At 41.3% G+C, this 482,388-nt stretch overlaps 2 protein-coding genes, 1 long non-coding RNA gene and 1 pseudogene across 53 annotated transcripts; 3 read left to right on the top strand and 1 right to left on the bottom strand.

Annotated features, from left to right (window-relative positions):
- Nucleotides 1–84,144: 84,144 nt before the first annotated feature.
- On the bottom strand, nt 84,145–174,238 carry LOC123776010 (uncharacterized). Of its 2 annotated transcripts, XR_015725116.1 has the most exons (6): nt 173,716–174,007; nt 173,288–173,416; nt 168,354–168,459; nt 164,911–165,139; nt 100,167–100,230; nt 84,145–84,288 (listed from the first exon to the last, which is right to left on the bottom strand). It is a non-coding gene; the product is annotated as an uncharacterized LOC123776010 (long non-coding RNA). The 2 variants fall into 2 exon arrangements; XR_015725117.1 differs by lacking the exons at nt 84,145–84,288; nt 100,167–100,230; nt 173,716–174,007 and adding exons at nt 151,778–152,073; nt 174,109–174,238.
- LOC123775997 (small ribosomal subunit protein eS12 pseudogene) lies at nt 93,728–94,157 on the top strand (annotated as a pseudogene).
- MAP4K4 (mitogen-activated protein kinase kinase kinase kinase 4) lies at nt 174,114–362,763 on the top strand. 50 transcript variants are annotated; one of them, XM_087863250.1, is made up of 32 exons: nt 174,114–174,547; nt 174,897–174,962; nt 256,347–256,403; nt 285,759–285,884; nt 287,117–287,227; nt 291,254–291,344; nt 293,359–293,489; nt 296,024–296,078; nt 297,537–297,615; nt 301,000–301,175; nt 303,522–303,594; nt 305,024–305,234; nt 319,904–320,065; nt 322,871–322,957; nt 323,624–323,740; nt 324,712–324,873; nt 327,575–327,808; nt 328,771–328,877; nt 330,334–330,482; nt 331,379–331,476; nt 333,665–333,840; nt 334,357–334,477; nt 335,572–335,763; nt 337,845–337,962; nt 338,286–338,456; nt 344,963–345,106; nt 351,504–351,638; nt 354,032–354,132; nt 355,687–355,860; nt 356,397–356,556; nt 357,326–357,465; nt 359,185–362,763. In XM_087863250.1, exons 1-32 carry the CDS (start codon nt 174,491–174,493, stop codon nt 359,266–359,268), a joined length of 4,065 nt encoding a protein of 1,354 aa, XP_087719376.1. In that variant the 5' UTR covers nt 174,114–174,490; the 3' UTR covers nt 359,269–362,763. The 50 variants fall into 50 exon arrangements, with proteins under 50 accessions (XP_087719376.1, XP_087719375.1, XP_087719374.1 ...); XM_087863249.1 differs by having other exon boundaries at nt 330,331–330,482; XM_087863248.1 differs by having other exon boundaries at nt 323,531–323,740.
- Nucleotides 362,764–431,525: 68,762 nt separating this feature from the next.
- Nucleotides 431,526–465,341, top strand: IL1R2 (interleukin 1 receptor type 2). Its single transcript, XM_045771813.2, has 9 exons — nt 431,526–431,695; nt 447,293–447,420; nt 447,981–448,242; nt 453,476–453,656; nt 456,568–456,742; nt 459,070–459,132; nt 460,980–461,115; nt 463,046–463,188; nt 465,159–465,341. The coding sequence occupies exons 1-9, from the start codon at nt 431,682–431,684 to the stop codon at nt 465,296–465,298; spliced, it is 1,242 nt and encodes a 413-aa protein (XP_045627769.1). The 5' UTR covers nt 431,526–431,681; the 3' UTR covers nt 465,299–465,341.
- Nucleotides 465,342–482,388: the final 17,047 nt, after the last annotated feature.

Here is a 482,388-nt window from a genome sequence, read left to right as displayed (position 1 = left end):
AGAGATTCAGTATGACATTAAAGCTGTTTCAAAGTGGAATTTAAGAATTCATTTAGTCAGGAAAGGCCTACTGAAATGGCTTTGCTAAGTGTATTTGTTTATTGAGGCTAACATTGCAAAATACCACAGACTGGGGGCTTAAATAGCAGGGATTTATTTTCTCATGATTCTGGGGGCTAAAAGTCAGAGATCAAAGTGTTGGCAGGGTTGGTTTTTCCCAAGGCCCCTCTTGTTGGCTTGTCGCTGGCCATCTTCTCCCTGTGTCTTCACAGGGTCATTCTTCTGTGTGCGTCTTTGTCCTGATCTCTTGTTACAAGGACACCAGTCAGATTGGATTAGGGCCCATCCTCATGACCTCCTTTTAACTTAATTACCTTTTCAAAAATCTTGTCTTCAAATACACCACAACGTACTGGGGGTTAGGACGTTAACATATGAATTCGGGGGTGGGAGGACACAGTTCAGCCTATAACACTTTGTATTAGAGACAAAACTAGTTAATGTCCTAACAGGGCAAGAAAACCGTAACTTTGAGTGTAACTTTCTTTACCAGACAGAAATATTTACAAACCTAACTAGATAAAAATCTACAATTAAGAATCCAGGTCAAATCAGTAGTAATTAGTAGCTCAAGCAAAGGTACATTCCCTAAATAATCCTTGAGTTGGCCTGTTCAGCAATGTCCCTAAATGACACTGAAAGGAAATGCAGTCACCCTTGTATTGTAATCCCGACTTTGCATGGTTTGCTTTTTTTAACATGTATAACAAATACAACAAAACATAGAAACAGATAAGCGAAAATGCAAGAGGTTAGGGAATTAAATGCTACAACAGCGTGTAATGGAGAAATTGTGAGTCTTGAAATACACTCAATAGAATTTCTTCAGGATTAGGTTATTTGTAAAAATCCATTTAGTAACACTGAAACTATTTTATTGCCTCTTTCAATTTATATATAAATTTAAAGGTCACAATAAAACTCAACAAATTATTAGGTATTTATTCATTATTTTATTCACAGGTTTAAATTAAACACTGTACTGTGGGAAAAAATGAATTTGAGAAACTAACATTACTTTTTTCCATATCTGCTTAAATTTATAAGAGCTATTTTCACACGATTAATTAATGTGTCTACTTAAAAATGATTCTGGAATAAATGACAATAGAGTCAACTGAACCTCGACTCCATAATACTTTCTTAGCTATCAACACTATGCTAGTTTAAATGGACCCTTGTGTTACCTTAATGTTTGACAGACACTCCCAGCACCCAGTCATGTCCAGGTTCCCCAACCTATGTCAAATGAATGAGGCATTATTGCTTCTCTTTATGGTACATAAATGTTTCTCTCTATGACATATATATATATATATATATATGTGTGTGTATATATATATATATATATATATATATATATATACACACACATATATATATACACATATATATATAGTATATAAATGAATAATATTCTTTTTTAAGATTTTTATTTATTTGAGATAGAGAGTGAGAGAGAGCATGAGTAGGGGGGAGGGGCAGAGGGAAAGAAAGGCAGAAGCAGTCTCCCTGCTGAGCAAGGAGCCCGACATGGGGCTAAATCCTAGGACCCTGGGATCATGACCTGACCTGAGCCAAAGGCAGACCCTTAATCGACTGAGCCACCCAGCGCCCCTAAATGAATAATATTCTATTTATTTTTGGAAAACCTCGCTCACATACTGTTTTTCTTCTCAATAGTAATAGCTTTCTTATTGTTATAAGAAGCAATATTCTTTATTATTATTAGAAAGGCAATATATTATTATTATTATTATTATTAAGGCAATATATTTTTATTATCAAACAGGAAATTTTATCCAGTCCCCTCATTTTATTTTTAAATTTTTTCAAAAGATCTATTTATTTGAGAAAGAGAGAGAGAGACAGAGGAGGAAGAGGGGCAGAGAGAGAGGGAGACAGAGAATCTCAAGCAGACTCCTGCTGAGCGCAGAGACAGATGTGGGGCTTGATCTCACGACCGTGAGGTCATGACCTGAGCCGAAACCAAGAGCTAGATGCTTAACTGACTAAGCCACCCAGGCGCCCCCAGTCCCCTCAGTTTAAACAACAGAGCGAATTCTAGAGTTTGCTATACAAGTGGATGATTCTTAGTATATTTTCCTAGACATGGAATCGTTGAGGTAAGGAGCAAGCATGTTTAATTTTTTAATAGATACTGTCAAAATACTCTATAGAAAAGTTGCTCCTATTTTTCCTGCCAGCCTACCCTTTCTTCATATCCTGGTCAATGTTAGATGTTTGTGGTTTGTTTTTTAAGCCAATTAAAAAAAATGTTACTAACCTAATTCATGTTTTTTTTTCTCATTTCTACTTTAAATTTTATTTCTTTGATTATTAGGAGAGTTGTGTTTCATGTTTCATGGCTTTCAAATTTCTCTTGTGTCGGGGCGCCTGGGTGGCACAGCGGTTAAGTGCCTGCCTTCGGCTCAGGGCGTGATCCCGGTGTTATGGGATCGAGCCCCACATCAGGCTCCTCTGCTATGAGCCTGCTTCTTCCTCTCCCACTCCCCCTGCTTGTGTTGCCTCTCTCGCTGGCTGTCTCTATCTCTGTCAAATAAATAAATAAAAATCTTAAAAAAAAAAAATTTCTCTTGTGAATTGATTAATCATTCTTTGCCTGATTTTCTATTAAGGTGCTTGGCTTTTTCTTATTGATTCATAAGAGCCCTTTCTTTGGTAAACATTGTAATTTGGATGTTAACCATTCAGTTGGATAACTGGCAAATATTTCCCTCTCCTTTTCTTTGTTTTATTGATTAGCTAATTTATTTATTGTTTGGGTGAATTTTTGCCATGTGTAAGTTCTGTATTTTTTGTAGTTGATCTTTTAAAATATACTTTCTGATTCAAATATCAAGATAAAGTAATATATGAACTTTTGCAGCTGATATTTAAAGGAATAACTTCTTGGAAGGTAGGGACTGATGTTACATATTCTGTGTGTTGTGGAGGTTGGGTAATCGTTACGCAGCAACAAATTTAAGTACGTAAGGCAAAGTCAATTACCTAATAATAAACAACAACATGCTGAGAAAAAATGATCTGACCATAAAAACAAAAGATTGAATACAATTTCTACCAATGTATTTAAAGGAGAAGTAAAAAGTCTACATGCAATGCAGTAGGTAATGGGAGCAACAGTTAGCTACGTTCTGGATTTTTTTTGCAAGTGTAATTGATCTTTAAAAAGTTGAAGTCCCTGGAAAAAGAAATGAAAGCCTCTGGAAAGTAGGATAATTTTTTGTTTAAAAATGCATGAAGCTCTTTGATAATACAGCGTGGTTGGGGAAATGCCAAAAATGGAGATCTAGCCACAAGAACAAAGCTAAAGTATTTTATGTCATGAAACGAAGTAAAAATCTTAAAAGGATAATTTCAGCAACTTTACGGCTATTTTCCAGGAGATCAGTTACAACCACAGATCTGCAGCTGTGACCAGAAATTATCTGGGTTCCCCCAGCATGGGATGAGAAAACAAAGGAGAGCTCTAAGTTCATACAAATTCAAGTCTATAGCCAAGAATAATTTAAGAACTCCAGCGATAGAAGATTAGCAATCGGCCTTGAAAAGAGTGTGAAATGGAGTGTGTTTGTAGTCTTAAAAAAAAAAGGAAATAAACAGAACTGAAAAGATAAACTATATTGTCACTGTTGTTGCCATATTCCCCAAGAGCCATACAAAAATTCTTCAGGCACCTCCAACGTCAGTTTCAAATTCAGCCCCCGGAGCCTTCTAAGCCTACCCCTGAGGTCTTGGTTAGTCTACTCTTACCTGTCCTGATATCCAAGCTAGGAAGCCTTGAGTCATCTGGGCTTCCTCTCTTCTCCTTTCCCTACCCTATACCCAAATGATGGACAGGTGACAGTTGTTCTAAGGAACTTTCCCAGCTCTCGGACAAGAGTACATTCTTCCACTGCGCTTCTAAAAGGAAGGTGCTTTCTCTGAGATTGAGTGTATCACAGCTGTTTCGTATTTATGGTCCATGTACATCCCTGGCACATAATAGATGCTCACATGGTTTCCTGAGTCAAAATTAAATCCCGGAAGGCTAGTCACCTATGTGATGTATTTTCTATGGCGGAAATCAGTCTGGCTGACGTTGCAGTGTTCCTGCTCCTTAATCCTTGCAGATTTCATTGCTGTAATTTTTATGATGATTCTCCTCTGGCCTAGGATGCACGGGGGTTTTTGCAGCTGTTAGTAACTGCCTACAAAATTCTGGACTGTATCCCGAGGCTTGAATTAGTCTCTGTAAATTAATAGGCCACTGTGATCACTTTTTATTACCAAATCAAAGAGCCACCTATGATGCAAGGCATTTTGTAACCTTTGGGAAAAATATTTCTGAAAGCCATTCTCATGAGTCATGCAAGTGGCAATATGAGGAGATTTATTGCTTTTTTAAAAAGATTCTTCTTTTTAGTCTATTTATAGAAGAAGCTTTCACATTATTTAACAAAGTGCACTTTAAGCACTTCTGTGCTACATATATTGAAATAATGTTACTGGAGAGAAGTTTGAAAATGAGCTGCTAGAGCTGGGAGGCTAAGCTGTCTGTCACCTCTGAAGAAAACATGTCTAATTCAATTATCAGAACCAAACAGTCAGCTGCTGGTCACGTGGATGGTAAACTACATAGCCCAGCTCAAGTAGTTCCTGATGGCAGGGACTTGATCCCAGTCACCATTTTATTCCAGAATATTACCCATAAGAGACCCTGGAAGCAGTTTACTGTTTTTGAGATATGCACAAACTTCCCTTCAAACACCGACTATTCTGATGGACGTGATGGGTTAGCAGGTGGCAAAGGGGTTTCCTGGCTTTGGGCACTTGGGGGAAAGTAGCAAGAACAAGAATTGGTTTTTGTTGTCCCATAATTGCCCCATAAAAGAAAAGATGTTCCAGATCTGAGAGGCATTAAGAGGTGCAGAGCCTGGCACACAGAGGGAGAATGTGAGGGAGCCCCAAAGAAGTATGGAGGTTACCCAAGGGTAATCAGGGAGGTCCACTCACAGCGGCCCTTGTTCCCCATCGCCTCCCATCCCATCCTGCCCATGACATGGCAGGAGTCTGCTCGGTGCTTGTGAGGCTTAGATGGCTGCAGTGCAGTGTTCCCCATGTGGACAGCTGTCCTATTTCTAGACCTTCAGATGGGCCTCCAAATACCTGTCAGCCCAAGGGATGGAAGCTAGGGCTTTGCAAACGAAGGTGACCCCATCCTGCACTATTAACTCATTTAGAGGAAAGCCTGAAAGGAGCCAGCCCAAGTGTGCACCTTAGATTGGATGGTGGTAATTGCTTTCTGCTGGGCAAACCCTGAAAGGAAGCAGAACAGCAACGGTGTGAGGGGATGGAAAAAGTCAGCTGGCTAGTCAGGCTACAAAGATTTGAGTTCCCGTTATGTCCTTGGTATTCTCTAAGGTGCTGGGAAAAGGGCAGTGAAGTTCCTGCCCTTGAGGAGAATAAAGATAGGAAACAGGAAAGTGGGCAGGTAGGCAGTCAAGGCCAAGGATGGCTTCATAAAGAATGAGCAACATGGTCTAGACTTATAATGGAATAATACTCAGCCCTGAAGAGGAGCAAAGTTCTGACACATGCTACAATGCGAATGACCCTCAAAAACATCATGTTAGGTGGAAGAGGCCAGACACAAACAGCCACATATTGTATGATTCCTTTCATATGATATTTCCAGAAAGGATGAATTGCTAGGGAGCAGAATGTAGATTAGTGGTCCTAGGGGCCGAGGGGAGGGTGAATGGGGAGTGACTGCTAAATGCATAAGGAGTTTTACTTTGGAGTGTTGAAAGAACTGCTTTTTTGGTCACAGTTTCTAGACTGTGTGATGCAGAATGGGAGGAAAGGCGTGGTCGGTAGGACTGCAGAGGTGGGTGGACATGGAGGTGGACTCTGAGAGGTGCCTCTGCTCCCCTCTGTGGGGGACAATCTGAGCGAAGGCTGAGTACTCCAGACAAAAGCTGAGTACATGTAAATCGACACAGTCCAGGGGCTGTGGAAGGCAGAGAAGCACAGGAACAAATCGCAGAGCTGGCTGTTGAAGATACGGGATGGTCTTCTGGTGAGAACCCCCGGACAGTTTTAGCAGGCGAGAGGAGGGGAGAGGGTGTTTTAGGAGGTGTTGTGCAGGCCAGTGGTTCTCAAATTGTGCTCTGGGGATTGCTGAGTGATCTGTAGACACTTTCAAGGCCAGTTTAAAAGTATTTTCACAAGAATATTCAGCTGTAATTGGCCTTTTCACTCTCATTCCCTCACAAGTGTACAGTGAAGTTGACTAGAAGCTACGAGATGTGTGGTCTCGTGACTGGCTGAATACAGAAGCAGTGATGAGAGGGGCCCCTGGCTGGCTCCGTCGGTGAAGCGACTGACTCTTGGTTTCGGCTCAGGTCATGATCTCACAACCAGCTATGATAATCTAGTTGTTTTCTATTAAGCCGGACACTAAAGAGATTCGGGAAAATGTAAAACAATTCCACTCTTTCCATTAAAGATTTTTTTCCCCATCAAAGTTTTTAAAATTATAGCCTTCCCCCCCCCCCATAAAACTCTGTTATTTATCTTAATGGATTTATTATTGCCATTAAAGTGAATGAGTAAATATATCTTTTTAAATTCTCAGTTTTAATTTCTAACAGGGTAACTATCAACAGATAGAATTCAAATATACAAAAGCTCTTTGGGCTCCTCAATAATTTTGAAGAGTGAGATCAAAAAGTTTGAGAACTGCTGGTATAGGTTATAAAATGCATCTCTTTTCATGATTTTGGTGGGACCCATGTAAAATCTGGGTCACGTGAGCTCTTAATTCTTTGGGTGCTCAGTTGTAGGAACTTAAAAAAAAAAAAAAGAGTGAAATTGCTGGTCAGCTAAACTAAAAAAAACCCACCCTAATAAAGACTTAAGTATTTTTGATTTTTGTTTTCTAAATTGAGTATAACATCATTTCCTCACCTGAACATTTTTATCATCCTGTTTCTTCCTTGATATTACATATTGCCTATTCTCTGAAATCTGGTACCTAATCCCTGTTCCAACTTTCTTCACATAGAAATATTCAAACAAGAGAAATTCCCGCTGGGAACCAGGCAGCTCTAAGTTGTTGTGGCTGTCTGGTCTTGAACGCAACACAGGCAGTGAAATCATTTATCCTTTCTAATGACCCAGGGTAAATGTTTATTTGTTACATGGGAAGAAAGTCAAATTTCATGACTAGAAATACTATCAAAATTAAAATCCTTCTTATCAAAAGCCCAAGAGATCTTCTGTAGAGGTCTTCTATTCAATAAAGCAAAATTCTCTTGATCCAATGAATTTACAAATCCATCAGAATTTATTGTAATAGTCTTTAACTCATTGATCCACGATCATTATAATCTCAATAAAGACTGAAAATTGATATAATATCCCCCAAAACAATTTGTAAGCTGGAAATATTAATGGATGTCATCTGGTTAATTGTATTAGTCTGGATTCTCTAGAGAAACAGAACTAGTAAGATATATATATATATATATATATATATATATATATATATATATGTAAAACTAGATAGATATAGCTATATATATATATATATATATATATATATATATATACACACACACACACTATATATATGTATGGAGGATATATATATATCTCCAAATCTCCTCCATAGATACAGATATATATATATATATATACATATACATATAAATATATATATGCTATAAGATACTACAGTCCTATAAATAATAGGACTATACGTATATCATATAACATATATACACACATCATGTCTATAGTTAGCACCCTGGAGAATCAGGAGAGCTGATGGTATAAGCTCTAGCCTGATTCTGAGTCCAAAGGCAGAAAAAGATGGATGTCTCAGCTCAAAAGACAATTAGGCAGAGAGGGTGAATCTCTCTTACTCAGATTCTTCTGTTTCATTCAGGCCTCCAATGGGTTAGATGAGGCCCACTCACATTGGGAAGGGCAACTGACTACACTAAGTCTACACATGCACATGTAAATCTCATCCAGAAACATCCTCACAGACACATCTGGAATAATGTTTTGCCAAATATCTGGGCACCCCATGGCCCAGTCAAGTTGACACAAAAAATTAACCATCACAGTAATTTTCTCAATTTCCCTTTTTAAAACCATGGGGGCCGTATGTCATTGGGGGTAGAGGTATTGAATCCTCTGTCCTCATTCCCTGTGGGTATTCTGAAGATCCATAAGCCCAGGGTGGAATCCCTGTTCATGAGGATCATGCCGAACGCCTAGTTGGCATATACAACTTGGAAACCATAGGATATCTACCAGGAGTTCCATTTGCACCAGGGCCCGTAACCATTATGAAAGGACAAAAAGGACATTCAAGACTGATTCATTTCAGACTGAGACTCAAAGCAGAGAAAGTTACATTAAGCTGCTTCAGCTATTTCAAGGCTTGTGAGGAGGAGATGTGGCCTGAATATGTAAGGGGACTCACTATGAGTTAGAAGAAAGTTGATATACAAGAGGAGAGCCTATTATTTATTAGGGACTGTGAATTTATGTATATTTCTTGTTCTTGTCACAGCCCATCTGAGGGATCCATTTGAAGGTTCCTAATGGCCAGAGTGACTCCACCATATGGATCAGCTATGAAAGTATCCTTCCCAGGTGTCCTCAGATGCAGAGACACAGTAAGTATCTCCTCCATAAATGTCTGTCACTGAGTTTTCTCCAAAGCTGCAGGGGGAAGGAAGTAATTATGCTTTCCTGCCAAAGTGGAGATACAGGCACTTCTACACATGCCCATGTCCCAGAAACAGTCTTATATATGAGCACCCTCCTGGTAGAGGGTTGTTAGCTAGAGGGAGAAGTGACTTCAACAGCAAGGGAGGGCAGCCCAGCATCATGCCAAAAACAAGCATGTGAGGGTGTGGTTGGACAACAGAGAGGACAGCCAATCAAGGTATTGATATGCTTACACAGGCAAGGGCTGGAGCAGGAAATTCAAGAGGAGAAGGCTGAGAAAAGAGGGATACTGCGTGGGGAAAGAGGCTAGGATACAAATTAACCCAAGGCATCCTCACTGAGCTAGTTGGAAAGTCTGGGGAAGGTGCCACATCAGTGGGGATCTCAAGGGGCAGCCAATGCAATATACGGTTGAATGTTCAGGGAGCCAGGAAACCAAAGGGATAGAGAGGCTTCAGGGAGATGACTGTGCATCCAGGGTTTGAGGGACATACAGTACTGATATCTGGCTCCCACCTTACAAGAGGCTGGAGGGGGGACTGCCCAGGTGTGGGCTGGATCTGGACCCACTGGATCACCTCAAAATGGATCCCACTTAAGAGGACTGCCTGGAGGATATATGAGTTTCAGATTTCCAGGGGGACAGGTTTGGAAGAAGGAGGTAGAAGAGAGGTTGGTGTTATACAGCTTACAAGCTTCTTCTGTCCACTTAACTTATCTTGGGGTCAGTCAGTGCCCAGTGGAGCAGTTCACACAGACCATCTACATGGTGCCCCTGATTTACAGCCAAAGCACTGGTATTAGATTTCTATGGTAAGGAAGTCATGATCGGAAAGAACACTGGAAATCTGGAGTACTTGTGAAGTTCATTTAGCCTGATCCCCACCCTGCCTAGCCTGCCCATCAGACTTCCTCTGGGGCATAGTGTCCTTGACTTGTTCTTTTAGTCTTAAACAATTAGGGCGTGCTCTTGGAAAACTTGCGAGGTCGTTGAGGTGGAACGCTAGTATTCCTTTTCTTCAATTCCCTCTTACCTTTTGGTGTCCTTTCCCCATTCCCCATTCCTCCTCCCACAAGTATCATCTTGGGACTTGTTGAGTGATAAGTAATCCCCTCCCCACTTGCACCCATGGAGACTTGCCTCCCATGATGGTGCTCTCCCCTTGGGTTCAAATTCTGACCCTGACATTTACTAGCTGTGAGACAGATAGCCAGTCATTTTGTGGTCTAGGTCTTTCATATGGAAAACATTGATAGAAAAGTACCAAACCGAGAGTCGCTGTGAGGATTAAATCAGACAATCAACAACACATAGTGAGCACACCATGAGTGTTACCTATTACCCTTTGAACAGTGATCCAAGAAGGACTTAATATACATATTCAGGATTATCTGGAAAACCAAGTATTATACAAAGATTTCAGTGACTATCTGTGTGTCTTTGTATGTTACTGGAATATACTGGTACAGTGGTCACTGGAAGACATGGCACTTAATTTATACCACAGCGTTTCTCTAATTAAGAGCCAGGGATATATCCTTAGGGTCACCAGGTTCACAGATTTGAGAAATGTTGCTATGTACTAAATGGATAATATCTTTAAAGTACATACAACTGACAAACCACAAATGTCCTTTGAGTATGACCTGTAACATAAATACCAATAAATGTGGCCATGGTATCTCTAAATACACATGTGTTACAGCCATGCGCTGTGTGAGGGGGGCTAGCCTGCCCTGGGTCCCCTGGCACTCTGGGGCTTGCTCTGTGTCTCCAAACTAAGTGTGGGATAAATGACCCTTGCATGACCAGTGTGACCGATGATCTAATTAGAAGGGAACATGGTGAGGAAGAATGTGCTCAGAACTGGAAACCTAGCATGTAAGATCTCCAAGGTCTTTCCAGCTGTACAATTCTGAAATAGCATGTCCTTCAAAATGTAGGAAACCATATCACAGCACAGAGGCGTACAACGTTGTTATGGACTGAATGTTTGTGTCCCTTCAAAATTCATATGTTGAAGTCCTAATCCCTAATGTAATGGTATTTTGGAGGTTTGGATAAGGTCATGAGGGTGGGGCCCCATGATGGGATTAGTGTCTTTATAAGACGAGGAAGAAAGACCAGAGCTCTCTCTCTGTCATATGAGGACACAGAAAGACAGATGACTGCAAGGCAGGAAGAGCGCTCTTACCAGGAACAGATCGATTGGCACCTTGATCTTGGATTTCCCAGCCTCCAGAACTGTGGGAAATAAATGTTGGTTGTTTGAGCCACCTGGCCTGTGGCATTTTATGATAACAGCCCTAGCAGACTGAGACAGATGGCAACCTAAGCAGTCCTATTTGGTATAAGTAGCATTAAATCAATTAGGTGTTCATTTGGGACAAGAGTTTGCATTCTTTAGTTAGTGATTACTGATGGATCCTAGCTGGCTGCTGGCTACCTTACTAAGAATTTTACCAGAAAACTTACAGAAGACTTGGCACAATTCTGCCCAGAACACCTGCAGCCTTAATTTAATAAGGGGCCGGACTGGGAGTCACGGGGCCTGAGGTTGGATTTCTGCTCTACTGCTAAGTAGCTGCTTGATCTAGAAGGTTCTTCCTCTTTTTGGGTTCCAAGTACTCAGTGGCTTAACAAGAACAGAGCAAAGGGAGCAGCCACCTCAGTTGCAGGCAGTAAGGGGAAACAATTTTAAAATAATAAAGAATTTTAAAATAGTAAAGAATTTTAAAATAATAATAAAACCAATTTAAAGTCAGCCAGCTTTTATTATCACTGTGCTCTAGCAATTCTAAACAAAGTTAATGATGAAGTCCTCACTTGAGCGTCTTTTTTGGTTTAAGTTCTAAACAACTGGTGCAAATACTAGAGATTTTTAAATAATATTTATGTTACTTTAGCATATTTGTATTACTTATTCATTTTATTAGTTTTTCTATTGCTGCATAACACACTGCCACAAACATAGTGGCTTAAAACAACATTCCCTTCTCAGCGTATATCCAAAGGAAATGAAATCAGTATCTGGAAGACATAGGTGCACGCCTGTGTTCACTGAAGCACTGTTCACAATAGCCAAGACACGGGAGCAACCTTAGGTTCTTTGATGGATGAATGGATAGAGAAAATGTGAGACAGACAGACAGACACACGCACACACTGGAATATTGTTCAACTATGAAAAAGAAGGAAATCCTTCCATTTGTGACAACATGGATGAACCATGGGCCTTATCAACATCATGGACATTATGCTAAGTGAAAGCAGCCAGACACAAAAAAGACAAATACTGAATGAACTCCCTTATACATAGAATCTAAACTAGTCAAACTCAGAAGCACAGGGTAGAATGGCTGTTGCCAGGGGTTGGGGGATAGAGGAAATGGAGAGATGTTGGTCAAAGGGTACAAAGTTTCAGTTATGCAGAATGAGAAAGTTCTGGAGATCTAATGTCACAGCACTGTGACTATAGTGAAAAATATTGTGTTATATACTTGAAATTTGCTAAGAGGGTACATCTTAAGTGTTCTCGCCACACACAAAAAAGTATGTGATATGATGGATATGTTAATTAGCTTGTGGTGATCATACCCCAGTATATACATATATCAAAATATCAAGTTGTCTTAACATCTTAAGTATACATAATTTTACTTGTCAGTTATGCCTCAATAAAGCTGAAAAACAAACAAACAACCCAGCACCCACTTATTAGTTCTAGCACAGTGTGGCTCAGCGGCTTCTCTGCTCCAGGTCCCAGGACAGAAGTCAAATTGTCAACCAGCCCGAGTCTTTGGCTCGTAAGACCACTCACATTCTTTGCCATGTGGCCCCCTCCATCCTCAAGCCAGGAGCAAAGCATTAGAAATTTCTCCTGGTTCACATCTTGGATTTCTTATGTCTCTGACCTCCACAACCAGCTTTAAAGGGCTCATGTGATTCGGCCAAGCCACCTGGATAATCTTCCTACAAGATCAACTGATTTGAGACCTTAACTACATCCGCAAAGTCCCTCACAACAGTGCCTCGATTAGTGTTTGACTGAATAATGGAAGAAGATGCCTGTGCACCAGGGGCTGGAATGTGGGGGTCATCTTAGAGTTCTGCCCACCACAGTCATTAATAAACTTTATGTACCAGGGAACGTTAATTCAGAGAATTTCCAATTATACAATTGGCCCTGGGTTAGCCTGGGCTCAGCTATACCCATTCCTTTTGAGAGCAAACCGGCCTCGTGTTCCTTTTGAGTGAGTTCACTTCAAGTTCATGTCTAATCTTCTGTCAAACTACATGTTCCTGCATTTAAACAGTAGATTTAATAAATCTATAACAATAAGAAATAAATAAGAAATAAACAATGATAGCAGATTGATTGCAAAGATGAAGAAACAGAATACGAGTTGCTTCTATTCTGACTTTCTATATAACCACGTGGAGTTTTCTCTTCTAAAATTTAAAACTGAAACCATGCAAAGTGCAAGGTATGATATTTTTCTTATGTGCAGATTTTCCGTACACTAAATGCATGATTAAATTTGAGTAATTTTTGAAAATGTGAGTATTTAAAATACAAAATGTTTTTTTTTACCTTACTGTCATTCAGTGTCTATTAAATTGCACTCTTGTCCATTACCATGATAGACCAATTTGTAAGTATACATCTTTCTCCTTGATATTAAAAAAATTATTGTAATTAAAAAACACTAATCCATTGTTTCTTTCCTTTGTTGTACTGAAAATGTACTTCTTTTCTTGTACTGGGTATTTATGTTTTACTGTCATGACTATATATAGAAAGCTCAATAAAAAGAAAATTTTACTGCATTTTTTCTGGCCATTAATATTACTTATTCCATTTCATGATTATTGCTGAAACACAGTTTGTTGCAAGAGAGGGAGAGGGATAAAAACCAATCACATAAACTGGGTAGCCACTGCAGGTGCTTGGACCAGCTTCAGATAACATTAGCAGAGGCTAACATTTCCTGGCTGTCTCCCACATTCAGGAGACTGTGGTAAGTGCTTTGTAGACATTATCTCATTTAAGCTGCACAAAATCTTCATTTTCCAGATAGGAAGCAGCCCAGAGAGTTGGCACACCTGTGAGTATAGAAGCTGAGACTCGAACCCAGGCCAAGTCCACTAGCCATGTCACTAACTGGCAACGTGTAGAAAAGCCTTAATTTGTTGAAAGCAACATGTTTGTGTGCTTGTTTGTTTTTTCCTATTAGTCCTGCCTCAGGGTGGGCAGCGCCGTGATTTCCTGACACAACTTCTCTGCTGAAGCAAACAGAGCAGGCCAACCCCTTTCCACTATCGGCAGTTTTGTGGCCGATCAAGGCTGACCCGCCTGGTACTGAGCTTCCCATCAGCTCCCCTTCTTCTGGCTCTGTCACTAGCTCGGGGACGGTAAAGGAGGCAAGGTTTGCTCTGATATGTTTTAATCTGCTTGCCTGCGTGTTAGTTCTTTCATAGCAGCAAGTGTGTGTGGTTGATAAGTGTAACCCCAGTACCTCTCAGGGTCCTTGGCACATTGTACAGGTTTAAGAAATGTTTGCGAAGCTTACTTGGCTGGCAGGATGCAAGCTACTGGTTAAGAAGGTGTTTTTTGGAAACTCTCTGGGAATTTTGTTTAATACTGTGACTCTGATCTCGTGTGAATGATGATCAATTCCTTCCTCTGGCAGCAAGTAGTGGTCTGGTTTCCTCAGCCAGAAAATTTCCCCTGCGACCGTGGTAGAGTAAAACGGAAGAGGCAAGACAAGCTGTGGATCAGGCAGGATGGCCAATGTCAGCACGGCTGTCAAACAGGTCCAATCACATTGTCAATTAAAGGAGAGTCTGGTGGTCCCTAAAGCCAGGTACAGATATTCCAGTTCTCTCCTGCTGGTGCATGGCAGGACTGTACGTCTCTGCACCCACTGAAATGAGGGATGGCCATGGGACTTGCTTTGGCCAATGAAATATGAGCAGAAGCTTTGGGAGCTGGTAATTCACCACGTTGCCTTCTTCCTCCCTCAGTGATCATGAAATTGTGTATGTAGGAACCTCCGTCAATCGTCCCTAAATGATTGTAGTGAGCAGAAGTCCTCCACCAACCCATAGTGGCCAAGTAGCATGAGCAGGAAATAAACTCTTGCTGTTATTGTGTCACTGAGATGTTTAGATAGTTACTGTAACGGCACCTCACCTCTCCCGACTAACACGGAGGACCTGAGGCAGGTATGTGGAGGCGGAGGAGGACATCAAGGGACTGAAGAGTTCTGGAAGAGAGAAATGGGAAATGTGCATCAAGAGGTCAAGTGGCAAGGAGGTCTGGGTAGACACAGAGTCTGGGACCCTTGTCTGTGGTTGGGCTTTACCCACTCTGTGCTGCAGTCTGGCTCCTTCTGAAGGTCCAGAGTGGGGAAGGTAAGCACAGGCCGTGCAGTGACACCATCTAGGAGATATGCTAGTGATGATTTTGTGGCAAATGCTGACTGTCAGGCTCTGCTGATGGGGGAAGTGGTGGCAGGAAAAGGGTCCGGAAGAATGTGTGTCATGTACCGAGCAGTTTGATCCCGGAAAGTTCTAACTCTCTTCAAAAATGAGTGAGTTGGGATATCCACAAAGGAGGCATAACTCAGACTTCCTGTGTGGGGAGCAGTGGTTAGCTGTCGGTGAGTTATCATTTTATCACACATGTCTAGTGGCTAATGCATTTACTCTGGGGCCATGCCTAGAACAGAGAATTTCTCGTGGAACATTGGTCATTATTCATACACTCATTTTGCAAATATTTGAGATCCTAGGCACTGAGCCTACCACAGTGAGTAGACAGGCTTCATGGATATTATGGTCTGCATAGAGCCGAATAATTAATAGCAATTTACAATATGGATTGTTAAGTACTCTGACAGAGCTAAGTCCAGGTTATCCAGAAGAAAGCCACATAAACTAGTCTGGGAGGTTCAGAAAGAACGAGGCTGCTTGTTACTGCATTGGGAGTTAAGTATGTGTTGCTGTGTAGCAAATGTCTCCCACTCTTAGAGATCAAGGCAACCTTTCCTCTCAAGGGCCAGCAAGAACAGGGAAATATTAAGTTGCCTGAGGATCTGAATGCAATATAAAACGTTCCGAATGTCAAAGGTCTTGGAATAGAACGTTCATGAGGTGAAAGCTTATGATTCATACTCTTGGGTTCACTTCATGGTCAAACCAAAGAAGAAAAAAAAATCTGGGGAGTTTGAAGGAAGCCAGGTATCTGGAATGAATTAACTTGTTCCCTTTTCCTCTCTTTCTTTCTTTTTTTTTTTAAATTATGAGTACTACCAGAAACTCAAGAGACCCGAGACTATCAGAAAATTAAAATATCACGATGATGGGCTAGGTGCCCATCTAGAGTTAACCCTTCCCCTTCCAGAGAGTCCTACCGTATCACCCCTATCCCACTTCTTTCCACTGACAAGACCTTTTCATCCTTCAAGGCCCAGGTTAAAACCTACCTCCCAGAATTATTCAAAACAAACTCTAAACAGTGGTTCCCTGTCAAAAATGGAAGCACATAGGGGGTGAGAAGATAGTCCATTTTCCAGGGTTTTTTTTTTTCAATTTTTGTGTTTTTTTCAATAATACAAGCATGTATTATTTTGTTTAAATGAAACCAAAAATAAACCACAAAAAATCCACCTCCTCCATGGAAGATTCTCTGGTTCTCTAGAGCGGAGTGACCTCATGCTCTTCAAGTCTCATTGCCTTTTACCTTATCTAACTTTTCACAGCTGAGTCTTTTCCCTTTCTTTAGACTGTCAGTCCCAGCTAGAGTCATCTGTAGAATGAGCATGGCAGTGCTCATATACTGGGAACTCCACTAATGCTTGGTGGATGAACAGGTACCTGTAATGTTGGCACCTTACTTTGTGGGAACCGTGGTTTGCTTGTGTGTGTGTGTATGCACATGTGCGTGTGCGCACGCACAGGCACTAGAACTTCATTTCTTTAACGGAGTCCCCAACTTTGCACATTTGAGTAGATGTAACAACTATTTTTCATTCCCTTCTGGTTTCCACACACCTCCATCAGGAAGAAGCTGACTTATCATTTGCTCAAGAAATGTGAAATAATAGCACATAGGAGCTGATGGGAGTTGGGGAAATCTACAACTCTTCCTCCTGTGAGGAAATAGGACTCTGAGCCAGCATTCGTCCTGAAAGGCCTGCCCCTCTCATCCCCACATCTGTGTATGTCTGGGAAGCTGGCCTCCCTCCCACACCACTGTGCATTTTTCCCTCGTGGGTCCACTAGATGGCCTTCAACGAACATAGCGACTTTGAGGAGGCCCAGATTGAAAGAGGAAATACTTCTTTTGTTCATTTGTTTGCTTTCTCTTCCACCATTTGTCCCCATAAATCCCTTGAAGTATCACTCATATTAACAATACCTTGTGGATTTGAGAATGGGGAAAGTGCCATGGCAGAGATGAGACTATGGGCTTTCAAGCAGAGATTTCTCATTGTTGGCAGAATGATAACTGATTTTCTGAGTGTTAGCATTTCGTTAATCACACATGCACAACTCTCACAGAACAAAATGAACAGTAAAATAAATCTAAAGGCTCATTATATATCTATTACACTAGTTAAGATAAGGAGTAACAGCAAGACCTAGTACGGGCAGGCACGTGAGGGAGGCGGCTCATTTGCACATTGCTGGTACCCCGCATATAGTTGTGGCTTTTATGAAGCAATAAGGCTTTATGTAAGAGCTATAAAATAACTCATATGCTTTAACCAGGAAACTTTACTCCTAGGAAAAATCTAGAAGTTAGAAAAAAGGCAAGCGGTGTAAAAACGTTTTGACCACTGCTATTTGTAGCAGTGAAAAACTTGGGAACAACTTGAGGGCTCAACAATAGGGAATAACTCAGGGTATCGGTATAATAGCTGGGCGTTACAAGGGGCGGGAAGTGTGACTTCTGCCTGCATCTGTGCATGTGAAGTCACGTTAATGACGTTTTCTCTAAAGACTAATTTTCTGGTTTAGAAAGTGACACTAGGAGTAGGTTATTTTCCTCTGAGTGAGCTCTTCTACAGACAGTAGAGTGTCACCAGATAGGGGCTGAGCAAAAGTAAATTCAAAAGCTACTTTCCCTGGGAGGAAGTGGACAGTCCCTCCATCGGGGAGAATACAGTGCAGACTTCCAGGGAGAGGGGACTGGAGGAGGTCTTGGTCACCTTGGGCTGCTAGAACAAACTACACAGACTGGGTAGCTTAAACAACAGACTTTTATTTCTCACAGTTGTGGAGACTAGGCAGTCCAAAAAAGGTGCTGGCAGATTCAGTTCCTGGTCAGGTTTCTCTTCCTGGCTTACAGACAGCCATTTGCCTGCTGTGTCCTCACAGGGCAGAGAGGAGGGGGCTCTGGTCTCTTCTTCTAATCCCACCATGGGGGGCCATCTTCATGACCTCGTAAACCTAATTACCTTCCAAATACCCTACCTCCAAATATCATTGCGTTGGGGATTTGGCTTCAACGTAGGAGTTTTGAGGGGACACACATATTTAGTCCGTGGCAGGGAAAATTCCACCAGCAGATGTTAAGCATCGTATAGAAACAGCCCAGGCCAGAGGAAGCCTTGAGAGCTGCTTCCTTTGTGGGACTCACTGGGCGTAGTTGTGGTTCTAATGGAGACAGACTGGGTTCTCCGGGGCTAGCCCACACATGTATAGATGAACTACTGTCTGCTCAGATTGCATCACTAACAATCACAGACTTTTTACTCTAATCTAGCATATGAACCTACATTCAAACTACCACACAATTACACGTTACACTATTTTGTCTATAACTTAGGGCCTACAGGCTTGAACTACTTTAAGGGATAGTCTAGTGATCAAAGGGAAGAAGCCATGTGATAAGGCAGGATTTGACTGAATGCCCACGTCCCAAAAGGGAGATTTTCCTGGCATTCTTTCCACTGCAGTAAAAACAGGCAAGCTATAAGACAGCCTTGATTACTGCAATACAAAAATGTATATTTGAGCTCTGACAAGTTAAGCATTGCAAATTGAAAAGGGTCATATAGAATATAAGGTTTGAACAGTATAAGGTTGAACAGTATTTCTCCTCTAAGATTGTGGAATTAAAAATAAAATTTTTAAAAATTGTTCAAGATTTTCTCAAAATCAGAGATAACTTTCATGATCACACATTAAAATTTTTGCTAAGCACTTACTGTGTTCTGGACCCTGTGCTAGATACCAGGGTTATATCATTGAACAACACAGACCGCTGTCTCCACCTTTATCAAGCATAGTCTAGTGGAGAAGGCAACACTTACAGAATTAATTAATGCTGTAGTGACAGGTGTTACAGAGGAGAACCCAACTGCTATGAGATTGAATATCAAAGGTCCTATTTAAATGGGCATGTGGTGTGGGAATGGGGACTCAGGGATTTTTTTTTTTTTTAATGTGGTTTAGACAGAAACTTGAAGGGTGGGTAGAGGTTAGTTGAGTGTGATTAGCCAGGTAGAGCTGCCATAACAAAATACTTTTGGACTGGGCAGCTTAAACACCAGAAATCTATTTCTCACAGTTCCAGAGGCTGGGAAATCAAGATCAAAGGGTCAGCTGAGTCAGTTTCTGGCGAGGATCCTTCCTGGCTTGTAGCTGGCTATCTCCTTTCTATGTCACACGGTGGGGAGGGGCAGGGAGAGCTCTCTTGTGTTTCTTTTTATACAGATACAAATACTATTGGATTAGGGTCCCACTCTTATTACCTCATTTAACTTTATTTACCTCCATAAAGCCCTTGTCTCCAAATTTAGTCACACTGAGGGGTTGGGGTTTTAACAAATGAATTTTGGGAGGATACAAACTTCAGTCCATAACGCTGAGAATGGGGGGAAAGAAGGAAGGGTATTGTAAGCACAGGGAGCAACAGGTGCAAAGGCCTAGGGGCAGGAAGTGAAGGAATGACCCTGTGGCTAGAAAGGCAAAAGTGGAAGCGGGAGGGGAGGCTGGATTAGCCTGAGCCATGGAGGCCAAGTGAAGGATTTTGTTCTATCCTAGAAGCAATGGAGAACCAGTGGAGGGTCTGAAGGAGGGGAGTGATACTGGAGGGCAAGAATGAATGTGGGGCTTGTAGTCCGGAAGCAAGTGATGATGAAGGCCTGGACTCTGGTAGTGATTGCAGAGATGGAGAGAAAGATGGATTTGTGATATGTTTTGGAGGTAGAATCAACAGGACTTCGTAAAGGTTTGAACAGGAGAAGAGGATGTCAAACATGATTCTCGGTGTTCAACATGAACAACTCTACAGATGTTGGCCGTTAATGGGTAGGGTTTTGGAGGAGGAGCAAGTTTGGGGGGGATAGCCATCCCACTTCAGTGTGGACAGTTAATTTGGAGATATCTACAAGGCAGAGGAAATTGGATATACAGGAGAGGTCTGAACTTGAGATACACATTTGGGAATAAGTGAATGGGATCAGCTAAGGAGAGAGTAAAGAGTGAGAAAAATAGAAAGCCTAGGATTGAACCCTGAAGAACACCATTTACAGGTTGAGTAAGGGAGGGCAAGGCAGCAAAAGAAGCTGAGAAGTGGTCAGTGAAGTAGGAGATAAATCAGGAGAACAAGATGCCATGGAAATCAGTGGGAGAGAGTATTTCAAGAAGGTGGTGGTCAACACTGGGTGAATGCTGCTGTCATGTCAAGGAGAGGATTGAGATGTCTCTGTTGCTTTTAGCAACTTCCATGCCCTTCTTGGAAGGGCAGATTTTGTAAAGTTGTGAGGCATAAGACAATCTTGAATGGGTTGGGAAGTCAGTGGAAGGTGAGGAAGTTTGGCTGTGAGGGCCAGAAGAGATGGCGTGGGGGACTGGAGACAATGTGGGACTGAAGAAGGGGTTCTGCAAGATGGAGGAGACCAGACTGGGTTTCAATGCTGATTAGAAGGATCTATTATCTGACAGGAAGAGGTCCAAGATATCCTTACTGGGAAGACCAAAGAGGATAGGTCTAGAGCTCAGAAGGAGTGCCAGCCTGAGGCAGAAAGACACACAGGACCCAGCTTATCTGAGGAGGGAAGAGGGAGAGGGAGATGACTAAAGAAGTAAAAAGCTGACTGGATGTCTTGCACTGGGGTTGGGAGCTGTTGTTGACTGTTAGCTTCTCAGTGGGATGACCAGCCTGGGCCATGAGTTGGGGAATCCCTAATGTCAGTACTTTCAGTCTCTCCTCTTGGACCATCTGATGCTCCTGAGAAGTTTCCAGCATCCTCTGCAGAGGGCGAACACCTACATGCCTGTGTTCTGGGAACCGTGTGAGAGAAGAGGGCTGCCCACCACAGCTTTGAGTAGGCACGACATGTCATTTTCCCATCCATTTAGTATAGAGTCCTGTCCTCAGTTGTGCCTGCTAGTCCCAGTTCTGAGACTACCCATGTGCTCTCTCCATAAACTAAATCTCCAGTCTCCTGACAGGGTTGGGGAGAGGCAGTTGCAGTGTGGAGTGGAGCGGGGGGGGGGGGCACCTTTACCCCCAATTCCAGAAGCACTTGCTGCCGTCCAGTAAACTGTGTAGATCCCAGTTTTCCGCACTGCCAGATTTGGCTTTCATCTGCTTTCCAGCTTCCAAAACCTCATTGTATCCTCTCCGTCTCACTTTCTCTATCGTAGCTTAGTAGGGTTTCAGGAGAGATCAAAGTAAAAGGCAGGTGTTCAGCCCACCATTTTTATCTAGAAGTCAGAACCAGAGCCTATGGATTGCAAAAGAATACTTTTGCTTGTGTAGGAAAGGAAGAGCCTCCAGAGCCTTTTGTCTCCTCTGCTGCTGTATGAATACCACACCTTAAACCAGCCTGTTCACCTAAGCACATCAAACCAAACCATGGGAGACCACACACAGATGGTAAACTACAGAGTCTGAGGCTCTGTCAACTTGGATTTGGAATTACATAGGCCTAGAGCCTTCAGCCTCACTGGTGGCCTTTAGCAGCCAAAGACAAAATGAGACAAATTTAGAAAAATGTCTGCACCTTCCTAATATAGTGATTCATGAAATATCCTTTAAGTCCAGAGAAATGATTTCTTTTTTTTTTTGAAGTCTACAAAGGAACTTTAAAAAAATATTTGCAGAAATCCAAAAAAAGAGAAAAAAGAAAAAAAGAAAAAGAAGGGAAACTTAACCATAATCCTATCTGCTGCACATAACACATGACTTTGTTGTTTTGTTTTTTCAGATTTTCAAATATTTCTGGTCCACAGATATTACAGAAAGAATCTATTTATCAGTTACCTCTTATTGGCTTGTAAAAGTAGTCATTCGTATAATCCTTTCAGGGCTGAAGCCAGGCCCCCCTTTTGGAAGGAAGAGCATTAACTGTCTCAGGTAAATAACATAGAGAACAATGCATTAATTTTCTAACAGGGATGGGGTACTGTCCCCTCCTTCTAAGAAGCCCCTTGGTCAGGTGCTTAAGTAAACTAGGGAGGCAGACACTGACCTGACAATGATTTGTGCATTGTAGAGAGCCCTCACTCCAAGTTTTCCCTATTGGTCTGTTCCCTATTACAGCCCCTTCTGGGAAAGTAAGACATTGCCTCCCTTGTGCCTCAAGGGAGCCCTGAATTTCAGAGTACGTAAGGGCCTTACAGGCCATTTGGCCCAGCACTTGCACAGTGCCTGAATCTCTCTTGCAGCACCCCTGGCTAGTAGGTGTCTACCCTTGCAAGCTCTCATGGCCTGGAACTAGTAGGTGTTCACCCTTCCTTGTAAGTTCCCAGGACCTGGAAACTCAGCACTGGAAAGCTCCAGTGAAGTTCAGACACATCCTTGGGACTACATAATTCATCAAGTCCTTAGCCCCTAATTTACAGATTCTTATGAATTAATTCTGATCAGGTAGTATGGCCTAGTGAGGCCAGGCCAGGTAGTGCATTATAGTGGGGGTTTGTGGTACCCAGGTGGAATGTGGGTTCCAGGCTGGGTGTTAGAGAATGAGTAAGCAGGCATGAGCACAAAGAGAAAACCTTGCCTGTTAATGTCATCCTAGAAGGTCCTGTTAACAGCTATTCCTGAACTCTCCCTGCATATGCAAGTCCAATAAGGTGCCTGAAATGAATTATCTATCAGCTGCTCTGTAGCTCCTTTTGACATCCTGCTTTCTAGTTATTCACACCTGCTGGTCTATCCTTACCCCATTCCCATATAGGTCTGAGATAAGACCCTGACCCCTAGATCAGATCATCCTATTTAGGGCATAGTAAAAACTTGCAGCCCTCTGTGGTAGACATTATGGGCTGTCCCCTCTCATCCATTCTAAGCCCCTTCCGGAGTGCCTCCTTGTTCTGTAGCCACGGGAAAGCTAGCAACTACATTTCCCAGGTTTCCTTGAAACCAGGGTTTTGGTTGTGATCTAGGTTCCTCCAATGAGATACACCAAAGTGTGAGGCTCAATTTAGACCTGAACCAAGATGAAGAGGGCAGAGGGTAAGGCAGTCATTTTGCCAGCGCTGGACTGCTACGGAGGCAGTGCGTTCCATGGGAAGGCTTTCTGCAGTGTGGCACAAGTGTGCTTCTGAGCCTGGGAATTGTTCCTGGAAGCTCCCACTTGAATTGGCTTCTTACAATGATTTTTCATAAACGACATAATATTCGGTAATGAATACCTTAACTGGCCAGAGTGATTTCTGTTGCTTGCAAGAAAACTCTTTTTATTTTATTTATTTATTTATTTATTTATTTATTTATTTTTAAAGATTTTATTTATTTATTCGACAGAGATAGAGACAGCCAGCGAGAGAGGAAACACAAGCAGGGGGAGTGGGAGAGGAAGAAACAGGCTCCCAGCAGAGGAGCCTGATGTGGGGCTTGATCCCAGAACGCTGGGATCACGCCCTAAGCCAAAGGCAGATGCTTAACCGCTGTGCCACCCAGGCGCCCCAAGAAAACTCTTTTTAAAGTCCCCTCTGACTCTGGATACCATAATATTTAATGTGGATATTAATATTTTATATGTACCCATATTGATGACCTATGACATTCCAGTCACATTATATATTTTCGCACACACACACACACACACACACACACACACACACACGAGTCTCACTGAACATCAGAATAACCTAAGAGGTAGCATTATCCTTGTTTGGGAGATGAACTGAGACTCAGGGAATTTAACAACTTTCCCAAGGTTTTATAGCTAGTAAATGGCAGACCTGGGATGTGAAGACACCTAAATCCAGAGACTATCTTATTCTTCTCTGCACTGCATCCGTGCAGTCCTCTGAGACATAACGTAACTGCTGTACTGAATCCTTCATTTCCTTCCACCTGGCACTCCACTCTCCTTAGGACCTTTATGTCACACCCGGTTTTATCTTCCTAGATCCTCACGGTTGATTCCATGCGCATTTCTTTCTGTCTTTCTGTCCTGGAGCAGGATCATTTGAGAAGGGCTGGGGTGTGAGTCAGCACTTTTCAAACTTCCATGCACATGTGAAGCCTGGGAGATCTTGTTAAAAGGCAAGTTACCAGACTGCATTTCTAACAAGTTCCCAGGTGATGCCAGATGCTGCCAGTCCACGGACCACTCTTTGAGTAGCAAGGGTGGGGCAGTGTGGCATCTGCATCATGTGTGGAAAATTTTTCCTCAACCCTCCTAGGGTCTCTGGCTGGGTCTGAAAATCAAACTGACAAATTAACAGAAGAAAAGCATATACCTTTAGTTAACATAAATTTTACATAGCATGGGGACCTTCATAAGAATATGAAGCCGTGAAGAAACAGTTAGACCTGAGTATTTTTATGTGAGGTATGATGAATAGTGGGCGTGCATGTAGAAATACAATAGGTCAAAGAGTATGAGGTAAGTGTAGTAAATGGGGGAATTTAGCAAGGCCTGTTTCCTAGGATTCTTCTTGGTGTCCCTTTGTCTTTGGACATAAGGATGTTCCTTTCTTCTAGGTATTAAGAGGGCACCTCTCACACAAGGGTTTATGGCCTGTTTCAGGGGACAAGGACCAGGGGAAAGTGAGCATGACTTTGCATCTGCCATTTCCTCAAATTTCTTCAGCTTAAGTATCCAATAGGCCAAGTTGCAATGTTTTGGGGTAGTGTGTCCTGAACTTCATCATACCTCACACTCTTCGTTTTAAATTTCAATTCTATCACCTATTAACAATGTGGTCTTATTTAATGATTTACCCTTTCTGAGGCTCAGGATCCTCATCTGTAAAATGGAGACAATACTACTGACCTCACTAGTGAATGCAAATTAAAGGAGATGATACCATGGAGTAGCTTCTCACTCATTTCAGTTAGAATTGGAGGCGCAGCCTCCACTGACATAGAACGTGAAGCTATTAAATGCGGACTGCGGGGGCTCCTAAGTGGCTCAGGCCGTTAAGGGTCTGCCTTAAGCTCAGGTCATGATCCCGGAGTTGCAGAATCCAGCCCCACATCAGGCTCCCTGCTCGGGGGAGAGTCTGCTTCTCCCTCTGACCCTCCCCTGTCCTGTGTTCTCTCACTTTCAAATAAACAAACAAATAAATAAATAAATAATCTTTAAAATGCCGACTGGGGCCCAGATCACTGCCATCTAGGAAAAGCATCTTTGTGAAGTCCATTTGGTCATCCAGGCCTGTTTATTTGCAGCTGTTGTTTAAAATGCTGCATAGACCTCTTTCAAACAGAGAGAGCCGTGGGGAACAGGGAAACTGCACAGAGGTGCACAGGGCCCTCTATCCCAGCTCAATGTCTGCACACTGATTGTCCTGAGTTTCAGAATAGGGGCCCCACAAGTGCAGGGGTCCGCACTCTCGCTCCAACATAACTGAAAAAGGCAAAGCTTGTTCCACTTTTAAACTCCGAGAACAGAGAGATAGGATCACATTTCCTTAAGCCCCAGTGAAGAAATCAGGCTTGGTCCCGTGGCTGTGCAGCCTGGAGTGTTAAGTCTGGCTGGAGCTTAGAATGGGTGCTCACTGCCTCCCTGCATTGTTTCCCTTCCTGGAATAGCTGTTTGTTCTCACCAGTTAGTGTTGTCAGCATTTCCATTCAAGACCTTATTGTCAGGACTTTATTTTTAAGTCAGGCATAAAAATGGGCCTTGAGCTGAAACTTGGAAGCTGGGCAATTAGCATATTTGAGAGAAAGCCAACTGGGCTTTTGTTACTGTGGGGCAGAAGGGACTCTTCCCTGCTCTTCTAAACAACAAAAAGGGGTTGTGTTGGGGCATTTTAAAAATTAGTAGTAGGCATGGACTTGGGCTGTTTATATGCAAGTTCCCAAGAAAACTGTCTCTGGGCTTCCCTGTGTGTCTTGAGGGCTTCAAGACTGTCATGCTCTGTGCAGCCAGAAGGATCTGAGCACTTTAATGTGAAAACTGAAAGCCAAGGCACTTTGTGTTTAAAGCAGGATTGGTGGGGGCACCCGGCTGGCACAGTCAGTAGAGCACACATCTCTTGATCTCAAGGTTGTGAGTTCAAGCTCCACACTGGATACAGAGCATACTTTAAATAAATATATAAATAAAGAAAAATATTAAAAAAAATAAAGTAGGACTGGTGGAAATAGCCAAGTCCACTGCTGCCTTCCAGAATGCCCTTAGGAAAAATGCTGACCAGTCAACTGACAAATATGTACTGCATGCCGTCTTCCCACAAGACACTAGTCAGAGATTTGGAGCTGGGGCTGGGTAGTGATCAGCAAAGAAGTATGCAATCTAAGTAGGCAGGTGGTCTGTTTCTAGAAAGATAACAAACACAAGGCTAATAAGTGCTCCTTGCCAAAGGAGGAAGCAGACACAAAGTCCAGGTGGGGAAAGACCGTGAAGGGCTGAGAAAAGATTGCTCTGTGTGTGTGTGTGTGTGTGTGTGTGTGTGCGGCCATCAGGTGGAAGGGACAGTGGCTTTGGAACCACACACTAGCTCTGTGATCGTGGCCAATTTCTGAGCCTTGGGGAAGTACCAGAAACTATAAGAAAACTAAGAAAAGTAGTACCAGGACTGGATTGTTATGGAGATCAAAAGAGATAATGCATGTTGAGATCTTAGCATACAATAAATGGTTAATTATCATTTTTAAATAAGTGCATCAATTTTTAGAGTTAAATAATCAGAGAAAATGGCTTGAAATTACAAACTGTAGGTACTCTATAATCTCCTCCCCTCATTTTGTGCCTTCTAAATACGTGATTGCTGATTAATTTTTCATAATATACATGAACAGGACAAATGTCCTTTTCCTATATTTCAGATACAGAGATTAATATAACTAACTAGGGTTGCCAGATAAAACACACTGTCCCTATGTGACATGTTTATATTAAAAATCATTTATACTGAAAATTGTCATTTATTTGAAATTCAATTTAACTGGGTATCTTTTTTGCTTTGTGCTGGGTCTGGCAACCTTATACCTAACACCTAAGTACTCAACACTCAGACTTAAAAATGCTAATATTTTGCTGTCTTACAGGTAAAAGACTGGTATCCAAGATCTACAAAGAACTTCTCAAACTCAATACACAAGAAACAAATAAACAAATCAAAAAATGGGCAGAAGATATGAATAGACACTTTTCCAATGAAGACATACAAATGGCTAACAGACACATGAAAAAATGTTCAAAATCATTAGCCATCAGGGAAATTTAAATCAAAACCACATTGAAATACCACCTTACGCCAGTTAGAATGGCAAAAATGGACAAGGCAAGAAACAGCAAATGTTGGAGAGGATGTGGAGAAAGGGGATCCCTCCTACATTGTTGGTGGGAATGCAAGTTGGTACAGCCACTTTGGAAAACAGTGTGGAAGTCCCTTAAAAAGTTCAAAATAGAGCTACCCTATGATCCAGCCATTGCACTACTGGGTATTTACCCCAAAGATACAGATGTAGTGAAGAGAAGGGCCATATGCACCCCAATGTTCATAGCAGCATTGTCCATAATAGCTAAATAGTGGAAGGAGCCCAGATGCCCTTCAACAGATGATTGGATTAAGAAGATGTGGTCCATATATACAATGGAATATTACTCAGCCATCAAAAAGAACGATTTCTCAACATTTGCTGCAACATGGATGGCACTGGAGGAGATAATGCTAAGCAAAATAAGTCAAGCAGAGAAAGACAATTATCATATGGTTTCACTCATTTATGGAACATAAGAACTAGGAAGATCGGTAGGAGAAGAAAGGGAAGAAGAAGGGGGTAAACAGAAGGGGGAATGAAGCATGAGAGACTATGGACTCTGGGAAACAAACTAAGGGCTTCAGAGGGGAGGGGGTAGGGGAATGGGATAGGCTGGTGATGGGTATTAAGGAGGGCATGTATTGCATGGTGCACTGGGTGTTATACACAAATAATGAATCATGGAACTTTACATCAAAAACTAGGGATGTACTGTATGGTGACTAGCATAATATAATAAAAAATATTATTAAAAAATATTTTGCTGTCCTATATCTTAGCTTGAATTATCTTTATGCTTTATTTTTTTAAGAATTTATTTATTTATTTATTTATTTATTTATTTATTTATTTATTTATTTGAGTGAGTGAGCAAGAGAGAGAGAGAGCGAGCAGGAGTGGGGGAGTCACAGAGGGAGAGGGAGAAGCAGACTCCCCACTGAGCAGGGAGCCCAATGCAATGCAGAGCTCTATCCCAGGACTCTGGGATCGTGACCTGAGCCAAAGGCAGACGCTGAACCAACTGAGCCACCCAGGAGCCTCCATTTTTATGTTTTAAATAGAAAGTTACAGATCATAGTTGAAATCTCTTTGTACCTTTCCCCAAGTTCCCTTCTACTCTGCCATTCTCCTCCAATGAAACTCCCTATTTTTTATATTAGTGGTTATCCTTATGGGGGTGTTCTCCTGCTTTTACCACTTGTGTGTATCTAGAAACAAAATATACTTACTTTGCTTTTTGTGCTTTACAAATTTACATAAATGGTATCTTACTGTAATTTTCTTTCTGCCACATAATTTGTTCATTTTATTTTTATTATTTTTTTTAAGATTTTATTTATTTATTTGACAGAGAGAGAGACATCCAGCGAGAGAGGGAACACAAGCAGGGGGAATGGGAGAGGAAGAAGCAGGCTCCCAGCGGAGGAGCCTGATGTGGGGCTCGATCCCAGAACGCTGGGATCACACCCTGAGCCGAAGGCAGACGCTTAACCGCTGTGCCACCCAGGCGCCCCCAATTTGTTCATTTTAAACTTATAAAATGTATGATACAAATATTTTATATGTTGCATGTGAGAAATACATAATAATAACAAAACCAACACCTGTACGCCCACCACCCACAAGTGAGCTATGGCTGGTACTGCTGGAGGACCCATATGCCCCTCCCAAATTTCACCCTCCTCTCCCATGAGAGGCCACTGCTTCCTTGAACTGAGTGCTTATTGTTTCTTTACATTTCTTTATAACTTGCTATAATATATGTACTCCTGAAAAACATATCATTTAGTTTTGAATGTGTTTAAGCTTTGTACAGAATACATGTATGTATTCTTCCAAAACTGTTTTCTTTTGATCTCATGTATTTGCACAGTTCATCCATGTTGATGAGCTAAGTTATGGTTCATTGATCATTTTCCACTGCTGCCTAGTATTCCATTGGATAAACACACTATACCATGTACTGCCACTGGATATTTAGGTTGTTTCAAGTCTAATAATTACCACAAACATTGCTGTTATAAATAGTATCGTATTTTTTCCTGGTATACATAATGCAAGAATTTCTCTATGGTAATACCTTAGAGTTGGATTTCTGGTTCCTTTTATTATTATATTTATTATTATCATTTTTCTAAGTGGCTCTACCAGTTTATACCCCCCACTAAAGTTTTGACCGGTTTATTCCTTGACCAATGGTGTGTAAGTGTTCTGGATGTTTCATGGTCTTTTCAACACCTATCCATCTACTGGGGACAAATGACATCTTGCTAGGGCTTACATTTCCATTTTATCATCTTTTCATACGATTATTGGTTATTTGGAGTTGTTTTCTGTGAAGTGACTGTTGCATCCATTGTCCATTTTTCTATTGGGTTTGTCTTTTTCTTACTGATTTCTAAGAATTTTTAATACACTCTGCATATTAATCTTTAATTGGTTATATATGTTGCAAATATTTACTTCTGATTTGTGGCTTGCCTTTTCATTTTTTAAATGCTGTTTTATGATGAAGAAGCATTCTCAATTTTAATGTAGTCAAATCTATCAATCTTTTCCTTTTATGGTTAACACTCTGGGGTTTTATTTAAGAAAACTTCTATTCTGACATAATAAAGATGTTCTCTTACATTTTCTTCTTAGACTTTAAAGTTTTGCCTTTCATATTTAAATGTCTAATCTACCTGAAATGGAGGTTTGTAATATGGTGTAAGGCCAGGATCCAATTCCAATTTTTTTCTTTATAGATAACCAATTGTTCCAGTTCCATTTATTGGGAAGCTTATACTTTTCCCACTGACCGGCAGTGCTATTCTTTTCCAGATGTGCATGGGTATGTTTCTAGGTTTCTTTTAGTCCATGAGTTTGTCTATCTTTGCACTAATTCCATACTGTCTTAACCATCAGAGCTTTATTGAAAATTTTGATGTCTGGGGAGACAAGTATCCCTAGCTGCTTCTTCAGTTATCTTGACTATTCTCAGTTCTCAACTTGCAATATAATTTTTGATACAACAAATTTTATAGGGTTCGTCCATGTAAATACATATATAATTCTTTTAAACTGTCATTTTTATAAGTTATATATATCTTATATTTATGTATTCCATTTATAAATATGCTTGGTATCCATTACCTCAATAATGCACATTAAGTGGTTTCCCACCTTTTTCTTTAGCAAATTAGTGGAGTTGTTGTTGTACAGGGTATGCACATCTTCAAATTTACTACATAGTGCAAATTGCTCTCCAAGTGGTTGAACTAAGTTACACTCCCACCAGAAGTAAAAATTTCAGTTTGATCTGCACCCTTTGAAATACTTAGACTGTTTTTTTGCACACTGAAGGGTGTGCAATATTATCTCATAATGTTATGCTTTAATTTGTATTTCCCTCTTTCCATGCAAGAGCTTGTTTTTGTATGTTTATTACCTATTCAATTTCCTGTTCATATCATTTGTTCATCTTCTTGTTGGACTACCTATATTCTTAATGGTTTGTCCACAGACCATTTTATATCTTAATTACTAATCCTTTGTTGTTTATACTGACTGAAATTATCTTCTCCAATACTATGCTCCTTTTCCACAGACTGTTTTTGTAGGCCCTCGAACTAAGAATAGTTTTTTCATATTTAAAGGTTTGAAAAAGGAGCATATGGAGGAGGAGGAGGAAGAAGAGAAGAAGGGACAGAGATGTATGTGTCTGCAAAATGTAAAATGTTTACTATCTGGCCATTTACAGAAAAATTTGCTGAAACTTGCTTTCAATTGTTTTCTTAGCTTTTGGTATTTTTAAATTCAAAGTAGTGTAATGTTTTGGTTTTTTCATTATATTATGGAATATTATCTGGCTCTGTTTCTGGCTCTCTGGTTTCATTGGTCTATTCATCTATCACAATGTTATTTACTAGCATTCCAAAATAAGTCTTGATGTCTGATAGGGCAGATCTGTCCCTCTTCCCCACATGCCAACCTATATTCTTCTTTAAATATCAAACAAACCACTTGGTCATAATGATCAAAGTTGATTCAATGCTTGAGCTGATTTTTATGTTTACACGTTTCAACTGCCAGTAAATAAGAATTAGAGGGTTTTCTTTTTCTGGCTGATTATTTTACTGCTATTCTTGACAGGAAGGGGGTATTTTCCAATCCATGGTACATGTGTGTATTAGTGGTATTTAGGAAACTAGCTAGAAGTATCGAACTCATTTCGGGTGCATCTGTTTGGCTTTCTTTGCCCTTCTGCTTGCTTCTAGTGTAGGAACTGAGCTCTTAATTAATTACTGCTTATATTGAGTAGCAATGCCCCCCGAGAAGGGCAGCAGCTTGCACTGAAGAGAGCATAACAAATAGTAGATGGCTATAAATAGACAACAAAATTTACTGAATGTGTTTTTAAATATCATTAGATACATAAAATCAATCTTCTTGGAGATCTATCAATTAAATTCACACAATCATTCCAAATTCTAACTTACTTTAGCAGCAGAGATGATTCACAGCAAAGGAGTGCCAACTGGACTGTAGTTGAATTTTAGGTGTTTATATTTCATATTTACAAGATTTTAAACAGCTTTATTGAGGCATAATCTATATGTCTTTAAATTGACTCATTATAAGGGTACATTTCAATGATTTTTAACAGATTTATGGAGTTGAGTGACTATCACAACAATCCAATTTTAGAATATTTCCATTAGCCGAAAAAGTTCCCTCATACGTGTTTGCAATTAATAGGTTAATTAGGCAACCACTTCTCTGCTTTCGGTCTCTATAATTTGCCTTCTCTGCACATGTAACACAAATGAAATCATACAATAATTAGCCTTTTGTGTCTGACTTCTTTCACTCTGTTAGCCTCGTGTTTTGAGATTCATCTATGCCACAGGATGTATCAGTAGTTTTTTCCTTTTTATTGCTGAATACTATTCTGTTGTGTGCATATGAACATTTTGTTTATTCATTCACCAGTTAAGATATTTGGACTGTTTCTAGTTTTGGGTGTTAGGAGTGATACTGTTCTGAATATCTGCATACATGTCTTTGTGTGGATCTGTGTTTTGATTTCTCTTGGGTAGATTCCTAGGAGCGTACTTGCTGGTCAAGTGGGAAGTTTAACTTTCTAAGAAAAATGACAGGCTGTTTTCCAAAGTGGCTGCACCATATTAAATTCCCACTGGCAACATATGAGGACTACATTTCTTTCTGTCCATGTTATACTTGCTATTGCCTTTTTGATTATAGCTATTCTTGTGAGTATATAGTGATATATCACTGTGGTTTTAATTTGCATTTCCCTAATAACTAATGATGTTGAATATCTTTCATGAACTCATTAACCACTTGTGTAATTTCTTTGGTGAAATACCTATTCAATTATTTTGGCCATTTTTATATTGGATTATTTGTTTTTTTATCAACATGTTTGGAAAGTTCTTTATATCAGTTGGATAGAAGTTCTTTATCAAATACATAATTTACAAATATTTTCTCCCAGTCTACGACTTGTCTTTTCATTTTCTTAATGGTATTTTCTGAAGCACAAATATTTTAAATTTTGAAGTCCAATTTATCAATTTTTTTCTTTTATAGATCTTGCATTTGGTGTCATTTATAAAAATATGTAGCACAAGCTAAATTTACAAAGATTTTCTCTCAAAAGTTAAGTAATTTTAGCTTTTGCATATATCTATGATCCATTGTGGGCCAATTTTTTTGTTTATGCTATGAGATGAGAGTCTAATTTCTTCCTTTTTTTGTCATGTGGATATCGAATTGGACCAGCTTCACTTGTTGAAAGTATTACCCTTTTATCATTGAATTGAATTGTCTACAACCTTCATAGAAAATCAGTTCATGGTAAATATGAGGGTTTGTTTCTGGACACTTAACCAGTGCCATGCCTTTCCTTGTGCTAATACCACACTGTCTTGATTAGTGGGGTTTCACAGTAAGTTTTGTTTTATTTTATTTATTTAATTTTATTGTAGAGAGAGACAGAGAGAATTTTAAGCAGGCTCCATGCCCGGTGTGGAGCCCTATGTGGGGCTCGATCCCGTGACCCTGAGATCATGACCTGAGCTGAAAACAATAGTCACATACTTAACTGACTGAGCCACCCAGGTGCCCCAATAGTAAGTTTTATATTAAGAAATGTAAGTTCTTAATTTGTTCTTCTTTTAAAAACATTGTTTTGGGGGTGCCTGTGTGACTCAGTCAGTTAAGCGTTTGCCGTCGGCTCAGGTCATGAACCCGGAGTCTTGGGACTGAGCCCCATGTCAGGCTTCCTGCTCAGCCAAAGTCTGCTTCTCCCTCTGCTGCCCCTCCTCCTCCTCTCTCTCTCAAATAAATAAATAAAATCTTTAAAAACACCAACAACAAACAACAACAAAACATTGTTTTGGCTACTCTAGGTACTTTGCATTCTCTTTCTTTTTTTTTTTTTTAAGATTATTATTTATTTATTTGGCAGAGGGAGAGAGAACACAAGCAGGGGCAGCAGCAGGCAGAGGGAAAGGGAGAAGTAGGCTCCCCACTGAGCAGAGAGTCTGACATGGGGCTTGATCTCAGGACCCTGGGATCATGACCTGAGCTGAAGGCAGACACTTAACTGACTGAGCCACCTAGGCATCCTGGTCCTTTGCATTTTCATATAGATTTTTTAAAAAATCAGTTTGTGAATTGCTACAAAAAAGGTTACTGGGAATTTGATAGAAATTATGTTAGATTTATAGATCAATTTAATGAGAATTTCCACCTTGACAATATTGAGACTTGAAATCCATGAGCATGGAATATCTCTCCATTTGTTTAGATCTTTAATTTTTCTCAACGTTTTGTAGTTTTCAGTATACAAATCTTGCACTTCTTTTGTTGATTTATTCCTAAGTATTTTATCTTCTGTGATGCTACTATAAATTGAATTATTTCCTTAATCACATTTTTGGACTTTTTATTGCTAGCATATGAAATTGATTTTTTATATTGATCTTGTGTCAAGCAATTCTTGCTAAACTTGTTTATTTGTTCTCATTTTATGTGGATTCTTTGGCATTTTCAACATACAAAATCTGAGAACAAAGACAGTTTTACTTCTTCCTTTCAGACCTGGATGACCTTACTTTTTGTTGTTGCTTTGTTTTTGCCTATTTTAACTGTTTAAAACCTCCAGTGCAATGTAAAAGAAATGATAAGAGTGGACATTGTTGCCCTGATTTTGATTCTGGGGGGAAAAGCATTCACTTTTTCACTAGTAAGTAAAATGTTAGCTATGGGTTTTCCCCAAATGCCCTTTATCCTCCTAATCTTAATCTGTTGAGAGTTTTTATCACAAATGGGTGTTAGATTTTGTCAAATGTTTTTCTGCATCTATTTAGATGATCATGTGGACTTTGTCCTTTATTAATATACCATTTTATATTAATTTATTTAAAAATGTTAAGCCAACCTTGTATTCTGGGGCTAAATCCCACTTGGTCCTGGTGTATCATCCTTTTTCTATATTTCTGGATTCAGCTTGTTAATATCTTGTTAAGGATTAATGCATCCGTATACATTAGAGATATCAGTCTATGATTTTCTTTTTTTAAGATGTCTTTGTCTGGCTTTGATATTAGGGCAACCCAGAAAGAGTTGGGAAGTGTATTCTTCTCCATTTTCTGAAAGAGTTTTGTGAAAGATTGATACTATATCTTCTTTAATTATTTGATATTATATCTTCTTTAACACTTGAAGTCATTAGGTTCTCAGCTTTCTTTGTAAGAAGCTGTATGTAGACTAGGGATACATGGATAGCTTAGTCAATTGAGCATCTGACTCTTGATTTCAGCTCAGGTCATGATCTTGGGGTCATGAGATCGAACCCCACATCAGGCTCCATGCTGAGCATGGTGCCTGCTTGGGATTCTATCTCTCCCTAGATTCCTTATCTCCCTCTCCCTCTGCCCCTCTCTCCACTCATGCTCTCTCTCTAAAAAAAAAAAAAAGAAGTTGTAAACTAATTCAATTTTTCTGTTTCTTAGAGTCTTATTTAGATTTTTCATTTTTTTATAAGTATTGGTAATTTTTGGCTTTCTAAGAATTTGTCCATTTTATCTAGTTTTTTTGTGCATAAATTTGTTCATAATAGCCCTTTATAATCCTTCTAATTTCTGTAGGATCAGTAATGATGTCCTCTCTTTCATTTCTGATTTTGGAAATTTGTGTTTTCTCTGAACTTTTTCTTCATAGGTCTAGGTAAATACTTCTCAACTTTATTGATCTTTTTTGAAGAACCAATCTGGATTTCATTGATTTTTCTTTAAAGTTTTTCCATTTTTATGTTTCATGATTTCTCTTCTAATCTTTATAACTTTCTTTCTTCTACTTGCTTTGTATTTAGATTGTTCTTTTTTCCCCCTATTTTCTTAATGTGGAACCTTAGGTTACTGACCTGAGAAATTTCTTCTCTTCTATTGCAGGCATTTAATGCTATAAGTATCCATTTAAGCTCTGCTTTTTCTTATTCCCACACATTTTGATACATAGTGTTTTCATTTACACCCAGCTCAATATATTTTCTAATTGCCCTAGTGATTTCTTCTTTAACCCATGGGTTATTTGGAAGTGTGTTGTTTAATTTCCAAATATTATGGGATTTCCCAGATTTCTTTTTGTTGTTGATTTCTAATTTAATTCCATTGTAGTCAGTAAACACACTTTATATACTTAAACTGTTTAAATACATTGGGACTTGTTTTATGGCCTATCATTGGGTCTTTCCTAGGGCATGTTCCATAGGCACTTGAAAAGAATGTGTGTCTGCAGTCAAGAGTATTCTGTATGTGCTAGAGTGAATTGGTTGATAGTGTTGTGCAGCCCATCTATATCTTTGTTGATTTCATATCTAGTTTTTCTTTCAGTTATTGAGGGGGTATTGAAATATCCAACTAGTACTGTGAAACTATTTATTTCAACTTCAATTCTGTTAGGTTTTGCTTCATGTATTTGCTCTGTTTTTGGTATGTATACATTTGTAATTGTTTTAATTCCTCATGTACTGATCCTCTTCTCATTAAGAAAAATTCCTTTATTGTACAATACTTTTTGTATTCCAGTTTATTTTGTTTAATATTAATATAGCCACTTGAGCTCTCTAATGGATACTGTTTTGGATATCTTTTACCATTACTTTACTTTCAATCTTTTTGTGTCTTGGAATCTTTGTGTAGTTTACCTTTGTAGACAGCATATAGGTGGATCTTGGATTTTTAATCCAGTATGTCAATCTTTGCCTTTTGTTTGGAGTGTTAGACTTGACTGGGGTTTTGCTCAGGCCCCTGGAGCTAAAATAGCTTCTGTCCTCTGCTGACGGTCTCAGGGTAGATAGGGGCCACTTTCGAAGTTCAGCCCATTTTTTTGTCTTCTCCAAGCTTTTTCTTTCCACCTGGCCTTTTTGCATTCCCCCTGTGTCTTCTGTATAACCCTATGGTTGGCCAGGACTATATGCCTCGCTTGGGCTGTCTCCAGTCTCTGCTGTGCATGCATATCAACTCAGCCAGGAATATGCTTGCCCCAGACACAAATGCAACCTTGGGTTACTAGAGCCTCCTTCACCCACTGCCAAAATTGTCACTTCTGGACTATGTGGATGGATGTAGCTGTCATCCACTGCTCCAAATCAAACAAGGTCCTTGTGGCTGCAAAGCTCCTGAACCTCATGGCCTGTCCTGCCCTGGCAAAACATTCTCCACTGACCTGGGGAGGGAAATGGAAGCAGCCCCAGGAAAGAATGCCAGACTCCTGCTGTTCTTCGTAGTTTTATGTGCAGATGTTTCTTACATTTTTGTATGCCTTTGGTCAATTTCCAAGGCAATGAAATAGTTGTTTTTGTCAAATTTGCCCAGGTTTACAGTTGCTTTTTGAGGGTGGCGGTCGTTGACCTCCTCACTTGGCCATAGCCAGAAATCCCACTAACAAAGCCGGGGGCACTGAAACCTATTTCCTTCAGGGCAACAGGAAGTTTCAGTATTGAACATTGCCTGTTAGATCCTGAAGTCTGCTCTGATCTCACTTATTACAGAGCAGAGTTGCACAATACTGGTTTATCTGCCATCCTAATCTAAGGAAGTTTAGTTAATGAAATGGTAAAAAACCTTCACCAGAGGCATTTTCCCCAATACAACAATCCTCAGCAGAGACTTGTAGATGGAATTTCAGTGTATTAGTAGTTAGATTTTTATGTATTTTAACACTCATGACTTCAAGTTTTACGGCATTCCTAGTAGGAGATGGAAGGTAAGATTTTCATGACCACTTTATAACTGGCATAACTGTGTCTTTAAAAGATGACTAATAATGACACTTGTTGAATGCTTAGGTACCTGGCGTTGTACTAATTGTTTCACCTACATTAACTATAAGTTAGGTATTATTACAAGCCACATTTTGTAGTTGGGAAAGTAACCTACCAGGAGCTACTAGCTAATAACTGGGCTCTGAAGCCAAGTGGTCGAGAACCAGAGCCTGATTCCTTATTACCTATATTCTGTGGCTTTGTGACAATTCTTGAAAGTTATAGGCCTGGACATGACCAATCAATAGAAAGATGGTGAGTTGTAATCTATTTCAACATTAAAGTCAGGAACAAGGAGTCAGTGTTTATGCCCAGATCAGACATGGAAAGTATAACTATCTTGGTATAACTAATATTTACTTCCCTAGATTCGCATGATTGGAGTCACTCATGACAAACTTTAAGCACATCCAGCCCTCTAAGTGACTCACAATGAATGTGATGGCAGGGCTTAGAGAGGGCAACCTCTCCTAAGGACAGCACCTCCCACCTGTGGCTGGGCTAGGCATCCCTTACTGGGAAAGCCCTTCTTTCTCAATGAGTTTCCTCATTTTAAGAATGAAGAAATTGAAGTTTAAAGAACTGACCTGCCCCTGAAGCCTCTGAAAGCCAGTTTAAGCATTACCTCTTCCTTGAAGTTTTCCTTGTAAGGACACTAATCCTTACTGCTCTCCTGTCTCTGAGTTCCTTCAATGTGATCTGTATGCTTCATTCAGGGAACCCTGTTCTGGGTGGTTGAGTGGTTTTATTCTTACAGGGTAGATTAGAGCCAAGGCACAGGTTGGAGCCCAAATGAGGCAGTTACCTTTTCCCAAAGAACAACTGCTCTACCACTCTGTGCACTGAAGTGAAGGGCAGTGTGGCCACTTGTCCTATTTCCAGGGAAACATCTCAAATGCAGGGCCTTCTAATAGAGGGCATCAGCTTCCACTTCTATATATAATTATTACTCTCTCCCTCTCTCTTTCTTTCTCTCATTTTCCATCTCTTGGAAATACAGAAACAAATAGGATAATGGGATAAAAATGAGAGCTTCCCCGAACTGAGCTTCATCTCCCTATATTGGAAGGAGAGAATTTTTCCTTTCCTGGCCCTTCTCCTCCTCCTCACTCTCTCGCCCTGTGAGAATGGGCAGATAAATGTATCATGGGCATCCCTATTGGAATGTCAGGGATCCTAGGATCTAGAGACCATGGGAACCTGATAGGTAAAAGTCACTAAAGTACAGGGATTTGAAACAAGTCCTCCAGTCATTTATGATTAGTTCCTTCCTATTTCTTTCCTTGTATATTTCTTAATCTAATGTGATGATGAATTGGGTTGGTGAAAAGCCTTTTAAAATAAAATAAAATAAAATGAAATAAGATAAGATAAAACAAAACAAAACAAAACAAAACAAAATAACCTTGTTTTGTATGCTCTAGTCCCTATTCCAGACTAGAAATAGTTCTGCAGTAATTATGCATAATACTATAGACTTGATAATGATGAGTCTATGCATATGTATGACTGAAAAGGGCTCATTCACAATTTGTACCATTTTTTTCCCCAAAGGGACAGTGGAGGTTGGTTCTACTGTTGTGACTATAGCTGTAGTTTGCAGTTGACTTTTTACATCATCATGCACTGTCTGACACATGGATTAAAAACAAACTCTACTTTGAACGGCCAAAATAAAAAATATAAGAAACAACAAGTGCTAGCAAGGATGTGGAGAAAAAAGAACCCTCATGTACTGTTGGTGGAAATGCAAATTGGTATGGCCACTACGGAAAACAGTATGGAGGTTCCTCAAAAAATTAAAAATAGAATTACCCTGTGATCCAGTAATTCCACCACTGGGTATTTACCCAAAGAACACAAAAACACTAATTTGAAAGATACATGTTACAGCATTATTTACAATGTCAGATTATGGAAGCAACCCACGTGTCCATCGATAGACAAATGGATAAAGATGTGGTATATATAATATACACAATGGAATATTACTCCACTATAAAAAAAGAATGAAATTTTGCCATCTGCCACAATATTGATGGATCTAGAGGCCATAATGCTAAGTGAAATAAATCAGAGAAAGATAAATACCATATGATTTCACTCATATGTAAAATTTAAGAAACAAAACAAATCAACAAAGAAAAAAAGAGACAAAACAAAACACAGGCTTGGGCGTAGACCCAACATGGGGCTTGAACTCACAACCCTGAGATCAAGACCTGAGCTGGGTTCAAGAATCTTAACCTACTAAGCCACCCAGGCACCCTCTAAAAAACAGACTTTTAAGTATAGAGAACAAACTAATGATTACCAGAAGGAATGTGGATGGGGGGATGGGTGAAGCAGGTGAAGAGGATTAAGAGACCACTTATCATGATGAGCACTGTGTAATGTGTAGAATTGTTGAATCACTATATTGTACACCTGAAACTAACGTAACACTGCATGTTAACTATACTGGAATTAAAATAAAAAAAAAACACTCTACTCCATCTCTCATTAGTGCAAGCCCCCTTGGCTGGCCTTTAAGCCTTATAATACTCATTGGCAGAGTGTGGGCAACTCTCGCATATTATGTACCATTAAGAAGGCATCAAAAGTTCATGGATAAACTCATTGCTCATTACTTTTTGCCTTTGCCCTCTTTCATTCCCTCACTGGTACAGCAACTCCAAGTCCAAAGTTTACTTTGTCATGACCAGGACTGTGCCCAGAGGATCCACGTGTGTCCTAATGCCCCAAATCTTCTCTTGCCATCTTGTCCCATCCTTGTTTCTACCTCTCCAACCCTAGAAGTAAAAAGTAAAGAATCTAGCCATGGGAGAAGTTCTAGCCCAAACTCAGTATTTTCTTCTAAGATTTCTAAAAGTTAACACAACTTGTTGAACTTCTAGAGTTTAATTAGGCCACTACCTGGATTCTTTTGGGACCAAAAGTTCTCTGTCTTGAACAACTTAAGGATGAACGGTAACCACAGCCTGGACTGCGGCTAAAGGAAGAATGGGCATGGCCATGCCCTTCACATGTGTCTAGTAATGGCTTTAGCTTGACATTAAGGCAGATGGTTGTTTATTATTTAATGAGTTACATAGGCAGATATTAAGAAGAGCCAAATGTGACCCAGCCCTGTCCATTATCCCAGGGCACCTATAGGTGGTGGTAATATGGCTTCTGATGCTCTTAGGAGAAGAAAAGCACTGATGTGACTTTATAAAAGACAAAGTGATGGCCCTCCTGAGTTTTCTCTGAGGTAGTTATTCTCAGAAAACACGATCAAAAACAGTTGAAGTGCTTTGGTCACCTCGGCTTAGGCACCCATCGGTTTGAGGTGGGTCATTGCAACAGTATGAGAAAGACTGGCTGGAATTAGTGCCCACAAGATTAAAGAGGGGTAAGTGCTGGGAAGAGGTCTAGGCCAGCAGGCAGGACAGGACATTCAAGGGGTAGAGCAACAGAGGACAGATGGTGCAGTGGCCCAGGCAGAGGTGGTAGTGGTGGGGGTATTGTTTATAGCACAGGTTGTCTAACACAAACAAATGGATATTATCTGACAGCTGGGGATAGTGCTGCCATGGAGAAACCAACACTGGGAGAGTCTTAACAGTCCGGGCAGCAACAGGAAAGCCAGTGGGCAAGAGTCTATAGTTGATCAGAGGCATTTACTAGACCTGGGACACAAGTTGAGGAATGCATTTCCAGAAGTTATGAGAAGGGGGGCACAAAGTCACAGAGAGGTGAGAAACAAGGGAGTCTTAAGGCTGGATATTGTGGTAATCTTCCTAGGCTGTTGCTAAAACAGTATCTGTCTGATGTGGCCTTAGCTCTGAGGAGTAGAGGCAACTGGAGCTGAGGAAGATTATGGACAGACCCAAAGAAGTCTCAGTCCCACATCACACAGCTCTGATCTCTTGTATCTTGATATAAGTGTCATGACTTACTTGGCTGAGAGCTGGCAGAGAAGGAAGGTGGGCTGGTCATAGGGGTCAAAGGTCAATAGAAATAAACAGGTTGGGCAAAAGCACAGTTACCTAAAATGAAGTCTGAATTGAGTGGGTCAGTACTGAGGAGTCATTGCAGAAGTAGACTTGAAACCAAATGTTGCGGCATAAAAGGTTTCAAGACTAGTGGCTCATTGGATGGAGAAGGAACTGTTACAGATAGAATAGCAGGGAAGGATGCACTTGTTCAGGTGCCATTAGGACATTGTGGGTTAAGGGGTTATAGAACATCTGTCTTTTTTGGGATGCAGAATATAGTTGAGTCTTGTTTTTTAATTTTAATTTTATTTTTATTTTTTATCCTATCAGAAAATCTTTGCCTTTAAATTAGACTATTTAGACCATATGAAACGTGATTATTGATATGGTTTTATTTAAATCTAGTGTCTTGGGGCACCTGCGTGGCTCAGTCAGTTAAGTGATTAAGCATCAGCCTTTGGCTCAGGTCATGTTCCCAGAGTCCTGGGGTCGTCCCCTGCTCAGCAGGGAGCCCGTTTCTCCCTCTCTCTCTAGCTGCTGCTCCCCTTGCTTGTGTGTGCCCTCTCTCTCTCTCTCTGTCAAATGAATAAGTAAAAAATCTTTTAAAAAATAAATCTAGTGTCTTGTCATAAATTTATATTTATCCCATCTGTTCTTTGTTCTCTTCTCTCTCATTTTCTGCCTTCTGTTGGATTTCTTGAACATTTAAAAAAATAATTTCATTTTAGCACCTATGTTGGTTTATTTGCTTTAACTCTTCATTATGCTTTTATGGTGGTTGAGTTATCATTTAGCCTATCACAATCTACCTTCAAATGATGTGATACCACTTCATGTATAACACAAGAAACTTACAACAGTATACTTCTATTTTTCTCCTTACAGCCTTTGTGATATCAGTGTCCTACATTTATATTTTATTTTTTAAAAGATTTATTTACTTATTTGAGACAGAGAGAGTGAGAGGAGAGGACGGAGGGGGGAGGGAGAGGGAGAGAATCCAAGCAGACTCCCTGCTGAGTGGGGAGCCTGACATGGGGCTCAATCCCACGACCCTGAGATCATGATCTGAGCCAAAATCAAGTCAGACTCTCAACCGACTGAACCACCCAGGCACCCCTATTTATACATGTTTTAAAGCAATTTTATCATATGCCTTTCTGTAGTTTTCTTCATGTTTCTTTTCTCGGGGGTCAGAGGCCATCTTAGATTTGTGTGTTTATAGTTTTTATCAAATTTGGAAATTTCTTGGCCTTTGTATCTTCAAATGTTTGTTTCTGTTCCCTGCTCTTTTTGTGACTCTCGTTACATATATATTAGGTTGCTTTAAGTTATTCTAGAATTCACTGATGTTCTGTTTATTTTTTCCCCCAGTATTCTCTCTGGGTTTCATTTTGGATAATTCCTATTGTTATGCCTTCAAGTTCACTAATCTTTTCTTCTGTCATGTCTAATCTTCTGTTAATACCATCCCAGTGTATTTTTCATCTCAGACATTGATGTTTTCATTTCTAGAAGTTTGATTTGGGTCTTTTTTCTGTAGTCCATGTCTCTACTTATGTTCTATCTTTCCTCTAGGCTCTCAAGCATATGGGATATAGTTATAATAATTGTCTTAATGTACTTAACTATAAATTCTATCATTTGTATTACTTCAAAGCAGGTTTCTATTAATTGCTTTTCTCTCCCTTCATTGCATATTTTGCTGCTTCTTTATATGTCTGGTAGTTTGGATGCCAGACTGTGAATTTTCAGGGCCGAATATTTTCATATTCCTATAAATATACTTGAATTTTCTTTTGGGATGCAGTTAAGTTACTTGGAAAAAGCTTGATACTTTGAGATCTTGCTCTTAAGTTTTGTCAAGTAAGACGAGCGGTGTTTTAGTCTAGGGATAATTTTGTTTCACGACTGAGGCAAAACTCTTCCGAGTTCTCTAATTGATATTTCATGAATTGTGAGGTTTTTCACTTTGACTAGTGGGAAGAACTTTCCTAGCCCTGTGTTAACTTAGGGGATTATTCCCTCTTACCCTTCTGTGTGACCCTTTCCCTGGCTTTAGGTGATTTCCTCACATGCAAGGGAAGAAAGGCTTGAGGGAGACCTCCTGCAGATCTCAAAGGCTGTCATTGTGTGTAGCTCCTTGGTCTTCAGTACTCTATCCTGAGAACTCACTCAGTTACCTTGGCTTCCCTGGACCACCTGTCTTATCTATTCAATATCGGGAGATTGTGGGGGTCTCCTTGGGCTCTCCTCCCTGTTCTACATCTTGAATACTCTCTGCAGGCAGTATTGGGGCAAATTTTGTTTATTTTCCCCTCTCAGGATCACTGTCCTTCATTACCTGATGTCCATGTCATGAAATCACATTTCAGTTGTTTCAAACAGGAGGTAAATCCAATCCTCATGATTCATCTTGGCCAGAAGCAGAAGTTCATTTGTGTTTCCAAATGGTTTACATCCATAAAGCTTGTTTTTTTTAGGTGAGAGACAGAAGAGTCTTTTGAACCTCAGTGCTCACCAGTGAACAGGGTTGAGGCACACATTATATTACCAGGCTTGGAAACATGTTCTCTGATCTATCTCTAACCCTAGTAATATGCCTTGGTTAACTTGCTTCATTCTTGTTCTATATCTTGCCTTAAACTCTGGTAACCAAAATTCTTTAGCTTCTTCCTTGTCCTCCCAGAGAGCAGAAAATCTCTTGATAAACCCAGTCCCCAAATCCCTACCCAACAATACATATTCTATCCACACCTACTAACTTGACATTTATTCTTTTTTTCTTTCATTCATCAAGTATTTACAGAGTGCCTATTGGCACTTTGCTAGGTATCAGGAATATAATTGTAAGCAAAATTAGACACTATCCCCACTTGCATGGTTATTCCAGATATTTTCTAACCACAATAATCAATAAACATTGAAATTTACACATTTGGCCTTATCTGACTCTAGATTTAACCACAGTGATTATAGTACAGAAGCACTTCACTTCCTTTTTCAATTATGTAGTACCCTCAGTTGGAGCAAGACCATGAACATTTAGGTTAACTTTAAAGGCTGCTCAAAGCCATGTCATTTCCTGTGGTATCAAATTACTGAAAAGGCCATCACAGGGTCAGTTATCCAATTTTGCTCATAGGTCCTGAACTAGAAACTGAGTTTCCTTTTTCTCATCTGGCTCCATGTTTTAAAAAAAATTTCCACTTAGCTTTAATTTCACCACTTGGGATCTGTTTAGGCATATACTCAGCAAGGTTACAATATGAAAGGTCACCACTTAGTCATTTACTTGAACTGATAAATAACTCAGCTGATGCCATTTCCGGGTTTGTCCCTTCCTTAGGCTTCCGATCCCTAGGACAGGGAGTGTGACTCCTAGTTTTTGTTTTTTTCATTCCTTTACCCTGAACCCTCACTGCCACCTTGTACCTATAGCACCTCCAACACACATCCACTTATTATTTTTTTTATTTTAATGTTTTTTTATTATATTATGTTAGTCACCATACAGTACATCCCTGGTTTCTGATGTAAGGCTCGATGATTCATTAGTTGCGTATAACACCCAGTGCACCATGCAATATGTGCCCTCCTTACTACCCATCACCAGTCTACCCCATTCCCCCACCCCCTCCCCTATGAAGCCCTCAGTTTGTTTCTCAGAGTCCATAGTCTCTCATGCTTCATTCCCCCTTCTGATTACCCCCTTTCTTTATCCCTTTCTTCCCCTACTGGTCTTCCTAGTTCTTATGTTCCAAAGATGAGAGAAATCATATGATAATTGTCTTTCTCTGCTTGACTTATTTCACTTAGCATTATCTCCTCCAGTGCCATTCATGTTGCAACAATGTTGAGAACTCTGTTCTTTCTGATAGCCGAGTAATATTCCACTGTATATATATATAATCCAGTCATCTGTTGAAGGGCATCTTGGTTCCATCCACGATTTAGCTATTTTGGACAATGCTGCTATGAACATTGGGGTGCATATGGCCCTACTCTTCACTACGTCTGTATCTTTGGGGTAAATACCCAGTAGTGCAATGGCTGGGTCATAGGGTAGCTCAACTTTTAACTTTTTAAGGGACCTCCACACTGTTTTCCAGAGTGGCTGTACCAACTTGCATTCCCACCAACAATGTAGGAGGGATCCCCTTTCTCCACATCCTCTAAAGCAATTGTTGTTTCTTGCCTTGTCCATTTTTGCCATTCTAACTGGCGTAAGGTGGTATCTTAGTGTGGTTTTGATTTAAATTTCCCTGATGGCTAATAATTTTGAACATTTTTTCATGTGTCTGTTAGCCATTTGTATGCCATCACTGGAAAAATGTCTGTTCATATCTTCTGCCCATTTTTTGATTTGTTTATTTGTTTCTTGTGTATTGAGTTTGAGAAGTTCTTTGTAGATCTTGGATACCAGTCTTTTATCTGTAGTATCATTTGCAAATATATTCTCCCATTCCGTGGGCTGCCTCTTAGTTTTTTTGACTGTTTCCTTGGCTGTGCAGAAGCTTTTGATCTTGATGAAGTCCCACAAGTTCATTTTATCTTTTGTTTCTCTTGCCTTTGGAGATGTGTCATGAAAAAGTTTACTTTGGCCGATGTCGTAGAGGTTGCTGCCTATGTTCTCCTCTAGGATTTTGATGGATTCCTGTCTCACATCAAGGTCTTTCATCTATTTGGAGTTTATCTTTGTGTATGGTGGGAGAGAGTGGTCAAGTTTCATTCTTTTGCATGTAGCTGTCCAATTTTCCCAGCACCATTTATTGAAGAGACTGTCTTTTTTCCACCAGATGTTTTTTCCTGCTTTATTAAAGATTTGTTGCCCAAAGAGCCGAGGGTCCATTTCTGGGTTCTCTATTCTGTTCCATTGGTCTATGTGTCTGTTTTTGTGCCAGTACCATGCTGTCTTTGTGATCACAGCTTTGTAGTACAGCTTGAAATCCAGCATTGTGATGCCCCCATCTTTGTTTTTCCTTTTCAACAGTTCCTTGGCGATTCGGGGCCTTTTCTGGTTCCATACAAATTTAAGGACTATTTGTTCCAGTTCTCTGAAAAATGTCATCGGTATTTTGATCGGGATAGCATTGAAAGTGTAGATTGCTCTGGGTAGCATGGACATTTTAACTATGTTAATTCTTCCGATCCATGAGCATGGAATATTTTTCCATCTTTTTGTGTCTTCCTCAATGTCTTTCAAGAGTGATTTAAAGTTTCTAGAATATAGATCCTTTACATCTCTGGTTAAGTTAATTCCAAGGTAACGTATGGTTTTTGGTGCTATTGTACATGGGATGGATTCCCTAATTTCTCTTTCTTCAGTCTCATTATTCATGTATAGAAATGCAACTGATTTCTGAGCATTGATTTTTTATCCCGCCTCATTACTGAATTGCTCTATAACTTCTAATAGGTTGGGAGTGGATTCTTTTGGGTTTTCCATATAGAGTATCATGTCATCTGCGAAGAGAGACAGTTGGACTTCTTCTTTGCCGATTTGGATACCTTTTATCCCTTTTTGTTGTCTGATTGCTGTTGCAAGGACTTCTAGTACTATGTTGAATAATAGTGGTGAGAATGGGCATCCTTGTCGTGTTCCTGATCTTAAGGGAAAGGCTTCCAGCTTTTCCCCATTGAGAATGATATTTGCTGTAGGCTTTTCATAGATGGTTTTTATGAGATTGAGGAATGTACCCTCTATCCCTACACTCGGAAGGGTTTTAATCAGGAAAGGATGCTGTATTTTGTCAAATGCTTTTTCTGCATCTATTGAGAGAATCATATGATTTTTGAATTTTTCCTTCTGGATAAAATCTACGACACTGATAGATTTGCAAATGTTGAACCACCCTTGCATCCCAGGAATGAATCCCACTTGGTCAGGATGGATAATCCTTTTAATGTACTGTTGGATTCTATTAGCCAGGATGTTGTTGAGAATTTTGGCGTCCATATTCATTAGGGAAATCGGTCTGTAATTCTCCTTTTTGATGGGGTCTTTGCCTGGTTTGGGGATCAAGGTAATATTGGCCTCATAGAATGAGTTTGGTAGCTTTCCTTCTGTTGCTATTTTTTGAAATAGCTTTAGGAGAATAGGTATTATTTCTTCTTTGAATGTTTGGTAGAATTCCCCAGGAAAACAATCCAGGCCTGGACTTTTGTTTTTTGGAAGGTTGTTTATCACTGACTCAATCTCTTCATAATTAATTGGCCTGTTTAAAAAATCAATTTCTTTCTGTTTCAGTCTTGGTAGTTTATAGGTTTCCAGGAAGTCCTCCATCTTTTCCAGATTGCTTAATTTATTGGCATAAAGCTGTTGATAAAAGTTTCTAATAATCCTTCCAATTTCATTGTTGTTGGTTGTGACCTCTCCTTTTTCATTCATAATTTTATTAATTTGGGTCCTTTCTCTATTCTTTTGGATAAGTCTTGCCAATGGTCTATCAATTTTATTAATTCTCACAAAGAACCAGCTTCTAGTTCTGTTGATCTGCTCCACTGTACTCCTGGTTTCTAATTAATTGATTTCTGCTCTAATTTTGGTCAACTGCTTACTCATGCGTGGATTAGGCCTGTCCCTCTGTTGCTGTTCCAGCTTCTTGAGGTGAGAATATAAAAACTGCATTTTAGATTTTTCTATTCTTTTGAGTGAGGCTTGGATGGCTATGTATTTCCCCCTTAGGACTGCCTTTGCAGTATCCCATAGGTTTTGGACCGTTGTGTTTTCATTCTCATTGGTCTCCATAAATTGTTTAAATTGATTTTTGATTTCCTGGTTTATCGAATCATTCCTGAGCAGGATGGTTCTTAGTCTCCAAGTGTTTGAGTTTCTTCCAAATTTTTCCTTGTGGTTGAGTTCCAATTTCAGAGCGTTGTGGTCTGAGAATATGCAGGGAATAATTTCAGTCTTTTGGTATCGGTTGAGACCTGTTTTGTGACCCAGAACATGGTCTATGCTTGAGAATGTTCCATGGGCAATAGAATAGAATGAGTATTCTTTGGTTCTGGGGTGTAGTGTTCTATATATATCTATGAGGTCCAATTCGTCGAGTATGGCATTCAAAGCCCTTGTTTCTTTGTCGATTTTGTGCATGGGTGCTCTGTCTATTTCTGATAGTGGAGTGTTGAGGTCCCCTACTATTAATGTATTTTTATCTATATGTCTCTTTATTCTGGTTAAGAGTTGGCTTGTGTATCTTGCTGCTCCCCTGTTGGGGGCCTATATAATTGTCGTATCCACTTGTTGGATACATCCTTTAAGAATAATATAGTGCCCTTCTGTGTCTCTAACTATAGTCTTTAGTTTAAAATCCAATCTGTCTGATATGAGAATTGCTACCCCAGCTTTCTTTTGAGGTCCACTGGCGTGAAAGATGGTATTCCATTCCTTTACTTTCAGTCTGAATGTATCTTTAGGTTCAAAATGAGTCTCTTGTAGACAGCAAATGGATGGGTCATGTCTTTTTATCCAATCTGCAACCCTGTGGTGTTTTATGGGAGCGTTTAGGCCATTTACATTGAGAGCGATTATTGAGAGAGATGATTTTAATGATGCCATGTTGCCAGTAAAGTCTTTGTTTCTATAGATTGTGACTTTCTGTTCTGTATCACTCTTGGGGCCTTTTTACTTTTATAGAACCCCCCTTAATATCTCCTGTAGGGCTGGTTTCATGGTTACGAAATTGGTCAATGACTGGCGATTCTGGAAGGTCTTTATCTCTCCATCAATTCTGAATGACAGCCTTGCTGGATAAAGGATTCTTGGCTGCATGTTTTTTTCTGAAAGAGCTTTAAAAATGCCCCCCCCAACCCTTTCTCTCATTCCAGGTCTGTGTAGACAGGTCTGACGTAATTCTGATACCTTTGCCTTGGTACGTGAGAAATTTCTTTCCCTGGCCACTTTCTATAGTGTATCCTTGGGTCTAATATTTGCGAATTGCACTATGACGTGACGTGGTGTAGGTTTGTCATGGTTGAGCTTGGGAGGGGTCCTCTCTGCCTCTTGGACACAAATGTTTGTTTCCCTTGCTAGATTAGGGAAGTTTTCAGCTACAATTTGTTCAAATATCTCTTCTAGACCTCTGTTTTTCTCCAACCCCTTGGGGATGCCGATGATTCTGACATTGGAACGTTTCATTGAGTCAGTAATCTCCCGTAACCTACATTCCTGAGTGTGGATTTTTTTGAGTCCAGATTCTATTTTAGCTTTCTCTTCTACTAACCCATCTTCCAATTCGCTGATACGTTCTTCTGCCTCATTCACCCTGGCCGTCAGAGCCTCTAGTTTTGCCTGCATTTGGCTCATAGAATTTTTAATTTCTGCCAGATTCGCTCTCATTTCCGCCCTTAGAGATTCTATATTCTCATTAACATTTTCGTTAATACTTTTTTCAAGTCTATACATCATCTTGACCATTGTTACTCTGAATTCCATTTCTGATAATTTGGTTATATACATATCCATTAGTTCTGTGGCAGAGGCCACAGACTCATTGTCTTTTCTTTGCTGGGTGGGATTTCTCCTTTTCGTCATTCTGATGAGGAGATGTGGCGGGGTTGTCCAGAGCCCAAATTATTGACTGGGACCTAGACCGTGTACCCTTGTTTTATAGGGATCTTAGGGATGCGGGCTTCTTGATTTTTCAGCCTGCCTTCTGTGTTCTGGGGGAGGGGCCTGCCGCGCCGATACTCAGGCAACCCTGTTTGGGTAGAGTCGCCGTGTCCCCTGCGAGGGGGGATGCGGATGGGCACACTGTGAGCCGGTATTTCCAGGCTTTTGTTCTCTGGCAGCTTTCCCTGGCGGTTTGCTGTGCCTCTTCTGAGAGTCAGAGCAGCAGTGGCCGAATCTCAGCCTCTGTCTCAGAACAGAGGGATCGCGGACCGTTCTCCACTGACATTCTGGCCCATTTAACTCTGTTTCTGTTGGTGCTGCTCAACCCTGCATTGTCCCAGGATGTGCGCCCCACACCCGGCGTCCCAGCCCTCAGTTCCAGGGCCGGCGCGTCTCTGTCCTTTGTGTTTCTAATGCTGCCAGCTGCCAGCCACCCCGCGCGACTCCCGGAGCTCCTGGTCTCACGCTGGTTCCATGAGCACACCGGAGTTCCATGAGAAGTCTGGTGGCATGCGTTCCCCGCTCATGGTCGCAGTCTGTTTTCTTGCGGGTGCCGTCCTTGAGTCCGCCCCCTCCCCCGTGCAGGTGGCTGCCGCTTCCTGGTGCCCAAACGTGGCAGCTCCCTCCCCCTTCCCTTTATCTTCCGATATCTGTGCGCGGTTTCACGGCTCCCCCCTTCGTGCCTCAGTATTCAGCGCTGGAGATGTTCATTTGTAGAGATCCAGATGTATCTTCCTGCGTCTCAGGCTGATTCCATGGATGTTCAGGCTGGTCTGGTACCTATCCAACTCGATTCAAGGGACCGGCTGAAAAAGGGGTCCCCTACTCCTCTGCCATCTTAACTCCACACATCCACTTATTAGAAAGGAACACTCATACCTACTCTTCCCATTATCTATGAGGTGACATCCTCACTCCTGGCCTATTGCCCTATCCCTTATTCATTCCTCCACGGTTTCCTCGATTTATATGTGACAGCTATTGGTCTATGTTCTCCACTGAAAGGATCTAATATAAAAGGCTCTAAGCAATGAAGTACCAATCTCTCTTTTCCTTCTCTGCCCATACCAGTATGAGGCACAACCTTGGATAAGAGGGTACACTTGCAAACATGTTTTCCCTCATGTGGGCTTGCCATGATCAGGATTTGGGGGTAGGAGGACATGTGTGAGAGAAGGATGGAGAGTATGTTAGTAAGCCAGTGTGAGTTGCTCACCTACACCACATCCTCCAATCCAGCTTTTATTGGTAACAAAGTGATATTTTGATCACCATCTGCTTACTCATGCATTTACCATTCAATTGGGTCTACACACAAGGGAAGAAGAAATCATCTCATCTGGAGCATTGCCTACAGTGAACAGGTGATAAATGGCAGTAACTAACTTAGGAGCTAGAGAGGGAAAGATCATGTTTATAGGTGACATGTCGCTAGATTCATAGTCTATAAGAATATGAATGACAAGATCCAGTTCCTGCACCACTGGGTGGCAGAAATTCTCCCATGAAATTAGCCCCTCATTTGCTATTGGTTGCCTATCATCCAATGTTCTCTAATAGTGAGGAGGGTACAGTGGATGGTGGGGAAGTTGAAAGTTTGGACAGAACACTGATGGAGTTCTTATCCGGGAAACACCTTGACCCTGTGATCCCACTCTCCAATTACAGGGCTCTGTTTCCTGGATGCAGCATGAGGAATTCTTTGTGAAAAGCTAAATATAACCTTGAAATCGTGTTTCTGGACAGGAAATGCAGTTTGAATGTGAGGAAGATGAAAACATATTGACTAAACATATACAAACATAAAACTCTACTCAAAAGAAAAAATGATACCCTTCATTCTGAAGACCTAGAAGAGCCTATTGAAGATACGGTATGTTCTGTTTCTGTTTTTGTTTCAGGGCAGCCTAAAGCAGGACGTGATGCAAAACTAGAACAATCCAAAATTCAGTTTTCTTTGAGAAAAACCTTAATTCAGATAGAAAATACAGAAACAGGGTATTTAAGAGTTTCTTATAACCTTTGCTTCATATTTTGGTGGTGTCTTTTTTATTTTTAAATACCAGCGCATGAAGGCTTCAGATGATAATGGAAGTTATAAGGCTTTAGTCTGTATTTGGAGACACTGGGTTTCTTTTTTTTGATAGCCTTCTTAACTGCCCTCTGAACAGCTTACTTTCCTGAGTTTCACATGGACCTAAAAACAGGTGCGGTTCTCCCGTTTCAACTAGAAATCTGTGTGCTGTTCCTCTAGCTCTGTGGGTAAGCCCAGTTCCCCACTAGCCATTCAAAGGATGGGTTAACACCAATTCATAATCTAGACTTAACTCAATAATTTCATAATGCTGGTTTTTAAGCCTATATTTTGGAGAACGTCAAATATATACCAAAGTAGAAAGGAACTTCTGATTGAATCTCCACATGTCCACCACTGGGCTCAGTAGTGATCATCATCTATACCCCACTAACTCCCCACTGCCAAGTTTACCTTGAAGCAAATCCCGAAAACCGTATCATTTCCTCTGTAAATATTTCATTAAGCATTTCAAAAATACAATCTCTTTAAAATTACCCAGATGGGGGTGCCTGGGTGGCACAGCGGTTAAGCGTCTGCCTTCGGCTCAGGGCGTGATCCCGGCATTATGGGATTGAGCCCCACATCAGGCTCCTCCGCTGGGAGCCTGCTTCTTCCTCTCCCACTCCCCCTGCTTGTGTTCCCTCTCTCGCTGGCTGTCTCTATCTCTGTCAAATAAATAATAAAATAAAATCTTAAAAAAAAAAAATTACCCAGAATACCATTTCACCCACAAAATCTTAATAATTCCTTAACATTTCAAATATCTCCAGTAGATTATTTTGAAGCAAATATCAGGCATCCTAATATTTCATTTATAAATAGTTTAATCTATACATCTAAAAAAACCCCACCTTTTATTTTTTCTAAGCAAAATCACAATGCCATTATCACACTTAAAAAATTAATCCCTCTGTATCATCAGATATCCAGCATATAAAATTTCTCAATGTTTTCCTAAATGTTATTTTACAGTTGATTTATTTGAATCTGGACCCAAACAAATCGACACATTGTATTTGATAGATAGGTCTCTTATATCTCTTTTCATTATGTGTTTTCCTCCCCTCTTTGTTTTTCTCAATAATTCATTCATTGAAGAATGTGTCTCACATTGCTCAAGGTTACAGTCTAGTAGTGGTTCTGTCTCCCCTGAAAACATTATTTTGCCTTCATTCTTCTTAATTCTCTTAATTCTCATTCTTCTCAATGTCTCTTTATTCATACATCCTTGACATACAATAAACTCACACAGTTAAAGTGTATAATTTGATTAGTTTTGACACACGGGTGTGCACTTTGAAGCCAACACCACAATAAACATCCTGACACCCCCAGATACATTTTGCTCTCCGAATCTGGGCACACACTTAACTTCTCCCAGTCTCAGTTTCCTTTCTGTAAAATGAGGGCAAATACAGGATATATGTACATAATTAGAAGATCATTAAGGTCCCATACATGTCTAAATTTCTAGTATTCTTTCTGGGCTTGTTGCTCTATCAGGTGTTACGGAAGATGTATGTGAGCTTCGTCTCTCTCTATCAAATCCACAGATGGAGCCTCTAGGTTAAATTCGTTTTTCACATTTCATAGGGTTTTTTTCTCTAATTAAAATAAGAGGCCCTTTAGTTGCTTTCTCTCTTGCATACCAGAAAGATTCCTAAACTGGTTGCTCAGTGCTGAAAACTGGCATATTTCTATTTAAGTTTCTGCCTCACAAATCTCCCATTTTGAACCTCTGGAAGCACTGCCCTCCTTCAAACCAGACTGAAGGTAATGTAGGTCCGGGGCCCTGCTGGCTCTAATCATCCTCTGAAACAGGAAAGTACACCAGGATGAAGGATCAAACGTCTCCAGGGAGGAGTTGGAGAGATGCTGGTTTTAAAATGTTCAAGGGATGATCAAAATGAAAGCAGCAGGCAAGTGTTTAAAGCTGAGAGGACCATAGCAAAGGCAGCTTGAATAAAGCTGGATCTATAGACACCGGTCTAGGCAGAAACTGCTGGCAAGGCACGAGCAAATTTGGGCCTATAGTAGTAATAAAAAGTATAGTGAATTTTCCCCTGAGATTTGAAAATTTCAAGGACTCTGAATAACACATTGGTTTGTTCATTTATTCACCCACTTGGTATGAGGTAGCTGGTAGGTCTGGGAAGGCTAAAATAAATAATCCGTCACTGCTTAAGGAGCTTATTCACTTCTAGTAGACAGAATATGTGTGCTTGAATATCTATAATACCAAGCAGCCCATTATTAGGGCCTCAGTTTCCCCTCCTGAGAGGGTTAGACTTTAGGATCACAAAGACAAAATACCTGAAGAAAATTCAGATGGAAACTAAAAGGTTCATCTCATTGCGTCCTTTAGTGTAAAAGTCTTTAATTCAAAGATGTCACATAACAATTCAACATACATTTATTCAGGATGTCATTGCATTGTGGGTGCAGTTTCTTCTCCCTTGAAATGTTTTCCCATCTTTATCCCTAGCTAATTCCTATTTACTTCCATGTCTCAGTTTCGGTGTCTTTTGTTCTGGGAAGTCTGCTCTGACCTCTGATTTACCTATTTTGGTAAATACTCCATGCTACCCATCACTCTACTTATCAAGTGTCTATCATTCACTGGAGCCACCCAGCGGCCCCCCTGCAGTAGGAAAGAGTAATTGGCTCTGTTAGCTGTTCCTGCATTTAAAAAAAAAAAAAAAAGTCCCCAAAGCGAATGCCTTAAAATAGCAACTATCTATCTAGCTCATCATTCTGTGGGTTGGTTGGCTGGTTCTGGTGTACACTAGCCTGACCGCTCCCACCGGGGATCACACATGCATCTGTGGTCAGCAGGAAGCTGGGCGATCTAGGCACCTCACCGGGCGGCCCTTCCCTGCTCCCTGTGGGCTTCCATTCAGCAATGGAGCTCAGTACCTCTTCACAGTGCCACACCGCTCAGCCTATTGCTTACAAGTCACAAGGCCAGCTCAGACTCAAAAGGTCTGGAAATAGGCTTTGCTGTTTGATGGAAGGAGCAGCAAAAAAACTGTAGCCGTTTCTGCAATCTACTGCCCTAATTTTTAAGCTGCGACCGTTTTCCTCAGGGAAAGAGCTGTGCTGTATGTAAAATAAGGAAAGGAGTCCTCCTGGAGTTATCAGGATAGACTTGGAATGATTAAAGTAAATTGCTTTTTGAATAAAAAGGTCCAAAAAAATTTTTTTTTAATTTCCGTGGGCACCCCGGAAGTGAGAGGGCTGTGGGAACCAAGAAGGGAGCTGAGAACTATGGAAATAGCCAGTCCTCTGAGGGCTAATGCAGTGCTTTGCACACTCACTCACACATTACTCAGACTTTCACCAAGTTCTCTATGAGCAGCCAGACCTACAGTACTTTGGAGAGCGAGGTGGGATGGGAGGTGTCCAGGGAGGTCACATGGAGTGGCAAGGAGAAGTTGCATGTCCAGAAACTCACACCCATGTCACTTCTGATTTTTCCTTTAACGGGCAACTTTAAGGACATCAGTGGAGTCTATGTTTTTGCGTTAAGCAATGTTACTTTTTTTTTTTTTTTACATTTTTTGGTGGAAAATTTCAAACATTATGTAAGTAGAATAGTTTAATGAATATCTTTGTACCCAAATCCCTCCTCCCACTGTGATCAATTCATGTCAACCTTGGTTCACCTTCTGCCTACCACATGGTTTGAAGTAAACCCAGGATCTCTCCTTTGTAAATATTTCCATTGGTATTTCTAAAAGATAGGGAATTATTTGAAAAGTATATATTCACACTACTATTATAACAACTTTAAAAATTAACAATAATTCCTTAAAATTATCAAATATGAAGTCAATGTTCAAATTTCCAATTGTCTCCATACTAAGGTGTGCACATTGCAAATGACTGATACATTTTAAATCTATTAAACTGTAAGATGCTCCTCTGGTATTCTCTCTCTTTCTATTCCTTCTAATATATTTATTGAAGAAATCAGGTCATTAGTCCTATAGTTTTCCCTGGTCTGGATTTTATTGAATGGCAATCCATGCTGCCATTTAACATGTTCATTTATTTGTCTTCTATTTTTTGTGTAAATGGGTAATTGGATCTAGAGAATTGATTAGTTTCCAATTCATTTATTTTGGAAAGACTACTTCATAAGTGATAAGGGCCACCCCTTTTATTTTGGAAGACATTTTCCAGACTCCTGGCTTTAAAATTCTGTGCCTCAAATTATATTAGTTTGCATTTTGAATAAATAAAATATCCACAATCTTTTCCTTCCAACTAATGAATGAATTTTTGTCTTTCCATGTTTACTACTCTGGCAAAAAAAACCCAAAAAACGAAAAACAGGGAGTGAGAAATACTCATGATGTTTTGAAATGCCAAAGCAATAAATTTTCAAATCAGTTTGGAAGTGCCTTGGATGTATGTGTGATCTAATTTCCAGCATTTGGCAATAAAACTCTGTGAGAAGACCTGGTGAAATGTTCAACACACTGGTGTGAGCAGTAAAATGGAAGCAATCGGTTATAGAAAAGGAAAACTGCAGCCACAGGGAGGTTTGGTTATTCAGAGGAAAGAATGAGAAAAGCAGGGGTCGCCAGTAACTTCTGGCACCCAGTGGCAACACCAGCCATCTAAAGAAGACGAGTCTGTCTCTGTTGGCCATTAGTAGATATCCGGATTCGCTAGCACCTATTCACGGTCTTATTGTCAATTAGGAGTTGGCAACTGGGCTGTAATGTGTTTGTAAACACACACAGAGCCATAGCTTACATCATTTCTTTTAAAAGGAATTGCCCTCTCTATTGGAACTATGCAGGCTGTGAAAGCAATACTTTATTATCTACTTCATCTAACCATCTCTTTAAAAAGAACAATGACTTCAGAGCTAGTTATAGCACTAAATATGAAGAAGGAAAGTGCAAACCAGAGCAGCTCCCCCTCTTCCCAAAATTCCTGCAGGTGGAAATCTATGGTGGAGTGGAGCTGGCCTCTGGAGAAAAGGCTGGTCTAACTGACATGCTATATATAGAATCCAGGAAAAGAAAGTGACCCATATGCCCTGAATCTAAAGGCTATCAGGCAGCAGGCCTGAAGTTCAATATGTCCTTGGCTTCCCCATCCTCGTCCCTTTGTTTGATTTTTATGAGAATCTGTATGGGGGTTCTCTCTCTCTCTTCTCTTTATTCTTCTTTTTGTTTTGTAAAATTATTTTATTTTTTTATTTTTAGGACATAGAAAGCAATGCACAGAGGTGGCTTCCATAGAGAAGCTATAAATGGCTACAATTTAACTTGATATCATGGAAGTTGGGAAACTGATGTATTGTTGTATGGCTGTTGATTCCTGCCTAAAACAGTCCCAGATTAGGTCTGGTGCCGATGAAAATGCCCTCCTGTCCCACCACTATCACCAGCTACCAGAGGAGGGTACAGGGTTGAGAAAGGAACCGTCGAGGAGTGCAACAAGCACTGTGCTAGGTGAACGGCGCTTGAGTTTCCTAGGTCAGAAAGTAACCTGACAGGATGGAACAGGTGCTCTATAAGGCCCCAGCAGCCCCACCTGCCTCTGAACTCTCAGAGGTATTATAGATAATTGTATTAGCTTCCTGTTGCTGCGGTAACAAGTTAACACAAATGTAGTGGCTTAAAACAACATAAAGTTATTATCCTACTGTTCCAAATGTCAGAAGTCCTATGTGGGTCTCACTGGGCCAAAATGAAGGCATCATTAGGGCTGTGTTCCTTTCTGTAGGTTTCAGGGGAAAATCCATTTCCTTGCCTTTTCCAGTATCCAGTGGCCCTTCCTCCATCTTCAAAGCCAAGTCCTCCCCATGCTGGCATTTCCCTACTTCTCTGCAGCTAGAAGTTCTCTGCAGCCTGACTTTAAAGACTCACATGATTAAACTGGGCCCATCCCATTAATCCAGGAAAGTCTTCCCATCTCAAGGTCCATAACCCTCATCACAGCTGCAAAATTCCCTTTATCACATCAGGGAACATATTCACAGGTATTGGGGACAAGGGTGTGGACATATTTTTGGAATTCTGCCTACCACAAAGATCACGTTTCCCTTAGGAAGGGGAAAAGAAAAAAATTGAGGAAGGAAACGTTTTCAAGGAGACTTTTATTTTTTTAAGATTTATTTATTCATTTTAGAGAGAGAGAGCAAGAGAGCACACGTGAGTTGGGGGAGGGGCAGAGGGCCCTCCAAGCAGGAGAGAACCTTCAGGCAGACTCCCCACTGAGCGCAGAGCCCGACACGGGCCCATCCCACGACCCATAAGATCATGACCCATGAGATCATGACCCAAGCTGAAACCAAGAGTTGGGCGTTCAATCGACTGAGCCACCCAGGCACCCCTCAAAGAGACTCTAAGTCCACATTCCTTACCCTGTCATTTAAGACGCTTTAATCAATCCACCTGTCCAAAATTTTTGCTCCATTTTTCCACTTGAAATAGCTCACAGTTCCTTTATCTAAACCGAACAATGCATGCTCTGGGCTTTGCCTCTTCCCACACTGTTCCTGCTTCCTGAGAGCCTGTGCCATCCCACCCCTTCTCAGCATCACCACCTCTCCCCAAGGTCAAGCTATTGCACATCTCTTAAAAGCTTTCCCCAAGTGCTCTAAGAGAGAAGCAAAACATCAGCATTTTGTCTGTTCTCTTTTGTTAACAAACCTTCTGTCTGGTCTTCTGGCTCCTGTCCCATATGCATGCTCCCTGAGACCCTGAATCATGTGCTCCCTGTGCCTTGCATACAGTAGGAGCTGCATCCGTGTGTGTTGACTAAAGGCCTGAATGACCCTCAGTGGCTTCCTAGTGGGAAGAAAGGGACCACAGAGGGAACACCATAGATGGCATTCTGTACCATTAGATACTTGAACTGGGCAAGAAGCACCTCATCGGTCAGGTGTTTGCCCCTAGTGAAGGAGAAGCTACCTGTGTACAAGAGGGCATGTGGGTCCTAAAATAAGGGAGTCCCCATGTCCCCTTTAGGAAAAATGGACGCAGCCTGATGATGTGCAAGGCCTAGAAGTAGGAGAGAGAACTCATCAATGCCACCACTCCCCCCCGCCCCGGTTCCCCTCTACATTCCCCTCCACAAGGATAGGAGGAAAGTGTGTGTGGTCCTGTTGAAACAGTAGAGAAATAGGTCATAAAACAGTTGTTACAGGTTGAATTGTATCCCCCCACCTTGTACCTCAGAATGTGACCTTATTTGGAAGCAGGGTCTTTGTAGATGTAATGAGTTAAGATGAGATCATAGTGGAATATGCTAGCCCCTAATCCAATATAAGTGGTGTCCTCATAGAAAGGGGAAATTTGGATACAGACACACACAGAGAGAAGGCCATGTAAAGACTGGAGTTAGACTGGCACAAGCCAAGGAACTAGCAGAAGCCAGGGAAAAGGCCTGGAACGGATCCTTCCCTAACTTCTTTAGAGAGAGTATTGCCCTGCCTAGACCTTGATCTCAGGCTTCTGGCCTCCAGAATTGTGAAACAATAAATTTGTTGTTCTAAGCCATCTGGTTTGTGCTTCTTTGTTATGGCAGCCCTAGGAAACTAATACAAACTCATACTCATTTGGGTTGACTTCCCGTGAAAGCAAATTTTCTTCTACAGACAGAAGAAACTTCAGGAGTTGCAGGAAACAGCATTACTGAGTAACTTTGGGCTTGTTACTTCTCTAAACCCCAATTTCCTCATCTGTATGGGGTGCATGTGAGGATAAACGTGATCTTGAACATAAAGCAACTAGCTTCGTCCTTGGCACATTAAAAACTCTCGATAAATGTGGTGATATTATTCCCAGTTCACATAGAGACGTGGAGATTTTCAGTTAGCGGTTAGGGCTGGCTAGAGCATCAGGCATCAGGGAGGTGTCTGGGCATGGGGGCTGAAAACAGGAGTGGAGCCAGATTATAAAGCTGAGGAAGATGTCTGGGAAACCTCCTAACTGGTACTCCTTTGGTTTCACCTGGCTCATCTACTTCCTTGCCTGCCTCTACCCCATCTGCATCTCCTCCGTCCTGCTAGCTGCTATGCTGAAGAGGAATGGAAATGTAAATAAGTTTATAGTTCATGGCAATTCCATCAATCAGCAAAGTGGGAAAAACACCCAAATGGTGGAACCTCGTTTATAATAATGATTGTGGAATAAGTGGAATAAGTGGATAAATAAATGAATGAGTAAATGAGCAAATAAATGAATGAATGTATCTCATGGCTCCAAGTCTTTGTACCCCACAGCCCCACTAAAAAGTAGGGTTTGCTTTGGCTCCCACTGTCATCATTCAAATGGTAGCAATTTGATCTTCTGTCTCAGATCCAAGAGATTTTAGCAATTAAATGAGAAGAATTTATGAGGCCTTCAACACTAGCCTTCCTTGCCCCTGCCATGGTTTCCCTTACACAGCCCAAGTGCAGCTCACCTGGTGACTAACCTTACTGTCCATCCACCCTCCCCCCAAACATTCATACACATGCTCGAAGATGTTCACAATCAGCATAAATCTTGGGTCTCTGCTCTGCTTGACATCACCCCAAGGCTACCACACCAGCCAGAAGCATAAACATAACAGAAGAGAACGTATCCCCTCTCAGATCAGATTCACTTCCATATTTTTTCCTTCTTGATAACGTCTTCAATAATATAAACCTGCTAACTCCATAACCTCATGTGTCCATGAGACCTGCATATTCCCTGCCTGTGCCCTGATCCTGTGGTTCCAGAGCTCTGCTTTGTTCTCCTACAGGTAGGCTATTCCAAACTTGCTGCCCATGATTCCATGGGGAACTCATTCCCATGGCTGTTCTATTTGGCATATTTCCTCCTTTCCCTGGTTCTATTCATCACTCCTCTCAAACACCCGAAAAATTTACCAACAGTCTGTCAATGCCTCTCAGGCACTTGGCTCTTAACCTCAAGTTCCCCTACTGACTGAGAGACTAGTTCTGGTTCAGCTCAGACCCTCTTCAGGCTGGGCATCTGCTGCCTTCCTACTCTTGTCTCCTGCTGTCTAATGGGCTCTGGGCTATTTGATCCTGGCTTCAAGACCTCATTACCACCCTTCACACTTGCTTGTTACAATCAGTGTCATCCATAAGAAGTAAATCCCTATTGGTTTATTTCTACAAATTTTGCTTCCATCCAAAGTCCTCTGCTAGCTCCTGGCTATTGCTATGGAGGGCTGGAGTTCTGTCTTTTGAAATGTTCCACATTTTTGCTTGAAGTGCTATTTTGGGAGGGGTTGGCAGGGTGGGTCATTTCCTCTTTGGAAGGGAAGGTGAAATGAATTTCCCCATTTGCATAACACCCTGGCACTTCCAGTCCTGTTACCAATGTCCTCTCACCCCAAACCACCACTCCCTTGTTAGACAGTCTTACGCAATCATGTTGTGCCTGATAGCAAGTACCTTACACGTGCATAAATCAATTCCACTTCCTCTCTTGCCACACAACTAGGAAATTGGTCTGGGGCTGGCTTGTGTGAAAAATTCTAGAAAGAAGGTGGGTGAGTTAACAAAGGGATGCTAAGAGTAGACAAACATAAAAAGAAGGGCCCTCTTTACCAACATTTTAAACTCTTAAACAGCAAACAGGAATAAAGAGAACTCCCTCTCATGATGTATTTCTCCTTAAAGATGAGCATTTCTTTTTTCACTCTAGAGTTTTCCATTAAACATTTAAAATAAAGGGATCTCTTGGTATCTTCCTGGTTTGTAAAGAAATACCACCTCCACACTGATCTCACAAAGGGAACCTGGAAGTCAAAATCAAACTTCCTTGCTTTCAGTAGCAGGGCTGGGAAGCACTTGGAGAAGGCAGAGCCAGCTCCACCCACAAAACGCTGTAATGTCTGTATCCTCCCATCACACTGCTTCCAGGTAGCTGCTGGGTAGGTTTATGGTATGATTATTAAAATAATGCAATGCAAAGCTAAATCTCCAAGCTTTCAAGCCATACAGCAATAGACCAAATATCTGCTTTGTTTGAGAGAAACCTTAGTCCCCTCCTTCCAATGATTCTGGGTCCCAGGGACCCACGATGGCCACTTTTGCCCTCATCTTCCCTTAGCAAAGCCTTGCCGTGGGAAGAGCTTCCAGAGCCACCAGGGGAAGCTACTGAGCACATCTTCACCCAGCCCACTGTGGAAGGTGCCCCAAGGTGTGGGAGTTCAGAGTCCCTTCTGCCTTCCTCTTGAACCACCTTCGTCATCTACAGAAAGGGATGCCATCACTACACTCACATATTTCCCTAAACCACACACCTCATAGCAGAGGTAAAAATGGGTATATTTCCCATTATGCAGCAGTGTGGAAACAACCTTCCTGTGCCTGCCCGTCAGGATTCGTGTGTTTCCACGACATCAGCTTCATTCAATCATAAAGCAAGGTTAACACAATTGTAAAGCAGCTTCAGGATTCCAAACTCAATGACATTTCACTACACGTTTAACATGGCTTCATACACGCCACACAAAGTAAAGCACAACACCACGTCACACAACAAGCAAGCTACAACAAGGGGGAGGAAGTTAACAAACCCAACCCCAAGTCAGTCCCTGAGCGCAGTTGAGATGAGGACTGGTTCTGACCGGCCGGCTCTCAGCGCTTACCGCTTATCCTGTTCAAGCAGCCGAGGATCTGTTACTTTCAGAGATCAGTCAGGCAGAGCCTTTGGTGGCGGTTGCCTTTTTGATGTGGTCAGATGTGCAAGGGTCAGCATCTGGAGAGTCTGACAGTTTACTGCTAAAGTCTTCCCTCTGTAAAGGATTTAATCAGTCTTGGGCCTCTGCAGGTCTCCTCCGGTTCTGTTGGCTATCAGTTCTGGGTGTCTTTAGCCTGTGCTGGTTTTGGCAATATCTGGTCTTAGCTGCAATGTCCTTGGCTCCTTAGGGCACTGCTTGACACGAGTCACTACTTGACATGAGTGACTCCATCTTGCTCTCTATAGCAAGTTTCCTACATCTCCTGAGCCAGTGTTGTCTGTACATTGGTGACTATAATGATCAATTTTTTTTTAAAGATTTTATTTATTTATTCGACAGAGATAGAGACAGCCAGAGAGAGAGGGAACACAAGCAGGGGGAGTGGGAGAGGAAGAAGCAGGCTCATAGTGGAGGAGCCTGATGTGGGGCTCGATCCCATAACACCAGGATCACGCCCTGAGCCGAAGGCAGACGCTTAACTGCTGTGCCACCCAGGCACCCCTGTAATGATCAATTTTATATGCCAACTTGGCTGGGTCACATGGTGCCCAGATATTTGGTTAAACATTATTCTGGGTGTGTCTGTGAGGATTATCCTGGATGAGATTAGCATTTAAATCAGTAGACTGACTAAAACAGATTGCCCTCCCCCATATGCATGTGCCTCATTCAGTCAGGCAAAGGCCTGAATAGAACAAAAGGCCGACCCTACCCCAAGTAAAACATAATTCTCCTGCCTGACTGCCTTTGAACGGAGACATTGACTTTTTCCTGTCTTTAGACTTGAACTGAAATATGAGCTCTTCCTGGGTCTTTTTTTTTTTTTTTTTTTTAAGATTTTATTTATTTATTTGACAGAGAGATAGCCAGCGAGAGAGGAAACACAGGCAGGGGGAGTGGGAGAGGAAGAAGCAGACTCCCAGCGGATGAGCCTGATGTGGGGCTCGATCCCAGGCCTCTGGGATCACGCCCTGAGCCGAAGGCAGACGCTTAACGACTGAGCCACCCAGGCACCCCTCTTCCTGGGTCTTGAGCCTGACAGCCTTTGGACTGGAATTTACACCACTGGCTCTCCTGGTTCACAGGCCTTAGGACTCAGACTAGAAATATACCATTAGTTTTCCTGGGTCTCCAGCTTGCCAACTCACCCTTCAGATCTTGGGCCTTGCCAGCCTCCATAACTGGGTGGGCCAATTCCTTATCTACTTATCTATCTGCCTACATGCCTACCTACCTACCTATCCATCCTATTGGTTCTGTCTCTCTGGAGAACCCTGAGTAATACAGCAATAAATGAGACTAAATGAGGAAAGCCAAGGACTTGAGATACAGAAGGCAGATATACAGAAGGCTCTCTTCCTTTCTTAATGTTCAGAGTTCCATAGACTGGAACCCCTAACCCAGCCTTGGCTGACAATCACTTGCTGAAACTCCCAGGGGTTCAATTGCATATTTCTGTTGAGCTTACCTCTACCTCCATCCCTAGAGGAGGCCCTTGAGGGTCATAGGAAGTTTCATTGTGAAATGGGGCTGAAATGCTCCTATCAACAGGAATTGTTTTCCAAAGGTCCTGCAAAGGAACCACTGTCCTTACTGTTTTGATAATGATGACCTTTGTGTTTTTTTTAAGATTTTATTTATTTATTTGACAGAGAGAGAGACAGCCAACGAGAGAGGGAACACAAGCAGGGGGAGTGGGAGAGGAAGAAGCAGGCTTCCCAGGGGAGCAGGGAGCCCGATGAGGGGCTTGATCCCAGGACTCTGGGATCACGTCCTGAGCCAAAGGCAGAGGCTTAACGACTGAGCCACCCAGGTGCCCCTATAATGATGACCTTTTTGGGCTTCCCCTTATAGAGTAAGCTAACACAAAGAATTAGATTCCTCAGTGAAGAAGAAAGGGCCCCAAGGTGGAATCAGGAATTGCATTGCCTTTTAATGCCCACTGCAAAACATAGCCCTAGTATTATAAAATGCCTTGATTAATTTTCTTTTTCTATTTTCACACTAAGATCTGTAAAAATAATAATAATAATAATAGTAATAATAATACCAGAAAATTCTCCTAAATCTGAAGCAGAAGATTGTATCAACATATTTATCAGAGGCCATGTTTAATCAAATACAAATCAATTCACATATTTGCAACATCTTTTTTTTTTTTTTAAGATTCCATTCATTCATTTGAGAGAAAGACAGAGAGTGAAGGAGAGAGAGGGCACAAGCCAGGGGGAGAGGCAGAGGAATAAGCAGACTCTCTGCTGAGCAGGGAGTCCGATGTGGGGTTCAATCCCAGGACCCTGGGATCATGACCTGAGCTGAAGGCAGATGCTTAACCGACTGAGCCACCCAGGTGCCCTTCATATTTGCAACATCTTAATTTGGATTAATTCAGAGAACTTTTGAGTGATTTCCTTTTTTCCACCGTAAGCTTTCTATTGTGGGATAGCAGATATCTTTTTAATTTCAACTTTCATTTTTTTGGTTTTTCACTGATCATTAGCACTTAGCTTTCTTCCATGGGTCAAATTAGTTTACAACCAATTTTGAAATGCTCTAAAGGAAGATTGAGCTCCAAAGCCATCTGATGTATCTTGCCTTACATGAATGGATCCCATCCCCCACCTTTGAACAACTCCTGAGCTAATAACATGGAGTAAGAAGCTTGTTGTGGGAAAAGATTTGTAGTCATTACCAGAGGTAACAGAGAAGCTCTCTGTACCTTAACAACTACCCAAAAGGGTACCTTAACATCTACCCAGAAGACAGAATACATTGACCCCAAATGAGACACCTTCTAGCATTAGATGTAACTTTTCCATTGTTCTTGAGGCACTCCTCATTTTGGGGAGGCTGACCGTATTTAGTTTCATCCACTGACCACAAACAAGTGGTAACTCTATTTCCAGGCACAAAAAACCAACTTCTTTTTCTGATTTTTTCCAGTTCCTATTATCCAGGATGGAGTCCAAGAGAAAATGATTGGAATAGTCCAAGTTTGAGCTAAAAGCTTGGGCCACAGCTGTGAAGAACAAGGTATAAGCATTAATGGGATGATGGCTGGTTTTTGGCTTAGAGGAATTAGGTATAGGGTGTACATATTCTCACTTCTGAGTCCAGGCAAGGAGTGTTGAATAGGATGAATGAGAAGACATTACAAAATTCTGATGATTAGAACTCACAGGTGCTGAGAATTTGTGCAAGACTCCTCTTCACTAGAGAAAAAGACAGCTCTTACACATGGAACATGGCATCAATAGGTCCCTGGAAGGAAGTCTGATAAAAACCCAAAGGGCAGGAGTTGACTCTGATTACAGATAGCATGGAAAGCACTAACTTACCACTAAGTAAGCACTAAAATGCTTTCTGTTTAGACTTCAAAGAGGCTCAAGGACAGAGCAGCTGTGCTCTGGCAGTTTCCCCTTTGATGACAGGACCCCTTGCCTCAGTGCACCAAGGGCAAGCCAACAATCTGTGTGGAAAAGGAAGGGCAAACATCACTGATAAAATGCCTTCCAAGGGACAGAGTGAATGCAAATACGACCAATCAATATCTAGATTCCATCTGATATGGGATCAAAGCTGACAGTTCATACACGAGCAAATACAACGAATCAATGCATAGAAGCAATTTTAGAAATGTAAATGTAAAATTTTATAAGAGCATAAGGTACCTATAAAGCTCACAAATAAATAACAATGTAAATATCCAGCTTGGTCAGACTCTAAATTGGTTTGATCTTTAGGGACAACAGTGTGGCAATATGTATAATAAAAGCTACAAATTTGTTTTATGACTTCTTATGACCCAGGACTCTACTTTAGGAATTATGCCACATATAAATTATATATTTACAATTGTAAAAAATAGGAATCATTTTGGATGCTTGAGAATAGGGAATTGGTAACATAAATATGGCACCTTAACCTAAAAGCATGTAGACATATCCCATTGTTTTGTAGATGAATGACACTCAGGAGCTTAAATCTAGAACAGTGAATAGTTTCCATCTGACACACCAATTCTCTTGGAAGCATGTCTTGGAGTCCTAAACTGAAAAGGTCCTGAGGCAATATTTGGATTCCTTGGAAAGAAAACCTGACCAATTAGTACTATCTGCCAAGTGCATGATGCTGAAGCTGAGATGTTGAAGGAGGCTCTATGCATGTGACCATGAGCCCTGAGTTACGAGGTTGACCAGAGGCACATGTTGAGCAGTGGAGATGGTCTCCCTCAGTGTGTTCTATAACATAAGTCCTCATCACAGCTTTGAGGATTTCTGTGGGTGGGCAAAGATGTCCAAACAGCTACTCTGGAAGTTTCAAAGGAATGCATTACCTGACCCTTAATATCTGTATATAGCCTTTCCTACAATAGATTTGCTGAGATATGGCTTGAGTTCTCAAAAGCCTATTCCCACTTGAAAAAGGTGGTCATGCTCCTTCACCATCTTAAATCTTTTCTATTTATTTATTTACTAAGTTTTAATTTTAATGCCAGTATAGTTAACATATACTGTTATATTTATTTCAGGTGTACAATATAGGGATTCAACAATTCCATATATTACCCAGTGTTCATCACAAGTGCACTCCCTAATCCCTATGACCTATTTCACCCATTCCCCTCATCCACCTTCCCTCTGGTAATCATCAGTTTGTTCTCTATAGTTAAGAGTCTGTTTCCTGGTTTCTCTCTCTCTCTCTCTATTTTTCTTTTGCTTGTTTGCTTTGTTTCTTCAATTCCGCATATGAATGAAATCATATAATATCTGTCTTCCTCTATCGACATGTTTTGCTTAGCATTATACTCAGTCTCATCCATGACATTGCAAATGGCAAGATTTCATTCTTTTTTATGGCTGAAAAATATTCTATTATATATATGTGTGTATATTTATATACACATCTTGTTTATCCATTCATCCATCAATGGACACTTGAGCTGCTTCCATAATTTGGCTGTCGTAAATAATTCTGTTATAAACATAGGCGCACAAGTATCCCCTTGAATTAGTGTTTTTGTGTTTTGGGGGTATATATTCAGTAGTGCAATTACTGGATCATAGGATAGTTCTATTTTTAACTTTTTGAGGAACCTCCGTACTGTTTTCCACAGCGGCTGCATCAGTTTGCATTCCCACCAACAGTGCACAAGGGTTCCTTTTTCTCCACATCCTCGCCAACACTTGTTGTTTTCTTCTGTTTTTTATTTTAGCCATTCTGATAGGTGTGAGGTGGTATTTCATTGTAGTTTTGATTTGCATTTCCCTGATGATGAGTGATGTTGAGTGTCTTTTCATGTGTCTGTTGGCCATCTGGATGTCTTCTTTAGAGAAATGTCTGTTCATGCCTTCTGCCCATTTTGTAATTGGATTATTTTGGGGAGGGGTGATGAGTTGTATTAAGTTCTTCTTGTATTTTGGATACTAACCCTTTATCGGATTTGTCATTTGTAAATATCTTCTCCCATTCAGTAGGTTGTCTTTTAGTGTTGTTGATTGTTTCCTTCACTGTGCAGAAGCTTTCTATTTTGATGTCATCCCAATAGCTTGCTTTTGCTTTTGTTTCCCTTGCCTCAGGAGACCTATCTAGCAAAATATCGCTATGACCGACGTCAATCACTGCCTGTGCTCTCTTCTAGGATTTTAATGGTTTCAGGCCTCACATTTAAGTCCTTAATCCATTTTGAGTTTATTTTTGTGTATATGGTATAAGAAAATGGTCCAATTTCATTCTTTTGCATGTAGCTGTCTGGTTTTCCCAACACCATTTGTTGAGGAGACGGTCTTGTCCATTGCATATTCTTGCGTCCTTTGTCAAAGATTAATTGACCACATAATCATGGACTTATTCTTGGGCTCTCTATTCTATTCCATTGATCTTTGTGTCTAGTTTTGTGCCAGCACCATACTGTTTGGATGATTGCAGCTTTGTAGTCTATCTTGATATCGGGGACTGTGCTGGTTCCAGTTTGTTTTTCTTTTTCAAGATTGCTTTGGCTATTTGGGGTCTTTTGTGATTCCATACAAATTTTAGGATTATTTATTCCCGTTCTGTGAAAAATGCTGGTGGCATTTTGATAGGGGTTGCATTAAATCTGTAGATTGCTTTGGGTAGTGTGAACATTTTAACAGTATTTATTCTTCCAGTCCATAGCACAGAATATCTTTCCACTTATTTGTGTTGTATTCGGTTTCTTTCATCGATGTTTTATAGATCTCAGAGGTCTTTCACCTCCTTGGTTAAGTTTATTCCTAGGTACTTTATTATTTTTGGTGCAATTGTAAATGGGACTGTTTTCTTAATTTGTCTTTCTGCGCCTTCATTATTAGTATATAGAAATGCAACAGATTTCTATATGTTGCTTTTGTATCCTGCAACTTTACTGAATTCAATTTTCAGTTCTAGTAGTTTTTTGGTGGGCTCTTTAGAATTTTTTTCTATATGGTATCAGGTCATCCGCAAATAGTGAAAATTTTATTTCTTCCTTGCCTATTTGGATGACTTTTATTTCTTTTGTTGTCTGATTGCTGTGGCTAGGCCTTCCAGTACTATGTTGAATGAAAGTGGTGAGAGTGGATATCCTTATCTTGTTCCTGGCCTTAGGGGGAAAGCTGTCAGTTTTTCCCATTGAGTATGATGTTCGCTGTGGGTTTTTCATATATGGCCTTTATTATGTGAGGTATGTTCCCTCTACACCTACTTTGTTGAGGGTTTTTATCGTGAAAGGATGTTGTACTTTGTCAAATGCCTTTTCTGTATCTATTGAAACGATCGTATGGTTCTTATCCTTTCTCTTATTGATGAGCTGTATCACGTTGATTGATCTGCAAATATTGAACCACCCTTGCATCCTGGGAATAAATCCCACTTGATCATGGTGAGTGGGTTTTTTTTTTTTTTAATGTATTGTTGGATACAGTTTGCTAGTATTTTGTTGAGGATTTTTGCATCTCTGTTCTCAGAAATAATGGCCTGTAGTTCTCTTTTTTTGTGGTGTCTTTATCGGGTTTTGGTACAAGGGTAATACTGGCCTCATAGAATGAATTTGGAAGTTTTCCTTCCTCTTTTATTTTTTGGAATAGTTTGAGAAGAATAGGTATTAAGTCTTCTTTAAATGTTTGGTAGAATTCCCCTATGAAGCCATCTGGTCCTGGACTTTTGCTTGTTGGGAGTTTTTTGGTTACTGATTCAATTTCATTGCTGGTAACTGGTCTGTTCAAATTTTCTATTTCTTCCTGTTTCAGTTCTGGTAGATTATTTGTTTCTAGAAATTTATTCATTTCTTCTAGGTTGTCCAATTTATTGTCATATAGTTTTTCATAATATTCTTTTACAATTGTTTGTATTTCTGTGGTGTTGGTTGTTATTTCTTCTTTATCTGTGATTTCTGAATTCTTTCTTTTTCTTTCTTTCTTTCTTTCTTTCTTTCTTTCTTTCTTTCTTTCCTTCCTTCCTTCCTTCCTTCCTTCCTTCCTTCCTTCCTTCCTTCTTCTCTCTTTGTATCAGTCTGGGTAGAGATTTGTCAATTTTGTTGATTCTTTTTAGAAAAAACAGTTCCTGGTTTCATTAATCTATTCTTCCTGTCCCCCTCCCCCAAATTTATTCATTTCTTCTCTAATCTTTATTACATCTTTCTTCTAGTTTTGGGCTTTTTTTCTTTTTTTAACTCCTTTAGGTATTAGGTTTGATTGTTTGAGATTTTTCTTGCTTCTTAAGGTAGGCCTATATTGCTATAAAACTTCCCTCTTAGAACTGTTTGTGCATAACAAAGGTTTTTGACTGCTTTGTCTTCACTTTCATTTCTTTCCACGTAATTTTATTATTTCTTCTTTGATTTCTTTGTTGACCTATTCATTGTTTGGTAGCATGTTAACTTCCATGTATTTGTGCTTTTCCAGATTTTTTCTTGTGGTTGATTTCTAGTGTCATAGTGTTGTGGTCAGAAAGGATGCATGGTATTCCTTTCATCTTTTTGAATTTGTTGAGACTTGTACTGTGGCCTAATATGTGATCTATTCTGGAGAATGTTCCATCTGTGCTTCAGAAGAATGTGTATTCTGCTGTTTTAGGATGGAACATTCTGAACATACCTGTTAAATCCACCTGGTCCAGTGTGTCATTCAAAGCCACTGTCTCCTTATTGATATCCTGTTTAGATGATCTGTCCATTGATGCAAGTGGGGTTAAAGTCCCCTACTATTATTGTATTACTATCAATTCTTTCCTTAATGTTTGTTATTAGCTTTTATTATGTATTTGCATGCTCCCATATTGGGTGCATAAATATTTACAATTTTTATATCTTCTTGTTGGATTATTCCCTTTATGATTATGTAGTGTCCTTTTTTGTCTCTTGTTAGTCTTTGTTTTGAAGTCTATTTTGTCCAATATAGTATTACTACCCCAGCTTTCTTTTGACATCCATTTGCATGATAATTGTTTCTCCATCCCCTTGTTTTCAATCTGTAGGTGTCTTTAGGTCTAAAATGTCTCCTGCAGGCAGCATAGAGATGGGTCTTGTTTTTTTATCCACTCTGTCACCGTATGTCTTTTGATTGGAGCATTTAGTACATTTACAAAGTAACGATTGATTAAAAAAACCAATAAAGTAATTATTGATAGATATGTATATTGCCATGTTGTTACTTGTTTTGTGGTTGTTTATAGTCTATAGTTTTTGTCTGATCCTTTCTTGCTCTCATTTGTGGTTTGTTGGTTTTCTTTAGTGATATACTTGGATTCTTTCTTTTTATTCTTTGCATATCTGTTACTGGTTTTTGATCTGTGGTTATCTTTAGGTTTGTATACAACATCTTATGCAAATAGCAGTTTATATTAAGTTATATTAAGTTGATGCTTGTTTTCATTTGAGCCCATTCTTTACCCCCCTCTCCCGTTTTAAGTATATTCACCATCTTAAATTTTACCATGCATCATTGCTCTGGATGAGAGAGCTTCGAGGTATAAAACAAAGGTGAAACCTCCTTTAATAACCAATCAATTTCCCACAAACCTGGAAGCCCCTGCCTATACATACCTTTGTGAACCATGAAGTAGCCCTGTGTGAACTGAGGCATACAGCACAGCGAGATGGCAAGAGTAGTAACAATCTCCATGTTGCAACTTTGCTTTTTCAACCACCCTGCCCCCAGCCCCTCACGACTGCTAAAGCACTATTTTCTCTCTTGAAAATCCCTTTAGGGCAAAGTAGAGAAAGCAGTCTAAGACACACTCATTATCAAGAAAAATTTAATTTCATATGTACATATAACCTACTCTTTCCACCTTTTATCTGTTTTCATCCCTCGGATGTGATTTTATCTGGAAGGAAATGTGTGGTCAAATAGCCAGAGAAGTAGAGGTCAGTGCTACTGATTATTTTAAATGTAGCTAAAATGTTTTTGGGGAGTACCAAAGTTTTCATGATTCATTCAAAATTGTTATGTAATTTCTTTTAGATTTGGTAAAAACTATTTTTATTATGAAATAATAACTCAAATTACATGGATCTTCAACTTTATTTTATAAAATTATAACCTTTTAACCTCCTAATAGCAAAAAAGAAATAATATGCTAGCTCTTGGCAATGTTTACCTTTCATTAAATGCATAAGAAATGTTTGATGGTGATGTATCTGAATTAGAGATTTATGTCCAATAAATTCTACCTTTAATGTTTCATTATGTGTTGGAATTGATAATATAGTTATGTTGTTTTGATCGATCATGTTCTAAAATAGTAATTATAATGCAAACTCAATCTGTAAGAAAAATTAATGCATAGAGTATTATGATTACATTGAAATGTAAAATTTCAGTTTCCATACATTTGTTTTATATGGTAGGATATTCAAAAAGACACTTCCAATCATAACTTATAGTCTGAGGATAAAAAGCTGTAGAGAAACTGAATTGGAAATACAGGTTCAAGAAGAAAAAAATTACTTCGTTCATTTTTTTAATAATGTATGTTCGTGAGTATCAAATTGTTATAGTTTTGCAATTCCATTATATACTCTAAAAAGATGGATACATTTTATTTTTAATGTTTAATATGTGCCTCAATGCAAGTATTTAAACTTATGTGAAATTTTATTTTAAAGATTTATTTATTTATTTGATAGAGAGAGAGCAAGCGGGACAAGGGGGGAGGGGCAGAAGGAGAAGTAGACTCCCCACTGAGCAGGGAGCCTGACGTGGAACTTGATCCCAGGACCCTGAGATCATGACCTGAGCTGAAGTCAGCCGCTTAACTGACTGAGCCACCCAGGCACCCAACTTATGTGAAATTTTAAAATGTCACCTAAAACTATGTAATGAGCAGTTTTAAAATTCTTTTAGGGAGTATGTGACAAAAAATTTTTTAAACTACTATTCTTCAAAGGTAGTCCTGTTATCAATGCCTCACAGAAAAAGGTATCTGGAGTAAATAAATTTGAAGAATATTTCAAATCCCACATTTTGAAACTTAACACATATTGAGTATTCTGAGAAATCTTATGATTAAAAAAAAAAGCATGGTAAGTTTTACTTAATCCAGTGCCTCCGGAATTTATTTGATCTCAGATCTCCATTTTCTCAAATATCCCTTTAATGTCTATGGGATAGTTTTGGGGAAAAGCTGCTCTTTCATATCCCCCTAGCTACTTAAATAAATGTCCTGATTAAAAATTTGTGACTGAAATAGTAAACAAGGAAAGTATAATAAAATAATATTGACACACATGACAACCATGCAAAGCTGTTTATTGGTTGAAATAATTTGGGGACCAATGTAAACAGCTTAGCATTTACTTGTTCTTTTCTTTTGTAAAGTTGCTTAAGACAAAGACAAGCAAGAAGAAAAGGGAGAGAGTGAGGAAGGTTGTGTCTAGGCAGGCAGGAAGGAATTATAGCTGGTGACTGATTGATTCAGGAGAAGGAGGAGAAGGTCCTCAGTACAAAATAGGGCCCAGGACCCCAAGGGTCATCCAAGTCCTAGAAGATGTACTGGGTCCACACCAAACATCAATATCTCGGGAACTGTCTCAGCCAAAGAAATTGTTTTACCTGTAGAGCTCAGCTCTTGAGAATAATTTTTCACTGCAATCTGGGAGACACAGCAAGCTTTAAGTTTCATGGGCAAAAGGGCCAGTCTCAAATTTGGATATGAACAGTTTATGCCATTTGGATAAGCCATCTCCAGATCATGCCATTTTTCTAATAAACCATCTTGGGAAGAACTATAGCAGCTGGCTGAGGTTTATAATCTCCAGGGGAGCTAAGTTTCTTCTTCCCAGAGAATTTATCTCTTGCAGGTGTTCGCATTTCTGTGGAAGATTCAGGCTGTCACATCTCAAAACATCTGTGAAACAAAGCTGCCCAGCTTTAAAAGGAAGAAGGGATCTTAGGTGAGCAATGCCATATCAAATCCAGCATAAGCTCTTTGTCACCTATAGTGAACACATCCTGTAGAGAGCCACCAGTCTCAGTCCTCCAAATAAGACTAGCCTCCTGGATGAGACTAGTTACTCCTGGAATTCAGCTAGTCCTACATCATAACAGGAAGAAAGAAGCAAGCTCAGAATACCATCTTCAGTCTAAGGAAGTATGTGGGCAGTTGAGTTCCTAAATAAAGTTGTTACTCCTTAAAAGTAATCTACCCATGATTATCTGAGAGTTTATCTAACTGCAGATTATCTATATTAATCATGTGTATGTGTGTGTGTGTGTGTGTGTGTGTGCATATTCTGAAAATAGCCACAACAATTTTCTACTATCCTACATGTTCTTGTATTTTTACTGAGATGAAATTCAGTAACATACAATTAACTGCTTTAAAGTATATAGTTCAGTGGTATTTACAATATTCACAAGGTTGTACAACTATGAGCTCTAGCTATTTTCAAATATTTTTCATTATGCCTTAAAAATATGTCATATCCATTAAGTAATCACTCTTCATCTCCTCCCAACCCCCAACCAATGCCTGGTAATTTCTAATCTTCCAATCTCTATGGATTTACCTATTCTGAATTGGGGGGAGGGTCTTTATTCCCAAGGATTTCTAGGTTTTCTTACAGTATCTTTGTCTGACTTTGGCATCAGAATAATTCTGGCCTCACAGGATGTGTTACAATATGTTCCCTTTTCTTCTATTTTTTTGGGGGGAAGAGTTTGAGTAGAATTGGTGTTAATTCCTTTTTAAATGTTTCATAAAATTTAGGGGACTTTCAGGGAAAATGGAAGAATAGGAGGACCCTAAGCTCACCTCATCCCATAGATAACAACTAGATAACTCACGCATCAGTATAAACAACGCAGAAAAGGACGCAAACTGGTAGAACAGTCTTTACAGCTAAATGTAGACAAGAGGCCACATCAAAGAGGGTAGGAAGGGCAGAGAGCTAAATAGGGACTATCCTCAGGAAGGAGGGACACCGCAGGCATGCAGAGGGAGAAGACTAGACCCTCATACTAAGTACCCCAGGCACGAGAAATCCACATAAAAACCAGAAGGCCTGAATTTCACAAGTTCTTACAATCAGTGGGGCTTAACACCTGGAACTTTAAAAATCAGCAAGATCAGCTCTGGGAGAGCCAGGAGGTGATAGGAAACTGAGTCCCTGCCCTTAAAGAGATACCACAACAAACAGCCCTGTAGAAATACAGATAGAAGCAGCAGTATGAAAAACACCTGGTATATGCAAGAAGATTTGTTTATTAATCTCGGATGCTTGGGAGACTTTTTCAAGAATAGAGGAGCTGGCAGGTGCCAATTCCTTCCCCAGCCCACCAACTTAGACACATGGACACCTGTGGGGACCAGCCCAGTGCCAATACTCACTGAGTAACTTGTTAACACTATCCATCCCACCCCCACATCCTCCTGCAGACCTGCCTTCTCCAATACGCCCTTGCCTGGAGTTCTATAACTTCCCAAAACTGAAACAAGAAGAAATAGAAAATTCGAACAGACCAATTACCAGCAATGAAATGGAATCAGTAACCAAAAAACTCCCAACAAGCAAAAGTCCAGGACCAGATGGCTTCATAGGGGAATTCTACCAAACATTTAAAGAAGACTTAATACCTATTCTTCTCAAACTATTCCAAAAAATAGAAGAGGAAGGAAAACTTCCAAATTCATTCTATGAGGCCAGTATTACCCTTGTACCAAAACCCGATAAAGACACCACAAAAAAAGAGAACTACAGGCCATTATTTCTGAGAACAGAGATGCAAAAATCCTCAACAAAATACTAGCAAACTGTATCCAACAATACATTAAAAAAAAAAAAACCCACTCACCATGATCAAGTGGGATTTATTCCCAGGATGCAAGGGTGGTTCAATATTTGCAGATCAATCAACGTGATACAGCTCATCAATAAGAGAAAGGATAAGAACCATACGATCGTTTCAATAGATACAGAAAAGGCATTTGACAAAGTACAACATCCTTTCACGATAAAAACCCTCAACAAAGTAGGTGTAGAGGGAACATACCTCACATAATAAAGGCCATATATGAAAAACCCACAGCGAACATCATACTCAATGGGAAAAACTGACAGCTTTCCCCCTAAGGCCAGGAACAAGATAAGGATATCCACTCTCACCACTTTCATTCAACATAGTACTGGAAGGCCTAGCCACAGCAATCAGACAACAAAAGAAATAAAAGTCATCCAAATAGGCAAGGAAGAAATAAAATTTTCACTATTTGCGGATGACCTGATACCATATAGAAAAAAATTCTAAAGAGCCCACCAAAAAACTACTAGAACTGAAAATTGAATTCAGTAAAGTTGCAGGATACAAAAGCAACATATAGAAATCTGTTGCATTTCTATATACTAATAATGAAGGCGCAGAAAGACAAATTAAGAAAACAGTCCCATTTACAATTGCACCAAAAATAATAAAGTACCTAGGAATAAACTTAACCAAGGAGGTGAAAGACCTCTGAGATCTATAAAACATCGATGAAAGAAACCGAATACAACACAAATAAGTGGAAAGATATTCTGTGCTATGGACTGGAAGAATAAATACTGTTAAAATGTTCACACTACCCAAAGCAATCTACAGATTTAATGCAACCCCTATCAAAATGCCACCAGCATTTTTCACAGAACGGGAATAAATAATCCTAAAATTTGTATGGAATCACAAAAGACCCCAAATAGCCAAAGCAATCTTGAAAAAGAAAAACAAACTGGAACCAGCACAGTCCCCGATATCAAGATAGACTACAAAGCTGCAATCATCCAAACAGTATGGTGCTGGCACAAAACTAGACACAAAGATCAATGGAATAGAATAGAGAGCCCAAGAATAAGTCCATGATTATGTGGTCAATTAATCTTTGACAAAGGACGCAAGAATATGCAACGGACAAGACCGTCTCCTCAACAAATGGTGTTGGGAAAACCAGACAGCTACATGCAAAAGAATGAAATTGGACCATTTTCTTATACCATATACACAAAAATAAACTCAAAATGGATTAAGGACTTAAATGTGAGGCCTGAAACCATTAAAATCCTAGAAGAGAGCACAGGCAGTGATTGACGTCGGTCATAGCGATATTTTGCTAGATAGGTCTCCTGAGGCAAGGGAAACAAAAGCAAAAGCAAGCTATTGGGATGACATCAAAATAGAAAGCTTCTGCACAGTGAAGGAAACAATCAACAACACTAAAAGACAACCTACTGAATGGGAGAAGATATTTACAAATGACAAATCCGATAAAGGGTTAGTATCCAAAATACAAGAAGAACTTAATACAACTCATCACCCCTCCCCAAAATAATCCAATTACAAAATGGGCAGAAGGCATGAACAGACATTTCTCTAAAGAAGACATCCAGATGGCCAACAGACACATGAAAAGACACTCAACATCACTCATCATCAGGGAAATGCAAATCAAAACTACAATGAAATACCACCTCACACCTATCAGAATGGCTAAAATAAAAAACAGAAGAAAACAACAAGTGTTGGCGAGGATGTGGAGAAAAAGGAACCCTTGTGCACTGTTGGTGGGAATGCAAACTGATGCAGCCGCTGTGGAAAACAGTACGGAGGTTCCTCAAAAATTAAAAATAGAACTATCCTATGATCCAGTAATTGCACTACTGAATATTTACCCCCAAAACACAAAAACACTAATTCAAGGGGATACTTGTGCGCCTATGTTTATAACAGAATTATTTACGACAGTCAAATTATGGAAGCAGCTCAAGTGTCCATTGATGGATGAATGGATAAACCATATATATATACATATACATATATATATATATATATATATATATATATACACACATACATACACACACACACACACACATACATATATATATAATGGAACATTTTATATATATATATGAAATATATATATATAATAGAATATTTTTCAGCCATAAAAAAGAATGAAATCTTGTCATTTGCAACCACATGGAGGAGACTGAGGGTGTAATGCTAAGCGAAATATGTCAATTAGAGGAACACAGATATCATATGATTTCACTCATATGTGGAATTGAAGAAACAAAACAAAGAAAAAAGAAACAAATGAAAAAACAGACTCTTAAATATGAAGAACAAACCGATAGTTATCAGAGGGGAGGTGGGTGGAGGGATGAGTGAAACAGGTGAAGGAGATTAAAAATACACTTATCTTGATTAGCACTGAGTACTACAGAATCATTGAATCACTATATTATACACCTGAAACTAGTATAACACTGTAGGTAAGTACACTCAAATTAAAAAATTTTTAAATGATTAAAAAATGTTTGGTAGAATTCACTAAAGTAGTGGTTCTGTGGTTTTCTTTGTTGGGAGGTTTTTGATTATTGATTCAATTTCCCTACTTGCTATAAGTCTGTTTAGAGTTTCTATTCCTTCTTCAGTCAGCTTTGGCAATTTGTGGGTTTCTAGGTATTTTTCTAATTTGTTGGCATAAAACTGTATGTAATATTTTCTTTTCATCTTTTTAAATTCTATAGGGTCAATAGTAATGTCCTCACACTGCTGATTTTAGTCATGTCTTCTTTCTTTTTTTTCTTAGTTTAGCTAAAGGTTTGCCAATTTTTTTGATCTTTTCAAAGAACTTACTTTTGGTTTTGTTGATTACCTTGGTTGTTTTTCTAGTATCTGTTTCATTTATCTCCATAGTAAACTTTATTATTTTGTTCCTTCTATTGGCATAGGGTTTAATTTGTTCTTCTTTTCCAATTCTTTAAGACCTGCCTTTTGCAACGAGACTTCATTGTCCCTTCATTAAGAGCGGGGCTCTATTTCCTCTTATCTGAATGGCGGTGTCCCCATGACCCATTTTGACCAAGAAAATGTGGTATAAGTTATGCTGGGTACCTTCAAAGGCAAGGCCTTAAGCTATTTGCAGCCTGCATCTCCTTCTTGAAATCTAGCCTCCGTGCTGTGAGGAAGTCCAAGTAGCCTTATGGAGAAGCCCACATGGAGAACTAATGAACCCACTGAGCTTCCAGCAGCCAACTAGCACCCACACTACAGTGAGGCCATTTTGAACCTTCCGGCCATCCCAGAGCCTCAGCAGATGCCATGTGAAATAGTATTGCTTGACCAAATCACAGAATTGTGAGAAATAATAAATGTTTATTTTTAGCCACAAAGCTTAGGGATGGCTTATTACATGATCATGGATAACCGAAATAGTAACCCCAGTCCTTCTCCTCCTACTACTCACCAGGGTCCCCTGAGCCATAAGGTTCAGGGAAGGGGATTGGGAGGGGAGGGAAGATGGCTTCAAGTACTCCACATGAGTTCTTCACATGTACTCAAGGTGATTGAACACTTCTGAATATGAGAAATGCTTTTGGATTCCCTGTGAAATTCATCATGTCTGAAAACTGCAAAGGCAGCAGAGCTAGGCAGTCTTGAGTTCAAAAGCTACGTCTGCTGTTTGGTGATGACCTTCAGCAAAACATTTCCAGTCTCTGAAACCTGGTAGGAATAGGGGTTGAATGGGCCAAGCATACTAGTCCCTCAAAGAATGTTCAATGCTGCTCTTGCTACGGTTTCTCCACCTCCTTCTATACCCCGCCTACAACATAACAGGAGTGCCGCAAGACAGATGAAAGTGGGTATGTTAAATTTTCAGATGATTTCATCTTATTTACTAGTCCTAAACCTAGGAAACTGAAGGAGGGACAAAGTGCCTCAATAACCTGGGGAAAATTTTTGTAAGATATTTGGAAATAGAGGAGACCTGTTGGAACATCATGGAATCAGCTAGATGAATCATGAAATATAAATTTAAGATTCTAGTTTTTTATCTTGAAAGTGATGAAACTGCAAATTATTTTTCAAGATTAAAAAAATCAAAGACTAACTGCACTGGAATTATAATGTTTTTTAAAAATTGGGGCGCCTGGGTGGCACAGCGGTTAAGCGTCTGCTTCGGCTCAGGGCGTGATCCTGGCGTTATGGGATCAAGCCCCACATCAGGCTCCTCCGTTGTGAGCCTGCTTCTTCCTCTCCCACTCCCCCTGCTTGTGTTCCCGCTCTCACTGGCTGTCTCTATCTCTGTCAAATAAATAAATAAATAAATAAAATCTTAAAAAAAAATGTTTTTTAAAAATTCAAAGAAAAAACAGTCTGTAAACTGTGACATGGAGGATTACATTATATAACCTCCTGCCCTCACCACACTTGACCAACACCCCATATATATATATATATATATATATATATATATATATGCTTGTATGCATGTATGCCTTGTGCACACATGTACATATGCACAATGTATACGTGTGTGGATCTTTATGTGTGTCTTCATGCATGTGTGCATTATGGATGTATATTTTACACTGCCCTAGGCCCAAAGTTCTGGTTAGTCATAGAAGTTCAAGAGTGAGAAAAGTTAACCCTGCCCTATCTCTGCCATGCACTCAGTATACAACCTTTACAGCAGATGTCTTTGGGGTGCCAGCACAGCTCACACAGTGTACTATTCGGTCCCATCTCTCATCCCCACATGCAGCCAAGTTTCTATTATGTGACGCCCCTGCCTAACACAACAGCCAATTCAGCTAAATGGGACAACTGACCCACAGTGGACCAATCAGATTCTTTCTTCCAGGAACCTGGATTAGGGATTGAAGAGAGCCGGCTGGTTTCTTTATATGACTGGAATTAGAATGCAGATGTGAGCATTCTCTGAGCAACAGAGAACCAGGGCCAAGAACACCAAGCAGATACCAAGAAGTGCAGCAAAGAGAGAATTCCTGAGTTCTCCATGGCTTTCTATAGCCTCGTTTCCAGACCAGGGATTCCATGGAATATCCCTGAATCCTTATAATAAATTCTATTTATTTGTCTGTTTGAAGTAACTGAGATTAGTTGCTGCTTCTAGCCAAAATTCCTTACAAGTCACTTACCTTCATTATGTTTCCATTTCTTCACTAACAAAATAAGGACATTTGACCAGATACGTTCCTAGCTCTATTTTACATTAATGGCACCTTCCTGGAGCCTGCCTCCAGGATGAGGATAGGATTTTGCTTCCTTTGGCAGAGAGGTGGGAAAAGACTATTGCAATATTTTACTGTGTAAGTCAGCTCTCTGGAAGTTACACAAAAAGTAAAAGCTCACTTCCTCCAGAGCATGCCACCTAGACAGAGTTCATCTCTATATATACTAGATAAATGCTATGTTCACTAAGAGAAAGAGAAATAAAAATGTCTGAGCAGACAGGAATCTTTGCAAACAGAATCTGGATAGAATATTCCTTCCCAGATGAGAATTCGGGGTATGACCCCATAAACATAAAAACTTTCTCGTCTCCATATCCTTTATATACTTTAAATTATGAAGTCCTATAAATTATATAATACATACTTGAATTATATACTTATATTGTTAAGTATGATTTTATGATCATAAATCTTGTCTTTCTAATTAGATTAAATATTCTCCCAGAGTAGAGGTCAAAATGTATATTTCATGTTGTGAATCCCTATTGAGCCTAGCCCCCAGGTAGTTATTCTTGAAAAACATGCAATTAAATTGCATTCACCAGCCAAATAAAGCATTGCTTAAAGATGCTCTTACCTCATCGAGGTTCTTAAGATAAATGTATGCCATTTCCTGGCTGAAGGGACAATTGATTGAATAAATGAATGATGCCAACAAATATTCATTGAGCTCATGCTTAGTATCAGAAAAAGTCCACCCACTCACTCCACCCCAAGCACCCACAGCTCAGCTCTGCAAACAGAGAACAAGGAAATGGAGGCAAGCTGTTCTTCCATTCTTACTGACAGAGGTTTATCGAATGTGTCCCAGAAGAATAGTTTGCACCCAGTAGATGCTGTGTAATCCAGGTCACTAGAGAAACAGATGTGATCAAATGTGCAAGCATATATTAGGGGAAATGTCCATGTAAGAGAAAATAGGAAAGAAGCTGAAAAGTGTTGGGAGAGCCATGAGACCATGATGCCAGTTTGACTCTGAGTGGAGGAAAGCAGGAGGAAAGGCAGGAGGAAAAGTCTGCTGGATTGCCATGGAGTATGAGGAAGGTTGGACAAAGCCAGAGGAATTCTATAGCTCCCAGGAACAGACCTGCCTTGATATCGTGCCCAGCTCAGTCACTGCCTGAGAGCAGCCCATGGGAGGCATGGTCTTGGTGCAAATCCAATGAATTTCAATGTAGAGCAGCTGAGGTCCCTGATTGATTACCCCCCACCCCACAACTGCCGTCTGATTCACAGCATCAGAATGCTCATATTTTTGCTGCATTGAATTGATGATTTTACCTGAAAGAGCCACATCCTCTTCTTTTCTTACCATGTCCATTCTCACCATGATAGAAGAGACTACAGATCTCAGGAGGAAAGCAATCCTAGTCATTCAATTTTACAGTCTGGAAATCCCCATTAAGAAGTCCATTAGGAAGCCTTCAGGATCCATGCTTTTTCCAATCTCAGAAAGTTCAGATCACCTGACAAACACTCATTTCCACACTATAGCCCAAGATTTTTCTCCAAAAAATATAGGGTATAATAGAAGTATATGTATTTGTGAGAGAGAGACAGACAACTGGCCTATTGAGAATTTGCTCTAGCTAAGCTTTGACTGTGACTATTTCAGTACTTACCCTCTTTTGATTAAGATGAAAAAGCAGAGATAACGCAGCCAAATTCACTTAATATCAAGTCATTAATATAAAATCTATTTCGTGGATTTTTTTCCTTCAGACTCCAAGCAATTTGGCAAAATTACAATACAACTAGCCAAACACTCACTGACATCAAAACACCCTCAAGATTAGTGCAAAGTAAAAAAAAAAAAACAAAAAAAAAAACAAACCATTGCTTTCTGGGACTAAAAATTACTTGCTATCAACCAAAGCAAACAAAATTTAATTATTTTAATAGATTAAAACTTGACATTTTGTTCTTTTCTTGGTGTGTTGGTTACACACAACAGAACTGTTTGAGCAGACCAGAATAACAATATCATTTCTATAGAATTAAAGGGATAAGAACTTGCCCCTGCTTCCATGGTGTCATTTTCTTCTACTTTTATTTTTAGAAAACTATATTTACATTACTCTGGAAGAAAGAATCTAATTTAAAAATGACATTTTTCTAATAGTTCTTAGTAGACTAAGCCACACTTGCAAGGGGCTTAGAAATAATAAGTTTAATAATATTTGTAAAAGACCTATCTTTGACTGGAAAACTAGACCCATTTTGTGTTCATATCTTATATTCCTACATAGCCATGGCAAGAAAAAGAAATTTTGTTCAAGAAAAAGTTATTTGGCTATTTTCCTTAGACCTGCATGCTCAAGTCTAATATGGTCCAACTCAAAGGACTACAAGAAGCCAAAGGTAAATTTGTATATATAGCTTAATTAGCTTTAAAAATTACCTTTTGTTCAGAATGCTCACTGAGAACAGGGAAAACCTCTTCCCAATTGTATAATTGCTCTCCTTTAGCATTTTCTTCTTGAATATTCTTTCATTCAGCTATTCCTTCCAACATTTGCCAATTGCCATGTGCCCATCATTCTGATAGGGTCTGTAGAGGAAATAAAATATAGGAAACACACCTTTACTCTCACAAAATGATCAATTTAGTTGGAGAAATAACACATGTACATACATCCCTGCAACACGTGACGATTATAATCAGTGAAATGGAGGTTTAAGGCTAAGAAAGAGACATTTTAGCCTCAATGCTTGGATGGCATTTGGGATAGAGGTTGTGAAAGGATGTGTCTGAGATGAAAGAAGACCAAGAATATGCCTGAAAATGAGAAAACTATGAGACAGAGAGGAAAGAAAATAGAAAGCATGACTGGTTCTGTTAAAAGCAAGGACCATTTAGGGGAGTAGAGAGATACAAACTGGAAAGGTAGAAGGGGCCAGACTGGAGGATTTTTAATACCAGCCAAAGAAGTCACTAAATACCGGCTGGGAAGGTAACAAGGAATCACTAAAAGCTCTAACAGAGAAGTGACATAAAAATTTTTAGGAAGGTGTTAATCTGGTGGTGATGCACAGATTCCTATAAGAGGCAAAAACAAGAAACTAGAAACCAGAAGGGTATCACAAGAATCAGAGCATGAAGCAAGGGGAGCAAGTTAGGATCATGGCAGTGGGAATGGAAAAGTGGGGTTCAAAAGAAGAGCCACTAAAGAAGAATTGACAGGATGTGCTCAAGCAAATGGATGAAGATGGCAAGAGAGATGAACTTGAAGATGACCCCATTCTAAGCCTGGGTGATGGAAAATGACTCTGCAACCAACAAATTTAAAATATTAAAGACAGAGAAATGCTGGTATGGATAGAAGGAATGTAGAGGGAAAGTAAAAACACTAAGTTTAACCTTAATCACATGGAGTTTATAGTGTGAATAGTATGTCCATAGTCACTTGGTGGGAATATGGGACTATAGTTCAGGGTACAAGTTTTGGGCCTGTGATTGTAACTTAGGAGTGAGGGGGAGGGTCATTTCACAGGCTCCTATGGAAGTAGACAATATAGTCAAGAGAGGAGAGGAGTGTGTAGGGGAGTAAGACAAGTACAGAAAAGAGAGTTCAAGATAGAACTTTGGGAAGTGTCTCCCCTTGAAGGTGTACCTTCCTCTCATATGTTTGGGGAAGGGAGTATGTGCAGTGTGGTTGGCCCTCCATTATCATATCCTCCCCTCAGTACTACATTGGAGTGCTCACGCAGCTCTTCATCACTTAGACCTTCCTCAATAATTACACCTGAATGTGGTGGTGATGGTGCAGAGATGTCACATGTCTCCTTTCTGGGGTATCCTTTATTTATCCATAAAACCACTGTGGGGCATGCTGAAAGCTTTATTAAAGTTTTGGGAATACTTACAGGAAATGATAATGAAGGAAAAAAGAAAACTTAAGTCTTTATGCTAAATAGATTATTACATCCCAGAATCCTAGAGGAAAGGAAAAATTTTACCCCTTTCACAGGGTACATTGACTTCCTAGTCTTATTTTCATGACTTGAAACCTACCCCTTCTATTTCTCTCCTTAAACAAAAGCGCATTTTACTTTTCTTTTTCTTCAGAGAATTCAGTAGGCCCAGAATAGAGGTGTGAGATTCTCTACCACTGGATTATATCCTTGTTCCATAATGTCACACAATCCAGGGATCACAGGAAGATACTAGGACATTTACCAGAATGTGAGCTAGTCAATTTAGGATGACAACAAAGGTGGCTTCAGGAGAACAGTCCATAGAGGGCTTTCCCACTCCAAGTTCAGTCCCTGTTCAAGTATCTTCCCGGTGGGAGCTGAGGATAGCTCTCTAAATTGTCCTACAGATAACATGAAAGCACAACCTCACATGGCTTTTTCAAGGACAAACAATAATTCTCAGAGACAATGTAGTCTAAATACACATTAAGGAAGAGAAACATTTTCCTAAAGGTAATACAACCTGCAAAAATTTCCCCAGTTTATCACTGAAATAGCTTTTTACATTGCTAAGCAAAACAACTTTTGCCCATTTTTACTCTCCTACTCTAGGACATGCCTAAGGCCCACCTGTGAAAAACTTGGCTTTCTAACAATAGAACCATTTATCTGCCCCAAAGACCTTGCAGGAACTCTGAAATTATATTTGTCTTATAAGGAATGTGAGAAAAGCAGCCAGCTACAGTGGCAGAGGCATAATAGTCAGAAATGTAAAAGAGTAAGGAAACTAGAATTACAATTTAGGCCAAGGGAAAAAGATTTAGGGAGAAGTAGGCCATAGTTTCAGGAGCTCCAAAGAAATCAACATAGAAGAAAATGACAAAGAGTCACTGCCAACCTAGATGTCATTGATAAACATCTATAAAGGAGTTTCAAGAGAATGTTATGGGGGGTGGAGTAGAAACCACAGGAGTTTTCTCTTCAGGAAAGGATATCCATGTAAAGAAGGGAAAAGAGGACATGACAGCTTAAGACAGAAGGAGATTGAGGGTGAAGTTTTATTTAGGTGAGGAATACCTGGAAATGGTTATATGCAAATAGGAGAGATTGAAGACAGCCTTGTCTCTAGTTGATGAAGCAAGGTGAGATGGAAAATGGGAAAGACAGGAGATAGAAAGCTGAAGCTATGGTGACAAGAGTTGACTGATTTTATTTTGAGAAAAAAAGTAGACAAAAATATAGAAAGATACAGAAACAAACAGTCAAATAATTAAAAAAAAAAAAACAGTACTGAAGTAGAGAGGAGGGCACTGAGAAAGATTTCCTCTCTCAGTTGAACAAAAAGCCAAACCACCTGTTGGAACTGATGAACTGAAGTTGGAGCTGAAGTTGGCTCAGAAGTTTGAAAGTTGTGGTAGAGAGCTAATGGTTCCTATATGGAACTTGAGAGGAAGCAACAAAAAGAGTAGAAGAAAAAACCACCAGATTTCCTTTCCAGATAATTTAGACCAAACTTCACAATGAGTACAATTAGAAAAGCTAAAAAAATATAAAAAGCTACTACTTGATGGTGATAAAAAGCAGTAAAAATTACCCTGGTAGCCTCAGGAGATAATCCAGAGAGGTAAGTTTGATATTTGAATTCTTTTCCCCTTGAGGGTGTTTGCTAGTTCCTGGAGAGGCATCTGAGCAGTGTTTTTGGCAGCCTCATGGGGTTAGAAGGATAAAAGTAGGATCCCAGAGCCCATGAAGATTAGGAGGGAGAAGGATCCCTAATGAATTTGCTGTGCTGTAAGTTGACTCTCCACAGGACCATAACCTGGGAAAACTAGAAGCAAACTAAGACCAGCAAAAATTACAACCCAGCCTCAAACCATCTCAATTCCTAAAAGTGCATAATGTGATCCTGGATCGCTAGATCTTCCTAGGAAACTGCTGGAACCAAGTATAGATCTTTTGTGGGGGAAAAAAATGTTATTGTAGCCCTCAAAATTTTTCCACAAACAAGTATTCAAATATTGTGTCTAGCACACAATTAAAATAACCAGACATACCAAGTATCAATTGATAATTAATGGTTAAACAAAATGTTTACTATTTGGGGATATTATTTAGCCTCAAAAAGGAAGGAAATTCTAACACATGCTATAACATGGATGAAACTTGAGAACATTATAGTAAGTAAAATAAACCAATCACAAAAAGACAAATACTATGTATATGATTCTACTTACATGAGGTACCTAGAGTAGTCAAATTCATAGAGACATGGCAGTTGCCAGGAGCTGACAGGACTGGGGAAATAAAGAGTTGTTGCTTAATGGGTATAGAATTGCAGTTTTGGGGCACCTGGGTGGCTCAGTCATTAAGCATCTACCCTCAGCTCAGGGAGTGATCCCAGGTCCCTGGGATCGAGCCCCGCATCGGGCTCCCCACTCAGCGGAAGACTGCTTCTTCCTCTCCCACTCCCCCTCCTTGTGTTCCCTCTCTTTTTTTTTTTTTTTTAAGATTTTATTTATTTATTCGACAGAGATAGAGACAGCCAGCGAGAGAGGGAACACAAGCAGGGGGAGTGGGAGAGGAAGAAGCAGGCTCATACCAGAAGAGCCTGATGTGGGGCTCGACCCCAGATCGCGGGGATCACGCCCTGAGCCGAAGGCAGACGCTTAACCGCTATGCCACCCAGGCGCCCCTATGTTCCCTCTCTTGCTGGCTGTCTCTCTCTCTACGTCAAGTAAAATAAAATAAAATCTTAAAAAAAAAAAAGAATTGCAGTTTTGTAAGATGTAAAGAGTTCTGGAGATGGATGGTGGTGATAATTGCACGATATGAATGTACTTAATACCACTGACTGTACACTTAAAAATGGTTAAGATAGTAAATTTTTTGTTAGTGTATTTTACTACAATAAGAAATTTAGAAAAATGAAGAAATAAATAAATCAAAAATGAGGGAGAAATTAAGACATTCTCAGATAATCAAAAGCTATGAGACTTCATTGCTGCCTAGACCTGTCCTGTAAGAAATGCTAAAGGGTGTCCTTCTGGTTGAATTGAAAAGAAACTAGACAGTTACTTGAAGCTGTAAGAAGAAATAAAGACCTCTAGTGAAGGTAAATACATGGATAATTATAAAGTCTAGTATTATTATAATTATGGTATGTAACTCCACTTTTTTAAAACATGGTTTAAAGGACAAGTTCATAAAAAACATTATTGACCATATAACATGTAAAGATGTAATCTGTGACATCTAATAACAGAAAGAGGGAAGGGAGCTACATGCAAGTTTTGTGTGCTATTGAATATAAACTGTTATATTCAACTCAAATTAGAGTGTTATAACCTTAGGATGTTAAATGTAATCCCTATGGTAACCACAAAGAAAACAGCTATAGAATATACACATAAGGAAATGAGAAGGGAACTCACTAAAAAAAATCAACTAAACACAAAAGAAGGCAGTAACAGAGGAAGTGAGGGACAAAAAAGTATAAGGCATACAGAAAACAAACAGCAAAATGACAAAACTAAATGAATCCCTCTTTATCAGTAATTACTTTAAATGTAAATGGAATAAATTCTCCAATCAAAAGATAAAAATTGGCAGAGTAGATTTTTAAAAAAATGATTCAATTATATACTATTTATAAAAGACTCACTTTAGATCCAAAGATACAAATAGGTTGAAAGTAAAAACACTAAAAAAGATATTCCATGCAAATAGTAACCAAAAGAGAACTGGGGTAGCTATACTAATAACAGACAAAATGGATTTTAAATCCAAAAGGTTACAAGAAACAAAGAAAGACACTATATATTAGTAAAATTTTTAATACAGCAAGAGAATATAACAATTGTAAACATTTACATACCCAAGAGACTTTCAAAATATATGAAGCAAAAATTGACAGAATTTAAGGAAGAAATAGACAGCTTTACAATAATAGTTGGAGACCTGAATGCCCTACTTTAAATAGACAGAAGATAAGTAAGCATATAGAGGACTTGGACAACACAATAAACCAACTAGACCTAACAATAAACATAACACAATAAACCATCTAGACCTAACAGACATACAAAATATTTCATGCAACAACAGCAGAATACATATTCTTCTCAAGAACGCATAAAACATTCTCTAGGATAGACCATATGTTAGGCTACAAAACAAGTCTCAGTAGATTTAAAAAGATAGATATCATACAAAAGTATCTTCTCCAGCCACAAAGGGATGAAGATAGAAATCAGTAACAGAAGCAAAATGAAAACTCATAAATATGTGGAAACTAAACATTCTTAAACAACCAGTGGGTGAAAGAAGCAATCACAAGGGAAATTAGAAAATATTTAGAGACAAATGGAAATGAAAATACAAAACTTATGGGATGCAGCAAAAAGAGTGCTCAGAAGGAAATATATAGCAGTAAATGCCTATACTTAAAAAAAAAAAGAAAGAGAGAGAGAGATTTCAAATCAATGGCTTAAATCTACACTTTCAGGAACTAGAAAAAGAAGAGAAAAGAACCCTGAGCTAATAGAGAAAAGGAAATAATAAGAATTAGAGCAGAGATAAACAAAATACAGGACTAAAAAGCAAAAGAATCAAGGAAACCTAAAGTTGGTTCTTTGGAAAGTTCAACAAAACTGACAAACTTTAGTTAAACTAAGAAAAAAAAGACTAGACTCAAATAACTAAAATCACAAATGAAAGAGGGGACATAACAACAGACTTTACAAAAATAAAAAAGATAATAAGAAAATACTACGAACAACTCTACGCCAACAAATGGATAGCCTACATGGGAAGGACAAATTCTTAGAAACACACAACTACCAAAACTAAGAAGAAACTGAAAATCTTAATAGACCTGTAACAAATAAGAAGATTGAATTAGAAACCAAAAACCTTCCCACAAAGAAAAGCTCACGACCAAATATTTAAAGGACAATTAGCATCAGTCCTTCTTAGACTCTTCCAAAAAATTAGAGGAGGGAACATTTTACTAACGCATTCTATGAAGCCAGTGTTACGAAAGCATGACAAAGATACTACGAAAAAAGGAAATTATAGACTAATATTCCTAATTAAAATCTGCAACAAAATATTAGCCAACTGAATCCAGCATTGTAGTAAAAGCATTATACACCATAAACAAATAGAATTTATTCCAGAATTCAAGTATGATTCAACATATGAAAATCAATCAAAGTAACACCACATTAATAGAATGAAGGGGAAAAAACTACGTGATCATCCCGATCAATATAGAAAGAGCATTTGGCAAAATTCAACACCCTTTCACGATAAAAACACACAATACACTAATAGAAGGGAACTTCCTCGATATGATAAAGGCCATATAGGAAAACCCCACAACACATCAGACCCAATGGTGGAAGAGTGAAAGCATTTCCCCTAAGATCAGGAACAAAACAAGGATGCTCACTTTCATCACTATTATTCAATATCATACTGCAAGCCCTAGCCAGAATAATTAGGCAAGACAAAGAAATAAAAGATATTCAAATTAGAAAAGGAGAAGTAAAATTATCTTTGTTCTAAAATGACATGATCTTAGATGTAGAAAATGCTAAAGACTCAGAAAACTTTTACAGCTAAGAAACAAATTCAGCAAAATTGCAGGATACATCATCAACACTCAAAAATCAGTTTTATTTCTTTACGCTGGTAATAAATAATTATAACAGAAATTTTAAAAAACAATTCCATTTATTATAGCACTAAAAGGAGTAAGACACTTAAGAATTATTTTAATCAAGGAGTTGAAAGACTTGCACATTGAAAACAATGAAACATAGCTGAAAGAAAGTAAAAGAGACCTAAATAAAAGGAAAGACATTTCTTGTCCATGAATTACAAGACGTAATACTGTAAGGATGACACTACCTAAAGTGCAATTCAATCTCTATCATAACCCCAATGGTATTTTTTTGCAGAAATGGCAAAGCTGATTCTAAACCCATATGGAGTTTCAAGAGCTCTGAATAGCCAAAACAACCCTGAAAGAGAACAAAGTTGGGAGATTCACACTTCCTAATGTCAGAATGTACTGCAAATCTATGATAATCAAAACAGTGTGGTTGGTACTGGCATAAGGACAGACATAGACCAATAGAATAGATTGAAAATACAGAAATAAAACCTCTTATTTTGGTCCTTGATATTCAACAGGGACCATTCAAGTGGGAGAAAAATGCAGCTTTTCCAACAAATGGTGTCAGGAAGACTGAATATCCACATGCAAAAGAATCAGCTGGAACCTTCCTTTAGACATTATACAAAAATTAATTCAAAATGGATAAAAGACCTAAATTTAAGAGCTAAAACCATTAAACTCTTAAAAATAAACTAGGAATAAATCTTCCTTGGATTTGGCAATGGTTTCTTAAGTATGACACCAAAAGCACAGGCAGGGATGCCTGGCTGGCTCAGTCAGTAGAGCATGTGACTCTTGATCTCAGCGTCATGAGTTCAAGCCCCACCTTGGGTGTGGAGCCTGCTTAAAAACAAAAAAACAGAAGTGCAGGCAACAAAAGAAAAAAAATAGATAAATTGAACATCATAAAAATTAAAAACTTTTGTGCATCAAAGAACACTATTAATAATGAAAGACAATCAATGGAATGGTAATAAATATTTGCAAAGTATATATGTGATCGGGGCTTAATATCCAGAATATATAAATAACTCTTACAACTCAAAAACAAAAAAACAATCAACCCATTTTTAAAATGGACATAAAAGGGGCACCTGCGTGGCTCAGTCAGGTAACCATCCAACTCTTGATTTTGGCTCGGGTTATGATTTCAGGGTCATCAGATGGAGCCCTGAGTCAGGCTCTGCGCCCAGCATGGAGTCTGCTTGTCCCTCTCCCTCTGCTCCTCCCCTACCCCCTCCTCCCCTTGCTTGCACTCTCTCTCTCTCTCTCAAATAAATAAATAAAATCTTTAAAAGAATAATAAAAAGAGCAAAAAAGGTACACAAATGACCAATGAACACATGAAAAGATGTTCAATATCATTAGTCATTAGAGAAACACAAATCAAAACCACAATGAGATACCACTTCACACCTACCAGACTGGCTATAATAAAAAATAAACAACAAAACCAGAAAATAACAAGTGTTGGCAAAGATGTGGAAGGACTGTAACCCTTGTACATTACTGGTGGGAATATAAAATGGTACAGCAGCTCTGGAAGACAGTTTGGTGATTCCTCGAAAAGTTAAATGTAGAATTACCGTATGACCTACCATATAATTCCACTCCTATATATATCCCAAAGAATTGAAAAAAGGGACCTCAGGTACTTGTTCATTAATGTTCATAGCGGCATTATTGATATTAGCCAAAAAGTGGAAAAAACCAGTGTTCTTCAACAAATGAATGGAGGTTTTATATTCAGGGTTCTCTAGAGAAACAATAGGGGGTGACAGATGACAAATAGATAGACGGATATAAAGATACACAAATATAAAGGGATTTATTATAAGGTATTGGCTCACATGATTATAGAGGCTGAGAAGTCCCATGGTCTACTATCTGCAAAGCTAATGACCCAGGAAAGCTGGTGGTATAGTTCAAAGACCTAACAGCTGGAGAGCCAATGGTACAGACTCCATTCCAAGTCTGAAAGCCTGAGAACCAGGAGTGCTAAAGGAAGGAGACCGATATCCCAGCTTAATCAGTTAAGCAGAGAGCAAATTCAACTTTCCATTGGCCTTTTGTTCTATTTTGGCTCTCAACAGATTGGATGATGTTCACCTACACTGGGGAGGGCCATCGCTTTACTCAGCCCATGAATTTAAATGTTAATCTCCTCAAGAAAGAACCTCACAGACACACCTAGATACCTGGGCATCTATGGTGCAGTCAAATTGACACATATATTACAATAAATAAACAAAATATGATATATACACGCAATGGATGTTATTCAGCCACAAAAAGAAATGAAGTTCTGTTCTTTCCCTGCTGCTGTGGAGTCATGTGGAGGTGGAGGTCCAGGTGCACCAAGATTCAGCTCCACCCATAACCCACTGCCATGGCCAAGGAAAGCATTACTACTGGAGGTACAATGGATTTTTAATACTGCTTTACAAAAGGTGCTGAAGAACACTCTCATCCATGATGGCCTAGCACATGGAATTTGAAAAGCTGCCAAAGCCTTAGACAATCACCAAGCCCATCTTTGTGTGCTTCCATCCGGCTGTGATGAGCCTATGTATGCCAGGTTGGTGGAGGCCCTTTGTGCTGAACACCAAATCAACCTAATTAAGGTTGATAACAGCAAGAAACTAGGGCAATGGGTAGGCCTCTGTAAAACTGACAAAGACAGAAAACCCCACAAAGTGGTTGGTTACAGTTGTGTGGTGGTTAAGGTCTATGGCAAAGAGTCTCAGGCCAAGGATGTCATCAAGGAATACTTTCAGTACAAGAAATTAATAAATAAAAAACTTGGTTTTTGTTCCTAAAAAAAAAAAAGTTGCATAACATAAGTGAAACTTGAAAATATTAAGCTAAGTGAAATAAGCCAGACACAAAAGGACAAATACTATATGATTCTACTTATATGAAATACCTAGATTAGACAAATTCATAGAAAATAGATCAGAGGTTGTATATGCTGGGCAGAATTGGAATGGGGAGTTACTGCTTAATGGGTACAGAGTTTCTGTTTGGGGTGATGAAAAAAAATTGGAACAAGATAGTGGTAATGGTGTATATGTAATTAATGTACTGAATCAGTACACTTAAAAATAAAAAAATGTACAAAAAACATGGCAAATTTTATGTTATATATATTTTAGTCCAATAAAATATTGGTTTAATATAGTTGACTACATTCACAGTAAAGAAAAACCATATGAATGCTTCAACAGATGTAGAAAAATCTTTTGATAAAATCAAAACCCATTCGTGAAAAATACTTTTAGAAACCTAGACATAGAAGAGAACTTCCTTAATCTGATAAAGGGTATTGTGCCAGTTATCAATTTATTGCCTCTTAGCTCCAAAATCACCCTTCAGTACCTGCTCTGTGATGGACTGAATTCTCGAAGCACTTCTCCTTCACAGCAAGTACGTGGAACTTTGCTGAAAGAGGGTGCTGGAGTGACACTGCAAGAGAAAGATGGTTCTCTTCCTGACTCCAAAGTACAGTGTATTGCTTTTTCTTGCTCCTGCCGCACACTCAGAGGTATAAGTGCACGGGCACATTTGGGGGTGCTCTGCTCCAGTTGTGTGCTCAGAGCATGTAGTCCTTAGGAATCTTGCAGCCTCAGCCCAGGTCCAGTAATGGCCTTCCCATGGCCTTTCCAAGATACTGACCTCATAAACACAGTGGAAACCTAACTCTTTCTACACCACTCTTGAATGGCCTCAGTCCTAAAGGGTTGTTTCTGTTTGTCTCTCAACTACTGCCCTGTGCTAGCCTAAGCAACGCAGAAAACTTCTCCACCAACCAAAGTATTGCAACCACATGATTTACAATGAGGGCTGCACTGCAGCCTTGGGAAGGGATCTCCATTTCCAAGTTTGTACTTCCTTGGATACTCTCCTTCATCTCTTAGTGTCCTTTAACATTATCTCTACATCTTCATAGTTACCCTCCTATCATGATTTCATAATTCTTTGTATTGAACTTACTCTGTTTAAATTACTGTGTTGGTTTCTCATTGGGACTCACTGGTTGCAGAATGATACAAGTACTTACAAAATATAAGTAAACATCATACTTAATAGTTAATGCTGAAAGTTTTCTCTTTGAGATCAAGAACAAGACCAGAATGCATGCTATCACCACTTCTGTGCCACACTGTAGTAGCCACTGTAATATGACAAGAAAAAAAGGGCATATGGATTTGAATGGAAAAAAGGAAATTTTCATTATTCACAGATTATAATGACAATATACATTTTAAAAGTCCAAAATGATCCAGTCAATTATTAGAATATATGTAATTATCAAGATTACTGGATGCAAAGTCAACATACAAAAGTCTACAATATTTATATCATTTATATAATGATACAATTATATGTATAATTATATTATTAATATAATTGTATTTCTAATATAATTATAAATAGAATAAGAAAAAGAAACTTTAAAAATACCATTAGCAAAAATATAAAAATACTAAACACTTAGCAATAAGTGTAACAAAAGATGTACAAAAACTGTAAGACATTAATGTGAAAAATTGAAGAGATCTTAAAAAATGGGTAGATATACAAGTTTATGAAATCATAGACTCAATATTGTGAAGATGTCAATTCTTCCCCCAAACTGATGTATAGATTCAAGACAATTATAATTGAAATTCTTACAAGTTTTTTGTTGTTGTTTGTATAGGAAACTGACCACCTTATTTTTAATATTTACATGGAAATGAAAAGTTGATAAAGAGCCAAGACACTTTTGAAGAAGAAAAGAAAGGAAGGAAGACTTGCTCTATCAAATACCCAGATTTATTAAAAAGGTTAAATAATTAAAATAGCATGGCACTGGCATAAACATAGAGATGAATGGAACAGAATAGAGTCCCAAACCAGACTCATGCACACACAAACATGACAAGTTTGTCACTGCAGAGAATGGGTGAACCATAGTATTTTAAATACATTGTGCTGAGAAAACTAAATATCCATGTGATAAAAAAAAGAAACTTGGTGGGGCGCCTGGGTGGCACAGCGGTTAGGCGTCTGCCTTCAGCTCAGGGCGTGATCCTGGCGTTCTGGGATTGAGCCCCACATCAGGCTCTTCCGCTGTGAGCCTGCTTCTTCCTCTCCCACTCCCCCTGCCTGTGTTCCCTCTCTCGCTGGCTGTCTCTATCTGTCAAATAAATAAATAAAATCTTTAAAAAAAAAAAAAAAAAGAAACTTGGTTTCCATCTCCATATAAAAACCAATTTCAGATAAATTACAGATTTAAATGTGAAGCAAACAATAATAAAAAAATAATATTTCGTAATAATAAAGAAATTCTATAAAAACATAGGAAAATATCTTCATGACGTTAAGATAGGCGAACATCTCACACAGCTATAAAAATACTAACCAAAGGAAAAGATTAATAAACAGGGCTACATTAAAATAAGAACTTCTGTGTATCAAAAGATGCTGTTCAACTGGTTTGTACCCAAACGGACTCCTCCAAACCCATAAACAAAAGATAGACAACTCAATGGACAAATGAGAAAAGAAATAAGAATAAGCACTTAATGAAAGAAAATATCCACAGTACCAAAACATAGGAAATGGGGCTCTACTTCATTAATAATTTGAGAAATGAAAATTAAAACTATAATTAGATACCATTATACTGACAGCACCAAATGTAAGTATGGATATGGAACACTGGAACCCTCATTCACTGCGGGGGATGGGGGATATGTGTAAATTCCAATAACAAAATTGGGAGCTAGTCAGTTTTGTCTCTCATATTCCCTATTTCAGAATTCACTCCTCGATGGAATTCCTAACAAAAATACCTGCACATGGGCACCAAAAGTCACGCACAGGAATGTCCACAGTAGCACTGTTCAAAGTAACCCCAAACTGGAAACAACCCAAGTATCCAACAATTGCAGAAGGGATAAAGAAATTATGTACGCAGGGTGAGGCACAATGAGTGAAGGGAATCATAAGGTACAAACTTCCAGTTATAAAATAAGTAAGTTGGGGCACCTGGTGGTTCTGTCAGTTAAGCATCTGACTCTTGATTTTGGCTTAGGTCATGATCTCAGGGTCATTAGATCGAGCCCTGCATCTGGCTCTATGCTCAGCAGGTAGTCTGCGTGGTATTCCCTCTCACTCTCCCTCTGTCCCTCCTCTCGCCCCCCCTTTCCCACACGCTCTCTCTCTCTCTCTCTAAAATAAAGAAATAAATCTTTAAAAAAAAAATAAAATAAGTCATGGGGATGTAATGTACAGCATGCTAAGTGTAATACTGTATTGCACATTTGAAAGTTGTCAAGAGAGCGAGTCTTAAAAGTCCTCATCAGAAGGAAAAAAAAAGAAAGAAAATTTTTGTAGTGTGTATGGTGGTGAATGTTAACTAGACTGGTTGTGGTAATCCTTCCACAATGTATTCAAATATCAAATCATTATGTCGAATATCTGAAACTAATACAATGTTATATGTCAATTAGTCAATTATACCTTAATTAAAAAAATAAAATCATGGTATATTTATATAATGAAATAACATACAACATTGAAATAATATACATTGAAAATGTATGTACTATAGCTTCATGCAGTGACATGAATTTCATAAACATAATAAGTCAAAGAAGCCAAACACACAATATATATACTCTATAATTCCATCTATATGAAGTTCAGAAAATGAGCAAAACTAAATTATAGTGTTTAATAGTACGGGTTTAAGTGGTAAAAGTGTAAAGAAAGGCCAGGAAATTATTACTATGACCTTTCGGATAGTGCTTACTGTAGAAAAACACAAAGTACTAGTGGTTAGGAGAGGGTGTGATGAGGACTTCAGGAGTGTTGAAACATTCTAGCTTTTGACCCAGGTGGTGATCACTTGGAGGTTAACTCTGAGAAGTTATTGAGCTGTATATTTTTTTGTAAATGTCTGTAATATTTCATGTTTTAAAGGGTTAAAAGGGGGGCGCCTGGATGGCTCAGTCCGTTGAGCGTCCGACGCTTGGTTTTGGCTCAGGTCCTGATCTCAGGTCTTGGGATGGAGCCCTGCATCCAGCTCCACACTCAGCAGGGAGTCTGCTTCAGGATTCTCTCTCCCTCTGCCCCATTCTTGCATGTGTTTGCTCTCTCTCAAATAAATAAATAAATAAATAAATAAATAAATAAATAAATCTTTAAAAAAACCTTTTTTTTTTAAGGGTCGAAAGAACAGATGACTGCCTGGCAGGACTGAGGACCCAGTAGACAAAGCACATTTTAGTAAGTCTTAAATGTAGTGACTTCTACTGCAGTGTGTAGAAGCCTGGGAGTGAGAGATGTGGAGAAGGAGGATGGCAATGACCCAGGATGGGGACTGTTTTGTCAGGACTCTGGAAGGCTAGTAGGGAGGGGTGAGGAGGGGAAATCACACATCCTTGAAATTGCAGTCCCTGAAGCAGACATTCAGGCAGACAAAAACTCAATTAGACAAATGCCTTAGGAGAACAGAAGGCCAAAAGACCAAAGATCACAGTGAGGGAGAAGAGTAAGTTCATATACGTGAAAGCCTGGAAGAAGTAAAGGGTATTAGACACAGAAGGAGAGCTCTAGCGAACACTGCAGTAAAATGTAGTGTATTGATACCGTGTACAAAGAAACAAGGATCTTTTAGGCTACCATTCATTCATTCATTCATTCATTCATTCATTCATTCAAGTATTTACTGAGTCTCAGGAACTATTCTAGGTGCCATAGAGAATACAAGAAGTTATAAGACAGTTCTCTTTAGTTTTAACTAAGATAAGACACACCCTCATGAACATTTAAGTTATAGTTCAAGATTTCACTGCTGGAGGGATAAAGTCCCAACTCACCCCCACACATCGCATACAAGCTCTACCCCAGTTTGGCCCCTTGCCAGTGGCATCTCCCCATGGGTGTCTGCTCTTCCCCAAAGCAGCTTATTTTCACTGATCCTGTGACCATATGCAGGCATAGTTCTATGCACTGTATTCATTCTCACAACGACTTTAAGAGGTCGGTACAATTATTATCCACACTGTCCAGGTGAGGTAACAAGCCCAGAGAGGTGAAGTAACTTATTCATGTTCACAAAAGCTTTTAAGTACTGGGTCCAGGATTCCAGGTCTGGCTCTAGGGCATGTGCTCTCCACAAGTACAACTGGGCCACAGCCATCTTTCTCTGGCCCCGGAAAAGTCAAAACCCTTTCATGTCTCTGTAGCTTTGGATTTTCTCCCTGTTGTCTTCCCCACAAACCCAGGAAGACGGCTGCCACCTCTGTGCAGCCTTCCATGGCCACTTCCTCAGCGTCAACCTCTACCTTCCTCCTCTATGGCCTCATCTATCATGGGCCTCTCCTAACTCCTAACATGTCCCTACATGTCCTCAAGGGCAGGAATCTTGATTTGTTTGTCGATAGGTCTTCTCCAGAATCTGTCACACATGACATCATAGGCAATGCTGAATTGGATCCAACGAAAAATATAAATCCTAAATATGCGGAGTCAATACTGAGGGTCATAAAAGTTGTAAGAAAGAGAGGCCCCTGTAGTCTGAGGTAGCCCAGGGAAGTCTTCTGGAAGGAGTAGCCCCTGGCTAGACTATAAGGGATGAGCAAAACCTGTACCACTGAAGATGATCAAGAGGGTGCCCAGGGTGGGAGAGAGCGTGTGCACAGGCCTAGAGACTCCAATGCACAGGGCGTCTTCAGATGTTGGTCTTTAAACCAAACTTTCCAGAGCACAGGCTGCAGGCAAAACAATCAAGGATCACGAGGCAAGAATATCAAACTCCCAATACAAATACCTACCCCAGGAACTTAAGTTCTTCTTCAGTAAATCCAGAAAACCAGAATAATTCTGAGTATAAGAGACCTGGAGAAAAAAAAAAAGATTAATCAGATTGAGAATTTTTAAATACTTTTCATTGGATAATGTGGTACACAATTAACTGCAGGGTTGGAACTGCTCCTAATCTGGCACTATTTTAAATAAATCAGTATCAGTATGTAGAGATTTCACTGCATTTTCTTTGCATCCAGGCCGTGGGAGTTGTTGCCATCAATCAGGGCCTGGCCTGACATCTAAATGGTGCCCATGTGACACCCATCATGCCAACAGCAAGCTCCTCCCCAAGCTTCTCATAGTTGTGGTACAAACGGTCCAGCCGTGTGCAGGCTCCTGCCAAGAAAGGGGGACACTGACCGTACAAAAGGGATATTTCTTGAGGGGGACATAGGGTGGATTTTTACGTGGCCTCTTTCTGGGGGTTTCTGGAAAGTATATGCCACTGGGTTTGAGTTTGATGGAATGTCTTTGCAAACCAGACTGAATGGACTAGGAGGGTTGAACTCTACTATTTGGATTGTACCTCCTGTCCTGTCTAGCCTTGCTTTTATTATCATCTTTCTTCTAGATGAATGAGAGGAACATAAGGAATGTATAAATATTATTTTCAACAGATGTCTACAAAAGAAAGACTCTTCATTATTTTTCATAAGACTCCGGACCCACTGGAACTTCCTTGAGGTGTGTGAGAGAGGCCCACCTGCCTGCCTATCGCTAAAAGAGAATCAAATATAGGTAGTAAGGTTGTTACCATGTGAGAAAATCTTTCCTTTTATGTCTACATATTTGCCTTAGATTCTTCACAAATAAAAAAACACAACATTTCATCGGTACCACTAAATCTACAAATTACCTTAATGACCTCGATCTCATTTAAACTCATTTTGCAAATGGGCAAACATTGTTCCATGAGTTTTACTGATAGCCCACAATTGCAAAGTTACTAAGTAATAGTGCCAAGCCCAAGTCTAGGACTTTAGGGTCCAACTCTGTCCCACTTCATAGCAAACACATTATAACATATTTTCACACATATTTCCAGAACATATAAAATTTTGCTGTATAATTTTCATAATTCCAATTTGGAGTTTTGCTATAACTTACAAATGTTTTCTCATGATTCAAACTTACATTTTTATGTAATCGTATAGGGCTTGAGTTGAGTAGCAGCTGACTCATTGATATTGTGTTACATTTTGCAGACTCCTAATTAAATATTTATTTCAATTTCAATGTTTTAGTCTCATGTTTAGGAGCCAATGTATTTTTCTCCAGGTCTGAAATATTGTCATGGGTCCTTGAAAGGTCATGGGCCCTGAGCAACAAGCCAAGAATGCCTCATGGCAGAAAGAGCCCTGCTCTCAGGGCACTCCGCCCCTGGCATAGGGGTGTGATGTGAGCAAAAGCTTAGGAGCTGGAATGTAGAAGGCAGGTAAAGTTGGCTGTCACAGATTCAGCTGGCTGGAGCAGAAAGGACAGGCTCTAGTCCGTCTCTGACCTAGCTAGCTCCGCGGAATTTCTCTGGGATAATCTGCTGCCTGCACTCTGAAACAGGCTGGGTCCTTATGTTAAACCATACTATTAATCCACAGAGTTAAGCAGCATCCAGAAAAACTTCAATGATCAAAGGAAGAGTTTATTCTATATGTTAGTAAGCTCTCTCTAAAACAAATCCCACAGGATTCAGGGATACTGGTCTTGACTGACATCATCACCAAAAAACCCCAACCCCAGGGAGAGCTGGGGTTGGAGAGGAACTCCAGAGAGAGCAGAGGGATCCCCTCCTTCTGTTGCCATGGTGACATACAGAACCCTTCCACTAAGCAGGCCTGGGATTTAAGCCATTCCTACTGAACCTCCCACTGGGTGGCCTTGCTTTGGAGGCAACATATTCCCAATAATTCTGAGTAAGTTGTTTTTGTAAAATGCATTTTAAATGCACAGGCCAGGGAAATCTAACTATTTAAAGGCATACTGTCCCAAATCCTTTTAGAAAAAAAAGAAAGAAATCTTCAGTACTGTAAGCAGTCACTCCCTAAATTCTCCTTTTGGATGTCCATATTTTTGTGTTCTGCAGAGTTTTATTAAATTAGAACACATTGCCACAGTACTTGCTAAAAACATATTGCATCAGGCCTTGGAATTCAGAAAGAAAAATGAGTTGTTGTTTGTGCCATGCCACCTTTCTTCAGTAATTGAAAGAAATTTGAAAATTTGGAGAAACCTGGGGATTTGGGAGAAGCTCTTCACTCATCTATTCCTCTAGTTGCCATGGAGAACAACAGTTTTAAAGGCATCTTTAAATAGTCAGCCCTGAGCCAAAACCTCACCTCTTGAGTGAGGAAGAATATTAAGGGGTGGGACAGAAGTCTCTTTGCTGCTCTAAACAGCAAGTAATCTGAGGAAGACACAAGTGAATCTTGTATTTATTCAGAAGAGACATTCACGTGGGAGATAGCAAGTGGTTCTGGAGCAGTGCACCCACCAGAACTTTCTAGGGTCTCCATTTCATGCTTAGGATCCCATTTCTGATTCTCAGAGCTACAGCCTTCCGAGGGTTGGTTCTCTCTCCATGTTCATCAGGCTTCATTTACCAAATATTCTGCTTCTTTGTACCCAGTGGTCCTAGAGTTCCCAAGAACATGGTCTGCCCTTTCTCACTACCTATAAATAACTTCCTCTGACACTTCTGTCAAACTTCTCCCTCTCCATCTTCAAATTTCTCCTTGAAACTCTCATCCTCTGGAAGTCTCCTTTGTTCTGGTTACCTTAAGGAAGGAGGAGACTAGTCAACAACAACAACAACAACAACAACAATAATGATAATAGACATTTATTATGCACCTATGAAGCACTTAACATAGACTATCTCATTTTATCTTCTGGCAATTTGAGATAGGTACTATTTCTACTCCCATTTTATAGAGGAGGAAATAGTCTTAGGAAGCACAAGTGACTTAGTCACACAGTTGTCAAGTAGCAGAATAGGGGTTCAATCCAGACTGTCCAACTCCAGAGTATCCACTCATATTGTCTCTCCATTTAATCATTCATTCATTTACCTAACCAATATTTATTGAGCACTCAGTATATGCCATGCACTGTTCAGGGTAGATAGCAATGATGAAGGTAAAAGAGATTTCTGCCCTCATTATGATTCTTTGATTCTAGTAAGGGTAGACAGGTAAGAAATGAACAAATAAAACAGGTAATTTCTGAGATGGGGGCCGTGGAGAAAATGCTTCAAGGAATGGAGCAGTGGTCTTCAAACTTGAGTGTGCATGAGCCCACCTGGGGGAGCTTATTGAATCACAAATTGCTGGGCCACACTCTTAGAGTTCCTCATCCAGCAGGTCTGGAGTGGGGCCTGGGGAATCTGCATTCCTAACAAGCTCCCAGGTGAGGCTGCTATTGTTGGTGTGGGACTATACTTGGAGAATCACTGGGATAGGGAGTAAATTGGGATGGGACGGGGCAGTGGGAAAGCCTCTCTCAGAGTATGTGGCATTTTAGTTGAGACCTGAATAATGAAATGGGTAAACCACCAGATGATATGAAGAAGCTAAGGGTTCCAAAAGGGCAAAGTCCTCAAGGTAGAAATGAACTCTGGATATTGGAAGGACAAAACAAAGATCTGCTGGGTATTGAATGAGAGAAAGAAGAGAGACAGACAAGGGCCAGCTTAGACCCAACCCAGTTATTTCTTTTCCTCTTGCTCTGCTAGATGATGTTGTTTTAACGTGAAAATTAGAATGTCTTTAACCAACATAATAGTGACAATTAGTTGACTTAAAAAATAAAGGTCCAATATAAGATTACTTTAAATGGCACCTCCTTTGACACATTTAAAATATGTCTTCAGTTGCTCTTCACTCCAATGCCATTTTCAATTGTACTTTTTCAAGCAAAAATAATCTATTGTGTTACATGCAATGTATACTGTGTTGTATCTTATTTAATTATATATTTTTTATCAGGGAAATCTGTCAAATCTGCAAGTTGTTGCAAAAATTAGAGGCAGGATCCATGCCTTTTCTTTCCTCATTCTTCTTCCTTAGTGCTTTTCAAATACAAATATGCCTAGAACTGAACTCATATAACAGTCTCCCTGGAAGGGGAAATGTATTAAGGAGAGTGATCTAGGTGAACCTCTTGTTCTTGCTAGAGTCCCTTGTCCACCCTGGTCCCTGTGGTGCAGGAGTGCCAAACTGAGACAGGATGAGGTCTGGGCTTCTGTTGGATTCTCAGCTAGGGTGAGAATCTGTTGCAGGAAAATTGGCTTCTCTTTCTCTCAGCAGACACACCTGGGGCTCCTTTTGCAGCAAGGTCTTTACTCTCTCCCTTTGCTTTGGATCTATTCTGATGAAGTAGTGAGGTTCTGCATGACTGATAAAGACAACCAGTTCATCTCATTTCTTAAAACACATAGGAGCAATCAAGCATTCTGAATTTCCTAAACATTGCACAATTGATGCCTGAAGCATCCTGAAATTACTGTTGGTGAGTGTTATGGGCAGAATCGTGTCCTCCAAAATTCATATGTTGAAGTCCTAGTATCTCAGAATGTGACCGTATTTAGATGCAGGGTCTTTAAAGAGACAATTAAGGCTAAATGAGGTCAGTGGGGTGGGCCCTATTCCAATATAACTGGGGTCCTCATAGGAAGAGGAGATTAAGAAACAGACATGCAAGCCAAGGAGACTGGCCTCAGAAGAATCCAACCCTGCTGACACCTTGCTATTGGAGTTCTGACCTCAAGAACTATGGGGAAATAAATTGTTTAAGCCACCCAGTCTGTGGTTCTTTGCTATGGCAGGCTTAGCACACTAATATAGTTGAGTGTTTGGATGGCAGCTGGCCCCATCTAAGCCACTAAGAACTTGGAGAGTTGGCTCTTCTGAGAACCACCACTATGTGTTTATAGAGATTCTTACAGAAACTTTGTTATACTTTTCATTCCATGCTTTAAAAAATTTCCCCCTCTATAAAATTAAGAAAACCAGGTCCCTTGGGGTGACTGGATGGCTCAGTCTGTAGAACACATGACTCCTAATCTCAGGGTCATGAGTTCAAGTCCCATATCAGGTGTGGAGCCTACTTGAGAAAAAGGAGGAGGAGGAGGAGGAGGAGTGGGGGGAGGAAGGGGAGGAGGAGGGGAGGAGGGGAAGTTCAGGGGGAAAGACAAGGGGAAGAATTGGAGGAATAGGAGGAGGAGGGGGAGGGGAAGGAAGAAGAAGAAGAAGAAGAAGAAGAAGAAGAAGAAGAAGAAGAAGAAGAAGAAGAAGAAGAAGAAGAAGACAAACAAAAAACAAAACCAGGTCCCTCCTCTGAGCATATCCTGAAGGTTTCAGTTCAGCAGGAAACCTGTGGGCCAGAGGTTAGAGGGAAGAAATAGTTCTCCCAGTCCTCCCCTCCCTGAGACAGTGGGGCTCTCCTGCCTTCTGCTACGACTTTTGGTGCCTGTCTCTCTAAGACAGCACTATCCTTTGACATCTGTTTTACTGACTCTGGTCTGGTCAGCAGACAGGGCATTTCTGGGTTGTTACTTCTGCTGCACATTTGGCTGAATAGACCCAGATTAGCCCACTTAGATAGTTTGGAAGAAAGGTTTAGGAAGTTCTGAGGAGTGCCCTTGCCTCTGAGGTTCAAGAAGTATAGAGAATGAATAGCCCTTCTAATATGCCAACAATGACCAAGTGTTGAGTATCCACAAAAGGGGAGCCAAGGTATATAGGAACACTAAAGTTAGTTCTAGGAGTCCTGCTGTAAGAACTTCCTATCTGGATAAGATATTTTGGGTACCAACTCAAACTAGCTTAAAACAGAAAAAGGGAGAGTGTAGATTTGGGTCTGTATAACTGAGATATTCAAAACCTGATGGTTTCAGGTACAGCTTGATCCTGGCCTCAAATTCTGTTATCAGGAAGTATCTATCTCTCGTTAACTGGAGACTGCTTTCCTGTGTTTGGATCTATTCTTAGGCAAGAAATCCTAGTGTGTTGGCAAAGATGGCTACACATTTATCAGCCATAGAGGCAGTGATGCCAAAGAAAAGAACATCACTCTTTCCCAGAGTTACAGCAAAATTCTCGGCAAAACCCCTGAATGGTCCAGCTTGGGTCACCTGCTATTTTCTAAAACAATCATTGCAGCCAGGATGGTAGAGTACTCTGGGCAATGTGCCCACCTCTGGGACAGAGAAATGAGTTGGGGGGGGTAGTTGACCCCATCTGAGCCACTAAGAATTTGGAGAGTTGGTTCCTCCGAGAGATGCCAGGAAGAAAAAAAGCAAACACAAAACCCATTAATCTTGTATTACAGTAGGCTGGCTTATAAAAGATGCTCAAAATTGGCTGGCTTATATAAAGTGCTTAAATGACAAATTAATAAAAAAGGGGAAAGTGCTGTGTCAAAAATTTGGAGAACTGTGGAAAAGAGAATGGAATGGAAAGAGGATGAAGCTCAAAACTATATACAGAAGTTATAAAAGAGGCAGATTTCAGCTCAATGCAAGGAAAAACCCCACTAGAAGTGAGGACAACAAAAGGGGATGCTTCACAAATGGTGATCACCCCTTTCCGAGATGAGCTCTAGTGGGGATGAATGGCCATTCACCAGGGATGCAGAAAAGAGGGTTCTAAGTCAGGTGGGTTGGGTTGACCCCAAAGACTTCCTCTAAGATCACACTCCGATAATTCCCAAACAACTTGTTTCCACATTAGGAAACACTGAAGCAGCAAAGAAAGTGCAGACCAGAGGGGAGCACAGTGGGCAGCACTGAGTTGTTTTTTTTTTTTTTTTTAAGTTAACATTTACTGAGGCCTTACTGTGTGCCAAGTACAGTCTAGATGCTTGCATCCCTTACCCCATTTAATCCCCAGGACAACCCTTGAAATAAGTTTTAGTAACCCCCATTTAATGAATGAGGAAATTGGGGTACAGAAAGGTTGAGTAACTTGTCAAGAATGACACAGTAAATAGCGGAGCTGGGACCTCAATCCAGGCCACTTGTAATTTAAGGCAAAGCTCTTAACCCCTGTGCTCTTGGGAGACAGGCAGGCCTGCTTCTTTCTAGAGTGTCATTGTATACCTCCCTCTGTTCACCTATCCCTTCCTGCCTGCTCAGGATCAAGGTCGATCAGGTCCAGATGGTAGCAGGTGTATTTAATGAGATGTGAGGGTATTATTCACAAGAAGCCAAGAATCTGGGAGAGAATCCCAGATTCACATCCCTGCACTTGAAATGTCAAGAGCAAATGTTATGGCCATGCATTAGAAACAAACACAACAACAAAGCCAGCGTTATCCTTGAACCCTTTCCAACTCCAGTCCATCCAACTTCTTCGGTCAATGCATGTGTTAGGTAAGCCAGGTAGGCCCCTGTAATGGCTCCTATCTTCCCTCTGGGTTTTTAGAACAAATAATTTAGTTTTTTTAAGTTTTCAATTTTTTTTATCCCTTTAAAAATTTGGTTTCACTGTATGCTTAAAAAGCTATCAGGAAGAAAGTAGAATTATTTACTATTCTCATTTACCTATTTGCTTATCAAGCAAATATTTATTTAGCACCTACTATGCACAAGATCTTGGGTTTTTCAGCAAAAGTGAATATTTATTTCACTTAGGAGTTGAAAATGCATGTTTCCTGGAATAACTAATAAAGGAATCCATAGTCAAAAGCCATATCATTTACCTTAAGGATCCCTGGTGGTCATAAGTAATTGAACCGCCAGGCTTCATATTAAAAGCTGCAGTAGATGCCCTGCCAGTTTTTGAAAGGGCCTTCTCTGGGAATATTCAGCATGGAGACTTTACAGCTGGTTCCTCAAACTGCAGACAGATCCTATGAGTCTTGCGCCTGCCTTCAGGCCTCATGATACGTTAGGTTCCTATTAGGTTCTTTAACACACATATGCATCCATGTTGCTAGCTTACCCTAGAGCAACACAGAGTAAGCAAGACAGCTTCCTGTCTTCCAAACTAAACCAGCCCCTGTCCAGCCTTTTTCTAGAGAGTGCAGGGAGGAGTCTCTCAGATTGAGAGGAGCAGCTGACCAGGACTGCTCAGACCTGCCCTGAGCCCCTCACTCTTCTCACTGCCCACTGTGCCTAACTTAGTCATGCCTATAGCCCCAGTGTCAATCCAGTCCTTTCTCTTTGTGGCCCTAGGAGTACTGACACAGCCAAACTCTAAAAATACCACTTCAAACACTAACTAGAAAGAGAGACTAACAAGTAAATACAAGGAGATAGAGCAAATAAAAGAAGCACAAAAACATCCAAGCTTTGAGAGGACCATGTCCAGTCCTACTGCATAGCTACTCATGGACCAGGTTCATAAGCTCTATCCCAATTATTCTCAATCCCGAATGCACACTGGAAGCACCTACAGAATTGTGTGTGTGTGTGTGTGTGTGTGTGTGTGTGTGTGTGTGTGTGTGTGTGATAGGTTTCCTGGGCCTTACTCTCCAGTGGTTTTGGAACTTGGCTGGGTATCCTACAGATGGCTAAACCACATTCCCTAAGACTCTGATTTGCTTGTTCAGAGGTATGACCTAGGCATAGGTATTTTTAAAAGCTTCCCAGTAATCTAGTGTCCTGCCAGGTAGGAAACCAATGCCCTAGACCACATGAAACAGAATGAATCTGGACACTATTTAATGAGCTTCCCAGTTACAGCTGACGGTATTTCTAAAGATGGTGCAACAGTGCCTCCTAACCCTCGTGCTCTTCCATACTGTGCCCTTGACAATGCACCCCTTTAAAGGTGGAGTCTATAACATCACACTCAAGGTGAAAACTAAAGAGCTTTCCCTCTAAGATTAGGAACAAGACAAGGATGTCCACTCTCACCAATTTTATTCAAATACAACTGGAAGTCCTAGCAATTAAACAAGAAAAAGGAATAAAAGGAATCCATATTGGTAAGGAAGAAGTAAAACTGTCACTCTTTGCAGACAACATGATACTCTATGTAGAAAACCCTACAGGGTACCTAGGTGGCTCAGTCAGTTAAGCATCTGCCTTGTGGCTCAGGTCATGATCCCAGGTCCTGGGATCAAGCCCCACATTGGGCTCCCTGCTTAGTGGGGAGTCTGCTTCTCCCTCTCCCTCTGCCTGTCACTCTCTCTGCTTGTGTGCGTGTGCTTTCTCTCTCTCTCTCTCTCTGTCAAATAAATAAATAAAATCTTTAAAAAAGAAAAGAAAACCCTATATAGACTCTACCAAAAACTACTAGAACTGATAAATGAATTCAGTAAGGTCACAGGATACAAAAAATCAATGTATAGAAATATGTTGCATTTCTATACACTAATAATGAAGCAACAGAAAGAGAAATTAAGAAAGCAATCCCATTTACAATTGCACCAAAAATAATAAAGTACCTAGGAATAGGTGAGACCTATACTCTGAAAACTATAAAACACTGATGAAAGAAATTGAAGATGACACAAATAGAAAGATATTCCATGCTAATGGATTAGAAGAACAAATATTGTTAAAATGTTCATATTGCCCAAAGCAATCCATAGATTTAATGCAATCTTTATCAAAATACCAACAGCATTTTTCACAGAACTAGAACAATCCTAAAATTTGTATAGAGCCAAAAGATCCCCAATAGCTAAAACAATCTTGAAAAAGAAAAGCAAAGCTGGAGGCACCACAATTCCGGATTTCAAGTTATACTACAAAGCTGTAGTGATCACAACAGTATGGCACAGGCACAAAAACAGAGACATATAGATCAATAGAACAGGATAGAAAGCCCAGAAACAAACCCACGATTATATGGGCAATTAATCTTTGACAAAGGAAGCAAGAATATGCAATGGGAAAAGGTCTCTTCAACAAATGGTGTTGGGAAAACTGGACAGCTACATACAGAAGAATGAAACTGGACCACTTTCTTACACCATACGCAAAAATAAACTCAAAATGGATTAAAGACCTAAATGTGAGACCTGAAACCATAAAAATCCTAGAAGAGAGCACAGGCAGTAATTTCTCTGACATCGGCCATAGCAACATTTTTTTAGATATGTCTCCTGTGGCAAGGGAAATAAAAGCAAAAATAAACTATTGGGATAACATCAAAATAGTGCACAGTGAAGGAGACAATCAACAAAATTAAAAGGCAACCTATTGAATGGGAGAAGATATTTGCAAATGACATATCTGATACATATCCAAAATATATAATATCCAAAATATATAAAGAACTTATATAACTCCAACACCCACCCCCAAATAATCCAATTAAAAAATGGGCAGGAGACATGAACAGACATTTCTCTAAAGAAGACACCCAGATGGCCAACAGACACATGAAAAGACACTCAACATCACTCATCATCAGGGAAATGCAAATCAAAACTACAATGAAATACCACCTCACACCTATCAGAATGGCTAAAATAAAAAAACACAAGAAACAACAAATGTTGGCGAGGATGTGGAGAAAAAGGAACCCTTGTGCACTGTTGGTGGGAATGCAAACTGATGCAGCCGCTGTGGAAAATGGTATGGAGGGTCCTCAAAAAGTTAAAAATATAACTACCCAGGGGCTGGGTAACTGAGCCTGGGTGGCTCAGTCGGTTGAGCAGATGCTTCGGCTCAAGTCATGATCCCAGGGTCCTGGGATCGAGCCCTGCATCAGGCTCCCTGCTTTGCGGGGAGTCTGCTTCTCCCTCTTCCCTCTGCTGCTCCTCCTGCTTGTGCTCTCACACTCTCTCTCTCTCAAATAAAAAAATAAAATCTTAAAAAAAAAAAGAGCTACCTTATGATCCAGTCATCACATTACTGCGTATGCACCCAAAGAATACAAAAACACTAATTGGAAAGAATATATATACCCCTATTTACAATAGTCAAACTATGGAAGCAGCCCAAGTGTCCACTGATAGATAATGAATAAAGAAGATGGTGTGTGTGTGTGTGTGTGTGTGTGTGTGTGTGTGTGTGTGTCTGTTTAGGTATATACAATGAAATACTGTTTAGCTATAATAAAGAATGAAATCTTGCCATTTGCAAAAATATGGATGGAGCTAGAGAGTATAATGATAAGTGAAATAAGTCAGTCAGAGAAAGACAAATACCGTATGATTTCATTCATATGTGGAATTTAAGAAACAAAACAAATGAGCAAAGGGGGAAAAAAAAGAGAGACAGAGAGACAAACAAAGAAATAGACTTTTACCTATAGAGAACAAACTGATGGTTACCAGAGGGGAGGTGGGCGGGAGATGGGTGAAATAGACATGGGGATTAAGGAGGGCACTGCGCATGGTGAGCACCAGGTGATGTGTAGAATTGTTGAATCACTATATTATACACCTAAAACTAATATAACACTGTATGTTAACTATATTGGAATTAAACTAAAAAACTTAATAAAATCCAAAAATAAAAAACAGAGTCTAATTTCCCTCCCCTTTTGTCTGTGTGTGTGTGTGCTTCAATTAATAAAGCATGGCAAAGCTAAGGCTCTGTGATTCTCCGGCCAGATCATAAAGGCCATGCATTTGTCTCAGCTTTGGTTGGGATTCTGATGCAGTCCAGCAACCCTGAGACTACTATGCTAGGGAAGCCATGTGTAGGCACTCAGATCAATAGGCCCAGTCATCCCCATGACTACACCGTGGGTGAAACCATCTTGGGCCTTCCAAACCAGCAGTCACCACCTGAATATCACTGAGGAACTGCCACGGGAGCCAAAGAACTACCAGCTAAGCTCTACGCAGATTCCAATTCACAGACTTCACGGATGTAACAAAATGGTGGTTGTTTTACATGACTAAGTTTGGGTGGATTTATTATGCAGCATTATTAATCTGAATACCAGTTGACTCTAATGTGCAGCCAGGGTGAAGAACCAGCCTCTCATTCTGTGGCCATTTGCCAACATAATTATATCTGGTCTCCCCAGGATAGTGCAAGAGCTCCTACCTATATTTCAGGACTCCAAACTGGGCCTCTCATCTCTAGCCAATTGCTTCCTCATGGAACAGTCCCAGAAGCCCTTCTCTCACCCAGGTCCAGGTCATGCTGTATGTATGGGCAGGCCTCACCTATAGCTCATGGGCCACTTGTGGCAATCACCATTGGAATGACCCCTTAGTGTGGCATTGGTCCCATATGCCACATATGCCATCCCAGCGTCCACACAGCCAATATTTCCCATGGGCCCATGCTTCACAATGATCAGCAGTATATCTATTCCTAATAGAGTAACACAGAAAAATAGAAACTACATCTTTCCAAGTCTGAGTTCAGTGATGCTGAGACCCAGCAATCTGTAGGCTCATTTTTTTTCTTTTTCTTTTTTTTTATTATGTTATGTTAGTCACCATATAGTACATCATTAGTTTTTGATGTTACATTCCATAATTCATTGTTTGCACATAACACCCAGTGCTCCATGCAATACATGCCCTCCTTAATACCCACCACTGGCCTATCCCAATCCCCCACCCCCTCCCCTCTGAAGCCTTCAGTTTGTTTCCCAGAGTCCATAGTCTCTCGTGGTTCATTCGCCCTTCTGTTTACCCCCCCCCTTCATTCTTCCCTTCCTTCTCCTACTGATCTCCCTGCTATTTCTTATGTTCCATAAATGAGTGAAACCATATGAAAATTGTCTTTCTCTGCTTGACTTATTTCACTTAGCATAATCTCCTCCAGTCCTGTCCATGTTGCTGTAAATGTTGGGTAATCATTCTTTCTGATGGCTGAGTAATATTCCATTGTATATATGGACCACATCTCCTTTATCCATTCGTCTGTTGAAGGGCATCTTGGCTCCTTCCACAATTTAGCTATTGTGGACAATGCTGCTATGAACATTGGGGTGCATATGGCCCTTCTCTTCACTATGTCTGTATCTTTGGGGTAAATACCCAGTAGTGCAATTGCTGGGTCATAGGGTAGCTCTATTTTGAACTTTTTGCGGACCTCCACACTGTTTTCCAGAGTGGCTGTACCAACTTGCATTCCCACCAACAGTGTAAGAGGGTTCCCCTTTTTCCACATCCTCCCCAACATTTGTTTCCTGCCTTGTCAATTTTTGCCATTCTAACTGGCATAAGGTGGTATCTCAATGTGGTTTTGACTTGAATTTTCCTGATGGCTAATGATTTTGAACATTTTTTCATGTGTCTGTTAGCCATTTACAAATGTCTTCATTGGAAAAATGTCTGTTCATATCTTCTGCCCATTTTTTGATTTGATTATTTGTTTCTTGTGTATTGAGTTTGAGAAGTTCTTTATAGATCTTGGATACCAGCCTTTTATCTGTAGTTTCATTTGCAAATCTCTTCTCCCATTCTGTGGGTTGCCTCTTTGTTTTGATGACTGTTTACTTTGCTGTGCAGAAACTTTTTATCTTGATGCTCACTTTGAAGGGTTCTACCCTGCCTTTCAGAAGACTTTTTCCACATACCTTTTCCCAGATACTGGCTGTTTCCTCTCAAACTGGTAGGAGATATCTGGTAATGCCCTGAGACTTAGGAATTTGTATCGCTCTTTCTAAGGGAAGGTAAATCTTGAAATAAGATGTAGACAATATGGAGGCCTCCTGGAGTTTGGGGCTAAGAGTGCATTGTTTGTTAGAAAGGATTGAAAGGAGCTGAGCCATGTCTCTGGATGTAACCAGTCATGCCTAGGCTGCTGCTCTGTGAAGTTCAGTTGTTTGTTTTTCCCTTACTTCCCTGTTTCTCTTCCCTCCGAGACCCGATGCTGATAATCAGATTTCCAAGTTGGTCACGACTCCAGAAGTTTTACTGAGGTATGCGGTGATCTAAGCTTGTAGTTTTTGTTTCTTTCTTCATCAAAAAGCTCTACAGTTAATGATGAACACTTTAGCAGCCACCTTATCAAACACCTGCTTCTGAAAGACAGCCTGTAATTGACAGGAGAGCTTGACAAAGGCCAAGGATGTGGGCTCTTCGAGGTAAATGTGTTATAGCTTTGATGGGAGTATGTTTCAAGAGGTTAACATTGCACCAAAGGAAGAGATGCAGTTTATTTTAAAGGCAGGTCTTAACTCAGCCCCATGAGCTTGGAGACATGGAAGTAAAAAAAGGCTAAGTGAATTTGGCTCTTGCAAGAGCCATTTGAAACTGCCCTCCTGTAAATGTAAGCTGTGTCCCCGCAGCCTCAGAAGATAGAAAATGTCTCCTTACTGTTACTTTGAGCTGTGCTGGGAAAATTTATGTAGGTACATTCGAATATTTCAATTAAATATAATAAGATCAATACTAGATCTAAAACAACATTCAAATTCCTTGCTAGCGACAACTGAAGTGATTCATCCTGTATGTCTTGAATAAAAGTTATATTTCAGTAAAACTTTATTTTATTTTTTTAAAGATTAATTAATGTATTTATTTGAGAAAGAGAGAGATTACACAAGTGAGGGGAGGGGCAGAAGGAGAGAATCTTCAAGCAGACTCCCTGCTGAGCGCGGAGCCCCATGCAGGGCTCCATCTCACAACCCTGAGATCATGACCTGATCTGAAACCGAGTCAGACGCTCAACTGACTGAGCCACCCAGGTGCCCCAAAACTTTATTTTAAAACCACAAAATCAAGGGTTTGATTTTTCTTCTAGTCACCTAAAAAGTACTACAACATTATCCAGGAATAATGAAGTTGCATTTCAGAGACTGAACATGATATTCTTAGAGTTGCTTAGGGGAGTGAAAGGGTTTTAATGATCTTTTCTGATTTGTTCTTCTCTCAAAGCTGTTGCCAATAAGCTACCCCTTGAGGATACCAAAAGATCCTTTTCTGTTTTTAAAATAACTAACATATTTTATCAAGAATTATTATGAATATTTGAAGAAGACTTGAGTGCAGGATCTCTATCTTTTTTTTCTCTCTCATTTTCCCCAGTAAAACATGCATTTCTATAATTAAAATTCTAGTCACAAGAAAAAAAGAACCTAAGATAGACCTTGTTGTGCCAGCAACCAGGCAAAAAGGTATAATGTTCTTTTGAGCTCCTAAGGTTACTTCAATTAAAGAATAAAACATTCAGGTAACAGTCACAGGATAATTAAGGTGTGATTCCTATTGTAAGTCTAACATTTTAAAAGTTAAAAAAAAAAAAAGTCCTACATGGCTACCTGTTATTTCTCCAGGGATCCCTCTGTCTCGGAAGAAATGTCTATGCATTGTCACAGGATAAATATAGCTGAGAAACAGAGGCATCAGAATACACCCAGACAAAGCCAGCTCCCTCAGTTTTGCTTTAAATATGTTTTTCCATTGGAGATAATAACCATACAGAAAAATGCCCATATCACAGGTGTCCAGCTGAATGAGTTTTCACAAACTGAACACACCTGTTTTACCTGTGCTCAGATTAAAAAAAAAAAAAACCAGAATATGAGCTGCCCCCAGAAGCCCCATTCTCACACCCCAGGGGTAACCAGGATCCTAATTCTAACACCATTGATTAGTTTTGCCTGTTTTTGTACTGTCTATAAATGGAATCATACACCATGTTCTCTTTTGTGTCTGGCTTCTTTCACGCCATGTCATGTCTGTGAGATTCATCCATATTGCTGCATGTGGTTATAGATGGTTCATTCTCTTTGTTGGCGGGTATTCCATTGTGTGAATACACCACAATTTATTTATCCATTCTACAGCTGATGGACATTTGGGTAGCTTCCAATCTGGGGCTATTATAAAGAGCCAGCTGCATGAGTTTTTACACAGGGCCCAGGATTCCTCCTCATTTGAGTGAATGCTTCATGGAGGTCTTTGGAACAGCACTGGCCCCTGAACTCCCGACAGCATTGTCTGTTTTGTTCTTCGGCTGGCAGATGCAGACCTTAAAAGAGAAAGGCCACAGCTCCCCACCTGTGAAAACGGACTCTTGTTTCCATGAAAAAAGTTTTTAAAAAAGACCAGCAACTGAGAACAGAAGTAAGCATTGTTTGCATTATCACAGAGAGTCGAGCAGCTGGCCACAGGGAATTTGGATCAGAGATAATAAGGTAACTTATCTTATTGAAACAGGATACAGGCTAACAATTCTTGAGCAAGGAATAGGGCATGCCCAGAGAAGTAGGAGATAGTATAAGCTGAGAGGTGAAATGCTGCCAAGAAAGCATAACTGAACCATCTCATCTCAATGGAGTACGAGTTTAAAACAAGGGCAAAAAGCCAAGATTCTTCGTAAACAAAATCACCAGCTTAACTCTTCCCTGAGAAAGCAGGGATTGCATCTTGACTCTGAGTTGCCCTGGGGATGCTGCCCAAACTCTCTATACAGTTCTGCTTCTCCTCTGTAAGGAGGGGGTGATTGCCGCACCCTTGCCGGGCTGTGAGGCTCAAGGAGACTCCATGGGCGAAAGTCCTGGCAACAGTGAGCAAATGCTGATCGGATGCTGTGTTCTCTCTCGGCCCCCAAGTGCCGTGGTTTAGACAAAAGATCTAGAGTGCATTGCTGAGAGCTCATTTGTTTAAATGGGCTAGAACGTGAATTGAAGGAATGTCAGAAGATGGACTGCTTGTTCTTTTTAAAAATGCAGAAGAAAACAAGTGAGAAGACTGTATCACTGTCAGTGCAGAGCAGAAGAGTGAGCAGAGGAGGTCAGGGTGCTCCCAAGGCGGGCGGATGAGAGCTGAGAGGCAGGATCAAGGGCGGGAGAGGGCTGTGCATGGAGCAGTTTGCCCTTTTATTCTGCTTGGCCTCACTCTGGGCATATCAAACCCTGGTTACTAAGAGAAAAGCTTCTATAGTTGTCTGTATCTTAAAATATTCTTGCCTGTCCAGACAAACCCATCATCTTAGGCACTCGACGACTTGGCTAGGTTGTCAAAGTAAGGCCTGAGGTCCCAGCATTTAAGGTGCCTTCAGGCCGCCCCTGCCCAGAACTCTCTGTGTGGGCCCCGGGTTGGTGGCTCCAAGACAGTTTCATTTCTACTGCAAGTAGTGATGACAAATGTGGATTTCAGGGCAAAATACGGGGTTGTCTTTGGAAATAAATGGCAGGCAACACAATGATGCTTTGAGGTCCTAGTGTCTAAAGCATCGCGACTGCAGTCCAGCTGTGTGTAGGCAAGTTTCCACCATGCCTGGAGTCGCCTCACTGACCTTTACCAGTGGGGCAACAGCCCCACCCCTGTAAGAGGCTGCAGGAGAGAAGGAACAAGTGCTCTGGGGTCAGGCAGGAAAACCCCTGCAGCTCAGCTGGTGTCCCACCCGAGCGTGGGCCTGAAGTTCCTGTTGGAGTCCCAGCCTCAGTCATGACAACACTTCACACTGAATCATGGATGTGATGTTTTCTGGTCCTCAAAGCTACTTATTTTATCCCAACAGGAAAGAGATAAAGTGAATATCATTATACCCATTTTACAAATAAGCTCAAGCAAACCCAGAAATGATAGATGATTGGCCGATATAGGAGGAGCCATAAGCCATAGGTCCAGGTTTCCTGCACATGCTCACCAACCCATACCTTCCAGGACAAACAGCAATCTCTGATACGGGCAGATACGGCCGCCTTTCAGGTTCTGAATAACTAGACCCTGGATTGAGGGGTCATAGATAGTGGTGTTGCTAAAGCCAGGATGGGGGAGGGGGTAGCTTGTTACTTCCTACCTATGAATGTGAGGTGAACAGATTTTTGAGAGATGCTTAGGTGCTAGAGCCAATGGGAATTGGTAGCAAGCTGCTGGGGAAGAGGAAAGTGAAGATGCTCCGAGGTTCCTGGTCTGAGGATCTGCAAGGATGGTGGCTCAATCACTGTGCCAAGCAGCCCTGGAGGTCACCCCTGGTTACAGAGAATGACAAACTGGATTTCAGGAGTCATCACCGATTTCACGAGTATTAGAGTGCTACACATGCCCGCACTCTATCAGATGCAGAATCAGGTGAGGCTAGAGATATTGGTAGGAGTAACCAATTTCCCCCAAGAGCTGATGGATCTGCTTAAAAGTCATCATGGCTTCCCACTGCATTTGGAATCAAATTTGAATTCCTGCTCATGGTCTCCAAAACCACGCAGGAGCTGGCCTCTGCAGACTTCCCCACCTTATCTCTCCGCTCTCCCGCTTACCTCCAGCTTGTGTTCACCTCCAACCCCTTACCCTTTCAAGGTGGTTCCTATCTCAGGACCTGTGAATCTGAGGCAGGCCTGGAAACCTCATCTTCAAGATCTTCAGATAACACCTCCTCAGGAAGGTCCTCCTCAACCAGCCTCTCGGGTCACTCTCTAGCCAATTTCCTCGGTATGTTTTTCTTCACAGCATTTAACATTATAAGAAGCTATGGAATTTGTCAACATGCATGTTAACCATTATCCCCAACCACATTTTATGTTCAGTGTTAAGAGGCAATAGCTGAGCAAGAGAACTGGCCCAGGGTCATCCTGGTGGAGATGGAAAGAAGTGAGATTTATTTAAGAGATGTTTAAAAGACAGAGCTGACAGGGTTTTTGGGTAAACTGGATAGGGAAAGTGAGGACCCCTTCTAGGTCTGCATGGATGATTGTGCCCATCACTGAACTGGGTTGCCCCAGAAGAGGACCAGCTGTGCATATAAAAGGTATGAGTCAGGATTTGCACTTAGTGAGTTTGTGGTGCCTTTGAGGCATCCAGGATGTCCTACCAAGTGTGCAGCTGATACCTGGATCTGGAGCTCAGCAGAGAGATCTGAGCTGGAGAAATATTTTTGTGAGCTGCCTTTGTATGGCTGGCAATGAACATAGTGCTTGTGGATGAGATAGCCTGATAAGAACAGGACAGGGAGACAGGAGGGGGCCTCGGAGCAAGCCTTGAGGAGTTCCTCAAGTGAAGAGATGAGGGGGTGAGCTTGAAAAGGAACCAGAGGGAGTGAAGAAGGAAAACCAGGTCACAGTAGCTGCAGATGGGAGAGTATGTTGAGGTGTGGGTACCCTTCCTTGGCTCCCAAGTTGGACTCCTTGGGAGGTCACCTCCAGCACTGTCAGCCAGGGCCTGATACGTAGATGTGTGTTGAACTGGATACCCAGGCTTTCTGAGTGATCTACTGCATGGCCTTCACAAGTGCTGACTCACTTAGGCCTCACAAGGACCCTATTCTTTACTCTCTCCCATTCTTCAGAGAAGGAACCAAGGTACACAGAGAGTAAATGACCTGCCCGAGTCACACAGCTAGTGAGTGTCAGGATTCAAACCCAGAGTCCGTGGTCTTTATCACCACATACACTAATACCCTCCCTCTCTTTTTCTAGGCTCCTCTTTTGATAGCACTGATACAAAATCAGATATTTTGCAATAGCCAAAATTCAACTTTAGTAACCAAACATTAGTTCTGAATGCCAACATAAGGTATGGGCCAGTATCCTCTTAAGCATTTGGTTAAGATAATGATACAGTCTTGACTCTTTCCCCTCCACCCCCTCCATCTCCCTAAAGAATTGCCTTGTCACCTTCAGAGGGAGTTCAAAAGCTCTAGGGGGCTTCAAAGAAGCTTCTGAGATCAGGATCCATACACGGAGACACTGGGCCCTTCAGGACTTCCCCTCCCTCCCGGTAGCGGCAGGAACACGGGAGCTAGAGTACACTGGAGCCATTCGTGGTAAAATCAGCTTGGCCAGCCTGTGCTGCTGCAGACATTTGCGCGGGGCGCCTTTCCACATCAGCTGAGCTTCTTGACCAGGGTCTAATTTGGGCCTGTTTCGGTTATGACCTGAGTAAGAAGATGGTCTAAGTAGAGAGTATCTCAATGATTTTGTATGACCTTGAGAGTTCCTCTTCTTAACAAGCTGTCCCTCATCATTCAAATCATGCTTCCTTCCCTGAAATGTTGATAACCAACATTTCTTTGTTGCCATTGCCCTCAAAATTTCAAAGAGTCTCTTTAAATTTTGAAAATCTGCATTTTAAATGAAAAAAAAAATATTGATATGCAACCACTCCTGTCTTTCACAAGACTAAACAGTAGTTTCTCTTTGGCTCCATAGAATCCCAGAGCAGCCAACCTGAGGATCTATGTTAGTCACTTTGTATCCAAATAACATTGTATAATTTGGTGAAAAGCCATGTGTTTGCTGTCACAAAATACAATGTGTCAAAACATCAAATTACTACTGCGAAGGCTCTTCTAATAGCCTATCAGAACTTCCTTCACTTCAGATATGACACACTTTGGGGTAGAACTTCCTATTTTAAAAACCACATAAACTCTCCCACCCGTTCCCCTTCCAGCCCTTTAGCAATCTAATTATGTAGTACTTTTGTTTTCCCACTGCTATTGCCACTTTAACATCAAATATTACCAAGCTCGGAGAAATGCACAGGAATATTAACTGCTGTTATTTTTCCTTGCTTTTAAGTTCATACATTCAGTATCTTCCCCAATGTGGCTCATTGAGGTCATGATCTATCTGGAAGATATATTATTGCCCCATGACCAGAACTCAGAGAGAAACATGGTTGCCTTTGCATTGATGTGATTATCACATGGATTTTATAGTTTAAAAAGAAAACTAGATTCTGCAATGGCATTCTTTGTAGAAATCTGACCTTTGGTGCGGCTGACTAATCTCATCAACCAATTAATCTCACACTGATTACTCTGCTCATTCATTCTCAGCAAACTGTAAGCAAAACTTCCGAGAAGAACGACTGACCCTCTCACCTGGGCTCAGCCTGGCTTTAGACCCTTCCTTTGGATTTACGTTCTTGATGATGATTCTTGACTACAAGTCTAATTTGATCACCCTTGCTCTCATAGTATCAGTTGGAAGGGCTGTGGAAGCAGAGGACCTGCGCTCACATTCTTGCTCTCTAGTCAGCCATGGAAACCAGACATTTTTGTGGAGGGACATCCTTGAGTTCTCCTTCTCCTCGATCTGTGTCTGCACCCCATCCCTGCTGCCCCAGCCAATCCATCACCAAGTCCTGTAAGTTCCGCCTCTTAAATATTACTCAACTCCACCTGCTTCTCTGTATTCCCCGCTGTCACACCCTGGCTCAGCCTCCATCACCCTTAGCTTTATAATAAATAGTCTCTGAAGTGGTCTTCCTGCCTCCAAATATGGGGTCGATCTATACGTGGGCTCTTTTAAAAATGCAGATTTGACTACAGCACCCCACCTTCTTATTACCCTGAAGCCCTGCTCCATGACACAGCCCTGGCTCTGCTGCCTTCCCAGGCTTGTCTCCCCCGCCCTCCCTCTCAGACAGCCATTTCACACAGCTTGAGACCAGCACATACACTGTGTTAGTTCACTTCCTCACATGATGCCTCTTGACATTGCTTCAGAGGGACCTCTCACTGCCCCTCTTTGCCCAATTCCTGATTATCCCCAGTGCAGAGTGTATGGCTTCTAGAAGCGTGCTCTGCATCCGTGCCCTGTACCCCATCTTATGTACTTCCCCAGGTCCTGTACCCGTCTCTTGAGCTCCCTGAACATTCTACACTTGATGGAATTTCTCTGAGTCTACCTCCAATGTCCTTGTGGGTAGGGACAGTGTGTTTTTTCTGTATCTCCTGCTCAGTACGGAATCTGTCATGAAGTAGGCATTCAGTAAATATTTGTTGGCTGGTGATAGGGTTGGGGTTCAAGGCAGTTCTTGGGGTACGTGACTTCCATCTATATCCCCTAAAGCTCCATTTAGATTTCCCCAAATATTTTATTCAAATTTTATTTTTAAAAGTGTTAAATGATTTTTCATACTTCAGCATAGTAGATTCACATACATTATTTACAAACATGTGACATACTGCAGACCAATAGGCTAAGTGTGTTGCAAAGATAAATCATTTTTGTAAAGGCTCTGAACAGATCTTCTGTCATTTGCTGGTCCCTTAAATTCCAAGGTTATAAGGGTGGTTATTTTTAAAACTGTTACAGTTTACAGCCATTTATCTGTGTGAATTAGGAATTTCTTATTACAATGTGACCAAAGCAAATGGCAGAAGTAAACTAAAGCCTGAGGCTGGTATCAGATTGCAATGGTTCCCCATAACTACAATTTCTTTCTTTTTTCTTTCTTTTTAAGATTTTATTTTTAACTACTCTCTACATTGGTACTCGAACTTTCAATCCCAAGATCAAGAGTCGCATGCTCCACCAACTGAGCCAGCCAGGGGCCCCCATAACCACAATTTCTATTTTTTTTCCATTTATTAAAACAACCTGTAATTCTCACTGGCTGGCTTCATAAGGTGAGAGTACAATAAGTTTGAAGTTATAATGGAGATGTATACTAATGAAATGCACCATTAGCCCCCTCTTTTTTAGGGATTTCTCGAAGATGTTGTTTGAAAGATGGGCCTAGCCATTTTTTTTTAAAAGTTTGAAAAACTACTGGCCAAGGGGAAGGAGGGTCCTGAGGCTGAGGCTGCCCAGAGATTCAGCACTCAATTCCCAAGAAAATAAGCCAACTGCTGGGGACTGGGCCCGGGAGGGCAATAGAAGAACTAGGGAGCTGGGAAGAACATTTCTGAGTTTTGTAAGGAACAGCGAAGAGAAGAAAGCAGCTCTGTGTCCCCTCTGCACATCAAGGACCCCAAAGGTCTGCAGGTCAGTCCCACTGCCTGCGTCACAACAGGGCCCTCTCTGCTCTGCTGGTGGGAAAGTCCTGGAGGAACAGATTCTTGTGCGCGCGTGTGCTAGCCTCTGGATGGACAGTCCCTGTCCCTGCAAATCTGCAAGGGGAATTCTGAAGGGACACAAGTGAGGGGAAACAGGCCTCAGGCTTTTTACAGGAACCTAGGAGAGCTAAACAGGGAGGCACAATCCAGGGGCTGCCAGTATTAGGGGCAGCACAAAGGTCCCTTCTTTCTCCTTCCTCCAGATATCGTGTCAAGCCAGTGGTATGGGTTAGCTGTCTGACTGGGCTTTGTGTGCCTTTCCCCGGTCCCTGTGAGTTTCCTTTTAACTCATTTAACAGATGTAAATTGGGTACAACATGCTCTGCCAGGTCCTCCTTTCTGGGGTTTCTATAACCATACTTGCCCAGGGCTCCCTAAATCTCACCCTGAATAAATCCTTCCCTTGTTTCTGTTTTCCCCTCAACCTAGTGTCCTATCTCCTCCCCTGCCTTTCATACTGAAACTTCTTGAAAATAAGGATTCCTTGCCTATAGGCCATCATGTCACACTCCTCCAGCCCTACTGTACCTGGTTTTTCCCTGCTGCATGAATGGTATCGTTCCCTCAAAGGTCATAGTGACTTCCTTATGCTAAAACTCAGCGCCTTCTTGTAAGTCCTGCATCCTCACTGACAACCAGATACCCTTTGCTCTTGTGACTTTGCTTCCTGCTCTCCCTCTACCTCTTTGACCATTTCTAGCTTGTCTCCAAGGACTTTATTTTTTTTTTTTTAAGATTTTATTTATTTATTTAACAGAGACAGCCAGCGAGAGAGGGAACACAAGCAGGGGGAGTGGGAGAGGAAGAAGCAGGCTCCTAGCGGAGGAGCCTGATGTGGGGCTCGATCCCAGAACGCTGGGATCACGCCCTGAGCCGAAGGCAGACGCTTAACGACTGCGCCACCCAGGCGCCCCGTCTCCAAGGACTTTAAGACCCCTTCTTGTTCTTCTCAAGGAAGACGGTTACATTTGCCAGGGCTGCTGTAACAAGGTACTACAGACTAAGGGGCTGAAACAGCAGAACTTGATTTTCTCGCAGCCTCGGAGGATGGGGTCTGAGAATGAGACGTTGGCAGTGATAGTTCTCCCCAGGCCTCCCTCTTTCCTTGGCATGGACATGGTCATCTTCTCCCCTTGCCCTTACATGTTCCCTCCTCTGTGTTTTTCTGGCTCCTAATCTCTTCCTAGGAGGACACCAGTGTTACTGGATTACGTCCCACCCTGATGACCTCATTGTAACTCAGTTGCCTTTGTAAAGAATCTGACTCCAATTACAGTCACATTCTGAGGTCCTGGGGGGTCAGGACGTCAACACACAAATGCTGGGGAGGAACACAATTTAGCCCATAGCAATAGGCTTCCAGACAAGGTTCTTGACCTTTTTAAATGCTTCTTTCCTACACCCATTTCTAAAGCTTCATATATTATTATTCAGTGAATGCTTTTATCAATTTCATTTTTTAATTAAAAAATATATCTCTTTAAAATAAAGTGGAGCAATCCTTTAGTGTTTGAAGAAAAGGTTAATAAGAGGATATGATTTTCAAGTAAAAACCTATGTCTCAAAGTTGTTTGCTGAGCTTTGAAAACAAATTCCCACCAAGTTTTCAGACACCTGCCAGTGATGTCACACATTGTGTTCTCTCCACAAATGCCATTCTCACTTCTTACCCCTCATCTGTTGCCCAAAATTCTCCAAAAACTTTTTTTTTTTAATTTTTAAAAAGATTTTATTTATTTATTTATTTGACAGAGAGAGGCAGAGAGAGCAAAGCAGCGAGAGTGGGAGAGGGAGAAGCAGTCTTCCCACTGAGCAGGGAGCTGGACGCAGGGCTCAATCCCAGGACCCCAGGATCATGACCTGAGCTGAAGGCAGACACATAACCACTGAGCCACCCAGGCACACCCCCTCCCAAACTCTTTCAATGATTTCTCCTCTCTGCTTCCCTTCATGCCCAAACAGTTCTTCCATCCTGTATGTCTGTCCCTCAAGACTGGCCACGTGATTTTTGAGACCAAGTTCAAAATTTGTAGGGCTCTTTGTTCAAAATCTATCAAGAGTTTCAAAAGAGTGATAGCAGAGCATTAAACCAAGCACTGGGCCCTCAGAGCATGGTCCTATGTGACTGTGAAGGTCACATGTCCTTGAAGCTGGCCCTGCCCCTCCATTACCCCTCCCATGCCACCCTGTACTCCACCCCCATTGTTGCCCTGGATTTCCACTCTGGCCTCTTGTGACCCCACATCCATCTCACCTTCCCCATCCCACCCCATCTGCCTGATAACTCCTACTCTATGACATCTGCACTGGTATCCTCTGCTCAAAGCCTTTGGTATTTCCTTATTTTCTACCAAACTGGGCACAGCCTCTTCAGGCCGGCATGTTAGGCCCTGACTTCCTGACTTGACTCCTACTCACGCCTGCCTGACACAAAGCTTGAGGCAAATGTTCTAGTCACTCTCCTCGGACTGTTCTCCATGGAGCTCGATCTCCAAGCCTTGTGTTTCTGAAATCTTACCCTCTTCATCTGTGCCATCAGAACCTCTCCAAAGATTAAGACCTACATCTTTCAAGAAGTGTTTTCTGGGTCTGGCCTCTTCTTTCTGGTCAGCCCCACATGTTCAGGTGCTGTGGTAAGCACTACTGCACACTGCTCCTTGCCAAGGGCTTGTGTGTTTTTATCCTTTAAACCCCCCATACCCCCAGAGGCAGTTCTATCACGATGCCCTGGGGTGGGGGTGCTTAGAGGGGCTGGGTGTGTTGTACAAGGTCACTTGCATGGTGGTGGACCAGGGTTCAACCCAACAGTCTGGCTCAGAGTTTGTGCCTGTCTTGTGCCTTGTGTGGCTGGTATTTGCGCATTTCTTCTATATCCACACTAGACAACGAGCCCTTTGAAGAAAATAGACCTTTTTCATCTTTGTTTTCCTTGAGGCATTTCCTTTGTCTCCACGTTCAGCCCATATTGTTTAAGTGACAGAACAGGAAGTTTTGAAACACTGGGTTAGCCCAGGAAGACGCAATGACCAAATATATTACCTTACATTTCCGAACACTGAGCCAATTAAGGATTCCTTGGAGTGACAACGACCCTTTTCAAAAGCAGTGTACTTCAGGGACCATTCAGGAAATATATATTTGTCAGTCACACTTGACTTATGAATTGGTAGATTCAACTCTGCATTGGCTTGCCTGCCTTCCTTCCAACTGAGAGCCGTCTGAGGGGATCTTTGATTGGATGAAGGCAGTCCAGTTCCCCCACATTTGCCCTGTTGTTTGGTTTTGTATTAACCTCTGCCTCCACCTCAAATCCACCCTCTCAAGCTAGGCTATCAGAGGGTAAGGGAGGAATCCAGATTTCTTAGTCTCCCATATTTCTATTCTTCTCACTGGCACTGAGGGAGCCAGCTTCTTTCAGAACTTCTGTAGGGGTCCAAATGCAAATTGTTCTTATCTCTCCCTTTCCTGCCCAAGAACCAGTGATGCAGAGTGAAAACTGAGAGAAGTTTTAGAGAAAGGGTCACATGGTCAACAAAGAAGAATGAGGGAAAAAAAAACAGATTACAAAGCAGTATGTGTAATAGGATCCCATTCTTATATTTTTATATTTAAATAAATGTGCGTGTTATACTTTACCCATAGACATTTGAGAAAATATGTCTTGTAAAAAGGAAAACATACCTGGGTGGCTCGCTAGACTGAGCATCTGACTCTTGATTTTGGCTCAGGTCGTGATCTCAAGGTCTTGAGACTGAGCCCCATGTCGGGATCTGTGCTCAGTGCGAAGTCTACTTATCCCTCTCCCTCTGCTCCTCCCTCTACTTGTGCACACTCTCTCTAAAATAAATGAAAAATATGTTTTTAAAATAATAAATACGTAAATAAGGAAGACATACTTTCCGAAGATATTCACCAAAATGTTTTCAGTGGTTGTATCAGAGTAGTGAATCTTGGATGCAACTGTCTTAATTTTTTAAAAATGTATTTTAGGGGTGCCTGGCTGGCTCAGTCAGTACAGCATGTGACTCTTAATCTCAGGGTCTGAGTTCAAGCCCCAAGTTGGGCATGGAGCCTACTTAAAAAATAAATAAATACAAACTGTATTTTAAAATTTTTTCTAAAGTTGAGTGTTACTTGGGATGTATGTGTTTCATATTGAGTTGGAACTTTAAAAGCATGGGACAAGCAGCCTACACTCTTGAGCTCATCTCTTCACCTCACACAATTCTCACTCTGGACACTGTTGGGATAAACAGGAGGAACTAGGTGCCACCCAAGGTCCTTTGCTTGTGGCCTACAGGCATGTGAGTGCCTTCACTGGGCAGAAACTTGGTCAGGAGCATACCACTTCCCCTTTGAGCGGGAATTCCAGGGCTAAGGTGGTGATGTGATTTGACCCAAGAGGGTGTACAAGCCTGGAGGAAAAGGGAATTGAGCAGAGCTCTCCTGATTCACCATCTCGTGTGTTCACCACAGTGCTCTACTTCCTGGCGTTGCTTTTTGCCACACTTGGGGGCTGGGTGTCAGCCCAGAGCTCACTGGAGGTTCCCTTCTTGGGACCATGTGAGGTAGGGACAGGGAATGACTCAGAGGGGGTCCTTCCACCCTGCCAGCTAATCCCCCCTCTGTCCCTCTTGCCCCTCTACTTCAAAAGTGCATCACCTGCCCTGCTCCTAACCTCTTCTCAACCTACAGCAACCTGCCCACCACAAGCTAGCATGTTGTTGGCATTCTAGAAATGCTGGTTGAGTGACCAGACCTTCGCATGCTCTGTACTCTAACTTGATTCCATGTTGCTCTTCACACCTCTGCTCAGACAGAGATCTCTTAGTAACTCTAGCCCTCTTTCACCCCTTTGCTGGAAACCCAGCCTAAGGGAACAGAAAGAATATCACTTCAAACAATACCTTATTTCTCTACTTCAACATTCCCCAGTTTCAGATAAAAGGAATGGGGGAGAAAATGCATGAACACAATGAAAACAAGCCAAGAATGTCTGAATAGTTGGACACTGTGTCCTATTTGTCCCTGACAGTACCATCAGAACTAAAACCTGCCTGGGTCCATGCTCTTGCCACTCATCCAGCCTGGACTCCTCTCCCTCCCACTGGCTCTGTCCTGCTCTTCTCCATAAAGCCTTCTCAGCCCATGTGAGCCCACAAAAGCTACTTGTGACAGTGCTTATATTATGAATTCACTGTTAATCTGTTTATATCTTATCTCCTCCCAGATATAAAGCTCTTTGAGGACTGAAATCATATTTCTGGACACAGCAAAATGTCCTGGTCTTGGGACTGGGCAAAATGCCTGGCTCAACCCCATGGTGGTTATAAGACCACAGGTAAGTTGCTCAAACTGCTTCGAGATTTGTTTATCTCTTCTCTCAGGCAACAATAATCTTTACCTCATAGGACTGGCGAAAAGATGAAATGAGACAATACATATAAGAGTTCTGGTAATTTAATTATTTTCCCAACATTTAACATCTTGCCATCCTTCCCAATACCTAGTGCAAGGCCTTTCATGTAAATGTTCAATAAACATTTATTGATTGATTGACAGACGGTGAGTTATACTCCATTCCTTCCTGAATCTCCTCTGTGTATCTCAGAGGGTTGGCCCATAGGAATATACTATGAAAGGGTTTAGATGCGTACTTTGATAGCCACAAGAAATTAGAGATAAATATTATTGGTTTTTATTCAACAATCCATCTATAAAATAGTATCTTTTTTTCCATAAGTTTCCTACACCCAGAGAAAAATAACATGAAAATAACATGTTTGAGAAAAAGTCCATGCCAATGAGTCCTAATGGAGTAGGACTTGTATGAGCAATTGGTATTCTCTTCCATAAAAGAGCTTTAAGAAAATGTGATCTATCCATTAGAAAGTAGGTGTATGGGTCAGGGATTCGGCCAGAAATAGATGGCATACATAAAAGGAGTAACTGAAAAGAGTTTAAGTTTTTTGTTTTGTTTTGTTTTTAACAAAGAGTTGTGAGAGACCAAAAAGGAATGGTGAAATAGTCGGTGTTACAACAATGGGGATCTTAGTTCTGCTAGATCTAAAGGGGCAAAGGAAGGAAAAGTTACTGGTAACCAGAAAGAACTACGTGTTAGAGAGGCCACCTGACATATGCTGAGGTCTCCATTAGAGGAACACAGATCTGCAGAAAGGGAGCTGGTAGAACCAATACCCCAACTTTCCTTTCTGCCTGTCCTCCAATATCCTACTGGGGCTTCAACCCAACCAAAAGCCAAAGGGCAGGGGCTATGTTGGTAGTCCACTGAGGTTAGCCCCCTGAACAGAGAGCCGGGTGGACAGTGGATCTCAAAGGCAAATTGCGAATATCCAGCATGATAGGAAAGGAGAAAGAGAAGTCAAGGGAAATTACGGTAAATAAAAATAACAACAAAAGTGGATGCCAGAAATAAATCCAAATAAATAAGTTTAGTAATCACAATAAATGTAAATAGATGAAAGAGATTCTTAGATTGGAAAAGCAAAAAGAGAGTCTACTACAATTTCCATTTAAAGGAGACATATCTCAAGCAAAAGATACTGACAGGTGGAAAACAGAAAAAGATATATCACTTAAATACTAATGAAAGGGGAGCTTCTCTAGTAACACTAATATCAAACATGAAAGAATTTGAGGTGAAAATTTTTAATATAAGTGAAGAAACCAAAACACCAAGAAGATACAAAAATCATGAACTCATACCTAGTTAATAATATAATTTTAAAATATACAAAGTTAAAATTGATGGATTTACATGAGCAAACTGACAAATCTACAATAGCAGGAGATTTTAAAGCCTATCTCTCAGGACTTGACAGAAAGAGCAGACTAACAGTTATAAGACAATTAAGGCTCCCCAAATTTGAAAAAACATTTAAAAAATGGCTAACTCTAGTAGATAACCTATAGGCTCCTGCACCTGTCAAACAACACACATTTTTTTTTTCAAGCACAATTGGAACATTTTCACAACTCATCACACTAGGCCACAAAAGAAGGCTCAATTAATTTCAATGAATCAATATCATAACAACCATGGTCTCTGAAAGAAATCCAATATTAGTGATTATTGGAAATCAATAAAAAGATATCCAAAACACTTCTCCCATGTATTTTGAAACCAAATGGCATACTTCTCATACTTATAAATAGTTCATAATTTAAAGATGAGATTCAAGGGAAATTATAAAACATTTAAAACTAATAGTTCTGAAAACCCAACATATCAACTCTTTTGGAATGCAGGTAAAGAAGTACTTACAGGGAAAATCAAAGCCTTAAATACATCTATTAGAAAACAAAAAGACTGTAAACTACGAGCTGGGAATTAAAGTCATGAAGAACAGTGAATTTAGCATCTGTCTTTGTATATTTTCATCTAAGGAGTAGTAAATTTATAAGCTCTTTTTTGGTGTTGTAGCTGTTTTGTTTCCTCAGTGCTTGGCACATATTAGGTGCTCAATAAATGCTTGGTGAATGAATGGGGCAGTGAATGCCCAAGAAATTTCCTATTTTCTAGTAACCACATTAGAAAAATGTAAAAATATGGGGCACCTGGGTGGCTCAGTCGGTTAAGTGTCTGCCTTCAGCTCAGGTCATGATTTCCAGATCCTGGGATCAAGCCCCATGTAGGGCTGCCAGCTCAGCAGGGGGTCTTCTTCTCCCTCTCCCTCTGCCTCTCCCCCTGTTTGGGCTCTCTCTGCCTCTCTCTCTCTCTCAAATGAATGAATAAAATCTTTTTAAAAAAATAAAAATGTAAAAATATAAAACAGGTAAAACTAATTTTAATATTATATTTTATTGAATTCATTGTATCCAACATATTGTCATTTCAACAATAATCAATATAAAAAATTACTGAGATGTTTTACATTCTTTTTTTCTTACTAAGCTTTGAAAGTCAGTGTGTGTCAGTGTGTATTTCACACTTAAAGCCAATCTCAATTTAGATGCTAAATTTTCATCAGAAATACTTGATTGGGGGCGCCTGGGTGGCACAGCGGTTAAGCGTCTGCCTTCGGCTCAGGGCGTGATCCCGGCGTTATGGGATCGATCCCCACATCAGGCTCCTCCGCTATGAGCCTGCTTCTTCCTCTCCCACTCCCCCTGCTTGTGTTCCCTCTCTCGCTGACTGTCTCTATCTCTGTCGAATAAATAAATAAAATCTTTTAAAAAAAAATACCTGATTGGTTTTTAGATTTCATAACATTTAACAAAATTAAAAATTATTTTCATATACCGAAGTTGTTTGATACTTACTTAAAAGTTTTCCAATAACTGAGTTGTCCATTTTTAAATTTAAATATTAAAATCAAATAAAATTTAAAAATTCAGTTCTTCAGTCACACTGGGCACATTTTAAGCACCCAACAGCCTCATGTGGCTAGCTAGAGGCTACAGGATAGACAGTGTAGTCCTTGTCCATGAAGATATTCATGGAGCAAAGAACTGCCTTTTCCAAAGTATTCCTCCTTAACTTGTCTGCTGGCCTAAGTTAGGCTATGGAACTTTCCATTCTGACCTCAATATAAAGCAACTTTCCCGCCTAAGATACTAGGTAAGAAGTAAAGTAGCTGTGGACTATCAAAGTAGCCCCTCTTCCAACAGCCCATGAAAATCTCTATTTAACAACAGCAATAATCACATTATATTCTTACTTTGTTAAGGATCAGTAAACCACATTTCAAAACATTAAACCCTTATGTAATGGAAGCAGGAGGGTAGTTTGCAAATGAATTCATAGCACTAGATTTCAGAGGACCTCAGGAAGAAAGTGTTGAGAATTCCATGGGTTCATTCTCTCTCCAATCTCTAAATTGAGTGCCTCTGGGAACAAAGTAGAAGGAGAGCTCACAGCAACACTGCTCACCGTGTTTAAACTCCCACCTCCCACCCTCCAGGGCTTCATGACAAGCCCAACACCAACACACCAGGCCACCTGTCTCCTCCTTCCCCTGCTTGGCTTGGTCAGAAAGGAGGGCTTATTTCAGCTAAAGAAACCGAACACCCCCAATCGGGTCATTCTTTCCACTTTGGCATAAATTCAAGACATTCAGAACCCTTGGGAGGCTCTTCACCACATGGCCATGCCCTCTTTGCCTCTCAAGCCTTGTCTTTCCAGCTTGTGGAAAGAGAAGCTCAGAAAAACAGTTCAAGGGCTCTGCTTCTGGCACTGCTACTGACTCACAGTGAAACCTGGAGCAAGTCTTTTTGGCTGAGATTCTAAAAAGGAATAAAATCTTCCCTACTTATGTCCTAGACTATTACGAAGGTCAAAGGAGAATATGTATTCTATGTAAAAATACCTGGAAAAGTATAGAGTACTTACAGACCTAAAGTATCATTTTATTTTATTTTATTTTATTTTATTTTATTTTATTTTATTTTATTTTATTTTATTTTATTTTTAAAGATTTTATTTATTTATTTATTTGACAGAGACAGAGACAGCCAGCGAGAGAGGGAACACAAGCAGGGGGAGTGGGAGAGGAAGAAGCAGGCCCACAGCGGAGGAGCCTGATGTGGGGCTCGACCCCACAACGCCGGGACCACTCCCCGAGCCGAAGGCAGACGCCCAACCGCTGCGCCACCCAGGCGCCCCTAAAGTATCATTTTAAAATCATGTTGGTTGCAAGTTTCCCAACATATACCCAAGAAAGACTTAGAAGCCCAATAGGCCTTCTCATTTCCTGTTGCGGATATAAATCAGAATAAAATTTCGCAGGGAAATGTGACAGTATCTATCAAAATGTTAAGTGTTCATACCTGTGGAATCACAAATCCCATGTCTAAGCGTAACCGGAGAAATAATCATGTGTTGAAGAAGATGCATGTGCAAGGATTTCACTGAAGCAGAGTTTGCAATAGCAAAAATTGAAACTCGCCTGAAGTTCCAGCCATAAGTAATAATAAAGAGAGCTATGCAGCTGCTACAGAATGAGGTAGACCTATGTATATCTATGCAAGTGAGGCCATAACATTTTGATAGTTTATAAAAGCAGATTACAGATAGAATATATTAAATAATATAAATATATTATTCATATTGCATTAAAACTACGGAAAACATCAGTAAATGACCTTTTAGGAGACAGACTTTGGTAGTAGGCCTTTCACTTTTTACTTTTGTTTCTATTCGGTTTAAACTTTACATTGAGCATATGCCACTTTTTGATAAGCAAAAGCAGTTAAGGTGTTTCCATCTTTAAAAAAAAATGATGAAAGAGAAAAACTTATGCCAAAAATGTACTCAGCAGTAGGGATTTGAAATGATTTAAAGATATGGTCCATTTCCTTGAGGGATTCGCAAATTAGCTAGGCATATTTAAAGAAAAGAGTAGGTCCTCCTTACTCCCCAAATAATTATCTCAGTTTTCCAAAGAACTTTGTAATTTTATTTTTACATGGCTATATGAGACCTTCCTTTTCACTATTTTTAAACCTTTTTTAGCTTTCAAAATCCCAAGATACACTTAATCGCACTTTTTTCTTTCTTCACTCAAGAAGTATTTGTAATGTACCCCACAGCCAAGGCACTGTACCATGTGTTATGGTAGAATGAAGGGATTTCTTACTGTGACCTTGGGGAGTTTGCAGTCTGATGGGAAACACAAGGGATGTGTATAAAGAATAATAATGCAAGGGAGAATGACAAGTGCCCAAAGGGATAAACTAGATAAAGGATTCTGGGGCCTTAGAGCGCATGCCCGGGGGAATGTAACAGGCAAGAGGATGGTGAGAGATTTGTGAATGGGGGCACTGGCCCTGGGTTGTGAAGTGGTGGGATTTGGAAAAGCAAGTATCGTTTTCCAAATGTAGAAATGAATTAGAAATGTATAGGAGTTAAAGCAAGTGCCAAAGTTTACTGCTGTTTTTATTTCCAATGACTAACTAAACCAACCCTCTTGCCACACACCACTCCTTTGTTATTGTTTAACCAAAGGGAAAGCATGTGAACTTGGTGCCCACTGGTGGTCTACCAGTCCCCCTCCCAACAGGAGCATAATCCCAGGGTGGGCCTTTGGAGCTCTGGCTGAGTTTTGGTAGTGCTGGTTCAGATTTACCACCCTTTACCCCATAAAAAGAGCTGTTGGATAAATTTTTCTGGTAACTGGAAATCTCTAAACAAGCCTGATCTCAGAACTGAGTCAAAAATTATGTCTGTGTGTAACTCATGCTCCACCTTCTAAACGTGGGGAAGCAGCTCATGTTCACAGTGGCCTGACATGTCCAGTGGGATGGTGTGCAGAGCCAGTCAGTGCGGTGTCCCACGGAACCAGGCCCTTGAGCAAAACACTCCTCTGTGAAACAGCAGTTCTAACCATTTCCTCCTAAATCCTTATTTCAACATTCTAGAATGTCCCTCAATAAAGATGCTCATTTTTCCCCCTTTGTTCTCACAACAGTTTAAAGAAAGCTTGCAGGAAGGTCACCCCTTCCTCTGGTAGCAGGGCTGAATCCTGATAACCAAGAGGGGGCCATCATGCGACTGGTGGCTTTGATTGAGTAAAACATCATTCTAACAAACATTTTGGGAACCACTAAGACTGTGGGCAACAGATGTTCATAGACCCAGTTAGCCAGGATGGTTCTCTTCCAATCTGTTCTATAGGTATTTATTAAGCAGTGAACATGTCCCAGGCACAGGGGATACAAAGATAAATGACCTGGTCCTTACTTAACCTCTAGGCATCTGCAGCTTGGGGGAAGAGATGTTGTGGCAAATCATATTAATAGCCACCATTATTTGGGTCCTCTTCTAGGTCAGATTCTTTGCCAGTACAGTTTCTACAATCCTGCAAGATAGGTTTTGTTAACTTCTTTCCACAGATAAAGAAGCAGAGGCCTCAGGGAGCACAGAAGAGATACACAGAGCATAGGAGAGCCCAGGTAGAGGCTGGAATGCTCTCTGTCCCACTAATGACTGTAAGTATACACAAAGCCCATAGGAGCAAAAGAGTGCACAGAAGCTGGGAGTTATGATAAAACAGAGAGGACTGTAAGGGGCAGGTGGAGAGGTAGGCAAGTAGCCCTAAGACATGAGAGGTCCATAGGGAGAGAGTCCCAAATCCATGAAGCTGGACAGACAGAGATGGCAGCGCTTGTGACCAGGAAAGAAGCAAGAGCTATGCTTCTAGGGCAGAGATGGTATGAGCTCAGTCTTCTTTTATTCAGCTGTACTTTTGTCAGCCATCTTGAAGCTTCAGGAGGACAAACACAAGAAAGATGTAGGAGCATGCTAATCTACTTTCCTGGAAGGGTGATACTCCACTGGGAGTGACTTGGCAGAATCACTTCATGTCAAGCAGAGCACATTGTGCGTCTGCCACAGACCAAATACTCCAGTGGAGGGAGTAGGCCAGTGGGCTGGTCAAATTTGCACTGGTCCAAGAGGTTTATTTACCTTTTCCCCCATTTCCCAAAAGCCCTGCTGGTAGTGGTTAAACTTGATCTGTAACATAGGGCAAGACACACTTCCTGCAGATGCTTACTGACTCATCTGTATAATGTGCAGAGTTGGACGTGCTGATTTCCAAGGTCCCTCCCTGCTCTCAATGTCCACAAACTTAAGTCAGCATTTTGAGAAGACAAATTCTTACACCTCTTCACCCCTATTTGATGAGCTATTTTTATTGCAATAATCAAACTTTACATGTGGAAAGAAGTATCCTAAGTCCTAAGCATATTGTTACACAAGGAGAAAAAAACTATCCTAAGCCCTAAGTGTATTGACAGAATATAGAAATGTGGGTGTTGAAGATCTTAAAAGTGGCAAGTATCAGAATGCAGGTTTTAATCTAGTTTCTATCATCTATTGGCTACTAAGCTTTAGACCCACTCTTCCCAAACCCCAGTTTTTATATCTGCCAATTGTAGGAAAGCATCTTACTGTGTAGAGTTGTTGCAAGGATCAAATAAGATGATAAATATAAAAGAGTTTTTGGAAAGACAAGAAGCTAGCCAAGTGTATGTTAGGAATGGAATTTCCAGTATTAAATTCCTGATGGTTCAAGATTGGGCTGGCAGGCAAAAGATAAGAGGAAATGTATTATGGGTGAAGAAGGCCAATTATGGATCAGGGCCCAGTAAAGTGGGAGAAAGAGTTTGCTGACAAAATAAGAATGGGAAGAGTGGGTGATTTGATTTCATTTGAGAAGGGAGAGAGCAAATGGCAGCAGTAAGAGTACGTCAGAGGAAAGACAGAACTCCATTAAGCAGGTTCTTCTTTGTGTAAATGTATCTCCTTCTGTGGGAAACAAAGCACCGGGGTCATGAGTGCTGGAGTTCATGTTGCTTCTCAGATTGCTCACCTTGGGATCATCTGGCTGCCCCCACCATGGCATTTAAGGATGAGGAGACACACCAGGGAAGAGCAGATGACTTACCTGAGGTCACAGGAGTGGGAGCAAACTCAAAGGGCCTAGGAAGGGAACTCCATCAGAGAGTGAAAGGTGCAATCATTGCCTGAGCTGGAGTTTGAGGCTGTGTAGAAGGCAGATCTCACCTGATTCTAAAGGGTTGTACAGGGTCCTACCCGGAAAGGATTTTAACCTTCAAGAGGAGAGTTAAGAGACTCTTGCATGAGAAGCAGGCCAGAACCAACAGGACAGATGTATATCTTATGTTGAATCCAGTGAGGTTCGAGGGTAACAATGTAAGTTTATATACTACCTACCTCTATACAGTACCATACAGTACTACATGGTAGATCCCTCATGTTATGGTAAAGTAATTTTGTACTCTATATAGCTTCCCTGGGCATAGGTTGTGCAAATGAGCCACTAACAACTGGTTTGTTGTCATCCCCATTAAAATGGTGGAAATTGTTATTTTGTTATATCATTATGTCTGTTACATACTCAGGGCCTTCCATGTATTCTGTGCTGTGCTAGTATGTATATAACCTCCAATCTGCACAACAACCCAGTTACATAGGTATTTGCAGATGAGTAAACTGATGTTCAGAAAAGTTGGGTAATTTGCCTGAGGTCACACAACTGGTAAGTGGCACAGCCAAGGTTTAAACCCAGTTATAGCTGGTTCCAGAGCCCAGCCAATGTTATTCTTAACTACCGGTGCTTGGTGCTCTAGGACACAGTGATGGCAGAGAAGCAAAGAAGCAACTGTAAGAGCCAAAACTCTGAACGGTCTCTGTAGCAAAATCATTAAATCGATCAAAAGTCAGCAATCAAAATCATTATTCCTGCACTGCACCTAACTGCTATTGCATTTAGTTCAAGACAGCACTTCCTCAGTCTGGCAAGGAGAGCAAGTCTGCCAAGGTAGCAGGAAGTTCCATTAACATGGGATCTCAAAGTAGATGAGGATCCATGTCTGTGCGGTGTTGAGCAGGCCACAGGAAAATATTTACTCTCAGGTAGCATGAGCTGAGTCAATTCAGCAGACACTTCTTGAGCATCAACACTTACTAAATCTTGTGTATGCTAACTGGGAAGGGGTGTGACATGTGACCTGCAGGTGACATGTAAGAAGACAACATCATTATATTTGACTAATGCTATTAAGTGTCTTGGGACTCTTTTTAAAGATAATCTTTATTAGGTGACTCAATAATTTCATCCAGCCAGGCCATGTTACAGAAATGATTTAAAGAAGCCCTATTTTTATCACATGACTTAAAGATCTAGAAGAGAAATAAAGAAAGAAAAAAATTCAAGTGATAAGCTTAAGAGACATGAATCATTACCTTAAGCATGAGGAAGGAGAATGGAGTAGCCCAAGGCAGAGCAATAGTGTCTTTAAGTTGCTATTATGGGGATGTCCAGAGGTACAGGCCACAGTTGGGAGTTACCTGCATCCCTTGCTGTCTCCAAGGGCACTCCCTTTATCCCCTCACAAATGTTAGGAACCCTGGAAACGAGGTGGCAGGGAAGCCAAGCTGGAAACATTCAAGTAGAGTAGTATTAAGTCTTAGGGGTTACTGACCCTATTACAGGAATCTCTCCCTTTAAAATTATTTGTTAATAAAAATAATAACATTTATTAATAGCTACTAAGAGGCAGGCACTGTGGCAATATCTACAGATACTGTTTCTCTCTCTTTTACCAACTACCTTGTGAAATAGGTTTTAATATCTGATTTTTGGACATGAAAAATACCAGAAACTCAGTAAGGTTAACTTGGCTGAGTTCACATATTCAGCATTTTCACCCTTGCTTTTCTGATTCTAGGGCCCAAGCACTCCCCTCCATCTCAAACAACCGTTGCGTCTTTAAGCCAACCAACATTTACTGAATCTTCACTCTGAACAGTCAGAAACTGTTGTGGAAGAATTCAAGAAAGCAAAAAATGTACTTCTGGACAGCAGAGAGTTTAAAATCTAGAATAGCAGACGGATTCACACAAGAAGAAAAATAACATCACTACAAGGCACTGAAGAGATAATTAAATGCATGAAAAGAGGGCTTGGTGGCTTGCACTTGGAGAGTGTTACCCTAGGCAGAGAGGGAGTGACGCAGTTCATCCCTGAACTGGTCTTGGAGGAGTGAATAAAAATTAGCTGGAAATAGGCGGGGTTACATATGTTCTAGCCGAAGACTTTCCACAGTAAACTTTCTTGTGTCAGAGAAAGGACTACAGTCTTGGTACTTGTGAAGTCTGGGGAGAAGCAGCATGAGCATTCTGGAGACATTTTGAAAGACTTGCTCCTTCTTTTTAGTTTAAAAAAAAAAAAAAAGTACTGAGGTGGGGCGCCGGGGTGGCTCAGTTGGTTGAGCGACTGCCTTTGGCTCAGGTCATGATCCAGAGTCCTGGGATCAAGTTCCGCGTCAGGTTCCCTGCTCAGCGGGGAATCTGCTTCTCTCTCTGACCCTCATTGCTCTCTTTCTCTCTCAAATAAATAAAATCTCAGGGAAAAAAAATACTGAGGCAAAATTTACATAGAGTGAAATGCATAGATCTTAAGTAGAAATTCAGTGATTTTGATAAATAAATACACATGTATAATCACTCTAATCCAAATACAGATCATGTATGTTACCCCAGAAACTTCCTTCATGCCCCTTCTCAATCTCTACTCCCCATCCCCGTAGGCAACCACTGTTTTGACCCTATATCCATAGGTTAGAACTTCACAGGAAAAGAATTATGTCCTGTGTGTTATTTTGTGTCTAACTTCTTTTGTGCTGCATAATGCTTTTGAGGTTAGTTCATGCTGTTGCCTGTAGTAATTGTTCATTTCTTTTCAGTTCTGAGTAGTATTCCATTGTATGGATGTTCTGCTTATTCATTTTTCTTTTGTGGTGGGTATCTGGGTTGTTTCCAGTTTGGGGCTACTATGAATGAAATTGCTATGAACATGATTGCTACCCCAGTATCATTTTAAAATCCATTCTCTAGTCTCTTGTCTCTCTCCTTTATTTTGTGAGAATTCAGATGACATCCTGCGTTAGACACCAAAAGACCTAGAGCTCAAGCCCCTTTCCTGTTAGAATAATCACACACATGAAAGCCTTCATGTTCAGATTTACCCATACCAAATAAGTAAGTCAATATGTGTACCTTATTTTGTTTATAAAGAGGTTTTTTTAAAAAAGATTTTATTAATTTATTTATTTGAGAGGGAGAGAGAGAGAGCATGTGCATGAGCAGGGAGAGGGGCGAGGGGAGGGACAGAAGGAAAGGGAGAGAGAGAATCCCAAGGAGACTCTGCACTGAGACACAGGGCCTGATATCATGACCTGATCTGAAATCAAGAGTTGGATGCTCAACCGACTGCACTGCCCAAGAGCCCCTGTTTATAAAGAGTTTTGATAAACTTGGATAAAATTATTTGCAAGAAGTTATGGAAATACAGTTTTACAGTTCACAACTCATGGAAATTTTTAGCTGCCCCACATTTTAACCACTCTGTGTCTTCCTGAGCAATGTTGTAGTAACAATTTCCCCAATACATACACAAGGATGTCCCACCCACCCATCTGTGAATCCATGCTGTTAAGAATGAAAGAAGCAAAAAGAAAATGGAAGCAACATTTCTTTCTCTTTCCTCCATTTGCAACAAAGTTGGAGTCAATGAGGTTAATAAACTAGTTAGTAACAAGAAGAGATTTGACCTATAATCAGAATATTTTCCATACACCACTTTGGCGTTCCCTCTGCAAACCCCCAACTCAACCCCAGTTGGTACTCTGCAGATTGTCAGTGCTGAAGACTGGACACCTTTGTGATGTGCCATCATACTATCCTCATTCACTCACAAGGTGGCTTTTCCTGTCATTCAACATCCATGTTTGAAGACCTTTCTCATTACCAAAATTTCTGATTCATTTAGAAAGGCCTCTAGAGGAATATCTAGTTAAGTATGGTAGACTGGGTCATGTATTTGCCTCTACTCTCTCCAAAATCTTCCATAAAATAACAGACATGAATCAGAAAGAAAGAAAGAAAGAAAGAAAGAAAGAAAGAAAGAAAGAAAGAAAGAAAGAAAGAAAGAAAGAAAGAGAAAGAAAGAAAGAAAGAAAGAAAGAAAGAAAGAAAGAAAAAGAAAGAAAGAAAGAAAGAAAGAAAGAAAGAAAGAAAGAAAGAAAGAAAGAAAGAAAGAAAGGCCTACAAGGACACAGAACAAGAGAGGAAATGACAGTAACAGAGTTTTGGAGCCTGGAAATCATATGGGCTTTTGCTGACACACTTTGCATCCTTGAGAAAGCTAAAATCTAAGCTAGCAGAGGAAGAAATTCAGAGGTAGACTGACTTCCGGCAGAAAGCTAGAAAGACTCAAGAACTAGAGGCACTAATACCTTTCAAAGTGGGAGTCCAAGTGAGAATAGAAACAGGAATACACAGTTTAAAGTCACTTTCAGAACCAGTTACACTTGAATTCTTGAATACACTTTAATTCTATCCTAAGCAACCAGGCAATTGTTCCAACCCAAGCTGGGATAAGGTTGACTCTATGGGGAGGAGGACCTAGACTCTGGCCCTAAGGACAGCAGGAATGGTGGAAGATGTTGTTACCATACTGAAAAGAGGGGATTAAGTGAAGATCAACTCTTGGGAGAGTGACATCTCTTATCCCTTCTCCAATCTGACTCCAGGGACACAGACAGCCAGGCTTGTGTCTCCTAGGAGAAGAAGCAAGACCTCCTCCTACTCTTTACATTTGGAGATTTCCCAATAAAACATCTCTGTCAGATCAGCCAACAATGAAGTCTACCAATCAATAAGCATCACATCCCCACACCGAATTTCCACTCTTAATTGTAAGTGGGTCACCAGACTTTTGAGAAAGGCTTCTAATATGAACTACAAGGGTCAAAACAAAAGGAAATGGGGGTGGGAGGTAGGAAGAAATAGGCAAAGAACAGAAGAAACATATATAATTAATATCCTTACAGAGATAAGTAAAGATATTATATCCAAGAGACAAGAACAAGAGGTTACAAAAGAAATTTTTAAGAAGGGAGTCCTTAGGAATTAAAGACATGTAGAATTCAATGAAACAGTTAGAAAATACTGTTAGGTAATATCACATAGAGAAAAATTTTAAAAAGTTGGAAAAAAATTTTAAATATTAGTGAATAAATTGAGATGGTCTGATATCTGGAAGGGAATTAGAGAATGAACAAACAGAGAAGGCAAGGCAAGGGAATAAACCAGTCACATGAAACAGTTTCCTGGAATGGAAGGATGTGCATATATAGATGGGGAGGGTTCACCAAGTGCCCAGAGCAGCAAGGTACAGGCCACATGAAATTTCAGAACAGCAAGGACAGGGGCGCCTGGGTGGCTCAGTCGTTAAGTGTCTGCCTTCGGCTCAGGGCCTGATCCCATAGTCCTGGGATCGAGCCCCACATCCGGCTCCCTGCTCCCCTGGGAGCCTGCTTCTTCCTCTCCCACTCCTCCTGCTTGTGTTCCCTCTCTTGCTGGCTGTCTCTCTCTCTGTCAAATAAATAAATAAAATCTTTAAAAAAAAAAAAAAAAGAACAGCAAGGACAACAGAATATCCTGAAGGTTTCCAATGACTGGAAAAAAAAAAAAAGACATAGTCAAAACCTTAGGAATAGTTTAGGAATCAGAGAAGCTCAGACACCTCCTAAGTGATAATGATAATACACCTTTAAAATTCTATGGGAAATTATTTCAAAATCAAAATTCTATCAAACATCAGTGGAGGGTCAGGGTAGAATAAAATTTGTAAAACTTTAGTCTTACTTTTCACCTCCCATAGTTTTTTTGTTGTTGTTATTTTTGTTTGTTTGTTAAGGAATGCTGTATTCTACCAAAATGAGGGAGTGATCCAAACAGAGGCAAAGATGGGATCCAGGAATAGGTACTCGAACTCAGCTGAGAGAGAAGCTGATGGGGACATCCTGTTGTGACTTCAGAGAAGCAGGCCTGGAGTGCTACCAGTTCAAGTTGAAACAGGAGGATAAAGGGTTATAAGAGGGATGGCCCCAGAGGAAAAAATGAAATTGATAAATTACCTATCATATTTAAACATATTGAGAGACAATTTACATTCTGGGAGATTAATTAGGAATTGGCACATCAAAGTCTAAATAGAAAAATTAAGGCTGTAAGCAAAAAAAAAAAAAAGACTGAACAAGAAAGAAAATAATTATAGTACATAACATGGCTAAGATTTCAATAATATTTCCAAAGTCATAGTAATATAAATACTAGACACTAATTTGTACTGCATACAAAAGCAGAATATATTTGTATGGGGAGGGAAAGTGTAATGTATGTGAAGTAATTCTTCTCTTCCACAGAAGAGAGACAAAAGATAAAACCAAAGTAGAAAAATAAGGAAATAGTAGCATATGCAAGTTATTTTAAAAATACAGAGGCAAAAATAAAAAATAAACAGCTAAACTAATTGGAACTGGGAACCTCTTAAAGTGGTAATCAAGGGTGGGGAGGCTGGCATTGGGCCTCCTGCTTTTGTTACAAGCTTATTAAATGATTTCACTTTTTATTTTTAGAAATTTTACTTTTTAATGTATGCATATAACCTTAAAAATGAGAATTTTCTAAAGAAAAGAAAAAAGGTATAGGCTTCTGGAAATCTTTGGTGTCCAGAGACATGAGCACATTGAGTAAGACAGGATGTGATGCATATAAAAACCTCTGATCCCACCGGACACAGCCACCCACAAGTCCCCAGGGTGGCATCTCAGCTTATTCAAGGACTTCCACGTATCTCTGGTTCCTCCTTCAAAGTTGTTCTACGGGTCACTAAAGGCAGATTGATTTGTCCTTGGCAGTTTATACCCAGTGAGCAGAATGCATGCTATAGCTACAGTACTATCTTTTTTAGCGTGTGAAAGAAATGCATAGGTTGCCAGGAGAATGAACTACGTGTTATATTTAGCTGGGAAGATAACATATCCCTAATGTTTGGATTTATCAAAACAAATTCCAGATGGCAGGCAAGCCATAGAGAGAGGGGCCATCTGGTAAGTTAAAGCAGGGCTCATTTTTTTAAAAGGTGAAAGGTAGTAAATGTCAAAACTTCCTATGGTGAAAATACATCTATCTGTTGCTTATGACTGGAGGAGAAATCCTGAGTCACATGTCTTATATGTGCTAATTTAAATATCTGTGACATTATGTTCTTTCAAATACCTGAGTGAAAACACTTATTGAATATAGTAAGATTTCACTGTATACCTGCTAAATGTATATTGTATGATGGCAGCTGGAAGCATTAATAAAACCATTTAACAGAGTCTACAATTACACAAATTCTTTGAAAGTATAAACCAATAAAAACTGAAACAATTTTTTTTCAAAATGATTTAAGATGTTGCTGCCATTTTTGATTTAGCTCAGCAGTGGTATTTTTAGTGCATTTTTCTGTTTGAATGTTTCTTACACATATTTTCTTCTCTCTCCATTCCCACTGCTCCCTCTGAAACTAATCATTACATGCCTGTATTTATTCGCCAGTTTCCCACCCCCTCCCCCTGGCCCCACTTGCATACAACTTCCAGCTTAATCTTCTTTAAACATTGCTCTGTTTATATAACTTTCTGGCTCAAAAAACAGTCAATACCTCTCCAATGTCCAGAAGATAATGTGCAGGCTTCCACTCACTGACACCCCCACTTTCCCCATGCTACTCCCTCAATGCGAATCCTCCCATCTCCCCAGGCTGCAGCTAGGCCATCACTCCCCAAGAACTGGAGCTCTGCCCCTACCTCAGTGCCTCTGGTGGGGGCTCTGATTCTCTCTGCTGGGCCTAATAGCCTTCTCCCCCATGAGCTGAATCCAAGATACCATGGCCAGTATGAAGGTGAAAAATGCTCTGACACAGAGAGGCTTCTGTGGCCGAGGTCACCTCCAGGAGAGCTTCCCGGGGTGATGTCATAGCCTAGATCTTATGTGATGGAAAATGTTGGTCACCCTCCATGGTGGCCCCCCGGAGATGTCCTTATCCTCATTCCTGGAACCTGTGTATGTGTGACCTCACATGGCAAAAGAGACTTTGCAGATGTGATAAAATTAAGGAATCTGAGATGAGGATTTTGTTCTGGATTATCTCAATGAACCCAATGTAATCACAAGAGTCCTTATAAGAGGGTGGCAGGAGGGTCAGAGTCAGAGAAGATGATGTGATGACAGAAGCAGAGGTCAGAGAGAAAGAAATTTTGAAGGTGCTAAACTGTTGGCTTTGATGGAGGGAAGGGACCATGAATCAAAGAATGGAGGCAGCCTCTAGAAGCTGGAAAAGGCAAGGAATGGATTCTCCCCTAGATTCTCCAGAAGGATCCAGTCCTGCCTACACCTTAACTTTATCCTAATAAGACTGATTTGGACTTTTGACCTCCAGAACTGTAAGATAATAAATTTGTGTTGTTTTAAGCTACTGAATTTGTGGTAATTTGTTCTGGGAGCTAATACAGCCTCTTTGCAGGCTCTCCTGGTTACAGCCCCAATAATCCTGGCCTATGCTCATCTCTCTCTTGGCCCATAGTGAAATCCCAGCAAGCTTAGGCTGAAATTGATGTAGGTTAAAACCTACATTAACCACTAGTCACATGTGGCTATTTATATTTCAACTTAACTAAAAAAAAAAAAAAAACAAAAAAAAAACACACATTCGTTCCTCTGTTATACTAGCTGCATTTCAAGTGTTTACCAGCCATATGTGGCTAATGGCTACCGAACTGCATAGCGAAGATACAGAATAATTCCATCATCACAGAATGTTCTACTGGATAGTATGCACTGTAATAATATGCTATGTGCCACTAATTTTTATAAGCCACTGAACTCTTGATTCAATCTGGTTTTACCTTTCCCCCAGAGGTCTGGGGTGAATGGTATAGGTCCCTTGGGTTTCCGGGCTGTGGAAACAGAAGTGACTGAAGTAAGCATACTTGGGCAAGTGTGCATCCTGGAATGCTCACTGCCCAGGCCAGGGACGGAGTCTTGAACAAAGCCAGAGAGGTCCCTCCAGGACAGTCCCCAGTGCGAGGTCATGACCCTGCCAGGGGCTGCCGCCTGACCTCAGGGAGCACGTCTGGTCTTTTGAATTGCTTAGGAAGTCTGTCCTTGACATTCTTCATTATTTTCTTCTAATAAACTCAGAGTTCTTACTTTAAAACTTTAACTCATCTGAAATTTATTTTTGTGTATGATGTGAGGTAGTGATCTAAGTTTATTTTCCCCAGTGGATAGCAAATGTCTTTATCACTTCCCCTCCCCCCCATTTTGAAATGCCACTTTGGTCCTACAATAAATTCTCCAGTATAAACAGATGTTTTTCTATTTAGCCCTACATGACTGTCATCCTGCCTTAAATGTTATAGTTTTGCTATGTATTTTGCCATCAAACAGGGAAATTCCCCTTTCATTGTCCTGATTTTTCAATATTTTGTTTGTTCTTGTTGTTTCCTCTTCCTGATGCACTTCAGAATCAGTTTGCCAAGTTTCACCTAAATATCCATTTTGAAATTTTTTTTGAATTATTTTGAATGTAGACAAATGAGAACACTGACATCTTAAAAATACTGAGTCTCTCGATTTAAGAACAAGATTTGCTGTTTCATTTATTTAGGTGTTTATTTTTTACTTTTTTAAAAAGTGTTATGCTTGTTTTCATTTCATTGTTAGTCAATTCTAAGGCTTTTGTTGTTGCTAATGTGAAAGAGTTTCCTTCCCACGGATTTTTAAACTGCTTAACGGTTCGTACACAGGAAACTGGATTTTTGTGTATTGCTCTCCTGCTGAACCCTTTCTCTATTTTAATAGTTCTTCTGCTGATTCTCTCGGATTTTCTAGGTAGACTATCATACCACTTGCAAACCAAGACAGTTTTTCCTCTTTCGTTCTTGGTATCTTTATCTCTTCCCTCTTGTCCTGACTTCATTCATTGGAATATCCACCATGCTGTTAAATAGCAGTGGTAGCAACTAGTATCCCAGTATCTTCCTGACTTTTTAAAGGGAATACTATTAACTCACCATTACGAATAATGTTTACTGAGGAAATTTCTTTAATTTGCTCAAAAGGGATGTTGAAATTTAACCCAAATATTGTTTTACATTTGAAACAATTATATTGGTTTTTTTCTTAAAATTGTAAATGTTGAATTATAATAATAGATTTCTTAATATAGAACTAGCCTTATATTTCTGGAATAAGACCTACTTAGCCAAATACTTTAGAATTAACCTTTAAATACATTGGAAAACTTCATTTGTTAGTATTTTGTTTTGTACTCCTGTTTTGGGATTTTTGCATCTATATTTTTAAATCATGTTCCTTTATAGTTTATTTGTTTATTATTTATTTTTTCAGTTTTGTCCAGTCAGGTTTATATTACCTTTGTAGATGATTTGGGAAGCTTTTTATCTTTTTCTAGCCTCTGGAACCGTTAATGTCCTAAAAGTCTGGGAGAACTTTGCTGTAACTGAGACAAATTGCTTTTTAAAGATAAAGCTTTTGCTAACTTTAATTTCTTCTATAGTGACTAGTTTATTCCATTTTCTATCTCTTTAAAAGTCACTTTGGCTCCCATGTTCATTGCAAAATTCATAATAGCCAAAATGTGGAAACAACCCAAGTGTCCATCAACAGATAAATGAGTAAACAAAATGTGGTATTTACACTCAATGAGATATTCACCCATTTAAAAAAAAAGAAGTTATGATACATGCTACAACCTGGATGAACCTTGAAAATATGCTAAATGAAATAAGTCAGTTACAAAGAAACAAATAGTGTCTGATTCTACTTTTTTTTTTAAAAAGATTCCATTAATTTATTTGAGAGAGCAAGAAAGCATGAGTTCAAGCTGGGGATGGGGAGGGAGAGGGACAGAATCTCCAGCAGACTCTGTCCTCAGTGTGGAGCCTGATGGTAGCTTGATGCGGGGCTTTATCTCAGGACCCTAAGATCATGACCTGAGCTGAAATCAAGAGGGGGTCATTCAACCAAGTGAGCCACCCAAGCATCCCTGATTCTACTTTTATAAAATATCTAGAGTAGGCAAATTCAGAGACAGAAAGCAGATCAGAGGTTACCAGAGGCCAGGAGAGAAGGGGAATGGGGAATTATTGCTTAATGGTTATGGAGTTTCTCTTTGGGGTGATGGAAAAATTTGGAAACAGATAGTGATGAGGGCTGCACAACAGTATGAATCTACATTAATGCCTCTGAATTGTATGTTTAAAATGTTTAAAATGACATATTTTATGTTATCTATATTTTATCACAATAAAATTTTTTAACCCACATAAAGTGCTTTTTGCTTAAAAAGGGTCATTTGGGGTAATTTTTATTTTCCTAGAATATCTTTCTTTTCTCTAGATCATTACATTTGTTGGTATGAATTTTTAGTTTTGTCTTTTCCTTAATTTTATGTGTTTCCTTTTCTATTGTTCAGGCTTGACAAAAGCTTATTTATTGTTTTTCTCCACTCTAACTCCCAAGAAATAGATTTTGGTTTTATTGATGAAATATTTTTCCCCCTTTTCAATTAATTCTTCTTACTATCTTTATAAGTTTCTTTTTCAAGAGTTACTTCATTGTCCTTTTTAATTTCTGTTTTTGTTGTGTAGTCCCTCCACTACCCTCAATTTCAAAATAACTCACAATTTTAGTGAAAATTTATTTTCTTATCCTAGGGGTTAAATATTTTAAACAATTTATAACAATTTGATTTTTTTTGGCCACCCTTTTGTTATTGCTTCTTTCTTTCCTTTCCTCTCCTTTCCCTCTCCCTCTCCTCTCTCTCCTCTCCAACCCTCCCGTCCCTTTTACTTTCTCTCTTCCTTCTTTCCTTCCTTGCTTTTTCTTTCTTTCTTTCTTTCTTTCTTTCTTTCTTTCTTTCTTTCTTTCTTTCTTTCTTTCTTTCTTTCTTTCTTTTCTTTTTCTTCCTTCCTTTCTTTCTTCCTTCCTTTCTTTCTTTCTTTCTTTCTTTCTTTCTTTCTTTCTTTCTTCTCTTTCTTCTCTTTCTCTCTTTCTTTTTTGATTTTATTTATTTATTTATTTGAGAGAGAGAGCGCAAGCAAGGAGAACAGCAGAGGGACAGGGAGAAGCAGGCTCCTCGCTGAGCAGGGAGCCAGATGCGGGCCTTTGATCCTAGGACCCTGGGATCATGACCCAACCTGAAGGCTGAGGCTCAACCAACTGAGCCACCCAGGCGCCCCTGTTGTTATTTCTAATTTTACCGCCTTACAGCCAGGGCATGTCTCCTGTACATATGATTTGTACATTTTAAACTATATTGAGATTTTTCTATGTGGCCTGATTCACAGTGGTGTTCTGAGGTTAACAGAAAAGAATGCATATGAATATATACATATGTATGTATGAATAAATATATGTGTGTCTGTGTTATTCATTAGATAATTCTATTATTCAAATGTCCCACATACATACAGAATTAATCTTTTGTCTAATATTTCAATTTCTGAGAAAAGTATCTTAAGATGTCCCACTAAGATTTTTGACTTTCAATTTTTTTGCATATTTGCATATATATTAAAGTTGTGTTATTAAGAGGGCAAAGATTTATGACAATTTGTTTTCCTGGCAGATAGTAACTTTTACCATTATGAAATATCTTTTCTCATTCTATCTAATACTTTAGCCTTAAATCCTATTTAGTCTGGTATTAATATTGCCATACTTACTGTCTTTAAGTTATTTTTTTAATCTTTATAGCTTTTAATTTAAGTGAGTATATGGTTTTTAAAATAATTTTATAAGACTTAGAATAAAACAAACTCCTTGACTCACTCTCCTACTCTGATTTTTCTCTCCTTAGAGACAACCACTTACTACTCTTCTCATTGTTTCTTCTGATAATTGCTTCTATATATCTAAGTAATAACGTTTCCCACTGCTATCTCTTGATTTTTCAGTTTTAGGTTTTACCTATTTCCTGTTGTGGAACATTATTATTTAGTTGCCTTACAGCACTCCATCATATTCCCACTTCCATTCCCCACATGGTCCCAACATAGTTATAATTTTTGGTTAGATCAATATTCAATATTCTCCATGAAAGCTATGAAAGTTACTTAGTATATTATGATTATATATCTTTTTATGTATAAGTTCCTATTTTCCTTGGAGTTAATAAATTTTCCCCTTTGCTTAGCTAAGCGTCTATCATTAATTCATTCCCAACTTTTCACCAGGAGTGTACATCTCCCATCCATATCACACAGTCTTGTCTCTGCCCTCTTGTGCCAGTGGTTGATCCCAAGACCTTCTGCATCACTGTCCTCCTGGACTTCTCTGTGCCCTCATCCCAAACATTCCCTTGATCATTCTCCTGTGTGTTTTTTCTCTAGTAAATTCTTTCTTTTCTTTGTTTTTCATTCCTTATTTTGGTGGATATCCAAAGCTTCTTAGGACATGATACATAAGGCTAGCCTGTCAGAAAATGTCTTTATGCTACTCTTGCATTAGATTGATAATTTGGGGGTATGTGTAGAATTCTAGGTTGAAAATCATTTTTCCTCAGGATTTTGAAGGCATTGCTAGTTTCTAGTCTTGCTGTAGAGACATGTGATGCCAGTTTGATTCCCACTCCTTTGTAGCCTGTTTTGTTTCCTGGAATCCTTAAGGATCTTTTTTTTTTTTATCCTGAGTGCTCTGAAATTTCACAAAGAGTTGCCTTGGTATGGATCTCTTTTCATCCACTATGCTGGGGGTTAGTTGGTGCTTTCCATTTAGAAACTCATGTCATTTATTTCAAGGAGATCTCTTTTGAGTTGATAACTTGATAATTTCTTCTCCTTCATTTTCTCTTGGAAGCTCCAATTTCTCAGGATAATGAGACTGCTAAACTGATGCATTGATCCCCTATCATTTCTAGTCCATTTTCATCCCCTTTCTTGCTCATGCTCATTATTCCTTCTACTTCCTGGGAGACTTTCTCTTCCCAAGATTTATTTTCTTATCCTTTCATAGAGTTTTTCATATGCACTATTATTTTTAACTTTCAAGACAACTTTTGAATGTTCCTTTGTTCTTAGTCTATTGGTCTCTTTTTTCATAGACGCCATTATCTTTTTTTACTTGTCTGGAAACATAGCTTTATTTTGCTTCCAAAGTTTCTGTCTCCCCGAAATTTCATTTCTCACTTTTGTTTTGTTTTCTGCTTGTATGTGGAAGCTTTCTTTGAATATCTGGCAATCCTTAGATGATCTTTTGTAGTCAGAAGTTAAGTCACTTAACAGCTTTTTGGAAGCTCCCTATGAGTGGGTGTGGCTTGTGTCCTAGTGGGTACACTATAAGGAGATCTGGCTGGGCCGTATAGTTGGAGGACTCCCACTATTAATATTTGAAGGTCTTTCTCTTAGACTAGTCACATTCCTGAGAGATCATCTCCAATGCCTGCAGTAATAGTGCAGACTACCATCGTTCTTGGAGCCAAATGGAGGAAGGAGACCAGGGGCTTATACTTTATACTACTTTATAGTAGCATTTCCCTTAAGCTTACTGAGTCCAGGCTTACTCTAGTTCTTTCTCTCTTTAGCTTTCTGTGGAGGTGGAAAGGATAGTTGGAGATCTATCTACATCATAGGTGAACTTCAATCAATAATTCCATTTTTAGCCTTAAATACACCCCACCTTCCATACTCAGAGTGGTGCCTTCTACTCTTGAAATTTTCTGGCACATAGTTGCTTACTTCTGGGTTTCTCCCCTCCCCTGCCAAACAGGCATGAGTTTTTTTGTTTTTTTGTTTTTAATCATTTACCAATTAGATGTCTAATTGCTTTCCTTTTCCCAAGATGTTGTTTCATGTCTTTGTCCTTATGGGTCTATGTCTATATATTTAAAAAATTCCCTCTACTATATCTTTAGTGGGTTTTTGGGTGGGAGTGGCAGCATCTTCAATGCATCATATTTAACTCAATGCTCTCTATTTATTTTCACTAGTATTTGGTTGCCCTATCTTGGACTGTTCCTGTATTTTCTAACTATTTTGTTTCAGGTGTCTCTTACAGTAATAATAAGAGCTAACATTTCTTGAGTACACTATTTGTTAGGTACTTTACATATATTATACACGGGTTGGGGTACAGCTACCACACATGCATTATCTCACTTAATACTCATAAAAACACCATGAAGTAGGTAGTACACATTATTTTTATGCTCACTTTACATTTACCTAGTAAATTGTGTACCCAAGATGGAAATCCAGAGTCTATACTACTGTACTGACCACTGTAGTAGTAGTGATGGCATCTAGATTTTTTAATCCATTAGTGTCTTTGTCCTTTAACAGGGAAATTTCAACCCATCACATTTATTGGGATAATTAATATGGATGAAATATATTCTTACTATCTGTGGTAAATTATCACAAAATAATAATTATATTACAAATTTAATGATTATATTATTGCAAAAATAACAATTATATTATTACAAAAATAATAATTATATTATTTGCAAAAATTCACTCTCTTTTTCATTTCTTTTTTTTTTTTAAAGATTTTATTTATTTATTTGACAGAGATAGAGACAGCCAGCAAGAGAGGGAACACAAGCAGGGGGAGTGGGAGAGGAAGAAGCAGGCTCATAGTGGAGGAGCCTGATGTGGGGCTCGATCCCATAATGCCGGGATCATGCCCTGAGCCGAAGGCAGGTGCTTAACTGCTGTGCCACCCAGGCGCCCCTCTTTTTCATTTCTGATAATGGGTTTATACATGTCCTTTTTTTTTAGCCAATTGAATACAGGTGGCCTTTCTCTCCTTTTCCCTCTGTCATGAACACAGATATGTCTCAGATTAGGCTGCTCCTTCATTCCAGGTCCTACAATGAGAAAAAAAAAAAAATGGAACAGACCCATAGCCTGAAATAGAACCATATCCAAGCTATGGCCATCACATAATGTGATCTGAAAATGAATGTTTACTGTCATAAGCTCCTGAAATTTTTGAACTGTTTGATACAGCATCTTTTATCTTCTAAATCCATAAAAACTTTTCTTTTGCTGAAGTGGGTTTTTCAGTATTATCTTTCTAAGAGGTCCTGTGGAAGATAAACTTTCTTAATCTTTGAATGCCTAAAAATGTCTTCATTTTGACCTCCCACTTGAACATTAGTTTGGCTGGATATAAAATTTAGTTTGAAGTAATTTTCTGTTGGAATTTTGAAGTTAGTTTTTAGTTTTTTGCCCCACCCCCATCCTGTATCTATTGTTTCTAATGCCAATCTGAGTTTCATTCTTTTCTAGATAACCTGCTTTAATTTCTAGAAGTTTTAGGAATTTCTCTTTATTCTTGAAGTTTTAAAATTTTAAGATGACATTTCTGGATTATTTTTCCTTTTTTTCTTGCTCAACACAAAGCAGACTCTTAAATTTGAAAATTCATATTTTCCATTAGTTCTGGGACACTTTCTTCAATTATTTATTCGAATAGTTCTTCCTTTCTTTTGTCTGTGTTACCTTTGGAACTCCTGTAGGAAAAATGTGCAATTCTCTTCCATGCCTTATGCTTTCTATCTCATGGTTGACAATTATCATTACTTTATCCTTTAGAACTATATTCAAAGAGAATTTCTTGGTTGATCTTATACTTTCAGCTAAATCCCGTCTTCTACTTAGCCCAATTATTTAAGTTTTCATTTCATAAATTATTACTAGATATTAAAGTCAGGATTCAAATCCAGAGCCTGTGCTATTAACTACCACATTACAAGTAAAATGGTATTTTTTCTTTAACCTAATTGGAGTCTTTGTTCTATAATAAATAAATTTTAACCCACCTACATTTATTGGGATAAGTGATATGTACAAATGTACTCTTATCATCTTGATTAAAATTTCTCTGAGGATATAATTTATAAAATTTTTTTTTTTCCTTTCCTATGTTAAGGCTATTTACTCAGGATTTTTTTTTTTTCAATCTGATTTGGATGCCTTTCTCAGTGTTGCTTTTCCACAAATAACTAGGTTAATCTTGGCTTTTTGCATTCATATTTGAGATTCTTTCTTCATCCGTCATTGAATATTTTGCCTTTTTTAAAAAGGATTTTATTTATTGGGGTGCCTGGGTGGCTCAGTTGGTTGAGCATCTGCCTTCAGCTCACGTTGTGATCTCAGGGTCCCAGGAGCCAGCCCCTCATCATGCTCCCTGCTCAGTGGGGAGCCTGCTTCTCCCTCTCCCTCTGCTGCTCCCCCTACTTGTGAGCTATCTCGCTCTCTCTAATAAATAAATAAAATCTTTAAAAAAAAAGAGAGAACAGAGACAGAGCCTGAACAGGGGGGAGGAGCCAGAGAGAGAGGCAGACTCTCCACTGAGAATGGAGTCCCACACAGGGCTTGATCTCAGGACCCTGAGATCACGACCTGAGCTGAAGGCAGATGCTTACCGAATGAGCCACCCAGGCACCCTTATCATTGAATGTTTTGATAAGAATAGTCTGCCTCCTTCTTATTTTGAAGAAGGATCAGGATTTGGGATTAGATTGGCATGAGAAGGTTGTGTTCTGGGTTGCTCTCCCTCCCTCTAGGAGTTCATTTGTTCTCTGGAGACCCTAGTCTGTGGGTCTCCAGTGCCAAATTTCTCACTTAGGAGAAGCGTTCTTATACTTTGGAAACAAATATGGAGTCGACTCTTTCCACCTTTTTCTTCTGTCCTCCAATGTCCCTATGAAGGTCTGGAGGTCCTTCAGAGTCTACCTGTATCCTTCTTTAACCCCAACATAAAGAATATTTCTCTTTTGAAAGCAATTCTAAGAGTATTAACCTGGGGACATATGCTGCTGTTACCACTGGATGTGCACAGTGAAAGAAGGGGAAGGGGAAAGACTGCTCCAAATACAGTTATTTAACTTATTGCCCTCACAATTGTTTGAAAGTCCAGGCCTGTTCTTTGTGATCTTTTACGCTGAGTCTTGAGAAATTCTATAATTGCTTTTGTGGCCCTCAATTTTAAACAGGATTTTCCTTTTCTTGTTTTGCCACCAATGCAGTCCTATTCACCCTTTGTCTTCTAGGAATTCCTAAAATTTCTGGAGTATGAAAATTTCTTTCTTGTGTTTTTTGTTTTGCTATTGTTCTGTTTAAGTTATTTCTTTAATGGAGGAAGAGATAAATCATATCTTCAGTTCTTCAGTTAGCCAACTTTATTCAGTACTTCATTTTAAAAATGGGTTTTTTTGGGTCTCTTAAACAAAGAAAGTAAGGAAAGGGAAAGAGGATACATTTGTGGATAAATTGCTTCCTCACAGCCACTTCCAACAGGCTTAAGTGAGGAACCTTTATCTTCAGTCTCATAGTCCATACCCACCAGAGACTATGATGCCTGGCCAAACCAGTTAACTACTTTTTGAATTTCCTGGTATACTCTCCCTTTTAGATTGATGTTTTTACTTGCTCTTCTCCCTCAATCCACCTTTCACCTAACTTGAATATTTAGAGTTGTGAAGTAGTCTATTTTCTCCTATATAGAAAATCATCTAAGACATTAGTTTGCATTAAAATGTTACGAATGTATCAGCCATCAGAAAGGATGACTACCCACCATTTGCATTGACATGGATGGGACTGGAAGGGATTATGCTAAGTGAAATAAGTCAAGCAGAGAAAGACAATTATCATATGGTTTCATTTATGTGTGGAACATAAGGAATAGCATGGAGGACATCAGGAGAAGGAAGGGAAAAGTGAAGGGGGGGGGAACCAGAGGGGGAGATGAACCATGAGAGACTATGGACTCCGGGAAACAAACTGAGGGTTTCAGAGGGGACGGGGGTGGGGGGGATGGGTTAGCATGGTGATGGGTATTAAGGAGGGCACATATTGCAATAAACACTGGGTTTTATATGCAAATAATGAAGCATGGAACACTACTTCAAAAACTAATGAAGTACTGTATGGTAAGTAACATAACATAATAAAAAAAAAGTCATGAATTTAATATATTTTCCCTACTTGTAACATGTGTACTTTGAAAATAATGAATGGAAGAAAGCAATGCTAACAGTGTTCACCCTAAGAGCTTGCTATGGGCTGAATGCGCCCTCTAAAATTCACTAATGCCCGAAGTGATGGTATTAGGAGGTGGGGCCCTTGGAAGGTTATTGGGTCATGAGGGTGAAGCCCTCATGAATGGCATTAGTGCCTTTACAAGAAGACATAAGAAAGCTTGCGTCTGCTCTCTCTGTGCTTTCTTCCTTGAGAATACAATGAGAAATCAGCAGTCTGCAACCTAGATGAGGTCCTCATCAGAACCTGACCATACTGGTGCCCTGATCTGACTTCCAGACTCCAGAACTGTGAGAAATAAATTTCTGTGGTTTATAAGCTACATAGTCTATGGTATTTGGTTACAGCAGCCTAAGCTAAGACAGGGGTAAATAGGTAATCGTGGCGCATCAGATTTTCAGAGGCGAAGCTCTTGAAAATACAATTTTCAGGCCATTGCCACTTTGCCTATTCATAAATATAGCCCTTTCTTCTACAAATGGGATTCTTCTGCAGCTCTATTCAAGTGTGCAATGTGAACTGTTGACAGTAATTTATTTTCTTTGCTTAGTCCTTTGTAGTAAAAGATAGTAATAATGCTTATTATTACTATTTTGAGCAAAAGTCAGTGAAGTCCCCTGGATATTTGTTGGGGTTAGCTGGTTGGGTAGTTGTAAATGGGCACCTTTGGAAAAGTGGAGGGTATGATGAATGAGTGTGCAAAGGAGGGATTTCATTTTTACTTCAATGTCTTCTGACTTTTCTATAGAAATGTTGTAAAGACAACAAGAATTTCTGAAAGCTGTCTTTCCTGCTTTGTGATCTCTCTTTTTAGGAAGATTCCTGGAAGGAGATAACTCCACTGTGCACACCTGTGACTGGGAGGACTAATCCACACTGAAGTGGCCAATCTATAGGGCAGTGTCAAGTCACTGAGGTATGCACATGAAACAGGTTGATTTTTTCTGACAACTACCCCCAATAATGGAATCCACCTTACACTGTTGGCAAGGACCTTAACGTCTTATCCAGATTCCATGCCTTTCTTGCCATTTTGGGGTTTTTAACAAACCCCTTGATTTTCATTTAATTGCTTTGGTAAGCTTGGACTAGAGTACTCTGATCTATCCTCCCTAATTTGAGGTTCTTTCTACTTCACCATTTTGATTCCTGTCAAACACAGCAGTGTTTGTTTTAAATTGAGGTATAATACAAACTAATCTTAAAGTGTACACTATGATGAATTTTTACATTTGTATACAACCCAACAGCCAGATCAAATTACAGAATGCTAGCTATGACTGCCTGACCTAATGGTTTTACTATTATTAAGTTTAGAATGAGTGAACATACCACTATAGTGTCACATGATATAAAATGAAGGAAAGTTGCACAATCCCATCACAGTTTAGAATTAGAAAAGTCAAGATAACAGATTTGTTATAATATTACTAACTTTGCATGCACTTTCTAGAGCCATCTATGTAGGAACACCATGAAAAATCTATTTTTAATGTTAAACATGTTTTAATATGCAAATTAAAAAATAAAATATTAAAGCTTCTGTGTTAGCCACACTTTATCACTCATCTTCCCCATCAGAGTCAGTGTCAAGTTTCAACATGTTATTCTCTATCTTCTTTTATTTTCTTTTTTTTCCTATATTTTAATGTTTTTTTATTATATTATGTTAGTCACCATACAGTACATCCCTGGTTTCTGATGTAAAGTTCGATGATTCATTAGTTGCGTATAACACCCAGTGCACCATGCAATACGTGCCCTCCTTACTACCCATCACCGGTCTATCCCAATCCCCCACCCCCCTCCCCTCTGAAGCCCTCAGTTTGTTTCTCAGAGTCCACAGTCTCTCATGCTTCATTCCCCCTTCTGATCACCCCCCTTACTTTATCTCTTTTTTCCCCTACCGATCTTCCTAGTTCTTACGTTCCATAGATGAGAGAAACTCTATGATAATTGTCTTTCTCTGCTTGACTTATTTCACTTAGCATTATCTCCTCCAGTGCCGTCCATGTTGCAGCAAATGTTGAGACTTCGTTCTTTCTAATAGTTGAGTAATATTCCACTGTATATATGGACCACAACTTCTTAATCCAGTCATCTGTTGAAGGGCATCTCGGCTCCTTCCACTATTTAGCTATTGTGGACAATGCTGCTATGAACATTGGGGTGCATATGGCCCTTCTCTTCACTACGTCTGTATCTTTGGGGTAAATACCCAGTAGTGCAATGGCTGGGTCATAGGGTAGCTCAATTTTTAACTTTTTAAGGGACCTCCACACTGTTTTCCAGAGTGGCTGTACCAACTTGCATTCCCACCAACAATGTAGGAGGGATCCCCTTTCTCCACATCCTCTCCAGCAATTATTGTTTCTTGCCTTGTCCATTTTTGCCATTCTAACTGGCATAAGGTGGTATCTTAGTGTGGTTTTGATTTGAATTTCCCTGATGGCTAATGATTTTGAACATTTTTTTCATGTGTATGTTAGCCATTTGTATGTCATCATTGGAAAATGTCTGTCCATGATTTGTTTATTTGTTTCTCGCGTATTGAGTTTGAGAAGTTCTTTGTAGATCTTGGATACCAGTCTTTTATCTGTAGTATCATTTGCAAATATCTTCTCCCATTCCGTGGGCTGCCTCTTAGTATTTTTTGACTGTTTCCTTGGCTGTGCAGAAGCTTTTGATCTTGATGAAGTCCCACAAGTTCATTTTATCTTTTGTTTCTCTTGCCTTTGGAGATGTGTCATGAAAAAGGTTGCTTTGGCTGATGTCGTAGAGGTTGCTGCCTATGTTCTCCTCTAGAATTTTGATGGATTCCTGTCTCACATCGAGGTCTTTCATCCATTTAGAGTTTATCTTTGTGTATGGTGGGAGAGAGTGGTCAAGTTTCATTCTTTTGCATGTAGCTGTCCAATTTTCCCAGCACCATTTATTGAAGAGACTGTCTTTCTTCCACCAGATGTTTTTCCTGCTTTATCAAAGATTAGTTGCCCAAAGAGCCGACGGTCCATTTCTGATTTCTCTATTCTGTTCCATTGGTCTATGTGTCTGTTTTTGTGCCAGTACCATGCTGTCTTTGTGATCACAGCTTTGCAGTACAGCTCGAAATCCGGCATCGTGATGCCCCCAGCTTTGTTTTTCCTTTTCAACAGTTCCTTGGCGATTCGGGGCCTTTTCTGGTTCCATACGAATTTAAGGACTATTTGTTCCAGTTCTTTGAAAAATGTCATCAGTATTTTGATCGGGATAGCATTGAAAGTGTAGATTGCTCTGGGTAGCATGGACATTTTAACTATGTTAATTCTTCCAATCCATGAGCATGGAATATTTTTCCATCTTTTTGTGTCTTCCTCAATGTCTTTCAAGAGTGATTTATAGTTTCTAAAATATAGTTCCTTTACGTCTCTGATTAAGTTAATTCTAAGGTAACATATGGTTTTTGGTGCTATTGTAAATGCGATGGATTCCCTAATTTCTCTTTCTTCAGTCTCATTATTCATGTATAGAAATGCAACTGATTTCTGAGCATTGATTTTGTATCCCGCCACATTACTGAATTGCTCTATAACTTCTAATAGTTTGGGAGTGGATTCTTTTGGGTTTTCCATATATAGTATCATGTCATCTGCGAAGAGAGACATTTTGACTTCTTTGCTGATTTGGATACCTTTTATCCCTTTTTGTTGTCTGATTGCTGTTGCAAGGACTTCTAGTACTATGTTGAATAATAGTGGCGAGAGTGGGCATCCTTGTCGTGTTCCTGATCTTAAGGGAAAGGCTTCCAGCTTTTCCCCATTGAGAATGATATTTGTTGTAGGCTTTTCATAGATGGTTTTTATGAGATTGAGGAATGTACCCTCTATCCCTACACTCTGAAGTGTTTTAATCAGGAAAGGATGCTGTATTTTGTCCAATGCTTTTTCTGCATCGATTGAGAGGATCATATGGTTCCTGAGTCTTTTCTAGTTGATATGATGTATCATGCTGATCGATTTGCGAATGTTCAACCACGCTTGCATCCCAGGGATGAATCCTACTTGGTCATGATGGATAATCCTTTTAATGTACTGTTGGATTCTATTAGCCAGGATCTTGTTGAGGATTTTGGTGTCCATATTCATTAGGGAAATTGGTCTGTAATTCTCCTTTTTGATGGGGACTTTCCTTGGTTTGGGGATCAAGGTAATATTGGCCTCGTAGAATGAGTTTGGTAGCTTTCCTTCTGTTGCTATTTTTTGAAATAGCTTTAGGAGAACAGGTATTATTTCTTCTTTGAACGTTTGGTAGAATTCCCCAGGAAAACCATCCAACCTGGAGTTTTGTTTTTTGGAAGGTTGTTTATCACTGACTCAATCTCTTCATAATTAATTGGCCTGTTTAAAAAATCAATTTCTTTCTGTTTCAGTCTTGGTAGTTTATAGGTTTCCAGGAAGGCCTCCATCTCTTCCAGATTGCTTAATTTATTGGCATATAGCTGTTGATAAAAGTTTCTAATAATCCTTCCAATTTCATTGTTGTTGGTTGTGACCTCTCCTTTTTCATTCATAATTTTATTAATTTGGGTCCTTTCTCTACTCTTTTGGATAAGTCTTGCCAGTGCTCTGTCAATTTTATTGATTCTCTCAAAGAACCCGCTTCTAGTTCTGTTGATCTGCTCTACTGTACTCCTGGTTTCTAATTCATTGATTTCTGCTCTAATCTGGGTCAACTGCTTCCTAGTGCATGGATAGGTCTGTCCCTCTGTTGCTGTTCCAGCTTCTTGAGGTGAGAATATAAAAACTGCATTTTAGATTTTTCTATTCTTTTGAGTGAGGCTTGGATGGCTATGTATTTCCCCCTTAGGACTGCCTTTGCAGTATCCCATAGGTTTTAGACCGTTGTGTTTTCATTCTCGTTGGTCTCCATCAATTGTTTAAATTGATTTTTGATTTCCTGGTTTATCGAATCATTCCTGAGCAGGATGGTTCTTAGTCTCCAAGTGTTTGAGTTTCTTCCAAATTTTTCCTTGTGGTTGAGTTCCAATTTCAAAGCGTTGTGGTCTGAGAATATGCAGGGAATAATTTCAGTCTTTTGGTATCAGTTGAGACCTGTTTTGTGACCCAGAACATGGTCTATTCTTGAGAATCTTCCATGGGCATTAGAATAGAATGAGTATTCTTTGGTTCTGGGGTGTAGTGTTCTATATATATCTATGAGGTCCAACTCGTCGAGTATGGCATTCAAAGCCCTTGTTTCTTTGCTGATTTCTTGCTTAGGTGATCTGTCTATTGCTGATAGTGGAGTGTTGAGGTCTCCTACTATTGTGTATTTTTATCTATATGTCTCTTTATTCTGGTTAAGAGTTGGCTTGTGTATCTTCCTTCTCCCCTGTTGGGGGCATATATAATTGTCATATCCACTTGTTAGATACATCCTTTAAGAATAATATAGTGCCCTTCTGTGTCTCTAACTATAGTCTTTAGTTTAATATCCAATCTGTCTGATATGAGAATTGCTACCCCAGCTTTCTTTTGAGGTCCTTTGGCGTGAAAGATGGTATTCCATTCCTTTACTTTCAGTCTGAATGTATCTTTAGGTTCAAAATGAGTCTCTTGTAGACAGCAAATGGATGGGTCATGTCTTTTTATACAATCTGCAACCCTGTGGTATTTTATGGGAGCGTTTAGGCCATTTACATTGAGAGCGATTATTGAGAGAGATGATTTTAATGATGCCATGTTGCCAGTAAAGTCTTTGTTTCTATAGATTGTGGCTTTCTGTTCTGTATCACTTTTCGGCCTTTTTACTTTTATAGAACCCCTCCTAATATCTACTGTAGGGCTGGTTTTGTGGTTACGAAATTGGTCAATGACTGGCAATTCTGGAAGGTCTTTATCTCTCCATCAATTCTGAATGACAGCCTTGCTGGATAAAGGATTCTTGGCTGCATGTTTTTCTCTGAAAGAGGTTTAAAAATGCCCCCCCAACCCTTTCTCTCATTCCAGGTCTGTGTAGACAGGTCTGACGTAATTCTAATACCTGTGCCTTGGTACGTGAGAAATTTCTTTGCCCTGGCCGCTTTCAATACTGTACCCTTGGATCTAATATTTGCGAAGTGCACTATGACGTGACGTGGTGTAGGTTTGTCGTGGTTGAGGTTGGGAGGGGTCCTCTCTGCCTCTTGGACACGAATGCTTGGTTCCCTTGCTAGATTAGGGAAGTTTTCAGGTACAATTTGTTCAAATATCTCTTCTAGACCTCTGTTTTTCTCCAACCCCTTGGGGATGCCAATGATTCTGACATTGGAACGTTTCATTGATTCAGTAATCTCCCGTAACCTACATTCCTGAGCATGGATTTTTTTGAGTCCAGATTCTATTTTAGCTTTCTCTTCTACTAAGCCATCCTCCAATTCGCTGATACGTTCTTCTGCCTCATTCACCCTGGCCATCAGAGCCTCTAGTTTTGACTGCATTTGGCTCAGTGAATTTTTAATTTCTGCCAGATTCGCTCTCATTTCCGCCCTTAGAGATTCTATATTCTCATTAACATTTTCGTTAATACTTTTTTCAAGTCTACACATCATCTTGACCATTGTTACTCCGAATTCCATTTCTGATAATTTGGTTACATCCATATCCATTAGTTCGTTGGCAGAGGCCACAGACTCATTGTCTTTGGGGGGGATTTCTCCTTCTTGTCATTCTGGATATGGTTCTCGTCATAATGGAGATGGTTATATCCCTATCCATTAGTTCTGTGGCAGAGGCCACAGACTCATTGTCTTTTCTTTGCTGGGGGGGATTTCTCCTTTTCATCATTCTGATGAGGAGAGGTTGCTGGGTTGTCCAGAGTCCAAATTATTGACTGGGACCTACACCATGTGCCCTTGTTTTATAGGGATCTTAGGGATTGGGCTTCTTGATTTTTCAGCCTGCCTTCTGGGGGAGGGGCCTGCTGCGCTGATACTCAGGCAACCCTGTTTGGGTAGAGTCTCCGTGTCCCCTGCGAGGGGCAATGGGGACGGGCACACTGTGAGCCGGTATTTCCAGGCTTTTGGTCTCTGGCGGCTTTCCCTGGCAGTTTGCTGTCAGGCAGTTTGCTGTCAGTTTGACTCTTCTGAGAGTCAGAGCAGCAGCAGCCAAATTTCGGCCTCTGTCACAGAACAGAGGGATTGCGGCCCGTTCTCCACTGATGTTCTGGCCCGTTTAACTCTGTTTCTGTTGGTGCTGCTCAACCCTGCAGTCCCGGGATGTGCGCCCCACACCCGGCGTCCCAGCCCTCACTTCCAGGGCCGGCGCATCTCTGTCCTTCGTGCTTCTAACACCACCAGCCACCAGCTGCCCCGTGTGCTCCGGAGCTCCCGGTCTCAGTCTGGTTCCAGTGAGCACACTGGAGCTCCGTTTCAGTCTGGTGGCGCGTGTTCCCCAGCTCACGGTCTCAGTCTCCTCTCTCGCGGGTGCTGGTCGGCGAGTTTGCCCGCTTCCCCGTGCAGGTGGCTACCGCTTCCCAGTGCCTGAATGCGGCTGCTCCCTCCCCCTTCCGTTTATCTTCCGATATCTGTGCGTGGTTTCACGGCTCCCCGCTTCGTACCTCAATACTCAGTGCTGGAGATGTTCATTTGTAGAGATCCAGATGCATCTTCCTGTGTCTCAGGCTGATTCCGTGGATGTTCAGGCTGGTCTGGTACCTATGCAGCTCGACTCAGGGGACCGGCTGAAAAAGAGGTCCCCTACTCCTCTGCCATCTTCTCTATTCTCTATCTTCTCCTGGGTGTCCACCATGGTTACTTTAGATTCACAGAGTCAACTAGGCCCACCTACGTAGTAGCCAAGTCCCTGAAGAGCTACAGCTACAACTTACTTCTTTTACAAATTGTCTCATGCTTCCTATTCCTGCCCCAGTTTAATACTGTGTAAGAGAAGTAGTTGGTAAAGTTTATATCATGGCGTGTGTGTAACATGATGATCCCTGGCTTTCTGGTTTTGACATTCCAAAATGGGGCACAGACTCACACTTGGGTTGAGTTCAAACCAACAAACTGGGCATTGTCTTTGCACAGTTATTCAGAGTTCTAAATAGTTGTCAAGGATGTGTAACCAGACATGTAATTGCCCAAATTGCTGTTTTTCAGACCCCATGTTAACTAAGAGCATTCCCCTCATTTCCCACATTTGCCAGGCTTGTTAGTTTCTCAAGCTTGCTAGCCCAAAAGCTCAGTACTATCTGTGTTTAGGACAGCATCTATGCGGCTGGAATTCAGCAAATGTAGAAAAATAAAGATAATTACTTGTAGAGCATGTTCAAGCGTTCCTTAATATGATACCAAGTATTTCCACTTGTTGAATGACAGAATCTTTTACATAGAGGTTTTTCTCTTGAGGAGAGGCAGCCTGATATAGGACAGTAGGGCAAGCTAGACATCAGCTAAGGCTTCTCTGCATAAAGTGGTGTGATCTTGAGTAAGTCAGTACTCTCACCTAAATCTGACCATCATTCTCTGCAAAATGCCAATGGTTGTAAAGCTGTATCATTCCAAGGCTGTGACGAGGGTCAGAGGAAATAGTGAGCAGGAACACACTTTGTTAACTACTAAATGTCCTGCAATCTTCCACAACTGCTTTACTTACTGAGAAGCAGTAGTTTCATGCTTCTCAGGGACCACCGAACTCACAGCCTTGAACAGGCAGTGTACACCCTCTCTTCCAGCCCTTCTCTGATAGTCCGAGGGTCCTTCTTAGACCCCACTGGGAGACACCAGGAGGCTACCCATAAGTTAGCCTTGAGAAGTAATAGATGATCTACATTTCCCCACAATATCTCCTGTGCTAGAGCCTGTTACTAGAACTTGAAATACCCAACTTCAAACCTTTCCATCTCATAATTTGGCAAAGCCTTTTGGAGAGAGTTTGACAAAATATACCAAGAACTTTACAAAGGTTCACAGTCTTTGATTTTGCAATTCTACTCTTAGGAATTTATCTTAAGGAAATACTAGCATGTGTGATATTTAAAACAATGACTGATTAGAAATAATGTAACTACTTGCCACCACAAGATTGGTTAAATAAATCATATTACAGTCAATACAGCTATTAAAAATTAGATTGTAAGAGAATATTAATGATGTTGAAATGTGTGTAACATATGATATGAAGTGAAAAAAAGCAGGTCACCAAACTGCACAATTCTGATTATATTAAACACACACGCCCACACACGTGCACACCCACACACATGCCTGTGAAAACAAAGTAAATATATTAAGTGTTAATTATTGTTGGTAAGGATTATAGGTGAATTTATATTTTATATTTCTCTGTATTTTCTTCAATGAATAGATGTATATTTATAGTCAGAAGAATGTAAGTTTTTTAAGTCCCTCTTTTGCATTAGAGAATTAGATCTTCCAATTCTTATAAGATCTTCCAGATCTTATGCATTGGTAAAAATGCATAAGTTACCTAAAATTTACTGGTCAAACGCATGAGTTGTCCACGTGAATCTGGTTTTTAATCCTGGATTTGCTACTTTCTAAAGGTATAATCACAGCCAAATTACTGAATGTTTCTGCATTTTAGTTTTCCTGTCTACGACATGAGGACAACAAAAGTACTTGCTACACAGAGTCACGCCAGGCTTAAATAACACAGATAAAGGGCTGAGTACAGTACCTGGCACATGGCGAACACCTAATAAGTAGCGACCAGTAGAGCTCTGCATTCTGCCGCACTCTCGCCCTGCGACATCAGCACAGGCAGTGGGTCAGGCTGATTTGTGGCTGCCTTCTTGCAGAGTACAGAAGAGAAGTTGGGAGGCGAAAAGGTTGAGGACCCAGGGGCCAGAGCTGGAGGGCACCCTCTTCCCATCTGGCTGGGTCAGCCCTGCCAAGAGTCCTGTGCACTGAGTGGGGAGAAGTGATATTCTTTTGTATCCTAATAAAATCCTCATGACAAAAAAAGCCCCATTTTAACTTTTCTGTCATATAATGTTCAGAGTAGCCCAATACCAGCTGCTGAAGGAACAACATATTCTAATTTCCTGACTTGCACATAGTAAAGTTGCATTGTATTGACAGAGCCTTGCATTTAATTTCCTTAGCTTTTTAGACACAAACAAAGCATTCCTAACCAGAAATTGGAAATAAAAGGGAATAACTGCACAATGGAATACACATGCTGATTTGAATATGTCATTGAGTCTCATAAATACTCATTAAAATAAATGCATGGACGCAATAAGGGAAATAAATATTTTTGCTTCCAAAGGCATGCAGCAGCAATATAATCATATTTAGAAATATAAAGAAAGTCATTCTTTTTTTATCCATGCCACACTATATTCCTTTATTTACATTATTATGTCAAGGAATTCTGTCAAATTAGCAAAAGACAGCATCCTTTCAAAAAATTAAATAAACATGCTTAAATTTCAACTTTTTAAAAAGAAGCTATTTCTAGCAACACAGTGGGGAAAGTCACAAAGAATAGTTCAAAGCCAGAAAGACACTACTTAAAAACATTTAGCTTATTTACAAATATCCCAACCAAACTGGGGATTACGCTATACTAAAAAATATTCCTTCTGGCTTTACAACAAGCAAAATTAATTTCTATTTGGACCACTTCTTCTTTAGTTTTTTTCTGTCTTTTTTCACCTATCATCTGTTCTGTATTTGTAAAGAGGTCTAAGAAATTTGTTTACAGTCTAACTTAAGGATAATTCTTTATGGTGATTTACAAACTGAAGTCATTCATTAAAAAGTCAGTCTATCTGAAAATTACAGTGTAAATGAAAGCAACTTTTAGCTAATGGTTAGAAGAAAGTTTTGTGTGATTTTTAAATTTTATGGGTTTTACACAGTGCTCCGAACTCAGTGTGTGCCTAATAAATACATGTTAGATAAGGAGAGGGATGGCAAGAGAGAAGGTGAAGAAGTCATAGCAAAAACTATCAAAACCACCACTTTTCTAAACTATCCATGTGCTAAAATGGAAACCACCACATTAGGGTCAGAAAGAATAATGGTCTTTAACTTCTATAAGAAGCATCAGAATGGTTAAATTACTGTTATAGGTTGAATTGTGTCCTCCCAAAGAAAGACATGCTGAATCCCTAAACCCCAGTACCTCAGAATGTGTCCTTATTTGGAAGCACGGTTGTTGAAGATATAATTAGTTAAGATATAGTCATACTGGAGTAGGGTGGACCCTTAATCCAATATGACTGGAGTCCTTATGAGAAGCTGGCCATGTGAAGACACAGACAAGGAAAACGCCACGTGATTGGAGCTATGCAGCTGTGAGCCAAAGAATGTCAAAAATTCCCAGCAAGCTACCAGAAGTCAGGAAGGGTCAGGGAAGGACTGGCTGTCCTACAGGTTTCAGAGGGAGCGTTGTCTACCAACACCTTGACTTCAGACTTCTGGCCTCCAGGCTGTGAGACAATACATTTCTGTTGTTTTAAGCCACCCAGCTTGTGGTACTTTGTTAGGGCAGCTCTAGGAAACTAATCCAATCACTTTATTTCATTTTCTTTTACCATGTCAGTTTATATTTTTTAATTCATAAAATAAGGCATGTTTGTAGAGGGAATTCATAGAATCACATGTCTGGGAAGAAGGAAAAAATATCATTCACAGTTTTGTCAGCCAAAAATACGAAAATCTGATGCAGTTCCTCCCAATTTGTCCTTTGAATAGTTTTTAGCTTTTGTGAAGCTCCATATAATCTCATACCAACTTATAGTGATATTTTCAATTAGCACAATAACATACATTTCTATATTATTTCAAACTTTTGGTAAACATCCTTGAAATTTGTCAGTATGAGCAGTGTTGCCCAGATTATTTTTGGGCAACTCTATTTTATTATTCTACTGTTTTCATTTTTTCAGTCATTCTCTTGGCTCTGACTCTAAGAAATTAAAAATGATCATCTCATCAATTCTTTCTACATTGTGCTGTGTGAGAAATACGAGGTAGGTTATTTAGTAAAAAACAGGCCATCAAATAGACCCTAATAGACCATGGTCATACTTAAGACAGGAATTCTCAGATCTATGTATAAGAGGTAGTGAAGCATTTGAATAATTAGTGAACCAGTTAGTGACTAGTTGGTCTCATGACACCAGGCTGTGACAGTATAGACTCTGGTAGAACCAGAATCTGGTTTCCTGATTCCCATGCCTGCATCATTTCCACTCAGTTCATGGCCATGATTTATAAATGACTTAAGTGTTGCTTGGTTTTGAGCTCAGCATAAATCTATCTAACATATCTGTGTCATATGATCATAGAAATCTTCGTTCTAAGTATACCTTAGCTTGTGATTTGCAAACTTCTTTCAGCCATGGAAATCTTATCTTCATAAACTGTTACTCATAGTTCCCATTTATAAAACACAGAAAAGCAGAACCTGTGTGATGGCAGGGAGGGCCAGGCAACAAGCTCAGCAGTCTTATTACCAACTCCCTAGCTCTCCCTTGGGATCCAGGCAGCCCCCGAACTGCCTCCAGGGAAACCTAGGCCTCAGGGGAACACCTGTTGTAAAAGAGAACACATCATCTAGTTTTTCATCCACTCCGTGTGTGAAATGGCTATGCAGAAAGGGAGTTTCTTAAGGTCTGTTGTGTGTAAAGAATTAAGTTATAGAAAACAGCTTTTCAATTTTTCCTAGGCCTAGTTCTCTCTTCTGAATGACCGTCTTGTTCCCAGTTCCTGGAAATTTCAAAATGGGTGGTGACATTTATAAGTTGGCTTATGTTGTGGCCATATCCAGAGCATTCCCTCTTCAATTCCTCTTGCCATCTATTGGGACCCCACTTCTTCTGCATTTTCTCCTCTCTTTATAACTGAAAAGCTAAGTTGTGAATTCTAAAGATCATTTTGTGTAGCATATCTCCACAAGTACTATTATAAATCTGAATACATGAAGGCAGCTAATAATGGGAAGTTCAAATGTAATAAAAGAAGCAATTCTGTGAGAATAAGTGGTCTTTCCTTTTTGTGACTCTGAGTTGCATTTCTAGGAGCCATAAAGACTTTATGCTGATCCAGACACAGTTTCTTGTCCAGCTCTTCCTCTCCCCAACGCCAGGGTCCCCACTCCCAACTAACCTCATGGAGCTGCCTGTAGCCAAGAATTAGGACAAATCCAGGTGATCCATGTCAGTCATGGCTGGCCTCTTGATCTGGTCCTGATATTTTCTAAATTAGTTGGCCACTAAATACAAAATGTACATAGACAAGAAAATAAAGAAGACAATTATATTTATTCAAAAGAACAGGAAAGGCCTCAAATTTTCTAATTCATAAATATGGCATTTATAGTCCATAGTTTATTATTGGCAGGTCACTGCTTAATCTTTTATTATAGAGTGTATTTTAGAAGATTTTGAGAATGGAATCACTATAATCAACTGAGAACTGCTAATCAATAAGACTGGCCAACTTGCATATCACCAATGGAGACTTGTGGTTCATTCATTTTTAAAGGGATAAACTTGATTATGATTGAACTCCTCTTCAGTGGAGGTTCTGATGCATATTGGCCAGGATCTGATACATCATATTCAAACTCATGATCCTATTTCAGTTGTGAGATATTAAATAGCTGAGCATAAGAGAGGCCATTGGTCTAGTCACTTCTTGAGATTTCACTGTACAGGCTTAGGACACAAATATGTGATCAAGTATAAATTAAAGTCTGTTATCTCTTCAGCTAGCAATTTCGTTGGCAGAGTCTGATTCCGCTCACCCAACCAACTATCAAAACCAGACATACTTGACAACTATTTAACATCCCCAACCGACTTCTCCCAACCACTTCCTATGGCTCGCATCTTGATTTCTAAAGCTAGGACTTCATTTTTGAGACCCCTTGAGGATTTTGTTGGTAAAGGACATTTCACAGTGGAGCTTGATTGAAGCAATCCTTATATGCAAAATACAAATTTACAAAAAGGATAAGTTAAGAGACAGTAATCCCCTTCATAAAACATTTCAAATAGGTTTTCCATAAAAAGCAAGTTCCTCTGCATTTAAAATACTGTTCTGCTTTTTTAAAATGTTTACCAAAAACTTTTCCATGAACGCATGAAGTAAGAGGAATCTACATTTTCTTTTTCTAGCTAGCTAGGGACATCTAGCCCACTTGCCCAGAGTGAAAACCTGCTCATAAACACACTCCTCATTCGCTCATCTCCATGTTTCACTTTTCCTTCTCTTTCACTTGGGCTTCCTGTAATCATCTCTTGAATAAACTACCTGCACCGAAGCTTTGTGTCAGGATCTCCTTTTGGGAGGTCTGAGCTAGATAACTTCCTCATCATAGAAGTACACCATCAACAGCCTTGGTAGTTAGGGTAGGATGTCTGTCTTGCCTCTGGTCTGCTTCTTCTTTTGTTGCCCCTTTGATCTGCTTCTGCATCCCACGCCTTCCAGCCTAGAGTGCACTAAAGTATTTGCTTCCTTTTAATTCAACTGATATGCCAGTCAAAAAAGATTCTTAATCTCTCTACCAATGCTCAAAAATGGCTTTTTAAAGGGCGGAACTTTGCTGCCAAATCTACAACATCCACATGTTCCTTTAACTTCCATTGCTCATATCAACCTCTTTCTACTCTGGCTAAGAGGTATGAGCAGTTGTAGGGCTGAGGCCTGGGTTATATAAATGAGAGTCTCCAAGGTCCTAAGAAGATCTTTCAATCATTTAAATCAAACCCCCTCATCTCACATGTTAGAAAACTGAGGGGCAGAGAGGGTAAGTGTTTGCTTAACGCCTTGTCCATCAGAGAAGAGGAACTCAGATCTTTGACTCCTAACCAAGGCTTTTCCCTTTCTGAGATTTTCCTAAACACATTCCACCATTGCTTCCTTTGCTTGACTCAGTTCCCTCTCTTTACCACTACTTCCATCATCTGTTTCCAGGTGACCTAAGTCCTCACTGACCCTGAACCCTTAAATTACATTCACGGAGTCCCATTTCACAGATCTGCTACTTTCCTTGCCCTGCCTCACACTGAGGTTTAAAAGTGCTACCAATATTTTTGCAACAAAGAAAAAACTTGGAAATAAGTAAAGTGATGTACAGGGGGTTGTCACTGATGACTTCTTGCATAATTGAGCTCCCCTTGGGATTTCTGTGACTGTGTGGGATAATTGCCGACTGGCCCATTGTACCCTGCGAAGATGCACATTTATATCCCACAGCCAGCTGAACACACAAGCATCTAACCTGTCATCGGAGCTTTTGAAAGCCAAGGCTAGGCTGTCCCTTCCTGGACTTGACTGATAATCTGGCTTCTGTTTTTAACCTCCACATCACCCATGCCTCAGCTTGGTCTCCTGGTCCCACCTAACCTATCTAGATTTATCTCTTGGGGTTCTCTGAATTGAGTCCTCTGGCCCAGTGCAGCCAGTTTCCTCATTTTCAACTTCATGTTCTTTGTCTAAGCAAGTTATCTTTTCCTCCAGCTTAAAATGCCAAATTAGCATTTATTTTCCAAATTATTATCTTGATTATCTTTTTGGATGGGTTTGTGCTCTCAAATAGATTCTTTTGGACAAGGGCCATGACTTAAGTCTGCTTCCTGATATTATGTATTGCACATGACTTGCTATTGACTGAATGTTTCTGTCCCCCATGTGTTGAAACCCTAAGCCTCAGTGTGGCTGTATTTGGAGATGGGGCCTCTAAGGAAATAATTAAGGTTAAATCAATAAGATCATAAAGGTGGGGCCCTGATAGAATAGGGTAAGTGTCCTTAGAAGATGAGATACCATATGGCTTCCCCCCCCCCTCTGTGTACTAGCACAGAGGAAAACCCATATGAGAACAATAGTGAGAAGGTGGCCATCTGAAAGCCAGGGAGATAGCTCTCACCAGAAACCAAATCAGCTGGAACATAGATCTTGGATTTTTAGCCTCCAGAACTGGGAGAAAATAAATCTCTATTATTTAAGCCACACAGTCTATGGTATTTTGTTATCACAGCCTGAGCTAACATAGGGCTGTTGATTGAGAAAATGGTCCTTACCCTTGGATCTCAAGCCGAGTTACAAGATGGCCAGGTGTCACTGCTTCTGCGTGAAAAGTTAACTAACTTCCCACAGAGTCCAAAACTAAACCTTCCTTTGTCACCACCACTCAACAACTCGTATCCTTTTCTCTGTGCCTGACAGTATCCTCCCAAGTGTGAACAAAGCTCTGGGCCACAAGCAAATACGTTATTCCCTTGTCTACATCGACTCTGGCATCCTGTCAGATGCCAAGTCTTAAGAGACTCTACTGGCCCAAGACTTGCATCTCTCCTTTCTCCAGGACTTATTCTTCTGGCCTGTGCTCTTGAGATGGTCTCTTCATGGCTCTTTCAACGTCTAGTCTTCATCTCGTAGACAAAAGAGGAAATGGAGGCTCAGAATTAAACATTTTCGAGGTTGCACAATTGATAGAACTAGGTTCAAACCTGGTTCAGTTTTGCCTCAAATCTAGCATACTTTCCACTGGACCTGTTTAGTGTTCTTCTGTACAGCCAGAATTTATAATGTTCTGCCTTTAACTAGAGATACTTGTGAGACTGTCTTATACCCATTATCAAATTGTAAGCTCTTTGAGAGTAGCTGGCTTCATCTTCCTTATATCTTGGGCAACGGCTAAGTCAGTGCCTTGTGCTGGGTAAGGCACTTCAAGAAAAGGTCCTGAACTGAAAATAAGAAGTAACTGTCACAGTGGTGACATGGGCAAAAGCAGTTTAGGAGAGATTCAGAGAAAGTTTGTAGGAGAAAGAAGAGTTGGTTTCTGAGTTGAGCTTGAGGTGATGGAGAATCTGGCTAGGCAGAGCAGGGGTGGTCTGAGTTGGGCCTCAATATCATGAGTGAACCTGTGGAGGGAGGTTGGCTTCGTGGGGGCGAGGGCTGCATTTCTGCATTGGGTTCAGCTATGCACACCAAACAAGTCAATCAACTTTAAACATTGGTTTCTTAATGTGTAAAGTGGGAAAAATAAGAGTACCTACCATTTGGGGTTAATGTGAAGAATAACGAGATAATGTATATAAAGGACTTAGCACATTGTCTGGACCTAATAGGTGTTAACTATTATTAATAATAAATACTATTAAAATACTATTAGTAGTAATATAGTCTGAAATTTCACATGCTCACCAATCTAGCTGAGTAATTTACACCACAGATAAAGCCATTGCTGTGAATACATTAAAAAACAAAATCATACTACTAAATTCATAGCAACACGTTGGTTACTGTGATTTTCCTAATCAAAGGATTCTAGGAGTCCTTTACAAGGGAGTCTCATAGTTGAAAATCTTGGAAACCACACCGTTGAGAGGCAGGAGAGTGCTACACATATTCTGGGTAAAAGAATAACCGGGCTGAATCAGAGTCTTGGATTTTCAGAGTAGGCTGACCTAGCGAGAATCCCTGTTCTACTTCCAGGCTGTGCTTTTAAGGAATTTAGGCACATTCCTTATCTTCCAGTACTTTGGTTTCCTTATCCTTAAAATGTGGATGCTAATACACAAAGGTACAAGACAGGTTAAATTCGGTTCTGTACATAAAGCGAGAACTGGTAGATGATGATGAGGGTGATATTTGTGAAGCCTAATTGTGAAGGGCCTTTGACTTTCATCCTATAAGGCTCTTGTTCTCCAAGTGTGATCCCTGTACCAGCAACGTTAGCATTCTCTGACAACTTGCTAGAAATGCAGATTCTTAGGCCTATCGCAGACCCGGGGAACTCTGGAGGTGGGGTCAGCAATCAGTGCTTTTACAATCCCTCCTGGTGATTCTGATGCACTTCGGTTTGAGAACCTGCTGTGAGGTAATAGGGAGCCATTTAAAGTTTTTGTACAGTGGAGTGATGTGATAAAAATGACTGTTGTGCACAGACAATATATTCCTGTTTAACAGAATCAAATTACCTAACTACCGACAAGCTTCCAAAGTTGCTGGTAGAAGACTGTTCATTGATCCTTAACGATCTCAAGGCACAAAACGGGGGCTTAGCACTTAAGGCTCCAAACAGTGCTCACCTACTGAATGAGGTAGCGCGAGGCGATTAGAGGTGCTGTTTTGGGTACTGTTTCCACCGAAAGCCTTGGGACCCGCGGCCAGGTGATGCTCACCGAATTCCGTACCTACAAGCCTGTCACAAACGTAGCCTGCAAGATAGGAAAAGAAAACTGCGTGGGGAAACCGGAAATGAGGGTCTAGGGATATAGAATCTGGGGGTGGGGGAAGGGGATGGGATACGCGGGGGTGAGGAGAAAGGGAGGCCCCTTGTCCCTGAGGGTGGCTACACGCCCCTCCGCGTCCCTTTAGAGCCCGGGCGCGGCCGGCTGGCGGGGGGACACGCAGCCCCTCCCGGAGACAAGGGTCTCTCCGCCTCCGTGCGTTTGCGGCCAGGTCCAGGTCACTTCTGCTCCCTTTATTGTTAGTGCGAGATGGGGCGTTTCCTCACCCTCGGCACCTCACCGGGGACGTCCCGGGCCGTCTCATCCCTACTCTGGCCTTTTCCGCGAGCGCCCCGCCGGCGGGCCGCCGCCTCCCGGCCGCGGTCCGCGATGCCCGCCGGCCGGCCATTGTTCGGGCCCCACCCCTGCTGAATATTCACGCCGCGCGGGCGGCTCGCCCCGCGCCCTCCCCAGCGGGGCTCGGGCTGGGAGTGCGTTTCCGCTCGTTTTTCCTGCCGGGGAAGGAGAGGGGGAGCTGTTTTCTCTCTCCTCAGAATATATTTTCGGTGTCCCGTTTCTCCTCCTCCCTCGCCGCCGCCGCCGCCCCCTCCCTCCCCGCCTCCCTCCCCGCCTCCGCCCCCGCCTCCCGGGTTATCTTTGTCTCGCTGCCTCGCGCTCACTCGCTCAACTCTCGGCGGCGCCGCGGCCCCACGCTCCGGGCCCGTCCTCCAGGCGCGCGGCGCGGGGCGCGGGCGCCGGGGCCTGAGGCGGCGGGCGACGCCCGGGGGCCTGACGGCCGCCCCGCGCCATGGTGTGAGCGCCGCCGCCGCCGCCCCGCGCACGCTCCGTCCGCCCCCCGCGCGCGGCCCGGGCCGGCCGAGAGCCGAGACGAGCCCGCCGCCGCCGCCGCCGCCGCCGCCGCCGCCGCCCCCGGCCTCGCGAGGCGGAGTCCCGGCCGCCCGCTCCCGTGCGAGGAGGCGCCGTCGGCGGCCTGGCCTGTGACGGAAATAAATAGAGAAACATATTTATTGGTACTATTTTGTTTGGTGGCAAAAAGGGAAAATGGCGAACGACTCCCCTGCAAAAAGTCTAGTGGACATCGACCTCTCCTCCCTGCGGGTGAGTGGCCACGACGGGCCCCACGGCGGGCGCGCCGGGAGCGGGGAGCCGGGGCCGTGCCCCGGCCCGCCGGGCGCTCGGGCGCTCGGGCGCCGCCGCGGGCAGAGCCTCGGGCGCGGCGGCCCCTTTGTCTGTCTGCGTCGGCATGTACCGGGCGGCGGGGCGCGACCCTCCGCCGACGCCCCCACCCCGCCGCGCCCCGCGCGCCCCGGGCGCGGCCCTCGGACGCTGGGGGACCGCGCGGGGCGAAGCCCGCCTGGTTTGCAATCGCCCTTTCTCTCCAACTGCTCCGCTTTATTTATTCATTGTTGTGCTGCTTTTAAATTCTAACCCCTCCCCTCTTCTCTAGGATCCTGCTGGGATTTTTGAGCTGGTGGAAGTGGTTGGAAATGGCACCTATGGACAAGTCTATAAGGTCGGTGTGAGGCGCCGTCTTTGTTTCCCGTGGCACGTTGAAACTTCTTGTTGGGGGACGAGGACATGGGTGATAAACACGCTGCTGAGTGGAGACCACGCCACTTGGCCAAAGTTGGGTTTTGCCTTGCAGTCCCTCTGTTTTTAAACAGGGGTTTATATTCAGGCTAGCCTTAAAAGACCTCACTCATTTCCTGGCTTTGAGATAAGGAAATAAGCTACGCTCTTAGGCATGCACTTTTCTTCAGTAAAATGGGAAAACATTTTTTCATAAGGCAATCTTAATTCTTTCGTTTTCCCCAGTTCCGGCCCTCTGAGTTTATGTGTGTGAATTAAAATTCAGTATAGGCAGACCTGGCCTATGATTATCCTAAACCATTGCCTTGGCCTTCTTGAAAATTGTCATCGTGTTGCCTCGTTTTAATGTTTGCCAAGTGCTCAAGGTGAGGAGTTTGGTGTTACCTGGGACTGCTTCTTAACTCTATCATACATGCTGCTGATGGATGCATACGTATTTTGGGGAAGCAGGGAGGGGTGTGTGTTTGGGCACCAGGAGCAGCAAGAATTACAGCATGAGGATTATAAAATCTGAATTCCAGGAATAACCTGTTTGACAGGTGTGTAATTGAAACAGAGATGAGGGAGAGTGAGGAGTCAAGAGGATGCCCAGATTTCACACCCACCCCAGGCCTGTCTCTCTCTCTTTTTTTTTTTCAACACCCGCCCCCCAACGGTAAATGAAACTCACAAATCTGGAGACTATGAGTCTGCTCTGAGTAGCTGACACCTGATGTGACTAACAGTAGTGCTGTTCATTTTATTCAGAGCACATTCTAGAGCTTCTGAAAGAGCCGTAGGTAGGTAATGGAGGCTTAGGCCTTGAAGATCTGAAACAGAATGTTAAATTTCCCCTGTCCTGATTTACTTATTGCTAAATGTTTTCTAAAAGTAATCTGCACTGGGGGTGTTTTCTGGCTGTTAGAGTGGATACAAGGGGCTAGAAAAAAATATCTTAAGAAGCAGGGCTTTGTGGTTCACCATGAAGAATTGTCATTGTCTCATTAAAAATGGAGGGAGGGGATTGGAAGCTGACTGTAGACATTTTCTTAGGCCAAATTAAGTGTGGATCCTATTGTCTCTTTTATGCCGTATGAATAAGGTTCATCTATCCCTTGAATGCCTCGCCCCGGCCCCAACTTCCCCTGGCCTGGGCTGTGTACTGTGGGCCGTGTACCGGCCTGTGGTCTGAACTTGAGTCAGTATTCTTAGGTGATCTCAAGTGAATTAGCATGTGTTTTGTTGGTTAACTGTTGGGGCTGGGGCCAGATTTTTGAATTTGAAAGGAAGCCCTGTTAACTCAGCCTGCTGGGCTCAACTGAATTTGGAAGCCTTTGGAAAATTTTGGAGAAGATTGTGTTGCAACTCAGTGAGTGGCCTGGTAACTGGCTCTAAGACATTCTCCGCAGCCCCGGTGTTTGTTTAAGCCCCAGTCGGTTTTTTTCTAACCCAGTTTTTCTGGCCAAATCTAAGTGGTGAGTGTACTCTTCCAAGTGAGTTAGCCAAAGCTTATTTTGACCTGGTTACACAGTAGTTGGATTGTTTGTATCTTCCTCGGTCAGCATGGATGGATGTGAAGAGTAGTGAAGTGAACTAGAAGCCAACAGTCCATTTTTAAACCCATTAAAAAAAAAGGATGAAACCTGAATGTGTATTATGTGGCTTTAAGAGGTGGGAGTTCTTTATGGTAACAGTTTAGGCAGGTTCATTGTTAAATTTTTCCCCCTCTTCTTTTCCTTTGGTTCCATCCCCTCCTTCCCCCAAGCTTTTGAAATAGATTTGCTGAGCGGTGCAGTTGGGAAGCATTTGGGATACTGGCGGTGACACAGCTCTCTGACTACAAAGTCTGTACAGTTGAGAAGAAATTCTCAAATTATGCAAACCTAACAAATTAAGAAATCTGCAAAAGTGGCATACAAGCACAAAATAGTGCCTAAGATTTTGCTCACCAGCAGTTCTATTTTATTCTGGAATATTTCAAACGTACACAAGGAGAGAGAGTAGATCACCCCATTTAACAGTTAGTCAGCACATGACTGATCTGGTTTCATCTATAGTCTTTCTCCGTTAGTATTTTAAGATTAAAGCCTAGATAACATTTCACCCATAAATACCTAAGTGTGTATCGTTTTTGTTTTTCAGATAATCACAATGCCATTCTGACACCTAAAAAGTTAATTCCATAGAATTAAATATTCAGTCTTAAGGTTTTCCTGATTTTTCATAGATGTTTTCTTACATCACAATATTTATGGATACTGGGAAGTTCAGTCTTGGTAGATGGTAGAAATAGGAGAAGCTGTTAACATCTTCATTTGCATCTCCTTTTCAATGTCTAATTTCTAGAATGATTTATATTATGCAGAGGAGTTTATTTGGGATTTGTTGGCATGATTTGCATGTGGTGCTTTTGGGATTAGATTATTAATACTAGCATTTATTTATTATTAAACATCTAGTGTGAATAGCATCTGAGTTGGGAAAATATTTGTGATAAGTTGTTTATAGAGAAGCTTTTTTTCTTAACATAACTTCAGGTAAAATACTTTTAAGCTGAACAACCTGTAGCCCTAATTTGTTTCATTGCTAGATCTTCTATTTTCTGTTTTTTCTATGAGCTTTTTATTTTTTAGTGATTGTGGTTTCTTATTTTGAGAAGGCTGTATTTATGTGAGGCGAATGAGTAAAAACAGGGAGTTTTCTGGGTTTTGCTGTGTTTTATGAAAGTGGCTTTTTTGGGGGGTGGTTTATAATTTTCTCTATCTGTGACAAAATTGGTAAATAGTTTGGGTGTAGTTGAACAGCATATAACTATCTTTAAAGAAAAGAGTTGAAACACAGAGTAGAGTATGTTCTATTTAGAGAAATGCATTTTTTTTTTTTTTTAAGATTTTATTTATTTGGCAGAGATAGAGACAGCCAGCGAGAGAGGGAACACAAGCAGGGGGAGTGGGGGAGGAAGAAGCAGGCTCATAGCGGAGGAGCCTGATGTGGGGCTCGATCCCATAACGCCGGGATCACGCCCTGAGCTGAAGGCAGACGCTTAACCGCTGTGCCACCCAGGCGCCCCTAGAGAAATGTATTTTTTGCATTAGGTTTCTAAGGGATCACTGGGAAGGATACTCACAAATTAAAATTTGAGAAAAATACTGTGAATTTCAGTTTACAAGGTTTCATTCAGAATACCATCTATTTATAACAAAGTGTTTATCTTGTGCATGTTAAGTAAATCTAGTGATTATTAATTATTTTCATCAAAGGGGGCCAGTGACTGAAAAACAAAACCAGAAAAAATAAGGTTTTTGTGTTATATTGGGTTTTGTTATTTTTAATATTTTTTTTTACCATTTTTGTTTTTCCTTGGGGTTATGATTACCCTGCTATTTTGTATTTTGTGAGCATACAATGACTAGTGTTCCAAATGTCCTGACTAGGAGAAGGAAAATCCTACATCTGGAAAGGTACTGCAGGTAGTAAGAGGGGAAGTTAGGGAGTTTAGAATCCAGCAGGTACAATGTCTGGGGTTAGGGCTTGCTCACAGGAAGGATGGCAAGCTTTTTGGAGGATTGAGCATCTTGACCCTGTCTGACCCTTTCTTTGGAGGAAAGGTAGGCTGTAAACCTTGGAAGATGAGGAGGAGAGTATTCTGGGCCCAAAGATGGTAAGCAGAAGCAACAGTGAGAGTTTGCTGCTGTTTAGGGCATGGTGCTAAGGCTGTCCCCCTCATTTACTGAAGAAAGGGGAGGGGTGTGGTGACAGAAGGACCAAGTGTGACCTCTTTGGGAATGACAGGAGGTTTAGGGAGTAGTGGGCATCTGAGGAGAGGTTATTTGCTCATGGGTTAAGGAGGGATGTCATTCTATGAGTATTGAGGGGTCATTGAAAATTTTGTTGGGTTTGGAGACCGCTGGGAGTAAGAAACCTGATCAGATGATGTTTGGGGAAGGAGCAGGTAAGATGGTTGGCCTAGGACAATGGTCCAGAAGAGAGGAGGTAAAGGCTGGGGCAGGGCAGTAGCAGTGGCAGTAGAGAGGAAGAGTGTTGGGCTAGATTCTTGGACATTCTTCCTTGCTGAGGTCAACCTGCTAAATTCAGTCATTCTCTGCAAGCTTTGGTGTGGCCCTTTAAATGGGTACACTGTTTGTGCACTGGATTAGGAGGAGCCTTGGGAACTGTGAAAATGCTAAAATTACTTTCGATTGCTCAGCAGTAAAGTTCTATATAAATTGTATGTCTTTTAAAAATAGTCTAACATTTTTGATCAAACACTTAAACTTTTGTGAGGGGCCTCTCTAAATGTTATCCCTTAAGTGTAGCATCTCTTTTTTGTGACTGTAGGTAAAGACATCCAGTGGGGCAAAATGAATTTTGAGGAACTTAATGTTTTCATTACGAGGAGGCTTGAATTGCCACTGAGTGGCATGTACAGACTTGTTCTAAGACGTAGGGCTCTTTCATGCTAGAAGAATTCTGGACTTGGGTAAGGTGGGAGGAAGCCAATCCCATTGAACACTTATTGGTGTGTAGCTCTCCTAAAAGATATCAGCCCCAAATTTCCAAAACTTTTCAGTTAAATAAAATCACAAAATAAAAGCGTAACAGAAAATCCAACCACCAGATAAAATCCTACTCATGGTGGTTTTAAAATTTCTTATTGCTTGAAACTTTCTAATAAATAAATGTTCATTTGCATAGCTGCAAACTTGTAGTTTTGCCTTTTTTTCTTAGCCAGTTTTGGGTATATGTATATTCCTACATATTGAGGTAATCCAAAAGTATTATCTGGGGGCACTTCTGGTGCACTGTGTGTGTTTGTGGATTTTGTGGACTGATACTAGCAGGGCAAAGACTTTGAAGTAATACATCCTACTTTTGAAATAATGCATCCCTGAACAGGTGTGTTACTAAGCCAAGGAATAATCATCTGAGGAGTTTCATTCCCAGGGAACTAAAAATACTATAAACTGAAGATGGATGCTTTGACATGAATTTCATCCATGGTTTTTTATTTTGTTTCTTTGCTTTATTAGTAAATACTTGGTCATCTGGTCACGAACAGCTGCTTAAGCCAAGAGATTGTCTACTCTGAGGGCATCAGATGTTTTCCATCTCTTGAGCTGTTTTAAGTTTATGATGCCTGTGCTTCCTATCATTAGTATCAGTGCTTTCATTTTTCTATATCCCATCATTTTAAAAAATTGGTAGACAGCAATAGAATATTTAAATAACTGCACAGGTGTACTGCTTTCAGACCCAGTTTGTCCAGACACTGGAGCACAGCTGTTGACCAGAGGGCAGCCTTAATATGTGATAACCTGGAAGGCTCACTCCCCATCTTATATATGGGTCTGTTATGGACATTCTACACAAGTGCAGACCCCATGACAGTTGACTATATTTGAGGCAAGGGCTTATTCCACAGTAAGTTCTTAAAATCAAACAGTACTTAGAATTTCTGATAATTTTAAGGGTTGAAACAATTTTATGTCACCGTCTTACCTTGTGAAATCAGTGCTTTAAAAACTTTCACAGATAGTGATCGCAGATCATCTGATTAACTACTTGCAAGTAATTGCTTTGAATAGTTACTACAAGCAGATTTTTCGTGAATTCAAGTTGGTTTCTTACAATACTAGAGTGAATTGCCAGTGTTAAAGTATTAAAATATATTTAATATTTAATTTGGGACCAATTTATGATCAGGATGGAGATTTCCAAGTGCTTATTTAGCTTTTGGAAGATTTGGTTGGCAGTTTATTTTGCTCTCATAACATGATAACACCAGAGTTGAGTCAACATAAATATTTTGGACATATGGAGAGATGGCTAGGAGAAGAACAGAGAAGGCCAGGTGATGTATTGCCAGTGGCCAGTGTGGCAGTCACATGCTCTTATGTTTTATTGTACTATACGACTGTTCACTGGACAGAATATGATATTCTGTTAGGAGGCTGGTTCAGTAATAAAAGTCTGCTGGCATTATTCAGAAGAGAAGTGATGTGGGAGGCCCTGAGTTGGGAGGCAGTGTTTTCTATGAGAGTTTCAGAAGAAAGGACAGATAAGTTTTATGACTTTTGGAAACCCTGACATCTGTGTGGCATTATGAGGAGCTCAGAACTAAGTTGGGGAGACAAGATGCAGGACGATTAACCATTCAGGGTTGGTTTCATGCCACTTCCGGTTCTCACTGTGCTCTTACCCAAGTGGGCCCTTGGCACTGTTCTGCATGTTGGGTATATACATACAGTGGTGAACGAAACAGGCAGTTTGCTTAGATTCTTGGACATTCTTCCTTGCTGAGGTCAACCTGCTAAGGAACTCAGGAAGGACAGGGGATGGACATAAAATGCCAAGCATGTAATATCCACTGTAAATCCAGTAATGTCTCTTGTCTCCCCAGGTCCTCTGCCCAGCATGCTTGCATTTAGACATAGCACATGCACTAGCACGTGAACTGGCTCAGACTTCAAGTGCGCTTTTTCAGCCTCTGAGGGTTTCTTTGTCCTGTAAAATTCAGTACAAACAAATGACTAGAAAAGTGAAAGAAGAAAGTAGACACACAAAATACCAGCCTAAGTCTTTTTATTATTAGAATGAAAAACTGTAATGTTATGTTGTTAAATCGCTATAAAAGTTTTTACAGTTTTTCTCAGTTTCTGAAATGGTCTCCTTGTGTACCCTAGTCAGCATACCACACTTTGAAGAGCACTGAACTGGCAGGATTGATTCTGTGCTCAGGGCTCTTCATAAGCCTTTGGGTTGATATGTTGCATCAGCAAGCTGGAGAATTGGGGCCATTGTCCAAGCCTAGCAGGTGTTCTCCCATCCTGGAGAAGTAGGGAGCCCAGAGCACATGCTGCCCACAGCTTGGTGCTTAATTTGCCTTTGAGCCCTGGGGCATTGTAACTATCTCAGATAGGGCCTGATGCTGACAGTTGTCCTATTAAATTTAAATAATGGAAAAAAACCCCACACTTTTGCATTATGACTTAAAAAGTTTCTTTACATTTTATGATAAATAGGGCTTTAAGAACATATCAAAGTTATGAATGCATATGGTTGTAGCCAAATGATACTGAAATTCTCCTATTAGACCTTGGAGTTTTCCTATTCGCAGGAGGGCATCTATTTTCAGTTTTTAGTTGCCATCGCTGAAATTTACTTCCGTATTTTTAAATTCTGTGCTCATGTGGCTATTTGTTGATTTATCAGTTTTATGCGTTTGTTGACTTCTTGTAATAGTAGTTACAGTTGTTGAACTACAGTTTTTGAACTTCTGCAGTAGTTGAAGATTAGCTCTTAAACTCACCTCCTCCCTTAAATGAGTACATATATCATGATTTTGGGTTAAGATGATAATTGTTTATATTATCGTGACTGTGTAAATACCATTTATCTCTGAACCACACAGTCTAATATGATTATATTTCCTTTTTTAAACATCCCTTCCCCCTTACATTGACATACTTTTTCATTTGCTTAGTTTTCTGTATACCTGTGATTACTTTCTCTCCCAAATGCCCTGAAAAGTACCTAAAACGCCCAGCAAAGTTAAGCCTTTAGCAACAGTTTTTCCAAATGCTTAAATACGTGAGAGGATTTTTTTTTGTTTTAGATAACCTATTGATTCCACTTTTTTTTTCTCCCAAGAGGTACCTCAGAGCTGGCCAGGTATGGTTGCCCCTTAGACCTGGTACATAACTGTTCCCTTGGATCATTTCTGTTTCCTGGATACGATAGTCTTCTTTTTGGATTTGCTACGTTATTTACTGAAGCACATCCTGTAGTAGCTTTGTAAGAAAGGGTGCATGGCATGTAAAGGTTCGAAGTCCTTTGGATGGCTGAAAATGTCTTTGTTTTTCTTTTGCAATGGATTTTTATGTAATTTGGTAGAAAATATTCTAGGTTAAACACCGATTTTTCCCTTGGAATTTTAAGACATTGCTCTTTTGTTTGAGTATGATCTGTTTTAAACTTCTTTAGAGAAGCTTTTAGCATTTTCTATTTATTCCTGGTGTTCTTAGATTTTATCTAAGATTTATCTTAGATTTTTATCTTAGATTTTATCCCCTTTATCTCTTTATTCTTTATTTACCTTACAGTCATTTTCATGGGAATTAACCCTCCTGACTTGTGATCAGTCCAGCGGATTAGAAGTTAACTAGTTATTGTATCTTTGATTTTAAACTTGTCTTTGATTTTAAACCTACATGAGTATCCTATCCTTCATCGTCATTCACTGTTCTGAGTACTTAATTCTTTTATCTGGAGATGTCCTTTTTTTTCCTGGGGAATATTTTTGTTCTCCCCTCCAACTTTTCTGTTTTCTCTTTCCAGAAGTTCTCTTAGTCACCTCTTCAATTTATTTTCTTATCTTCTCCTTTGCTTTTTTTTGGAGGTGGGGGTTCTTTTTGCCCTATTATTATGAGATGTCTTTGGTTTACAGATTTCAATATTTCTATTGGGCTTTTAACTTCATATTTTTAATTTATATGAACAGCCCTCCTTCATACCTTTTTTTGGTTTTTAAAAACCGCATGTAATCTCTTGTGGATATATGTCATCTATCTGAGGGTATTGAGTGTAGGTTTTTTTGTTAGGTGTTTTTTGTTGTTTTCTTGTGCTTCTGGATTTTTTCCTGCTTTTTCCAGATTTTATTTTTCCTGTTTGGTCTCTGTTAAATGCTAAAGATTTTCATTAAGTGACCGGAGATTCATGACTCTGCTCATAATTAAGAGTAAGGCAGTAGAAGTGAATCAGAGGCTCAGTATGTATGGGCAGGTGGCGTTGACTGGTGGTACTTCAGTGTAGGGAGGGCAGGTGGGGATCAGTATGTTCTCATGGATGGGGAACCCCACTACTTACTACCTGTAGGTTTTTTCTTTGGGGTCAGTTTCTCCAAGAAGAACACTCAGAGGCCTTCCTTCCCAGGGCCTATCTATCTGTTTATTGGAGTTCTGAGGTTCAGGGTGGAGGAATGAGGCTGGAGGTCCTGCAGTCTAATATCTTAACTTTTCAAGCCTGTGGCCAGCACTATGTCTCATGTCCTCTCATCTGGAGCATTTGTCCTTCAGTTCTTCAGAGACTAAACCTCTGGTTTCGTATGGGGATGGTATGATGTGAAATAGTCACTAGACTGGGAGATCGAGAAAGAGGTTCTGGGGCATTCAGTCACTAAAAACCAGTGCTCTGGATTTTAGCCATATACTTTATACTTCGTGGTATCAGTTGCTTGCAAATGATGATCTTCTCAGAGTTCTGTGGGGCGTATTGCCTCACTTGGTGTCCTGAAGCAGGCACTTAGGTTGCAACATTTTCCTCTTTACTAAGTGAATTACCTCTCCTTCCAGTTTTAGCTGTCTAAACCTGATAGAAGTGATTTCTGCTGTCATCTCTTCCCCTTTATCTCTTTATTCTTTATTTACCTTATAGTCATTTTCATGGGAATTAACCCTTGTGACTTGTGATCAGTCCAGCGGATTAGGTTAACTAGTTATTGTATCTTTGATTTTAAACTTACCTTTGATTTTAAACCTACATTTTACTCAGGTATTTGCTCCTTTTCGTCCAGAACAACAACAGCAGCAACAACAATATGGAGAACGGTGCCTTAGTGCATGACCTCTGGACTGATACTTAATTTGGAAGATGCCAGCCCAGGGAGATGATGAGGAGGAGGGAAAGTGAGGCAAGGTGCAGAGCAGTGCACTGTTATCACGAGGCTTGCTTCCTGCTGCTGCTTTGAATAAGCCTTGAAGAGAGAGAGGAGTTTGTTCAATGGGTTTGTTGAGTTTTTTTTTTTTTTTTTGACAGCTTTCTTGAGGTACATTTTAATGTATCATGAAATTCACCCATTTCAAGCTTACATTTCAGTGATTTTTAGTAAGTTTGCCTAGTGGTGCAACCATTACCACAGGTCAGTATTAGGACATTTTCATATCCTAGCCAGATCCCTCATACGCACTTACAGTTAATCCCTATTCCAGCCCAGAGCCCCAGACAACCATTTATCTATTTGCTGCCTCTATAAATTTGCCTTTTTTGAGCATTTCATATAAATGGAATCATACAGTGCATAGTCTCTGGCATCTGTTTACTTTTTTTTACTTTGCATAATGCTTTTGAGGTTCATCCACACTGCTAAGTATGATTTTTGTTTCTTTTTATTGCTGAATAGTTTTCCATTGTATGGATAATGCTGTGTTTTGTTTATCTGTTTACCAGTTGATGGACATTGTTGGGGCTTCTAGTTTCTGGCTGTTTGAGTAATGCATTCAGTAGGTGTTTTGGCCTGGCACTCTGGACTTGTTCAGAAGAGCTATGCAATGGGATTGCACCTGGGAGCCTTATGTAGAATGGGATGGGATTTACCTGCCTTGTCTTCTCATTTCTCAGCAGTACAGCCAAACACCTCCTATGATCCTGTGTGTCTGTCTGCTTCCCTGGAAGCCTGTACCTTTCCCACTCTCATTATTAGTCATCCCTGGGTTTAAGTCATTTCTTTAAACATGAGTACAGTTTCTTATCTCTGTAAAGACAAACTGTTCACTATCAGTGAGGTCATTGGTAACAAGAACCAGGCTAAACCAGTTTTTCCTTCCTCACTATTTTTTGGGGGGATTCCAGTGTGCAATTGCCAGCCCACTTGCCATGTGATGTTCATGACAGGAGTGTTCTTTTATCCTGGGCAGAAGCTATTGACTCACCATGATTTAAAAAACAAAACAAAACAGGATCTATTATCTTTGGCCAGAGGATGTGTACCAAGTTAAATATAAGTGATTTGTTATGTTATATGGGGGAATATGAGTAATCATGTGATTTGCTTCAAGTGTACCTTTTAGAGTATTTTTCTCATCTTTCTAAATATTTTTATGATATCTTTTATTAGGGATTTATGCATTAAAATAAAATTAATTAGGGGTACCTGGGTGGCTCAGCCACTTAAGTGGCTGCCTTTGGCTCAGGTCATGATCCCAGGGTCCTGGGATGAAGTCCCACATCAGGCTCCCTACTCAGTGGGAAGTCTGCTTCTGTCTCTCCCTAAGCTCATGCTCTCTCTGTCTCTGTCTTGCTCTCAAATAAATAAATAAATAAATAAAATCTTAAAAAAAAGTTTAAAATAAAATTAATTAAATTTAATAATGTATACTTTTTGGAAATTCTTGTGCTTTAAGCTTTCATTCTTACCTGCTTATGATAGCAACAGAATACTGTTGACTACCAGACCCTTCCCCCCACTCCCATCAGGTTTTCTGAGACTCTGTCTGTGTAACTGCTGTGTAGTTTTATGATTATTCTGCTTTGAGATCTCAGGTCAAAGACTGAATATTACCTGAGTTAGGGCTGTACATCCCAGGGACATACAATTTATTTTTAGGGATCCCAGGTTAGGCATGCCTGAGGTTGAGGATGTACATTCAGGTGACGCACAATTCATTGGATGTATTCGTTCACCTGCTAGGGCATGCCTTAATTCCAGAGTCTTTCCTCTTTGAACTTCGCATATTAGAACATTTCTCTTCTCTCTGTGTACATCAGTCTTTCATCCATTCTTGTTGCTCCTTCCCTTAATTCACAGGGAAACCTTGTGCATGTTTACTTTTTACCCTTCAGTGATTTGAGGGCTCAGTATCTGTTTTGTGTTTCATTGCCTGTAGATAATTTAGAGCCTGCTCTGCGAGGCATGATTCCTTTCAATCATTTATTACTCAGATACTTAATGCGTACAGGGTATGTGCCAGGCACCATGCGGGGCTTGCTCACTGGTGACAATGAACAAGGAGAGCAGTTAGTCAGCTTATGTTCTTGTGGTGCACGTAGCAAGCAAGCAGTTTTAAGAAGATGATATTGCAGATGGGGAAGAGCAGGGCCTATGGGAGTGTATAGCTAAGCTGGATCTGCTAAAGTAGATATGGTTATATATACAATGAAGCTTTATGATTTAAATTCAGATTCTCTGGGTCAGGCATAGATGGGTGAGGAGCAAAGAAACAGTGGGCTTGTTTTGCTGTGGAGCTGATGACTCATCATCTTGGTTAATAGAACTTTGAATAAAGATTGGAAGGGGTGTGTTCCATTGATTATGGTAATTGCTGGCCCCTTTTAGTTTGCCTTGAGCCATCTGCCTCTTGGGAGGCCTTGCATCCTACATCTGCTGCTGTTTTTGGTTTTCATCACTGTTTTGCATCTCCTGTATCAGTTAGGGGTTATCAGCTATCTATTTAGTACCCTTAACATCCCGCATAAGAGAGGTAGGGTGGAGAAGGAGCTTTCATCGGACCTCTCAGAGTATCCTGTGAGCAGCATCTGGAATAATATCTGGACTATTTGGTGAATGGATGGCCCAGAGTAGGCCACATTGTGCCCTACACTATACACATGGGAGAGACTACTTTATTCAGCTGCTGGTCCCCTTGATCTTAGGGCTGCAAGCAAATTCTGGAAAATAGGAACAATGATGTGCAGCTTTGTGATATTCAAATAGTTTTAAGCAAGTTTCTGGAGTTCAGGTTATACAAAGAAATGATTTAAAAGGTGAAGTTTTGCATTTCTTTTCAGGTGTTATGTATTTGCTTTTTGATAATAAAAGATAATTTACTTTTCCAGAGCCTCCTGAATAAAATGATTTTGTGGGCTTTTTTTGAAAATAATTTAACATCAAGTGAAATATTTCTAACCTTTCCCTAATCATACTAGAAAAAAGGACTTTTTAATTACTGATGCTAACTGTCAAGGTGTGAAATTCTTTTTATTTTCTTCAAGCAAGTCCTCTGTCAGTCATCAACCCCAAGATTGAATTAGACATTTTATTAGTTTCCTATTCAGTTAGCTGAAAATATATATTCCCTTTTTTACTTACTATATGAAAAATGTGATTTAAAATCCTAAATATTTATGTAATTTTTTCCCCCTGAACTTTAATTTTATTCTCTGTTTCATTTCTTTCTGGCTCTCAGTACTGAGGACTTGGTCTCATTGGTAGCTTGTCTTTTTCACTTTTTGCTCTTTTCTTTTGGAGTAATTGAGTGTTTTTATGATTCCATTTTCTGGTTTATTAGCTATAACTTCTATTTGGCTGCTTTAAGTTTATAGTACACACTTGTCACCTATCACAGTTTACCTTCAAGTGAGGTACTTTATGTATAATGTATGAACATTAGAGTAGTATCACTTTCATTCTCCTTCCTGGCATTATAGTATTTTTTGTTACACATTTTATTTCTATATATAAGTCTTAAAATATGTTGGTGTTATTTTTGTTTAAACAGTCAGCTATCTTTTAAAAAGATATAAAGAGTAAGAATAAAACCCTTATACTTGTACCCATGTGTTTAGCATTTCTAGTACTCTACATTCCTTCTGTAGATCCATATTTCTCTCTGGTACCATTTTCCTCCTGTGTGGAGAACTTTATTTTTTTATTTTTATTTATTTTATTTTTTTGTCGTACAGGTCTTTTGGTGAATTCTTTCAGGTTTGTACGTCTGAAAACTTTTTTTGAGCCTTCATTTTTGGAAGATATTTTTGCTCTATATAGGATTCTAGGTTGCTGGTTTGGATTTTTGTTTTGTTTTGTTTTGTTTTTGTCTTTCTTTCAGTATTTTTGAGATCTTACTCCACAGTCTTCTTACTTGCATTGTATCTATTGAGAAATCTGCTGTTCCTGTTATGTTCCTGTGTGTGTGTGTTTGTGTCTGTGTGTCATTTTTTTCTGATTTTTAAGATTTTCCCTTTACCCCTGGTTTTGAGCAGTTTGATTGTGATGTGTTTTGGTGTACTTTCTTCACATTTCTTGTGGCTGTGGTTTGTGAATATCTTGGTTTGGAGGTTTCATCAAATTTTGAAAATCCTTGGCTAGTATTTCTTCAGTTTTGTTTTGTTTTGTTTTGTTTACCATCTCCCTTCTCTCTTCTTAGGCTTGGGAACTCCCATTACATGTTTACAAATCCACTTGAAGTTGTTTCACAGCTCACTGATGTATTTTCTTTTTTCCTTTTTGGGCTTCATTTTGGCTAGTTTCTTCTGCTGTGCTGTTAAGTTTTCTTCTTTGATTCTGCCATTAACCCCATCTAGTGTATTTTTCATCTCAGATATTGTATTTTTCATCTTGAGAAGATTTGGGTCTTTAAAAAATATTTTCTAGGTCTCAACTTTTCAAACATATACCTCTTTTAATGTCCTTTTCTGTAATTCTAATATCTGTGTCAGTATTGAATTAGTTTCAGTAGATTTTTCTCATTTTGGATATGTGTTTCTGCCTGGTAATCTTTGAGTGGATGCCGGACATTATAAATTTTACTTTTTTGGGTGCTGGTATTTTTGTATTCCTATAAAGTATCCTTGAGCTCTTGTCTGGGGGTGCATTTAACTTGTATGGAAATAATTTGGTCCTCTTGTGTCTTTTATGATTTTTGTTGAGGAGCTCTGGAGCAGTGGTCAGTCTAGCTCTAATTATGCCCCGCTGCTTAGGCAAAACCTTTCTGATAATCTGCTTAATTCCCCATGATATATGAGTTTTTCCATTTGTTTGGTGGGACAGGTACTTTTCCCATCGCTGGGCGAGCACCTGCATTGTTCCCTTCTAATCCTTTTGGATAGTTTTTTTTTTTTTTTTTTTTTTTTTCCTCCCAGCCTTGGATAGTTTTCTTAAGATCAGCTTGAGTTCATCATAACTTGGCTGAATATGTTGGGATCCCTCTGTAGAGCTTGGGAGTTCTCTCTCTCTCTCTCTCTCTCTCTCTCTTTTTTGTGTGAATCTCATCTCTGGTACCCTCACCTGGAACTCTAGGTATCTTAGTCTACCTAGACTCTATGCTCGTTCTCAACTAAGGGAGTCTGCTGGGCTCTGCTTGGGTTTCCTCTTCTTGTGCCATGCCCTAAAACTTTATAAAAGGAGTAAGGCCAGGCAGTCCTATGGCTCACTTCATTTGTTTCCTATCAGGGATCACTATCCTTCATTGCTTCATGTCTAGTCTCTTGAAAACCAAAATGTTCATGAATTTTGTATGGGTTTGTTTTGGTTGTTTTCAGTAGAAAGGTAATTCCATCCCCTGTTAACTCCATCTTGGCCAGAAGTGGAAGTCCAGTGGTAGGTCTAGTCTGTCTTTCTATTCACTATTCATTCATTATGAGACATAAGCAACATGGCAAACCGTGGAAACAACTCTTCTCCCTTTTCTGATAGGTGTAGTGGGACGTAGGAGGGGAACAACATTGAACATTGGATTTTATTTTATTTACTTTTTTTTTTAAAAGGTTTTATTTATTTATTTGACAGAGAGAGAGACAGTCAGCTAGAGAGGGAACACAAGCAGGGGGAGTGGGAGAGGAAGAAGCAGGCTCCCAGCAGAGCAGGCAGCCTGACTCGGGGCTCGATCCCAGGACCCTGGGATCACGCCCTGAGCCAAAGGCAGATGCTTAACTACTGAGCCACCCAGGCGCCCCTGAACATTGGATTTTAAAAACAACAGTAAAAAAAAAAGTTTGAGATACAGTTCACATACCATTTAATCCACCCATTTAAAGTGTACAATTCAGTAGCTTTTAGCATATTCACAGAGTTGTGCAGTCATAGCCACATTTTAGAACACCTTCATCGCTGTAAAAAGAAACCCATTACCACAGCCCTCCTATGACTACCTCACTTCCCTAACACCATAGGGTATTACCACTAATTATTTTCTGTCTTTATGGATTTAGTTATTCTAGACATGTTACATAAATGGAAAGAAAACAGTATGTGTTTTGTGACTGGCTTAATTCACTTACCATGTTTTCAAGGTTCATCCGTGTTGTATGCATTGGTACTTCATTTCTTTTTATTGCAGAGTAGTATTCCATTGTATGGATATACCACATTTTATCTCTTAATCAGTTGGTAGGCATGTGGATTGTTTTTAGTTTTAGGCTTTTAGGAATAATGCTACTATATGAACATTTTTATACAAGTTTCTGTGTAGACTGTTTTTATTTCTCTTGGGATATATATCTGGGAGTGGAATTACTTGGTCCTGTGAACTCTAACCTTTAGAGGACCTGCTGGACTATTTACCAAAGCAGCTGTAATATTTTACATTCCCACCAACAGTGCATGAAGGTTTCAGTGTCTTCACTGTCTTTCCAGTACTTGTAATTATCTGTGTTTTTGTTTGTAGCCATCCTAGTGATCTCTCATTTTGGTGGTTTTAATGTGATTTCTCTGACGACTAAGAATAGTCAGGATCTTTTCATGTGCTTGTTCACCATGTGAATTTCTTTTTTGGAAAAATGGTTATTCAGATCCTTTACACATTTTAAAATTGTGTTGTTATTTTAATATTTGAGTTTTAAGAGTTGTTTTTTTTTTTTAATGTATTCTGAATACAAATCCTTTGCCAGATATATGGCTTGCAGAATTTCTCTCCCATTCTTTGGATTGACTTTTTCTTTTCTTGATGTTCTCCTTTGAAGCACAGTAGTTTTAATTTTGAGTAACTCCAGTTTGTCTATTTATTTTGTTGCTGGTGCTTTTGGTATCATATCTAAGAAACCACTGCTTAAGCCAAGGTTATGAAGATTTACTTCTGTGTTTTCTTTTAAGCTTTATAGTTTTAGCTCTCATATTTTAGTTCTTTCATCTGTTTTGAATTGATTGTTGTACGTGATCAGAAGCGGGGATGCAGTTTCATTCATTAGCATGTGAATATCCAGTTATCCCAGCATCATTTGTTGAAAGGACTATTCTTTTTCCTTTTTTTTTTTTTTTTTTTTTGTACACTTGTTGAAAACCAGTTGACCTTGAATTGGAGGGTTTCTGAACTCTTTGAAATTTCTGGACTTTTAATTCTATTCTGTTGATCTCTTTGTTATACTATACTAGTTACCATACTGTCTTGATTATTGTAGCTTTGTAGTAATTTTTGAAATTGGGAAGTCAGTCCTCCAGCTTTGTTCTTCAAAAGTACTTATTGATTTTGCTATTCTTTTTACTAATGACGACCCTCAGCACATACTTGGAAGGAGGAAGCTTTTTTCGTGATTGCCAAACATTTTGTGAATTGGAACTTATTCCTCTCATGATTGAAAGCTTTAATATTTTGCAGGCTAGTATCTGTTCATACATATGTCTATTATCATACAGATAGTAGGATTCCCTACTCTGAAGCACATATTTGTGAGAGAGCATCTAGAGATACTCCTGAATCCTTTTACTCCTGCAAATGCATTAAGGAATAATCTGATAATGATTCTTCCAGAATCTTGATGACCCTATAAATAAAATACCATACGCACAAAAGAGGAAAAAAGAAAAAATCTAAGGAACCAAGCCAATATATTTTAGATATAAAATAAATCTATCTAGATTATTTTATCATTTCTTATAAAAATTTCACTGTAAAAAGTTTACTCCAGAATATGTACAAGTTTTATACCTGGGTAGCATACCTGTTATTATCAGGAAAGTATAGGGAAATAATGTTTCTTAAGGAAGATCAAGACTCTGTCCCTGAACCACTAAGAAGTAGTAGTTTGCCTTGAACTTCAGTGATTGATAAATCGGAAATTTCTGTAAAACCAAAATCTTCATTATGCTTAAAATATTTCATCTAAGAGGAAAAATGTGCTTTGCTAACCAGATATTCCAGTAGGACAACATTGAAAGTTTCCTAATCTCCCAAATGAAAAAGTTCCTAATCTTCCATCACCCTGACCCACCAAAAGTAGCAAATACCCAAGGAGCTTTCCATTTCAGTTGTAGTCCTGAAACTCAACTGATCTTGTGATAAGAGCAAGTTGTTCACTATATTTGTTTAAGAACCTCCCTCATACAATACAGATAACTCTCAAATCCAAGCCAGAGCATTGCTTCATGAAACAGTGGGGACTTTAGGCACTTCGGAAATCTGATGGTGCTGTATAAATGCTGAATTATCAAATCTTGTCAGGTATAATTTAACATTAATTATTATTACACTCTCAAAACATGGTTTTCATTTAACTTTTTCAACTGCTTGTTTATAAATAATTAGCAAAAGAGGAACTACCCAGAACATAGATTTCATCCAGGCAACCTGTTCGGACTAAATTACAAGGAAGGAAGATTTTGCTAAAATATACCTCCTCTTCTTGTGTTGAAACCTTTGTTGAGAAATGATCTTTAACTCTGAGAAAATTATGCCATGTCTATGTAACATATTTATACTTAAGAAACATAATTATCTTTCATTTCAAAAGAGGTTCTTGGAAGAAAGCAGCAAGAAAGCCCCTCTCCCCTAAAAAGTATAAGAAATATGTTCTACAACTATCTTATATAACTAATCATAAGGGCTTGTCTTTGCTTTTGTTAGCAGACTGTGGAAAAACCATCCTTCTGTGAAGTTCAAGACTGATATCAACGAAGCCTTAATAAAAATGGGAATTAAAACTCCTTTTCAGATCATTTGCAGAATTCATTTGAACATTCTGATAATTACTTCCATGTGTGCTCATTGACTGTGAGGGCTGAGGGGAGACGTGAAGTTATCTGGTCCAAACTTTGGTAAAAGAATGGATCTAAGATTTATTCTAAAGAGGCTGTAGAGGTCACACAGCCATCAGTCACAGAAATGGGACTAAAACCTAATTTCTCCTTGTTAAAAATAAATTCAAAACATTGTTTGCCACCTAACATTTCTTCCACGAAATTCTCAATAAGTTTTCATTTTTCAGAGAATGTGGTAAAAATATGAGGCCATACGAACTATAAGAACAGATGTATGTGAACTCCATACCTGTATCTGCTTGAGCTGCCGTAGCAAAATACCACAGATTGGGTGGTCTAAACAGTAGAAATTTATTTTTCACTGTTTTAGTGGCTAGAAGTCTAAGATCAAGGTGTCCATAGGTTTGGTTTCACCTGAGGCCTATCTCCTAGGTTTGCAGGTGGCTGCCATCTTGCTATGTCATCACATGGTCTCTCCTCTGTGCGTGTGCATCCCTGGTGTCTCTTTGTGTCCAAATTTCCTCCTCTTATAAGGCTACCAGTTGACTCTTAATAGCTTCATTTTAACCTTATCATCTCTTGATAGGTCTGGGTCTCCAAATACAGTTGCATTCTGAGGTATGGGGGAGGGGGGCGTGGGTTAGGGCTTCCACATACAAATTTTGGGGATGGGGTGGGGCAATGACACAATTCAACTCATAACATACCATAATGTGTTTTTTTTCACAGTAAAGACACAAAATAAATGTGACATAAAATAGTAATATTTTTTTAACTAGTAAATTAAGACTTTCATTTTTTTAAAAACTAAAATTGGATGTGGCCTCAGATATACATATAGCATATTTATTCAACACAGAAGTACTACAGACTCTATTCTAGATGATGAAGGTACAGATTAGCAAAAAAAGACAGTCTGTGTTTTCATGGAGTTTAAGAAGACAAAAAAATATATCAGGTGGTGATAAATGAATGCCTTTTTCAGTTGGCCTTTGCTGGGTAACAAACCGGCCCCCAAACATAATGGCCTAAAACAACCATCATTTTATTTGCTTGTGATTCTATGGGTCAGCAGTTAGGACTGGGGCCAGGCTCTTCGTGGTATTCTTTGGCTGGTCTCTCCTAGGGCCCCTCAGGCAGCTGCAGTCACCTGTCAGCTCACTGGGAGCTGCGCAGGGAAGACGGGGACTGGCAAACGTTTTAAGCACCCTGTTGTTTTCTTTGATCACTGTTTTCTCGGTCATGTCTCTGTTATGTCTCTTCCTTCCATTCTTCAATAAGGAATATTAAAAAGGTTTTGCATATTGTGCAAGATGCCGTTTTGGGGGCTTGAGATGGAGATATAATGCTGACCTTTTAAAATATATTTTTTCTTATTATTTTTTAAAGATTTTAAGTAATCTCTACACCCATCATGGCGCTCGAACTTACAACCCTGAGATCAAGAGTCGCATGCTCTACCTACTGAGCCAGCCAGTCACCCCTCAAATATCTTTATTTTACAAAAAAGTCTCATTGCCATTAATTGCAGTGTTATCACATGTCCTGTTTTACATTAGGAGTTAGGATTTTTCATCCATTTACTTGGATAGGATGACAATAGCAAAATGATAAGTAAGTCAAAGTTTGCTTTGATTTTAAGGTGCTCAGATGCCTCAATTCCTGTGTGGCAGTGCTAGACCTGCTTTTCTTAGCTCAACAGGAAATAGAGTAGGGCTTGGACCAGAGGAAGTCATGCATACCCAGCTTGCAGTTTGTGGGCTTCTCATTGGTGGTTAGGGGAGAGTAAGTGAGGTTTATTTCCTTCCCAAAAATGTTGACTGTGAAGAGGAAATGAGATCTGTCTACAGGTAAATGAACCAGATTGTATCTGCCGCTTATGTGTCAGAAGATAGAATTTGAAGATGAGTTCTAGTTCTTAGGATGAATAAAAGAAACAGTGGTAATGACTCTGAGGTTAAGGCTCTTGTATGTTAACTCTTAATTTTTTTATGTGTAGGGAAAAGAAAAAACTATTGGCATGAACTATCGGTTACTTCTAAAATTCATAGCTTTCTCTTATTAGAGGAAAAGTTGGCATAGGCTCCATTATGGGGTCATTTTTTTGTTTCAGTCAGTTGGACGTATGGGAACGGAGTATCTGGGGTATAGGCAGTGCACAGGCCTTTTGTTTGAGAGTTGAGGGTGTTTCCACAGTGATTTTGGTGGGTTTAGAAAAGAACCAAGATGTGCTAAGCTCAGTGAGGACTCATCTAGCCTTTGGTAATGTTGTTACATAAATTCATGAAAATGGAGAGGTGAAGACTCAGAATAGAAAAAATGCTGACCTGGGAGGCTGAACTGATTTGTGGGAGATTTGGAACCCACATGGTATAATTGAGTAAGTGAAGAGAGGGGACACATTGACAGTGTGTTAAAAAAAATAAGTTATCTCAGGTTCTGACTCAGATCTTTTACACGCATTTCCTCATTTTTATTTTTATTTTATGTCTGCATAGAGAGGTTAAGTAATTTGCGTAGTCACAAAGCTAGTAAACAGTGGAGAAACCAGATTTTAAGGCCTTTTAAGTCTTGACTGGTAAGTCTAGCACTGACCCATTTGCCAGACTGTTTCCCAGGTTATTGACAGGTTGAGTTGATGGGCAGGATGTTTCTAGGCAGAGAGAAGGTAGGAGAGTTGGGAGCCCTGGGTGACAATGGGAAGAGGGAAGGAGGAGTTAGGGTGGGGTTAAGCAGCAAAGGAGGACAGATGTTGCCAGCTCTGAAGTTTTCCTTCCCCCCCCCTCGTTTTTCTGTGCCTGGTTCAGTGCCTCTCAGACTTGCATGGTCACTTGAGTTGGCTGGGGAGCTTGTTAAAGTACAGGTTGCGATGCACCAGATCTGGGATGGGGCCTGAGATTATACATTTCTAATATGCTCCCAGATGGTGCTAAGGTAATTTCGCACTTTGAACGCAAAGGAGTTAGGCAAAAAAAATTAGAGCGGGAAGTATTGGTAGTTAGCAGCTGATTTAGACATTTCATTGGAACAAAGTTGTAAGAGTGGCTTATTTGGACTAGGATTATGTCTCATCTGTATGCTGTATCTGTCTTGTGTATCTGTGTGTTTAGAACTGGTGATTTTGTGAATGGACCATAACTTGAAGTTGGGATTGTAGGCTCCCTGAGAATCATAGGATGTTTATGTCAGGAAGGCTGTTAGCGATTATGTAGCCTGACCTCTTAGGTTACAGATGAATAGTGAGGGACTTCTGGCCTCGTTAGGACTAGGGTCACAGAGGTCTGGGGTCTCCTCTGCCCTCACTCTCAAGTACTTTCTTTCTGGGTGGAAGGCAGTTCAATGAAGTGCTACTCCTCCCACCCTGTTTGGTGACTAGTGACTTGACAAAAGCCAAAATAAGAAACTGGTTATGATTCTCATATTCCATTTGTTTGTAGTGCATTTCCTGGCACAAAAGTAAGTGTCTCAGAGAGTGAATGAGTGAATGAATAGAGGAGTGAGCCCAGGTTTCTGGGTGAGGCGGTCTCAGAGTGGGTCAGAGGCTGAGGGTGGTATTTGGGCCGTGGCAGTAGGTTTCTAGTGAAAATAGATGACGCCACTGTGGTGTTGTGGAGAAGCTTGCAGACCCAAACAGAGGCAGGCCTTTCAGACGACAGCTGTGTTTTGAGTCAAGAGAAGAAAAATGGGCAGGTGTAAATATAATCAAGTGGATAACTTGGGAAGACTTTGAGGCATGTTGTTTGGTTCGTGATTACATGCTCTCTTGTGTCTGGGAAAACAGTCAGTAGAAAGTGTCATTGTTGGAATAGGAAATTCAAAAGCCTGATTGTGAAAATAAGGAAGTTCTAAAAGGGGGACTGGTGGATGGAAGGGCGGAAGAACTTGAAGATTTAAAGTACTGCTGAGAAGCAAGAAAAAATCTGTCTGGGCAGAGATGTGTTTGTCACAGTGTGTATCTTCAGTGTGTCTCTTGGTGAGGGGGATGGTGGGTGAGGTCCGTGGATTTTCTTGGTGAAGGCTTAGAATCAGACTGAGTTCTGAAAAGAACTTCAGAGAGCCTCTAATTCAACCTCAAGGACACAGAGAGGTGGAGGGAGCAAATGGCTTAAGATATTTATCAGCTATATAGTAAACTGCCAAATGGACTTTGCATTTTTCCCTGAAATGACTTGTTGATAACTCTGGCTTTCTTTCATCTTAGTCATTTTTTAAAAATACACTTTTACTGCGTGCCTGTTACGTGTTGGCAATGTAATAAACATTTTTCTTTTTATCATTTTTCTTTGGTTTTTAGCTTGTGCTTTCTGAAAATTCAGATGTTTAGGCTGGTTAATTCGGTAATCTTTTGCTTCTGTTTTCTTGATGTAGGAATACTTACTACATTTGTCTGTCCTAGGCTTCAGTTTGGGAAGCAAAGTTTTTGCTGAAACTGGTTTTGGCAGAATTGGTGTTTTGGAGTTTGTTGTGTCAGTTGCATCAGGCTGTTCTTTGGAGAATATTATTAATACTCAATTTTTCTATGTGTCGCATTAATAAAAACCACATTTTATAATTTGTCCTTTAAAAGACCTGTATTCTAGCTGAATTGCCATTAGCACTACTCCTAGAACTTTACCAGCATGAATTCAGATCTCAAAAAAGTACAGAAGTAACATTCCCATTTTACAAATATGCCTTTACAATTTAATTTCCACTGTAGAACATGTCAATAGGCTCTGAGGTTAAAAAAAGAGAGAGTAAAACCTAGAAATTGTCAATATTTCATGGGAGACATTGATATAAAGGTAATCCCCTAAAATAGCCTGGAGAATTCGAAATCCACTTCTGAATGGCTTTCAAGAGGTGTATTGTTTTCCTCTGGACCAGTGTAAAAAAGCTATTTTGAGAGAGAAGACGGCCCAGACTTTGTGAACTTAGGGGGTGGCTGATGGGTTGGGAAGAGAGGCCCCCATTTGTGTGGGAAATGTATTTGAGTAGTGTGTTAAGGATAGGGGTGGTGTGTTGCTTTTTATTTTTTTGTGGTAATTCCTATGGAATACAAGAGTTTTTCTAAAGCTGTAGTAATGCTTTCCTTCAGTTCCGTAGCAGATGTCTGGCAGGCAGAGTTCCTCTCTCATCTTCTCCTCTTCCCTTAACCAGTAAAAGTCAGCAAGACAGTAGGCTGGCTCACTTTCGGCTGATAGCAGCTTCTCAGGCTAATTTTATTTGGTAACTCCTGCTGTACTGGCTAAACAGAAGTCCTTCTGAGCACCTTCTTGTGGCCTTGAAGCTCCTGACTCTGGTTTATCATAGAGAAGCAGATAGTAACAGTGAGAAATCTGAAGCCATAGGTAGGAGGTTCTCCACCCTTATGTACCTTGGAATCACTGGGGAGATTGTAAGGCTCACCTAAACTAGTGAGTCCTAGCCTTGCCTGCATATTGCAGTCATTTGGGGAGCTGAAAAAAAATAACTGTGCTGAAACCCCAGAGACTCAGAATTGATTGTCTTGGGGGTGTCACCTGCATGGTGGGAGTTTAAAAAGCTCTGTAGGTTGTTCTAACGTGCATTTATACTTATAAACTGCTTGGTCAATGCTTGTCTGAAATTGGTAAGTTTCTGCCCTGTAGCTCTGCTGGGGTTTGAATTTGGAAGTCCTTTGCATCTTTTCTTCTTACTTTTGCTCCTTCTACGTTCATTTTTTTTTTTTTTTAGATTTATTTATTTATTTCAGAGAGAGAGAGAGAAAGTGTAAGGGCATGAGCAGGGGGAAGGACACAGAGAGAGCACCTTAAAGCAGACTCCCCACTGAGTGCAGAGCCCTACATGGAGCTCTGTCCCCTGACCCATGAGATCATGACCTGAGCAGAAACCAAGTGTTGGTCACCCAACTGACGGTGACCCCCTTCTACCTTCATTTATATTAACTCAGTTTTGGAGGACACAGATTCAGTTGATTGTGGAAATTTGCTCTTTAGCTAGTTTTGTATTTGAGATAAAGACATAAATCAGAGTCTGCTTGCTGTGTTTTTTTCTTCTCATCTCCATCCCTGAATGAAAAGGTCATGAATTACTATTAATTTTTGACTGACTTAAAGTTTTCAACTAGGTATTATGTTGGAGGTTCTTCCTTTGGGAGTTTGTTGTTAATTTTCATGGTTTGTGAAGATTTCTTTTCATACATAGGACTTTATATGTAACTTCATTAGAGGACATTTTCTAGGGGATATCAGTATTGTTTTTGGAGGAAGAAGCTATTGAGGCTAAGGACTAAAAGGGTTTGAGAATCATATTTCTTTCCCATGTTCTCTGTGTTCTGCAGAATGATGCATGATTGAGTTGATCTTGCATGTATCAAACATTGATACTAGTAGGAGTATACAGCATCTTATCTGAGGATATTTCCCCTAATTTTTTTTTGCATATAATACAGACAGCTTGTGTAAACTAGTACACTGGTAACATTTTCTTGTAATTACTTGTAGTGAATATAGGATAGAGTTGCCGAAAATGTTTAGTTGTATATAGTAAAGGTAAGAAGGATGGGCTTTGGATAAGCACTGAACTTGGATAAAGCAGATTATAATTTGCTTTTTGCACAAGCTCTGGAAAACTCTTAGACTCACCATTTCTGTGAGGTTAGGCTGAAAGCCTCTGCCTTTGTATAGCTTGCATGCCTTGTGTAGCCAAGACCCTGGGCCAGAAACCTGGTGAACAGAGGCTGTAGGTTTCACATTAAGAAACTTAGATATGATCTTTTGAAGTTTCAAAACATTAACTACTTATTTTAAAATTCTTTGTTATGAGCCTTGTTTTGTTCTCTCAATAGAGAGATTGAGAAGAAACCATAAACTGGCCTAGTGAAATGAGCTCTTAATCAGGGAAATGGAGAAGGAGCTTATAGGTTAACCAGTCTGTGCTTCCTCCTGCCCACATTAAAGAAGCCCTCCTACAGCGCAGCGTCTCTGGCCAGTTCTTTGTCCTTGTCCCTTGCGAACTCGTAGGGATGGAGCTCCTGGCCAACATTATTTACATTGCAGTTACAAATGTCGGCTGAGCTTTTCTGCCCTGTAACTTTTGCCCTAGTGAGTGATAACTAGCCAGATAATGGAGACCTCACTCATGTCTCCAGAAGGCTTCTTAGCTTTAGATTGAGCACCTTAGTCCTCTCTGTGTTTTTATGTTTGATGATCTCTTTGTGTTTGGCATGATGACTGTGGATGGGTTCCAGTTTGATAATGACCTGTTTAGAGGTGGTGGTGCTTATGAATGGATTCAGTATTTGTGCTGTCCAGCCATTGTGCCAGGGTAGTGTTATACTTGCTTGCCAGGCTGTGGACCTATGGGACCAGGATAATGGGCAAAGCCGTGAGGTCAGTGAGCAACAGAGCCTCAAGCAACCAGGAGGGAATCCTTCAGTGAATCAGTTATCTTGAGCTGGTCATTTCATTTCCTTGGGCCTTAGAGTTCTTTTCTACAAAAGGAAGGGGTGGGCTAATGTGGGGCCATTTATCGCTAAAATTTTGAGTGCTTTCAAAAGGCAGTTCTTTTTGAAACCTCTAGTACAGAGATTCATTAGAAGGTGATTGATTTTATAGGGCACCTGGTTCCACTCACAGGCTATATCCCCAGACAGTGGTTTAGGTCTAAATTGGTTTCTTGGTTTGATATTTTTGCCACTGATTCTAGTACCTTATCCACACCTACTGCTGAGGCCCAGAAGTCGGCTTTTTTTTTTTTTTTTTTTTTTTAAAGGCTCTGCAAGTGACCTTACTGCCAGTTTTGGGAAATACTAGTATCCAAAGCATTTGCTTCTTATAAATAGTGAAGTGTTTGCAGATGAAATACATGCCTGGTATTTTACACCCAGCACAAGGAGGAGATGATTAGGAGTAAAGATGAAACAAGATTGATCATGCATTGATAATTATCCAAGCTGATGATGGATGCATGGGGCATTGTTTTACTTTATTTTTGTGGTATGTTTCAAGTTTTGCAGACTAAAAAGGTAAGCAAAAAAAATTATTTTGTGTGTTTTGAAATCATTTACTCTTGCCCATTGCAGTCATTCTGTAGTCACAAAAGGTAAATGGTGAGATGAGCATGATGCATACCTTGTCTGAGACTTAACTTGAATTGGATCCCTTGGGTAATCAGACCTTTCCCCCAGCCTCTATGCAAGCACAGTAGAGCTGCTGGGTGTGTTAACTGATGTAACGATGGATTAAAAAAACTGCTCATCACCATTTTGGCTTCAAGTCTACAAGATAACATGAAAAGAGACATTCTCTCATCATGTCCTGTGCCAAAATCAGCAACTCAACACTGTTGGGTGTGAAAGGAAAACTCTGGTGGGTGGCATTCGTGGCCAATGATTGGGGAGGAGCCAGGACACCTGTTGTCATGTGGCGTTCGCGTACAGCATTCAGAATTCTGCAGGACTTAGCTGGGTAGTTTGTATCCCGTATCTCCTCTCTCTCTGTCTTTTCTTGTCCTTAAAAGCTGTTTCTCTGTGGCTGCCTCATTTCTATTGGTGGAAGTCTGGGTCAAAGCTAAGTGTCAGACCCATGTAGGGAATTCTTGACCTATTGTTTTTAGTTTCACGGCCTCCTCGGGTTGGGTGTGGCTGCTGGAAGGAACTTGGACTCTGGCTGGAGATAACGCATTCTGCCATGCCATCTCTTACGTTGTGACTGAGGACAAACCAGATTGATTTATATGCTAGGGAGCTGCATATTTAAGACTTTTGAAACTGGGGGCGCCTGGGTGGCTCAGTTGTTAAGCGTCTGCCTTTGGCTCAGGGCATGATCCTGGCGTTATGGGGTCGAGCCCCACATCAGGCTCCTCTGCTGGGAGCCTGCTTCTTCCTCTCCCACTCCCCGTTTGTGTTCCCTCTCTCACTGGCTGTCTCTCTCTCTCTCTGTCAAATAAATAAATAAAATCTTTAAAAAAAAAAAGGCTTTCGAAACTGGCTTTCTCACCTTTGAGTAAGGATTCAGAATTATAAAGTGTTTTTGGGGGCGTCTTTTTTGTTTTGTTTTGTTTTGTTTGTTTTTTTGTGGTTTTTTTTTTTTTTTTTTTTTTTTTTTTTTTTTTTTGGTGGTGATTCAAGAACTTTGGAGGAATTGTGAAAACTATTTTTGTGCTAGTGTGGCATTTACTATCCCAGGTTATGTGGTCTGCTTTGGATAGGTAGGTAGATATGGACGCTATGCCACAGAGAACCAGTAATTAGCTAATTTATGAGCCTTTTCTCTTTAGTATTTTAGTTTTGATTTTATTGTTGACTAAACTCCATCAGTTTTAGCTAAATATCAGTTAATGTTAGCTAATCATCTTGGAGTTAATTATGGGCTTTTAATGGTTGTTACTAAAAAGTCTTTTTTTCAGTTTTCACTTTGCCGTTGGCCTGGCTGATACTGTCACATGCCGTCATGAAGGCTTCAAGTTTATTTAGAACATAAATAACTTTATTTTGGAGTGGAAGGGCCTTAGTGGACAGGATTATAGAACATGTTCCTTAAACTACATAGGAAAGAGCAAATGTGATTTGTTTCACAAATGAGATACAAGAGGACTTCAGTTCTGCTCTTTCATAACTTTCAAATGCTTTATGTTTGAATAGTCTGCAGGTGATCTATAGAAGCAGAGCACTTAGGATTTTCTCAGGCAGCTACCATTTTCAAAATGTATTTCCAAGGTCTTGAGAGAGTTTACAAAAAATATTTCAACAAGTAAAAATTATCTCAAAACACCCAGAGGTATCAAAGAATCTTGTATAGTCGGTGAGGTGGTCTTTTGACTGTGATTGCGGAACTCCTTAAAGCCAATTTTATATATTCATTTTATCTGAAATAAAAACTTTTCTCAGACGTAGCTTACCAAATAAATGGGCTGTGTTTTAGACTCTCTCCATATATTTTTGCAAGTACAGATTAATATAAGATAAAAGAGAAATAGGCACTTAACTGTTGACTTGGCAAGCTCTTATAGTAAAAATTGTAAAACAAAAAGATTGTGCTGAGCACATGTAGGACTTAATGGAGGAAACATGGAACAAAAAAGCTAGAGCATCATAAAGTTCAGCTTGCTCTCATGTAGTAATGAGGAAACACCCAGAATTGGTAACTTTAAGGCAGTCTCCTGATTTCCCAGCCTAGAGCAATTTGGGATTTTGATTCAGACGTACAGGCTGTCTTAGAATATTTCTCTGCAGGGGCGCCTGGGTGGCACAGCGGTTAAGCGTCTGCCTTCCGCTCATGGCGTGATCCCGGAGTCCTGGGATCGAGCCCCACATCAGGCTCCTTCACTAGGAGCCTGCTTCTTCCTCTCCCACTCCGCCTGCTTGTGTTCCCTCTCTCGCTGGCTGTCTCTCTCTGTCAAATAAATAAATACAATCTTAAAAAAAAAAAAAGAATATTTCTCTGCAGCACATTAGCAAGGTCATGATGAGTGCTTTTCTTTCCCTGGGGCACTTGCTGAGCCCCACCTCACAGTTTAAGGTCCAATAGATCTAGAGTGGTGCTGAGAATCTGTATTTCTAACAAGTTAGTGGGCACTGTGGAAGCTGCTGGTGTGGGGACCATATTTCAAGGTAATGTTTGTATATTATAATTGCCTGAGGAGCTTTCCTCTCAACATTTTATTATGAAAAATTTTAAACCTACAGAAAAGTTAAAAGAACTGTAGAATGAAAAATTGTATATATATGTCTCTTAGATATTATAATTAATATTATATTTTCTTTCTCATATAATTATCTAATAGTCTGTTCCTATTTTTTTTAAGACTTTATTTTCTTAGGGTAGTTTTAGGTTTGCAGCAACATTAAAAGAAGGTACAGAGATTTCCAGATGCATGGTCTCTCCTATTACGAGTATCCCCTACCACTGTGGTACATTTTTGACAATTGATGAAACTACATTGATACTTTGTCATCATCCAGTCAGAATTCATATTAGTTCACTCTTGGTGTTGTACATCTACTGGTTTGGACACATATCTGTCATTATAGTATCACACAGTATTTTCACTGCCCTAAAAATCCTCTTTTACAAATGAAATGAGGTATGGAGCCTAGGGGGAAAGGAAAGGATTTTGAGCCTGAACCTGATGTCCTTGTTCCTGTTTTTTGAGATTCCTTTTAAATGAAATAAGTTTTAGTTCCTGTTGGTGGATTTTACCGATCTTCCCTTCCTGCAGAAATGATTGGGAAAATTATTAAGACTCCCATAATCTTATGTGGACTTACCAATATAGTGAATCCTCACCTTAATTTTAAATTATTCTTCAGAATTGGAAAGGGAAGCTTGTTCTGCAAGTTTCTGTGTAACATGTGTAGTAAAACCAGCATCAAAGGGATAGGTGTAGATTTTAATATAATTTATTATTAATTTAAAACTCAGTGGGAGATGAAATGGGCTCAGGGAGCCCACAGAAGTAGCTGGTGTGTAATTTACTGTGGCCCTGGGGCTGAAGTGACCCATACACCCTTCCTTCATAAACTCTCCAGAACTTATTTATTTTATGTTGATTTTATTCCTTTGAGAACTGATTACCCCTCAGGAGTTTAATCAGGATGGGCTTTTGTGGAGTGGGGCTGAAGGGAAAATGGCAGGCACCCATCTCAGAATGAGTGGTTTTACCATCTTGAGATGAGTAATGTTTAAGTTTCGCTATTCAGAAAATGGGATATTATAAAATCCAGGAGAGTTGTTTCCTCCACCTGACCTCCTGTCCTTTTCCTACCCTGTGCAACTACATTTCCCCTCTTCTCAAGCAATTTTGAGAGAATGGAAAGCAGTCTCTCTCCTCAGGTCTTGTAGAGTGGTTTCAGTTAGCTGTTACTTCTTCCCCTCCCAGCCACGAAGTGCTGGTGGGCTTGGAAAGACAAAAGTGTAGTCTTTTAGAGCCTTTATCCTTCGTGTATTTAGAATCTTGGAGCTGTCAGTCCTCCTGGCCTGGGACCCTGTGTCAGTTGATCTCGGAGCCAGTATTGCAGTATCCCAGAGGGGCATTTCTGGTGACTTCCAGGACTGTGGATTGGAACTGATGGATACTTGTGTTGTGGAATCTCCCACTCAGTGAGCTGCAGTGATCTAAAGCCAGCCTGTTACTTGCAGGCTTTCGGAATGCCCCTGGCCCTAGCCTGGAGTCTCTGTGTCTGCAGGAGGACAAAAGCAGCTGAGCCCAGACCTGGAGCTTGTACCTGACCCTGTGTGATTGAGGAAGGAAGTGACTATTGCTGGTCGTGGTCAGTAGAGGCCTGACTGTTCTGGAGAAGGATGAAGGGATGTCTGGAAACCACTGAGTATAAGGCCTGTACAAGACCTTTGTGGTCACCTGGTCTATTAACCTCATGGGGCCCAGAAAGGTTAAACTTCTTTCACGAGGTTACCCAGCAAGTGGTATCAGGTCAGGTTCTAGAATTAGAACTTGGATCTCTCCGAAAGCAGGCACTGGAGAGATGAACACTGGGCGTTAAGCAGTGCTGTTGATGTAGGAGCAGCAACGGACACTCCAGTGTTGAGGGAGAAGAGTGGAGTCAGGAAGGTGTAGGTGTTGGCTTGTGAGCCTCCTGTGGCTCTCAGCTTGTCAGGCCAAAGGGCAAAATGTACAGAGATTGTTTGGGGCAGTGAGAACAGGGACTTAGAGCCAGAAAGACCAAGATTTAAATATCTTTTCTACCATTTAGTAGCTTGGAAACCTCAGACAAATTACATTCTTTTTGAACTTTAATATTTGGACCTGAAAAATAGAGATAATCACCCTCCCTCCCCCAGCTAAGCTTCACCTTGAAGAGATGTGTGCAGGTGGCCTTGTACAGGGCCTGCCCAAGGTAGGTGATCAGCACATAGTTGTCTTCTAAGGGCTCAGCAGCTCCAGGGCAGCCATTTTCCTAGACAAATGACAGGCTCTGCTACAGAAAGAGCAAAGCTTTGGAACGATGTTTCTGAGCCAGTTTCACTTCTCTCACAAACTGGCTGTGACCTTGAAGAGTCAGTTAACCTCCTGGAACCTTTGTTCCCTGCACTGCAGCTTGGGAATGGTAACACTGCCCTCAGAGGGGTGGAGGACTACGGGTGGATCTAGCAGTGGGTGGCACGTAGTGGCATTTCATAAATTTAACAGAGCTTGCCCCTCAGAGTGTCTGGTAAGAATTTCTTTATCTTTCTTCTTCTGTTATTATTGAGACTGTTGATAGAAAAGAGATCCTATGAGTGAGTTGATTCATTATCCATTATACAGGGAATCATATTATAGTTTCTTTAATAATAGAGAAGACTGAAATTTGAACTCTGTATAGAGTCAGATATCATAGAAAATATAAAGAAAGCAATCATCTGGTAAAATGTTATACCCATCCCTTAGCACCTCGTTTTTTCTTTTACATTGTAACAGCTGATTGATATAAGTATAGAGTTTACTATTGTATGAAAAAAACCCCCGAAACTCACAAGATAAATCTGAAGCACATAATTATCTATATGAATGGTAATTTACTACCAATATGAGGTAGTTTACTTAAAAGATTGAAATTGCCCTGATTACATGGCAAGCCAGAATTTTTATATATGTGTATTTTTTCCCATTTCCATTCTTTTGTATCTGTAATCATGCACCCATTTGCCAGATGAACAGCGTTTGATTGTTACCCGTTGACTCATGCACACGTTGGCAAACTCAGGGCCCTGTGCATTGCTCTCTGGGAACTGGCCTACCTTCCCTACATTCCCATGGACTCACATGCAGAGGGTTGGCTGCTTTGACTGTGTAGCCAACCCTTCTTCCCTGCTTGCTTTCCGGTCCTGCTTTGCAGCTTTTCTGGGTCTGAGTGCTGGTCGTGTTGTCCAGGGAACAGCATGATCGTCATGCTGTGGTCTGGCTGGAATTGAAACCTGGTGTGGTTGAGGACAGAAAGAAAGCTCCTGAGAAAATGGGCTCAGAGTTCCTCAACATTGGTGGACCTGGAGGAAAATGGGGTGGGAGTCAGAAGGGGCCCGGCCAGTAAGCTTACATTCTGACTTGTGTCTGTGGGCAGGGTGCTGTTCAGAGACAAAGAGGAGGCATCAGACGAAGATTATGCCACCTTCCTTCTCACTGGCCAAAACTTAAAATTGCTCTGTGCAGCGCTAAAGCCTTTCGTTTTCCCTTTACCTACAGTAAAGGCTTAACATGCAAATGTACAGTGTAGTGAATGAGTTTCAGTTGCTGTATAAATGAGTTACCTGTTAGATGACAAGGAGGTGTTGGGTTGGAAAGCAGGAAAGTTCTAGGGTGGAAAAGGAGAGGTGGCGGGGGTGATGGGGGAGTCTTGCAGTGACAAATGGGGTTCTCCTTGGCAAACTGGCAGACTAATGTTTTTGCCAAGGCTAGCCCTGTTTATCTTCATCTCTGTTCTAGACAGGTGGAAGTTGTCAGAGGGCAAAGGTCTTCTATTTCTTGGACAGTGTCTGAACGGAAGGCTTCTTGAATAGCCTGGCCAGGGCACCAGCGAGGCACCATCTGTTTTATTTTTGTACTAGGGTTTCCTGTGGAGATCAAATGAAAAATCTGTAGGTTTTGGAGTAAATGCTTCCCATGATACCCTTAAGTCAGTCTTCTTAGTCTTTTGTTGGTCGTGGGGTAGGGCCAAGGCAAAAAGGCAGGCAGGGGCCAGCTGGCTCATAGGAGGCCCTTTGCAGCTAGCCAAAAGAATTCAGGTTTCATCCTGAAGCCGCAGGATGAAGGCTTTGAAGTAGCTGGTCGAGGGAGAGTCAGGTTTGAACCTGGAAAGAGCCCTCCAGCGCCAGTGGAGAAGGTAGCATGGGGCAGAGTATGGCCGAAGACAAGGAGAACCGTTTGGATGATGTTGGAATAGGAGCTAGAAATGGAGGTAGAAGAAGGGTGTAAATTTGAGAGTGACATGAATATGAGGGCTGACTGGCTAAAGTGTGACTGTGACACTGAAGTCTCAGAACTTGGAATGGTTGCTGACAGATGCTCTCGGGACGAGTGGTGCTTTTTCTGCAAGGGAGAAACCCACTTCTCCAACCTTCTAATGCCTTCCCCCTGTTATACTTTACAGAAGTCCACAATTTATAGGTGTTTTATTCCACCAAAAGCAACGGAATATTAGATACTTTCAAAGTTTATAAATTCTAGAGATACTGCTGCAGCTGAGGTCCGAATTCCTTCCCATTTGTTTTCACACAGTCCCTGGTAGTAGCCTTCATCCTAACCTACCTGGCCTCTCTACATCTGAGCTGTAGGAATCTGTTCAGAACTAGAGCCGTATTAGGTCTCCCTCCTTCAGCAATTACAGCTTACAGGATGAAGGCCAAACTCTTTAATACGACTCTGTGCCCAGGTTGGTCCAGCCTCTGACTCTGTCCAGGCCCCAGCCGGGTGCCATGGTCCCCTCTCTCCTTCATGCTGCTATCACACTGGCCTTCTGTCAGCCCCTGCTTCTTATTTGCCAGGCACCTAGGACTTCTGCAGGTTCCTCCTGGTTGTCCTCAGCTGGGTCTTGGTCACAAATATAGGCACTTTTAGCACTGTCTCTTGCTGACATAGCTCGTGTCACAGTTGTGTTTTTACATTTGTTTGTGTAATGTTTGATTAGTGTTGCAGAGGTATCACTGCTGTGTCCCCCTTTGCGTATCAGAGTGGCCTGGCACATAATTGCTCCTTATGTGTTTTGAATTCAGCTCTAGTGCAGTACAGTTAACTCATTCTGTTGCAGATTCTCCATCATTCAGAAAAGTTGTATCAGTGTGTTTTTTCTGGTTGTCCAGCATAGTAAGATAAACTCCATTACAGCTCATCCCCTAGTACCCTGTTCTAAGTTTGTAACACTCCTTGTTTTTCACTTCAGTGAATTGTTGCTCCTCTCCTGGTAGGATGTAAGCTTTATGAGGATCACAGAATTGCTATTTGTGACACTTAAAATACTTGGCACCTGGTGGGTACTTAATAGTTTGTTGACTGAAAGTACACTTTAGAAAGGTATCCATTAAAAAAAAAGCCATGAAAGCTTTGGCATCAAAAAGATTAATCATTCCTTCCTTCCTTCTCCCTCTTTCTTCCTTTCTCCCTCCTTCATTTCCTTCCTTTCTGTCTTGACAAATCATTTTTACTATCTCAGTATTACTGCTTGCTGCACTATCATGAGCTGTCCACACACAGGAAAAAGGGGCTATTGGGTAATTTGGAGTTTTGATTATGAGAAGTTAGTCATTATGACAAATCTGTGAAACATGGATGATAAAGCTGCTAATAAAGTTTAATCTTGAGCAATTATTTGTCACCTAGAAGAGCTGCCATTCTGATATTTGTGCTTTTTCTCTCAGTTCAGGGGTGTGGGTTTCTGTTGATCAGACATTTTGAATGATGTATGGTTTCTGGGAGATGCAAAAGTGGGGCCAGGGCTGTTGGTTTACTGTAGCAGTAGTAAGCTGCCATCCTAATTTGGGGAATGAGGGCTTTGACCCCTTTTTAATTCTTGGATTAAATTAAGTTGGTTACATGGTTCAAAAGAATTAATGAATGTACATTATTGCTCTGAATTACTTGTTAATTAGGAATTATCTTATGTGAGCTGTTTTTTGTTCTTTGGGGGTTTTTTCCCTAATACTAATTGTTGTCTCTGATGTATCTGAGATTGGGAAATATTCAGTAGTAATATCTGGAAAAGAAACAGGCCTGGAGTAGTCTGGAGGTAGGGCTGCTTAGTGTTTTATTAAACGTGCTGATGAGTGCACACATTAAAGATGATGGGCGTTGCTTTTCCTTTCTCTGCCACTCCTTTTGAATTGCTCAAGGCCAGGAGTCTGTGTCTGGAACAGGTGACTCAGATGAAAGAAAGTTTGAAAAGGAAAAAAGCTGTCATTTTCTGGTTACTCACTATCATTCAGGCCCAAATTATGCTTTTCTACTCTGTCCTCCCTTCTTGCTCCTTCATTTAGATTCCTGTCTCTTCTGGCTTTTTAAAAAGTTGCCAGGAGTAAATGAAAGTAGAAGGGAAGGCTGTGAATTAATATTTGTTGATCCCCTGCTCTGTGGCAGGCTCTGGAAACACGATGAATTTCGGAAAGGTTACCTAACACGTCGACGTACCGTAGCTTGTAGGTGGTAGTGACAGCTGGGCCTGGACCAGGGTTTGACTCAGAGCTCACTTCTGGACCATGGTTCCCCTGCCTTGTCACCACCACGAAACATATGCTTCAGAGTCAGCAGTGACAACTGCCTGCCCTGTCCCCGCAAAAAAATTTTTAAAAATGGAGACAGTTCCTTTTTACTTCTCTGAAATCACTAAAATACATTCCTAAAGACTGAATACTTCAAACACCAAGGAGTACCTACATAAACCTTGGCTCCTCTCATAATCCACTGAACAAAAGAAATTAGAAAAACGGCTCCTGACTGAAAATTGACTTGGACTCTTAATGAACACAGGGGCCAACCTGAGGGATTAAAACACTTCAGGCACAATATACTGAGAAAGAAATGCTTGCAGTCAGTACTAGAAGTAACTTATATGCAGATTTTTTTTCTGTTTTTAAAAGCAGTAGGATGTCTTTTTTTTTTTTTTTTTATACTGGGCAATTAAAGTCTGTTTCGGTTGAACAAAATTGATAGTAGTTGCCTCTGGGAAGTGATTTAGTGCTTTGAGATTTGTAAAGTGAAAGAAATAGGATAATGATCTGCAGAAGGTTTTTTCGGTTCAGTGATTTTTTTTTTTCTAGACCTCTTGAATCTGTTTTATTCCCCCACCATTCTCTTGTACTTCCGGAGTACTCTAGGTACTTAGCCTCCGGTGCTTTTTGCAACATCTAATGACCTCCCTTTCTTGTTTTGGCCCCTGTGGCTCTGCCTTGCTTTCTGGGTTCTCCTGTCCTTGTGCCAGTGTAGTTTGCTAGAAGTACCAGTGGTAGACAGTTGACTGCCTGGGCTGCCCCCAAATAGGAGGGGACCTTGGGAAAGTGACTGAACCTAAGAACCCATTTTTTCATCTGTAAATTATGGTGAATCACGATAGTGTCTGTTTCATAAGGTGGTGGTAAGGATTGTCAAAGATGAACAGAGTCAGACACTGATGTAGTAAAGACAGAGTTTAATCTGTAAAAACTGTTGAAATAGGGAAAAGAGTCCAGCATGAACTGAACTCAACTTCACTCTATTCAGAGATGACTGGCCATTTTAAAGGGAGAATGAGGGAATAAGGAGGCAAGTGAGTGGGACCTCTGTAGAGTCAGGGAAGTGGAAGGTTGGTTCCTGTGACACCCATCTGGGTTCGCTTGCTAGCCCTTACTGAAGTTAGGCTCCTCTCCTCCCATAGAGACCGGGAGACAGGGGCCCTAGCTTCAGGTATTGGCTGGAACTGTCCCTTCTTTTGGCAGCTTGAGTTTTCTCAGGAAGTACTTTAAGGGAAGGGAGGCAAGTCATCCTAGGGATATGGCCTTGAGCTGTTAGAAACTGTTTTGAGCTGGTTGGAGTCCTTAGGTTAAGGCCTAGTTGAGAAGAGAGTTTCAGAGGAGCCTGGCTAGAATTTATTCAAGGAAAGAATCTCCCAATTAAATGAGATCGTGTTCATAAAGTGACACATGTAAGTGTGATTGCTGGCCATCATATTCCTTGGTACTTCTGTCAGGACATTTGCCTTATTGTTTTTTTTTAATCATGGCTGTGTCCTGTTACATGGTAGTTCCTGGAAGGCAGAATTCGTGGCTTAGAGATGGTACTGCATGGTAGACTGAGTAGGCAGTGAAGCCACTCTGATTGTCCCATGTAGTTGACTGCAGTCCCTACAGCTTTGAGAAGTCACCTGTAGAAGTATTGAGGGAACCAGCCTTGGGACTGTGAATGACTTCTGCCTCTTACCTATAAATGAGGAGGGCCCTGTCAGTCTTTTGTTAGCAGGCCTCTTATGTCTGAGACTCTGGCCCTTCCTAGGTTATATGTGGATTATAGGCATCAGGCAGCAGACGTTGAATATCTTGGGAGGATGGAAAATACTATTGAACCTTCAATAGAACATCTGCCCATGCCTTTGGCTTCAGAGGTGATTTATACTGCATTGATTATTTTCCTCTATCATAATCTAAAGTCTACACTGTCATCTTGTGCTTCTAACTTATATAAATTGGATTTCCACACAGTTAAGGTCATTCACTATCTCTAGCAGAATCAAGATTTGAAACAGTGCTTTTTGACCTTAATACAAGGTCAAAAGCAGTAGCTGTTCTTTTCAAGCTTGCTGTGAAGAGAGGAATGTTGTCATTCAGATGGGAAAATAAATATTTGAAGATAGGTTTTAGTCTTCTCAGTTTGCCCTGTCAGCATAAGCAAGCCCCTTCCCTTATTCACTTATTTTTAGAGTAAGGGAAGGAAACACGTCTGTTCAGAAAACCTTGCTAAGTTTTGTGGAAGTGGAAAATTCTCTCCTTGGTCCTTCTCTTCTTTTCTATAGCTAATAATAATCATAATGATTACAGTCAGCATTTGAGTGTTTATGAGTTGGACACTGTACTGAGTTTTCTACCTTGAAAATACCCCCTTAGTTGTTATACAAATAGCTACAGATGATGAGACCAGGGCCTGTAGAGGTTATTTCTCCCACCTAAGACTAGGAAGAGTTTTTTTAAAAAGGGATCTGATAATTAAGTCCAACTTTGTGATGCTTTAGGATCTTGAAGGCTCATTATTTTATTATAAACTTTGTAGTTTTGACTATCCATCTTACAGGGGAGTGTAGAAGGCGATAGATCCTTTTCTTCCTTGAGCATATTGCAGATTCTGTGTTAATGAGGGATTCCTTGGCCATTTGCTAAGTTAGATCAAAGGAGTTTTACTCTTTTTCTCTCCCTCCTCCCCTCCTTTAATTATGCAGTTTTAATATCTGATGTGGTAAGTATTGATATAACTGTCCTAAACAAAAGCTCTTTGGGGTTTTTAATTTTTGTGAATGTGAAGAGTTCCTGAGACTAAAACATTTGAGAACCACTGGCCTGGTGGTTAAAAGTGTAGGCTTTGGGTTCAGCTGTCCCTGTTCTAGCATTATTAACTGTGGGGCCATTGTGAAAGTTATTTTTCTTTTTTTTTTTTTTCTTTTTTTTTTTTTAAAGATTTTATTTATTTATTCGACAGGATAGAGACAGCCAGCGAGAGAGGGAACACAAGCAGGGGGACTGGGAGAGGAAGAAGCAGGCTCATAGCAGAGGAGCCTGATGTGGGGCTCGATCCCACAACGCCGGGATCACGCCCTGAGCCGAAGGCAGACGCTCAACCGCTGTGCCACCCAGGCGCCCCGAAAGTTATTTTTCTTAATCTCAATGTCTTTAGTTGAAAAATGGGGAAATAATGGTAACTAAGAGGTTGCAAGGCTTAAATTAATGCATGCCAAGTGTTACAGTGTCGGGCACTCAGTTAAGTATTGTTGTTCCTGCTGTGCTGATAATGGTGGTGGGGGTGCAAAGATGAGTGTCTGTCTGCCAGTCTTCCAGGAGTTCACAGTTGTTTTGAGGGAGACAGACATGTAAACAGATGAATAAATGTGTGTTTGTAGGTGGAGCAGTGAGCGCTCTAAGAGCATGCTCTTTGGGTTGATCTTTGGCTTGCAAGAGATTGTTATCAAATGCATAGGAGTGTTGCGTGAAAAGGTTTTATATGCCTCAATGGTTCTTGCCATCTGGGCAGTAGGAACATTGTAAAGGACCCTTCAAAGTCCTGCACTCCTGGGTTGGGCTCATCCTAACCGTGGAGGGACTGTTGCGCAGCAGTAAATCTGAGCCCTAACTTCTGGGCTCCTGGAATCTTGCTTGGAGGCCTCCCAGGCAGGTACCAACAGGTTCTTACCTTGATTAGTTTGGGCAGACTGGGGAGGCCACAGCCCAAGGCAGTGGAGTGATGGACCCAAAGCTGATATGTAACCTAGGGAGTGCCTGTTCTCTTCGGTGACCTCTTTGGACTGGTGCTGTTTTCCTTAAGCCTTTAAAATAAGTTACTTCCTTCCTAGTTTTTGGCCTCCTGTGCCAGCCTTCCATCTCCCTTTGTGCCACCCCTCCTTCTCTCCCTTCCCTTCCCTCTTCTCTTACCCTTCTCTCTCCCACTGTCTCTGTCATTTCCCTCCCTCTAGGATGTTTATGATAAATAAAATGTGTGCCCCCTTTAATTTAGTGCTGGCTTTGGCCTGAATAAAATGAGAAGTAGAGCTATTTATTTAAGTACTCCTTTCTTAGCCCTACCTTCTTTATATGGAAAAAGTCCCACCCCTGGTTGTTTTCCAGCAGCTGGCAACTGGGAGAGCTCAGAGAGGCCTTGCTCACCATCCTTCTTCCTGTAGTGGTAGTGAGACATTCAGGGTTCGCCAGGTAAAAGAGAGGAAACACTTACTAAGTACTTAGGACACACAGACATATCACTTGTAACTGTATTTTATGAAATGGGTGGAGGAAGACTTATGAATTGTTATTTCGTAATGGGATGGTGAGAACTAGCTTCCACCTTAACCCCCATGGTATGTAAGTTGTAATTTAGAAGCCTGAAAGAACAAACCCACTTTTCTTCAGTTTTTAAATCTAAAGTGAAACGAGAGGCTTTTATCCAGACCAGCACGGCCCCCCCTTTAAAAGAGGTTTTACTTAAATAGGTTCTTAAAAATAGAAATTTGTTTACATCCAGTTCTAACTTGGCCTCAGGTTTTGTGTATGAAAGGGCTGTTGAGACTAGAGCAAGGTAAACTCAGGCTTTTCTGAAGTTAGAAGAGCGCAAGGGATGTGTGAGAGGGATCTCTGTTAACCTGATGTTAATGCTAAATCTTGGAGACCGTTGAAAAGGGGAGACTGCCTTACTTTTCAGGACTGTAAGGTCAGATGCTTCTAAAATGTATATACTGATTTTCGTTAGTAGGCTTTTTTAGGGTTTTCATTTGGTGAGCAGTACTCCTAACATGGTAAAAGTAACAAAATAAAGAGTTCTTCGTAGGAGAACTATGGACCTTGTCTCAGTAAGTGACTTGTAACAAGGAATAGCGTTGATTGGGTCATTTTCGGATCAAGTGTTATTAAAGCCCCAACTCTCAACAACAGTGATCCTTTTCAGTAAATGTGTTTTCTGTTCCCTGCCCATGTGACAGGACTGCCCATTGAGTTCTTCATGGGGACTTGCATTTCCCTGGCAAGATGCTATTACCCTTTATTTCTACTCTACCCACCCCCCACCCTGACATGATAACCATTCTTACTGGGGGTAAAAACACCCCACATTTTACACCAGTCTCAGAAACAAGTAATACTTGAAAGAAGAAAGCCATGGTGAGAGAAACGGATGGTCTGTTTTTCTTATGGTGTTTCTAGTACTTTTTTTGTTGCCACTCCTCTGAGAACTGTGAGGAATCTGGCTGTTAAAGCCAGTGTAAAATTTGTCAGTGGAATTTGTCTTAGCATATGGAAACAAAAGAACATGGAAGTCTAGAGGTGACTCCTGAAATTGGACAGAGCAGATTTAGCAAAATTTGATCTTTTTATCACTTACTGAAACTTGTTTAGTTTTCTTTTTTTCTACTTACTGAACTGTTGGATTTGCAGAGCCTGCCTTTTGACCAGCACCAAAAGGTTCAGAATCCAGAGCTTTCTGTGAGGAGGTAAGGAGGCCTGAGCTGGCCTGTGGCCTTTTCTGCGGCCTGGAGGTGCAGGAGCAGCAGCGCTAGTGCCCTTGACCAGGTGGGCTCCACCTCCCCTCACAGAGGCCTGCCACCTCTCGCCTCACTTGAAGACACAGTGGTGCAGACAGCATTTTCTGGCCATCTGCTCTTTGCTGATCCTTTCCAAGAACAGAGTTGGGTGGCCGCTACAGTTAGCATATGGTTCTGGACCTCTGAGACCTGTTATTTGAAAGAGGCAGGAAATGAGTTATTCTGAGTAGTCAGTTTCCCAGAGAGCAACTCCTGCAGCACCAGAAGTTTATTTAGTAACTTCTATGGTGGGAAGAGTTCTAGGTACTTCCGTCATCTCTAATGGGGTAGAAAATTTTAATTTCACTTTATTGATAGTACAATACTACATTTTTAATGGTCTGTCTCACCGCGTGAGTAACTAGTGTGGCAGATGGGAGTAGTGCGAAACCAAGAGTTGGACATAGATGAAATACAGCACGTGCTGCCTGTAAAGATAGCAGTTCTGGATGACGTTATCGCAAGATTTCTTCTATAATTACATTCCATATTATAAAATCGGTTGACTCAGAGAGATCCTAAAAGACAGAAAAAAGTGAAACTACCCCCCTCCCCCATACTACTCACCCCTTTTCTTGCAAACAATACCACTTAAGTTAGAGTGGCTGTTCTGTGATAGTTTCTCTCCACAATGCTGAGCAGAGTGTCGTTTGCCCCCAGGTAAAAACCAGAAGTAATAGAACCTGCATCTTCTGACTGTGAATCCTGGATCTCTCCTGCATTGCGTAGCTACCTTTGGGCCATGCGTTCTGAGCTTTTCCGCACTGTGCATGTCACTCTCTGATGTGCCTCCTGTTCCCGCTTCTTCTCCCACTCACAGGAGCCTTTTAGAGCTTTGGGTCTGAAGCGTGTTCCAGTTATGAACATTGAATGTGTGCACACATGTAGCCATCCATACCCATTGAGTGCCCAGCTGAACACTGTGTGTTAACAAAGTGTGGTTAAAACAACCTTTCTGGTTGTGAGCTGCCAAATTGATTTTTGGAGTCATTCGTTTGGGAAACAGAGCCCTAGAGTGTAAATAAACCCTCGACTTGCTTTTGTTTCATTGCCTATTTATTTCCCTTCTAGGTAAAAGAGCCTTCTCAGACTCTTTTATTGGCCCCTACTTGGTTTCTTTGTTTCTCTGCTGTTGTTGTTGCCAGTCATCTACACATACCAAATTTTTGAGATCCTATGTTCACGTGTCCTTTTGATATATTTTTAAATGTGTATGCTGGTATTTTTACTATTGGTATGATAAATGAATACGATTTTCATTGTTTTAGAGCACCTGTGAGAAACTTATATTTTCTAAGTTTCAGAAGTGGCTTAATTTTTGGCTTAATTTGTTGATATACCACAATAATGTATATGATATTCAGGAGAATTGACTGCTTCTCACAACTGAATCACAGGCAGGCACCTGATTTCTGCATCCTGTCTTTGGAATTTTAATTTTGTGGGATTACTTTTCTCATTGCAAGATAAGAGCTTGCTGTAAAAATGCTGTTTTGTGGATCTTGTGCATTTTGGACTATGCCATTAACTATAAACAGTTACTTAAAAGTGTAAAACTAAATTACATTTCACTTGTGAGAACATTACAGACCTTTGTGAAAAATTATTTTATGCCAAATGTGGACCTGTTTTCTGAACCCCCTTCTTAGGTAGTTTTGAATTTTTAGATCCATCCCATCTTTTGTTTGTTTGTTTGTTTGTTTGTTTTCCTTTCCCCAGTTCTTTATAGAAACCTGAAATTTCTAGCATGTGGTATACTGTTGCCAAAACATTGGTAATATCCTCAGAGGGTTATAAGCAACTAACTACCTTAGATAAGCAAAATGCTATGTCTTACGTCTTCACCTTTTTCCCTCAAACACATTTTGAGGTTGACATCCAAAGATGGAAGTAACTGTGAGAGTTAGGATGAGACCTTCGGAGTGAAATCTTAAGGTTTGTCCTGGGGTTGCTTTTATGTCAAGACTGGTGTATATTCCTGCTGGGTTAGGTGAGGGGAGAGTGATGAATCTGGTCCCCGTGGCAGGGGTAGGCATTTCAAGGGTGGAATAATTAAAGACTTCTTTAAAGAACAGATATTCCCACCTTCTAATTAGAGAAGATCTGCACCACAGGTGACCACACATTAAAACAGCTCAGTTGGGACAGAAGATTAGATGCTAAATCACGACAATCTTAGGTATCTCTTCTCCCTTCTAAGATTTTTTTTTTCCTTTTATGCCTTTGATAAGGGATTAGGAGAGTTGTCTGAGGAAATGAACAAACTAACCAACAAATAAAAAAGTCCCAGTATTGCATTTCATTATTAGTTGTGCCCGATTCGGTACAAGAAGTCGGCTTAGTTCATCTTTGCAGCAGGCTTTGAAAATGATTGGAAACAGTAAGAAGGTGAAGCTTTCACTTGAGGCATTTCATCTTGTGATTCTAGTGGAAAATGCTTGGGAGGCACTTGAGAAACTGGAGTTGTGATTAATAATAGCACTACCAAAGCGAAGGGTAGAGTTATTTCCTTCAGAGAAGGAAAGGGTTTTTAATGTCTCCTTAGCACATTGATATGTTGGGTATATCGTAGTGTGTTTTCTAGATTGTATAGTTTAAAGGAGCAGCTGCAGCCTGAGTCTTTGGCGTAAAACAGAGCATCTTAGTATTTTATGGGATTTCCAGAGAAAGTTGGTGGGTACATCCTGTCAATAATACACCTTGCTTTTTGGCTTTTGAAGAAGAGTCTAGAGTTCACAAAGTGAAGCTGGTCAAAGCAGGGAAGCACCGGAAATGGATTTCCATTTGAACGCCTTAAAAAACTTGTGTGGGGGGGTGTGAGTCTTTGTGTGTATATGGAAGTAACAAATGCTTCTGGTATTTGCCTTTTAAGATTTTTTATTTATTTATTTATTTATTCGACAGAGGTAGAGACAGCCAGCGAGAGAGGGAACACAAGCAGGGGGAGTAGGAGAGGAAGAAGCAGGCTCATAGCAGAGGAGCAAACAAGCATAATAGCAAAAAATAGTTCCTACTGGTTTGCTTTGGGATTGAAACTAGAATTGTTTACTATCACATGATGAATGTATTGGAGAGCTTTCCTGTGTCCACTTAATTTCTATTTTACCATTTCTTGACTTTCAATTTGAAATACATAAGACTGCTTTTCGGAATAAGGAATGGAGAGACATGTCCTGGGTCAGCAGGATGATCTCACAAATGGGGAGGGATCCAGATAATGTTATCTTCTGCTGTAAGCCGTCTGTCTTTTATCTTTTCATTTGACTTCCTCCTGGCCCATAGCTTGGGAGAAGCTCCGTGGGCTTGCCTCCGTGGGCTTGCGTTGATTCCTGCTGCTTGGAGGGAGGGAGCCTCTCTTGTTTTGCTTGTGTGCCACTTCCATCTCCCTGTTGGTGTGTTGGGAGAGTGTGACAGCGTTTTAATAACACCTTCTCAGTTGTGAATTCGCATTTCTGCAAAGAATTCATTGTTCCACAGTTGAACATAGACATATTCTTATTAGATGAGGAAGCATGAAGTCAACTAAAAAAGGAAAGGAGAAAACAATTCAAAAATTAGTAAACTTTCAGTAGAATATATTAAAAAGGATACTGACTTTGTGGGAACATTCTTTTCTTTCCCCCCTTTTTTTATACAACTGAGAAGTGGACTGCTTGGATGAGAGACCAGTTTTCTCCATGTTCTCAGTGCTCCTTCCTTGTCCCAGCTTTACTGGGACAAAAGTTCAACCCCTAGAGTCTAACATGTCTCAGCTATGGAATGGGGCTCAGAGAAAAGATCAGAATAGGTGATTGCCTGAGGTCCATTTAGTCAATCAGCAGATATTTATTGGGTACCTACTGAGTGTGAGGCACTCGTCTCCAGGTGTTCAAATCCAAGGAAAGGAATGGAGCAGATAATGTGGTGCTGAGCATAGGCATGAAACAGACCACTCCTAAATCAATGCTGATGTGGCCTGTGGGTTGAGGTTCTGTTAGAGGTGCTGAAACGGAAACTGATGCTGGCTTCTACTTAGAGATAAGTGAGTTGTCCTTAGGGGCTCGACTACAAGCAGCTGCAGACAGCTGACTTGGAAGCACAGTGTGGAGCTTTGATGAGCATCACTACCCTTTGAATGTGTGTGTATTGTCCTGGTTGGACGCCCGGGGTTTGCGTGCATCTGAAATTTCTGTGCAATCTACTGTTAAAATCAGAGGTGTTGCTGGGATTCTCAAGGTTGGTCAGTCCTAGTCGAGTCTGTAACTTTTATCTAGGTCATTTTTGAAGGTTCTTCTTTTCCTGAGTGGCAGGCCCATTAGCTTTTAACTGATGGACTTTTTTGGGTAGACTTTTGCTGTTGTTGTTGATTTGAGGCTTGATCTACAACTTCGGGGAAAAAAAAATTCACAACTTCAAGGATAGTTCTAGCCAGAGGAAATTATCTGGAGGCCATAAAAGTTGAGATACTTGTATTGAAATTTGCTTTGGATTGATGCAGTCTACAGAACTGTAAATCCACATGGGTGAGAGAGTTTCCTTGTCACAAGTCTGCAGACAGTTTTATGTGAAGTGTCTGCATTGGATGGTGGGCCCTGCCCATAGCCTGTGGGAAGTCCCCACCAATGAGAGAGGACAGGGCTAGGCATCTGCAAGCCAGGTGCTCATGTTAGGAGCCTTTGGGTAAATGACAACCTCTTAAGTCTCAGTTTCTACACTGGACACAATGAAGACGAAACGTTTGACCTGTGTGCCTTTCAGAAAATTGACCAGAGGACACAATGGAGGAGCTCTTGTAAGCTGCATTGTTGTGTAAAAATGATCATTGCTGTCTGTGGCCAGTCTCTTCACTGTCCTAGGGTCTTTGGTAGTAGTGGTCTTGTAGTTCCCTTCATTGTTAATAAAGGATAGTGATACCCTGCTGGTTCTGGGTCTAGCAATATCAGCAGTGATATGTCTGTGTTGTGTTCGTGTGCTTTTGCTTTTAGGTCTTTAAATAGCACAGGTTCAAAGCATATTTCTGAGGAATAACCCGTGGTTTAATGGGGTTTGGGGGAGGATACTATTTGTGAAGCTTGAGTGGACTGTGGTGAGGACATCACCAAAAGCGTCTGTCCTTCTGACCAACAAGTGTCTGTTGTTATGCCTCTTAATCCTCTGACCACCAGATCCCTGGCCTGGTACTTCCTGGATGAGCAGTTCTTAAAGCACATTCCTTTCTTTCTCGTGTCCCTACTTGCAGAATGTGGGAGAAATGGTTAATGGAATAGGCAACTCATCTCTCTCTCTCTCTCTTTTTACCCAGCATTAAAAAAAAAAAAAAAAAAAAAAAAAAGTTTTTTTTATTACTTAGCTTCCCCAAAATGGGTTAGACGGGAGTAGGGTGAAATTTGGACAGTGAGGGGATAGCATAGAGTTGGGGGGGGGCATTATAACTGATTCAAAAAGTACCCGTTAAATTGCCTTTCATACACTGCACTATTTGAACCTTTAACACCCTCAGATGTATGAATCTTGACTATGGTCTGGACAGTGTGTATCACATTCATTCTTAACTTGGGCCTTTCGTTTAATACTGGATTCTACCTCCGTTTGGTCCCAAAGGAACCGGTACTGAGGGGAAGTGTCAGCTGTTATGCCACTGTTTCCTTATCAGTGCTGTATAGGCTAGTTGTCTTCACTGGTTAGGTGACCTCAGGGTCTGGAAAGTGAGCCATGTGAACATTCCCTGAAGATGCTGGAGAACAGCACTTCCCAAACTTTGGAACTTATGTGTGGAGTTCACCACCCTATTTATTTTTTGTTATCTTTTTCTTCCAAACCTCCCTTCCTTCCAGGATTGTAAAGTGGATTAAAATGATTTTATATTGAAATTGGGAATTTTCTGGCATGCCCAAGGATAAATAAAGTTTTGTGCCAAGGTGTTGAAAACCTGGTCTGTGAATGAAAGATTACCTGAAAGTCAATGAAAACAAAATAACACAGGGATTACACGGCCTCACAGATATAAATTTCATAGGTTGTGTTCACAGTGCACTGGCTTGTCTTTTATTGAACGGTTAGTTTCTCAGTGATTCATGCTGTTATCTGAAAGGTAGCATTATCTCTCTAGTCCAGCTGTGTGTTGGTTCATTCTTCAGATCGCTCTGGAGAGAATGCCACTCCCTGTTATCAACCTACATTTTCTCATGTCTTTATTCATTTAACACCCAGCCTATTTTCTGATGATCACAGTTGATAAGCTCACGCCTTATGCCCAGAGGCACTTAGATTAGGAAGTTACAGGTTAGAGGAGGAGGGAAAGAAAGGATGGTATTTATGGTGCACTGAGCCAGGCGCTGTGCTAGTTTTTCACCTGCAAGGATTAATTTAGGTAATGTAATATTCCCATTTAGCTGAAGAGAAGCCCAGAGGAGGCTAGCAAAGCTCAGTTACCTGTCTGTGATCATAGAGCTTGAAGGTACTGAGTTGGAATTCAAACTCATCATCACCCTGAACTGCACCAAGCAGTTTTCCTGCCGTGTCCACATCATTCTCACCCCCAGCCACTGCCCCATGTCTGCTTGTGAGACCATGGTGGTCTCAGGGGTCCCAGTCCAGTCTCGACTGGTGCCAGGCTCCAACTGCAGGGAGTCACGGCTTTGGAGGCCAGCAGCAGATCGTAGGACAATGCCTGTTCTGTGCTTGTTGCGGAGTAAGTGATGATCGCAATACCCAACATTTATTGTATGTTTTATGCATGCCAGGAATTAGCTCCAGGAGTAGAGCGCACTTAGACGCACACTATCTCATTTAATCCCTCAAATGAATGCCATGAGGGCACTGTTATTATCTCCATTTTTTAGATAATCATTTTGAAATTTAGAGACATTTTTGCAACTTGCCCGAGATTGTATAGAGCTAGTCAGTGGCAGAGCTATGATTTGACTTCCTTGGTAAGCTGAAACACCTTCCCAGCTTTTCCTTTGATTAAAACAGTTAATCAGTTTCTTGAGTGCACTCTCTCCCCAAGCCCACCCTCCCCCCAGCATGCTTTTCAAAGAGAATCTTTGTTTGAAATAGATGTTTTTGAAATGTGCCTTTGGCATTTTGAATATAAACATTCTCATTGTGCTTCTTACAGGAGACCATGCAAGTGCATTTCCTGGAGGACTTAGCAAAATAGGGTAGATACCCATCTTTTTTGTTGAGAAATCAAGTCAGTGGCATCCTAAGGTCTTCTCTAGCTCTGATATATGTGGTGTGGTTTTTAACAAGTGTGTGTACCACGTCTAGCATTTTGATGTATTATCCTTCCAGACATTTTACTCTGCAAATATCTGCAGAGTTTTGTTTAATCTGAATGCATGACTGTAGGACATCCAGCGAAAACATTTCCTTGCTCCAGTCTAAAAGGCAATCCACTTGTTTCAGATAATACTGATTTCAGAAATTGCCAGCACATTAAGGGATTTTGGTGGCTGCTTTGGATTTAATCCCGTTATGCACCTCTTAGACAGTTAACCTCAGCCTTTTGTGGCTTAAAGAGTTAAGGGCCATTCACGCCAAGATGGATCAGCTCTTCAAACCACAAAACGTTGAGGCAGAAGTTTTTTGTGAGCATTGTAACTCCTGCTGCTTGGAGATGTCTCTGTGGGCCTTGCAGGATCCACTGAAGCACAGGCCCTAGAGGGGTGGACAGCCCTTAGGGGGTCTTTATTATTAGTTACTATTCGCAGTGAAATGAAGAGGAGGGGCGGATTCACCAGCCAAGTGTGTGTGGTGCTTTGTTTTATTTCTACTAATTGAGAAGGCTAAAAGAATGAATTGCTTTTGTTTTTTAGTGTTGTTAATCTAAAAATCTTCTGCAATCTTCAGTTTATGTGAATGTGAAATGCTTTCAAAGGGAGAGATAATCTGCAGGGCATCTCTAACACTAAATGTGTTTCCATGTTTCTCACCAGATTCAGGAACTGGTTGCTGCCAGATTGTGTGGGAAATGACTTTCAAGTACAGCTTATGACGTGTGATTCTATTCACATTATATTGGAGGCTCTGAGTTGGGGGAAAGCATTGTTGATGTAAGTTTTCACTAAGCAGAGTGAATTAAACAAAGCCCCAGAAGAGAGTGTAGGTGGCATATTGGCTGGAGCTAAAAGCAGCAACAGCTTCTTGGTGCTCAACAGTTCCTTGTTGGAAAAGGAAAGCCTGATGACTTTTTTTGGTTTTGAATTTTTATGAGGGAAAGAGGTATGGCGGTAGGAAGGGAGGTTGTAAGGATGAAGGAAAGGGACCCAGGATATTGTTTGTAATGGCTGCAAAACCCCAGTGACTTGCATGCAGTCCCAAGATTAATGAACTAACATGGTGTGGTTCCATGTATTTGTTTTTATTTATTTATGCCTTGCTCCAGGAAGAATTTAAGGGGACTATTTACTATCCGGGTGAATGTGTTGAGGTAGTGAAACAGTTAGGGACATGAGCAGCTACTCCCTTGACATTAAATCAGCTAAGAATTCTTAATAAGAAATTGACCTGGGGCGCCTGGGTGGCATAGCGGTTAGGCGTCTGCCTTCGGCTCAGGGCGTGATCCCGGCGTTATGGGATCGAGCCCCACATCAGGCTCCTCCGCTATGAGCCTGCTTCTTCCTCTCCCACTCCCCCTGCTGTGTTCCCTCTCTCGCTGGCTGTCTCTATCTCTGTCAAATAAATAAATAAAATCTTTAAAAAAAAAAAAAAAAAAGAAATTGACCTGATTTGCTAGATTTGGAAATCACTAATGACCAAGAGTGACAAGATTTGTCATGCTTTTTAAAATTTAATTTTGTTTTGATGTCTTTTTTTGAAAGCAGGGTGAAAAATTCTTCTAGTCAAATTCTTAAACGTTTTCTTGTGGACATCCTAGTAAAGGCTCTTTGTGTGTTATGCGCACTCTGAATTCACATGACCACTGCTGGGGATAAATAAGTGCTTAGATGCGGCAGAGGGAAAGGTGGGCCCATCTTTTTGTTCCTTTCATCCTTGTTTATTCCGCAGCCCTGGGCACATCTTTCATATTCCCCATTCCATGCCCTCCCATGCCCATCTCTCCACTTATCACTGTCCTCGAGAGAAACGAAGAAAAACTTTACTTTGTAGGTGGCCTATCCTGAGACAACTGTTGAAGGAACAGAAACTCCAGAAAGCGATACTTTGAGATATTTTGAGAGAGAGAAAGAGACCACATTCACATAACTTTTAGGAGAAGGATTTGATTGCAGTACATTCTTAGGCCCATTTTCGATTGTAGGAAGAAGGTAATAAAATACAACTCAACATTTTTTGTTGGAAGGAAAAAATTGGCCCTTAGGAACACTCTGGAGGTTTAGACCATAAGCACATGCATAAAGTAACAATTCTTGGCACTTTGCCTTAGTTCGTTGACTGAGGTAGTCATGAAGCAATTTCAGTAGTATTATTTTTCTCCTTGCTTCCCCCGAAGTGGATTGAGTAGTGGGCCTTCTTGGTTTCAGCACTAGATTTTTACCACATGATGAGGGGGTGTGTGGCTGGAGATCTGTCTTCTTTTTGCTGTGCTGAACTGGGTTATGTGCTTAGGTGTTCTGGGCACATAAAAGTAATTTCCTGGGTTTTGCTTGCCTTGGAGAGCTTGTTTAGTTTTGGTTGGGATGTGATGTGGTGAGGTAGTTTCATTTTGCTGATGAGGTTTAAAATAAGCTCACAAAAAATAATTTTGAATAGAAAGGTATGCTCACTTTTAGCCTAAGTTATAAGCAGAATAATGTACACCACCTCTACCTGTTTCTGGCTCAGCTGTGTTTCAGGAAGTTATAAAGACATCTTGATTTTAATGAAACCATGGGATCCCAGTGCTTCTCTTAGACCTCCTGTAAGATTTCAGTACGAGCCTTAAAAGTCTAATTAAACTAAGAGGGAATCTAGAAGCTGAGCAGATGCCATCTAGTTCAGCCTGTTCCTGTTTTGCAGCTGGGAGTACCAGCACCTGTCTCCTAGCAGTGAAAAGTACTGTTGAATTATTGTTGAAAGTGAGAGATGAAGAGGTTATTAGTGACAGGACTGGACTCTAACCTGTGTTTTCTGGATCCCAATTCGCCTTTACTATTGGTGTTTTTTATTATTGAATGTCCACTATCACTTACATGTTATCCTATTCTGCTCTGAAAAAATGTTTACCTAGGTATTTTCTTGGTTTGTTGTGTTTGGGTAAGATCCTTAATGCCAGTGGTATTTATCCTTCCATTTTACTTCATGCAGAGCGCAGTAGTACAGGGCTAGTTGGACTTTTAAAATCTCTTTCAGCTCTTGAGATCTCAGAAGTATCTGTGGGTCCCTTTAGGGTAAGGGATATGCAAGAGGGAAACTTCTTGCGCAACCAAAGCTTAGGGCATTAAGAGCCTTGGGACTTTGTTTTATACAATTACAGTGCCATTAGAAACTCATTGAAATAATTACAGTTTGACAAATGCTTTTTGAGATAATGATATATTTATTATTTTAGATCATCCTCTCTTCATAACCTCAGAATAATTTGTACAGATTACTATACTATATATGAACTCTTTGTTTTTGCCTCTCTTTCTATAAAGTTTGAGAACAATTTCCTGGTAAATAATGAGTAAATAATAACTAGTAAGCAAATAGATTGGATCTGCAGAAAAGTAATCTGTACCTTGCAAATGGGAAAATCAGGACTTGAACCCAGTGCAAGATTTTTTCCCCAGTAAATCAGACATATAGTAGTAGTGATGATAGGTCGTAAATATACAGAGAGCAGGAAAAACAAAACTTTAAAATAGTTTCTATAGTAACGAATATAGTCATGGAACCCTCTATTCTTGGAAGACAATAAATCAGGGCTATCAGCATGTCAAAACTGTGGTAACACTAGCTATTTCATATCCTTTATTTGAAAAGGGATGCTATGGAGGGATTTTTAAGGACACACCAAACATTGTCAGAAACATCTTATTCCTCATTTGTTTATGCTTCAGATCAGGTTATTGATCAAGGGCAATAAAGTTCTTTATTTACTGAAATTTTACCACGATTTAGGTTTTTCAGCCTCTCTCCCTTGATCATCTTAACTCTGACTGATCCCGTAGGTTTTCTTTAGATGCTCATCCTTTTAGGAGGAAATGTGCTTTGAAGAAAGGAGAGAAATCTGGCAGAGGTCAGTAATATAGACGTTAGAATTAATCACACACCTCCAGTGGCATGTTATCATGGGGTTAAATTGATCTCCTGGGAGTCTGACACTGTAAAGTCTGGCATTTTAACTTTAGATATTTTAGTTTTTGTTTTAGTTTTCATTAGACTATAAAGGCTCATTAAGTTAGGTTAGACTTCTCTCTGTTTGAATGAAGTTTGCTTCCTTGGGTTTTCTTGGGCATTTTTCTCCTAGAAAGAGGTCTTATCTATTTTCCTTTTCTTGAGGGAGTCTTGCATGACACCATCTCCTTGGCATTTCCTCTGAGTTTGTTCTCTCCAATTGTCTAAGAGGAAGGGGTTTGTTTGTGAAGCGGAGCTGTGATATAAGTGAAAATTAACTGCTTTTTCTTTAATTCCTTTTTGAAAAGAAATTCAGACTCTTATTTCACTTAAGCCTTTAAAATATTTGTGGGTTTTTGTACTATATGGGTTCTTAAGCTGGCTGTCAGACATTCTGAGACATCTAAATAGGAACTAGAGAAGATGTTCTACTGAAAAAAATCAAAGTGGTGGAGAGGCAGAGGTAAAATATTGTTAGAGTAATACAATTTTGGGGGGCTCAAAACTGATTCTTTCAACTTGTTGGCAGTTAGATAATAAAGACTAGATTGAATCCACGGAACCAACTTATCTTTGGAATCCTAAGTCCGCTGGGAACAAACATATTTAAGTAATAATAACTGTCGTTTTAAAATGAATTGTTCATGTTTTATGAACCTGGCTGTAGAAGTTAAAGGTCTGTTGTAACAGTGTTGTTTTCTTTTCACTTGGTTTTGGTATAAATGAAGTACTTCCTTTTTAAGGTTATGTAAAATAAGATTGGGGGGGTTACTATTATTAGACATTTTTTTCTTTTATGATTGTGTAGATTGTGGAGACATTGTTGCTTGACCTTTTCCAGTGACTTGTCTGAGATTTTGCTTGGGCCCAGTGATCCAGCAGACATTGACCCAGCGTGCTTTGTGTGTCTGGCAGATACAGAAATGAGTGAGAAAGTCAACCCTTACCCTCAAGATCCTCTTACTTTGTAGGCAGGTAATTAAATTACAGTGAGAATGGGAGTTCTGGGAGAAAGGGACACTTTAATCCTTCAGCTGTAACTGTCCCCCTCTGTCACCAACCCGCATGTCCCACCAGTACAGAACCAGGTCCTTTGCACACCACCTTCTTGTTAATGATAATTGACAAGGAGGAAACATGGGTGGAAAAGAGTGGGCTAGATGAACAGTGATTTAGGAGCATCGGGTTGACTCTCAAGTCAGTGGGCTAGTAGGTCTGTAAGCTTGGGCAAATTAGCCCCTCTCAATTTGTTTCCTTGTCTGAAAAAATAGGGCCAGGAGTCCCCCGTGCCAAGCCGGGTTGTTTTTAGGATTAGAAGGTGTATGGAAAGTGAACTTTCAGTTAAGCATTCAGTGAACGGTGTTGTTATGATTCAGGTGATGACCTTTGGCACCAGGAGTTGTGTATCCTACATTTAGAGGTACCTCATTTTAAATGTGGGAGAAATTCTGAGAACATATGGAATCTGGCAGATTGCCATGTCAGTGATAAGCTGCTAAATCTCCCCTGACTTCTCTGTGGTGGTGAATCCATGCATGGCACAGGTAGTGCAGTCGGTCACGTGCCCTGCCCCGAACCCCCTCTGGGCAGTGAAGGTTTTCTCTTGCAGTGATCTGGATTTCTGGGATTTAGAATGCCAGAGGAGCTTTCAAAGGAGGTCCTTCTGAATAGGACCTCTGTCTGGCCTAGGCCCTCATACTCCCATTCAGGCCTGAGTACAGAAGTACTTTTGATACCGTCTGCTGAGTTGTCAGCTCTTGTGGAGGTAAAATGGCTAAAGTGGCACAGGGGAAGATTATTAAGGGCATAGCCATCTAAATGGGAGCTCTTTAACAAAAGTCTGCAGTAAATGGAATTTCCTCATTCTAAATTGCTGGTGAGGAAACCTCCCAAGCATGTGTCGCACAAAGCTTTACTGTTGTCTTACTGGGGGCTAGCAGAGGGCTGTGAGGCTCTCCTTCTGGCTTGATAAAATCCCCTCCTCCCTAGCCTTTCAGTGCTCCATTCTCCCTGTGTGGGTGTAATTGGAACTGGGAAAAGAAAGGGTTATGGAAAGCGATAGTCTGCTTTCTGCTATTTTCCAGCAGCTGTTTTGGGCTTGTGGGGGCTGGGTGTTGTGGAGAATTTGAATGGCTGCCATTTGTGGGAATGTAGCATCTAATCAACAATTGATAGGTACTTTGATGGGTTCCTTGAGGCCGCCTGTCTGGCCCATCACCTGGGGATACGAAGCCGAATAGTGTTGTGGCTAAGGGCCCAGACTCTGTAGCCCGAGACAGCATGTTGGAGCCATGCTCTACTACCACCTACTACTGTGGCCTGGGGTGAGCTACCTGAGCAATTAGGGAGCAGTGAGGCAGAACTCCAGGAAGAATCCTGTATACTGAGGGACTTAGGTAGAAGAACTTCCAGAACTGTTCTTCTCACCTACTGCTTCACCAGTGGATAAAGGCTCTGTTCTCAGGGCTGCTGTACAGTTGGATAGGAGTTAGGTCACGGCAGAACCACTTTGCAGAGTATAAAGCATGACACAGTTACTGGTATTACCTCTTTACGAGGTAACCAAGTTGGTGGGCTTATAAAATAAATTTTTAATTAATTGCTTTCTGATGGGAGAATGACCAGAGTTGTTACGAGAATGTGCAAAAATGTGCACAAGTCCTTCCTTGCATCTTCTAGTTAAAGTAACAACTTGCAGAAGATTTAAAATCCACTGGCAGTTCTGGCAAAGAAGGTGTTAGAGTTCACTGACTCTAGACCACTTAGTTGCCTCAAAATTTCTACGACAAGCATAGAATTCTGATATTTCTGTAAAATAGAGTTATTTTCTGATTTTGGAAATACCTTTTACTTAAAAAAGAACTCTCCTGGTGCATTTAAAATGTATTCTGACTTAAGTAGATTCAGTGCCAGTCAGTGTCCAACACAAGGCTGTGGATGGAGGGAGGCTATAGAGAACTAGACCCACAGAAGCGAGGCTGCACACATTGTGGGTTTATCTAAATGGTGTTTTGCTTTAGAAATAGGGATTGATTTTCATCAGAGCTGTCATATCTTTTACTCTTTGTCATGTGTGGCCATAGTGACAGCTTTATGTGGGGAGTCTGTGTAGGATCGATGTTGCTTGAAAAGGATTTATTTAACATACTTATAAATATTGTTTACTCAAATAGAGGAACAATGAGATTGAAAGAACTATGTATTACATGTATATATGCATATGCATGATACTGTATGTATATAAAATCTGAGTGTATTCATATAGCTTCACACTGTGGTATCACACATAATGGTGTTTCTGAAAAATTGTACCCAAATTGAACCCTACTGTTAAATCGTAACTCATTTTAGTAGAAAGGTCATTGTACTGAGTGTCAGATGACTTGGAATTTAACCTTGGTTTTGACACCAACTCTGATCTTGGCTGAATCATTGCCTTTGAGCTCAAATTCCCATTGGTAAAATGAGGATGTGAACATTCTTGCCCTTCTTACTTCCCTGGGGTGGTTGTGATGATCCACTGTGTGAGTATATATATGGAAAGGCACGTTTGGAAAGTATCTAATGACTTGGAGGATGGTGTTACATACATACTGCATTTTATTTTTTTTATTTTATTTATTTATTTATTTTATTTTTTTAAAGATTTTATTTATTTATTTGACAGCCAGCGAGAGAGGGAACACAAGCAGGGGGAGTGGGAGAGGAAGAAGCAGGCTCATAGCAGAGGAGCCCGATGCGGGGCTCGATCCCATAACGCTGGGATCACGCCCTGAGCTGAAGGCAGACGCCCAACCGCTGTGCCACCCAGGCGCCCCCATACTGCATTTTAAAATGTATTTTAATGGTACGTGAGGAATTAGCTGTGTGGATAGTTTTGCAGTATTATTAATCACCAGCTAATTGTGTCTGCCTTAAAGGTCTTAACGTTTTTCTAAAGGAGATTATACACGGATACTACAAACCCCTCATTTTCTGGTCACATTTGTCATTCCTAACTTAGGCTAATTTACTTGAAGTAAACCAAGACCCCGACTTCCATATTTTGGTTCATCTGTTTCCCTGATTTTTGACACTTATTCCCTTTTTCTTTTTCCTGTATTCTCTTTTACTCATTTATAAACATCCCTAGTGATCCTAAATGCTTTTAAAGTGAAATCACTTCAGATTAAAACATTTATCCCACTACAGAAGTGATCAAATATAAGATCACTAATAGTTGGACAGCCTGACATAGTGTAATGCCTTGCAATGCTATAGAAATATAAAGTGTTATCTATGAAATATTGTTCCAAAAAGTGTTAATCAAAATTTAAGGTAAAATTGGGAATGGAAGAACAACACCAAGTAATATCAGGGAATTACCAGATAAATCCAAAATGTGAACCCTTCTATAAAGAAGCTGGTTTCATTTCTTCAAAAAGTCAATGCCATGGCTATCAAAGGAGTGTTGGGAGGGATTGTTGTAGGAACAAGTTAAAAACAACGGGGAGGGGGGATTAGGAACCTTTGAATATGGACTAGATATTGGATGATATGGGGATTGTTGTTTTTCTTAGTTGTAATAATGGCATGTAATAATGGCCAGAGAATACTTTTACCTGTATTTAGAAATGAGGTTTTTTTTTGATGTCTCTAACTTACTTTGAATTGGCTCAGGGGGATATCTGTCTTATTAAGAAAAATAGATAAATATGTCACATGTTAACAAATGTTGACTCTAAGTATTAGATATTCATTATCTTTAGGACTATCACTTCCTTTTTTCTGTATGTCTAGAAATTTCCCAATTAAAAGTAGAAAAATAGTATTTCCATTTTCGAGGCAATCACTCAGCAGGTTATATTTTAAAATGTAGGCACACACGAGTTCTAAAGGTGGTTTTGTTGTTGTTTTTTTTTGTTTTTTGCCATACTGACTTTTGCCTCTTTTCAGCTTGCTTGTTGAATCTCATAATAAGAGACTGCACACCCTATACCCTGGCATGGGTGGTTGGGCAGGTGCTTGTAAATGCTCGTAAATGCTCTTGACAGGCTTGGCACTGGCCTTGTGTCTGTCTCACAGACCCAGCTGTGTCTTGGTTAGAGAATGGACCCTCCTTGTCCTCTACCGCTTCTAGGGAGACTTTCTCCCTCACCTAATGAATTAAACTACTGTGAGCACCTGGCCTCTATGCTATAAGAGTCTTGAAGTTCCAGAAGAATGAGTGATTGTGCTTTCTCTTTTTGAATGGGTAGGGGCTGGACCAGAGGGGGAACTGGTGGCAGTCACACGGGCTTAGTGGGAAGGAAGTTACGTGTGAGGTTTAGAAATTACGTAAATTGATTTGATTTTTGTGTTCTGATAAGTGTAATCTTAAATGTCTTATAGTCAAGATTGTGGGAGGACGCTGGAGCCTTGGGGTAGTGAGCCTCTGGCTCACTCTTTGGGGTGTGGCTCAGTCCTCTTGCAAGTTACTTCTCTGTATTAATACAGATGCAATTTGGATTGATTGGGTACTTTTGAAGGAGAGTAACCTTAAGCCTCCAGTTTCCAGCCATAATCAGATTTAGAGCCTTATTGTCTAAGAGTTGTTTGTTTGTTCTACGTTTTCTTTAAAAAAAAGTTAAACATTGCGTATTTTTTCCCTAACTTGTTTCTGGCTTCAGGATATCTAAGCTCATTTCCCTTTATGTTTCCTGCACTAGGAAATAATTCTTTCAGACTCTGGTTGCTTCTTTGTACCAGAGAGATTTGTTGACAGTAAACAGGGGATGGCGAAGTGAAACAATGGGTAAGTGGGCCAGTCTGGTGAGAAAAGCCACAGGGACATATTTGGGATACTCCTTTAGGAAGAGTAAACTAACAGCCACACATACTTTGCAAACATGTTACCTCACTGGAAGTTGGGCAGAGAGGTCCTAGAATTTAACCTGGTTTTTACTAGAAATTTTTCAAAATTGTAAAGAGCTTTTGTCTTTTCCCACAAGTAAGTTTTTCAGAAGCTCTTCAGTTTGGAATTCAGAGAGAGGTAAGCTGCTCTTTGAATGCAGAGGTTCCCCTTGGGGCAGTTTGCTTTGGCGTATCTTTTGATTTTGCTGTAATCCGTTATGTCCAGAATGGCATTGTCCTTTAATGCTCAGACCTCAGGAAAGTACACTGATACTATGCATTTGGTATCAACAAACATCTCACCTTTGGAGATGCTTCTGCTTCTGCTTTTATCCAAACCAGAGTCTTCACTGGGCAGAGTCCTCCCAACTGTTGTCTCCAGACTGGTCTCTCAGACAGAGATGTTCCCCTCTAAGTGGTACTGTTTGTGGGATGTATGGCAGGTTGACTTAGCCTTTAATTAGTCAGGAAATTTGCTTTAATAATTGCTGTAATAGTTTGGCTTCCTAATAATTGGGTTAGAACGAGCTGTAATATTCTGGTGCTTGTACTCAGACATGGTTTTTTGTTTTTTTGTTTCCCCTTTTTCTTACTTTCCCATAAACAAAACTGACTTTTGGATTTGGAGGCTTTCTATAAAGTGGTACTGCTCAAATAAAAGATTTGGAGAAACTAATAGAAACAGATTTTCTTTATTTTGTTTCTTAATCATGCTCCCTTTTTACACGTGGCTTATTACTGCAATTACTTAGGCTGCCTCCCTAAGTGCGTGATTAGCTTGCATCATAATCATAGTAATATTTTAATATCATAATGTGTTGGGGGCATCAAGGTTTGCATTTCCACATCCAGTTAGGGGGTATTTGTGCTTTTCAGGAAGATTTTGATCTATTTCTTCTGTAATTGACTAGTGGGCTTGGGAGATAGAGAACATTACTATATACATACTGCTTTTTTTTAAATAGAGGTAACTGCTTTTACCAAAGAATTAAGTGTTGGATTAGAAAAGACAAAGTTAGCTTCTCAAGGAGCAAAAAGCACTTCAGTTTTGAATCCCACAGTGGGGTCTTCAGTGTCCAGGTTTTGGCTTCGGTATTGCATGCTTTTGGTTGTAGTCCTGACATTTTAAATTTTGCTTGCTTTTCCTTAATGTTAGTGTCTGCACACACCATATAGTCCACTTTTTTTTGGTGTAAACCTTGAGATAACTGTGGTAACACCTGTCTTGCCTGCTCCTCAAATAGTAGTATATAGCACTGTGTGCTTCTTTCCTGTGTTAGTGGAAGGGTAGGTGGGCATGGGGTTAGATAGACAGAGAGATTTGTTCCACAGCAAAGGGTATTTCTAATATCTAGCCAACATCATTGATGTTAGTATTTCTTGGGCAGTCTAAATCTAAGGGTTTTAGGAGATAGTTAAGTGTCTGATAAGAAAACTTCCTCTTCCCTTTCAATGTTGCTGCTGCTGCCTTTTTTAAAAAATTAAAATGAAAAGATATCTATCTATCTATTTATTTGAGAAAGTGAGAGTAGGGGTAGGAGCGGAGGGAGAGGCACAAGCAGACTCCATGCAGAGTGTGGAGCCCAACACAGGATCCCACAACCCTGAAATTAAAAGCCAGATGTTTAACCCACTGAGTCACCCAGGTGCCCCTGTTGCTTCTATTTAGCAGAAGGCACAATGCCTTTTGTTTGCTCTATAGTGAAAAGATGCCAGTTCTTAGGTACAGGATGTCAGTGGCCTCAGTTTGTATAACCCTATTCAGACCCTTCTAATTTAAACTGTAGTAGTGTTTGGTTATAAAACTGAAAGGAGAAGAATCTGCGAAGGTCTGGAATTTTACTTATTATGTGCTAATTTTGTAATTATAGATGAAAAAGGAGATCTTCGCCTTTTGCTTTTGCCAAAATCTTTTGCATATGTTTGATATATGTCTTCTTGGAAAAAATTATAATTCACTAAATCTTAAGTGGTATTATGTGACTGGGCTTTTTTTTTTTTAATGTGAAATTAACAGCTTGGTTCTTTTAAAGTCTCATTTGTTCCTATCTTATCATTTAAACAAAAAAGTAGAGTGAATTTGAGCTCCTTCTAACAAATACTTAGTATCAGCTAGGTGCTAGAATTATAGTAGTGGAAAGTCAGCCAGGTAAGGTCCCTCCCCTCCTGGTGCTTACAGATGCATGAGTTCTTAAACAGAGGGAAGGGTGGTCATGGTGGATAGAATTTTGAGAAGACATAAGGCTTAGTTAATGGGGGTGGAGTAGGGTGGGAAAATCATTGAAGATTATTGTGGTATGTGTGTCTACATTATATTACAAGTGAATTAAGTTCTCATGTTTGCATATTAATAATATAATAAGATCGTAGTATTGTGCTGCTCGTCAAGAAATGTCTTGAGATTTTTGAGTCATGATTTTGAGCCATTTGTTGGCGGTTGTATATTTAAAGCCATGTCTGGAGGGAAATAGGGGATGACTGACCACTTTAACAGCTGACTGATAGCAGTGAGATAAAGTTTTCTGGCTTTTATTAATTTGTTATCAGCAAAATTATATTCCTCCTAGTAAATATACTAGGAGGATGGACTAGGTGCGTTCATATTTCTTAGTTACTGTTGATTTATCATATCACTTGTTCACTTCAACAAGTTTTGTACTTTAGAAAGTTGCTGGTAGTTTATTTCCTGTTAATAGCGTGTTAACATTCATGTCATTTGAAGCCCTCAAAGACGACCATTAAAAATATGTTTCAGGTCTAAATTTCACAAAACATTACCTTTTTGTTCATTCTAATTTTTGTAGAATAAAAATATTACACTGCTAAACTCTGTGGTCACGCATATTCATTTAATGTGATTAAATCAGCAGTAGCTTGTCTTTTTATCTGGTCTCATTTCTTAAATAGAGGATGGGTCTTCATGTCCCAATAGTCTCCTTACCTAATTTCCTTGGATTGGACTAAGTCTAACCTGGGATTCTTAGAATTGCTGATGCTATCTTGTATGGCAGCCGGTCAGCCACAGGACCCAGAATTTCCCAATGGGTATTGAGGCTGGAGCAGACAGCTATCACCAGGTGGTGCCAAATTGTCACAGGATCCAAAATGGATGTGGATTGCCCATATGGCTCCTTCTCTCCTCCCTCTACCCTCACCCTCCCATAGGGAGGAGATGCTGGTATTTAACTGAGTGAGTAGCAAAGGGGAAGGAGCAAAAGCAAACCTTGTACCTTCCTGGGGTCATGATGGTTATGATTACCTTGGTGGGGAGAACTTTTTCTAGACCGGCAGCATCTGCAGTGAGATTTGAGGATGGCATGGTCATTTTTAAGTTACACCCCCTTTGCTGTATCACTTGCACTTAGGCCCAGGTCTTCTTTAAGCATGCGATCCCATCCCCTGTTGTCCTATCCAGTTATGCAATCCCGTTCTCTTTTCACATGTCCTTCTGTGCCAGCTGCTCAAACTCCACTGAGTTTTAGGAGCCTGCTGGAAAGAACAGGGAGCATTTTCCACCTAATATTGTCTCTAGCCCTTCTCTCTGGTTGAATTTCATTTCTACTACTGTATTTTTAACTGCACAGAGGCTGTGCAGATGGCAGTCAAGTAGTTTAGTTGGACTGTGGCTCCATTTAATGAGGCCAGATTCACCATTGCTATTCCCTCATTCACATGATGATTTGAGATGCACAATGCTCCAGGATGGATGTGATTATTTGAAGAATTTGAAACTATAATGAGAAGATGCCCGATTAACCCCATTCACTGTCATTTTTTATATAGAAGCAAAATCCCTTCTTAATTTACTAAAATCCTTAGACTGAAACACAATAGCCTGATAACCTTGTGATTGATGGTTTGGAAATTAATTGTTGGTGGTCCTAAACTGTGGTTCATAGTGGGTCAGCAGGGCTTCTTTTTGGGCCTCTCAAGTCTCCCTCAGCATACTAAAAGCCAGGCCTCGGGCAAGACCTTCTGTCCCTATGCTATGTGATTGCTCTGCTAGGGTTCAAATTCTGTCGCCTAAGTGTGTTGAAAGAATGTTGCCCAAATAAAATTGTTGCCCTTGGCCTCTACTTTAGTGTACCCCTCCGTGATGGAGAGGTCTGGGGAAGAGGCCCACAGATTTGTACTCAGCATCTCAACCACCTGCAGATCATTCAGAAACAAAGTCTTTGTTTCTTACTCCCTGAAAGGGCAAATTGTCTCCCTAGGACTTACAGTCCACTGTCTCCCATTTTAAATAAATCCTGTATTCAAAGTTGTAGTTCACATGCATGAAAAAGGACACCCAATAAAATTTCTTCAAACTTGATGAAATTTAGTGGCTTGCAAAAAATTCTTTGATCTAAATACCAGCTTTAGGAACACATCTACTGATTGAGAACACAGCTATAGAAATATTTGTATGTACATGAATTTTGTTCCTTTTAAATTGTGGACTGTTGTGACTCCCTTTCCAAAGATCAGATGTGATTATTTTAGGTGTTTCCATCCAAGAAAGGGTGAGAAAGAAAAGTTACTACTGAATTTTCTGTTATCCCCCGAGTCTGGAATAATAGTGTGCTTCACTTTCAGTGCTGCGTGGCAAAAGTAGTGAACAAAGCACAACTTAGTGAATGAAGTCCCATCTGGCATCTGTGATACACTGTTTCGTCAGTTTCATATAATGAATTGCTTGTGCAACCATGCTGTTTAACACTTCTTTATATTAGCATGTCCTGGGCACTCTGCTAGGCTTTCCACATATATCCTTACATTTGTCCTTGGCTTCCCCCTGAGGCATAGGTGTCAGTGAGGGGACTGGGCTCCTGAAGTTGGAAATTTTGCTCACTGCTTTATTTAGTTACTCTGCTTTGCTTTTATCTGGGTTGGCCGGGTTCATTTTCTTTGCATTGGGTTTCCAGAAAGTGAGTTCACCTTCGCATTGGTGTAGGATAGTGCTTTGTAAATGCTGCAGAATCGGTGATCTCCTTTCCTGCTCTGCTTTGTTCTCTTGTGGGCCTGTGGCGGCCCAGCTCTTTCTCCTTGATAGTAGCAGCTGGGGTAGGAATTTTACCTGTCTTGGCTTTGATGGTTTCCCCCATATCTTCCTTAGTGGAGACCTGAACTGTAACTTTGTCGCATGACAATGTCATAAGGATAGGAAAAGTAAACGCCAGGAGGGGGAGGAAGGGAAGATAGTGCCAACAAAGCAAAATCCCTAAGCGGATATGTCTGTCTGTCTGAGGGGCCCCTCACTGAACAAACAGGAAAAGAGGCTGAAGGTCCCAGAGGAGTCCTGGGTTTTGATCATTCCTGCTTCCCTTCAGTATTTAAATTTTATTTCAAAAATTGTCATAAAATTGACTTTTGTTTTCTTTCGGTGTACAAGTCTTTGCATTTTAACACATGTATAGATTTAACCACAGTCAAAATACAGAACAGTTCCATCACCACTAAAAGCCCCCTTGTGCTATTCCTTTCAGTTCAGATTTTGCAGGAATGCCTTAGTGCTGAAGAGACTTGCATTCTTCCTAGGGAGGGCTCTTTGGTAGGACCCAAAAAGGGGCTGGGGAGGGGCACGGGTATGGCAGCATATGAACAGTCCCCAATTCTTCCCAAGAAGCCTGGAGTGTACTCTCAGGTAGGCTAGAGGTCTCTCCCTAGGGTTCTGTGATGGTGGGTGTCCATTCTAGGTCTCATTGCTCATTTTATCACACTTCAGTTGCTTATCCTTCTAATGAACTGAAGTTTCCTCTTCCTTAAAAAAAAAAAAAAAAAAAAAAAAGGTCTGGATGATGGTTGTAGGCATTCATGGGTTTTGTAGTTGTATTTCAGGACTTCCCCTGTCAGTCTTAACCCTTCAGGCTTCCTGTCTGCTGTTGAGTGGCTTTCCAGGGCTAGTTAGGGGGGTAAGTTCCTGAGGGCAGCTGGCCCACATCCATAAGGAACAACATGGGGTACCTAGCCCTGGAAAAGAGAGAACCCTGTCTACCCCCAAAGGCAGGTGAGGGAGAGTCTGCACCTCAGAAGGAAGTCAACTCTTGGGTCCTATTTGGCCTCCTCCATTTGATTGTATTTCCTGTGAAGAATTTGTATCTGACCAAGGTTGTTCCTGTATGGTCTGTTGAAGTAGAACTGCTGTGGTAGACTTGCCAGGAAGCCCCTGGGGGGAGATCACCTGAAAGATCTGAAGGTTGTACCTCTTCTTTGAGATTGCTTAAAGTTTGTGTTTACAAATCACTGAATAGATTCATCATGCCATCTACCACTCATGATTTGGTCTTCATTGGCCTCCTTAGTATTCATTGAAAAACCATTTATTGAGGGCCTACCATGTGCAGGCACTGTTAGAGGTATTACTTTTCCTGCGTCTAACTTAGAATCTAATAATTATAGAGTCACCACCTGGGTGTTTGTTGTTTTGTTGGTAGTGGATTTTTGGGGGGGTGGGGTGGGGTGGGTGTTTTGTTCCTTTAAAATAAAAATTCTTGAAGCATGGTGCAGTGAAGGGAGGGGGTGACCATACCTTCTGTTTATCCAAGGCCGTCCTGGTTTACACCTGCTGTCGTAGCATACTTACAACTAGTGCCTCATTCATTCTCAAGTGTCCTGTTTGGATGATAAATTAATATGGTCACCCCAGTGAAGGGGAAAAGGAGGGGAGGGTGCTTGCTAGGTCAGCCGCTAGTCGGTGTTTTTGATGGAGTACATCTGTTGTTTGGGCTTCTCCCATGCTGTTGGGGCCACACCTGTTTTTTTTATTTTTTATTTTTTATTTTTTATAAAGATTTTTTATTTATTTATGTGACAGAGAGACAGCCAGCGAGAGAGGGAACACAAGCAGGGGGAGTGGGAGAGGAAGAAGCAGGCTCCTAGCCGAGGAGCCCGATGTGGGACTCGATCCTGGAACGCCGGGATCACGCCCTGAGCCGAAGGCAGACGCTTAACGACTGCGCTACCCAGGCGCCCCCTGTTTTACATGCCCAAGAGATAACAACCGTCTTTTGTTAGCTACAGCATGGTGCTTAACTTACCATAACAGGGCATCCAGGGTGATGGTGTTCTGAGGGCTTTTTATTTTTTATTGAGAATGTGGGTTTTGTTGGTACATACTGGAGTCTTTCTGACATTATTCCTCATGGGGCGGCCATCGTTGCAGTTATTCGGAATTCTGTAGAGGAGATTGCAAGATATGGGTACTCAGGCCCAGTCCTAGCGATTTTGATCTGGGTGAGGCCTAAGATGTATAATTACAAACAAAACAAAAACACCCAGCAACAACAACAAAAATGGTGACTGAATGTCAGCTAGGGTTGAAGAACCACTGCTCTAGTCTCTGACTGAGGACACTTGGCCCATGCCAGTACGTACATATGTGAGTATTCTGAGGAGTGAGGGCTATGGGGATTGCTGGAGAGCTCCTGCTGGCAGGAGCCCCTGGGCAACCTCTGCTCAGTTCAGCTCTGCACCTTAGGGTCTAGGGACCCAGCTTTAACAAATCCATTTTTTTAAAAGAAACATAAAACTTAAAAATCTGGGTTTTAGAAATGCGCAGCCTCTTCATTTTTGGAATTTTCAATTTTGAAAAAAAATGGACAAAAAGCACCCTTCGCCACCACTGCAGGAAATGTGATGTCCATTTTAGCCAGTGAATTACCGGGAAGAAGAACCTTGCTATATTAGCATCTGGAAAGTGGCGTCAGGTCTTAGAACTCAGAAGAATTGCCTTTATAAGATGCCAAGGTAATCTGAAATGGCAGAAACACAACCAAAACAGGACAACACACTGAAGTTGTGAATATGGCTCTGGTAGTAGACTTTCGTTAGTATTCAGCAGTCGACTTTTGTGACCTCACAGCCCAAGTAGTCTCATACCAACTGTCAGTATGCAGTGGTGTGTGCGCCATAAACTTAGGGATTTATTTTTCAATTAAAAATCTGTTTTGTTTTGTTTTTCCCCTCTTCCTCTGAGTATTGCCCTTACAGTAAGAAGGGAGACTTTGCTTTCAGTGCCTGGTTAGAAAGTCATAACCAGGCTCTGCCAACAGATACTATATACCTCAACCTTGAGGATGGATTTTGCTGAAAAGAAGCTGTGCAGTCAGGTGGAAAATGGAGAAATCTTGCAGCTGTTTTTGGTCCAGAGCCTCTGATTTTGCTTCTCACAGCCCTCTCTCTCTAACCCAAGCCTGAGCTTTGCAGGAGGAAGTAGTCCATGTTGAGAATGGTTTTGCTTGCCCAAAGAAAAGGTTCTGCTCCAGATGTAGATGTATGCTGGGCGGTGCCTGTTTTCACAGAGATGTTCTTCGGGCACTGTGTCTGCTGTTGACAGGAAGGAGTGGAACATGTTGTCGTTTTTGTAGCTTGACTAGAACCACCATGTTGCCTACAAGCCTCAGAGGATGCTGCCCTGGCTAAGGTAGTAGGGCTAGTGAGGCGTGCCCTGTGGCGCCTGTGAGTTTTTCTGTGTAGATGAATTCTGGCTTAGAAGGTCCTGCAGGGCAAATCATTCATCACCTTCTTTGGCTCTCTGACCACCAGTATAAAATAGCAACCGCCCCCATCCTGGCACTTCCTCTCCTTTTCGCTCTGCTGGGTTTTCTGTGTAGCTTTTTTTTTTTTGCTCAACAGCAGCCAAAGTATTCACTTGTTTATTGCTTGTGTCCCCTCTTAGAATAAAGAACACAGACTTTATCTACTTTGTTCACTCTTGTATCCCTGGAGTGTGGACCTCAGAGCCATGAACATTTTATAGTGAGGTGACCACACTTCTGAGAAGTTAAGTGGCTCATTCAAGGTTATAAATCTGTCTCGTGGCAGAGTGAGCAGTTGACTCAGATGGTCAGAGTTTTTGTTTACTTCTAGTATCTTGGGTTTATCTTGGGAAAGCAAATTTTGGTGTCTTTGTGGCTTGAAGAGTTTCAATTCAGTGGTCTCTTTCTAACTGCAGTTCCGTAGGGTCATTTTGGATGCCTGTGTCTGTAGGTTGAAGAGAATGACTTCCTGGAGCAGCAGCACATCCATTGCTTGCTTAGAGTCTGTGAGACTTTGTTTCTTCAGGGGGTTGTTCAAAGAGAGGGGCTGAACCGCAGGGAGGAAAGGGTGGCGCTGGGCATTTCTCCCGCCGTCTCAAGTTAAGCATGTTGAAGGACAGAGTTAATTAGGCAGTTACATAGATTTGTGAGCGCTCACGTTCACTTATCTTCGATTTGCTTGGCCAGTGCACTGTGTGGGGCCATGGCTTCTGATCCCCTAGACGGTTTGGTTTCAGAGTTAGGTCTTTATCCTTTGTATCATTTTTCTGAGTCCTGCCCTTTTACACTGAGAGTCCCAGGCTTTTTGTAGACTCCAGTAATATTCTTAGAATCCTGTAAGGCAGGCTCTGGGTAGGAGGTGCCTTGTGGGGGTTGCAGCAGAACTTTGGGGTGGCTCCTTGGCAACTGTCAGGTTTCTCAAGGTGCATTGGTTGCGACACCTGAGGCTGTGGAATGAGTAAGGGGTTGACTAAAAAGGATTAAGAGGAGTTGAGAGGAGAGGGCTTTCATAGAACAGCCCTCTGGAAGCTTCCCTCCGCCTGAGGGGGCAGTCAGGGAAGCTGATAAACTTGTATGGAGGCACATAGCAGTAGCCCCTGACTGATTACAGGTGCTCCTTACTCACCACACTTCACATGCCAGCATCTGCTGCCGACTGTTGTCAGTTACTGAGATGGGAGCAGGTTCTGGATTGCGGACATTTAGCTTTAAATTGCTACAGCCTGTGAGGAGATGTGCTGATCCAAATCACTGATGCACGTACCTAGAACTTGGAAGCCATTTTTGCCCTCTTTCTAACTGTATGACCTTGGGCTAGTTTTCCAATCTCATGGAACCCCACTTCCTTTCTTTCTGTAAACCAGCAATGGTTTTCTTCTTTGTAAGGCTGTTGCCGGGACTTTCCTGTGTTTTATGTTAAAGTACTTGTATTTTTTTTTAGTGTGCCAGGCACAAAAAATACGTATTATTGAAAATATTTGTGGAAAGGATGAATACACAGTGTGTGCTTCTTTACCATCCTTTCCTTTGTGGTGTAGGAGAGGAGATTTATTTGTTGGTAGGAAGAAGGAAGAAAGGAGACAGAAGAATAGAGGGAAGCATAAATTTCATCACGATTTCACTTTGCCTTTTCATTGAGTTATGTAATGTGATCATTGTGTGCCTTGTCTTACAGAGTGGTCAGGGAAGGCAGTCAGAACACTGCCTTTATCGGCCCTACCGAGTTTATGTAAGCCCTCGTAAAGTTCTAAAACTGTTCTTTTATTTTATTTACTTATTCGCAAAGTCTTTCATTGTGATTCTTATTCCGAGAAAGCTGTAATGGGTGTGCACAACTCAAAAAGAAGCGGTTATATAACTGAGGAAAACTCATCTGTTTTTCTAATGTGGTTCTTTGTAGTAGATCATGATTTTTAACAAAAGATGCTTTGAGGAGGGAATTTTCTTTTTCAAATGCCAAGGCAGGAGTTTTTCCTATTTTCTAGGGAAATATCTTTTAAGCTATCATTTATCTTTATTCATTTTGACCAAGTTAAATTTTAGATGGACATGGTATGAGCTTGCGTGAGCATACTTTGAAAAGTTGAGTTGATGGTATGAATGCATCATTTCTGGTAAGAGATGCTATCAAATGAACCTCAAAGGGAAATTCTAAGGGGGGTTTTCTCTCAAACCTCTTTTTTTAAAGGAAGAATAGGGGAATTATGAGGAATGAATGAAATTCATGAATATGCTTATGAATATTCAGCACAAGCATATTAAGGGTTGGATACAGACTTTGAAACCAGAAAGAAAACAAGTATGTCAGAGACCACATGAGGGAAGGATTATGCCCTTTACACTTTGTCAGTGCTGAGGACACAGCAGCAGAAGTAGTTGAGGTTCAGAAACTAGGCTATATTTGTATTTAGAAATCGTTCAGGGAGACATGAAGCTGCTTACAGGATGACGTCCTATAAATACTGTAAATATATCTGGGTTCAAGGGCAGTGTTAGCGTCAGCTTCTTGAAGTGTTGAGAAAAGGTAAGGAACAATTTGAAAACCTTAATTGAAGGTTGAGTTGGTGCTAAGTAGGAAGGGACCATGGGTCGATCAGGAGCCCAGAATGGAATCCGAATCCCTTGCATCGTTTTATCTCTTGCCTCTTTTTCCTTTCCTTTCCTTTCCTTTCCTTTCCTCTCCTTTTCTTCTCTGCTTTTCTCTCTCTCTCTCTTTTTTTTAAAGTAATCTCTACACCCAACATGAGACTCAAACTCACAACCCCAAGACCAAGCGTTGCATGCTTTACCAACTGAACCAGCCAGGCAGCCCTAATCTCTTGCCTTTTGATTTGTGTGTGAAATTTTCAACTTTTTTCTCTAAGCCAACAAGAAGAGCTCAGTTTGAGTGCTTTAGTGATGCGTGAAATGATATTTCAATATTGAAATTGTGCTGTCGGTAAATATTGAAAATCTAGTGTCCTGTGGGTTATGAGAGAAACATTAGGGGAGCTTCTCGGTGGAATAGAGGGTTAATGATTGCAGGAGAAGGAAGGGAACCCACAGAATTCTGTTTCATCTTTTGTTGCGGGTAAACGGTTAGGCATTTTAATAAACAAACTTTTCATTAAAATGCACTGTTCTGTGTTTGATGCCTCCTAGAGTCCTTTAGGAATCACGGGAATCCTGGAACTCTTTGGGCTTCAGCACTGTGTCTGCTCTGGCTTCACCGGGGTTGGTGTAGTTTAGCCTTTTTGGTTGTTATGCTGTGGTGTAACACTAGGCTCCCCCACTGGTCAGTCAAAAGGCCGCAGCTCCCTTCTCTGAATCTTTCTTATCTCCTCATTTGAGAAACTAACAGGTTAAAACTACGTATAAAAAAATAAAGACAGGATTCCCTGCTTTAGAGTTAGGGACCTGTGGTCACCTTACATAATGCCAAGGGAAGGCCAAAGAAAGAGGAGTTCAGATTGAGGATTATGTTAAAGATAAACAATGGATCATTAGTATTGTGATAATTTAAAAAGGAAGTGTGGTATATGATATGGTTTTAAGAAAATATTTCAGTGTCTAATAGTAGTTACAGGTACTGTTAATACAAAAATTCTGGTTGTATATTTTGTTTGAAATCTGAATGAATAGACATTAATTACTTTGTTATAGATTTGTATAAGTAGGTTTATCTCTCCCTCTGCCCAAAGATAACTCATATTGGAGGGAAGCATCTAGCACGACCATGGTGGTTTTGAAATTTGGAAGGTTTCACCTTAAAAGACCTGCCACCTGCTTTGAAAGCTCATCTCTCAGATACTGTGCTCAGCCGTGTTGATCTCTCTGCTGAGGCCACTGCTGCGTGGCCAGCGCTCCCAGTCAGGATACTGCCTACTGGGACCAGGGCTGCTGCCTCGTGTGTTCTTTGTGTAGTTCACAGGACCTTTTGCAGAGGGTTGTGATTATGACCATTTTACAGAGGAGGAAAATGATGTCTAGAAGAGGTTAAGTAACTGGCCTGAGGTCACCCTCCTCGTGTGTGATGGACTCGGGCTTCCAATCTAGGGCTCCTGGGTTTGGTGCCTTTTTTGGGTGCCATGCTTCTGCCAATTTAAATATCTTATTATGTGAAATAAAAGGAACTGATTTTTAAATTTTTTTATTTTTTTCCCTTAAAAATATTAATAGAAATTTTTATCATAACAATTCCAATCATGTGGAAGAGTAGAGAAAGAAAGGTGAACTCACCATGTTTCATAGCTTGAGACAGCATGTTTATTACGTGCGGTTCTTGCTGTGAGAGCACTTAAGGGAATGTGTGTTCTAGGAGCTGTGCATTGTATCTCCATTGGTCATTTTCTTTTGTCCAGTGCTTAGTTAAATTACCATCATTTAGGGGCGCCTGGGTGGCTTAGTCGTTAAGCGTCTGCCTTCGGCTCAGGGCACGATCCCAGGGTCCTGGGATCGAGCCCTGCATCGGGCTCCCTGCTCCCCTGGGAGCCTGCTTCTTCCTCTCCCACTCCCCCTGCTTGTGTTCCCTCTCTCGATGGCTGTCTCTCTCTGTCAAATAAATAAATAAAAAATCTTTTAAAAAAATTACCATCATTTAATGTATCTTGACAGAATCATGTAATCAAATTTCAGTTCTAGCATTACCACATCGACTACTTAGCTGTTGAATGTCCATATCTCATAGTGGCTAGTAACTTTATACATATGTTTGCCTATAGTAAAGGATATGGAGTTCATTATGCTATTACTCATTCTTTTGTTATTTTAAACAAAATTGCTGAATTTGAACTCAGTTGAGTTTTTCATGTAATTAGGGGGAAAGGCAGTTGCAAATGTTATTTAAATGTTAGTAATAACTTGTTTGCAGAATCCCAAATCTCTTGTTTTAGGTGCTTGGATTTGAAGACTTTCCACTGCCTTTTCTTTTACTATTAATGTAAGAATAGATATGCTGATTTTTTTGTCCTTGGTATTTTCTGAATGCTTACTATTGGTGCTTTTTAAATTTTCCAGTCTCCCTCTTAAAATATGATTCCTCACACTTGATACTGTAGTCCGTCCGCTGGCCCATGTATGTATCATACCGTGGGGCTACTGCCTCCTTTAAGGGGCACTGTCCTTTTTAATGCAGCTTCACTAGGTGTACTTTAAAAAGCAGCTGCTGTTTCTTCCCACCTACCCACTGCCCAGCCAAATCCCTCCGTCTTTGAAGGAATTACGCATAAACTCTCCTGGCAGTATTTCTTTCTTGTCCCTTTCATGTATGAGTGCATCTAAATTGTCTCCACTTCTCAACTTGAAGGTGCTTTTTGCTACAGTGCTAGCTCCCCCGCCCCTCATCTGTTCTAGAGCACAGCTGAAAATGACAGAATAAGTATGTAGAACTCGGATGACTGGGCCCTTTCTTCGTAGGAGTCAGAATATTACCACCTTACGTAATGTTCCCGGAGGCTGTCACTTAATTGCAAGGACAGGATAGTAATTGATGTTCATAATGATTTCCCTGAGCCATTAAGAAAAGTAACTTTAATGTACTCAAGATTTCAGGGTTTGGAAAGATTTCCATCCAGATTGGGCTTTTAGAGAAAAAAGAAGTATGCATCAAAATGACTCATTTATTGGGGAGTGGGCACTAGATAAAAGTTTTTCATGCTGTTTATTTTGATTGTAATTCTTAGTGGAAGTTAAATCTGTACATTCTCTGCTACCGAGGCATAATTGTCCTTAAAGGAATGTTGTTCCAGATAAGATAGCTCCAACCTAAGAAAGGCATAATTCTATATTGAGGTCTTTAATTTTAAACTCTTCAGGAATAGAAGCACTGTCTTCTTATTAAATTGCAAGTCTGGACTGACCTCCTAACACTGACATGTTCCTGCGCTTTCTCTGCCTTTCTGCTCATCCACAGGAAGGGAGGATCACGGAAGGGAGGAGGAAGAGGCAGATAAGCAGATGTTGACTGTAATGAGAAATATTAGTTATAAGGATGAAATGTGCAAAAATATGAACTGCTCACCTTATATTTGTTTGGGCTGTGGAGCAGTGTGATGGGAAGAACAGGTGTTGGTGGGGTCATGTTGCCATTATTCCTGCTCTGTTATAAGGAGGTGTTAAGAAGACTGAGGTGTTTCCTGAAATGCTCTGAGCTGTCTCTCTCTAGTTAATTATGTGGCTCCTTATCTTAAATGGCTTATGGAGTGCTGTCTGGGTAATATGCCTCTTCTCTTTGGTTGAGTTTTAGAATTTTCGCAGACACGTCCTAGAAGAGAGCATTCGGGAGTGGGGGGACTGTGGTTTTGGATTTGCAGTGCAGAACCGGTGAAGCTGGCCTTTGCCTTTGGGGTGGATGGATGTGGAATCTTACAAAGAGTGGTCAGTGGATTGCCCAGTGCTGAACTCATGCCATTCACCACATGGTCATGTAGGTTCATATTTGTCCTTTAAAATAAGGAAATATAAGGCGGAGCAGATTGGAATTTTAAAAAAATGTTTTAATCTTTATTAGAGCAGTTTTAGGTTCATAGCAAAATTGAGAGGAAGATACTGAGATTTCTATACACCCCTTGCTCCCACATGTGCATAACCTCCCCCATTATGACATCCCTCACCAGAGTGACACATTTTGTACAATTGATGAATCTACATTGACATGTCATAATCACTGAGTCCATAGTTTACATTAGGGTTGGTGTTGCCCATTCTGTGGAGATGACCTGTATCCATCATTATGGTATAGTACAGAGTAGGTTAACTTCCCTAAAAATCTTTTGTGCTCCGCTTGTTCACCCTCCCTTCCCCTGTTGGAATTTTTAAGTTGAACTATGTATGATGTGATAAGACATCCTGGGGAGAAAATTGGCACACTGCGGGCATAGCCCCACTGCTGTGTGTCCTTCCTGCTCTCTGGGTGTACCTTCTTGTCTGTAAAATCAGCTATTTTGTTAACTAGGCTTGCCTATCTTTCAGCTCCTGAACATTTCAGAACATAAGTTCTTTGTTTTTATTATAAACATAGTTGACATTTCTTAGAATTTACATGTTCTAAATCTAACCTTCACATATCAAAACCCCTAGCTAAGACAATGAGTGTATATGTTACTGTAAGTAAATACTGTATAGTCCAAAAAGGTTATGAAAGCTTGAATTTGGGCTTTTTAATACAAGCTTGGAAAAGTGATTTCCAAACTTCATAATGTGTAAGAATCACTAGAGACTGGCTTAAAAAGTTATGGATTCTTATACCCCCCTTAATGGAATTCTCTTGTATGAGTCTGGGATGGAGCCTAGAAGTCTATACATTATGGGTGAAAGTGAGTGATTTTTGCAATTGATTTTGACATGCTTAATAGAAATGCTTAACATCTCTCCCATAGTAAACCTCTTATATGTAAAATATTACATCTGCAAACCAACAAAACACCACTAAAAAAATCATTAAGATCAAGTAACAGCTACCATGTTGGATGGGAATGAGGAGCAGTTGGTCGTTGGCCCTTCTGCGGCAGGCACCAAGTCACTCCATGATGGAATGCCCTCTTCTGACTCAGTGGGAGACTGGCATCTTCTTGATCGGGTGCAGAGTAGGAAAAGCTCCTTTTGTCCTTACATGTTTGGAGAGAGGTGATGCAGGTTTGTGACAGATCTTCTAGTCCTGGATGAGTCACTGAGTTCTCCCCCTTCCTCCTGGCCCATTGATACCTTTATAAACTGTCCCTTTGTGGGATTTGGTAAGGAGAATTTGCAGTTCACATCTCAAGGGATCCACATCTTGTGCTTTGATGATCTTCGAGAGCAGGGCAATCCTTGAAGGCCCTGCTACAGCCTCCATGGTGGGTCTACACTATTAGCCTCACAGTGATGGTCCCTTTAACAACACCTTTGCACCTCGTGCCAAAGCAGAGCAATTCGTGTCACACTGTCCTGTTTCCTAAGTGTTTCTGCTATGTGGTACAATGTTCCTCTGTAGTGCCCCTTCTTGCGGATTTTTTGTTTTTAATACCCCTCTAAATTATAAACTTCCTGAGGGCAGGTGTGGTGTTTTTATCTCCCCTGGCAGCATAGGGCATGTCCTGGGTACTGGTTAGATATAGTCAGTCTTCAGTTTACTGAGTTCTGGCGTCAATGGGTTTTTCTGTTAAGCAAATAGAAAACCAATATCAGGAAGGTAATCTCTGGAGTTTTTGTTTCAGGTTAAACTCAGCATAAAGGAAAAGCATTCTGACTCCAGTATTAGTTGAAAGAAAATTTATGGTGAGATAAAGGAAGGAACAAACAAGCCTGTTAACCACTTTCAGAAAGCCAAGAATGAGGGGCTTGAATGTGTTCACATATGCCTTCAGATTCCCTGAAGAATTCCTTCAGGATGTTCTTTCATTGACTTTTTCTGATTTACCATAGGAGAGGAAAGTCCAGAGATTGAGAGTAAGTTTTTTATTATTGGTTACTACATTTCCATGTTTGATTATAATCTTAAAATATTTATGTTATAGAACAGTATACCCGGCAACTCCTATGTAAGTTGGTTTAATGGGATGTTGTGGTTGTTTCTAATTTAAAGTTTACAGCCTGGTATAGGGAACAAGTCAGGGTATGAATCTTGAGCTGATTACCTTAACCACTTAATCCTCTTAAAGCTTCAGTTTCTCTATGTATGAAATGGGGACATTGGTACATATGTTGGGTTGTATCAGGAGTAAATGAAAGTGCATAGAAAGTGGTTTTGTTCACTACATGCCCCAAGAGTGGGGACATCCTGGTGCCTTGTGTCCTATTCTTACAGTCCTATCTCTAGTACTGGAATGCTTTCCAGGTGTCATAAGGGTCGTGCTTGCTTGAGTTCCAGCTGTAAGTATGCACCCCTCTGGGTTGTTGAGAGAAGAAAATATTTGTTGTTCCTGAATTGTGTTTATTTACCTTGTCATAAATTTGGTAGAGTTTTCTTCTCTAATAGTCTGTCCACACTCTCAGGCTGAATGAGTACAAAAGCTTTATGTTTCTGTGAAGAAAGGTCAGAGTTAAATTGGAAGCTCCGAGTGCAGAAGAGGAGCTGCTAAGGTGCAGTGCACGTCCTTGTTAAGGTATGAGATGCTGCTGCCATAGGACAAGGGATGATAGGTGTCGAACAGCAGCATGACCATCCCCGAGGAGACGAGTCCTGAGTTAAGGACTTGGTCTTTCATTTCGAAATTAGATTCACTTACACCCCCTTTAAGTTTCCTCTTGTGAATGAGACCATTAGATTTTGCCTCTCAGTAAGCATATGTATTCAGCAAACGTATTTTAATGGAGTTACCTGGGGGTCTGGGTAAAGATTATGTAACGTGAGTTAGTTACCTAGTAGTTGGTGATATGCCATCTTTTTCCTGTTGGGATTTAAAAGCTTCCCTTGAATGCTGTTCCTTCTGCCGGTAGGCTCTTCTTTGTGGGTTAGGGACAGACTTCATTAGAGGCAGACAGACACGCTGCCACAGTGCCCTGCATTTTAAAACCACATGTGTGTGTGGATTTGTTTTTTTCCTTGGGACATGTATCATAAATGTAACGCATATTTGTAGTTGCAAGGTGGCAGTTTTGACTCCATTAGAAACATGAAGGAGAGTTAGTAATAGGGCATTTTCCTTATCTTGAATGTCTGCCAAGAACAGTTTGAGTTTTCCTTTTAAAAAAAAGAAACATTCATTTCCCCCATTTAAAGACCAAAAATAAGTCAAATGCCACAAAGGTTGTTCTACTGAAGGGGGCAATTCTGGGTAGTGTGAGCCAATCTGACTTTGTATGAAATATTTATTGCAGCAACGATTTTAATTCCAAATCTTGGTAACCCTTTAAGGGCATTGAGGGGAAATAATTTAAGCTATTTCTTTAAAAGCAAAAGACCTGAATAGCAGCAATTTGACAAGTTGGTAGAAATGGTAGGAGTCCATCCCTTGCAATTTTATATAATCATTGTGGAAAGGGAATCCTGCTGCCATTGTACCATGGGCAGATAATAACATTCACCTTAGAGTTCTTCATCCGTAGAATAGGATAATGGCCAGCTTTGCTGGCCTTCATAAATTTTTTTAGGAGCTACTAAGAAAATAGCTGTGAATGGTATTTGGGACCTTTTTCTCATTGGATGCCTCATAAGTGCATTAATGTTCACATGGTGCCTCATATATAAAGCCAGGAGCCTTAGGGCGCCTGGGTGGCTCAGTCGTTAAGCATCTGCTTTTGGCTCAGGGTGTGATCCCAGTGTTCTGGGATCGAGCCCCACATCAGGCTCCTCCGCTATGAGCCTGCTTCTTCCTCTCCCACTCCCCCTGCTTGTGTTCCCTTTCTCGCTGGCTGTCTCTCTCTGTCAAATAAATAAATAAATAAAATCTTTAAAAAAAAAAAAAAAGCCAAGGGCCTTTAGTCTCTTCCTTCTGGCATTTTATAACACTGAATAGGACACCATGTCCAAGAAATGAAGCAATAGGCCAAGAGAGTCAAGTTCATAAATGGATGTTAGGTATGTATATTTAATGCTGACCAAATCATATACCGGGTGTTCTAAAAGTGGATGATACAATGGAAAGAAAGGGCCTATTAAAGTGAAGTTCCAAACCCCTCCATGTGCAGGCTAGGCATTTCAGTGACACAGCATGCTGGATCCAGACTCAGATGAAGGAAAGTGGTCAAATTGGTCATCTGTAGGGAGCAGACTGCATGAAGCAGCCTTTAAGAGATGGCATAGAGGTCAGAGTGAAATGATACATTAGATGTGTAGCCTCAGACTCCAGTGAAATAATGCCTTTGCTTGTATCCTCGAGTCCCCAGCACAATGCAGTGGGTTATGATTATGTGTATTTTCTCTTCATGTACTACTGAGGGCCATTTGTTATAGCTCTAAAGTGTTGCCAAAGGAGCACAGGTAGGGCCTCCCTGATGGGTGGGGGCACCTGGCTTTTGTAGACTTAAGCATGTAACCCACCCCGAGAGGAACCTTTAATATATTCTCTCTGGGGTAGTGTTGAGTTAAATCACTGACAGATTTTTATCTTTTCAGACAACTCTTCATATGACCTCCTTCACACACAATTACTTGCATATAGATGTTTTGTATGTTTCAGTCCCAGCTGTAGTTTTTCTCCTTGGCTGTTGCTCGCCATTTGGTTCTTTTTTGCAAAGATGACCCATTTGAGTAGATCGATTATTATTTCTGTTTCAAATTTAGAGGTTTTGTTTTTGTTTCTTCTTTAAAAATAATTAGGGAAGTACATTACTTTAGTACCCCACTGCCTTTCTCCATATTGGCCATGTCTTTTGAAAATGAGAAATGGGCCTAAATTGACTAGGGTTAGGGTAGTTTCAAGGGGAATTAAGGAGAAGGGGTTAGCATAGGCCTCTGGTGGGAGTGGAGAGAGGAAGACTCTATCTTAGAGCCCACTATATGCCAGATATGATGGCCAGAACTTTATGTACTTTATTTCTAGCCTACCTATTCTAAAAAGGACTTTGGGATCCTACAGTGATCCTAGGAAACTTTCCTAAGGAAATATATAGTAATGAGGTGGTAACAGAGAAATGAAAGCCTAATACACCCAGAATCCCAAATTTCGTTTCTTTCCATTCGTTGTCTTGTTTCTCAGAAAGGAGGGAGACAGAATTCTTAGTTTCCCAATTTAAATTTAAATTTAAAAGGGACCTAATTTTGGAAGACCTGGTATGCATTAATGAAGACTAATGCCTTTGCATGGTCCACCCTCTGACACAAAAATAATTGATTAGTTGTTAGGTCCTGATTCTCTAATCCCTTAGTAAGGGATACTCACATTCTGTGTAAAGCGAATTCACAACTCTAAGCTTTTATGCCACTGTCAAATTGCTAAGTCTTGGGAATACTCCTGTGGTCTTGAGTTTAGGCATAGAGGGAAATACTGCTGTATTACATAAACATCTGGGAGGTTTTTTCCATAGACCCATGGATTTTTTTCATCTATAAGGATCTTAAGTTACCATATCAGATACTCAGAAGACTTTCCCCTCCCCCACACCTCACCTAACACATTCCCAACTCAATGCTATTTATTTCTTTAAAAAGAACAAAAGTTAGGAGCAACTCTTATGACATTTTCTCTCATCATTTGATTCTGTCAGCAAGCAGTTTGCTTTAGTAATTTGGAAGTAACCCAGAAAGAGTAATCAGGTATGTGTTTCCAGTTTTGAGGGCTGCCTGGGTGCTAAGGAGATAGATGATCTTTGTGTCCCTTATATAGAAAGCACTGGAATTTTACTTAATACTCTGTTCTCTTAAGTTCTCCTCTTTGCTCTTGGATTTAAGGAAATCATAATTAATTTGGCTTCATGGTTGTGTTAACCAGTTATAGTCATGGGAATTGTTTTGATACTATGCTAATAAATTAATTTTCTATCTTACAATTGAGGGAAACAAGGTCCAGTTGTATTTTATTACCATATTTATTATGTTATTTACCATTATTTTATTTCCTGCACTGTTCTTTGCATCATAGTTATTCTTTATGATAAACCCGTGAATTGGACACCACTATTCCCCTCTTGTACAGACAGGAGGCTAAGGCAGTGTTGTTTGTTACCAAGTGGAGGACATGAAGTGTGGATGCAGTCTTGATGGTGGAGTCCATGCTTCTGGGTCACTGTCCTGTAGCTTTAGGATCCTGCCAATGCCCGTGACATGAAGGACCACTCAGTTTCCTGTGTATCAGTGCTTAGTACAGAGCTGGGGGTTAAAAAGCTTAAAAAGGCTGAGGTTACAGATCCAGAACACCCATAGGCAAATATTTTAAATGAGTGATTCAAGAATGAACATCATCAAAAGATACTGAATCTTAGACAGGTAGTAAAAATGGCAGTAGAATCAGAACTATGGGAGCCCATATACTGTTCATAAATTACTACTTTTCTGACACACGGTTGTATTCCACTCTGGCATCTCTGAGGTGGAGCTTCTGTAGATGTCGAATGGCTTCTTAGATCATTTTGTGTTCTGTATGGTAACATATATCCAGGGCAGCATTTCTTTCAGGATGTGGGTTACTCAGCTGTGAATTCAGGAAGAGTGCCAGACTGTTCAGCGGGGCCATGTGACCAAGTTGGGGAAGGTGTGATGTTGGAGTACTGAAGCCACAGTTGAGGGGACAGTTCAGACCTGCTGAGGCTGGCCATGCTGGAAAAGCATGCTGTGGAATGGTAGCTGGGAAATAGCTGACAGGGCAGGAGGCAGTTCCTTGGGCCATGGATGGACCAGTGTGGGACAAGCCTGCTTGCCTCAGAAGCAGAACTTGAGACTGTCTAAACTGCAGGTCTATGTGTTGTGGGAGGTGGTGCCCCCACTTACATGGCAGCACTTTTGAAGACCAGGAAGGTAGTTCACTTTGGAGGGAGGTAGTGGTATCTGTGGGTTGGCGAGAGTTGGGATGAGGTTCTTGGCCTATGGATTTTATTTGTGCTGGTTATCTGTATGTTACGTTGCTGTGTAGTTCCTGCTTGTGAACTGCTGGGCCATTGCAGGACTCCATGCCACTGTGACCTCATATAGTTGAGATGTAATTGTAATACAGTGTCATGTTCATGGAGTTGTTTTGTCCTAGATGTAACTTGAGTTCCCGGGTAAGCTTTCCAGACTAAATGGAGAGCTTTCCTCAGGTTTCAAGTTCTAAAGTTCATAGCTGTTCATCATGAGACCACAAGAGAGGCAGGCTCTTGGGAGATATGGGGACATTCTTTCTGCTTTACAATTGTTGAAGAAGGACCAATGTCCACAAAGTCCTGAAGTAGATGCAGCTCAGGAGATCTGGGTTGCTCTATGTTACTCGCCTGGGAAATGGCCAGCAGAGCCCTGCAAGGAGTGGATGGAGAGACACAGGGCTGATGGGAATTAAATCTAGTCCTGTTCATCTGACTGAGAGATTGACCTCACGTTCGTTTGAGAAGCCCAGGGATAGAAATAATGAGTTTTAGGTCTGAGGTCAGGAGTTACACTATCACTGTAAAAAGGCTCTCTCTCTTTCTGCGTCATCCCTATCTCTCTGTACACTCACTTACTCTGGGTAATTATTCTCCAACTTCCCTACCTTGGGACTGCAGGAAAGCTTCAAAGAAGACTCTCAGTATAACTTTCATAAAATCAAGTAATGGGTCTTCAGAGTACACCAGGGAAAAATGACTGCTATCCATTTCTGAAAATTATCAAGAAGCTTTTTTGGGTCATTTCATTCATGCAGAATGTTAAAAAAGAAAATGCGGTCAACCTGATGTATAGAAGAAAATATTATTTAAGTTGCTTAGGTTGAGAGGTAATGATATGTAAATTGAACCTGAGAAAGAAAAGAATTGATACTTTATCAAAACTCATTGGCTCTACTACTTGTTTTGTTTATTAAGTGTGGTTCATTGGTATTACAACCCATATTATTCTACTGGAGAGCACGGGATTAATTTCATCATCAGTTTTGGGAAGAAGTACAAAAGAGATGATTTATTGAAACTTCAACCATTCTGTTCTAATGATCATGCAAAACAGTGGTGCCAATTATCTTTCTTTTCTCTGTTTTTCAGGGTCGACATGTTAAAACAGGTCAGCTGGCGGCCATCAAAGTTATGGATGTCACTGAGGTAAGGTTGGGTCACAAATAATTTTAAAGAAATCATTATATAAAAGACAAGATCCTCCTGTCCCTCTAACCCCCAATGTAATAGTATTGTTCTGTTCGTAGAATCAATCTTGAACAAATTGCCCTCCTGTGACATGGCGGGTTCATAAGGTCCAGCAGACTAGTTGGCTTAAATTGTTGCAGATGGTCCCCAAGTAACTAGGAATCAGTAGCATTTTCTTTTTAAAAAAAAAAAAAAAAAAAAAAAAAATCTGAGTGATGTCATCCTTGGCAACTTAATGGACCATAATTGGAAACATCTTCTCTAATGGAAAAGAAAAGATTTGAGAAGGGAACGTGGAGGTCACATGAATAGGGAGATTGAGGGGGTGTGGGGTGGGGAAAAGCTTCTCTAGGGTATTAGGCCACATTTGGGCCATTTCTTTTATTTTTAACATGGGGAAAGAAAACAGATCGAGCCAAGTTCCCAGAGGTTTGAAAACAGAAACATCTGCTAGAATGCTGAGCAGATTGTTGGCAAAATTTAGTAGCAAAAAATAGTTCTTGAAATGGTCACATGAGGATTTACTCTGTAGCTTTAGATGGGAAAGAGGAGAGATTAACTCACACAAAAGTAAGTGTATATGTTCCTGGGCATGTACATACATGCAGAAGTCCATACTTAACTTTTTAAAGATAACCATAGGTTGTAGTGAACCAAATGCATTGTACTTTAAATTATTTTTGTCTGAAATCTTACCTTTCATTCTCATGGTTGCTTCTAACTTGCCTACTTACGAATAAGATTTACCATCGTATATCACAGATTCTAGAGAGTTAGCTAGCAGCCATGGGGATCTGGGGTATTTTTTTAAAATTTACTTTTCTTTTTCTTAGAGAGAGCACACAAACGTGCTTGCGGGGGCAGGGGAGGGACAGAGGGAGAGGGTGAGACTATGAAGCAAGGGCTCGATCTCACGACCCCGAGATCATGACCTGAGCCAAAATCAATAGTTGGGCACCTAACCGACTGATCCACCCAGGCACCCTATTTGGGATATCTTTAAATCAAGCCATAGTCTTCCCCAAATCTGGGGTTGGTCTAGGGAAATATGGCTAAACTGATCTCAGGTGTGCAGTTGAGCATTCTAGAGAGGTTTCCTCCTTGGTCCTATTCTCCCTTGGTCTCTAAGAACACGCTCATCTCCAGTGTGTATGTATATTAGTAAGAATTAGAAAACATGGTTACCTGTGGGCTATGGGACAACTGATAGAAATTTATACAAATATTTGAATATGGGCTGCTCTCTTTTTTTCTGCCAAAGAGAATACTGGGCACTATAATGAAAAGGGACCCATTGCTTGGTTGAAAGATTCTTGTAACCTACTGTGATAATGGACTATTCTGTTGCCTTATAGTGACCCTATCTTGGTGTACAACTCGGGGAAATTGGATGCTTTCCAGTTAAATATTATTTTTAAGATTATTTTAAAGAGTGGTGAAGAAACAAAAATTCTAACTTAACTGTGATTTAAATACAATAGTCAAGTTATTTCTGAAGTGCCCTCTGTGAATGGAATGATGGATGTCACCTTCCTCTCAAGCCTCCATTCCTGCCACTGTGCATGGTGTTGGTGCCGCAGTGGGAAATGGTGTAGCTAGAGCCTGTGTTCTTTGGCATTTATTAACACACTTCCTGACTTGTTTATTAGCCGACTGGGTGCCATTTTGAATGTAAGCTTTGGAATTTTATGAAGCACTTGGAAGTTCTGAGAGTTGCATTTCCTTTTTTTTTTTCTTTCCATCTTATTGATTGGTTGAGAGAAAGAGGGCAAGTGCAAGCGGCATGTGTGAGTGGGGGGGGGGAAGCAGAGGTTGAGAGAATCTCAGACTCCCCACTGAGCGTGGAGCCCCTGCAGAACTCCATCCCATGACCTGAGCCCAGATCAAGAGTCAGTCGCTTAACCAACTGAGCCACCCAGGCGCCCTGGGAGTTGCATTTCTTTTCTCGCTTCAGCCTGTGCTGCCCTGGCTGACAGAGCTTTTGTCACCAACCAGGCTGTGCTCCCTTCCACATCTGAAATGGGATCTGAATGAGGTGTGTCTTCTCCAGAGCATCCCTCTTCCCTTAAGCCCAGCTCTGATGATAACTGTGCAGTATATGATCACTGCTTTTAAAAAAAGTGTATAGTATTGGAAAATATTTTCAAAATTAAATCTTTATACTGCCACGTTACAGTAACCACTGTTGGTGCTTTGGTTTATTTACTTTTAATCATCTTTCTATGAGCATAGCTATGAAATACATACTATGTGTGTGATAGATGTTTTTGTACTCTACTTTTGTTGAGTTGTATACAAAAAGTATTTCCTTGCCTGCAAAATCAGGCAATGTTGGACAAATGCATTTTCAGGACTCCTTTAAAAATAATTATGCAAAACCCATGTGTTCAGGTAAAATGAAAACCAGATGGTCAGTCTTCAGAACAAATACAAACCCAATCAGCCATTTACCATATTGACCTCTCAGTAATGTTTCTTGTGTGCTGTTTTCATACAGTGACCTCTATGCAGAGTGACCTCTGTGCTATAGCTTGGGGCACAGTCGGGGCTCAGAGCAAGTATTGATTATGGGTAGAAGATAGCGTGCAGCTGGCACCCTGGAAAACATGCCCTTGCTGCCCCTCACATCAAGGGCCTCCCAGCTCTTGTCAAGTTTTAGGCATTGGCCTAGAGGGGGATCTGGGAGCAGAAGGGAGCAGGCTGGCATGGGGGAAATTTGCAGCTGATGTTTCTGGTTTCAGCTCCAGCAGAAGGAGCTGTTGGGGGTGGTCCTATTGATGAGAGGAGGATTCTCTATGGTTCCTGAATTCAACTCAGTTTCTTCTCAGGAGCAAAAAGTGTGAATGCTTATTCTTCAGAAAAATCACAGATGTGTCCTGCCTCTTGAGCCTCTTTCTTAGGTGAAACTGAGAAGCGTTTACCAGCCTACTAGTTACTCCTTAGGCTCAGAAGGCCAGAAAAGTAGCAGACGTGGGGAGCTCAGTGGCGTGGCTGCTCTACTCCCGAGCTGTCAGCTGTTGGCATCCCTGAATGAATGTGCTCTAGGCTGGCTGCGCTGAGTCCTCATCACCTCTGTTCTTGATTTTGTGATCCTGGAAAACGGAGCCAACTGAAAATTCATAATTCACCCTGGGTGAAGTAAAGGTACTATGCAGGGAAGTGAGGAGCCTAGATGGAAGGCGTTTATGTGCAAGAGATGTAGAGATCTCTTTGTATTTCTTCTCAGACTTTCACAGTTTTAAGAATTGACTGTCTTTAGGATTTTGAAGAGCTCTTTTTAAAGAAAGCTTGTCATTTATCAGATTGTTGTGGAAAGGGTTTAAGGAGCAGGTTAAGGATATGTTCAAACTGGAGAACACCAGGACATGAGATCTATAATGTGTTGTTTTCTGTTTCTGGAATAATTATAGATTCAGAGAACTTGCAGAAAATTATAGGGGGGGGGTTCTCCTGTACCCTGCACCCAGTTTTCTGCAGTGGTAGCATCTTCATAATGGAGGCCCTTGCCCAAAATCAGGCAGGGCAAACAGTTGCTCGTACAAGTTAAGGATTTGACCCGTACTCGATGTTCGATTATAACAAACAAGCCTGCACCATTACACAGCGTCTGCCAGCATGGCTTTGGACCAGTGCAGGCCGCCGGCACTTGGCCCCGATACAGTCCACGGAGCTTGTTCAGATTTCCCCAGCTGGACAGGCACTCATGTGTGTATGTATGTTTTTGATGTGTTTTCAGGGAAACTTGATTGAAGTGGTTGTTTGGATTCTTGATAAACCCCTTCCTTTCAATCCTTGCATCTTAACATGAGGGACTGATAGTTTGTTTCTTACAATTTTGGGATATCCCATTACTTTTGAGTTAATGCCCTGGAAGGTAAGAAGATAAATTAGCTAGATGAGTAATTCTCAACTTGGGTCCATAAACTCTCAGAGTAAGATTTATCTCCAGGAATTTTATGTTTTTATTTTAATAATTTCCCCCGAACCTTTTACTATGAAAATGTGCATAATTACAGAACTGTTGAAGGAATGAACATGCTCTGTCCTTTGGTTAGATTCAACAGTTGTTAGCATTTTGTGTATGTGTTACATGTGTATTGTCATGGCACCACCATTAGTGTCCTTCTCTTAAAATACGGTATTCCACGTAATCATAACACCAACTAAAAGAATTAATTCTGACAGAGTTTTGCCTGATGTTCAGTCTGTATTCAGATATCCTCAAATGTGCCAAGGTTTGTGCATTACATTTGGTTATCTTTTGACCCAGTTTTTGTCTAGATCAGTTCCTCTGTGTCCTCCTGGCCCCTCCCTTTCTTTCTTTCTTTCTTTCTTTCTTTCTTTCTTTCTTTCTTTCTTTCTTTCTTCTCTTCTCTTCTCTTCTCTTCTCTTCTCTTCTCTTCTCTTCTCTTCTCTTCATTTTTAAGAAATTGACTTTTGGAAGAATCCAGCCAGTTGTTTTATAGAATATCCCACATTCTGATTTGCCTGTTTCCTTGTGTTGTGCTTTAACTGGTCCCTCCCTCCTATGTTTCCTGGAAACTGGAAATTAGGTTGGGAGGCTTGATTAGATCGTGTGTGTGTGTGTGTGTGTGTGTGTGTGTGTGTGTTGACAAGAAGCCTCATTTGTGGTATTAGATCCTTCCTGTTGCATCACATCAGGAGGCACAGCCCTTCTAGTTGTCTCACTATTAGTGAACCCATGTTCAACCTTTCGTTAAGAGGGAGCTGCCAGAGCTCTCCTCTCAGGATGCGCTGTTAGCTTCACACTTTGTAAATAATCTCCAGGGCGATACTTTGGCACTGTGTGAATATTCCGTTCACCAACAACTTTTTAACTGTTTTGGTATTCATTTGGTGATCCTTCCCTGATTTAGTTATTCTGGTTAAATGATGACTTTTAGAGTCTGTCCTCTATATTAGCATTGGTCTATAAAGAAGAGTTTCCTTACCTACTTCCACCCTTCTTTGTCTTCTCTCTTTTTTCTGGATGTTGCTATAGACATGGGCATTTCTATGTATTCAGTGTGTTTCCATCAATTAAAGCTGTTACTACTTATTTAATCAAATTGTGCCTCATCTGGCCATGGGAGCTAATCCATGCCGTTTGACAGGACTCCTTTGGTTTTAGGTACTTCTGTGTTTTCTGGCACAAGTATTTGTGCTCAGTGGCCGGAATTTGGAATCTCTTCCTCTCAGGAGCCTTGGTTCCTTTTAGTGGGAAATATAGATAGAAACCAATATCTGAAAACTTCTCTGAAGTTTTTGGTCCTTAGTATATACCTCTTAAGGATTTATAATCAGAATGCTATGCTCAGAAGTTACTTGAAATAATTCCTTTCTCTACGTGGTTCTTAAATTTGTTATGCAGCTCGGTTCAGTTTCTGTTGAGTCATTTATAGGGCTTACTTTTTCTCCAGATTAAATTTAATTTTCAAATGTGTAAACCATTTACATTGTTCAGAGTCAAAACTATATAAAAAGATACGCATTTTGATAAACAGTTTTTAAAAAGCTTAGTCTAGATCGTCTGGATAGGCAGGAAGCACAGAAGGGGCCCAGTGCTAAGCAGTGTAGATCACATCTGGTAGAACAGTGTTTGAGCACCATCTGAGCTGGGTCCATGGAAGAGGAGGGGGACAAATTTCTTGCTCTTAAGGAGTTCATGCGCTGACAATAGGGAGCAAAACAAACTTACTCTAGTGACAAAGCAAGGCCCTGTCAGGCTTCACAATTTTCTCTCTTTTCAGCTGGAGGGGAGCACAGTGTAATGAATGTGCTGTTCTTGTCTAGACTGAAAATAAGAACAAAAGGAAGGGAGGGAGAGATCTCTGTGGACTGTGTGACCTATTGTTCCATCCTGTTGTTCCTTAGAGTCCAGTTAAATGCTGCAGGCCTTACAGCTTGGTACTGGCTTCTTCCATTTCAGGCAACTGCTGGCACTTTCTCCCTGCCCTTCCATGTCTCTGGCCCACTCACCGTAGCATCAGTGAGGGTTGTCTGGAGAAGCTGGCTATGTATCCGTGAGACCATGTGCAGCTGTCAGTTTGGACAGCAGTTGCGCATCCTCCTCCGCCTCCCCCCACCCCTGCCCCAAATAGTCTTTCTTTCCTTGTCTTCTCTTTTTTACCTTTCTTAACAAACTATCTGCTCTCTCTTTGCTACTGAGAGAGAAACTGATGTGTCAAGTTTGTGGGATGCCAAATTTCCCTATCTGGTATTTTCTTACTTTTGATAACGTCTAACTGGTAATTTCAATGATCTTGATCTTAGATTGCAATTCCTAATTAGGATTGTTTTCCTTAGTCAGCTTTTCTATAGATAAAGATCACAAGTTGTACAAGTTGTACCTCTTTTATTATTATTATTATTATTATTATTATTTTAATATTGGTACAAGTCCTTGAAGAAAAGCCCTTAAAGAAATGGATTAAATTTTGATTTATTTTAATTAAAAAGTATGACAGTGATTTTGAGAACTAGTAATTCCACTGTATCCTGAAAAAATATAGCAGTATTTCTCAGCCTTATTTTCATTATCACCTTCCTAAGAAGCCTTTGAAGATATTTTTTCCTAATCACTCCTTATGAAATTTTAAAATGTGTGTTTATCTCTTCATGTACTGTATATATATCTTTATGCTCTGTACATAAAAGTGATGTTTTTTTCCTCTACCTCTAAAACCCATTTTTCATCCCTGTTGGGGAGGGGGATGATATCACTCCAATTGAGAATACCTGGTATAGAATAAGATAAATATACGACCTTATACAAATGAGCCAGAGTAAGGATTATGCTATTTCTAATATTTTCTTTCTATAAAAATTTGCTAGATATTAGAATTCATCTAAAGTGATAAAGAAGATCTGGCTGGGAAAGTGTAGAGTGCCTGAAGTGAACTAATATATTTTTTTAAGGACTCGTGCCAGCCATCACATAGGGTATGGTACAGGCACTTGCTTGAATTCACACGGCAGACTTTGAGACAGATAGCATCATCCCCTTTTTTTAGAAAGAAAGAACAAAGGCTGGGACTTGTTTCCAAGCTTTTCTGATTTAAAGCTTGCTCCTCTTTCTTCTGAATCCATCTATCCTTCTTTTCCCAAAGTAATATGAAGGGGTGAAGGTTAAACTTCTCAAGAAATAGGTACCTGTTGGAAGTGTTTTAAAAATAACTATGCTGCTGGTGATATGATAGTGAAATTTTTTAAAGGATTAGGTTTTTCTTTTGTTTTTGGGTGGGGCAGAGATAGAATATATTTCTATTTTGGATTAATGGAATATATTTCTGTTTTGGATTAATTCATTTTAACTTAAGAATGTAACTGGATTTTACATAATATCAAAATTCTTCTTATCTATTTAATAAGTAAATAAGCAAAGGAAGATTAAGACTAGGTCAGCTATATACCTCATTTAATGTTTTTCATATGGAAAAGCCTTCGTTTTATTTATGGATGACAACAGTTGATATTCAGAAAGTCAATCTGCCCAAAATTTCATAGCTTGTTGCCAAAATAGCATCCCAATCTTCCTTTCATTGCACCATGATATCTCCTAGTTCACCTTAGGAGCGTAGTATAGTGGTGTTCCATAGTTGGGTTCTAACACAGTAGCAAGTAACAAGTCGCAGTGCCTTGTAAGTTGTAGGTACTCAGATCTTTGATGAATTGTATAGGATGGTGTATTTTTGCTGGATACTTGGAGAAGCTTATAATAGGTATGCAGTATTGTTTTCATTGTCCAAGAAAATTGTAGTACTATATTGTTACCATTGAGGAGTGAGGATATGATCCTGTGTTACAGCATTCTCAATCTTTGTAATAAAAAATACTAAAAATAATCATAGATGTTATACATTAATCATGAAAAATAGTAGGATCAGCTCTTCACACTTAAATTTCATCTCTCTAAGAAAAGAAAATAAAAGAGTCCTTTAAAATTATTAGTGGTTAGAAAGAGACAGTACATTTTTGGTTTTGTTTTTAGAATTGTCACTGAACTAATAAAGATGATTTATCTTTTTTCTCCTCCTTCCTATGAATGTGAATTTGAGGCCTATAAATATTTTTCAAGGTGAATTTATAGTTTATGAACCTCTGGAAAGTCAGCCTCTTTATTTAATAGGCCTGTCCTGGCTTTTACCCCAAGACAGTAGTAACACCCTTTGTTAGACTAGGACTTAGAATTATGTTTAATGAAGCTTCAGTTTCCTCATCTGTAAGATGGAATAATAATTCTTACTTCATAGGCTTTTGTGAGAATTAAAATTATATAATAGATGTTAAGTGTCTAGCATATTAATTTTTTACACAGTAAATGACGGTTTCTTTGTTTCCTTCTCGTTAAAGATACTAAGGTAAAATTACTTATCACTTCTGCTGAAGGCGTTTGTTACTCCTCGGCTTTTGTTACTTTTGTTGCTCTCCTTCTTAGATACTCATGACCTTTCCCAGGTGGCCTCCTCCTTCCTTCCTTTTTGTGTCTTTCATCTCTGAAGGCTTCTGCTTCAGGTGGCTTCTTTGTCCCCTCTGGTTATAGGCATCACTGTCTGGTCCTTGGCAACTACTTTTGTCAGGTCCTACGAGCAATTTTCTAGTGCTGTTCTAATGACCACCAGTTTCTGCACATCCATTTCATGCTTCCGTTATTCTGTACTACATTAGAAACTCTTTGTAGGGAGCTCTTAGGGTTCTCATAGCCCCTCCAGCCTTATGACAGAGCCCTTCACATGGATGATGCTTAGCTTACTTTGCTGTTTCTGAAGAATGTCCTGGCAATCTAAAGGAGAATTTCCAAAAATGTTTTGGTCATTGACATAAAATATATGTAGATTCCCTTTAATAAATTAGAGGCAGCTCTTATCTTAATGGTATGTCCTAGTATACTTTTACTGTATTACTGTACTCCATAATCATATGTTTTCTTTTTTTTTTTTATTTTATAATCATATGTTTTCTTGGTTGCTTTGTGGGATAGTTTCAAATAGTAAAAAGAAATAGAGAAAATTATCATTCATTCTTACCAAAAATATGGCAAAGTACTAATCGCTTTGGTTAGATGCAGTTTTGGTTTATTTGGGACCGGGAATGGCAGATGTCACCCACGGTTTGCAGGGGTGGTTTTTTAATGCTATTCATGACGTTGCATTAATTCATTCCATTACTGAACACCTAGTCTTTTTAATACCTACTATTTTCAGATCTGGGCTGAAATAGAAAATTAATTATGCTGTAGAAGGAGCTATTCTTGATCTCTTGGTAAAACAAAACTTGCTGTGAACGGATGCTCTTTGTAATTGTTAATGAGCACTCTCCAGGCAGCTTCTGTAATATCTTAGTTTAATTCCATCGCTTCATGAATCAAAGGCATTTTTCTAAGTAAATAGTTGAATAAAAAAGTCACCCAGCAAATGCTGCATAACCTAAATTGCTAGTTTTAAAATATGGGCCCTGTTCTTTTAAACATCTTGTCTTCTTTCCCCATCGGCTTTTTTTTTTTTTAATTTTTGGGCTATAAGTGCAAAATTTTGTTTTTCATCTTGATACCTCCCTTCCTGTTTGCATTCCCAGCAAATTTATTGAAAAAGATGTGTATTAGAGGTTCTCAAGACCATTCAGTTTCGATGATTCACTAGGAGTACACAGGATTCAACATGTAGTTTTATTCTCAGCTGTGATTTATAGTACAATGGAAGGACACAGAGCAAAATTAGCAAAGGAAAAGGCACATGGGATGAAGTCCAAAGGAAACCAGGCACAACCTTCCGGGAGTCCTATCCCATTAGAGTCATATAAGACATGCTTAATTCTTCCAGCAATAAGTTGTCAAAATACATGTGAAATGTTGTTGTCTGCCAGGGCAGCTCATTAGAGACTCGGTACCCAGATTTTTTATTTGGAGCTGGTCACGTAAACACATCTGCCTGACATGTACCAAAAATTTCAGACTCCCAGCAGGAAAGCAGGTGTTCAACAATAAACCACATTGTTCAAACCACCTAGGAACAGTGAGCCACTCTTATCAGTTCTGGAAGTGGTGGAAACCTTCCTGAAATCCAAGAGCCACCTTTGCAAGCAGGACTTTCTAGGGATAGTGTTCTCAGGTCTTGGGACCAGACTCTCTGAACTCTACATTTGTTTATCACTTGCCTGTTCAGCTTCTCTAACTGGGTGTTTAATAGCCCAAACTCGACGTATGTCATGTGAGTTCCTAGTCTTTCCCCCATAAACCTTTCCACCTGTAGCCTTTTCCTTTCTCAGTTGGTGGCATCCCCAACCTTCTATTTGCTCAGGCCAAAAAAGCCTTGGAGTCCTTGGTGACTACTCTTCCTATCATATAACACTCATCTCATTTGTTGGGAGATCCTGTTAGTGTTCCCTTCCTTCGAACAATATCCAGTTTGTGTCAAAATAATCTTGGCCATTGATGGACAGTGGGAGGCAGTAAGCCATAAATTAATAACTATGGAATGTGGATTATAGGTATAGGAAAGTCTGTTATACTGTTGTCTCTACTTTTGTATATTTGAAACTCATAACAAATTCTAACAGTCTGTAAGTCTGTAAGAAACTATCACACAGGCAGATCTGACCCTTCTCACTATTGCTCTACTACTACACCACCCTATCCACCCCTCTTTTCTCAGCATAGCAGCCTAGTGATCCTTTGGAAACAAAATCTGATTGGAATCTTTCATTGATTCCTTCCTGAGGTCAGAGTAAAAGCCAGGCTGTTTCAGTGGCCGACGGTGCTCTACCAGATTGGCTTCCTGCCCTGTTTTGTCTCAAACCTCCTCTCCTACTCCCCTCTGGCCCTCCTCCAACTACACAGGTCCGCTCACTCTTCCTCCACCTGCCAGGGAGCTCCTGCCTGATGACCTGCCTTTTACTGTTGTTCCCTCCCCTAGAATGACCTTTCCTTTATGACTGTATGGCCTACTCCCTCCCCTTCATGCCCAGTGGCACCTTGCGAGCCCAGTGCCCTTACCTTGTTTCATGTTTTCCAGTTCCGTAGCACAGTGTATAACTAACCTATTTATTCTACTTGGTGTATTATCACCTGCCTCTACCATTGCTCCACCCATCCCTTCTCTCCCTGGAATATAAGCTCCATCATGACAAGGATCTTTGTTTTTTGGGGGTTTTTTTAGTGATGCATCATCTCAAGCACCAGTTCAGTGCCTGGCATATGTAGAAGGCATTTCATGAATGTTTGTTGAATGAATGAATAATGTCAGTGCTAGGACACATGTTAGAAATCTACTAGAGTGCCCCTTCTTTCTTTTTCTATATGAAAACCCAGAGCCTAAAGAAGTTATATATAGTTGGTTAATTAATGGTTGTGTGTGTGTGTGTGTGAACCCATGTGCTTTTTGTTTATGAAACTATTTGAAAATTAACTTTTAATCTTGTAATCATATATGCTGAGATACCCTTTGAGATGTGGTAAAATGGCAAAGCAGTACAGTTGGAAAGGAGATTTCAAATATCCTGTGCCCATTCCATTTGAAACACTTTACCTTTTAAAATGATAACCTTTTTTTAGAAGGACCTCCTCAACGCCCCCAGCCATGTTTTTCTAAATTTAATTCCAATAGCTGCTTTCCAGCTGAGATTCTTTTCACAGGCCCTGAATATAAATTCATAGCGTCTTTCTCTGTCAATGTCCAGTGAAAATCCACGGTGAGAACATACAGTGTCTTAAGTTGCTATGACAGCAAAAGAGCTTTTAGAATAGAAGCTGTAATTGTTTAATTGGAGAAACCTCACTGCCTCCCCTCCACTCAGTATCATATCCCAGAGAAGAAAAGTGAGAAATCTCTAGTGACAGAATCCCTATCTTCTAATTATTCTGACTTTTTACTTACCCTATAGAAAAGAGTGTTTGACTTTAGTGGAAATGATCTAAAGCAAGATTAGAGAAACAGCTAGTTGGTTGGCTAAGTTCTTAGCTTCCACATCTGCAGTATTGTGGGTACGGCACTAATCCATCCATGGCCCTGAGGCAGTGTAGGAAGCTAGGCTCTCTCCTCCCCTGGGTAGGAAAGCTGTCCTTTGGCACAAGGGCAGACCCTCTCTCAGGGTCTTAACTCCCCATGACAGCTTGGCTGTGCCACAGATGAGACTCTGTCCCCTAGATTTTTTTTTTTTTTTTTAAAGATTTTATTTGTTTATTTGACAGAGATAGAGACAGCCAGCGAGAGAGGGAACACAAGCAGCGGGAGTGGGGGAGGAAGAAGCAGGCTCACAGCAGAGGAGCCTGATGTGGGGCTCGATCCCATAACGCCGGGATCACGCCCTGAGCCGAAGGCAGACGCTTAACCGCTGTGCCACCCAGGCGCCCCTGTCCCCTAGATTTTAACTCTACATGCTGATGTGGCATGACAAAGCCTAGATTACATTATAACCGTAATCCTGCCCCAAAGCTTGTGTTTGTTTTAATTGTTCACTTTACAGATTCAAATTTGTCCCTTTGAACCTTGGGCATTATATTTATTCAGTATGTGTTAATGGTTTTCAGTGATCTTTAGGATCATTATAATTGTTCAGCTTCTATCCAAAGCCATGGTGAGGTGAAAGAAATTGATCCGCTGGCGTGTCTCCCTCGTACTTCCTGCTGCTAATGGGTCTCCCACTCTGACACAGAGTGCAAGCCGTGAGTAGGTGGGAACCTACCTCGGAACCCGGACTGCTAAGGTGATCTGCGATCCGATGGCTGTCACAGTGTCTGGGGGCTCTGAAGTCCAGCAGGCTTTTCTTCAGGCCTGGGAACCCCATGACAGTTTTTCTTTATCTTGTGTCTTTTATGTCTGGACATTCTCAGATACCTTTTTTCTTTCTCCTTAATATACCTGTGCTGTAACAATGTGTTTTCAGGTTCGAAGAGGTTTGAAAGAAGCCACTTCTCAAGGGTAACTGTGTCTGCTTGCCTTGTCTGTATGTGAAGCATGAATACAGAAAAAGGCATAAATTATAAGTTCAGTGTAGTTCTGAAAAGGGAGCACATCCACTCATGACCCAGCAACTAGATCAAGAAATAGAACATTGCCAGCTCCCTAGGAGTGTCCCTTGTGCCCCCTTTCAGTCCTCCCCTCAAGAATAACCAGTATCCTGACTTGTAACACAAGAGATTATTTTTGCTTGTGTTTTGTACTTGATATAAATGGAACCATACGGTACTGTTATGTCTGGCTTCTTTCACTTAACATTATGTTTGTGAGATCCATTCATGTTGCTGCGTATAGAGATAGTCTATTTATTTTCATTTCTTTTAGTATTCTGTTGTGTCTCACTTGTGTTTCCAAGTGAATACATCTCTCAAGTGGGTGTAGAGCTGGCTATGCAGCCTAACACCATCTTGCGCATAGTAGGTGCTGAATTGACTTGTTGCAGAAATAGAAGGAAATTTACCCTGTGTAGGAACTTCTCCTTTAATAGATAAGAGATGCTGAGGTTCATGTTACAGGGACAACTTCACTTCTTTATTTCTCATGTTTGGGCATGATGAAATATTTAACCTCTTTACTGATTTAATACTATTTGTGTTAACTGCAAGAGCCATGAGAAAGAGTGGGTAATGTTGCTAACTTTTGATGACTGGAAATAAAGTATTATTTAGGAACTTCTTTGAGAACTCCTGTCTTCACTGGAGACAGAACTTTTTCCACTGTCACAAGTCTTCAGCAAAGTTTTTTTATACCGCGCCCCTGGGGATTCTTGTTTGGCTTGGGTCTTAGCAGTGAGTGATGTCACACTGTTGCCAAATTTTCATCCTGTTTGTGAGGCTGGTTGGCTTTTCTGCTGACCTTGCTGCACTTGGAGCATGTCCTCCCCACCTCCCTTAAGGTGGTGGAGGTTTGGGGTGAAATAAAGATAGGGAGATGAAACCAAACATAAAATTCCAAGCTAGCCTGTGTTCTTGCCCCACCCTACCCTGCCCAGCTCCCTCCCTACGTTGGTCCCTCACAGATCTTCAGGTGAGAAATCTCTCAGGGTCTAGTTCTCATTTCTAAAGGACAAGAATGTTTAAAACAACAAAGTCTTTGGTATGACATTCTGTCATAACTAAGAGTGCAGCAGTAACGGTATTAACTGTATAGGATGTAGAAATGTGTCATTATGTGGTATTTCCTGGTGGTGAATCACCTTCCCGTGAGTCCCCTTGGTGATCACCTCTCTTGTGAGTGAGTGAGTGAGTGAGTGAGTGAGTGAGAGGAGGTATTCTTATAAGAATAGAGTGGACAGACACTTTCTTTGTTGCTGTTTCACTTTTAATGCTCCTGGGCTACATCCAGTCTCCTCTTACTGAAGCTGCTGAATTTTTTCCCCCTGAGGCTAGAACTAAAGAAGATTCCCTGGTTATTTGTTCTTCCCTAAGTTGTTTAGAAAAAAGAAGAAAATGACTACATAGATGTTTTTGTTCAAAAGAGGAAAGGAAGGAAAGGCTGTTAAGATAGAAGAGATTAAAATTTGGCCTGCAGGGTGAAGCAGCAGGCTCTCTGGGTCTTTGTGAGAACAGTGGTATGATTGGGCCCAGGTGCTCTGTGTGACTTGGTACAGTGGAGTGATACTGCTAAGATAGTTCAAGCAGCCTTTTCTCATCTTTTCCCTTCACCTGCTTTAAACTAACAGGACACTTCTTTATGATAGTTTGAGTAAGTAGACTAACATCGCGTCCTGCTATATTGACGAAAGTGCTTTGTAATGATACTATGGTTCATAGGGTGTGTGTGTGTGTGTGTGTGTGTGTGTGTGTGTGTGTGTGTGTGTGTAACTGCCATTAGCCTTTAGTCAGTCCAGAGACAAAAGGGACAGGAAGGTGGTAACATTTGTGATCGAAGATGCATCTTCACAGTGAAGTCCAGCAAAGTGAGTTGTTATTTTCAAAAGATAAGCCCCACTGCCTTTCTAGCAACCATCTGTTCTAATTCTTTTCCTCTGTGTGTTTTTATTTTCCCTACTAAGAGGATGGGGAGTAGATGTCCATTTCTCCCGACTTTGCCAGTAGGAGATAATTCAAGATGAGTGCCATATGGTGTGGGTGCAATGTGTGTTAGGGGTTGTGGCCTGGGAGCTCATGGAGAGGGGTTGTTTGCTTCATGCCGACAGATATAAGGACTCTGCATCTTCCTCTTAACCCGTGGAGCTAGTGGCTATGGCCCCACTTCTGGTTTGAATACAGCAAAATTTACAGCTGACGCTGCTGCAGGTAGAGCTGAGGTCATCATGTTAGCTTAGAAGTTCACGGTCTTTGGTGCCTTTTAGTTTTATTGGTAATGCTTATCTTCTCAATGGTAAGAAAATTAAAATTTATCCTCCCCTTCCTCTAAGAAAAGTTTAGCATACTGACAGTGGTATATGTTTATATTTATTAGAAGTTATAATTTTATAATAAATTGTATATACATTATATACATTTGTGGTATACAAATTGTAGCTCAATAAAACAGTAGGAACAAAAAGTTTAAGTGACTTCTGGAGTATTGTTTTTGTTTTTTAGTTTATGAAATGTAGATAATCTAGGGAGTAAATATAGAGAAATAAAAAGGCATAATTCTGTCACCTTGGCTTAATTACTGTTAACGTGTTACTGTATATTTTTCTAGTTTTATATATATTCTAGATATATACATATGTGCCTATATATGTAAAATTATTAAAATGATAAAATAGCCCTTTTCTAACATTGAAAGTAATGTACTTATCTAGAAAATTGAAAGATGGAAAACTTTTTTTCCTTATACTGCCCTTGCCCCCTTCCCTCTGCTGCTGCCTCCCCCCGCAAGATCACTATAGTTGACTTTTTGGTGTGTTCCCAGTCTTTTGTGGATTAAAGCTATTTCTTATTGCTGCTAATCACTCAAGGAACTCCCCGCTGAACATGTGTGTTTATTTATATGGCTACATTTAGTTTAAAAATAAGTTTGTATTTATTCTAAGAAGATTTCTCCTAAACAGTTTAGATCAGCGCTTTACTCTTATGCAGTCTTAAACATAAACTTAACGTTCTGCCTCACAATACATTTCTACCTTTAAGCTTGTTAACAGTGTGTATATACTCTTTGTATTCAAGTAGTGGTTATTTCTTTGGGACAGTACGGCCTCTAGATTGTAAAATACTGCAGAAAAGGCTAGTTTAAGTAACTTCATACTACTGTGCGGCTGGAAGCACTTTTCATTTTTAGTTGTTTTTCTCATTGGCCTACAAGATCTTACAAGGTGGGGACTAATTGCCATTGTACAACATGATTACTTAATCTCAATATGTTTTCCTTGATAGCTCTTCTACAAGTGACAAGGTATTTGTCATTATCTTTATTATTTTAACTTATCTGAATATAAAGAAAACTGGAGTTGGGGAAAGGAAGCAGTATATGACTTAGGGAAGGCCTGATAACTATTTGAAACTAATAATGTACTATTTTAAACTTCTTCGATAGATTCTTTGGCTTTCTACTGATACTTGATTCAAATCTTCCATCAATTGCTTAATTGAGGTAGTTTAGTCTCAGTATTTGTTTACATAATATCTTCAGCATCTGTTGCTTCCTTTGTATGGGAGGAAGAGAGCTGGCTGCCAACCTGTTCTGAGCTGGGCTGTGACCTCATGTCTGTGATCGATGGACACAGCTGTAGGGTTTCCATGTGTGCTTGGCAGCACCAACACCCAAATCATCTGGTCTAAGAATGTAGTTCTCTTCTCCTGCAACTATATGAAAATTATTTGGTGCATAAGGAATAATACCCAGGGTCCTTACCCGGTGTAGAAGTCACAAGTGACTCAGGAAGAGCCCAGAATGTCATTCTCTGTAGACTTGAAGATATCAGTGAATTCAAAGTATCTTTGTCTTATGGAGTATATACCTATAAAACATCTGGTCCAGTGCCAGTGGATATGTGCTACTTTTCTTCATTCTAAGTTTAAGAAATGGCTCTTTTGGTATAATAGGTAGCAAAAACAGCAATGAAGGTTTTGGCCAAACAGAGTAAATTTAGTTTGATTCAAATCTCACAAGGATTTCTGTGTCTGAGACGCATTTCTTAGCAGCTCCCATACATTTTTAGCGAGGCTGTTGAGGCAAGATTACATAGTACCACTGTAGGGGTTTTTCCTTTATGTAGATAGTAAATGTATGCATATTAAATTACTTGTATTTATCTTATATAATATACATTTGTACATACTATAGCTTATATACATAATTAATATAACCAGATAACCTCACTAGCCCTTGCATTGGCACTCGTGGGGGGAAATCTTATTCTCTGGATTGACACTTGTTTGTATAATATCTGAAGAGTTCCAAATACCATGTAAAAACACACACCTCTCCAGAATTATGTATCTCTTAAGATTTTATGATTTTTTTTTTTCTCCCAAGGAATAAAGGATGTCATTGTCTTCAGTTAAAATTAACCACCAAGGGGATCTGAGCTCTGTATAGCAAGCCCCAAATTAACCCCTTATTTACTTTGGACTCTTAAGTCAAGAGACATTTCTTTTTTTTTCCCTGTTGATTTTGAGGTTTTTCTTTTAAAGATTACAAGCCTTAGAGAACCTTAAATTTTAAAGTCAGTTCGTCCCCCACTCTGTGTCTGTGCTTAGTTAGGCAAACAGATCAACCTAATTAATTCTGTAAACAGAGGCTACAGTACTCTTGTATGTCAGTTTTTAGCTCAAGGCTTAGGTATTCAGCAGAAAGCCTAGCTATTGAATATACACCAGTGTGTAAACATCCATGCACAGTGAGTGAGCACTGTTGATAAACTCAGATATGAGGTTGCCAATTTATACTAAGCCTGACAGGAAAAGAGGGAATTTTCTTGATTTCTCTTACAAATTTGTTTTGTTTTTTCGATAACTTAGTTTAGGCGCAGAAAATTTGAAAGTAGTTTTGCTGGTCTGTGATTGTTGTTGCTTCATCCTGTATGCTATATGATTCCTCATGTGTGGATTTCTTTTAAACTGGCTTCCCAGCACCCTTAGCTCTGTAAGATCTGCCCTACATGCACCCAGGAGATCTTTTTTCACCCTCCAGGGCAGCTGGTTGCCCTTTCCTGACTCTGTCACTAGCCTTCAATTTCTGCATTCCTGTCCTGCTCCCTCTCTCTTTCCAGTGCCTGCACAGTGTCTGTTACAAAGTGGGCCCTTCAACATACTGACTGAATGCATTGGTACCAGTGGATGGGCATACATAGGGATGTTCTTGCTAAAAGGCTGTCAAGAAAAGTGACTTAGCAACTTCCTAGCCTTCATTTTTTGGGTCATGGTAAATGGTAAATTTAGCAGTTTATATTGCTGGTTAGGGGTGGATGAGCTGGGCAGGTTCCAGCGTGGTAATATTCTTCTTTGTTCTTAGAGGAGTTTGGGCTGGTGAATGGCCTTTCAGAGTCTTCACTGAAGAAATTTATTTGAACATGTGACTAACTGATGTGCATTTTGATCTCTATAAATCATTGTTTCCTTTCAGAGGAGATGCCATTTGAGGAACTTACTTTGTGTGTTCTGATGGTGATGATTTACTTTCTTTTATGCGGAAATCCAGCCCCCCCTCCCAAGTCTCAGGAGTAGGCATGGGGTAATTGGTGGTCCTTTTTCTTGCCCTCTATGAGAGTTCTAGTTTTAAACAGTTACTGTGACCTGGGAGGCTCCACAGAAACACCATGTGTTTTGCTTCCATGTCATTCAGAACACAGAGAGCCAGTGATCCCAAGAAAGGGAGGACTGCCATTTTCTTTAGGGCGTGGCACAGTTTGACCTTTGCCAGATGAAGAGTGTCTGTAGAGTCCTGAGGCCTTCCTTTCAGATCTATCTTCTGGTGATTGCAACCTGCAGTTTAATTTTTCACTGTGTGTGTGGGTGTGTGTATGGAAGGAGGAAAATGAATTAAGGAACATGATTTCAAGTTAATGAACTATTTTTAGACCAAAATGACTTACTACAATTTTGTGAGATACATGTAGTAGACTGCTCTAAAGTTCTACATAAACTGATTAATAACAAAAAATTTGCTAATCGCTTATCTTTCTGATGATTTAAAAAAGGAAATCTTCCTTTCCTTTGCTTTAAATAAGTGCTGTACAGCGGGCTCGCTGCTGGTTGGGGTGGTGGGAGGACTATATGAGGTAAAAGAAGCAAGGTTAAGCTAGGATATGAACTTAACGTCTTCAAAATTTGTGGAAACTTTATTTTGGTTGGTCTGTTTAAATTCGATTACTTTAATCCTATATTATTGCCTTCCACTCTAAGAGATTTATTTCATGGAAAACACTTTCTATTCCTACATGCAATAAGATTTATATTTTAAATAATCTGTGTATCTTTTAAGACCACATTTAAAGAAAGATTTTCTGATAAAATGCAAATAGTACTCAATATCATCAGTAATATGTATTGTGTTCAGAATATGTCTGAGAGTGAAAATACTTGAAGTCGAGGCATAATGAAGTGCCCATGGCAGTTGTAACATTCCTTAAGGCTTCGGAGTATATCGATTAATACCAATTGTAGAACAAGTCACTTATTTCTAGTTATATCGCATATTGAAGATAATTGGTCATCTGTTCCCTTCAGTCTTTGGAACCAGGATTTTGGTATCTTTTCCTGATTTTCCAAGAGGAGCATCTGCAGTTTATCACTATGTCCTTGTGTGAACAGAGGTAACTGCATATAGAGTTAAGGACACCTTTTGCTCGTCATTCTTAGCACTAGACCGAACTATAGCAGTCAGAAAGAAAATAGGTTACGGTGGTGTTGCCTGTCTTGATTGCTGGCGGATGGGTTAGTTGATGGCTGGCGTCCTTGCCTAGGCCTTGCTTAGCCTGTCACAGCAGTGAGTCAGTAAGCCTGGCAAAGTGCGTGCTGTTGATTGTCTGTCCATCTACCTGCTGCCTGAGGCAGGTGATGCCAGAGATTTATGTGGTTTGAGAGCTGGGCTTCCTCTTTTACAGGCTACTTTAGGAATGCTTTGTGTGAGTACCTACAATGTGCTAGGCACCATGAGGGTCTTTTTTCATTCACCCGTCCTGGCTTGTGACTCACTGGAATGGATTAGGGTTTCTCACTGTACACGTAAGGATGCTGAGGCTCAAGGATTTACTCTCTCTCTCTCTCTTTTTTAAAGATCACCTATCTTATCACACACTCAGTGTGACAGGCACTGTCAGGTTACAGAGATGAACAAGATAGAGTCCCTGTCTTTGGAGCTTATGTTCGCATAGAGAAGATAGATTTTAAACTAATCATTGTGGGGCAGTGAGTGCTATGAAAAGCAATAATCTGTCTCCAGAGCATGTGATTTTTATGTAACCGAGAGTTTTCATTGCCTTTCTGGATTCTTCTGGAGCTCGAGACTTGGTTGGCATGGGGCAGAGCTAGAGTGAGGCTTCTAGAGAGGAGGGGCTTTCTCCAGCTGGGAGGCTTGGGGACATATTTTGATGCATTTCTTTGGCGATTATGGAGTATACTGGTTTTGGTTCAGAATAAAACTTCCCTCTTGGGCTGTATTAAGTGATGTGGGGTCAGTTTGCATATCTGGTGCAGTGCAGATGGTGGCCCTGTGGAATCAGATCCCCCACTGGCTGGTCAGGTGTAGTCCTTTTCTGTTGGGATTTCGAAGCTTCTGATTCTATGTTCTCGTTTTCTCTTTTCAGATGATTTGGTGTGTTTCTAAAAAGTAGAGAAAGTTAGGAGGGAGACACATTTTAACTGGTTTTCCTAGTTGGAATTGAAAAATAAGGAGGTGAATTTTAATTATTGAAGTCATCATTTCCAGTGCCATTCTGTAGCTTTCCTCTGCATCACAGTAGTGAGAAATGATCACACAGATTTAAGTCTTGAGAAGTGTTAGAGTGGTCTCCACATACGTGCTAAGTTCCATCTTCCCCAGAATGTGAGTGGATGCAGTGTGATATTGCCAGATGAATGGTCTTAACCTGAATTCTGTCACCTAAAAGCTCTTAAATGGAGGATGTCTCTCAGCAGTTAGAATATCTTGATTCTGTTTTCTGTTTTGCCTGAAGATATTTGGAACTTAATCATTGTCTTCTTGAATCACTTCTGTGGTAAGCATCTTTTAATACTCAGAGCTAAGGGAATGGTTCTTAATATGTGGTTTCCACAAGGATCTTCCAGAGACTTCTCCAGGCATGTGAAATGTGTGTCAGAAGTCACTCAATTATATTTGAATGTAAACTAACATTTCAGAACAAAGAGGGGAATCCCTTTCCAGATATGCAAATTATCCACAATGAAGAGAATTATTTGAAAATGACGAAATGGTAGTATACCTACCTTTAAACTGAAGCTTATTTCCTTGTTGTGGTCATTGGCACAGTAGGTCTCCAGAGCTTATTGGTGCTCTCTGTGCAGCTAGCTCTCTCTCCCCTCTGGTCTTTGTCCTGCCAACTCCAGCTGCCTAGTCTCAGCCTCTCAAATCAGTGAATTGCCTGGGCTCTGATTGGGTTTCTTCCCCTGTGAGAGACCCTGAAATCTCTCTCAAGGCAGGAAACTGGAGCCATTGTAAAGGTTCTTTGATGTTTCCCATCTCTCAGGGGTCAACTGTCTTTCAATCCCTGACATCCAGTGTCTTAAAACTTTTTCATATGTTTTGACTAATTGTAGTTGTCCAGTGGGAGAGTAAATCTGGTCCTTGATAAGGCGTCTTGGCCAGGAGCAGAAGTGCCCATCATTCCTTTTAACTGAAGACATTTTTCAGAGCCCAGCCTTTATCTGATTCACCATGTCGTATATAAACAGGAACCTTTGTGCTTGTGAGCACACAGATGGAGCCAATAGGAAATGCACAAACGTGTACCGCTTAGCATACCTCATAGCTTCCTCAGAGCTGTGCCCCTTGTTGCCATTCATTACTTGGGCCTGATTTTAGGGTTTTAAGCAAGACGATATTCAGTGTGCACAGTATTCTTTTCTGGCTTGAACTATGGGAAGCTTCATGGAGTTTGCCACTGACTTAGGGAAGGGTATGAATGGAATGAGGCAAGATTCTCTTTAAGTGATCCTCCGGCAGGTCAGAAAGGTGAAGATAGCATGATGGTTGCTCCTGGCCTCCATTTACCTTCTTCTTTGCTCTAGAAAAAACTTAAGCTTGGAAGTTCTTGATCTCAAGAAGTTACAGGTTTGGATTGGTACCATCATAGAAAACAGTAAGAAATGACGAAGGCTAGAGTTCTGTGCTGCACCTGACCCAGTAGAAGGCAAATTAATCAGCAGCGTTCTGGTACTTCAGGCTCCCATCAGTTTCTCCTCACAACTGACAGTTGGTGGAAGGGAGATTGGCAGTGACTCTAGAACAGCATGGAAGGTGTCAGGACCCTTATTCCAGGGAGACAGAGGGAGCCAGACCATGTGAATTGCCAGAAACAAACTCATTTTGAATTCTTATGGAGCTGTCTCCTCTTACCTAAACTCTTCTCTTAATTTTTCTTTTTCTAATTAGGAAAATAGTACATGTCAATTATAGAAAAACAAGTAATTTAAAGAAGAAGATATCTATAATCCAGAGATAATCTTTGATAGCATTTCTTTTTTTTTCTGTGTCTGCTCCTTAATACATGTATGTAAATATCTAAATATACTTGTGTTGTAAATGGCAAAATGTTGGTGTCAAGAATATATTTTACCTTTTGAGCATTTGGTATTACTGATCTCTTTTTGGTCTCAAATTAAGATTGCAAGTTTGATTATATAAAGGAGGAAGAAGTCTTTCCTTATGTCCTTCTAGGTTCTTGACCAAGGCCCCGTAACAAAAGATAGAGAAGCAAGAGAAAAACAGAAGTGTATTAATGTGTATCTCATATATATTAGTAGGAGCCTTCGCAAGAAAAATGAAGACTTAGAGAAATGTCAGAACTCAAATGCTTTTATACCAGGTTGAATAGAGAGAGACAGTAGAGGAAAAGTAACTAAAATATATGGGGAGGCTAAAGGAGGATAAGAGATATGTTAACAAGGTTTGCTTGTATCAGAATTCTCTTGGCCTCAGCTCTGTGTCTCTAGTGATAGAATGTTTTTTTCCAGTTGGTATAGGAAGGACATCTTTCACTTGGGAGTTTTATCTCTTGCTTTCAGGAAGAAAAGGGGAGGTTAGCATGCCCTTCTTACACCTGCTGTTTTTCAAGTGCCCTTAGCTCAGAATAACCCTTATGTCAAAGCAGCATATTTTGGGGTGGCATATTCTGGTTTCCTTCAATTATAGTCAAGTTTTTGGGTGGGGGATTTTATTTTGGCCACACTAAGCCTTACCTGGGAGATTGGCTTTCCATTTCAGTCAAAGTCTAGGTTTCAGGTCCTGCTTTTGGTTGCTATACTTTAGGGTCCTCAAGAGCAGGTACTCCTGTTGTGTGTGTATCTTTCTCTCTCTCTCTCTCTCTCTCTGTGTGTGTGTGTGTGTAGCTAATTCCCTCATGGAGGAGGAAAATGGATGGATTCTGAAATTAGGTACTAGCATGAACTGTTTCAAGTTACACTACTGAAGGCATTTGTACCCATGGTGTTATGTCCTGTAGATTGGGGCTTGATGCCAGCTGTTAGGGCTTCTGGGTTTTGATGACAGCAAACTTTGGAAAGTTGTAATAATTACTTCATTTAGATCCTTGAGGAATGGGGATCTGTCTTCAATATTTGACTTTCTCATTTGAGTAAGAGCATTGTGTTTATTTGCCATGTTGAGCTTTTCGGTAGGGGATTATCGCAGAGACGTATTTTGGCCTCCTTGTGGTTCTTGGTGTCAGTCATGGAAGCATCAGTCTCCCAGCTGTTCATGAATGAGTGATGGGGAAGAAAATGGAGTGAGGTGTATTCACCATCCTGCATCATCTCGTCACAGCCTCAAGTTGTTCCCTATCACTCACCCCCACCATGTCCATCCAGGCAAATGGCGCTATCATTTCATTCTCTTCTTTACCACACACTTTTTAGGTACCAGTTCAGTGATAGACTCTCATTGAAATACAGCTAGTAACATGTCCTGGCAGACTTTGTAGAAGACAGAAGAGCTGGAGGGCTCTGTGAGGACTTCTGTCTAGTAAAAGTTCTGTGTTGTGCTACTAGACACAAAAGACGGAGCAGGTTAAGGGCCTTGGGGCCATTGCCCTTAGACTTTGGAGTCCCAGAAGAAGTTCATTAAGTAGCAAAACTAGAGAGCATGTCTTTTTGTCCGAAATGGGTCCAAAACAGTGTTTCTTCTTGAGAAAGATGTCTCAAGTGTCTGATTTCCATTTTGGTTATGTTAATTTTGTAATTTTTCTTTTGGATTTTCACTTGGGAGAAGTGGGCTGATTAATTTTAAAAACATGCCATTCCTTTCCTTGACCTACAGAACCAGATCCTGTAACCTTATTTTGTTCCAGAATTTTGCCTACATTGGTCTGTTCACTTTTGTTTAGGTGAATTGTTAGTGAATTTAAGTTGTGTAACTTTTTGTGTGTCTGAGTAATAATAATAATAATAATAATAATAATAATAATCTGATTGATTTAGCTGGTGTGGTACTGAATAATACTCTCAATAATACATCAATAATTACCTGAATAATAATCCAGGTGTAATTGGGGTTTGCCTGGTATAAGGTAATTGGTTCTCATTTCTCAACTAGTTCACAAAAAGTCACAGAATGGAGGGTTTGGTAAGAGTTTACTGAAACAAAAAATAGGTTAAACTGGTCTTTAAAAATGGATATTTTCATTCTAAGTGTATATTCATTTTACATTTTAATGGTGAAATCTGACAGATATTTGTATACCTCATTTTATCAGCCCTCTCTCCACTGGCAAAGGTAGAGTGAATAATGAATTACCTGTCCTTTTTTGTTCCAACTACTAATGGGTAGATCTAATTCTGGAAAGAATTATGCTGGGAAAAAAGATGATTACTCAGAATATTTCCCAATCCTCTGGGTTCCTCCCAGTTAACTTATCAGAAGTCTGCCTGTCTCTCTTCATATCATTACCGCCATCAGTGGAAGGAAAGAGAATTTGGGTAACAGTTTAAAAAACATTTTAAGGAGTCAATTTAAAAAAACACACTCATAATATGTACTCCTCTGTGCTCACATGATGAAGTGGGCAGAGTTTGCTCTATGACTTATTTATAAATCCATAGCTGCTTTTGAAAATTACCACTATTCAGATGTTTCCCCCTCCTCCATCCTCTAAGCAGCCAAGGAAGGCAACAGAAAACTCCTTGCCTAGTCCTATTCTAGTCAAAGACAAAGACCTTTTCTGTGAGAGTTGGCTCCCCTGGTTGGAGTCCAAAATGCTAATTGGCATCAGCTGCATTAAATCGCTGAGTGGAGCCTAGCAGCTGCCTCATCATTGGCGAAAACCAGGAGGGAGCCTTCCCTTTCTCACCAGAACGTCCTCTCTCCCCTCTCTAGTTACCTTTAGTTTAGTTTAATTTTCATCTGTATATGATTGTGCCCATTTAAAGAGGAGAATGAAGGGCAAGGTCATTTGGACTTGGCCTAGACAGATGGGATGTATAAACTTAGGTCATGTCATTTTGTCCGTTCCACTTTCTTTCATATATGGGGTGGTGGTGGTGGTGGTGGTGGTGGTGGTGAAATTTCAGTTCTAGCCTGCCCTGTTTTCTACTGTATTTTCTTAGGCTAAATGGGTGTGTGCTAGTGGTGGGGAGGGTACATATTTAAGTGTTTGAGACCACCAAAGTTGTTTTTAACTAATGACCAAAAGGAAATTTGAATTCAGAGTTTGGTTCATTATTACTCCAAAGACAACATGTATTATATACATTAGTCATAATTAGGATTCCAGTTGTAGTTGGCTCAGAGCCATCAGCAGATTCTGCATTTCTGATGTTTTTTTCTCCAAGGTGGGCACTCTTAACTAGTATGTGACAATTAGTGGTGCTAAATATCCGTTTATTTTATAAGATGTGTAATAGTTATTTTTAAATCATAGAAGCAAGAGAAGGAATGTTGAAAGTATGTATAAACTATTTCCTAACAAACGAATTTGAGAGGACGGTATGTTCCTCTTGATATTTTTGGTAGTTCAATTTCATACACTTTCAGGATTTGACTACTTACCTCAGAAATACTCTGGCAAGTGGCATTAATCTGATTACTGTTATTTCCGGATGGTGCTTGGATGTTTCAGTCGTTATTAGAAAAACAGTTGCCAAACTTGATTGTATTTAAGTTCTTATATCGTATTTCATTGTTTTTAATATGTAGCCCAATTTCAAAAATGTTACAATGTATGTCTTATGGTTGATGGTGAATCATAGTTTCATTACATAAAGTACTTCAGTTTCTCTATCTAGTGGCATCTTGGATTTAAGGAAATAGATTGTGCTGTGATAATCTGCCAAAAGTGTATCTACCATTATGCATATTAAGTGTCTTTAACACCAGTAGATAGCACTGAATTTAAGCCTGTGACAATTTTTAAATGTATGAAATGCACAAGAATTTCAAGTCCATGGGCTCTGAAAACATTAAGTGCCTCTGGAAGCTCTTAATTCTTGTTATAAAGACTGGTGAACAAGTCAGATCCTAGAAGACGTTGGTTTGTGTCGCTAAAGGAAAAAAATACCAAAACTAAACGAAATACTTTATGATCCTTAATTATCGCTCAGAAAGCTTCTCATGGGAGAATTGTAGGTAACATTTGTTTTCTATCAAGAAATGAAACGTACTGGCAGAGCGTCATATGGAATAATGACCCCTGGAATAATTTTGCCAATATGGGGAGTGGAGGGAAGTAGTTAGGGATGAATCAATAAAGCAGAGTCGTGCAACCCAGTAAGATGCACATACTGCATGGCATGATGGGATACAAATACAAAATTAAGATCAATATTTTTATTTTCCCCTATTTTAGTTCAACACTGTTCTTTTTGCTTGCTTTTCTGTAGTCTTTATACCCCAGATCTTTGCACGTTGACTGATTTTGGATAAAAGGAAAAAAAATCAAAACTTCAGTTGACTTTCTAGTCATCTAGTCATAGTCCAGTGGAAGGGAAGTGGGATGTTTAACTTTTCAGGACCTAACATGTTTAACCATAGGCCTTATTCCAGGAGTGACACCACGTGCCTTTCTGCCAGAGCATGTTTATGGCCATAGTCAGGCGCTGCTTTTTGTTAGGAACCTATGGATCTTGAGAAGTCCCATCAAGGTTGTCCTGGGCTGCTCCCAGATACTGTGGGGAGTGAGTTGTCAGTTGTGGTGACTCAGGAGGAAACAGGCTCCATGTGCTGTGTGCCAGCAAGTTGTGGTCATTACATACTGTGCCTGTGATGTGAAATGTGTGGAAAGAGCACAAGGTAAAGCTTTTGGTGAATCGGGCTTTCTAGTCATGTTTGGGGCGTGTTTCCTTGTGCCTTACATTAAGAAAAATTGTCACCCTTTTATGTTTTAGTATAAAGTTCCTTTGAAGAAAGGTCCCAAATAGAAGTGTGTTCTTCTGTCATACTAGCCAGGCTAAACACTGCCTCCCACCCCAAGGCTAAACACTGCTTTTGTTTAGGATTAAGATAGTTATCCTAGTTATTCAGTATCTCAGTTTTTATTGCTACTTTACACATGGCCATGTTTAAATCAGATTGAAACGATATGCGTGTGGTGTATTTTCATATATACAGGGTTTGAATGAAAATTAGTGCACACAGACTGTTATATAGACTGTATTTGGCCCTGTGACTTTGCTTCATATTTGCAGCCACCATCTGCCAAAGTCACATGACAACCATGCCTATTAATATGCTATAATATTCTAATACTTATGTCTGGGGACCAAGCTGGAGGCTACCATCTTAAGAATCACTGTTGTAAGCTGATTCCATGTTTTGTTACATGTGGTTTCTAAAGCAGCAGTGTACAGCTGAAAGTTGTGTTTTAAGAAGACCTTTTCTTTTTTCATTTGGCCTCATCACTAATATCTAATTAATGATGTTGTAGCTTTTATCTTAACACTATTTTCAAACCAAGCTACTTTTAGGTCTGTGAGGCCTTATGAGTGGATTTTGGAGATGCGAGGCTGCAAGACTAGATTTCTTCAGCCTGTGTGTGTCCTCGTGGATGCACTAGCTTTCACATGCCCGGTCTTTCTCTATTTCTCTTACACGTGCACACACAGGCACCTTGACTGCTCAGAAACCCTGAATCTTCCTGGAGAAGGAAGAACATCAGTTATACGTGGGATGAGTGTGCCAATGTGGAGTAGTGAGGACATTGTAGGGAACTAGTCATTATTTTCTTTTGAAAATATATGTAGTAAAGGGAATTCTAGAGATCTGATTATCACATTTTTCTTTAAGATCTTTATCTTCCCTTAAGATAAAGGGCTTTTTTAGCCAAGGCTGGTTTTCTCTTTTCCTTCATCTTCTCTCCTCTTCATCACTTTAACTCTGCTTTTCCCTGGTTCTCATGCTATCCATAAATCTTACTTATTAAGTCTACAGGTCATGTGGCAGGCCCTCACTGTGTCATGTGTGTGTAACAAGGGACAGAATGCCCATGCTGTTGCAAGTTCTGCCCCAGGGGTGTATGAGAGAGAAAGGTGGGGACTGGCAGCCTTCCCCATTCACAAGGGCAACTTATTTTTATTTTCCAAACTTGTATCACCATCTGTTCTTTCATCCCCCTTCTGATCTTCTCACACAAACTCTGTATTTCTTCTTCTGCTCATCTTACTTTAGTAAAGCAGGAGGCTGGGGAATGAGCCAAGTCTAAAACAACCTGCTGTCACCAAGTGATGTTGTATTGCTACGGGTCTGCCAGACTCAGCTCAGTCTCTTTTCGGGTTAGAGGATCTCATTAAGCATGCCATCCATCCAGGGCCTGCGGTGCTGGTTTGTGTTCAGTAATCTGCTTGTGGCCGCACCAGAAGGTACTGTTCTTGTGCAAGGTTGTCACATGTGAACCTTCTCTGCCGTAGCTATGCCAGATGATTTCTGTTCACAAACGTTTTCTAGAAAAGAAAATTTCTTTGTAATTAGTCGAAATAGTATCAGTCAGTTCTCTTTTTTCCTCCCATTTTTACAAATGAGCAAATTGAGGTTCAGAGGTAATTGTTCATGGAAAAGCTGCTCCATCTACTTCTTACATACCTCTGTAACGTTCATACTTATGTATTTCTTGCATAGCTTGTAACGGCATTTCAAAGGATGAGTCCTGTAAAAGTCCCCAATTCTTGTCGAGGATAAAGTGAACGTATCTTCCTCCCTTGGTAGAGGGACTGGGAACTTGTGTTATTGTCCATGGGTGGGGAAGTTAAAATCATGCATGACCTTCAGAAGCCACACATTATATTTTTTATTTTTTCCTAAGGATGAAGAGGAAGAAATCAAACTGGAGATAAATATGCTGAAGAAATATTCTCATCATAGAAATATTGCAACATATTACGGTGCTTTCATTAAAAAGAGCCCTCCAGGACATGATGACCAACTCTGGGTAGGCAAATGTTTCCCAAGCATTTTGTGGGGTTTCCTCTTTGGTGGTACTCAAAGGACCTTAAGGACCTTCCAAAGGGAGGAGGGAGAAGAACAAAGACAAAGAGGGTAGTGTCTGTTATCTTCTTTGGCCCTCTTAGTTAAAGGTATACTGAATGTTTATTTTTGTGTTGATTTCACATTGCATGGGAAAGAGTTAAGTTTATGTTTCAGGAGTAAAATGGCATGTTTTAAAAGGAATGTAACTAAATAGCAAGGAAATTAAGAGCTTGAAAAATCAGTACAATAAAAACTTTATTTATGGAAATTAATTAATATGGAAGTGCAACTAAATACATCTTCTTTACCACCTGGAAGTAAGGGACAAACATATCAGTATTAATATTAATAATAACAGTTAATTGAAAACAGTAAATTCCAGGGAAATTTCTAGAATTAATATACGTTCAATCTTATCTCTTATTCAACCACATCTATACTAAAGATGATGACACTGAGATGCTGTGAGATCTGTGTTATCACATTAGTTATGCCAAAGGTACTGGCCTTATAAAGCAGGAAGATAAATACTTTTTCTAATTTTTTAAAGCCATTATAGAAAATTTGCAATATTTTGCCTTAATTTTAACCTTTATTTTCATTGCCCAAATCCAATCAAAGTTAAAATTTTAGAATAGCACAATTCAGTTCATTTTCTTGATATTTAAAAAACATACTTGTGTTAATATTGTGTAAACATTTAGGTATTGTAAATAATGTATTTTTAAAATTATGTACTGCTTAAAATAGCATTTCTCTTAATATAAAATAGTTTGAGAATCATAATTTGTGAAAGGGGAAATTTTTGACTCTGGCAAATGAGAAAAGATATTAGAGTATCTCTATCAGGTTTCCGATAATTGGGTACTGATTAAGGACAAGATGGTCCTCCCATGCCCATGTACTTGGGAGAGAGGAGGAATACTTCAGAATCTCTGCACCGGGGCGTGTGCTGTAAAATATCAGAAACTCTTAATCTCCTTTACCAAACATACATAGTGAATAAATTGGTTGGTGAAATGAGCTCTCAGTACTTTGGATGCTTCCAAAATGATCATGTACCCAGATCTTCAGGAAAGGCAGAAGGAGTTAGGCTGTGCTTTCCTGACTAATGTCCAGTGTGTACTGATCATGGTGATGCTCTCACTGGTTGCTGGGATGTGCTAGTCACCGTGTATCTTTTCTGCCCTGTAGCTTGTTATGGAGTTCTGTGGGGCTGGGTCCATTACAGACCTTGTGAAGAACACCAAAGGGAACACACTCAAGGAAGATTGGATAGCTTACATCTCCAGAGAAATCCTGAGGGTAAGGAGAAGGGTGTGTCTGTGGTGCCCCATGCATGGTCTTGTGTCTCCATTTTCATTTTTCCTAGCCCGAAATATTTCTTTGCGTTAGTTATATCTGTATAGATCGTTCTTTTCATAACAGCCAAGGGCTCTGTGTAACTAGCTGGCTTTGCTTGTTTAAGCTACATCATGGTTTTGATTGTGACAAGTATCTAAAGAAAGTGGACTTAAACGTAAATAGTTTTTCTGCATTTCTCTGAATTCACCCTCCAGATGTTAAAAAGAAAATCAAAGTGAAGAGAAATAGTCCCTAACTGTTGTTTTTATAGGAATCCTTTGTCTAAGCTTATGAATCAATATTAATGATGTCAAATGCTGGCTTTCAAAATCATCTTGTGGACTTTGGCATTAACTGTTAGATTCTGTTGCAGTGTTTACAAGGAAAAGTTCTAATGTTTAATGTTATTTATAGCCAATTGGAAAGCCGGTTTATAATGTTAAAGTTTCCGAACTACTGTTTTAGCAGATTCTAAATGATTGCTTTCAGTAGTAGAGCTACGCTGACCCTACAGGCAAAGGGTCTGTATGTTTTGCATTTGAAAAGTGCATGTGAGTTACCAGTGGGCCTCTTTCCTTCGCCAGCTGTCCCAGTTTTTCTCTCTACTTTACCCCTTAATTACACATTTAAATTACTTGGTTGGATTTCATTTACCCAGCATATTTAAAAAATAAAGACTGTGGAGTTAAGCTGGAATCTAATTCTTACTCTTCTCTCACTAATAAAAAAACCTTTTTTTTGTTGTTGTTGTTGTTGTTTTTACTTACAGGCAAATTTACCCTACTTTTATATTTAAATCTCATAGAAGACTGCAGGTTTAAAAAAGTGCCGTCTTGAATTCACAGAGATGAGTTTTAATTCCTTTTTATTTAGATATTTTTATGAAGCCCTTGAAAAATAAGCGGTTCCCTTAAGAAAATGAGTTGTAGGGGGTGAGGTGGGAGAATCCTCTTTTTGTAATCACCCTCAGATTTCATTATTAAAACATGGGGGTCCTATCTTTTATGGTTATTAGAAGAGGCAGAGTGTAAAAGTGGAAAACTAAGTATCCTGCCCGGCACCACTGTGAAGGAGTTCAGCAAGTGGGCAGATGTATTTATTATGTTAACAAGTAAAACTCTTGCCATGGTCGGCAGGAGAGAACAGTGGTTAGAGTGAGTCAGACATGGGTTTGAGTCCTGCCTTTGCTACTTAACCTGTTGCATACCCCTGGCAAAGTTACTCTCCTTTCAGGACTTACTTTCTTCTGTAAAATTTAGATACCAGTCCTATGAAGGAAAGTACCATTGTAATGAGAATTAAATGGGTTGGTATATATGAATCATTTAATGTAACATGTGGGTACATAACTGATTGTCAGTAAATATTAGTTGTCATTATTTTCTGTTATAAACATATACCTACACCTACCTTTTCTAGATATAATTCCAGTGTGGGATTTCTCAAGCGGAGAACTAGATTGTAGTATAAATGTCCTAGGCATCAAATGTATTTCAGCCATCAAAGACAATTTACATGTTTTTATATATACAGGCAAGCATTGTTTACCTATCATGTAATAATAGGTATATTTAGCTATTTTACTTCCATTGATCTCAGGCATCATTTCAAAGATGCTCAGGTTGTTCGAGGCCCCTGACCTGAATACAGTAGCTTAATGGACATCATTCTGAGATACATCAAATGTTTTCCACCTTGGTGGCACCTGAAACAAGTTTTCCTTCACTTACATTTCATCTAGAATGGGATTTTTTCCTATGATAAAAGTCTAAGTGAACTAAAAACAAACAAGCCTCTGGAAGAGTCAGTATGTCACAAGCTAGTATGTGTTTTTCAGAAGAGTTGCTGAGACTCCACTTTGGTAAAGAGAAAGCGATATGGTAAGAAGGAGGTGAGCTGTCGTGGGAATGGAAAGAGCCAGCCCAAGTGGATAACGTGGGTTCTCAAAGACATTGCTGGGTTAGCTCATTTCCACAGTGGCAAAACTTGTCCTCATTCTTTGGTAGGTGTTAGGTTCACATGCTCTTATTATGTTAAGATCCTCAAAAGGTTGAGAGTCATGAGCTTGTAGGCCTCAGACCTAAGTAGGAAAGCTCTCTTGGGCTCACCCACTGAAACTTTTGAGACCAAAGGTTTACCAACAAAGCCAGTGCGTTCATCCCAGCCCACTTCCACGTTTACAGTCTACCCAGCCGTTGATGCATTTTAGTAGAAACCAATATTCATAGTGAATATGGGTACTTATAATAAGTGTTAAATAACCAGTACTGAAGCACAGCCTTAGACTGTTCCTTTGCTTGATGCCCATGAATGAGATAGAGTTACAGGAAAGATGTTTTCTAGCTTTGAAACATTGGTGCATTTGCTCTAGGATGGTATTTAGTGTGCATTTCTATCTGGACTGTCTCTGCTAAGGAGGCATAATTGTGGCTTAATTTTGGCATGGGAATAGTTGAACATGCAAGAGTAGTTGAACATGCATTTTCTCTTCACACAGGGAAAGATGTACTTGTTTAGAATAATTATAACTCAAGTTCACATTGCCTACAAGGTATTAACACACCTTGAGTGGTTTCACCTAGAGACACAGCAATCCTTCAGCAATAGGACCAGGAAGTAGATGTTTCTTAATGTTTCTCTCTCATAAGAAACAAGAGTGCATGGAGGCCACATTGTTTGAGAAGATGTGGGTACTTAAGTTTGTTGCTAAGATAATCCTGTGAAAGTATAAGGGGGTTTGGGAAAGTTAGAGAATATATAATGAACTGAGGTAGTAGAAGTAGGAATTATGAAAGAATTAGGGAAGCTACTTTTTTTGGTTTCCTCTTTGCTTTCGGAGTTATGCCATGCTTAAAGGAGAGACTTTCTTCCTAACTATAGCACTAACATACCATATATTTTTAGTGCTTTTTCCCCTAGTCAGTGCTTTGTGGTATAACACTGCACATCCTGTGTGGTGGAAAAATAAACAGAGCCATCAAGTAAGCTCTATTCTGCTTTATAAGCAGACGAGTAAATTATTGTTTAGAAACCCCCCTGTGTTAGAAAAATTAGTGTTCTAGAGCAGCTGTTATATTTAATGCATATCCTACACAGTAACGATAACAATAAAACCTCAGACAAAAAAATGAAACAGGAAAATTAAGTAAACCCTTGCTTCCGATCTAGCCTTTTTGAATTGAGACATTTCAGAATAAATAGCTTGTTTGTATCTTAAGGAGGCAGGCTATAGATTTGGCTTCTCTAGCTAAAGACAGAACAAATATAGGAGTTGTGAGAATGACCCATTTTTGTCATTTGGATGCAAAATGTGTTTTTGTTCTTCTACCACTTCTCATAAGAGACATGCTCTTGGGCTTCGTTCCCGATACAAGGTCATCAGAAAGTGCTGTATGCCCAGTAGGGTTTATTTCCTTGGGAAAGAATGATAATTTATTTGAACATAAAGCTCTTTCGATGGCAGAATTGTTTTACATTTGGGGTGAGGTGGGATTGATCAGCAGTTAGCAATTTGTCACTGTGCGGTGGGAAAACCAGGCAGTGTTCAAGAGCCAGACTTGAAACCCCACTCTGGCTCTTTGTTTTTCCCCTGGGATGGGTCTAGTTCAAATATACCCACGGGGTCACCCACTGAAAGATGGACGTGTAGCGTGGGAAAGGAACCACCCTGTACACAAATAGCACAAATTACAGCAGAGACACTGCAGATGGTAATCTAGAGTGTGTCTTCAAGGAGCAGCTAGAAACTGATCATGGTGCTTAGACAGGGGACCTAACCCATTGGAACTAAGGGGGGGGGTACTTCTTTCTGTTTGTGTGGTGCTCTTGGTGATGTCTTCCTGGAAATGCACTAAGATCGAATTGTAGTATGTTCTAAATATGGTTCAAAAATCTTGTGGCCTGCATGGGTGCTTTGTCATAAGAAGTGCATTCCAGGCTCTTTATTTGCAGCAACAACTAAAATTCAGATCTGTCTCTCTTCTTCAGGGGCTGGCACATCTTCACATCCATCACGTGATTCACAGGGACATCAAGGGCCAGAATGTATTGCTGACCGAGAATGCAGAGGTGAAACTTGGTATGTGACGCATGTGCCACATGATCTAATACTTGCTCCTGGTGCAAACCAGCAGCACTCCCTACCTCATTGGCATTTAGCTAAAAGCTCTATTACCCACATTTTCTCTTTCTGTTCTTTTTAAGAAGTGGGAACTGGGCTTATTGCTTTGTCTGTCTCCAGCCTTCCTCCCCACCACGCTCCTCCCCCCCTGCTCTTCTCTCCATATAGTAGACAGACTAATGTTTAAATCAGATCACGGCACTTTCTTCCTTAAAGACTGTTAGTGGCTTGCTATTTCACCTGGAATAAAGTCTGCATTTCTTACCTTGGCCCCTGCTACTTTCCAGCCCCATTTTGTGACCATCCTCACTTCTCTCCTTGTCCAGTTCACTCATTTTTTGACTTCCTTGGGATGCCTCGTGGGGTCTTCGCACATACTGTTCCCAATTTGGAACAGTTTTGAAGTTGCAATTTTTTCCTCATCTTCAGAGGAAAGACGCTCTGATCTATTCCCTGACCTTCTGATCTACTGCTTATTTCCTCACTAATCCTGATCACAATTTATAATTATACAGCTATTTGTTTACTTATGTTTCTGACTTTTTTACTAGAATGTAAATTCTGAAAGTGTAGCAACTAGGATGTTTTATTTACGAGAGCATTCTTAGCTTGCACCTAGCACAGTGCCTTAAAAGTAGTAGGTGCTCAGTAAATTTATGCATGGATGGATGGAGTTCAGAGTATCTTACTGGAGGTGATTTTATAATGGTTCTGTATTTCCTGTTTCCTTTACCCGGATTTGAACTTTTTTCAATCCCAGTTTTATATAATGGTTCTGTCAAATTTTTAAAACATTAACAAGACATTTTCTTCCACTAAGGCATCACACACACAAAAAATTGTTTATGCTTATAAGAATCTCGTACGTCTTTCAAAGACCTTAGGCACAGTAGGTACACCTTAAAAACAGAATGTTCGTTATTTCCTTCTTGCATAGTACCTCCATTTGGTCATCTGTGGAGGATAGGAAATCCCCTCAAAGCTAAGATAGGAGGCACTTGAATTGTTCTCATTCCCAGTGACTCAGTAAGCCGTCTGTGTTCCCTGTGCTGGCCCCCTGGTGCTGGGACTGTGATAGTCCTTCCATAATCACTTGGTGATCACTTGTGACTACTGTCTGAGTTGCTGCAAATGACACTTACTGCCTGGCCCGTGTGTGTCTGTGTCAGGTCATGTGAGCCCACCTCCTGGCCAGGTGGTTTCCTGAGCATGTTCTGCCTACAGAAACTGAATCTATAACCCAACCCCTGTGAGTGATCTCAGCCCTCCATACTCCCTTCTGCAAGAGCGCGTCCACCATCATACAGTCCTCCTGGGGTAAAGGCAGTGTGCATAGTGATGTTGGCAAATATTCCATTAGAGACCCTGGTCTTCCTGCCAGCTCTGCCTCCCATCCTTGAACTTTCCTCTAGACCACCATCATCGTTCAGCTGAGTGGGATGTAGGGGTCACTCTGAAAAATCAGAAGTCCTGGGTACCTTGAGGAGTGTTTCTTAGTATATTTGTGATTTAGCTTGATTCTCTTTATTGAATTCATTTCTGTGTACTTTCCAGAAAACCTTTGTGGGTTTCTTCTCTGTTCTGTGGTTAAGCGCTGCTTAAGAAGCTGAGTCACGTGGGTGTTAATCAGTTCTCCTGAACTTGGAGCTTTCTCTGACTTGATCTTGTTTGTGGCAAGTATGTTTACTGCAAGCACTGAACATCCTAATTCATCCCGAAGTCCCTCTAGTGGTCACTGTGGTAGAAGCTCAGGGAAGTAGCTGTGGGCAGGCCTCCCAGGTTTTTGTCATTTTGGCAGCTTTGCTCTGGAGACGGTTCTCCTTATCGATGCTGGTGACCTTAAGGAGTTTGCATGTCCATGATATTACTCTTTGAGTTTACACTGAAGACACCTCCTCCTCACATTTCTTCGTCTTGTGGTTTACTTGTTTGTTAATTATGTTCTACTCCTTCCTTTCTCTTCCTCCCACAGTCGATTTTGGTGTGAGTGCTCAGCTCGACCGGACGGTTGGGAGGAGAAACACCTTCATAGGCACCCCCTACTGGATGGCTCCTGAGGTTATCGCTTGTGATGAGAACCCAGATGCCACCTACGATTACAGAGTAAGAGGCGCCTGCTTTCTTGGCCTTCACCCGGTCCCTAGTGTTCCTGAAGGATGGGGGCTCTACTTTAGATTGCACACCCTTTATCCCTTCCTGCTGTTTCAGTAAGGAAGACTTGGGAACCTTGTTGCAGGTACAGATTTTCCGAGACAGTTTTGAGGTGCTGTCTTGTTGTTTGTTCCCTGTCACCTTTGTTCTCCTTACTAAGTAATATACTGCTTTCACGGCCGGGTGAGTCACTGTCTTATGCATAAAAATTTTGTCATGAGTAAATTAAATACTCTGCCTTGTTTGCTGTCCTTTTAAACTTGAAGAATTTATTATAAGATATTTATTATACTTTTAAAAATATTGTTGGAATATACAGCAGTAGCTTCATCTATGTGAAATTTTAGAATATTGTTGAAGAGCTCTACAGCTTGATTTGGTACACAAATATATTTAAATTATTAGAGTGACCTCTAGGGACTTGTATCAATAATGCACGTTTTTGATCCCAATGTAAAACCCATATTTGATCATCAGATTCGGGTTGAATATGTTTGCAGAAATTATTTTTTTAAAAATTGTTTTGCCATGATTAGTCAGAGTGTTTATGTACATGTTAATGTTTTTCAAACTTGAGTTCATATCTTTACACTCTCCAGTGTATTTTAGTATTTATTAAAAATACCCAAGTAATGAAATTCATTTTAAGTATATGGTATGGTGGAATTTTTATTTTTTCATATGCTAGAGTATTTTAAAATAGATTATATAGACTGTATGACTTTTCACTCTTGAATACGTTGTTTTGTTATCTCCAAAATTTGAAAACATCTTCCAGCATACCCAAAATATTAACATGCTTAAGTAAATGAAGAATAATTTCTTGGGGTACCTGGGTGGCTCAGTTGGTTAAGCATCTGACTTCGGCTCACATCATGATCTCAAGGGTCCTGGGATTGAGCCCTGCATCGGGCTCCCTGCTCAGCGGAGTCTGCTTGTCCCTCTCCCTCTGCCCCTTCTCCTACTCGTGCTCTGTCTCTCTCTCAAATAAATAATCTTTAAAAAATAATAATTCTTAATATGGAGTCTGTAATTAGACCCAGCTGGTTTGTATCTGACTTATCTAAATGAATGTTTAATATAGGACAAGACATTGTATTTGGCGGTTTGGCCACAGAGTATCTTTTAATCAAGGCTTAACCAACCCCCCTCCCCTTTTTTTCATGACACTGACTTGTTGAAGAGGCAGTATTCCACCATCCAGATTTGTCTTACCATTTTCGAATTTTAACTTTACCATCTTTGTAAGGCATTTACCTTGTTTCTTGTAAACTGGAGAAATTCAATTAGTATCAAGAAAAACCTAAAGCAAGATTGCCTCAGGAGATGGGTATGGTTTGTGTTGCATCACACCAAATGGCGTGGAACATCTGCATGTCCCACCACTGATGCTGCTGAGATTAGTCACTGGGTTAAGTTGGGTGAAACCCCTCCTTTGCATCCTATAGTAGAGAAAACCTCATAAAAACAAGGGAGAAATTTGTGGGCCTATCCTTCTTATAATCAAACATGTGTTTGAATTGTGTAACATAATTATAGGTTATTTAGAAAATGCTTAAACTGAACAACTTTAAGTAATTCTTTCATTAGAATAGCATATAAACAAGAGAATGCTAATGATAATAACTACCCATTGTCTGCATTTGAAAATCTTGTTTGGATTTTAAGAAATTGGCTGATAAAATTTCATTCATTCATCAGCCAATGTTTATTGAGTGCCTACCACATGCCAGTCACAGTTCTGGGAATACTAAGGTGAATAAAACAGACAAAAGTGCCTGTCCTCATGAGAACTTGTATTTGAGTGGGGAGTAAAGTTAAAATTCAAATTATAAAATTAATATTTCAGGGGACTCAGAAGGAAGAGATTCCATGCAAAGATGGCAGCTTATGCTCACCCCTTAGTAAAGTTTGAGGGGAGAGTGGAGAGGCTCATCAGCAGTGTGATTCAAATTAGGGAACTATGGTAGATTTTATTAATTCAACTGTTGGACCTTTTATAAAAGAGTGCTTTCTAACCTTTAAACTTAAATTTTTTTTTTAATTTCAAGTATAATTAATGTACAGTGTTGTATTAATTTCAGGTTAGCCTTTAAGATTTTAACCTCTTAATTAAATTTGAGATAGTAACATAAAACATAAAATTAAACATAAATCTGGGCCAGGAGTCTGTTATTGAACATAAAGAAACATACTGAGCAGCAGAGTGTGCGGTGGCGGGTAGAGAGAAGCTTTTCTATGGGCCACCTCTAGTTCAGTCGTAGATGCGAGTGGTTCTAGTTAGCAAACCAATTTTACCTGTATTTTTTCATTCATTTATTTGGAAGGTATTCTTATATATGTGTTTGCTTTTAATTTTGTGGCAAACTTCTTTTCAGTTTATATAGAAAAATGCCTTTATATCATTTGTGTGAATAACCATCCATGGTAAGTTAGTGGTTTCATATGTAATCTGGTACCTGTAACATACTGTTTTATTTTTGCAGAGTGACCTTTGGTCTTGTGGCATTACAGCCATTGAGATGGCAGAAGGTGCTCCCCGTAAGTAATGTTCTTTCCTTTTTAGCTCAGTGACTTAAACCTAGTCTCAATGCTTCAAACAGAACAGCTTCATGGGTAAAGCCATTCCTAGTGGGACATTCAGATGAAGGAAGCATAAATACAGTGAAGCTGTAGATATAAAAGGATTTTTGGCATCCACCAAGTCTGTAGGTTACATTTTATCTTTTATTTAAGTTGGGTTCAAATGTGTGACCTGAAAATATGCTGACATCAGATAATAGGCAGTAATTTCATTTTACAATTTAAACTTTAGTGAAACTAAATCCTAACACATGAAACTGGTCCTAACACATGAAATTTTAGTAATACTTACGTTTGACTTTACAAACAGAGGCATAACTTTTTATCTGTAGAATAAGGTCTGGGTTTTTTGTGGTGTTTTTGTTTTTTGTTTTTTTGGTTACTTGTGAAATGTGCTTCTCCTTTTAATTAACTGAATGACAACTTCATAAAATTGATTTTTGAGCAGAGACGGGGTGGAATTGTAGAGAACAAAGAGACAAAACAGCATTATCGCATTATCTGCTGGTCCCCTTAAAAAAGGAGTATACAAAGAATGTATACTTGTCTGCTGCATAGTTGCTGCTGAATAAATATTTGTTGAATGAATGAAAAAAATTTCCAATGGCTAAAAATTAGTTTGCGATACAAGAAGTCGATGTCAGTCTTGACCACCATGTGTTTCCTCATGTTTCCATCTGAGGAATTGACACAGGGGCGTATTGCCGGATCCTTTGTCTCAGTTTTCTTTCACAGTGGGAATAGATTGTCTTCTTTGGCCCCCATTTCCCAGCTGCCTTGTAAGATTCTCATGAAGGTAAATGAACACATGAAAATGCACATTGCTTATTGTGACATATTAATGAGTGCGTGTGCACCTGACATAACTTTATTGGGCAAGTGATAGAAGTACAAATAGTACTTGCACAGAATCAAATAGTCTGTTTTATTCTCTCATCTTTGCTCCTTCCTAGCACTACAGCGAACAAACAGTTAACATTTCTGGAGGGCTTCACTGCCGCTTACTGTGTCTAGGCACTGTATGAATGCCTTTACAAGCAGTGTCTGATTTAATCCTCACCACGACCCTATGACAATAAAATTATTGTCATTGCGGTCTTATAGATGGTTTAGAAACTTAAGCTGTTCATTCCCGTAAGACTGTGAATCTGTATTTATCTTTGATTTACGAAAACTTTCCAATGTCAATTTGAAATTGTATATTCCTCTTGTTGCTCTTGACCTCCTTATATTTTGCTGTGTTTAAATGGGGAACTCAGTGTATGCCCTAAGGTTCATAAGTGAATGTCTAGACTGCTTGACATAAAGATTGTCAGTCAGGTGATGGGACAGGACATTTGATATTTTGAGCGAGCCCTAGAAATTAAAAATGAGTAAAATAAGTGCCATACTGACGCCACCGTCTCCTCTCCCCAGCTCTCTGTGACATGCATCCAATGAGAGCACTGTTTCTCATTCCCAGAAACCCTCCTCCCAGGCTGAAGTCAAAAAAATGGTAAGCCGTGTATGCTTTGTTGTTGTTTTTGCTCTTTCCTTTTTACAAAAAACTGTTCCTTTTCAGTTTCACTCCAAGACAAAACTCAGTCATTCCAGTTCCCAAAGAACGTAAGAGCCAGTGCCCTGAAACACCAGTTAAAAAGTGTCTTTTTTAAAATGTTTTTTTCTTCATAAATTCTCTTTTAATTACAAATTAGTAACAAGTGACCATAGGACAAACTGTAACATGGTTAAAGAAAAAAGTTTCATTTTAATATTTAAGCCCACTTTTAAGTATAATACCTTTCTAAGCATTTTCACATTCAAAAGCAAAGCTGTACTGACTTTGCAGCTCCTCAAGTGAAATAGGATTCGAATGTTAATGGAGGCATTTACTGTAATTGTTGCAAAACATTGAAATTAGGTGCATCTTTTTTCATTCCAGAAATGAAAGGAATGGTCCTGTCTCTGGGCTGCCACCTTTCTCCCCGAAGCCCTCACATATTTGCTCAACAAAAGTCACTTACCAGTGAAGGGCGATGATGGTGACCTCCCTGGCAAAAACCTTAAGAATTGTGGTGTGTGGGAAAGTGTTGATTTGGTTTAGTTTTAAAAGTGTTGAGGGAAAGGGTAGTAGTAGTGCTTTGTTTTCACCTGAGAATTTTGCTCCCTTGTTTCCTCTTGAACTTTTTTCTGAGTGCTTTCCTCTCACGTCTGTCTCCACTCAGGCTGCTCCTGCATGTGGGCCCTCTCCCCTTCTGTCTGTTTCCCTGGGCACATCTGTCTATCTTAGTAGTGCCCACATGTCCTACCATGGTGGTTTTTTTCCCCTCCTGAAACTATTCTCACTGGTTTTCCAGTGAGTGTTGTCTCCTCTTGGCTTCTATTGTGAAATATGCAAAAGATCTCAATTTCAAGGCTTCTTCTCTTCTGGATTTGGTCTTTAAGCTCTTGCTGTCCTCTCTTTTGTTCTTGGTTTCTCATCTTCTGATGTCCTGTAGTTCTCTTTTTCCTGTCTATGGGCATTGTATGCACACATGTGTTTTTACTCTTGTTTCTTTTACACTTCCCCTGTTCCTTACTGTCCCCACCTTTTGTTTGCTGGCAGGATTTTTCTCGTTCTTTTTATACTGTCTTTAACCACATTCAGCTCCAGCTAACCGAGCTTATCTAGTTCCACTTACCGGTTTTTAGAGAGTTCTCTAAGGCAGTACGGTTGCTGAGATTTTAGCCCCAATTGGTCTCTTGTATTGAAACTTGATAACTCTGGACATCTGTGGTGGCCAGCCCTAGAAACCAAATGTGTACAGTGGGCATCACCAAGGAGTAAGCTGTGGGGCTGGGGTAATACTATCCAACTAAACAAAATAATGCTGTTTTTTAAAAAACGGAGTTTATGCTCTGTCTTCAGGGTGTCTTGCAATTCACAAGTCCTGTCAGCTGGCCCCACTCTGATTATTCTGTCCATCACTTACAGTTTGGGATTAACCGCTCTGTGTATAAAATACAGTGATGTAAAGAGACAGATGTAGATGACAAATTATTTCTGTGTTCTTACACGAAACTTCTCTAAACTTGATTAGATGCATTTTCATCCATTTACATCATTGCTATCATTCTAAAAGAATGAGATGATTGCAAACATAATGTTCTTCCTCCTTTCTGATTGCTGTCTTCCTGTCAACCAATATACATTTCTGTTGCTGGTTTTGGAGAAGTGATCGGCGAACTCTCTTCCAGCAGACCTTGACAGTTGACTTTAAAGAATATATTGTAGATCATTGATTCCCAGATGTTAATTTGTAGACATGGTAGGTGAGAATCCCTTTGGAATCTTTCAGTTTAGGGTTCTAGCCTCAAAGTGTTCCTGGTTTGTTAGGTCTGAGGAGTGACCCAGGTATTTGTATTTTTGATAAACTCAAGTGGTCTTTGTGGGCAGTGGAGTTTAGGGATCTCTGTGTCAGAACTTTAGGGTCCACTACAACATTCTCATTAACCATAAGATAAAGTCACAACTTCACTGAGTGACTTCGAAGGCCCTTCTCAGAGCTGACCCTGACCTATTTTTCTGTTCTTTTCCACTTTTCATACTAGCATCAGAAAACGATTCATTACTCTGTAGTACTTTTCTACCTTTGTTCATGTTGTTCCTTTCATTCTGGAATGGTGGCTTCTCTCTCCCATCTCTAGAATATCAACTATCCTACTTTTTCTTGATGTCTAACCTCCTGTAGCAGTTCTTTTCTTTCTTCCTGTGGAAGTTTGATTATATACCTGCTGTTGTGTGTATATAGATGTCCTCCACTTTATTTCCTATGTGTATTTCTTATAGAGCCTAGCATAAACAAATGTAAATTGTTAATATATAAATATTTGTTGAATTGAAAAAAATGGTAAGTTTGAATGGAAATACAAGACGTGGAAGTGATTCTTAAAAGCAGTGAAGTAATTGGAAAGAACTGATTTTCTAAATCACATTCTTAAAAGACTGAACAACTCATTCATTCAACAAAAATTTATTACATACCTCTTGTGGTCTGCCCATGCTCAGTGTTGGGCATTGCTGATAAATTGAAAAATAGGAACCAGCTCCTGACCTGTCCTCAGCAGAGGAGACAGAAACACAAACGTGATGTGAACAGTCTATTAAATGCAGACAACCCTAGGGGAAAGGCTCCTAACTTTGGGGATACGGGGGTGGAGTGTTGCCAGGAAAGCCCTACCTAAAGAGACGATACCTTACCTGAGTCTCAAAAGATAGGATGGGTGAGTGTCTCGGCCAGGGCCCGGGATGGGGGTCATCATGAGCCAGACATGGAGAAACAGGCAAAAGTAGAAGTAGCTGGTAGGGTAAATGTAGGTGACAGAGTCCTTGCCCTCCTCAGAACTATTATGTATTTGTACCTCTGTACATTAAGCATAGAGAATTGATAGATAAATCAGTTGGAAACGGATTGAAATGCTGTATTAACAGGTTCAGGAGCCCCAGCATTCACTCTTTATCTCTGTGTCTATCTTCGTCTTCCAGGTTCTGGACATCTGCTGTCTTCTGTCTGCCTTCATTTTCACAAAAGCCTCCCTTTACCCCCTTGCCTTCTCCACTTCTGTGATTGATTGATTAATAAGCAACATTACATTTAAACCCAGTTTGTTTAAATCTGACTTCCTTCAAAGCTCTCTGTTGGTGATTTGTTGTCAGTGATGTGGTATAACTATTAAACTGTGCATAAGTGATGCTTCTTATCCATGGTCCCGAGTTCCTAATACTCCTGTGCATTTGCAGAATGTTCACAGTGAATTCTGAAGCTCTTGTATGTTTTCAGACTAATAATTCATTCATATTTTGGAACCTTGCTCTTTGCAGTGGAAATTTGATGATCTTTTTTTTTACTTCCTCTTATAGGTCAAAGAAATTTTTTAGTTTTATAGAAGGGTGCCTGGTGAAGAATTACATGCAGCGACCCTCCACAGAGCAGCTTTTGAAACACCCTTTTATAAGGGATCAGCCAAACGAAAGGCAAGTTAGAATCCAGCTTAAGGACCATATAGACCGGACCAGAAAGAAGAGAGGAGAGAAAGGTATTAACCCTTTTTTAATTTTCATCTTGAAAAAATAATATTTTAAGTTTTTGCCACTAGAAGAGATTACCCCTTTTCCATCCAGGAGTGTGTGCTCCCTTAGCAGGTGCTGGAGTAGCTTGTCTCTGCTCTGCAAGTCACTCATGAGCCTCGGGTCGAGCTGACCAGAGCTGCATGGTGTGTCGCCGGGCGGACACAAGACATACTGCACCGTGGCTGGTCAGCACAAACGGGGTGTTTCTCTCATTCCCCCTCAGGAGCTCTTTGTGCTGCTCTTTTTCCTTCATTATGGGCGTTTGTGTTCTGAATACATCACTCATGGTTTATTGAGCATCAGCTGTGAACATCAGCATCCGTGTGTTCACCCATTTCTCTCCTGCTCAAGGATGCTCTGGGTTTCTTGATGCTCTGCTCTGTGTAAGAGGTGTGGTCAGGCCTGACTACTTTTCTCTCGTTACGGCACAACATGAACATGCCCTTATGCCAGTTATTTAATGTTCCTTTCTGTTCCCAGTATCTTGGTTTTATATCTTTACGTGTTCTGTGTCCATCTGCCTGGAGTGCCCTCTGTTTCCCTCTGTCCAGCAAGGTACAGTCAGGCTTCGTCACCGTCTTCACAGCCCTCCCTGAGGCCTTTAGCTCACGGTGATCACAAAGAATTAAGAATTTATGCATTCTTACCATAACTTTACAGAACATTTGAATACCTGGCATCTTGATAATGAATTTTTCTTGACATTCAAACTTCAAGGCCAAAGAAGAAACTAAAAAGTGCAAGATCAAGGCGATAAAAGAGTTGTTCACAGTCTCTTTAGAGGTCTGTACCAAGCTTTTTACATGTTCATTTCAGTCTTCAGAGCTAAATCATCAGTGTTGCTCACAACAACTTTTTGGCCCTCTGATATATTCAGTTGTGAAAGTAATTAAGCTTTGTATGGTAAGCTGTGCACTTACAACAAGTGAACTAAAGTTTGAAAACAAAGCTTTTTCTTGGGAAAAGGTCATTTGTACATTGAATCATTTTCCCAGTATGCATTTTCTTAAGAGTAGCTCACAGACCTGGACATTTGCAGTGTTTACCAGGTGCTCAGGCCAGAGTCTCGTGCACATTTGTGGAACAGTGGAGCACTTCATCTTCATTTTTAGTTTTCAAGTCACAGTGGCCTTTTTTCCCGCTTTGCACTCATTTACCCTTCAAATACCCTCATCCTCTTGTCAATAAGGAGTAGTTTATAGTACAAAATTTTAAACATAACAGTACTATTTAAAGGAGTTCAAAGATTATTTAGGTTGGAATTTCCTTTGGAAGCTAGCCTATTTTAATGTTCTGTAAAAGTACATAGTTTTGATTGTCTAGCAATGAAAAGAACTAATGTCATATATAGACACTGATGAATTTGAAGATGTATTTATCTACAATTATATATGATATAGACTGAACCCCGTTTTAAGTTCTCAGACTTGTTTTTCTTACCAGGACACTGATTTTCAATTTCGGTGTCTCTGAAAAAAGTTGGAAATGTGTTTTGTGAATAGATTTGTTTTGAAAATCTCTTCAACCTTTCTAGTTTTGATTGCTCTCTGAAGTGCACAACGCTCCCTCAAAGTTAGGTACTGACATTAGGTACAGGGTCCAATAAAATGGACTGTTACTTTGGGGAAAACAGCATAAAACCTATTAAAGTGAAAACATGTTGCTCATGTTGAAACTTGTGCTTAATCTGGTGAAAGGAGAGCAACTTTACTCTCCTCCTTTTGCTGTATTGTTTCTGCATCAGTTTTCCCCTGGCTTCATCTTTGTAATTTTTGTGGGAACATTTGATTTTGTGTCTTTATGCTCCTAGTGCCTCCTGTGCTTTGCCTGTGGTCAGGCCTGCAGACCTTTCTTTCTGCTGCACTCTAAGTGGCTCCCTGGGCGCCAGCAATAACCAAATGACGACTCCTAGTTGCCTTAGTTTGGGCCGTTAAATCTCTTTCTTTTGCATTTTGGCATCAACGGGACTTTCTGAATTTGCTGACCCTTTGGGGCCACTTTTCTTGTGTGTCAAGAGCTTGAAAGCCCCTCTCACAGCCCTGTACCCCCTCCCCAGTGCATCCCATAAGGAGCTGTCTTGAATGCAGTGGAATCTGCTTCTCCACATGGAGTAAGGGTAGTCCAGGGAATGCCGCTGTTCACTGTGGGAATTGGGTGTCACACTCCTCCTTCCCCCAGATTCTCTGTACACATTATTTTCATAAAGGACATATTGTTCATTTTCTGCTGTAACGCTCTTGGAGATGCTTGCCTATACATCCATGTGTCATGATTTGTGATCTGTTGTGTTTATCTTGCCCTTTTCTTTCTAGATGAAACCGAATATGAGTACAGTGGGAGTGAGGAAGAAGAGGAGGAAGTGCCTGAACAGGAAGGAGAGCCGAGGTAATGATAAAGCTACTCACTGTTCAGCTTCCTGCTTTATGAAGGAATTGTTTCGTGTCGATGCCAGGATTTCAAGAAATCTTCAAGTACCTTGAAAGTGCCTTAACATCGTCATTCTTCACCCTTTGAAAGATTCCTACAAACCTCTTATCCAGTGGTGCTTTACTGAGATTGTGGTTTCCTCTCCCCCCGTCATTTGGCAGTGTGTAGGGCTGTGTTTGGTTCTGGGGAGAGGGAGCCTGCTGCCAGCATTGCTGCTCCAGGAGGCCTGGTTGGTATGTGCCATGCAGTGAGTGTATAGAACACTCCTACTCATAAAGACCTGTCCTGCCCAGGGACCTGTCGGGCTTCCATTGAAAAACACTGCAGTCTTGCCCAAAATGTTGTTCTGTTTTGTTTTGCTCTTCCCACAAGTGTGGTTACCAGCAGTTCATTTCTTCTACTTGTGTATGGTCTGTCCTAATCCATCTTATAGTCTATGTTTTGGCTATCTGTGACTTCCTAAGGTACAGTGAAGCAGAAGGTTGAAGGTTTTGGTAGTATGAACCTTATAGTAACTAATTATTCAGGGAATAGGGGTTTTTAAAATTTTAATAATGGTCTTGCCTGGCAGTCCTTCATGCTTTCAGCTACACATAACTTGACTCATTGAACGAAGGGAGGCTGGAAGGGTATGTTGAAAAACCTGTGGAGACATATGTACAGGCAATGGGAGTTCGAAAACAGCATATGAAGAGATAAGAAAATGTATCGTTAAAACTCCATAATATGTTTTTCTTCTTACATAGGAGAATATTTGAATCCATTTGAGACTAAATATTTTGGAGTAATTTGAACTGATTTCATGAGCAATGTAGTTTTGGATAGCAACATGATACAAGGAAAGAGGCGGTTTAAGGAGATTGATTTGACATGTTATTCTGGGTATTGGAAGTGGAGCAGTGGCTCTCAGCAGGGAGACCAGCTAGCAGTGATGCTGTTTATCTGTGCCGTGGCTCATTCTTGGGACCCACTTGGGCTCAGCTGCTTATTCTGGAAACAGGCAGTGGGAGGGCATACATGATAAGACTTGGTGGGAAGTAAGGTGGTCGAAGAATAAGGAGGTTCCACTTCCACTCATGAAGTGGAAGAAGGGGATTTCCAACTTTCCTTTTTCAGAGTTTGAGTTGATGTGAGAATCCTAAGTAGAGATGTCTTATCAAGCAAACATCCAGGATGGAGTTTGAAGATATTTGTGAAATGGATAAAAGATGTAATACTATTGAATTGTAGATACAGTTATTCCCCTGGGTTTCTTAGTTGAGCCTCAGAGTGGGAGGAACTCATTAAGAGGATGAATGAGAAATGGAATAGCACGCTGAGGCCCCAGTCTCACCTAGAGAGCAGAGTGATCTGTGCGTACCCCTGAACGCGCTGCCTCCTCCTCCAGCTCCATCGTCAACGTGCCTGGTGAGTCGACGCTTCGTCGGGATTTCTTGAGACTGCAGCAGGAGAACAAGGAACGTTCTGAGGCTCTTCGGAGACAGCAGTTACTGCAGGAGCAACAGCTCCGGGAGCAAGAAGAATATAAAAGGCAGCTGCTGGCAGAGAGGCAGAAACGGATTGAGCAACAGAAAGAACAGAGGCGGCGGCTAGAAGAGGTAGGAAAAGGGAAATGTCCAGTTGCTTTTCTCTTTCTTTAGTCACGTTGGTAGCCAGACACTCAAAGGAATGTTTTCTGTGGCCTTCTGACATAATACCTTTCCCCTGGCTTACCTGTTCAGGTAACTTCGGAGGGAAAGCTTACGCTTTTGGACTGGCAGGCCTTCACATTCCTTGTGGTCTTGGAAATGTTTTCCTTTCTTGTAAAAACTTAAGGACCTGTCCCACAGTTACTCATCATCATATTGTGCTTAGATGCAAAACAGCAGGGGCCCAGAGATAGCATCATACCAGTTCTGCAAAGGCTGTTTCTGTTTGTGGTTTAAGTTGGCGAGCTCAGGCTTGACCTGATTTCTTTTCTTCTCTTGGCCTCTGGGTCCAAGTTCATGTGTACATATTTTTCTGAAACTTCAGACTTTTTTACAGGAAAAAAAAATTTTTTTTTCTACGAATTTAGGAGGTTTTTTAAATAAATGCCTCAACTGTAGGTACATCCAGGAGTAAGGGATGAAAGGGGCACCTGGCTGGCTCAGTCAGTGGGGCTTGTAACTCTTAATCTCGGGTTGTGAGTTCCAGCCCCATGTTGGGTATAGAGATGACTTAAAAATAAAATCTTTAAGAAAAAGAGTAAGGGATGAGAAAAGAATTACATTGGGTATAATACACCTGCTGTTCAATAATCTAGTTGTTAATGTAGTGGGATTAGTTATATTCTGCAGTGGGGAAATACGTTTTGTACTACCTGCTCATTTAATTCATTAATACTATTAACATTGGTGCTGTGGTTACCCACAGCTTTTTCATTTGTAATTGATAGAAATGTCATTTCTCTTTCACTTGGGGCTCAAATGAAACCTTTTGATTTTTTTTCCTTTTATTATATATTTCACAGCTCCAAATTTCTCATTCATTGTAGTTTCTTTTTCTCAATTCATACACCTTGATTCATATTTCTTACAGCAGAAAAAGAACCCAAAACAACAAGAAAGCCCTGTATTGATACTAAACAGTGGAGTTTAACGTAAATAACAACACATGGTATATTACCCAGTTTCAGGTTTGGGGGAATCTTTGTTTTGTGTGTTTTGTAGTCTGAATCTGAAAACTTTATATTTTGTTCCTAGTTTAGAAAACTAGTGCCTTTCTGACTAAGGAGACTGGAAATATTCAGCCCAGGCTTATGAAAGAAAACATAGGATGTGTGTAACTCTTTTTGCAGTTTATTTGCAAACTCTTTTGTAATATTTTTAAGACTCTTCTCAGTGCTCTTTGAACGTAACAGAAACCCAGAGTGGTCCAGGGTTTGTTGAAGTTGCATGGTGACCATTTGGACTTTGTATGTGAGAATGCTGGAGTGTTGAGGCTCTAGCTATTTCTAGTACTTTAAGCAGTATTCTCCACTGTCCATTTAAACCCTGGACTGTACTTTCCCTAAGGAAACGATACAGGTTAGTTTGGTGGTTTATAACTTCAGCTCCGAGCTCATTGGTAACACATGTCACGGAAATTGCTTTTCAAATGGTAGTGAGACAAGTGTCCACTATCCAGGGTCTGTAGGGAGGAGGATTGCAAAGTGAAGGCCAGCACTGACTAGAGGAGAGAGACTGAAGTTTGACAGCCATTTTGTTTTATTAGTTAAAACAAAGGCTAGAGGATTGGGGATGTCTAAATGAGAACTTTGCCCTTTACTTGCTTCAATTAGCCCTTTAATTTCAACTTCTCAGTAAAAGTTCAAACTCAGAGTCACCTCTTGGTACCTCTTAATCAAGAAAGGTGGAGCTGGGTATGAAACAGGGAACATTTGCATGAATAGAATCCACTAATTTGGATTCTTGGTGATCTAACTCCTTTTTACTAGACTGGGGTAATTAAGCGTCATCTACACTCTAGGTCCCAGAAGGTAATCTGGGAATATTTAAACCATAAATGGTTTTTAGCTCTTTATTGGCATGAAGCTTCAATCAGAACTGTTTGGGGAATTGGGATTCCTTTTGTTATTATCGAAGTAGATAGAGATGGTCAGCCTCAGTCATAAGATAAATGACAATTAAAACTGAAAGGAGGGGCGCTTGGGTGGTTTGGTCCATTAAGCGTCAAACTCTTGATCTCAGCTCAGGTCTTGATCCTCAGGGTCATGAGTTCAAGCCCCACCTTGGGCTCCACGCCAGGCTTAGAGTCTACTTTAAAACAAGCAATCAAGCAAACAAACCCCCCCCCCCAAATGAAAGATAACAAATATTTGTCAGTGCCTGACAAAAAGAAATGACCCAAAAGTCGAGGTTGTGGGGAAACTGAGTACGGATTTTCCTTTCTTTTCAACTGCCACAAAATTAGGCTCATTGGGGCTAAGGACTCCTGCCGTCCTGAGCCCTCTTTGCAGGTGAGTGCTTTTGCCCCTCATAGGTCCTTCATCTTTAAGAAATCCGTATGTGTATATTCCCCTCTTCCTTTGCTCCTTGAGATGTGCTGCTGCTAGGATCCCTCTCCTTTATCTTTCTCTACTTCCCCCTCCTTGGCTCCTGTGTGAACTGGAGGTCTTAGAAGTCCTCACAGATATTTTCAAGGCTGTCTCTCAGTTTTGCTGGAAATGAGGTTTCTGTTTCTGTTTTCCATTTTCCTTGTTGTTTTTGGATGGTCCCAGGTTGAAAGGGGGAGAATGCTGAGCTCAGGCAGCCAAGTTCACACTGGCAGCTTCAGCCCAGTCCTTTCCTGGACCTCACAGCTCCTCAAGTGGTTGAGTCTGCTCCCCAGTCTTTCTCAGCAAGACCCACTCAGGGTGTCCTCCGCTTACTGAAGTATTGCATCCAGATTCAGAACCCCATGTGGTAATGACCCCCTGGTCATTAACAAAAATGTTAATATGACTGTATTACCTTTTATATTTAGATTCATCATCACACCTCTGCCTCAAATAGAATGTTGCCTCTAGCTAATTTTTTTTTCCCCATAAAAATTGTTCACAAGCCAGCTTTTTCTCCCATTCCATCCTTTCCCTTTTGGGGGGGATACAAATGAAGAATATTTAATTGTATTGTTATCTTATTCTAATAGTTTGTGCTCTTGTTCCATTGAGTCTTGATTTGATACCTGTTAACTATTTCTCCCTGCTCCCATGACATCTACATATTTGATTAGGATGTTTTCTCATTCTTTGTCTATTTTTAATACAAATATTAAGAGCAGTAGTCTAAGTTAAGATTACTGTGTTAGTTGGTATACTTTGGATATGTTTTTGAACCTGTTACATATTTAAATAAGTTTCCTGTCTCGTTTATACTTCTTCATTTTGACCTCATGGAAACTTACCAGATTATTAGTAAAAGCAAGATATGTTTGTCTGAGGTTTGGTTTGCTACTTTAGTAAACTTCAAAAAAAGACAATTTCTTAGGGAAGATTTGTTTTGAGCAAGCCTTTGGTGCCATCATAATAACAGCACATTCTGGTTGGGTTATTTTATAAATGATCTTTTTGGTATATATAGGAGTCAATATCAAACTTTTCGTTTAAGCTTAGAATTTATCCTTTCCTTTAAAAGAAAAAAAAACCCAATTCCCTATCCTTCCCAGTCTTACCCTTTGGGAAGATGACCATGGTGCCTGTGCTCTGTAGACTGTTTTAGTCCTGGAGTTGCAGTTGTCACTTTGTGATTTTGGTTGCCTCAGGTCGGGGGTCAGTGTTAGTGTCAGCCCCAGCAGTTTCTTTGCTTTTTATTCCACCAAGAGGACACATGGTTATATTCATTTCTAGCATTTCTACAAATTCCAAAGTGACCAAAATTTGAGAGAGGTGGGTGAAGTGGAAGAAATTAAAAACAAAGGAAAGCAAGAGAAAAATTAATTTTCTGTGTGAAATGAGATCTGTACTGAAGTTAAATTGTAACAATAGGGAAACATGAAAGTTTCTAAGAAAAAATTAATAAACTGCCCCATGTATTTGTTGGCTCTGAGATCTTGGAAGGAAGGCATATTGGACTCCTTCACCCCAGCAGGGTCTCTGTATCGTAAAGAAAGAAGAACCATTTCCTCACCCTTCTTTGCCCACACAAAAGCACTGGTGTGGCAGATCGTGACTGTGTCACATCAAGAGTACATATTAGCACAGGGTTACCTTTTTTTACAGCTGCACCTGTGATACGTGCATCGGGGTGTGCAAGTGCCAAATAGCCCAGGCCTTGCTTTCTGTCAAGTTGGGCAGCTTGTTTTTGTTGTTGTTGTTGTCGTTGTTTTTCCAGGGCGTAGCTGTCTAGTCTTTCAGAACTCCATATAAGATCTCAGGTGTTCTTTTGACATCCTAGTATAGTGTTTGGTTATATTTACAGTTAAATTTTATAAGAGTTAGCTTTATTCAACAGATGTTACTTGTTGCCCGAAGATGGGGAAGAATTGTCTTTGGGGAGAATCAAATACTTTTTCTACTAAGGCTTCATCAGAACTTGTAAGAATAAACGTCAACGATTGGTGGCCTATCTGTGCAGTAAGTAACATGACGTCAGAAGTGCTTGGGGGTAGTGAATGTGAAGAAGAGACTGTTTATTAAAGTCGGTTAGTTTCTACTAAAGCCAGTAAGTCCAGTGGAGTGTGTTTGAATGGACCTCACTATTATCAGTGTGACCTATTTAGAAAAGTTTTTAGAATTGTGAGATGAAAGCATTACTTTTAAATACCAAACAAGAAGGGGAACCTAATTAAAGCATAGCTGGAAAAGTACATACTTACTTAGGCATGCTTGGGAAAATTTAAGGAATAGGAAATCTCCTTACAATTTGAGAGATTTGGAAATCACTTTATAGCATCGTGCAGTTTTTCAGTTTGTTTGATTTTGTTTTCAAAGAGTGATTTAAGAAAATAATGATGACATCAGTTTGCAAATGCTTCACAGGATTATATCATGTTAATCATTCTTAGTGGGGAAAGCCTGAAAAGGCATGTCTGTTAGAGTCTCCTAGGTTTTGTTATTTGAAATCACAGGCAAAAGGTTAATCCAGTATGAATTGATGTTACTTAGTTGATGGTTGACGGCATATGTGTTTTATTTTTGGCTACCTTCTTTTGAGGTTCTCTTGCAAGAGGCCAACTTTTCACATTAATTATCTATTAAGATATATTTACTAAGGGCTTTCTTTTAGTTTTAATTATCCCTCCTCCCTTAAATTGAGAACCTGTTCTGAGTGAGGTGGTTTTTATGGTTGATAGTTTAAAACCTTGCTCTTGGTCCAGTTTACAGTTTCAAATGTTAAAGCATAATGTGGAAGAGGAATCAGTAATTGCTTGGTTTTTTCACTTTAGCCTCAGTCTTGTCAACCAGTTGGTTTGCAAACCAGAACTTGCTTAGTGGACTATTCCTAGGAAACTTAGCACTTTCCACATTGTCTTGTGGTTTTTTAGAAGTATATGGTTTATGTCACCTACGAGACTTCAAGAAGAGGGACTGTGTCTAGTTTATCTTTGTATACTGATTATGGTGCTTAATATTTCTCAAATGGATGAATCGGTCATTTGTAGTCCTAGATGCATCTCTGGAAAGAAGGGACTTGTTCATGAAATTTATGCCCATTCTTAAATGGACCTTTAGGCTTGAGGTCTCTAATTTGAATTCCAGAGACACCTTAAAGTACTTTAAAGGACCTTATAGAATATCCTGAGGCATAAAGGGCATGTTGTATGAAGTATGAGACACTGTCCAAATGTAATTATTATTGTTTAAGCCTTTATGTACTTAACAAGTGGTCTCAAAAAGATGGCTTTAGGATTTGATTGGATCTTGTTAGGACCTAGAGGTAAGAATGGATTCTTTAGTCTTTTATTACTCTAAATGATAAACGGCATCCAAGATAGCAGTTTTTGTCTTGGATGCCGTATGTTCGATGTGAGTGTTAGATTCAACTCAAAAAAGTATTATGTTATCTACGACAGAGTGAAAAAGATGAGCAAAATATGATTCCTGCTCTCAAGGAGTTTATGGTTTTTTTTTGTGTGTTGATCTAGTTACCAAGAGTATGGTACTTACATGGGAAACAGAAGAAAAAGCCTCTTGGAGGTTTTCATTTGACAGTTGAAAGCATCAGTTGTAGTCTGTTCTTATTTGTAAGATGTTTACTTACTGTTATTTTATGGTGTGCATTTTGAATTAAGCTTCTAATAATTTTTAATTGTGTTAATTAAATTAAATAATTACATAATGGCAATTATATTGACTTTTGAAAACAGTTGAACAAAAACAACATGATGCTTATCTCACTTCCATTGAGAAATCCTGGTAAAGTGACTGAACAAACAAAAATGGTATAAACAACAAGGACAACGAGGATAAGAAAGGAAACCAAATTGTGGAAATTAGTGCATGAAAGAGTGAAGACTGTAAGAAGGCTAATACTGCAAATTCTGGAAGAGAGTCAAAAATGAGAGGCAAAGGGTGAGGCTGAAAGCCCGTACATGTGGACAGTTAGGTGCTCCCACCCCAAGCAGCCAGGCTGCTGTGTTTTTCTCCTCAGCTGGAACAGATGCAGACTTCTTAGAAAAAGTGAACAGCAGAGCCTCAGAACATCAAGAGCTCCGGCACGACCGAGTATGTGAAGAGAGGGGTACTTGCAGGCACACTCACCTTAGCCGCATAGTGCTGGCAGCCACACTGACCAGAGATGCCACCTTCTTTTCCTACACCTGCTGCTCAGCCCCAGCAGGGGATTGGAGGGGGGGTGTGCTTAGAATATTGCAGAGATTCCTAGCCCAAGGCCATAAGGCCCCAATGAAATGACCGTACTGCCTCACATCACCTTGCTCTAAAGCTTCATAGTTACCAGGTGCTCTCCACAGCCCTTACAGGTGGCTTTTTACTATCTTACATGTGAGTGGGCAGCCAAGATTGTGGGCACTGAGAAAAATCTTTAACACGAAAGACTCTAAGACAAATGGAAGAAGGATCTTGAAGGAAGTAGACAGTGTAGGGAACAGACTAAATATCTCACACATATGCACATGCACAGAATCTTAATATCCTTAGAGTGAGAAGAACATATAATATTCATGAAATAAGAATGTTCAGAAAATAAGAATTTTTGAAAAGTTTTTTATAAATTAAAATTCCCGAAAGGATGCGAGTTGGTACAGCCACTCTGGAAAACAGTGTGGAGGTCCCTTAAAAAGTTAAAATTTGAGCTACCCTATGATCCAGCCATTGCACTACTGGGTGTTTACCCCAAAGATACACATGTAGTAAAGAGAAGGGCCATATGCACCCCAATGTTCATAGCAGCAATGTCCACAATAGCTAAATCGTGGAAGGAGCCGAGAGGCCCTTCAACAGATGACTGGATTAAGAAGTTGTGGTCCATATATACAATGGAATATTACTCAGCTATCAGAAAGAACGAGTTCTCAACATTTGCTGCAACATGGACGGCACTGGAGGAGATAATGCTAAGTGAAATAAGTCAAGCAGAGAAAGACAATTATCATATGATTTCTCTCATATGGAACATAAGAACTAGGAAGACCAGTAGGGGAAGAAAGGGATAAAGAAAGGGGGGTAACCAGAAGGGGGAATGAAGCATGAGAGACTATGGACTATGAGAAACAAACTGAGGGCCTCAGAGGGGAGGGGGGTGGGGGAATGGGATAGGCCGTGATGGGTAGTAAGGAGGGCACGTATTGCATGGTGCACTGGGTGTTATACACAACTAATGAATCATCGAGCCTTACATCGGAAACCGGGATGTACTGTATGGTGACTAATATAATATAATAAAAAATCATTAATAAAAAAATAAAATAAAACAAAATTCCCAAAAGGTATGGCGGTGTGTGTGTTTGTGTGTGTATATGCGTTGAGGGAGGGAGTTAAGTTTATGGGGAACAGAGGTGAAACAGAATCAGTCCAGGGGCTTTAACTTCCGTTTAATTAAATGGTCCAGGAAATAATTACTATAGGGAGAACAAGGAATGTAATTCAAGGAAAATTTCCAGAACTAAGAAATAGAAATTCTGGACTGAAAGATGTACTGAGTACCCAGCACAATGAACAAAAAAAGACCCATACAAATGCACATACATTGTCTTGACATTAAGAATGTCTGGGGTGAAAAGAGGATCCTGAAAGCCACGGTGGGGGAAGCAGGTAGAGGGATGTGCATGGGTCTTATGCTAAGTATCAGGAATCTGAATGGTCTGAGATTCTCCAGGAGCACTGTCAGAAACTGGAAAATAACATAGCCACACTTGTGGAAATCTGAGAGAAAATTACTTCCCTCAGCCAAAATTATATGTACATTGTGAGGGTAAAAATTCTGTGGCCTGGCCTGCAAGGTCCCTACAGCCTTTTGCCTTGTCTTCACTCCTCCTCAGGAGGCTACTGGAGGATATGTTCCGGCAAATGAGGAAGAAGGTGACAAGGGCTCTAGGAAACGGGATCCTGTATAGGAGAGTGTTGAGAAGGGCTCCTAGTAAGTTGATGGACAAGTACAGGATGCCTGAAGAGCAAGCAGTGTTGGTTGGCATAGGGGAAGGGAGGGCTGTGAGAGTCAGTCTCTGAGACTGTGGAAAGAATACCTGATTGACTTTGACCATATTGGGAGGAGGTCTGGTTGTATAGGAGACGTTACAGATGATTTTGTGATGGACCCACAGAAAGCCGGTGAAACAGATGACAGCAATGACAAAAATAAGGCAATTAATAGCTCCCCAGAAAACTCAAGTTTGCCTTGAATATGGTTTTCATTTAACCAGAAATTGTTATAGGACTAGATTGGGAGCATAGGATGGTGCTGTATGATGGATATTCTTTGGGAAAAATCAATAGATGGTGTCTAAAGTGGAAAGAAAATTTTAATAGCTCTTATAAACGTTATTTAAAAATCAGGCTGTAGGGGCGCCTGGGTGGCTTAGTTGTTAAGTTTCTGCCTTCGGCTCAGGACATGATCCTGGCGTTCTGGGATCGAGCCCCGCATCCGGCTCCTCTGCTGGGAGCCTGCTTCTTCCTCTCCCACTCCCCCTGCTTGTGTTACCTCTCTCGCTGGCTTTCTCTCTGTCAAATAAATAAAAAATCTTAAAAAAAAAAAAATCAGGTTGTAAATACTATGGATAAAGCTAAAAACATTGAAAGTGGTTATACCTTGGGAGTAAGAATTGGGGGTGAGGAGAAATGGGACACCTTATTTTTGATATAAGCCTTATATTCTTTTTGACTTTTTAAAGTACTTCGTACTTTAATGAAAATTTAAAACGTAGGCGCGCTTGGGTTGCTCAGTCAGTTAAGCGTCTGACTCTTGATTTTGGCTCCGGTTTTGATCACGAGCCTGCTTGAGATTCTTTCTCTCCCTCTGTCCCCCGCCAATGCTGTCTTACCTCTCCCCCAAATAAATAAAATCATTTAAAAAATTGTAAAGTGGAAAAGGCTATTTGCAAGATCACTTAAAATTTGCTTCTTAGTAGAATTTAGTTAGATTTCCTACTGAGCTGGGAGCCCTGCCCTCAGTACAGTTGAAAACAATCAAGAAGATGGATTGTACACGTCTTACCACTTTGCTGCCTCGGAGGAGAATGAGTGCTTCCACTTAGAGCCTGTGTGACCAGATGATGTGCACCGAGGTCCTGCCATTTCCTGAGACTTGAGGTGACAACAACTCAGAAGAGGGAAGATGAGAAGTTGGTCTAGGGAGTGGGTGGCCTAAGATCACACTTGTGCTCAATGGATTGGGCAGGCAGAGGCTCCAGGGGAGACAGCTAACACGTGGAAAGCCAGCTCTGATTCTGGTTTCCTCCCTCTCTGCTTCTCCTCCACAACTTCGCCTTTTCTTCTCTGTAGACACAGGAAATTTGAATCTGGAGGCTAGTTTGAGTTGGATGCTAGACTGCATCTGGCTGCCAGCTGTATGGCAGTTGAGTGGCAGGTGGCCGGTCATTTTTCCCAGACCTGACCATGGCAACATCCGGGACTCCCAATGAAAGTTGTTTCCCCTCCTGGCTCTGTGGAGGAGTCCTTGCTGATAATAGCCAAAGCATCAGCAGAGATGGGGACGGCTTTGCTTTCAAATTAAAGAAAAAATTTTTAATAATAGAGGAAAAAGCAAGTGCAGCCTGTGGCTTTTCTTTCTGTTACTGTGATACCATGTGTTTAAGTGCGGACCTTCATTTCAATGTCATATCTAAAAATTAAAGAATGCTTAGTAGTCTGCATGGTATATAAAGAAATGGCAGTAAGCACATGTCTACGGTTGTTGTGGGTTGGGTCTGTATCTCTGTGGTCACGTGGCATTGCTTAGAACAATGCAGTGGCCTGGAAGGATCTTTAATCATGCATCCATTCCATCAGTAAAAGAAACTGAAGGTATAAATCTGATAGAGATAGATCTACTTATATCCCCTTGCACTATGTATATTATAAAGCATGCAAAAAGAGCTGTTTTTAAAGGGTGAGCTACAAATATAAGTAAATACAAGTTCATTGTTTTCTTTTCCTAGACCTCCATTGATTGTTCACTTTTAGAGACTGCTGATGTAGAGACCTACCATCTTAGTTCTTCACTGTTCCCTTCTCTTTTAATCTCACTGTGTCAGGGCACTCTCCCCAGGGTGGTTGGGGGGTGGAGGCAAGGAAAGGTAAAGTCCAGATCTTTTGAAGAGGAATGATTCTCTTACAGTTCATTGCTTATGAGACCTTTATAAAATTTTTTCTCACTGTAGACACCAACTGTTGACTTAAAAAAAAAAAACACCACATTGCAAACTCCACACCATGATGATTGCTGATATAGACTGCTTCCCTCCCACCCCCACCTCACACACCTCTGTTCTGAAATAGGCTCAGGGAAGGGAAGTAGCTTGTATCAGGGAAGCAGAATCAGGACCACAACCCCTGTTCCTTGAGTCATTTCACTTCTCTTTCTAGGATTCCATGGTGGACTACAACTTCTCAAAGGACCCTTCTAACCCATTTTGGCTTCTTTTTTGTCTAAAAGTTGTAAAATTCAGTGTCCGTGTATAAAGTTCTTTGCCCTTTCTGACCTGTTCCTATTAATCTGTTTTACTTGGAACCTAAATTCTCAGAAGCTAGGGGGGAATTTTAAGGGTGTAGACACTGCTTCTCTTTCTTTTTGTTTCTCTTGTCTTCATTCTCCTGTTTTCCTTCTGTCTAACTTGGAAAAAAATTGTGTACATACCTCATTAGGTAACTTTCTGTCCAGCTTTGTTGTGATTGTGGATTCTTTCTTTCATCCAGAGGTGGGGCCCTTCTTGCCTGGCCTGCCAGGTATTTGCTAAACCCAGTGTATTCTAGCAAGTCAGTTCTCTCTTATAAACCCGAAAGTATCCTGATTGTTGCCAGCCTTACCCATGATTGTTCTCAGAACTAAGCAGTGCTGAGTCTCTCTGTAAAAATCCTAGTGTACACAAAACCACTGTCACTCCTCAGGATGGAGGCTTCCACAGAACTTCCATGTTCACCTCTTCCAGGACAACATACCATTTTAAGTTTCCAAACTGACTGAATGAGATTATTCGTGTTTTAGGTTTATCAGGAGGCTTTTTGTTTTATTTTGAATGTCTTTATATTGAGAAAAGTTTAGAAACAGAAAAAGTATATAAAAAGAAAAGTTCAGAAGCTAGGAATACCTGAAGGAATTAAATAATTTCTATTTAAAGCAAAGAAACCTGTTTCCCAATTGGCAAAACATAATGGTTTTTATTACCAGTGTTAGAAAAACGGTCGTGTTCTTAGCTACTGTGTATTTGTTGTAAGTGATGTACTGGTAAAAACCACTAACTTCTTTTTGCTCCTATATAGAAAAGGCAAAAGATATAAAATAAAAAAATCTAACTTAATTTGCTTTGAAGTAGAAACACTTTATGAGATTCTCATATTTCTTAGCATAAGTTTCTGTGTTATGTTGCTCATGAAGTCCTGGGGCAGGGGGAGGTGGTTTTGTTTGTTTTATTTTCTGGTAGCTAGTTTTACGAAAGAAAGACCTTCTCCCAGGGGTGCAGGGCAGTGCTCAGGGCCTGGTGCCCTGAACGCAAGCTGCACCATGGCAGTAGAGGAAGGCCTCAGTACAGAAAGCCCTCACTCCTGAGTCCTTTGGCACATAGGTGGTTGCTCTCTGTTGTCCTCCCTGGATTTGATTTTGAATAGGGTCCTCTTTTTCTCTTTTTTTAAGATTAAAAAAAAAGTATAAAGGCATTAATCCAGCAAATGACAGGCAGCCAAGTGCATTGTATGGGGCATGGTAGGTGTTTGAATTTAATAAAGATGCCTTCGCCATTTAAGTTACAATTTCTAGACAGACAGGAACTCTGCTCTTTTTATGACCCCCACCCATGGGAACTGGTGCATTTTTGTGCATTGAATTCTAAGAGCAGACAGTGGGGGGAGGGGAATAAAACAGTGGAACAGGTGGAATAAGAAAGGAGGGTGAGCCAGAAGCTGATTCGGGACTGTATTGAGAGTAGTGGTGATGTAGTACTCAGCCGAGAGAGGCCAGGTACCAAGTAATCCTCTCCGTCCAGAGGTTCCACACGTAAGACATTTCTGTACGTTTCTCAGAAAATCATTTCAAATGTCTGCCTTCAGAACGAGTGCTTGTTGTGGCAGGGGTGGGAGGGGACCTAGAAGGCATACTGAAACTATAATAAATACCTACTTTTATACCCATTATAAATATTTGTATCTAATATCTCCAGTAGCTTTATCCCAAAGTTTCTTACTTAATAATCTAAGTATCACATAAATGTTTGTGGTAATAATATCAGCTTTCTGTGTCTTAAGAAATTCGGTGGCTATGTATTCTTCAGAGCTTTGTGGTCCAACACAGTAGCCACTAGCCACATGTGGCTATAACTTCATTGAAATAAAATTGAAAACTGAGTTCCCCAGTTGTACAGGTCACATTTCAGGTACTTAGTAACATGTGGCTAGTGGCTACTCTGTTGAATAGTACTGAGACAGAACATTTTCATCATCCCAGAGAATCTGTTGGATGGTGTCAGTCTAGAGGCTAATGTTTTTCATATTTGTGAGAAGAGTTGGTTAATTTTATGTTTCATACTGTGGAAGTACTTTATTGACAGATACATGTCTGGGGCTGGATGAGACAAGCAGCCAGATAAGTGCCCAGCGTGTCCCAGTGTTCTCTTCTGTGGGGTTATATAGGATAGCCTGGATTAGGAAAGGCCGTCATAGTGAGTCTGGTGATTAGTAGCACCAGCCTCCCTGTTGGTAGGATGCACGATTATGTCTGGTTAATATTATAGGCGTTAGAGGCAGAGTGACCCTTCCAGCTGGGCGCTTGCTTGCTGGGTAACACTGGGCAAGTCATTTAACTCTTCTGAACCTGTTATTTCTTTTTCTTTTTCTTTTTCTTTTTCTTTTTTTTTTAATATGACATTGTCTTTTTTTTTTCAAAGAATTTATTTATTTATTTGACAGAGATAGAGACAGCCAGTGAGAGAGGGAACACAAGCAGGGGGAGTGGGAGAGGAAGAAGCAGGCTCATAGCGGAGGAGCCTGATGTGGGGCTCGATCCCATAATGCCGGGATCACGCCCTGAGCCGAAGGCAGAAGCTTAACCACTGTGCCACCCAGGCGCCCCTGAACCTGTTTTTTTCATCTGTAAAGTAGGAGTGAAATACCTGCTTCCATGTGGTCCATATATACAATGGAATATTACTCAGCCATCAGAAAGAACGATTTCACAACATTTGTAGCAACATGGACAGGACTGGAGGAGATTATGCTAAGTGAAATAAGTCAAGCAGAGAAAGACAATAATCATATGGTTTCACTCATTTATGGAACATACGAAACAGGGAGATCGGTAGGAGAAGGAAGGGAAGAATGAAGGGGGGGTAAACAGAAGGGGGAATGAACCATGAGAGACTATGGACTCTGGGAGACAAACTGAGGGCTTCAGAGGGGAGGGGGGTGGGGGACTGGGATAGGCCGGTGATGGGTATTAAGGAGGGCACGTATTGCAAGGTACACTGGGTGTTATATGCAAGTAATGAATCATGAAACGTTACATCAAAAACTAAGGATATACTGTATGGTGACTAACATAACATAATAAAAAATTATTATAAAAAGAAAAATACCTGCTTCCTAGGTTTTGTTACGAGAATTACGTTAGGTAATGGAAATGGAGTAATGAATATCAGGCACTCAGCACAGTGCAAGACACATAGTAAGCATGAGTGCCATAGCGGTTTCTTACATTCATTGTAATAATACTGACATGTCTTATCCTTGTTGATGTCCATTTCTTTTTTTGCTGATACATGCTTCCTTTCCTTTTCTTCTTTTTGATTATTTCTCACCTTTCTTTGCTCTACTTCTATTCTCCTTTATTCCTTTGTCTTCTTTTTCTTTGGCTTAAGGGCCCTGTGTAATTCTGTTAGTATTATGTAAGAATAAAGAATTTCCTGTCCCTTGGTTGCTCTAATACATTGAAGAATGGGGAATAGTTGATAATCAGAATGGAACCAAACTGTGTAAAGATTCACAGAAATACACCACCTTTGACCAATATTTATGAGGACGCTAGTACATAGGGGCCAAGGGGCAGTGTAGCAATAACTGGCCAGTAGAGCTCCCCTCATTAGCACCTACCTGTAACTGGTGAGCAGACTGTCATGAGAGCTGGAGGGGAAGATCCCTGCTGATTACATATCTTCACTCCCGCAGCAACAAAGGAGAGAGCGGGAAGCTAGAAGGCAGCAAGAACGTGAACAGCGAAGGAGAGAACAAGAAGAGAAGAGGCGCCTGGAGGAACTGGAGAGAAGACGCAAAGAAGAAGAAGAGAGGAGGCGGGCAGAAGAAGAAAAAAGGAGAGTTGAAAGAGAACAGGTTAGTTCACAAAAGAATGTTCCGCCCATGAATTTGTGAGGTTTGTTGCTTAGTAGAGTTGGGGGATTTGGGGCACATGCACAACACATTCAGGACGTCAGACGTTTCGAAATGCTGAGGCACGCTTGGAAGCATAGCAGTAAACAGGGTCTCATCTTTAAAAAATGATGGATAAATCTTGACATTTAGAAACCTTGAAACCAGTTAAGTGGTCTCCAAATAGTGTGATACCCAAAAGATTTCTGAATAGATCTTCTTGGGTTTGGCTTAAATAAATGCTTTGAACCCCAAATATCTGGATGATAATTAGCCTTTTCTTTAGTGAAATTAAAAACCAGCCACAAGATGTTTGAAGTATCCAGTAGCTGAATATTGTAATAAACATATTTGCATATAATGCAGTGTATCTTTCTGTAGCATTAGAAAAACTAATAACATTATGGTTTTGTTTAGCCAAAAAAGATCATTCATGTTTTGGTAATACTTACAGCATTTTATTGATGTCAGCTATAGCTGTCTTTAGAAATCTGTTCCTTGAACCACCTATGCAAATAAAACCCGACTGTGCTTTTGTGTCTGTGCTGTCAGTGTGAGCCCCTCAGAGCCTCCTCACCTCTCACATCTTAGAATTGATCATTCTTTGTTATGAGGTTTGGGTAAAGGAAAAAAGATATGAACAGGCACCGATTTAAATAATACTTGAAATTCATACTTAAGATACTTATCAACAATGGTATTAACTTCCAAAGTTGATTATTCAGCCACTGTTCTTGATACTAATCACGTGCTTCAGGTTCTCCGCATCTTTATCAGTTCTTTCTAGGAATTTAAGTGATACTTTCTGTTACCTTATCGACATTCTTGGCCAGTTGACCGTGGTGTGTTTTGGGGCTTTTTGTTGTTGTTGTTTTGGTTTTTTTCCACGTTGTGATTTTTACTTGGGGACTGCAAAGAGGAGTAAAAGTGAGCTTTTAAAAATTAAATGTCCTAGGGATGATGATTGCAATTCGATGGTAAAAGGAGGGTATGAGAGTAATACTTAATCTTTCATGTTCTAATGGTAGTCATTAGCTTTTGTGTATAACAAGCACTTCTTTAAAAAAAAAAGCATCCAAGTAGTTTCATTCTGCTTTCCTTATTCTTTTGCAAAATATCCCCTGTGTTAACAGTGCTGTGAGAAACTTGTCATTTCTTCATTACATGTGCATGTTTGTGTACATGTATAATTATATTCTGTGTGCTTGTTATATGTTAGGACCTTTGTGATTTGGATAGATGTGAATTTCCTGGTTGTCCTTGTGTTTTGAAGGCACACACACACACAAAAACCCAAAAAAAACCACCCAGCTGTGCTAATTTCATCTCTCACGTTATGGTTCAGGCCTGTCTAGTTCAAAGAAGAGATGAGTTGGAATTCAGATTCCTTTCCTAGCTGTTGCTGGGGAAGGCCAGATGTCACGCAAGGGCAGTGCTTGGCATAGCATGTGCCATGTAGGGTTAGACTTATAAGCATGGGGCTTGGAGCCCACGTTGCAATCAGATTGGCTTTTTTGGGCAAAATTTATTTTGTAAGATAAAGATTTCTAAGGAAATAATATGTCATGATTTGTGTTATCCAGCATTCTCTCAACCAGAACTATTGGTGAACTAAAATTTCTGTCCAGCCCAGATGTCTGGCTATTTTTATTTTAAAGTATGTGCCATAGTACAAGTTGGATGGTCAGCATTAGATACTGTAAAGATATAATCTGAATTTCAGAATAAAATTTCTCATGGACCCTTTAGTCTACTCCCCGTATGGAGTAGTAAGCTTTTTTCCCTGTTGAAAAGGAAGGAAACTTCTTTCGTTTGTATTTCAAAGTTGTTTCATGTCTGTCTCCTATTTGAGCTTCACAAAAAATCTTAAGAGCTGCAAGAGACTATTCTTGATACTCATTTCTCAAATCAGGAGACTGAGGAAATTGGAGGGCTTTCTAGAGGTCCTAGATAAAAGTCTCTTGATTTTCTAGTCTCTTAAATATGCATGCAACTTCAAGGTTGGGTTTCTCCTCTTTACATATTTTGGGTGTGTTTACCTGTTTTCATTGTTGCAGAGACTTGTTCTCTTCCGCTTGAAAATAGCCTTCCCCCAACCCCCCACCCCTACCCCATCTCCCCCCAGACACACACACACTCTCTCTCTCTCTCTCTTTCTCTCTTTGTCTCTCTGTCATAATCTCATTATGAAGAGCCTGGGCCTGTTCATTTGTGAGAAATCACCTGAGTCTGTTGTTCACAGACCATGGCTTTCAGAATGTAGTCATTCTGCGTACCTTCTGTGTCATCAGAGAAAACACAAATCAAGTTTGTTCTGTTTTAATATTAAACAGGTTTTGGTTTAGGGTTTTAAAAATTGGCAGTGCATGCTAGTTATAAATAATGACTAATAACCCTCTGGGGCAGTTTGAGCCCTCTGGTTTATCTTAATTAAACTCTTGATTTCTCTGGAGTCTACCATCCTTAAGAGGAATATCATGGTCCTTTGAAATCCCGTATTTGTGTTAAACAGCTGTGTTCTAACAGAAAAATTTTCAGATACCTTTGTATGTATCAGTGGAGTGTATATCATCATTCATTAGACTCTTTAGATCTTGGCCAATTTGAAGATCTTGGGGAAAATCCTTCCCCATACGCTTTGTAATACATTAATCACTAAGCGAATTACCACCAAAGATCATTGGGGCAAAGGTTCTTGGTGCTCCATTCAGGTGGTTCTGATGCTTTCCTTTTGGATAAATTGATTGCTGGGTGATTTCTGTGTGACAGGAGTATATCAGGCGGCAGCTAGAAGAGGAGCAGCGGCACTTGGAAGTCCTTCAGCAGCAGCTCCTCCAGGAGCAGGCCATGCTACTGGTAACGCCCCGTATCTGTCTTGTTCGTAGCATTAGGGCTCGTTTATCTGTCCCTCCCCTGAACTTTGGACAGAGCTGTGGTGACCACCAGACCATTTTGGTTAGTGCTGTGGACTGACAGGCTCAAATGGAGACGTCCTCTGTGGTCATGCTACTTTGGGCAGCTTTTCGAGGTGGCTTCTATATATTTATTTCCTGTTAAAGAGTTAACTGTTCTCTTTGGTAGATAGCAAGGTTTTGAACAGAACTTGGCATTCAGTGAACATACTAGAGTGCTAAGGGCTGAAAGTTCAAAGCATGTGCCGTAATATTTTCGTCTAGTATATTCTTACTTTTGAAACCACCGAAACCAACTTTTAATTGAATTCTCTCTCTGTCCAGTGATATTATGGTTAGCAACAAGCTGTCAGATTTTTCCACAGGTAATATGCTATTTAAAATCCCAGTCATTTTGCTCTGTTCTCAATCAAGGGGGGGAAGGGCATTGTCTTTTTAAGAGGTTGAGAATGAATCCAAAGAAGAGGCGAGTTCTGCAGTGTCCCATAGATTTAGTGTTCTCCTCTCCCTCTCCAAGGAGTGCCGATGGCGGGAGATGGAGGAGCACCGGCAGGCAGAGAGGCTCCAGAGGCAGTTGCAACAAGAACAAGCCTATCTCCTGTCTCTACAGCATGACCACAGGAGGCCGCACCCGCAGCAGCCGCCGCCGCCGCAGGAGAGGGGCAAGCCAAGCTACCACGCTCCGGAGCCCAAGCCCCACTACGAGCCCGCTGACAGAGCTCGAGAGGTATTTTCTTTCCTTTGTTGCTTAAACATTGATCTGGTGTCAGTGATTCCCTGGAAAGTCATAGAATGACTCTTAGAAACTGTGTAATAAATATTAAGGCTACAAGGGGACTCAGAGACCAGTTACGAGCCACTCTCTTGGTTTTCTTGCTGAGAAATTGTGGTTCAGAGAAGTGAAAGGACACTTGCCCAAGGTCTCTTATCTGCTTAATGTTTTTTCCATGGACAACTAGAGTGCCTCTGTTAACAAATCGCAGATGAACACTAAACTAAACAGAAGATTGTATGGCTGAATCATTCTTAGAATGTAAACGAAGGCGATGGTGGCTGGGTTAGCTATTTTTCCAAAACCGCAATGAAAATAAAGTGTGCCTATAGTCCAGTTTACTGACTTTTCAAAGACTGTGATTTGTTACTAAATTGGCACATTTGGGCTACCCAGAGCCTCATAGTAAGGATGTGGTGAAGCAGTAACTGTTTAGGGGTACTAAGAATATGGGGACCTGGGCAGCTTCTAGAGTGTGTTTAAACCCGGCCTATAGGTGGCATCCTTCTACCGTGTTTCACCCTCACAAGAGTAGATACAAGGAACAAGTGTTCTGTTTATTCTGGAATGCCTTTATTTTTGGTAGAATGAAATGTGTTTTGGCTTCCTGATGATAATCTTTTAAAATGTTGATTAAGTTGGTTGTGACGTTAATTTTTTTGGCCTAGTTTGTCATCATGTACAATCTAAGAATTCTTGCCAGATTTTAAAGGCTTAATTTTTATTTTCATAAGTATTTCTTTATCTCAAATCAAATTTTAGCCCTATTTTATTTGCCCCCTCTCTTTTTGAGCCACCCCTCTCTTTCCTTGTAGTTGGAGAAAAGAGAAAATTTCCTTCTAGGGCCCTTCCACTTTCAGGCTTTCTTTGGGATCTCTGCTTTTCCCTACTAACACTGAGTTATGTCTTCTAATTCTCTGATGCAGGTGGAAGATAGATTTAGGAAAACTAACCACAGCTCCCCTGAAGCCCAGTCTAAGCAGACAGGCAGAGTATTGGAGCCACCAGTGCCTTCCAGATCAGAGTCTTTTTCCAATGGCAACTCCGAGTCTGTGCATCCTGCCCTGCAGAGACCAGCTGAGCCACAGGTAGCAACAGCCAGGTGGCTGTGGGCCGAGGAGACTCCTACCATAGCTCACGAGGCCACGGGCCTGCTTGTAATGTTTACAGTTTGGTTTGTTACCACATTTGGAAAGAAAAGAGATTAGCCGGAGTGATTTTCAATTAACGTACAGGCTATATACCCTCAGTTGATAGAGAAAAGAAGGTTTTTGTGGGGTTTTTTTAAAGATTTTTGTTGTACTTATTAGGAATATCTAGATTCAGTGATTTCTTCTTTTATTCTTTTTGTCTTCCCTAACTCAGATGTTCATAAACAAGCACTTCCTTTCTTTAATACACAAATTTTTCAGTTTAGGTTTTAGAAAGTTAGTATCATAAATATATAGAGGGAGAACCAGAACCTTTTCTTAACCTTTGATCCTTGGCTCCTGGCCAGTTCCATGAGTGGGCTTTAGAAAACCAATGTCTGCCTGAAATTGCGTGTAGAATTTCTTGGTTTTGTCCAACTGTGCATATTTTTTTGGGAAAAAGGCCTTTTATTAGATATTCAAAAGGTTTAAGATCCGAAAGAAGATACATTGTAGTAGGTTAAGTGTGCATTCCTCTGAAGTAGGTCAGGGTAAAGGTCATGACCTCTCACTGGGTTGGCCACAGCATTCTGCCTGGTCTAGGTGAGGGAGAACCCCCTGGGCTGAGTGCCATGTGTTTAAAAGAGAACCCTCTGTACTATCCAGAAAGGAAGGTAACAGCAGGGATAGCCCATGTTAAAGATCTGAAAGATCCTTAAAACACAGATTCCCAATTTCTTACTGAAAATAAGTGACTTTTAGATATTTTGCTCCTTGAAGCTGTGTATTACAGAATATTGGGAACAAGATCTTAAGCCTGAGTTTACTTGTTACTGATGTTTGCAAATGTTAGGGGACAAAAGTTCGTATTCTTGTGATAGAAGTAGCTGTGGTGTTCTGAAAAACAAGTCCAAGTGAGTATTTGAACATGCTTTACAATAAATAATCCCAGTGTGGAGAAGTTGTTGAAAGAAAGAAAGAAAGAAAGAAAGAAAGAGAGAGAGAGAGAGAGAGAGAGAGAGAGAGAGAGAAAGAAAGAAAGAAAGAAAGAAAGAAAGAAAGAAAGAAAGAAAGAAAGAAAGAAAAAAGAAGAACCAGACCTAAGCAAAGGGCATGTTTGTGGGAGTGGGGGGTTTTGGGGGGGCAAGAAGATACTTACATGGGATCAACAGTTTCTTGATTTACTGAAGAGCTGACCCACAAGCTGCAGAGTGAGGAAAGCATGACAGAGGGAAGGGAAGAGGGACTGCTGGAATAGGTGTGACAACACTTGTATGAAGAGTCCAGGACTAAAATCTTTATTCTGAAAGTTAAACAACGCAAATAGAAAATTTTTATCTGTTTGGCCACTAACAGTTTAAAAAATAGGAATTCCTTAATTATGTATGCTGCTTTTATATTAATTAACTAATGTAGTGCCTAGAGATAGTCTCCCTTTTCCTCCTTCTACCTAAAGTTGCTTTGGGCTGAAACCTCTACTTACGAAAACATTCTCTGAGGAGACTAAGATTCTATTGTAAAGCCCATGTTTTATTATAGTTATAGATAACACTTTCAGTTTCACATTTTTCCCCCTGAAAATTTTAAGCATTTTAGCACTCTGAGATTATTCCACTCTGAGATTATTCCACCAATAAGTGGAATTGGTCACTCTCCCAGAAGTCCTAGAAATCATGACCTGTGACCTACTCTGAATCCTGCATTTGGAAAGGTAAAACCAGTTGTGATTTGGTATTTTTAGTTTTCATTAAATGTGTTGATATTATGGATAGCATAGCTAGAATTATGTAAATTGCAATGTTGAACACTTATTTTAAAACGATAAAATACAATAAAGAAAATACAGATTATTTCAGAGATTGCTTTACCAATTTAAAAAGCAGCCAGATTAACTCAGGTGACAAGTAGTTGTCCTGTTTCTTCAACTGTCAGATAGAAGGCATATACTCCAGTAGCAGTCAGCGGCGGGAATGATAGTATTGAATATTTCTAAAAGAAACCAAAATTCCTTTTTTCATGATTACTATGAACATGTATGGAGATCTCTAGGGTTTGAGTGTTTTAGGACTTGGGAGAAGAAAGTGGCAAAATCGTGGGTGTATTCGAAAAGTTTTTAAGTTGTGTTACCATAGTCTGCCAACACACAAGGGGTTTGTCTTTGCTCATGAAATGTGTTGTTCTGTGGTTATTTGGTCTGAAACGTTACACTGCCAGGTGCTGCGAGGACGGATAGCTAGGTCTGCATGTATGGCAGTGTCTGTCTTGTGATTTTCCTTTCCTCCCTCTCTCTCTCTGCCTGTCGACTCTGCTTTGACATGGATGTGCATGGAGCACGCTGTCCTCCCTTTTAGAACCGGAGGTCTACGAGGGGTTTTTTGTTTTGTTTTGTTTCATTAATCTTCATGCTTACTGCTATCTGTAATGTTAGTCTGGATATTAAAAGAGTTTTCTTTTATAAATGTACATTTGCTTTTTTTTATATAGTGTGTTCCTCAGACTGTTTCTTTACTTAGAAATGTAACTGTTTGACTGCTTGGCTTACCTAGGACTGTATTGCCCCCATTTGCCTTCCCCCACTTCTTGGTTTGGATTTGGTATTGACCGGAAAAGCGTTTTATGCAGAACGCATTGAATGTTTTGTGTTTTGTTTTCTTGTAAGGTACAGTGGTCCCACCTGGCATCTCTCAAGAACAATGTTTCCCCTGTCTCGCGATCCCATTCCTTCAGTGACCCTTCTCCTCCCAAATTTGCACACCACCATCTTCGCTCTCAGGACCCATGTCCACCTTCCCGCAGTGAGGTGCTAAGTCAGAGTTCTGACTCTAAGTCGGAGGTACCTGACCCCACCCAAAAGGCTTGGTCTAGATCAGACAGTGACGAGGTGCCTCCAAGGGTAAGAAGCAGAAAGACAGATGTGTGCTACTTTTTTCCTTTTTGTTATTTTTTTTAAAAATTATTTATTTTAACTAAGGGTATGGTGATTTCACCAGAATAAAGGGGCAATGAAACTTCAAAGGAGCTTTTACAGTGGGGAAAGTTCCATAGTTAACGCAGTTATATTCAGCCAGCGGCCAGTTAGCTTTTTATGGTTGTTGTTAACTCTATACTTAAACACAAAATAACAGAATAATATATGAGTAAGTCTATGAGGAATATAGTCCTAGAACAAAAAGAATCAAAATATATTTTAGCTGTTGTCTTAAGTGTTTGTACAAAAGCTACAAAACGAATATCAAAATTTATTAATTGGTTAATTACCACTTAAAAAGGTTTTTTTAAGAAAAATTTTACATTTAAAATTCCCAAAAAATGATTTTTTTTTTCTTTTTTAAATTGAGGGATTTTTGGTTTCCTTTTCAATTTTTTTGTTGTGTTGTTTTGGTTTAGTTTTGGTAATTACTTAATGGTGAAATTAAATGAAAGGCACATTTTCATTTCGTTTATTTTTCCTCCACTTGGAATTTGCTTCCTCTGAATATTTTCTTGCTTCCTACCAGTCTTTGTTTCCTACTGTTCCATTTGTAGACCATTGTTTGATTTCTTTGAGCTTATTTTCCTGATACTCACATTATCTCAGCAAAATGCTTTGTATGTCCCTTGCCACGAAGCTTCAGTCCAAACATCATTTGAATGTTATAGAAGCGTAGAAAGGCTGTTTGTCCTGGCTCCTTTGATGCCGTTGACTAAATTTTCTCTATCCTATTGGATCAGTGGAGGGCAGAGAAGAATCAGAGATGGGAGTAGTGATAGTAAAGTTCACCTCAGTAGGACTGTTCTAAAAATATGTTTTGGTAGGGAGATCTTTTTTCTTCTCATATTTTCGATAATATAATTGCTATGTTTTTCTACCCAAAGGTTCCTGTGAGGACAACATCTCGTTCCCCTGTTCTGTCCCGTCGGGATTCCCCACTGCAAGGCAGTGGACAGCAAAATAGCCAAGCAGGTCAAAGAAACTCCACCAGGTAAGAGAAGAGGGAAACTTAAAAACAGGTTTACTGCACAGCCTATTACTTCATGTTTGTTTTCATAAAAATGTTCATAAACATGGTACTGAGGTGAAGAGATGGTCACTTTATAAAAGAAAAACTGCCAGAAAATCCATTATCGTGAATAATTGCAAACTGGTCTTTAGTGAAAAGAGTCTGAATCCAGTTGTGTATTTTAGCCCTTCTAAAATGAAAACTCCCTGGCTCTGTAAGAGCAAGTGGATGGAACAGCAGGGAAGGCAGGGGAGAGATTAAGAGAACTGGAATCTGAAGGAGTGTATCATCTAAAGGATGTCCCAAGTGCTTAGGATCAGTACAGAAATCACAAACAGGCTACTAAAGAAAAGTCAGCGGTTGACTTATAGTCTGTATTAAACTAGTGAATTAACCAAATAATATTTTTAGGTTGTAGAGCTGTGTATTATACAGTTGCTGTTAGCCACATGAAGCTACTTAAATTTGAATTTAATTTCATTAAAATTCAATAAAATTTAAAGTTGATTTCCTTAGCTATGCTAGTCACATTTCATGTGCTCAGTAGCCACATGCAGGCACAGCTACCATGTTATTAGCAGTCAGCTATAGAACATTTTCATCCTGTCAAGTGATTTCCATTGGCCAGTGCCATCCTAGGGGAAGGAAGGAAGCACTGTGTTGATTATTTTGTACTTAATCATCACTGAACCGCTGAAATTTGCCTTCTGCACATGGAGCCTTGATCTAACTTGGAGCACAAAGATGGATGGCAGACCAGAAGCTGCAGAGAGCCTTCTTAGTCCTTAAATGATCAGGGTGCACCGTGGGATTCTCCTGTGACTGAGCCTGTGTATTAACTGTGATCTAGCAAACTTGTGCTCGGGGTGTGTCCATGGCCGGGGACCATCATAGCCCATGCTCTCTGTCACGTTTCTGACTCAGCGCACACAAAGGAGTATGCTGCGTCAATGTCGGCTCTTAAAGGCATTGATGGACAGTGAGAGCAACAGCCTGGAAACAGCATCATTTTGTGTGTGATTATATAAGTGGAATTGTTTTATGATAAGAAACTGAGTTTATAGCTGTGACAGGAATAGTAACACTTTTAAACTGAACAGTAGCATTTCCTGTCAGTCATGAGGAAGATTTGGGGTCTGGCTAATGGTAGCCTGTTATTTAACATTTTTGATTTAAGCTTATTTGAGATACTTCATATACCCAAAATTAGTGTAACGTGTGTCAACTACAATTTAAAAAAGGATATCTGAGATAAAATCCATGAATGATGTCATTGTAACTTTTGATAAATTTAATGTTGAATGCTGTTTGTAGGCCATTTTTTCTCATTATATCTACATTTCAAAGACATTGGTGGACACATCATGCATCTGTTTATAATTTGATACTACATCTTGGGATAATGCATTAGCTGTTCTCTCTTCTTTTCTAACAGCAGTATTGAGCCCAGGCTGCTGTGGGAGAGAGTGGAGAAGCTGGTGCCCAGGCCTGGCAGTGGCAGCTCCTCGGGGTCCAGCAACTCAGGATCCCAGCCTGGGTCCCACCCTGGGTCTCAGAGTGGCTCTGGGGAGCGCTTCAGAGTGAGATGTAGGACACCTTTGCTTTTCCCTTTCCCCACTAACTATATTGGGCTATATGATCAGTATATTGGAGATCCTTTTCAATCATGTAAAAACGCCTGTGGTTTTTTTCACAGCTGCATATTACAAAACAGTGTTTCAGGGCAGGGTGCTAATGATACCATAATTTTAATAAAACAGTTCACTTTTGAGAGCTTACACATGCCTAGTACTGTGAGCACTTTATATGCATTATCTCATTTAATCCTTAAAAGAACCTCATGAGAGAGAGATGTATTGTGTCTCCATTTTACAAATTAAAGCAACTGCAGTTTAGTGAGGTTAAGTAATTTGTCCAAGGTGATTAGCTAAATGTCCAAGCTGAGATTTGAACCCACTTCTTTCATATAGACTCCCGTCAGTGCTGTCATCATTATTGGTTATTTTAACCCTCAAAATAATAAGCTAATGAAATTTCCTCTATTATATTATTGGGGCGCCTGGGTAGCGCAGTCGTTAGGCGTCTGCCTTCGGCTCAGAGCGTAATCCCGGTGTTCCGGGATCGAGTCCCACATCGGGCTCCTCTGCTGGGAGCCTGCTTCTTCCTCTCCCACTCCCCTGCTTGTGTTCCCTCTCTCGCTGGCTGTCTCTCTGTCACATAAATAAATAAAATCTTTAAAAAAAAAAAAAAGAAAAAAAAAGAAAATTTCCTCTATTATATTATTGACATAGTGTAACAAGGTATTGTGAATACATGTTAAGCAGAGTCAGATCTGCCTGTGGAGATTGCTTTGAGTGGGGCTACCAGAAGTGGGCGGGAGGGAAGGGGAAAGAAACAAAGGCTAGGTGGGCTAGGTCAGATTTGTGACACACTTCTCTTTGTTTATCTGTTTCTGCCTTTGTTGTCTTTCTTGAATTTCACAGCATCATCCAAATCTGAAGGCTCTCCATCTCAGCGCCTAGAAAATGCAGTGAAAAAGCCTGAAGAAAAGAAAGAAGTTTTCAGACCTCTCAAACCTGCTGTAAGAATTATACAAAACCAGTTTTACTTATTCTAAGCTTGAGTGAGATCTTTCTATTAAAAATACATAGTCAAGAGGCCTGCAGTCCCAAACACTGATTTGAGGAATTAGGAAGAATGCCATGTCCTGAGGCACATTTGTGCACACCCCACCTCACTGTTGTAGTCATTTTTTTTTTTAAAGTACAGAAGAGAGAAAAGCCTTTTTATTTTTATCTCTTTGCTCAGCATTAATCTTGACATAGTCTTGATAAGTTGGGCATTTGCAAAACTGGCTTTTAGAGTGAATTTTTCTTCTTCAACTCACCTATTATTTAAATTCTGCCTTTTGGTACTGGGAGTGAGTGACTCCCTCATACTTGGCCTTGAATCTTTGTTGTATTAACTGATTGTGTAACTGTGCCCATGGTGGGATTGTAAGCCTTTTGGAATTTTGATTTCCTGCTTGAATTGATTCCTGTCCTTCCCTTCACTCCCCTTCTTTCTCCCATGCTTCCTTGTGCTGTGCATTCTTCATCACTGATGGCTTCTCCGGCTCAATGAAACTGCTCCTGTGCTGAAGGGCGAAGTGGTAAGCCCCGTCTCTGGAAAATGCCGCAGCAGAGCAGCATTCCACTTGCCTCTTGAGCTTATTAGCTTGTAGTCCATCTACATTTCCTTTCCTCCCTCAACTTGCCTTTTCTTTTCTAGAATTCAAAAGTTCTAAGCTTCTGCTTTATCTTTTTTAACATAGACTTTGCTGCATATATTTATTCTTATTACGTAGAACTTCTATAAATATCCTCTTAAAAAGTCACAGTTGTAATCATGAAATAGTAAGACTGAAGGTCCGATACACCGTTATTTCAGAGGCTCAAGCTCAAAGAAGAGCAACATATTCTTAACTGTGAAGAAAGAAACTCCTTTGGAAGTGCTAAAAAGAAAAAGGAAAAATGACTACATAGCCTGCTTTAAAAAGGGGAAAAAAAAAAAGTCATTACTTTCAAATATAATTCCCAAGTAGAAACCTTGGACTTCTGCATGAAAGTGTAGAGTATAAATAATAATCACACTTGAAAATTATATGCGGATAATTGAGTATTAAAATAGCTCCATATGAGCACTGTATGTTAAACGCAAATAATGAATCATGGAACACTACATCAAAAACTAAGGATGTGCTCTACAGTGACTAACAATAAAAATTAAAAAAAAAAATAGCTCCGTATGGAAGAATCATGGGAAATGAAGCTCCTTTTGAATAATGTCTTTTAAAGTAGATTTCCTTTCTGTCTGATGTGCATATTTGTTGGCAGTGTTGCAGGAAAACGTGGGCCAGGTGGTGCCAGGGAAGTGCCTCACCTCCTGCCCACAGCAACACACGCTGCGTCTGCTTTCTCACTTCCTGTGGCATGGACCTTCTTAGGAATGTGGCAAGTTGTTAACACTCCGTGAAGTCAGATATGAATAGTATACTCACTTTTTCACTTTTTGTAGGTCTGAAATTGTTAAAATAAAAGGTGGAGTTAAAAATAACAAGTTCACCAAAGAAAAACTTTCAGTCAGCCCAATTTAACTAGAATCTTTCTTTCTGGATAATCTCTTTGAAAGAAGACTTTGTTACATAGGCAGAACTCCCAAGGATTTTCCCTCACAATGTTTGTAGACCTAGAATTTTATGTTAGGGTTTTTAAAAAGCACTATTAGCCTATCATAAGCAGATTATGTGTTTTTTTTTTTTAAAGAGTTTATTGATTTATTTGACAGAGAGAGAGACAGCCAGCGAGAGAGGAACATAAGTGGGGGGAGTGGGAGAGGAAGAAGCAGGCTCCCAGCAGAGGAGCCCGACGTGGGGCTCGATCCCAGAACTCTGGGATCACGCCCTGAGCCGAAGGCAGACGCTTAATGACTGAGCCACCCAGGCGCCCCAAGCAGATTATGTTTTTTAATTGTTGTGAGATTTGAACTATGTACATCTTTAGCTTTTTGTTTTTCCCCCTATCTTTTTACATTTTTTGGTCTTTTCTATCAAAAGCTTTAAGAGCTCACCTTCTTATGATACTGGTAAATACAGAATAGTTTTACAAAATAGATGTTGTGGCTATTTCATCAATAGTTAAAATGAAGAATGTCTCATGATTTGCTGTTTTCTTCCCACTGCCCCCGCGCATGCCCCTTTGTCTTACTCTCTTTTTTGTCCTGTGTGTTAGGATTTGACTGCACTGGCCAAAGAGCTACGAGCAGTGGAAGATGTGCGACCACCACACAAAGTGACAGACTACTCCTCATCCAGTGAGGAGTCAGGGACAACAGATGAGGAAGACGATGACGTAGAACAAGAAGGGGCGGAGGAAACCACCTCTGGACCAGAGGACACCAGAGCAGCGTCAGTCCTTGGTGTATTTTAGAGAGGCTGAGAGTGTCTCCACTGAACTTTCTTTCCATTTTAGAACCAGTTTTTTCTAAACCTATCCTGATTGAATGAACATTTAAGATTGAGTTCTCCTGGGTTCAGCAGCAGGCAGCCTTCGTGTTCTTCCCCCTTCCCTTTGTGTGCACATGTGTGTCAGTGCTTCTCCCCAGTACCCCAGCGTATTTTATTTTTTCTTTTTAATTTGAGGATATGACAAAAGGGAAATTTCAGTTTGGTTTCACCCCATTAAGCATGAGAATTCATTCTAGATGTTTTTGCTCAAAACAAACTATACTGGCAGAAAGTTCTTTGTTGAAGGGGAAGAGCTAAGAGCATTTGTGGTTTTTTTTGTTTTTTTGGTTTTTTTTTTGAGGAAAATCTGTCTGTAGCCTGACCTCATCTTAGGCTTTTGGGAAGGTGAAGAACCTAAACAGGATGATCTCAACTCATGGAATGATAGCCATTCACTTCTGAATTTTGTCTCAATAGGTCATCTCTGAATTTGAGCAATGGTGAAACAGAATCAGTGAAAACCATGATTGTCCATGATGACGTAGAAAGTGAGCCAGCCATGACCCCATCCAAGGAGGGCACTCTCATCGTCCGCCAGGTACCTGTGTCTTCTCTTTGTTGTTAGAGGCAGAGCTTCTCCTGTAGTCATTAACCCACTTGCTCATTCACTCACTCATGCTGTTTCTACATCATCATCTGTTTTCATGTTAACAAGACCCAGAGGGTAGAGTGTCGGGGGCCAGGGAGGCAGGTATGTGCTGCATGCCAAGAAGGTAGCTAAGCGGTCTTCCACCCCACATTGCTGCTCCTCTGCATGTTTTGCGGCAGCCCTCATTCGAGCACCACGCTGATTCTCACAGTCTGTGTCTGAGTGGTAGAAAAGCCGCAGGGAGTCCCTGGAGCAGGCTTGCAGAGCGAGGCGGCAGAGCCCGGCCTGGAGCAGAGCAGCCACGGACGCTGTGCGGAGAGCTCCCAGCTCTGAGTGTCCGCAGTGCTGCAGCAGGAGCAGCCCTTAGGCAGGAGCAGTGGAAGAGCGGATGAGCCTCATCAGTCACAGGAGGGCCTCGTGGAGCAGGAGGGTTGGGAGGTCTCTCTTGCGTGTTCTAAAATGTTAGTTTCCTCACTTGTTGAATATTAAATGTGTACCACCCCGATGTGCTCAGTTCGGATCACTCAGCTTTACAACTGTCTTTTCGTCTCTTAGCTTAGAAGACAGAGAAGTGATGCACTTCCCATGACATAGAACAGGCGCCTTTCTAGTGTTTTGGACTTTTCCTGAGTGTGTTTCATGCAATGGCAATGCATTCGGATGGAAAGTGGGAAGAACGTGGAAAAGACCAGGATTCAAAGAAGCGACAGGGTACTCTCTAGAGCTTTAGACAGGAAGATTTTTAAAGAATAAAAAAAAAAGGCGAGTGGTTTTGGTAACAACAGCTAGTGTGGCAGATAAACCAGGTTGGGCAGTCACGCTCAAGTCCCGTGGCCACCAGAGGAGGTACTTTGAATTCTGTTGGCTCATTCGAGGCATTCGGTGAGGAAGTGTGAACAATTCCGACCAGTTTCCTGTGGTCTTTCCTTGATAATTTAACAGAGTTTGAAAAGTCACACAGCACCTCGAAGTCAGTTATCAGTAGGGTCATAGGGAATTTCAGCAGCGCTTGAGCGAGACGAGTGTGCCTGTTTTTTCTACAGAGTACAGTTGACCAAAAGCGCGCCAGCCATCATGAGAGCAATGGCTTTGCCGGTCGCATTCACCTCTTGCCAGATCTCTTACAGCAAAGCCATTCCTCCTCCACTTCCTCCACCTCCTCCTCCCCATCCTCCAGCCAGCCGACACCCACCATGTCCCCACAGACACCCCAGGACAAGCTCACTACTAATGAGGTATGTCTCGCACCAAGCTGGCTGCTTTCCTAGGGTTCGACCAGCACTGCCTAGTAGCTAGTTTGCAGAGGAGACTTTTCCCACGCCCCTCCCCCCTTCCTCCCCACCCGCTTTCTTCTGTCACCTACCCTTCTCCCCAACCCCAAGTAACATGTTTCAGATCTGCATACAAATCCCGTAACCCTAGATCAATGTCCCTCCAACTTGCCAGTTCACTGTTTACTTTTCTCTAGATAAGTGTAGTTGCATGGCTTTCTTTATTCAGTTTATTTTTTTAAAAGTCTAAATGAAATGATTGCTGTGTTCTCAGATCCATTATGTATTTGGCATGAAATTCTTGTAGTCGTTTGTGGAATCTGCCTTTTTCATTCTTTTATCTGACAAATAAAGTACAGAAAAATTTGGTTATGCAGACCTGGCCTTACCTGGACACACTCGTTACCCTCTACAGGAATCTCCTTCAAACAGGGCTGGATTGCTTTTTGTTTTTGATGGGGGGAGATGGTTGGTTGGTTAATCATTTGTTTTCACCAACCCTGTTAAAAGGACTTCTTTCCTTGAAATTCACAATCACTCAGAGTTTAAGAAAAGGCCAAATGATTTTCAGGGGAATCTAGGAAATTAGGATGCTAAGAAGAGCAAAGGTCTGAGCATGCTTTTAATTTACAATTTGGAGTGGGAAATCCTGTGTGCTCGTTTGAAGGCTTGGCTGTGGTGCTCAGTCTGGGTGCTCGGTGGGTGATGCTTTGCTCTTTAGAACAAGATTATGCCCCCAGTGCAGTGACAGAGTCCACCTTGAGCACCCTGTACTGCATTACACACGTGGTTTGATTTCTTGGGAGGTTTGGTTTAAATGCATCTGCCTAACAGTTGAAGGAGGTTGAAAGTGGCACGTAGCTTCAGCCAATCTTGTTAATGTAAACATTTAATGGCCAGCCTGTCTCTACCTGCTCCTATTTTAGTTCCCTTTTTAGAAAGACTCAGAGTAATCCTCTCCCCCCGAGGAGCAAGGGCAAGTCAACTGCTTCTAAGGTGGGCTTGCATAAGGTTGGCCATTGGATGGACTGGCCGTTGGTCATAGCACAGGGTGGGAAGCTTGCCAGCAGGTGGCTATGTCAAGTGGAAGGGAGAGAGCCTGGGAGCCTAGGCGGGCTCGGGTTCTAGGACATGGTGACTTTTAGCTGCCCATGGAGGGCGGGAAAGGTCTCAGGACTAAAAAACACTTGATCAGAAGTGTTCTTTTTTCTCCAGTGATATATCCCACCTACACTCACATTTCTCCTTATATTTATATTTAAACTTGGCTCCATTTTGCTCTAATGTACAGCATTTACTATAACCCTTAACTCACTAAACTGGCAAGTTTATTTTTCTGTTTGTTTTGTTTTTAATTGTCATTACATTTCCACTTAACAATTTGTTTCACTTTCTTTGTGTTGTTTTTTTTATTTTTGTCTTAAGTTACACTATTAACCAAAACACTAGTGCTCCTCAAAGAGCAAAAGTATGTGCCATATCTTGTCATTTGCACCTTTCACTAATGAGCCCCTGTCCGATATGGGTTTACTGATGATGCACCTGAAACGGTGGTAGCCAAAGCTTCTGTAGCTTTCTGGCAAGAGGCTCATGTTAAAATGAATAATACAAAGTAAAGATTGGCCAATATTCCAGCAGAGGTTAATTGGCCTTTTTTGGGCAGAAGAGAAAATTCAGAAATTGACGAACTGAGATAGACATTTCAAACCTCCTTTAGGAGTTTTTATTATAATTATTTATTAAAAAAAAAAAAACAACTAGGAGCACGAAGTACAGATTTTGTTGGTAGCTCGCAGCATTCCTATCTTAGATGAGCAGTATTTCTGAGAAGAGATGTAGCTCTTTTGGTGGTTCCAGGTTGAACAGCCTGTTGGTGGGGTGTGTTGTGCACATGCAGAGGCACCCCTGAGAGCATCTGGGGGGAATGATGTAGGAGGGATAGGGCTTCCTAGTGGGAAACCGTGCAGTACAGAAGTGGATTGAAATGTTTTATGTTCATCTTTTTAATGTCATTTGTATTAATAAAATTGAAATTTACATTGCAGACTCAGTCCGCTAGTAGCACACTCCAGAAACACAAATCTTCCTCCTCCTTTACACCTTTTATAGACCCCAGATTACTACAGATTTCTCCATCTAGTGGGACAACAGTGACTTCTGTGGGTAAGTAAACTAGCAACAAGAAAGCAGCTGTCAAACAGGACTCGGTCACTTTGTGTTGCTCTTTCTGGTGGCTTAGGCATGGCATGGTGGTTGTTTGCAGGCACAGACCTTGGATACAGAAACATCCATCCCGCTTGCATTGCCTTATTTGCAATGAGCTGCATAGTCAGTTTCCTTTTTCCATATACATTTCTTACAAATTTCTTTTCCTTGACAAAGAGTTGGTTATAACATAGGAATATTTACTTGAGGTGTAGCAGGGGAGGGAGGCAGGTGCCGTGTTTGCGTGTGCAGAAAATAATTTCAAGTGTACTGTGTTCTAGTGGGATTTTCCTGTGATGGAATGAGACCAGAAGCCATAAGGCAAGATCCTACCCGGAAGGGCTCAGTGGTCAATGTGAATCCAACCAACACTAGGCCACAGAGTGACACCCCAGAGATTCGTAAATATAAGAAGAGATTTAACTCCGAGATTCTGTGTGCTGCCTTGTGGGGTAGGTATCTTACTGCTACTCTGATGTCATCTTTTTATTTTCCTGAAGGGTGGACTGGTCTTTTAGAGAAGGTACTATTTTAGACAGTTTGGGGATTTCGTAAAGAGTTGTTGACAGGTAAGTTGGAAGACTTCCTTGATGCCCGCCCTTGTTACCTTCTCCTGCAGAATCATGCAGGTGCGTGTGTGGGCTTGCATTTGTTTCAGCCACCGAATAATGGAATGAAGGACTAATCTCCCATTCCTTCACAGAAAGAAAAACGTAAACAGATGAGAAAGACATTTGATTTGGTCCTTATTTATAGGGAGAATGACGAAGTGTGTTGGATTGCTTTTTAAATGTTTCTGTTGAACATTTTTTCCTTGCTCTTCATGACTTGGGCCTATCATGGAAACGAGGCTTTCAAAATCAGTTTGCCATGGGCCACAGTGTGCAGAAGGAGACTGTGGCGCCGCCTTTCCCTCTTCCATCTCCACGGTGTTGGTGCAGCCTCTTCACAGCTTACGACAGCACAAGAGGCTATGCCTGGGGAGGCCACCACGCAAGGACTCTGTCCTCTCTCATTCTGAGGCTGGCCTTTCTGTCACCCCTGGGCCATCACCTTCCTCACTCCCACAGATAGACCCTGCTCTTGACCTTACCTTGTCTTCCAGTCCCACACTTTGTTCTTGTTCTCCTCCTGCCTAAACCCCGAAATCAGCTGTTTTTAGCAGGGACCCTGTTTCTAGTTTGTTTCTTCCTCCCTTGACAATGAAAGCGCAAGTGGACAGAAGACGTGCAGTCCATTTTGGTTTGAGTACACAGCACATTGACCTCAATGTGTTGTTTGTTAAGAGTGTTCGTGATGACCTCTGCGTCCCCAGTGACCAAATCATCCCTCCTGTCCACGCCCACCTTACCCCTCGCTCGCCGCCCCCAACCTTGCTCAGCCTCAAGACTTGAGGCTGACGTGAGGGCCCCAGCATTCACCTCCTGAACCTCGAGGTGTTCCTCATTCCTGTTGTTGAAGAGGGGGTCTCGTTAACTTGTTAAAAGTTCTTCCTCATCCGCCTTTTATTCCTTCATCTGTCCGTTGACTTCTGTCCTGCTCCTTTCCCAAGCTCCCACTCGGCCATCTCCCAAGGGGTTCAGGAGAGTCTTCTCCCCTTTGCAGACACACCTACTTTCTCTTTCACTCTTTGGGTTCTGGATTTTGGTCCGTGTCACCACTGAGTATCTTAAGTCCCCTAATGATCATAAGGCCTTTCCTGTATTAATCTCTTAGGCAAAGGTAACAGTAGCCACTTTGAGGGGATTACTGGGATCACGTAAGGCAGCTGTCACAACGTTGTCACCGCATGGCACTGTGAAGTGTTGCTCTGTGAATGCCAGTTGTGATCTCATCACGGGGCTGAATTCCATCATGTTTGTTCTTTCTGAAGTCCCTTTGTGGGGGGAGTATATATCATCAAAATTCATTATACTATATTTCATATAGAAATTATGTTAAGTAAGTTAATTCTTTGGAAATTGCTGAAGTAATTTTTATCTAGAATGTTTGTACTTGGTAGCCGTCTTACACTGACTTTATATTCCTCTCCTGTCCTGCAAAGTGCTAGACCCCATTTTGTGCCATTAAATGATTTTTTAACTAAAATCCTTCTTTTTCCTAATTAACTTCTCTAATACCTCAGAGAAGAGAGTATCTTGAGCTTGTGTTTTTTAAAATGCAGTGGAACTTTCCATTTTATGAGTATGTGGAAAGGAAAGATAGGCAGATGACTTAAAGTTGAAATCTGTTTCTGTAAATTGATATATTTGAATTGTTCCGTGGCTTGGGGCACATCGGTGGTAGGTTTCCTTAAACTGCCTGTGATAGCTAAGCTAAAAGGTAAGTTAAAAAAATAAGCCTTTTAAGTTAAGTTTAAAAATAAGCCTTTCAAAGACTTGGACCTAGAAACGTTAAAACATGTACTGTGAGAGTGGTAGACCGACAAGGGGAGAAAATTTAGAGGGCACTACAGTATTACTTTGAAATGGTGACGCATTTAAGGTCTGATGACCAGCCTCAAGCATTCTTTTTTTTTTTTTTTTTTTTAAGATTTTATTTATTTATTCGACAGAGATAGAGACAGCCAGCAAGAGAGAGAACACAGCAGGGGAGTGGGAGAGGAAGAAGCAGGCTCATAGCAGAGGAGCCTGATGTGGGGCTCGATCCCATAACGCCGGGATCACGCCCTGAGCCGAAGGCAGACGCTTAACCGCTGTGCCACCCAGGCGCCCCTCAAGCATTCTTTTTTAATCATGTTACATAACTGCCTTTTGTTTTCTGAGTTGCTATATATTTATTTTATATATATATATATATATATATATATATATATATATATATATAAATTTTTTTTAAAGATTTTATTTATTTATTTGACAGAGAGAGAGACAGCCAGCGAGAGAGGGAACACAAGCAGGGGGAGTGGGAAAGGAAGAAGCAGGCTCCCAGCAGAGCAGGGAGCCCATTGCAGAGCTCAATCCCAGGACCCTGGGATCGTGCCCTGAGCTGAAGGCAGACGCTTAACGACTAAGCCACCCAGGTGCCCCTATTTATTATATTTTTGTAATAAGACTGTTTTCCCATTTGCAGCCAGGATTATTTTAACACATATTTTGAAAATCATTGTTCCCACTCTCTTTTTTTTTTTTTTTTTTTAATCTCTACACCCATCGTGGGGCTCAAACCTACAACTCTGAGGTCAAGAGTCACATGCTCTACCAACTGAGCCAGCCAGGCACCTCTGTTCCCACTTCTGATAGTAAACTGTCTGCATTTTACTATAGAGCTTTGCCTGTAATATCATCATAGAATTTAGTTAGTTCAATTAGCCATCATAGAATTTAAAGGAAACTTTAAATCACATGTTATAGAGCTCTTAGCCATTTTTCCTATCAACCTACACCAGATTCCTGTGAATACAATTGTATTGCCTAGTACAGCTTACCTTTGAGCAAGTAGCATTTAAAGTTTAATTATATCTAACAGTTGAAAGGTTTAAAAAGCATATTTATAGGGGCGCCTGGGTGGCGCAGTCATTAAGCGTCTGCCTTCAGCTCAGGGCGTGATCCCGGCGTTATGGGATCGAGCCCCACATCAGGCTCCTCTGCTATGAGCCTGCTTCTTCCTCTCCCGCTCCCCCTGCTTGTGTTCCCTCTCTTGCTGGCTGTCTCTCTCTGTCAAATAAATAAATAAATAAAATCTTTAAAAAAAAAAGCATATTTATAAAAGGTTATTGCATCATACAGCTTAATTTTTTTCATAGGCCTATAATTTCCAAGGTGGTTATTTTCCAGTGACTGTCAATATTCCTTTGACTGCTAACACTCAGTACTTTACAAAATTACCCAGTTCTTAGAAATATATAATGAAGAATTACAAGGAGTGTAAGTGCCAAAATATATGCATTTTTTGTGTTCATGAATAGATTTTTTTCAGCTTTGTCTTTTATTCCTTTATTAATTCATTACTGTAAAATCTTCATTGATGTTTGGATAGATGTTTGGATGCTATTTATTTTTGGAAACCACAAATAATGTAAGATTTCAAAGGGTCATACTTCTGGTAGTTATTACCAGGTTCTTGATGTGTATTTTCTCAGCTACTTGATATTGAAGATTGGGAAAATACTGAAATACTACATGAAATGGAACCTTTAGAATGGACTCTATCTGTAAGCAACTCTGTCAGTTAACGTTTTATTTTTCTGCTTCAGGTAACTGTGAAGCTAGTTAGAATTATCTCACCTGGGTATATGGAGGGAAAACCCTAAGAATAATGTCCTATTATAGTTCTACATTTGATAGGGAGGTAGTCACTACAAAATGGCCAACCTCAAAAGTAAAATGATATGAAAACGAGTGGAGTATTACATAGGAATTAATTTCTCTTACAGTGATGATAAATGAGTTTTTAAATTGGACAGCAGTTTTTTTCTTAGCATTCAGTCATTATCTGATGTGTATGATATTTCTATTAAAAAAGAACTTTTTCGTGGAAAACATGATGGCCTGTAAGTCTTAAAAAAGTGTAATCCTGTGAGCCCCAGTTCAAAGCCACAGTGTTACCTGTTGAATAAAATAGCTGCACTGGCTATTACAATAACCACTAGTCTCATGTGGCTATTTAAACTTCAGTGAATTAAAATAGAAAATTGAGTTCTTCAGTTGCTCTAGCCATGTTTCACATGCTCAGTAGTCACATGTGGCCATTGGCTAACACGTTGGACATCCAGGTACAAAATCTGTTGGACAAGGCTGGTCTGGATGGCACATTCTAAAAATCTTAATTATAGGTGATAAATGAAGCCATACGCGTTCATAAGCCTTTTTCCTTATCTGTGCAACTGATCATATTTTGAGAGTTTTGTTTACTTTTAAGGATCACTCTAGATGAGTTGTGAATACTCAGATTTTTCTCTTTTCCCCAAAATTCAAGAGGCTTTCCTCAAATTTTTGGAAGCTGTTTCATAGTATTCCAGGCTCTAACAAGTTCTCAGTACCGTCGTACTAGATGGAAAGCACCTGTGATTTGGTAGAAGTGTATGTGGGGCAGCACAGACAGGGCATGCTCTCGTAAAACAGACTGTTTCTGCAAGGGCAAGACGGAAACCTGCATCATATGCATAATACATTTTTAATGAGGGACTTTTTTCAGGTCATACTATTACCGGAATCTGTAGATGTCTAGAATTTATGAGGACCTCTTTACACGTTTTACATTTTTTGAGGACTCCAGGGACAGTGTTGTGTTAGCTTAGAGCATACAGTGCTCTGGCATATTGGTAACTGTCGTCCTTGTGAGCGTGGCACTCTGTTAGTTGGTGAAGTTCTTATTTGAGTTTGAATGGCAGTGATAGTAATTACATATGTGAATTCCAGGTTCCTAGCTTCCCCAAGACCCCAGAAGTTGCTTCCAGTTTCCTCACAAGAATTGCTTGGGTAGATACTGTCCTCCAGGTGTTGGGGTTTCACTTGCTCAGTACGGAACAGGCACAGAGCTGAGCGGGGGCTGGGAGGGTGTTTACTTGTTGCCTTTACAGTTGTTTGTTTGAAGTTTTCTGGAAATTGGGTGTGTGTGTGTCTGTGTAATAAAACATGGATCCTGTGATTCAGGAAATTCATGCTATTCTTTCCTGTCTTTCCATCTACCTGAAACTATTGATTGAGCAGTTTGTAAAAGCACAAATACTTTATTCCTGTCTCAGTGAGTTTATTAGCCAGTATAGGGAATCAATGCAAACACGTATGTGCCCAGTTGTGTAGGAGTATAAGGTGATTTGTGCTACATGTTACAAAGTTGGTTTAAACAGTGAAGGTTATAGACCAAGGAGACAAGGCATTTAGGGAAATAAGGGAATGGTAAAGAGAGAAAAGTAAGTTTGCTCAAGGTGCAGAGATATTTGAATGCCAAATTGAGGCTTTTGTACCCTCCTGCAGAGAGTGTGTAGTTCTGAAAATATGGTAGGACCTAATGAGTACTGTAGGAAGACTAGGATTGCTTTGATTGCTGCCATGAGAAAGTAGAGGGAGGGTATTATAACAATCTCTTTTAAAGTCTCTGTCCATCCGTTACAGGGTGCCCAATGCCTCAAGTAGGGTGGGAGCAGAGGAAAGGGAAAGGAAGGAGGTCTTCTCTGGTTTGGGTGGTCGGTTTGGCTGATGGTGGTATTGTTATAGAAAGGGCAAAAGTTGAGAAGTTGGTCTCAGTAGAAATTTACAGCGGGTAGAAAAGTAGACAGGGTATGGAATTAGGAGTTGATGGTTCTGAGGTGCTCCTCCAGCAGACACGCAGCAAAGGAGATATCTACTTTTAAGAAGCAGAGAAAGTGCACGCAAACCAGGAAGGAGACTCAGTGCAGCTGGAGAGTGGGAGGACTGCAGCAGCACATAGAGAAGCCAGGACTGCTCCCATGGGGCGGTCATAGTATTTTAATATTCCTGAGAAGTTGAGGAACAAAGGACTGAGTGCCATTGTTTCTTTTTTGATGATGATGGAGCATTCTCTATCATCTTTAAGAAAACCTTAACGTGAGTGATGGATCAGTCAAACTGGTAAGGATTTGAAGTGGCTATCCATAGCTCGTGCCAGAAGTTGGCTGATGACAATAAAGACAGATAAAGGAAGCACAAAGAGGTCATGGTATCCGACAAAGGTTTGTTCAGGTGTCTGATGTGGCTTATGAGATGTAGAATCTGTAACACCAAGGAGATGGTGAGCTCAAAGCATGCTGGGAAACTGGTGGATTGTTCAGGAGATTGAGGGGATATGGTGTGTGTGTTTTCTCTCCTATCCTTTTTTAGATAGAAATGTTTCACTGCCACTCCTCTACCATGATGTTGAATATGCCAAGCATTTCTTTTTGTGTATGATTAAGGAAACCATTCTTTTCCAGATAGGTGGTGTTATCCTTTCCATACAACTAGACTGTTTGCCAAGCACAGTGTAAAATTCAGGTCTTTCTGTGTCCTTGAAACAGGAGTGAATTTGTTAGTGGGTACAGAGAGTGGCCTGATGCTGCTGGACAGAAGTGGCCAAGGGAAGGTATATCCTCTGATCAACCGAAGACGATTTCAGCAAATGGATGTCCTTGAAGGCTTGAATGTCTTGGTGACAATATCCGGTAAGTGTTCATTTAGTAAAGCAGGATTACTTCCCAGTACTAAACTTCCATTAGCTCCTTTTTTTCTTTTTTTAAAAGATTTTATTTATTTATTTATTTGAGAGCGAGCGAGCGAGAGCGTGCACAAGTAGGGGGAGGGGCAGAGGGAGAGGGAGAAGGAAGCTCCCCACTGAGCAGGGAGCCGGACTTGGGGTTTGATCCCAGGATCCCTACAATCCTGACCTGAGCCGAAGGCAGACCCTTAACCAACTGAGCCACCCAGCTGCCCCAGCTCATTTTTTTGACATAATGGCTAAATGAGGTACAACCATAGCATGGTTTTACAGTAAGGTGATAGAAAAATGTATTCAGATGTGACTGACAAGTACGAACTGAACCTGTGGCTCCTCCAGAGGGCAGTCTTGAGAAGCACAGGGACATGCACTGTCTAGTGGACCTCTCCCACGCGACCGCTGTCTGCCCTGACGCTTGGCGGGCTTAACGTGGCTTCTCCAGCGTGTAGGTTTGTGCCCTCTTTCACCCACAGGGCTCTTTCATGCAGAAGGAACTGTGCTCTGCCACGATAGTAAAAGTAGCATACTGTTTTTTTCTTACATCGGTTAACACTTACATAAGTTGCTTTTTAGAAAGAGTATTTTTTTCATACAAATCATGTAATGTATGTTCATTCTAGAAAGTAAGAAACGAGTACAGATAAGCAAGTAGGAGAGATGAAATGTAAAATCATCCAGAGATACTATATCTAGGGACTCTTCAGTTTTTAGCTCCTCATCTTTAAGCATACACACACTCAGTACACACTTAAAGGGGGAAAATCTGCGTAAAAATGGTTATGCAACATTTCAAACATACAGAGAATAATAATGAGAGAATAAGTACATAATAACAACACCCACATACTGATTAGTTACTTTTAACAGGTGTTAAATACACTCTTGTACCTGCGGTTAGCATCCCCTTACCCTGTCGAGCTGCCCATGGTAACCGTGTCCTGAAGTGAGGTTGTATCTTAGTCATTCTAGTTTGTCCAAATCATGTAGCTTGCTCTTTCCATCTCATTAAACATTTCTCCATGACATCTGTTTTACGTGGCTATAGAGTGTTTCTTTGCATAGATACTCTGAAATTTATTTACTTCTGTTGTAAGTCTTTTAGTTTATCCCTTTTTTCCCCCTCTCATGTAAACATTTTTCACATACGTCTGTAGCTTAACCATTGTGCATACATATCCATTTTGCACAGATAATAATTTCCTAATAATTTGTATTATTGCTGGAGTCCAGAGTATACAAAATTGAAATACTTTAAATTGGTCTTATAATAACCAGCAGTAATTTTGATTTAATCATCTGCGAACTCAGGCTTGTTATATTTGTTTATATGTAACATTTCTCGGAGTTATTTTAATTTTCAAATAGGCTTTTGGTTGTAAGTAAAAGACCTTTGTTGAAATGCAGAAATTTCTCCATCCATCTCATACTTAAATGAGAAAACAGCCATTTACAACATGAGTGTTGACGGGGAGTAGGTTTAAAATTAGAGGAAAAATAGATCTGCTGCTAAAAATGATTTAAACTTCATCTTGTGATCCAGTGAACAAGATGATTTATGGGGATCACTGATAAGCTGACACCAGTAATAATTTTTTGGTCTACTTTTCTGTATTCTTTTCCTCTTTTGTAATGGTTTCTACAACCATGAAAGTAACACATGTTAATTGTAGGAAGCTTCGAAAATAGAAAAAACTTTGGAAGAATAAAACAAAATGCTACCCCATATCAGAGACAAGTCTTGTTGACATTTTTTTAATATTTCCTCCTCATTTTTAATAAGATTTTATTTACATATTTGAGAGAGAGAGAGAGACAGCGTGACAGAAAGAGTGAGCACAAGCAGGGAGAAGGGCAGAGAGGAAGAAGCAGGTTCCCCGCTGAGCAGACCCTGGGATCGTGACCTGAGCTGAAGGAGATGCTTAGTCCACTGAGCCACCCAGCACCTCTCCTCCTCATTCCTATAAATATTTATCACAATATGGGAATGAAACACTATATACATAAAACTACATGGTTTTTGTTTCATTTAACATTTTATTTAATATTTTCTGACGTTCAAAAAGTCATCAAAACTTGAAAAGATTAAAGCATAAGACAATACAGAAAGTGCACAGATTGTAAGCATATACAGCTCAGTGAATTGTCACAGTTAGAATCCATCCACCTAGAATCCATTCACCTACCTTGGTGAAGAAATGCAACAGTCCCAAGTAGCCCAGAAGCTCCCCTGCAGTACCCACTCTGCTGCCTCCCAGTCCTTTAAATACCTTAGATTGGTTTGACCTTCAGTGAAGTGAATTGATATAAGTAGTAAAACGGTAAGCATTCTTTGTGTCTGGCTGCGTTTTTTTAAGAGCACCTTTAGGTTTACAAAAAATTGAACAGAAAATGGAGGCAATTCCCATCCCCCCCACCTCCAGTTTTCTCTATTATCTACATTAGTATAGTACATTTGTTGTCATTGATGAACCCATATTAACACTAATATTGTTATTCACTAGAGTCTGCAGTTTACATTGAGGTTCACTCTTTGTGTTGTACAGTTCGATGGGTTCTGACTAACACATAATGATCCACCAGTACAGACTAATGTCACTCCCCTGAAAATCCCCCGTGCTCCACCTGTGCGTCTCTCCCCCAAAGTCCCTGGCAACAACTGATTTTTTTTTTTTTTTATACACTTTCTCTGACCTTCTCCAGAATATCATGGTTGGAATCATATAGTATGTAGCCTTTTCAGACTGGCTTCTTTCCTTCAGCAATATGTATTTCAGGTTCACCCATGTCTTTTCATGTTGTGTGGCTGTGCCACTTGGTTTTTCCATTCACTCACTGAAAGACCTCTTGGTTGCTTCCAAATTTTAGCAATTATGACTAAAGCTGCTACAAATATTTGTGGACAACTTTTTGCGTAAACATAAGGTTTCAGCTCATGGGTTTATTAATTAAATACCTAGGAGCATGATCGCTGGAACATAAGGTAAGACTACATTTAGCTTTGTAAGATGTAGCCAGCCTGTCTCCTGAGGTGGCTGTATCATTTTGAGTTCCTACAGGCCACAAATGAAGATTCCCTTTTGCTCCACATCCACATTAGCATTTGGTGTTGGTGGTGTTTTGGATTAATGTAGTAGTGTGTCATTATTGTTTTAATTTTTAATTCCCTGATGACATGGTGTTTGCCTCCTATATATGTCATCTTTAGTGAGGTATCTGTTAAAGGTCTTTGGTCTGTTTTATAATTGGGTCGTTTGTTTTTCCTGCTGTTGAGTTTTAAGAGTTCTTTGTATATTTTGGATGCAAGTCCTTTAGTTTTGCAAATATTTTTTTCCCTGATTTGTGTCTTGTCTGTCCATTCTCTTATTAGTGTCTTCTGCAGAACAAAAGTTTTTTATTTTAATAAGGTCTAACTTACCAGTTTTTTTCTTTCAGGGATCATGCTTTTGGTGTTGTATCTAAAAAGTCATTGCCAAATCCAAGGAGACTATACCTGGATTTTCTCCTATGTTATCTTCTAGAAGCTTTATGGCTTTGCATTTCATATTTTGGTCTATGATCCATTTTGAGGTGATCTTTCTGAAAGGTTCAAAGTCTATAAATTCATTTTTTTTGTTTGTGGATATCCAGTCGGTCTAGCAATGACGTTGAAAAGACCATCCTTTTTCCATTGAATTGCCTTGTTCCTTTGTCAAAGATTAGTTCATTATATTTGTGTGGGTCTATTTCTGGGCTCCCTGTTTTGTTCCATTGATCTGTTTTTCCTTTTGCTAATACCATATTGTCTTGATTACTGTAGCTTTATAGTAAACCTTGAAGTCACATAGTATCAGTCCTCCCAAGCTGCTGCTTTTCAATATTGTGTTGGCTGTTCTGGCTCTTTTGCCTTTACATATGAACTTTAGGGTCAGTTTATCAATATGTATTAAAAAATTTGATAGGATTTTGATTGGGATTACATGGATTCTCTAGATGAGTAGAACTGATATTATAGCAATATTGAGTTTTATCCATGACCACTGACTATATCTCCATCTGTTTTGATCTCCTCTAATTTCTTTTTTCAGAGTTTTTTAGTTTTCCTCAGAGACATCTTATTTAGGGTTATTTTTTTAGATTTACAGGTATATCCTTTTTTGTCTTTAGTGCTTTTTTTTTTTTAAGATTTATTTATTTTTTAGAGAGAGAGTGGGGAGGGGGAGAGGGAGAGGGAGAGAGAGAGAATCTAAAGCAAACTCTCTGCTGAGGGTAGAACCTGATGCTGGGCTCGATCTCACAGCCTTGAGATCATGATCTGAGCCGAAATCAAGAGTAAGACGCTTGACCGACTGAGCCACTCAGGCCACCCCTTTTTTAGTGCTTCTGTAGATGGTGCTGTGTTTTTAATTTCAAATTTCCAACTGCTTATTGCAAGTATATAGGAAAGCAATTAACTTTTATATATGAACCTTGTAACTTGCAACCTTACTATAATCATTTTATTAGAGGATTTTCTTTTTTATTTTCTTTTTTTCTTTTTTTAATTTTTTTTTTTAAAGATTTTATTTATTTATTTATTTGACAGAGATAGAGACAGCCAGCGTGAGAGGAAACACAAGCAGAGGGGGAGTGGGAGAGGAAGAAGCAGGCTCATAGCGGAGGAGCCTGACGTGGGGCTTGATCCCAAAACGCCGGGATCACGCCCTGAGCCGAAGGCAGATGCTTAACTCCTGTGCCACCCAGGCGCCCCATCTTTTTTAAACCAGTTCTTTGGTATTTTCTACTTACATAATCCTGTATTTCTTCCTTCCCAGTTTGTGTACCTTTTATTTCCTTTGTCCTATTGCATTAGCTAAGACATCTCCTTTGATGTTTAGGAGTGGTAAGTGGAGATACCCTTTCCTTGTTCCTAAAGAGGAAGTATCTAGTTTCTCACCTTTAAGTATGGTATTATCCATAAGTTTTTTGTACATGTTCTTTATCAAATTTGAAGCAGTTCCCTTCTATTCTTATTTGCTGTGAGTTTTTGATCATGAAGTGGATGTCGGGTTTTGTCAAATATTTTTTCTGCATCTATTGATACGATCATAAGATCTTTTTTCTTAAGCTTGTCAGCGTGTGTAGTTTCTTTTGTTCAACATGATTTTGTTGTTGTTGTTCATAGAGCTATTTTATTCCACTTCATTTCTGTGTATGACTATACTGCAATTTATTCATTCTACTGTTGATAGATGTTTGTGTTTGCTGTTCACAACTCTTAGGAACAATGCTGCTCTGAACATTCTTGTTTGTATTTGGGGTCTCATACATACACATTTATATTAGAGAAATTACTGGATCATACGTAGGGTGTGCGTATATCCTACTTCACTAGATAATGTCAGACTTCTCAAAGTGGTTCTAACAGTTTACAACGCTCGTTTCTGAGTTTCTAGTTGCTCTACACCTTCCCATACTGTCAGTACTATTGTTGGTTTTTTCAGTACTGCTGTTCTTTTTAATTCTAGACACCCTGATATAGATGTATGAAATTATATGTCATTATGGTTTTGATATGCATTAACTAATTAACTACTGAGAGCAAGTACCTTTTTTTAGGTATCTGTGAGGTAACTTCTTTTGCCTGTTGTAATCGATTGCCCACTTTTTCTATTGGGTTATCTCTCTTCTAAGTGATCTATAGGTTGTGAGTCCTCTGTCAGCTCTGTAAGTTGCACACATCTCCAGTTTATGGCTTGCTTTTTGCTGGATTTGAGTCCCTGCCGTGGGTGATTTATTTAATCTAATTGAGAAGTAATAGCGACTCCAGAGAGTTTTGAGAATCAGAGGACATTACACATGTGAAAGCACCTTGTAAGTTCTATTGCTTGTATTGCCGTGCAGATGTTTATATTACTTTGTGGTTTATGAGTACTGTCTGTTTACATAAGTGTGAGTTCTTTATTCTTCTAAAAACTTTTCTTTTGGGGTGCCTGGGTGGCTCAGTCGGTTAAGCATCCGACTCAGTTTCAGCTCAGTTCACTATCTCAGGGTCGTGAGATCGAGTCCTGCATCAGGATCTGTGCCGGGCGTGGAGCCTGCTTAGGATTCTCCTCTCCTTCTGCCCCTCCGCTCTCGTCCTCTCTCTCTCTCTCTCTCTCAAATAAATACATGAAATCTTTCCTTCTAACTCAAGTGTATACTTAATAATAATTCTATAGGAGTTTCAGAGTCCATCTGAATAGCTTAAATTGAGGTTCTAGTAAAACTCATAGAGATGGTTCCCTCAGAAGGATATTTATTGTTCATTGACGTTTCTTTGGCTACTATTATTATTGATGATATCTACTTTGAACATGCATGTAAAATATTTATATTTGTTTTGCTAGGCAAAAAGGATAAGTTACGTGTCTACTATTTGTCCTGGTTAAGAAATAAAATACTTCATAATGATCCAGAAGTTGAGAAGAAGCAGGGATGGACAACCGTGGGAGATTTGGAAGGATGCGTACACTATAAAGTTGGTAAGTTCCAGGAGGGTCATGAGGGTATTGTTTTACAGGGTTTAATTAGTGTTGTTTCTGATCCCCCTAGCTCATTTCTGCGATTTTGTTTCAAAGCATCTTCTAATCCTGGAGTGTCATCTAGCCTCACAGTGCACCTTTTAGCATAACACCGTTCATTCCCACTGCTCACTCTGTCATCTGTCCCTCTCATCCTCACGGTTCATTTTGTAAGCGAGGCTTTTCACCCTTTCTCTTTGACGGTCCACATTGTTCTCTGCAAGCTGTGGCCACAAGACCATCTCTAAGGAAACATTGCCAAAGGAAAGCCAGCTAGTTTGGATTCTTGCTTTGCGCTCCAGGCCTATTCTCCATTTAGAGGACTTTGGATCCTTGGCAGTCACTGATTAAAAGTTTGACAAACTATGGCTTGTCGTTTTGAATGAAGTGCACTGTGCAGACTACTGTGCTCTTAACTACTAAATGAATCACGCTGGCCAGCCAGTGTCTCATAGCATCTGTCTTGTTGTGGCTTGCATGCTGTCTTTCTTATGAAATAAGAGCTCACAAGAATAAAACTAAAACAAATTTTTTATGTATGAAAAAAATCAAAATACTGGTAATAATGTTGGAAATAAAGGGGAAATAATGGAGCTTAGCCAAATTAAACTTTTATGGGAGAGATGATATATTGTAATAGAATTTGAAATGGGAATTTGAGAAAAGCAACAAATGGTCTCTATATACCTATGACTGATTAACGTGAGGGTCCTATTATATATTATATAGTTTCTGCTAATACGTTTTATTTTTTCTGTGTTATAAAGTATATGCTGTAGTGAGTTCCTCTGCTTCCAAGAATATTGCAGTCCTTAAGATTTTCTTATTTATGTAATCTTTCTACAACTCCAGGCTCGTTGATTAATAATGACTGCAGGAGCCACCCCAATATAGGAATGATTCTGTGTTACTAGAAAGTAGTACTATCTCCTTGATTAAATTTTGGGATTAGGATTCTCTGTGTTGTGTTTATGTGAAAGAATTGTTGAGGTGTAACTAGAATCATTTAAGTCTAAATTTAATGAAACCAATCAAAACGGGAAATGTACATGAATAGATTATCCTGCAAAGGGAGCTAGAGGCAAATGTGTTAAACGGTGCTGGGCTTTTTATTGGAACAAAACAGCAGTCCTCAGGCCTGTCATTCTTACAGAATGAATCAAAACGTTTTCTTAGATAAGGGTGTGCAATACCATTCATTCATTATCTTTATACTTTCAGGAAATTATATTCCGTTTATCAAGACCTGTGCTGTATAGTATAGTTGCCATCAAGAACAGGGGCTATTTAAATGCATATTTAAATTAGTTAACATGAAATAAACTTAAAAATGTAGTTCCTCGGTGGCACTACTATATTCCAGGTGCCCAATGGCCACATACAACTAGTGGCTATCATATTAACAGTACACACATGTAAACCCTTTTGATCATTGCAGAAAATTTTATTAAACAGCACTGGTTTGGACAACCTCTTATAATCCTTTATGTCTTAATATTAATGTCAATGATTTATTTGAATAGTAACTGTATATGGAATTTAACAAGAAGAGTTATCAAGTTAACAAGTCATCTTTCATGTACAAAGAATGAAGTAGTACTGTGACATTGGATAGCTTATAAAGAAACTGGTAGAGCTACCCCTCAGAGCATCTGGGCTTTGTTCGTTTGTTTACAGTGCTGTAACCACATTTTTTATTTACTTTTTAATTTAAATTTTATTATTTAACATACAGTGCAGTTTTGGTTTCTGGAGTAGAAGTCAGTGATTCATCACTTACACACAACCCACAGAGAGCGTCTGTTTTTAAGCAGAGTTGCCTGGCTGCAGGAGAACCAAAACAGCTATGTAAAGAAGGCATTTTCAACTATATTTCCTTTACTACTGCTCTTTTTGTACGGAACTTTAGGTAGAATTCAAGTAGTCACTACCTCTGTAGATCAGAAAGTGGTTCAAAGTGATACTTAACTGATAAATCATACTATTATCCTTTTGAAGTAATACTGAGCCCTTAAGACTTCAGACTGGTATGGCTGGCATTGTCCTTGATTATTAAATACTTGCAGGCTAAGAAGATTAAGAACATTAGTGAAAGTACTCACTGATAATAACCAGAGTATTTGAGTTGAGTCCCATATATCATCAAGAAAGATGGGAACAGCCTGAATCATACATAAAAAGTATTGGAAAAGGAAACTCTGAGGAGGTTTGATCGCTCAGTATTTTTCTCCCGTTGGTCCGAATGACTCAATAGAAGGCATATTTGTAAAGTTTGGAAAAGACAACTAACAGAATTTGGAGTTCCATGTTGATTCTGACTTGTACTTCTCTTGTCTTATGTTTGTTGTTTTCAGTAAAATACGAAAGAATCAAATTTCTGGTAATTGCTTTGAAGAGTTCTGTGGAGGTCTATGCGTGGGCACCCAAGCCATATCACAAATTTATGGCCTTTAAGGTAATAGCATCAAGTAGCGTCAGCCATGGATGTGTGACCAGGAGCCAGGGGATAAGTTTAAAAACTCTAAACAGTTAAAACTGGTCATTTAAAAATTATGTAATAACACAATGTATAACTTCATCATAAGGAAGACGATTTCCAGTGTAATAAGCCTCACTGTCTGCTTTCTCAGTCCTCAGAGTATGAGAAGGAGAAAGCTAAATATTTGGTAGAGACTTTGATTGATATGTCAATGTAATAACAGAAGAAAGGACAGAATAACACCTTCTCTATTTAAGAAAGTAGACTGTGACCTGCTTCCTGAAGTCATGCATGTGTATAAAGATTTAGATATATTTTGATAACAAAAAAGTATCCAACAGTAGGCAGCTTGAACGTATATCTATTCAATAGAATACTTACTAAAAATTACAGAAATTCTTAATGACACAAGAAATATGTATATCATGCATTAAATAGAAAAAGTAAGTTAAAAACATGAATAATACATCATTTTTGCCTAAAGGAAAAACTGTAGAAAAATCTTAACAGTTTTCTCTGTGAGTATTTTTTAGTATTTTTTATAATTCTGGAGTTTACATTAGATACAAACTTAATGAAATTCTTAATTAAAATGATATCACTGTGACATCGGATATTATAAATAACTTAATAACCTCATTTCTAATATTAGACACAAAACCTTAAGCATAGCTCCTGGGACTGTTTTAGTGCATATCAAGAAATTAATAATTTTTCATCCAAAATCATTCTATTTACTTATTTTTTAGTAGTTTTTGATATATTTTATGAAATAAAGGATAAGCTTCAAGTATTTGGAAAATTGACATATTTAAATTGCTTATTGCTTGATTCCCTAATAAAGCAGGATAAATGGGCTTACCGTATTTGCTTAAAAAATAAATCCACATATTATTGACTAAAAGTAATTGGTTGTAAAATAACAGTTATCTTCTGAGATCTGGTCTTAATATCCTTTATGTTCCAGGTGTACTCTCCAAGCTGCTTTTATAAATATATTGTTTAAGTCTGTCTTGTGAGATGTAGGTATTGATACTAATGAAGAACTGGGGTCTCCCAGTACATTATAGGTCATCCAGTACAGCTTTTCATCACTGTATCACCAGTCGAGAAATGAAAGTAGAGGTCTGTATGGTGACCTTACTAGAAGTTCTCAGTATGTGACTCCTACAACTCCTCCTCTTTCTCCATTGTCTGCATTTGAATAGTTGAGTGGTATACTACAGAAAGTCCTGATTATTTCACTTTGGATGTATTTGTCACCAAGGCAAACAACAGAGTGGAATTCTTGGGCCAACTCAGGGGAATTTGCAACATGACTTCTGGAAGAATTGTCTTCCAGATGCTGATTGACAGACAAAAGCAGAATAAATTTAAAAAGACTTCTAGAGTATTTTTGCTTATGGTTGTTGCCAGAGTGGCTCAGTAATTGAATAATGGAGTACCTTGGATTTGGCTTCTCTAATTTGATCTGTCAGAAGTAAGTTCTACTCTGTCTTAACGGCTTCTCTCTTGGTTACTTCTCTGTAGTCATTTGGAGAATTAGTACATAAGCCATTGCTGGTGGATCTCACTGTGGAGGAGGGCCAGAGGTTGAAAGTGATCTACGGATCCTGTGCTGGATTCCATGCTGTAGATGTGGATTCAGGATCCGTCTATGACATTTATCTACCAACACACGTAAGAAAGAACCCACACTCTATGGTTGGTTGACTGGCTTCATTTTGTTTTGACTTTTTTCTTTACTCTGCTTAATGAACTAACACAAGCAGGGATTCCTTGCTTCCCCTTGGTATGGGGGTGAGTATTTAAAAGATGTGCCATTTTCAATAGCTGCATGCTCTGAGACAAGTGGGGATCCATTCTCCCGGCTCTGTGAGGCCCTCCTGAAAACCTCTTAGCCCTGGCTTTGACTAACATGGGATGGATTTGGGGCAGTTGCTGGCAGGCCAGAACATCCCTGGGTTGGGAATGGTTTGGGGAACAAAATTTCTTAATGGAGTCCACAATCCAGATATGTTCCAGGGGCCTCAGAAATGTGAACTAGTGGAGTATATGACCTGTAAAATGTGGTCTTTGGGATATATGTTGCATGGGTTTTCCAAAATTTTATTCAATTTCTCTATTTATTCACCAAGAATATTAACCAGTGCATTCACTAAGACAGTCTTTTGGAGCACTTTTGCAGGGATAGAACTAACCACAAACATACTTCCCTATACTTTTTTCCTCTTCTCTAGATCCAGTGTAGCATCAAACCCCATGCAATCATCATCCTCCCCAACACAGATGGCATGGAGCTTCTGGTGTGCTATGAAGATGAAGGGGTTTATGTGAATACCTATGGAAGAATCACCAAGGATGTGGTTCTGCAGTGGGGAGAGATGCCAACATCTGTAGGTAGGTATCACTCAGAGGAAGAGGTAACATTTGTAAAAGTGGAGCCTTCTGTAAAACTGCATGTATTTATCACACCAGTTTTACGTGTTGTTTAGAACTCCTGGTCATTTAGCAGAATGGTTGAGGGGGGGATAAACAGAATGGTTGGCGATAGATGTTGGAAAGTAAGATTGTAGACCATGGGACTGGTCATCGTCTATTTTAAAATAAAATCCAAGTAATTATTGAACGCTTTTTAAAACTCTTGTCATTTAATCCTTAAGACATCCAAGGAATAGGACAGATGTTGTTGACTGATTTGTGGAAAGTCAGGTGAGACAGAAAAAGGGTAAGGGATTGTTCTTTCGAATAGCAGAGCTACAATTAAAAACAGCCTCTTGATCTTCCGGTGTGCATTCAAGAGTAAAGGGGCAGAAGGGCTGATACCTGAAAATTTCAATTTATATTCCCGACCTCTTCTGGTTTTATTGCAGCTAGTCACTATCTCTCTTCATCACTTCTTCAAACTGCCTTCTTTATGATTGGTTTCAGAAAAATATGAGCACAAAACTCTGTATCCAGTGGGTCATTGCTCACGATAAGCATGAACCATCTCAGGAATTCAAATTACCACTTGCCAGGATAAACTTAAGGTTACCAAGGCAAAGTTCCTTAAAAACAAAAATCCTTGAATGCTAGGCATTCAGGTGTGTGTGTATTATACGAGCAGCTTCTTTTCATGACTGTTTCCTTATCTTTAACAATTACATGTTTTTCCCTTCTCAAAAAGCATATATTCGATCCAATCAGACGATGGGCTGGGGAGAAAAGGCCATAGAGATCCGATCTGTGGAAACTGGTCACTTGGATGGTGTGTTTATGCACAAAAGGGCTCAAAGACTAAAATTCTTATGTGAACGCAACGACAAGGTAATGGTTTCCTTAGGACTTCTTTTTAGCTGCTACTAGCTTTAGTAATGGTTTATTTTCTGTGGAGTTTGGTAAAGCCTTTTCTTGGGGTTTTGATAGATTCTGAAATAAATTAATCAAGCAGTGTTTTAGTAGTGACTTTTTAGACCTGTTTATGGGGGATGGGTATATTTTATTTTGTATTTGCTTATAAGGGCACGAGAGATACTTATCTCTGCCAAAATCATTATATGTTGGTTTGTTTGTGGTGGTGGTTTTTAACCCCATTAGGTGATCTGTGTGAGCTGTGTTTGGGTTTAGGGACAGGGAAGGTTAAAGCTGCCAATTTAAGTGAATTGGGTTCTTTTGTGATTGGAAGGATCCCCCTTGCAAATTTGGGTAGGTAAAAGTGTCCTCTCCCCTGATATGCATCAGAAAGATACCACGTGTCTGCTTCTGAATAGTAAAATAATTTTATAGTTTGCATGTCAGAAATACCTAACCGCATAAATCATTTTACGCAGAAGCATGAGCACCTCCTGCAGCTGAGACCCCAAGGCTTCAAAGCCCCGTTTAAAACCTTTGTTTTTCAAAACTGGACACATCCTTGTCTCCTTCAAGGGTCTACTTTCTCTCTGGAAGCCCCTTCCTAAGCCAGCCTTGGAGTGAAGCAGCTGGATGGCCTAGCGTGTTGACCCATCCCACCTGCTTTGAGAAGGACCTCCTGGTGGGCCTGGCCTTTACCAAGCCCAACTTTCTTTCTCATCTGTGCACCTGGGTGGAAAGCCTCTGACCACCTGAGGCAGCCTATTGCAACCTTAGGAATTTGCCTCTTAAGAGCGTTTCCACCTCTTGCTTCACATTAAAATATATTAAATATCCTAGCCACCGGCCCATTGATCAACTGCTCAGATTAAATTTAAAAATTCAGCTTGACAAAGGAGCTATAGATCTGTCCATGGCAGCTGGTCCTCCTGCCTAACTACATGCTCACTAAGCAAGCTGAATCACCACCAGCCCACTTTCCTGCAGTCCTATAGCTCATTTACTAATGGAGTTCACGCTTTTCTAATAGCATCTCCTGAAATGTTTACCTTGAAACCCTGTACAACCTCTGACCCAATCCAGGATTTTGCCAGCTTTATCCTTAATATTTTCCTGAGTATATTTGTAGCCATAACTATAATATTCTTTGAACTTTGGGCATTTAGATATTTTTATCATTTATAATGTTACATCCCTTAAAGTTTATTAATAAAAGGCCCAAAAGTAAATTGTCATAATTTGACTATAGAGTCCTGTGAATAACAAATACATTTTAGCTTCGTTTTTTAAAAGAGAAAAAGCAGGTTGCTGAGGAGTCCTCTCCATTGCTCATTCTGTTTTCCAGACACATTTATCTTTTAGATGTTATTAGCAGGGGAGGTAAAAAGAAATCGCTTAATTTCAGAAATATCAATTTTTTTCTTTTGAATTTTCACAATATGGCAGTGTTAGCCTTCTTAGTTGTAATAAAAATTGCATACAGAGATGGTGACTACTTATGTATGATAAATTGATATCATCTCAGATTTTCTTTTGGAAAGGGCCTTTGGGCTTTTAAGCTTCCTGCATTTGGAAGTGTCGTGGTGTCAGTGGCTCTAAGTTATCTGCCTGGGACCGTAGGAAGCATTGCTGTCAAGGACTGGGTTGTATTTTCATGGTAAATCTCTCCCTCTCTTTTTCTTTTGCTTTTTGCAGGTCTTCTTTGCCTCTGTTCGGTCTGGTGGCAGCAGTCAGGTTTATTTCATGACCTTAGGCAGGACTTCTCTTCTGAGCTGGTAGAAGCAGTGCGATGAGGCTTGCTGGCCCCCAGAGTCTTCAAGATCCTGAGAACTTGGAATTCCTTGCAACTGGAGCTCAGAGCGCACCAGTGTAGTCCAGGACCTCTGTGTGTGCAGACACCACGTGTGGGGTTTTTTGTTTTGTTTTGTTTCATTTGTTTCCTTTCTGCACCTCTTACCAGTTTATCCCCCTTCTCTTTTCCCTACTCAAAAATAAATCAAGGCTGCAATGCAGCTGGTGCTGTTCACATTCTACCATCAGGTGCTATAAGTGTTTGGGATCGAGCATCAGATCAGAAAGCAAATGCCTTTCCTTCAGCTCCAGAATTCCTTGTCTCTGAGTGACTCTGTCTTATGGGTATTGAAGGTGGAGACTATGAACATGCCATTGGTTTTGTTGGGTGGGCACACGGAGGTGTAAAATGATGGTCTAACGAGCAGTTTGCTGAAGCAGAGAGCAGATTTAATATAGTAACATTAACAGTGTATTTAATTGACATTTCTTTTTTTGTAATGTGACAATATGTGGTCAAAGAAGAAGGTGCAGGTTTAAGAAGTTAATATTTATAAAATGTGAAAGACACAGTTACTAGGATAACTTTTGTGGGTGGGGCTTGGGAGGCAGGGTGGGGTGGGTTAAGGGGGTCCCATTTTGTTTATTTGGATTTTTTTTTTTTTTTTGGCTTGGCCAAAAACTCATTTTTCTGTGTACCAGGTTTTGCCTAAAATCATGTGCAGATCGTTCTTTTAAAAAAAAAAAAAAAAAAAAGGAAAAGAAAATGTGTGCATTTGTATAATGGCCAGAACTTTGTTGTGTGACAGTATTAGCGCTGCCTCAGTTAAAGGTTTAATTTTTGTTTAAACCTAGAAATGCGACAACAGTTTTACCACAGTCTGCACTTGCAGAGGAAAAGAAATTTTTCAACCATATGTTTATTTTTTTTTTGCCTACCTCATTGTTTGTAATGCATTAAGAGGTGGTTTAGTTTCTATGTTTTTTGGAGGAAAACATTAATGTTTAATTTAATCTTAATACCAAAACTATCAGATTGAAGTTTGACTGTTAATTTTGTCACAGGTCTCAGTAGGCACAAGAGAAATTGTCCCTGAAGACGGGAAATAGCCATCTGGCTTCATCATGCTGACAGGTGCAATCTGTTTTCTAAGTTCAGAGAGCAGAATGCTTCGTTTGCACCAGATGCACTGTTAGTGGTTGCTGGGCCACTGTGGCCTACAATATAAGAGGCCTCATTGTTTTCAATTCGGGGTTTGGTAGCAGACGGGTGGTCATATTTAGAATAGTCACACAACCTGTTCAATGTTGCAGGAACCTTTTCTTGGGGTGGGGGAGGGGTGGTGTTTCCCTTTTCTAAAAATGCAATGCACTAAAACTATTTTAAGAATGTAGTTAATACTGCTTATTCATAAGATGGCATCTTCCTGTGTTTTAGGTGTAATATCAAAGCCCTGGCTTTTCTCCTCTCATTTGCTCTCTTGTTCTCTCTCTGTTTTTTAAACCAATTTTACTTTATGAATATGTTCATGACATTTGTAATAAATGTCTTGGGTAATAATTTGTTTTATGGCTTCATGGTCACTCAATTCCTCTGAGACTGTTAATCTCTTGGTACAGGAGCAATGCTCAGTGTCTTGGCTCCACCAGTTTACTTTCCTCTTACTGAGTTTTGAGTGGGAATATTGCATGATGGTGGCTTTAAACTTTGTTTACCAAACAGAATTTGGTGTTTCCTAGGCTTAATCCTCCTCTGTGGTTAAGTTTCTTTTACAACATGAAAAAGGAGGTTTTTCCTCCCGAAAAGATAACAGTCATCTGCACCTATCTGTCAAGGCTTTGCCCAGCATTCTCTTCCTATTTGGCATCTGCTTCGACCCCTACCATTCTCTTCCTCCTGGTTCAGCATCTTTGCCAAAGGCTGTCCTGGAATTACAATAGCCTAGCGAGAAATAGATATACTCGCAGATGCAGAAACAGCACAGATGTACCTACCCACAAAGACAAGATAAGCTGAGAAAGCCTTGCCCTCTTTTGAAAAGGACAAGGCATTGGAAAAGGTTTTTCCATTTCTAAGACTTTGGAGTGATACTAATGTCCAAAGCAGAAAGGACTAGTTCTTTTCTACTAATTTGTAATTAACATAGAGAAGATTAAAGAGTTAATCCCACCTATGGAAGGGACTTTTGAGATGGGCCAGAGGCCATCACCACAGGACTTCAGTCAAAATCAAATTACTGCTGGTAATTTCCTGCATGTTTTGGCTTTTCGAGTAAGATGAAATGTGCCGCTGTGAGCATGTGTGCATGCCAAGAGGAGAAAGAACTGGATGGCTGGGATGACTGTAGCCTCTCCCATGACTTCACGGAGAGATAAAGTTGAGCAGGTGTCTGGGGAAAAAAAATTAAACTTCTGATACTAATAAGGAAGAGAGAGAAAAGACTGAGCCATCACGGTCTTCTTATACAGACTTGAATCTCAGTGTCTGTAAGCCAAGGAGGGTGACCAGATGAGACAAATGGCTTTTCTTTGGAATTACTGAGTAGTTAGAACTTGACAAAAACTGGATTTCCTTCCAAGGTGATGGGTCTGAGCTCAAGCCAGAATCCGCCTGTCCTGTTCATGCAGCAGCAGGCAGCCTCGTGGCAGCAGTCTACAGTGTTTGCACGGAATGTGATCACATCCATCTCTGGGCTTAAGTCACCTGAGGTCAGACAGCCATTTGTCTGTGGGGGCCGCGTGCCTGGTATGTGCTTTCCTTGCCTTCCTGGCCTCAGCACCTCGTAAACCAGGTGGTGTTGAGGCAGCTTCATGCAGCTGCCCAGTTAGGTTTCTCCATAAAAGATTACGAGCAGGTGAAATGTCATTCTTCTAGAGAAGGGCTGGTTTGGGTTTTTTTCTTTATTCTCCTTTAACAGGGTAGTGACTTCACAAAAGTGCCAAAATGGCAAAATTACAAAAGAAAACAGTATTATGATGCCATTAAATATGGAACATTGAACTATTTATATTTAGCACTGCTCTTCAAAACAAAATACAAATACATCTGTAGGTGTAGTCAAAGCTTTAATAAGTAATACCTTTCTGTATTTAAATCAGAGTAACTCTGTATTGAGTGCAGTGTTGTTTTTCCTCATACACATGTTATGTTGAAGAAAATGTTTACAAAAATGGTTTTGTTACACTAATGTGCATCATATATTTATGGTTTATTTTTAAAGTGATATTTTATTTAGGTTTTCATCTTAGTTGTCCACTTATAGTGATACATAATCCCTAATTTTGCCAATTATAAATTTGCTAAACAGTAATACAATGACAGACTGCATTAAATTTACTAATCCTAGAGCTACAAAGCAGAGTGGTGGCAAGTACATGGCCTACCCCCCAACGACCCAGTGCTAACGTGTCTTCTGTGTATTATAAAATTACTGTTGGCCCCTCCCCCCTTTTTTTCTTTAAATAAAATAAAAATGACACCTATGTTATGTGGCATGAGTTTCAAATGTACTCTGATCCTTCAGAATGTTTCCTTCCCATAAGAATCCATATTTTATGCATACCTCCATCCCCAGAACCACCCCTGGCTAGAACCGGTGGCTCGATATCCTGCCATCTCCTGTAACAGGGATGTTTGTTCAAAGTGAGCTCTTGATCACCATGTTCTTGAAGCCAAGAATGGGTAAAGCTGATCCTGAAGGAAGATACAAGGTTTTATTTTTGCAAGTCTGAATTGAATCAAAAAGTAAAATAGCATGATTTCTGTATCTAATAGGACAATTGAAGTAGCCCTTTCTCAAATTGGCGCCATAAATACTATCTTAAGCCTAGTAATTGGAAGGCCTTTGTGGCTAAGCCCGTAGCGTATGCCCCATTGATTTCCCCCAGAGATCCGACAGGCATGATCCCCATTGGATGGATGTGGGGCCACATCACCATGATGGACTACTTGGCCAAGCCTCCAGGGTTGCAGAGGGTGGCCACACACATTATCATAAATCAAATGTTAATAACCAGCTCCTTTGTGCTTCATATTAGAAACATGTTATTTCTCTAAGGTGAAAATAAAATTGTAAATACGTAGGCCACCAAATGAGTATGTTTTTTTCTTTTCCTACTTGATGTTTGTTGCAGCTGGTGGATGATTAGGAATAAAAATCTGGTGGAAGGCTAGTTGTCTCAGGACCATCATTCATCCCTCCTGTACTTACTTCATCCTCCACTGCTGTAGATCTCACTTAAAGCAAGCAACCAGGATGAAATCAGCCCCTATAACTGATACCCGCTCAGTGTTTTGACATCACATTAAGGGTTCAGTGAAATTGCTACCTTCTCTGCCATCTCTGACTTCAACAACAACAGATGCCTGTGTTTCACTTGCTGAGTACAGTGTACCCTTGAACAACATGGGGGCTGGGGTCACCAACCCCTCCTGCCAGCCAAACTCTTGAGTATAACTTTTGACTCCCCCAAACTTAACTATCAATAGCCTACTGTTGATTGATCCGAAGCCTTACCAATAATAGAAACAACCCTATTTTATATATTTATATACTGTATTCTTAAAGTAGGCTAGAGAAAAGAAAAGTTATCAAAGTAATAAGGAACAGAAACTGCATTTGCAGTCATGTACTGTAAAAAATCCACATGTAAGTGGATCCACACAGTTCAAACCTGTGTTCAAGGGTCAACTGTAGTTAGTAAAACTGAAAAAGGAAAGAAAGGAAACAGGGAATTAAAAGTTGGAAAAAGTTACTACATTTTCTTATGGGAGAATTAACAGGTTCAATTATAGGTTCTCATACCTGGTCTACTTCTCCTTTCATCTTAAGGTTAATCATATATCCAGGTTTCAAAGTCTTTGTGAAGCTGTCCCGTCTCTGCCTCTCCCTTGCTTAACTTCTCTATGCTTAGAGTCAATAATCTCTCCTGGTCCATAATAACTGGACATGGTATTGTTTTGCTGTGTATCTGTGTTTCTGTCTGAATACAGAGCTTGCATACGAGCTAAGATTGGCTCTCAGGGTTGAATCCTAACTTCTCTGCTCCTCTGAAACTGCCAGACATGTTGTGGGCTGTGAACAGGCCCTCAGAAATTCCTGGTGGTTTGCTTCAGTAGCATGAAATTAAAACCCTGATGTTAGTCCGAGGGGAAACCAGCGCTCCCATGCCCTGTGGGACTTGTGAGGAAGTGCACTGGTGTAGACAGGTCCCAGGAGGGGTGTGGAGTTCTACCTTATTGGGCGCAAGGCCACCCAGTGCTACAACAGGCCATAAAACTCACCAGTCCCTGCTGCTGCAGGTTGGCTTGCTATAATAACAGGATCCTTGATTCCTAGGTCCTATCTCCTAGTTTGTTTGATTATTAGAAATTTGAATTGGATGGGTCAGCTCAAAATGCCCCCTGGAAGTTTTGTGGAAGTTTTGTGCAAGGCAATTCTGCCCCTTCCTTAAATTTGTTTGGATGTCAGACATAACTGCAAACCTTAGAAACCAATATTGTACAACTTTTTCACAATAAATGATATTAAATAATGCGTTGATTATTTTTAACAGCTTTCCTGAGCTATAGTTCACATAACCGTACAGTTCAGTGGCTATTAGCCTATTCAGACTTGTACATACATCACTACCACGATTAATTCTTAAACGTTTTTGTTATCTTTGCTATTATCTCCTTGTCACCCCGCCTCCTCATCTCCCTAAAGTTTTAGGCAATCACTAATCTACTTTTCCAATATGGATTTGCCTCTTGGGACATTTCATATAAATGAAATCCTACAATGTATGGTTTTTGTGACCAGCTTCTTTGATTTAGCAGAATGTTCTAGATTCATTCTTGTAGCATGTATCAGTACTTCGTTTCTTTTTATTAGCATCCTTGGTTTTTCACTTTTGTCACTGGTGCCTGCCTTCAGCTTTAAAACCAAACACCTACCTCACTGATAGCCAACCATGTTCCAGCCTCAAATAAAAACTCCAGAGTTAACCATCCACCCCACAGGGGAAGAGCTGACAAGGGGCTTCAGAAATGGATTCCTGCTAACATGTGTTTTCAGTTTGAGCTCTTAGAAACGTCGTGATCCCTCCTCCCCTGACCACCAACCCGAGGAGATCTTGATACTAAACATCAGGCCCATCACAGGACAGGTACAGGTCAGTCAAGGTTTGGAATGGTGCATTGTTTGGGAAGCACTCCTACCTGGCCACAGAGAGTAGTCCTCCAACCTCGAGGAAGGTTGGAACTGGTTAGTGTTCTGCTGGTGTCCGAGGCCTGGATCAGGGTACTCAGCTTGTCCCTCTAACTTTCGTGTGCTCACCCACAGCGAGGGACACAAAAGCTGGTCTTGCTGAGCCAGATCCCTTTTTTTGTGCTGGGAGAATACTTAAAAACTCATATTTCGAAAGGGTCTTGTCCTGTTGGCAGCTCTTTTGTATCTTACTGGCATCAAGTACGTTTCCTCGGTGTTGCTTCCTGGGAGGCCTTCTAATTGTCCTTAACTTTCCCTTGCAGTGAACATCGTTGAGTAAGCGTGGACACTAGTAACTTCTGGGAACTTGGTGGCATTTTGGTCAAACTAACAAGTTGAGCAACCACTGGGTGCTGAGCAGTCTTGAGGTATGGCACTCTTTTGGGAAATGGAGGGGAGTTGTCTAAAGGGCCAACTTTGAAAATGGTGCCTAGTGTATTCTAGATGTTGAAGCAGGGCCTTTAGTAATGGTGCATATGAAAAAGATTTACACTTAATCGCTGAAAAAAAAAATGCAGTGTGGTGTGAGTTTGGACTGTATGGCTAAAACTGAAGTGAGAAATGATGCCCCCATTGTGGTTAGGTCACATTTGGTTAGATAATGCTTGTCATGGGATCTGGACCAACTGCAGCCTTGGCTTGAGAGAGACCTGGGTGGGAAGGGCTCCATGAAGTTCTCATAAAGATTGGTTTAAAGAAAAAGTAGATGATATTCTCCAAAAATAATTGGGAGAAGTAATTATAGAAACATCTAAAGATTGTTCAATTAATCAATCCATTCTAGTTTTTGGCTAACAACAACAACAACAGCAAATATTGTTTGTGTATTCACTATGCACCAGGCATGTTCTAAGGACTTTTTATATATATCCTCTTAACCTGTAGAAGAAAAGATTCAAGGTACCCACTTGTTGATTTAAATTTATTTGGAGAGAGAACAAATGCAGGATAGGTTGTTCTGCAAGGTGCCAACTGGTAGAACCTGGAAAGGCGGGTTGAACTGTAGAGAGAATTTGTCTTCACCGTGAAAGGCACAATCACAATTGTCCAGGAGAACGAAATGGGCTTCTCGGACGCCTGGCCAGGCCCGTGACCTTGAGGCTGTATTTGTTGGGATGTGGAGGAGGCCTCTTGAGGTGTTTTGGGATTAGATACATACAAGGCTGCTTAACAGTCCATGAGCCATTTGAGCTAGAACCCACGTACAAAGTGGCTTTGACACTCCTCGTAAACATGAATGCATTTTTCGAACAAATAGATATTTAGGCAACAATCGTAAGAGTTCTCTGGTCTGCGGCAGAAATGGGATAGGTGATGGCATAGATGGGAACTTTCTCCAGGACACATTGATGTGTTCACTGCCCCACAGAGCTTCCACTCTCCTGTGGAAGGCACACGATGTTTGAGTCCTCTTTCCCAGTAAGTGGCCACGACCCCAGTGAATGCTATAGCCATCACGTAGGACTCCTGCAGACTTTCCCACCTCAGGAAGTGGGCAGGTTCTGCTGGACCTGAGACCAGGCAGTGTTGTTCTGTGTGGTCCTGGAGGGCTTTCTGCATTGAGGCAACCCTCTAAGCTGCCAGGCCCAAGTCTGTCTTGGGTTTTCAACCTTACCTAAACAGTGGAATGCCAGTATATAAAGCAGGAAAAAGAGGTGTCATTTTTAAATTCAGTGTGGCTGTTTATAACATCCTTCAAAGATGAAATAATGAAAACTGATACTGCTTTGCTATGGGGGTTTATGGATCACAGCTGTCAGTGTCTGTATCAGATTTCTTTTTCAGTTCTCTAAAAGGAGCTAATTCTGATGCCAGCAGGAGCATGATTGCCAGTTTTATTTATTTATTTTTAAAGATTTTATTTATTTATTTGACAGAGAGAGAGAGAGACAGCCAGCGAGAGAGGGAACACAAGCAGGGGAAGTGGGAGAGGAAGAAGCAGGCTCATAGCGGAGGAGCCTGATGTGGGGCTCGATCCCATAACGCCGGGATCACGTCCTGAGCCGAAGGCAGACGCTTAACCGCTGTGCCACCCAGGCGCCCCATAATTGCCAGTTTTATTAAACAGCCTTGCAAGAAAACAACCTAAAAAGTATATGAAGTCAACAATTTGGGGACACTTTTTAGTGATTCATGGGTAGCAGCATAAGATGTGCATAAAAATAAGTTAACCTGGCAACACCAGCTATTGTTGTGTTGGTCTCTAGTAGAAGATACACACCTGATTGTGCATGTGTGTATACTTCTAATATATTTTATTTAACTCAGTATATCCCAAAAAAAATTTCGACATGTAATCAATATTTTAAATAAAGGGATGGTTTACATTCTTTTTTTTTTTTATTAAGATGGTGAATATTTCACACAACACATCTCAGTTCTGATTAGCCATATTTTAACTTCTCAGTAGCCACATGTGGCTAGTGGCTACCATTTTGGATGGTGCGGTGCTAGAGCCTTTATATACCTTATCATGGAAAGAATCTTTTGAGGTAAATGTTGTTGCTACATTTTACTGGAAAAGATACTGAAGTTCCTAAAAATTAAATAACCCCTTGGGGGTCATCCTGGAGAGTATGAATGGAGGAGCAAGAATTAGGACCTGGTCTGTTCATCTCCAAACTCTGTTTTTTTAATACATCAGTGCACATTATTTTGATTTTTAAAACATGGTTTTAAGAAACACTTTTAATTTTTGATTTTTTAATTTATGCTTTGATTTTGATTTTAAAAAGTAATTTAAAAAACACTTTAATTTTTTAAAAGAAAGTTCCACTTGAATGCTGCCTGGGAAGGGGGGTTCTGGTCTAGTTCATTCATTTGTATTTTCATCAAGAAACCTGAATTTTAGGGGAAAAAAATTTTTTTCATTTACAAAGCTTTTGTTCCTTGGTTTATTAAAACAAATGCGAGATAGTCAAAGATAGGCAGATTACATAATTTGCAAATATCAAGGGGCCAGTTTGGCAGTGTGTGTTGCATAAGAAGACCTCATTCTTCCCTGTGAGACTCACTTGGCATGCTTTGATGTTCAAAGTCTCCCTGCCTGGTGTTTCCTTCATTTCCTCAAATTCATAGCCAAGCTCATAGCAAGAGGGATACCAGTGAAGTTTTTCACATTACCCACCTTCCTGCCCTGAGAAGTTACATGCGGTAGGATCTGGGCAGCTGGGTGTCTGCTTTTCCCGAGGAAAGTGAGTGTTTTACACAGAATACCCTGTCTGGTGCCAGGAAACATGTTCAGTCAGGAACCTCTGAGTCATGTGACAGGAGTGACTAGGGCCTCATCCTGCTGAGAAATGAAGCCGTCAGAGATTTCTTGTAGTTGTGGGGAAAACCAGTTCCACCTTTACGTCCAGACACTGTTCCTGCCATTGTGTGGTCCATAAAAGAAGGGGACCCGTGTGGTAGAAATTGAGAAACAATGATAGCTCAATAACAGTGCACTAAAGGCATACTGATGTACAACCTAGTCGTTGACAATATTTTGAGTGCTCCATTCTTGAGTCATTCTGTTCTGTCCCAGAAATTTAGGATGGGTAGGTGTCTCCTGAACATCCAGCTCATAATCTCCCTTGTGCTCGACTACAACTCCTTGTTTTAGTTTATGCTCTTAATGCTTTGATGCCATTCTAGAGAATTTAGGTGCCAATGTGTCTACCCCATTGTTTATGTTGAAGCCATGGTTGTGAATTAGATGTCACATAAGAGAGTGCTCGTTCTGGAATCTGCCAGAATTAAGGGCTTATCATGTAGGACCAAAACCCTAGACAATATTCCTCAATCTTCAGATAATCAAGTTCAGCTATCTGAGAGCATATTTCTTACCTACATAAAACTGAAGCATCTTTTTCAAAATAAGTGTTTTATAGATGCTTCAAAACAAGTGTTTTATAGTTTTATGCTCTGAACAGTGTATCCATTTAGTAAGTATTTATGAAGCACCAAACTTTGTAAAAATCACTGTGTAACATGAGGAGACTAGTGTAAAAAGTGAAAGAAGAGGATCTACTTGTAGCTCAGGTTCCCAAAAGAAGTTCATTTTGAGGAACTAAAAAGACATGGCATTCTCCCCGAAGTGCGTGGGGACCCTGAGGCACGCTGCAGAAGTTAAGCTCAGGCTCCTGCGAAACAGGAACAGAACAGCAAGGCTGTGCTGCCCTTCTGGATGTGGACAATTTAGTCATCTAGATTAGTGGTTCCAAACCTTGAGCATGCCTGCAGTAGATCATCGGGGAGGGGGCTTGTTAAAACGCAGATTGCTGGGCCTTCTCCCCCCGAGGCTCTGATTCAAGAGGTCTGAGGTGGGGCCAGAGAATTTGCATTTCTAACAAAGGTCCAGGCTGATGCTGCTGATCTAGGACCACACTTGGAGAACCACACTGTTCTATAGAAATTGTTAGTAAAAATATTGCAAACTAAGGACAATGAAAAATGCGGAAGATCAGCACAGTAATTGGAGCCAAATTCTAAGATCAGATAGAAGCACAGAGAGTTCCCAGAGGGGAGGATTCAGACCAGAGGGGACAGAGGCTGTCACCTGCCTACACTTACTAAACCTCGTTAGAAAGTTCTTTGCTAAGAAGGAATCAGAGATTGACGCTGGACTCTGTTGTCATCCCTGTGTCTTAGTTTATAATATATGTACATGTATTGATACAAATCTGTTTTGCTCACAGCTGTGATACTAAAAGGGCTATGAACTGAATTGTGTGAATTCATATGTTGAACCCCTAACCCTCAGTGTGACTATATTTGGAGATAGGTTCTTTCTAGAAGTAATTAACATTAAGTCATAAGAATGGGTAAGACTGGTGTCCTTGTAAGAAAAGGAAGAGACACCAAGCGCCCACACATAGAGAAAAGGCCATCTGCAAGCCAAGGAGAGAAGCCTCAAGAGCCACCAAACCTGCTGAGACTTTGATCTTGGACTTCCAACTGCCAGAACTATGGGAAAATAAATTTCTGTTGTTTAAGCTGCCCAGTCTGTGGTCTTTTCTTTTGGCAACCTGAGCAAGATAATACAGGGTGCAACCAAAGTGAGAAGGTGAGCTTCCTAGAGCAGGGGAAGGAGAAGCTTGGAAGGGCACTCTGCAAGTGGAGACTCGTCCAGCTCCCAGCAGGTGACAAGATCTCTGAAGAGGCGAAGTGTCATGGGAAATGAGCACAAAAAGCTGGTCACAGTAGGCGGAGCCAAAGATCCCTAGGTAACAGGCTCCACACTTGAACAGTGAATGTCTCCATCAGCTGAAGAAGACTGAAGACCTATCTTCTGTTTTCAGAAGACACATAGCTCCAAAGATTCTGGTGAAGGGGGTTCCTGGGTGGCTCAGTTGGTTGGGCATCCACCTCTTGATTTCGTCTCAGGTCATGATCTTAAGGTCGTGAGATTGAGCCCCTTGTCAGGCTCAGCACAGAGTCTGCTTGAGAGTCTCGTTCTCTCCCTCTGCCTCTCCCCTGCTTGCTCATTCTCTCTCTAAAATAAATAAATCTTAAAAAAATAATGTGTCACTTATTGCTCTGAATGTTGTGATTAAATTCATATCTACTTTGTGATATATGAATAAGTAAGCTAAGCTTATATAATATTTTAAAATGTTTATTATGAAAAAATTTCAGTATACACAAAAATAATAGGAAGATGGACCCCTGTGTATCCATTATACTGCTTCAACTATTATCCGTTTATAGCCATCTCTAATTTATTCTCTCATCCCACTTTACTAGTGGATTATTTTGAAGCGGTCTGCAGGCACTGTATCGTTTGACTTCTAAATATTTTGGTATCCATTTTCCTAATCTCAAAACCATTTTACCTAAAAAGCTAACAAAAGTCCCTTAATGTCTTAAAATATCATTCAGTATTCAAATTTCCCTGATTGTCTCAGTGATTTTTATCCATGTTTATATCCAGATCTATATAAATTTAACATACAGTAATTGGTTGATCCTTTTTTTAAAGTCAGGATTATTGATGTTCAAATGGTTTTGGCTTTGGCCAATATGAGCCTCTTCATTTTGGCCCCTGGGTGTTCTGTACATAACTGTAGTGGTCTGTGATAGTTTTGCTTTCTGGTATTTATAAGTTTCAGGCTCATTTTGTTCATTTTCTAGCTTAGCCCTGGTATCCCACAATTTTCCAGAAGGTATGAACTTCTTTGAGTGGGACATGCTATTTTGTGACCAAATATGTTGCTGGTGTTGCGCATTGCTTCAAAGTTGTGCATTTTTGTAGGTCTTTTCAATAGAAACTTTTTTTTTTTAATGAGAGAAAATATATCATATCATGAATTCATACTGAAATTCAGGGCAATAGGTTATTTCTTTAATCTCTTACATCTCACAGTCTGTATCTCTTTTCTCCGATCCTGAAAGTCCTCACCAACCATATCATTCATTTGCTACAATGCATACACAAACTGCTCAGGATAATAACACCATCACCAACAATATGAAAACAATTTAAGATTTGTTTCAGGTAGGTTTTGTTTGGTTTTTGTCCTTAGAGCAGTCATGCCACCCAAATTGATTTTTATATTTTACTTTGGATTTGGGGGATTGCTTTTAATTTTTAATTTTGTTTGATAATTATATAGAATATTACCCTGTTCCAAGTGACAAGAAAAAAATGTGTTCAGAGAAATTCCTCCATTCAGTTTCCATTTTCCTTTATAGTAACCATTTTGGTTAGTTTCTGGTTTATCTTTCCACTTAAAAATATATAGGCAAATGTGTTTGTATATTTGTATTTATCCCATGCCCACCTCACATTTCTCCACCTTACTTTTTTCATTTAATCCCAGAGATCACTCCATAGCCATATAATAAAAATATTTTGCACTCTCTTAAACCACTTTTTTGAGGTGTAATTTACATACCAAAAAAATACCCATCTGAAAGTTACAGTTTGATGAGTTTTAGTATATTTATGCAGTAATGCAACATCACCATAATCTAGTTTTAGAACATGTCCATTATCCCAGAAGCTCCCCTCCTGCCCCTTTGCTTGTCAGCCCACCTTGGTTCCAGCAAAGATCTCTTTCACATTGCTGTTGACAGCTGCATAGTATCCTATTGTGTGCATGTACCATCTTTATTCAACCAGCCCCTACAAGCCTTCAATGAATAGCCTTAGGCACATGTTAGAATTTTCACCAGTGTATCTTTGGAATAAATTCCTAGAAACGTTTCTGAGTCAAATTGTCAGTGAATATGTAATTTCTCTAAAACACACCAAGTTTTCCCTTTGAAATGGTTGTCCCATTTAGCATTACCACCAATAATGTGTGGCAGTGGCCATTTCCCTCCAGCCTCACCAACAGAGTAGATTGTTAAACTTAGAAATTGTATCTCAATATAGTGTAAATATGCATTCCTCTTCCTAAAAGAAGGCTGAACATTTTTTCAGGAGTTGAAGGGCCATTTGCATTTTGTGTGTGTATGAGATGTCTGCTTCGATTGTCCATTTCTCTATTCTTAATATTTTTAGAATCTTTATATATTAGAGATATTTTTGATGTGATAAGTTGCAAATATGTTTGCTATCCTTTTACATTTCTAAATTAATTTTTTTGCTCTGGATAAAAAAATTTTTTTTAATGTGGTCAGTGATCAATTTTTCCCTTATTCTGGATTTTTGAGTCAGGAAAAGCTTCCTCTATCCTGATTTTGGAGGAATTTGCTCCTCTTGGCTTCTAATATTGGTATAGTGTCTTTTTAAAAAAAAATTAGATTATTTATTTGAGAGAGAGAGTAGGAGGAGGGGAATAGAGAGGTAAAGAATCTCCAGCAGACTCCCTGCGGAGTCTGGAGCCTGGCGTGGAGCTCGATCTCTTGACCCTGAGATCATGACCTGAGCTAAAATCAAAGAGTTGGACACTTAACCAACTGAGCTACACAGGTGCCCCTCTTTTTTTTTTTTTCTTTAAACATTTCATTTTCTGATGTTGTCTGGCTTTATTCTGAAATGCAGTATGAGGAACAAATCTTCTTTTTATCTTTTTCTGTATGGTTATCTTGATCTCTCATAACATATATTTAAAAACCCAGCTTATCCCCACTGATCTGAGATGCCATCTGTATCATATACTAAATTTTTGTATGTAATTAAGACTATTTATGGATTTTCTCTTTCATTCTATTTGTCTATTCATGCACAAATGCCACACTGTTTGAATGGTAGAGATTTTATAATTTGTTAAAATGATTCTTTCTTGATTTATCAACTTTAAATATTTATCAGCTCCTTGTTAAGAAAAACAAGACTTCACCTAATTTACCCGTCATTTCTTGTTTCTCCTCCCAGCTTTTCAGAATATATGTTTTTATTCTATCAGTTACATTTTAAATTTAAATTAATGGTTAATTCTTTTTAAAAAATCAACTTTATTGGGATATAATTTACATATACTAAAATGTGAACATTTTAAATGTATGTTTTGAGGAATTCTGACAAAATTATACACCTGTGTAATTACCAGCCCTATCAAAATAACATGAAAACATCATTTTTTTTGGTTGCAGCAAATTTAGTCAGTATGTGTTAATTCTTCAAGGAGTAAGAGGAGGGCATTAGTCCCATGCCCTGTCCTTTGCCACTTTTCCCCATCTTCTTCTACCTCTCAAAGTTTATATGTATAACTTTTTTTTTTTTTTTTACAATTTAACACTTAATAACGTTTGAATTCTGTTACTATACTTAAATATTCCATGCTTTGTCTATGGGTTGATTATAAAATTTGACAAATAGATACATAGTATTTACATTGTTCTAACTCTAAATCTTATTCTCTGCCTAGTCAAGGGGTTGCTGAAACTACTTTTCTTAGAGATATCCCTTGTAGACCATCACAACTTCCTGCTCTAGCCTGGACTGGTTGCTGTCTAGGACAGCCAGCCAATTCTCTGTCTGAGACTTCCCTTCCCAGATCACTGCCCCTCCCCCTACCTGGGTTATACTAACTGCTTTCTGGATTTCATTTCCTTCTCTTTCTTGTTTTCCTTCCTTATTTTCTTGAAGCATATCCTTGAGTAACTTCCTCAGAAAGAGTACATGGGAAGAAAACTTTAGGTCTTTGTCGTTCTGAAAATGCTTGTATTCATTCCATCTCACATTTTATTGGTAGTTTGGGAATTAAATTCTATACTAACAAATTTCTCTCAGAATTGAGAAGTTATTATCTTCTATAATCTGTTGCTGATGTGAGAATATGTATGAGTATGATTCTCATTCCTTGGTACTTAAAATTTTCCTCCTCTGGAAGCATCTAGGATTTTTCTTTTATCTTTGATGTTCTGAATATAGTAGATTCCCACCCACCCACCCCCACCACCAATCTGTGATTTCACCTTCCATGATCAACTGCAGTCCAGAAGCAGAAGATCCTCCTTCTGACATACCACCAGAAGGTTAATAGTAGCCTAATGCTACATCACAATGGCTTACATCACTCATCACACTTCATTTCGTCATGTAGATATTTTATCTCACTTCATCACCAGAAAATGGGTGAGTACAGTACAGTAAGATTGAGAGACCACATTCACATAACTCTTATTACAGCATATGATTATAATTGTCCTATTTAATTATGTTATTGCTGTTAATCACTGTGCCTAATTAAACTTTTATCATAGGTATGTGTGTATGTATAGGAAAAAACACAGTATTTATAGGGTTTGGTGCTATCCGTAGTTTCAGGCATTCACTGAGGTCTTGGAATGTATCTCCTGCAGATAAGGGCTGTGGTTACTATACTCACGAGTCTTCTTTCATTTTAATTATCCATTTAGTGGTCCCTTTCAATCTGACATCTGGTGACTGTGTAACTCTGGAACATTTTTTTTTCTAATATTTTATTTTCTACTTTCACTAATTGACACCGCAGGAACTCCTATTAATTGGATGTTCTGTGATGGATTCACTATCTCATTTTTTCTTTGTCTTTTTAATAAAGTATTTACATTGCCTTTCTGCTTGCTTACTAATTTTTCTTGACTTTGATTTTCAGCCTGCGTACTGATATTTTTTTACATTTTAGCAATTATATGTTATTTTTATAAGCACAGGCAAAGGCATCAAGTAATGATGGAATAGCGTGTTCCAGAACACTGAGAACAACTAGAAATGAATGGAAAACAAAACAAAACAATCAAATCAGTTCGAAAGCATTTGAAAGTCGTTAACGCAGACAGGACTTGGAGGGCCATGATGCTATAGAGAAGGAGTTGCATACAGGTGAGCCCAGTATTCTGTAGGCATTTGCTAATTTGAAAATGGCATGAGTCCAAAAAGCAGGAAGTCACTGCTGAGAGGCCAGGAAGTTGAGTTGAGCCTTTGGCAGCCTCTTAGTAACTAGAGAGAGAAGACGTAGACGTAGACGTCGGAGCTACCAAAGCAGCCAAGACTTGAGAGTCTAAGGTCCCAGAGAAAGAGAGGCTACATTAACATGAACTCGTCATTTTGTTCCATGTTTACCTAAGACATTTGTGAATTCATAAGCAGTATATGCACAAGAAGCTAAAAAGCTGGAAAACTAAGCAGAGCTTTTGACAGTTTGGGGGGTCTGGGGAGGCAGTTCAGTTAATTGCCCACTAATTAAGAGAGGCCCTGGTAAACATCCCAGGCTTCCATTGGTACCATGGAAAGGCTACACTCTAGGATTAAGAGCAAACCAGAAAAAGACCAGTCTTCCCAAAAGACAAAAACCTGACTTTGAATTGATCAGATTTCAGACTGGATAAAATGTGTCCCTACTCTAACTGCCTGCCAGAAAGCAAACTGTATTCTCTGTGGAGGAAGATAACATTAGTGGATCTCAATTTTTGTCTCCAATTTTTCTGTATACAATGTTCAGCATGAAATAGAAAATCATCAGGCAGTTCAAGAAATAACAAAAAATAAACAAAAGTAGGGGGGGAAATTATAGAAAGAACTTACAGATAATGACAAATATTGGAGTTATATTGGACTATTTAATTATCATGTTCAATAAAATAGGTGAAAAGATTGAAAATTTCTGCGGAGAACTGGAATCAATGAAATAGAATCAAATGGAAATGTAGTAACAGAAACTACTGCTAAAAATTCCATGAATGTGAATGAAACAACCTACAGAATATGAGAAAATATTTGCAAATCATATATCTGATAAGAGGTTAATAACCAGAATATAAAAGAAACTTTAGTAACTCAATAACAACAACAAAAAACCTCAATTATTAAGTGTGCAAAAGGCCTGAATAGATATTTCTCCAAAGATACACGGGGCCAATAAGCACATGAAAAGTTGCTCAACATCACTATTCATCAAGAAAAATGCAAATCAAACCACAATGAAATACCACTTCACACTCGTTATGACGGCTACAAAAACAAAATAACAAACGTTGTCAAGGATGTGGAGAAACTGGAACTTTATTGTTGGTGGGAATGTGAAATGATGCACCTGCTGTGGCAATAGTGTGATAGTTCTACCCCTAAAATAGAAATCATCATAAGGTCCAGCAAGTCCACTTCTGAACGTATACCCAAACAAATTGAAAGCAAATCTCAAATATTTGTACATCCATGTTCATAGCATTACTCATAACAGTCAAAAGGTAGAAGCAACCTAGTAACCATTGATGGGTGACTAGATACACAAATGTAGTATATACATAGAATGGAATATTAGCCTTAAAAAGAAAGGAAATTCTGGCACATGTTACAACATGGATGAACCTTTAGGACATATGATAAGTGAAATAAGCCAGTCAAAAAAAGACAAATACTGTATGGTTTCACTTATATGAGGCACCTAAAGTTGTTAAGTCCGTAGAGACAGAAAGTAGAATAGTGGTTGCCAGGAGCTGGGAGAATGAGAGAATGGGAAGTTATTGTTTAATGGGTACCAAGTTTCAGTTTTACAAGGTAAGAGTTCTGGAGTTTGGTTGCACAACATTGTGAGTGCACTTGACATTAATGAACTGTACACTTAAAAATGGCTGAGATGGTTAGAGAAAAGGGAACCCTCATGTCCTGTTGGTGGGAATGTAAATTGATGCAACCACTGTGGAAAAATGTATAGAGATTCCTTTAAAAATTACAAATAGAATTACCAGATGATTCAATCATTCCACTACTGGGTAGTTACCCCCAGGAAAAAAAGCAAATAATTTGAAAAGATATGTACAGCCCTATATTTACTGCAGCATTATTTACAATAGCCAAAACATGGAAACAACTTAAGTGTCCATTGATAAATGAATGGATGAAGAAGAGGTGGTATATATATATGCAATGGAATATTACTCAGCCATAAAAAAGGAATGAGATCTTGCCATTTGCTTGCAGGTTTTTGTGTGGAGATAAAGTTTTCAGCTCATTTAGGTAAATACCAAGGATCATGATAGCTGGATTGTATGGTGAGAGTATTTTTGGCTTTGTAAAAAGTACCCATCCCTTTTCCAAAGTGACTGCACAATTTTGCATTCCTGCCTGTGATGAATGAGAGTTCCTCTTGCTGCGCAGCCTCATCAGCATTTGGTCTTGTCAGTGTTTTGGATATTAGCCATTCTAATAGGTGCATAGTAGTATCTCCTTGTTTATAGTACTGTGTTTTTAATTTGGGGTTCCACATCCTTGCTTTTTGTATGTAGAAATGTGATTGATGTTTATGGTTTACCTTGTATTCTGCAAATTTGTTTTTGGGTTGGTTTTTTTTTTTAAGATTTTATTTATTTGAGAGAGTGTGAAAGAGAGCACAAGCAGGGAGGAGAGGGAGAAGCAGGCTCCATGCGAGCAGGGAGCCCAAGGCGGGGCTCAATCCCAGGACCCTGGGATCATGAGCTGAGCCACAAGAAGATACTCAACAAACTGAGCCACCCAGGTGCCCCTATCCTGTAACCTTTTTAATTTTATAATCACTAGTTCTGGAAGGTTCTATAAGATTACAGTGTAGATTCTCTGAAATTTCTATGCAGAACAACCATGTCATCTGCAAGTAGGGACCATTTTATTTCTTCCTTTCAAATCTTTATGCGGTTTCTTTTTTTTTTCTTTCAAGATTTATTTTAGAGAGTGCGAGCAGGAGGAGGGGCAACGGCGGAGGGAGAGAGATAAGCTCAAGCAGACTCCCCGCTGAGTGTAGACCCCATCACCAGGCTTGCTTTCACCTAGCCTGAGATCACAACCTGAGCTGAAATCAAGAGTTGGACACTTAACTAACTGAGCCACCCAGGCACCCCTATGCCATTTCTTTTTATAGAGTTATTGGAGTGGTTAGAATTCCTACTAATATACTTAATAAGAGTGGTAGAATTAACATTCTTGCTTTGTCCCTAATTTTAGAAGGAAAACATTCAGGCTTTTACCAAGTATGACAACTGTAGAATTGGTTGTAGATAGTTTTCATCGAGTTGAATTAGTTTTCCTTTATTCCTCACTTAGAGTTTTTAATCACAAATGGATGTTGCTAAACCAATGTTTAGGGGGGGAAATGTGGTAATGCTTATATCTGAAAAGAATAATGTTTCAGGGCACCTAGGTGGCTCAGTTGGTTAAGTGTCTGACTCTTGGTTTCGGCTCAGGGTCCTGAAATCAAGCCCTGCATGGGCTCCGAGCTCAGCAGGGAGTCTGCTTGTCCTTCTCCCTCTGCTCCTCTCTCTCTCTCTCTCTCTCTCTCTCCCCCTCTCTGGAGTAAGTAAATGAAATCTTAAAAGGAAAAAAAGAATAAAGTGTCTTCCACTCTGATTCACTGGAAAAATAAGAATGAATTAAAACCAAAGCATGTAAAAGGAAAAAAAAATGATAGAAGCAGAAATCGGTGAAATTAAAGACAGGAAAAGAATAGAAAAAATGAAACAAAAACTGGTTTATTGAAAAAAAAATCAAAATTGATAGACATCTAGCCACAATGACAAAGAAAAATAGAGAAAACACAAATTACCAATACTGAGAAATAGTGTATATCACTACAGACCTTAACTAACATTGGAGGCTTAACACAGATGTTGTATAACTAACTCTATGATGGTAAATTTGACAACTTAGATGAATAGGACCAATTTTTGAAAGACAAGACTAAAACTCAGGAAGAAATAGAACAGCCTCAATAGTCCTATACCTACCAAAGAAATTGAATTTGTAGTTAAAAACCTTCCCATAAACCTGAACAACCACTAAGAAACTATAGAAAGTAATACCCTCAAAATCAATATAAATAAGTCAAGATATAGTCTTTAAAAATATGTAACCCATTAGTAGGCAAGAAAAAAGAAAGAGAAGACCCAAACAAAAAAACAATAGAATTGCCCAAAGTGCTATGATAACCTTACACTGAGGCCCCTGGGTGGCTCAATCAGTTAAGCATCCAGCTCTTGAGTTCTGCTTAGGGCATGATCTCAGGGTCGTGAGAGTTGGGCTCCATGCTGGCCATGGAACATGTTTAAGATTCTCTCTGTCCCAGAGCACCTGGGTGGCTCAGTTGTTAAGCATCTGCCTTCAACTCAGGGCGTGATCCCAGGGACCTGGGATCAAGCCCCGCATCGGGCTCCCCTGCCCTGCTGGGAGCCTGCTTCTTCCTCTCCCACTCCCCCTGCTTGTGTTCCCTCTCTCTCTGGCTGTCTCTCTGTGTGTCAAATAAATAAATAAAATCTTTAAAAAAAAAAAAAAAGATTCTCTCTGTCCCTCTCCCTCTGTCCTTCTCCCTACTGCTTCCTTCTCTTTAGTAAATGCAACTTTATCGCTTTTATAGCGATATGTGAAAAAAAAAAATTCCTCACATAGTACACAAAATCAATTCCAGATGATTGCTGTTCTATGGGTGAAAGGTAAAGCAATTATAAAGCATAATATGGAAGAATTTTGAGTTTAAGGCAAATAAAGGTTTCTTCAATAAAACACATAAAGCATTAGATATTGTTTTCTTGAGCTCTTTACAGATTTTCACAGCATCCTCTTCTTGTTTTATGGGTGTAATATCTTCTCCATAGTGATATAAATTAGAATCTTTTAACTTAGGTTTCTTGATTTTCCAAGACTACCTTTTTGCTTGTTTACTTTTTCTCTTTCCTGGTGTCCACATGTGTCTGATGGTTCTAAGTTTTCCTAGGACTAGATTGCTTACAGGTGGCAGATGTGTTTTCTTTGCTGTTATGTAAGTAGGTTTGTTTCTTAAGTCTGAATAGGAAAGCTGATGGGGAGCTCTGGGCTCATGGCTAGATGGCAAAATGCCAGGATTCCTAACCCATTAGCCCATCCCCACACAACCAGGTCCATTTCTTGAGACGCTCTCTGGCTTCTTTCCCTAGTGATAAACACTGGACTGCCAGGCCCTTGGAACCTTGCCACCTCTGGGTCCTAAGCCCCCTAAATTTCTCCCAGGAGGTCTCTTCTCTGGCCCCCTGTAGCCCTCTTTTGCAAATAGATTTGCCTCTGACTTTCTCCACTGGACTTCTCTCAGCATCATGCTCTCATCCACTTCTCTTCTCCCAGAAGTATGTGCAAATCTTTAATCTACTGAAGTCCCCTCCCTTTATTCATTTCTTTTGTTATTATTGTTGTTACTCAATGGTAGCAAGAGGAGAAAAATAGATTTTGTCAGACTACCGTCTTAAAATGGAAACTTCTAACTTTTAACTTGCTTAACTTAGTGTTTGCTACAATTACTTGGATATAATATCCTAATAACATCCAAATGGAACATGTATTTAGAAACAGTGTTATGTATGGATTTGAGGGGATTATGGGAAGGTTGATCAATCTGACTTTGGGAATAGAATCTCTTGTGACTTTTATGACAAAAACCAAGTCAGGATCTCCACATGTAGAATTTTTTTTTATTGTACTACATGTTTCAGTAATACAGCATAGGCATCCTGGTGTTCACAAGCCCTGGGGTGTGAAATCTTATAACCGAGTACTTTTCCAAGTAGCAAAATGAATCTAAAAATGCTTCAAGGAAAACCCATGTTCTGTCCACTGGTACTCAGTTCTCTTTTAGGGCAAGAAGCCTGGTTCCATGAATCATGGAACACTACATCAAAAACTAATGATGTACTGTATGGTGACTAACGTTTATATATATATATATATAATGTTTTTATATATATATAATGTTTTTATATATATTATATATGTGTTTTTATATATATAATGTTTTATATATTATATATAATGTTTTATATATTATATATATAATGTTTTATATATTATATATAATGTTTTTATATATTTTATATATATATATAAATATATATATATATATATATATAAGCCTGGTTAACCTTCACACCCTTCAGAAAAGATTCCTAACTCATCTGTTTACTTATCACTTCGTTTCTCTCTCTGCCTTCAGCCTGCCACATGGAAAAACACAACACTGGGCTCTCCTCAGAGAATATAATCTCAACCTGTCAGCTATGCAACTTCTGCTCAAAATCCAGGCTGAGTAAAAACAATCTCAAGGAAGATCATCTAAAGTAGTGTTTCCGAAACATTGTTCTGTGCCAGGTGTCAGCAGATCCTCACGGATCAAAGAAGTTCCACGATTAACGAAATGCACAATTGCATATTAAAGGGTCTGAAAAGGAAAGCCCCATAGGAACTAATGTGTTTAACTTCTTTTAAACCAGACTTTAAAACCGAATCCCCAACAGTGTTTGACTCTGGAACCTTTCCTGAGGGGTTTTTACCAGAAGCACACATAAGAAATCCACTTCTCCATTTGTTACACAATGTTGCTGGAAAAAAATCATCTCTTGTGATACTTGTTGTCCAAAACCCTCCACAAAACAAGTGTCTTTCTGAGTTTGTGTGAAGTGGGGGTGGGAACAGGGGCACTTTACCCTTTCTGATGAGCAGAACCATGTAACTTGTTCCCCTTTTTGCTCAAGGAAACTCTGAGTCAAACTTGATATTCAGTCTTAGTAAAGATATTGGTTTCTGTGATTAGCATATTTACTTCCTTCCTCTTAACATATTCTTATTGTTTTGATTTTATTTAATCCTGTTACTATATCCTTTGGTAAACCCTCTCAAAAACATTCTAGGAACAGTTAAGACCAGAAAGTGTTTCAAAGGGCTAAGAAAAGAAAACCTGCCCAAACTATGACACTTAGTGTTGATAGATGACATTGTAATACCTATGATTACATAGATTCAACAACACAATCATAGTCTAATCACACATTGTCACAAGTTTCCCAGGACTTCAAACAATTTTTTTGTGGATTTCAATTGTAAGAAGATATTTGGCTTTAAAAAATAATTACTATCACGTTCTTGTGCCATGGTGAAGTATGTGATAACAACAAGAAAAACCTCAGAGAAACTACAGTTTTATATTTCCATTTCATGGGGGGATGTGGACTACACTTAAGAATAGTTTAGACAAATTTTATTTCAAAATGCAAATTCGTCATCAGAGGAGGTTGGCCGTTTCCCTCAGCTTCTCTTGAACATATTACCACATGTCGTACACATATCATGCTGTTCTTAGGAAATGTCTTCAGTTGGCTTTTTAAGTGACAATGCACAATCCTGCTAATGGGGGAAGGGAAGCAAGGAGGGAAGAGGGTTCGGGAACTGAGGTCTTCTGTCACACACATCCCTTAGAATTTATGTTAAGTTACAATTAAACCACTTTCCCTGGAACATTAAATCATGATGTATGGGTGGGAGAAACCTAAACATCTGGTAGTATGATACTAGTTACATAAGTTACGGTGGAATACTATAAAATCAATAAAACTGAATTAAAAAATATTTAACAGTTTTAATGCACTTAAGCACTTGTGAATTTGGAATCATAAATATTTAATCTTTTGATTTTTATATTAGTCAACATTTGCCATCTTCAGTCAGAGATATTAAAACAAAAAGTTAAATTTATTATTCTGAATTCAAAACACTAAACAAGTACAAAAGAAAGTTAAATAAGTGACACTATCTTGTAAATTTATAGATGTATACTTCTACCTTTATTAAAGCTTAAAAGACTTTTTTCTTTGCCTTTTTTTTTTTTTTTTTTTTTTTTTAGTAGGCTCCATGCACAGCGTGAGGCCCAGTGTGGGGATTGAACTCATGACCCTGAGATCAAGACCCAAGCTGAGATCAAGAGGCAGATGCTCAACCGACCGAGCCACCCAGGTGCCCCAAAGCTTAAAAGACTTTTAAGACTCCCTGTATTATTTATTGAATAGTAACATTATGTACAGGTGGTTTCAAATTTTCTAGAGCCTAACATGTATGTCTATATTTATAGAAAAAAAATCTACAGAATTATAATGATGCATATTTACAAAGCTATTTTCCCTGTTATGGGATGTTTGTCTTCTTTTTCATCTTTTCTGTGTATTCTACATTTTCTACAGTCAACATATACAGAATTTTTAATATGGAAGGAAACAAAACCTTAAAAATGTCCATGTTCTGGTTCTCTTTCTCTGGTTCCCTTTCTCCTTCCAAGCTGAACAGATTTGGTTTAGGTTTGTGACCCCACACATCCCACCCACTTCTGGCTGGGGCTTGATAGGTTGAGGTTGCCCCATCTGCCTACAGGTGGATGATTGGGAATGGGTATGGGTTCCCTCTGACAAGGAGACTGGTGGGCAAGTTTCCTGGAAATTTCTGAAAGCAGTGTCTTCACTTTGGAGCAAGAGCTGTGGGAACAGACAACTGCTATCTGTTCCTGAAGTCTGCAGCAGCTTGAGAGGCCTGCTTCCAATGGGACGAAGCCAACACACAGAGGGGAGCAGCAGGAGGGTCTCAGGGAGCAGGCCAGGGCTTCAGAGTCAGCCAGCACGGGGCCACCTGACCACTGGCCACCTAGGCAGGAGACTTGACAGCTGTCATCATGTTTAAGCTAATTCAAACTGGGATTTCTACCCCTTTCATCCTAAAGCATCCTGACAGAAGAGGCTCCTTCTGAAATCCTTGCTGCTATTGGCCGTTGGACAGCGTTTTCCTTCTTGGATCCAACCTGTCAGCTCTAGCGGGCGAGCAAATCTTAGTTGATTTGAGACCAGTAAGCAGATGGTGGCGTCCAGTTTCCTTCCTGGAAAATACATTCACCACCTGGATCTTAAGTTTGTCATGTGTTTTCTTTTCTGAAGAAGAGTATTTATTTTTAATGCACCGAGCAGAGTTACGAGTAAGGCCCAGAATCACTTTCTTTGAGTGAAACTTCGCACTCTGAGCTTTCTCCTCTACATGAAAAAGAGTTTTGTTGTGATCCCATCTGTCTGGAGCCCTAAACAAAATTGTCAGGGAGCTGAGTGTCAGCTCAGCTGTGGAATTGCACCAATTCACTTGTCCCCAGAGGCTGGTGTGGGGAGCATCATGAGGGAATGAGCTGGTGTGGATGTGCAGAGGACCATGGCACCAGGAGAATGCTCCATCTAGAGAAGGCAGTGCTCATGCTTGATGGCAGACCATCATCCCAGGCAAGGTTGTACCTGGCTGGCCATTCTGGACTGCCCTGGGCCTGCTGATACCCAGACACCGCATCCCAGACACGTTCCAGTCAGTGAAAGGCCCTGTGAGTTTCCTTCTTCCCTCCATCTGAACAATGTTTTGTTAATAATGCAGCCTGTGCTTGCTCTGTGGGCTGTCTCTGAAGTTCGGTCAGCCAAAATCCCCAAGGCTTTTTCCTTCCAGCTACCTTCAAGATGGCCTTTCCCATCCTGTACATAAACAAGTGGAGAAAAAAAAATAATTGCCCTTCTCACATCTAACTGTATGTAGACCTATTTCATAGTAAAATAATGTAATGATTATCCAAATGATAAATTATGTTTATGCATGTACATTATTTCTTGTTCTGAATTTGTGTTAGATAAATGTCTGAGAGACAGAGACTCTTGGATTTATGGCCTGACATCTTGTTCCTCTTAATATGGACACAATAGTGAGGTTTTTTGTTTGTTTGTTTGTTTGCCTGGGTGGTCTTTAATGCAAGATTTAGTAAATTCCATCTCATTACATTAGGCCCATAATCCTAATTTATAAAAATTTTCCTGCTTCTGGATCTGTCATCCACTAAATTAACTACATTTTGTGTCATCTGCTTGTTTGAGAAATACATAGGTTCTTTTGGTTTTGAGGCAGACCCTAAAACATGTTTGCTTAGGGGAGGGTCAAGCGTAGAGCTCTGTGAGATGCAAGCAGAAGCCCCTTCCTCATTATTTAGTTGATAAAAATCCATCTAAGGGGGTCCTCACCTCTCCAGCTTATCCAGAAGGAAGAAATAAGAGGCTTAATCCATGGTCTCCCTGCATGGACAGAACACATGTGGTTTACCTGGAGCCCAGTCACAATGCAAGCAGATAAAAGGTGCCTGGGCTGGGGTATAGGCAGTTAGCCTGGGTCATACTACTGAGCTCAAGGTACCGACTTAGAAGGAAGGTGTTCTAGCTTAAGAAGGGCTTCTAAACCCCCAGGATATAAATAAACTTCTTTAAATAGTCATCTTGGATTTGTATTGTTTTATTTCTTATATTTAAATTTTAATTCATCAGGAGTTTATTTTTGTAGATTCAGCATTCTTTTTTCCCCAGGTGATAGGTAGTTGTGCTAGTACCTTCCTTTACCAATAATTTGAATAAGATTTTATTTTTTTTTATTTATTTTTTAAAAAGGTTTTATTTATTTATTTGACAGAGAGAGAGACAGCCAGCGAGAGAGGGAACACAGGCAGGGGGGTGGGAGAGGAAGAAGCAGGCTCATAGCGGAGGAGCCTGATGTGGGGCTCGATCCCATAACGCCGGAATCACGCCCTGAGCCGAAGGCAGACGCTTAACCGCTGTGCCACCCAGGCGCCCCATCAATGATATATTTTTAATTGCCATTTCAGGTTCATCTGTGGTAATTGATTTATTCAAGGTTTCTACTTCTTGGTTTGATTCTGGTAATTTTATATTTTGCAAGGAAACCATCTGTTTCCAAGTATGTTGCCATAAGGTTGTAAGTAATATTTTTACAACAGCCTCACCTGTCTCTGCGTCTCTGATTTTCTGATTTTGTCATTCTATTTGTGCATACTTTGGCTGTTTCTTTTTGCCTTTCTCAGTCTCACAAAAGTATACGTTATCAGTCTTTTCAATGAAATGCTTTTGGATTTGTGTATCTTTCCTGTGCTTCCTTTCTATGTTTCTATTACATAGATTTTAGCCTTTATCTTTATTAAGTTCTTCTTTCAACTCTTTGTGCTTTAACTTATTGTTCCCCTACTAATTTCTTAAAATGAGAACTGCTGTGGGTTGAATTGTGTCCACCACCCCAAACAATATGTTGAAATCCTTACCTCCTATACCTAAGAATCTGACCTTACCTGGAAAGAGGGCCATTGTAGATGTGGTTAGTTAAGATGAGGTCATACTGGAGTCAGTGGGTCCTTAGTTCTATATGACTGGTGTCCTTATACAAACATGGCCATGTGAAGACACAGAAGCAAAGAGAGAACAACATGTAAAATGGAGGCAGAGATTGAAATATATATGCCGCTACAAGCCAAGGGACATCTGTGCCTACCAGAACTGAAAGAGGTAAGGATGGATCTTTCCCCAGAGGTTTTGGAGGGAGCATGACCTGGCTAACACCTGATTTCAGACTTCTAGTCTTCGGAAGTATGAAATAATAAACTTCTGTTGTTTTAAGTCACACAATTTGTGGTGCTTTGTTATGGCAGCCCCAGGAAACTAATACATGTACTAAATTCCTTATTTATTTATTTTTAGTTTTTCATCAACAAGAAACAAATTTGAGACTTTAAATATGAAATATAATTTCACTTTGATTTTTTTTTGATCCAAAGTTTATCTAGCTCTGGGCTTCATAATTTCCAAGTGAAGAAATTTAAAAATTTATGCTTTTATTAATGACTTCTAATTTTATTAAATTATTATTTTAACCCTATCAAATTCCTTATTTTTAAATTTCTTAAAATTTTCTTCCTACTTAAGAAATTAATCAGTTTTTGTCAGTATTATATGGACAAATGGGGAAAAAAGTATGTTTTCTATTTAACAAATGTGACATTCTGTATGTATTTACTAATTGACTTTCTTGATCAGTTTATTAAATTTCTCTATGTCCTTACTCATCTTAACTTGGTTCAATTATCTAAGAATTATTTTAGAATTTCCCTTTATGATTGTATTTTAATTTATTTTTAAAAGTTGTAATTTTTAAAATTTAATTTACTTGCAGATGTACATACAATTGTATAAAAAAATACAGAGAGTGATATCACTGAAAATGGTAGAGTAGAGCCCTCCAGGGCTCTGTCCCTTTGTAGAAATAATAAGCTAAAAAAAATGGTCAGATTCAACTTTCATAGAATTCCAAAATCCAGTCAAAAACTTATAACAATCAAGGAAAAGATTAATAAAGAAAGAAGTTGCTCTATTTCAGTAAGAGAGTGCTGTGGTTCTTTAAATTTTCTGTCTGCCATCCCCCACTACCTGATCAATGGTGGCCATGAAGATAGTAGCCCTACACTCTTAACATAGGTATCTAGCCCTACACTCTTAACATAGGTATCTAGTCCCAGGGGCAGCAATACAGACCTTATTTGCAAGAATTGCCATTGTATGTTTTGACCTGTATGACAGTTCCCTGAAGGACTGGTGCAAAGGTTTGTCTTTATTTTGTCCATCTCTGAATAGGCAGAAGAAAGAATCAGAGAACTTGAATGTAGATCAAGGGAGATTATCAATTCTGGGGAGTTAAAAGATTAAAGAATGACCTGTGGGGATCCATCAAGTGTACCAACAAATGTAAAATGGGAGTCCTAGAAGGAGAGGAGAGAGAAAGGGGCCAGAAAAAATATTTCAAGAACTAATGGCATATAATATCCCAAATTTGATGAACGATACGAATCTACACATCCAAGAAGCTCAGTAAACTCCAAGTTTGAATTTTCAAAGAGATCCACACCAAGACACCTTATAAACTGTCTTAAGACAAAGAGAAAGAATCATGAAAGCAACAAGAGTAAAGCAACTCATCATTTATAAGGGATCTCCAGTAGGATTCATAATCAATTTATCTTGGAGAAACTGTGGAGACCAGAAGTCTGCAGAATGACATATTTAAAATAATTAAAGAAAAAAGAAGTACCCTATATGTGGCAAAACTATACTTCAAAAATGGAGAAGTTAAGACTTTGCAAAATATACAAAAACTGAGATAATTTATCACGAGTTAACCTGACCTAAAAGAAATGCTAAAGAAAGTCCTTCAGGCTGAAATGAAAGGACACTAGACAGTAACTAGAAGCCATACAAAGGAAAGGAAAAAAAAAAAAAAAAGCAATGGCAGCTCTATAGGTAGATATAAAAGCTAGTACTATTGCATTTCTTACTTGTAACTCCTACTTTATTTCCTAAAAAGCGCAAAAAACCAATACTTATAAATCCACGTTAATGGGTATATATGTATTAAGATGTAATTTGTGAGAATGAAAACAAAGGGGTGGATGGAGGGATAAAGGAGCAGCATTTTTATATACTATTGAAACTAAGTTGGATTAATTCAAACTTCATTGTTACAAAGCTATCGATTGTATTTCCCATGGTAACCACTAAGAAAAAAAAAATGAATAGAAAAAGAAAATGAGAATAAAATCAAAATTGTACACTAGAAAATAATCACAAAAAAAGGCAGTAAGGAGAGAATTGAGGAGGAAAAATGATATGATACAGGAAACACAGCAAAATGGCAGAAGCAAGTCCTAACATATCAGTGATTACTTCAAACGTAAATGGATTATATTCACCAGTTAAAAGGCAGAGCTTTGTAGAATGCGTAAAAAAAACCATGATCCAGCTTTGTGCTATCTATAAGAGACTCACTCTATATCCAAAGGCGCACAGGTTGAGAGTGAAAGGATGGAAAAAGATATTCCATATAAGTAGTAACCAAACAAGAGCTGAGGGTGGATATTCTAATATCTGAAAACTAGACTTTAACACAAAAATTGTTATAAGAGACAAAGGATATATATTGATAAAAGAGTCAATTCATTGAAATTTAACCATTATAAACATACCTAAACCTAAAAAGAGGTCCCCACAACATATGCAACAAAAACTGATGGAATTGAAGAAAAAAATACACAGTTCTACAATAATAGTTGGAGACTTTATGGAGTGGAGACTCCACTTTCAATAATGGATAGAACTATATGGAAGATCAGTAAAGAGAACATACTTGAATGACACTACTAGCAACTAGATTTAAAGAACATAGAACAAATTAACCCAAGAACAGCAGAATACACATTCTTCTCAAGGGATATGGAACATTCTCCAAGATAGACCATATGTCAAACCACAAAATGAGTCTTGATAAAATTATGAATATTGAAATCTCACAACATATCTTCCCCAACCACAATGAAATAAAATCAGAAATAATAGAAGATAAATGGAAATTTTGCACATATGTTGGAGTTAAACCACACATTTAAATAAACAGTGAGTCAAAGAAATTACAAGAGAAATTTAAAAAGAGCCAAATGGAAAGAAAAAGTCAATATAACTAAATTTATGGGATGCAGTGAAGGCAGTGCTCAGAGAGAAATTTATAGCTGCAAATACGTACATAGAAAAAGAAGATCCAAAATCTGTTACCTAACTTTACATCTTAAGGAAGTAGAAAAAGAAGAGCAAGCTAAACCCCAAGCTGGCAGAAGGAAAAAAATAATAAAAATTAGAGTGGAGATATACAAATAGAAAAAAAGAAAAACAGTAAGAAGAATCAATGAACTCAAAAGCTGGTTTTGGGAAAGATCAACAAAATTGGCAGTCCTTTAACTAGACTGACCAAGAAAAAAAAGAGAGAAGACTCAAATTGCTAAAACGAGGAATGAAAGTAGGAGATATATTATTCCAGACCTCATAGAAATAAAAGGATTATAAGAGCATAAAATGAGCAATTGTACGTCAAAATTAAATAAAGAAAATGGACAAATTCCTAGATACACACAAACCACCAGAACTGGCTCAAGAAGAAGAAGAATATCTAACAGACATAAAAAGTAAAGAGATTGAATCAGTAATCAAAACCTCCCAACAAAGAAAAGACCAGGACGAGAAGTCTTCTTTGGTGAATTCTACAAATCATTTAAAGAATTAACACCAATCCCTATCAAATGCTTCCAAAAAATGAAAGACTAGGGAACAGTTCTTTTTTTTTTTTAAGCTTTTTTTTTTTTTTTTTTTTTTTTAAGTAATCGCTTCATCCACTATGGGGCTCCAACTCATGACCTTGAGATCAAGAGTCACATGCTCCTCTGACTGAACCAGCCAGGCTCCCCCAGGGAACAGTTCCTTTAAAAAAAAGAAAAATGTATTTATTGGAGGGGGGAGGAGCAGAAGAAGAGGGAGAGAGAATCCCAAGCAGACTTCCCACTGAGCACGGAGCCTGATGCAGGGCCTGATCCCATGACCCCAAGATCACCACTCCAGCAGAAACCAAGACCTGGGTGCTGAGTCACCCAGGTGCCCCTAAGGAACAGTTCTTAATGCATTTTATGAGGCCACCATTACTCTGATACAAAAGCCATATAAACACATTACAAGAAAAAAGCCTCCAGACCAACATTCCTTGTAAATATAAATGTAAAAATTCTCAACAATATACTAGCAAACCAAATCCAGCAGCAAATTAAAAGCATTATAGATCATGATCAACTAGGATTTGTCTCAGGAATACAAATGATTCAACATGTGAAAATTAATCAGTTTAGTACACCACCTTAGTAGAAAAAGGGGAGGAAAAAACACATGATCATTTCAATTGATGCAGAAAAATAATTGGACAGATTCTAACACCCTTTTATGATAAAAACACTTGACAAACTGGGAATAGAAGGGAACTTTTTTAACATGATAGAGGGCATTTATGAAAAACCCACAGCTAATCTTTACTCAATGGTGAAAGATTTAAAGTTTTTCTTCTAAAATTAGGAACAAGACAAGGATGCCCACATTTGGCACTTATATTCAACATTGTCCTGGAAGTTCTAGCCAGAGCAATCAGGCAGGAAAAAGAAATAAATTGCCTAATGCCAGTTAAATTTGTTTTTGTTTTTTTTTTTCCTATATAAGTAACTTGATTTTTTGTCTGGAATCCTATAAGATGTCCTCTTTGTCCATGGTGTTCAGGTGTTTTACCAGGACATGCTTGTTCATGTAACTTTCCTAAGAAGCCTTCCCTGTGACTCACTGAATTTTCTCATTGCACTTATTCCTATCTTTTTTTCAGCTCAAGGAAATGATTCTTCACTGTCTGTTCTTTGACTCTCTCCCTCCTGTTCCTTTTCTTCCTTCAGATATTCCTATCCTAGATCTGTCTTCCAGGTGTCTTTTTTTCCCCTCATGACTACATTCTTCTGTATTTTGGTCCTATTGTTTGACCTGTTTCTTTTATTTGATTTTCCATAGCACCATTGGTAGCTCACATGCACAACATCTCAACAGTGGCTGTAACAGTGACATCTGCAAATTGTCTATTCAATTTTTGGCTTGAAAATATTTTTTTAAGTTCTAAGATATCTTTCTCTTCTTTTTCTTTTCTTCTTTTCTTCCTTCTTTCCTTCATTCCATCCTTTTGTATTGTTCCTAAAAACCTTGGATCACTCTTATTTCTTTTTTTGTTCAAGAGGTAGCATAGTGTAGTGGTTAAGAATGTGAGTTCTGAAGCCAGAAAAACTGCCTGGGTTCAAATCCTAGCTCAACCTCTTACCAGCCATGCAACCTTTGGCAAGTTACTTAACCTCTTTAGTAGGCCTCCATTTCTCCATCTGTAAAATAGGTATAATAATAATAATGGAGTTGTTATGCCAAAAACTATAGATTCTTCATGATCTCTATGACCACAAGTTTCATCTTTCCAGCTGACTCTCTCTATAGACATCATTATCCTTTGGTCTCACTTCTCTTCATTCCACTTGAAGCTCCTACTCAGCTTCAAGATTACTGTAAGGAGTTACATCCCTCTTTGCATATTCCTCTCATTCTCTTGCTCCCTTTCATTTTTAACTTGCTTTACAAAATCACAACTCTGGTTCTATTATACTCTGCTCTCTTGCACCCGCACATTTGACCAGGGGTGCAGAAAAACACATATCCAAGCTGATTGGTGTCCCACTAAATTCTATGCACAGACCTCTGTGGGCCCCGCCTGCTGCCTGGCACTTGTCCTACATTTTCCTTCACTCTTTCTCCACCCTCACTTCTCACTTCTGGCATAATCATCCAGAAAATCATCCATCAGCAGGGAAGCTTCCACTTCTGTTGAAGCTGGTGAATTAAGTACCATGTTTTGTAATCGAGTTCAATTTTGGAGCAATTCCAGCATCCTAGGTAATTTGATTTTGCCACCAAATCCTGAAAAGGCCTGAGATTAGTAGAGTGCTTAATCCATCCAGGTGCTTGATTGTTTAATTTGAACAAGAAAATATGTTTTGAAAATTTATGTGCTAAACAACATTCCTGACTGGATCACTCCTGGTCACCTTCGGGCTTCAAGCAGCACATGGTGATGGGTCCTAGCGTCAGCCTGTGCATTGTGTTTGGACAGTTCTCATGGAAACATTTCAAGAGACTTATGTGGGCAATGAAAGTGACAGATGGTGGGGTGCCCTGCCTTACTAGGAAGAAAGATGAGGAGCTTAAAATTAAATTAGCTCTGCCATACAAATGCTCCAGTGAGTGGAATGTGTTCTCCAAATCCAGGAAATAGAATTTGAAGGTGGAATGTTTCTCCCACTCTCTCTCTCTGAGAAAGGAAAGTCAACCTTGAAATATCTAGATTTCTTAGAACTATGAGGTCATGTTCATTAACAAATGCATTTTTACAATGTGATTTTTTTCCCTTTGTATTCCTTATTGTTCCCCAGAATTCCTCCACCAGCAGGCCACTCCCAGCTGGAAGGGGATTCCCTGTGTATTCACAGTGGTGTCTCAGAAGCAGTGCTGAGGAGGAGGGAAGAGCTAGACCACCTTGGGCAAAACTTTCCAGGGACTTATGAAATGCAGGCAGGTTTCCAGGGAGCCAGGGACTTACTGGGCACAGTGGCCTGACTGGTTGAAGCTGGTTCTGCTGAATGAGCTCTGGGGGGTGAGCAAAACCTCTAGTTTCAAACCAGCCGCATGCAAGGAGAAGGCAGGTTGTTGAACTGAGGCAGGGGTAGTGTTCATGGTAGAGGCCTCTCCTGTTTAAGCTGTTGTCACTAGTGGGATAGTTTGCACCTTACAAAGGATTGTTTACTTGGGTAGTTAAGGTAGAATTGCATGTACATCTGGGGGCTGCTGTGGATGGATGCATCCATTGACCTTTGCCAGTATCTCTCAGGCTTGAGTCCAAACTCAGTGACCAGGAAGCAAATATGGAGAACATCAGTGAGCCACATGTCTGTCAACAACTCCCATCAGCCAGATCCCAATATGCCCGGGTGGTAGAGATGAGAACCTACCGCAGGGCATCAGGAAGGGAATGGAAAGAAATCCTTCTTCTTCAGACATTTGCTAGAAGAGAATAATTCCATTCTGAGCTGTTTGAGCACTGGACACTTAGGAGACTAGTTGAACTGAAGCTTTTCCAACCCTTGGGTGGCTTAAAAAAAATATGCTTGCCAGAGTTCAGTGCACTTGTTATGTAATCCCAGGGTGCAGTAAGAGATGAGAGCAGCCACCCTCCAGGCACGGCAAGAGAAGATGTCTTTCCAGCCTGGTGGGCACTGTGAATGGAAAGACCAGACATAGGCAGGAGTTGGATGCTCCTGGCCCTCTTCCTTTCTTTTGTGTATTTTATCTCTCTAACTCTGCATGGACAGAGTGGCTTTAAAAACAGTAACGCTATTCCTCGTCTTCCTGCTCTAGATATCTGAAGAGAAGAAAGGATCTGCAGAGCAAATGTGAGAAACCAGGATAACTTTCTGGCACAAACAAGGGAGAAAAGGTAGAAACATAGATTTCCAGTGCTTGAAGTCTTTTGTCATATTCTCTCTACCTACTGAAGGCTGTGCACCAGTGGGTGTCTCCCTCCTCTATCACTTATCTCCTCTCTGTGGCGATGGAGGGTGGGTGAAAGGGCTGTTTCTGGAACAGAGGTCTTTTTTGTGGAAACATGAGGTCAGAGAAAGGAGATTGCTGTGCCTCCCACCCCCAGCATTACTCTTGTACTTTAATGAATATACAAATATTTATAAGACCTGTATTTGGTTCATTCCTAAGCTGATCTCTTCATAAGACATGACAGTCTCCAAAGACTATTCAAAGGTTTATTGTACACAAGAGAGCACATGTGTAGGTGGACACTCATTTAGCCTCATCACAGTAGGGGCCAAATTTTAATGCCTCAGGTGACTTACCCACCTTGCCTATTGCCTGGCCAGTTGGCCTTTGTAACTAGGAAAGAACTGAGGAGGTTTGGAAGGAAGGGTGAATTTGGAAGATGACTCTAAAACCCTTCCCACAAGACTCCCACCAAGCACCTACTTCCTCTCCTAAGCCAAGCAGCAGCAGAGTTGGATTTGGCAAGGTGGGACAGGCCTTGGTGCCTCAGGATTTTTCCCCATTGGGCAGGATGAGAGTCTGGGGACTAGAGCCAAGAGCCTTGGGCAAGGAGAGGGTTAATGGGTGGAGATCCTGGATTTCCCAGGGGGAAGTGATGGCTAAGTCAGAGTCTGGGGAGGACCTGCTAGTCTCCCCGCCCCCAAGTCCTGGCCCTGGGGTAGATTAGGCATTTGAGGCGCTGAGGCTTCTAGAGTAAGAAGCTTTGCAGCTAAAAAAATACCAGTACTAAATCTCACCTAACCATGGCCTAGGAACTGTGCTAAGCACTTATATTGCCTCAGTAATTGTCACAACAACCCTATGAAGGAAGTTCAATTATTTCATTTTGCAAAGGAGGGAAGTAAGGGACACAGAAGTTCAGTGATTTGCCCACGGTTACACAGATAGTACTTGGCAGAGAGGGGATCCCCATTTGGCTTCTAACCACCATGCTGTGCTGTTGTTCTGGGCTCCCTTGTGATTTAGTTATTACATGCTACTGGCACTTTCATCAAAAGAAAATGAACTCTGTCCTTACTCCATATTCAAAAAGAAACTCCAGATAAATGTTAAATGTAAAAATAATTAAATCAAAAATTATAAAGAAGAATTTAAGCAACTATGTTTTACCCTTAGAATGGAGGAGAATTTTTAAGCCAAGACAATAAACCTGGAAGGTATATTAGAAATGACAGACATATTTGATTATATAGAATTTCCCAAATGACAAATTATACTATAAGTGAAATCAACAGTGTAATGATAAAATGGGCACATGCGGTGATGGTGGAGGGGGGATAGTTTCAATGCACACTGAAAAATTGCTGAAAAAGCTTTTAAGTTTAAGAAAAAATTAGTAAACAAGTAGGAAAATGTGCAAGATATGTGAACAAGCTATTCATAAGAAAGCAAATCAAGAGGCAGATACATATATGAAAAGATGTAGAAATTCATTAGCAGTTAGGGAAATGCAAATTAGGATAATGCGATTATCAAAAATTAAAAAGCGTTACATCCATTACTGACAAATATTAGGGAAAAGATTTCATATATTATTGGTGGAAAATGAATTGTACAGCCTTTTGAGAAAGAATCTAGAAATAACTATTAAACTAAAAAATATGATATACATTTCTTCTCAGCAATCTTACTCCTGAGACTCCATCTTATGGAACTGAAAGCACCAACATGTACGGATTTTTGTACAAAAATTGTGCCAAAATCTAGACCCAAGACCAGTGCCCATGGGTGGAGAATGCTTGAATAATTTTGTTCATCCAGATAAAAGGATATCATGAAGCCACTGAAAGCATGAGTTAGACAATACCAGTGGTCAGAGAGAGTGTCATGTTTTTTTTGTTTTTGTTTTTGTTTTTTTTTTTTTGGTAATAATTGCAGACCTTCTGGAAAGTTGGTCTTTCCTATATTTCCCTTCAAAGAGTTCCTATATTTCCCTTCACTCAGATTCCCCAGTTAACTTTTTACCACATTTACTTTTGTTCCTCTCTCTCTTTCTTAGATAATTTTTCATGATTCTTCTTTTTGCCTAAATATTTCAGCATGTGTTTCATAAAAATGAGGACACTCTCTTGCAAGTAGCAATTCAGGAAATGAACATTGGTATAATACTATTATTTGTTCTGCTGCCAATTGTACCACTGATGTCCTTTACAGGAAAAAAGAAAAAGGTCTCTAAGATACAATCCAGGATTAACCCAACTCAGGATCCACATTGCATTTACTTGCCATGTCTCTTTAATCTTCTCCAGTCTATGACACTTCCTCAGTCATTCATTGTCTCTCTTGACCTTGACATTTTTGAAGAGTACAGACAAGCTATTTCATAGAATGTCCTCAATTTGGGTTATCTGATGTGTTTCCTCATGATTAGATGCAGATAATGCATCTTTGGCAGGAATATCACAAACAGGGTGATAACTGTTTCGAGTGACATGATATATTAAATCCATGGTTTTTTAGTACATTCACGAAGTTGTACAATCGTCATCACTATCTATTTTTTTTTATTTTTAAAAAGATTTTATTTATTTGAGAGAGAGAGAGAGCACAGTGGGGAGAAGAGCAGAGGGAGAGAGAGAAAAACTCCTCACTGAATGGGGAGCCAGATGTGGGGTTTGATCCCAGGACCCTAAGATCATGACCTAAGCTGAAGGCAGTTGCTCAACCAACTGAGCCACCCAGGCATCCCTCATCATCACTATTTAATTTGAAAACATTTTCATCAACCCAATAATAAACCCTATACTTATTTAAATACCTCCCCCAAATCACCCCATGCCCCTAGCTCTAGGCAGCTACTAGTCTACTTTCTGTTACTATAGATTTACTTATTCTGGACATTTCATGTAAACAAAATCATACAACATGTGGTCCTTTGTGTGTCTGACTTCTTCTACTTGGTATAATATTTTCAAGGATCATCCATGTGGTAGAATATATCAATACTTTTCAATACAACTCCAAGTGGGAACTCGACATCCCTCCTCCTTCCAGTTGGTATGCTGGTGAATTTGCTAAGATAGGGGCATATATATTTCATTGAACTATTTGTTGCTTGAGTCATGTCTTTAAATGCTTAGATTTAAAGTATGTGATCCTCCACTTGTATCTTGCCCTGAGCCCTGCATTGTTAAGGGTAGACCAAAATGTCTTCATGGGAATTCTTTTCTTTGCATCTTTCTTGAGATCAGCCCCCTATTTGCTGGCTCACATGCTTATCCATTAGCTTTCACTGGGTATCAAGCCACATAAAAATTAAATGAATCAAAAACTAAGATTTTGATTGTTTCTTTTGATTTCATGTGGTAGCTGGGTGAGTCTGGTTTGGGCTGGCTCCAGACACAGGAGCCTCAGCTGGGATGACCATGGTGGCTGGTTTCTCTACATGGCTCAACATCCTCTGGCGGGCCAGCGTGGGCTTGCCCACATGGTGCTGGAAGTGTTCCCAGTGTGACAGCAGAAGCTGCAAGGCCTCTTGAGAACTACATTTGAAAATTGTTATTTCTGCCACTTTCTATTGGTCAAAACAAGTCACAAGGCCAGCCTGGTTTCAAGAATGGGGAAACAGACAGAAGGAGCTGCAAAGTTGTGGTGTTTTTTTTGTTTGTTTGTTTTGTTTTGTTTTGCTTTTGTTTTGCAATCTATCATTTGCACATCTTCTTTTTAAATTTATACCCTAGCTCTACAAGAGCACAAATTCTAGTAGTTTCTTCAAAAGGGTGAATGCAAAGTAAATGTTTTGAATCCTTTCATATCTAAAACCAACAATGTGATTTAGTGTTAGGGTTAGCATACCCAATAGTCTTAGTGTGGAAACTGACCGCACCAGAAAGACCAACGGTGGGGTATGGGGCTGAGGCTTTCTGTCATGCCGGGGGTGGGGGCGGGGGGGACTGGTGTAGGGGTTAGGGCCCCAAGGTCAGCCACGTGAACTGATATGCCCATGTAATGGAACTCCAGCAAAAACTGGACAGTGAGGCTCAGATGAAACTCCCTGGGTAGAATTCATGTGTATCATCATATATTGTCCCTGGGAGAATAATGTGCCCTGTCTCCATGGGGAGATGATAACAGGAGCTCTGTGTTTTGTACTTTTTCTGGACTGTGTCTGATGCACTTTTTTCCTTGGCTGATGTTCATCTGTAGCCTTTCCCTGTAATGGAGAAGAATAGTTTTCAGTGAGTTCTGAGTCCTTCTAGTGAATTATAAAACCTGAGGATAGTTTTGGGAATCCCTCAAACTTGCATTTGGTCTCAGAAGTGAGGGAGGTCTTAAGTGCACTCTATCCATGAATTTGGTAATCGGATGTATTCTTCCAGTTTCTCAAGAGAACTTTCCTGTTCTCTGCTTATTCTTTTCTCTCAATATCCTATTCTTATGATAGGCACTTGTAGGGTGGGTGCAATATCTTTTTCTTCTTCAAGGACATTCTAAGGTTTGTTCGTTTTTTTTTTTTTTTTCTTCTCCTGTTCCTTATTCCTTCTCCTTTCAATTTTTTGTGAATTTGTTTGTCTTTTTTGGTTCCTCTTTTTCATGTTGGTCACTTTCCTGAAATGTCTAATGATTCATCACTCTCCATTCATGTTTTAAAACGAGGCATGAAATGGCAATTAGAAATCTCATATCCTGTGCAGGTCTTGTGGTCTGGGACTTCACTAGGATGATCAGATGGTTGGCCTTTCCATAGGAGGATTCCCAAATACGGAGATATGTTTTCTGGGGATTTGAGATGGGTTGAATTGTTACAAACCCTCTGTTTTCTTGTGGTAGATGTGACATAGGAAACATAATTTTGCCTGGATCAGATTCAAATTTGTTTCTCCTGTCTTTGGCCATGAATTTTTACTACTCTCAGTATCCCAGAGTCTGGCACTTCCATGGTTCAATTTTCTCGGAGAATATACCTCTTTCTATTGTGGTGGGGTTGGAGGTGGGGATGGGAGTGTGGAGGAAGAGTAGTCATCTTACTGCTTGAAATGGAGGAAGGGATCTGACACTCTTTGTAAGGTGCTCAGTTCAGCCCTTACAGATAATGCCGTGTGCTGTTGTTCCCCAGTGGCTTTGCCATAACTTGTCTTCTCAATGAGCGTCATTCAGTTGTGGTATTTATTGGGATTATTTTAGGTATCTATATTAGGTCAAGTGTTGTCAGAGAGTAAAGACAAAGTCCTCGAGAAGGTTGGCATCCTGTGAAAAAGGATAATTGCATGCAAATGCATACCAGGTATATGTCCCATCTGCTATAGGAGAGAAAGAAATATGAAGTTGTAGGAGTCACAGAGAGAATAGAGTGCTTCCAGCATGCTACCAGGGAAGGTTTCCTGGAGGAAGTAAGATCTGGCTGTATTTTGAAGGGTGAGTTGGATTTCAATAGGCAGAGAAGGGCATGAGGCAGAGTGAGGAGTGCAAAGAGAAGGAAGCCTACTGGTCCCTGTCCATGTATTTTTCCACCTGGATCATCAGCTTTTTGTTATTGTTGCCATGGTGTGCAGCTCGGTCCTGGACACATGCTGGGTGTTGCATTAGGACTGGAACAGGCTCTACGAGAGGCCTCCAGGACTGATTCCCAGAACAATTCTGCATTAACCAGTTTCTGCTCAATGGAAAAGTAGGAAATCAGGAGACCATCCTGGGAACCATTGAGTTAATGGCTTGTCATGTAGTTTTATCTGGGAAATAGGAGGCTTGCCCTGGCCCTATTGCAACTAGCTCTCCACACCCACAAAGCTGATGAGTGGCCCCTGGAATGATTTTCAGGGGAAAAAAAATTCTCTGTTGTCATGCTTGCCAGTAGCAATAGCAGAAGCTACTGGAAAATGGCTCTGCCATCCTTTGACCTCCAGTACCATGAGGAAATGCATTTAATCAATGGGACCTAGTTTGCATCTAGAACCCTAGCAGCAAAGGCTTTTAGATCTGCAGTATAGGAGGGCAGGTGTGGGTACCAAATGTCATCTTATCACGTCTTTCACATATCTTAAAAATAATGCAATTGGTCCTGGACTTCTGGGATTCCATTAGCAGTGTTTCTTGCAACTTCAGCTTATAAAGCATATTTGTGGTGACAACCTAGATGATGATGATGATGGTTATTTATCTGGACTGATCTCTAAGCAGAATGCCAGGGCTCTCCATCTCACCTGTTCTGTCTTGAACAATGGATTTGCTTAGGGACAGAGAGATGGTGCCTCTAGAATTTGTGGCAACCGTATTGGATGCCAACCCTGGGGTGGGAGGGTAGCACATGTTGGTAATATACTCAGGATACAGCTTTGGTGGCATTTGTTCAGAAGAACGAACCCACCACATGTCAGAGTTTCCTCCAACATGCGGTGCTAGTCCTTCTTCCTAGAAGAGCAGCTTCCTCCCCTTTGTACATAACTCCTCACTCTCTTAAGCTCAATGTCCCTGGAAAGCCCAAGCATCCTATCATGAAGGTGAGTCTTGGCAAACCAAATAAGAGTTGGGGTTTGCTTGATCCAGTGATCCCTTGCTACTTTCCTCTTTTGCCCTCCTTGAAGGGCTGGAAATTGGTATTATCAGGGGAAATGTATCAGGGGAAATGGTTCCCATGGAGGGGGATGTTCTTTCTGAGATGGTCTCCAGTTGGTCAACCACTGAGAAAGGACAGGGGAGCCATCTCCAGCGTGTTCAGGTTGATGTTTTGCCATTGGTCTAGCCCAGTCCAGAAGTTGCTTGAGGGCTGGTTTCCCTCAGGCAAGCGGGCCAGCCGGGTGGCTGAGACATCCCAGGGTCTTTGAGAAATGGAGAATCATCTCCACGGTCATCTCAAAGGTGATGCCCCTCATTTGACAGAGGGAGAACCTGAAGCGCAGAGAGGTTGTGACTTATGTCGAAAGTTGTTTTTTGAGTTCTGCAGAGCAGGAGCTAGAATCCAAGGCTTTGGATTCTTTGCATTTCCTCCCAGTGAAAGGACTAAAGGCATATTGCTTTTAGCTGATGAGATAGTAGGGAAGATAGCTTTTATTTTTATTTTATTTTATTTTATTTTATTTTATTTTATTTTATTTTATTTTATTTTATTTTATTTTATTTTATTTTATTTTATTTTATTTTATTTTATTTTAAAGCCATTTGTAGAAGCCAGTACTGTCCCCTCAGGCTTTGTAGGCCTTGAGGTAGTACAGCTCCACCCAGATACTCATGAGCTTCCTGACACGTTGATATCTTGGAACACAGAATTGCTGGTTGTGCCCTTTGCGGGTGAGAAGGTGAGAATCCGCGGAAGTTAAGTGATCTGCTCAAGGGCACGCAGCAAAAGCACGATCGGTGCACAGTCTCTGAGCTGCCACCACCTTCTCTCCCTGGTCACAGGCACCTGATCACTCCTCTTCTGAATATAAGTCTTCCCAGAAGAGAGCCTATATATATATTTCTTTTTTTGGGCGGGGGGAGGAAGCCTGGGCCAAGGGCCTTCATCCTACAGTGTCCTGGGGGAGCCTGTGAGCTGACCTCAGAGTCTAAGGAATTTAGGGGCCTTGGAGCCACTGGTTAGGCAATGACGTGGCCTACAGTAACATTTCCCAGGACTCTATCCTGCAGACTATTCCCTGGAGCTAGGAACTCACTGTGGCCACTTGCGCTCTGCTTAGTGGCATTTCACAACAAGTTTCTGTTTTGTATAGAGTAAGCCACAGGCTGTTTCTTAATCAGGCAGAGAACTTCTGGCATGGCTTCTTTGCAAGCAAAGTACTCTTAGGCAACCCTGTGTTGAAACACAGGACAGCTTCTAAAACAAACCCTGGGGGTTCTAGTTTCTGACCTGAAGACTCAGCCCTTCACATGCAATGGGTGCAGGCTATCCTGAGTTTGAACACCAAGAGGTGCCCGTGTAGAGAAAATAGGTAGGCCGTGCCACTTACTGGTGAGGGGCCTTGGTCAAATCACCTCACGTTTTCTGCGTCTCAGTTTCCACGATCTTTGAAACGGGACTCAAAGTACACAACTTGATGAATGTGAGACTACTTAATGAATAACAGCTTCAAAGCACCTACCTCTGCCTGTTCTTTCTGCCTTCCAAGCGAGTGAGTTCCCCGGTCCCTGCCCCACGGCCAAGCAGAATTAGCCAAGGTGTCTAGCGCTGGGTTGGGGTGGAGAGGGGGCTCTATCACACAGACCTGTCAACCACAAACCAATTGAGATTAATCCAGAGGAGGGAGAGGAGAATGAAGGCATTCATCTGGGTCATTAAGAGGCCTTGTGGTAAAATCCAAACCCGGATCTGGAAGTCAGAGATGAGGTTATTTCTAATTCTGAGTTCTAGTTATGGCCAGACCTCTTATGTCAGCCAGGGTCGCAGCAGGAAGCAGATTACACCTTGCATCTCTACAGGAGAGCTATTTTCCAAGGTGTGAGCAAAGTAGGGGGACCACGGGGGTCTTAGGGGCTGCCAGGGACTGCCAACAGCAGGAACTGTACCATCCTTCGGAGGTGCAAGGAGAGAAAAGAGTGTTTCCTGAGCCAAGTGAGAAGCAGAGCAAAGGAGGGGGATGTCCTCCCTGCCTCCTCCCACCTCTGATCTCCGGCAAGGGCTGAAGAGAAAGCCTGTGTGCTGCCGTGCGTGGGGCTCAGCCTCCAGGCCTGGAGCAGGGCTGTGTCTGTGCACACGTGAGTAGGCATGTGCATGTGAGCATGCATGATGGAAAATTCCAAGCTCATCCCTGAAACAGCTCTGAACTTCACCTATAAAAATGGAAAAACAATCCCCGCCCGGCCTACCACTCAGCTTGGTTCTGTCGGCTCACAAGCAAAGTGTCTTCAGCTTGCCAGCTAAGGCACTTCTGCCAGAAACTGGGGTGGAGAGGCGGTGGGGAGAATGTAGCCTTAAGGATGAAGCATGAAATGTATTCTCCTGTGCTAGCTTAGAAATCAGTATGAAAATCTGAATCCAATTGCATAATATAATCCCCATTTGTTCTCATTACACATGATATTTTATTTTATTTATTTATTTTAAAATATTTTATTTATTTATTTGACAGAGAGAGAGAGACAGCCGGAGAGAGAGGGAACACAAGCAGAGGAAGTGGGAGAAGAAGAAGCAGGTTCCCGGCAGAGCAGGGAGCCTGATGCAGGGCTTGATCCCAGGACCCTGGGATCACGCCCTGAGCTGAAGGCAGATGCTTAACGACTGAGCCACCCAGATGCCCCTACAAATGATATTTTAAATTACTTACTTGAGTACGCTTGTCACTCTGGGAATATAATGCATGTTTGGTCTATGGCTTCATGATACCCCCATCTCTCCAAACCTAGAGCTTCTCCAGGCCTTCTCCTGGCCCGCCTAGACCAAGGAGCCGCAGTCCTGGAGCCCTGCTGCTGGTTCTCTCCCAAAAGAGGGACTCTGAGCAACCTCCCGTGTCACCCTGGTAAGCACGAAGCAAGGCCTCATCCTCCATGCTACTCAAGGTTAGAAGTCATGTGACACCTCTCAGGGGGCCCACAGCTGTCAACTCCAAGTAACTCCCAGAGGTAGGCAGCTCTGAGGGAGCAAGAGCTGGACTGCAAGGTTTGGGGGAATGATCCCATCCTGTCTGGAGAAGATGGAGGTGAGGCTAGTTTGCCCTACCAGGGAATTGGGGAATGAAAAACATTCTCCCAACCCAGAAAATCTCTCCACAGATATAGAAGAGAAAGAGAGCAATTTTCGTGTTACATAAGCGTTGAACTGTGATGTGACGTACGTCACAAGCAATCTGCTAAGAGATTGCAAAGTAGAAAGAAATTTCAATGCTTTCCTTGCCAAGCAGATACAACCTGTTTTATACACATTCTCAAGATAAACAATAACTAGTCCTCAAGTAAGAGGACTTGTCCGCACCACTTGTCACACATAGTTCATCCTAAATTTACCTGGGAAATAAGGTCACTATATGTGTTAGTTCATTGGTTTTATACAAAGAAAAGATAAACTCTGGCTTTATGACAATGGTGCTGGAAAGATATTAGGGTTCGGAGCCAGTGGCCAAGAAAGAATTCTTGAGACATCTTTAGTGCGAAAAGGTGGTTTTATTAAAGCTGGGGGACAGGACCTGTGGGCAGAAAGAGCTGCACTGGGGGCAGAAAGAGCTGCACATGAAGGGTGGCTGATTATATACTTTCAAGTTGGGAGGGGGGTTAAGGGATTGTGTATGTCTCTAAGGAATTTTGGAAGCAAGGTTTCCAGGATCTCCAGTAGGCTAGCTCTTGTTGGGAAAATGTCATATATTACTGTCTAATAATTTAGTCGTGAGATCCTTCAGATGTATATCAGTGGGTCATATGCTTGGGGAATGATTACCAACATGTATCTTGGCGGGTAAGACAAAGGAAGTTTCCAAAGGATTTTTGAGATGTTAAAGTAGACTCCCAGGGTCCTGGAGATCGGGCCAAGATTGCCCTTTGTCCTTAGGGAAGTATCAACATGGAGGCAGCTGAGTTCCTAGAGGAAGGTCACTCTGCCTGTTTCAAGGACTTGTCAGTAGGCTATAGGTAGTAAGGAAATTTAGTTTTTCTTTTGCTTTTGTTTCTCACATCAATAGGAAGTAGTTTTACAACTTGCAGCCAGGTACCTGCTAACTAACATTAAGCTCCTGCTCTCCCGGAGAAACCCAAAGATAGGCTATTTCCTTTGACGTTTGCATTTCACGTCCCAGAGAAAGACATGTCTGGGTCATAAATCTGGCAGGAGGCTTCTTCAGGTTCTAAGAAAGGTTTACATACATTTCGAAGAGAGAAAGAACTTTTACAAGGTTTCTAAAGTAGATAAGAAAAGAGAGGGGAGAAAATCTCTTTCCTTATTTTCAACAAGGAGAATTCAGCCCCACTGCCCGGCTAGCTCGTCCTCTCTCTTGCACGCCAAGGGGTCTTGGGTGTGATTTACACTACAGTCAGGTGGACAGCTGGGACCAAGCTGATGTGTGCCTGAGATGCTTAAGAGGTGACAGTCTTATCCATATGGAAAGCCAGTGCTCATAGTCCAGTGCTCATAGTCCAGTGCTCATAGTCCAGTGCTCATAGTCCAGAGAGCAGCTGAGAGTCTGGATCCCACCAGCCTGAGTCTTTCACGGCAGGACACCAGCATGCCCCAGACGTGGCTCTGTCCCAACTCAGGGGCTCAGGCCTTCGTCAGAAACCATCTGCTTTCCTCATGCTTCTGAATGTTGCAGGTGCGGAGGCTTCGGGCTGGAAACTCAGCCGCAGGAGGAGTGTTTAGCCTAAACCTGGGAGGAGGGAAGCCTACTTTTAGTCTGTAAACCCCTCTTCCTACATTCTCTTCCTGTGTCCTCCGGGCAACAACTTGGCTTCCTTCTGGAAAAAACAAACTCATTTGTTTTTCCCATGGATCCTGCTCCTTTCAGATGGGTTTCTTTGTTCTTCCTCCCTAGAGAGGAGAGAGAGGAAAAGGACACACTCACACACACACACACACACACACACCCCAAGGGAGTGAGAGTCTGAGGCTGACTCAATGCTTTTCCTGTGGCTCCAGGACAGTCCATTTTTTCTCACGTATGGTCCAAGATCTACATCAGACTCACCTGGGCAGGTTAAAAATACAGATTTTCAGGCCCCATGCACTTCCAGAACTGGAAACTGGGGGTGGGGGTCAGTCCAGGAATCTGCATTTCTCACCAACCACCCTGTCCTTCTTACGCTGGCAGGAGCCTAAGGAAGGGGCTCCTCCAGGGAGAGCCTGCCCCCGGCAAGGGTGCTGTCCTCTGAATCAGAAAGGCAGGACTGCCACTTCCGGTGTGGGTGACCTTGGGCAAACGACCTAACCTCCCTCTGTCAGAGAGAGACAACACTGCACAGCAGTGTGGGGAGAGCTACGTGAGAAAACGTAGATATAAAGGGTCTTAAAACCGCAAAGGGCCAGCCGCAGTAGAGTAGGGTACTGTAACTACTTGGGAATGTCCCCGGACTTTAAGCATCCTCAGGTTTGCAAAATACTGGGTTCTCTAAAGCATGAGACTCTCTTGTCCTACTGGCTGGGTCCACTGCCAAGCCTTCCTTTTAAAGATGTTCAGAGGAGACTTCAAAGGGAATTGCAGGACCATCCTGCTCTGCTTGGCAAAGTGCACCAGCCAAGCCCCCTCCCTCTAGTCTGTGCGTGCTCCACCCCCGAGCTGCTCAGTGACGTCATTGACACTGTCCAGGTAGGAAGCGGTTCTGTCTGCTTCCTCTACTAGGCATACTACCGAGGCCTCAGTACCCAGGCTCCTCTGGCCCAGCTGCCCATGTTCCCTCAAAATCTCATTTAATGTTTAAATGAGCAATTTGCATAACACGAGGAAGTAAAATACAGGACCACACACCATGGGTCCTTCATCAAGGATGTGGTGACCTTCCCAGTGGGATTCTAGACTTGAGGTCAGGGGGCTGGGTTGAATATTGTCATTTCTATTAATACTTGGCAGAATGCTAAATTTACACTTAATAAATTCTTACGGTTTTTTATGTATTTGCATTTATAAGATTTATTTATTTATCTGAGAGAGAGAAAGTGTGAGGTGGGGCTGGGGCAGAGGGAGAGGGAGAGAGACGTAAGTAGACTCCACACCGAGCACAGAGCCCAAGGAGGGGCTCGGTCTCAAGACTCTGAGATCAGGATCTGAGCCGAAACCAAAAGTCCGACACTCAACTGACTGCACCACTCAGGAGCCCCTGGGTTGAAGAATTTTTAGCACCCTGGTGTTTCAGATCTGGCCCTGTGGGGATCTACTAACATTAATTTTTTTAATAATTTAAAAAAATTGTTAGAACTTACTGTAAGTACTTACTACAGTCAGACTCCAAAACCAAGTGTGGTTATCTGTGAATTATCTCCTTTAATCCTCCCAACGGTTTGTAAGCAGGTACTTTCACCTCTTAATCCGCTGATGAGGAAATGGAAGCTCACAGCTGCTAAATGTCGGTCAAGGGGCTGGCATTTTTACCTGACCAAAGTGGGTCTGCTCCTCGGTGACTGCACCAGGTGGAGCGGCCTCGCAAGGTCATCTTTATTTGCAGCAAATAAGGAGATCGCAGGAAGGAATTTCCAAAGCTGGTAAGCAGGCCCTTTTTATTATGGCTTTTATTATCTTCAGAGGGGGATTTTAAGAGGTCACAGTGAGCATTTTCTGATTCAACTGTTCAGGCACAGTTGTCCTCAAATGCTTCTCTTCCTGTTCCAGCAATTCATTAGTTAGTTTCTAGAGGATGAAATCGACAGACAGAAACATCTAGGAGTTTCCTGAGCTCGGGAGGTCAACAGTATCTGCAAGTGTGTTATGAAGGCACACACACGAGTTGTGTGTTTCCACGACGTCAGCTTTATTTAGCAAGGTTAACCCAATTGTAAAGCAGCTTCAGGATTCCAAACTCAATGACATTTCACTACACGTTTAACATGGCTTCATACACGCCACACAAAGTAAAGCACAACACCACGTCACACAACAAGCAAGCTACAACAAGGGGGAGGAAGCTAACAAACCCAACCCCAAGTCAGTCCCTGAGCGCACAGTTGCGATGAGGACTGGTCCTGACCGGCCGGCTTTCAGCGCTTACTGCTTATCCTGTTCAAGCAGCGGAAGATCTGTTACTTTCAGAGATCAGTCAGGCAGAGCCTTCGCTGGCGGTTGCCTTTTTGATGTGGTCAGACGTGCAAGGGTCTGCATCTGGAGAGTCTAACAGTTTACTGCTAAAGTCTTCCCTCTGTAAAGGATTTAATCAGTCTTGGGCCTCTGCAGGTCTCCTCCGGTTCTGTTGGCTATCAGTTCTGGGTGTCTTTAGCCTGTGCTGGTTTTGGTAATATCTGGTCTTAGCTGCAATGCCCTTGGCTCCTTAGGGCACTGCTTGACACGAGTCACTGCTTGACGTGAGTGACTCCATCTTGCTCTTTACGGGGGTCTTACTGCTGACAGGATCAAATGTAAGTTAGTCCCTTTCCCTGATTCTTTTTCCGCTGAACTAATAAATAGCCCTTTATAAGATGCAAATGCTGTATAGTAATGGCTGCTACCCTCACTCCTAATCCTCTCTGGAATAATCATGGTAAGAGGAAGGTGGCACTTCATAGGCAATACTGCCTTCTGTGTATGTCTTTGGTTTTATTTATTTGGAGTTTGTTTGTTTATTTATTTGACAGAGATAGAGACAGCCAGCGAGAAAGGGAACACAAGCAGGGGGAGTGGGAGAGGAAGAAGCAGGCTCCCCAGAGGAGCCTGATGCGGGGCTCGATCCCAGAACACCAGGGATCGCGCCCTGAGCGGAAGGCAGACGCTTAACGACTGAGCCACCCAGGCGCCCCATGGGGTTTATTTTTTAAAACCACTTTCAAAGAACATTCATCAACTCCATGGGATTTGATCTCCCTATCAGCCTGGTGAGCGTTCAGGAAAAGATATTGCTGCATCTTCTTTGAGGAAGGAGGCTCAGCAAATCCAAGTGATTTGCCCAAGGTCGGTGGGCTAGGAAGTGACAGGGTTGGGCCTGGAGCGGGATGCTGCTCACTCCTGTCCCAGGAAACACAAGAGAGCCAGAGCCCAGAGGGGCTCTTACAAGGGTGGGGGTTGATCTTGGGTCGACCTGTGTGGTCTCGAGGACTTGGGTTGGGGGCTCAGTGGCTGGTAGCAAAAAGCTTTAGTCTCCCACGTGATAACAGTAATGGTGTTTGGAGTATTTATTAATTGATAAAAGACATAAATACAAAAGCCACAATGGATTCACCAATGCTTTCAATGAATTTTTATTTTATGGATCAACAATAAAATTTCTATACCCCTGGTAAATGGTAATTTATGAACATAAGAATATAATTAATTTACTCTCCTGATAATGCCTAAGGATTTTAGGACCTCTTGCAATTCCTGTTTTCCTCATTCTCCATCCTTGCCTACCTCTCCCCTAAATCCCTCAAGTTTGTAAAGAAAACTTCAGAGGAAGACTCATTCCACCTGCCAAGGTGCTGGGAATAGGGCCTTCCGTGGACCACCCTAGAGAAAGGCCTTTCAGAATAGAGTCTCCGTTGCTTGCCCTTACCTGAAGGGCAAGTTCGGCAGTGGGAATCAGCATCAGATAGAGCTGCTCCAGTGACCCAGAGCAGGGATAAGATGGGGTTTGGATAGGTGGTCCTGTGCCTGATATACCAGGAAAAAAGGTGGAGATGATGGGATTTTGTGTAGGGTGCAGGTAGGCTTGGGAGGGGTTGAGGTATTCAAATGCTTGTTATTTTGTTTTATTTTATTTTATTTTATTTTATTTTATTTTATTTTATTTTATTTTATTTTAGCTATTTTACTTTATTTTATTTAAGTAGGTGCCATGGCCAGTGTGGAGCCCAACACGGGGCTTGAACTCATGACTCTGAGATCAAGACCTGAGTTGAGATTAAGAGTCATAAGCTTAACTGACTGAGCCACCCAGGTGCCCCTCAAATGCTTTTTAAAGAAGTGGATTTTTTTTTTTTTAACCAGTTTTTGCCTTCCACAGCCTTCAGAGACAGGGAGAGGGTGGAGACTCACACTGCTCATCACCCATGCTCCACAAACCCTTCCTACCGGACGGAATGGTGCGCGTTAAGTGTGACTGCCTTATTCTTGCCCTTGTAGAGAATGAGCGAGGTAAGGCTTCTATTGTGTTGGGTTATACGTAGGCAGGCTAAGCTTTTGGATTTGGAATTCTAGCCTCCCCTGTTGTGGTGGCTAAACAAATATTTTATATCCTGTTGTGTAGAACATGACCTTGTGAAAATAAGTGAAAACTACGCAAATGAGAACAGCAAAAGCTATGTATTCAAAGCTGGCTCTAGCAAGCGAGTCAGCCACCATCACTGGTTTTCGCAGAGACTAGAAGGCAGGAGGAGGAGAGGGAAGGTTTTATGGTGGAAACAGCAGAGGTCTGGGGCCCTGATTCTAGATATTTGGTGTGGGGAAGCTGAAAGTGAATTCACTAGAAGCGGGGCATCCTATGTGATTGGTGCACATTTGGCTTTCTCTGGCTGGTCCTAAATTAGAAGTGCATGGGAGAAGGGGACAGACCTTAGGGCAACTGTCATTTACGAATCAAGTCCTGGCCCTATAGGTCTGGCTATTGTGTATATATTCAGTCTCTCACTTCTTTCCCCCTCCAGGGGATTTGGGCCCATTGCAGGATTAGCTGGATTGACCCAGATGAGGGTGGGATGGGAGAGCAAGGATAGAGCTTGGTGAGGTATTTGTTGAAGAAAACAATGTGGGGGCGCCTGGGTGGCTCAGTTGGTTAAGCGTCTGTCTTTGGCTCAGATCATGATCTCAGGGGCCTCGGATTGAGCCCCGCATTGGGCTCCCTGCTCTGAGGGGAGCCTACTTCCCCAACTCTGCCTGCCGCTTCCCCTGCTTGTGGTCTGTCAAATAAATAAAATCTTTAAAAAAAGAAAATGTGTTTCAAAGAAAATTTCTTTACTGTCGTATAGCCTTCAGGGTTGGGTTATCAGAGTCTGGCCCTGTTCATCACCTAGGAGCCATTCTGCAATTCTTTATAAATTGTAAGGGAGCTCATAGATATGGAAATTGTATCTTGTCTGGTTGAGATTTATTTGGCTTCCCCCTACCCCCTTGGAAAAACCAGTTTTGCATCTGATATAGTTTTGGAATGTTGGTAAGGTCCAGAGCCAACAGGCAAGGAAGAATTCTTGAGATGTCTTTGGTGCAAAAAGGGTGATTTTATTAAAGCATGGGGACAGGACCTGTGGGCAAAAAGAGCTGCCCAGGGACTGTGAGGAGCAACTGATTATATACTTTGGGGTTGGGGAAAGAAAGGTAAGGAAAGTTCCAAAAGGGTTTTCATATGCTAAAGAAGACTCGTAGGATACCGGATGCCTTGCATTAGCAAGCTAAGGCTGTTTTCCCTCTAGCAAAGCGTTAACATTAAGGCAGCTGGAAGCTTCCCGGAGGGAGGTTATGCTCTGCCTGCCTCAAGTCCTTGTCAATAGACTGCAGGTTATAAGGACATTTTATTTCATTTACATTTCTTTCTGCCTTGGTTTCCTACATCACTATGGATGGGTGGGTGATGTTAGCGCTCCAGGAAATTGAGTCTATGGGTCTCTGGAAGATAAGCTATTGATAAGAATGCTTTTTCCTTATAAATCACTAAGGTATTTGTAAACTGATAGGGGCTTTTGTCTTGGAGGACTGTGATCTCTATTAGTTAACCATTTGTTTTTTCCTTTCCTTAGCTTGAAGGCAGCTCAGAGTGCCTGAGGAATGTCACACAGATTCCACCTGGGAGTTTGGGGGGGGGGGGGAGGGTGGCGTAGGTTGCTGGGTGTCAGCTTACACTTTTTCTTCAGCTAGCCTTCTCCCTCATCAGACAGAGCCTACGGGAGACTCAGAAAGGAGAGTGAGTCTTGTCTTTGCTTGGGCTCTGGGGTTTTAATTGGTGGTGATCCTGTGACGTGTCTTCTCAGGCGTCCAGGAACGGGGTGAAACAAAGACAAGTGTTTAGGTGTCCTCCATATGCCACTTACATCCTAGAGCTGAGGCTCTTCATGAGTCAGGGTCTGGAAAACCTCACTGGCTCACTCCTTAGATGTTACCAGTTGTGCTGGAAGGTCCAAAGAAATCAACTCCTTGACCATTACAAGGAGGACATACATCTTGTCCTATAAAGTGTGAGTAGGGTGGGGATGTAGTTCCTAGCAAGAATAGAGGCAGCAAAGACAGTCTTTCATGGAGTCCCTTTGGTTTCTAGGTTTCACAGGTACAAAATCAGTGGCCATGAGAGTGATAAGGGCCTTTGGTGCTGGGCTTGTCTGTGGAGAGGGTTTTCCTTGAGGCTCTTGGGCTGAGAGTGAAGATAATGGTAGTAAGTTCCTTCCTTTGGATTTTTGTTTGACCTTGGACTCGACTGAGATTGACTTTCTCACCAGCTCTGACTAAAGTATGTGTGCATTCTGGGGAGGTGTTGGGGGTAGGGTATGTCGGAGCCACATTTAATTCGGTGTGGAAAAATTAAGAAATGTGAAGTTTCCTTCATCTGAGACTGATTGCTTTGAGAACGACGGGAAAAGAATTGTAGATAAAATTAAATCTCCTTCTAAGAGAAAATTTTTAAAAAAGATTTTATGTATTTATTTGAGAGAGAGAGAGAGAGTGAGAACACAAGTAGGGGGAGCAGCAGACAGAGGGAGAAGCAGGCTCCCCTTGGAGCAGGGAGCCCAATGTGGGGCTCAATCCCGGGGCCCTGGGATCATGACCTGAGCCAAAGTAGACACTCAATGGACTGAGCCACCCAGGCGCCCCCTTCTAAGAAACTCTTAATCATAGGAAACAAACTGAGGGTTGCTGGAGGGGAGGGGGGTGAGGAGATGGAGTAACTGGGTGCTGCCCACTGAGAAGGGCACATGATATAATGAGCACTGGGTATTTTTTAAGATTGTATTTATTCATTTGACATTTATGAGAGAGAGAGAGAGAATAAGCAGGGGGAGTGGCAGACAGAGGAAGAGGGAGAAGCAGGTTCCGGGCTGAGCAGGGAGCCCTATACCAGTGTTGATCCCAGGACTCTGGAATCATGATCTGAGCCAAAGGCAGACGCCCAGCCCTTCGGAACCAACCAGGTGCCTCAAGCACTGGGTATTTTATAAGACTGATGAATGAGGGACCTCTACCTCTGAAACCAATAATACATTATATGTTAATTAATTTAATTTAAATGAAAAAAAAAATTAACTCTCCTTCGGACTTGTAGCCCTTTGACAAATACTTCCGCCAGGAACTCCCAATCTTAATATTAATGCCTTGCTAGAGGGAAAAACAGCCTTAGCTTGTCAGTAGCCAGGCCTCCAGGATCTTTTGTCTTCTTTACCATATGGAAGTCCTTTGGGAAACTTCCCTTGTCTTTACTTCCACCAACTGGAAAGTGTGTATTATCAGTCACCCCTCACAATGCAAGTACATCTCTGCCCATGGGTCCTGTCCCCATGCTATAATAAAAACAACTTTTTGCACCAAAAAGTTCTCAAGAATTCTTTCTTGGCCCTTGGCTCCCCAATCCTACTTCCTAACCCATCATGATGAGGCAAATGTCATGGCTGCTTGATCTTGGAGTTTGGTCTGGGCTTTCGGAGAGCATTTGTGCAGCTTGAATCTGCACCACAAACTCACTCCAGCTCCAGTTGGTTGGAGTGTTAAATAACACACTTCAACAAAATCCATTTGAAGGTTGAATTGGCTTTATTAAGCAATTCATGCATGAGGCAGCATCCCATCTGACAAGCCGAGGGGAGCACCAAGGAGTACAAAATAGAAGGTGTTTATAGGAAGGAGGGTGGGACAAGAAGTTATTAGCGAAGGAGGATTGTTTTGGGCAAGGTCACCTTCCCTTGGGGGAAGGGCAGGAGGTCTTATTAAGTGGATCACCTCAACCTCTTTTGAGAGCTGGTAAGGCGCGTGACTGTGACACAGAGGCCCAGATAGCCTCTGTGGTCCTGACCAGAAAATTCCAGATTGATTGGCTTAAATTTCATTCCTTGAGAGGTTGAAATTATAATTAAGCCTTGGTTTGCTGTCTTGGGGGCAAGTGACCACCTTGGGCCTGTGGCTTTCTTTTTACCAGAGAGAAGGCAGGTTTTAGAGAAGGCAGGTTTTGGAGAAGGCAGTTTGTGTAGGGGCACGGAAGGTGATGTTAAGGATCCTATTTCACACTCTGACTCAAAGTGGCAGCTACAGCAATCACCACAAAAACTTCCCTAAATAGAAACAATCCAATTCTGCATACCAGCAACCCTTGCCAGAGAAAGAGGGGTGTGCAGGGAGTGAGGGTGTGAGGAGTGAGGGTGGGGATGCAGTGATACGGTCCTGCCCAAGCCTGGGCCTGACTCCTGAGATGTGAGGGGCAGGAGGTGGGGCCCATTGTGCTACTGCTGCTGTAAACAGCTACCAGACAGGGGCTTTCTGGGAGGACATGCCACCCTTGGGGAGGAGGTCCGGAAACTCTGCTAGACAGCTCAGCTGAGCCCTGAGGGCATCAGCCCCTCTTGGAGGCCCAGTTGTGTTGATGCTGAGGAAAGGCCCTGGAGCATTCGGTGTGCCCTGTGACTTTGGCTGGATGTCTGAGGACTCAGACACACACCAACACACACCTATCAGAGAACTGGTTGTTCTAGGCACTGAAAAACCTTCCAAGTTGGGTTGGCACTAGAGATCACTGGGTACTGGCAGAAGGTCTTCAGTCTAGGAGATTGAGAAACTGAATATACCAATGGACAATGGCCAGAAAATAAGTAAAAACAGAACTCTGACCCACAGTCTGCGTTAACCACCCCAGGAAGCCAGCCTACTATCTCCAAGGCAGCCTTGCAGGAGGCCAGAGTCCTTCTCTAGGAACCAGTCCAGGAATCCAAGCAGTAACCCTGTCATAGCCAGAGACAGCCAACTCAGCACCCTTCACCCATCACATGGGATGCCCGGCTCCTGATCCCTGGGCCTATGGCTTCTTCAGCCAACAGCCTCCAACCAGGGCACTCCCTTTTTTCCATTAGAAAACTTTCCCCAAACTGAGTGATGATGGCTGACTCCCTCACTATATAACCAGCTCTGAATAAATAGCCTTTGCTGGTTCTCACATGAGTGGTCGTCATTATTTCCACAAAAGCCTGGATCTGACCTGTGAAGAAACCTAACCCAAAGTGGGTAGGGCTAGCTCCTGACCCAGCCCTCCTCCCAATTCCCTGAATTCCTGGAGCAAGTTTGAGGGGGTGTGGAGAACAAGGCTTGGGGGACATTTTTAGGGGCTCCTCCTAAGCCCAATGGCCAGGAGACAGGAGGAAATTTCACAAGAGTGGGGGTCCTGACTGGTGCGTTAGGCTCCTGGGAATTTCAGAGCAGGGTCCCCCTGAAAGCCAGCTGCTGAGTCAAGGGGTCCCTGGACCTTGGCAAAGAGGCACGTGTGGCTGCCCTCAGCGGGTAGCCTTGGGTGTGTACCAAAGTTCTGGGCCTGGGAGGTGGAGACCCAGGCCCCTGAGCAGATGAGAAAACTGGCCAGGTATGCATAGTGTTACAGGGCCAGCTTTTTAAACTTAAATCACTTTGGTATATTTTACATTTAGAGAAAAGTGGCAAAAATAGTAAAAAGAATGTTCATGTTGTTCACCCAGATTCCCCAAATGTTAATATATTATTATATAAACTTTGTTCTCTACTGTCTCCCACATACGTGTATGTGTGTGTATTACTTTTTTCCTGAATCAATAAAGAGTAAGTTGTAGGTGTGTCCCTTTATTCCTAAATATGTTGGGGTGTATTTCCTGAAGACAAGGAATTCTCTTATATAACCACAGCACAAAGATCAAAATTGGGTCATTCCCATGATATTGTTATCTAAATTCCAGACCTTAAATAGATTTCTCAACTTGTCCTAATAATGTCCTTGAGAAAGAAAGAGAATCCAAGATCATTTGTGGCTTCTGGTTGCCCTCTCTTTAGTCTCCTGGAATCCGGAGGAGGTTACAGTCTTCCTGAGCATTTCATGATATTGACGCTTTTGAAGAGGAGGGGTCCGGATTCTATAGAGGGTCCCTTGCTTTCTGTCTGGTGTTCGCTTGTGACTGGATTCAGGTTGTGCCCGTCTAGTGGGGACGCCTGGGTGAGGCTGAGCTCCTCTCCTCTCAGTGCCTCAGACAACTGACCTTGAAACCACATAGGCATTTCCATGCGCCTTTTTATGTGTGGTTCGGAGATCAAGCTGTGCCCAGGTGCTGCCAGCATTCGGGTCAGGAGAGCTCAGGCCAAAGGTCAGCACTCCCCCAGAAAGGGCTCCCCCCCCCACCCCGGGTGAGAACAGTGACCAGCTACTGTGCATGGTGCAATTTAGAAACCAATTCTCATCGCTCAGATTAAAGGTATTTGAGATCTGTGACTAAGATATTGCAGAGAGCTTTTTTCCATTCTTGCATAAACAGGCCATAAAAAAGTCCCCTAGGGATGATGTCCTGTCATCCTGTCTCCTGTCCAGGTCCCTGGTGGATTCTAGTGGCCTAATGCTGGCTTGGCTTTCGGCTTGAAGGATTATTTCATGCCAGGTGGTGGTTGGAGCACCTATATGAATGGAAAACTAGAACATTTTGAGCCTCCCCTATAAGGTAGATAAACATTTTTTTTGTCCTTTCTTGCTAGTAAACATTTTTAGTTAAAAAAAGTCTATGTGTATGAGGCAAAAGTTGGTCTTAGACTCACTATCCGCTATAACATGGTGGCAAGCCTACGAAGTGGAGTCGCCAGCTTCAGACTTCGCCAGCGAATGTTCTCTCTCAGTTCAGTTTGCAACCCAGGGAAATGCCTTCAGAACTCTCACTGAGTGTTGAAGAAAGCCAAGAACCCCTTTTTAACTTGGCATAAAGAAAATTTGGATGCCATCCTGCATTTGCAAACCGAACACGCAGTGATATGAAATTGAGTCCTGCTCAGGGCAGAAAGCGTGATTCTTCAGCTCAGACAAACACTGCAACTTCCTTGGGCATCGTTTAAAAATCTGATGCCCAGGCCCCAAACACGGGCGTTCTAATTTCACAGGCCTGAAGTATGGTCTGGGCATGAGCTATTTTAAAGCTCCCAGGTGATGAACAGGTGTGACCTGCGTTGAGAACACCTGGAGGAAGATTCTCAGTCCCACAGGAGATGAGACATCTGGGACCTATCCTCCTGCCACCTCAGAGAGCAGGACCCACCAGAGGGCCAGGGAGAGACTGGAATGTCCTTCTGGGGGTGGATGCCAGGCAGGCTGGGGGGCTGGTGGTGCCATGGATGCCACCCCACTGGCCCAATCACTTTGGGGTACCTCTTCCTTTTCTTTTGGCATCTTAGAAAGGTCTAGGTGTGAATGTGGAGGGGGGAAAAGCTCTGACAAAGAAGGCCTGGTTAGAGATTTGGGAGGGTGGGGTGTGGGGGGGTGGTTGGCTAAATTTGTCCTTACACACTTGAGGTGCTGTACCACACTCAGCTCTCCTCCCTTGGGGGCACTGGCGGGGGGGAACTGACACCTCCATGCTGGTCCAATTATTTTCCAAGGAAAGGCTGTTGGGCTATTGCTTCCCGTCTGCGGTAGGACGGACTGAAGGAGCGAGCACAGTAACGTCTCCCTTCACTTGTTAAGGGAGGTCAGCAGGCATTGGTGTTTAAGTTCTGGCTCTCTTGCTCCAAGGTTAATGACTTTTACATTTCAGGGACAAAAGCCAATTGGGACTCATTTGGGAGAGTAAGTCCACTGTGAGTGGTTGACCTGGAGGGGACTTTGTTTGAAGAGGCCACCACTTGGGAGAGGGAGCGAAGGGGAAAATCCAGCATGGGGAGCAGGGGGCCTAGTTTTGGCCAGGGAGGGGTGGGTGTCTGCAGGATGAGGGCCTTGCCTGAAGGTCTGGGCCTGTGGTTAATGACAGGGCATCTGAGGCCAGCAGGCTGATGGTGGAGAGTGGCAGCCCTGTGGCTAGGCCTGTGTCCTGCTGCCACCAGCCCATATCCTAATTCTGCCCACTAAAGAGACCATTGTGGACCTCTCTCACTAGCAGACTGGGACAGAGTTCTGCTGTGACCCTGGTCACTGGCTGGGTAACTGAGAGCATTTGGGGTGCCTCAAGCAGCCAAGACCTTCTCTGGAACCAGAAGGGGCTGCTCTGAATCCCTGACTGTACACACAGTGAAGAGACCCTGTCTTGCTGGCATCTGTGTCAGCACCCGTGTGGACCAATGGCCCACTTCCCATCTGCCACACTGAGCCTAGGAATTCGTAGGAGCCCTAGTGCTTAGACGTCTCAGCTTTTTGACACAATGTGAGCATCAGTTATTAAAAACTCATCCCTGTGAGAGCCAGGGCTCAGAGGAATGCAGAAGTGACCAGACTGGGGAGGGATGTCACTCAGAGATGGACCTGCTGTTTCCTGGCAACTGGGAGCAGTCAGTTCTAGAAATGGTCAGCAGACAGAGGCCAGGCAACGGGCCTCCATCCCAGTCCACACCAGGGAGCAGGGCAGGGGGCTTCCGGGGCATGTCTGGCAGAGAGGGGCACATGCTGTCCCCATCATTTAGGAGCAGGGAGCAGGGTTTGGTGTTCAGAGGCACCCGTGGGTTAGTGCTCTGGCTGTGTGAGGTGGGCTTGCTGCCCTGCTGTTTCCTGGTCCTTGGTAAAGTGACCTGATACCATGCAGTGCCTGGAGCCTTGGGACTTGAAGTGGAATGATCCCTGTTGTGTATTGAACCCAGTTCCTGGAGCACAGATGGGCTTCATAAACATCAGCTCCCTTTGTCTCCTTCCACATGAACTGGGGTGCATGGAGGAGCTGATCTTGAGAAAGAAGTTGAGAGCTCTGCCATCAGAACCAGGGATCTGGGGGCACTGCCTGCTTCCTTAGGGGCCAGTCCCCCAAGGCCAGGCTGCCACAAGGACCCCTCTAACCAGGATCCAGGAATACCGCTGGAAGGGGAATGGGCCCATCTTACTGGACTTCCCTCCTTTCCCCACCCACCTGCTTCCCACCTTACTCACCCACCTTTGCCTTCCACAGATGTCCCTGCCTTCCAAGCACCTGGAGGAGTTTCCTGGCCTCTGACCTCTCTCCCCCAGGCGCTGGCCCTAGATGTCAATGCACAGCAGCTCCTGCAGGTCCTGGCCTGCCTGGGAGAGGGGTCTAGCGGGAAGAAGGTCAGAGACCTGGCAAGGCTGACTCGATACTGAGCCAGTAGCCCGGGGCTCCCTAAATTCCTTCTGACTGTAGTAGGCTGGTCCCAGCGCCCAAGGTGGGGCTGTGCTCATGAGTGGTGCCAACAGCCCCGGCAGCCAGGGCTGGGAGCAGGGCAGGCCCTTACGTGGCCCTTGGGTAAACAGGGAGCTATTTCTGGGAGGATTTCACCTTGCAGACTTTCTGGGTATGTCGTAGCATTACGCTTTGGACCGGATCTTCATGTCCAGGGCGTTCATGAGTTGGTGTTAGTTTTGTAGCAGTTGCTGGCATCTCCTGAGTGCTTTACTTTTGTGTAGAGCACTTTTCTTTGTGATGGTTTAAGGTCAACAATCCTAGAGAGACACAATTACTGTCCCCATGTACGGAAGACAGTGCAGAGGCACAGAAGGGTTAAGAATCGTGCCCATGGCCACTGACGAGCAGACTGTCAAGCTCACCTTTGCATGTCAACTCCTTGAACTATGCAGGTGCTTAGGAAATGTTTGTTAGTGACTGACAGCACTCCTGCTCTTGCTCATCGGTCGTTTGTTTTTGGGGTGGTTGTTCAAGTAGTGGTGTGACTGTACCAGTCAGGGTGTGTGAGCCAGGCACTGCGTGGCAGGGTGAGGGCAGTGCTTCTGTCGGGCACCCCAAGTCCCCTGCCCCCACCCCGTGCTGAGTCTGGGACCCACTGGTGACCCCAGGGTATGGCCAGGCTTGAGGGGAGCGGACTTGGCGCGGGCCTCTCACCTGCCCCACCTGGGAAGGCATTTTGCCTCTGGAATCAAACACTTGGTGGGAGTAGCCAAGTAATTAACTTCTTGATGGAATGTGATAGGTTCCATTCCCCAGAGTGAAATATCAGCTAGAAAAAGAAAGTGGTAAACACCAATCTCACCTCTGCTGGTACGTGACATTCTGGATTGAACCGTCCTGTTGCTACATGCTGGGGAGCTGGGGACAGTTTCAGTCTGGGAGATGTTTGCCATCTCCATCATATCTTTTTATCTTCAGAGAATGTGGCTGGCCAAGCAGGAAACGTTTCATCTTTGTGAGCTTCTTAGCTAACCTCCTCCACCACCATGGGTGAGCTACATCGTGTCCGGGCACTGAGCTGGCGGCGCTCCCGCTCACAGCCACCCCGTGGGATGGTGTTGGGAGCACGGGCTCTGGGACCAGAGGGTCTGAGTTGGCATCTCAGCTCCAGCACCAGCCCCCGGTGTGTATCAGTTACCGCCAACTGGGTAGCTTAGGATAACAGCTATTTACTGTCCCAGTTCTGGGTGCTAGAAGTCCCAGATCAAGGTGTCGCAGGCCCACACTCCCTCTGACGACTCTAGGGGAGGGTCCCTCCTTGCCTCTTCCGGCTTCTGGTGTTGCCAACAGTCATTAGGGTCACTTGGCTTGTAGATGCATCACACAACTGTCTTTGTGTGTGTGTTTGTCTCTGTGCCCTAATTTCTCCTTTTTATAAGGACGCCAATCAGTTGGAGAGGGCTCACCCTTACAACCTCATTTTAACTTGCTTGCCTCTGTAAAGACCTGATTTTCAGCTAACATTGAAACATTCTGATGTTCCAGGGATTAGAACCCCAACATATCTTCTGTTGTTGTTGGAGGGAGACACAGTTCAACCCATAACACCGTGTTACCTTTGACAAGTTGCTAATGTCTGCATACCTCAGTTTCTTTATTTGCAAAATGGGGCTGCCAATACATCCTACTACTTGCCTCCTCAGGCTATTAGGATGATGACTTGGGAATAAAGTGCTTGGGACTGAGGCAGGCCCTTAGTGACTGCTCTCTGTGTCGGAGCAGCCATTACCGGAACCCTCTTGTTACAGTTGCAGAAATGCAGACCCTGGAGGTTAACATGCTTGCCGAGGGTCTGAGGCTGGGTGACACACCTAAGTCTTCCTGGAACCAGAGATGGCTCTGGGATCGGCCCCCCAAGACCAGCATTATGCTGGGTGGCCCAGCCCTGTGCCCCCAAAGGAAGCCGGCTGCACCCAGAGAGCACAGCGCCTAGTCTGGAAAATGTTTTCTCCATCTCCTTTTTCAAAGAATGGTTGTGTAAGGCAGCAAGGCTCCAGTAGCACGTGAGTACTCATGTGGGGTGGGGGATGGCCCTCAGTCTTCAGCTTGGGTGAAATCCTGTCACAAATCCCTTCCTCATCGCGGGGGAGAGGGTGCTCCAGGTGACCCTGAGCCTCTTCTTACTCCAGCAGTCTGTGCATCTGTGCATCTCCAAGTATGAGAACGAAACACATGATGGTGTAGGCCCTGTAATCGTTTCCTTAGTTCCACTAGTATTTAGCCCAAGATGGCCCCAAAGCTTGGATAGCTCCTTGGGGCTTGTTCGAGTGGGCCCAGCTGGCTCCTTTTGTCTTTCAGGATCCAGAGGAGCCAGAGTTTGGGGCTGGGGAGCTCTTGGAGTTCTAAATCCACAGAGGATTCAGAGTTGGGTTGACTGAATCCTAGAGAAGCTGGCAGATTCCTCCCCATCCCTCAACCAGGGCTATGATAAAGTCTGGGGATAGAACTCCTTTGGGTACAGGCCCAGGAGGGCAGGGCAGGTGGGCATGTCTGCTCGTGTGAGAGCCTCACATTGCCTTCTTGATCACCTGAGTCACTCGGAGGGTGGCCAGGGTGACCATGGGGTCATTCATCCTCCTGAGACATTGATGGAGGTGACGGGGTGCTTCCTAATAGCATTAGGGTAAGGGCTTTTATTTCTGCCTGCAGAAACTGGAAGAAAAGGTATGAACCCATGATTTCAGGTAAGAGACCATTTATTATTTTATTTGACTTTCATTGTTTTGAGAAGCAGATTAGTTTGAATTACTGGGATATAGATATATACACACACACACATGTATATATATTATATTATATATACATATATAATATAATATATATATTTTATATATTATATATACATATAATATAATATATAACATATATTATATATAATATACATACATACATATATATACACATATATATATATGTATATATGTGTGTGTATATATATATATATATATATATATATATATATATATATATATAAAAGCAGTTGGAAATCTGTCAAGTACACACTGTAAACGGATCCAGGCTAACACAGTGCTCCGAATAGACATGCCTAGAATAAATAATTATGATTTGTTATCAAAGCATCATCACTTTATGGTGTGTGACTATTTTTCCTAACAATGTAATGTGTACTCACTCTAATTTTGGTTGTTTTTGACTTAGCAACCCTGTTTTTTAAAATTTAGCTTTTATTTATTTATTTATTTGTCAGAAAGAGAGACAGCACAAGCAGGGGGAGTGGCAGGCAGAGGGAGAAGCGGGCTCCCCACGGAGCAAAGAGTCAGACCTGGGACTAGATCCCAGGACCCTGGGATTGTGACCTGAGCCGAAGGCAGATGCTTAACCAACTGAGCCACCCAGGCATCCCGGCAAGCCTTTTCAGTACAGATGGAATCAGACTAAATTTCACTCTAGAATATTCCCAAACTGTCAGCATTATTGATGCCCCTATTTTTACTGGATTAGTGTCATCAGATCAAGGCTTATAGATATCCCAAAGGTAAGGGGGTAATGCACCACACACTCGATGGGTGAGAACGGATGATGCCAGTTGCTGAGACCAAACCTGGTGAGCAATGACATCTGAATGACCCTAGTATTGGTTATTGGCTGGCCAACATCTCACTTGTTACAAATTGACATTCATTTGTTTATGTCTTTATTATTGTCATTTCTTCCACTAGACGGTGAGTTTTCAGGGCCAAGAACAATGCTGGGCTTGGAGCAGGTGCTCAAAATTGAATTAGTGAAATGAATGAATGAATGAATGAGGATGCTGCTCCAGACCCTGGTTTTTTTTCTGAGTTTGGGTTAATGTGAATTGCTCTGCTCCCCCTGGCTGACCTGATTCAGGGTAGAAACTGGAAGCTCAGCTCTTCTGATCTAGCCCAGTTTCACCTTTGTGTTTCTTATTAACTATCCTGTATGAGTCAGCCTGGGAATTTTTCTCACTTATTTACTTTTTCTTCCTGCAGGAGGCAAAGACACAGCCCTCGAGAGTGTGAGCAGTTCAGCTCCTCAGGCAGTGGCTCTCAACCCTGGCAGGCAACATATTAGAATAACTGGGAGAGCTTAAAAAGTATTGACCAGCCCATCTCCACCCCTTTCAAGGTCTAATTGGTATGAGGGTGGGTCTGGCTGCCAGTATTTGTTAAAAACTTCTCATGTGCAGTCAGAATTGAGAACCACTAGAGTGGTGCTTCTCTGTATTTTGTCAGTATCAAACATCCAGATGGCCAATAGACACATGAAAAGATAATGTCACTCATCATCCACGAAATGCAAATCAAAACCAGATGAGATAGTGCCTTACACCTGTCAGAATGGCTAGTATCAAAAAGACAAGAAATAAGTGTTGGCGAGGATGTGGAGAAAGGGGAACCCTTGTGCTCTGTAGATGGAATGTAACCTGGTGCAGCCACTGTGGAAAACGGTATGAAGATTCCTCAAAGAGTTAGAAATACGGGGTGCCTGGGTGGCTCAGTCGTTAAGCATCTGCTTTCAGCTCAGGTCATGATCCCAGGGTCCCGGGATCAAGCCCTACATCGGACTCCCTGCTCAGCAGGAAGCCTGCTTCTCCCACTCTCCCTGCTTGTGTTCCCTCTCTTGCTGTGTCTCTCTCCGTCAAATAAGTAAAATCTTAAAAAAAAAAGAAAAGTTAGAAATAACCCTATGACCCAGTAATTCCACTTCTAGGTATTTATCCGAAGAAAACAAAAATACTCATTCGAAAAGATATGTGCAACCCCTATGTTTATTATAGCATTACGATAGCCAAGGTATAGAAACACCCAAGTTTCTATCGATAGATGAATGGATAAAGAAGATGTAGTATAGGGGTGCCCACGTGGCTCAGTCAGTGAAGCGTCTGACTCTGGATTTCAGCTCAGGTCATGATCTGGGGGTCATGGGACCAAGCCCCACGTTGGGCTCCGTGTTCAGTGGGGAGTCTTCTTGAGATTCTCTCCTTCACCCTATGTGATCTCTCTCTCTCTAAAATCAATAAATCATAAGAAAAAGAAGATGTGGTATGTATACACAATGGAATATAACTCAACCATAGAAAGAGAATGAGATCTTGCCATCTCTATCACCATGGATGAACTTAAGGGGTACAATGCTAAGTGAAATAAGTCAGAGGAAGACAAGTGCCATATGAGTTCACTGATATGTGAAATCTAAATAAAAAACAAAACAGACAAACAAAACAGAAACGGACTCAAATACAGAGAACAAATTGGTGGTTGCTAGAGGGCAGGGCGTGGGGGGGATGGGCAAAATAGGTGAAGGGGATTAAGAGGCCCAGAGTTATAAAATTACTAAGGCACTGGGATGAAAAGAACAGCATAGGAAATATAGTCAGTGATACTATAATAACTTTGTATGGTGACCGTACTTACCATGGTGAGCATTTCATCAATTACGTAAATATCGAATCACTATGTTGTACACCTGAAACTAATATAATATTGTGTGTCAACTATACCTCAACCAAAAATTGAAAGAAAAGAGAAGAAATTGTCAGGATCAGAATCATCTAGGGGACGATTAGGTCCCTCCCTAGGTTCTTTTTTTTTTTTCTAAGGTTTTATTTATTTGTCAGAGAGAGAGAGAGCCCAAGCAGGGGGAGCAGCAGGCAGAGGGAGTCCCAATGTGGGGCTCGATCCCAGGACCCCGGGATCATGACCTGAGCTGAAGGCAGCCTTAACCAACAGAGCCACCCAGGCATCTCCCTAGGTTCTGATTTCCAGCCTGAGGTGATGGTTCAGAAAGTGCATTTTCTGCCAAGCTCCCAGGACGTGCTGCTGCTGTCGGCGTGGAGAACACTAGGAGAACTGCTGCCCTCAGGACTGGGGCGCAGCTGCCCCTGAATCTCCCTGACGCAGTTTTCTGCTTCCTGCGCGTGCCGTCCTGGTTCTTCCTTCCCCCAGCTGGGGCACTGGCTTTGCCCGCTGCACTGGCCGGCCCTTTGCTGAGCTCTGCGCTATTCCTGATGGGGTGCAGAAAACAGTTTTTTCAAATCTGCTCTTCTCAACCCAAAGGAGATCGGAATGCTTCGAAAGGCATTTGATCTGAGGGGGAACGGGACACCCCCCAGAGGGGGACCAAGCGCCTGGAAGTGGACACATTCAGAGGTGGTTGGGATGTGGGCTCTGGAGGGGTCGGTGCGTTCCTGAGAGGCATGCTTGGGGCTGAGTCGTGTGCTGCCTCTAGGAATTGGCTAGCCCTTGAGGGGTCAGCCAGGCCTGGACGTCGGAGCCTCAGGGTACAGCCATGGTTAGTACAAGTCACGGTTAATACAGGGCATTGTTGGCTCTGAGCTGGGCAGACGTAGCAGTGGGGTTCCCTGTGAGCTCATTTTAAAGTCACTCTAAAATACACCTCGGTGTGTAACTGCCCCCCGCCTCTAAGCTCAGCCAGCCTCTCGTAGGCCCGGTTAGGGGCTGCGGCCGTCACCAGCCTGTCCCTGTCCAGTGTATCCCTTGGCTGCAGTTTGTGGCCTAGGCTTGCTGCAGCAGCCTGACGTCTCGGCCCACAGGCCCGAGGGGGCAGAGGCAGTAGCTTCGGGAGTGCCGGGCGAAGCAGGACCGCGTGTGAGCACTCTGCATGTCATTTCCTGGGGAAGCCGGAGTGCCAGCCTATGACAGGACTCTGAGGAACGTGGATTCTCCTTTGTGATGAACTTCAGCTGAGGCCCTCATAGCAGCTGCTGAAGCCTATTGAGCCCAAGTGCCAAGCCTGCTCCGACAACCTGCCCCGGGGGCGATGAGTGTGCGGAAGGGGACAGGTGGGTCAGGGCCTGCGTGCCTGTCAGGGGCTGGCGTGTCACCAGCCGGGGGGCGGGGGGCGGTGTTACCGTGAGGCTGTGCGTTATATAACGCGATACACAGATGAGAAGGTCATGGGTGCATTGGGGCCCTGCTGGGTGAGTCAGTCCCCGTCACTGCTTTCCAGAAGTGTGGGGCTCGGCTGTCAGCTGAACAAAGCAAAATGGTTGATAGGTTACTGAGAGCTTATTAGAAGGCAGAGAGAGGCCTCCTGACTCACGAAAAGAGCTGCCCGGAAACCGGCAGCTATTATGGCAGCTGGGGTGATATTTGGGTGGCGGTTAGGGGGTGGGCGGGTGTGAGTGACGGTGGCCAGAAAGGCCGTGTGACCCGAGACCCGCAGTCACCAAAGGCCGGGGAGGGAGACTTGGGTTGTGTCTCCCAGTGAGTTCCTTGTGTTGCCTTTGAGGTTTGTGTGAGTCCTCCGGCACTTATTTTTAAAATGTACACATTTCATACAGACCGATGATGCCTGTTACTCCGTTTGGGCATGGATCTTTGATTTTTCATATACGGAGAGCTTCTTTGGAAGTCTTTCAGATTTGTTGCAGGGGCTCTCTCCTTCCTGCTGGAGCCCGGCCAGGCGCTAGAAGTAGTGATCATTGGTTACGCCGGGCGGTGGGAGGCTGGCCTGGCCCTGGAGAAGCTAGGATAAAGGGTAGCACTTCATTAAATAGAACCCCCGGCCCCCAAACCCAGCGCTCACACACACACAAACACACACAGACCCCTAAGAGTCCTAGCATAGAGACCGTTTTTTAAACCGCCTTTCTTGTGAGTGTAAAGTTGATTTGATAACTCTTGTAACAGGAGTGGAGGGAGTCAATGAGGTTCTGAGTAAAAGAGCTAGCTGCTGGGGTCGGTGGGCAGTGGGAGGCCGAGAGCAGGAAAGATAAGGTGGAAGTTGTGCGGGGGTGACCCCGAGAGGTGGGTGGACCGCTGAGGTTGGGCTCTGGTGGTAGGTTCCGGTTGGGATCCCAAAGTTGCTGTCTGATGGTTTTTCCACCATCCCCTGCTGCTCAGCCCGGTGGGGTAAATCCACACCAATTCTTGTCCTGGCCAGTGCAGTGGCTGGTCTGGAGCCCTGCTTTGGCAAGCGGTGGAAAAGCACCATGCCAGCTGTTGAGGAGGACAGCGTCCTCTGCCCCGGGTATGTGGGTATGATGTTGTGCTTCAGACTGACCTGATTGTGTCTGTGAGATCATGATTTGGGTTCTTCTCTTTCAGTCTAGACCTGATCAGAAAGCAACCTGGACCACTGGCAGGCAACGTCCTCTGCGGGCTCTTGGTGGGGGGCCTTGAGCTGACTCTAGCAGATGAATGAGCACTGCATGGCTTATTATAGCAATCAGATATCATAAGGAAATTGTACCTCTTTCTGGTTCTAAGGAAAATAAATTTTTGTTCACCCCTCCTGTAGAGCAGAGAATGAGACTCCACCTCTGTGAGTAGCCTGTCATGGCTCTAGATGGAGGGCAGGCCGTGTCTCTGGCACTGGTGTATCTCAGGCCCAGAAGGTGGAAGGGCAGGGCACGGGAAGCAGGGGCATCCATTACGTGCAGGGGAGACACTGGGCCTTGAGTCAGAGCAGGGGGGGCCTGCCTGGTGCCTCTGGAGCCCTGCCACAGGGCAAGTCTTGGCTGTGTGGATGGAGGAACAGGGGAGTGGAGGGCTCTGGATTGGGCCTGGGCATTGTTGAGAAGGAGAGTTAGCATGAAATGGGACTGGTGTCCAGCTCCCTTCCCCCCATGCTCTGGGTCCTGCAAGCAGGTTGCAGGGAGAATGGGCACATTCTCATCCCTTTCCAGGGGAGTCCAGGTTGCTTGCCTGGAAAGCAAGGCAGGGAGAAGGAAGCAAAAGGAGAGGCTGGCAAGAAAAAGCCTTTCCATAACGAAGACTGGATTTTCTCTGAATTGAACTGCAAGATACGGTGTCTCCTGTAGACCTCAAAAGCTCCTATGCACACTCTGTCGACACTTGCTAGACCTACTCAGCCCTTCAGTGTGAAGGAAATGGTATTCCAATCCACAGTCGTGTAGAGCACTTTTCCAGGTTTCTGTTTACAGTCATAAAGCACAGACTCTGAACACTGGAAGCAGTCTCTGAGCTCATGCGCCACGGAACAATGATCCCCGGGATGTGCCCACGTCCGAATTCCTGGCACCTACGATTATGTGACCTTCAGTGGCAAAAGGGGTGTTACAGCTGTGATTCAGGTAAGAATTTTCAGGTGGGGAGATTATCCTGGTTTATTTGGGTGGGCCCTGAATATAACCACCAGGGTCCTCGTAAGAGGGAGCAAGGAGCTCAAGAGAAGAAGAAGGTCACATGATGATGGGAGCAGGGGTTGCAAGGGGCTGTGTGGAGGTCACAGTGAACAAATGAGGACAACCTCTAGAAGTACATTTTCCCCTAGGAGCCTCCAGAAGGAGCTGGCCATCGCCAACATCTTGCTTTCAGGCCGCAGAGACCCACGTCAGAGGCCTGACCTCTAGAACCGTAAGAGAATTAGTGGGTGTTGGATGAAGCCACTACTGAAGGTAACTTGTTACAGCAGCAACAGGAAACCGACGCAGAACTCATTTGCTCTCTCTTTTCACAGATGAGACCGAAGCCCATTCGCAGTCAATATTTTCATGTTTGCTTTGTGAATTTGTTAATTATGTAGGGGGACCAGATGACGTTTCCCCTCTATGAATAAGACATGAGAGTTTTTTTCTGTTATTGGCCAGCTGATAAATCCCAGTACAGGCCTTGGGATTTTAATTTTATGGGGTTTGATGGCTAAATTGATCCTGTGGGTTTGATAACCGTATTTTCTTGAATCCAAATGAAGGGCTCTCACCTGATAAGAATGAGTGAATTTATCCAGGTAATTTGACAGAGGCTGTCCCAGCAATCCAGGCACAAATAGTCTTTGTTATAATCTGTGATGTAGTGACCAACACACTCTCTGCTCCTCCACGCTCCCTTCTCACGGTTCCCTACCCTCTGGCCTCCACATCACAGGGGAGGAAAGGGAGTTGGAACCTTGCCACAGAGGTTTTCAGAAGATGCTGTTGATTTCTGACCCAAAATAGACTTGGGAAAGGCCTGGGTTCAAAAAATGAAGACTCATTGCTTCAATCCTTGCAATAAACATCCTGGGTTACTTTCACCTCAAACCTCAGAGGATTTCGAGATACTTCAGAACATTCTGTGCCTTGTCTATTTCCTATCAGCTGGTGGAGAAATTGAACCAAACACTGGTGATAGTGAGGAGAGGCCAGTGTAAACTGTGTAGACGGATGGGAAATGGAGGAATGCAGGGAGGGTAACCATTGTTCCATGAGGACTTTTGGTGACCGTTGGGTCTGAGGCATTAGTTCTTGAAAGGGCTATTCAAGCAATTCTTGTGGCTCCATGGTCACATTTTCCCATTGAAGAAGTGATGTTATGTAAATTCCTCTTTATGGATCACAAGATCAGCAGTTATACTTCAATATGGCCGACAGCAGACCGCATGGTTTCACTTCCTCTCTTTGGCTATATTAAGCTGTGGGCTTCCCTATGCTATTTAGTGAATACGATGCCAGCCAAGGCAAGGTTATCTGGGGCTGGTATGTTTGGTTGACCACAGAGAGAGCGAGGACAGGACTCAATTATTTGCATACCCTTCATCTAGGGATGATGAGGTATTTGGGAAATTTCCCTGCGGGGGTGAATTTACACCCTTGAAATTACTTGGCTTCACCCAAAATTTATAGCTCGAACTTTAATCAAACCATGTCAAAATTTGGGAACAGGGGAGCCTGGGTGGCACAGCGGTTAAGCGTTTGCCTTTGGCTCAGGGCGTGATCCCGGGGTTATGGGATCGAGCCCCACATCAGGCTCTTCCGCTATGAGCCTGCTTCTTCCTCTCCCACTCTCCCTGCTTGTGTTCCCTCTCTCGCTGGCTGTCTCTATCTCTGTTGAATAAATGAATAAAAAATCTTAAAAAAAAAATTTGGGAACAAAACCAAATATTCCCCCCCTTCAAGTGGTCCTTGGAGAAAGAATAAACATGGATACAGTGTAACATTTACCCTTTGGCCAACAAACTCCATTTTGGGGGTATTACAGCTTCCATCACAAAGTTAATACAGCTTACTCACCTGTGGTCCCCCTAAGTGCCTGGATCTCAATTTGCAACCACCTCTAAGTTTCCAACCAGGTCCAACATTGTATTTTTCTCAGATTTTGTTTACCCGATCTGAGCTGTGATTCCCTGGGAGCTCTCTTCCTTGTTAGCAAAGGATAAAGCTAGAGCCCATAGGCCCTTTTAAATTTGAGACATTTGTTCTGGATATGAAGGTCCTAAGACTTGTCTCTAAACATTTCTCTGTCTGCCTTTTCACCTGTAAGAACCCCAGTATCTGAGTCAATTAGATGGAAAGTGTCATTAAGGTTAGCAACATGGATTTTAAAGGACATTTGGGTAAGTGTTCTTCTCCATCCACCAACAGGGGGATCCATATTACACTTCTGCCTACACTATGCAACTTGGCCCAACCAGAGGACATGGGGATGTCCGGGTCCCATGCCTTGGTCCTGGCCAAGTTCTCATCCTCTCCCACGTGGCTCTCTGTTCATATCAAGGAGGGCGCTGGACCTGGGGGGTCGTGAAAGCCTGTCCGGGTGGACAGCAGGGGCCTTGAATCTGGTAGGGGGAGGGCTGACCTTGGGTCTGTGCGTCTGAGGACTTCACGGGGTCCCAATGGGCTCTGGGCAAGCTCCTGCAGCAACTGCGGGCCAGGCTCACGCCCCTTGGCTCCCTCCTCTCTAATGCCTCACAGCCTGGTGACTGGTGAGGGGGAAGAGGAGCCATTAACACAACCTCTGGGCCTGTTAGGGGGAGTTAGGAGACCTTTGTTTTGTACAGACATGACTTAGGCCCGAATTTCCATTTCCAGAGGACAAACTCTTCAGTTTGGCAAATTCCACAAGTGGTAATAAAGACTTAGAAAGTCACGCCCTTCCTTCACTTAACAATTAAACATCATATAAGACTGGGAACCAGGGGACTCAAAAGCTTAACTTCCCTTCTATCCCAGAAGGGATGTTCCATGGGGGCAAACATCAACCATCCCACTGGCTAAAGACCCGAAGACCTCCTTTTCTTTTTGATGGGGCCATGGCCAGCAAAATAGACATCACTTTAAAACCACCTCTTAGCTGGAAGTACGCAAGTTTTAGCGAGTCACAAAAAAATAGGGAAATTTACGCACAGTTTCCTTGGCCACTTCCCCATCTGAGTGATCACGCACCCAGTGCCGTCCCCCAGAGGGTGCTCCCCTGTGAGGAGGGAAAAGGTGTGTCCACAGCCACTCAGTCAGAGAGAGTGACACAAGCCCTATTAGGAAATCCCTGGAGGACGGGGATATAAATCCCTGCCTGGACTGCCGAGTTTCCACTGAAGGTAAAAGTCGGGCCTGGCAGCTTTCCCCAGGCGAGAAGCAACAAGGTCAAAGAATGCAGGGCTGCAGGTAAGAGGCTTTTGAGAGAGAGAGAGAGGGAGAGAGAATGAGAGAGGGGATGACAGAATGAGGGGGAGAGAGAGAAATCTGGGGGGTCAGGACGCTTGGGTTCCATTTTAGGATGGAACTTCAGGTGACTTTCCTGATGTCTCTGGACCTTGGGTGCCTTCTGTGGGTGACATTCCTCATCTCTGCAACCTTTGCTTGTAGGAAGGTGCCCCTGACTTTCTAGGGCTTTAGTGTCTCTGTCAAAAAAGGGCTGGATCTGAGGATTTCTGAGGATCTTCCATGATTTGAAGCAACAGGCAAAAATGCTGTGCAGAGAGGTCACCTCGGGGGAGGCTGTGCCTGTGAGGCTTACGCTGAATTTAGAGGCTTTCTTCCTTGGAAGGTCAGGGGGTTTTCTAGTATGGCATGTTTTCTTTTGAAAAGTAGGTGTAACTTTTCTAACACTCGAGCTTTCGGAGCTTGCTGAGTGCCAGTGCTCCGGGTTGTCTTAGAAGAGTAGCGAGCAGATCGTGGTGGTGAAGTGTGAGTCATGGGGCTAAAGGGTCTGTGTTCAAGTTCTGACTTTGCCTCTTCCTAGCTGTATGATGTCACACGTGTGTCTGTATCATAACTGTCTTTAAAAAATTCTATACTCTAGTGAGTAAGGGGTACCACTTGAATAGAGATCGCCTACCCAGAGGCCAGCTGCTGGCCAGTAATCGATAGCCAGGAAGCATTAAGCTTACCTTTATCCCTTGCTTTGTTCTTGTGAAATAAGAACACTGGGTACAATTTTTAAAAATAAAGTTGCTTTTTATCCTCAATTATAATTAAATAAATTGCACAATTTATTTTTAACCTCTCAGTGCCTCAGTGTCCCCCGTCTGTAAATAGTGAACTCGATGGGGAGGATCATAAGGTGGTGGGAAAAGTAAAAGAGTATGTATCATATAAGGCACTTGGAGTCGCCTGGCACACCGTGGGTGCGGCCGAAACGTTGGCTCTCACTCTTCGGCACTCTCTCTCTTGAATCCCTCCCGTTGGAAGGCCTTTGCTCCTTGTGGGAACCCAGCTCCCTCAGGAGCCCCCTACCTTGTGTCCCCCAGCTCTGCCACTGACGTGCTGTGATCCGGGTCAAGGCTGGCCTCTGTCCGGGTTTCCTCTTCTGTAATTAGGCAGTTGAGTGACTTGACCTTGCAAGTTCCTCGTAGTTGCTCGGGGGTCTGCGGTGAGATGCTGCCGGCTTCCCTCTGCAGTTCACCCCACTGCACCAAGCTCACTCTTGCCCTTCCCTGTCTCTCTGAGCTCTGCCATTCCAGGAGGGCAGTAGTTTCCTTCCCACCGGCTTGGTGTGATTGCCACACGAACAACAGAAAGAGCATCTTCTCTCACATCTCATTAGTTTTGTTCGGTTCCATTGCATTTTCTGTGTTTTAGCCTCTTTGGTTATCCTAAAAGGCCAGCAGGAGGCTTGGATAGGGTCAGAGGAGCTGGGAGGACAGTCTCTGCCCCATTTGTTCCCAGCTGCCTGGGAGCACCTCCCAAGTCCTACCAGCAGGTGTCCCCTCAACCTTCTGGCTCCCTCTGGAGTTCACACCCCAGCTGTTACACAACAATCCCCTGTGTGATCAAGACCCTCAGACCCCATCCCTCCTCCCCTCCCCAGGGTTAACAGAGTCAGTGTCACATGAAAACACAATGGACAAAGTGTGAGTTGTATGGGTTCGAGTTGTCTTTTTCTGTTGCCATCACAAGCTGTCTGGATGGGGGCACATGGTGATGACAGTGGCTTTGGCCAGTGCTTTTCAAACTTGAGGGTGCATTAGCACCCCTGAGGCTTGGTAAGCACAGACTGCTGGATCCACTCAGATTTCTGATTCAGTACTTGTGTGCAGGGTGTCCGAGGACTTGCATCTCTAAGAAGTTCCCAGGTGGTGCTGATGCTGCTGGTCCGGGAACCACACTTTGAGAACCACTTGCTTAGGTGATAACAAGAGGTTTTACATCCAGTGGCAAACTGACCAGGAAGTTGTTTCAGGACAAGAACCTTTTGAGGCCATTTTCAAACAGAACTTACAGAGACCTGATGGGTTTGACATGAGTGCTAGAGGCTGGAGGTCTTAAGTGGAAGAGTGCTATCTAACAGATGGACCAACAGGCATAAGCAGGCAAGTAAGTATCTCAGTTTCGGGAACTCGACCTCAGGCTCCTCTCAGTTTTGTTCTCCACTCACGAAGGAACACCGCTTAACCTAGGAGGGGAAGGGGATGGCAAAGGGCAGCAAACAGATGAAGGGACTATGGAAGCTTCTGTGGCCGGCCGATGGGGCAAACCCAGTGGGGCCATAAGAGAAGCAGTGATGGACCTGTTGATCCTCCAGCATCTCAGAGTCCCTGCTCCAGTGGTTCTCAGCCCTGGCCAAGTGTTACCATCACCTGGGGAGCTCTAAAAATCCCCGTACCATTAATTTTGGGGCCTGGGACCTGGGCATTCATAGTGTTTAAAGCCTTCTAGGCAGTTCTGATGTGTAACCAAGGCTGAGATCCACCGCACTGTTCCATCTCTTACACTCCTTACTGTCCCACCTTTTACTAACTATTCAGGGACTCCTCCTTTCCTCCTTCAGACCCTGTGTTCCGAACCTGTAATTTATCCAATGAGTTTCAGATAAATGGGCATTTTACTCACCAGTAGTGCAAACGAAGTCTGAAAATCCATATTAAACTCCCTACAAATGTTTCTGAAACATACTTTGGTTAAGAACCCCTATTTCATATTAAGCATAAATAATTTCCTAAACACAAGGGGGTGAGTGATTGTGGCATTTGATTGTGGGCCAAAAGAGTCTAACTTAAAACCAGTTATCTTGCTCTGCGACTTAGACATATAATTTAGCTTCTGGATGTTAGTTCCACTCATCAGATGACAGGGATGGGGTAGGGAGCAGAGGTTCTCTGCTGTTGTTAAGGATCTCTGGAAAGTATTCATACCACCCAAAGTTTTCATGAAACGTCAAGGGGAAATTTAAGAATACATGGACTTCACTGGGGATTTCAAACTCGAGTATACTCGGGGGCCAGGTAGTAAGTCAAATCTGTGAGGCTGAGTGATAAGGCCAGTGGCCAACTGGAATAAGCTCGTCTCTTGGGAGAGACATTGAGTGAAGATGAACATCAACATTCTGGCTGAATCATGCATACTCACAAGCTGAATTGGCCCAGATCCCAGTTCGTGATTTGCAGACTGGCTTTGACAGCTTCTGACAATATGATCACATACCCCTGAGTGAAAGGGATAAGGGGCAAATCCTGCCCCCCCCCACTTTTATTTGTATTTCCTTAGAGGAGTTATTTAACTCCTGTAAGGCCCAATGTCTTCATCTGTAAAATGAAAATAATAATATGTCATTCACTCAATGTTGGGGAAATTCAAGGAAAACTTTGCCTGCTGCCTGGCATTTAGTGATGTTCACTAAATGTTAGCTAGCATCACCATCTTCAATACCATCATCATCAGATTATACGATGCTGGCAGCAAAATTTCAGATACCACTCTGAAGGGTTGCGGTGATCAGGACACAGGGATTTAATGTAATCACCGCTCTCATCCATAGATGCCTATCTGCCTACTTTATAAGCCAATCTAAAAACCAGTGCCTCTCAATTCCCAGAAGTCTTGTTGATATGCCCATAATTCCAGTGCCTAAATCTCAGGTGGAGCCTGAGATTTTGCATTTCTTCACAAGTGATGCTGCTGGTCCACGGACCACACTTTGAGTAGCAAGAATACTTGGGCCAAGGTTTTCTAACCTGGGAGCAAGGAAGAAGTGAATGTAAAGAGTTGAATGGGTCCTGGATTTTCTAGAGCTAATATTCATCAGAATGTTTTTTTTTAATATCTGTGGTAGGCAGAATTCTAGATGACCCCCACTGACCCATGTCCTTGTATAATTTCCCCTCCCCCGAATGAGAGTGTAATATATGAATGTGATGGGATATCACTCTCATGAGTAGGTTTACCTTATACCACAAAGGAAAAGGAATTTCGCAGGTATGATTTAGGACCCTGACAAGTTGACCTGAAGTTAATCAAAAGGAAGAGCATGCTTGACACAACCAGGTGGGCTCTTTAAAAAAAAGGTCTAGAGGTCAGAGTCAAGAGGTCAGAGAGATGTGAACAACATCTGATGTTGCTCTATTGGCCTCGAAAAAACAAACTGTCTTGTTGTGGAAATGGCCACAGGGCAGGAAACGGTGGGCGACCTCCAGCTGCTGAGAGTGTCCTTGGCTGACAGCAAGAAAGTGGGGACCCCAGTTTATACAATCACAAGGAACTGACTTCTGCCAACAGGCACATGGAACAGAACCTTGGGCTTTGATAGTCTGTTACACCCTCAGCAGAGACTTCATCCAAGCTGAGACCAGGCATCCGACCCACGGCACTGCGACGAATGAATGAATGGGTGTTATTTTAAGTCACTGAGTGTGTGGGATTTCTACATAGCGATAGAAAAAGAATATGATGCCCTAATTCTTCTCCTTGATCACTGTGCATATCAGTCCAGGATATAGATAACCTAAAACATCTCAATAGCTTAATACAATACTAGTTTCTCTTGTTCATACTGTATCATTGTCATTGGTCAGCTGTGTCCGACCATGACAGCTCGTCTTAGCCACTTGAGGACATTTTCAAAAGAGAACTCATGGACACCGTCTGTTGGATTGTTTTGACATGGGTGCTGGGGTGGGAAATAGGTGTTTCTCTTACTTAACAGAAGGAGAAACAGACATGGAGACACAGCAGAGTGGATCCGTGGATGGAAGTAGACCTCGGCCTCCTGTGAGGATGACTTGATCATCCTGTGTGGCCACCCTCAATAAACAAGGGCTCAGAGAAAAGGGTGCTGCAGGGTAGGGCACCAGAAATGAAATGCATAGCTTGGAAGTGACCCATGTCTTTCCCACTTACTTTTCATGGCTATAACCAGTCATGTGGCTGTGCCTAACTTCAAGGTACAGAGACATGGAATCCTGTGTGTACCCCAAAGTAGAAAAGTACCAGATATTGGGGAGTATGAGTCTGTCAGCCATGGCATGTTGCTCAGTTAGGTTGGAGTGGCAGGAGAGGAAGCAGGCTCTCAGACTGTTCAGCTTCACAGATCTCTTCTTCGCACCGGTGGTCGGGCATCGCAACACTGAGAGTAGCCAGAGGGGATATGTGTGTGAATGGAACGCTGGCTCCCAGCCACAGAAGAGGGCGAAGGGCTTCTTGGGACTTTTGGGTCTGTGGAAAACCCAGTTAAGTCTGGACTGTCATCAAGCTAAGTTGTGAGCTTTCTTGTGGCAAGGGATTTCCCCACACAGTAGAGATAAAAATTGCTTGGGTTTTCAATTGTTTGTTTTTGCTTGACTTTTATCTGCTCGTATGGACATGCTGAACACAGGGTTGGGGAAAGTTGCCACCTTCTGTGACCCTCAGAGGACAAGCCATTCTGGGTGGGCATATTTTCCAGAGAGTGGAAGATGATCTTTCAGTGCATAAAGAGAAAATCCGCCCTTTTTTGACATCTTAATTTTGGAAGGAATTCTTTCTTTTTTTTCTTTCTTCCGCTTTCTTTCTTTCTTTCTTCTTTCTTTCTTTCTTTCTTTCTTTCTTTCTTTCTTTCTTTCTTTCTTTCTTTCTCCCTTCCTTCCTCCCTCCCTCCTTCCTTCCTTCCTTCCTTCCTTCCTTCCTTCCTTCCTTCCTTCCTTCCTTCCTTCCTTTCTTTCTTTCTTTCTTTCTTTCTTTCTTTCTTTCTTTCTTTCTTTCTTCTTTCTTGATTTTATTTAAAGGAGAGAGAGAGAGAGAGACAGTACAAGCAGGGGGAGCAGCAGGCAGAGGGAGAAGCAGAATTCCCCACTGAGCAGGGAGCCTATGTGGGACTTGATCCCAGGGCCCTGAGATCATGACCTGAGCAGAAGGCAGATGCTTAACCAACTGAGCTACTCAGGCATTCCTGGAAGGAAATATTTCTAAAATAAATGTAGCATGGTGGAAATTTATACTCACTGCAAACTGATGCCAAAAAATGTAGCTTTCATAACTTTTCTAATAAGAATCTCATCTGGTGTTTGAGGTCCCTTTTCATTAGGAAACGGGAATTAAACCTACTAGTACCATGTCATCTCCCTCTTCTAGCTCACATCTGCTTCTCTTAGATTTATTCAGTCTCTTTGGGGGTAAATGCTCGGGCTTTCAGAGTTTATCACTTCTTTGCTTTCTTCTAGCCAGGAAGGAGTCTGACAGTAGGGAAGCCATGTCCGCAGGGCATGATGGGGAGGGGGAAGGTGGCAGGCCACACTTGATGGCCTGGGGCCTTCACTGGTTTCCATGGAGATGTCCCTGGACCAGGCTGGTCATGGGGTGTCCTGCTGAATCTACTGCCGAGGTCTGCAGCTGGGAAAACCCATGGTCTGATCTGGCAGCTGGGTCAGAGCCACCACAACGGCCAACTTGGGCCCACTGTACCCCTCACTGGCTCCACAGGTTCTCTGTGTCTTGGCCACAGCCACATTCTCCCTTGGCTTCAGTGGCCACTTGTGCAGGTGATACTTAAAATATTTGACAACCGGCAGGGGATGAGCACCAACCAATCAGAACAGATGCTATAGTATCTGTTGCTGGACCATGAGGATCTCTAAGGAGCCCCAGGAAAGGCATGGTAGCAGAGGGCAGAGAGTCAGGGCTTCAGTAAATGATATTTATCAACTAGTGGAGACACGTTTCCATATTTAGCCGCAGTGCTCCTTATGGACTGAATATCCAGCTCCAGGTCACCTTGTCCTTCATCACGGCAGCCCCAGATTAACCCAGATCTCAGTTTATCTCCTATTCCCCACGGGAAGCACAGGGAAATAGCTGGATTTCTTCCCCATCAGCCTAGCAGGTCTTCTGTGTCTTTGTACTTGGGTTTTGAACTCAAAATCAGGAGGGGGCCAATATGCCTACTTCCTCTTGTGGTTTCCTTCCTTTAACCCTGGAGCCCCCCAAAGCCTCTTCTTCTACTTCCCCTTCCTACCAGGAAGGAATATGTCACATGCACTTCCTTCCCTCCTTTCTGAGGAGGACTTCACTCTTCCTTTTTCTTTGGGCCATAGCGGCAGAAGAATTGAAAATAGCAAGAAGAGAAATACACTGGAAGGTAATTAAATTCTTATCCTCATCACATACATTATGCATTGTCCAAACTAGAGAAAGAGGTTTCTGAGCAAAATTAAACTGTTCTTCGTGGTTCAGGGAAATTGTCATGAACGTCAGGTGTTTTGTGCTGTAACACCCTGATACCCTCAGTCGGGCACAGGGAGGTGGAGGGGACCACTGGTGTCTGCTCGAACGGCTTCCGATTGCTATACTTTTTGATTCTTGCACTGTCTTAATGTTTTTCTTTTCTTTTTTCCCCTTGCATCTATCTTAATGTCTTTCTGTCTCCTGTGTTATTGGGCCATCAGCTGCCTCTCCCTTCCCTGTGTGCTCTCTTCTGCCAGCCCAGTCCCTCTTTCTAATTTGCTGCTTCTAATCTGCTTTTTGATGAAGCATTCTGGGCGCGGACTGCTGCATAACAAAGTGCCCCGGAATTTAGCAGCTTACAGCAAACATTTTATTATAACTCACATATTCTGTAGGTCATGAATTTGAGAGGGGCTCAGCTAGGTGATTCTTCTGTTGCACGTGGTTTGATTGAATTCAAGCAGTGGTACTCGGCGAGTGAATAGACTCTTCTGGGGAGTCTAAGATGGCTTTACTCATATGGCTGGTGCCTTTGAGGGGATTCCTGTGAGGCCAGACATAGCTGGAACTGTGAATCAGACCCCCTACATGTGACCACCCCTGTGAGGTGGTCTCAGGGTAGTTGGACAGCTTACATGGTGGCTGGATTTCCCCAGAGCAAGCATCCCAAGGATGCCAGGTAGAAGCGTTCACCTAGCATCATTCTGTTGGTTAGACTCCAGTCACAGGCTGGCCCACATTCAACGGAGGTGAGTTGGACTCCACATTTTGATGGCTTAGTGGCGCAGTCACATTGCAGAAGACCACATAGGATGGGAGATACTGTTGTGGCCATCCTTAGAAACTATAATTGCCACTCTGAGAAGCGGCAACAGTCATAGACACAGAGAAAGAGGTTCTGCAAGAGAGCTGCCGAGGTTCTTCTGTGAGTAAAATATCCATGCCTTTGTGCCAGGATCTGATTGGCTCTCTTTCAGCTGTTCAGGTCTTTTTGTCTTGTTTCCTCTGTCCGAGTTATATTTCAGAGGACAAGTTTTCTGGATGACTGATAATTCAAATATCTGAGGCGTTTACTACATACACTCAGATTATAGGAGGTTGAAAGCCACCTTCAGCTTAAAGGGTATGCTTCCTGTCCCATGCCAGCACAGAGTGTCCAGTTCCTAGCTAATGTTACCCAGCGGGTAGCCCAACAGAGCTAGAACTCCCATCCCCAGGAGAACTAAGAAGTCTTGAGTCCTGGCTCTGCTATTTGCTGGATTTGGGACTTATGCAAGTGAGTTGATGAGATTTGGTGGTTATCTATTAAGGCCCCTGACTTGGTGCTTAAGAAATTGAAGGGCTGAAGCCTAAGTGCAAATTCCAGATGAATTTAGAAACCGCAGGACTTATAGCTGCTGGAAGGAACGTGGGAGCTCTCAGCAGCTCAGCCCTTGTATTTACTTGAGAGATGAAGAAACTGTGACCCAGATTGGGTAAATTGCTTAGTGTCTGTCCTAAGCTCACATAGCTAGTTAATGATAGAGTGAATCCAGCTTCCAGGAATCCTGCTCTATGTGCTTAAAGTCTCTACCATGAAGATGTCCGTCTGAATGAAAGCATCAGAATGCCATGGTAGGCGCTGACTGTGTGTGCATGTATTTATGACTGCGTGTTTACATGTGGAACACACTTCTGTAATATGGATTTAGGCTTCAGGCTTATTGATTCCACTAGGTAAAGTTGAACACCTTTCTAACAGTAACTGGTGTTAGGTAAATTATTGCCTATGATACCCAATGTTCTCCAGCTGTGGGATGGACCTTCAGCAGAACTTAGTAAGAAAGCATACAGTGGAAGCTCTGACTTCTCCCTCAGTTCTGTCCGTTGTGTGCTCCTGAGAAAGTTACTCACACCCTGAGCTTTGGGGTCTGCGTCTGTAAAATGCTGACGAGAGCCACCACTTGTCGAGTGCTTTCTCTTTGCCAGCACTGTGCCAACCTCTGTACATATCACATGCCAACTGACCCTCCCGTGCTACATGCCAGGCTGCAGCCATCTTACAGATCAGCAGACTGAGCCCTCAGAGGCAGTATGATCTACCCCCTGGCACCGAACCATCCAGCTAGCCCACAGGGGAGGCAGGACTCACGCTTGCTCTATCAGACTCTCAAGTCCATGTGCTTTTCACAGTGCTCTACTGTAGAGACTCCCTAACTCTCAGGACTGCTGCGACATGCAGCTAGACTTCTGAGCTGCCTCCTGGGGTGGAAGGTGACCAAGGAGTAGAGCTTAGGGGAAGGCACATTTGCATTCTGAATTGACAGAAGTTTCTGATCATGTGTACTTTCCAAGACTGGAAGGGTCCGTGTAATTGAGGGGTAAGCTTGGCCATCTACGGAGGATGCTGTGTTTGGGAAGACTGTTAGGGTGGGCTGCTAAGCTTGATGGCTTGTGGAGCCCCCTCCAGCTCCGGGTTCTGGTGCTTCTGCAGAGCAGAGAAGGAGTACCAAGGCTGAAGATTGTGTTGACTCAGATTTGCATTCCACTTTTTCATTGCATTAGCTCTGTGGCCTTGGCTAAGTTACTTAATGTATCTGAGTCTATTTCCATTGCTTCATGTTTATAATGGGGATGATGCACTCTACCAGGCTCATTAGTTTTGTCCTCTGGAATTGCTCAGAGCAGAAAATTCCTCTTACGCAAGTATCAGGCTGGGAGGACTTGAAGCCTGGTGGATTCATACCGTGGGTGCCAAGGTCCTCATGGCTGGAGCTTCCACATCAACCATTTTGCAGGAGGATGGCAATTACTCTGAGCTAGAGGAGTGGCCTTGTGGGGGGGCTAGGCTTCTAGAGGGCCTGATGCAGGAAGAAGGTAAAGAAAGTGTCTTTGGTTGATGGGCCAGTCTGCTGGGGGCTCTGGATGATTCAGCCTTACTGGGAATGCAAAGTGTGAACAGAGGATTCGAATGAGTGGGGAGATGAGTTGGGTTGATTTACCGTATCTCTTTGTCAATGTGTTTTGGGGCAGAAATTGGCCAAGTCCCAAAGGTTTGACTGGAAAAGCACTTTTAGAGAGAAGGGATACTTGTTGGCAGAAAGTAAAACACAAGAGAGCCTGTAGCCCTTAATGGAGCCAAGTCTTAGCTTCTCTAAGTTTTCCCCTTGAGAATGAGCCCATCATGGCCTAAAGATGGGTCTTCCTGTGCCATGGCTCTCAGGAAACAATCCTGTCTCCCCAGACCCCACCAGGGTCAAGGACATTGAGGTGTTCTCATTCTGACACGGCCATGCAGACCAGAAACAGTCCCACCATACTGCACTGAATTCCTCAATTGTGGGTGCATGTGTGTATGTTGTGTGTGTGTGTGTGTGTGTGTGTGTGTGTGTGTGTGTGTTGGGGAAACTAGCCTCTCTCTTTTCTGTAGAACCAAAAATAATCTGTGGACAATCCATCAAGGGTTCTTCTTTGTGCCAGTATATTTTCAAAAAAGCTGCCTTAAACCTGGTCTTATATTTCTCTGCCTCTAGTGTCAGAGAGGCACTATTTATTTATTTATATTTATTTATATTATATGATATTATTTATTTATATTTCCTTATTCCCCAAATTCTTCATATCCTGTGCTTTCCAGAGACTGAGTTCAAAATACTTCTTATTTTGCTTCTGCTTTGAATTTTAAAAAATTTCCAAGCTTCACTTTGATGCAAATATTTATTTTCCCATGGGTGTCAAAAGGTTTTATAACATATGCTTGCCACAACACGTGTCGGTTTTTAGGGATTTATTTTACAAACTGGAGGTGACGAATGGTATGCGTCAGGCCTGATAACTATTTGACTTCATTAATATTCAAGATCTGTCACCTTTGGTTTGCTTTTTTGGATGACTAGACCTCCTGACTCAGATGGACAGCTGCCTACAAACTTCCGGTAACAAGGTGAAAATAGAAATAAAGATACGTTTAATCTCAGTGAATTAAGAGATATATTAAAATATACTATAGAGTAAGATGTTGAATCACTTTAAATGCCTGAAGATTTATCTCTGGAGCTATCATTCTATCACTTACCAATTTGTTCTTAGTCTGCTGAAAAACGTGTTCCTCCGTGCATTCTAAAGTCTTTAGGGGTGAAGTTTGAGGATGTCTGCAACTTTCCTGTGTTCAGGGGAAAAATATGTTTATATATGTGCGTGTGTGTGTGTGTGCGCGCGTGTGTGTGTGTGCGCGTGTGTGTGTGTGGAGGGAGAGAGAGAGAGAAAGGGAATAACACAAAATGTTAACAATTGGTGAATCAAGGTGAAGTACGTACTGGTGTTATACCATTCTCTCACCTTTCTAGTCTAATGGAACTTTTCAAAATTCAATGAGAAGGTGAAGCAAACAGCTACACACTCTTAGGCTATACGTACCGTCCGTGATCAGGAGACTGAGCCCAGGGAGCTGGGCTCTGTGTGGTGCCAACAGTTCTTCCCACCTTACTGTGTTCTTTCTCCTTCTTGAACTCCTTACACATTGTTGGTTATTTCCTTCTGCCCGGCCCTGCTTTTCGTCTCATTCCTCTGTTTTCAAACACTAGGTGTATGACTACAAAAAAAGAAAAGAAAAGTCACTCATATTCTTGGAACCAGCTGCCTTTAAAATTTCTTTCTTTCAGTAGGAAGGTCAACTCAGATGCAAGCAGAAATTTCAAATTGTCTCTAATTTAAAGATACATTGAAAGAAAGTAGGGCAGGAGAGGAATGTTTTGCTGCAAACCTCTGCCGAATGACTTCTTTTTCTTTTGAGCCTGCCAAAGACTTACTACTTCCCACACGATGGCAATTTTGGTTCCAGCCTTTTCCTGGGGTTCTGATTATTAAAAATGATCACTACTCTGTGTTTGTGGTTTAATTGCCTGAAGCCACTTCCTGAAGAGGTCACAGTAAAGCAGCTGTTTTGCCAACACAGTTGGAGGGAAACCAACACGATTCCCTTGGCTGCAGGGGTCCCTGAGGGGTGGGGTTGGAGGAGGGCTGAGGGTTGATGGGGAATGGGCATTGCTTGAGGAGGACAACATTTTAGGATTTCGTTCCACTGGAACAGGGTCCTTGTTGAAACACCTCTACTTCTCACCCTGACCCACACCTGTGATTTTGAGAAGAGGGTTAATGTCCAAGGCGCTTTGAACACCTGAAACACCTGAAAAGGAAATCGAGGGGCCTAGATTTCTCTAGGACCCTTTCTGCTCTGTAGCTCCGTGAAGCCTCAGCTAACAACTACCCTGGGATGGACACAGCCTGACTTTCTGACATAAAAATAATTTTAAACTTGGTTACAAACCACATAATTCAAGGCTAAGCCTGCACCTGACTTGGGGGTGCTCCCGTCCGAAGGGAGGCTGCTCAGCTCCCCCTGCCTTTGAGTTGAAATGACTTCTTAGGTCAATCTGCAGAAACTGTTTGAAACTGTTGAGTATCAGAAAGAGGACTGGTGACAACCCTACCTGGAAGGGCTCCTTCCCCTGGGGTCCTTTTCAAAATTTGGAAAGTTTGCATATTGGGATTAGGTTTTGGCTGTGTATGGCAGGAAGCCTAAACATGTAAAAAAAAAAAAAAAAAAGTCTAGGGTGGGAGAGCAGTTCCAGGAAGCCAAGACACCAAGGACTCATGCTCCTGTCTTGTTGTCCCAGGGCTGTAAGCAAGTGGCATGCGCCTTGTGGCCCAACATGGTGGCTGCAATCCACCCACCACATCCATACTGTGCCAGCAGAAAGGAAGAGCAGTGGAGACTGTGAAGTCTTTTGAGGAGACTTTTAAGTCAACTTCCCAGGAGAAGCCTACTTTTCCACCTATGTTTTATTGGCCTTAATTCTGTCATGTGGCCACTTTTAGTTGCAAGGGAGGATGGGAAATGTAGTCTTTGTGTGGTCTAGTGATGTGTCACGGTGAGTCAGGGGTTCTATAATTGGGGAAGCAGGGAGGATGGATATTAGAGGGGAAACTAGCAGCATCTGTCATCGAAACTATATTTTTGAAGAGTAAGGGCTTTGGAATCAGTAAGTCCTTGGTTTAAACTTTAATCCCTGCTTACTGACTGTTAAGATATTAGTCAAGCTACATAACCTCCTTAATCTCATCTATTAAATGATCTGTCAAATTGGCATGATATTCACATGATGGGGGTAAAATGAGAGAATAGATGCTCAGTGTTCAGCTCCGTAGCTGTCACTATTGCACGTGTCCCTGTGTCACCATCCTTGACTTCATTCACTTATTCGGATCTGTGGTTTTGGTTATAAATGTGTATTTGATTTCAACTTCTTTCATATTCTTTCTAGAGAACCAGTGAGTCTGGCTGGGACCAGTACAGTTGGGGACATGAGACGCTAATGCGGGTGCAGAGGACAAGCAACTTGGTCAAAGTTGATGTGACGTTTATGCTAATCAAGTGGCCTGGTTAACCTGAGGCTGGGGTTAGTGGTTAAAGTTACAGGAAGTATTTGTGTTTCAGAAACGTGTGAATGACAGGACCGTGCAGAAGCAGGACGAGTTTAGGGGAAACAGCTCCGGGGCAGACAGCCAGCTAAGGGGAAAATCTCAGGTCATTCACTACCCACTCCGGCTCCTCATCATCAGAGGGGGCGTTCAGACTGCAGCTCTGAGCACATGGCTTCTAATGAGCGAGGGTGTCTAGCATGCAAGGGCTACTTCCTCAGTTTGCCAACCCTGCCCTGGCTACTTAACGGCCGTTGGGTTTACTTTGAGACATTCAGAATGATATCTGTTCCAGGAACAGGGAACAAGTTAAATTTTACGGAAATTGGGGAGGGGTGGTGGGAGGGAATTTTTTTTCTTTTTTTTTCCTGGACTCACTCATCACTACCAAATCTCTGCTAGGTTTCTGATCATAAATATTCCCTGGTATTTTCTGGAACTGGATATCTTGTAGGCCTTTAGGGCTATGAATAAGACCAGGCCTCTGTTCTCAAGGCTGTCTCCACCCTTGGGGAGCCAGACGAGAAACAGGCATGGTAAGTGTCTTGGTTGTTCCCACGTGTTTCCTCTCGGGCCTAACTTGGAACTCCTCCCCCAGAGGTGGGGGTAATTTCCCCGCCCTACTGATGGCAGCTCTGGCACGGGACTTGCTTTGGCCAATGGAATGTGGGGCAGACCGGAGCGAGCTCGTTCTGGGCAGGGCGTGGAGTGCTCTTGCCCACATTGCTTGCGTTTTTGCCACAGCACAGAGGAGGATCCTCTCCCAGGCAGTCATAGGTTCAGGGAGGATGAGGGACACATGGAGCCGACTTAGACCCCACCAAAAGCCTGGAGCCAAGCCTAACCCAGCCTGATCTAGGTCAGCCAACCCCCATCCGATCCACAGACTTGAGAGCCAGAATCGTTTTACCCCATTGGCCTGATCGCCATGGCAATTGTTTTACACATTTCAGTGTTGCGGTGGCTTGCTGGCAGATTGTTGTGGCATCGGTGAGCTAATACAACAGGTACTTACGATATGGTGTGAGAAATGCAGGGGGGTACAGAGGGCACCTGCGGCTCTGGTCTCGGGGAGGTATGTGGCTAGGAGTGCTTCATAAACTTGTGTAAGTTAAACACTGTTTGGACCTTATTTTGCTCCCCCCGCCCCGGGATGCTCTACACCAGAGAGTTAGGGTTATAGGTAATCCGTCAGTGTATGTTGGACTTGTACGTAAAGTCAGAGCTAATCCATAAAGACAATAGGAAAAGTTCTCCAACAAGTAAAATAGGAGGACCTTTTGACTTCTAGTGATTAATTCACTCACTCATTCATTCATTCATTCATTCAACAAATAGAAGTTAGGGATACAGCTGTGAATAAAATAAAGTAGGATCTTTGAGCCCATGAGCTGGCATTCCAGAGGAAGGATACACGGTTGATGATGAATGTCGTAGAGAGCAATAGAGCAGGAAAGAGAAATGTGGAGCATTGAGGCCGAAGGGTGGTGCAGTTTTACACAGGAAGGTCAGGGAAGACCTCACCACGAGTGATGCTTGGGTAGAGCCCTGAAGGAGGAGATAACTTGAGCAGTGGCCATAGCTGAGGAAAGAGCATCTCAGCCCAGGGCAGGGAATGCTAAGGCACGCTTCAGGAGAAAGAGACAGGATTCGGAACATCTATTCCAAGACACCTTCTAAGTGCTCTGGGGATTTCATGTTTAGCGTGCTCAGTGAATATAGCTACTGAGGAGAAACTCCAAAACTTTGGTGTTTTCTTGTTAAAAAGTCTGGGCAAAAAGGTTTTCATCATCAGGTGAAGCCTCTAGAACCTGCTGCTGGGACCATCTTCAAGGTGTTCTCTCCTTAGCTGTGTGTGGCTCCTGGTGACCCCTCCATGTCCTCCTATAGGCTACGGAGTGCTGGACCTGAGATCTCTACCTCCTTTGTCCTCCAGAAGTTTCCAGAAACAATGTTCATCTTGTACATGTTGATAATGAGTATTTCAGCCTTCACCATTCAGCCTGAGGAACACACAGGTAAGAAAGGAATCTTTCAGCTGAAGAGGGCTTGCCTGCAGCTTCTCTGGGGAAAGCAGGTTTATCTAGTGAAGTTTGTTGTTTTCAAAGAGCAAGGTGGGACAGATGCTTTCTCCTGCCCAGCTCCTCTGTTGCATGGTGCTTGCTCTGGGTATCAGTTATTCCTGCCAAAGAGTGAGCCAAGGAAGTGGTGTTTTGCCCTCAAAAAATAACACTTTTGGATTTAAACCACATGTCTTGTCACAATGAAGCTCTTTTTCTGTCTGAACTGAGCCAAGATCTACTTTGAATGTTAAGGAGTCAACAAGTGAAAAACACGACCCAAATATTTAATCATTTTTTGTCACCATGTGAAGCGTAACTTTTCCCACAAAATTTAAATTGTAATGGACAGAAGCCCTAAAGTTGTTTTCGGGAGTTTTGAAGTCATTATAACAGGAGGGGTTAATGGGGCCCCAGGGTGCAGGCCACTTGTTAGGGGCACGCGGCTTCTTCAGATGTGCCCATCAAAGGAGGTTTTGGACCCAAAGCCTGACTGTGGTCTCCTTGTCCTTCGGTAGCTGCAGAAAACTGCCAATTTCTTGGCAAGCATTTCAAAACTGACTTCAGGGTGGAAGGGGAGCCTGTGGTCCTGAGGTGCCCCCAGGTGCAGCTCTGGTTGTGGGCATCTGTCAGCCCCCACGTCAACGTGACATGGCGTAAGAACGATTCTGATGGAACGATCCCAGGGGAAGAAGAGAAGCGAATGTGGATCCAGGATGGTGCTCTCTGGATCTTGCCAGCCTTGCAGAAAGACTCTGGCACCTACATCTGCACTGTCAGGTAAGCCCCCACAACCCCTGGGACTAGGGTAGGGAGTGGGTCTTCTTCCAGAATGGGCATCTGCACGATTCTTCAGTGATGACCTGGATTTCAAAATCTAGTGTATAGGTGACAATCTACCTTTGTCCTCTTCACTGTTCCTGAATACCTCCTACCCGAGAGCCTTCCCCAGATGCCTTCATGGCTTTTTCTCTCCCTTCATTGAAGTCTTTGCTCAAATGTCACCTGTTCAGAGAGGACTTCCCTAGGTACTTTACCTAAACCAGTACTCCTGACACTCTCTCTCTTTCCCCTGCTGGTATTTTCCCTCACTTGACACACATGTGTTTACATATTTAACATTGTCTACCCCATTAGAATGTAAACTCTAGGTCGACAGGGACTTGATCCATTTTGTTCATGCCTGCATCCATATGGACAGAAGAAATTGATGTAGAACACTGGATGAGACTGTAGGAAAGCGTTAATCCAACTGCTTACTGTACGTGTGAGGGGACCAAGCTCACTAATAAAGTGCTCCCAGGTGGTGGGTGTGGAGCTGAGACTGGAACCCACAGCTTCTGATGTGGGGCGTATCCCCCTTCCTCTTTGTCCTTTTGGTTTTTTAAAAAAACATAAAAGTTATCATTTTATCCCTTTTTACATGACAATTCCATGTGGTAAGCACATTCACATTGTGCAACCGTCACCAGCGTCCGTCTCCAGAACTCTTCATCTTCCCACGCTGCAGCTCTGTGTCAGTTAACCACAGACTCCTCTTCCCCTCCCCAGCTTGCAGCAGTCCCCATCTACTGTCTGTCTCTGCAAATTTGACTGCTCTAAATACCTCATAGGAGTGGAGTAAGACAGTATTTGTCCTTTAGTGACTGGCTTATCTCACTGAGCACAGTGTCTTCCAGGGTCATGCATACTGCAGCGTGTATCCGAATTTCCTTCCTTTTTAAGACTGGGTAATATTCCATTGCATAAATATACCATATTTTGGTTAACCATTTATCTGTCAGTGGACAATCTACCTGCCTTTTGGCTATTGTGAGTAATGCTGCTCTGATCATAGGTGTACAAGGATCTCTTTGAGTCCCTGCTTTTACTTCTTTTGGGTAAAAACCCAGGAGAGAATTGGTGATCATATAGTCATTCTATGTTTAATTTTTTGAGGAACCATCCTATCGTTTGCCACAGTGGCTGCTCCATTTTTCCTTCCCACGAGCCATGTATGGGTTCCAGTTTCTCCACATCTTCACCAACACTTATTATTTTCTGGGTTTTTCTTGGAGAGGGATAATAACCATCCTACTGGGTGTGAAGTGATATATTATTATGGTTTTGATTTGCATTTCCCTAATGATTAGTAGTGCTGAGCATTTTTCCGTGGCTTTTATTGGCCGAATCTCTATTCAAGTCCTTTGCCCATTTTTAACTTTAAAATTTTTTTGTTGTCTTATTATTTTAAATTTCTTTTAAAAAATGAAATATAATTAACATGCAGTGTTATGTTAGTTTCAGGTGCAGAGTATAATGATTCAACAGCTCTATACATTTCTCAGTGCTCATCACTGAGTATATTCTTAATCCCCTTCAACTGTTGCTCCCATCCCACCACCCATCTCCTCTCTGGCAACCACCAGTTTGTTCTCTGTATTTAAGAATCTTTTTGTTCATCTTTTTGTTTCTTAAATTCCACCTGTGAGTGAAATCATATCGTATTTGTCTTTCCCTGGCTGATTTATTTTGCTTAGCGTGATTCCATCTAGATCCATCCATGTTGTTGCAAATGGAAAGATTTCATTCTTTTTTATGGCTGAGTAATATTCCTCTGTGTGTGTGTGTGTGTGTGTGTGTGTGTGTGTGTATGTGTGTGTGTATCACATCTTCTTTATCCATTCTTTAATCGAGTTATTTGTTTTTGAATTGTAGGAACTCTTTATATATTCTGGTTATCAATCCCTTCCCAGATATATGATTTAAAACTATTTTCTTCCATGCCACGGGTTGCCTTTTTACTCTTTTGATAATGTCCTTTGATGCACAAAGTTTTTTAATTTTGACAAAGTTCAATTTATCTATTTTTTCTTTGGTGGCCTGTGCTTTTGATGTCCTAGCCAAGAAATCATTGCTGTATCTAACGTTGTAAAGCTTTGCCCTGTGTTTTCATCTAAGAATTTTTATAGTTTTAGCTCTTATGTTTAGGTCTTTGATGCATTTTGAGTTTATACATGGCGTAGGGTAATGGTCCGATTTCATTCTTTTGCAAGTGGCCATCCAGTCTTCTAACACCTTTTGTTGAAAAGACTGTCCGCATTCAGTGGTCTTGGCAAAGCTTGCTGCTTCATGCAGAAGGAGGTTGCAGGTGTAGTTAGTGTGGGTGATTTCACACCTTGCCTGGCTAAGTTCTCCTGCAAGGAGTAGGGCAGACTGGGGACTGGTGCTCCTGCTCTTCTCTTCAGCTGCTGCCTGTATCCTGCCCTCGGCCTCTGCCCACTCCTACCAGCCAGCTTTAGAGTCTCCGTACATCTCATAAACCTGTTTGATTCAAGGAGAAACTGTACCTATGAGTATTTTCATTTAGAAAGAGAATCGAAGATAGCACAAGGGAATTACTGGTGAATGGGAGAATTTCAGACAATATCAGCCCCAGTCCTAGATGGTGTGTGTGTGTGTGTGTGTGTGTGTGTGTGTGTGTGTGTGTGTGGTGTGTTGGAGGGGGTGCGTGGGTGTGTTCAGTCCTGTCAGTGAACCCTGCCTAGGAAACAGGTAGGCAGTCTCTTATTTCCATATCAGGGAAATGTGGATGTCTGATTTTACAATAGCTACAAATGCATGGCTTTTCTTTTCCTTTTAGTGGAGAAAATTCTAATGTTTTCTTAAGGAGCACTACTAGGACAACTTATAGTGTGGTAGGAAAAGAGTGGAATTTGGAATTAGAATGGTATGAGTGTGAATTCTAGCCCTCTCATTTTCTAGGCAGTAGGACCTTGGTCTTCTTACTTGGCATTTATGGATCTCAGTTTTCTCCTCTGTAAAGGGGTTTGTTAGGAGAGTCCTGTGAAATCACAGCATGTGAAGCACCGTAGAAGATGGTTCATATATACATGGAAATGCCTTTTCTTTCCCAAAGGCAATACTTACTGACTACTGAAGTGATACTATGCAAAAATCAGGGAGATGTGAACTGCGTCGTGTTTGTCTTAAAGTTTGTTTTTATAATCTATTAAAAAATTGTATCTAATAACCCTTATTTTATTTTCTATTCTTTTTAAAAAAAGATTGATTTATTTATTTTAGAGCCAGGTGGGCAGAGGAAGAGGGGGAGATAGAGAATCTTGAGCAGACACGCTGCTGAGCTCAGAGCCCGATGCAGGGCTCGATCTCACCACCCTGTGATTGCGACTTGAGCAGAAATCAAGAGTCAGATGCTCAACCACCTGAGCCACCCAGGCGCCCCTTTATTTTCTGTTCTTGTAGAAAAAGAGAGATCTGAGATTGAGGGGCCAGAAGAAATCCCAGGCTCAAGGTTTGTTAGCATGTGTGAGGGTCTCCCTGGCTGATCCCCAGCATTCTCTTCCAGCTCTAAGATTGGGGTTCCAGCAGAGTGAGAATCACCAGCAGTTGCCCTAATACCCTTTGGCAGGTATTAACACAGCCATGTTCCTGTGATTTTTATAATCTTCGGATCTAGAACCCACTTGGCCTTTCTGTTAGCCAGGGTGGGCAAGTTACGCTGCTTAATCAAACAGCCCGCCAATCTCAGTGGCTTAAAACCACAAAGGCTTATTTATCACACATGCAGCAAGCCTCCAAGCCCATGATGGGCTGGCAGACAGTCAGGAACCCAGACTGAAGGAGCAGCCATTATCTCAAATGTTATTGGTTGTCGTTCTGGAAGGAGATATGCTCTAGAGTGTCTTGCTTGGCTGTGGAAACTTTGGCGTAGAAGAGACACACATACATAACATTGACTAGAAAAAGTTGTATAACTGCACCACCCACGGTGGGGCCACGATGTGTAATCCCACCATTTGCTCAGGGTGGGGGAACTGGACATACTCGGTGAAGAGCACTAATGACCACCACCCCACCGTGGGGGGTTGCCACACCACACGGAGAATGTGAGTGGCGATCAAGTTATCCCCCACCCATCAGTCTCTTGAGCTCCTTTCACGGACTGTCTTGCCCACAGGGAATTACCAGATCAATGATGTGAACAGGTTGGGAACTCTTGATATGTGTAGTAAGTTTGGTTTCCGGAGATATTGCCCGAATTTACGGGTTTTCCCAGACTCTTGCTGGGCTTCTAACCTTGGTTTGACCTCTTAGTAGCTCTACAGCCTGAGGAAGTGATTTCATGTCTGTATACCTAACTTTCCTCATCTAAAAATGATATAATGGTAATTCCTACCTCGTTGGGTTGGAGAACAAATGAAATAATATATGTCGGGCACCCAGTACAGGGCCGGGCACGCACCTCTCCCAGCTGCTAGGATGACTGTTTCCAGGTGTGCACTGTTCTTTAGACTTCTCCTCATTTGCGTTTCTTTGACTTAAAGCAAGATGATGTATTTTTCGAGGTGATAGTTAGCTTTCTGCATTTCTTTGTGCATAAAATATTTGTTCATTTTTTTCCTTTTTTTAACCAGACGTGAAATATAGTATTAGATGTTAGCTTGAACTATTTGAATGAATTCTTTGTACTTTCAGGTAGCAAGCTTTTATCACTTACTTCTCTCACGTACATTTTTTGAATTTTGTTCCTTTTTTAGATATAGACTGTTTTACCTTTTGCAGTGCAGGCTCCCCCCTCCTGTCCCTCCTTATACAGCACACATTCTCATGGTCGCTGTTGATTATGTAGCCAGAAACTTACTTAGCTGACTTAACTATATTTTTATGTGTTTCTGTTTTTTCCCCATGTTTCTATCAATGTTTTGCCTCTGCCCTTTCCCCAGTTCTAAGGTCTTGATAGAATTATGATATTGAGGTTACAGTTAGGTGAACCAAAAAAACCCCCAAATTAAAAACAAACTTGCCAAGTTCATTCCCCCCGCCCCCGTGCAGTATTGCAAAAATATTTTAGAAATCTTACTCAAAGTTCTCCACAGACTTCTGAAATTTGACTTCAGTTGATAAATGATTTCCAGAATTTAATGGGATTGGGGAAATTATTCTCAATTTCATTTAGCGTTGCTGTTATTTTTGCCTTGTCATTTATTATGCTTTTTTCCCTTGACTTCAGAAATGCTTCTTACTGTGATGAAATGTCCGTTGAGCTCCGGGTTTTCGAGAAGACAGAAGCTTCCCTGCCTTTCATATCGTACCCGCAAATTCTAACCTTGTCAACCTCTGGGTCCTTAGTTTGCCCTGAGCTGAGTGAATTCACCCATAACAAAATGGACATGAAGATTCAGTGGTACAAGGTACATCTTTAAAAATTGCTACTTTAATTAAAATGTGTTTTACTAGCCACAGGAAAGATATAAAATACCCATTCTGAAGGCAACACATTCACTTTTCTATTTCTGGGTTTTGTTGTTGTTTGCAACTAGTTATTTTAAAAAGGGGAGGGATTAATATGTTCTATTCATCTTTGTGTGGCTTGGGTAAGGGTCCTCAGGGTAGAATTTCGAGAAGCCAGAATAGAAAATGAATGCAGAGTAAGTGACAGCTGAAGAAAATAGCTTTTTGTACTGTCGTTTGTCTATAGAAATGTAGAAAAAAAGAAATGTAGAGAAAACTATTGGTTTAGTTAACAACTGTGTACACATATTAATGAAGTTTTTTAAAGCACACGATAACTGACTTTGGGGTTAAAGGAACAAATATAAACAATTTGTTTTCTTGACTGGTTGAATAAATACTATCAGAGATCACTTGGGTAGAGCGGTTGTGGGCAAACTACAGCTATAACCAGTAGCCACATTGACCTGCCCGACAGCTTAGGATAGTTTTCACTTTTTTAAATGGTTAGAAAAAATTAAAAGAGGGGCACTTGGGTGGCTCAGTCGGTTAAGCATCTAACTCTTGGTTTTGGCTCAGGTTATTTATTTTTTATTTTTTATTTTTTATTTTTTTAAAGATTTTATTTATTTATGTGACAGAGAGATGGCCAGCGAGAGAGGGAACACAGCAGGCGAGTGAGAGAGGAAGAAGCAGGCTCCCAGCAGAGGAGCCCGATGTGGGACTCGATCCCGGAACGCCGGGATCACGCCCTGAGCCGAAGGCAGACGCTTTAACGACTGCGCTACCCAGGCGCCCCTTGGCTCAGGTTATGATCTCATGGGTCACGAGATCGAGGTCCATGTTGGGCTCCGTGCTCAGCAGGGAGTCTGCTTGAAGGTTCTCTCTCTCTCTGCCCCTCCCCACTGAGCACATGCTTGTTCTCTCTCTCTCCCTCTCTCTAAAATAAATAAATAAATCTTTAAAAAAAATTAGGGGCACCTGGATGGCTCAGTCGGTTAAACATCTGCTTTTGGCTCAGGTCATGATCCTGGGGTCCTGGGATTGAGCCCCACAGGGTCCTGGGATTGAGCCCCACATCAGGCTCCCCTCTCAGCAGAAAGTCTGCCTCTCCCTCTCCCTCTGCCTTTTGCTTCCTCTGTTGTGCTCTCTCTGTTCAGTAAATAAATAAATAAAATCTTAAAAAGAAATTAAAAGAAGACTAGTATTTCATGATATGTGAAAAAGATATAAAATTCAAATTTCAGGGCCCATAAGTACAGTTTTACTAGGGCATGTCCACACCGTTTCTGTAGTCTCATACTGCAAGGGCCAAGTTGAGCAGCTCTTCAAACTTACCAGAAGACAGAGGCCATATGGACTGTAGGCCTGAAATGGTTACTGTCTGGTCCTTTACAGGAAAAATTTGCCAACCCCTGATGTACACAGACCATAGGTTGATACTGAAAAGTACAGTTACTTGTTTAAAATTTGATAGAAATTAATCCTTTAATAAAGGAAAGGTCAACCAGTTGACTGGTGTTATAGCCAGAAGATACATACAGGATACCAATGCTAATCATTACTGAGCAGGTGCTGTGTGTAATTCTGTTCTAGATTCCCTGGCATATAACCTAACCAAGTAGGGATTGGTAGTCTCTCCACTTTACAGATTAGGAAACAGAGAAACAGAAACGTAAGGCACTTGCCCAAGGTCGCAGCTGGTAGATGGTGAAGCCAGAACTCCAGCACGGGAGGCCAGGCTCCACACACCACTGCCATGCCGGGGAGCCCTGGAGGTTTGGGGGCCTTGGAAGAACTGGGGTGCTGAGACCGGTTTGGCTTTTTCTCATGTTTGGGGACTCATGTTAGGAACAATAAAATCTCTCTTTTTCATTCAATATGTTGTAAAATGATACTTATGAGCCACTAGCTGACAGACTATTCCAGTTATGTCTGTGGTCCCATTCAGAGCAGGGTTCTGAGGTGACTCAAGGTTATGTTTGACTGTCGCAAGCTTTCGATCATCATGGTTTTGAAAGATAGGTTCCTGAGAACACTTTGTGCTCATTGGGATGTTTTCTCGAATCCCATTCAACATTTTCTGTTATTGGAGGCCTTGCTCTTGAGGGTTCTCTTAGTGCAAAACCCACAGAATCTTTTGTCCATATGGAACGTGTGCCCTGGTTCCTCACACTTCGTTTTTTCTTACAAATTTTTCTCCATCTTTACTGACTCCTAAAATTGAAATGATTCTTAAAGTCATTACTCTAACATCATTTTTTCATTTTTCCTGAATATTACTTTCACCCTGAATATTTCTTTCCTTTTTTTTTTTTTTTAAAGATTTTATTTATTTGACAGAGAGAGAGAGACAGCCAGCGAGAGAGGGAACACAAGCAGGGGGAGTGGGAGAGGAAGAAGCAGGCTCCCAGTGGAGGAGCCTGATGTGGGGCTCGATCCCATAACGCCGGGATCACGCCCTGAGCCGAAGGCAGACGCTTAACCACTGTGCCACCCAGGCGCCCCTGAATATTTCTTCTGAATGTTACGGTCATCCTGACGACACACTACTACTCTTCCCTCATGTTTCCCAAGGTGGTAATGGCCTACTTTATCAAATAAGAAATAGTTTCTTTTTTCCCCCCGTTGTGCTTACACAAATGTGCTATAAACATTGTGGTTAAATCCTACAATTTTGTTTTATATGTTAACAAATTCCCTCTGTTAAAAAATACAGTTAGTGCTATGTCCAAAGTACATTCGCCAAGTAAACACCAGGGCGATTCTTGGGCTGCGTGTCCAACATTGATAATACGGGTGCTGTTTGTATGGAGCTTTTGAGATAGACATTAGTACATAGCATAACTCTGAAAAGTATTTTCCCTTAAGGATTCTGTCCTTTTGGATCAAGACAACGAGAAGTTTCTAAGTGTGAGGGGAACCTCTCGCTTACTCATCCATAATGTGTCTGTGGAGGACGCGGGTTATTACAGCTGTGCCATGACATTCACCCACGAAGGCATACCATACAACGTGACTAGGAATATCGAACTACGTGTCAACAGTGAGTACTTGCCACTGAGGGACCTCCCCACCCTGTCAATTACAAGCATGCACAGAACAAATGAGGGTTCACACGGAATTCCTTGAATGTCTTTGGTATGAAAGGAAAACAGACCTATCAACTCGCCTAAAGCATCAGGCTAATAAGACATGTGTGTGGAGTTTTGGAAGATGGAAAGCGGGGTGGTTTTATGAGGAAAGGTGAATCGCTGGGTAGTTGATAGGGTTCCAAGTGTGGCTAAAACACACCAGCAGAGGGGGCCAAACAACGGTTAACGTGGAAGGTCCCTTCGGAAGGCTTTGCAACTCCAGGCCCAGCCATCAGAGCACGGTTGCCATAACTTTATGTATAATTCTAGGATACTAACATTTTATTGGATTTTTCAATTAGAAGGTTATGCATTGGCATATTCAGTGGAAATTCCCCTTTCTCGGGCTTCCCCAAGGCACGTGGCCCTTAAAACCAGAATTTCAAATAGTGAGTGCTCTCATTGGCTTAAATGAGTTCTACTTGAAAATAATGTTGTGAACAGTGTTGATGAATATTTAAAATTGTTTAGTATTTACCACCTACATGCTGGACATCAAGCTTGGTGCAAGGAACGTAAAAGTGTTTGAGTCCTGGACTCCGCCCTAGAGAGTATGCTGCTTTTTATTATTTTTTTTTTTTAAAGATTTTATTTATTTATGTGAAAGAGAGACAGCCAGCGAGAGAGGGAACAGAGCAGGCGAGTGAGAGAGGAAGAAGCAGGCTCCCAGCAGAGGAGCCCGATGTGGGACTCGATCCCGGAACGCCGGGATCACGCCCTGAGCCGAAGGCAGACGCTTTAACGACTGCGCTACCCAGGCGCCCCTGCTTTTTAAAATTTAATATGCTGAAGACGCAATTGGAGTCTTTTAGGGCGTGTCAGAGGGCTTTGGAGATATATTAAGGTTAAATAATTGGTCTGTGAAGGGAGAAGTTTAACTATTTTTCCCTTCCAGAGAAAATCCAGAGATTCAGTTTGACCACAGGGAAAACTGTGTCCCCCATGAACTGAAATCTCTAGATTACAGTCTTGTGAGGATTCATTCGTATCAACTCCTTGTTCCCCAGTGGGGGAATCACGGAGACTTGGCTGACTCTGAAAGGGTTCCGAATTATCCTGTTCATGCGATACTGCACAGGAACACTAGGGGGCGGCCAGCCCACATTTTACCCCGGGTTGTGATCCCAATGTTTCTCAGGGCTTCTCAAAGGGTGGTCTAGCACTGGGGTGCTCACTAGACTTGCAGAATCTCAGTCTCCATCCCAGACCTACTGGGTTAGAAATGGGGGGCGGGGAGCACAGCAATCTGTGTTTAACCCCCCACTTCCCCTCCCCCCCCGCCCCGCCCCGTGATGCCCTCAAGATTTGAAAAGCACAGTGGTTATTTAGCCTCTGAGGCTTTTTCTTTCTTGCCTCTCTGTTGTCCCAGCCTCTGTGTGGCAGGCATATGATTATGTGTGTTGGTGGGGGGCGATTGCGGGGAGGCTCCTGGTCTTGGTCCAGAAGCCATGCACTCCTCTGCTGTGCGGCTGCCTAATGCTTACTCATGTTAGGATTTCAAAATGCTCTGCAGCGAAGCTGTAAGGATGGAGCTAGCAGTTATGGAGATGGGCAGCCCTTTGCCCACCCCCAGCCATGCTTTTTGCTCCAATTCAGGTGCCCACTTTCTTCAAGCTGTCGGGAGACCTGCCTCTTGGGGAGTTGGGTTCCTATTCAGAGGTCCACCTCCGTCTGCCTCCCAAAGGAGTTTACGTCCTCCGTTAACAAGACATAGTAGCCAACTCTGGGTTATGCTCTTTATCACTCAGTGTGGGATTAGCAATATAAACAGGTGGTTCCCAAATTCCTGCGTCTCTATTTATGTTTTTGAAGTGACTCTGCATTATTGTGTGGCAGGCACTTGGGGAAGCAGGAATGGAGAGGAGGGGGAGATTTTAGGGCAAATAGATGTTGAGGTGAAGTCTGTCTTGTGGGCACTGTGAACATTACTATTAAGAATTCATTCAGGAAGCCGGGGAGGGGAATGGTTAATTATTTATCACAGAGCAAAGAACATCTGTTAGTGGAATGTGTATTTAATGTGGCCTCTTCCAGTAATCTCTCTTCTGGGAAGGGCACTGGCCTAAGATGCTCAGTTTTGTGGAGAGTCTGTTTCCTTTGCCAGACAAAGGTCGACTCTTACAATGGCTGGCCGCACTGCGGAGGATAACTTTGTTAATTAGCTAAACAATGGAACTTGAATCTCAGCTTGAAATGATGGCTTCCCTAATTGAATCTCTTTTCCTCACATGCTTTTCAGAAAAAGAAGAGGAGACGATTCCTGTGATTATCTCCCCCCACCAGACCATATTAGCTTCATTGGGTAAGGCCCACAAGGACCGTGTCACCCACGGGGGTGCCTGCAGTCCCAAAGCCCAGGGTTGACCCTTGTGCCCGCTGACTGCACCTGCCCCTTGGGTGTGCAGCGTGCCTGGGTGGGACCCTGGAACCCCGTAGAAGAGGCAGAAATAACATCTTCCCTTCTGTGAGATGTTAGAAATGGCATTGTGTGAAAATACGTGTACTTTGTTATGTGAACACCCTACCTGCAAACATCTAAGTGTAAATGTCCCAACGTTCTGGTGGCTTTCATCAGCTGTATGAGGGGATTAACAGCATGGTTCCCTAGTGTGGCCAGCACCTGCAGTATGCTTTGAATAAGTCCCTTTACCAAAACTTGGCTGACACGCAACACTTCCCTGAGAGTCCGTTTGTAACGTGAGCCGACCCTGTCCCTGCTGGCCCCACAGAGATGGTCTCTCGCTGCCCAAACAGCTGCTCAAGGTGGGTGATGAGAGTGACTGCCAGGGTTTTCCATTTTTCACCCCGTGCGGCTGTGGCTCGGGCTGTTCCGGCCAGCGCACACTTCCCTGTGGATGGTCACTATGTCTCATGGGTTGCCACTCAGTGTCAACACCGACCCCGTAGGGGTCCTTCCGTTGAAGGAGAAGCTGCGCAGGGCGTCACTGTGGCCACTGAAGGTCAACAGCCACACTCAAGTCAGGCTGGGCTTCGGGCAGCCCTGTGTGTCTGTGAAGCCTGTTCTATTTTGGTTTGTTTTCCTATAATGGTTTTGTAGGCCTTATTCTCCCTCTCTCCCTCCCTCCCTCCCTCCCTCCCTCCCTCCCTCCCTTCTTCCCTCCCTTCCCATGAATCCAGCTCTCTCTTCTGTTTGCTGTTGGCCTTATATTTTAAATTCTAGTTGGTGGCCATAGAGAAGGGGGACTTTTGTGCAGATGCTGGCATTGCTGCCTGACACAGGCTGCCTCGGCCCTTGGAACAACCACCTGGAAATCTGGGGAAGTGGGGACACAGGTCGATGCTGCCTGGGATTCCAGCACCCTGGCTCCTAGGCGTTCCCCGGCCAGGTGGAGCTGAGTTCCCCACCCCGTTGCTTTCAATGCACCCATGTGCATGGCAGAGTCACAGGAGGCCAGATTCAATGGGTTGCTTTCGGCCCAAAGATCTTAAGGTTGTAGGAGGCGGTGAAGGAGGGAGAAGAGCCTGCAGGGGGGCCAAACATTAAAAGACCTACCACAGGGAGGCACGTCACCATGAGGAAGAAACAAATGGGACCAACTTGTTCATTTTTTTTCTTTCCTCCTCTTTGGTGATTAAAAAAAATATAACTTCTAGTGACTGAGGAGGAGGGCCCAGTACCTCACACCGAACAGCTGCAGAAGGGACCATGCATATGAAATACAGTGGCTTTGTAAAGAGTTAATCCCAGAAAAGCATGATGTGCGACTGGGTGTTCCCAGGGGAAACATGAGGGCTGAGACCAGCAATGGGCAGAGAGAAAGAATCCAAACGTTCATCTGACTTTTTGGGGTACCTAGAATAAAGTGTAGGAGAAGGCGTCCGTGAATTCAGAAGGCCCTGTAGGAGCCAAGTGGCCTTGGGGAAGCCATTTGTCCCCAGGGTTTTTGTCTCTGACGAAGACCAGTTGAGGGAACTGGAGACAGCTTGATACATACTGGTGTTCTATGTGAATGGAATCATTTGAGGGAACTAAGTTTCCTTCGAAGGAAAGAAATGGCTGTCGAGGGGTGTTTGAGAAGATGGGGAAGGGTCCGCCACTGGGATTTGTTGGCGGACACGGGGGCTGGTGCGGCCCGTGTTCCCTGGCTGGATTCTAATGTTTGCTGTGTGGTGTCTTGCCATGCACAGGATCAAGATTGACAATCCCGTGTAAGGTGTTTCTGGGAGCTGGGACACAGTCGACCACCATGCTCTGGTGGACGGCCAACAACACCAGAATAGAGAACGCCTACCAGGGAGGCCGCGTGGCCGAGGGGCAGCGCCAGTAAGTGGGTGAAGGTCTTTGTCAGCTGAGAAGTGTCTTATGGGGCTTCCGAGGGCTTCACTCTTCCTTCTAGAGAGAATGTCATACCAGACCTATTCATATGACACGCACACTCCATTAAAAATAATTTTTTTGATTATAAACTGTTGGATTTTTAGAATTTTGTTTTATGTTTTTAAAAGATATATTTATTCATTGTAGAGAGAGAGACCATGAGCCAGGAGAAGGGTGGAGGGAGAGGGAGAGAGAATCTCCAGCAGACTCTACGCTGAGCACAGAGCCCAACACAGGGCTTGATCCCATGACCCTGAGATCATCACCTGAGCTGAAATCAAGAGTCAGACCCTTGGGGCGCCTGGGTGGCACAGTTGTTAGCGTCTGCCTTCGGCTCAGGGTGTGATCCCGGCGTTCTGGGATCGAGCCCCACATCAGGCTCCTTGGCTGATAGCCTGCTCTTCCTCTCCCACTCCCCCTGCTGTGTTCCCTCTCTTGTTGGCTGTCTCTCTCTCTGTCAAATAAATAAATAAAATCTTAAAAAAAAAAAAGAGTCAGACACTTAACTGACTGAGCCACCCAGGGGCCACAGATTTTTAGAATTTTAAAAATTGAGTTTTGCTGAGTATTACCAGTTGTTCTTGAGAACCAAACTTCCTATAGGAGCCAAACTACTTGGCATTGATGTTGCATTTTCTAGCTGTTTCATTAAACATTTGTTTCTTGATTTTTGCGGTTTTCCAAAAAAAAAAAAAAAAAAAAAAAAACTTTGGAGTTAATACATTTCCACGCCGCACCCTGCAACCTGAGTGTCAAACATTTTCGCAAACCCTTCAACAGAGTCCGAAAGTTAGCCACAGTATCGGAGGCGGCCACAGGTGCTACGGAAGTTTAATGTTGAAAGAAAGGAAGAATTCTGTTCTCATGAGCATTCATCTCTGCAAAATGTTTTCTAACCCCACAGTAGATAGTCAGACCTTGTAAATGTGAGCCATTTGTGTTTAAGGAAGGACCATTGTGTTTGAATGGAAGACCATTGAGTGTTCCCGATTAACAAGGATTTTTAAAATTCAGGTGACAGTACGATGAATTAGCCTCAACTTCTGCTTGCCAATTTTTTGTCTTTTTTCAAAGACCTATCAAAAAAGGCCTTTCTGGATGCAGTGTAGTGGATCAAAATTATATGTGGTTAGCACAATTGCCTGCTTGCTAAGTCTTTGTTGGGAAAAGCTTGGCATCACTAACATGCCCCATGTCGGCTTACTCAGACTATTCGCGCTCTTAAAGGAGCCTGTTTTTCCAAGGATTAAAGAAATAGTCCCAGCAGATCTGCGTCAGTGGTGTTTTCATTCATGCTTCTAGGTAGCTGTGAAGCATCTTCAGGTGACGGTCACATTACAAATGGCAGCAATGCTGGTTAGAACCGTTCCCTGGCCTCGCCCGTCTGTGGCCCTCCACTCGGAGCTTGAGTTCCCAGAATGACAGCTGGCAATGGAGATGAGAGGAGGAAACATCGTGGAGGCCAGGATTCCTGGAAAATCCCTCCTCCTCAGTATGCAAATGATTTATTGGCCTTACTGTCCAGTTTCTCCAAGGCAGACATCTCTATTCCCACTACTGCCTCTTCATTCATCAACGGCCTTACAAAATGAATTTTTCCATTATCCAAACGAAACTGGCCCCTGTTAAGTTTTCCTTGTGACAAGTGTCCTGTTACAGGGACCAGCATCTTCAGTGTCACTCCTACCTTCAGGCCCAGGCTTAGGAATTCTTCCAAATAGGGAACCAATATCATGGCAAGCGCTCCTGACTTTATGAACCCTGAGACCAATTTAAGCACGGCAGATCCTTCCCATTGAGAACGTTCGGATGTCTCCGTCATAAAGATGGGCTTGCATTTGATACCCCACGTTGAAGTGAATGTTTTCTCACTCAGGGAGTACTCAGAGAACAATGAGAACTACATCGAAGTGCCGCTGGTTTTTGATCCGGTCATAAGAGAGGATCTGAACACGGATTTTAAATGCCTTGTCCGTAACACACTTAGTTTTCAGACACTGCGTACCACAGTCAAAGAAGGTATGTATCTGGGGAACGTTCAAGGGGAAAAGCAGCATGGGCCGTGCTCTGCGGATGCTAGACCAAGCTGCTGGTTCTCCAGAGGATTGAGGGGGCAGTCCCCTGTTTCCTCTCAGTGGAGCACCCAAGGCAGATCTCTCCCTGTTGATGATTTATTTTTTGTCGGGTGGGAGCTGGCTCTGGGAGATTATGTTCAAGTAAAAACTTAAATAGCAAGCTGACTTTTGGAAAAAAGATAAGGTAGTTCTGTGATAAACTTAAAAAAACCGGTGTCCTTGCGTGGCTCTGCCCCCGCATCAGCAGGCGTAGCCGTTTCCTCATGACACCTCAAGGAGGGTAGGACGGTCTTTAGCCGGAGATTGAGGAACTCCGTTCTCCAAGAGCTGGGGACTGGGAGATCCACAGCGCTCAGGGCAACGTTTTAGGGTTAAAGTCATCGGTTCCCAGGAGATAAAGCACAAGACTGTAGTAAAATCAACCCAGTGCCCGTTTAAAATAAGAAGAAAAGAAAAACCCATGCTATCATTCGGACTAAATTGATTTCTTCCCAGCATTTAAGCATGGAGTGGGGAAGGGAAACGCAGGTAACGCAGAGATCGTTGACAGCCAGAGAGGACAAGGCAGAAGCCAGAGTGATCGCCAGCTGCAGTCTCTTGATGCCTCCTGGGCAGTCTGTAGGAGTCCAACAGATTGCTCCACATTCTCTGTGTTTGCTGGGAAGGCAGCCGCAGACGTACTTGTAATTGAAAGGCTGAGGATTTGGTTAAGCCTCAGGGCAGAGCATGACACATACAGCTTTTCTCCAGCTGTGGTCTGAGCACCACCAGCATCGCCCACTTGGGCCACTAGTTGAAAACACCGAGCCCTGGGCTCACCCCAGATCTACCCGAATCCTCCCAGGGTAAGGCCAAAGACGGCGATTTAGCAGGCTCCTTTCATATTCGAGTTTGAGAACCGTGTCCTAGGACATATAAGCAAAAGCTGATGCTTTAAATCATTCCCACGAAAGAGTCAGTAGTTGTCCAGCCCTGGAAAGGAAGTGGCCCACAGAAAGCAGAGTCCACTTCTGGGGTTCAGACTGTGACCCAAAGGAACCTGTGGTTTGTCTGGGCCCGAAGCTGGGAACCTTTAAACGTTGCTGTATGGGAGCTGTCCCCCGGCATGTCCTTTGCTGGGTTGGCTGTGACTCATGGCCGAGGGCACAGATAAAAGCCTGTCACCAGCATGGAGAGGTGCGTCCGGATGACTGCTCAGAAAATTAAAGCTTGAGGCATTTCTAAGGCTTGTGGGATGTTAAGGTAGAAGGATCATCTGGAGAAATAGTCTGAGACTGTGTTGATTCCTGGAGGCCCAGACAGAAGATAATAAGTAGTAGCTTTAAAATGTGGAACTGTGGCCTCGTCATCAGTGAGTCCAAGAACACTCTTGTTCTTGTATTTGCTTGTTACGTCTTTATTCGTACTCTCTTTCCACATTTTCCTGACACAGAGATGCCAAGGGGTAGAATATAAAATAGCTGGGTCCAAGCGATAATCTTGACACCTACAGCTCCTTTGTTCAGAGTTGGTTTTCTCGCCTGTGTTAATGTCATCCTTCGGACATGCACGCTCATTGGAAGAGGCACGCTGGACCTTCGCCATGTCCCAGTTGGCTGGTTGAGACCTGAGCCAATAATATCGTAGTGCCCACCATTCAACAGGTGGAACAGAGACCCTTGGCACCTCGCCCCACTCTGTGCTTCTTTCTGATGGATTTTCGTTCTGCTTTGCTTGTTTCCCTAATGCCACAGATGTCCTTCTCAAATATCCTTGATCTGATGTGAAGGGCATGCTTTCTGAAAAATCCACACACAATTATTAGAAAAAACGAACTCCAATTCCTGTCTTCTCTATAAACATGCATTGCACTGTCCTGCGTGGCAGTGAGAGAATGTTCCTTCCACCCATGATGTGACTCTGTTCTTCCTACAGCTACCACATTCTCCTGGGGGACCGTGCTGGCCCCCCTCTCCCTGGTCTGCTTGGTTTTGGTGGGAATATGGATGCACAGACGGTGTAAACACAGAACTGGAAAAGCATACGGTTTGACCATGTTAAAGACTGGCCATTAAGATTTTCAATCTTACCCAAGTAAAATAAAGACAATAAAACAATCCAGAGACAAATGATGTCCTTTTTTATGGAAGGGACTTGGCCTTTGCGAGGATTCTGCTCTTCCTCAGTTGGTTTAACGACCTGCTGTGTTTATGGTAAAGGACTGAAGTATGAATGTGACGTTTATTCTGAAACAGAATGACAGGAGCGAGTGTGCGTGTGGGTGGGAGAGTAATTCTTGGACACTTGTGACCTATTTAGAAGAGTGACGTGGAGTCGAAAACATCTAAATGAGTTTTATGGTTTATTCACTCGTCATTTAACAAAAATGTATCAAAAAGTTATGTTGGCTATACTCCATGAAGGGTGTTAGTAGATACAAAGGTAAGATGTAGGTTGCCTTTTGGGGAAGATGGAATTTCATTTTGAGACTGGAAAGAGAGATTTAGAAATGCTAAAGAAGGAGCATCAACAAAAATTGGTGAATTTTTTTTTCAAAAGGATGAACCAAAAAATAGCAATTAAAATAGAGTAGACTGTGAAAAAATACATGTTAGGACATTTTAGTGAACTGAAAAATAGACTCAACTTCATAACAAAGCTTCTGAAAATAAGGAGGATGGAAAGGTATTGGGATAATTGTATACACATTAGAAAAAAAATAATCAGAACCTCTTTTATATCATATACCCCTCCCCCCCAATCCTGGTTAACTTAATAAATTCAATTAAAAAAAATCAGATTGCAGGAAAATTAGCATGACTCACTCCTTCACTTGAATTCAAGTCTTTGTTCAAGTGACCTTCCCAGAGGCACTTCTGAATAGCACCTCTTTCCATCCCTCTCTGTTTCTCCCTCTGCTTTGTGTCGTTACAGATCTTATCACCACCAGACCATTACATATGTACTTGTTTATTTTCAGTTTTCCCCAAGGGAATGGCGTGAGGACAGAGATGTTATTTTGGTCATGGCTGTATCCCTAATACCTGGAATCATGCCTGCCACTTATTGAACATTTAATACCTGTTTGTAGAATAGATGAGAATAGGATGGATTTTCTTGCGTTCGCTACTAATAAAAGACTCCCCAGAGTACAGCTGGACAGGCTTGACTATGTAACAGTTCCTGCATAACAAAAGAATAAAAGCAGAACATAAAAGAAATTATGTCAGGGGAGCTCAAGGAATTAATAGAGAGTTATTCAGAGTTTAAAGAAAGGCATCCTAACCCTCATGGATGGGGGAACATGAATAGGGAATTTGTGGAAGACACACACATAAGGGGACCACAGAAAAATGATCTGTTTTACAACTGATTCACAACAATATTGAGATACCCAGGCTGTCACACACTATCCAGTTGTAAAAGGCAACATCAAGGTCATTTCTAGATAATAACTCCCACATCCTGTCATTCCATTTATAACTTGGTACTGGGTGGTAGAAAGGCAACCTGTATCAAGCCGGGGGGAGCCGGGTGCTGCTGGCTCCTTGCAAGAGCCAAGTGTGGCATCTCTGCCTGGCTCTGCTCAGTGATGTCATGTTGGAAGCTTAAGACCCACCGTCATGGGATTACTGACACCGTAGAAAGTGGCAAATGCCTCAGGCCAACACCCCCTCCCCAGCACATGTGCCTGAGTCCTAGAGATGCCCGGGAATGCTGCTCCTGGGACTTAATCTTCGGCCAATTCAACAACAGAAGATAAATAGACATATGAAATATTTCAGTGAAACTTCTTACCCTGACGATGAACAATTATGCGTCAAGAATGCAAGATTGAAATGTTTATAACGTTAAGGAAAACTTGTATATTGTTTATGCAATTTATATGGTTAAGACAATATTAAAATTCAGTGGCAGCTAGAAAAAGGGGAAAAAAAACCCAAGGATTTTGAAGACAGATTTCTTGGGTTCAATTCATGCTCCACCACATGGTGCCCCTGATCCTAGTTGGGGCCTTTAGCCATGCCCTGTGTCAGTCTTCTGATGTGAAAATGGGGCTAAGAGCAGGAACTACCCTAGAGTGCTATATTTAATAATCAAAAACATAGGAGAAATAGACAGGAACAAGAATAGTTGTATTGTTTAGGTGGACAATCTGCAGTCTGCCCTTTGTTTCTGTAAATTAAGTTTTGTTTATGGAGTGCCTATGGCCGCTTTTGCTCTTTGAAGGCAGAGTTGTCGTGACAACAGAGTCTGAACTATTTGCTATCTGGCGCTCTACAGAGAAGGTTCGCTGACCACTGGACATTTTACCAAGGACATTTACAGGCAGTTTTTGAGCCTTACTTTTGTGTTTCCCTGCTGTTCTCTTCTCTTTCCTTCCTTGCCCGTCTTGGAAGCATGGAAGGAAGGAGAAGGGGACGAGAAGGAGCAGGCAGAGGGCTTTTGGCCTTGAATTCGGAACTTTGACCTTGAAGGAGGTGGACACAAGCTTTGAGATGCAAGCAGAGGGCTGCTTTGGGTGCTTCCGCCTGTTCTGGATCCTCAGGCTGGGGTGACGTGTAGCTGTTGTCCCTCTTCCTTCCTGGGACCCCTCCTCCAGGGCTCCCTGGAGTTCCCCACCCTCAGGTTCTGGCAGCCTCAGCAGTGACCCAGAAAAGAAGCTGACTGCAGCCAGAAGAGAGCTGCCAACAACTTTGGAGACTCCAGCTTGACTGCATGGCCTACGCATTTCCTCCATCCGCAGTTCACAAGGAGGGGGGGAGGGAGGGTCTTCCTCTTAGAAAGAACAGGAGACAACCAGGGAATTTTGGACACCAGACTGACAAGAATTGCAAGGTAGTAAGTGTGATATTGGAATTGTGTTACATTTTGAAAGAAGAGCTGTTGTATTTCTAACAGACTTCCAGAAATAGTTACGGATGATAGTTGAGATTTGCGTCAGAATGGTCCAGTACTGGGGGGGTGGGCGGGGTGAGTATGGATGAAATGCAATTGATTGGCTGTGTGTTGACAATTGTTAACACCAGTGATGGGTGCTTGGCGGCTCTTTATGCAATCCTCTCTCTTTTTGCATATGTCTAGAAATTTCCATAATACAGAAGAAAAAACCAACAGTATGGAAATAACCAAATACCCACTAGACAAGAGAATGAGTCCATAAACTGAGGTGTAATAGCACAGTGGAATCTTTTACAACAGCGAAAGTGAATAAAATACAGCTACGTGCAACAAAGTGGATGAATCTTAGAAATATTAAGTAAAAAATAAGTCTCAGAAACATCTATTTATAGCATGATCTCTTTTTAGTGAAAGTGAAAAACAACTAAAACTAAAATCTCTCTCTGTATACATGCATACATGCATATCTTTATATATATTCATATTTAAGAGCACATATGTGATAAAACTATTTTAATATATTTGGATATATATATGTCTATATTTAAGGAGCGCCTATATGATTTTAAAGTTTTACAATTGCCTGTGTTTTACAAAAGCAAGAGATTGAGCAACCCAAGTTTCGGGATAGTGAACACATCGGGCGACCGGTGGCGGGCCCAGGACTGGGATGGGTTAGAAAGATGTCCGTTTCATCAAGTTCTAGATCTCCTATTGAGGCATGGATTATTATCATTTATTATCAAACAGATTAAGAAACAGGCCACTCATAGACCGATGAAGAGTGTGTGTCTTCACCTAGGATTCTGCTTAATTCTGAGTGCAGACTAAACAAACAAACAGAAGAAACAAGGTGTTTTCTTGATGTTTTCATCTATTTTATGTTCATTCCGTTGGTCAAACTTTCTGAAGTGGAATTTTTTCACCTTCCCCTGGAAATCAGGGGGATGGGGCAGTAACCAGCCTCGGACAGCCTCGCGCTTCGCGCTGCTACCTGCAGGAGAGCGACCTATGTCATCAAACACCACTTCCCCAAGAACTGACCGAGGGCGACAGTGGACACCAGGGGCAGGCACCAGCAATAATTTAGGCACTAAAGTTGAATTTGATGTCACAAAGATTTCCTGTGCTAGGGGCATGTGTAGGGGCTTTACGGGGTGAGTAGGGTCTTCGTATAGCTACGGTGAGATCTTCCAGGGACAGGAGCATCCCCGACACCCGCACAGGGCCTCACTAGCCAGCAGGCACTTCAGGAGCGTCTGTTCGCTGGACAGAGAAATCGTGTGTTACTTGGGTTTTTCCAGGACTCGCCGGCCTGTGAGAGCAAACGTGACCCCACCAGCAGGACTCTTCCAAGTTTCCCAGCTCCTGCCCCGACTCCCCAGTTCGCACTGGTTATTTCCATGACTTCTGCCAATAGCTCACTTGGACACATAAATGGGCCTTGTGTTTCATGGTTGTTTTCCTGTTCTTGTCCCCACCCATGGGCCTCTGCGACCGTGTCGTCTCTCGAGGGCTCCTCATTGCGGGGTCCGGCCCCCCAGAGAGCACTGTCACCCCCCCACAGAGCACTGTCACCCCACAGAGGGCAGTGTCCCAGGGTGTCCAGGACGAGCAGTCTAGCTGCCACGGTGGGCGACAGCCTCTGTCCGCTGAGGTGCCAGGAGCCTCCCTGTGCATTTGCAGAAGCTCCCCCTTCGTGGCTCACGTGGCCAGCCAGACAACCACAGTGGCCGTGGGGGCCGCAGCCTGTCTCCCACAGGACTCAGCTATGGATGATGCCCTCCTCTTCCCTGGCGTGCCTGCAGAAACCACTTCCTCCTCCTTGTTCGGATGAAGCAAAGTGAAACAAAGTCTCCTGCCAACAGACTTCTGGAGGTGCTGCCCCTGGTTCTTCAGAAAGGGCCCGTCAGCTGTTACCGGGCCCCTGAGGGAGGCCCAGGAGTGCGCCCACGTGGGGCTGGGAGCGGCTTAGCCAGCTGCAAAGGCCGAGGCAGAGAAAACTTTAGATGGGGAGAAAACAAGCAAGAATGAAGAGGAAGCCAACATTTAATCATTTACAATGCACAAGATTTTATATGTTTTACCCAATTTAATCCTCAAAGGATCGGCAAGGCAAATTCTGTAACCCCCATCTCGGAGGTGAGGACACAGAGGCTCAGTTTCAGTAATTACATCACTGCGTGGCTTAGATGGGCAGCAACGGGGGCTTTCCTAACACTGACTGCCAGGACTCAGCACAGCTGGAGAACAGCTGGCCCCACACTGGGCTGAGTTCCTTGTAAGAATACAGGAAGAGGGAGCAGAGCAAGTATTCGCTTTCCTGGCGGCAGCCTGGCATTGAGAAGAGCTGAGATCCATGTGTCTGCTTCCTCTCCAAACGCCCCGAAGCTACATCTGGAATCCGTGAGGGAACAAGAGTGACTCTAGTGGGGGTTCCTCTGCAGGGAAGGAAGTGCCAGGCATGGGACCCAAGTGTTCCTCTCCCCGGCAGCATTCTCCAGGTTTTAGTTCTCTTGTCTTGTGGGACCGCGGCCAGCCTGTGTCCCACGGGAGGGGACGAGCAGCCCATGTGCACAGTCCCGCTTGACCGTTTGGAGGCTGCTTGTCCAGGAAATAGAAGTGAAACTTTCTCGATCTTTCTGAACCTGACGGTGGGCAATGTAGATTTAGCTCCCAGAAGGTTCAGAAATGAAGAGGAATGGATGGGAATTAAATGTCCTGTCCCAAATTACTGTTTTAACATGTAGGTTTTATTATTATTTTGATTGATTGATTGATTGATTGATCGATTGTGGGGGAGAGGGGCAGAGGGAGAGGGAGAGAATCTCAGGCAGACTCCACTCTGAGCACGGAGCCCAACGTGGGGCTCGATCCAACTCTGAGACCAGGACCTGAGCCAAAACTAAGAGTTGGACGCTTGACCTACTGAGCCACCCCAGTGCCTCTAAAATATCGGTATTATTATTATTCAGGTATGGTGAGACCAACAGATTTGGAAATGATTGTCATTGAAGAGATGGTTTGTGACAGATCCCAGAAGAATGGGGCACCCCATGCCACACAGAGCCACATGGGGAAGCACCCGCCTGGGTCAGGAGGCAGAAGGAGTGAGGGGAAAGCATGGCTTTTACTGCTGTTTCTTTGGAAGGAATGAACAAAACAGGGGAAGCAGGCTTTGGATTGGCTAGTTTGTCTAATTTCATTGAGTAATTTCTTTCACTGGTGCCTGGCTTAGGGCAGCTGGGTGGTGGCCCCCATTGTGAGAGAGACTGATAAGAGGAGGTGCTTGGGGTGCCAGACTCTGGATTGGTTGTTTTGCATTTGAAAAGCATGCCCTAGGAATTGGCTAGCCCTGGGAGGGGCGGCAAAGCCTGGGTGTCAGAAACACGTCGTTAGTACACTTAGGCCCAGCTTCCCGTGACAGCTCGCCAGTTCTGCAAGGAAATAAATGGCCAAAAGTAAAAAGCCAACAAAGTAGATATGCTCCCTATTTAAAATTTTTTTGCAAGGATATCAAATATCCTTTATCAAGCACAGCCAAGTCCGTAAAGCAGTCACCGTAAACCTGGCAAGCATTAGTAGTCAAAGGTTGTAAAACAATATTCCGTAGCCCGAATTTGATTTGCAATTCTTTTTTCACTATCAAGTTCCTAAGGAGACATTAAAGTTCAAAGATTAACTTTGTCCTTGTAAAATTGAGGGTAAAGAAACCAAACCTCTAAAATGTTGAGATTGCCGTCTGAGTTTCGTCCTCCAGATCCTGCCTAGCTTAGTGCCAGCAGGAGGGCTTCTCTGTCCAGGGGGAGGGGCCTGCGGCCTGGGCGCTCTGTCTTCTAGGGAAAGGTGTGGCTCCTAGGCCTTGGACCTCGTATTGGCCTCTCACATGTCCCCTTTAAAAAGTCCCAAGTGTTAAAACAATTTTAGCACAGCCCTGACTCCACTCACACTGAATTTTAGGATAAGCTGTCTCCTGGCCTCTGGAGCAGATTTCGCAGGCCACTGTTGCTCTCACCTGGCACCGGGTGTCAGAGCGACCACAGCAGCCCCAGGAGTGCCGGGGAGAAGGGCAGACAGGGGCTGGTGCTGGTCTTGGAGTGTGGACCCCAGCCTGGCAGCATCGGCATCCTGGGGAACACGCTGGAAATGACAGAGCTGCTAGGGAGAGGCTCAGGGTGATGCCCCGGGGTGATGGGGAGGCAGGCTTACAGCCTGAGTCCCACTGTGGTTATTCTAGGATCTTTGACCGCAGAATGTTGACTCTGTTGGACCAACTACCCCCACAGGCCTTAGTCACAGCACCACAGTGACTTATCTGGAAAATTCCACCTCTGCATCTTATCTCAGCAACTGAATCCCTGATATTTTCTTGAGTAAGTTATATGTCTCCAGGGGGAGCCCCTCTCCCAGGATCCCTGTCTTTTCTTGGTACCATTCTTCCCCACCCGGTTCCCTACTTGGAACTTCTTATGGAGTCTTTCTCGCTGAGTCCTGTGTTTCAGGCCCTGCCTGGTGACAGAGCTTCCCCAGTGTGTCATCAGCAGGCACGTGCAGGCCTGGGCCTAAGCACCAGTGACCATGGCTTTCTGCTGTGGAACTTTCCAGGCCTCTGCACCTTTCCCAAGGGCGGGTGTCTCTCCCAGCCCCACTTGAGCTTCAGAATCAATCTCAGCAGATTGCAGCCCCGCCTGCACCCCTGGGGTCCCCTGAGGATGATCGTCCCCCCATGCACAACTCAGTTCTTGGTTTTCCCTCAGCTTTTGAATGATCAAGACCCTATGTAGCATTTCTCCCACATAAATACATTCCTGTAGTGGAGGGATAGGCTCCAAGTGTGTGTGCCCCAGGTAAGCCGGAGGGTCCCAGCCTTGGCTGCCTGCTGGATCACGTGGTGGGAGGGAAGCAAAGTCTCGGACGTCGGCCCCTCCCCCTTGGGGTCAGCCAGCAGCGGTCCGGGCGCTGGCAGTCTCCCTGCCCTGCAGCTGGTTCCCGGGGTGGCCTCCTTCATCTTCTAGTGCCTGTGGGTCTGAAGGCTTTGACATTAACTTCCTTTGCTTTCTGGACCAGGATTCATCGTTCATTCATTCATTCATTCATCCTGGCACATTTGTCTAAATTTTTGTTTCATTTGGCTCTTCCACGTGAGAGCTATCAAATCACTAAGTTTGGGTTTGCCAGAGCCCCTGCTCACCTTCTCTCTCAAGCTGGACAATCCCACTATATGCTATCGGTTCAACAGCTACCCCAGGCCAGACGTAATACCATCGTCCTGATGTCCCCTTTACTCAGCCTCATCTGTGCTGTGCCTTCCGTTATTATTGTCCTAACAAACTGCCCGAAATACAGTTTCCGCCATGTTCCTTCAACAAACAATTCTTGCAATTCCATCAAGAAGAGTCATGTCACATGGAAACTCACTCAGCAATTCTTTGACCATTTTAAGATTCTTAGGTTATGGACAAGGCCCATGAATTTAAAATATGTCCCTCCACAGTACCGTCCTTGGCCCCAGCAGAGATGAAAGCTGGGCCATGTGATTTGGCTCTGCCGACTCAGGCCCGGGACTGACGGTGCCCATGGGCAGCACAGGAACTCAGCAGCCTTGCAGTGTAGACGCAGCACCACCCCTACTAGAAAGGCTTAATCCAGTTTCATTCAGCTTTGCCTGGAATCATACCACACCTGCCTGTAGCTGGTACAGTTCCAGATCGGGCTGCATTGCTCTGTCTCCAAAGGCCTCTGGCTTGGCTTTGCTCACTACAGGGCCTGCCTCCCTGCTCAGCCCCCATCGTACTTCAGACAGCTTCAGTATGGAACCATATGCTAACAAGCAAGCAAGCAAGCAGACCAATCAGCCGCAAGCTGCATGGTTGCCAAGGGAAGTTGCCATGCGCCAAAGCCTACCATGGGTTGGAAGTGGTCCCCCACCCTCATAGAAGAACCTCTGCAGCCACGTGGTGCTCTGTGGGCTGCCATAAGCCTCCCAGGAAAGAGCCGGCCATCAGATGTTTCCATTGCCGTTTCCACCACGGTGTGTATTTTCCCCACAAATCCCACTTCTTGTCACTTCTGCTTTCCCCAGCTGCGTTCTGCACCAATTCAGAGGAAGGACGGAAGAGTAGGCAGAAGGGGGAACTGGACACTACCTGTATCACGGACGCAGCCGGCGCTGGAGGGTACGTCGTAGATGTGTGGCAAATGAGCTTCCTGATTCTTTTTTTTTTTTTTTAAAGATTTTATTTATTTATTTGACAGAGATAGAGACAGCCAGCGAGAGAGGGAACACAAGCAGGGGGAGTGGGAGAGGAAGAAGCAGGCTCATAGCGGAGGAGCCTGATGTGGGGCTCGATCCCAGAACGCCGGGATCACGCCCTGAGCCGAAGGCAGACACTTAACCGCTGTGCCACCCAGGCGCCCCGAACTTCCTGATTCTGAAGGCTCGAGCTGGACAGGCCGGCACTCAGGCCCCGGAGAGTTTAGGACACGGAGGAGTCCGGCACAAGTTGTGGATAGCCTGGCCTGTAAAGGTGGGACAGGAGCACGTGACAGAGCAAGGCATGCTTGGCTCCTCTCTGAAACTCATGGGAGGGTCCCTTGCACCTCCTTCCTCAGGGTGGCATCGAGGAGACCAGGGTCCAAGAGGGTCCTGATGAAGGAAACGTCAGGAGCAGGGACCCAGTATTGCCTCCTAAAAATAAGCAATTCTTGGTTATTTCTGGCCACTGGACCATAACTTTTGTTGTTCCTGCCCCACTTCATTATGAAGAATTTCTTCCCTGGCAGAAGGAACAGGCAGAGTCACTGTTTGAGTCAAAAGTTTGATTACCACTGGGCTCTCTTCACGGAGGCCAGACCCAGAGAGCAGGACAGAGCCTTTCTGAGGCTGTTGTCCAAGCCTTTGTTTCCTGTGGGATGTGGCCTCATCCTTGTAAGAAAAAAAAAAAGTTCAGCAATTGTTCAAGAGACATTCAGAAGCAAGGTGGTGCTTGCGGCCTGGTACTCAGTAGGTATTTAATCAGTGCTCGTTGAATGAATGACTGAATGGACCCGAGAATGCCTTCTGCACTGCAAGGACGGCCAGAGGAAGAGTTTGCCCATTTACCACTGGCTTTCCTGCCACTGGATTTCCCCATGCATTTTCTTCCTCTCCAAACCCTACTCTCCCTTTAGGGCTCTGTTCCTATGCTGCCTCCACCACAAAGCCTGTCCATACGCAGGACTCATCGTCCCTTCCAGTGCTGAATCCTATGTGGGCCTTTATTAGAGCGTTTAGTGCTTTCCACTTTCTATGCTGTTAATCATGTTTTTCGCTTTTTTCCCCCATGAGGCTGTGAGTAATTTGAGAGCAGGTTCAGGGTCTGACTTTGTCTCTCCAAAGCAGCCTGCAAAAGGTCACGGAGGAAAAAGCACGCGGTACACACGTGCAAGGGCTCAAAGGAGGCCACTCAGAAGGGGCGGGCCCTGAGATACCAGGGGGCTGCGTAACGCAGCCAAGACCGCTGAGCCAGATTCTCTCCTGGGACTCTGAACCTACCACGGAGAGAGTTGGCCACAAGGGGGAGCCGTGAGGTGCCTTGGCAGGGATGTGTACCTGTGAAACTTTCACATGGGCCACAGCCTACAGTTTCCTCAGGCCACAGTCCCATCCTACGTTTACACTTTGCCCAGCTTCAGAGTCTCCAGGCAGGAGATGATCCCCCGCCTCCAGACTGGCCTCCTGCTGCAGCCCACCTCTCACAGGGGCAGTCAGAGCCCTTTCTTTCTTCCTTCCCTCCTTCCTTCCTCCCTCCTTCCCTCACTCCCTCCCTCTCTCCCCCTCTCCCTCTCTCCCTTTCTCTTTCTTCTTTTCCTTCCTTCCTTCCTTCCTTCCTTCCTTCCTTCCTTCCTTCCTTCCTTCCTTCCTTAAAGATTTTATTTATTTGACAGAGAGAGACAGCGAGAGAGGGAGCACAAACAAGGGGAGTGTGAGAGGGAGAAGCAGGCTCCCCACCGAGCAGGGAGCCCGATGCGGGGCTTGATCCCAGGACCTGGGATCATGACCTGAGCCAAAGGCAGAAGCTTAATGGCTGAGCCACCCAGGCATCCATCTTTCTTTCTTTCTTTCTTTCTTTCTTTCTTTCTTTCTTTCTTTCTTTCTTCTTTCTTTCTTTCTTTCTTTCTTCTTTCTTTCTTTCTTTCTTTCTTTCTTTCTTTCTTTCTTTCTTTCTTCCTCTTTCTTTCTTTCTTCTTTCTTCTTTCTCTTAAAGATAGATTTTATTTATTTATTTGAGAGAGACAGCATGAGTAGGGGGAAGAGCAGAGGGAGAAACACACTCCCCACTGAGTGTGGAGCCCAAGGTGGGGCTCAATTCCAGGACCCTGATATCATGACCTGAGCTGAAGTCAGACGTTTAACCCACTGAGCCACTCAGGTGCCCCTAGAGTCATCTTTCTGAAGCCCAAATGTGATGGTGGGGCTGCTCTGTTTCAAACTTTTTAATGGCCGCCTATTGGCCGCATGTTGGAGTCCAAACCGAGAGGCTTTTCTCAGTTGAATTTCTTATCTCATTTATTTTGTCTGCTTCTGTCTCCTTTTACTAGAATGTAAGCTCCATGAGGGCCGTGGTTGTATATGTTCACTGCTGGGTTTGCAGCTTCAAATAATTATCAAGTGAACGGATGGATGTCTCACCTCCTGCCAGGCCCTCCCTGTTTCCTCTCTCATTGCTGGCCATACTGAACACTCACGTTCTGCTCAGGTCTGTTGTCTCTGGTCCCGGGGACTTGGCATGTGCTCTTACCCAGTCTGGAAAACTTCCCATTGTGTTCAGTTGGACTGACTCCTCCTTCCTGTTCAGCTCTTTCCTAGGAAGCCTTTCCCAGCCCCCCAAACCTGGGAAAGACACCTCTCTTATGTGCCCCCAGGGCACGAGGAAGCCATCACAGTTGGAATAGTTGTCATATATGGATCCAACAGGCCAGGCTTTATCTAAATAATTTTTCAGACACTATCTCATTCGTCGTCCCAAACCTATGAGACAACTAGTAATGATACCCCTACTTGATGTATGGGGAAACTGAGGCTTGAGCAGCTTGACTAACTTTTCTCAGTTACAGAGGTAGAAAGGGGTAGCAGCAGGGTTTGAACTCTATTATCTAGCTCCAGGTGTCACATTTGTAGTCCCTGAACTTGATCTAGAACTCTCAGTTTGCCTGTGCCCTTGTCTGTCTTTTCTAGTGGATTATAGGCTCCTTGAGGGTAGGGTCTCTACCCTACACACTTTGGCTTTGTCCTGGTGACTTAGGCTTAGCACGCATTACCACCAGCACACAGGAGGCACCCAGAAGGTACCTGTGGATGAATGAACAAAGGACAATGGTAAGGTTCTGAGCGTACACAGACAAGGAAAACAGAGTCCCTGGCCTCCACCTCCACGTCCATCCAGGAAGCTCACCACCTCCTCCTGGAGTGTCTATTCTGGCTTTCCCCTACGGGCTCATTTATCTACCCAGGTGGGTACCTGGAGGCCTCAAAGGAATCCATCCTTACAAATATTATTTGGAAGGCAGAGGTCTACAGTTTTCCAAATGTCAAAGATGAGTGAATGAACAAACTGCTGGCTGCTTGGTGTTCATGGGAGGTGAGATGTTCTGAGAACAAGGAGGATTTTCTCTGTAACCAAAGGAGGAGATTGAAGTCCTATTCCAGGAATCACTCCCTCCTACAGCCAGAGATCAGAGTTCCTTTCTCAAAGATCTGATGCTGCCAGGCTCTGTCTGCTGCGTCTTCAGCCTTGGCGAGCTCCTTTATCACACTGTGAAAAGAAACATCCCAACCCCACTTTGAGATTTTGATTTAACGTTATCTTCCAACAATGGAGTAGGGGAGGCTGACAGCTTGTTCTGAGCAGGGAGGGTCACTTTCCGACTCACTGGAACGGTTCAGCATGTTTTCTGTTCTTTGGACTTAGAGTTTCCTGTTTAAATGTCTGAGAGTCTGGGCACAAGGTGCTTGCTGAGTTCTGACTAATAGAAGCCTGTGATTAAATTATTTCAGACGCTAATAAAAATATTTTTAGGATAAAGTCCTTTGGGAATTATGTCAAGTGCTGAGTACACTTTTCTTGGTAAACACTTGAGTCTGCCATATCTTTTTGAGTCAGCTTTTACTCAGCAGTGTTCATCCTGAGGAAATTCAGAAGACTTATCTTCAAAGTCATATGCCCAGGTTGATTTCAGAAACCTCCTGGAGAGAAAAGATTCTGATGATATCTCATGAGCAGGGCTTTTTGTTTTAGCATATCTTTGCCCACCCACCTGCCATCCCCTCCAACTCCTGCCATCTTATTTTTAAAAAACAAATTCCTGTAACACACTTGAAATTACAATCTTCCAGGGGAGGAAATTTATGAAGAGGTTGCCCTGAGTCTCCCTTTCTGTTCCACCAACCCCTTAATCCAGAGCGTGTGGTGGTGGAGTGGAGTGATTCAGGGGAAGTTGGGGAACCATGAGCCTCTTGACCTTCCCATGCTCACTGACAACACGGACTCTAATATTTCTTAAATTACAGTTGTTCTGCAGTAGCCCAAAGAAGATTCTCTGTTTTCTGCTGCTTAGAAGCAAATTAGGTAAACAAACAAATCTATTAAATTACTGGCATGGGTGAGATGCTGTGCTTGGTGATGGTATAGGCGGAGACATGCTGATGGATTCTGCAGCATTTCCTTGCTCTCCAGGAGCTCATGGAGCAAGAGCGGGCATTTCATAAACTGCACCTGCGTCTCCAGCCACACCAGCTTGTGGGTGCCACCAGTGAGGGCGCCACGGTGGCAACTAACAGTCTTCTCTAGTCTAGATCTGTATCAGTTGGGATGCATTGGGCTGCAAGTAATGGAAAAACCAATAGAGAGCGATCTGAACAAAAATTGGTGTTTATTTTTTCTTTTCTTTCTTTTTTTTTTAAGATTTTATTTATTTATTTGACAGAGAGAGAGACAGTGAGAGGGGGAACACAAGCAGGGGGAGTGGGAGAGAGAGAAGCAGGCTTCCCGCTGAGCAAGGAGCCTGATGTGGGGCTTGATCCCAGGACCCTGGGATCATGACCTGAGTTGAAGGCAGACACTTAAAGACTGAGCCACCCAGGCGCCCCTATTTTTACTCACATTATCAGAAGTATAGAGGTTTGACGGCTCAAAGATGTCAGGATCAGCAACTCTTGAATTTTTGACCTTTTCTCATGGTCACAAGATGACTGTTGGAGTGCCAGACATAGTGCCTACATTCAAGATGGGGAGAAGGAGAAGGGGAACTTCTGTTCTGTCTTTACCTTTATCTGGAAACCCTTTCCTGAGCTCTCTGCAGGCTTTTGCTACATTTCCTAGAACAAAACTGTCCCATGGGCTTCCTTGACCCCACCAGAGTCTGGGAAAGCCATAGCCCAGCCTCTTGCATTCAGTTTCCTACTGTATAGTACAGCCTGTGAGCAGGCTTTCTTTTCTCGCTGATTACAGCCCCGCTTTCCTAGGAACCTGGCAACATGTTTCTGTGGGCCAGATTGGAAGAGGGATGGTGTGGCAATGCAGCATGTCCCTCTGCTGTCAGCCCTCAACAGCTATGCCCACACCTGGATCCCATGCCCAACCTGCCTTCCTTTGGGGCAGCTCCCATCCCCAGTGAGAATATTATTTTGGAGGGGCAGCCAGTTGTCCTTGATTTGCAGGAGGGTGGATCTTGAGTAAGGCTGAATGTTAGCTTCGACAGGCAGTGCAGTAACCCAGGGAGCTCATGCAGGGGAGCCCCAGGTGCGACTGAAACCAACATGTCTGAGGTTCCTATGAGCACATGGTTCAAGCTATTATGCTGGGACTCTCACAAAAGGAAGGTAGGAGGAAGGAAGGAAGGAAGGAAGGAAGGAAGGAAGGAAGGAAGGAAGGAAAAGAAAGAAAGAGAGAGAGAGAGAAAGAAAGAAAGAAGAAAGAAAGAAAGAAAGAAAGAAAGAAAGAAAGAAAGAAAGAAAGAAAAAGGAAGGAAGAAAGAAGAAAGAAAAAGGAAGGAAGGAAGGAAGAAAGGAAGGGAGGGAGGAGGGAAACAAGCAAACCCCACGAATTTGTACTACGGAGAAGAGCGTGGGTAACGCACGTCACGCCAAACGTGCTGTGGGAACATAGAAGGGGACTGACTTGCAGGGAGGTTGTGGGTGAAGGTTGATGGAAAACTAGTGGGAAGAGGATGAGGACAGTGCCTGCATCACAGAAGAAAGAACATTTAGTTCACCCATTCATTTATTCATTCATTCAACACATATCGTTTTCCTTCCTTAGCTAGCAAAACCTGACTTGTCCACTGCCCTGTGAGAGCTTGTCTCCTGAAGAAGACGAGGAAAGACAACGTAATGAGTATGATAAAGCGCGAGGCTGTGGAAGGTGCAGGAAGGAGAGAGGTGTGCTGTTGGGAGGAATCACCAGCTCAGGGAGGTCAAAGCTGGTTGCGGGGTGAGTGAGGTTTCACCAAGTGGAGGGAGGGAAGGCTGAGCAGTGGGCAGGTCTGGAAAGGGCTGGCCAGGTTCCACAGGGGTGAGGGTGGGGGGCGATGGTGAGTGGTCCTGACATCCGAGAAAGGTAGAGAATAAGCAAGGATTGGGATAACTATTTGCCAGCTCTCTGCCAGACATTTCTCACGTTCTGATCCTATGTTCTGCTAGAACAACCCTACCAAGTGAGAATTCCTTTAATTTTGGCTCCCCTGAAGGTGAATTCCGGGAGGAAGACTTGGATGCAGAGAGTTTATGGGGGAGGTGATTCCAGGAAGCAGAAGAGAGGCAGGAAGTAAGCAAAAAACATGCGAAGGGTGATTTATGATCTGCTGTGACCACTGGGGCTCTTGTCCCCAGGACCTCCTGAAAGAATGTCCCCGGTAACATTTTACTTAAAGAAATGGACACAGATCAGGAGTGAGGGGCCCCTGAGACATGCTACAGGTATTATATTCATTTAAAAGGGAAGGATCAGAAAATTTTAGCCTCTTGCCCAACTTTTTAACTGCCAATAAATCACAGAGCAGGGATTTGATCCAAGGTAGGCTGTGTCTGCAAAACTCACACCCTTACTGCCATCTTCTGCTAAAATGGATGCTAGTATCAGCGTTGCTGTGATATTTTTCTAACAGTCACTAATTCCGCCAGGCCTGAAAGTGGTGCTAAGTCTGCTGCCGCCACAGTACCTGCATATGGCGAATCACCTCACTGGGAGCTCGTGAGGGATGACATCGTGTAATCCACTGAGCAAATTAGCTGGCCTAACCCAAGCACAAAGTAGTGAAAGGGACCACAGTAGGGTCTGTGGTAGATGAAAGATGGTTGGGGGAAAAAAGAGATGGTAGAAAATTCTTTGCCACTTCTCTCACCAGAAGTGGCATTTAAATCTCCTCCTTCTAAATTCAGTCTGGTCTTAGTGTCTTGCTTGACCCATAGAATGAGGCAGGAGTAACTTCCTGGGCTGTTCAGAGTTTGCTCACAGGAATCTCTGTAGCTTACAGCTGAGTGTCTTGACCGGAGCACTTGCTCTTGGCGCCTTGTGCCGCCATGTTAGATGTCTAACTTCTCTGAGGCTGCCAGGCTGGAGAGGCCCCAGTAAGCGCTCTACTCGAGAGTACCAGCTGAGCCCGGCCTCCCAGCTGCCCCTGCCAAGGTGCCAGATGTATCAGAGACCCACCACACCGGGCCTCTTCCAACCGAGTGCCACCTACCTCTGTTGATGCCACATGGAACAGATGAGTCACCCAGCCGCCCATATTCTTGACCTACTAAATTGTAAGATGAAGTAATATGCTTGTTATTTTAAGTTTCTAAGTTCTGAAGTAATTTGTTCCTTAGCAGTAGATAACTGGAACATGGCCACTACTTTCTGTTTCCTATAGTCACTGAAGTGTTACTCTTCTTAGAAGGAGACTTACCATCTTTAAATTTAGGCCAAAATGCAGCTGTTTTGACTAAGTTCCAACAACATACACATTTAGAAATCATGGGGGAAGTTTGGGCATCTCTCTGTTTTTCTCTATGATCCATATCTGGGATTTGGGATGAAGCATCGGAAGAGCCTGCCCCTAGGAGGGGAAGCACACTCCCTTCTCAGCATTGACTTTTAAGACCTAAGTCTCCAGAGTCGTCTGTAAACATAAGGGTACAGAGCAGTAGGAACGACGTGCAGTGTGAGGAGGTTTCCATGAGGTGTTAGCAGGTAAAGCAATGACCACGGATGAGCTTTCTGAGAGAAAGTAAAGCAGAAAG

This window comes from Ursus americanus, chromosome 7, assembly GCF_024610735.1.
Source record: "Ursus americanus isolate L20-20 chromosome 7, mUrsAme1.1.p, whole genome shotgun sequence".
Lineage (NCBI taxonomy): Eukaryota > Metazoa > Chordata > Mammalia > Carnivora > Ursidae > Ursus > Ursus americanus.
Note: the sequence above shows the minus strand (reverse complement) of the source record. Positions and strands in the feature narration are given on the sequence as shown.

Coding starts and splice junctions, on each gene's coding strand:
- MAP4K4 (XM_045771683.2), top strand. CDS start 174,491: ATGGCGAACGACTCCCCTGCAAAAAGTCTAGTGGACATCGACCTCTCC. Junction 293,490..296,023: donor ATGCCACCTACGATTACAGA/GTAAGAGGCGCC, acceptor TTATTTTTGCAG/AGTGACCTTTGGTCTTGTGG. Junction 331,477..333,664: donor TCAGACCTCTCAAACCTGCT/GTAAGAATTATA, acceptor CCTGTGTGTTAG/GATTTGACTGCACTGGCCAA.
- IL1R2 (XM_045771813.2), top strand. Junction 448,243..453,475: donor ACCTACATCTGCACTGTCAG/GTAAGCCCCCAC, acceptor CCTTGACTTCAG/AAATGCTTCTTACTGTGATG. Junction 459,133..460,979: donor GACCATATTAGCTTCATTGG/GTAAGGCCCACA, acceptor TGCCATGCACAG/GATCAAGATTGACAATCCCG.